Source organism: Sorex fumeus, unplaced genomic scaffold (genome assembly GCF_029834395.1).
Source record: "Sorex fumeus unplaced genomic scaffold, SorFum_2.1 ptg000063l, whole genome shotgun sequence".
NCBI classification, from domain to species: domain Eukaryota; kingdom Metazoa; phylum Chordata; class Mammalia; order Eulipotyphla; family Soricidae; genus Sorex; species Sorex fumeus.
Genome location: NW_026606120.1, coordinates 62,022,255 through 62,589,781, shown reverse-complemented (window position 1 = coordinate 62,589,781; position 567,527 = coordinate 62,022,255). Strand labels below are relative to the sequence as shown.

Genomic DNA, 567,527 nt, shown 5'->3' with positions numbered 1-567,527 from the left:
GAGGGTTGGTCAAAGCCAGGGATGTGGTTCTGAGAGTGCAGCTGTGAAGTGGTGGGTGGAACTGCTGGCACCCCTTCAAAAGTGAGGGACTGGTCAGCATCAAAGGCAGTCAGCTCCTGCAATCCTGGATTTTGCCTTAAAAACACAAACCATTCTTGGGGTCAGGGAGTTAGCATGGGAGTCAAGGGCATATACTTTGCGTGCACAGGATCTTGGGTGCATTCCCGGCACTGCCAGGTGTATCTCTGCAGGTCTCTGTGCATAGTCGGTGGCCCTGATGGTCCCTGGCAGCAGACCCAAGCAGTACTGTCTTTTGTCCCAAGCATTGAACTATCTTGCACATTGCCTGAGTATTGCCAGGAGTGGCCCCTGGGCCCCTGAACACTGGGAGCCATGCCTCCCCACCCCCCAAGTATACTCATCTTGTAATTAGTTCTAAGAGGAGGAGCTCTAGAGCCTAGCATTTTTGCGGGGCCACACTCCTGTCTCTGCACTCTCTGCATGCAGGTCATTCCTGGCATGCTTGGGGAACCATAAGGAGAGCCGGGAATTGAATCTGGATCATTGCGTGCAAGGCAAGCACCCTATCCACTGTTCTATGGCTCTGGCCCCTTGAACTTAGTTTATAAGATGAAGTGTTCGGGTTGGGGAGGTCACGAAAAATTTGGCAATAGTAAAAGGTTTCAATATACAAGAGCCTTTTTTTTTTTTTCTCAGAATCAACCATACAAATGAATGCAGGGTCTATCTGGCAGTGCTCACCCATGTTGCAATTTTCTGGCAAAAAAAGAGTTTATAGTGGAAAAAACAAGTCTAGGGCTGGAGAGATGCTACTGGGGTTCAGGCACCTGCCTTGCATGCAGCTGACGCGGTTTGTTCTCCAGCAATGCATATGTTTCCCTGAGCATCACCAGAAGTGATCCTTGAACACAGAACCAGGAATCGCTTCTGAACTCCGCTGGTGTGAGCCAAACTTTATCCCGCTTAAAAGTCTCTGTGTTTCAGAGTGGGTGATATGGTGCCCCCCCCCCTTGAGGGCACTGGAATACCCTAAGGGGGCAGTAGTAGCCTGGAGTATAATGGGGGGAGGTGTTTTCTGCTGTTTGGCTTATAGGATAGGAATTTCCAAAGGGACACTGTACTTTTGTTTCTGAGAAGGAGGTGATAGGCCACATATGTTTGGAAATATGTTTGGGAACTTCTGGGCTAGATTTTTGGCTCTTGGAGTAGCTAATTATGAGTCATGAATAGCTAAAGTTAACTTTTATTTATCATTGTGTTGGGGGCGGGGAGTGAGGGTGGGAGTGTCCATTCCTGTTCAGGAGTGCTTCAGAGGACCATGTGAATCTATGTCAAACACTGGTTGACTAGTTGGTTTTTCTTTTTCTTTTCTTTTTCTTTTTTTTTTTTGCTTTTTGGGCACACCCAGCGATGCCCAGGAGTTACTCCTGGCTCTGCACTCAGGAATCACTTCAGGGGGTGCTCGGGGTGACCATATGGGATGCTGGGAATCGAATCTGGGTCGGCTGCATGAAAGACAAATGCCCTACCTGCTCCAGCCCCTGAATTTTTACTTTTTAAAGCATCAAGTTTAAAAATGAGTACCTTGGTGACATTAAAAGGTAAAAAAAAGGTAAAGGCCCTCCCGTTGATCGTCGATTTGCTCGAGCGGGCCCAGTAACGTCTCCATTGGAGACTTTGTTGTTACTGTGTCTGGCATATCGAATACTCTCGGTAGCTTGCCGGGCTCTCCGAGAGGGGTGGAGGAATCGAACTCGGGTCGGCCATGTTGACCGCTTGTAAGGCGAACACCCTACCCGCTGTGCTATCGCTCCAGCCCCTTGGTAACATTAGGCATAGTTTAAGCACCCAGTGCTTTCCTGTTGCCTAATTTTAGGTTATGGTACTAAACAGTGTAGGTTTAAAACATTTTCAACATCAGAATTTCTGTTAGGGGGGCTGAAGAGATAGTACAGCCAGTAGTTGAATCCCTGCTACCCCATATGGTCCCTCCCTTGAGTCCGCCAAGGGAGGGACCCCTGAGGTGCAGAGCCAAGAGTAAACCCTGAGCACAACTGAATGTGGACCAAGAACCAAAAAGGTAAAAACTTTTAAAAAGAATTGAATTACTGTGAATCACTAAGTGATAAAGTTACTCATGATTGACTTTCAGGCGTCCAGTGTATGAACACCAATCCCTTCATCAGCATCCATGTCCCTCCACCAGTGCCCCCAGCGCCCCTTCTGCCGTCCAGCATGCCTCTATGGCAAGCTTTTTTTTTTTTTTTTTGCTTTTTGGGTCACACCCGGCAATGTACAGGGGTTACCTCTGGCTCTGCACTCAGGAATTACTCCTGGTGGTGCTCAGGGGACCATATGGGATGCTGGGAATCGAAGCTGGGTTGGCTGTGTGCAAGGCAAACGCCCTACCCGCTGTGCTATCGCTCCAGCCCCTGGCGAGCACTTTTATGCACTGTGGTTTAATTTTGTTTGGGGGCATACTGGGTGATGCTTAGGGGTCACTCCAGGCCCTCCACTCAGAAATTACTCCTGGAGGTGCTTGGGGGAGGGGTGGAACGGGACCCTATGGGATGCCAGGGAGTGAGCCCCGCAGAGTACCAGGCAAGCGTCCTACCCACTCCCTGGTTTGCAGTATTGTTACTGAAAGAGTATCATGCCTATCATTTTAATTCCTTTCAGCACCTGGTTCTTTTTTTTTTTTTTTAATTTTTATTAGTGAAACACCATGAAGTGCAGTTGTAGACTTACAAATTTTTGTGCTTGGGTTTCAGTCATTCGGCACCTGGTTCTTGTCCAAAGTGATCACTTCTCTGTCATTGTCATAGAGGTCCTTTCCGTGATCTATCCCCTCATCTCTGCCGTGGCAAGCCTCCTACTAAGAACCAGTTTGTCCAGCACCTTGGGGTGAGAGTGGTGTGGCCATGTGGACACCACTCTTAGGGGCTGGGGAGGTGGGTCAGCCCTAGAGTGCACTCTCTGGTTTCATTCCCAGAGTTCGTGATCTCCTGATCACCAGGAGGAGTTCCCTGGGTGTGACCCCAAAACAACAACACCCCAAAACTAGTGTTTGAGTGATTTGGTCTTAGCTAAGTTTCAGACACTTAATCGCTATATTTTGTAAAGCACAAATGATTGGGCTGGAGCGATAGCACAGTGGGTAGGGCATTTGCCTTGCATGCTGCTGACCCAGGAGACCCGGGTTCGATTCTTCTGCCCCTCTTGGAGAGTCCGGCAAGCTACCGAGAGTATCTTGGCTCGCACGGCAAGGCCTCGCAAGCTATCCGTGACTTATTCAATATGCCACAGTAACAACACAGTAACAACAAGTCTCACAATGGAGACATTACTGGGCCCGCTTGGATGAACAACGGGAGGGCAGTGCTACAGTACTACAAATGATTAGTCTTCCTTAGTTCACAAATCCAGTAGTTTTGGTGACAAATTACTCATGTGTCTGTTCTCTCAGTGGCTTGGCAACGGAAGCAAATTCTGATCTGTGCTCTGGAGGAAGCAGTTCGGGAGGAAGTGTAGGGAAGGTTCTGGGAATGGGTGCATGGAGCAGAAGGGCCACATGCTAAACCTTTGGGAAGCCCATTTGAGAGCCTGCTTATTGGCGCGAAGGTCCGGCGGTTCTCTGCTTGCTGTCCTTGGTCTTCAGTCTTCAGTCTGGTCCTTTACCCACCTGTGGCCCCCTTTATGCCTTACAGAGAAGGGTGCTTCTCATCTGCCTCGGGGCCATTGCCAAGGAGGTGTTGGGGAAAACTTCTGCAGTGTGGGGGTGTTACATCCAAGGGCGCTTCCGGGCCTGGGTGTGCTTTGCTTGAGCCCTGCTCTGTTGAACTTAGATCTATGTGGGATCTTTCTCTTGGCACCAGAAAGCAGATGTATTTAGCACCTGCTACATGTGTGCCATCTGAGGAGGGTTTTTCTTTAAAATACTCTTTTAGAGAGCAAGAAGGAAACTGCCTCCCTTAGAGGGAGGCCGGGGTGGGCTGTTGGGGAACAGTGGGAGGGAAAAGGGACATTGGTGGTGGGAGATGTACTGGTGAAGGAATGGGTGCTGGATCATTGTATGACTGAAACCCAATTATAAATAGCTTTGTCATGGTCTGTCTCACGGATATTCAATCTTTTAAAAAAAAAGTGAAAGTAATGTGGAGTTCATGCCCAGTTCAGTCAGCTTAATCAATAGCCAAATAAATAGCAGTACTGCTACATTAAAAAAAAAAAACCCTTTTGTTTTGGAGGCCATACCTGGCCTTGGTGGGGGAGGGAGGAACTGGGGGGGTGGGGGGAGCGGTATCGAGCTCACCTGCAGAGCTCTGGCCCCTTGAGCCATCCCTCCGGGCCCTTTTTATTCTCTTCTAAAGCTGTGCTAGGTCCTTGTCTTTAGTTGTACTTGATGAAGCCTGGGGGTTGGGGGGAGAGTGTGAGGGGGGCTGCTTTGGCTTTGTGCCAAGATCAGGGCCACGCCTTCAGCACCTCCAGTGCAGTGCTCAGGGGTGGGTTCCTAGCACTCCACCCGCATTTGGAAAACTAAACTGGGCTTTCAAAAGATTAAAATAATGTATCCCACAAACTGAGTCAGACTTTTTGAGTCATTTCGGCTTCATCACAGGCCTCGAAGGAGGTTTCTCCTATCTGTTTCACAGGAAACTGAAGTTTAGGATCTTGCTCTTCAAACGCCCTTTTTTCCCCCTTTCTTTCCCAAAGCTATGTTTTATCCTCAGTTATGCAACCATTCAGCGCCCTTGAGCTGCACAAATACGGTCTCTGCATAAGAAAGCCTCTAGCTCAGGTAGCTGTGCCCCAGGGCCTGCAAACCTGCTTGAAGACTGTGTTTCGTTCCTCAGTTGCCTCTTCGGAGAGGGGAGGCTCAAGTCACTCATTTACTTGCTAATAATAACGTGGCCTGTCAGCCCTCATGTGGGGGTCACGAGACCATCTCTTGGCCCTCAATAGGCTTCACCTGGGAGGAGCTTGGTCAGGTCTAGCTCTGCTGCCAGGCCCACCCCCACTCCCCTTGGCCTGGGGGAGCCGAGGGCTGTCTTCGCTGGATCTGCTTTGGGTCCCTCCTGCCTGTCCTCAAGCTTCTCCCAAGTATCCGGGCAAAGAGAAATGAGCCCGAGACAGGCCCTGTGCTTCAGCCCATTTCTCTTGAGTTCTGTCTCCAGTGAGAGCCACGCCAAGAATAGTCTCCTTGCTCTGTCCTTTGACTTTGGTAAGGCCTGCCCGGCCAGCGTCGGCTGTGACTCTAGCTTTGGCGAGGGGCATCCTGTCGTGTGGGGCCAAGTGCATGTGGCTTCAGTGTCCAGGGCAGGTCCTGGGGCTGCTGCTGCATCCTGAGGGGGGAGGGAGGAGGAGAAGCCACCCTCGAAGTGGTCACGGGGTGCGTGTGGGGCGAGGGCAGCTGACTGTGTAAATGGTCTCTGGGGCTGCTGTTGCTATTCTGGACCTCTGGCGGGGGCCCAGCTCCAGCTCCCGGGCCAGGTGGGCATGGAACCCTGGCAGCCCAGTGGGTTCAGGGCCACTGGCCTGGGGAACGGGGACCCCTTGTTGCCTTAGAAAACCTCCTGCCCCCGTTTTTACAGGAAGTCCCCGGCCTAAAGAAAGGCCGCTCTGAACAAACTCTTGATCCTGGTCTGCCGGCAGCCTGATCACCAGTTGCCCTGACCTGAGTCAGGATGAAAGACAAGGCCATGAGCCCTGGTAGAAATCTTGCTGGGCAGCCACCGGGGCGGGAAGAGGTAGAAAAAGTGAATTCCAACAAAATCCTGTTCCTCACTGCTGTGGGCCTTGCTCTCCCTTTCCTTCCCCCACTTTCCCTCTTCTTCCTCTCTGGTTTGCTCCTCCTTCCCTCCCACCAGGAGCTGCCAACTCCAGCCCATCTCTCTGTTTCTGATTAAGCAAGCTTCAAACCATATAAGGCCCGCTGTTGCCTACGGTTTATGTTGGCTGAAGAGTGAGGTTGCTTTCACAAAGTCTGAATCAAAGAAATGGCCAGGACTTATATGGGGCTGCCTGTGTGTGTGTCTGTGTCTGTGTGTCAGTGTGTCTGTGTCTGTGTGCTCTGTCCCCAGGGCTTCTTTGCTGTGTTCTGCCGTGTCACCCTAGTGCTAAGGACATCCTGGAGGCTCTTGCCAGCCTCTGCCCACTCTTGTGTGTGCTGGTCCTGCTATGTTTCTGAACTGGACTCCGGAACCAGCCTCTATCTTTTCGTTAAGAAGCTTCCAGTCTCTTGGTTTCCCTCTCAGGAGGGCTTGGGTCCCTGACCTTCCCCAGGGAGTGCTTTGCCGGCTGCCGGGAAGGCAGTTTTGCTCCCAGCCCTCTGACTTCTTGCTCCCCTTACTCTGTTTCTTAGCTTGTGCCACACTCAGCTGTGCCCAGGGCCTTATTCCTGCCGGGGCTCAGGGTACCACACAGGGTGCTGTGGTTAGAACCCCGGTTTGGCAGTGTGCAAGGAACGTGCCCTACCAGCTGAGCTCTCTCTCCAGCACCCCCCCCCCCGTCATTTGTTGTTGTCATTTGGGGGCTACGCCAGGTGGCGTTCAGGGCTCACTTCTGGTTCTGCATTCAGGGAAATGGCTTGGTGGGGCTCCAGGAACCATATGGAGCACTAGGGTCACACTTAGGTTGACCGTGTACAAGGCAGGCAGGCAGGCACCCTTACCTGCTGTCCTGTCGCTCTGACCCGTTTTGAAGACACTCTGGCCAGTCTTTTCCAGCCTAGATTTCTCATCTGCAAGCCAGACTCGAGATGACTACGGACAGTTACCTCTTCTCTCCCAATTAGCGCCTTTCTCACGTCACAGCACTGGGCTCTCCAGAGCTGCAACTTTAAGCAGAACTACATAGCATGAAACCTATTTCACTGCCGGCTAATTGATAGAAACAAGCTGAGTGCCTACAGCATGTGGAATAAATGTCTAAATTAGGGCCTTATGATAATTAAATGATCGTATCCAGTCTTCCTTCTTTCCTTCGTTCTTGAATCTGCTTATCCCGGTCCAGGCTTTCTGGTGGACTTTGCTGTCAGCTTAGAGCAAGGCCTGGACTGGTTCTCTTCACTGTCACTCAGACTGAGACAGACAGGATACCCTGGAAGCCAGGGAACCCCAAGAGAACCCATGAAGATGCAAACCCCAAGACTCCGTGGGGCCTGGCAGTGCAGTTCATTCATTACCTGTAAGTGCCTAGGGACCTGTTCACCTGGGTGCTGGCTGATCTTTGAAATGTGACACCTTGCACCTCCTCCTCTGCTTCCTGAGGGCTCTTTCTCTAGCCTCCCCTGCAGAACCTGCCTCCCAGAGGGGTGTGTGGAGAACATAGTAAGGAATACAAAACAGTTCATGGTAACTGACCCCTAGTGACCCATAGAACTGAGTTTGCAAAGGGGTAAGGAGGGGGGAGGGAGTTGTGAGAGGGCCCTAGATACTGGTGGGAGGTTGGGGCTTGGGGAGGGGACCACTAGTGGGTGTGGTAGAGCAGCATTGTATGCTTGAAGTCTTACTAGTCATAGGTATATAAATCACTGCCTAAAAATAAAAGCTTTGGGGAGTCCTGTGACCTATGCTGGCCTGCTCTCCAGCTCTTCCTGGTGGAAGGCCACCTGTCTGAGGCCTGGAGTGTCTCAACTGAACATACATGTTGCTTTTGGATGATTACTGTGTCATCAGGATGGTTGGGGTTGTCTGAAGCAAGTTGCCAATCCACTAGGAAAGGAAAACAATTGCAGTTAAGTATAGCTAAGCTGACACTGATGCATGCCCTGCTGGGTTGGCTAGAAACAGCCACAGGACAATAGGCACTGATTGGTACTGTGCATCTTAGGCATGTGTTGGTACTGATGATTGGTACTTGGTGCATCTTAGGGAGGCGTTGGCTTTTTATCAAAGCATTGTTTATGGGGAGATTTGACTTCTGACTGCTTAGGCTTGGAAAGAGCAACTGTCTGTCCCTGGGTCTTCCCCACCTGCTTGAGCTCATTCAGTTCTATCCTAGATTGGATACTAGCTTCATTGTTTCCTTTTTTGCCTTTTCGAAATGCCTAATCTGTAAGGCCACGGAATGGCTCTGTACATTTGGGAGCAGGGGCCTGCTTGGATCACACTCCCTGTGCTCAGGGATCATTCCTGGTGAGGCGTGGGCGGCTATATGGGGTGCCAAGGATTGAACCTGGGTCCACCACATTCAGGGCAAGTGCATTACCTGCTGTGCTATCTCTCCAACCCAAGGTACAGTAAAGGCACTGTGAGTACATTTGTATGTGTGGGACCTACTGTTCAACCCCGTGGTGTTCACACAGGCACACAAATGCACAATCTGATGCTTTTCTATTCTGGAGGATAAGGGCTACTTCCTTGCTATGTGGTCTCTTCCCTCATCCGAGTCTTTTTATTTTTTTTTTAACCCCCCTCCCCTCATCCGAGTTTTAAATCTGGACTAAATGTTGCTTTGGGCCACAAAGTTTCTAGTCTTTCACATTTCCCTCTCTTCCCTCACTACTACCCCCGCAGACCTCCCAGTTATGCCCATCATCTGTCTCCTCTGTCGCTGGACAGATCTGAGGCACAGCAGCTCCAGGTTCTGGGAATTCCTTTCTCCCCATTTCTGTTGCTCTGTACCAGTGCTCCCTCTCTTTTCAGCTTTCTCCTTTCTTGGTGGTGCTTGTCCTCCAGTCGCTTGGTAAGCACATGGCGGGGCACAGACTCAGCCCTTGGGAGGCGAGTGGCTGGAGAGCAGGGCTGGCAGGAAGCTGCAGAGCCAGCCAGGCCGTCCCTCCTGCCACCCCAGCAGACGTGCTGCTTTTCCTCTGTGGGGCATTTCCAAGAGGGGGTCTGGATTCTGGTGCCAAGTCGGGGTGAACGTGCTCCCCGCTCCCCCTTGGCTCCTCCTGGAATGCTGGCTTCAGGCTGGCGTCCTTTCATCTCTCACCCTGGGACATTGGAGTGTTCTAACTCAGGGAAACTGGCCGTTGGTCTCCAACGCCAGCCAGGACACTGACTCTTGGACTGAGTTTGTCAATTGGTGGCAGTAACGAGGCCCACTAGAGAAGAGGTCACTACTTTGGTTTTTTTTTTTCCTCCCAAAGAAACTAAAAGACTTGCAAGGCCCCTGAGACTGAGTGTCTCTCTGATTTCAGTGTCCCGCTGTAGGTGAATAGAAAGGAGCTTTTCGGCATTTCTGCAATCTGTGTTGCACAATCTGCCTTGTGGAAAGCCAGTGTCTAGCCCCTTCAGGGGCCATCTCAGGGGCTCGGGGCTTTTCCTCTCACCATGCCCTTTCCCTGACTCCTGTGGAGGCACTGATCCTCTGTGTCCTACTCCCAGCCTTTCTGGACCCCCTCACCTGGATTCCATCCCCTCTTGGACACCACTCCCTGCCCAGCCTGTGTTTCCTCCCCTCTCGAAACCTCCCTCACCTCTGTTCCCTCCCTTCCTGAACCCCTCCCCCCAGCTGTATTCTCTCCCTTCTTGGACCCCCCTCACCTCTGTTCTCTCCCCTCTGGACCCCGACTTACTGTGTTCCCTCCCCTCCTGAGCCCTCTTCACCTTTTTTCCCTCTCAGAACCCCCCTCATTTATGTCCTCTCCCCTCTCCGACCCCTGCTCACTTGTGTTCCTTCCCCTCCCCTCCCGGACCCCCGCTTACCCCTTGAGCAGTCTCATGCTCTCCCATGATCACCGATGGGAACTCTGTGTGCCAACCTATCAGATTTTCTTCAGAATTCTCTTAGGAAGCAAGATGGTTGCCAAGAGTAGGGATGAGGGATGGGATGGAGGCGACGTGGTCATTGGAGTTTTAAAAACCATATCTCCATTCCCAAGTGAAGCAGTGGGATGACCTTTCTAGAAGGTGCGGAGGACACCATCTTCCCTTCCTCACTTAAAAACTGCGCCTTTTCTAAGCAGAGGAGTGGGGCCGGGCAGTTTTCCCTGGTGTCAGTCCTGTCTTGGCCAAGCTTTCCAAATGTATGGTTTACCTTAATCGGATTGAAGAGGAGGAAGAGTACCTAATGGATGGGAGACCATGCCTAGAGCCTGCGCTTCTGGGTCTCCATCCCGACTGGCAATGGCTTCACTGAGCAGAATCCCCTTCCCCATGTGCATGTCCGTGGACCGAACCCGTCTGCCTCCCTGAGACAGGCCTGCAGACCGTGGCCTGGGGAGAGCTGGTCTACTGTGAGGGGCTGCCCACCTGGGCTCTGGCTGCTCTGGCCTCTTGGGGCCGTCATAATGGAGGGCGTGGGGAGTCCTGAGCGGCACTTGGCAGCCCCACTGTGAGCTGGCGTGGAATCTTCAGGGTACCACCATGAGTCACAGCTCACTCAGGCCCCCTCAGGATGAAGGTAAGAACCCTGTGAACACCGGGGCTGCACCGAGATCAACCCTGCCGCGCCATGGCTCCAGCCTTCTGAGTCCCGGACCTCAGCCATGCTGCTGAGGGGCAGGGTCCCAGCGTACCATCAGATCAGCCTCCACCCACGGTGGCGGGACCCAGCACTGCCCGGCCAGGTAGGCCTTGGGACCGTGGGTGGGCGCTGTTGGTTGCCGCTGCCTGGGGAAGGGCTCTCTAGCTTGTATCATTACCCTCCAGTAACACTTCAGACTTGGTTCCCTAGTGAAGTCACATTCCAAGTGCTCGGCTGTCTCCTGTGACGCTAGGGCTGCCGGCGTTGGCCTGTAGTTGCCGCTGGGGGATCGCCCAGGCCCTTGCCTCCTGTGACCTGCTCTGCGTTAGCCAGGCTGCAAGTACTGCCACTCTTGATGGTTCTCTCTGCGGTGACACTTAAGGTCAAACTCTCTCTCCCGCTCCTATCAGCTCTCCGGTGTCAGCTCCCAGGACTCGGGGACTTGCTCCCATCCCACGGCGGATTGGCCGGAGATTCATGTCATTAGCTCCCCATGGCAAACCTGGGGCAGTCTGGTCCCCATGGAGGAAAGTCTCTTCTCGCTCCTCTGTCTGCTTCTGGGTTCAGGCTTAGCAGACATTTTGATTCTCCCACCAGAACTGTGCGCATTTGGTAGACATAGGAGATTCCTTGTTTATTTTTCTTTCTTGGGAGGGCAGGAAGCTCCTCCTCGCTGTGCTTTGAGGTCATTTTCTACTCTGTGACTAGAGGGCATTCCCTCTAGTGCTCAAGGGACTGTGCTGTGCCAGGAATCAAACCTAGGCCCCCCACAAGCAAAGCTTACACTGTCCATTGAGCTCTCTAGCCCCCAGGAATTACAGCACCTTAAACATATCTGGGCTAGAGAGAGCTCAGTGGATTGAGTGCCTGCTTTCGTACAGGAGGCCTGGGTTCAACAACCCTCATCCCAACTAGTGCCCCCCTACCTCCCTGCCAGGTATGGCCCTCCAAAATAAAATAAGTATTTGAATGTATGTGCATAATCTTCCCACCCCCTTCCTTTTTGGGACACACTTGTCAGTGCTCAGGGCTAACTCCTGACCATGTTCTCAGCACTTCCGGGGTGCTTGGAGGACTGTAATCAGTGCTGAGGATTGAACCACATGCAAAGGCCAGCTTTAACCCATGCATTATCATTGTGTGTGTGTGTGTGTGTGTGTGTGTGTGTGTGTGTGTGTGTGTTTTAGGGCTATTCCTGATTGTTCTCAGGGCTTACTCCTGGCTGTACACTCAGACTCTACAGGGCTGAGGGGGCGGGGGGGGGGGCGGGGAGGAACCGTATGAGATGCTGGGGCTCCTACCTGGTCCAGCTGCATTCACAGCCAGTGCCCTTCCTTCTGTACTGTGTCTCAGCCCTTATGTCTGTCATCTTGATTCCCTCCTGATGAGGAATTAAGTAAATGCACCTAGACCTAGAGGCACTCTTGTTACCCTATGAAGGCCTCTGTGATCTCCTAGCAAACTAGGGACTTGCAGTGGGAGAGAGAGAGGGGCAAGGGGGCTCTCAGACTGGCCCCCCAGTGGTTATTCTCCGAATGCAGTGGCCCCAAGTGCTGAGCTTTTGCCGCTAGGTCAAGTAGCTCTTCACTGTCCCTGGAAGCAGAGAGACCCACTCAGTACCAACTTGACATGCGGACACTGCAGAGTCAAGTGTCGCCTGTTGGTGACTGATGGGTGGGGGACAGGCTTGGCAGTGGGCACGTCACTCTGGAGGAGAGGTCCGGACTTCTGCTCGAAGTCACGTCACTCTGGTGCTTGAGGAGAGGTCCGGACTTCTGCTCGAAGGGTGCGTGGAAGCCCACTGAGGACGCTGAGTGGCTGTGGCTTCGCTGACGGGGTGGGCCCTGGCACCGCCGCTCTTCCTTCTTGGTTGGCATTCCCACCAGCTAGTGACTCGGAGCTCTTTTTCCACCGTCTCCACTGCCAAGTTGGCCTCAGCGCTGGGACCAGCGCTCTGTGGACCGTTTCCAGACATTTGTTTGCTGCTTTGCAAAATTCTCCAGACTGCGGCATCTGGGCTGGGACTGTGAAGCCTCGACTTCTCCAGGGATAAGCTGGGCCTGAACGTCTGGGAGAAACAGGGAATCCTTTTGGAACCTGGAATGAGCAGGCGGAGCGTGCCTGCCTCAGTACTGTGACCACTTGGCAGCCAGCCAGCAGGCATCTCCTCACTGCGCAGATGAACCTGCTAAAAATAAGCCAGCAGCTATTTAATTCCAACAGATTCAAAATAGCAGTCTCTCTCCCGCCCCAACCTACCCCCCCAGCTCCCTGGCAAGGGCTCCCCCAGGTTCCTCTGCCGCCTGCCCATGACCTGGTCTCAGGAGTGGGAGGTCCTGGGGAGGGGGACATCTTCCCTCAGCGTGAGAGCTCTTTTTTTTTTTTTTCCCTTTTTCAGTCACACCCAGGGTTGCTCAGGGGTTACTCCTGGCTCTGCATACAGGAATCACTCCTGGTAGTGCTCGGGGGACCATATGGATGCCAGTGTTTGAACATGGGTCTCTCATGTGCACCTGCTGTACTATGGCTCCTTCCCCAAGGCATGAGAGCTCTTAGACCCACAGTGTTAAGTGCCACTTACCTGGTGCAAGGTTCAGTTTCAAAAAAGGCACATCTGGGGCTGAGCGAGCGTAGAGCAGGTTGGTGGGCATTTGCCTTGCATGCAGCTGGCCAATGTTCTGTTCTTGGCATCCCATATGCCCCCCCACCCCCACCCCTCAAAAGTGATCCCTGAGCTCAGAACCAGGAAAAAGCCTTGGGCACCGTCGCGTGTGGCCAGAGAACCAAAAACAAACAAAAAGACCAAACTACAACAGGACCCGGAGAACAGGCTCACAGGAGGTGTGGCTGGGCAGGAAGGCACCAGTGGGCCCTGTCTGGCTGGGTTGCCTGTGTGCAGGCAGGCGTGAAGGTGGCCCTGACTGAGCATTTGGGGAATGCTGGTGCATCCCACCCTGGGCCTCTCAGGCCAGGGCACACAGGGGGAATGGTTGCTCTACTGGAGGGGAGCACTCGTGAGTGAGGGGTCTGTGTTGACTGGTAGGAAGTGGGGCCTCAGGGTCCCTGGAGCTGCATGTGAGGGACCCTCATGAATCCCCGCCCGGCCGTGTGTGCCTGCCCCGTGGGACAGTGGTTGCCTGCTCCCTGGAGCGCCCGGCTCTGTGCTTGGAGACATGGGTCACGTATCTAATTGCAACAGCAAGGGAAAAATAGAACATGTTTTCCCTTTATCTGGGAATTTCCTCTCTTTAAGTGCCTGGAATATTTTACTTAAGCATTTGGAATTTCCCATCCCTGCTGAGAGATAGTTCTGGAGTTCACCCAGAGAAGCGGAGGTACCTGGTTTCTGGTTTCTCAGCAAAAATTCTTAATCGGAGGGCGAATGGTGGGTACTGGGGATCGATCGGGCGGGGCATTGAGGATGTCGTGAACTGGGTGACACAGCTGCAGGGTGCAGTATAAGACACCAGTGAGGGTCAGGGATGTGGCTCAAGGGGTGGAGCACAGGCCTTGCATGTGTGAGGCACTGAGTTTGATCCCTCAAGTCACATGCCTCTCCCACCCAGCCCTCCTGCTAACCTGTATCCCCTCCCCAACTTCTGTGGTCCTTGCACAACAACCTGGGGCCTCTGGCTTGGAAACAGAGCAGGGACAACTCCACTTGCTTAGCTGCCATGGCTGTCCAGGCTGGCTGTGGAAGGCTGGGTGCTCAGTGGTACATAGTGGTAGACTGGGATAACTTGCCTGGGCTCACGTGGTTCAGTTTTCAGTGTGTGCAAGGCCTTGAAAATGGCAGAAGCGCAGGGGTGGGGTGGGCCAGGGTCTGATTGCTGTTGCAGAGCTTCCGAGGGGTAGGACCAGAGGTAGATGGAATGGTGGGCCTCCTCCTTTTGTACTATGAGTCTGGTAGAGTCAACTTGTGGCAGACACCTGGGGCCTGGTAGTTCCAAAGGCTCCTGACTTTGCAGTTTCAGAGGGACAAAACCCACCCCTTGCTCCCCAGCACACATGTACACGCACAATTTGAGTGTGAAGCCTCAGGTTGGGTACAATAAAGGTTTGGAGGCAGCCCTCTGAGTTCTGCTGGGGGGGGGGGTCTGTTCTTTCCCCCAACCCCTTCCCACCCCCTTTCATCTTTTCCCTGAGAATTTTAGATAGGCATCACAATTAAAACCCCCCTGATTACTTGCTTAAGTGGGATTACTTGCTTAAGACAGACTCAGGCTGTCTGTTCACTGGCTAGGAGACCACCTGTGCTCAGACCCCCACTCACCGTGGGCTGTGGCAGGGGCCGGGTACGCTGCCCACTGCCGTGTCTCACGCTCATCCTCCCTCCTGCAGCCTCTTTCCTTCTCAGAATCACTTTCATGCCTGAGTCCTTGAGCACAGAGCAAAACCCCTGTCATCTGTCACCTGTTGGCTGTGTGTCCATTGTCACAGAATAGTCATTCTTCAACTCGGCTGCATATTGCAATCACCTGCATCGAAAATATCCTGGTGCTGGGCTCTTTCCCTTGGAGATTCTGGGCTAATGGGGTGCGGCGTTGATCTTGGGATTTAATTCTTCCCAAATGGTGCTTAATAATGCAGCTGAGTTGGAGTACCACTGTTAGAGAAATAAAGGTTCTCTCTTCCTGGAAGGAAGAGGCAAGACTATTTTCAGATAAATCCCAAGGAGCCTGCTTGAGAAACTATTAGGTCTAATAAATGAGTTCCACAAGGATAGAAGGTCCATGTGCGAAAATGTCCTCGCTTGCTGTTTATCTTTCTGACGGGTTTTTCCGTGGGAGCCCGTGTATTTAGACACCACACATGGGCGGTCTGCAACTTTTATTTTTTGTGTGCTTTTGGATATTTTTGGGCTATGATTAGCTTCTCCCACCTAAAGTGATGCCTAGTGACTTTTTTCCTTGAAGGTTGCTCAGGTGCGGTTTGGGTGACCATGGGACATTGGGGATGAATTCGGGCCTCCTGCATGCAAAGCTTGTGTGCAGCCCATTGAACTGTCCTCAGGCACCCAGTGCTCATTCTTGGCCTGTGTTGTTTATTGTTTGATTTTATTTTATTTTTTTATTTTATTTTATTTTATTTTATTTTATTTTTTTGCTTTTTGCTGGTGATGCACAGGGGTTACTCCTGGCTCATGCACTCAGGAATTACTCCTGGCGGTGCTCAGGGGACCATATGGGATGCTGGGAATCGAACCCGGGTCGGCCACATGCAAGGCAAACGCCCTACCCGCTGTACTATCACTCCAGCCCCTACCTATTGTTTGATTTTAGAGAAAAGATTTCAAGTGTGGAATTTCTGGCCCATGGGGTATATTCAGTCATGAAGTTCCCAGAGCAGTAGGAACTTCCTCTTTCCCTCTAGACCCAGAAACTAGTGGATTCTAAGTCTAATGTGGACCGGAACCTGAGTTCCAGTCCCTTGCATGTGCAGCCCTGAGGTGGCCATCTGTCTTCTGCGGTTACTTGTTTGACTCTGAAGCAGTAAGGCAGCATCATGAAACTTACCCCTCGGAAGGATTCAGACAGTCTTCTGAGCTCTGGCCCTGCTCAGCTCTTCCTGACTCCTGAACCATTGATCCCCAGATGTCACCAGGGTGGCTTATCTTTAAGGAGGAAGGGACTTTCTGGAGATCACATCCCCGCCACCTCAGCCCCCTAACTCTGGGGACGGGACACTTTCCAGAGTGCTCCTTCAGACACTATAAAGTGTTGTGTCACCCTTCTTGGACCTAGATTCTTCAACTGTGGATCATCGTCCAGTGGCAGAACTAATGAGATCAGCAGGAAAATTTTGTTTCAGAATGGATTTATGGTATATAATCGGTGTTTCTTGTTTGTTTTGGGCAACACCCAGTGGTGGTCTGTGTCTATGCCCAGCTCTGTGTGGGGGTGGGGGCGGAGGGTGCAGGGGCTCAGACTCAGGCATGGCAAGGGTGTGTTCAGCCCATTGAGTGTCAGGCTGGCCCCAGCAGGCCTGCAGTGCCTGGACTAACCCTGTACTGGTCTGCAGGTGTAAAGTGATGGAAAATCATGGCCCTGGGCTCAGTGGGGCTTGGCCGGGCTGGGTTCCTCTTGCAGGTTTCCAAGTGCCCTCCTGTTCTACACAGCACTCCAAGGTGCCAGTGGCAGTACCCGGCCTCAGCAGAAGGAGGGAACCTCTCAAGGAGCTGCCGTTTGGTTTTGTTAGAGATCATGAATATGTGCAAATTTGATTGCCAAGAGTTAAGACCTTTCCAGTGATCTCTGCACAACGCACAACCCTGTGTTAAGGTGTGATTCACCGTGCCAGTGATGCAACCTTGGATTTTGTTGTGGTCATTCTGTTTTCTTTGGTTCGGGGTCCACACCTGGCAGTGCTCATAGACTGTTAGGTGGTGCTGGGAATCGAACCCAGGTCTGCCATATGCAAGATAAGCATCTTCCCCTTTGTACTATCCCTCCTGCCCGCAGTTTTGGAATTGAGAAAGGTGTAACTTTGCGGGGAAAAAAAAAAATCTGCCATGGGCGACACTAAACATAAAACATGTCTGTGTGCACATGTGCACGTGTGTATGTTTGTGTGTTTATGTGTGTATGTGTGTGCACGTGTGTGTTGGGTGGAGTGGGGTTGGGAACTGGTGATTGCCACTGGAGCCTCATATGTGCAAAGTGAGTGCTCATATCCCTGACTCAAGGTGTGTCCCCATCTTTGGTTTCCTGTCTCGGTACCTGTTTACTTTGTTCCAGGCCCTTCTGTTTTCTCCTTGTCTGGATAGAACTAATCAGACCTCCTGGTTGTTTTTGTTTGATGCACTGTTTGTCCTGCTCTCAGATCTCCTGGAAGGCAGCTTGGTGTGTGTGTGTATACATGCCAATGTCCATTCTCTCTGACCTCCAGGGTAACGCCCAGACTCTAGATCAGGGGCCTCAGGACTCATGGCTTTCGCCCAACCCCCAAATAACTTGATTGTACATAAATGGGCATGACCCTTCTTGCTCCAGCATCGCACCCTCCTCCCTCCTCTGGCCTCAGGGGTGCCTTTCCACGCCCCATGGCCTCTGGGCGCCTGTCAGGGGTGTGGACATGTGAATTCCGTGGAGACCGGCACAGTGCTCCAACCTCCCTGGGAATGGACGAAGGTGGGCTTGGAGATGAGAAAAGCAGGATATAATTATCTGCCTGTTTAATGGAGGGGCTTGGGGGGAATTTGGCGCCCAGAAGTGAAAGGGACGTGGGTTCCAGAGTGGCAGGGCAGTATGTGTGGGCACAAGAGTGGGAGGGCTTCTGACTTTCCTGCAGGGGGTCCCCCCAGCTGTGTGGGTGTGGGTGGAGGGAGCGTACTGCGGTCCCTGGGTCCCCTCCCCTGGCTCACTGCTCCCTCTCTCCCCTCCTCTCCCAGGTGTAGTTGCGTCCAGCCTGCAGGATGGCCATCCAGCTCCGCGCTCTCTTCCCCTTGGCAGTGCCTGGCATGCTTGCACTCCTTGGCTGGTGGTGGTTCTTCTCTCGAAAGAAAGAGCACAATAGCGCCCCCGCCATACCAGAGGAGGCGGGCGCTGTGACGTTGGGCACCGCACCTGCCCCCAAGGAGGAGACTTTCCCAGGCGGGGACCCGGGCCCTCCGGTGGCATCCACCCCCCTCAGGGTTAGTCTGCCGCCCGAGAAGGAGCTGTCCCCGGTGGGCAAGCCAGCGGTGGAGCCCCCCGCCCTGCTGCGGGCACAGCCAGTCTGCCGCCGGTCCGAGTCCTCGGGCAGCCTTCCCAGCACCACTGACCCGCGACTTCGCCCTGGGATCCGGAAGGACGATGGCGCGCAGGTGGGGCTGGCCCCGACGGGGGACGAAGCCAAGCCAGTTCCTCAGGAGTGTCACCTTCCAGCCCCCAGGGCAGTCTCGTTCCCCCACGAAGCCGCAGAGATGTGCAAGCGGGAGTCCCTGCTGAGCAGGACTTCAGGGCAGGGCCGGCAAAGCCAGGCTGGGGCCCAGGCAGAGAAGCACGGCGCCGGGGAGAAGGCGCGCGAGAGGGCTGAGGGCACGGGTGACGCAGCCGCCGCGCCGGGAGACAGCGTGCTGGAAGAAGGGCTGTTGAGTTCGGAGTATGGCCCCGAGTTGCAGAGCAGCAGGGGTCGCGCCCCTTCAGGAGGTGGGGGAGAGCGAGGGCCGAGCGGCCCACCCTCAGGAAATGGAAGGAAGGTGTGCACCCACGCAGCTGAGCTGGGGAAGGAGGAAGAGGCGACGCGCGCGGAGCCGAGCCAGGCTGAGAGCCCTGCACTGCCCGGCAGAGGTGGCAGGACCCGGGACAGAGATGCGGTGGCCGGGAAGCTGGACCCTGAGAAGGCCTTGGATCAGAATGAGGCCATCGAGCAGGCTGCTTTGCAGTTAATCTCCAAAGTGATCTTGGGAGCAACGGAAGAAGTGCTGGCCACGACCGTGGGTAAGATCGCAGGCCGCCTGGGCCAGGCCCCTGCCAGCCAGTGTCCAGGGCAGGAGGAGAGAGGTGCACCCGGGGGCCAGCAGATAGCCGCACGCCCGGCACAGCCGGCCCTGCCTTCACCAGCCCCAGCGGGAGAGGACGCGCCACTTCCAAAGACCTATGTGAGCTGCCTGACCAGCCCTCTGTGCAGCCCCACCAAGGACAAGAAGCCAAAGACCTCCGCACACCACCTCTCCCTGACACCCTGCCTGCCCCCGGCCACCCCTCCGGGAGAGCTGCTTGGCGAGGCGAGCGTCCCAGTGGAAGATCCGGGCTGTGTCCCTTGCACTTACGACAGCAGCCAGGCTGGTCCCTCCATGGCCTCCAGGCAATCCTCAGATTCTGCCAGCACTTTGGGGCAGGAAGACTCTTGTCCAGAAACCAGCTCCAGCCCCCGGGAAAAGGCCAGCACACCACCGCTGCCCGAAAGTACTGTGCCCTTCAGCAATGGGGTGCTCAAGGGCTTGTCGGACCTGGGGACTGAGGACGGATGGCCCCCGGACGCCGAGGCGGATCACTCGGGAGGTAGGCGGCTCTCGGGGGGCTCCACGCTGAGCGGCCGGGGCTCACTCTCTTTTTCTGGGAGTCCAGCCAGCCGGCCTGCCTCGCTTTGGTGTGCAGGCGGTGAGGGTACTAGCCAGCGCTGCTTCCCCATGGGCTTGCAGAGAGCTGGGGTGCAGCCTGGAGTAAGCGAGTCACCGCCAAGCGAGCTGGCTCCACTCTAGGCCTCCCTGAATCCAGACCTGGGGAGCTGTACCTTAGACTGGCCGTTGTCGGTCACCTGCCCCAACCCTGAGGAAGGAACCTGGTGGTCGTCAGGGCCACTGGTTAGCCTAAGTGTGTCCCTCTGTCTCCTTGGCAAGCACTCCCTTAAACAGCTAGACGGAGAGATGGCCTTAGCGTGACACCCCTCAGTCCCCAGTCTGGCTGCGGCCCTTGTCCGGGACTTGCATCCTTTAATCGTTCCCACGTGCTCAGAGGCCCTCCCAGGGTAAGTGCTGTGGGGCTGCGCTCACTGACTCCTTGGCCAGGGCCTCAGCTGTTTTCTTCGCAGATGGTTCTCTGCAACCAGCACCCCCCCCCCCTCGCCCTACCCCAAACACCCTAAAACGGGGCACTATTGTAACCAGGTGTCGGCTGAGTTTTTCGAGTCTTGAGCCTCCCAACGATGGTTCAGATGGCTAACACACAGGTCAGCAGCCTTTCCTTCCACTTAGCTCAGGAGAAAGGCTGGGCCCTGCATGGGCCTGGAGCCTTATCCCCCGGGAAGGAGGGGAAATGTTCCCGGGAACCTCTTGTGTTTCCAGCCAGTGTCTAGCCTGTCTTTACGCGTGTTTTAGTCAGTGGAGACACCACGGTTGTGTGCTTCCAAAGGGGGTGGGGGTGGGGGTGTGGAGCTGAGGGGCGGCTCTCCTGGTTGCAGCTGGAAGGCCAGATGCTACCTGCTGCATCCTGAACACCTCAAGTGTGGGGGAGCGAGCACCCCAGTGACAGACACCCCCCACAGACAAGTCTCCCCCCAACACAAAAGCCCCTCAAGAGGAATGGCTCCCCACCCCACCGCAAGCAAATAAAGACTTTTCCTTTCAGCTTGCCAGCTCTAGGGTTATTGTAGCAGTTGCGCAGCAAGGCAGGGGCTTCTGAGTTCAGGCCCCCCCTTAAGAGAAGCTGCCTGAGGCCTGGTGGTAGGAGCAGAGGGTGGGTTTGGGCCCCCAGCACAGGCTCCTGCCTTCCCTCACGTGCCCCCAGGCCAAGGAGGTGGAGGGAAAGCAGGGACATGGTGCCCAGACCAGCCCGCAGACTTGACTTCGTGTTAGGAGGGCCCAGGAGTCCTTGGGCTAGAGACGCTGGCCAGTCCCGGCAGTTGGGGGCAGAGCTCCTGGGGCCTCTGGGAGGAGGAGATGGAGGGGTGGCTTGGGCCTCCAGGGGAAGTTCTCTCCAGCCTGGCTCCTCTGAGTTCCGACTGCAAGTGCGGGCTCAGCGAAGGAGTATGTCTAGGGTTTGGAGAAATCATGTGGAAAGTAACCTAATTAGTGGCATCTCAGGAGTGACTTATTTCTGGCAGTGGAGTTTTCCCTCTCTGAAAGCCGGAGCCTCCCCTCCAGACTCCTGCTTTCCGCGAGCTCGAGCGAGGCAGCTCAGGCTGGTGCCCTGCACTCCGTTGAGTCTCTTTAGATTCGAGTGGCAAAGTACAGCTTGAGTGGAGGTGCGCCCCGCCCTGCCCTCTTCCTGTGGTCCAGCAGGGCCTCCCTCTGCCCTGGACAGCTCTTCCAGCAGGCTGGAGGCGTCTCCGGGGGCTGCTCTGCTGATGGCTACCCTGGGACCCCTGCCTAGAACCCCCCATGCCCCCATGGGACTGGTGTGGCTAGGAGGGTGCAGGCCAGTTGTAAGTGGTCAGCCTCCCCTGGAGGATGGCAGCACCCCAGGACCTGTGGATCCAGGACCTTGTGGACCTCTTGGCCCACCCTTCCCCCCTCCCCGTGGACGCCCCTCCTGGGCCAGTGCCTGTGTCTCCCCACTCACCACTTGTCTCTGCCCCAGCAGCTGTGTGCTGGGCGCGGCTGTCAGTGAAGCAAGTGAGGCTGTAAGTGACAGGCTAAAATTAGGTGTATCTATACAGCAGCCCCCCGCCCCACCGCCCTTTCATGGGCTTGCTCTGAGCCTTCTAGACTGCAAGTTGACCGCCGCCTGCCAAGTCTGAGGAGGGGGCGTGGGGCAGGGCCTCTGGGGGGATGTGGGCTTGGGGGATTGGTGTTACTAAGTGTGCTGAGCTAGTGTCCGTGTGTCCGTGTGCTGCTTCTTCCCCTGCAGGCTCGGACGGGAACAGCATGGATTCCGTGGACGGCTGCTGTGGCCCCAGGAAGACGGATGATTTCCAGAGTGCCCAGACAGGCTCCAGCCCGCAGAAGGTCGACCTCATCATCTGGGAGATTGAGGTGCCAAAGGTAGGCTTGCAAGCTTATGGTCCTCTCGTGTCTAGATCATTGCTTTGCCAGGGATGGGGGTGGGGGGGTGCTTCAGAGGGGGGAGCTTTCAACCAGAAGAAGCCTCTGAGTGAGCCAGAGACTGGAAGGAAAGGAAACTGCTGGGCTTGGGTACTGAGAGCTGCGGGGAACGGGTCTCCTGCCTTCTAGAGTGACTTCTGGTCCTCTTCCAGCTCCCAGTCCTGCTTAGTCTCCTGCACGTCACTTGTGTGTGCTGGGCTTTGACCTGTTTGAAGATGCTAGCGGAGCCGATGGGCTGGGGATATGGTCGAGTGTGTGCCTCAGGCAGGTGAGGCCCCGGGAAGTTTTGTTGGCTTGTTTTTAATTTTGTACTTGGGGCCACACCCAGTGATGCTCAGGACTTACTCCTGGGTCTGTGTGCAGGAGTCACTCCTGGCAGTGCTCGGGGCGGGGGGGATGGCATGTAGTGCCGGGGATTGAATGCAGGTCTGCCGAGAGCAAAGCAAGCGCCCTACGCAGTCATGCTTCTGCAAATTTCTTGATGTATCTTTTTGGTTTGAGGGCTGCATCCACTGTGCTCAGGGCTTCCTACAGGCTCTGCACTCAGGGATCACTCTGGCAATGCTCGAGGGACCAGATGGGGTGCCAGGATAGAACCTGGGTCGGGTGTGTGAAGGCAAGCATGCCTCCCCACTGTACTGTCTCTGTGGAGGCCCGGGTTTGATCCCCACACCACTGAACAAGAACCAAGTGTGGGGGCCCCCAGAATCCCGTTGCCATGCTCTACCTGAGCCCTCCAAGGCACTGAATAATTGAGCGCAGATCAGTCTCCATTTCAGAGAACTTGAGGAATCAAAACCTGTGAAGGAAATGAAAACCAGCTCTAATCCTACCCCGGAGAATGACTAGGAAGACTTTTATTTCCTTCTCATCTTGCACCCTGTGGTTTTTAAACAAAACTGAGATTATATTGCTTTAATTAATGCTCTTAAATATTTAACAGTTTAATTTTTCCACTGTTATTCTTTGAAAGTGTAGTTTTTAATTGCATCTTTCGTTGTGCGCGTGCCAGTTCACTGCACTGGTCCTCAGTTCCAGGGTGCTTAAGTGGTTTCTAGCTTCTTGCTGTTACAACTGATGACTTACTAGTTTGATCTCGATGTGTCTCTCTCTGGGACTCTGAAAAAATTGGCCCACTGCATTCTCCCCCGGCCCTGAGCTCTCTGTGGATGTGGAGACTTGGCTGGATCTGAGCTCAGGATCAGGAGGGCTGCCTTGACCCCGGTGGTCGCCTCCTTTTCTTGCTTCCTCCTGCAGTGACCCTCCTGGTACTCCTGCCGCTTCGCGAGTGGTTGCAAAGGGGGCACCCAGCCAGCTTTGGGTGCAGTGGGCCCAGGTCCCTCAGAGCTGCTGGGGTGGGTCGTCAGCAGTTGTGTCAGGCCTGATCTTACATCACAGCTAAATTTGGCAGCTGCTCGCTGCTGTGAACTCTGGCGCGCTGGGCACGTCTGCCGGCCTCGTGCCCAGAGGCTGTCCTTCGGCAGCTGGGGCCTGCAAGCCGCTCTCAGACCTTGATCTTCACACATCCCTCGGTCTTCGGACCCCAGAAGTGTGGAGGAGGAGGGTGGAGTCGCAGGTCTGCCTGAAGTGAAACTCAGAGCCAGCATTTGGAGATGCTGCTGTGTTGGCAGCTTCCTGAATTTCGGCCACACAGAGAGGGCTGACACGGGGACTGCTAAGACTCAGAGCCCCTGAGGACCCGTTTCAGTTGCACGGTAGCTCTGTGACCTTGGCCAGTTACTCTCCTGACTTTGTTCATTAGCGTTGAAATTCTGTAATGTTACAGTTTCATGGGTGAGGTACCAAGGTGGAGAACAGTGTCTGGCAAATGAGTTCATGTTGTATGTCATACTGTTTTTTGGGGGGGCATACCTGGCTCAGACCATACATGCTCAGGGCTTCCTCCTGGGTCTGTGCTCAGGAATTACTCCTGGTGTGCTTGGGGGGCCATATGGGATGTCAGGAATCAAACGTGAGTTGACCACATTGCAAGGCAAGCACTTAACCATTGTACTATCTCTCCGGTCCGAGTTTTTTATTTTTTCAAACATTTTTATTTTTTTCTCATTGGGAACAACTTTCAGTATTCCAGCACCATCCCCGCCACCAGTGTGACTCGCCTTCCTTTCGCTATTGTCCCCGTTTTCCCAGCTACCCCTTCAAGCCTTCGCCCTCAGCAGTCACAAAAGAGTTTATATTGCTCATTATAACTGAGTAGCTAGTGTAATTATTAAATACTCCAGTGAAAGAAAATTTGCGAAAATTGTCACATCTCACCATGGGGATATTAAGCCCTTGTCCGAGGGTTTTACTAAGCTGTTGTTGCTAGTTGAACCTCCTGTGTAATTGTTTTTGTTTCTTGAGCTTAGTTGACTTTTGTGTTAATTTCCCTTCTGATTTGGTGTGCTCCTACTGTAGAGTTTGGAGGTATCACCGGCCTCAAATGCAGGCACATGCTCCAGAAACTCCAGAATATTTAACTGGGCTGTGAAATACTTGCATAGCAGCAGTTGTGGGGTGTGGGTATGGCTGCCGAGGCTTCCGGAAGTAAAGAGGGGTAGGAGGAGGCTGCCCGCCTCCACTGTGAGAAGACCCCAGAGTTCTCAGCCCAGCGACTGCTATCCCCGACATTCCCGGTGGTTTGGGTCTCTGCCGAGCTCCGTGGTGAGGCAGTGGAGTGGGGCCGTTGGCGTGGCGGCCGCTGTGGGGCGTGGGTGCGGCCGCTGGGGCTTCAGCTACAGTTGTGCGTAGACAGTCTGTCTGAGCTTCAGCTTACCTGGAGGTAAGTCCTGTTAACTCTCTCTCTCTCTGGAAGCACCTAGTTGGTCGACTAATTGGCAAGCAGGGGCGCTATGTGAGTTTTCTGAAGCAAACATCTGGTGCCAAGATCTACATCTCAACCCTGCCGTATACCCAGAACGTCCAGATCTGCCACATAGAAGGTCAGTGGCAGCTGCTGCCCCGGGGTTAGTTTTCTTCCCTAAACTCTGGAAATGAGCTGAAACATTTTCAAGTCCCACTTGCTACCCTTTTGGTACCTCAATCCACGGATTGAAAACCCTGTTTATTCAAGGCAGCATTGAGCTCGGAGGAGACAGTACAGGGGCTCAGGCACTTGCCTTGCATGTGGCCCACTCCGGATCCCCACGTATGGTCCCCCCGAGAGTTGCCAGGAATGACCCTGAGCTGAGAGCCAGGAGGAAGTTCTGAGCACCACCAGGCGAGGCCAAAGCAAAGCCAACAGCTTTGAGTGTCTTCAGCCCTCATCTCCTGTTCTGGCGTCTCCTGCGAGGAGCAGAGAAAGTGCTTCGCCAGGGGAGACGGGTTTAATGTCTTGAACCATGGGCTCCATCAAAGCACCCTCTGGCCCCAGGGGCCATACCTCTCACATCTGCTAGTGTCCTTCTGTGTCTCGAATACATTTCACAGGGAGGAGTTCTCTTTCCAAAGGTTATAAACACCTCAGTTCAACTGAGTGGAGTTGAAGTGTCTTCCTTCCGAAGGCAAAAGTTAGCATGTTAGCACATGATGTCAGGATGCGTCGTGTAGAATGAGGGATAGGTTTCGTTTGTGTGTGTCTGTTTTGTATTTTGGACCACACCGGGTTCCTCCTGGCAGGATCAGGGGACCCTATGGGATGTTGGGGATGGAACCTGGGTCGACCACGAGCCTTACCCACTGTACTATCTCTCTGACCCAATCAGCTTGTGTTTCTCTTCTGCAAAATGTCAGTGCCCGTTGTACCACCTCGTTTCAGGCTCTCAGCATCACGTGGACAAAGCACTGAACTTGATTGGGAAGAAGTTTAAGGAACTGAACCTCACCAACATCTATGCCCCGCCACTGCCTTCACTGCCGCTGCCTTCTCTGCCGATGACTTCCTGGGTGAGTATGCTCCCAGGGGTCCAGGGCTATTTTGCGTTCCCCTACCCCTGGAGCTGCCCATACTAGAGGCTGGCCTCTGCTGGCCAGGTCCTCGTGTCATCTGTGTTCTCTGGAGCGGCGCTGGGGGGCTGGCGAGCTGGGGGGACGCCCGCCGCCTCTCCTGGCAGGACCATTCTTTCCTGGTTGTGCCTCCTGGGCATCCTTCATCTTTTCCCCCTGTTGAGAGCAGGTCACAGTCCACCCAGGAGACAGCATGTGTGTACACTGGCTGAGCATTCAAGGTGGTGCTGCCTCCAGGGCCACAGTTGCCACCTCTGAGACCTGCGTGGGAGGCATCACTGGGCGGGGCTAGGGCTGCAACAGGCCAGGGCATTTCTTATGGTCCATCTAGATCTGGTGGCAGCTTAGTGAAGGATTTTCTTCTCTTGGCCCTGAGGCAGGAGATACCTACACTGTGTGTCAGTCTCTTAAGAGTCAGCCTTTGAGAGACTCCGTCCTGGGTTTATTTAGAGTGGTTAACCTCTGTTTTTATCTCTCTTTCCCACTGGACGAACTCCTTAGGATCCTTGTTCCTCTAGGGGTAGGGATGGATACCCATTGTGTGCATTGGGTGGGGAAGCAGGGGTGGTGGTGGTGATTGAACCCAGGCCTCATGCGTGTAAGGAAAACTTTATCTCTCCGGTCTGTATTCTTTATTATTTTTATTTGGGTGGGGGGGGAGTCACACCTGGCGATGCTCAGGGGTTACTCCTGGCTCTGCACTCAGGAATAACTCCTGGCCATAAGGGATGCTGGAAATCGAACCCTGGTTGGCCACGTGCAAGGCAAACACCCTACCCGCTGTACTATCACTCCATCCCCACGTATTCTTTATTTTTTTCATTAAAATGCTTCAAGTTATTTGACCCCACTCTGACCCCTGTCCTGCAACACCTTCAATAACCACTAGAGGTGGCCTCACCTCAGGGCTGGGGCAGAGAGTCCAGCCCGCTGTGAATGCAGTGTGGACGGAGTGCTTGGACTCACTTCTTTCCATTGCACTCTGCTGACTCTGGGACTAGAGAGGCGATTCCAGATGCCTCAGACAGGAAGCCCCGAGGGGGAAATCAGGGCTGGGTCTCACACTGAGGCATTTGGGTAGGGTGAGGGGACGAGAGATGCCCTGGTGTCCGGATTCCCCAGGTGTTGCCTACCTTAGCCAGCAGGGAAGGGTGTCTGGTTTCAGAATCCAGTCTCACCTCTTCCTGGCCCTGCCCGCTGAACCAGCCTACATCCACACCTCCAAAACGGGGTGAGGTGATTTGCGGGGATGCCTATGTGCTGTGGGTGGAGGGGATAGGCCTGACTTCAGGCCCCTGTTTTGGGGGAGACTGGGAGAGGCCATCATGCCACAGTGGTGGGTCTGGGTCAGCAGGGAAGGCCTGAGTTGCTGGTGGCGATGCTTGGGGCCTGCTTCCCTCTCATTGTGGGCTACCTTTACTTAAAGCACTTTCAATTAAAAAAAAATGAGAGAGAGAGAGAGAGAAGAGAGAGATGGGGGAGAGAGAGAGAGAAGAGAGAGAGATGGGGGAGAGAGAGAGAGAGAAGAGAGAGAGATGGGGGAGAGAGAGAAAAAAGATTTCAGATTTCATTCCCATTCTCCTCCTCTAGGTCTTAACAGAGCCACTGGAGATACGAGGTTGGGGAGTAAAATCTGGGGGATGGACCTGGCTCCAGCCTGCTTTGAGGCCTGGTGCTTCCCTCCCTCTTGGCCCCATGGACCCTCCCTGTCCTGGCTGCGGGTGAGGCACCGCCGGTCACTACTAGCACTGATACAGGATGAGGGTCCCAGTGGACCTGGCACTCTGAACGGCTCTGCTTGAGCCTCAGACGCTGACTCGGGCTCCCCCCTCCCTTGATGGGTTGCCATAGGGCCCATTGCCCCTTTCCCTTCTCTGCAGCTCATGCTTCCTGACGGCATCACGGTGGAGGTGATCGTGGTCAACCAGGTCAATGCCGGGCACCTGTTCGTGCAGCAGCACACGCACCCGACCTTCCACGCGCTGCGCAGCCTGGATCAGCAGATGTACCTCTGCTACTCCCAGCCCGGCATTCCCACTCTGCCCACCCCTGTGGAAAGTGAGTGTGCCCCCCCCCCGGGGGGGGGGGCGGTCAGGGAGAGACCAGCTTGGCCAGTGAGCTCCGGGCTCCTGCCCGGGAATAATGTCCGCGCCTTCTTGCCGTTGGCCTGAAGTTGTGTCAGGCTGTTTCCTGGCTGGCCCAGGCCGCTGTTGACCCAGGACTCATGGCATTGGGATATTTGGACACATCAATTCAGAGGTCACTCTACCTACCACTTATGTGTTGAATGAGGTTGTTGCCCACCCGTCCCACAGTTGTGTAAGTGTGACACTTGTCGTAAGTGTGACACTTGTCGAATAGCAGCCGCTGAGAAGGCCTCTGTGGTGGGTGAGGGTGTCTCCGTTTTACAGACTGAGAAAGCTGAGCCTCTGAAGTCAAGTGACCTGCCTGGTGGCCCCTTTGCAAATAGGGCCTGGGAACCCACTCAGTTGCTCTCTTGAGCTCCATCCTTTGTCACAGTGAACTTAATTAGGCTTCTTGGTGGGAACTGAATGTCAGGACATCTCCCCAGCCCCTTGCGGGAGTCCTAACGCGAACACCATCACTACCCACCCACACCCTGCCTTGCCCTGATGCAGAGCTACCCTCCAGCTGCCTCCGAAACTTTTGACATTGCCGGAGCCTTTTACGTGGATTTTCCCTTGGAGGAATAAGCTATTTCAGTTGTCATGAGGCAGTTGAGCCGGGGTCAGGGCACTGGGGCCTGTTCTATGTAGGCCCTTAACCCCACCCTGTCTGGTACAGCCCCTCAGAGTGCCACTGGACCCTCATGCCAAGGACCCCTGTGCTCTGCCTCTTGCCGCCCCTCCTCAGGTGCTGTTGGCAACCGCTGGGCACCTGGTCCCTGTAGGCTGCCCAGGGAGGGCGTCGGACCTCTCAGTACCCAGGAATGGCTCAAGTGGGAGGGCACGTCCCCAGCTGGTGCCTGGCCCTGGGTTCAGTCCACTCCATGGGAACACTTGGGGACCACTGACTCCCCTCTGCCTCGGAGAGGTTCAGTGGGGAGGTGGATGACGTTGAGTGGGTGGTACTGAGTGCACCCACGCTCTGCTCCCTGCAGTAACGGTCATCTGCGCGGCTCCCGGCGTGGACGGTGCCTGGTGGCGAGCCCAGGTGGTGGCCTCCTACGAGGAAACCAACGAGGTTGAGATCCGCTACGTGGACTACGGCGGCTATAAGAGAGTGAAGGTCGACGTGCTCCGGCAGATTCGGTGAGCTGAGACCCTCAGACACACGCACACAGGCGCACGTCCCGCTCGCCAGAGGGCTGCGGTCTCAGCTCAGCTGTCCCTGTTTGTCCCAGCCTGGGGTGTGGGTGGATGCTTTCTCTTGCTGCCTACTCTGTTTTAGAGGAGTCTGGTCTAAGCAAACTCTTTAGAAAGGCCTGTCTCAGGCGAACAGCCAGAAAGGCAGCCGGTCCCTGGGAAGAATCTTCCGGAGTGTCACCCGGCCAGAGTGGAGCCGACTCCTGGGGGAGCTGGAGGTCAGATGCCTCTAGGGCTGGGGCTGGCAAGGCTGGTGGCCAGCTGCCCACGCACAGGCACATCTGACTCCGTGGCCTGTTGCCCCTCCCTGCACCTCAAAAGCTTTGTGCCTCATCCCTGGTGTCAGGTCCGGGTGCTAAACGGACCTGGGGCCACCGGCCCTCAAGCCCAGGTTCAGCTTGTTCCTGTTTTGCCTTTCTAGGTCTGACTTTGTGACCCTGCCATTCCAGGGAGCAGAGGTTCTTCTGGACAGCGTGATGCCGCTGTCAGGTGACACACGGGGCATCAGGATGGGGTGGGGGTTGGGGCGGCTGTGGAGATAGGCCTGGTTCCTCGAGAGCCCCACTTCTCCTTCAGCTGGGCGTCAGCAGGTGCAGGTCGCTGACGGGCAGAGAGCTCAGTCTCTGAAGAAGCTCGCGGGTGGGGCCTGGGTTACTCGGCCTGGGACTGTTCTTTCAGGCCCACAGCACCAGCCTGTCCCCAGGGCTCCAGCTGGGGTCCTTCCACCCTCCCACGTAGTCGTGGAGACCAGGTCTGTGCAGCTGCAGTCGAAGAAGGCTTTGAGGCTCAGCTAGCTGTGCCTCTGTTCCTGGATCTGGTGGGGGGTGAGGCACGGGTCCCGCTGACACTGATGCTGTGAGCACATGCTCTGAGGGATGGGGTTTGGCACCCAATCCTGGGAAAGTTCCTGAGCCTTGATTTCGGCCCTCCTCTCGGGAGATGGGGTAGTTACTTGTCTTTCAGCATAGTTGAGGGAGTCACTTAAGTTCTGGGCTTCCTAGTGTGTGGTCAGTAATACCAGTCCACCCATTCCGTGTTCCTCTGTGCCCGGCCCTGGCTCCGGTGTGTTGGTTAGATTGCCTTTCTTTCAGTGTGTGGTTAGATTGCCTTTCTTTCAGTGAAACGCGCAGAAACACATCTGGTGGTTGTAGTCATGCCCTGGGACAGTGGGCTTCAGTTTCCTTGATGGCTCTGGTCTGGCCTCCCTCTCCATTTCCGTGACAGTCTGACCAGGACCGCCTGAAGTGCTGCTTCCTCCATAAGACCTTCGTAACACAGGCCTGGTCTTTAGTGACCACTGCTTGCCACGGGTGTGTGTTTTGTGCATCACTTTTATGACCTGACCGAGAGTGCTATCTCAGGGCCCTGTCCTGCCGAGAGAGAGCATGCCCACCGATGGTGCGGTCAGTTCCTTGGCCTCGTCTGCCTTCGTCCCTCCGTATTTGCCGCCTGTGTCTTCGTGACCTTGCTCTCCCTCACGTGCTGCGGATTCCGTGGGGAAGGCCAGACAGGAGGGAGGGTCTTTTGGTCCTCTCCTCCCCAGTGAGCAGCGTGGCCAAGGGACTCGGCTGAGTCTTCTCAGAGTCCTGGGCTGGCTTGTCACAGGGGACTCTCCCCAGTGAAGTTCGGGCACCCCCGGCAGCATTGGCAGTGGTCTTGGAACATCTGCAAACTAAGTGACAAGATTCCCAGCTTCAATGAGTCTAATGGCTGTGTCTCTTCTCTCTTAAGATGACGATCATTTTTCACCGGAAGCTGATGCGGCGATGAGTGAGATGACGGGAAATACAGCACTGCTGGCTCAGGTATGTGGTTGTGGGGTGGAGGCTTGGCAGGACCTTCCCGAGGTACCTCCAGCCTCATTAGTCCAAATCTGGGCTTTGTGGACGTTACTCTCTCAATTCCTTCCTGTGGCTGCGGTCTTCTGGTTGGCTAGCGAGTAGCCTTTGGGGACAGGTGCATGTGGTAGCTAATAAACATGCTTGGTGATTTTTCTTATTTTCCAGGTGACAAATTACAGTGCGACTGGTCTTCCTCTGATTCAGTTATGGAGTGTGGTTGGAGATGAAGTAAGTTTTTTCCCTTCCTTCCAAGCTCCTGGCCAGCGGTGCTATGATTTGTAGCTGGTTCCAACATTGTTTCCCCTTGAGCTAATGAAAAGATGTAGCTGTGGGCCAGTGTCTCCCAGGGAACGCTTAGAGATGTCTGGAGAGCAGTTTGATCACCACATTAGTGGGTGGTGATGCTACTGTAACCTACTGGGCTGGAGTCCAGGGGTACTGCCAAACATCCTACAGTTTGCAGGACAGCCCCAAGCAGAATGTCAGCATACTTCAGTGCTGACCTTCCTCGACTCTACCCTGTTAGGTTTCCTCTCTATTTCATGGCGTTGAGTCTCAGATTTCTTCAGGTTCTTTTTTAATTTTTTTTTGGGGGGGAGGGGGCACACCCAGCAATGCTCAGAGATTACTCCTGGTTCTGCACTCACTTCTGGTGGTCCTTGGGGGACCATATGGGATGCTGGGGATCAAACCCAGGTCAGCCATGTGCAAGGCAAACACCCTATCCCCTGTACTATCTCTCTGGCCGCTTCTTCAGGTCCTTAACAAGCTTTTCCTCCTGCCAGCTGGACAACTAAGTCTTGTTGGTTACTTCTGTGGCTTTAGCCACTGTTGCCTGGGGTGGCACTTGGGACCGTCAAGAGGGAGAACGCACATTGGACTGGGAAATGGTCCCTGCATGCCACAGGCAGAGTGCTCAAAGCCCGTTTCCTTTCCAGGTGGTGTTGATAAACCGGTTGCTGGTGGAGCGAGGACTTGCTCAGTGGGTGGACAGCTACTACGCGAGCCTTTGACCCCTGGTCCTTCACAGCCAATTCTTGTCTTTTTTGCACTGTTGAAATTGGGCTTGGTACTCAAGGCAAAGATTTACATCCTAATTACAAGCCTTGTCCTCCCCAGAGAGTTCTTTTCTTAAAAAAGAAAAATCAACAGCATATTGCAGTTATGTGGAGAAAATGTCTCTGAGATAAGGAAGGAACTGTGGGTTCTTTTGAAAACCTTGGGGTGGAATATTACAAGCCAGCGGGCTCTTGTGGGTATTATGAGCCAGTGGGCTTAACCTGGTTCTAAGCTGTTAACAGTGGAAGGAAAACTCCCCCAATCAGGTGTCGCATTCCCCCATTGTAACCCATTGCTCCCTCCCTTCCCACTTTCTTCCCCATCCAAAATCAGGACAGCTGTAGCAAACAGACCAAGGGATGCATCGCTTGCTTCGAAGTGTTTCTTTAACTTGAAAAATGTTTCTTCAAGGAGCAAGACATGATGTGACTAATTGGTATTGATTACTTGTATAACTTACATAAATGAATTTATGGTATTTAAACCAGTTTTTATAAACTTCATCGAGGCCTCTAAGAAGTCTGGCTTTTTAATCATACCTCTGGCCTTGGTCCATGGGGAAGGGAATCTGTTATCTTGCCAAGCCTGATAGGTTGTAATTTGTAACCATTTTCTATTTGTGCAAACTGTAAATATATTTTAAAAAATGTAATATTTTGTACAACATACACTGGAAAACAAAGGGAACTCAGACTTCATAGCACACGTCATCCTGAGCAGAAGCGCCTCCCGCAGCCCACAGCTGCCCAGCCCAGGCCCTCCTGCCCACCGCATAGGATGGCTGGATGGTAGAACTTGTGATCCAGAGTGGTTTTTTTGTTTTGTTTTGTTTTCTGTTTTTTTTTTTCCTGTACAAATTTGTTTAAAAAAAGAAAAAAAAAGCAACTCATTGAATTAGCTTGCAGTGGTGTGTCTGGTTCTTTATAGACTGGCTTCCGCATTGTGCTATTTAAAATAAGTTAAGTAACTTAAAACTTATATAAATCTCAACTTGCATACACTGTAGCTTTGAGTCCGTTCTTTTCCATGGTAAACAAAATTGGGGGGTGGGTGTTAGGGGGGCCAGAGGATCCCAACTAAGGAGATTTGTGGAAATTTCAAGCCGGAAATATCAATTTTTCTTACAGTAACAAAGCTCTCATGTTTGAACTTTGATCATAGGGTCAAACACCCATCCCTTCCACCACCAAAATCCCCAGATCCCCCCACCCCATTCCACAACCTCCCCCTTCCTGTATGGCAGACAATTTGCAAAATATTCTTTCTCTACTTTAGCTACCTTCGATATTTCAAGACCAATCCTACCACCTCTCATACCTGCTGAAAATCTCATAGCTTTTTTAAAAGAGTCAAGGTTTATAAATTTGTTTTTATCCTTCAAAAAAATTTTTAATGCTGTATTCATTATAAAACTATAATTTCAACATGTTCGATATACAAAATCCAGTTTTTTTATTTATCCAGTGAGTAGTTTACGTTGAACTCACAGTTACCACTCTCCAAGTGCCTGGTGGCCCCCAGTTGCTGAGGCCGTCCGGGTGGGGGGGGGCAGTCCCATGTGGCGGGGGATCCTCCGAGCCAGGAGCAGGGGTCAACCTGACCACACAGAGGGGACACTTTCAGCCTCATAGGCTCATGTACGCAGCAAGTTGTGATGCAGCGGAGACAGCCCACTGCGAGAGTGTTGGGGCCACCCAGAAATGCTGCATCGGGAATGGGGGCAGAGCACAGTGCGCAGGTCTGGCCTTCCGGACAGGGCAGTGGAACCCCAGGAATGAGTGATGCCTCACAGGGTGGCTGCCTATGTCCGGTGAAGTGGGGTTGATGGTAGCGCACCTGGGTTGCAGATTAAAGAGCCAACACTGGATCCAACCCCTTTCCAGATAATGTTGAGGAGATGCTGTTATCACATCACTGCCCCGACACAGCCCACAGTCGATTCTGGGCCCCTAACCCTATTTGTATTCCTGCACTGCCCTGGCATGGGTATTTTTTTTATTTTTTGGGTTGGGATCACACACAACAATGCTCAGAGGTTACTCCTGGCTCTGCACTCAGGAATTACTCCTGCTGGTGCTCAGTGTAATGTACGGGGATGCCAGGGATCGAACTTGGGTCAACTGCATGCAAGGCAGATATCCTATCTGCTATACTGTTGCTCCCGTCCTGGGGTTGGGGGGGTGTTTCACTGGTCCCTCACAGGAGACAGGAGTAGGGGTGAGGTTGCATACCTCTAGAAAGTAAGGTGATGGACAGTGATGAGGATGAAAAGACGGCCAAGGCCTTGCATGTGGCAGCCCCTGTCCCTGTCTACCCTGTATAGGGTCTTCTGGTGTATGCCCCTCCCCCCACCACGGCTCCTTTTCATAAAGGCACATGCCGAGAGCATGCCCTGAGTGCTGATTTCAGGGCCTGCCCCTGCTGTTCCCAGGCCCCTTACACTGGCCCATCATGGGCCTCTAGCCAGGGTGGCCCTAGGATCCCCACCGCCATGCTCCCCTTGAGTGCATCCCAGCTCTGCAGGCACCTGCTATACTTGCTCAGCTGGGGGTGGAGAAATGCACCGCACTTTCCTCCTATATGGGATCAGGCAGACTCACCCACCACAAAGCATCCAAAGGTGATCCTGGAAAGGCTCTTGGTTGTCCAGAGTGTGATCCAGCCCCGGCCAGCAGCTTGCTCCCCGTGCCCTTGGAGGTCCCAATGACAACAGTAAACACTTGTTTAGGGTATAGCAAGTCATGTAACACCCAGGTCCTGACCTGTTTCCTCTTCCTGGGTAAAGGGTGCCTTCCCGTTGGTTTTGGGGAGTGTTCACAAAGCCTGAGGTGCAGGCCTGGCCCTTATCTCACAGGCACCACTGAGGGAATTTAAAGGTGGGAATGAGAAGACTGGTGCAGAAAGGAGGCTTGGGGAGGTGGTCCTGATGAGGCAACAGGCAGCAGGTCAGGGGTCCAGAGCAAGAGTACAGCAGGTAGTGCATTTCCCTTGGCATATGGCAGACCCAGGTTTGGTCCCCAACATCCCATATGGTCCCCTGAGCAAAGCCAAGAGTAACCTTGAGCATCACCAGGACCCCTCAAAAACAAAAAAAAAAAAACCCAGCAGGTCAGGATTTATGGATTGAGGGCAGGGCAGGTGAGGAATGGGCCATGACTTTAGTCTTTACTGTCAGGGATGTGCATGTCAGGAAGGCACTTGGGAAGTTAGTTCCTGAATACATGCTTCTCGGGTGCCTGTGGGCCTCCCATTATTTTCTATAGCTGAAGAGTGAATTTTGAAGATTTTTTTCCCCCAATTGTGAGGCTGTATCTGGCAGTGCCCAGTGGCCATATGGGAGCACAGATCAAACAAGGGCCTTGTACCTGTCTTGCATGAGCTATATGCCTGGTCTAAAAAAAAAAAATTTTTTTTGTCAGTTTTGACTATTCTGAAATCTTTTAGAAATTATTTAATGTTACTTAACTCTCGACTTAAATTCCTACCCCCTGCCTCCTTTCCTCTCCGCCCCCCAGTGCCATCTGGCCCCCCATCTCACACCTCCTCCCCCCCACCCCCCTGCTCCCTTGCCCATGTTGACAGGAATTGAACCCAGGGGTTGCACTGGGAAGGTCTGGCCTTTACTGCAAATCTTGCTGCTTTTATGGAGGAGGACATAGAAGCCTAGCACCAGCATTCCAGATGTCTTTAATAGGGCAGGTGATTTTTGACAGAGTCTTTCAATTACCTCTGGGCCATGGAGGGAACCAGGGCAAATTTGAAGGAGAAGCAGATGCTGGAGGTTTGACAGTTTGCCTGGTGTAGGGAAAGAGAGCAGGAAACGCCAAGCAGGAGGCAGGTTGACAACTTCTCCTTGGGTTCCCGGGAGCCTGCTGGCTTTGGAGGAATGACTTCCAGGGAGGCAGGGGTTGGATTTACTGCTACAGTTTATTCTGACCTTGGCATACACAGGCAAAACGTCCATCTCAGACATCTCAGATCAAGCAAGGTTTGTAATTAAGAGTTGCAGAATGATGTCAGACTCTGTGAACATCAGGTGGTGCCCATGGGCCTTTTATTACTCTCTATAGCTGAAAAGTGGATTTTGAAGGTTTCCCCCAATTGTGACATGCAATCGGTAATATTGGGCCTCACAACAACCCAGGCAGGGACTGGTTGGTCCCAGAGATTGGAGATAATGAACAAAATAATTATTTCACTCCCAGATGGAGCAAAAGTAGAACTCGAAGCAAAGCTATTGTCCCAAGCTAGGTTCTCTCTCTCTTTTTTTCCTTTTTGGGTCACACCCGGCGATGCACAGGGGTTACTCCTGGCTCTGCACTCAGCAGTCACCTCTGGTGGTGCTCAGGGGACCATATGGAATGCTGGGAATCGAACCCGGGTCAGCAGCTTGCAAGGCAAACGCTCTACCCGCTGTGCTATCTCTCCAGACCCCAAGCTAGGTTCTCTTAACCACTGAAAAACATGAGGGTTGATTGTACCTCGACTCATATCCCCAAATAAATGCCACATTGGTTAAATGATCCACCAATAGAGGTTTTGAGCTTATTTATTGGGGTTTGGGCCACATCTTTTGTTCTTTTTTTTTTCTTTGGGTCACACCTGGCTCTGCGCTCAGGAATTACTCCTGGCGGTGCTCAGGGAACTATATGGGATGCTGGGAATCGAACCCGGGTCAGCCATGTGCAAGGCAAATGCCCTACCCGCTGTGCTATTGCTCCAGCCCCGAGGGCCACACCTTTTGATGCTCAGGGAATTTACTCCTGGCTCTGCACTCAGGAATTACTCTTGGAGGTGCTTGGGGGACCATATGGGATGCCACAGATTGAACCTGGGTGAACTGCATGCAAGGCAAGCACCCTACATGCTCTACTTTGCTCTAACCCAGTTTTGTAGAGACCAATTCTTTTATGAAAAATCAGGTTTTAAGCAATATAAATAACAAGAGAAACTTGTATCATCTTTTTTTTTTTTTGGCTACACTCAGTGGTGCTCAGGGATTATTCCTGGAGGGCTTCAGGGGACCATATATGGTGCTGGGGATAGAACCTAGGTCTGCCACATACAAGTCAAATGTCTTACCTACTGTATTATCTTCTCTGGCCTGAACCTTGTAGCTTTTGGTTTTGTTTGTTTCGGGGCCACACATACTTAGGTGTTACTCCTAGCTCTGCATTCAGGGATTATTTCTGAAAGTGCATGGGGGAACCATCTGGGGTGCTGGGGATCAAACCTGGGTTCACTTAGTGCCAGGCTAGCGCCCTATCTGCTATACTATCACTCCAGCCCCTGAAGCTTGTAACTTTTTGATCAAAGGGTGAACATTTATAATCTTATGATGATCACGATTTAAGGGGGAAACTAAGTCTTCACTGGAAAGTGTCATAAGGAATGTGGACAGAAAATAGACACTCTGGATGTTTCTAGACTAGTACTGTCCAGTAGAAATGAAATGCAAGCCACATATATAACTTAAATTTTTTGAGGAATCACAATAAAAAAGAAAAAGACTAATTTTTTTTTCTTTTTGGGTCACACCTGGCAATGCACAGGGGTTACTCCTGGCGGTGCTCAGGGGACCATATGGGATGCTGGGAATCGATGGGAATCGAACCCGGGTCGGCCACGTGCAAGGCAAACGCCCTACCCGCTGTGCTATCTCTCCAGCCCCAGAAGTCTAATTTTAGTTGTAACCCAGAATAGTTTCAAATGTAATGGGGCTTTGAAGACTTTAATGGTGTAATTTATAGTTTTCCATACTCAACCTTTGTTGAACTCTGGTGTGTGTGTGTGTGTGTGTGTGTGTGTGTGTGTGTGTGTGTGTGTTAGTATTTGCCCCTTTCATCCTTGACACTAACCATAACTCAGTTGCTTGGTAGCCACAGGTGGTTTGTGGCTACCATATTTGACCACCATATTGGACAGTATGGGACTAGATCATTCCTTGGATCACTGTCATAGCAATACTAACAGCTTTAAATGTATATTCTTCCTAGTGGCACTCAAAAAAAAAATCTGTATTCATTTTTCCCGGTTGAATTTGAGAAATTTTTGAGAGGGGATCTTTATAAATGCATTGACATTTTAGAAAATGCATGGCAGAAAATGCACAGTGATATTTGCTATAAAATAGTGTGCAATCTATAAAATCAACTCGAAATTGTTCAGATATAATTTCTTTCCTTCTCCCCCTACCCTCTTGTGTACAATCTGTCCACATCTAAGAAAAAGTACATTAAATTCTCATGTTTTTCTGCTCTTAACAACTTCTTTTGTAAGTATTAGGTATGTATTGCTTCTTTTAAAAAATGATAAAAAGGCAAATGGTATTTCCTACCAATGTAAAGTATCTAGGATAATAATTTTTTGTTTTTACTGAATTTTTTTTTCTCACTAAATTTTTCAGGTAGGTGGTATGTAAAGACATTGAATTATTTATTCTAGTGAAACCAGGTCGTTTTTATTGAATAAAATTTGCTTTGAAAGATTTGAGAGGAGAAAAAAGAGGGGAAATACTTGTTCAAGAGAGAACAGAGGCTTCTCCAGAGTGGAAATAAGCAAGCAAAGAAGAAACATTGAAGCAAGCAAGTGAGCAGGGCACACAGGGCAGACACAGGCTTAAAGAGCAAGCCTGAATTCTTTTTCAAAAGTGAAATTTGCTCTCTCTAGTTTTTCGGTCACATTGTGCATTGCTCAGGCACTACTTCTGGCTCAGTGGTTCAGTATTTGGGCATCACCATCAGTGTGCTTGGGGACCACATGTGCCAGGCATTGAACCCAGATGTGCAATTAGCTTCAGCCCTTTGAGTTTTCTCCCAGCCCTGGACTGTCTGTCTGTCTGTCTGTCTCTCTCTTTTTTTTTTTTTTGCTTTTTTGGGTCACACCCAGCGATGCACAGGGGTTACTCCTGGCTCATGCACTCAGGAATCACTCCTGGCGGTGCTCAGGGGACCATATGGGATGCTGGGAATCGAACCTGGGTTGGCCGTGTGCAAGGCAAACGCCTTACCCACTGTGCTATTGCTCCAGCCCCATGGACTGGCTGTCTCTTAATAGGTGAATTCAACTTGTGATCTCTTGCTGTATTGTTTGTCATTTTATTTTCCTGTTACATTTTTTCTTTTTTGATTTACAATGTTGTTAATAATAGGGGTCCATGCACTAGTATCTCAACCCCACACACTCCTCTAGAGTGTACACTTCCTTTGGTTATTAGGGTCCCCAAGTACGAACACCTGACTCTCCTCATCATCTCTCTGCTATGGTAAGCTCAGTAATGTCGACCAGTTCACAGAATGCAGTTGCTTTGGGCCATTTAAAATTTTCTTATAGATGAAGTCATAAAATTTACATACAAGTAGTACTACATGGAAAGTATGCTAAGCAAAATGAGTCAGAGAGGGACAGACATTGAAAGGTTGCATTCATCTGGGGGACATAAAGTAACAAAATTGGAGACTAACACTCAAGAATAGCCGAGTTAAGTACCAGGAGGTTTACTCCATAGCTTGGAGGCCAGGCACACATGCTAGGGAAAAAGGCAGCTCAGATAGAGAAGGGAGCACCAAATAAAGGGTGTTGGGAGGATCCTCCCAGGATGGGAGATGCATGCTAAAAGTAGACTATAGACCAAACATGATTGCCACTCAATGCCTCTTTTGCAAACCACAGCACCCCAAAGGAGAAAGAGAACAAAAGGGAGTGCCCTGCCACAGAGGCAGAGTGGGATGGGAGGATGGGCGGTGGGAGGGATACTGGGATCAGTGGTGGTGGAGAATGGGCACTGGTGGAGGGATGGGTAATCGATCATTGTATGACTGAAACCCAAGCACAAAAACTTGTAAGTCTACAACTGTACCTCATGGTATTTCACTAATAAAAATTTTTTAAAAATTAAAAAAATAAAATAAAATAAAATTTTCTTATATGCTTACTTATATCCACATATGAGAGAGATCATTCTGTATCTGTCTCTCACCTGGCTGACTTCACTCAGCATAATAACCTCAAGATCTAGCCATATAGGGGCAAATTGTACTGTTTTGTCTTATAGCCTAGTAGTATAACATTGTGTGTACATACCATAGTTTCTTTAACCAGTTCTTGGCCATTTGGTTTTTTTCCGGATTTTGGATATTGAGAACAGTACTGCAGTGAACATGAAAACACAGATGACTTGTCCTTGGGATAGATGATAGAATTGGGATTGATGGGGCCAGAGCGATAGCACAGCGGGTAGGGTGTTTGCCTTGCATGCGGCCGACCTAGGTTCAATCCCTGGCATCTCATATGGTCCCCTGAGCACTGACAGGAGTAATTCCTGAGTGCAGAGCCAGGAGTAACCCCTGAGCATTTCCAGGTGTGACCCCAAAGCAAAAAAAAAAAAACCAGTACTGGGATTGATGAATCATATGGAAGCTCAATTCTTAGTTTTTAAAATTTAAAGTATCCATATTGTTTTCCCAAAAGGTTGAACCAGGCGACATTCCACCAGCAGTGGTGAGGGTCCCTCTTTCCCACATCCCTGCCAATGCTGGCTGTTTTTGTTCTCTGTGATGTGTTCCAGTTTCACTAATGTGAGGTGGTATCTCACTTTCGAGGTTTTGGTGTTTGGACCATACCTGGCGATGTTCAAGGATTATTCCTGGCTCTGCACTCAGGAATTAGTTCTAATCGTGCTCAGGGGAACTTTTGGGATGCTGAGGTTCAAACCTTGTCAGCCACATGCAAGTCAAAATGCTCTACCCACTGTACTATCTCTTGAGCCTCCGTATCTCACTGTTTTGATTTGCATTTTCAAACATAAAGTGATGCAGAGCTTTTGGCCATCCATGTGTCTACTTTGAGACCATTTTTGTTCATCTCTTCTCCCCCTTTGTGGATGGGGTTGATTTTTTTGTTGTTGTTAAGATTTAGAAGTACTAATATATCTTTGATATTAGCCCTTTGTCAGAAGAGTGGTGAGCAAATATTTTCTCCCAGACTGGTGCCTTTTCATTCTGGTCCTTGTTTTCTTTTGTGGTGTAGAAGCATCTTAATTTGGTGTAATCCCATTTGTTTATCTTTTCTTCCTGCTTTTTTTCTTTCTTCATTATTTGCTTGATTAAAAGTTTTCCCTATAGTGAATTTAGCTTTCAGCATCTTGTTTCTGTACTGTTAGCCTAAATTATATTCCTCTCCATTTTATATGCAGAAGGACGCCTTTCTCCCCGCAGGTATTTAGACCAGTGTTCTTCAATCACAGTCAGTCTGCAGGTGTAGAAAGGTTAAATATCACGCTGGTCTCCTGCCTTGGTTATAAATGCTGATCCGTGGGCTGGCGTGCAGGACAGGTACCAATCTGTCGGTAAAAAAATGTTGAAAAGCACTTTTATACTTAACTCCTTCTATCCTCGGTTTTAAAAAATTGTATAGATTTTTTGGGGGGGAGCTATCCAAAAGAGTGGATCCCCTCACCCAGAGTGCTCAGGGTTTACTCTCTGTTCAGGAGTGACTCCTGACAATATTTGGGGGACCACATGCACTGTAGCACTGTAACACATTTCTTTTTCAATTGTCTTCCCATTGTTCATCGATATGCTCAATCGGGCACCAGTAATGTCTCCATTGTGAGACTTATTACTGTTTTTGGTATATCGAATACACCATGGACAGCTTGCCAGGCTCTGCCATGCAGACTGGATACTCTCTGTAGCTTGCTGGGCTCTCCAAGAGTTACGAAGGAATTGAAACTGGGTCAGCCGAGTGCAAGGCAAATGCCCTACCCACCGTGCTATGGCTCAGCCCAGGATACTCTCCGTAGCTTGCCGGGATCTCCGAGAGGGACGGAGCAATTGAACCTAGGTTGGCTGCGTGCAAGGCAAATGTCCTACCTGCTGTGCTATCGCTCCAGCCCACATGAGGTGCAGGAAATCGAATCGGAGTCTGCCAAATGCAAGGCAAGTAGTGTCCACTGTACTATCTCTCTGGCCCTAAATTTGCACAGCTTTATTTTTATTTTTTCCCTTTGGCATCATTGATTTACCGTGCTAGGGAATTTCAGCTTTCTGTGTCATTATCTCTAATGCCACCACCAAAGCGCTTGTGCCCTCTCACACCAAGAAGACTCCTGCTCCTTCCTCTCGCCATCAATCCCTGTTTCCTCCGGCCGCCACCATAGTTTACACTGAATCTGCAAGTGCTAAGTCATATTCTCCATAGGAGTAAAGCCATCTGGTGATTGTCGCATTTCTTTCACCATAATTGCCTCAAGTTTATCTTTTGCTCCCAAGTAATGTTTTTTTTTTTTTAATTTCATTGAGTATATAAACCACAGCTTCTTCATCTAGTCCTCGGCTCATTTAGGTCTGTGAACGTAGGTGTGAAAATATTCTTTTGAATTAGTATTTTTCATATCCTTCAGATAAATTCCAATGAATGGTTTTGCTCAGTCATTTTTATGTTTTTAAGAAATCTCCATACCATCTTCCTCACGTTTCCACCAGCAGTGTAGTCAGTTCATTTTTCTCCATATCCTTGCCTACATTTGTTTCCAGTCTTTTATTTTGGGGTGGGTGGGTGGAAATTAGGTTGGGATATACCCAGCTGTGCTCAGGACTCACTCCTGTTCCTGGCCTTGTGGTCACGGATCACTCCTGGCTGTGCTAGGGGGCCTGTGCTATGCCAGGAAGCAAGCTTGGCCCTCTCGCATGCAAAGCATGCACTCAGCCCATTGCGCTCTCGCTCTCTCTGACTCAGATGACCATTTTAATAATGCTGCTACTTCTCCAGTTTGAAAAAATGCCTTTTATTTCTTTTAAGTAATGCCATAGTTTTCACTGTATGGATCTATACCACCTTTGTTAGGAGAACTCTCAGATATTTTATCTCTTTATTCTGGATTGCAGTTATAAATACAATTATTTTCTTGATTTTCCTTCCTCCAATTTATTTGAATATATAAAATGCTAGAAACATGTATTGATTTTATATCCTGCCACTTAACTCATTAATTCTAATTTTGTTGTTTGGGGGCCACACCCAAGTGCTCAGGGCTTACTCTCTGGCTCTGTGCTCAGGGATCACTCTTGGTTCGCTCTGGGGACCATATATGGTGCTGGGAATTAACCCATCATCGGCTGCATGCAGAGCAAGTGCCTTACCTGCTGTGCTATCACTCCCGCCCTTCTAGTCAATATTTTAATGAAGATGTTGGGTTTTCTATATATCCCTCGTATGTTTCTATGTACCTGGATCATCCTTCTATAGCTTGGCTTTTTTCTAATTTGCACTCCATTCTAGATTGCCCTCAAGGGTAGTCAGGATTTTTTTTCCTGCCTGATTGCTCTGGCTAGGACTTCTAAAACTATGTTGCAGAGTGGGGAGAGTGGACATCCTTGTCTAGTTTCAGATCATAGGGGAAGAACTGGAAGTTATTCACCATTCAGTAGGATATCAGCTCTGGGTTTGTTATATATGGCCTATACTGTATATAAGTATGTTCCTTCTAGTCCCAGTTTATTAAGCATTTTTATCATAAATGTCAATTTTAACCATAAATGATGAATTTGGTTCCCCTTTTTTCATTAATTGCTACAGTCCTATGGTTCTCATCTTTTTGATTGTGTATGTAACATGAACTGATTTGCATATGTTGACCCTCATCAGCCATTGTGCCCACCGTCTTTGTATCCCTGCCATGAATCCCACTTGATTATGATGAATGAGTCTCTTGACATTTGGTTGAATTTAATTTGCCAAGATATAGTTGAGGATATTTGCATCCGTTTTTATCTGATATAGCAATCTCTAGGTTGGTAGTTTTTTTTGTTTATTTGTTTTTCTGGCTTGGAAATTAGAATAATTTTGGTCTCAGAGAATATGTTTGGGAGTATTCTCCTTCCTTTGATTTTCTTTTTTTTGGAAGAGTTCAAGTAGGATAGGAGTTAGTTTTTTGAAAGTTTTATAGAAGTCACTGGTGAAGCTATCTAGCCACAGCTTTTATTCTTAGAGAGATTTGGTTATTGATTCCTATGCATATGATTGGTCTTTTTACTTTATCATTATTTTTGTTGTTTTCTGGCCATACCCTGTGGTGCTCAGGGCTTATTCCTGCTTCTGTGCTGAGGGATCACTCCTGGTGGGGCTCAGGAGACCATATATGGTGTCGGAGATTGAACTTGGGTCAAATGAGTGCAAGAAAAACTTCTTATCTGCTGAATTCTCTGTGCTTTTTTTTTAATGTTTTTAACCACACCTGGTGGTGCTAAGGTGTTACCCTTTCTCTGCACTCAGAAATTACTCCTGGCGGTGCTTGGAGAATCATATGAGATGTTGGGGTTCAAACTCAAGTCAGCCTTGTGCAAGGCAAGTGCCCTCCCTGCTGTAATCTCTCCAACTTCTTGTTTTCAATTTTAAAAGCTGATACACATTACATACACTATCAAGTCCATCCCCTTTCCACATGCCCCTGACGACCACATTTCTCCAGGGAGATTGTTATTCTTGAGTTTTCTATTAAAGGTCTTTCCCTCTTGACCAGTGCTCACAAATTTTAGGGTAATTTAAATCATGGACCACAAACCAGGTTTGAGCTTTATAAATAAATTTTCATTGTAGGCCAGAGTAATAGCATAAAAGTTAAGGTGCTTTCCTTACATATGACCAACCTGGGTTCAGTCCCTGGCGCCTCAGACATTTCCGCAAGCACATTCAGGAGTGTTCTCTGAGTACAGAGCCAGGAGTAAGCCCTGAGCATTGCTGGATGCTGTCTCTAAATAGTAATTGTAATAAAAACAAAGTTTTATCGGCACATGGCCATGGTCCTTTGTTTAGTTATTGCCTATGACTGTGTTCTGCAAACATGGCCGACCCGAGTTCGATTCCTCCGCCCCTCTCGGAGAGCCTGGCAAGCTACCGAGAGTATTCGATATGCCAGACACAGTAACAACAAAGTCTCCAATGGAGACGTTACTGGGCCCACTCGAGCAAATCGACGATCAACGGGAGGGCCTTTACCTTTACCAGGTTACTTGAGAATTCCCTTGTCTATTTTATCCTGGTATAAAACTTGGCAGGGTGATCAGCGTAGCATCCTTAGGGTAGACACAGAAACCAAAGCAAACCAGAAAGACCTTTTGGTGGGTAGCAAAGTGTTTGACACACCCAGAGCGCCAGCAAACCCAGAAGCAGAATATCAGGCCCACCCTACCGAGTTCAGTCAAATCCAGACGATTCATCTCAATCAGTTCCCCAGCTCAGTAAAATCCCCAGCCGATTTGTTTGTGTTCTCAAGAACACAACATCCCCGGCTTGTCTCTCTGTCTCTGTGCTTGCTTTGTGTACTCTGGAGAAGCCCTTGTTCTCTCTTGAACACATATTTCCTTCGCTTCCTCTTCTCTCATGTCTTTCTAGGTAAGTTTTGTTCAATGAAACAATCTTGCTTCACTTAAAAAAAAAGTTTGGGGAGCCCTGACCCCAGGGTGTGAGCCCAGCCCACACAGAATACTGTCATTGCCTCAGTTCTACCGATGCTGGGACCAGTTCTCAGGGGTGCCACTGTCACTGATCTGGGCTGCAGCCTGAGTTTCGCATCATGGGGAAAAAAAAAAAAAAACCACCACACACAAGAGCCAGAGCAATAGCACAGTGGGTAGGACTTTTGCCTTGCATGCGCTGACCCAGGCTCAGTCACTGGAACCCCTGAGTACTGCCAGGAGTGATTCCTGAGCACCAGCCAGAGTGAGTCCTGGGCATCTCCGGGTGTGGCCCACAAACAACAATAACAACAACAATGTAGCTTTTGGAGTATAATACATGCTCACACACAGCCTTGGAGGTAGAGCATGTTGCATTTTCACATGCAGACACTGAAGTGACCACTGCTGGATAAAGACGGAGCTCAGAGTTGCCCTCTGGCCTTTTCTTAAGCATTCCTTTCGCCAAGGTAATCATCCTTCTGTCATTGTATGATGAGATTTGTCGGTTGTGGAACTTTATAGTTCTATTGAGAAAATCTGAGAGAGGAGTGAGAGGGAGAGAAAGGTTTGAGCAAAGCAAATAAATGACTCTTCCTGAGCAGGGCCGCAGGCAACTCCGGAACAAAGGGGTTTTAATTAATATTTTAAATTTGTTCTCCTTCCCCTTTTTTGTCACTGCAGTGACTGTCAGTTGCACACCAGGGTCACATCCTTTACTTGTCCTCAGGGACTCAGGCCTTCCGCGGGTGACTCCAGTGTGCTTCTGGAATCAAGAATTACTCCTGGTGGGCTTGGGAGTAATTCCTGAGTGCAGAGTCAGGAGTAAACCCTGAGCACCACGGGGGGTGACCAAAATAATCCTTTCTGGACAAAGCTCTAAACTCCTACTGCCCAGCCATGCTCCCCAAGTCTCTAAACTCAGCTCTCCTTTGGTCCTAGTAAGGCCAGTTGCTGTTCTGGGTTTTCTCTGTCCCTTGTTAATAAATCCCTGTTTATGTTGCTGTTCTTGCTACCAGCGAGCCTGGTTTAAATCTCTGCATAGTTCCAGTCCAACAACACGACCCCACTCAAATCCACTTCTGTGTTGAAATTGTCCCAGTTCTCCCACTGATTGGGTACCAGCCACAACCCTTTGCCCCTCTGTTGGAGGTCTCATCATTTGCAGAAGCTTTGTGTGTGTTGGGGAAAAGCTTCTGCAAATGATGAGACCAGCACTTGCCCCTGGTGGTGCTTGGGGGACCATGAAGTGCTGGGCATTAAACCTGGGCCTCCTGCAAACAGAACTTGCATTCAGCCTTCTGAGCTATCTCTCCTGCCCCTAGCCTAGACTTGGGAGACTGGTGTGTGTGTGTGTTGTGTGTGTGTGTAGGGAGGAGAGGGGTTGGGGGTACACCCCTCTCAATACTCAGGACTTAATTCTGGCTCTGTGTTCGGGGATCCCTCCTGGCAGTGCTTGGGGACCATATGGGATGCTGGGGATCGAACCTGGATTGGCCACATGCAAGGAAAGCGGCTTACCTGCTGTACTATCGCTCCAGCCCAGAATCCGCGTTGTCAGTAAACTAGCTAAACTCTTTGCCTCAAATGTTATTATAGATCTCTTGCTCCCAGAACTTAGGTCATTTGTTTTTCCTCTTTAACAGACGTGTGCCCTGCTCTAGCTTGGGCAAGGATGGGATGCTTATCTCTCTTGGGGAACTGACTGTCTAAATGTGCTCAGGATCGTGTCTGGAGTTGAAATAAAGTTTAATGGTTTAGCTGGGGTTGCTGTTATTGCTGCCTAGAGTATGTTATCTGGAGAACAGATACCAAGGTCATTTGGTCCCTTATGGTTTCTGACCTCCGGTCTCAATTTTGCCCTGTGGCAGAGGATTAAAAAGAGATCATTTAACTTCATTAAAGGCTTATCTAGAAAGAAAGAAAGAAAGAAAGAAAGAAAGAAAGAAAGAAAGAAAGAAAGAAAGAAGTTAGTTAAAAGAAAAGCAAGCAAGCAGCACTCTGGAAGGTGAATATATTCCTCTCAAGTCTTCGGATTCCTGCTGTGATTTCTCTCCAATCCTGCCATCATTCTCCCAGCTCAGATTCACTGCCACTGTGGTCATGGCCACTAGATGGAGCCATAGCACCAGTTTCCAGAAGTTTCCCCCCCCTTATTCCGGGAGCCTCTCAACACTTGTACAAGTCGGTTTCCATTCTCAGAACTTCCTAGAAACGCTAGCTGTCGCGCTCCATCCCTGAAGATGCAGGCTCGGAGTTGAGCCCAGCGTGTGGGCAGCCCTGGTGCCCGCTGACGTCTGACAGCCACTGTCCAGAGCAGGCTGCTAGGGAGTGTGGCAGGTCTGGGTAGAGAGTCACGGCCGGCTTGGGACAGACTCAGGCTGGGGATGTGATGGGCGGGGAGCAGGAGGGATTCCAAACTGCCCCCACGTGGACCAGGTCCTCCAAGGCAGTGAGCCAATTAGGAGCAAGAGTCTGGGTGGTGGTTTGTAGTTTTCAAGAAAGTCCTGTCCAGTGGTGTCCACGAGAGGCGGGGAATGGTGTTTACCATGGACTGACCTTAGAGCAAACACCTGAAGCTGGCTGAGTGCTTGCTCAGAGCCCTCGGACAGCCTGTGTCCCCTCCAGAGCGATACGTTTTTGCCTATTCTAAAATTTCACCACAGTCCCGTTGTTAATGGACTAGAACCTTGCAGCCTTCCCAAGACGATCGAGGAAAATGGATGCTGAGAAAATAAGAAGCAGCTTGAGACTAGGTAGAAAAACCACCAGTGAATTAAAATCTTATTTCCATCTTTTCAATCTTATCAGTATCCTGGGGGGGAGGCCAGTATCAGAATGAATTCATATCCCTTTTCTTTTCTTTTTTTTTTTTTTGACAGAAACAAAAATTCCTTTTGTAGGTGGCAACTTCGGAGGCGCAATGCATCATGCAAATAATTTATTATTTTTTTTCCAGCTAAGAAGTATACAGTTTTAGTTTGATTTATTTTTGATGTCAGAAACAAAATGGAAAGTTAGCACTTTAAAAATGAACGTGGCTGGCTGAATAAATAAATAATATGCTCTTGGCCAGAACCTGCCAGTGCCTCCTTAATTGCCCATTGATTCTTTAATTCTCTGCACTTTAACATCGAGGAAATTAAGAGGCCACAGAGCGCGGAGATGTCTTTTGTTAAACAAATGAAGGAGGCCAGCCTGTCGTAGGTGCGGTTCTTCCCTAGGATTTCCCAGGCCTGAGGAGGCGGCTGGAGGCTGAGTCGGGGAGGAGGGGAACCAGTCGCCCAGGTACCTACCGGCGCCTTGATTTTTTCCAGGCATGAATATTTATGGCATGTCCAAGGCCCCGAGAACATCTAGAACATGGAGCAACTTAGCACCGGGGACATGGGGTCTCCCTCCTGTCACTGATGGGGGGAGGGTATGTGTCTGGAGGTGACCCGCGTGCCAGCTCCCTGCAGAAGAGGACATTGCCTGGTCAAAATTTGACTGTGTCTAGTCAAAATTTCTTTCAGGGAAAGAGAAACGGCTGGCCTGGTTCTCTCATGCCTGTTTCCAGCTGGCTGGGGACTCCAGCCATTCTCTGCCCGATACTAACAGAGGAGCTAGCAGAGACCAGCCAGGTCTGGGGCTTCCTGGTGCCTCGACATCCCCACTCCCACCCTCAGGGGCTTTCGTTCCGGTCCTGGTGCTGCGAATTGTGCTCAGGTGTGGCACCCTTCCCTCTGTGCCTCCTTTCTCTGAAAGGCTCACCCTTCCTCTGCATATGCTGACATTTCCTCTCCAGGATACTGGGCAACCCTCAGCAGAGGGGCTGTGCTCCCAGCTCACCCCTGCTGCAGTGTCAGGACCCACTGTGGGGCATGAGTCTTGGGTTACTTTGGGGATGGGGCAGTAGGTGGGGGGTGGGGGTGGATTTGTGCCAGAGGTTATTCGTGCTCAGGAGTGCTCAGAAATGAGCACTGGTGGGGAGCAGGGAACCAACCACACGTGGTGGAAGGGACCAAGCCCAGGTCGGCCACGTGCAAGTCAAGTGCCTTCCCTGCCTTTCTGTTGCTCTGGCTCAAGTCTGACTTATGAAAAGGCCCCAAACATACAAGGTCAAGCAAACTGTTGAGAGTGTTCATCCTCGAAGAGGTGCTAGAGAACCTCAGTTAGCTGAAAGGGTCAAATGCACAGGGGAGGAGTTCTTTGCCAGTTCCTGCCATTAATGTTTTAGCCTCACACACCTCTGTTAGAATGGTGCTGTCTTTTTTTCTTTTCTTTCTTTCTTTTTTTTTGTTTTGTTTTTGGACCACATGTGGCCATGCTGGGCTGGAGCGATAGCATAGTGGGTAGGGCGTTTGCCTTGCACACAGCCAATGTGGCCGACCCAAGTTCAATTCCTCTGCCCCTCTCGGAGAGCCCGGCAAGCTACCAAGAGTATCTCGCCCATGCGGCAATGCCTGGCAAGCTACCCATGATGTATTCGATATGCCAAACACAGTAACAATTGTCACAATGGAGATGTTACTGGGCAAATCAATGAACAACGGGAGGACAGTGACAGTGACAGTGGCCATGCTAAGGAGTTACTCCCCCGGCTCTTCACTCAGGAGTCACTCCTGGCAGTGTTTGAAGGACAATATCAGATGCCAGGGATGGAACCTGAGTTGGCCATGTGAAAAGCAAGCACCTTACCCTCTGTGCTGTCCCTCCGACATGAAGTAAAGGTGGCGTCTCCACTCGGGAACATGAGGCATGTGGACACAGGCTTACTCATTGTCTGAAACCTCCCCACTTAAGTACCAACATACAGGCACGGACGCTGACCATAGGGCTGGTCTCTGAGCTTCAGGCTGTGTGAGCCCAGAGACGTTTCTCTGCTCCCTTCAAGGGGTGGGAGAGGAGGGTCACTGATAGTATCACCTCAAAATGTGGCATCTAAAATGAAGTGCCTGGCCCCGAGTATCCTTGGCGGAGCCTTTCTTACCTGTGCCCTTCAGCTGCTGCTGAGGTGTGCGGACGGGCTCGGCCGCTTGCTTCTGTGGAGAAGCCTCTCAAGCAGGAGGCCCTGTTTCTGGGTCTGGGGTGGGCCATCACTTCCTCTGCTTTGAGACTCTGTCGCAGATCTCCTTCTGCTTACCTCGGGCAGCTTCTTTGGCTGTAATTCAGGCTTGGGAATGATGCCCACCCTCAGCCCACGTGTGACCCAGGATTCCCCCACCAGCCTTCCATCTCACCGGGCTCCCACATGTCCTCCTCTATTGGGATCTGGGGCAGGACAGGGACATCCCCTCTCCCTCCCCTCACCCCCATGAGGTCCAGTGTCCTCAGCCTGCCGCCTCCCAGACCCTGCCCCTGCTGCTCCTCACTCAGTCCTAAATCCCCCATCCTGGAAACAATCCCATCAGGTTAGGATTTTCGCCCTTCCACTGACTGATCCACTGATCCGGCACACCTGCCCGGCTCCACAGTCAACATCCGGCTTCCCGTGCCTCCCCGCAATCCCCATCCCTTCCCCAGGTCCTGTCGCCAGGCTTTGTTCTTCCCCTGAGTGTTAAAGTTCATCTCTCCCTGCTGTTCATCCAGCCTCTGTACTGGCTGGCTTGCTCCTGGCTCGGGAGAGGCAGCCTGCGGGGGGTGGGGGTGATGGGTGTGAGGAGGCCCGCAGCAGTGTGGGGCGGGGAGGGAAGGAGGGCGCCTGGGGTGGGGGTAGGTGGGCTTCTCAGGGCCCCCAGAGAGGGACCGGGATGGCCTGGCTTTATCTTTTCTCAGGTGCTGCCTTTCGAGATAGCATCTCGGTATATATGTAGGAAGTGCCAAGAAGAGCTCTGAGTGGCCTCCGCTCTTACTGGCCTTTTGTTCTGCTGAGTATCTTGAGAGGGTGGATTTGGAGGCAGAGCAGGTGGAAGGAAGGAGAGAAGGGGCAGCGGGGAGGAGAGCGGGGAGGAGGAGGAGAGCTGGTGCAAAGACAAAGCCAGGCCTGGTGGCCCAAGGAATGCTTTGAGCTATTTGCCACACTGCCAGGTGCCAAGGAGTCAGGAAATCCCGAAATTTCAGGCAGCTTTGTGTTAACAGTGGTGGCAGGTGGTGGTGGTGGCAGGGCAGGGACAGGGAGATGTGTGTGTGTGTGTGTACGTGTGTGTTGTGTACATGTGTGCGAATGAGGGGAGGGTAGGAGATGACAGTGGGGAAGTGGCTGCTTCATTTGTGAACTAAGCCCCAGCAGGAATTCTAAGGTTCAGAGGAGCAGAGGAACCGGGTTGGAGGCCTGGAATCTAGAACTTTGAATTCTTGGGCATCCACAGACTTCTTAGAAGCCCTTTGGCCCACTGAGGTTCAACCAGCTGTTTTTGTTGTTCTTTGCTTTGGGGTCACAACCAGAGATGCTCGGGGGTGTGAGCAGCTACTATGACTACTACTACTACTACTTACTACTACTACTACTACTACTACTACTACTACTACTCTTGGTTCTTCACTTAGTAATCACTCTTGGCAGTGCTAAGGGAACCATATGGGATTGAACCCGGGTTGGCGTGTGCAAGGCAAATGCACTACCTGCCGTACTGTCTCTCCAGTCCCAGTTAAATCAGTTTTGCCCCTTATAGAGTCAAGAGATTCCAGCTGACCCCTGGGACCATCTGCAGAAGCACACACAGAAGAATATATTTCTAATATGTGTCCATGTAAAATTGATAATCCGTATAAGTTATGTACAGTCTGTGAAAATATGGCATGTAAATAACATCTCTGGACACACGATAATAGTCGTATATTTTGTTTTTCCTCCCTGCCTCTGGCGTTTGGGGTTGTTCTTTTTTTTTTTTTTTTGCTTTTTGGGTCACACCCGGCGATGCACAGGGATTACTCCTGGTTCTGCACTCAGGAGTTACTCCTGGCGGTGCTCAGGGGACCATGTGGGATGCTGGGAATTGAACTGTGGTCGGCCACGTGCAAGGCAAATGCCCTACCTGCTGTGCTATCTCTCCAGCCCCTGGGGTTGTTCTTTAATGGGGCTCCAGTGTGCTGCCCGGATTTAGGGCTCACCACTGAGCTTTGGTGTGGCCAGAAAAAGTGTGCAGAGACTGTGTGGTTGGGGCCCAGGTTTGACCCCCGGCCCTAAGGACCCAGTAAGAGCTGACAACTTGGTAAATTTTGTCATAGGAATCCACAATTGAGTCCGGAGGTTGCACAGTCAAGCTAGGGAGCCTCTTCGTTGCTCCCCAGAGTTTACTGGAGCACCTTTAGAGGCCCTCCTCCTGTGCGCCCCCTGCCTCAGCGTATGACACTGAGATCCTCCCATGGGTCCTACCTCAGCGGCTCTCACCATTGCCCACTGGAGCAGGGAGTCAGAGCTCTTCTTTGCTGACACCCAAGGGTGTAGCATCCGTTCTTCCGTGGGTCCCCATGTTCAGGACCTGCCTCTGGCTTGGGTGTTCACTCCTCCTTTTCTGAAATCTCACCTCCTCTCCTGCTGAGCTGCCTCTCATGCTCACTTTGCTTCTCCTCTCTGCATCGCCTTCTCTGTACCCCACAGTTTAATCAGCCTTGTTACTGATAGGTATCTCGCCGCACCTCCCCCCCCCCCCCCCAGCATTCTTGGTCTACTAGCAGGTACAGAAATATTTTTCCAGAGAACAAATGCACACCTTGTTTAATAAAAACATCCCTTCTCCCAAGATATAGTACAGTGGCAGGGTGCTTGCCTTGCACATGGCCAACCTGGGTTCGATCCCCAGCACTACATATGGTCCCCTGAGCCTGCCAGAAGTAATCCCTGAGCACAGAATCAGAAGTAAGTCCTGAGCACCACTGGGTATGGCCCCTGAACCAACAAACAAAAACATAGAATGAGTCCTCTCTGTTTTCCCAAAGAAATCATCCTGAAATTTGTTGTGCAAAGTAGATAAAATGGATACTAGTATAAAGCTGCAGGCTTACATTCTTAACATTTGCTTATGAGAAGGAAGACAGTGAGAAGGAAGACATCACACATTGGGGCCAGAGCAGTAGTACAGCAGGGAGGGCGTTTGCCTTGCATGTGGCCGACCCAGGTTGGATCCCCAGTATCCCACTTCTGGGTGACCTCCAGAAGTGATCAATCCTGAGTGCAGAGCCAGAAGTAACCCCTGAGTATCTCTGGGTGTGACCCAAAAAGACAAAAAAAAAAGTCTTCACACATTTGATGACATGAAATGTGTTGTGCCAGATCGGATTTTAGAATAGAAAAAAGCACTTTCAACAGAAAAACCGACGAAACCCAGGTATGATCTGGAGTTTAGTGAAAAGCGTTGTGCCCATATGCCTATGTGCCCATGTCAGTTTTTCCTTTTCTTTTCTTTTCTTTTCTTTCCTTTCCTTTCCTTTCCTATTCTTTTCTTTTCTTTTCTCTTTCTTCTTGGATCATATCCAGTAATGCTCAGGGGTTACTCTGGCTCTGCACTCAGGAATTACTCCTGGCGGTGCTCAGAAAACCATATGGGATGCTGGGGATTGAACCTGGGTCGGCCATGTGCAAGACAAATGCCCTACCCTCTGTGCTATCATTCTGACCTCCATGTCAATTTCTTTGTCTGGACCAATGCCCCATGGAAAAGGTCAGTGGCGATGGTCAGGAGAAACTGCCCCTGGATGGGGAACCCTTATGGCTGCTCACATAGCCCCTGAGAGTATAGGATTACCCATACAGAAAGTTCCTTACGTGTTACTGCACTCACACATGCAATTTAGCAAAGAAACAAAACATACAAATTTGAAATTATGGCTGGCAATTCCACAACAGACAAATTATTGCCATGTTTTGCTTTGGTTACACAATATTGAAAAAAAAAAAACCTTGACTGTCAGCTAAGCAGTTGAAAATGGCAACAGATTTTAACAGCTGCTTGCCTTGCGGTCTCAGGATATGCTCCAATTAAACTGAGAAGGCGGGAGAAGCCCATTTTGAGTTCTGTAGAATAGGAGTGAAATAGACGTTCCATATTAGTGCAGTGCCAGTCTGCAAACGAGTTAACATTTTGTTTGAAGCACATTGAAGTGCGTGTGCATGCTGTCTCCTACAGTTTTGGGAGTTTTAATCCTGATTTTGTTTTTGGGCCACACCCAGCGAGGCTGGGTTACTCCTGGCTCTGTGCTCAGGGATCACTTCTGGCAGGGCTCAAGGGAACCCGTATGGGGTTCCAGGAATCAAACCCAGGTCAGCCACGTGCCAGGCAAGTCACCTACCTGCTGTACTATTGCTCCAACCCCCTAGAGTTTAAACAATTTTTGAAAGGTGGCATTTGAGTGGAAAATGTGCAGGAAGTTGAGCATTTGTTTCTAGGACTGAACCAAGGACAGCTTGAAAACTACAAATTTAATCACAGATTCCCAGTTTGCAGTTGAAAATACTGCCCTTGAGAGAGAAAGGGACCAAGGACTCCCACCAAGTGCAGGAGAATCCCAGTGCACCAGCTTGTCAGATTTATACCTATGTGTGACTATAACTGGGTTACTGGTTTCCTGATAGAATGCCAGGGGGCTGGAGAGATAGTACAGAAGGTAGGGCACTTGCTTTGCATGTGGCTAACCCGGCTTTTATCCTCAGCATCCCATAGGGTCGAGTTTGCCAGAGCCAGGAGTAACCTCTGAACACTGCCGGGTGTGGTCAAAATAGAAAAAAAAAAAGGCACCCAGTGCTTCAGCTTACCCATTTTCTTGGTAGTCATTCACACATTTCCATTTTTTTTTCCCAAAACTCCAGTAATCATCTCCTTCCCTCCCTCCCTCCCTCCCTCCCTTCCTCCCTTCCTCCCTTCCTTTCCTTCCTTCCTTCCTTCCTTCCTTCCTTCCTTCCTTCCTACCATCCGTGGTCCCATACATGCAGAACACATTCCACTGATGTCATCCCCAGCTCCTCCAGTGACCCACCTTGAATAGAGTCCTCATTGACATGTCTAGAGTTCCTCTCAGGCTTAATCTGCAAGGTGCGATTGCTAGGTCCGAGGGTACACATGTCCTTATTCACTAGGAAGTGTCAAATCTCTCTCCACATGCATGTGAGGATTGTGTGCACAGTACCCTCTGCAGTGGAGCAGGGCTTCCCATTCCCCCACTGTCACTGGGGTTTCCCTCTAGAGGGAACCAGGGACCTGAGCAATAGTACATGGGGTAGTGAGCTTGCCTTGCTTGCAGCTTACCCTGGTTCAATCCTTGGCATCCCATACAGTCCCTGAGCACTGCCAGGAGTAATTTCTAAGCACAGAGCCAGGAGTAACCCCTGAACATATCCAGGTATAGCCCCAAATTAAAAAAAAATAGAATAGAGGGAACTGTTGTTCCCAGAGCTCTTGAAGTGTGTGTGTGCATGCTGTCTCCTACAGTTTTCCCAGAATTCCCAGTGTTCCCTTTGCCTTCGAAGCCTCAGTGACTCAGGACTGGCCTCTAGCCCTGTGCCCATTCTAACTCTTGCCCAGTGACATTGAGCGGGTGACTTCCTGCCTTACTCACCCATCTGAAGTCTGCACTTCCTCAGCTGTGACGTGAGATCAGTCTAGCGCAGAGGTTCTGACTCAGAATGACTTTATTCAAAATTGAATTTTCACAGGCCTCCCTCATAAAAACAGCTGTATTTGCAGCATTTGATGATTGAGAAACTATAAAATTTGATGATCAAGAAAAATATCAGGAGTGTTTGATAACAAAGTCATAATTCCTGAAACACTGTAACACGTGGTGCATTTTGAAATTGCCGTTCATGTATTCACGATCAAATTGACTCCTGTTGTTTCTGTACACATGGACACATGTTCCAGTTTCATCCACAGATCCCCATCTCTCCATCCATTGTTGGAAACTATAGAACTAGAGAAGTTAAGTCTGGGGAAAGTAGCATAGTGGCTTTAGAAAACCCTGGATTTGAAGCTTCCCTTTGCCATGTCACAGCCGTGTGCCTTTGGGCAAGTTGCTTCACTCCTTGGACCCTAACTTTAACTCTTGTATTCGTGTGCATCAAACCCTATCTTGCACTTTTTGTTCCTCAGTGCCTTATGCTTCAGACCTTGTACCTACAAACCATCTCAGTGTTAGCTCTTACTATTACTCCAACCTTCCTCACAGCCCTGCAGGGGAATTACCTTGAACTTGGCGGTCTAGGCCTGGATCATGCCCTGGGGCCATAGAGGGAACCAAACAGTTAAGGATCTGTGTCTTTGTAGAGTGCTCCAGGAAGCCTCCCATTTCCCCAGTTCACACTTAGCAATGCACAGAGATAAGGGAAGCTCTGAGAGCTCCAGGATTAGAGCCAGAGAGGAAGAGAGCCAGGCCGCTCCTGCTCTGCCCCTCAGCACCTTGCTCACGCCCCTGGGTCTGGCAGGAGTGTTAATTCCATTCCATGGGTTTCTGTTTTGGGGACCAGAGAAAGGACAAAACCTCTCAGTGGAAGCTGGAGGGAAAGCTTGGGAGTTGTCAGCTCCCACACTTCTTTCCATCTGGAGACTGTCAATCTGTGGGGAGAAGAGCAGAATCAGGAGAGGAGAAAAGCAGAGACCACCCATGTTGGTATTCCTGTCCCCAGGATCAGCCATTCCCGGTCCCCAGTGACATTCCTTATTTTTTTTTTCTTTTTGAGTCACACCTGACGATGCACAAGGGTTACTCCTGGCTCTGAACTCAGGAGTTACTCCTGGCGGTGCTCAGGGAACCATATGGGATGCTGGGAATCGAACCCGGGTTGAGCCACGTGCAAGGCAAATGCCCTACCTGCTGTGCTATCTCTCCAGCCCCAGACATTCCTTATTTTTGAGTTCCCAGAGATACCCAATAGAGACAACTCCTTTAAACAACTACTCTTCTCCTTCTCCTTCTCCTCCTCCTCCTCCCTTCCCCTCCTTCTCCCCTCCCTCTTCCTCTCCTTCTTTAAAAAAATTATAACACTGTCATTTACAAAGTTGATCATAACACAGTTATTTCAGGCATCCAATGTTCCAACACCAATCCCGCCACCAGTGTGACCTTCCCTCCACCACTGTCCCTAGTTTCCCACCCCCCATGCTTGCTCCCTTAGCAGGCACAAGCCAGTTTACTTCATGTTGTTTGTTTCAACACAAACACAAATGGAATTACCTACCAAAGATAGATAAACCAAAGTAGTTTTTGATAATTGTCCTGTCTCACAATGGTGCTATTTAAGCCACGGTCCAAGGATTGACTGAGCTGGTTGGTGCTGGTTGAGCTGTCTGTGTTATTGTTTTCAGTCATTGATCTTGGTGGGCTTCTTCTTCTTCTTCTTCTTCTTCTTCTTCTTCTTCTTCTTCTTCTTCTTCTTCTTCTTCTTCTTCTTCTTCTTCTTCTTCTTCTTCTTCCTCTTCCTCTTCCTCTTCCTCTTCCTCTTCCTCTTCTTCTTCTTCTTCTTCCTTTCTTTTTGGATCACATCTGGCGATGCACAGGGATTACTCCTGGCTCTGCACTCAGGAATTCAGGAATTGCTCCTGGCTTTGCTCAGGGGATCATGTGGGGAGCTGGGAATCAAATTCGGGTTGGCCTCATGCAAGACAAACACCCTACCTGTTGTGCTACCGCTCCAGCCCCTTGGTGGGCTTCTATGCCACTTTCCCATCAAATTTGTTGTGCTCATACTGGGCTGTTAGAATTATGAAATCTGGAGGTGCCTCAAGGTGGGACACCCAGAGCTGTGGGGCTGAAACAATTTGGTGGCTTGTGGTTTGATGAGGTTCAGTTGTGGCCATTTCTGTGCCAGAGGGTGTTGGCTGCTGGGCTGCTGCTGGGCCTTCAGGCAGAAAAGGGAATCTGTCCGCCCCCATTCTGAGAAGACCCCAGAGTTCTCGGGCCAGGGGGTCTACCTGGGAAGATGCAGTGGCTTCAGGTTCATGGAGAGATTAGCTGTGGAGCTGGGCCCTTGCTCAGTTTCCCCACCGAAGAGAGAGGGAGAGAGAGAGCTCTTTCCTCCTCAGGAGACTGGGTCACAGCCGGTGCCCGTGAGCAACTGCTCAGCTGCCGCCAGGTTCTCCCGGTGCCCGCCGCACCCTTGACTCGTCTCTTGGCATCAGAGCCAGCTGTCCTGTTCTTAGATAACTTTGCAATAGATTCTCCCCCTTCAGAGCATGTGGCTGCAACCTTGCTGTTAATAAATCAGAGGCGAGCTTTCTGCATGGAGGAGAACCTCAGTCATACATCATTTTTGTTTTCCTCTTGGGGAGAACAACTATGCTACAGCAATAACCTGCCACATAGAAGTCTCAAAGCCCTATTTATATAGCCATATGGATAAATATATATAAATAGGACTCTGGAATAATAGATTAAGGGATCTGCTCATCCAGAGAAGACTTATGGGGCTTTCAGGACCTAATGGCGGCCTGATTCAGTGAGAAAAATGGGTTTCCAGCAGGATGTGGTCAAGAATTAGATGAGCCCATAACCTGGTGGAAAGCCCACCGGGGAGACGGAGACGCGGGGTGGGGGGGATAGAGGAGGAGCCAGTGGCACCGGCGGACAAGGCTGCAGTGAGTGAGCAGGACGTGGCTGCAGAAAGCCCTGAACCCTGCGCTTCCTTTTCAGCTCCGCCCTTACTATACTGTGTAACCTTGGGCAGGTCACTTGCCTTCTCTGAGCCTCGGTTGCCCACTTATAAGCAAGGTACGTGAGCCGACTGGCCACCAAAGATCAATTCTCTGTCCTCCCAGCTGAAAGGTGGCTGCCCTCAGTATAGGGAAGGTCGGGAAGTGCTATGTCCAGTGAGGTCATCCCGGGGCCCTGCCCAGTCACTGATATTCCTCCCGGGTCTGCTGTCTTCTAGGGGTGGCCCCAGAGGCACCTGCAGTCACAAGACCAGACCCTGTGACCAGAGAAGGGCCAACAGTAGCTGTCACAGCAGTAGCCACCTCGCTGGCACCACCCTGCTTCTTCCGCTCTTCGTCACACTGGCGCTCTGTGCTCGTGACTGAGCACTTAACCCCCTGGCAGGCAGGGGTCCGCCCACTGCCCAGGTGCTTGCTCGCTCCCGACACCTAAGAGCCAGGAGGGAGGCAGGTGCAGTCACCTTCTCCTTGGAGAGATGAAGAGCAGGTGCACAGAGAGGCCTCGTTCCTGGGGGCTGATGGTGGTACCGTGCCCGCTGGGCAGTGACAGCTGCCTCCTACCTGTGTGCTTCCTCTGGGCCCCAGGAAGACGCAGCAGGCCGGGCAGGGTGAAGGCATGGGTGAGAGCAGGGAGTTCTCAGTCCTGTCAGTCTCCATGAAAGAGATACCGGGAAGGAGCATTCATTCTGCCCCTCTCATCTCAGCCTTCTTATTTATTTATTTATTTATTTATTTATTAAAGCAAAAGTCTGTTTTCAAGGGCGACACGGGACCCAAGATGATAACGCCTCAACTACGCTTCAGTGGGGCTGGATAATGTGTACAGATGCGACTGGCCTTTTCAGTACTTCAGATAATTGTTTTAGTTGTTGTTCCATCTGGGGCGAAGCCAGGTTTTTGTTTTGTTTTTTCTTTTTGGGTCACACCCAGTGATACTCAGGGGTTACTCCTGGCTCTGTACTCAGGAATTACTCCTGGCGGTGCTGGGGGACCATATGGGATGCTGGGAATTGAACCCAGGTCAGCCGCGTGCAAGGCAAATGCTTTACCCATTGTGCTATCGCTCCAGCCCCCTGAAGCCAGGTTTGGTGTCTCGACAAGGACACGTTTCTCTGGGGTGTGCAGGTGTGGCCAGTCTGAGCCAATGGAGGGTGGGGAGAATGTTTGCGCTTCCAGAAGATCCATCCCCGTGCTTCTAGAGAAGGGGTGTGTGAGGCAGCCCAGGATGACCCAGGAGGCCCAGAAACCCTCCCTTAGTTGTCTTAAGGCTCCTCACAAACTCCGTCCAGTGCTGGTATTGTGCCAGGTGGGTGCTGCAGCTGTACTCTTTCCTGCTCACACTTGATTGGGCACTGCTGTGGTTCCTGCATCACAGGCAGGGTCGCTGGCACAAGGTGGAGCTGGGACCTGAACTCTGACAGCACCTGCCACACTGTTAAAACCCAACACCAACCATCAGAGTGTGTGTGTGTGCATGTGTGTGTGTGTGTGTGCGCGTGCGCAGAGGTGAGGTGATGAAAATATGGGGTCTCTTATTCAACAGTTCCTAAGAATGTCTTTGTTTTGTTTTGGGTGGGCGTGGGAACCTCCCACACAGTGCTCAGGGAGCGCCGGGGCCTCTTCCTGAGATGCTCAGTGAGCCTGACCATAGGGGGCAAAACTCGGACTTGAGAATAGGGAGGTACCGGGGCTCCAAGCAGCAATGCTTAGCAGCTCCGGGATTCCAGGACCTTGAGTGTAAGGTTTATACCTTGAGCCTTGAGCTAGCTCTACAGCCTTGAGAGAATTTCAGGACAATGCAGGGATTATTCATCGGGGCCTTCTGAGCAGAGTCCCCTGTGGCCACAGCTGCAGACAGGCGTGGGCATGCATCTCCAACTGCCAGCTTCCCTGGTCTTTTCCAGGGCTGTACTCACAGAGGGACAGAACACGGTGGCCCCGGCCGTGAGCGTTGGACACTGACAGCTCTGAGGAGGACTGGCACAGCCCAGGCTTCCTGAGGCTGGCAGCACCTGGGCAGACGGCAGGTGATGCTGTGGCTCAGCGACAAGACTCAGCCCCCACCCGCGTCCCTTGCTCCCATGGTGCAGGCTCCTGGCACTGGGAGTGTGCATCCCACTCCTGCCCATCCCATTTATCTTGCCCGAGGAAGTCTCAAAGCCCTGGAGGCTTAGGGCAGGCCAGGAGGTTGCCCTTTCTGTGAGCTCTGGTTTACAGAACAATGAAGAAATGTCAAAACAGGTGGCCAAAATCATGCTCTATTTCAAATGTGTACATGTTTAAAATGCATGCTTTTCCCAAGATAATTATTGGATGTATTCACTCACAACTCACACAGACCATAAAATCTGAAAAAGGCAATATAATCATTTTTCCCCACTTTATTGAGATATGACATACATCCAGTAAAATATGTGCCCAGTGTATTAATCTGCAATGGGCACCTTGACAATGTCTGCGTGCATTTCCAGCCCTGGTCAGGCTGTGTGCAGCACTCAGGAGGTCCTTTACCTCCTTCAAAGTCCTATCCTCCGTCAGGAGGCCACCACCTTTTATAGCTCCTTTCCCTCCCGCTGTTTTTTGTCCTTGGATTTCCTATGAATGAAGTAATGCGTTTTATGTCTGGCTTCTTTCACCAAACACAATGTCTGAGGTCATCCATGTTTATGTCTGTTTTGTTTTGAATTTGGGGTCATACCCGGTGATGCTCAGGGCTTACTCCTGACTCTGTGATGAGGGATCAGGCTAACAGGGCTCAGGGGACCATATATGACACCGTGGGTTGAATCTGGCTTGGCTGTGCTGTCTCTCTGGCCCCATCACTCATGCTGCTGAATGCATCCTCGGTTTACTTTTTATAGTGTGATGTAGCATTCGTTGTATCAGTATGCACAGCTTACCTGTTCTCCTGCGGATGGGCATCAGTTATTCCCTGCTGGGACTGTTATAGTGTCATGAACATTTTTTTACAAGCTGAATGTTGATTCTCCACTCCACCCCTCACCCCCACCCCCACCGCCAATTCTGTGTGGAAACCTAATCCCCCATATGAAGGTATATGAAAGTGCTTGAGCCCTGGGGGGTGGGGTCCGTGCCTCTAGAGAGACCCTTTCCCCATCCACTGAGGACGCAGCAGGGGGACAGCTGTCTGTAGGCCTGGAAGCAGTTTCTCACCAGCCAGCAGCCATGGGCATCAGCATCTTGGACTTACCAGTCTTCAGAACAGGCAGAAACAATTTCCTGTTGGTTCTCTGGTATCTGCATATCAGCAGCCCTAAAAGATTAGCACAGTGCTCCTTTCTCTTTTTTGGGGGGAGAGAGGGATGGAATGGACTAAGGCTATACCTAGTGATGCTCGGGGGCTACTCCTGGCTTTGTGTCGAGAGTCATTTCCAGTGGTGCTCGGGGAACCATGCAGGGCCAAGGATTGAACCCGATCCTTGTCAATATAAAGCATGCTCTCAGCCCACGGGATCTCTCTCTGTCTTTGACCCAGAACAATATTATTATAGGTGTTTCCCCCTGCCAATATGTTCTCATTTCCCTTGGATAAGATATGTGCAGGTTTAGTTATAGCAGAAATTGCCAGTTTGTTTTGTTTATTTGTTTTGTTTGGGGGCCTTGTGGATGACTCCTGGCTCTGTGCTCAGGGATCACTCTTGGTGGGGTTTGGGGGACTGTATAAGGTGTTGAGGATTGAGCCTGATTTGACCACCTGCAAGGCTAGCATCCTACTTGCTGTACTCTCTCTCAGGCCTTAGAAACTGTCAGTTTTGTTTTGTTTTGTTTTTTGTTCCTTTTGGAGGTGGTTGTGGCAATGGTCACTCTCACAGGTTTATAGGAGCGATGGAACATACAGTGAAAGGTGGAGAATGAATGCTGTTTACCTCCAGTTCTTTTACTGTCACTTTCTGGATGCAGTGTTTTGGACAAGTCAAAGTTGAGGGCTGGGCAGATTTGGGGTTTCCCATGGGTGCTGCAGTTCTCTGGGGAAACAGAACCAGCAGAACATGTAGGTATGTATAAAGAAGAGGGTCTATCCGAGAGGTCTATCTGAGAAAGCGACTCCTGCAATTATGGAACTCAAGAAATATCACCATCTGCTATCAGAGAACTGGAGACCCAGGAAAGCGCGGAGTGTGATTCAATCTGAGCCAAAGGCCCGAGGGGCAGAGGAGCTAATGATGTGCATCTCGGTCCAAGTCCAGGGGTCCAAGAATCAGAAGCAGAAGGGAGAAAGTTTTCAGCGAGGCCTAAGTACAGGCCAACAACCAGGAGCTGCCATGGATGGCCTGTACTGGCCTGCACCAATGAGGGCCACGCAGTCCAGACCAGAGGCCAGTCTCTACCGGAAACACCTTCCAGATACCTCAGAAACTGTATTTTCGGGACTCACTGAGTGTTCCTTAGTCCTGTTGTTATCCCATGAAACAAGTCTTCCCACTGCCTTTCCTCACTGTGCTTTGCCCACCTGAATAATGAAGTAGGGTGGACAGTTGTTCGCCCAACTTGGCCATTCTTCCATTTATTTATTTGTAAAGAAATAAATTTATAATTTTTCAAATAATTTTTTTTTTTTTTGCTTTTTGGGTCACACCTGGCAATGCACAGGGGTTACTCCTGGCTCTGCGCTCAGGAGTTACTCCTGACGGTGCTCAGGGGACCATATGGGATGCTGGGAATCGAACCCGGGTCGGCCGCATGCAAGGCAAACGCCCTACCCGCTGTGCTATCTCTCCAGCCCCTTCAAATAATTTTTTATAATCCCATGGGCTGGAGTGATAGCTCAGCGGGTAGGGGTTTCATCTGTGCTGAAACCCGCCTTGCATGTGGCCGACCTGGGTTCGATTGCTCCATCCCTCTCGGAGAGCCTGGCAAGCTACCGAGAGTATCCCGCCCGCACGGCAGAGCCTGGCAAGCTACCCATGGTATATTTGATATACCAAAAACGTAACAAGAAGTCTCACAATGGAGACATTACTGGTGCCTGCTCGAGCAAATCGATGAACGATGGGAGGACAGTGCTACAGTGCTAATTTATTTATTTATTTATTTGTGGTGGGTAGGGGTGGGGGGCACACCAGGCGATGCTCAAGGGTTACTCCTGGCTTTTCACTCAGAAATCACTCCTGGAGGTGCTCAGAGGACCATATGGGATGCCAAGGATCGAACCTGGGTCTGCCGTGTGCAAGGCAAATGCCCCACCTGCTGTATTACTCCTGCTGTATTACTCCAGCCTCTTGGCCATCCTTTTAATAAGGCAATGAAAGACATAGTGAGGGGAGGGATAGAGAGAGAGAGAGAGTGAGAAAGGAGAATGGCGGGTGGGGGGAGAGGAGGGCAGAGAAGCAGAAAGGGGAAAAGAGAGGAAAGAAACAAGGGGAAAGAAGTGGCCCTCACCACGACAGGGTACCAGGAAAGCCTTGTGGAGACATGAGCTCTTCCAGCCACGGCTCCTGCCAGTGGAAGTTCTGGGGCTCAGCTCCCACTTATCAGCATCTGCTACTTTCTGCGACCCTCCCCACAACCTTGCTGCTTTGCTATTATTAATTATCGCCCTGTGCCTGACACCTCGTTAATATCCATTATCGCCAGCCTCACTACTGCTTCCTGTAGGAAGAGGAAAAGGCAGCGTAGAGAGTGGCGGTGGCCCGTGCAGAGGGGAAGGGGAGTTGCTGTCATTGAGGGTTGAGCACGGACACGCTCGTGAAGCCCCTTCCCGTGGCAGGCTGGACTCTTAGGAAAGACTCAGCACCGATGAATGTCTAGTAAATGGAATGACATCATTCATTATTAGAACTAACTTAAAGCAACAACCACCAGTACCTAAAAAGAGATGTGGGGGACCGGAGAGAAAGCCCAGTGGGCTGGAGCACAAGCTTTGCCTGCAGGAAGCCCAGGTTCGACCCCTGGAGAGTGCCCAGTTGTGACAATGCCTGGGCAATGACCACTGGATGTGGCCCCAAACCAACCAAACCAACCAAACCAAAGGTGTCTGGAAACAGGGGATGCTCATCCAACCCACTGGGTGGATGAGCAATGGAAACAGAATAGAGGGCTGGGGTGGACTCAGCAACTGAAAGGGGCAAGTGGGAGTCTAAGAGTTTGATTGCTGGTGTTGCCCACTCATGCGTGGGGGGAGGGGGGAGAGTGCGGGGGGTGAGCATGGCGCCAGGAGCAGGACCCTCAGCTGACTCGTATGTGCTCCACTGGAATGTGGGCAGCACAGGTGGAGTACGTGTCCCCCACCCCCACCCCCAGCCCACTGAGTGCCGCAACCAGGTGGGTTTGTGACTGACTCTTGGTCTTTATAGCAATGGCAGTGAGGATGAAGGAAGGAGGAAACAGGGCCAGCCAACCACGGAAAAATTTATGTCACTGGCACGAAGACCTTCTCGGCAGGGATTCTAAAGAAAGCAAGGCCGACCGGGAGAGGGGGGAATGTCAGACCAGGAAGGGGATTGCCCCCCTCTTACTCAGGCTAAAAGATGAGGTTCTCAAAGGCAGGATGTATTCAGTGAAAAACGTACTGAGTAAACCCTAAATTTTTCTAGAATTTTTTTAAAAGATTTTTTTTTTATTAGTGGAACACCATGAGGTACAGTTGTAGACTTACAAATTTTTGTGCTTGGGTTTCAATTATACAATAATTGAGTACCCATCCCTCCATCAGTGCCCATTCTCCACCACCAATGATCCCAGTAGCCCTCCCATCCCCATCCCCCCATCCCACCCTGCCTCTGTAGCAGGGCATTCCCTTTTGTTCTCTCTCTCCTTTTGGATGCTGTGGTTTGCAAAAGAGGCATTGAGTGGCAATCATGTTTGGTCTATAGTCTACTTTCAGCATGCATCTCCCATCCTGGGAGGATCTTCCCAACACCCTTTATTTGGTGCTTCCTTCTCTAGCTGAGCTGACTTTTCCCCTAGCATGTGCGGCTGGCCTCCAAGCCATGCAGTAAACCCCCTGGTACTCATCTCGGCTATTCTTGGGTGTTAGTCTCCTATTTTGTTACTTTATGTTCCCCAGATGAATGCAATCTTTCTATGTCTGTCCCTCTCTTTCTAACTCATTTCCCTTAGCATGATACTTTCCATGTAGTATCACTTGTATGTAAATTTCATGACTTGATCTTTTTAACAGCTACATAGTACTCCATTGTGTAGATGTACCAAAGTTTTTTTAACCAGTCATCTGTTCTTGGGCACTCAGGTTTTTTCCAGATTCTGGCTATTGTAAAGAGTGCTGCAATGAACAAACAAGTGCAGATGTCACTTCGACTATACTTTTTTGCCTCTTTGGGATATATTCCCAGGAGTGGTATTGCTGGGTCAAATGGGAGCTCAATTTCTAATTTTTTGAGAATCGTCCATACTGTTTTCCAAAAAGACTGAACCAGTTGTCATTCCCACCAGCAATGAAGGAGAGTCCCTTTCTCGCCACATCCGCACCAACACACTGGTTTCTTTTGTTCTTTTGGATGTGGGCCAGTCTCTGTGGTGTGAGATGATATTTCATTGTTGTTTTGATCTGCATCTCTCTGATGATTAATGATGTAGAGCATTTTCTCATGTGCCTTTTAGCCATTCGGATTTCTTCTTTGAGAAAGTTTATGTTCATTTCGTAGCCCCATTTTTTGATGGGGTTGGATGTTTTCTTCTTGTGGAGTTCAACCAGTACCTTGTATATCCTTGATATCAGCCCCTTGTTGGATGTGTATTGGGCGAATATCCTTTCCCATTCTGTAGACTGTCTTTGTATTTTGGTCATTGTTTCTTTTGAGGTGCAGAAGCTTCTTAGCTTAAGATAGTCCCATTTGTCTATCTCTGTTTTCACTTGCTTGGCCAGTGGCGTGACATCTTTGAAGACACCATTAGCTTCAATATCATGGAGGGTTTTGCCAACTTTGTCTTCAGTGTACCTTATGGATTCTGGTCTGATGTGGAGGTCTTTAATCCATTTTGATCTTATTTTTGTACATGGTGTTAGGCTTAAAAAGATTTTTTCATTGAATCACTGAGTTAGACCCTTACAAAGTTGTTCATAACTTGGTTTCAGTCATACAGTGTTCCAACACCCATCCCTCCACCAGTGTACATTTTCCAGCTCCAGTTTACTCTGTGCTAGGGATTACTCCTGGTGGGCTTGCAGGACTCTATGGGGAGCCAGGGATAGAACTTGGGTTGGCTGCATGCAAGGTCAGCTCCCTCCCTATGGTACAACCAATCACTCTGGCCTCTGAAGAGCTGTGTAGTGGGGAAACAGTGGGGCTTCCTGCAAGAGCTGAGATGCCGTGGCCAGGCCTGGGTCAGCCGGTCATCTGCGCTTGGCTGGCAGTGGCTTATCTCACAGAAGGAAGTCTTGTGTCCAGTGACCTTGGGAACTCCTATCCTTTCCGTTTTCTTGGTCACTTCATGCCTAGCTACATCCGGGCTGCAAGCCTCACTTTCACACGCCATAGAGAGGGTGGTGGGGGTGGGCGGGCAGTGGTGCGGAGGTTTCCTGGGGTTCCAAGGTGATGGTGGAAGGAAGGACGAAGAGGGGAGGGAGGGTTGAGGCTGTGGAGCTGTGGAGGATTCCGTGGCAGGTCACACTGAATGCACCTGTGCTTGGTGGCTTTCATGCCTCTTCATCTCCATTTCAGAGGTGCAAAGACCTGAGCCACAGGGCCAGAGCAATAGCATGGCGGGTGGGGCATTTGCCTTGCAAGCAGCCAACCTGGGTTGGATCCCTGCCATTCCATTTGTTCCCCCCAAGCACCGCCAGGAGTGATTCCTGAGTGTAGAGTCAGGAGTAAATCCCTGAGCATTTGAGCACTGCCAGGTGTGGCCCACTCCCTCCCCCCCACCCCCACCCCGCCCCAAACAAAAAACAAAAACAAATAAAAACCAAACCTGAGTCTTGGCTCAGAAAACACCTGCCTTGCACAGAGATGTCTCCAGATCCCACGCTAGGCTGAGTCTCATTCGGATCGGAGGGGGTAAGCCCACCACCTGCCCAAACAGAACCCTGACAGCTGAAAACCTCCATAATCCAATCACTGCCATCTCGACTGGACTTCACAGGCTCAGGAAGAGCCTCATCTAGGAATGAATCTGTTGAAAAACTCAGGTATGCAGGTTTTTTTTTTCTTTTTGGGTCACACCCTGCGATGCTCAGGGGTTACTTCTGGCTCATGCATTCAGGAATTACTCCTGGCGGTGCTTGGGGAATGATATGGGATGCTGGGAATCGAACCCGGGTCAGCTGCGTGCAAGGCAAATGCCCTACCCACTGTGCTATTGCTCCAGCCCCAGGTATCCGGGTTTTGTCACTGAAATCTCCAGGCTCTCACGGGGTCAGGGATGAGCAACCTCCCTCTCCCCACTCCTATCCTCTTGTTCTTCTGGGAGCCTGGTGATCATACCCATGAACTGCCTCTGGCATCATATAAGCTCATTAACCGGCCATGATCCAGAGACTCATAAATAAATCTCAAAGGAGATCAACAAGCTGCAGAGATGCCTCCGGAACCAAAGTCCCCATTCAGTTAAACACTTAACTTCAGCTGTATCACCGCATTTAGAATTCCTGGAGTGACATCTCAAACTCTACACCACTGATATACCGGGAGTAGCAACCATATTAGATGAGATGTAAAGTAGAAGGTAACCAATCTTGACTAAGAAAATATTAATACTAATTAAAATATTAATTAATAATATTAATTAAAGGTTTAACCCATAAAAACATGTTAGTAATCTCTTATACAAGGGCTTACTGACTTCAGAGTGAGATACAACAATCTTCACACGCTTTCTACTAAGGAAACCCTTTTTGACCATTTTTTAGCAAATTATTCATAACAAACAATACCAAATAAATTATGTAGGGCCTGTTATTGGGGCAGGCTTGGGCGGTGCTTGGGAAAATTGGAAATAATGGTGCTCAGAAGGTGATGGGATTGGGGCTGGAATATTGAATGTAATAAACCAATGTGAACAACTTTTTAAAAATTATATATATATATATTTGTGTTTTGGGTCATACTCAGTGATGCTCAGGGGTTACTCCCAGCTCTGCTCTCAGGAACCACTCTTGGCAGCTCAGGGGACCACATGGGATGGTGGGGATCAAACCCGGGTTGGACGCATGTAAGGCAAACGCCCTAATCACTGTATTGCTCTGGCCCCTAAAATAAAATAAAATTTAAAAAAAGCCTGCCTCACTCCGCTCCCTCACAGTTGGTATTGGGTAAAGTGTGTATGTTGGGGGAACTCCTTCTGACTGAGTACCTTCACCTAGATCAGACCCCTGGAATGCCTGGTAAAATGCAGGTTATTGGGCCCTACCTCCCAGGGCCGCGGGTTCAGGAGGCGAGAGGGAGGGAGCTGCAGAATCTTCACTTAGGGTAAGGCACTGAGAGACGTGGCTGCTGTGGACCCACGGATCCCCTTGGGGGACTCTCACCTCTCAGTGCGGAGGCTGACTCGGCTGTGACTCGCAGCCCGGGCTGTGCACCCGTATCACCTGGGGCCAGCTGGCGCCTGGCACTGAAAGGCTGGCCAAACTGGCGTAGGGGAACAAAAAGGAAAAATAGAAAACCCCTTGGGCGTTTCAGATGTGTTTCAGATGGGCAGCCAGGGAGGAGGACCACTGCTCTGAACGGTCACTAGCGGGCTGGGGAGGAATCACAGGTTTCAGGAGGGCAGTAATGGTGCCTTTTTACTCGTAGTTAGAAACATAATGACTTCAGCTTTCAGCGACAAATGCCCTCGTTTCTGAGCCAAACTGCTGGGGCCGGCTGGACATGAGCCGTGGCTCCTCTTTGGGCTGGGCACTGGCTCCGGGCAGCTTTTCTCCAAACCTGAGTGTGGACTGATTGGGGCCAATCGGTTGGTGGGAAATGACAAGATGGGAATCCGTCGAGAGGCTGATGACAGGTCTCCCTCGCAACTTCCCTTACAAATGATCATCCACAGTGATTTCACTTAATGTTTGCAGCTGCGTGGTTTAGGGCCCGAGTCTTTGCATAATCACGCCATGGGGAAGTATTTGAAATTGCTTAAATGGTTACATATAGGTAGGATTTGCTGAAGCATTTTCAGTCCCTCTAAGGAGTTAGATTGCCTTTAAAATGTGCTTTTAAAAATTGGAATTTGCTGCTCGTTCAGTGTTGAGAAAGAGGAGGGTGGGCAGGGTACCCGAAGCAAGCGAGAGTGCTTCTAAGAGAGCCAGCAGTAATTGTTTCTAAGGATGGCAGAATAACATAGGTTGATTAGTTGTTTAGGAAATGACTACGAGACTTGTGTCCACTGCCTTAAAGTACAAGGCAACTTCAAATAAACATACAGAAAGCAAGGAAAGTTGAATGTCTTGGTTCATAAGCTTTAGCACAACTTTTTTCTTTTTTCTTTTTTTCAAATGTTGAGACAGGGATGGAGCCCAGTAGTCATGTAAATACTAGGGCTGGAGTGATAGCACAGTGTGCAGGGTGCTTGCCTTGCACGTAGCTGATTCACGGTCCATGCACAGTACCACATACAGTCCCTCCAAGTACCACCATGAGTGATCCTTGAGCATACCAGATGTGGCCCAAAAACAGAAAAAGAAAAAATTAGGGTTAAAAACAGCAGTAACAATAAACACTTTGCTTCAGTTCCCAGGGTTCAGCAAAAGTTGTTGGTGATGTTGGTTATTCAGAGAAGGAAGTAGGGAAATCGGAATCCTGGTGGTGGAAGAGTCTTGGGCTTGACTCTGGAAAAGGCATCAAAGATTCATTCATGTCTGATGCTATGGAGTGAGGGGCCAGCCTATGCCCCACCGAGAGACCAAGGTCATTTGTGGAGACTCTCAAGTGGGGCTCTTCATCCCCTGTTCGTGATTCTCAGCCAATCTGGTAGGCAGACGGCTTAAAGCCAGAGCTCAAGACTGCAGTGCTGCTTGGGTCCTCTGATGCCAGGGATTACCCAGGGTCACTCACCCTGGCAGTGCTGGGGGGCCTTTGACAGTGCCTGGGCATCCACACTGATGCTGGAGGGTGGACCCAGGTTGGTCCAATCCAACATGCTAGGCCTATGCCCTAACCACTGCACTATCTCTCAACACAGATGCAGGAGTAAGCCCTGAGCACCACCAGATGTACCCCCCAAATAAAACAAGGCAAAAGCACCAGCTTAAATGAGTGTTGTAGGTGGTGGATGGGCTGTTTTGGTTCATGGGCCACACCCAGAAGGATGTGGGGGTTACCCCCAGCTCTGTGCTCAGGGATGGCTCCCACCATCATTTCACAGATGAGGAAACGGGACTTTGAAGTCAACTCAGAGCTCTTTGCTCTTCGCCTTCAGTCTAATTATGTCCCTGTCTTCGGGATGGTGAGAGGAAGGCAGGAAGCAGGCGTGGGTGGTATTGAATGGCCCTAAGAGATTTCAAGGCTGGAGCAGGCTTGTCTTACCCACCTGGGTTTAGGAAGAACTTCCCACTGGAGGGGAATTCTCAGCAGAGTCTCTTGAAGGAGAAATAGAGGTCAGCCACTGGGAACAGTGAAGCTGGAAGAGGGGAGCTTCTTGCCACGAACCCAGCACACGTGTGGTTCCAGTGCTGCAGAAGGCTGCCAGGCCGAACCCGGGTACAGAACCCGCAAGCTCGCAGGCAGAACTGGCAGCAGGGAGATTTCGATAGGGGTGAAGCTGGAGTCCACGCCCTGAGATATCTGTTCACCGTGGACCAGGAAAGAGATGAGGTCAGCGTCTGAGAATCTGAGATTGGGGCTCAGCCAAGTCCGGAGATAGGGGTGACAGTGTCAGGTGATAAAGTGTGGTTTGGGTTTTGCTTTTTCTCCTCTTTGCTCCGAAATGCGCCTTCCGAGCCCTGTCATCGTAACCTCTGAAAGGCGGCTTGATTCCTCCATGGAAATGCCTCGTTCGGCTTTTGACAGCTCCTGGTGCTTTCTCTGAGTGCATGGAGCTTCACATTTCAATAATCAGCGTGATTTCCCTTCGGTAACCTTGGCACTCACCGCACCTGACTGGGAATGCTTTCTTTTTCAGCCCTGATGCCTTAGAAATTTGTGAAGAAGGAGAAGGGAGAAGTATATTTCCCCCTACCCCCCAACCTCTGCAGTCACATGTTTGGGGAGAAACTCCCCACTCCCACCCTGAACCTCCCATTCATATTGTTACTCAATGAGGACCCTCTAGAATAAAAAAGTTCCTTCTGTTCTTCCTTAGCTCGGTTGTAGGTTGGTTGTCTCTGCAGGTTCTGTAAGGTTTTAGGGGAGCATTTGTTTTGTTTTGGTGCTACCAGCTGTGCTCAGGGCTTACTCCTGGCACTGAACTCAGGGATCGTTTCTGATAGTGCTCAGGGGGCTGCATGGGGTGATGGAAATTGAACCCCAGAGCACTACATGCAAGGCAAACACCCTACCTGCAGTACTATCACTCCAGTTCTGGTTCTGTAAATTTTTGCTGTTTCTTTTCTCTCTCTCTGTCTCTCTCTCTCTCTGTCTCTCTCTCTCTCTCTCCCCCCCCCTTTTTGGGGGTGGGACAGGTTGTTGTGCCACACCTACTGATGCTCAGGGCTTACTCCTGGCTTTGTGCTCTGGGATCGCGCCTAGAGGGGTGGGGGATTGTATGAGGAGCAAACTCAGGTCAACTGCGTGCAAGGGAAGTGCCCTCCCTAGCCACTGTACTATCTCTCTAATCCTGTGCTTCTTTATATGCTGTATTTTCTTGGAGCTGGGCTGGGAAACCAGGTCCCCTGCCCTCAGGAAGTGTGTGTCCTTGGGAACAGAACTGTGTGTGAGCATTGTCCGGAGGGGATTAACAGCCTGGGCCTGGCAGAGACAGTGAGTGAAGAGAGTGGTTCCTTTTATTGTTGGCAATATTGATTTGACTAGCAAATATCTTTGCCTGGCATTCATTTATTCTTGTAAACAAAAAGGAGAGAGAGAGAGAGAGAGAGAGAGAGAGAGAGAGAGAGAGAGAGAGAGAGAGGAAATTCAGATAAAAGCACACCACACAAAATCTGCTGTTTAAACCACTTTGAAGGATGTAATTCCATGATTTTTAGTGTTACTATTATACAGTTCTCACCCATAGAACATAGAACATTCATTAGTCCTTGGATGGAACCCCCTACTTAAACCCCACACTTTTTGATCTGCTAACCCTTGGCTAATACTCATGTGCTTGCTTGCTGGATCTTTCTTTTCTTTCTTTCTCTTTCTTTCTTTCTTTCTTTCTTTCTTTCTTTCTTTCTTTCTTTCCTTCCTTCCTTCCTTCCTTCCTTCCTTCCTTCTTTCTTTCTTTCTTTCTTTCTTTCTTTCTTTCTTTCTTTCTTCCCTCCTTCCTTCTTTCCTTCTTTCTGTATGCAGCAAAGTAGTTTCTATTGAAAGAAATTTAGTATGATGTAAGGGGGAAGAAAGACAGGGAGATACATGTTCAAGAGAAAACACAGGTTTCTTCAGGGTGGAAAGAAGCCACTTGTGTGCTTTCTGTTTCTATGAATTTACCTACTTAGGACATTGTGTGTGAATGAGGTGATGTAGTAGGAAGCCTTTTATGTTTGGTTTCTTCCACTTTGAAGTTTTCAGGGTTCATCCTTGTTGTAATGAGTATCAGTACTTCTTTCTTTTTGTGGCTGAATAGTACTCCATTCTATAGCCACTTCATCATTGGATTATCCATTTATCAGTTGATGGTCATAAGGGTACTTTTGCCTTTTCGCTGCAATTAAGTTGTGCTACTATGACTATGGATATAAGTGTACATAAGTTTGTTAAGATACTGGTTTTCAGCTTCAGAGTGGGGGGCTCTATATCAAGAAGTAGAATTTCTGGGACATATCCTAATTCTGTTTAGTTTTTTAAAGAATGTGCCAACTTGCTTTCGTGAGGGGGACAGCATATCCAGTGTTGCTCGGGGCTTACTCCTGACTGTGCTCAGGGATCACTTTTGGTGATGCTCAGAGGACCATATGGGGTGCCAGGGATTAAAATTGGGTCTGCCAGGTGGCAGGCAAGTGCCCTACTCACTGTACTATGTCTCTGTCCCCTGCCAATTTTTTTTATAGCGTCTATGTCATTTGACATTCCCCATCCTCACTGTCTCCTGGAATGTGTGTCTTCTAGTGGCAACAGCCATCCTAGTATGTGTGAGCTCAAGGCATAGTATTTCTCTGTAGTTTTGACTTTTCATTCCTCTAATGACTAATGATGTTGAACGTCTTTTCATGCTTCTTGGTCATTTGTGTATGTTCCTTGTGGAAAGATCTATTCAAGTCCTGTGTTAATTTTTTAATTTTGTTGTTGAGTTGCAAGAGATCTTTGTATCTGCAGTTAAGCTCAGACCTGTGCATGGCAGAACAGACCAGGATAAATCGAAAGGGGGGGTAGGTTGGCCTGGGGCCCACCCAAAGAGAGTCCCTGGCAGCCACTTTCTTCCACAATCCAAAATTGCTGCCATATCCCCAGCTTGATTCTACCATCTCAGGACAGACCTCACCTAGATATAATCTGCTAAAAATTCTGGTATGCAGGTTTTGTGATTGAAATCTCCAGGCTTTCTCGGGGTTGGGATGGGCTACCTTCCCCACCTCCCTGTACTTCCAGAAGCCTTGGCAGTCATATCCACACCCCAAAGCTTTCACCCAGTTGAAAAGCTACTCCAGCCTTATTGTTCCTATACAAATACTGAATTCCCTGAACAAACATCAGGATCTCTTAGCACCTGTATTGCAAACCATAATGCATAGAAGGAAAAGGAGAGAGAGCACAAGAAGGAAAGTGCTTCCTATAGACGGAGGCTGGGGGTAGGGGGTGAGGGTTGGGGGATGGGGGTGGGGAAACAGGGGACATTGGTGGTGGGAAATGTGCACTGGTGGAGGGATGGGTGCTGGGTCATTGTATGACTGAAACCCAATTATGAACAGCTTTATAATGGTCTATCTCATAGATATCCAATTAAAAAATTTTTTAAAAAGTAATGTGGAGTTCATACTCAATTCAATGGCTGAATAAATAGCAGTAGCACTGTCACTATCCACTGTCCTCCCGTTGTTCATCGATTTGCTCAAGCGGGCCCAGTAACATCTCCATTGTGAGACTTGTTGGAACTGTGTTTGGCATATTGAATACGTCACAGGTAGCTTGCCAGGTTTTGCTGTGCAGGCGAGATACTCTTGGTGGCTTGCCTGGCTCTCCAAGAGGGGTGGAGGAATCAAACCTGGGCTGACCAGGTCAGGCGTGTGCAAGGCAAACGCCCTACCCACTGTGCTATCGCTCCAGCCCAAATAGCAGTACTCCTACATTAAAAAAAAAATAAGTTCTTTGTGTATTCTGGATCCTAGACCTCTTTACAGTTATTTTATCCCATTCTATTGGGGGGCTCTTTCCATTTTGACGGGGCTTTCACCCCTGCTTAGGGAGGTCCTGGCCCCAGTCCTGACTGTGCTCAGAGTCTCTCAAGCATTTGCTGGACTGGGGAATTGGGTGCTAGGGATCAAATTGAGGTTGTGTACCTGAAAAGCATGCACCTTTACCCTGTGCTAGCTCCCCAGCCCTCTTTTTGTTTGTTTGTTTGTTTGGAGGCTACAGCTGCAATGCTGAGGACTTCCACATGGTTCTATGCTCTGGGGTCGTTCTTGGTGCTGCTCAGGGGACCAAATGTGGTGTTGAGACTTGAACTGGAGTTGATCCTGTGCAAGGCAAGTGAGCACCTTCCCCTTCCTGTGCCTTACCCAGCCCTCCCAGCCCTCCTCCTTTCCTTTTCTTTCTTAGCATTCTCTGGTACAAAAATAGTTTTGAATTTTGATGTTTAACTTATCTATATATTTTTTTGTGACTTCTGCTTGTTTTATATTTAAGAAACCATTGCCTGGGTGCTGGGGTTATGACACATGTTGGAGCACATATCTAACCCCTACATGGCTTTGCAGCCTCTGGGGTCCCCTCCCGAGCCCAGCCCAGCCCAGCACTGGGGGGTCGGTGGCCTCAGGAACCAAACAGAAGGAACTATTCTCCATCACAAAGCATAAACCTGTGTGTTTTCTTCTATGGATTCAAGAGTTTTAGTTCTTGCACTTAGTTCCTTTACTTATTTTGAATTAACTTTTGTATAAGATATGAGCTCTGGGGTTCAACTTTATTCTTTTTTGTGTGTGCATATTCAATTGTCCAAGCAACATTTGTTGCAAAGACTTTTTAAAAAAAAAAATCAGTGAATGATCTTGACATCCTTTCAACAGTCAATTAATCATATATACAGACATATGGATTTATTTCTGTTTTTTGACTTTTTTTGTTGTTGTTGTCACAGTGGGTGTGCCCACGGCTTCCTCCTGGCCCTGCACTCAGGAATCACTCCTGGCAGGGTTTGGGGAACCGGATGGGTCTTGGCGATTGATCCCAGGCCAGCTGTGTGCAGGTAAGCACCCTATTTTCTCTACTATCTCTCTAGCCCCATGTGTGAGTTTATTTCTGGATCTTTTCTCTGTTTTATTGACCTATAAATTTACATAAATATATAAAATGTAAATGTTTGAATTATTGTAGCTTTGTCACAAATTTTAAAATGAGAAAGTGTGAAACTGCTTACATTTTTCTTTTTTAAGATTGTTTAGACTACTTAGGGTTCCTTGCAATTTCATGTGAATGTTAGGAAAACTCCATTTCTGCAAGGAGCACCGTGAGAATTTTGGTAAGGATTGCATTCAACCTGTAGATTAATTTGGAGGGTTTGCCATCTCCACACATATTGTTTTTCTGTACGTTCTTTCTTGTTTATTTGTTTTCTTTAGTTACTTCTAACACTTGATTTGTTTTGTATTTTGTTTTGAGGGCAATGGCCACCATGGTGTGTGGGGGTCAGAGATTGGCTCAGGAAACTGGGGATCAAACTGGGGCTTCAAGGATTCAAAGCATATGTTCCAGCCCTTTGAGTCATCTTTTTGGCCCTCAACATTTAAAAAATAATTTTGTGGTTGTTGAATCAGCATGATTTACACATTTACAAAGTTTTTCATAATTGGGTTTTAGTTATACAACCTCAAAGTTCTTAGCGAATAATTTTTTTTACTTCATTGGCTAAATTTTTTGCTAAATTTTAAAATTCTTTGAATGCTATTGTGAATAAAAAATTTTTTCTAGCTCCCCTTTTATTATTTGCATTAATGTCTAGAAATACAACTTCTTTTTAGCCTATTGTTCCTACCACTTTGCTGAGCTAATTTAGCAGTTCTTGTTGGGTTGTGTGTGGGGAGAGGTGTTCATTCTTTAGGGTTATCTATTATGCGATCATGTCATCTGTGAATAGAGATCATTTTATATCGTTCATATCTCCTTTCAAGTCCAGATGCCTTTCGCCTCCTCTGGCCTACCTGCTCTGGTCAGAACTTGCAGTCTGAGTGGAAAGTGCTCCTGGTCAACTTCCCGGTCAGTCCAAGGGACATTGTGAGGGTTTTTCACAGAGGTCCTGATAAATGTCCAGGGACATTCCCTTCCAGTCCACATATGACAGATGTATATCACGAAAAGGTGTTGGGGTTTTTCCCTTGCCAGTGATTTTTTTCTTTTTTTTTCCTTTCCTTTTATTTTTTAAATTTGAGATGCTGTAGGGTTTAGATTTTGTGTGTTTTTAGTCCCCTTTGTCTATTATTCTGGCACTGGGCACATGACCAAGAACCAGTCACTATTTACTGAATTAATGATCCGAATGCCCCTGCCCCAGCAATAGCAGAGAGTACTCTCGCTTATTTTCGTTGTGTCTTTACATGTCGTTAGTCTGTTGTTTCTCGAGCATCTTTAGTGCACTGCCCCCTTCCTCATTCTCTCTCTCCCAGGCGTCTGACCTAGAAGAGCTGCTTGGGGTGGCTGCTGGGGGCTCAGGTAATTGGACCACTCAGGTCAAACCAGAATTGACAACTGCACATGAAACTCTTACGACCTTGACCTTTTTAACATTTGGACTAGCTAAGTGGGACAATAGATCTTTGCCTTCCAAAATTGCAGGTCTCAACCGTTCATGTCAAATCCTAAGTGCATTATGCATTAGAAAGCGACAAAGAGTTAATTCTCAGAAGCCATTCCTATTAATCTTGGTGCCTCGATAAAACTAAATTTGGGACCTCAATTACCTGATGGAGTCCTGTGTAGGCTTAGCTGGCAGTAATATTGATGAGGATGGCAATCATGTCTCCCACTTGGAGACCCGATTGCAATCCCATCCTAAGCAATCTGTCCTTCGAGTGTGTTATTTTTCTCTTTTCTTCTATTGTAGAGTTTTTAGCTCCTGAAACTTTAACCCTTTATGCTCCACCACACAGCCCTACTCTACTGAAGAAGGTAAATCAGACCACTGACATTTAAACTGCTCCCTTCAGAAAGTATTTTTACTGTCTTGCCTCACATCCCTGCTGGGTATGTAGATTTGGCTCTGCCCAAAACAGGTGAGGAAACTGAGATTAAGCTGACTCCCAGCTAGTAAGAACTGAGCTTCAGAAACCAGGCTGGGTCCCCCTCTCTCCTCCCACCCGCCCTGCACCCAGTGATAGCACAGTGGGTGGGGCGTTTATCTTGCACGTGGCCGACCTGGGTTCGATCCCCAGCATTCTATATGGTCCCCCAAGCACCACCAGGAGTAGTTCCTGAGTGCAGAGCCAGGAGTAATCCCTGAGCATCGCTGGGTGTGAACCAAAAAGCAAAAAAAGAAACCGGGCTGGCTCCTGCTGGGCTCTTTTTTTTTTTTTTTTCTGGGAATACAGACTTCAGGGCTGCAGATGTCTTCAAAAGGCTGCAGGCACAGAGGACCAGTACTCCTCTTTGGTTTGGTGATTTGTAGAGGTGACAAAGGACAGGGTCTAAGTGAAAGTCTGTGGGGAGGGACAGAGGAGGCTATTGAAGAGGGGAATGGGATGGGCATGCTTAGCAGACCAGACAACCCTACCACCCAGGCTGAAATCTCCTCTCAGGCTGAGTTGTATGTCACAGACCTGCGTTTATGTGGATCTTCTCTATGTGGCCCCCTTGAGACTTATCCCTCTGGTGAACTGCTTGAGACGTGTTTTTGACCCCCCAGTCTCCTGAGCCACAGCTGGTTGATGCTGTGGTCAGGGAGCCTCAGTTCCTCAGAGCTGGTATCTGGGCAGAATGAGTGGAGGAGGCAGATCCTCACGGAGAAGCAGTGCAGCCTGGTGGCAGAGGGCACGATGCTAAACAGGCACGAGGAGCCTTTCCCAGGCTGATCCCTAGGTCAGAACAGAGAACAACGAGGGGAAGAAAAATGGAATAGAATGAATTAATAATTCCAAATCAAAGTAAAGTAGTAGGAAGGAAACACCCAACTCCTCCTAAAGAGCTCTAAGAGGGAGAATTGAATTTGAATGTCAGGAAGACTTCTCTTAGGGCCCAAAGCATGTAAGGCTTTTTTTTTTTTGTTTGTTTGTTTGTTTTAGGGAGTAGGGGCAGTGCTCAGAGACTGTTCCTGCCTCAGTGCTCAGGGGTCACTCCTGGCTGGCTTTGGGTCACTCCTGGCTGGCTTTGGAGAACCACATGCTGCCCTGGGATTTGAGCTGAGGTTTGTTGCATGCAAGGCAAGAACCTTCTGTACTGTGTCTCCAGCCCTGCCTTTTTTTCTTTTTGTCTTGTTTGTTTTGTTTTTTCAGGATCACACCCAAGGGTGCTTCGGGCTTACTCCTGGCTCTGAGCTCAGGAATCACTCCTGGCGGGGTTCCATATGTGGTGTTGGGGATTGAGCTCAGGTCAGCCATGTGCAAGGCAAGTGCCTGACCAGCTGTACTATAGCTCCAGGCCCTGCCTTTTGTTTTAAATGACAAAGCCTTGAGAGTCTTCAAAGAGTGAGCTTGGAGGGTTTAAGGAAGGTGAGAAACACCTGGAATAGACATGGGCCGAAGCTGAAGCCTTCAGTTAAGTCCCACTGAGCCTGGCTGAAAGTAGACTCAATTAACTTCATGTCATTGAGTTTGCTGGTTTTCCCTTTGAGCTTTTGGAGAGTTTTGCTCTACAGCATTACTATGGCAACTGACCTATCCAAGGAGGATGGCGAGGTCTTCTAAGGAGTGATGGACAGAGGCTGGATATTTAGTCTGGAAATCAACGAGTTGACATGCAGGGGAGTCAGCTTAGCTTTGCCTCGGGTAGAACTTCCTTTTATCAACTAAAGTACCAGGGAAATGGAGACTATATATATATATATATATATATATATATATATATATTTTTTTTTTTTTTTTTTTTTTTTTTTACCAACTGTGGTCCTGGAAATAGCAAGGTAGGACTTAATAATATAACTCTCACATTTTTTTCTATTTTATTTTGAGTTTTTTTTTTCACATTTTCACAACTTATCTGTGAGATAAAGATTCGTGTGTGTGTGTGTGTTTGGGGGAGTGGAGTCCTCCAATATTTCTCAGGCATCCTAAGGCCACTCCTGGTGGGTGAGTGCTAGGGCCTGAGGAGGCAGTGCTGCTCAGAACTTCAGCACTGGGGACTGCAGGGCCACCCAGGGGATGCTCAGGGCCCTCCAGGACTGCACTTGGTGGTGTTCGGGGAGCCGTGTGGTGCCAGGGATCAGACCCAGGGTCACACACCCCAGTCTCTGAGCTACCTCACAGCCATCCCATAACTTTGTAGCATTATTACTAAAGACCAAGTACCAGACTCCATGGGCATCCACACGCTACTTGGGCCTGCAGTTGCCTCTAGGCTGAGGGAGGCACGCAAGGCTGGCGGCCTTCCCTGACTCCAAAAGGAGCCTCCTCCAGTCTCATAAATCACGCATTTTCTCAGAGCAGCCGGCTTCCTCTGCCGCCCCGTCTCGCTGATTCAGCGGCGGCTGGTCAGTCAAGCCCATCCATATCGGTCTCCCTGCCCTAGTGCTGGCACAGAGAGGGTGTGTCCAGTCGAGGTGCCCACCAGGATGGGACCCTTGCACAGTGGAGCTGCTCAGACCCAGCCCCCGCTCCTCACCCTCAGCGCACAGAGAGTCAGATGTCCCCCAGAGACCCTCAGCCAGAGAGGAAGCAGATGAACAGGGCCTTCTACAAAGCCGAAGCCCTATCTGTAATTCTATCTGGGGAATGTTGGGCCACACCTGGGATGCTCAGAGACCCTCTGCAGTTCTGCGTTCAGGAGGGAGACCCTTGGTAGTGCTTGGGGGAACCTCTGTATGGTGATGGAACTTGAACTGGGGTCAGCCACATGTATAGGTCTTGCCTCCTGTACTATGTCTCTGGACCTCCCTCTTCTGCCTTTTTATTTTATTTATTTATTTATTTGGGTCACACCTGGCAATGCTCAGGGGTTACTCCTGGCTTTGTATTCAGGAATTACTCCTCGCAGTACTCGGGGGACCATATGGGATGCTGGGAATTGAACCCAGGTTGGCCGTGTGCAAGGCAAATGCCCTACCCACTCTACTATTGCTCCAGCCTCTGCCTTTTTATTTTTTAAAGTAGCTTTATTGAAGCATCATTTATATATTATACAATTATCTTGTTTAAATTCAGATAAAAGCATTATTGTGGTCCTTTTAAAATATTTACATTGCCTCAAAAAAACAAAATAAAACACAAAACACCCATACCCTTTACCTCTTAGTCTTCATCCCTGGCCCCTTCCCTCGCTTTCTCCTTGCCCTAAACATCATTACTGTTTCCACACATTTCTCTTTTCTCGACACTTCATGTAAATGGAATCAGATAGAATATGGTCTTTGTGACTGCCTTCTTTCCCTTCCTATAATGATTTCAAAGTTTATCTAAGTGTGACATGTGTCAGTAGTTCATTATTTATTTATTTATTAGGAGCGATAGCACAGCGGTAGGGCGTTCGCCTTACAAGCGGCCAACATGGCCGACCCGAGTTCGATTCCTCCGCCCCTCTCGGAGAGCCCGGCAAGCTACCGAGAGTATTGAATATGCCAGACACAGTAACAACAAAGTCTCCAATGGAGACGTTACTGGGCCCGCTCGAGCAAATCGACGATCAACGGGAGGGCCTTTACCTTTACCTTTATTTTTTTCACGTCTTTTGGGTTCACAGAAAAATTGAGTGAAAAGTGTTAAGAGTTTTCAGCTACCTCCTGCTCCTGGCCCCCACCCACACCCAGTTTCCCTGACCACCAGCACCCAGAGCCAGCCGGGTGCATTGGTGACCTTGACCATCAGCAACCAGACCCAGCTGGGTGCATTGGTGACCTTCAGCAAAGCTGCAGTGACTCATCATTGTCCAGAGTTTACATTAGGCTTCATTCTTGATATAGTGTGTCCTGTGGACTTTGTCAAATGTGTAATAACATCCATTTGCTTTTATAGTATCCTCTCAAAGAGCCTGGCAAGCTACCGAGAGTATTTCGCCCGCGCGGCAAAGCCTGGCAAGCTCCCCATGATGTATTCGATATGCCAAAAACAGTAACAGCAAGTCTCACAATGGCGACGTTACTGGTGCTTGCTCGAGCAAATCGATGAACAATGGGAGGACAGCACTACAGTGCTAGAGAAGAGTTTAACTGCTCAAAAAAATCTTGTCTTCCCCTGTTTCATTCCTCCTTCCTCCACTGGCAGCCACTGACCTTCTGATCTCATCTCCACAGTTTTATTTTGTTATTTATTATTTTAAAAATATTATTGAATCACTGTAAGAAACACAGTTACAAAGTTGTTCATGATTGGGTTTCAGTTGTACAGTGTTCCAACACCTGTCCCTTCACCAATGTTCATTTCCCACCACCAAATGACCCCAGTTTCTCTCCCTCTCCCTCCCCCCAAAACCTGCCTCTATGATAGGCACTTTTCTTATTTATCTCTCTCTTTCTCTCTCTCTTTTGCTCTCTCTTTTTTTAGGGGGGCATTATGGTTTGCAATACAGGTGTTGAAATGTTATCATTTTGTCTCTCTACCAACTTTCAGCACTCAGTTCTTATCCAGAGGTTTCACTTACTTCTTGAGCCAGTAGCCTAAATTTTTGGCAGGTTAATTTCTCAGTGAATTGAGTCCCAAGATGATGGAGTTCAGCCAGGGCCATGGCGGTGACTTTGAAGTGTGGGAGCAAGAGGCTATTGGGAATCTGTTTAGGCAGGCATTGGGCTGACCCACCCTCCTCTGGGGTGTCCTGGATGTCTCAGTCATAAGTAGGTGTCTAAAAGCTTTTGGCAGTTAATTGATCTCTTTCAAGATTTTTTTATGAGTCTTTAGAGGAGGGCTGGTAGATGAGCTTACATGGTGGCTCCAGAGGTGGTTCCTGGATGGGACTTGTTGATATTCTGGAAGTACAGGGAGGTGGGGAGCAGGTAGCATCCTGACTTCAATAAAGCCTGGTGATTTCAGTCACAAAGACCCACATACCTAAGTTTCTGGCAGGTTAGTTTCTTGGTGAACTTGGTCCAAGATGATGGAGTCTGGCTGGAGGCATGGCTGCAACATTCGAGGGTCTGCATATAGCCTTTTCAGATAGGCTTCTTCCCCTTACTAATATGTCTTTTCACATTTTTACACCTCAATCCTTTTTTTTATAGTAGAGAAATATTCTATTGTCTGTGTGTGCCACAGTTTATCCATTCATTCACTTGCTAAAAGGCGTTTGGTTACTTCCGAGTTTGAGTAGAGCTGCAACCCTTCTCTCTCCTTCTTCTGGTTGAATAATATTCCCCTGTGTGTGGATATACCATGTTTTCTTTTTCCATTACTCAATTTGTGACTCTTTGAATCACTTCCATCCTTTGGCTATTGGGGATGGTGCTATTCTCAACATTTCTGTACCAATGTTTGTCTGACCACCTGTTGGTTCTTTGGGCTGTTGTAAATGGGAGAGAAATTGCTAGATCATATGGTGATCCTGTTTCATTGTGCTGAGAATTGACCAGACGGTTTTCCCAAATGACCCAGCATTTCAAATCTTCATCAGCCATGTTAGAGTCCTAACCTCTCCATATCCTTGACCACACTTGCTTTTGTCTGGTGTTTTCACTCCAGTCCTGAACCCGGTTCTTGTAGCTGTGACCACAGACCTCTCTGTGGTCTGGCTCGGTGTGTCCTTGAGACCCAGGAGTAGCACAGCTCTTCCCTACTGGCGTGTTCAGCGTCCTCAGAGAAACATCTCCACATCTTTCCAATCCTTCCCCCATTTTAATTGTTTTATTTGTTTTGATATGTGAGAGTCCTTAATTCCAGGCACAAAATCCTTATGAGAGACACAATTTGCAAATACCTTCCTTCTCTCACATAACCACTCGTATATAATGCTCACATCCACTTATTGCCCCCGGGAAGATGAACACGGAGCATCCAAATAGAGGTTCTACCCCCAGTTTTTGTTCAGGCACCACAATTTACACTATGTAATAGTGCGATTTAATAGTAGAGTTTCAGGAATTGAGTTTCAGCACCGCACTTACCCCACCAGAGCTCAGCACCCCTCCACCGCTGCTTCAAGGGTCCTTTCCAGCCACCCTAATGCCTTGGCAGACTCAGTTCTGTAGGATAACTCTCTGGTCTGCATATCACTGGCCAGAGGCAGGGAGTGAAACAAGGGATAGAGAAAATGGTAAAGGTTGTCAAAAAGTAGAAGTGTCCAGACATAAAATTTAAAAAATCATGGGGACATAAGATACCCAATGATTGCCATAGTTAATAAGACTATATTACAAATTTGAAAGTTGCTAAAAAATAAGTGGGTCTTGTTAGGGGGAGGGGGTTCCCAAGCGATGTTCAAGAGATCTGGGCTTACTGTTGGATGCTCGGCCAATGCGGCTGAATGATTTTAGTTCAGCAGAATCAGGCCCAGAGTGCTTGGGACCACCAGAGCTTCACCCACAAGTGCTCAGGGTCACAAAGAGCTAGAGATTGAATTGGGGGCTTTATTGATGCCAGACATGGGCTTCTGACCTCAAGCTACTTCCCCCCATGCCAAGAGATATCTGGAAAATTTACATCACGTGAAAATAAAATGCTGTGGGCCAGGGAGATAGCTTGTACGGGTCAAGTGTATATCTTGCATGCATAGAGCCCTGGGCCTGGCCCCAGGGAGCTCTTGGCCTTCTGAGCACTGCTAGAAGTGGTTCTGGTAACCCTTCAAGTCCAGCTGGAGAGACTAGAGACCCCAATGTCTGTAATTTTGTCACTATGTATGGTTTAGATATTAACTCAATATATTTTGAACCACTTCACACTGTATATATATGATTTTTGAATCATATTGTATACCTAACAACAAGTCTCACAATTTGTTGTGAGTCGTTACTGGTGCCTGCTTGAGCAAATTGATGAACAATGGGAGGACAGTGCTACAGTGCTACAGACACATATATGACATTCCATGTCAGGTATATAAGATAATTAAAATGGTAAATTTCATGTTCTATTTTTTTCTACAGAAGTTAATTAGATGAAAGATAATGGTGGTGGTGGTGGTGGGGAGAAAGCCCTGAAAAATCTTACCCACAGATTCTACCCAGGAAACCTACCTCCATTATGGCAGGCTAACTGGGGGTTAGCTTGAAGTGAATTTGAGCAATGGGCCACTAAGCTAAGGAATCACCACCACTCACCAAGAAATGAGAACAAGGAGGTGAAACAGGACCAGAACAGAGACACTCAGCCTCGGACCAAGGGTTCACAAAGTTCATGCCAGTAGCGAGGCTGGGGTGGGGGTGGGGTGCCTTGTGGATTAGGAAAGAGGTCCAGCTCTGCAGCTGGATCAGCCTGGGTGGGCCTCCTGACTCTGTCATGTCACTTTGGGCAGGTCACTTTCCTCTCCACATTTGCTTCCTCATGGTGGAATGCCTCATGGTGGAACAGGGTGATGATCTCTTCCAGCAGAGAGGCTGAGTGAATGTGCAGAGCGCAGGTCAACGTCATGGCTGAGTGACAGAGGAGCACTGGGTGTAAGAAGAAAGGAATCGGGAAAGCTTTCTTAGTTTTTTTGTTTGGGGACCACATCTGATGCTTAGGGCTTACCCCTGGCTCTGCATTCAGGAATCACCCTGACAGTGCTCAGGAACCATATGGGATGCCAGAACTCGGGTTGGTCGTGTGCAAGGCCAGTGCCCTACCCACTGTACTTTCTCTTCAGCTCCAGGGAGAAAGCCTCCTGTTGACTTGAATTTGCTATTGGTGATATCTTGGGCAAAACCCCTGATCTCTGTGAATGTCAGAGATTACCCAAAGGTAAAATAGGAGATCATCTGCCTCTCTCAACACTGTAAAAACACGACGGTGGTTGAAAACCAAAGCATTCTGTAAATGCAGCAACAGCTTTATGAAAAGTAAAATGGAGATTAAGAAACAAATACTTGGCATAATGATGAACTGTTAACCCAGGGTGCTGTTGTTAATTAAAAATGATCCTGCATAATATGCAGCCATTAAAATGGATAGTGATGGAGACAGTGTAGAAACTAGCAACTCCTTTTAGGAGAAGTAGGCTGCTTGCAAAACCATAGAGACGCAAGGATCTCTGTGGAATTATATTTGACATAGACAGAACCTGGATGGGGTCATAGAAAAAATGTGATAATGATGCACAGATATGGACAGGGTAAAGTGTGAGAGCTGTTCCCTGAAACCCATGTCTACACTGTTATTATTTTAGGTTTTTTTTTTTCTTTTGAGGGGTTGATTTAGCGATACCTGTTTGTCCTTAGGGATTACTCCTGGTTCTGTGCTCAGGGAGTAGATTCCTAGTGGTGCTTGGAGACCGTATGTGATGTTAGGGATTGAATCAGGGTTGACTGTGTGCAAGGCAAGTACTTAACCCCTGTACTATTTCTTCAGCCCTTTATCTTGTTTTTTTTTTTTTTTTTTTGGTTTTTGGGTCACACCCGGCGATGCTCAGGGGTTACTCCTGGCTCATGCACTCAGGAATTGCTCCTGGCAGTGCTCGGGGGACCATATGGGGTGCTGGGAATCGAACCTGTGTCGGTCATGTTGGCTGCGTGCAAGGCAAACGCCCTACCCGCTGTGCTATCGGTCCAGTCCCTTTATCTTGTTTTTAATAAGAAAGATATGATTAAAAAAAAGTAGAGATAGAGAGATGGAAGGGGGTCATTTGGGGACAACCTACATTTGAATTCTGCCTTTGTTGGACACTGTAAGTGCCATTGCTGCAGAACTCTGCCCCATCTGTCCTGCTCCCTGGCACCAGCTACCCTTGCCCACTCCAGAGTTTGCCACTGACAGATCCTCTAGGGCCTGGGTGAAGGATCTCTCAGTGACCTCAGGAGAATTTCTGCCTGTCATGTGCTGGGCAGGCACAGTCCCTGGCTCTCCAATCCCTCTGCTGGGGTTGCTGGGAGGATGAAATGGGCTAGAGTTTATAGAACAGAGCCCTCTGCACCCAGCAGGCAAGCAGGGATGTCTCTGCTCTCACTTAACCACTGCAGAGCCCCCGTGCCCCATGCCATTACAGCTGGTCACTGCAGAAGCCACTGGTTTCTCCTTCAGCCGCTCGCTCAGGTGGGGAGATCTCAAACTCCTACCCGCTTACGCGGCTTCTTAAGTAGAACACAGGCAGTGGGAGGTGCCTTTGTAAATAATACTTTAATCCCAAGCAATAGAATTTCTTGTTCTTCCAGTCTAGTTCCAGACCTACTACCTCTTACCTTTACAGTTCTTCCCCCGCCCCCCCAGTGTTAACTTCATATCCCTAAGTAAACATTGCTATTTCTTTCTTTCTTAGTGGTGGTAAGGGCGAGGAGATTGGGGCATATCCAAGTGGTACTCAGGAGCCCTCTGTGGCTCTTTGCTCAGGAGTGACTCCTGGTGGTGCTCGGGAAATCATATAGTGTAAACCAAGGTTGGCCAGGGTTGACTGGTGCAAGATTAGGGGCTCCCCCCGTACTACTTCTCCAGACCTAACACTAATGTTTCTTTAAGTGTTTGCACTATTTGAACTCACTGACTTGCTGCTTCACTGGAAAAGGGCTTAGCTCTCTTACACTCCGCCTCCATCACCCTTTGTCTCATTCTCCCAATAGAGTGCGAATCACTATTTTGGCTATAACTGTCACTTTAAGAAGTACATTTACACCCCTTCTTGTTCTCCCACTGTTATCTCCTGAATGCTCCCCGCCCAGTGTTTCAGGGGAAGAGGCAGCCCTGTCAGTGCCTCTTCTCCCGCCCTTCCGCCCTCTGCCTCCTGGTGTCGGACATATGTTCCACTTCCCAGAGTCTCAATCGATAGCATCCTCATTCTGTTTCCTAACTGTAATGAAGTCTTCATGCCTTGCTTAAAGACGGATACTAGAAAATATAAAAGAGACAGACAAGGATCGATTCTAAAATCAATATACAATATTTACATTTCTGAGACCTGATATACATACACACACGGTTCTGTTTTTCAGTCTAATATACATACACATGTGGTTCTGTTTTACATACTTGGTTATATTTACGGTTTTATTTTTTTTATTTTTTATTTTTTTTGCTTTTTGGGTCACACCCAAAAATGCACAGGGGTTACTCCTGGCTCTGCACTCAGGAATTACTCCTGGCAGTGCTCAGGGGACCGTATGGAATGCTAGGAATCGAACCTGGGTCTGCCACGTGCAAGGCAAAGGCCCTATACGCTGTACTATTGCTCCAACACCTACATTTACGTTCTTGTAATCCTCTTCTTTGATCTGAGATTTCAAAGAGATTTTCTCACTGTTGTTGCATTATTTGATTTCATATTCTCAATATCTCTCTGACTTTCCATCCCAAAAGGTATTTATTGTTTTTTTTCCTCTCCAAGATTTACCTTCTAAAGTCTCTCTACTCCTACTTCCATCTGGTAAGCGATTATTTCTTTCAGAACTTTCTTTTACTTTCCTGAACTCAAGCCACATTTTCTAAGATTTAGGTTGTCTTCTTTCTTTTGGTTTAGGGGCGATACCCAGTGGTGCTCAAAGGATGCTCTTAGCTCTATCTCCCAAGGGTCACTCCCAGCTATGCTTGGGGACCACGTAGTACCAGAGATCAAACCCAGGTCTCCCACATGCCAAGCTTCTGCTCAGCCATTAAGCTCTCTCTGAACCTTTGGATGTCATTCTTGGTTTTTCTTACTTACTTTGCCAGAATATACCTATGTGGAGATGTGTGCTGGGTCAAATTTCCAGATCTCTTGTGTTCGGCATTTTAGCTATTCTGCATAAGTGGGCTGGGCATTGACTCTGAGGTTATGAGTCAAATGTGTTGTAACCAGTTAAAGACACTGTTCTGTCACCCTTGGGGTGTATTTTTCTGCTGAAAGTGCTGACTGACTCACTCATTCTTTTTTCTCTCTGTAAAGACTCTGAACTTTCATCCGTGTGTTTAGGGTGCTGGCTTTGTGCTTTGGAAATGTTGGTTTAGGGTTGTTTCTGGTTGGGGGTCTTCTTTGATCCGGTACACTGAGTTTTGTATCCTTCACCTTTGAGAATTTTTTCTCTATTATTTCTTTGTTTATTTCCTCTCTGTTCTTTCCATTCTATTTGTTCCCAAACTCCCATTGATTGGATCCTGACTTGAGCTCTGTGCACTTAATCTATTGGTTTGTTTCCACCCCATCTCTCTCTCTCTCTCTCTCTCTCTCTCTCTCTCTCTCTCTCTCCTCTCTCCTCCTCCTCTCTCTCGCAATTAAAATCTTGAAAGTCTATTTAAAACCTAAGAAGAATTCATCTTTTTAACATAGAGTTGTCGGTGAAAATGTTTAAATATAATACGCGTATTCCATTGTTTCTGTGATAACAAAGTGACAGACATTTCAAACATGTTTCATTTAAGACTTTCAGGATTGCCATAAGACAAATCAAAAGTGCCTTAAATGAGTGCGACTGAAGATATAACTCTCAAGTAAGATGGAGGATTTTAGAAGGAGACAATGAAGATTACAGGGATGAGGCTCCCTGAGGTGGGTGCCAGATTAGGAAAAGAAAACTGTGACTAGCAAGTGCCTCCAGGTCCTCTTCAGATTCGCAGGCTCTTGGAGGCACTGGTCCCAGCCCCCGTCCCCATCTTCACCTGGGTCTAGAAAGAGGATGGTTCTGGAACCAGAAGGGTCCAGTCCCAAGTCACCTATGCGGATGGCCTCTTCCCTGGATGCTGGACTGAGGATGTCAGTGGTTTCCTGCCAGGGCAGAGGTCAAAGGCTCCAGACAGGGCCGGTATGTTGGCAGATTCTAAAGACACTGGGCCGCGTGGGTCAGGAGAAGCAGTGCTCCTATGGCACTGTCAGGCTGTCCCCCAATGTACCCTGGAAGCTCTAGGTCACACTGGCTTCTGCTAGGGATATTTGGGGGGGGTAGGTTGTGGGTAGGGGTGCTTGGGGAAACACCTGGCAATGCTCAGGAGTTAGTCCTGGCTCTGCACTGAGGAATTACTCCTGGCCGGTTCATGTAACCTGATCGGATGCCAGGAATGAAGCCTGGGTTGACTGCATGCAAGGCCAGTGCCCTATCCACTATGCTGTTGCACCGGCCCCTACTAGTGAATTTGAGGCTGAAGACAAGCAGACCACAGAGACGCAGAGGCTTTCTCATGTTCTCTGCTGACCTCGAAGCCTGTGCTTCTCCTCTGGCCACAGTGATGTAGCCCTGATTACTTCCTGTAGGAAGTACTTCTTCTCCCCACACCACAGGCAGTCAGGCTTCCTGTGAGAACACCCGTGTACACACTTATACACATATGTGCGTGCACACACACGTGCACACATGCACACACACACACTCACACACTCACTTGCTCACCCTTTCCTTCCCATGCAAACCTTCCCAGAGTCTGGAGGACACTGCCGGCAGAGGCGGGGCCAGAGCGCCAGGGTCGTGGGGGAGCCAGTCACCTGTCCTGCACCCCCTTCCCAGGAGAGGGTAGACATGTGAGCAGAAGAGAGAGCTGGCGAGTCCTTCACGGTTCAGCCGCCTCTGGATCTGAGGCTTGGCAGGAGAGGAGGCGCAACCTGGTGTCCTCATGCTCCTTGTTTATTTGCTAAAGAATCCTTTGGATAATTAGTCCCTCGTGCCAATGTTTACGTATTCAGCCAGTGTTTGTGGAGCTCCAATAATGATAATAATTAGCCTCATTGAGTGCCGACTATGTGTCAGGCACGGTGCTAAGGCCTTTGAACTCTGCCATGAGGCAGATGGCAGGAACAGAGATAAAGACGCTTGGAGGCCCCTTCAGATGGTTGAGACACGAGTCCTCCACATTACAGCCATGAGGGGAACCTTCTCGACATACCAGTTACTACTATCCCTGTTTTTTTTTTTTTTACTTTTAAGAGCCGCTCCTGGTTTTGCTTGAGGGGGCATGCCAGGCCTAAGACCCAAGCAGGGCCTTCCATATGAAATCCCTGATGTCAGGTGCTTTCTTTCCCCTTACATAGTATTCCTGAGAGGAAGTGTAGTATAATGGTCAAGGGTCAGGCTTTTTGGATCAGGGGGCCTGTGTTTGCAATCTGACTTATAGCAATTTGTAGCTGTGTGACTAACCTTGGACAAGTCTCAGTTATCCCAGCTGAGGTAGGTGTGGAATTAATCATTGCTATAGTTTATATAGTCATGAGGATTAAGTGAGAAGATGCCTTTGAAAAGCTAGCACATTGCCAGGAACACAGTGAGCACTTACTAATTGAAGGGTACAATGGGATCCCAGCCTTACAGAATGAATAAGAGCCAAAGAAGGGACAGGAAGTCGCCTGATTGGTCCGTATTAATCTGGTTGGAAGCCATACACTGCCCTCCTGCCCCCCAACAATTCCATATAATCCTCCTCAGTTTCAAGTTCTGCTACCGTAGCCTATAGCGGCAAATTAGGTGGACTCAGATTCTTCACCTTCCCAAGAAAAACTGTTCCAGTTCCATTTAGGAATCAGCCCTTCCAGTATGCTCCCACATCGCCTATGATAGCAAAAAAACTTGGGAGAAATATGAATGTGTATCACTGGGTCAATAGTGTAATCGATTATGATACATTAATACAGTAGAAGATTAGATAGCTGCTAAAAAAAGACAAATTATGTCCATGTGAACATATACATCAAAAATGTCATAATTGGCTTTCAACAAATGCACCAGTTTTGAGGATATCATTTTATATATTTTGGCAAACACATTCACCTACCATCACGACTCTGAACAAGACGAGAAACATTTTGTCACTCTGAAATTTTTCCTTTTGCCTTATCCCCATCAATGCCTTGCTCCCTACCCAGAGGCACTCACTGTTTCAAATTTGAACACCATAGATTCACTGATTTTTTTTCTTATACTTCTATTTTTGGAACCACTATCTGAAAAGAAAATATTCAGCTCTGTTTGTTGCAGCTTTAATCTCTAGTGTGGCTGTTTGTGTAGATTGGGCCTTTAAGGATGTAATCAAGGTTAAATGGGGTCATTCGGGCAAACCCCTGATGTGGTAGGATTAATGTTCTTATGAGGAGAGACCTCAGAGCTCATGCCTTCCCTTGCCCCCACTTTAATGAAAGGTTGGGTGAGCGCACACAGCACGGTGGTGAGTCGCAAGGCCAAGAGAATGGTCTGAGAAGAAAACCTACCTTGTCAGGTCCTTGATCTGGGTCTTCCCAGAAACAGGGGAAATAAATTTCTGTTGTTTAAGGCACAGTCTATGATATTTTGTTTCGGCAGCCTGAGTAGACTTTCTGGGTTGTGTTCCACTGTTTGAATACTCTGTCAATTGACATTTGGTCCGTCCCAGTGTTTTCCCATCACTTATAACATTGTGTGACCATTCCTATACACTTGTATAGGTGTGAATCCTTTGTCAGGTACATGTTTTGAAAGTATTTTCTTTTAGTTCGTGGTTTGTCACTTTGCTTTTGTAGATCCGGAAAAACAGACGTTTATAATTTTGATTAATACAATTTATTTTTTTCTTCAATGGTTAGTGCCTTTAAGTCTCAAGACATATTTGCTTACCCCAGGTCATGAAGAAATTTCGTTTTCTTCATCTTTTTTCTCTAGTTTTAGCTTTCACATTTAAGCCTCTAAGCCATTTGAGTTAATTTTTGTGTATGGTGGAAGGTTCATTATTTTCCATATGGATAACCAGTGATTCCAGCACCATCTGTTGAGAAGACTGTCTTTTCCCCCATTAAGTTACCTTTAAAACTTTGTCCAAATTCCATTGAAATTCTATGTGCACTAGTCTGTTTCTCAACTGTCTATTCTGTTCCCAATGATCCTTGGATTAATACAGGAGTAGGTCTTGAAAGCAAGTTACAGAAGTCATCTAATTCTGTTGTTTTACAAAATTGTTTAGACTCTTCCGAGTCATTTGCATTTCCATAGGAATTTTAGAGTAAGCATGCCAAATCCAAATAAGCCAATCCAAAAATAGTCTGCTAAGAGTTTAGTTTAGAATCTATAGATCAGTGCATTAAATCTATAGACTAACTTTATAGGAGAATTGACATCTGAACTAATATTGAATATTGCCATCAAAAAACAGGGTTTGGTATATTTTTCCATTATTTAGATCTTTTTAAAAAATTCCTCTTGGTTATCTTTTATATTTTGAAGAGCATGTGTCTTGGCCCACATTTTGTTAAAAATTTTCCTGGGTTGGGGCTGGGGAGATAGCACAGCAGGTAGGGCGTTTGCCTTGCACCTGGCCGACCCAGGTTCGATTCCCAGCGTCCCATATGGTCCCCTGACCACCGCCAGGAGTAACTTTTGAGTGCAGAGCCAGGAGTAACCCCTGTGCATCGCCAGGTGTGACCCAAAAAGCAAAAAAAAAAAAAATTTTGGGTCATAATTTTTGGTTATGTGCTGTTATTGTGTAAATGTTGAGCTTTGTGTCCGTTCCTCTGTTCCAAACCCTGTAAGTTCCCATCACCATGGAAGCCCCGAGCTCTGATCCATCTCCCCCAAGAGGTCTCGCTTGGCTACCCTGTGCACCCACTGCTCAACACCTGGGATCCCCTCACCTCCCTGAGGCTTGGAAGCCACCAGCCTTAGAAGGAAAATAGACTGTGAATATGCGCTTTTCTCCTGTGGCCCCTTCCCAGTAGTGGAGCAGCACAGCATTTGGCTAACATCAGCTGCTTCTGAGCTTTTGTTTGCTTTTATAGTTACTTTTAATGGAAAACGAACGCAGATGCCAGTTACTGAGTTATGGTTGGAAAATTCTCAGTGTATTTATATTCATTTATTTTTTTATTGAGGTAATAAGTCATGTAACATAAAATTGATCATGTGAAAGGGTCTCATCTGGGCCCAGGGTGATAACTCAGAGGGCTGGAGCACATGCTTTGTATGCAGGAGGCCACAATTCAATCCCCCCACACCTCATGGTCTCCTGAGAACTTTTGGGAGCAGACCACCCAAGCACAGAGCTGGGGAATATCCTTTGAACATCACCAGGTATGGTCCCGAACTTATATGCATACATATCTATTCATTATATATGTAATAAAAATTCAAGTGTAGAATCCAGTGGTCTCTAATCCATTCACAGAGACGCCATGTTTACAAAGGACACCCTGTACCAGGAACAACATCTCTCCTCTGGTAGTAAACCAGAGCAGGAGTCCTGTTGGCCCCTGTCATGGCTTTGGGGCTTGAACCAGGGCCTTTGTTTACAGAACGGTTCTCCAAGGGGAACCGTAGGCTTCATCTCTCTGCTCTTGGTCCTGGTTTCACTGGACCATCAGAGCACGCCTCCTAAACATGGGGCGTTCACTGGCCGAGCAAGTGAAAACAGAGATAGACAAATGGGACTATCTTAAACTAAGAAGCTTCTGCACCTCAAAAGAAACAGTGACCAAAATACAAAGACAGCCTACAGAATGGGAAAGGATATTCACCAAGTACATATCCGACAAGGGGTTGATATCAAGGATATACAAGGTACTGGTTAAACTCCACAAGAAGAAATCACCCAACCCCATCAAAAAATGGGGTGAGGAAATGAACAGAAACTTTCGCAAAGAAGAAATTCGAATGGCAAAAAGGCACATGAGAAAATGCTCTACATCACTAATCATCAGAGAGATGCAGATCAAAACTACAATGAGATATCATTTCACACCACAGAGACTGGCCCACATCCACAAGAACAAAAGCAACTGGTGCTGGCGCAGATGTGGCGAGAAAGGGACCCTCCTTCACTGCTGGTGGGAATGCCGGCTGGTCCAACCCTTTTGGAAAACAGTATGGACGACTCTCAAAAAATTAGAATTTGATCTGCCATTTGACCCAGCTATAGCACTCCTGGGAATATATCCCAGAGAGGCAAAAAGGTATAGTCGAAGTGACATCTGCAATTGTTTGTTCATTGCAGCACTCTTTACAATAGCCAGAATCTGGGAAAAACCAGAGTGCCCAAGAACAGATGACTGGTTAAAGAAACTTTGGTACATTTACACAATGGAGTACTATGTAGCTGTTAGAAAAGATGAAGTTATGAAATTTACATACAAGTGGTACTACATGGAAAGTATCATGTTAAGCGAAATGAGTCAGAAAGAGCGGGATAGACACAGAAAGATTGCATTCATCTGGGGAACATAAAGCAACAAAAAGGGAGATTAACACCCAGGAATGGCTGAGATTAGTACCAGGAATTTTGCTCCATGAATGGAAGGCCAGCCACAGGCTCTAGGTGAAAAGGAAGCTCAGATAGAGAAGAGAGTACCAAATGAAGGGTGTTGTGAGGGCCCTCCCAGGGTGGGAGAAGCATGCTAAAAGTAGTCGATAGACCAAACATGATTGCCACTCAAAGCCTCTCTTGCAAAACACAGTACCCAAAAGAAGAGAGAGAGAACAAGGGGGAATACCCTGCCACAGAGGCAGGATGGGAAGGGGAGGGGCGGGGGATGAGGGTTGGGGGGGGGTGCTGGGACCCGTGGGGATGGATGACGGGCACTGGTGGAGGGATGGGCACTTGATCATTGTATAACTGAAACCCAAGCACAAAATTTGTAAGCCTATAACTGTACCTCATGGTTTTTCACTAATAAAAAAATTTTAAAAATTAAAAAAAAATAAACATGGGGCGTTAAGGAGCTAAAGCGAATACTCTGGAGGAATTTTCCCCAAATGGAAAGCTAAGTGGACTGTAGACCCTTGCCCTCTTATCCAACATGCTGCCTGCAGGCGCTGAGCCGCGATCACTATCAGCCACCCAGGTCTCTTGGATCTTACTGAAGGATCATTTCCTTCTCCGAAATAAAGCAAATGGGGCTTTGCAAGCCTCTGAGTGGAGACGCAGAATGGCCATCCCCTCCCATCCCAGAGATTGTACAGCCATTCTTTGGAGGGAGGGGAAGGGAAACAATTAGAAAAATACTTTGACCTCCCCCAAAGAATCAATTCAGACTTCCCCAAGTCTCGAAAAGAAAAAAAAGAGCTGTGCTGAGGATCTGGCATGTAATTCCTGGCACCAGGACCCTGCAGGATGAGAGGCCTCCCATCTCCTTCAGGACCACATTGTGTGAAAGGCACCAGGACAGACCTTAGCACTGCCAGCCCTGAGCTCCAGGCCTGAGTTTCACAGGAACAGTGGGTGGGGTCCAAGTCAGGGAGCCCAGGTCCTCTAGGAGTATGATCACCCAGACTGTGCGATTCCTTGTGGATTCCAGTTGCTGCTGTTGCTGGTGTGAGTTGTAACAACTGTTGTGTGTGTATGCATTGGCCCTGCCACGACCGGCTTGGAGTGTGTTCTGTTTGGTATTGTTTTTACTGTCCGGACAGAACGGATGGGATTCTGGTGAGAATCGACAATGGTTCCTGGTACCGGTTAGAGGCTGTGGGAGCTCTTCATGAGGGGAAAGCAGCCATCCCGGTGCACCCGGGAGAGACTTTCAACTTGGCCTGTCCCTTGGCCCTGGTAGGCCACTAACCCTTGAGGCTCTCCCCAGAGTGACAAAACCATTTTTTAAAATTTTTTAAAAATTTTATAAAGTAGTTCACAATATTTGATCACATTTAATATTCAAACACCAGTCCCACCACCATTACATGTTCCCACCACCATAATTCTGGTGTTTCCATCCAAAACCCCAATCCCTCCCCCAAAGCAGAACCAAAATAATATAATATTTCCCTCTAAGGTTGATTTCCTCCTACTTTGACTCCCATCAAATGTGGTGCGGTACTCTTGGAGTATGGGTAGGGTGTGTCCTATGAAGTGTCACGTGGTCCAGGAATAGGTTCACTCGTGGGTGAGGCTAGGCCCAACCGTGTGGAGAGCGGTCGTAAACACGGCAGCAGTTGAGTTCTGGAGGTTTTCAGCTGCCGGGGCTGGGTCCCTTAGAGTGGGCAGGGGTTTCACCCGCCCCCCTCTGGGGCACCTTGAGTGAAACAGCTGCGACAGAACCTTTCACAGAAATACCACTGCCTCTTCTTAGCATAAGCAGCCAGGAGGTGAGCACTATCGTCCTACCAGCCCCCTGTGACTCCCCAGCAACCAGCCAAGGTTGCAGCTGATTTTCCCTGACATTTCTGGAGCTGCCTGTGATGTCCATCTGGTCTTGTACCAAGGGTTTCATAGCCAGGGGCGTGGGTAGCTGGAGCCTGAGGAACACTCTGGTTTCTTAATATCCCAAACAGACCTGGGGTCTCGCAGCGTCAACAACATGAATATGAATCGCCACCACCCTCCTCCTCTGAGTGTTTACTATGTGCCAGATGTTTCCTGATGCACACAGGACAGGTATCTTATTTGCTTTTCCCATGATTCCCACAAATGGGTGAATCCCTATTTTACAAAGAAGGAAGCGGGACTTGAGCAGCTGAATGGTTTGCTCAAACCCACCTAACCCTCACGGGGGATGTCCAGGCAGCAGGTTTGTGGGCAGTGGCTCTAGCGAGTCACATGCCCGCGTGATCCTGTCTCCCTGCAGTCTGGGTGGAACCTCTGACTCGCTTCAGATTCATGGAAAATGCTAAGGTGATGGGTGCCACTCTGTGACTGATGCCGAAGGATTCTCTCAACTCCGTGGGGGAAAAGAGCTTCTCCTGATAGTCCAACAGAAGTAAGTGCTCTGCTGCAAATTGCCTAGAGAGAGCACCGCTATGGCCGGGAACTATGGGGGGATCTCAGCTGAGTGCCCAAGAATTACCTCCCACCACCAACCCCTTAAGAAGCTGGGCCCTCCCTCCAACAGCCACCGGAAATGGATTCTAAACTTCATGGGATGGGGCTGCAGGATTTCTTACTTGAGCTTCTGGGCAAAGATGAGACTTGGGTTCCCCTTAGTGGCAGCTTCATGAGATCCTCAGGTGAGGCTCAGGGGCACTGGCTGCTGAGTCCCAGGTGCTGTGACATTGTCAGGGCGTGTTGTCTGGAGCCACCTCATTAGTGTAACTTGCTACATAGCACAGAGAACACATTCGCAGCCGTGCCCTTCACCCCGTCCCCTCTGCCTTTGCAGCGGGTTCCTGCACCCGCGTGAGGCACTTTCTTGCAGCAACCCATCCCTTTCCAAGGAGTTCCAGCCCAATTTCTCAGGAAAGGGCCAGAGCCAAAGACTGGGCGCCTCTTTGACTGGAAGCAGAGAAGTGAGGGGACCCCTGGCAAACCGATTCCTAATCTGAAAGGAGGATCAGCCAGGAGTCTGTGGCACCCTCCTGCCTTGTGACATTTCTTGGCAAGTGGAGACTTTGAGAGGATTAAGGCACAGCCCCAGTGCATTAAGGCATAGTCCTGGCAGAAATGAGCCCCAGTGGTCTCATCCGGAGGGGAGGGGAATGAGTGCTTTGAGATCTGGATCTGTGGAACTATGGTGTTTCATGGAGTTAGCCCGGGGCTTTCCGGGCACACTTCACCACTCCTTGCCGGGCTGGAATGGGTAGTCGGGTCCACAGGTCCCGCTTTGCTGGCCTGGCCCCGTGTCTGTTCCATCCCTGCAGTTTCTCTCCTCCACCAGGGAGGACTCCGGAGTCTGTGATGTGGGACGGAGCCAGCTGCCCCCACCTGCCCCTTTCTGCTCTCCCTCCCCCGCCCAGTTTTAAGATGAAAGATGGGGTCAAACAGGCAGACTACCCTTCCTCCCAGAACACCTGTGAGCCCATCCAGCCTGCGTGGGGCTATGCTGAAAAGGCCTGCTGAGTGGGTCCTTCCAGAAGGAGACGCCTCTCTGCATCCATCACCCAGGACCCTGGACGCCTTCAGGGGTCACCTCTGGGAGGCTGAAGGCTAAGTAGGGGCCTGCCGAGGGCATTTTGGGGGCTGTGGGGCCACCACTGTGGGTTAGGCTCCCCACAGAAGGAGAAAGATCACCCCTGGCTGAAGGCAGAGATGTAGGTCTGTGACTGGGGGGCTGGGGCTGGGAGTTGGCCTTATGGCCTTGGGGTGATGGTGAGGTTTCTCTATGCTGTGACAACAGTGATTGGCATCTCCGGAGGTGCTGAGACCTGCAGACCCCATGTCTGTGTGAAATTGGAAGGGACAATATCCTTGCCTGTCGGAAAATGTGTCTTGCAGAGATGACAGCTGAACCAAGATGTCGCCCTGTCAGCCCCGTCACCACCCCCAGATCCTGTCTGCATGTCTGAATGTCCTGGGAGGTGGGGACCCATTGAGGTACTGGGATCTGGCAGAAATGGAAAGGATTTCCTTCCAGGGGACTGGGGAAGGGTTGAAGAAGAGCATCATCCGGGGTGAGGACCGACCTCCTGCCAGGGGCCCTGGGGAGAGATTTGAGCCTCGAGAGACATGATGTCCAGGCATCATGGGCCAGTGGCAGAGGGCATGGATAGGAGCTCTGTGGGAGGACTGGAAAACCAGGGAAATCTGTGTCCATGAGACAGAAACGGGCAGTGACAGGTGGTCAAATGAACAAGCACACTTTCCTTCTCTCGCGGTTGAATTTTGGTTCATCATGGACCTGACCCAGTTCTGTGCTCGGGGTTGCTCCTGGGGGTGCTGTGAGGAAGGGGCAATGCAGACCCACCCATGCAAAGTTGGGGGACACTTCAGGCTGCGGGGCCATCTCTCTAGTCCAGGCAGAAAACTTCAAAAGACCCAGGAAGTGCCTGCCAGAGTGCCATAGGGGCAGGCCCTTGTCAGGGAGGGGTGAGACGGGAGGGAAACTGAGGTCATTGGTGGTGGGAAATGGACACTGGTGGAGAGGGATGGGTGTTGGATCATTGTATATTGAAACTTGCTCAGGAACAGCTTTGTAACTGTGTATCCCATGGTGACTCAATTAAAAACAAATAAAAACCACAAAAGACCCAGGAGAAGCACAGTGGGTGTGTGATGTGTGGACCTCCTGTGACCCCCACAGCATGGTCAGTTGAAGTGGGTGAGGCCCACATCTGGCTCTGACCACCCAGCGGCTGGCTGTCCACTAGCAGCCCTCAGCCTGCCCCCAGCTCTCTTTCTCCTCACGGGGGCACCCAGTTATGCAGGCACCCATTAATGCTGACATCCCTGATATGCTTTTTTTTTGGGGTCACACCCGGCAATGCTCAGGGAGGGGTTACTTCTGGCTCTGCACTCAGAAACCAATCCTGGCGGTGCTCAGGAGTGCTGGGATTCGAACCCGGGTCGGCCGCGTGCAAGGCAAACACCCTATCCGCTGTGCTATTGCTCCAGCCCCCGTGATTATGCTTTTATCATCTCTGTTTTATATTTACTTTTTAAAAAACAATTCTTATTTTGTTTTTGTTTGGGGGGCCACAGCTGGTCATACTCAGAGGTTACTCCTATCTCTGTGCTCAGGAATAGCTCCTTGCGGACCATAAGCGATGCAGGGGATTGAAACTGTGTAGCTTGCCAAACACCTTACCTGCTGTACTATCTCCCCAGTCTCCTTTTAAAACATTGTTTCATCGTTTTCTATTCCTTGATCTTGGAGTGAGTTGGATCCCATTCCCATTGATTCTGTTTCTCACCTGCTCAACCAAGGGGTTCAGCTGGACTTTTTCAAATGCAGCTTAGGAAGTTGCAGTGAAGGAGGGACCTGCCGTGTGTGTTGTGTGTGTGTGTGTGTGTGTGTGGTGTGTTTGCCACAGCTTGGACCCTCCCTTTCCTTATTCCTTAAAAGAACACATGCTTTCCTGCTATTATTGGCAAGTATCACATCAGAGAAGGCTGGCTGCTCAGAAGGGCAGTGGGTTTGAGTCTCCAGTGACCTAGAAGCACCTGTGTAGGCCCCAGACCACCTGTTTTAGAACTTAACAGGAAAGAAGAGCAGCTTCATGTGTCTGCTCCTGGTCTTTCCTGTGACATATACTGAGGGGAAAGATTATATGGTTCAAATATCTTCTATCCTCTTTGGGAAGATAACACACTTCCACTTAGCTAAGGACAGGCTTGGCTCCATGCTTACTCAGGTCTATGGACACTTAGCGGAAACTGTGGGCGCCACCTGTAAGCAGAATTTTGTGAGCATCATGCTCCCCCCACTGCCTTTTTCCCTCTCCCATGGGTACAGCAAGGGTGTTATGAGAGCCCTGGTCCCAATGTGAGGGAGACATAGAACAGAGCTACCAGCACCCCCAAAAACAGACTCCACTGGGTGAGTAAGATCTTAACTCTTGCAATCCCCTGAGGTGTGGAGTCTTTTGTTCACAGTCTGTTTGGGTGGATGCAGCCGTCAGACGGAGCCTTGCTGCTGGTGCTCATACCTAGAATCAATCCGACTTCCCAGGGCTGAAACCACCGCAGTGGGTTTGCGACTAACTCCATTTTTCCTGGAAGTGATGGGGACAGAGAGATTAGGTTCCTTTCCCAGAATGGCACAGCCAAGAAGGGGTCTAGAGGCAGATCTCCAAACTCTCTCCCTGAAAGATGTAGAAGGGCTGCTCTCACTGCAAGAAGCTGCCTCTCAAGACTGCTGGAGCTTCTCCAGGACTTACTGAGGGCTGGAGGACAGACTTCTGAGCAGAGCTTTTCCCATTCAGTCCTTCTGGTGTTGGTGGAGATCTGCAGGCCACACTCAGTGGTGCTTAGAGGGCTACTCCTGGATCAGTGCTTAGGGTGGGAGGGTTGTGTGTGTCACTCCTGACTGTGATGTGATGCTGGGGATTGAATCAAGGCCTCCTGGATTTAGAGCATGTGCTCAGCCCACTGAGCTCTCTTTCTGGTCCCCAATTTCATTTTTAGCTGGAGTGAGGGGGGGGTTCAGTGCCACTTATCACAAAAGGATTGTCTAGACTGCAATCTTCCATGGGCTTTTTTAAAAAGGAAGAAGTGTATGGGGGGGGGCAGGGGAGAGAGCAAGAGTACAGTGGGTAAGGCATTTGCTTTATATGCAGACCACACAGGTTCAATTCCCAGCATCCCATATGGTACCTGGAGCCCTGCCAGGAGTAATTCTTGAGTGCAGAGTCAGGAGTAACCCCAAGAGCATTGCCAGATGTGACCCCAAAATATAAAAAAATAAAATGGTCATCTCTTACAAAAAAAAAAAAAAGGAAGAGGGGCTGGGGAAAGAGCTCTGAGGATCAAAGTATATGCCTTCATGTGAGAGACCTTGAGATAAATCCCCAGCCACTGACATTCTTCCCTTCCCCCAACACACACACACACACACACACACACACACACACACGCACATTTGTACTGGCCTGTGAGCCTGAGTGCCTCCTGAGGACCCTGAAGAGCCCCGGCTCTGCCAGGGTATCCCAGCAGATACCTGTAGGGCCACATCCTCTGGCTCTTGCAGGGGACCTAGTAGGCTGAGAATCATGAGTGTAGCCCCTGAACCTTCAGAGCATCAGTTGGGAGCCCCCACTCGGTCTCCTCTAAACAATTACTATTCCCTTGAAGAGCTTGACACGCCCTGAATTAGAAGCCCCGATGATCTTACTCCTGGGTCTCGGGGAAGGTCCTCTCAATTTCACCATTGTACAATGATTCCAGGCTTCCTGCTAGATTCAAATTTCAGGGGTGTGTTGTTGGTAAGACAGACACCCCATTACCCAGGAGCATGGGACTCTGGGACTGTCTCTCCTTTATTTCTGAGCTTGGCAGAAGGGCTGCATCTGCAGAAAACAGGCATCCCCAGGCATTCCCCTGGAGGAAGCAGAACTTTGTCAAGGATCCCTTTCATGAGGGGTCTGCCCCCACAAAGCCCACCCCAGCACAGGCCTTGCACACTTTTGTACCCAGTACTCCTGTCTTTCTTTCCCAGGGAGATGAGAAATAAACAAAGAATAGAGAGAAAGGAATTCCTCAAACACGATTCTGAACTTGAACAACAACAAAAACCTTCAAACTACAACAAAAAGCGTATGATCCGCCAGGATTGATTCCTGAGCACAGATAAGGGAAGGAAGCAGGGAAATTATAGGAAGTTCCACAGACTCTATCCTTTGTTTTCATCTTGACAGTCTCCCTGCCCAGACTGTTATGTAGGTGAATTTCTGAATATTCAGGTAATTTGGGAGAAACTTTATACTTAAAACAATAAAAATAAAGAAGTTGGTTTGGATCAAAGCATGTCCAAATACTCTGCTTCTCCAAAGCTGATTGGTACCCCTTGGACACTGTGTCAGAAAGAGAGGTGGTGCTGTGTTCTCATAAAGGCACTTTCTTGCTCCCAGGCCCAGTGGAGCTATGTCAGTTAGGGACCACAGCACCTCTCTGTTCCGACCCCCAGAGCAGAGTCCTAAGAAAGGGGAGAGGGGGGAGAGATAGTGAGCTGTAATGATCAAATTTAGGATATATCAAGAAGATCCAGAAGTCCCTTGAGCACCACTGGGTATAGTCACAGAGAGAGAGAGAGAGACAGAGAGAGAGGGAGAGAGAGAGAGAGAGAGAGAGAGAGAGAGAGAATAAGAATGAGAATGATGAGAATGTACCAAGAGGGCTGGACATAGCTGAAGGACTTGAGCCTGTGCTTTGCTTGGGGGAGGCCCCAGTTCAATCACTGCCCTGCCCATTCCCCTAACATAGCTGGGAGCAACCCCCAGAGCATAGAGCAGGGATTAGCCCCTTAATGCTGCCATATGTGGCCCAACCCCAAAAGAATGTGTCAAGATGGCCATTAAAGCACCCAGCAGTGATGAATCTATTGGAGATGGGGAGGGCAGTGTGCATGACCAAGAAAGGAGCATTCCCAGTCTCATGATGGGAAAACTTGGAGCCATTGGCCAGATGGAACATCACATTTGGTTTGGTTTGGTTTGGTTTGGTTTGGGAATTAGATTTTTGAGGTGGCTTAAAGACTCAGAAGCTAAGAGTCTTTTTTTTTCTTTTTGGGCCCCACCCAGTGATACCAGGGGTTGCTCCTGGCTCTGCACTTAGACTGCTGGTGGTGCATAGGGACCATATGGAATGTTGGGGATTTAACCATGGTTGGCCATGTGCAAGTCAAACATACCATTTCTCTGGCCCCAGAGATGCTACAAGTCTTGACCCCAGAATGGATCACAGAGCCCTAGATGAGAGCAGCCATTTTCCCTGAATTGCATCTTCTCCTGAACTCAAGGACGAATGTCTTCAGGTTCAGTCTATGACCCCATCTAGGTCGCCATGAACAGTTTCACTGAAAAGATTTCATGGGTGCTGAGAAGTCAGTTCAGCTGGGGACATGGATTTCTCCACCTGTGCCCAGGAGAGTAGGAAACTCCAGTATGGACTGAGGATCTGACTCAAGTGGTAGCACTCAAGGCTCTGAGTTTGATCTCCTGATCTGCATGTCTTCCATCCTCCAGGCTTGACAGAACCATCACACCATGATAGTGGTATAAGAATCCCCTCATTGTTTCAGGTCAAAGCCATTCACCCAACACCAGTGAAGCCATCCTAGACCAGCCAGTCTGCAGCCATTATACCAGCAGACCAGAGTCATGGGCAAGCCAGGCCACGATGATGACCCTCATCTAGCCCAGCCCAAATGAGTCTTGTGAGGGATAATTCAAAGTCATGGTTACTATGAGCCATTAAGTTGGGAGGGTGGGGGTTTGGGGGGGGGGTAACAATAGCTGTCATGCCTTCCCATCAATTACAAAGTGGGCTTGAGCCAATATCCAGCCCATCCACAGGTCTAGAGAAGATGCCTTACATTCCGGAGCACTGCATATCATCTTCCTCACCTCAGGACAGCATGCAGTGAAGAGTTCAGCTGTCTTGTGTCACAGGTGATGTCTATAATGGAGTCTTCTTGTTTATTAAGTAGGGGCCACCCAAAGTGTCTTGGTGCAGCCAGGGAATCATGGGAACATCTCCTCTGTGCCAGAGTGGGGGGTGGGGATACTTCACTTTTGGGCTTTGCAAGCTGCGATATCTCCCTGTGATACTAAGAAAAGTAGTGGTACTGGGGTCGAGGCAAACTATCTAAGATCTCTAGTCTGGAAAGGAAGCGGTCGCCGTTCTATCACACTGTTGTATCTGCTCTTCCTGGAAGGGTTGAGATGGAAATTCATCCTCTTTGGCAGAAAGTAAGCGATTCTGCTACCTTCTACCTAATCTGTCCATTTGCTCTTTTGCCATGCCATTTGATTAGTTCTATTGATAATGTCCTGGTAGGAATGAGGTCTGGGTACCCATCAATCAACCAGACAACCAATCAATCTCTTTGATGCACAATACCAGTAACAAGACATAGCTCCAGGGACCCACGGTGACACTGATGTGCTTTTCCCTCTGCTCATCTTCCGTGGGAGATTGTGAGCAACTCAGTGGCAGAACTAACACCTTTCATCCCTGTATCACTAAGTTTGACAAAAGGTCTGGCTCATCTGGGGGTGCTTGGTAGATGATGTATTGAAGGGGTAAATTGTCTGCAGAATTTGTATCTTGGTGGGAGATTGGGCCACACGCAGCAGAGCTCTGGGGCTACTCCCAGACAGCTACTGCTTGGGGTCATGTCCAGCGATGCTTGGAGAACAAACGTGATGCTCCATCATACAAAGTATGTGCTTCTGCTCTTTGAGCGATCTCCCTCGCTCTACAAATTTTTGGTTTTAGTTTTGGGGCCACACCAGGCTGCATTCAGGGCTTACACTTGAGGCTACACTCAGAGATCACTACTGGGGTGGGATCGGGGGACTATATGCAGTGCAGGGGATGGAACCCACGTTGGTCACCTGCAGTCACCCTACCTGATGTACTATCTCTCTAGCTTCCTGACAAATGCACATCCTACTAAGAGGTTGACCACATAATAATTTGCTTTCTACCTGACTTCCTGAAAATCTTCTAAGTAGAAATATTAGAGTATCTTATTCTATTTTAAAAAAAACTCATACATTCATAAATATACTTGAAGGGGAAATCAACCCATCTTTCTTCCAGGTGCTTTTTGTGGCACATTGGGGGTTATTTTTAGGGGGGAGGGCAGGAAGATGCCTCTTATAATCACTCTCCTACAAACTGAGAAGACAAGGAGTAGAAATATCATTCTTGGGATTCTAAAAAAGGATTTTTTTTCATGAATTTGCTAAGTAGTGTGTTTGAACTACTTTTAAAAGCTGACTTAAAGAAACAAGATAAAATATATTTCTATCTCTGCTAACCATCTCGCAACATGTCAGCTCATCTGAGGCCTCCCCGAGGTCCGTGAGAGACAGCATGTAAGCTGTTCTTTACACGACCATCTGAAAACTCATCACAAAGCAAGGTATGAGAAACGCAATCACCTCCCAAACTTTCGAATCGCATTGATCTGCGGCACGAAGCCTTCGCCGCAGGAAGACGAAAAATGGTTTTGAGACTTGCAGGAGGATTTGTTTAAAGTGCTTTATGTGCACGTGTGAGGTTTTCTTTTCTTTTTCTTTTTTAAATTTGTGTGTGGAATTGCCCGGGAGTAGTAAATAGACTTTATTTGCTTTATTTTAAGGAAGATAAAATTATCAGAACTGTCTATGTATTTCAAAGCCAGAGAAAACAAAAACAGCTTTGAAGCCTCTCCTTCTGAAAATTTTCCCCTCCTGTCCTAATCTTCTAAGAGATGGTCTTGATAATGTTTATTCTTTTCTTCTTTCTAAAATAGCTGAAAGTAGTATTTTTCTCAGTTAAAATAGCAATCCAGTTTTTAATTAGGTCAGGGAAAGTACCCACTGAGCACCATGGATTATTTAAATGATCGCAAAAGGGCAAACAGGACTTTCTGAACAGTGTCTCCACCTTCTTCCTGTTCGCTCGCCCTCTCCTCGCCCCAACCCTGTGTGGCTCCCACTGGGAATTGATCTTCAAGGGGTGGCTTCTCGTCTGGATCCGTACACACCATCTGGACAAGTTTTCTGCTGCGTTTTCCCACTAACCAGAAAGCAAAACCATTTCCATCTGCTTGTGGATCATTTGTCGTTGCTGCTTCCATGGGTGGGGGGCCGGGGGCAACACACAGCCATCCGTATGTAGCCAGCAGGGGTGAGAGGCAGGGATGCTGTTGTTTTTCTTTCCCCCCGTTTCCCCATACTCAGAAACATTCATTTCTTGCAGAATTTCATCCCATGACTGTTCTCCCACATCTCTGAGCAGGGTTGGTGAACCTTCTTTCAAGGGCCAGAGAGGAAGTCTTATAGGCTTGGTGAGACATTTGAGCCCCAATGCAGCGAGTCTGCTCTGCTAAAAAGCAGTCAGAAGCAGCGTGAAGCCAACAGGGCATAATTGTGCTCAATAAAGCTTTATTTACAACCACAGGCGGTGAGCCTAGAACCTCTGGGTTGGGACATCTCTCAGTGCCTCCTCTGCAGGGGCCCAGGTATTTTGATGATGGAGCCCTACTTGCTCTCTGCAAGGAGGGAATTGCTCAGAACCCTTCCTGTGCCCAGGTCACACCTTTATCCGATGTGTGGTACAGCATGTAGACCCTCAACGTTACAGACTCAGCCAGATGCATGCTTTGATACCAGAGACCCAGGGCTCCCTCCCAGCACTGCCTCGTACCCTGAGCACTGCTGGAAGCTCTCTCTTCCCTCGCAGAGAGTCTGGAAGAGCAGCCAGGTGTGGCCCCCAAAACAAACAACAACAGCAGTAACAAATGAATAGATTTCCCAACAGCCTTGGTTGAGGCCCTTAGCAGTGCTCCGCCTTACTGTGATCTTACTCTTCCTGGTTCACCAGTTCCCCTCCTTGGCCTGCTCTCCATGCGCTCAACCAGGACGGGCTTTCTGAAACACAGTCTAATCACAGAGCGCAGTGGAGCAGTGACTGATGGACTCCAATCATGTCTAATTGCAGCAGTTGAAGCTCTTCAGGAGCTGGGAAGAGGCCACTCACCTCTTAGTGGAGCAGGCATGCTGCTGGGGCCCAGGATACTGCAGGATTCCACAGACGTGCTTCAATTTTTGCTCACTTCAAACAACATAGATGTATCCTCACAATTCCGGAATCCAGCTAGTTTCTTTTGAAGTGGAAGAACACTAGTGATAGGGCCAGGAGAGTTAGTCCAGGGGTGAAGGGGCTTGCCTTGTGATCCGGCTCAGTTCTGGCACCACTGAACTGAGTTCTGGCTCAGTTCAGTACCCCCAAGCACTGCCAGGAGTCACTCCTGAGCACAGAGCCAGAACATGAACCCCCAAATTTCCCTCGAACACACATAAAGTCACAATAATTATAACAAATATGATGAACCTGGGCTAAATCCTGTCTTTGTACCCATACGATCGTAAATGTAATACAAAAGTTATGTCTTTACTTTAAAGTTGTATCCTTACTGAAAGCAAAAATACTTGTCTAGTGACTGCCATGGAAGCTACAGAATGCCCAATTCAATGCCAATTTCAGGGAAGTGGGCGTAAGTATACCCATATTCTGTTGCATGGAGCGCACTTCCATATTGCGTGGGACATACTTTGAAAAATACTTGCTGTTCTGTGAGGTTCGGACGAACTGGGAGGCTTCTGTGAAACCTACCTTTTCTTTGGTTCCATCTGGCCCCTTGGAAGGTGACCCTGTGGCCCTGGCTGGCACTGACTTCAGATGCACCCGCCCCCTCATGCACCTTGAGCCACACAGCTCAGCTCAGGCTTCTCAGAAGCAGCTCTGATGATTCCTGGGCCAGCAATAGACTCAGCAGCACTCCCAAAGGCAAAGGCGAGGCCGCTGGGAGGCAAGCGAGAGAACCAGGCTTGTGACCAGGAGGGAGTCAGGGCCACCGGGAGGCACAAATCCCCAGGTCCCCAGGGAGGCTCAGTGATCACTCCAGGAGATGCTCAGGGGAGCATATGGGCTGCTAGGGATCGCAAACCTGGGTCAGCTGCTTGCAAGGCAGATACCGCTCCAGCTCCTGGTTTTACTCTTTATTCTCTTCATAATAAGCAAGGCTGAGGAGAATGATGAAATCCAGCGGGCTGGAGCATAAGCCGAGGAAGAGCTGCTCCCCCATGCCCCCCTGTCCCCGACAGAGGCACTCCAGGCGTTCGGAACAGGTCTGTTTCTCTCTTGAGGGCCCTTGAGGGGTCTAGGACCTTGGAGGGACCTCATATCCGAACTTGAGAGCTAATGGGACGCACTGTACATTTTGATTCAACTGAAAAGGCCAATACAATTGGAGCCTAGCAGAATATTCCTGGCACTATGAGTGGACAAAGGGAGACCTAGTGACAAAGGGATAGCAACGGGAAGGGAAGTGGACTCTCATGCTTAGGGCTGGTTCTTCATGCCATGGGCTAGGTGGAAGACCAGCCCTGGCAGGTAATGTTCACCCTCTCAGGAGTCCTGCAGGAAGAACAGATGGGCACGGGTGGACGGGCCATTCCACTGCTGCCACTCACCTCACTCCCCTATTCCTCCGGCTCCTCTTTCACTGGAGTCAAGTAAACAGAATGATTCAGAGTCACTGACAGCTGCCCTCAGTCTCCGGTTTAACTCAGATGTTTCCTCCTGTGCAAAAATAAATCCACAAATGAATAATTCCCCAGGTTAAGCCTGTAAGGCCAGTTACTTAGTTACTTTTTGTTTATTCTCCCAGCAATGCAGGAGAGGCGATGCTCCACCATCCCTGTGGACCTGTCGGGGGAGACAGGGAAGTAAATAAATGGTCCCAGGGCAGCATGCTAAGAGCTGCCACAGAGGGCATGGAGGTGTTATGGGAACAGCAGGAAGCGTGTGACTGATGGCTGAGGAGAATGCATGGGGGGAGCCAAGTCTCGCGTCCCAGATTGACAGCTGGGCCTGGAAACACTGTACCCAGAGAGATTCTATGTATAAAGATACATTGTACCTAAAGAGACTGGTATATACCAAGACGCATTTTATCCAGAGAGATTGGTATATACATAGATACATTATGCACAGGTATTCAAAGATACATTGTATATATAGGGACTGGTATACATAAAGATACATTGTACCCAGAGAGGTTGGGGTATACATTGATACATTGTACACAGGTATACAAAAATACATTGTATATAGAGACTGGTATGTACAAAGATACATTGTACCTAGAGAGTCTGGTTTATACTGAGATACATTGTACCCAGAGAGACTGGCGTGCATGAAAATTCCACAACATAGCTTGGCCGCACTTCCTTGGGCGCTTGGTGGTGGGAACACTGTATTTGGGGAAATAGACGCTGGAGCTGAAGAGGGTAGGTGCAAGCCTGACTCTTTTATTCAGCAAATACTTGCTGGGCATCTGTGAGGCACCAAGGCCTGACTATGTACTGGGGACATCGTGATACCCAGTAAGACCTCCCACCCTGTACCCCCTGCCCCTTGAAGACACCCCAACAGAAAGTGGATGCAGGAAGAGGAACCCCAGTGAGCATGTCCCCAAGAACCTCTGCAGGCTGCATGAGGGAATGTGGTGTCTCTGCCACAGGAGAGAAGGAACCATGGAAGAGTTCGGGTGGAGGAATGCCAGGCTCCGAGAAGAATCTGGAACTTTGGGGGGAGATGCAGAGGAGTGGAGAGACATTCAGGTGGGGAGAGCAGATCAAGCCGGAGGTCACTTTGATGGCCCAGAATGGGACAAAAAGGGTTTCCTTTTTGAGTGATTTGGCTAGACAGCCTCCCCCAATACTGGAGCAAATACCCCACGCATCCTTTCTTAAAAATTGTGGTAAAAATTTTCACTGAACCATTTATTTTATTGGGGGTGTTGTTGGGGCTGCACCCAAAGTTGCACAGGGCTTATTCATAGTTCTCTGCTCAGGGATCACTCCTGGTGGCATTCTGGGGGCAGGTGCAGTGCCAGGGATGGGACCTAACCAGGTCACATATACAGCAAACATCTTACCCCCATACTAATCTATCCAGCCCAGAATTTTTTGTTTGTTTATTTTATTTGTTTCTGGGTCTCATTCCCTTGACCCTAAAAAAGCCACCAATGTGGCACTTGCTAAAATCTCAGGGCTAGGACGAATTGAGCCGTTACTGGTGCCTGCTCAAGGAAATCGATGAACAACAGGATGACAGTGATACAGTGATTTGTTTCTGGGCCACACCCATTGATGTTGGAAGACTACTCCTTGATCTGCTCGGGGTTGTTTCAGGTGATGGCACAAGGTTCTGGGATGTGGTGTTAAGTACACACAAAGCAAATCCCTTTCTGTGCTGTCTCTTCAGCCCCATCAGCCACTTGAAGCATGAACTTCCTCAGCGTTTGGTACATTCACAGAGTTGTACAACTGACACCACCTAGGAGGGCCACCTCAAAAAGAAGTCCTAGTGGCCCTCTGTGATCTCCCTTCTCTTATTCCTTGGCAGCCCTTAATTTGCTTTCTTTCCCTGTGCATTGTTTTGGACATACATAAGTGAAATCAGACAACAGGTGGCCTTTGGGTCTGGTTATTTTTATTTTTCCGATTTTCAAGTCCCCCCCACCACCCACCATCACAAACACCAGAACCTAAATCCTTTCCATTGCTGAATAATATTTTCTTGCACACACATGCCATAATTTGCTTGTACGTTCATCTCTCACTGTTCATTTAGGTTGTTTCTACCTTTGAGTTCTTGTCACTAACAATGAGCATTTTGATGGGGCTGGGGTTGTTTTTGTTTTAACTCCTATTTTCAGTTCCTCTGGGGCTAGACCTGAGAGTAGAACTCCTGAGACCCCCCACTTTTGGAGTTAAAACTTGGTTACACTCAGGAAATTCATTTTTGTGAAAACTTACAAAGAGATTTTCTTCTTTTTCTTTTTTTGAAAATCGAATCACTGTGAGATACAGTTACAAAGTTGCTCATAATTGGGTTTCAGTCATACAATGTTCCAACACCCGCCCCTTCACCAGTGTATATTTCCTTCCACAATGTCCCCAGTTTCCCTCCCGCCCTCCAAGCCTGCATAGAGAGGTTTTTCCCTTTACCTGCCTAAAGATCATGAGTGCCCAGGGAGGTATATGTTTTTAGTCTGTGATTTTAGAGGAACCCATTTGCGGGAGCCTGTCCCCTTCTCCTTGGCAAGCGCTTGTGTCCAAGAGGGAGCCTGGCTTTCTCTGTGCTCATGGCAGCAGGTCGGTTTGGGTTCCTTGACCTGGAGACATATGGTCCAATATTTTGATTGAAACGGAGTCCATATTGTCTGTCCTGATTTCCTGTCTGGATCTGTCTGGATTGTCCGGGGCCGGCCTTCGGGGACTTGAGTGGGTAATTAGAGCTTCTGACCTCAGCACCTGCTTCAGGATGGAGAGTGATTATCATTCCGTGGCCATTTGGAGGACATACGCAACATCATTTTCTCTACAATGTGGTCTTCTAGAATGGCTAAATTAAGTTTAGAACTACTGAGCCCCCTGAGTTTTGTGTGCAAGTTTGGAGAGTGACCAAAGCTGCCTGAAATTTCCTTTCTCTGCTGACATGTCCAGAGGAAAGAGGACTGGCCTTCTCTGGACCAGACAGACAGAACAGGTGACTTCCCACTTTATAGGACTATTGATGAGGCACTCTTGGAGCCTAGCTTCCTTCGTTGTCAAAGAAAAGTAGGACCAATATTTGGACAAGGATATCTTTTGACTGAGGCTCCAAAATGCTGAGAAAAAAGTTGGTGACAAACACACTCTCATTCAAAATGTAAGGTACTGGAACATATAAACAGGAGTCCCCAGAAGGAATGGGGGCTACTCCCAGCTCTGTGCTTGGAGGTCAAGGGAGCTCAGGTCAAACTGGGGTTGGTCACATGCAAAGCTGCAAACCCTGTTCTAGCTCTGCCTACCCTTTTTTTTACATCAAAAATAGATAATCTTGATCTTAAAATGCCCTATATGGGGCTGGAGTGATGGCACAGCGGGTAGGGTGTTTGCCTTGCACACAGCCGACCCAGGTTCTATTCCCAGATCCCATATGGTCCCCTGAGCAATGCCAGGAGTAATTCCTGAGTGCATGAGCCAGGAGTAACCCCTGTGCATTGCAGGGTGTGATCCAAAAAGCCAAAAAAAAAAAAAAAGTCCTATACATCTAGAGTAACCCAGACAATGCGTTATTGTCAAAATAATATACATACATCAATGAAACCAAATAGAGAATTGAAAAAAAGACTCGGTGCTGGAGTGATGGCACAGTGGGCAGGGCCTTTGCCGTGCATGTGGCCGACCCAGGTTTAATTCCCAGCATCCCATATGGTCCCCTGAGCACCGCCAGGGGTAATTCCTGAGTGCATGAGCCAGGAATAACCCCTGTGCATTGCTGGCTGTGACCCAAAAAGCCAAAAAATAAAAAGAAAAAAAAAAAGAAAAAAAGACTCAAATTTATGGTCAGTTGATGTCTAGCAAAGGGATAGGCAAATGGATATGGGTACTTGTACAGTGAATGATGCAAAACCAAGAAACCAGCTCAAGAGAACCTTACCCTGTGCTTTGCACTGCATCCCAAAATTAATTCAAACAAACTTAACTGTAAAGTCCAATATTATAAAACTTCTTAGAGAAAATGTAAGATACAATCATCATAATCTCAGTTTAGGCAGAAACTCAGGAGTTAGGGGGCTGGAGAGCCAAAACAGAGGGTAACATGCTTGCCCTGCAGGTTTGACCCCTGGTACCACAGATGGTTTCCCTAGTGCCACTAGGAGTGACCCTGGGCACAGAGCCAGGAATAAATGCTGAGCACTGCTGGGCATGGTCCCCAAACAACAACATAGATTGGGAAGTTACAGACCATGAGTTGAACCCAAGCCCAGATACAGGAGGCCCAGATTTGATCCCTAGCACAGCATGGGAACCACCCTGAGAACCACCGAGAGTGACCCCTGAGCACTGAGCTTAGAGTAGTACTTGAGCGCTACCAGGTGTGGCCTCTAAATGAAAGACACACAAATAAAAATCTCAGTGGGTGGGCAACTGAAAGCACGATTGATAAAAGGACAAATTGACACATTAGATGTCATCCAAGTGGAAAGTTGCAGCTCTCCCAAAGGAGAAAGGGAGGGGAGCTGAGGAGAGGGCTCACAGGCTGAAATGCATGCAGAAACCTCGAGTTTGGGTTTTTTGTTGTTGTTTTTAGATCACAGCTGGCAGTGTTCAGGGCTTACTCCTGGCTCTGCACTCAAGAATCACTTCTGGCAGGCTCAGGGAACATCTGGGGTGCCAGGGATTATACTGTGTACAAGGCAAATGCCTCCCTCCCCCAAACATGCTGTCACCTGACCCCGGGTCCAGTAACTCTGGGGTTCATTCCTGGCACTGCATGTTCCCCCAAACACCACCAGGAGGGATCCTGAGCCCCTTTCAGGGATGGGTCCCTGAGAACTGCTGGGTGTGTCCCTCCCCCATGAAATAAGGCAAGGTAAGGTAAAGGCCCTCCCGTTGATCGTCGATTTGCTCGAGCAGACCCAGTAACGTCTCCATTGGAGACTTTGTTGTTACTGTGTCTGGCATATCGAATACTCTCGGTAGCTTGCCGGGCTCTCCGAGAGGGGCGGAGGAATCGAACTCGGGTCGGCCATGTTGGCCGCTTGTAAGGCGAACGCCCTACCCGCTGTGCTATTGCTCCAGCCCCATGAAATAAAGTCAGAAAAAACTGCGACTTGGAGAAGAAACAGTGTCTGAGCCAGAACACATAAGGGACGCTCAGAATCCATAATAATAATTTTAAAAGCCCCAAGTAAATCAGCTGGACATAGGCAAAGAGGAACTGGAGAGAGTATAGGAAGTTGGGCACTTGCCTTGCTTCTGACTTAGGCCACCGAGAACCTGGTTTGAATCTCTGGCACTGTTTATGATTCCCTGAGTACCACCAGGGGTCACTTCTGAGCACAGAGTCAAGAATAGCCTCATGTGACACCCCAATAGACAGAGATTTGAGTGGACACTTCATCAACATAAATAATAATCATCAACATAAATAAATAATACAAAAAGATTCAACATCATTAGTCATAAAGAAAACGAAAATCAGTGTCCAGGGAAATAGGGGTTAGGGGTACCTGCTTTGCACGTGCAAAGTTCGACCTGGGACTGTGTGTTCCCCTAAACACTACAGGGTATAGCCCTGGTGACCCCGAGAGCCACATTGTTAATGTGGTTGTTAATTAGAACCACATTGCTGGCCCGAGTATTGGACCGTCTGGTCCAGGTAACTGCATATTGCCAGGGAGTGACCCCCTGCCCACCACAGCCCTGCCTCAGAGCACCCGCCCCCCCAACAAAAATGCAAAATGAAACTATGTGAAACCACTATTCACTCCTTAGAATAACAAATTTTTAAAAAGTGACAATGTCAAGTGCCGACAAAGATGCAGAGCAGCCGGAACTTGCCTACAGTACCAGAGAGAATGCAAAATGTAAAACAGTTTGAAAATTTCTTATAATGGGCTCAGAGAGCCCACAATCTCACTTCTAAGTATTTACCCATGTGAAATGAAAACATACTATCACAAAGAAACCCCTATGTCAGGGCTAGGGATGTAACTCAGTCACAGAGTGTAGGCCTGTGTGAATAAGGCCCTGGGTTCGACCCCAGCCCTGGGATGGTGAGGGTGACGGGGGGAAGCTTATAGTAATTTCATTCATCATTGCCAAACCTCAAACGATCCCAAAGCCCTTCATTTAGTGATGGATAATTAACCTGTGGTATAGCCTTACAACAGAACAGAACCATACTCGGTGCAAAAAAGAGCAAATATCTAATTCTCAGGACCGTATCGCTGAATCTCAAAAGCATGTTAACTGAGTGAAGCCAAACTCAAAGGCTGCATGGCGAATGGATCCATTTCTATGACATTCTGGAAAAGGCCAAACATTAGCAACAGATAACAGAGCAGCGATTGCCGAGTACCGGGGGTGAGAGGACAAGAACTGATTACACAGGTTGAGAAAAGTATCTCAGTTGCGGTGGCGGCGATTATACTACTGCCTGCGTGTATCAAGACTCATCGAAGTCAACCCTGAAAATAGAATTTTTGCTATAAGCAATGTATATGTCAGTTTTCAACAACAGTTGAATAAAAAAAACGAGATGGCTGGGGGTCCGCCAAGGTACAGGCGCCAGAAGTGGCCATTTCTCTGGGGAGAGTTGTGGAGTGCTGTTGGTCTCCTTCTCCTCTGGGCAGGGAGTGTGGGCAGCCTCAGGAGAGGAGCGGTATGTGCCCCACCCGCTCCCGAGTCTGAGGCCTGTGACTGGGGTCCCCCTCCCCCCCACAGCCCGGGGCTGGAACCTTGGCTCAGGCCCTTGAAGAGAGAACAGCTGCAGCTGGCCTGTGGCAGCCAGGCTCTGAGCAATCACAGTCCTAGATCAGAGCTGAGAGTGGGCAGTTCCAGAGGACGCTGGGAGGATGGACTGTTTCCACAGCCCACCAACTTCCCGTCAAGAGCCAAGAGACCAGGAGACCTCGCCAACAAGAGGTGGGTCGAAGGATTGAGCTGTGGGGAGCCCCTAAGGGATTCCATGCTTCTGGGGTTCAGTCCCAGGCTCCTTTGTCAGATCAGACTCTTCCCGCCTTATTCCCTCCATCCTCCCTCCTCACAGTCCTAGGTGAGCCCCAGGGACCCTGTGAGGAGCCGGAGGTCTGGGAGGGCCCCTTGGAGGAGAAACCAACCACTGCTTTCTGGAAGCTTCCGGCTGAGGAATCTTTTTTTGTGTTTGTTTTTTGGGGTCACACCCAGTGATACTCAGTGGTTCCTCCTGGCTCTGCACTCAGGAATTATTCCTATGGGTGCCGGGGGGCCATATGGGTTGTCAGGGATAGAACCCCGGTCAGCCGCATGCAGGGCAAACGCCCTATTCACTGTACCATTGCTCTGGCCTTGAGGAATCATTTTTCTAGGACTCAGAAGGAGGAAGAGGAAAGATGATGAAAGGCATTCTGTTTCCTTGTAGATAAACATGAACTATTTGCTCAAGACCAAAAATTCTGCTTCATTACAGCTTCATATTTATCAAAGAGGAAAGAGGGACCAGGCCTACCTGGCTCGGGGTCCCTCTCACAGGCTGCTGACTCAGTGGGAGACAGAGCTTTAATGCTGGTGCTGCCTGCAGAGCCGCTAGGGAGAGGAAAACAGTCTAGTGGCCTAATGCACTGACCTCTTCATCCTGAGAAGCCAGCAGGGAGAGTTCTTCCTGAGTCCCGTTGAGGAGGGACTAGGGATGAGGCAACCCCAGGGCTGAGGAGTTAAACGGAGGATAGATTTGAACCCCTGGCCTGATAGAGAGCTCTGGGGACTGCCTTGGTCCCTCACAATCAGACTCTTCTTACAACTCAGTTACTCTTGGAGGTGACTCTGACACCCAGAGAGAAAAAGGCCTCAACATTCTTTTTTTGTTGGTTTGTTTTTTTTTACTTTTATTAGTGAAACACCATGAGGTACAGTTGTAGACTTACAAATTTTTGTGCTTGGATTTCAAGTATACAATGATCAAATACCCATCCCTCCACCAGTGCCCATTTTCCACCACCACGGGTCCCAGTATCTCTCCCACCCCCTATCTCCCCTATTCCACCCTGCCTCTGTGGCAGGGCATTCCTTTTTGCTCTCTCTCTCTCCTTTTGGGTGTTGTGGTTTGCAAAAGAGGCATTCAGTGGCAATCATGTTTGGTCTATAGTCTACTTCCAGCATGCTTCTCCCATCCTGGGAGGATCCTCCCAACACCCTTTATTTGGTGCTCCCTTCTCTATCTGAGCTCCCTTTTCCCCTAGAAGGCCTCAACATTCTGAGCTCATGCTACAGGGATACTGCAGCCATTGTGTGCTGACTTGATGAGTGATGTCAGACTTGATTCCCACCTCAAGAGCTCTGTGAACCTGTGGCGAGACTGTCCCGGAACCTAAATTACTCTTGTTGTCGGTTGTTACCCCCAAGATTGGGTCTCTTAGATGCTCTGGTTAAAAGTCACCCTCCGCCACCTCCGAGCTACCCGGTGAAGCGTGACTGGCATAGCTGTGTCGGCATTAAGGTAATCCATGACACACAGACTCTCTCTTTCTGTTAACTTCTCTCCCCTGGGATCTGCTTCAGACTTTGGATGCAAAGGAAAGAAAGCAAAAATGATCTCACCGACATGTGCTTCAGTGAGTCTAAATCTAATCTGAACACCCAGAATTATTTTAGCCCTCAGCACTCATCAAAGCTGAGTTATTTCTGCTTCCCTAGATTAGTTAAGACTCCTTTGTTCAGGGCCAGAGAGATTGTACAGGGGATAAGGCTCTTACCTTGCATACACTCAACCCTGGGTCGATCCCCAGCCCTACTTATACTCTCCGCCCCCTTCTGAATACCACCAGGAATTATTCCTGGGCAGAATCAGGTGTGGCCTTTGGAGACCACTGGGCATGGCTCTACAAAGTCTCCTTTTGAAAACAATTAGAGGACCAGAGAGATGGTACAGCAGGTAGGGTGCTCACTTTACATGTGGCCGACCCGGGTTCAATCCCCGGCACCCAATATGGTCCTCAGTCACTGTCAGAAGTAATTCCTAAGTGCAGAGCCAGGAGTAAGCCCTGAGCACCGTGGGAATGGTCCCCAAACAAAAAAATTTAAAAAATAAATAAAAATGAAGATGATTTTTGCCCACAACCTGCCCCCCAGCACCATCTTTACAACACACAGCCGCAGAGAAGAAAGGCCGCATGGCGGGGTTCTACAGCTCCCGGAGCAGACACCAGGTCCCCAAAAGAGCCGAGATCACCGGGAAGTCCCAGATGGGGTAGGTGCCGCATCCCGCCTCCTCCAGATGGAACCCCGGTGCCCAGAAGCCTCTAGAAGCATAGCTCGAGTATGCGGGAACTAGGACTTTTTCTCCGAACCACACGGCCGCTTATGCGGCCGCGGGACATCTCCGTTTATACTAAGTGATCAATGGAAAGTAAATCATCCAACGTTTCTCCCTGAAAATCGGGCTTAATTCTTATACAAACCACAACACCCAATAGGAGAGAGATAACAAAAGGGAATGCCCTGCCACAGAGACAGGGGGGTTGGGGAGGGTGGGGGGTGGGAGGGATACTGGGATCCGTGGTGGTGGGAAATGGTCGCTGGTGGAGGGATGGGTATTCAAAATAAATAAATAAATAATTTTAAAAAATGAAGATGATTTTAAAAATTAAAAATATAGAGCCCCTTGGGCTCCTACCGGTGCTGGACCCTGTGGTATGAGAATCACCCTCAGCCTGTGTCCAGCCTCTTGAGCTGTCTCTCTGGCTCAGGGTCTCATTCTTTGTGCTGAATACAGACAAAGCAAACAGAAGTGTGTCCAAGGATTATATGAGGTTGCCCCAATAAAGTACTAAGTGGAAACAGTAAACAGTCACGAATCATTTATTGCAGCTGCAGCGATAATGATGGTATTTATATATGTTTGAAATGCCGGGGATCAGATCCGGTGCCTCACATAGGTAAAGTACATGGTTTACCACTGGGACACATCTCATGCCCCAATTTTTACATTTAAATGTCCCCCAAACTTTGAAATCATCACTCATCTCTGATTATAAAGAATATAGACAGAGTTTGGGTTAATTTTATTGTAGGTTTATTGATTTATATGTTTAAGGTCGATTTCATTATTTTTGAAATACGTCCTGAATGAATAAAGCAAGTACATGCTATCTTATAGTAATGAGATGAGGCCCAAGTGACCAGCAGTCAAATCAAGGATGAAATTTATGTCCTTCTCCACCTGGAATCTTTCCTAGCCCAAAGTCCATCCCAGGGAAATCAGTGCAGCACAGCTGAGGCAGCATTAGATGTTTGCCTTAGAAAAGAAGGAAGTTCTTGAAGGAGTTACCTAAGCTTCCATCTTAAGAAACCAGAAAAGCAAGTTAAAACTAAAGTAATATGGAGGGAGAGAATAAGAAAGATAAGAACCTAAATTGCCAGGCTAGAGTGATGGCACAGCAGGTAGGGCAATTGCCTTGCACACGGCCACCCCAGGTTCAATCCACGGCACCCCAGATGGTCTCCCAAGCACCACCAGGAGTGATTCCTGAGTGCAGAGCCAGAAGAAACCCCTGAGGACTGCCAGTCCTCAGAAACCCTTGAGTACTGCCAAAAAGCCAAAAAATTAAAAAAAAAGAACCTAAATTGCTGATTTAAAAAACCATGAAGGGGGCTGGAGAGATTCAGGAGCTCTAATTCAAACCCCAGCACCATCTGGTGAGTGATTCCAGAGCACTGACCAGCAAGCAGCCCACTATCACCCCCCCACCCCCAGTCATGACGTTTCCCCAAAACAAACCAAAAAAATTTAAAAATGCAATTAAGACAATCAACAAAATAGAAAACTGTTTCTTTGAGAAGATCAATAAAGTTGGTAAATTTTTGGATGAAGGAAGAAAAAAAGATGAAACAATTGACGAGAATCAGGATTAAGAGTGTCAGGAGCAGAAGTTACCAGAGGCATCCTGTGGGCATTAAGTGGTAAAAAAGGAAAATAATTACAACTTTATGATAACGAATTTAAGTATTTATGGAACAAATAAATACTTTGAGGGTCCAGATAGTCCAGGAGCTTGCCAGGCACCTGGTTGACACCTATTCAATTCCTGGCACAGCATGTGGTTCCCAAGCACCACTAGGGGTCACTCCTGAGCACGGAGGCAGGACTAGCCCCTGAGAAGTGCACTTTATCCTCTGCCATCCCTCAAAAATTCCCTTAAAAATGGTCTAGAGGGGCTGGAGCGATAGCACAGTGGGTAGGGCGTTTGCCTTGGATGCAGCCAACATGGCCAACACAGGTTCGATTCCCAGCATCCCATATGGTCCCCTGAGCACCACCAGGAGCAATTCCTGAGTGCACGAACCAGGAGTAACCCCTGAGCATCGCCGGGTGTGACCCAAAAAGAAAAAAAAATGGTCTAGAGAGCCTCACCAGGGCTGGAGCGATAGTACAGCGGGTAGGACCTTTGCTTTGCACGCTGCCGACCAGGGTTCGATTCCCAGCATCCCGTATGGTCCCCTGAGCACTGTCAGGAGTAATTCTTGAGTGAAGAGCCAGGAGCAACCTCTGTGCATCGCCAGGTGTGACCCCCCCCCAAAAAAGAGAGAGAGAGAGAGAGAGAGAGAATGGATTCTAACCAATGCACGAGGAAGAAATCATACTGGTCATATAGTATCTACAGAAAGTAAAGCATGAGGGCCTCCTTCTAAGCTCCACTTTATGGAAACAGCATTACCACAGTGCAAAACCAGACAAGAAACATTGCAAGAAAATGATAAAAGCAATATTCCCCGTAAACAGAGGAACAGTCATCACTAACATATCCTTAGCAAATGGAATTTAGTAATATGTAAAATAATGATAGGTACATCACCACCAGTTGGGATGAGATTGTAAGATTACTTTAACCTTTAAAAACTTGATATAGGGGCTGGAGCAATAGCACAGTGGCTAGGGCGTTTTCTTTGCACGTGGACTATCCAGGTTCAATTCCCAGCATCCCATATGGTTCCCTGAGCACCTCCAGGAGTAATTCCTGAGTGCAGAGCCAGGAGTGACCCCTGTGCATTGCTAGGTGTGACCCAAAAAGCAAAAATAAATAAATAAAAAATAAAAAATTGATATAATTCATGTTAACACAGCAAATAAAAACTTATATGTTCATCTAACTTAAAAAAAATCACAAACTCCAATATCTATTCCTGGTAAAAGTGCTCAGAAAATTTACAAGAAAATTTGCTAGATTTCCATTCAATAATAAGTACCAGGGGCCAGAGTGATAGTACAGTAGGTGGGTATTTTCCTTGCATGCAGCCTACCCAAGTTCGATCCCCGACATCCCCTATGGTCCCCCAAGCACCACCAGGAGTAATTCCTGAGTGCAGAGCCAGGAGTAACCCCTGAGCGTCACTGTGTGTGACTCAAAAAGAAAAAAAAAAACACAAAGACAAGTACCAATAATTTTATTCAGATGTGGAATATAGAGAAACCAGGGAAGGGACAGACAAACTTGAGACAGCAGAACTGGAATTTCTAGCTGTGGGTGGGTGGGTGGGGACAGAGCAAAGGGTGGGAGTCAGAGTCCAGGTAACTGTGTGGAGGATTATTGGTACTTGAGCCAATTTGGTAATGAAGTGATATGTGTGATTTGATATGCCTTAAGAGGTGTAAACTTGCATTCCTTTGTGGATTTTTTGTTTTTGTTTTGGGGCCATACCCAGCAGTGCTCAAGACTTATTCCTGGCTCTGTGCTCAGGGCTCACTCCTGCTCAGGGAACCATATGCAGTGCTGGGGAACAGCATTACCTGTTCTATTTCTCCAGCTCCACAGTGATTTTCTTGTAGTCTTTGTCTTATTGTTCCAGGATTTAATGCTTTTCTGGGGTTGTTCCAATTCTCTGCTCCTGCTACTTCTTTGTGGGCCTTGAGGGGTTCAGGGGGATGCAATGGGTACACTTAGCAGGGCTGAGAGGCTATTCCTGACTCTGAACACAGGAATGACCCCTGGTGGTCCTCACAGGATTATATCTGGTACCAGGAGGTGAACCAGGGTCAGATACATGCAAGGCAAGAGCCTTACCTCCTGAACTATCTCTCTGGGCCTTGTTTGCTGCTTCCTACTCTTAACTCAGTGACTTACTTTTTTATTGAGTGTTGAGACTCTTCTTTCTTTGGTTTTCTTTTTTCAGAACTTCCTTTCACTCCATCCCCCTTTTTTCCCTCCGGGCTCCCTTCCACTTCAATTAAATCTGATCATTCTTTTTGACTTTCTATATGTGGGAATCTTTTGCGATCTGAGACCAATTTGACGGCCTCTATGGAGAACCCCTTTTGCTTTTGCCAGGTGCTGGAGGCGTTACAGCTTCCTGGGGTGCTCTGGTTACATTCTCCATGCTGAGTATTCCGACCACCCAGAGAGTGAGGACTTTTATTCTAAAAACCGTGCCTGGGACAGCCCTGTGGTCTGAATGTTTTTATGGTGATTTCTGGCCCAGGTGTACATAGATACACAGGCAAACTCACCTTAGCCTTTCTTGTGCAAAGTCCCAAGCTGATTTTCCTTGGAGGTTTCAAAAGTATAGAAGAGGTCATTTGATCTTACACAATGGCCTGGCCTTAGCCATTTGGCATTGTCCCACCTTTATGCTGGATGATTGCTTATTAAAATTCCCTCCCCCATTGGATTTGTTGTTGTTGTTGTTGTTTGTTTGTTTTATTTGCAGATCTGTGGATCAAACTTAAAGCTTCACACTTGCAAGGCTAGTGCTTTGCAGCTGAATCTATTGCTGGGCCTTAGGCTTCCTATTTTGAAGAGACTGGAGTTTTGTCTTTCTTTTCACAAGGACTGTCACTGTCACTGTTCTCCCGTTCATCGATTTGCTCGAGCGGGCCCAGTAACATTGTGAGACTTGTTACTGTTTGGCATATTGAATACATCACAGTAGCTTGCCAGGCTTTGCTGTGTGGGCGAGATACTCTCGGTAGCTTGCCGGGCTCTCCGAGAGGGGCAGAGGAATCGACATGAACAGCAAAATCCAAGTTTACCAGTTCAGCAAATGACCCTGGAGCACTCAGCTTCTCTGCACTCCTCCACACTAGTCCCTGGGGTTCGAGGATTTTTTTTTTCTCAGACCACACCCAGCAGAGCTCAGAGCTAACACCTTGGCTCTACTCTAAAGAGTAGAGTCGAATAGAGCCAACTCTACTCCTGGCAGTGCTTGGGGGACTGCGTGGGGTGCTGGGGATCAAAGCCACACCCGCTGTACTTTCTTCCCTCCCACCCCCAGAGCCCACGGATTCTTAGCTTCCCTGTGAATTTGTTGGCACTCCTAAGAAACTATTTTTAATTCAGAAATTTTGTGGCATTCAACATTGCTTCACTTGTCACAAGTCCAGAAATGAAAATTGGTTTTATTTTGTAATTTTAAAAGGAAACACTTATGTTTTATCAGTCAGTCGGCTTCTTGTAAATAGTGCTGCTACACGGGATCCACGGAGAATCCGCTGCAAGTTTTTATATAGCAATCACACTGGGTATTTGAAAAGTGCTTTTTACTTCCAAATTGCTTTCACATGTATGTGCGGTTCCCAAAGGGAGGGGACACTACCCTGGAGGAGGAGTTCTGAAAATGTAAAGGACTGGTTTTTGCTGTCATTAGGAATGGGGCCATTATTTGCATTTAATAGGAAGCTGGAGTGTCAGGTGCCTGCAAGTCACAGGCTCGCCCTTCCCCAGAGGTGACCATCCTGTCTTATGTCTCTTTTAAAGGAGAGACAGAGGAGAGATCCCAATATGCAAAAGTGTGTTTTTTCCTCTCACATTTCCTCATGTCTTTTTTTTTGTTTGTTTTTTTGTGCTTCTTGGGTCACACCCGGCAATGCACTCCTGGCTCTGTACTCAGGAATTACTCCTAGTAGTGCTCAGGGGACCATTTGGGATGCTGGGAATCGAACCTGGGTCAGCCGCGTGCATGGCAAACACCCTACCCGCTGTGCTATTGCTCCAGCCACTCCCCGCCTTCTTCTTTTTTTTTTTTGCTAGATTTCCTCATGTCTTGCTGTTACATATTTTCACACGATGAAACATTAACCAGCTATATTATAATTTTGATTTCTTTTTGTTGTGTTTGGCCACACCCAGCAATGTTCAGAGCTTACTCCTGTCTTTGTGCTTGGGAATTACCCCTGGTGGTGCTCTGGGGACCATATGTGTGCCAAGGATCAGACTGAGGTTGGCTGCATGCAAAGCAAGTGCCTTAGCACGTACTACTTCTTTGCCCTGCCCCCCATCTCACCCCCCCCACACACACAGAGTATTTTCCTTGTCTTATAGAGGGGGACAGTCTTTCTTTCTTTCTTTCTTTCTTTCTTTCCTTCTTTCCTTCTTTCTTTTTTAATTGAGTCACTGTGAGGTACACAGTTACAAAGTGATCAGGTTTCAGTCATACAACGATCCAATATCCACCTCTCTTCTTCCTTCCTTCCTTTTTTCTTTCTTTCTTTCTTTCCTTCTTTCTTTTTTAATTGAGTCACTGTGAGATACACAGTTACAAAGTGATCAGGTTTCAGTCATACAACGATCCAATATCCACCTCTCTCCTTCCTTCCTTCCTTCCTTCCTTCCTTCCTTCCTTCCTTCCTTCCTTCCTTCCTTCCTTCCTTCTTTCTTTCGTTTGATCCACACCCTTTAGTAGACTCCAGAGCTATTGCCGACTCTGTGCTCAGGAGTGACCCCTGGTGGTGATTAGGGGAACCTTACTTTGTGCCTGGAGCTTACTGGGGCTGGCGGCCTGCAAGGCATGTGCCATGTGCTTTACCTCCCGTTTTTCTCTCTGGTTTTCATATCGCACTTTCTTTGATGAGGCACACCGGGAGCTGGTCAGAAGCGGCCCCTGGTGGTGTATCGGGGGCCACGCGGTGCTGGGGGTTGAACAGGAAGCCACCTCCTTCCAAAGCAAGCGCTCAGCCTCGGAGCCATCTCCTGACGCCCCCACACTGTACTTCTAAAGATCGGCCAGCTCATTTGTGAGAATATCGTTTTTGTTTTCTCTGCTTTGATCATCTTTAATTTGTTTTGGCACATTATTCCGACTTCAATTAAGATGCCCTCCCTCTGTTTCTTGTCATCTGCAAGCAATCCGGTTTGTTTTCAGTTTCCTTGACACTGTTTCATTGGGTGAGCACCTGGACCTCTCTCCTTCCTGGCCTCTTCCTCCTCTGCCCTCCTCTGCCCCCCTTCCCTTCTCTCCCCTCACCTCCCATCCCCTCTCCTTTCCTTCTCTCCACTTCCTCTCCTCCCCTTGTCCTCTTCCCTCTCCACCCCTCCTCCTCCCTCCCCTCCTCTCCCCTCCCCTCCCCTCCTCTCCACTTCTCTCTCCAACCCTCCCTACCCCTCCCCTCCCTCTGCTCGTCTCCTCTCACATCCAGAGCTTGCTCCTGGCCCTACACAGGGACCACTTTTGGCAATGCTCAAAGGGACCATATGGGGTGTCAAGGATCAAACCCAGGTTTGGCTGAATTCAACGCAAACTGCCTTACGGGCTGTGCTATCTCTCTGCCCCCTCCCGTTTCCTTAAGTTCAGAATTCAAATGAACATGTTCCTGGGAACGAGATGCTTTCAGGTCCTGCCTTCTTGTGCGTTCTATGGGCACATACCAAGGAATGTTGACATTGAACTACAAGTGTGAAGACATCTACCTGTCCTTTACATTACACTCTGGGCAATTTGGGTCCTTTTCTGAGAAATTGTGTGTGTATGTGTGTGTGTGTGTGTGTGTGTGTGTGTGTGTGTGTGTGTGAGACCTCTGAACTTCACATTCGTGTAGCAAAAGAAACTATGATGAAGTGTGTTAACAAAGGTGCTAAGAAATTAGAGCTGGGGTCTAGCTCAAGGCATGGTGCCTTGCATGTAGGGTCCCGAGGTCTATCTCTATCTCCTCATGACCACCCTCCACGACCCTCCAGCACTGCTGTCAGGGAGGAATATCAGGGCAGAGTCCACAGTTCGCTCCCTTGGTTAGTTATGACGGCAGCAGAGAACACCATTGTGGATTTCCTTTCCCTTCCTGGCAAGGCTGGCAGGGGCAGGAGCAGGGACAGAGACTCAGAGGAAACTCCGGTCTTGCCTGAGTGCTGCGCCCTGGCATGGCAGGCCTGCTTCTCAGGCAGGCGCTTTTTGTTCCTTTTGGGAGGGCAGGAAACCTGCTGAGGAGCCTAGAAGGGGGGCAGGGACTCGACCAAGGTCACCCAGCTGTTGGATCAGACTCGAGAGCATCCTCGCCTACCTCTGCATCCTGGGGCTGTTGCTCCTGTCCACCAGCCTGTGTGTGTGTGTGTGTGTGTGTGTGTGTGTGTGTGTGGCAGGGAGCTGTGTACTGGTGCTGTGTGAGAGGAGCTCCCCCAGGAGAGTCAGTGACAGTGTCCAGTCCCGAAGCACCGCTGCCCTCAGAGTGGCCCCAAGGCAGGGGTGCCACTTCCCCCAAGCACCCCTGGGAGAATGAACACACTGAGGAGGAGGCATTGGGAGATGGTCTGCAGCTAGGTGGAGACTAGACAGCGTCAAAGGACCCAGAGCGGGGTGTCTGTGACCCCCCTGGCCAGAGGAGAGGCAGGCCGGCCCAGACACCTGTGTCAGCAGGGGCCCATCAGAGAAGGAGCGTGAGAATCAGGCAGCAAAGAGCATCGGGCCTGCAGGAGCAGTCTTGGCAGGACGTCCTCTGTGCAGTGTTTGTGGGGGGGCATCCTGGAAATCCACAGACGGACAAAAGTCGGGCATCTTCAGATGTTCAACGGACTGTCTATCTCACCTGGGCTCCACGGAAGTGGAGGAAGAGGAGGGGAGAGGGCTGGCGGGGAAGAGGGGGTGAACAGACAGGCTTGATACTCAGGAGAGGCTGTTGAGCCCAGAGCCTGAGTGTTGATTTGCTAGGGGTTTGAATAAACGCTTCTGTAAGATGCTGGAAACGATAGGGAATTTAGTCTGCGGACTTGACGGTTAGTGACGCTGGGAAGTTAATGCTCACTTTGAAGCCATAGAGTAGAAGCCATCTCTTTCTGTGATGTGTATGGAACAAACGTGCCATGTGTACCACTTACTTAAAACTGCTTCCATGGGGACAGGAGAGAGAGTCCAGGGGCTGAGACTCTTACCTGGCATGTAGCCAAACCTAGTTCAAATCCCCGGCACACCACACAGAGCTAGGACTAAGCCCTGAGCACAGTCAGGTGTGGGCCAAAACCGAAATAATAATAATAATAATAATAATAATAATAATAATAATTTTAAAAGACTAATGCAGTGGAAGGAGAGATCATTGCATAGGCTGAGTACCTGCTCTGCATGCAGGACCCTGAAGGACTGCTGGGAGTCACCCTCAAACACAGATTCAGGAGTAACCCCTGAGCACCACTAGGGGTGCCCCTCACCCACCCCCAATTTTAAATTCATACAAAGCTTATTCTCCAACCATAGCAGAAACTGTAAATCAAACAGAAAAGAACTATGAAATTTTTCTTAATACCTGGAAATTAAACACTAGGTGTGATTTTTTTCTTCGGGTGCACTCACTTATTTTTTTTCCAACTGCCTTTATTTATTTTCTGGGGTAGGATTTTTCGGTAACACAGGCTCATAGTTCCAGATTGAAAGGACACAAAGGCTGCATTGTGCCAAGTGCCCTTCCCACTTCTGTTCCTGGCCACCCAGGTTCCCTCTCTGCAGGCAGCCAGGGCTGCTAAGCTCCAAGAAGTTCTCCCGAGACTTCTCACTGCAGGTGCCCCAAGGGCAGGGCCAGGGCGAGCGGGGTGTGACATCAGGGGACTCGTTTGTATGGAGCTCTAGGGAGACCACACTGACCTGTGCCCTCAGAGCTGTGTTATTGTGATGTGCGTGTGTAGAGATGCACTCACAGGGAAGGGCAGATGTGTGCGCGCGCGCGTGTGTGTGTGTGTGTGTATGTGTCCCACTGCCTCCTTTTAGCATTGACAGAGCATTGAGCCACACGTAGTTGTGCTTGGGCCTTTCTCCTGGCTCTGCGTTCAGGTGTCTTACATGGTGGGGCTCAGGGAACCATCTAGGATCCTGGGATCGAGATCCAGTCACCTGTGTGTGGAGCAAGTGCCCCACCTGCTGTGCTAGTTTGGACCCCCCCATCACCCCCTCCTTTATTAGACCAAAGACACGGCCCCAGGAGACAGCCCCAGAGGAGGGGTTGGGGGTGGGGGGAAGTGTGCATGCACAGGGCCCAGTGTTCCAGCCCAAGCACCTCAAGAACCCCCAAGGAAGCACTGGGTCTAGCCCCGGAAGCCCAGTACAATACTGGGTGTGCTCTTGGTAGCCACCTGGCACTGCAGGGGTTGCTGTGGCAGGTCAGCCCTTGTACCAATGACCCCCGTACCACTCATTAGATCAAGCTAGGTGCCAGGTGTGGCTTCCAGGCTCCCCAAGCACAACTCAAATCAAAATCCCTAAAATCAAATAAGACCAAAGTATACTGCATGTGTGTAGGGATTCACTCACAGGGAAGGGCATATATATATATATGTACAAACTACATTGTATATATTGTACAAAGTATATATTGTACATACCTGCTCTGCACGAAGACTATTTTACTAAGTAATAATATATCTTGCTACTTTTTCCATATCAATTTATAAAACATCCTGTGTCTGTATGTTGTGTGTCCAAATGCATGTGTATGTGTATGTGTTTGTGTGTGCACATACGTGTGCATGTGTGTGCATGTGTGCACGTGTGTGCATGCGTGTATGAACACATGTGTCCATATGTGTGTGCATCGTGTGTTCTTGTGTGTGTCCGTGCTCACATACATGTGTGTGCATGCTGCCAGTGACTGCATCCAGGGGTAAAGGATCAAATCCAGGACCTCACACGTGCCAGGCGTGTGCTTTCCCACTGCGCTGTACCCCTGGTCCTCTCTTTCCTAGTGACAGGGATTGGCTGATGACTGTGCTGTTGGGGGCGGTCACTTGCTGTCTTGCGTGTGCGAACATCATGCTCAGCCCCTTGCGTGTCTTCACAACTCTATCGTGTTCATTGCCAGCCCATGTGATGGGCACAGAGAGGCTCCAGGTCTAATCCGGAGTCACAGCTGGCCCATCTCAGTCGCTGAGAAGCAAACTCTCCCCTGCCTCCGAGCACTGCCAGGGGTTTCCCCTTCCATCTCGGCTCCATTTGGAGCTCTTCCTGCAATCACAGGCGATAAGGAGCAGCCTCACGGGCTCTGGATGGCTCCAGTGCATTCCCCAGCGGCCCCTTCCCGCTGTTTCATTGTCTGCCCGGCCACCAGGCGCCAGCCTCGCCTGGCTTGACTGCTTGAGACCGCACAATCTGTGTTACTCTCTCTCAGGGGGTCGTTTTCTTCTTTCCTCAGAATCATCCCAGATATTCTTGGCTGGTTTGTCTTTTCACCATGATTTTCTTTTAATTCTTTTCACTGATTTATGAGCAGATAGATTTACAATATTATGGAATCTCAGAGGTTGACCTTCATGCTGCCGTGCGTATGTTAGGCTTCCCTCTTGCACTGCCTCAGACCAGCCTCTCCTCGTTTCTTCTGCACCCCTTCCCCCACAGTAGCTTTTTAATGTCACGAAATTCATGTTACATAACACCGTATAATCATTTGAAAGCTGTCCATTTCTGGAACCTTTTTTTTTTAAAATCATTCAAACTAAAACTTTGAAAAAAAGTCATTCCTTGAAACTTTCAAAAATAAGAAGCATTGGAAACAGTTCCCTACATCAACTTGATTTTAAGAAGCTTATAAAGACATAACATAAGAACATGATAAAAAAAAATCTCATAAACACAGATGCTATCATCTAGGGTAAGCTCCTGCCCTTTGAGCATGGATAGGAAATAACTTTTAATTCTAATATACTATGCACAAAATGGTGATTACTCCCATGGTCATATTTTATTTATATACTAGGTCTTGTTAATATGCTCACTTTAGCGTATTCTCCAAATAGCAAGTGGCCCATTGGTAGGCCTAGATGGCAGAGGAGTAAAGACCCTCTCAAAAAATGGAAAGTAGCTTCATACACTAGCCAACAACAAACTGAGGGCTTCATTTGTATAATTGCAAAGGAAGCACATTCTACCAATAACTTGAAAGAGCATGTAAGAAGAATCTTTCCTGTAAAAAAACATAACCAAAAAAAACGAAAAAGTCATTTCTTGAGCTGAGGAGATGTTTTAAAAGCTGGAGGTCATGCTTTGCATCCCAGAGTCCTGGATACAAACCCCAAAACTGTGTGGCCTAGAAGTCAAAAATAAATACAGGGGGGATGCTGGGACCCGTGGTGATGGATGACGGGCACTGGTGGAGGGATGGGCACTTGATCATTGTATAACTGGAACCCAAGCACAAAATTTGTAAGCCTATAACTGTACCTCATGGTGTTTCACTAATAAAAAAAGAAAAATAAATAAATAAATACAGAGACACAGATCACCAGGCGAGTCTGGTTTCCACACCACCTGGCCCCCTGAGTGTCTTTTGGAGTAACCTCTGCACACTGGTTTGTGTTCTCCCAAACAAAACTGAATGAATGAAGAAAGTGCCCAAACTTATGTTTGGGTCAGCAAATTACGACAGTTACTTTGCACGTAGCCATCTCTGATTCCATCCCAGACACTCGTCTGGTCCCTGGGTACTCCCAGGAGCAATCCCCCAGCACAGAGACAGGAGAAGGCCCTGAACGCCACCAGCTATGGGCCCCAAACCCAAAATTCAAATAAAATTTAATTTTTAAAAAATTATTTGCATAAATGAGATCTTGGGTTCTATTTCAGACATCCAAAACCCTCTGTTCTTCCTTTCTTCCCCCCGAGTGGTACCCCACACCCCCCAGTCCTGGGCTACCTTAGCTCTACTTTTTGTTTGTTTGTTTGTTTGGAGGTCACACCTATTGATGCTCAAATACTCAGGACTTATTCCTGGCTCTGCACTCAAGAATTATTCCCGGTGGTGCTCGGAGGACGATCGAGGATGCCAGGGATCAAGCTCAGGTTGGCCTCGTGCAAGGCAAACGCTTCACCCACTGTACTATGGCTCTGGTCCCTCCGTTCTACTTTCTGTCTCTCAATACATTTGATCACCCCAAAATTAGGCCCTTGAATATAGTCATTTCTTTCAGCATTCTTCCTTTAAATTTTTTTAATTGAATCACAGTGAGATACACAGTTACAAAGTTGCTCATGATTGGGCTTCAGTCATACAATGTTCCAACACCCATCCCTTCACCAGTGTGCATCTCCCACAACCAATGGCCCCAGTTTCCCTCCCTCCCCCTCCCCCCTCCCCACCTGCCTCTATGGCAGGTAGTACCCCCCACCCTCTCTCTCTCTCTCACTCCCTCACTCCCGCTCTCTCTTTCTCTCCCTCCTTTTGGAACACTCAACATTATTTCATCCCAACATAGTTGAGAAAAAATAACCCCTTCTCGCCAGGCACCCTCTGTGCTCTGCAGCCACCCCTCCTCCCAGGCTGCTGGCTGTTCTTGGGGGTCTGTTTCCCGTCCCTCCACCCAGAGATATTTGTGCTGGCTCCTTGGGGCTCACGGTGGGCGCTCCCTGCTTGAGTGAGTGTGGAGTATGGGCAATAGGCCTTGTGACAGGAGGGTACCTGTCCCCTTGTACAGCCTGGACTCCATGCTGCTGGGATCGGGTCTGGCACGGGAGACCCTGAACAGAATGAGCAGGAAAATGAGTGAGTGGGTGAGTATGAGTTCTTGTTGAATGCCAGAGTCATTGGATGCCAGAGTGAGAGGACACAGGTAGGACACTTGCCTTGCATGAGGCTATTCTGGAACAGTCCCCTGGCACCCCTAGGGCTGACTCCTGAGCACAGAACCAGTCATGACCCTGAGCCCCCATTCCCCACCCGAAGGTATTCAAATGGTTTGTTTGGGTCTCTTTTTAGAAGTTTGATGATGCTTTTTTTGGGGGGGGTCACACCTGGCAATGCACAGGGGTACTCCTGGCTCGGGTGCTCGAGGGACCATATGGGATGCTCGGGGGACCATATGGGATGCTGGGAATCGAACCTGGGTCGACGGCGTGCAAGGCAAATGCCCTACCCTCTGGGCTATTGCACTAGCCCCATTGCTGATGCTTTTGTGACAGCAAAAAATGTAACATGGACTGAACTCTTAGTTCTGACCATAGGAGCTTATTTTCTCCCTGTTGTTTCCCTGAGAATCACAGTTCCCGGGGACCTATGACAGGGTAAGTGAGGACTCAGCATGCCATGTTGTTCACCTTGGCCGAAAGAGGGGATGAACAAATGAACAGAAATTTCTGGGTCAGTTTGCCCACTCCAAGCCAAACATCCTATCGTTGTCTTCATCCTCCTCATCAGACACCATTCAGCTGTCCCAGTGCTTCGGACACCTTTCCCAGCTTCCCTCCCAGCGCTGCGTGCCCCATTGGTCCTGCCAGCCCATCTTCTTTCCGAAAGTGGGAAACCTGCTTTCTGCGTGAGAAAGCATCTCTACTTTGCTCTCAGTCCAGAATGCCAACCACGGGCTTCAGGGATTGGCCCTGAAGGATTTTGCTGGAACTTTGGACAATGCATTGTTCTTCTTGCACTCACCTACAGACGCCACCCCGCTCCCCGCTGCCTCCCAGAGCTCTTTCAGTGCTTAACTAAGCATTCGCAGCTTCTTCAACAAATGTTTACTAGGCCCATCCTTTGTGCTGGACACGTGCAGTGGAAAGATAGGCAAGCTTTCCACTTCTTATAGATTTTTTATCCTCCTGGGGGAAAGGGAGAAGGCAATTAGTGAGGAAACATAAGTTAACACAATGTTTCAGTGAGGGAGAAGTGCTAAGGGGGGGGGATGGGGTAGGAGAAAAAGATCTGGGAGTAGGAGGAAAATAGTTTAGATTTGGGTGTTTCTGCCTCTTCCACAGAACTTAGGACCCAGTTTATTTGGGGGAGGAGAAAGAAGACTCTCCCCAGAGCTCCAAGCCGAGAATAAATAAGGCAAGCAACAAAAAAAGGCAACTTCATGGGGCTGGAGAAATAGCACAGCGGGTAGGGTGTTTGCCTTGCATATAGCCAACCCGGGTTTGATTCTTAGCATCTCATATGTCCCCTGAGCACTGCCAGGAGTAATTTCTGACTGCAGAGCCAGGAGTAACCCCTGTGCATCGTTGTGTGTGACTCAAAAAGAAAAAAACAAACAAACAACCACACGCATGCGCGCACGTGCACACACACAGACACACACATAAAGGCAACTTCAGAGAAAGGTTTTTTTTTTTTTTTGAGGGAGGCGTATATGAACTTAGGTGTGAACATAATCAGAAGATACCCGAACAGTGAGTCGACAAAGAGAGTTCTGGGTGGTTTCCTGTGTAGAGCCTGAGGAGGGGAATTCATTTTGTTTGTGGGGATATGTGAGAGGCTGGGAAAACCGGCCAAGATCAGATCATTGGAATCTTTTGGCTCCACCATGGGAACTGAGCATCTCAGAAGCCATCAGACAGATCTGATTTGCCAAAAACTTCAGTCCATAGATGAGCCAATGTATGACAGGAACATGAATGGTGATACAAATGGGGAAACTCCAGGCAGATGCCTTGAACAATATCATAGCACAGGACAGACTGGGAAGTCTGTGAGCTGCTGGTGCAGACCAAGGAGACCCTGGGAAGTGCAGGCCCGGGTCAGGGGTGCCGATGCCTCTTATTTCACTTTGCTCCCCAGTTTGAGAAGAAGCACACTTCTGCCATCTGCAAATAGTCCAGATGCCTTACTAACCTGCTCATTCACCCTCCTGAACAAAGAGGGGGTGGGGAGAGAGAGAGAAAGAGAGAGAGAGAGAGAGAGAGAGAGGAGGCTGACCCTGAGCTGGTTTGTCAGCATTCTCCACAATCATTTCTCTGTATTATAGCCCTTGTCATCTAACATTATACATGAATAACTAATCAGCCAAACACAAATCCACTGATGAAAAAACGCATGTTGGATCTAGAATGTGAGCAGAGTAAAGAGTAATATTAATTTCACTGGTAAATAACAAAAATGAGAGCAAACATTAGGGAGTGTTAAGACAGGATGCACTTCCCAGCCGCTCTGGGAAAGGAAACATCCTAAGAAACTGGGAACAGGCAGGCTAGCATCTAAGAAATGGGGCGACCAGGTCTGTAGCACTCAAAGGACATTCTCATCTCACCTGGCATCCTACCTGCCTAAGACATTATGTTAGGTTACCCGACTGGCCTGGAAACCAGGTCTGCCTCAACCAACTGAGCAGCTCGTGTCAATGACCTTCCAAGTCCATAATGTGAACTTGTGAGTCAGAGCCCACCCACGGATTTGGAAGCAGGCAACAGCGATCTTGCGTGTCTCAAGTGTACATCGAGCTTGGGCACTGGCTTTGGTCGACAGGAGATGAGTGATAGAGGTGTGGCTCTGCAAACTTCTCCTGGAGACACCTGTCTCTGCTTCCAGCATTTCCCCCACATGCATGTTTTTTATTTTTTTTAAAAAAATTTATTTATTGCTTTTTGGGTCACACCTGGCGATGCTCAGGAGTTACTCCTGGCTCTGAGTTACATGGGGGCCCATATGGAATGCTGGGAATTGAACCTGGGTCGACCACATGCAAGGCAAACAAACTCCCTCCCCACTGTATACTATCACTCTGGTCCCTACCATGTGCGTTTCTTGACCTCATAAGATGAATTCCTCATCTCCACATCCAGAGAAGGGCCTGGAAATGCTCCCACTTTCCTCCTCCTCCTCCTCCTCCTCGTCCTCCTCCTCCTCCTCCTCCTCGTCCTCCTCCTCCTCCTGCTTATGCACTTTGTGGTGGCATGCGAGTCGGCTGAGCCTCTGCAGCTGTCTTTTGGGACTCTGGATGTCCCTGGTGCTAGCCGTGGCATCCAGCAGCCCTTTCCCTCCTGCGCCCGCACATACGTGCATCGCCAAGGTGCGGCCACTCTGCTCATGGGTCACTCTTTCCCTATCAGAAATGAATCGTGTCTCCCTTCAGATCAATTCAGGTATCCATCATCATCCGTCTCATCCTCTGTAAACCTGATGGGCCTCGTTCATCCAAGCAAACTCCTGGTGCCCCCACATCTGGCACCAAGTAGAAGCTCCGTCCCCACAGTCCAAGCAGACTCCCCTCTTTCCATTTCCCTTCGACAGCGAGATTGAGTAGAGAGCATTATCTCCATTTATGGTGATATGGTGCAGAGCCGGCCCCCACGGAACTTTGAGAGGTGAAGTAAACGTGGGAAACTCCATCCCAGCGCCTGCCACGGAATCTGGTATCGCCATCGTTCTGTGCAACAGTGCCAGTTGGAAAAGGACTGTCAAGCTGATCTCGAGGCTGTCTAAATACTGGCATCCGCGCCTTTTCATGCTCTTCTGAGCAGGCTTGAATTCGCCAGCGCCTCTCCGAAAATATAGCCTGCAGGACTGAGCATAAAACTGCATGTGGCCTGACCCGCCAGCACGCGCTGGGATTATTGCCTCCTGCCTGCCACGCTCGGCTGTTCTATTAATAGAGCCGAAGATTGCATTAGAGTTCTCAACAGCCTCCTTGCGCTGTGGGTTCACATCAAGCTGGTGATCAGCTCAACCCCCCCTTACCCCCCCTCCACCATCCCCGCTCCTCTTCCCCGGGGTCTTCCTCATGAGCGCCTTCTGTCAAGCCAGGCCTCCCCATCATCCACTTGGGCAATTGATTTTTCTGGAATGTTCATGATTATCAGTGGCCAGGACCCAAATACACAAAACCGGATCTTGGCTTCTTTCCTTGCGTGGCATCTGAGGAGAGGATGAAGGGGCCCGAGGGTGTCAGTTCAAGACCCAGAGGTATGGCAGCGCTGGGCGGGGGCGGTGGGTGGCAGACTGGGGGAGGTCTCCCCGACATCACCGGGTCTACCTACAGATGTGAGCATGCAGCAGCAAAATGAATTTTCTGGTTCCCGTCCAACAGCGATTGTGTGTTCTTCACTGCCCTCCAGGACCTCGGCCCTTCCTGCATCTTGCTCCAATTCTCAGTGCTCTTACGCAGAACCTCTTGCTCCTCCCACTTTGTCTTTTAGGCCTTCTCCGGGCAGCATTATTTTTAGCCTGAGTTCTTACTCAGCAATCCACTCCCCAGTCTGACCCTTATTGTCCTCACATCCAGTCTCTTCGTTATAACTTTTCTTCCCTCTCTCTGCCAAGTCAAGTTTGGTTAAAAGATTTGATATCACCCTATTTGTGCCCCCACCCCCCTTACTCTGCCCACCACCCCGCCCTTCAGAGATTAGTGCTTTCTCTTCCTTCCTTTTCTCTCTTTAGTGTATTTAGTTTTGTTTTGGGGCCATACTCAGCGATGCTCGGGGGGTTACTCCTGGCTCTACACTCATGAATTATTTCTGGCAGTGCTCGGGGGACCATATGGGATGCCAGAGAATCGAACCCGAGTTGGCTGTGTGCAGTGCAGCACAAGTGCCCTACCCACTGCACTATCATCCCGGCCCCTCCAATTTTTGCTTTAATCTATTCCCCACCCCCACCCCCACACACCACCCACCACTTGGAGTTGGCTGATTGCTCGGCAATGGTAGAAACGGTAGTGTGGCCTTGTGCTGTGGGCACTGGCTACAATGCCAGGGAATCCCTGGACTTGTTGAGGACTGGACTTCAGAATTTGAGAATGGGGCCCCGAACTCAAGAATCTGAGTCTGGGGGCCCTAGAGTGTGAGGCGCTTTCCTCTGCAGCTAGTTGGGGACAAGCGCAGGGCACAGGGAGACCATTTCTCCACTCACCAGCAGAGGGCGTGGCGGCTATGGACCTCCAAAGTCAGAATTTCTCCCAGGGAGATCAATCCCGAGTGGGGAAGTGGCTGGGTGTTAGGCGTGAGGCCCTGGGTTAGACACTCAGCACCCCCACAAAGGTTCAGTCGGCCCTCTGAAGGGCCACAGACGGGATGGACCGGTATTTCTTATCATGGCTGTGGTCCCCTTCGGTACAGGGGACCCAGAAAAGAAACCCCTTGTAAAGAAGCCCCAGTCAACATGGGCCTGAGCTCAGGGCTGGTTTGGGAGTCTGGTATGTGAGCTCGCTGGGGGAAGGCCACGGGACACCCCCAGCTCACAGGTCCAGCCTGCAGTGGGTGCCAGGAGGCCCAGAGAGTGTCGCTCACTGCCATTTCCTTAGGTAAAGCCAGCATTGGTGGGGCCGGGCCGATTCCCAAGTGGGTGCAGTGACATCAGGGAAGGCAGTGGTGGGACTGCATCCAGGTGGAGCCAAAAGACTAGCCGTGGGGGTAAGGGAGCAGGGGTGGGGGAGGGAGCAGCAGCTTTCTTTCATCAAGACCAGGCTGGGAACTGCTTTAAGAAGAAACGGAAGATGGTAACCCAAGAGGCCATAGGAGAAAATGGGTCCCAGGGGGAGAAGTGGGAGGGAAAGGGCTGTGAGAGCCACTCGTTCCCTGCCCCCAGCCCCTTGGTAGGGCTGGGCCCCCCGCCAGGGCTGGGAGGTGAAGGGCGCCGTCACTGGCAGGCAGCGAAGACGTTTAATAAAATATTTACCTCCATGGATAGAAATAATGATGACAGAATGACAAACAGGAGTTAAACAGCTTTGAGGTTCGTGGGGGAGCCGCCTGGGATAATCCAGAGGAGAAAGACAACTTCCTGTTCAAGCTCCCAGGGCTGATCTCTCACGCCTACTAGCCCCACACCTGGGACAGCCTCGGCTGGGGAGGGGGTTCACCAGGAGGGCATGGGGGGGGGTCCCTGTCAGAAGCTGACCCCCCGAGGGCCTGCGTCTGCATTTTCTCCCGCACCCACCCTGTTGTCCACCTTACACAATTCCTAAAGCTGCAGAGGCCAGGCCAGGCCCTTGCACCATCGCAGTGGTGGTGGCATGAGGCACTGAGCTCATGCAGAGCGGCTTCCTGCAGGGGGCCTCGTGCTAATACTGCGATACAGCGCACCATGCTGGCCATGGGCCTTGTGGTGTCCGCTGTGAAAATGATAGAGGGTGGGGCTTAAAGTGTCCATCATAAAAATGGTTAAGGAATTAAAAAAAAATGTTGATTTTTTCCCCCCGACACGAAACATCTTTTAATACCCCCTACCCCATCCCATCCCATCCCCCTACACAGACTTCACAATTTGGAAGGAAATAAAACAAAAATTCTTCAACTTTTGTTGGGGGCAGGAGGAGAGTTCGGGTCCATGCTTGGTGGGTGCTCAGGGGCTACTCCTCGCTCTGTGCTCAGGAGTCACTCCTGGCTTGGTCCAGGGTCTAAGTGGTGCTGGGGATGGAATCTGCCTACAAGGTGAATGTCCTCATGCTTGTGCCACCTCGCAGGCCCCAGGATTTCTTAATCATTTGAATAAAAGAGACCTTTCTACCGCTAAGTACAGCAAGCGATATTAGCAGTCAGTAAATCACACAGAAGGATGTTTGTATGTTAGACCAATGTTTGAAGAACAGAATTGTGTCTTTAGCCTCATGCCCTCAATCTTTATTTATTTTTTTCATGCCTTGCATTTACGTTTCCCCCCTTCCCCCCTTGTCTTTTGAAACATAGGAGTGGAGCTTGGGAATCACACTCGTCAGAATGCCCGGGGTGGGGTGGGGGGGACAGGTAGTGCCAGGGATCAAAACCTGGGCTCCCGCACATAAAGTGTCTGCCCAGCTCTTGGTGCCATCTCCCTGCTCCAGCTTTTACATTTCACAGATGTTTTATACCTCTGCTCATGACAGAAAGACACTAACTTGGCGATCCCATATTCGGCAGGTCTGGAAGAAATACCCACTTAGCATCAGTATGCATATGCCTGTTTTTCTGTTTCTTGGAAGAAAATAAACGAGCGCTGAATTTAAAAGCATGCTCCTAAGTCATAATTCTTGAGGAAAGAAGCTATTTATTTATTTAAGGGAAATAAAAGGGCCCATTACTTTTAGATGGGAAATTTATATATGGTGGGATTTTTCACAAGTAAAAATGCATTTTGCTAAATATGTTCTGGTAAAAATTATGGTTGACTGTTTTCTGCTTTGTTTTCTGCGGTGCCAGGGACCGAACCAGGCCATGAGTATGCCCAGCCTGCACTTGTCCACAAACTCAGATCCCTGGCCCGGGTTTGCTTTTTTGGGGTGCCAGAGTCTACCAGTGTCTGTTGTTAAGGAGCCCGGTTGGTGAGAATGGCTGAGAGAACAGACTTTTCTCAGAATCGCCTGGCGTGGCCGTGAAACGCAATCCCCAAAGTAAACAAAGAGTATTGTGTGAAAAAAGAGCAAGTGTAAATTAATCTCACTCTCCCGATGTGAAAACACGCTCATGGTGGTTAGTGGCCAAGCCCGGACATTTAAATCATCCCCATACTTCCCCGCCTTGACAGTGACCTTTTATAAGTGTGCAGTGGGGATAAGAAGATGAACAAAGCGATGCTCCAGAAAGAGCATTTTGGGTAATTGAACATGAAATGTGTTGCAATCTGATAACATTAATAACACGCAATCGTTATTTTATATCTAATATGCAGTTCATTTGGTCAGGCTCTTGCCGACGCACTCTATAAATGTCAGCGGCTGAGGCCCAGTGCAGGCCCGTCCAGCAGGCCGCTCTTACTTTCGTGCATTTGAAGTCGCGCTGTCCCGGTCGTCTCTTCTGGGCAACAAATAAGCCTCCCACACAGTTGCTCTAGTCAAGCTGTATTTATGATTTCACACAGTCAGGCTGGGGGATGATAACGCAGTTCAAGTTGGGAGGGCTCAAGTGGGAAGCGGCCCCTTAGGAGACGTCTCTGAGGAGCTGACGTCAGGGCATCAGTGCATGGGCGGCCACGCAAAGCCTAGGCATGTGTTGATGTGTTGTCAGATTTGCTTCTTCTTTTTTTTTTTTTTGGTGGGGCCTGGGAGTTGGCCCACACCTGGCAGTGCTCAGGGGCTACTCCTCACTCTGTGCTCAGAATGACTCCTGGTGGTGCTCAAGAGACCACGCAGGGTGGTGGGGATCAACCAGGTCCTGGAGGCCACAGCTGCATGCAAGGCCAGTGCCTAACTCCCCTCTGATCCCTCCAGTCCTGTTAGAGTCTCCTTTAAGGTAACAGACTCGCTCCTGGCAAGTGAGTTCGGACTGTTGACAAAAACTCTCAGTTTGTCTCTACTGGGTCTCTCCCTCGGGCTACAGGAGCAGCACCCTGATATGGCAGTCCCAGAGCGAGGGAGCAAGGTGGGGTGGAAGTGGGGAGGGAGTAAGGTGGATGCCATGATAACTTTTGTGATTTGGTCTCAGTATTCTTCCATCATTTCCCCAGTCTGCTTCCTCAAAGAGAGTCACTAAGCTCAGAAGCAGGGACCTCACTGCAAAGTCAGAGTTTAGACGTGGAAGACAGAATTTTTTATTTATTTTTGTTTTGGGGGACCATACTTGGCAGTGCTCAGAATTTACTTCTGGGACTGGAGCAATAGTACAGCAGGCAGGGCGTTTGTTTGCCTTGCATGTGGCCGACCCGGGTTCAATTCCCAGCATCCCATATGGTCCCCCGAGCACCGCCAGGAGTAATTCCTGAATGCAGAGCCAAAAGTAACTCCTGTGCCTTGCTGGCTATGACCCAAAAAGAAAAAAAAAAGAATTTACTTCTGACTCTGAGCTCAAGGATCACTCCTGGTCGGGTTTGTGGGACCACAGGGGGTGTCAGAGATAGAATCCAGGTTGGCATGTACAAGACAAGTGCCCGCCCCACTGTACTATCTCTCTGGGGCCCTAGAGACAGAATGGAAGCCATCATAATAATCCAGTTCAGAGAAGGAGGCAGATGATTGATGCTGGCTTATCAGCATCAGGACCACCAAGTTGCTAGTGCAACCTCACTGCCAGGGGCTGGACACACTCATCCTCTGTGGGAGAGTATGTCTTGCATGTGTGAGGCCCCAGGTTAGATCTCTGCCTGGCACCACACAGACAAAAGACCCCACAGCCCTGGCATTTATTTTGCCTTTGCTGTGCCGTTTGTGAAGGCACTGCCTTCAGATCTCAAATCTGACCCTCCACCATGGCCAAGACCTTCTAAAAGCTGCAGGAGTGTGTTTTTAATGAACAAAAGGGACGCTAGGCTGGAAGACTGGTGTGACCTTCCTCTGAATCAGTGCCATGACCTTGAGAATAAAGATGGGCTAGCTGGGTGTTTTTCCAAATGTGGCTGCCCACCACCGTCCCCTGGAGAGCGCAAGACTCCTGACCTGACCTTGAATCCATCAGATCACTGGCTCTAGGCACCCATGTCCTTCGAGAGCGTTCAGCAGGCACCCAGGGGCCTCCATGCAGATGGGAGGAACCACTGACAGAATGGTTTCTTGGCTCCCAGCTCCCCTTCCTTCTAACCGAACGTGCCCAGGTAAATCATTGGTTCTCAACCTTCATGACAATCATCAGGGAAATTAAAAAATATTTCTGATGCCTGGGGCCCCTCCCCAGACAAGGCAGACAGGCTGGTGTGAAGCACAGGGACCGATATGTTTTCATCAGTTTGTTGTAAAATAATCATGTTCAACCTTGGCTGCACATTTAGAACCATTTGGGGAGTCTTAAAAAAGATCATATCCCCCAAACAATCAAATCAGAATCTCATGGGTGGAACCCAGCACTAGTCATTTTTTCTTTTATTTGTTTTGGATCACAGCACCTAAGCCAGTGCTTAGGGCTACTGGCTCTGTGCTCAGGAATCACTCCTGGTGTGCTCGGGGACCATCAATGGTGCTGGGGATTGAACCCTGGCTGATTCCATGCAAGGAAAGTGTCTCAATGTCTATACTCTCTCTCTGATCCGGGCATCAGTTTTGATTTTAAGTTCTCAGGTGATTGAAACATATAGCCAGATTGACCGATGCAAGCTTTCCGATGCTTGCCCTTAACAGACTGTTCAGAAGATAAACAGGAATCTTAGACACCACAGGACTCTAATGGAAAAAAAAAATGCATGCGAAATAGATGATATTAGCATTTGAAAATTCTTCCACTTTAAATCATCTCTATATATTGACCAGTAAATAACCACGAGATGAATCCAAGAATAAAAAGTCCCCTAATGCCAGAAACAAGGATGCTGCTGGCCTGGGGAGCAAGTCACTGGGGATGGTCCTGAGGGTTGTTAACCTTAAGAGCCTGATATTTGGGGCCGGAGTAATAGTACAGTGGGGGAGGGAGTTTGCCTTGCGCGCGGCTGACCTGGGTTCCATCCTTAACATCCCATACGGAGTAAATCCTGACTGCAGAGCCAGGAGTAACTCCTTAGCATTGTTGGGTGTAAACCCAAAAGACAACAAAAAGTAAAGTAAAGGCCCTCCCGTTGATCGTCGATTTGCTCGGGCGGGCCCAGTAACGTCTCCATTGGAGACTTTGTTGTTACTGTGTCTGGCATATCGAATACTCTCGGTAGCTTGCCGGGCTCTCCGAGAGGGGCGGAGGAATCGAACTTGGGTCGGCCATGTTGGCTGCGTGCAAGGCAGACGCCCTACCCGCTGTGCTATCGCTCCAGCCCAAAAGACAACAAAACAAAACAAAACAAAACAAAACACTGATATTTGAGAAACTTTACTCTGGGCCTGTTAAAATGGGGATCTAAAACAGAGGTCTCTACCTAAGGCAGGAACCTCAAAAGGATGAATCTTTATAGAAACAATTCCCCAAGGAGAACATCTCAATGGTCGAAGAAGACAGGAAAATCTGACTTTCTTCATTGAGTTCAAAGAAGAGAAAGTGTCAAATATAGTATATGTATATATGTGCATATCTGTAATCTATCTATATATGATATACATATATGGAAATGGGCTGGAGTGATAGCACAGAGGGTAGGGCGTTTGCCTTGCATGCAGCTGACCCAGGTTCGATTCCTTCGTCCCTCTTGGAGAGTCCGTCAAGCAACTGAGAGTATGTGCTCGCACAGCAAAGCCTGACAACCTACCCGTGACGTATTTGATATGCCAAAAACAGTAACAACAAGTCTCACAATTTGTTGTGAGACATTACTGGTGCCCACTCGAGCAAATCGATGAACAACAGGAGGACAGTGCTACAGTGCTACATATGGAAATTGTCCACCAGAAGTGAGACAACCAACACAAGAGTCCCAACAACCTCAGTTAACAGAACTACAGGCAGACTACAGGCAAGTTTAAAATTATGAAAGCCATGAAAGAAAACTGAAGCCATGGGAAAATAACATTAACACTATTAAAAAGGGGTAGATTTGAAGAAAGAACTAACCCAGAATAAACGGACCTCCAGAAACAACACACTAAGGAAAGCATTCTGATGGCTCTAGCAGATTTGATGGCAAGAACTGAAGGGAAAAGCCCAGCGGGCCCAGTGTGTGGCCAGAGGAAGGGGCACTGGCCACCAAACATGGGTACCAGGACACCAGAGAAGGTGTGAAGGAGATAGAATGCCTGTTAGTGGGGCTGGAGGGATTCCAGATGTGATGAAAACCAAGTCAAAAGCGGAGTTTCGGGGGAGACATGCGGAGTTCAGGGTGTATGCAAATTCAGGACCCAAGTTCATGACATTTGGGCCACGCCACACGGAAGTAGCCCTGGAGGCCCCCCAGCACTGCAGGGGCCCAAGCATTGGCCCATCTGGCGTGGTTGGCTAAGTGTCGCCGAGAGTGGTTCTCTGCTCCTTGAGCACTGTCTGGGAGCTCCACCACCCCTGCAAAACTAAACTAAACGTGGGTTCTGAAATTTTGGATGTACGGTAAATCTTGAACCATAATAAATACAGCTCCTAAGCTCCACCAGGTATGGCCTAGTACACCACTCCCAAATATAATCACAGGAAAAATACAAGTAGAAGATATAACTTCTGGGCCAGGAAGATAGCTCAAAGGACCGAGCACCTGCTTTGCATGTGGGTGGTCTGTGTTCATTCCCCTGCATCACATGGTCCCCTGATCATCACGGAGAGTGACTGCTGAGCACAGAATCAGGAATAATCCAGAGCATCACCAGGTGTGTCCCGAAACCCCACACCCCCCAAAAGAAAGAGATTGAAAACAGAAGAGGTAAATTCCGAAATGTCAGAAATCTCTATGCTCTTTTTTTGCGTTGCTGGTGGGAGTATAACATGATCTTGAAAAAGTTTTACATTCACACATCTCATGGCACAGCAATAATTCTAGAGAGAATATCATCCTCACATCCATCAGAAGATAGGACTCTTCCTTACAGCACTGCTTCTAATAGCAAAAAGCTAGAGCAACTCAAAGGCCTGCAACAAGAGAACTGAACAATTGTAGAATGAATTGTGATTATATGCAAAAATCTGGTTGAATCTTAATAATTTCATGTTAAGTCAAAAAAAACCTATGAATTTTTCATAAAATTAAGAAATGAGCATGTGGTAGAAATTTTATGTTTTAAAGACTAAAGAATAATAAAGACAAGATTGAAATTGGTGGTTATTTCTGATGGAGGGACAGATAGGGGAGGGTGCCTAGGTAGTGACAAGTAATTGTTACTGTTTTTGTTTTCAAGTTAAATAATAGGTTTTAGTTGTTCATGATAGCAAAAGATAAAAGAACAATAAAAAGTAAAAAAAAATAAAAGAAGACCATTATATACCAACTGATGACAACATAGTAGGGATTATAATGGACACATTTCTTGTTTTCATTTAATGTGGGGCCATACCTGACTCTGCTCAGGGCTTATTACTCCAGGCTCTGTACTCAGGGATTACTCTTGGTGGGCTTGGGAGACCATAGTGGGTGCCAGGAATTGAACCACATGCAGGGCAAGTGCCCTACCCACTGTGTTATCTCTCTGGCTCTGCTGATTACATTCTTGTGCCTCTAAGTTTCTTTAGTTATATCATCAATCACATTAAATGAAAATGGACTAAATTTATTAGACAGTTAAATAAACAAGGATTAGTTATGAATTGTTTACAAAAGACTCAGTTGATACTTATCCATAGAAAAATTAAAATTAAGAGTATGAAAAAAATATGACAGGCAAATGCCACTAGAAATTGGAATTGTTTATTGCTGACAATCAGACTATATTTTATTTTATTAAAAACATATTTTGTGGGCTAGAGCGATAGCACAGTGGGTAGGGCATTTGCCGTGCACGCAGCCAACATGGCCGACACAGGTTCGATTCCCAGCATCCCATATGGTCCCCCGAGCACCGCCAGGAGCAATTCCTGAGTGCATGAGCCAGGAGTAACCCAGGCATCGCCGGGTGTGACCCAAAAAGCAAAATATATATATATATGTACATATTTTGTTTGTTTTTGTGCCACACCAGCCATGCTCTGAGGTTACTCCTAGCCAAGCACTCAGGACTTAATCTTGGAGGTGCTCAGGGGACCATATGGGATACCCAGGATGGAAAATGGGTCAGTTGTGTGCAAGGCAAGCGCCCTGCCTGCTGTACTCTCAATCTGGCCCCTGAAAACTAGATTCAAATTTTTTTTTGAAAATTAGAGTTAAAGATCTCATGCATCTATATGAAAGAAATAATTCACTAGCGAAATATATAGTAAGCTTGTAAGCACTAATTACATAGCCTCAAGATACATAAAGCAAAAAGAGAACCGAAACATAAAAAATAGAAAGAGGCACATAGTAGAAAAATTTGACAGTACTTTTTGAGTGCTTTGTAATATACTTCTAAAATATACAGCAATTTAAAAAGATTTGTGGGAGAAATTACCAAATTAAATACAGATATTGATATACCACTATAAAGGGTGATAGATCAAAATAACAGCAGACAAAGTATCAGTAAGATAGTAGAAAATCTGGCTAATATAGTCAACAAGTTTGATTTCCTAGGCACAGAGGACCAGATAACTAGTACAGTAGCTGATCCGGGTTCAGTCCCCAGCACTCCATGTGGTCCCCTGAGCACTGCCAGGCATGACCCCTGAGCACAGAGCCAGGAGTAAGCCCTAAGCACAGTTGGATATGGCTGGGGGGTGAGGGGGTTAAAGACTCAGATAGAATGTTACACTTAACAATTAAGGCATATATTCTTTTCACAGCCAAATAAATACTTACAAAAATTGAAACATTTACCAAAGCAAGTCTCAATGAGCAATAGGGAATCTTCTTCATGCAGACCACTTTCTCTGAGCCTAATTCAGTTAAATTAAACATAAATAGGGGATGCTTGCCTTGCATGCAGATGACCTGGGGTTTGATCCCTGGCACCACATATAGTCCCCTGAGCCCCACTAGGAGTGATCCCTGAGCACAGAGCCAGGAGTAAGCCCTGAGAACTGCCTACTGTGGCCTAATAACAACCATAACAAAAATGTGCAATAATATATTGAAGAAAAAAATGAAACAAAAAAAAAAAACAGTGTTTCCAAACTGAAAGCGTGTTTTGGAAAATAATAGTAGAAATAAACACTAGTTTAAAAATCAAGATATCTTGGGGCCAGGGAGATCAAAGGGCAGGAGATACAGATTTGCATATTGGAGTCCTGGGTTTGATCCCTGGTACTGCATTAGCCCCAGAGCACCTGGGTGCTCTCTCTGACTGTACCAAGAGTAATGTCCCCACCACTTGTGCCATCCAGTTTGATCCAAAAACAAAAAAGGCTACATTCTGATAATGCTGATTCAGAATACACACACACACACACACACACACACACACATAAAATCTGGAATGGAAAAATGGACATTCAAGAACAGTCAAGAATAAAATCTATTAAGATAAAAATATGAGTAACATTTTATACTATAAGATAGTATATTTTCTTGAAAAATGTATAAAAATGGACTCAAGAAGACTGAAGGTCTTATAGATATTTCTAGCCAAGAAAGAAGTGGAGGACTGTAGAGATAACACAGCAGGTAGGACACTGGCCTTCCACATATATGAGCCTTCCACATATATGACCCGGGTTTGATCCCAAGCACCACATATGGTCCCCTGAGCACCAGTAAAGGTAATCCCTGAGCACAGATCCAGGAGTAAGCCCTGAGCATTGATGGGAGTGGCCCTAAAACCAAAAAAAAAGAAAAAAAGTGGAATCGTGGGTTGGAGAGATAGTTCAACAGTCTGAGTATGTACTTTGTATGTATAAGGCCCCTATTCAATGCCTGGCATTGCATGGTCTCCTGAACACTGCTAGGAGTGACATCCAAGCACCAGAAGTAGTCCCTGACCAATGCGTCATATCACACCCAAACAAACAAACAAACAAACAAAAAAGAGCGAGAGAAATAAAAATAGTAGAATAAGTAATATTAAAAAAAAAAGGCAAGGTAGAAAATGATCACCCCAGACCTAGATATTTTATTGGCAACTTCTACCAGATATTCAAGGAACACATAATTCCTATTTTATACACGCTGTTCCGAAAAAGTGGAAAAGGAAGGAACATTGTGTGTGTGTTACTAGGCCAGTAGAACCAAAGGTTAAATAAGAGAAGAGAGGGGAAATGCAGCCAGTTGAATGTGTAACCCCTCCAATCCTGCAATGAGAGCAAATGTTTACTTTCATTCATTTATTCACTATCCTTTCATTTGTTCAATGATTATATATTGTCAGTAGCATGGAGCTCTAAAATCTGGAGGGCGAAGGCTTGGTGGAAGAAATCATCAATAAAGCAAATGATCAAGCCACTGGATAAGGTACACAAAGGACCTTCAGACAGGGACAGCGTGCATACCACAGGGGACCTGAACCGGTTCCAGAGGTCAGGGAGAGTTTTCCTGGCTCATATGTAAGTGGAGTGAGAATAGTCAGGGGGAGACTTCTTAGGGGACAGTTGCTGCTGGGGCTCAGGGAGGAGATGTGAGGCTTGGAGAGTTATTTAGTAAGTGAAACCCATACTCCTGGAAAAGTCAGTCTGTGGTCTCTGGGACTGGAGAGCCTCTCGCAGGCTCAGTGGAGATGTTGAAAAGAAAAGCAAGCAGAGCCTCAAATATGGGCGTAAATCATTCTAGAAAGGAACTCATGGGCCGGAGCCGGAGTATACAGCAGGTAAGGTGCTTGCCTTGCACGTGGCCGACGAAGATTTCATCCCCAACATCCCACATGGTCCCCTGACCTCCACCAGGAGTGATCCCTGAGCAGGGCCAGTTGTGGCCTCAAAACCCAAGCCAAAACAAAAACCACCACCAACAAAACATAGAAGAGTTCACCCAGAGAGGGTGGGGTCGCTGGGGTAGGAGAATCTAGAGGAAAGACTGAGGAGGAGGATGAAGGCAGAGACAGAAAAGGAATGCCTGAAGCGCCAGCTGGAAAACCAGGGAAAGTGGATATGAAGGATGATAAGGGATGAGTGAGTTATTGGAAGGGAGGGTGAAATTGTCATCAGCTGAGTCAGGAGTCTTCAAGAGGGTGAAGGACTGAACTGTGCTGTGGAATCCCAGGGCTACCTGAAGTGACCTGCTGCAGAAGAAACACACAGTAAGCTGTGACAAATAGCTGGCATGCAACTGTCTGCAGAGGAGGTGGTTTTTTTTTTTTTTTTTTTTTTTATGGAGGGGACAATGTAACTGTTCTGGATCTTGGTTAGTAGGATGGTGGTGACTGGCACCTGTTGAACTCAGAGTTATAGATTGAGGAGAGTAAATGTTACTGCTTACAAAAAAAATCAAAACAATGTAATAATAGAGATTTAGGGTCTAGCTGGAAGTCACTAATAAATTGGTTAATTGCAGGGCCAACCCCCTTTATTTTATTTTTGGGTGGGGGAGGGCGCCACACCAGGCAATGCTCAGGGGTTACTCCTGGCTCTGCACTCAGGAACTACTCCTGGTGGTGCTTGGGAGACCATATAGGAAGCCCGGGATCAAACCTACGTTGGCCATATACAAGGCAAGTACCCTTCCCACTGTACTATCTCTCTGCCCCCAGCCCTCCCCTCCCCCACACACTCCTGGCCTTTCGCTTTTTAAAACTCAGCTCAGCATTAGCTTGTGTAGATCTACCCAGGGAACAAGGACATCCCACTCTTGCCTGGTGAAGGACAAAATAAATATGCATGCCACAGAGCCAGTGGGCTCGGGAATCATTGCCTGAACCCTTCTTGAAAACTGACTGATGTGGGTGGGATACCACCTGGTGAGTTTGCCTTCCCAGGAACCTCATATATAAGTAAAGACCCTTTGACCTCTTGAGGTCTGTGGTTCTAGTGTAAAAATCCTAAACACAAGTCAATCAGCTCTTGTCCAAGTTTTGTTATTGGGAATAACTATAATAAACAATTGCCAGAACAGCAGCTGGCTCTTGGGCCCTAGAAGAAGGACGATAAGGGATGAATGAATTGTTGGAAGGGAGGGTGAAATTGTCATCAGCTTCTTGATGACCTTCCTCTCGGCATAGAAATAATAAAACTATTTAATGATCGGATTAGAAAGAGGTTTCCTGAAATAAAAGACCCCAAATTTGGGAATTTGAGATTGGGGGAGTGATGGGAAACACTTGGGCTTGTGCTTAAAGCTTTAAAGTGCCTTTTTGAAAGCAAAAGAAGTAACAGGTTTTATAAAAAGATGATCCATATTGGTTGGCAATGAAGAGGGGACTTTGGCATTTGTTCACTTGGGTTCCTCTGTGCACCCCAGTAGTGCTGTCAGGAGGAACTTTACCAATTTAGGAGATAGGGGAGTAAGAGTCCGGTCACCCAAGGCTTTGATGGGTTTTGGGATTTTCCAGCTATTCCACTTCCACTTTTCCAAGACCCACAGTGGATCTGGGGGCAGTCTTAGTGTTAACTGTATTCAATGTGTCCTAATCCTATAACAATTAATGGAAAAGTGTTAACTGAGCATCAATTCATGCTAAACATTAATCTGAGTATTCGATGAACCACAACTTTATGTTGACCCTCATGCCATATTAACTCAATTTATTGTAATAATTTAAAACAATAAGGATAATTGCATCCTCATTGTTCTAAATACCCTACAAATTGAATCCAGCCTGAATCTGGCCAGCCCCATAACTAGGGGGAGAAGTTTGCAGTGCCTTTGGGAAGTTAAAGACGTTGTCTTCCTGGAGTTTTCACTGCGGGAAGGGATGAAAGGGGAATTTATTAAGCACCGACTGTGTCCCAGGGCCCCTGTGCGTCACACTTTGCCCTGGGGGCCCCCCCGGGAGGATTTGCCTGAAGCTTTCTGCTCTCTTAGCTTCCTTCCCACTGGGTGGCGGTTCTTGGGCTGTTTCAATTTCATGCATTTTACTCTCTCGGCATAGAAATAATAAAAATATTTAACGATCGGATTAGAACGAGGTTTCCTGAAATAACCCTCCTTCCCAGTCATCCCAGAGACACTCCACAACTATTCCAACTCCATGCAAAACTGTGCTTTTTTCTCCCCCCGAGCCCCCAACCATTTGACCTTGACCCTTAGACATCTACTTTCTTTCTTTCTTTTCAAACGCAGGAAGGTTAACGCGCCAACCCTTTCTTGGGCACTTGCTCGGCATTGGAAATACGTGAAGTTCCAAAATAACCTTTCCTGGGCACGGCTTTTTCTTCTTCTTTTTTTTTTTTTGTACCTCTTGCCGGCGAAGGGCGGGGAGCGGCGGCGCGAGACGTGCGGGTGGTAGAGCGAGCGCCCGAGAGAACTTCCAGCGCGAGAGGAAAAATAAAACTTGTGGCTGGTGTCGGAAGCGACAGGGTCTCCACCAAGCCCAACGTCTCCCCCCGCCCCACCCCGGCCCCCAACCCGGGTGCCCGGACCATCCAGGGAGGAGGTCCGGAGGAGCGCGGGAGCTGCGCGCGGAGCGCCGGGGTCTGGGTTTGATCCCGGCGTCCTTGACCTAAATTTCCGCGCCGTGGCTGGGGGGGGGGGGGGAAGGGGGCGCAGAGCCGGGCGGGCGAGCGGTGCCACCCCCGGATCCCCGGGCGCCCGGGGCGCGCCAACTTGAATGAAGAGGCCGGGCTCCGGGGGGGCTGCGAGGTGGGGTGCGGTGCAGGGTAGGGGGGGCGCCGGCGGAGAGCGGCCCGCGCCTCCCGCCCTCGCTCCCCGCCCCGGTGCGCGTCCTCCCCGGCGGCCCGCGGCGGCCCACGTGACCCGGCCGAGTCGGGGCGCCGCTGCCCCGCGCCCCCGCGCCCGGCCCGCCCCGAGGCGGGGCGCCCTGGGGCGGCGGGGCCGGGGCCGGCCGCGGGGGGCCGGGCGTGCGTGCGCGCGCGGGCGGGGGCCGCGCCGGGTGCGTGACGTCAGCGGCAGGGGTTACACGACGTTCCAGAACCCCGCCCCGCGTGCGCGGGGGTGGGGGCGGGGAGGAGGCGGAGGCGGGGGAGGCGGGGGAGGAGGCGGAGGAGGAGGAGGAGGCGGCGGCGGCGGAGGAGGGGAGGAGGGGGAGCGGCGGGGATGGGCCGGGGGGGCGGGGACGGGGGGGTGTGCGAGGCGCGGGGCTGCGCGCCGCCGAGCCCACGTGTGACGGCGCTTGCCGCTGCCCCGGCTGCGCGGCTCGCGGAGCGGCTCCGGAGGCGCCCGGGCAGCAGCAGGGGGGTGGGGGGGGAGGAGGAGGCGGAGGGGGAGGCGGAGGGAGCGGGAGATCTCGGGGCTCGGAGCCGGCCGCCGCTCCGCGCCGCTCCGCCGCGCCGCTCCGCCGCTCCGCTCGCCGCCGCCGCCGCCGCCGCCGCCGCTGCCGCCGCCGCCGCCGCCGCTGCAAGGGGCTCGGAGACCTTTTTCTTTTTCCAAAAAGGGGGTGGGGGTGGGCGGCGGGTGGGGGGGGGCTCAGCTATGGAGGCGAATGGGAGCCAGGGCACGTCGGGCAGCGCCAACGACTCCCAGCACGACCCCGGGTAAGTTTCCAGCCGCCGCTGCCCACCCGGGCTCGCCCGTGTGCGGCGCGGCGGGGCCGGCGCTGCGCGGAGCCGGGCATCTCCCGCGCCCCCCGCGCCCGCCCCGCCCGCGCGCCCCCCGCCCCCGGGGCCGCCCGGGGCCCGCGTCGGCCCCCCGCGCCCCGCGCCCCGCACCCCGGCTCGCGCCCCGCTCGCCGCCCCCCACCCCCCCCGCTCTCCGGGTAGCTTTTGTAAGTTACACGTCAAAATGGCCGATCTGACATCGGTGCTCACTTCGGCTATGTTTTCTCCCTCTAGTAAAATGTTTATCGGCGGACTGAGCTGGCAGACCTCACCAGGTAAGGGAGGGAGGGGGGGCACGCCTGGGTCCCCCCCTTCTTGGCTTCTTTATTGCTCTTTGTTATCCCGGTAGAGGAGCCCCCCCCCCCGCCACCATTGACTCCCCACTTCTCCGGTACAAGGTTATTTATTTATTTTTTTTTAAATAGCGATTCCTTCTCCGAGCCCTCTAAGCGACCTCTGTTGCTGAATTTTCCCCGCGTGTGCACAAATTTCAAAAAAAAAAAAAATCGCGAAAACAAAGCCGAATAACAAGAGAAAACTACTTTTGGTTTTTGTCCTTGATCAAATTTTTGCATTGCTTTCTCTCCCCCCCCCCACGCCCTCCCTCGTCCAACACCTTCTCTCTCCCTCCCCCCACTCCCCCATCTCTCTCTTTCTCTCTCTCTCTCTCTCTCTACAGATAGCCTTAGAGACTATTTTAGCAAATTTGGAGAAATCAGAGAATGTATGGTCATGAGAGATCCCACTACGAAACGCTCCAGGTAAAAACCATCCCCTTCTGGATTTCGTCTTTTATTTTAGAACAAAGTTGGAGTGTTATTTTTGGAGGTGTTCTTCGGAAGTAGCTAAGCGGATTTAGAATGGGGCTCGGGCGTGCGGCTGCTTTCCAGCCTCGCTCCGGTGCCCCCCGCCCTCTCCCCACAGCACCCCGAAAGGTTGTTGTCGATTGGGGCTGAACTCCGGGCTGAGAGATGTCCACCTCTCCACCTTCAGTCATTTCCCGGGGCGCTGCTTTTTCCCTCTGCTTACAAATGACATGCAGCTTCATTCACTTTCCAGACTTTCCTCTCTCCCCCCTACACCTCTTTTTTTAAAAAAAAAAAACCAAAACGTTACGCGGTTCCCCATGCTCCTGATCCTCCTCCCCCCCCCCCAAAAAAAAAACTCTTAAGCCCCTTCTTAGAAAGCTGAACGAGTCTCTTCCAAGTAAGGTTCCCCCCCCCGCCCCCCGTGGAATAAAACAAAGCGTTAAAGAAAGGGACGAGGAGGAGGAGGAGGACGAGGAGGGGAGGAAGGCGAGGTGGGCAAGAGTGGGGCCGGCAGCCGCCTTTTCTCCAAGTTGCCGCGGCCCGCCCTGCCCGCGTCCCCCTTCCCCCGTTAACCTTGATGCTCGCAGGCGGGGCGCAGCGGGGCTGGCGTGGGGGGTGACTTGGGCGCTGCATCTTGCCGGGGGGTGGGGGGTGGGGGGTGGGGGGTCTTCGCTCCCGGTTGCGTTCCATGGTGTCACGCTTTTTTTTTTTTTTCCTCTTCTTATTTGTTTTCCTCTCCCCTCTTTGTCTCCTTTCAGAGGCTTCGGTTTCGTGACGTTCGCGGACCCCGCAAGTGTAGATAAAGTGTTAGGTCAGCCCCACCACGAGTTAGATTCCAAGACGGTAGGTGGCTCTTCCCTTGTTGGGGTGGTTGTTGTTGTTGTTGTTTGTTGTTTGTTGTTGTTCTTCGCCCCTTTTCAGGAACGAGCTGGGCACTGACAGTCCCATTTAAAGGGACAGCGTCGTCTTTAGCAGCTGTGCCGAGCACCCGGGACTTCCCCTCCCTCCTCCCCTCCCCTCACCCCCCCCACCCCCCCCCCAGAGCTGGCCGGGGCCGGCACCAAACTTTGCTGCGAGGACTGGGTTTTTTTTGGGGGGGGTTGGCTTTTTTTGGCGCCCCCCCCCACCCTCCTAGGAGCTTTTCCCCTTGCTGCCAGGCCTCTGCCTGCGGGGTGGGGGCGGGGTGGGCTCCAGGAGAGGAGCGGGCCTCCGCCTGGGTGGGTGGGTGTGGGGGGAACCTTGCAGAAAGTCCAGCAGCTGAGCCCGGGCAACTTTTCTTTGTCAGCCGAGCCGGGTCCGTGCTCCCAGCGGCGGCGGTGGGAACCGGCTTGGGGAAGGCGCAAACCTGCTCGGGGCTGGGCCGAGGTGCTGGATGGAAGTGGCGGTGGTTGGGGGGCCCAGGCCGGGGCCAGGGGGCGCTCGTCCCCCGGCCTGGCAACAGGTTCCTCCCGGGGTGCTGGGGGCTCCAAATGTGCTGGAGAAGGTGGTGTTGGTGGTGGCAACCTCCCAGCATCACCGGGGCATCCAGTGGCTGCCCCCAGATTGGTGTGAAATCTCAAGTCTGGGGTTTCAAAGTGATTTTCAGTTTTTAAATTTAATTTTTTTTTTTTTTTAAAAAAAGCATTTCTGCTTCTTTCTTTGGGCCTTTGAGTGTGGAAACTTTTCTAGCAGTCACGAGATTAAAATAAAATCCAGCGTGAGTGCGGGGTGGGGGATGCCTTAGGTAGAGGCATGTGAACGGATAAAGGCCCTTCAGTGGAGGTCAGGGAGGTTGTTCTGTTGGGTCTGGGTGGGTGGCCGCTGGCCCTGGCCTTTATGTTGACCCAAACCTGGTAGTGTTGTACCCTCCCTCCCCCCAGTTTTTATATTTGTCTCCCTGAGCAGGGTCCTGGGTGGGGGGGGCGCTTAATGCTTCTCAGGACTTTACTTTTTAGGGGTGGGAGGCTGCAACAGGCAAGGGGCCATTGGCTTGGCGTCCTGCTGTCCAAGGTCTGGGCAGAAAGAAGGTTCCCTGCCTCTGGGCCTCAGTTTTCCTTCTCTGTAAAGTAAAGCAGTGGAACAAGGGCCCTTTAACTTGAACACTGGGAGAGAAAAGAGGAAGCTGCTGCCTTTAGTGCTCTGCACTTGCCCTCACAGACAGATCCACCCCATTCTCTCCCTGCAGAGGTGCTGAGCGCTGAGGTGCTGAGCGGGTGCATGCCCTCTACTGCCCTCTGCCCCCCCACCCCTGCACACCCCATCCCCCCAGGAAAGGCCCCCAAGCCAACTAAGCTGCTTTAATCAGCCCTCTGGATTTGTCAGAGCTCGCTGCTGGCTTGTTTGCACTTTGCAGAGAATTTAATTTCAGGTTCAGTCATTTGTGGGGTGATAATGGATGTCTCCTTGAATTTTTTTTTTTTTTGCTAGACATTTTAAAAAGACGCTAAAATGAAACAGGAGAAATAGTGTGAGGCAGAGGAGGAACTTGAACTTGATTCTCCAGCCCCTCTCCATGCCTGGGAGCCATGGGCCTGGCTTTCTTTGGATTCTGGGCTACCCCACCCCCCACCCCCCCCACCATTTCCCTCCCTAAATGTTTGTTAGACAGGTTGTGCTCTCTTACTGTTTAGTATAACTCAGCTTTTGACTTTGTCTCAACGTTCAGTGCAGGAGGCAGATGCTGTTGGTTTATTGACTTGGAAACGCCGATCTTGTTTACCGTTACCTTAAAAGCTTTGTTTAGGTAACGGCCATTCCTATCCCAAATAGTATCCTAGTCTCTTTCCTAGAGGTTTGTAGCTACAGTAAGTAGAGCTGTACCTAACTAACTAATGTTTTCATTTTTGCTAGTTTTCGTTTTTCTTTTTTCTTAAATAAATAGTTGACAGGGATGTGCAAAAGGTTGGGATTTGCCAAACTTGCCTTGACCTTCCCCCCTTTGCCCCGTTTGGGGAGATCAATGTGTGTGCACTTCACACATCACACTCCACGCTTGTTCCTCAAACCTTAGCACACGATTCAGGGATTCAGATTGGCTTTGAGTTTTGTAATTTTTGAGCTATACTGATGTTATTATTATTATTATTTAGCTACTCTGCTTTCTTCCTGTCTACCTGCCCCCTCCAGATCCTGGCCACCCCCCCCCCCCCCCATAAGTCCCTTTGACTCTGCAAGCCGGCCAGGTGACTTACTGCAATTGTATGCTGGTCAGCTGAAAAAAATTACTTTGGGGGAGTGTTTCTGAAAAGACCGAGAGTCTTCCAGGACTGGTCAACAGAATGGAAAATCCACACCTGTTGTATTTCTCTTGTAGAGAGTTCTCTAGTCAGTGCTGAATACACCTGTAGCTGTGATAGTGTTAATCTTGATGAAAGGATAGTTCCCTAGATCAGAGGTTTTTGTCTAGTTTTCAAAACGTAATCTCTCATTTCTCAGGTGACGTTTAAAGGTGGAGCACATGGGCTGCAGGCTTTTATGAGGTCTTTATGCTCAATCTTTGTCTCACCAGCTGGGTCTTCCAGGATGTAACTCTGGGAACAAGTGAATTATCTGTATTGTGCCACCCCCCCCCCCCCCACCTCCTCTAACCACCCCCTGCCTTTTCCCAAAGCAATTTTTTTACTCTCTCAAAGGCAGAACTGAAAACAAGGTTCAGATTTACATTTTAAAAGGGGAACATTTTAATATGAAAGCTAAAGCCTATAAATAAAGCAGTCAGTATTTGGGCCACTCTCCTTGCTGAGTTTCACCCAAAGATGTGTGACATTTAGAAAGCCAGTGAAAACCTACAATGGCAGTACTTTTGTATTTCTTTGTCTCCATATTTTCTCCAACAATTGTACCCCACTCCCGAACCCCTGTGCACCCCATCCCCAGTTATCTTGTTAGATTCAAATGCTTCCATGGGAAAATCTTCCCTGACTGGAAATCCTCTATTCTGCTGGACCAGGTTTTGTTGGGGGGGGCAGGTGGGGGTTGAGGACATTTTCCCCATTGGATTGGAGTTGGGGTATGGGTGAGACCCTATTTGACACTAGACTTTTCCAGAAATGTTTTCTTCCAGCCCTCTCTTCTCGTAGAGTGAACATATGCGTACTTTTCTAACTCCGTGATTTTTTTTTGAAAACCCATGGCTTTAGCATAAATGTTTCCACTTCATTATTAGTTTTTTGAGGACTAAGTCAGGTTTCACCAGTTTTGAGACTTTTTTTTTTTGAGGTGTAAATTTAGAAGGCACCGTGATTTTGATTAATCTTAGCTAATGTTATTTTTGTGAAAAAAGAAGTCAATTCAAACTCAGCTTTGTGTTCGATGTCTTAAGGGGAAGTGTTTTTTTCTTTGTGTTGACTTAAAAACATTTTGGAATTCTTATCCCCACCTGTGTTTGGTTATCACTGGAGGAAGCACAGTTTAGTTACTGCCGGAAGATTTCTGACATTTAATTTTTAGGTTATGATTTTCAAAAAATGGTGATATTCCATCCATTTTTTTTTCCACCCTAGCCTTGCATCACAGATTTAGATGCAATATCATTCAGTATTGGGTGTCTGTGGTCCTTGCTAAGTAAAGAACACAGAAGATCTGGTTTATTTTTATTGAAAAATTTATCGTGTGTGTATTTTGGACCACACCTGATGGTGTTTGGGGGTTGCTCCCAGCTGTGCTCAGGGGACCAGGTGGTGCTAGGCGGGAAACAAGGCTTCCTGCAATGGAAGGCCTCTGGCTGGTTGAGCCATGTCCCTGGTCTGGGTTCTTCCTGGCTTGAGTTCTCGTTTCTTCATACGTTGAAATGGGTGGTAAGACATTTCAGAAAAGTTTGTTCTGTGTTTCATTTTGGGGAGGAATAAGGAATGTTCAGATTCAAGGTCAACAAACTTTTGAGTTGCCTGGAAAGTTACTAAAAGCTGGCTAAGAAGCCTGAGAAATGAGTGATTAATACTTAGGTTGATTAATCATAGTTCTCATCCCCTGCCTCCCCATCACCCCCTCATCCCCCCCATTTCCTCAAAGTATGAAAACTGATGCCCGCTTTTCCATTTTTGTTTTGCCCTTCCCCCCCAGATTGACCCCAAAGTTGCATTTCCTCGTCGAGCACAGCCCAAGGTAAGTAGGCACCAGTAATAGGATTTTAACACTCAGAAGTGGTTGCCAAGGATTTTCAGTTTCAAACAGAGCACTGGCAGTGAAGCGTTGAAACCTGGAGCGCGCCGTTCCCTCCGAGTGTCCTCAGCCAGTGACCGAGGCGGGTGCTCTGAGATGCTGTGTGTCCACACCTCCACGTCTGGAGGTGGGTTCTGAGCATCTAGTGGGGTGTGTGGGGGGTGGGGAGGTGGGGGTGGGGGATGGGCAGGGGCGAGGAACCCGATCCTCCGTGGGAGGACACGGAACCAGCTGTTGCAATATTTATCCAAATGGTTTTGTTTGTTTTTTCAAAGCGTTGCTGAGATGGCATCAGAAAAATTGGACCGCTCTTGGTCACTCTTTCAGAGGGTAGTCCCGGGCCCCTTTGAGGTCTGGTGGAGCGAGTCGGATTTCTGTAACCAGGGTTTTCTCTGTAGCCACCCTCTGCCTCCCAGCTCTAACTGACAGAGTGGGTGTCTTGGTTTCAGATTGGTTGACTAAACTTGTGGGCCCCTTTGAAACAGGTTGAGCTGCTGCTTTGGGCCAAGACTGGTGCCCGGGCAGATTCGTGCGGGAAATGCTGTTGACTGGGTAGGAGTGGTTGTTACTGGCGGAAGTGTCAAACTGTGCTTTTCTTTACCTTTCGGAGTGTGTGAAGTGTGTCGCTCACATGGTTTTCACCGGGTTTCCACAGGGACACAAGTCTCAGGTGTCAAGCGCTTAGGTTGGACTCGTGAGATTTGAGCTTTTGCATTCTGCTTCGTGTTTCTCGCTATGACATTGGAAGATGTACTTTTCCTGCATCATGTGACCTTGGCACGCTGCGGGAAAGGGGGAAGGTGGAGCTTCTGATGATTGGTCGGAAAGGGAAAGGGCTCCGGCTTTAGCACCCCCAGTTTATGGAGCACGGTGTCCCAGAAGTGGAATATCTCGGTTGTGGAAAGGGAGGAAGAGAGTTGCACGTTGGTGGAGAAAAAGTTGGCTGTTGTGGATGATTTTGAGAATTTCAGTTACAGAACTTGTCGCACAGTTCTTTCTCCTTCCTGAATATATTTTGTCTCCCCTTCTTCTCCTCTTGATTCTTGGCTCGTTTTGAAGAGTTACGTATCTCACAATAAGTACCTGTAGCAAAACATCTTCCATCTTTCTTCACTTTTCTTGTTTGCTTTTGGGCCACATTCAGCTGTACTTAGGCTCAGGGATTACTCCTGGTGGTGCTAGGGGACCATGTGTGGTGCTGGGGATCAAACCCAAGTTGGCTGCGTAGAAGGCAAGAGCCCTACCCACTGTGCCATCTCTCTGGCCCCAAAGCATCTTTTTTTTTTTTTTTTTTTTTTTTTTTTTTTTGCTTTTTGGGTCACACCCGGTGATGCACAGGGATTACTCCTGGCTCTGCACTCAGGAATCACTCCTGGCGGTGCTTGGGGGACTATGTGGGTTGCTGGAATCGAACCCGGGTCGGCTGCTTGCAAGGCAAGTGTCCTACCCACTGTATCGCTCCAGCACCAGCATCTTTTTTTTTTTTAACCTAATGCTTAGGCAAGTCATAGGAATTAATGAACCTGCATTAGACTTTTCTGAGCGCAGATTTTGGGACCATCCTATTTGTTTAGAGACTGCTTTCCAGACTGTTCCTTGGCATTTCAGAAGGCTTTCCAGAGTTAGCTGTCTTCCACGGGGTTTGAAGAATTGGCTGTTTCTTAAGTGTGAATCTTCAAATTTCCAGGTTAGTCATTTGATCACCCAGAACTAGGATCCAGTTACCCTACAGGGAAACTGGAAAAATCCCTAACTTGGTCAGACCATGGGTTTGACCTGTTTTCTCCTCCCCCTGGCTTCTTTCCAAGCCAGGAAGGCAACATTTTAGTTTACTGTACTCTGGAGTTTGGTTATTTATTTATTTTTGTTGGGGGAGGGCATGCAGGTGCTCAGGGGTAACTCCTCGCTCTGTTCAGGGATCCCTTCTGGTGAGGTTGGAGGATCATATGGGATGCCTGGGCTCCAAGGTGGGTCAGCGCGTTTAAGTCAAATGTGCCACTGGCTGTGCTGTCACTTCAGCCCCAGCTGGCATTTGGGTTTCAGAGATGTACTCAGTTGAATATGAGCTAGGACATTTCTTTCTTTCTTTTGTGTTTTTGTTTTGGGGCCACACCTGGCAATGCTCAGGGGTAACTCCTGACTCTGCATTCAGAAATCACTCCTGGCGGTGCTCAGGGGACCATATGGAGTGCAGGGGTATGAAACCACATGCAAGGCAGACGCCCTCTCTGCTGTTCTATCACTCTGACCCTGAGGTAGGATATTTCTTGGGCATGTGGCATTATGTATTTGTACCCCCCACCCCACCTGTCCCTTTTCCTAGAGTCTGGGATATTTTAGGTGAATTATCGGCCTTAGGTGAATGGTTAGCTGTGAGCTCATGTCTCAGCCATCGATCGGGAGAGCAAAACTATCCCTGGGTCACGGATTTAGTCATAGTACCTTAATTTTTATGTTCTGTGTCACAAGGGACTTTCCTGTTCATTATTTCCATTTGACTCCCCTGTCCTGGGATACGCAGCAAATCGCCTTTTTTGCAGCCTCGGTTTCCTCATCCGCAAAGTGGGAGCGATGACCGTAGCTCCCTTAGCTGGCTGATGTGAGTCAGAAGTGAGGCTGGCACAGGGCGAGGGCCTCGTTTCTCCTCATTCCCACCACCACCGTTATCACGGTGGGGGTGAGTCATTATTGCTCTCGTTGGTTTCAAGCTTGACCATCTGGGCTCCGCTCCCAGCTGCACTCAACTCACGTGCAGAGTTTTGGCAAATTGTGCTACTCCCCTGAAGCTCGGTTTCCCCCATCTCAGTTGTTGTTGTTGTTGTTGTTGGTTGTGTGTGTGTGTGTGTGTGTACGGCGTTAGTAAAGGTAAGGCGATTTAAAGAAAAGAAAGCCTGGCACATGGTAGTGTACCATATGTGTTGCTTACTGTTTTTCCTGCTATTTTTAATAGGCTCTCCCACCCATCTTGCGAGAGGCCCAGCAGTACGAATGGTGTTAACTGCGGGTGCTGTCAGGCCCTGCTGTAGCGCATGCTGTGTATTGACTCACACAGTCTTCACCTTTGCCTCCGTGGTGGATACCGGATTATCCCCACCCTGAAGACGGGGGGATGGTGGCACCACACATGGCAGGAGAAAGTGGTGCAAGGGACACACCCAGGCAACCTGGATCCAGAACTGGGCCCTCGCTCAGTGTTGGATCCCGTGGCGGGGGGCGGGGGGGGACCCCAGTCTTGGGGGAGTGGGGGCAGGTACCGGTGCTGTCCGTCAGTTACCAAGTTAGCAAGGGGCCGGCGGGGGCTCAGTTTGATCATGGGGCTGGGAGGCGCGGACGCCTGCCAGCATCTCCGCCTTCGTCGGCCTGGCTCCTGGGATGTCTCCCCTCCGTCGGACTCCTCAGGGAGCCCTTTCAGTTGGTTCTGGAGTTGCTCAAGTGGAGGGAGGCGGCCGGGCTGCGGTGGTTGTGGGGTCGGAGCTGGGTGGGGACAACATAGCCTTGTTAATGGTTATTTTCCCACAGAATTTGAGCCCGGCCACAGGGGTTTCCAACTGGAGTTCGTGCTGGAGGCCAAGCCTGGCCCGAGCAGGGAACTTTAAGTCAGGCCTTTGTGTACTGTTTGTCTCCCTTCAATTAAAGTTCTGTGTGTCCCGGGGAGGATGGGGGCGGGGTGCAAGGTGAACTGTGCCCCTCTTGGTGGCCAGGGCGCGGCGCCTGTAAGTGATACGTCAGCGCGAGGCTCGGTTTAAAATTCATGTCTCTGTGTTCTGGCCGTCCCTCCTCACTGACACCGGCCAAAGAAATATTCCATGGAGGTGTTAAAACAAGACGAGTGGAAAGAAAACGTAACCAAATACCAAAGAAAAGCCCCGGCCGTGAAGAACAGATTTCAGATTCGTCCTGTCCTGACTTTCTCTTGTGTGCTGCGCACATGAAAATCGGCTTTGAGGGGAATCTGGACGTGAGCCCCCCGAGGTCGGGTCTGCAGCCCTGCAGGCCTCCTCCCCCCGCCCCCCTGGGGACTTGGGGCTGTTCATTAGCGAGGTTCATTTGGATCAGAAGAAGATAAGTTTGTCCTGTACCTCCTTGCTCCCCGATGATTATTTCATCTCGTGAAATATGTAAGAGCCGCCCCCGCCCCCTCCCACCCCTCCAGCGGCTCTTGAAAAATTCAGAGGGTCGTGCTGCTCTATAAAAAGGCAGTTTCGAGGGCTGGTGCTGGAGGCCAGGGCCAGGGGATCAATCATGTCACCTCTTTGCTTGGGGCGGGGGGTTGGGCTGCCTGGAAGAGCTGGGCCCCAGTTTGTGGGTTCTCTTCTGGGGTGTGTGTGTGTGTGTGTGTGTGTGTGTGTGTGTGTGTGTGTGTAAGTAAGTGTTCAGCCTTGCACACTGTCCACCTCATTGGCCTGGTTTACGGTGAAGCCCCCTCCCCCCCACCCCTACCCCCACCTCTGTCTCCTGCCCAGCGTTCTCCTTTATTCTGCCTGTTTCTTGTGGCCGTCAGTCACTTACACGCAGGTGGCAGGGGGACACGAGCAGGGGCGTTGTCTCAGCTGCCTCCCAGCGTCGGTTTTCTCCTCCTCACGCCAGGGCAAGTTCTGGTGCCCGACAGGGAGTGGTTTTGAGGTTGATGCAGAATCTATGGCTGGTGCCGGCCACCCCAAAACACCCAGCAACTGTGGGCTATTATTGGACAGTTGTCAGTGCCAATGAAAACGGATTATAATCGTGAAACAACCTAAGAGAAAGATGTTTAAGATAAACTGTGGTTGGGGATGCAAGCCCTCTGAGGGCAGGCTAGTAAGTGGGGCAGGGTGGCAGGGTAAGGGCATGAAGTGGGGTGGGCCCCTTTGTACAGCAGAGGCCAGGGGCTGGCATGGCCGTTGGGCTGTCGCGTTGCTGCCCCAGGTCACCCACCTCTCTATCACGGCAAGGTCGAGCTTGCAGCCGGGTTCCCCTGCCCACTGACAAGGCCGCGGGGCCTGGAAGGTCCTCCTGCAAGGTCCTCCGGTGAGCAGGAGGCATCCAGATGGGTGTCTGCTGCGTGCGCATTTTCCACGCAGACCTTCTGTTCTGGGGAAGTGGTCATGGCGCAGCTGCTCAAGGGCCAGGAATGAGCATTGAGCCTCCGAACTCCACTCATTGCAGGGGGCTGGCTCACTTGAACACCCCCTGACAAGCTGCCACTGGGCAGCCAGGAGCTACCCCCCTCTGCAGCAGGGCCAGGCGGCGGAATGTGTACGGCTCGTGGCCACCACACCGTGGAGCCTGGGGGACTGTGGTGTTGCTGCCCATGCTGGCCTTTCTCTTGCCTGCAGCAGTGTCAGCTCCCGAGGGGCTGCCCACCCTCCAAACGTCCTTTCCCTGCATCGGGTCGGCCTTGCCTTCATGCTGATATCCTGGCCTCCAGCTGACCCAGATGTGGACCCTTGTGTCCACGATCAGATGTGGGACTCTCCTGGCTCCCTGGGATGGGAGAGGCACCCTCTGAGGAGACAGCTGGCTGTGGTGGAAGCCAGCAGACATTGTGTTCCGTTCTTAGTGTGTGTGAGTGTGCGCGCGCGTGTGTGTGTGTGTGTGTGTGTGTGTGACTTCAATGGGTTTGGGGGCTGCCCCCAGTGGAATTCCAGGGGCACACCTGTTCAGGGGTAATAATGCCAGCAGTGCTTGGAGGTTGGGGGTGGTGATGCTGGGGGTGAAGCTGCCCACCCCCACCCCCACCCCCCACCCTACCCCCACGCCCTCCGAGCTTGTGCCCTGCCCTTTGAACTCTCTTCCTGGCCTCTGTTTTGTACTTTTGAAAACCGAATGATTTTGGACCCAGAGCCCCATGCCCACGCAGGGGAGATGCAGTCCGCCTGCGGTCGGTCATCCGTCTTCGTCCTCTCATGGGCTTATCTCTTCCACGCTTAGGACACGATGGGTGGGCATACACTTCTTGGGGGGTGTCTCAGCAGCCCCTTCATGGTTCTGGAATGTTCATGGAGCAGCCCAAGACCTTGCCAGCCTGGGAGCAAGGCCCCTTCCCTGTCTCGCGCTGCTCTGAGACAGTGCGCCCGCCCTTGGTGGATGAGCCACTGCAGAACCAACCCGACCCTCTTCCAGGGCCCCGTCACCTTCCCCGCAGAGTGCTGCCTCCCTCCTCTTGGACGGATTGCCCCTGTTCCCAGAGCGCTTTGTCTTCCCTTCCGTTACAGCCCTTCCAGCAGTGATCCAGGAGCAGAGGCATTTCGACGCATTCATCAGGCATGGGGTCAGGCTCGGACTCATTTATTCTCCAGAGCTTATTGAGTGCCTGCGGGGGGGGGGGGGGAGAGGGGGGCAAATGCGTGTGAAGTTCTGGGAGCAGCTGGGGAGTAAGGCAGAGACCCCAGCCAGTGGCGCCCAGCCGCGGTGAGCCGTGGGCAGCACGGGCAGGTGTGAGATCTCGCCAGGCCCAACACTGCAGCAGGGCCATGCTGGAGCCCGTCTTTAACACAGTCCATGGGCCACCTTCAGAATTCAGTAATTATTGACCAAGTTTCTGCCGAGCACCGGGGACTGTAGTAAGCACTTTGCTCTGGGTTTTAGGGTTGTTCTAGTTCATGCCTTATCGCCTTCACTGGACAATAAATTCCAAGGGCATGGGCATATCTTTACTAATTGAAAAAATTAAAACCAACCCAACAACAGATACCCGTAGTTCTTAGGCCTGCTCTTGCACACATCATCACCCTCCATCTGGGAGAGGCATGGGTGGGTGCAGAATGACCCCAGAAACACCTGTGGTTTTTCCCTGGAGCCCAGGAGATGCGGGAGGGAAATACCCAGGCCCCATGGAGAGAAGAGCAAAGCCAGCTCCTGCAGGAGAACGGTTTTGTTCCAGATCCTGAAGAACAGGCAATAAGGAAGGTAGGACCGTCTTCTCCCTGTCTGGCTGGAAGAGGCCAGGACATGCCCTGTGGCACAGTCTGGGATGCGGTGGGGTGGTGGTGGCGTGGTGAGGCTTGGTGAGTGGGGGGGTGGGGTGGGGCTTAAGTGCCAGGTCTTGTAGATGGGTCAGACTTTCTTTGGCAGGTGCTGGGGTGCCTGGTATGTGTGTGTGTGCAGGACCCGAGAGAAGCTCCGGGAACCCTCTGAACTCCCTTAGCCCGGTGTGGGTGTGTGACAAAGGCCATTTCCCCGAGAGCTGCTGCTTCTCATCTGGGCCTTCTCATCTGTGTATCTACCTCAGAGTGTATGTTCTTGTGGGGAGGGGTCCACTGGGGCATCGCCGCATGGACAGAGCTGGAGTGGTCTTGTTTCTGCCTCCAGCCCTCTCTTGTGTCTTTACTAAATCCCCCAAGCCCCCAAGGTCTGTTCTTGAGCCTCAAGCTGTGACCATGGCTGCCCTGTGGGGAGATTGGGTTGTTTCTTGGGGTGGACGTCCCAGCTGGCCTGGCTGACCACAGCACCCATGACCTCTCTGGCTGGGCCTGCATAGGGGTGCAGGGATCTCCGTAGCCTCGGTTTCCCTTGTGTGGCCAGGGACTGGGAGCACACTGTGCAGTGGCCTGGGTGGGGGCGTCCACCTGGGGCAGGTCTCCCACTGGGCCCCCCAGGTTAGCAGGTATGCTGTAGAGAGCATCTGGCTCCCAGACGCCTGCAAGGTCACCCTTGGGGTGCGGGTGGGGGCTTCCCGAACTGTAGTTTTTGATGTTTGAGACGTTGCATTTTCAAGAAGAAAAATTAAAGATCATCAAAATGACCGGCCTTTGCTGCCAGCCAGCCTGTGATGTCACCTTGGTTCCAAACACTTAAATGCTTAATACCTCCGTCCCCAATTTTGAATCCTTGCAACTGTCTTGGTGGTGTCTCCTACTGTTGGAGAAACTGAGGCTGCTTTCCTGAGAACCTAGAGCTAGGAGGGGCCCGAGCTCAGTCTCTGGAAAGTCTGTCCCCGGTTTCTGCTGCTCCCCAGCCGGTCCCACGGTGACCTGTGGAGGTGAGAAGACTGAGGAGCCCTCCCTTGCTGCAGCGCACATCACACCCTCCAGATGGAGGGTGTTGGTCTCTGGTCAGGAAGCTTCCCGTTAGTTTCCGCTCCCTAATTCCTATTTTCCTGAGCGCCTCTTCACTTGCTGTGAAATTCTGGGCAGATCCCCTCTTGGTTTCATATCTCCGTGGCTTTATCCGTGGAAGGAGGATTTCAGCAGTGCCCACGTCACTGGGTAGTCGAAGGGATTAGCCGCGCTCATGCCTGGGAAAGACCTCGGAGGAGCCACCGGTCTCTGTGTCTGACCCCCAGGACAGTCTTGTCCAGTGACCCCTTAGCCCCCGGCTTTTGGGGAGACAGGAGCTGGCAAGAGAGGCAGTGGGAAGCCGGGGCCTGGCTCCGGAAGGGGAATGGCATGGAAGGGGAGATGGGAAGGGGGGAGGGCCCAGCCCTTTCTCTTTGGATGCGTGCTGAACGATAGGAGCTCATTTCCTCCTCTGAGTCCAAGGCCCGTGTCTCTTCTGCCTCTGAGAATGAGGTCCTGGGGAGCAGCGAGGGACAGCTTGGACCCTGCTGTGTGAGAGACCTCTCCAGTCTTCTCCCTCCCAGCCCTGCTCTTTATCTGCCTGGGGGTAGTTGCACCAATGACTGATCTGAAAGCATCACATTCATTTATTTGTCACTGGCTGTGACAGGCAAGTTAATGCTAATGGATTCTTTTTTTAGCCTGTTGTCTGGGATGAGTTTCTCCCAAATGTCCTGAAATCTAAGGCGTTAGGGGCATGTGTAACTTTTGTGGCAGGGGAGGATTTAAAAGATAAATAGGGTTTTGTGTGTGAGGGACCTTACATTTCGGTTAGGGGCGAGCGCAGGCAGGGAGGGGCCATTGGTCCAGCCCCAGCGTCTTCTTTTTAAGAAATCCATCCAGAACTCTAAATTGCTGTTTCTGTTTCAATTATGTGACAATTTCAAGGGTTTAGAAAAATCTAATAAAATGGTCTTGATGATGCATTCTGGGGAGAGAGTACTCCCGGAGAATAAATTCCTCCGGGGTCAAGAGACTCTCGTTCCTGCCACCCCAGGCCTGCTTTCGTCTGGGTTTTACATTTTTATTGTTTTGAAGGGCAGGAAACGGTGTTGAAATGTATTCAGGGCTTCATCCATATCCTCCGCCGAAATGAATTATTCTCTTTGGGCGATTGCAAATAGACGGCCAATTGCTTTCCCTGGCGTGCGCTCTCTCTCCCCTCTCTCCCCTCCCTCCCTCCACCCCCTCCCAAAAGCTGGCATGTTGTAAAGGACTTTCAGAGAGAGAGAGAGAGAGAGAGATTTTGAATAAAGCACCGAAACTGGAGGAGAGGAAGGAGTGAGCAGACAAGGCCTGTAGAAGTTTCTATTTTTCTTTTTTCCAGTCAAAGCTTTTGATAGTTTCCCAAAGAACCGAAGTTTACAATGGAAGCCGGCTCTGCGCTGATGGTGCAGAAAGACCTAGTGTAGCCCAACAAGATGCTGAGTGGCAGCCTCGGAGCAGGCCCCGGGAACTCACGCTCAGCTGAGTTGCATCTCTTCTCCGTGAGCGTGCATGGTGCCTGTGTGTTCATGCCTGTAGGCGCCCTCTTTCCTAAGTCTCCCCAGAAAGATGGACCACTCCTCCCTACACAGTTGCCTGCAGTATTCTCCCAGCTTCCAGAAGCTGAGTGTGGCACATTCCCTGTGTCCACCTCCTGAAAGGTAGTGCTCACTCCTGGAATTGCTTGGTGGACCTTGTGTGGTCCTGGGAGTAGAACCAGGGTCGGCAGCGTGCAAGACAAGTGCCAAACCCTCTTACTCTGTCTTTCTCTCTCTCTCTCCGGCCCCCAAAGGTGAAGCTCAGAAATGAGGGGTCATTGACTGTCCAAGTCCCTGCCAGAGGTGGGTGGCCCTGCCGGCTGACGTCACATAGCCGGGCACTGTCGGGACACCCTGGGCCAGAGTGTGGGAAGTCGGCCGGTCCCCTCGCTTCTGAAATGGGAAGAGAAAGCCCGTCAGCATGTACTGCTGCTTTTCTTTCTTCTTCTTTCTTTTTCTCAAAGGCCCTAGCCCGGTAACATTTCATATTGATGGTATAAATGGAACATTGCAACAACTGCTTCTTAAATATTTCAGTGCCTTGGAGGCGATTCTGTATTTCCACGTTGCTCTTGTGCAAGAATTTCCAGTCACTCAAGAGAAGCAGTGGTGTTTGGGGTAGATTACCTGGTGTGGAGGTGAGAGACCTGCGTGTCGCTGCTTCTGCAAGCAGCCGTGGACACGAGTCTGGGCTGTGCTCTGCCCTCCCCGGGGTGCCGGGATGGGGGGATGGAGGGGGTGTTTGAGAATCTGCTGTAAGACCTTAAGGGAGAAGCAGCGGAGGCCTGGGCTGGGTGGAAATAGAGCGGATTTATTGATGCGTGCTATTTTTTTTTTTAAATCCCTTTCAACTCAATTCCCTCTGGGATAGCTCTCAAATATGTCATTTTTGTAGCTGAAGGCAAACAAACAAAACAATGTTTAAACTCATATGCAAAACACTGGAAGCCCACCAGTAGGTTCACCCTCACTCCCATCTGGGGAGGAAGAATCGGATTAGCAGCACGCGTGAGCCCAGGAGAAAACTGGGCAGCCAATCTCCCCAAGACCATGCCGGGTCAGGGCTCCGCCTCTGCGTTCAAAGCGGATAATTGGTTTTAGTAGGAACTTCTGACTTGATTAGGGGGCCCTTAGGAAATTAAAGTGTGTTTGTATTTCACAAGTATAATTTTAATTATACAAATTTTGCATTTCTTTTTCCTCCCCACTGGGGAGCCAGGTTTGGAACTTGTTTTCTTGTGCTCAAAGGGATGGGAAAGCTGAGGGTGCAGAGATGCCATGCTAAAGCAATGGATTTAATGAGGGTCTCGCTCCCCCACCCACCTACCCACCCACCACCATACAACCAAATTCAGGTTCCCATCACCTCCTCTCCTTGTTAGAAAGCAGCTTTTCGTGGCCTCCACACAGGTGTCAAGCTGACTGGGGAATGGGGTGATTTTCTCGAAGGCACTTGCTGAAAGAATTCAGCGAACACGCTTTGGAGCCCCCATCCTGTCCGGGCAGCCCATTCCTGGCCATCAGCCATGTAAAGCATGGAACGATGGCCTTTATCATCGCATCGCCCTGCTTGCTCCTGCACCTCACAGCACTCATTCTCTGCACGGCCTCTCCTCAGCTCGGCCCTAGCAGATCCCAACAGAGGGTACCCAGAAAGCAGCCATCCTGAAAACATCTCACCTATGTTTTTTTTTAATTAATTATTTTTTAGGTATTTTATTTATTTTTTATTTATTATTTTTTTCTTTGTGGGTCACACCTGATGATGCACAAGGGTTACTCCTGGCTCTGCACTCAGGAATTACTCCTGGCGGTGTTTGGGGGACCATATGGGATGCCGGGGATTGAACCTGGGTCGGCTGCGTGCAAGGCAAACACCCTACCCACTGTGCTATCGCTCCAGCCCCCTAGTTTTTAATTTTTTTCATGAATCACCGTGAGGTACAGTTACAGACTTATAGACTTTTGTGCTTACTTTTCAGTCATACAATGATCGAGTACCCATTCCTCCAACATCCATCACCCATGTTCCCAGTATCCCTCCCGCTACCCTCATCTGTGGTTTTGAGAAGTGGAGAGAGGATGGTTGAACCTGTGGGTGTTCCCCTGGAAGGCCCGAGGGTGTGCACGGGAGATGAGATTTTTCAGGCCACCCAGACAGAACCTCCAAGTCAGAGGAAACGCTGTGTGGACTAGAACTCGAGTACCCTCACCCATCTCCTCACCGCCCTGGGCGGAGACTCCTTGAGCTGCCCAGAGAGCAGCCCTGGGCCGCTGAGCCCTGCTGTTGATGACGGGAGAGTTTGGCTCGAACAGTTGTTCTCCACAGAGAAATCATGACAGCAGCTGGTGAATGAGTTGTGAATGTCTTACGTGTTGGGGCCTGAAACAGGGAAAGGGAAGCTCCCCAAGGAGAATGGATGCCCACCCCAGTGCTTCCTGACTCCACTCCTGTCCAGGAAGGTGGGTGAGCTGAGTGTGGCAGAGCCTGGACTCTGCGTCCAGTTCTCTGCCTTTGGATCCCTGCTCGGCCGCTTCTCTGGAGCTAGTGAGCAGCTGACAAGTCAGCGCCTTTGCTCTGGGAATTGTACCCGAGGGGCTGAGGGCATCTGCTTGCTGGGTGCTTGCTGGGGGATCATGTTTGTGGCAGACAAAGGTGCTGGAAACTGTGTGTGTGCCGTGGGGTTAACTCACGGGTGGGAGTTGAGGTCTGGTTAGGAGGGTGACGTCCTACGGGGAGCTGGGCCGCGTGCTGACTTGTTGGCCTGACCCAGTTGGGGGCCTGTGAGGGTAGCAGCTGTTGCTGTTGTCTGAGTTGTTTTTCTCACGTAGTTCTGAAGACCCAGGAGGGCATATGCACACAGGTGGGGACAGGTGGGGATGCTTGCAGATAGGTATGACGTGGGTGAAACCCGGGTGTCACTTGGATGGGGACAAGTGGGCGTCCTCTAACCCAGCTTTTCTCAGCAGGGAGGGAAGGGTGGGGATTGTGCCCTCAGGGGAGCCACGGCCCTGGACTTCTGGCCTTCTGGCCCTGCGCAAGCGCGTGCGCGCGCGTCTGTGTGTGTGTGTGTGTGTGTGTGGCTAGCCCAGGAAGGGAACGAGGGCCACTGCGGGCAGGCGACTGAGTGAGGGACAGGGCTGAGCAGCAGCGATCTCTCCCTTCGGAGCCCTGCCTCTCCCCAAGGAGCCCCGCTTAGTGGGTGCGGTCTCTCTCTGGTATGACCGCGGGCAGTTACCGACTTCCTGAACTTCAGTGCTGCCCCTGAAAATTGGGGATCCCAGAGTTGTAGGCACGAAACCAGGCTCCTGCCATAGGGTTAAGCCTCATTTCCTTCCCCCATCACCAGGGCACTCGTAGGTACCCCGTCCCGAGGCTGAGAAAGGGGCTCTTCCCTTTTGCTGCCTTTTCCGTGGGAGCGGACCAAGGGCAGGAGATGGGCTTGCGAGAATGTGAGTGTATTGAGAACTTTGGTGTTCTGTGCCCACTGCCAGAACCAGCCCTGCCCCTTGCCTGTTGTCCCTCAAGCCTGGGAAATGAGAGGAAGCGGCTCTGGTGACCCTTAAGCTCCACACACAAAGGGCTGTGTCCGGGACTACATTTCACAAGACCCAGCCTTTTAAGGTCAAGGCGGTAATTTTGTTAGGAGCCTTTGATGACATCCACAAGTCTGGGAAAGGTGTATTTCTTCCTTTGAAAGTTGCTGTTGACCAAAAGCTGGATAGCTGAAGAGGTTGTGGGGAAGGGGGGGTGGCGGGTTCTGAGAAGAAAGTGGATGCCAGGGAGAGTGAATGATTCCTCGCCCTGGATGAGGACAGAAGGAAGGGTGGGAAGAGTTGGGGACAGAGCCTGTCACTTTCTCATAGGACCTTTTATAGAATTGTTGGCGAGAGCAGTAGCACTGTAGCGCTGTCCTCTTGTTGTTCATCGATTTGCTTGAGGAGGCACCAGTAATGTCTCCACTCTGAGACTTGTGACTGTTTTTGGCAGATCGGATACACCACAAGGAGCTTGCCAGGCTCTGCCGTGCAGGTGGGATACTCTCGGTAGCTTGCTGGGCTCTCTGAGAGGGATGGAGGAATTGAAACCGGGTTGACTGCGTGCAAGGCAAAGACCCTACCCGCTGTGCTCTGGAGAGGCAGTATGTAGAACTTTTGGTTTTATCCACACACTTGGAGGGCACCATCTGGAGAGTGCAAAGAAGTTGGTGGAGCTCCGGGAGGTGACCCCAAAGACCAGCCCCAGTTTAGTAGATTCCCACTTCAGATCTTGACCCGGGCAGGAGAAGACCTCACATATTATAAGGCATCTGACTTTGAGGGTTCCAGGCTCTGCTCGTCCCTCCACTTCTCGCCCATCGCTGGGATTTCCCTAGGGGTCGCCAGCACAGGGGAAGGAGATTCCATGGAAGTGGACCCAGGGCAGGGGATATGAGCATGTGAAAATGTGAGTTGTGTTCAGGATGGCAAGGGGTGGCCAGGAGGAGGGAGATAGTACCAGATTACATTGACTAATTATAGGGAAAAAGCCATATTTGCTGCTCCATTAAGTGATCGCTAGGCTATGAAGCAGTTTATTGTAATTAATGCAGAAACAGCAAATAAGCGTTGGGTTTGGAGTGGAGGGGCGCTAAAGCTCTGTGCTCACCATGCCCCTTCATTATCTTCCGTGTTGGAGTCGGGTGTGGGGGGGTGGGGGCTGTTCTAGTCTGAGAGGGGACAGTGGGTCGGCCGGTTTCTTTGGACACACAGTGGGAGGATCTCTCTTGCCTGATCTCCTTCCGGACCATCATTCAGGCTTTGTGTCTGCCGAAGGTGAAGGGGGCGGGACGGACCCATCATTACTATTCTCCCCACAGTCGTTTTAATTTCAGCACATGGGATTGGCAGGTTCCACAGCCAAGTCCACCAGGTCACGGGCCGTGTGGAGTGGTGATTGCTTTTCCTTGATGATTTCTTGTTCAAATCAGCGGTCCTCTTAATTTTCCAGATGAAGTGAAAAGAAAATTAGAGACTCCTCCACCCCCGCAACCCTCTCCCCCCCCCCCCCCACACACACACACTCCCCGAGTCTCTTCATCCAGGGCTTTCTGAGTATGGCTCTGATTTGGAGGGTTAATATTAATTAGGAGCCGGTTTAGACCTCGGTGACTTGATGAGGGAGATTCAACTGGTGTGACAAAACGTGGTCCTTGTATTATTTATTTATTTATTTTGTTTTGCGCGGACATCCTTTCTTGGGGGAAAGTTTCTTCTGGGTCGGCAAGCCAAAGGAACGAAGAGATGGAGACAAAGAGGTGTACGAGGCTGACCTCTCAAGAAAGCATCTCAGTGGCCGGGACCCGGTCGACATTCTCTTTAAAATAAGAGATTTGGGGCTGGAGAGATAGTGCAGTGGGTTGGGTGCTTGCCTCATATGAGTTCAATGTCTGGCACCACACATGGTCCCCTGGGCCCCACCAAGCAAGAGTGATCTCTGAGCTCCGAGCCCGCCCCAAACCATTAGGAGAAGAGGTTTTCTGTTGTATCCCGGTCTGTAGCTCAGTGTTCGAACACGGGCCTTGGCTGTGTGAGGCCCTGGCACTGCAAAAAGTAAGCCCAATTAAGTTAAGAGACTTGAAAGGAATGCGAGGGGCCTGAAGCTGATGCCAGGTACCTGCCCTTGCAAGCCTGAGGCTGTGAGTTTGATCCCTGGTGCCGCCCACACGTACACTTCTGGCAGCTCTGCTGTCTGTGGACCCCAACTCCTATCCATGGAGTGCTTGGGCCCCTCCACCAAGCATGTGTGACCCCTGTGTCTTGTGACAGCAGCAGCAGCAGCAGCAGCAAAGGGATGAGGCAAAAAAAGAACAAAAACGCTGACCAAGAATGTTCCAGGGAGCGAGGGCTCCGTGATGAATTTCTTCCTCTGGGTTCCCATTCCCTCCCCCAGCACTTCGAAGTCTTGTCCAGTTGTCTGCCACCGCTGTGACTCTTAGCCTCAGTTTAGTTTCCTGTTTGGCTAAGGAAGGCCATTTCTCCAGCGTTCTGTAGGATGCAGGACTCCCTTCTCATTTGCAAATGGGGTGATGTTCAGTGGTTTAGGGGTCCGTGCCTTATGAGAGCCAGGCCCAGAGAGCAACTTCCTTAGCCAGAGACACTGAGGGTCTCCCTGCTACCACACTCTACCAGGGCTGAGCTGGTCTTGGAGGGGAGGGAGGTAGGAAGGACAGGGACAGAGTGAGCCAGCCAGCTCCCCTGTCCAGCCTGGCAAAGGGACTCCCACAGAAGAGGTGCCCTGCACCCTCCAGATGGGGCAGCATTCTGAACATTAGACTGGTAGGTTTGGGTTCATTCTCTTTTTGATGGAACAGTTGGGCAGGGGAGAGGATGGTGGCTGAATGGGGTGGAGCTGGGGGCAGGGGGGCTGGAGGGATAGTCTCGGTGTGATGGGAGGGTCCCTCGTTTCTAGGTTTTATCCGGGTGCTGAGGAGCTGAATGGAATCTGGGTTCAGTTCCCTTGCAGTTGTGTGCCTTAGTTTCCCAATCTGGTCTGTCGATTAGAAGGGCAGAATTAGTGTGTGGGTGGGAGACCGAGATGCCAAGGGCCTGAGGGAACGGGCACAGGAGATGGGCGTGTCTCTGGCTTTATTGTGTCTGGTCTGCATCACCTCCAGAGGTCCTAGAGCTTTACTGGCCGTCGGTCTACGAGGCAGAGGTGCCCCCCCCACCCAACAACCCATTGCTCATGGATCTGCCTGGCAGGCTCTTCGCAGGGGTCGCCCGTGCGCGATTCCCAAGTGCTCAGCCCCGGGCCTGCTTAGCACGCTGCACGCCGGGCTGCTCTCACGGTTAGCAGCGCGCCGCGGGCTGAGTGAAGGCTCCCGAGGCGGGCGGCAGGGCGTGAAGCAGACAGGCCACATCAAGAAAACAGTCGAGCTCGGCAGAGTGTGACTCCACCACGCAGCTTTCCGCCCAGGAGGAGACAGTCTGTGCCAGGGCCCAGGTCTGCCTGGAGTGCCTAGCAGGGAACCGGTGGAGAGCCGGGGACGCGGGGGTGCCCGTCTGCCGGCCGGGCGTGGGTGCTCCAGCTGTCTTGACACCTGGCAGCCCGGGGGCTGGAGGGGGGGAGTCGGGGTCTCCTCTTGCTGATGCCTTAGTCACTTCTCACTGCAGGAGAGGGGGCAGGGGTGGGGTGGGGGCGGGGGGGAAGGGACATGGAGCCCCGGCTCCGCGTTTTGGCTGTGCACATCTGCTACACCGTGAAACTCAGATGCCTTGCTTGACCGAGACCAGCTTGATCAAAGGCTGTTTATGATTTCAGACTGTTCCTCAGTGTTTGGTAGACACAGTTCTGGCTTTTGATTGCTTTCTCTCCTGGGGGGTGGAGGTGGTTGTACAGCACCGCAGCACCTGTTTCTCAAGCCAGTATGTGCGAGTGTGCGTGTGTGTACATGCATGTGTGCACGTGCATGGGCATATGTGTCTGTGTGTAGTGACTGTGTGCATGCTCGCATGGGTGTGTGAACATGTGTGCATGTGTGTACATACATGCACATAGAATGTGAGTGCGTGCACACGCGTGTGCGCATGGGGAGGCCAATGCACGGGTGGACAGTGCATTTGTGATCCAGCGCACCAACCCAGGGGGATCTGCGGGATGTTTGCTGTCCAGCGCACTGACCCCCATGGCTACCTGCTGCGTAAGCTAGAGCAGCAGCTGTGGGTTTCACGAGCTGGGAGTGGGACGCCCTGAAGGGAATGTGACCCCTTCTTTGTGGCAGGCAGGGATCCCCCATTTTACACCCAGGAGTGGGGATGTGGGTTCCTGGGGAGACCTGGGCAGGGCCTCTGAGCCTGGCCGGGGCTTGAATTCTGCCCCATGGAAGCTCATTTTCTCCCCCTCAAAGGCCCCCCCGGGAAGCAGGTGTTTGGGTGCATGCATGTATAGGGACTTACCTGTAAATGGGGCACCAGACTTCAGTTTGCCTGCCTTGTTAGTTAGACTCCTGGTGGGAAGTTTAAAAAACCATGAGGAGAAAGTTCTGATGACAAGTAAAAGTTCTAGCCTCTAGGCCTTGCTCTCAGCAGCATGAATGAGTTGGGGGATGAACATGGTATCACCCAGGTGCCCCAGCATGAATTCTGCAGATATTGGGTTTTCCCGAGACGCCATCTGCTTGGGCTTCTCACCAGGTGGCTGGGCCCATAGAGGTGGTCTTGGTGGGGGTCGCACATGGGATGTGGACCTCCCTGGGCCTGTCTCCAGGGGTGTATCCTGGTATCGTGTGACAGGGCTCACTGCCCTCAGCCCAGGGGCATGGAGGAAGCCATCCTGGCCTGGGAAGGACCTGGCATGAGGAGCGTTAGGCTCCGGCCCAGCCCAGCCCAGCCCGTTCCCTGCCCGTCTGCACCTCCTTCCTTTCTTCATCTGGCAGGTTGAGGATCCTATTTGCCCGCTCAGCTCTTCCCGAGGTGGAGAATGCCTCCCGCAGTGCTGGTGGCTGTGAGCATGGCTCTCCCTCTCCTGGCTGTCAGAGCCCCGCCCCTTCCAGCCTAGTCCATCTAGCCCTCCCTTCAAGCCCTCCCTCCCAATCCCCCAGTTGAAACCCAAGCAGGGCACTTGCCCCCAGAGAGGCCTTTAAGGCGCCTTGCTTCCCAGCAGACGGCTCTTCCAGCGCTCGACTTTTCCCCAGAGCGTTTATGCTCAGCCGAGGCCTCCGAGCAAATCCAAGGGGAGCCCGCCCCCTTCTGCCTCTGAGGGACCTCTGGTGTAAATGGACCTCCTGGACTTTGGGGGGGGGACTGACCACTTGCCAAGGCCACCCAGAGAATAACTCTGAGAACAAAAGAGGCCCAAGGAGGTGGAGATGGGAGACCTTGACGGAGATAAAACGGCCTGAAAATAAAAGATAAAAAGATAAAAATAAATTAAAAAAAAAAAGATGAAACAGTCTTCATTGAGGATGCTCCTTGGAGTCAGGCTGACCCAGCTCGCCCAGGACTGTGGCATGGAAACTCAGTGCCCACCTTGGCTCTTGGCTTGATCTCTGAGGTGAAAGCAGAGGACGGGGATTGGGGCAGACTCTGTTGCCTGGTGCCTTGGGGCTCACAGGCTTCACAAGGTGACCTGGACTGGTTTCAGACGGAAAGTGGGAGGTGACATGTGGCCTTGTGTTCTGTGGGAACCCTGGGCTGAGTTCAGCTTGAGGGGCTGGTGCCATGTTTCTCCAGGGTTCTGGAAGTTTCTCTGATCTCCTGGCGGGTGCTTGGAGGCGCCCTCCCGAAGGCGGGTTAGCTGTGCACATTCGGGAGACGGCTGGCTGCAGCATTCCTGCCCCCTCCCCCGCCCCGAACCATAAATCTGATACTAAAATTAGTGTCCGCCTCGGAGCCGGGATTCCTGCTGAGGTGCGGAGAAGTGAGCGCACGTGTGGCCGGCCGGCCTGTCTCTCGGGGGCCCTAGGATGTTGCTTGATGTCAGACAGGAGGGGCTGAGGTGCAGAGTGGATTTCTTTATGACTGGAAAAAAAAAATTAAAACCATGTCTGCTCCTACTCCTCTGACGTGCCTGGGCGCGCGTAAATGTAAATGTGTGCACATGCATGTGTGTGTGTGTGTGGTGTGTGTGCGTGCGTGCGCGCCCACGTGTGGGGGTGTGCGTGTACGTGTCACGTGTGCTGAGGGGTAGGAGGTGGAAGTGGGTGGAGAGGCAAAATATTTGAGCGTGTCTCCTGGGTCTGTGTAAGTCACTGTCACAGTAGGAGGCTGTTCCTCGGGAACCTTCCGTAGGTTTGGTAATTGAGTCTTTTACCTCAGTGACAAGATATTACTCAACTTCTCCCAAGCCTCTACTTGATGCTCCATGGAGGGAGAGGAGGGAGAGGCTGCGGCTGCTGCTGTGATTAAAAAAAAAAATCTTTTTTATTTTTTCCTTCAGGAAATTCTGGGCGGGAGTCTGGCCGGACAGGGCGGCTGGGTGGGTGGCTGTCATGTTCCAGTACCTGAGGAGGCCTCCGGGCCCTCCGGGAGGGAGGGCAGCCGGGGCAGGGCTTGTGCCTTTGAAATGCCGCCTTCACCTCTAACCGCAGACGGCTGTGAGGGGCGGTGGGGGCTGCGTTTGATTTTAAATTGCCCGTGTCCAGCAGTCCTGTTACTGTTTAAACAATAAACCCTTCTGTCCTCCACCCCCGGCAGCCGTGTTCTCCCTGGGGCTGGGGGCCTGTCTCTGTTTTTTGCAGGCTGAGGGGGGTGGGGGGCGCTGGACTGTCTGCTCCCTGCTCCCCTCCTCTTCCTCCCTCTCTTCCTCCTCCCCCCTCCTTCTCTCCCTCCTCTTCCCCTTCCTCCTCCTCTTCCCCCTCCCCCGCCCCTCCTCCTCCTCCTCTTCCTCCTTCTGTTCCTCTTCATCCTCCTCTTCTTCCTTCATCCTCCTTCTCTTCCTCCTCCTCCTCCTCTTCCTCCTCCTCCCCCTTCCCTCCTTTCCTTCCTTCCTTCCTTCCTTCCTTCCTTCCTTCCTTCCTTCTCCTCCTGCTTTCTCCTTCCCCTCCTCCTCCTCTGCCTCCTCTTCCTCCTCCTGTTCTTCTTCCTCATCTTCCTCCTCTTCTTCCTCCTCCTCTTCTTCCTCTTCCCCCTCTTCTTCCTCCCTCTCTTCATCCTCCTCCTCCTCCTCCTCCTCCTCCTCCTCCTTCTCCTCCTCCTCCTCCTCCTCCTCCTCCTCCAAATCTCCAGCATCTCCAGAAATCCCTGTGGCACAGCGCACAGCTCCCACCGTAAGCGACAGAGTGGCCAGGATGTGGCTGAGCTGAGCACTGGGTCCCCCGAGTCTCCTGGGCCTCTCAGGCTGAGATGCCCCCTGTTGGGGAGGTGGGGGAGGCAGATCCAGAAGGCGCCTAGTGGCCCCAACCCCTTCAAAGCCCGTCTGTACTCCTCCCAGCTCCCAACCTTCAGCTTCCGCGGGGCTCTGTGTGTCTGTGATAATCAGAAACAGATCGCGGCTCCTGATCCATTATAGATGTGTTAGCGATGGATGCCAAGTCCCCAGCCACTTAAGGAGCATGTGAACAACATTTAGGTACAAAAGAAAGGGGTGAGGGAGAGAGAGAATGGGAAAAGACAGGGCCTCTTCCAGACCCACCTCTCGTCCGCTTGACACTCCTTGAGGCCTCGAAAAAGCATGGGATGGGGAAGTGGGTGCCGAGCTGGCAGAGTGGGTGGAGACGCTCCCCTCAAAGGTGTCTGGAGGCAGGGAGCACTGGCCTGGGGCTGAGGGGGAGGCGCTTCCTGCACCCCAGGATGCAGGCCGAGGGGTTGGCTGGTGCTGCGTGGGGCGCATGCTCATGATGCCCCTGGGGCAGAGTTTCTCTCCAGGATCCCCTTGAGTTAGGAAGCATCGCTCACTCTGGGTTTGTAAATGCTCCTGAAAGGGGTGTGATGCCAACAACAGTAGCCACCTCGGGAAGCGTGTGGGGCCAGCCCCCCGGGTGGGAGACCCACTGCTTGGGTGCTCTGCAGGCATAGGTCTCAGGTTTGTTTTTCATCCTTGTTCTGAAAGGGGGCCCCCACGAGAGAGAGCGTCCAGTGGGAAGGGTGCTTGTGTTGCACTGCGCCCGACCCAGGTACAATTCCTGGTACCCCACAGGGTCTCCTGAGCCTCAGGGAGTGGTCCCTGAGCCCAGAGCCAGGAATGAGCCCCGAACGTTCCTGGGTGTTGCACAAAAACTGACCCTACATTCAAGAAACGGGAGGGTTGCAGTGCTGAGCAGCTCTGAGTTTGGGGTCCCTTTTCTCTTCCTCTTCTTTAACCACAGAGGCCCTGTTGACCTTCCTTGACCCCGCTCACTCCCTACCCCGTGTGGCCAACCTGGGGACACCTGGTCACAGCAGCGGTGCCAAGGGCGTCCTTGTGACAATTGTCTTTAAGCCCCAAGGTTGCCCCCAGCCCTACCCTCAAATATTTGCTGTGAAGCTGCTGGCCCAGAACTCTCACTCCTGTGTCTCTCACTCTAAGCAAAAAATAAACCTGAGTGCTCTATGTATGTATTTTAGAGAGGGGTGTGTGTGTGTGTGTGTGTGTGTGTGTGTTGTCTGTGCGCCCACACAAGTTTGTTGCCTACATCTGTGCAACCACAGCTGGCTTTGAAATCTGGAGGGAAAAAATAAATCAAGTGACTGGGATAAAGATCGAAGTAGGAGATGAGGTGATGTTGTTGGCTGTGCTCATACATAAAAGCATCCCATTTCTGGGCTGGAGTGATAGCACAGAGGGCAGGGTGTTTGCCTTGCTTTTTTTTCTTTTTTCTTTTTGGGGTCACACCCAAAAAGAACCCTATGCTCAGGGGTTACTCCTGGCTCTGCACTCAGGAATCACTTCTGGTGGTGCTCAGGGGTTACTTCTGGCTCTCCACTCAGGAATCACTCCTGGTGGTACTCAGGGGACCATATGGGATGCTGGGAATCGAACCTGGGGCAGCCTCATGCAATGCAAATGCCCTACCCATTGTGCTATCGCTCCAGCCCCAGGGTGTTTGCCTTGTACACGGCCAACCCAGGTTTGATTCCCAGCATCCCATATGGTCCCCTAAGCACTGCCAGGAGTAATTCCTGAGTGCAGAGCCAGGAGTAACCCCTGAGCATCACCAGGTGTGACCCCAAAAAGGAAAAAAAATAAAGATAAAGCACCCTGTTTCGCTCAGACACTTCCCAGACAATGTTCAGGGGGTGCCGGTGATGCTCCACAGATCAGGCCTTCAGTTCCATGGAGGACGGGGCACTTTTGGGCCCCCCTGGTGCTGGAAACCCCCAGGGACATGCTGGAGCCTCAGCCTGTGATTCCTGAGCGCCTGAACTGGCGTCAGGGCATGTACATCCCAGGCACCCCAATCGGCTGACCCTGACTCCCTGTTTAAAGAAGCATTTAATGGAAATGTTGGACAGGATGGTGCCTGAGCAGAAGAGAGCTGTCAAGTTTGGGATTCCTGCCGCTCTGTTGGGTCTGGGAAGAGATGAGGCTCGTGGGGTAAGAGAGGGCTGAGCCGTGCTCGGTGGTGGAGGGGAGCAGTCAGACGGCACTGGCCTCTGTGTCCTCCTCCTGTTCAGAAGGACAGGGGTGAGTGGGTCAGTGTTTACGATGCCCTGGAGCCTAGTAGTGTGGATTGGCTTTGCCAGGAGCCACCTAGGGGGAAAGCAGGTCCTGTTTCTGCCTTCGGGGTGGCTCCATTTGGTCAGAGCTTTCTCCCCCTCCCCCTCCCCCCCCCCCCCCACCAGACGCTGGCTTGCACTCTTGGCGGGGACCTGCCATTCCCAGAGAATTCACCAGGGGCTCCACGGAGCCGCCCATGAGCCTTCCTGGGACCAGAGAGGGTGGTTTTCTGCGGTTCAGGGCTCAGCCCTTGGGTGCAGCTTCCTAGCACTCACCCGTGGGGTGCCGCGTAGAACCTGTGTTTAGGAAGTTACAGGAACATCTTCCTACAGAGGGTGGCCTGAGAAAGTCCCTGCAGACGGGATCATCTTCCAGCAAAGGTCATTGTGTTTTTTCGAAATACGTTCTCCACCAAGGGCCTTTATCCCAGCAAGGGTTACTCATGCTTTTCTTTCCACTTGTCGTTTGTTTGTTTTGGGGAGTCGTGCCCAGCGATGCTCAGGGCTTGCTCCTGGCTCTGTGTTCAGGGATCACAGACCACATGGTGGTACTCGGGATACCATATGGGGCGTTCGGGATGGAACCAGGGTTGATTGTGTACAGGGCGAATGCCCTACCCGCCGTCTGGTAGCTCCAGCCCCTGCTGATGCATTTCTCATCCGGTTCTGGTTCCTTAAATGGGTGTCTGGAGGGAGGAGGGTCTTTGAAATGGATGTTGGGGCCACAGCCAGAGCCTCCTGATGCTGCAGGGGCGCTGCGAGCAGCTCTGAGTTGTCCTCTTGGCCACCTTCTTCCTGATGATAAGAGCCAAGTATTGGCATTCAGACACTCCCTTTCTCTTCTCTCCCCTCTCCCTCCTCACCCACTCCTACCTCTTTCCAGCCCTTTAAGAGATTGATGGTTTTTTTCAGAGCGAGAGAGCATGGCCCACAGAGGTAGGGGATTGGAGTTGTACCTGTGTTTTGGCACCAAGGAAAGAGCTTTCACATAGATTTCCTTCTTGGAGGATTGAGCGTGGATTTCCAGCCTTTGAGGGGAAGACGTCAGAGGCCTTGGTTCTTGGGGAATGTTACCCCCCACCCCCCATCGTGTCCTCGTGTCCTTGTGTTTCCTTGGGAGGGTCGCTAATAAGTTCTGCTGGCCTAAATCAGTGTCTTTGAGAATCATTGATTCACTAATTGCTCATAATCGAGTCCTGGCTCTCCCCACCCGCGGAGAGCACTTTTGTTTTCCTCTGGTCTGCAAGGAATTGGAGGGGCCTCTGGGGTGAATGCAGTTCCCAGTGAAAGCGTGCAGTGTGCGTGAGCTTAGGGTGAGTGGGACCCCTGTAGCCAGGGGCCCCACAGCACTGAAGGCCTTTCCCAAGGCCACTGTGCACTGGAGAGTGGTGGCCAGGGGCTGTGTGTGGCTTCCTTTGTTCCTCTCCTAAGGCAAATGACCCCCCCCCCCCACACACACACACACCTGTCCTTTTCGCTTTTCCAGGGTGAGCGGACTGTGTCCGGGAAGGGGGCTTCTGGGGTGTGGCACTGGCACCAGATCGTGGGCACCCATACTGAGATGGGTTAGGCTTGGGTTTCTTGGGTGGGGGGACACAGGGTAGGGTGTGAGCCCAGATAGCAGAGCGGACCTGGGCACAAAGGGACAGAGGGAGGCCACCATGCAGAGGCCTCAGAGCGACGGGTCCCCTGACCCTGGTGGCGAGAGAGATCAGCGATGCTGAGCCCGGTGTCTGCAGGGTCTGCAGCCCTTTGCGATTGGCAGTCCGGAGAGTCTGTTTCTGTCCTGTCTTGGTGCCGACCCTTCATAGTCAGGCCCTTCCTCCCTCCTCCCTCCCTCCCTCCCCCTCTCCCCTTCCTCCCCTTCCTTCCTCCTCCCTCCCTCCCTCCCTCCCTTCCTCCCTCCCTTCCTCCCTCCCTTCCTCCCTCCCTTCCTTTCCCCAACAGCGAGATGCTGGTCTCCAGGACCCCTTACTGCTGCTGTGTCAGAAACCACATCACCATCACCCTCTGCCCCTGGGTGCTTGGGGCTCTCCGTTCCTCTACCCAGAGGTGCTCCAGGGACCGATGGGCGATTGAGTGGATGCACCCTGTCTGAGTGCTGGCCCCCCGGCCCTACTGCATTCTGCCCGCTCTCGTGGTGGGATTGAGTCCAGTGAGTGCTGCTCTTCTCGACTTCCAGCACCCTGCACTAGCTCAGGTTGGGCTCTATCTGCTACTCTGGGGTCAGCAGATCCTGCTGGCTCGAGGATGCCTTGGCTAGTGCATGTGTCTTCCCCACTCCAGGGAGTCACAAGTGGTCCCGGGGGTCCCTGTGCAGGCCCCTCCCTTGTGGGAGCAGGTTGCCGGTTTTGGGGGGGTTCGTGTTCTCCCCATGGCCACAGAGCAGGGATAGGGATGTGCTGGGCATCTTCCCCTGTGGAGTCCGGAAGAGACTTGCTGTTGAATTGTCCCGAACGGAGGAGCAGGCACCCTGGGGTCTCTGTGCCATCCCCGTCCACTGCTCTGTGCTGGGGTGTTTGGGAGGTTACAGTGTCCAGAGCCATTCCTGGGGTGCCCTCCTGGCCACGTGGCCTCATGGATGGCACCTGTGAATTGCGGGGTGGGAAGACTGGCCCGGTGACTATGAGGACATGGCCACTTTCCACAGCCCTTGTCGTAGGGCCTGGCACCCAGCAGATGCTTCGGGGTGGACACAGCCATGGTGGCCCAGTGGGGTGGGGTGGACCCACCATGGTCACCTCGTGGTGTGGACCCAAGCCATTGTGGCCCCGAGGAGGGACTGGTTGTGGTGGCCGCCTGGGTGTGGACCCGGCTGTGGTGGTGGGGACCGTCACGTCTCGGGGAATTGAGGTCCAGGCGGGTCTGCTGTTCCACCTCTCTTCCCTGCAGAGTGTTCCCCATTGCTCTGGCTTCGGTCCGGTTCTGAGACTTGAGGCTGCTGATTCTTGCTGGCCCGGCAGGCCGGGAGTGGGAGTGAGGGCCGAGCATGTGAATGTTCACACGGGCGTTTCCAGGCTCCTCCTCGGCCTTTCCCACCCCACCCAGCAGTTCTTTGTTGCTGGAGTGGGTGGGTGGGGAGGAGGAGGGTCCAGTGTCCTGTGGGTTGTGAGCTGGTGCCACCTTCTCCCTAGTGACAGTTGTGAGGGGCTCTGCAGGGGGGTGTGGGGAGGGGTGCGTGACCCCAAGCTCTGAGCTGCCTGGTGGGCACCTGCGACGGGAGACCCTGGTGTGAGTTGGGAGCAGGGCAGGAGGGCCCCTGTAAGAGCTGACCGGCAGGAAGGAGCCTTTACCCTCTAGGGACTTGAGTCAGTGACACCTCCCAGACCCCCGCCCTCTTGCCTCGGACCCCCAGGACTTTGGTTCCAAGTTGGAGCTTCCCTGACATTTCTGCACATGCCCTCTTGGCCCTGGGAGGGACAGACCCCTGCTGGCTCAGAGCAAGCTCCACCGTGCAGTGGGCTCATCGTCGAGAAAGGACGAGTCTCTCCTGCCAAACGAACACTAGCCTCCATTCCCTTTTTATCCCTGGGAGGGATCTGCTCGGGTGGGGGTGGGGGGCGTCAGCTGGCCAGCGAGGTTCCCCAGCGCCACTTGGAGGCAGCTTGTTGCCGCCAGGAAGTGACTGTTGGCTCCGCACACAATGTCTGTCGAGAGCCCTCAAGCCTGTTCCCCTGGGAGGAGGATGAGCGGGGTTGGGCAGTACTGGGGAACTGTGTGTTTGTGGGTGGGGGGTAGTTCCGCTTCTGCCCTGCACTTCGGGGGCCAGTGAGGAGAGGGGAAGGTGAGGTGGGATGCTCGGTATGGGACTTACCCAAGCAGGAGCCTGAGATCTTGAGTGTGGGGGGGACCAGATGCCTCAGTTCCTGGACCCTTTTGCATCCAGAACAGTCCCCAGTTGGCGCAGGGTTGGGGCGTGGAGAGCCAGTGGTCACGGGTGCTGATGCAGGACCGAGTGCTGAGACTCTGGGCGGGCAGGTGGCTCTCCTCCCCTGTGACCCAGGGCCAGTTGGGGCCTGGCATACTTGCTGTGGGTGGTCTGAGAGAGGCTGAGGGGGGACACTTGGACCCGCTGTGGAGTAAGGACGAAAGGCATGACGGGATGGCTCAGGGCCATGCTCAGATGACACAGGGAGTGGTCAACAGGTGTGTCCAGGATTGGTCGCTGAGGTTCTCACACTTTCCATGCAGGGAAGTCCAGGGGCGTGTAGAAACAAGAGCCTGGGAATTGGGGGCCCAGAACCTGAATTTAATGTCCCAGGAGGTGCTTTAATGGCAGCATCTGTCAGAGACTTGAGAGAGAAGGGGACTCCCACCCAGGACCTCACAGCTCTCCTTTCTGCTCCGGGGTGTCTGGGAACAGTTCTCCACCCCTTGGGTTGCCTGCTTTAGGCCCTGGCTGGGTGGGCGTGCTGGGCGTGGATGGCCGAGGGGCAGCGGGGCCAGATCCTGCCCGAGCATCCACAGCAGCCACCGCCGCCTTGGGCCAGCTCAGCGCCCCCATATCCGGCCATGCCGGCACCCGCCTCATGGCTCCCTTTCCCCGCAATCGCGGCAGGCCGAGCTGCAGGCCGTGCCGTTTCCGTGGGTAACTGGTCTGTGTGTGTGCGCGTGCGAAGGGAAACATCAAAATGTTTGGGGAGTGTTTTAGGAAAATAGCAAGGAGCAGATTGCCAAGATGCGCTTATATGTTTCTTTTCCTCTTCCCATTTTTTTTTTTTTTTTGGTGGGTCTGTGTGTGATCCGCATCCTTGAGCGCTCTGAGATGCAGCTTTGGGTTTTCTGGCCCCGCCTGCTCTTCCTCACCGCCAAGAGGAGACAATTCAGCACCAATAATACCGAGCAATAAATAACCCCGAGAAGATGAATAGCCTTGTGTGGCGGTAAATTAAAGTTGATTTATTGCACATAATATATACAGGTGCTCCTAATGTAATTAAGCAGCGAGGCTTTTAATGCTGCAGAATCTGAAAGAAGACCCAAGAAAATTGGGTCTTAATAAGGCTTATTGAAATCGCAGCTAAACATGCTGCTTAGGACGGCTGCAGGATGCCCGGCGATGAGGGCGTGGCTTCCCCCCTGCTCGGGGCCAGCATGGCTGACCTGGCGTCAGCACGGCCCTTTGTGGCCTCGTTTTCTGGGCACTGGGTTGGGTGGGGGGGCTGGGCAAGGCTGTCCACATGCTCGGTCTGACCACTGACCGGACCTTTTCCCACCCACCACATCGGCACCCCATCCTGACTCACCCGCCCAGGCGGGGGAGACCCATTTCCTGGGACCCCTCTCCCAACCCTAATGCGCGCCGTGTGTGAGCCCGTGCTGGGTGGAGAGGAGCGGGACAGGCACACAGAGGGGACTTGAGCACAGGGTGGGCATGTGGGAGCACTGGCAGGAGGGACGCACTACTGGGTGTGGTCTCCAAATGGAAAGAATTAAGAAAATCCACAAAATGAACAGAACAGCATCCCCGCTCTTCTCTCTCTTACACACACACACACACACACACACACACACACACACACACACGTTGGGGACAGTGAATGGATGAGGCCACAAAGAAGCACAAAAAGGAGTTGCTGACCAAGCTTAAGGAGGCCGCATGGAGGGGCCGGAGGGAGAGTAGAATGGGCAGGGCACTTGCCTGGCATGCAGCCAATCTGGATTTGTTCCCTGACATCCCATGTGGTCCTTCAGGCACTTCCAGGTGAGTGGAGAGGGAGGGAAGGAGAGAGGGGTGAGCAAGGAGGGGGAGAGTGAGGGAGGGAGGGAAGGAGGGTGGATCCTTGGGATGGCAGCTACAGGGGTGGGATCAGGGGTTGACTGGGAGAGGGGGCTGGGCAGATGGCTTTGGAGCAAAAACTGGGAAGATGTGGCCTGGAGGAGCTCTGCAGTCTGGTCAGCTTGTAAGCGGAAGCAGCACTCACGGCTTCCTTCACTTGATCACTTGATCACTTGATTTCCCGTTAATCATCGATTTGCTCGAGCGGGTGCCAGTAACGTCTCCTACAAGGGCGATTAGAGGCCGCCCCAAAAGCCTCTATCCCTCTTGGAGAGCCTAGCAAGCTACCGAGAGTATTCCGCCCGCACGGCGGAGCCTCGCAAGCTATCTGTAGTGTATTCGATATGCCAAAACCAGTAATTACAATGGGTCTCATTCCCCTGACCCTGAAGGTGTCACGGCTTCCTTAAGGAAGAAAAAGTACTATTTCCCCCACCAAGGTCACAGACAGCAGTGCTCAGAGCCTGCCCTCAACTCTGTGCTCAGGAGTGACCATACGCAGTGCCGGGGCTTCGACTGGGGTTGGCTGTGTGCAAGGCAAGTGCCTTTTCGGCTGTTTGTGTCTTTGTCTACCGTTTCTGGTAGCGTCTTGGATTGCAGGCTGGATCGCGAGGGAGCAGCTACCTGAGAGAACGGGACCTGGCAGAAGCTGGGGCAGACAGTGAGTGAAAAGTGGAGGGGAAAACCTTGGGCACGTGAGGCAGGGCTTGGAGAGATACCGAGCTAATGGGTGTGAGACCCCCGTGCTTGTTGTCAGAGACGGAAAGGAGGGCTCACCCCTGGGCCTCTTTCTGTTCTTGGGGTCTCCAGGGCCCAGACTTGGATGGTGTATCCTGCAGGGATGGTGTATCCTGCAGAGGGGGCTGTGGGTGGGGACAGGAGGGTTATTCTCCAGTGTCTCGACTGGTCTTGGGCCAGCATGAATGTCCCGACAGCCTTCCTGACATGGAAGTCCTGACATTTTGTCACTTTCTTTGGGAGGTGAGGGGTCTCTGCCTGGCTGAGGGACACCCCACTCTCTGACCATCCCCATGTTTGAACTCTGTCACTTCACTTTTCCAAAGGAGCATCTTTGGCCCCCGTTCTGTTTGACCGAAACAAATAGGAAGGGATTTTTTCACTCTGACATAGCGTTTCAGCTTCTTGGGTCGAAGCGCTTGATTCAGAAGGGTTTCACAGGAACGCTGTGCTTTCAGAGTGCGGGAGATGCCTGCGTGTGATGACTGATTCTCGCAACGAGTGAAGTTAAGGACAGAGAATTAGTCCCACTACTGAGAGCTTCAGAATAAGACCCTGGTACATCATGAACTCATCTTTGGAGCCAGATAGTGTGATGTTTCCTTCTTTTGCTTGAAGGCCTGTGGTGTAAAGCTCAGGGTGTAGGAGCAGTGGCTGCCTCTGGGGTGATCTCCAGCTGCTGAGAGCCCCTTAGAGTCTCCTGGAGGATCAAGGGAGGTGTTTGGGCAGAGTCTGGGGGTTCTGGGGTTGCCGGAGCCAGTCCCTTGGGTCTGTTGATGGAAGCCCTTTCCCAGGACATGCCCTGCTTCTCGCCCTGAGTGCGACCCCCCTGGGAGGTCGGTGCCCAGAGCACTCAGTGTAGGAGCAGGCAGCAGTGGCCTCGGTTGCTGGGAGCTCCAGGTGGGGCCACCCCAGGAAAGCCCAGCAACGTGGCTGCTGTCCCCGCCCCCTCCTCAAGCCGGGCAGCGTTGGCCCATACCTTGCCATTGCTTGATTATGTGCAGAATTAGAAAAGGCTCAAGTGTCTGATCATCACTTTCCCCTGGCGGGGAGGGAGGCCCATCCTCGGTGTGGATAATCAGCGCTTCCTTTGCAGTCTTCCAGCAGCCGCACTGGCCGGCCGGGGAACGCTTCGTGCTGCTCTCGAACATGCTCATGCATCTCTGGGGGTGGCACAGGCTGTGGGACGGGGGCGGACAGCCCCGCCGAGTGAATTTCCCACGGAGAGACAGAATCTGGCTCGGGTACCATTTTGGGGACCTGAGTTGGCTCCAGCTGGGATATTTGTGTTGCCTTTTTATTCCAGGGAGTGGGAAGAGCTTAAGTGCCTCCTTCATCCCCCGCCCCCTGCGCATAAATCCCACCCAGTTGTTTGCTCCCGTATGAGCACTCCAGTTGGAGTATCTGCCTTGGAGCTCTGAGTACTGTCAGGGGCAGGGCCATGCCCCTCCACGGGCGCTGCAGGGGGCTGGGTGCTCTGGGGGAGGCCTGGTGGGATGTGTTGTGGGGCCGGTTTGCGCTCTCAGTAACGTTTCTGGCCTGGCTACACAGAGACCAGGCCCAGCAGGGCTCCTTGCTATGGTGAGAAAGATGCAGAGGTGACGACGGGGGCGGGGGTGGGACAGCTGTACTGACTCAACCAGCCGTGTGTGTGTGTGTGTGTGTGTGTGTGTGTGTGTGGTGTGTGTGTGGGGTGTGTGTGTAGTGGGGGAGTGATTCCCTGTCCGCCCCTGTTCTTACACCCCTTTAAGACTGACACCTCCTCTTTGAGCCATTCAGCCACACCCACTTGACAACCGCAAGTCAGCGGATCCCTTTTTGGGGCTCTCCCAGGACCGGACAGCTCGGCCCACAAGGAGACATTTGTTAGCTGGGGCCTCATTCATTATGCATCAGTGAGTGCCCATTAGCATTTGGTCATGTGCTCTCTGGGGGTGGCTGAGTTGTGTTCACTCATTGAACAAACATTTGTTGATCCCCTGCTCTGGCCTGGGTGCTGGGCATGGCACTAGGGTGACCAGCTAATGCCCTCTCTCGCCCCAGTATGCCCTCTGTGTGTGTGAGTGGGGGGAGGGGTAAGGTGGGAGAGCGGTGAGGGTGGGCAGGGGAGGAAGGGACCAAGCCAGCAGGGGAAGCTGTGCGATCACAGATGACCTTGGCCACTAAAGGTGTCAGCGGGCAGTGGAGAAGGAGTCAGGGAGTTGGGGAGCCGGGGAGGCGTCCAGAGGAAGTGACGTTTGACTCGGGCCTGGAACTGGGGGATGTGGGGGGAGTTTTCATGCTGCTGACAAGCAAGATTGGGGGCTCCCATGATGGACGCTTGTATGTTTTTCTGTCGAGCCCCCTTCCACCCCCCATCCTCTACTCAGGCAGACGAGGCTGGTGGTCCCACTGCCCTGCATGGACGGGTGGCTCACAGCGAACAGGGGAGGGAGGGAAGGTGCTGGTCAGCTGGCCAGGTGCCCGGACCAAACAGTGGACTTCAAAGGCTGGGGCATATCAGAGAACCGTGTGCTCACACCCACCGAGCGGTTTACACAAATAATGGCCAATTTCTGGCTCTGCAACAAAAACTCCGTCTGCTTTGGGGGAGATTTGTTTTTCTTCTACAAGTGGGGTGACTCGAGAAGCGACTCTCAGAGAAGGGGGCCAAGTTGGTGTTCCGATGGTGGGGGGCTGTGGGGGGGGGTGCGCTTTGGTGCCTGTCTCGCTTTTCAAACTCTGTTTTCCTTTGTTCTTGCCAGTGTTTTATTAGTGATATGAATCACCAAGGGGCTTGAAGGGAGAGAGCAAAGGGTTTCTGTATAAACAGCTGTCTTGCTGATTCAATCTACAAAGTGGATTTTATAGCTAAAGTATTTGTTCTTGCTTTAAAATGCCAAAAGAGCACCGTCATTTCCTCTGCTAAAAGAAGGGTCTTTGAGAATATCAGGGCCAGCTCTCCTCCCATCACAAACCTTTGTTATGGGGGAGAGGAGGACAGAATTCCAAAGAATTTTCTTTGAATCAGTCCTTTCCGTTCTAAGCCTGCTCAGAGGGCTCTGAGGACTAACAGTCCCCCCTTCCCCCAAAATCCCCCCCACACACCCGCACCCCGCTGAGTTGGAGTTTTCCAGCCTGTAGCCTCGCCTCTCTTTGCTTGGCCACCTATTCTGGTGGAGGGAAAAAAAAAAAAGGAAATAATCCTCTGTGGTCATCACAGCTGACTACCTGCTTAATGTTGGGGTATAGATATTTCATTTCCTTCTTAATGCAAGATTTCATTGTCGCGTGATCCGAGGTAGCTGGTTGCCCTGAGATTATTAATAAATTGAGATGGTTAATGGGGTGTGACTCAGAACATATATTTAAAAACAAGTTAGAATAAGAAGTAGGTCTTCTCCAAAATTAATTTTTTTCCTTTTTGTTTCCTCTCTTGAGCCTTTTTGTTTGAAGCCAGCTTGCTTGGTAATGTTTCTATATGCCCAATTGCAATTAACATAATTTACTTTTAAATACCAATTCGTTGCTGTGGAGAGAGGCCAGGGCTGTGGCTGCTGGTGGAGGGTTAAGAGCTTTGGTCATTGTCTGGGTTTTTAATCTCACTGTCGATCAAATTCTGCTCCCTTTGGAGGCTGGACAGATCATGTCAAAGATTGCTTCCTTTGATGGTGAGAGAAGGGCCAAGTCTTTGCCCTTGGTGGCCTCGCATCTCAACAACAGAGGATAAGGAAACATACATTTGCTTGTTTAAAAGCATAAAGTGTTGATGGCAGTGTGCTATCCTGGATTGGATCCTGGAACAGAGCAAGGATATTCATGTGAAGATTGGTGAAATCTCTCCCCTCCCCCCAAAAAACAACCCCCCCCCCAAAACTCTGTTGTGTGACTAATAATATTGAACCAGTGTCAGTATCTTAATTTCATAACTGTGTTGTGGTACTGGATGATTTTAACATTTGCTGAAACTTGGGAGACAATATGAGGTGCTGGGGATTGAATCTGGGTTGGCTGCGTGCAAGGTAAGTTGCCCTACCAGTTGTACTATCACTGCAACCTTGCGTAGGGACTTTCTTACCAGGGAGAACCTCCCTAGGGCGCATGCTGTTTCTGTCTCTCTGTCTCTTTCTGTCTCTGTCTCTGTCTCTCTCTGTACTCTTTAGACTCCAGGGGCACGTCCTGGCAATGTGAAGCTCACTTTGCCGATTGAGTAAGTTCCTGAATTCATTTCCCTTTTAGTTCTGCATCTCACTCAGGGGTCAGGGTGGGAGTAGGTACCGTGAGCCCCTCCCAGGTAAATTCCTTTAGAGGGAAGGAGAGGTCCCAGGGTGGGAGTGGGAAGAGGAGAGGCTCTTGTTGAGTGGAAGATACTTTTTAATCCCCACATACAGAATCGCATGTAGATGCAGCCATGTGCCAAGCATGTGTCAAGGATGCTCACCTGAGCTGGGGCAAATGCTCGCCCCCCCCCCCCCCCCTTCGCTGCACCTACTTGGTTTCTGGGTGCTGCTCTACCAGCACCTTTCCTTCCACTGTGAGTTTCTGCCGGTTTTTTTAGTCCCTACCACCCAGGCGAGGCAGGTTTGCTGCTTTTCACCTTCCTATAAGAATCTTTTTATTTGTTTCCTTCCTTGCTGTCTGTGGCGCTCATTCCTGCTGCTACTGTAGCTGTTGTTCAATAGTCGCTACTACTGTAGCTGTTGTTCAGTCCTTGCTGCTACTGTAGCTGTTGTTCAATCCTTGATGCTACTGTAGCTGTTGTTCAGTCATTACTGTTACTGTAGCTGTCGTTCAGTCATTTCCCTTCTCCGGAGGACTGAGCCACCGCTGGGCTACTGGGCTCCTGTCCTCTGAGTGGACGTTTGCATTCTGGATTTCTTTTGTGAACATCCTTGTTGGTATTCCTGGTGGTAATGATGTGTGCGTTCATCAGAACGTACCTGTGGGTGTGGACTTGTTCAGTTGCTGGGCCTCAGCCCGTCCCGTGACCCAGCTCAGGTGCACACACAGGCTGCTCCAGGGATTGGTAGCTCCAAGCGTCTCCATAGAGCGTGTGACGTGCGTTTTCTTCATGTCTCTGTGGGTTGGGCACATCAGGCCTATTACTGAGGAAGAGAGACCTGGGCTCTGAAGGGCACAGAAACCATCCCCTGCTGGGGAGAGTGATTCCCCCAACCCCGATACTGGTTTCTTGGCTGGGGATGAAGTCAAAGCATCATTCTGCATTTAGGGTGGTGGGTTGGGGGAGCACCTAAGAGCTTGCTGCGTTTTTTTCTGGGTCCTGTGCACTGGTGGGTGGAGAAACCAGCCCATGGCCATTGCTGTTGACCCTTGATTCCTTTGAGGATGGTGGTGGCAGGGCCAGGAACACGATCTCCTTTTCATCGGTAAAGAAATGGGAATTTTGGCAGGGCCCCTGGGTGCCCGTGGCAGCAGGGAGCCGCTGGGGACAGTGGCAGGCAAACCCAGGACTAATGTGTGTGGGGGAGGGAGGAGAGAGAGGGAGGAAGAACACCCATTGCGAAGAGAAGACAGGAGGGGGCCTGGAAGTGGATGGCGGGGGATCCACTCTGGGGTGCATGGGGTGATTCTCAGATCTGTACTAGGGTCCTGCTGGCCCGGGAGGACCCTGCCTTGGGGAGGCTGCTGTGGGCGGGGGGATGGGAGGGTGTTCTGCTTCACTCCACGTCCACTTGAGCACTTTTGTCTGGAAACTGAACTTGGAGGAGAAGCTTTCTGAGGGGAGAAAACCTATCAGCAAAAGATGGGGTTGCACAGCTTGGCCCTAGCAGGCTGGGGGTTCAGGGGGCGGGGAGGGGGGTATCCGGACCACCACTGAGCTCTGCGGGTGGGAGACAGCCTTGCTCACCCAGCTCCGAGAGCGCAGCGTGCGCGTGGCTGCGGGGAGCTTTGGAGACCAGGGTGTTGTTTTAGGCATGCAACTGTGGAAACTCTGGGGTCTGGGAGGGAGCAGGGCGAATCCTGTTAATTCTGCTTGCGTAGTGGCAGTTCAGAACAATCCTGCCTTCTTCCCTGAGCAAGAATTTGTGTTCTGTGCGGCCGCGCAGGCTGTTCTTCCTCGACACCACCCTGAGAGCCAGCCAGCATTTCGGCCTGCTGAGTTTCTGATGTGTGGGGAGCCCGCGGAGGAAGGAGACCCCTTTCCCCATTCCCATCTCTTTTCTGTATATGGGCTGTGGTGCGCCCAAGCAGCGCCCAGGGGAATCAGGCAGCCGTTCCTGGTGATACCCAGCCGGCAGGACTGGACAGTTGAGGGAGTGGGTCCGAGGATGCAGAGGACCACCAGGGCCATGCTTGGTGCCAAGGGTCAGGCTCAGAGCTTGCAGCCCTGGCAGCTGAGCCCTCCCCAGTCCCCTAGTTCCTACCTTGGAGAACAGGAGCTTCCAGGCTCCCATGGGCGTGAGAGGCCAGTGAAAGTGCATGAGAGCAAATCCTAGCTTTCACTAGGGCTTGCGGGGACAATGTCTCCTAGGAGGGGCCCTTGAGGACTCGGAGCAAACAGAGAGGCTGAAGGCTGCCAGGAGAGAGCGTTCTCTCAGGGGACAAGCCGGGAAAGAGCGGACGGACGCCCTGGGAGAGGCCGTTGTCAGCAGTGCACTGCCAAGCTCTGCCTTGTTGCCAGTCGCACCTCTCCTCATACTGGTCTCATGCTGTCCCGGAGGGGCCCTGCCCTCCATCCCATGGTCCCAGCTGACCTGCAAGCCTGCTGGGTACTGGACACTAGGCCCCTTCCCACAGCGAGCTCCCGGGCAGGAGGGGAGGGGCAGGGAGCTGGGACCTCTGGGCAGCCCCCCAGTTAGTGTGTGGGTGGGGTGGCATGTGCAGAAGCCCCCGGAGACCCCCTGTGGACAGAGCAGGGGGGGAGGGCGTTTCCGGGGCGGCCACCTCATGGCTCCTGCCCTGGGCTGGGTCTCAGGTGAGGCCGTCTGTCCCCTGGGCAGCGGGCGAGTGAGGACTGTGCTGTGTTAGTCGGGGGCGGGGGTGACCCTAAGCAGCGGCCACTCTCCTGGACCTGCCTGGTGCTCTTCTTCTACGCACACAGCTCTCAGGAAGAGTTCATAAATTAGCCTTCAGGGAAAAGATTCCGCAGAGCGACTGCCAGCCCAGGCCTGGGACATGTGTGGTATGGCAGGCAGAGCCTTGGGCTGACCAGGTGCTGGGCAACTGCCCCGGGCCGGCGTCCCCTCATCCCAGTCTACCCCATCAGGGGTGGGAGAGGCAGGGGTTATTCACAAGGAACCAGGGAGCCTCCTCCAGTGGACGCCTTTGGCTGCAGGCTTGGGGGCTCAGGCACGGTGGGGGTTCCTGGGGACGCTGATGTATGTCCTGCGCCTGACTGACCGTTGCTTCCAGCCCTTGATAAATAGCTGGAGCATGCAGTCCCCCTGGCCCCCAGGCCCCCAGAAGAGACCTGCTGGATGCAGCCATTGAAGCAGCTGCCGGGTGGAGGCCGCGTCCCTCTGTGCTGGTCAGCACATGTTTCTTAAACGTCTGTGCTAGGAGCAGAAGCCACGGGGGTGCAGGCCTGCCAGGGAGCCAGCTCCACCCCTGCCTTCCTGGGGGGAGACACCTCCACAGCCTCCAGGGAGTCTGGGTCAGGCCCCACCGAGGCCTCTGCCTGCTGCAGAAGCTTCTGGGCTGTCTCCTGAGTTTCACTCTGCTTGTCCCTTCCTACCCACGGGCCCTCTGGGGCTCGGAGATCACCCGGCCTATCGAGAGCAGCTTTCCTGCCTGCTAATGAGACATTGACTCCCACTGAGATACTTGTTAAAAAGTTAGGCTCATCCACAGCCGCACCAGGTGACCTCACGGTCCATGGAGTGGGACACGGGTTTAGGGCGCTTCTGTCTTCTCAGCGGCCGGGGCCAGGGGTCTGCTCTAGGGCCTGGCACTGTCCTAGAGGAGGGCTAGGAGCGTCTGTGGAGCCCTTGTGACCCCGGGAGTTGGGGTTCGCTGGGGTGAAGGCACGTCCCTGCCCTTCTTGTATTCATGACTGAGCCAGTGTCCAGCCTCTGGCCTCTAAGGCTGTTTGGTGCACCAGACTTGTGACTCAGGCATTACAGGGTGGAAGACTACCTCTATAGCTGCTGGGATGCCAGCGGGTAGGCAAGTGAGGGGCTTTTGGTTTGCAGATGGATCCCCCTGGCCAACACTCATGAGAGATCTGAGGTCCATTTATAGGAGGACTTGGTTCTGGATCAATTCCCCTCGTCTCTGAGGAACATGGAACTTCTGAATCCTGCTAGTTATAATATTTCCCACCCTTATGTTTCTTCTTCTCCAGGTTTTTTTTTTCAATTTTTTAAAATACCCCATATGCCCTGTGATGGTTAATTTCATGTGTCAGTTTGCCTGCAGTTTGGTCAAAGCCTGGTCTAGGTATGACCGTGAAGGAATCAGGTGCCTGCTCACATCAGATCATAAAGCTATTTGCTGGCTAGAATGTGGGGCGGGGTGAGGGGCATGTCGGATCGGTTGAGGGGTCTCAGTGGCAAAGACTGTGATTTCCAGCATAAGAAACAATTCTGTCTCGGAACTGCAACGTGGAGCCTTCCGTGAGTTTCTGTGTCCCTGACCTGCCCCTGCAAAATTCCGGACTAACCTGTTCCCTTAACTGCGAGCCAGTTCCTTGAAGTAAGTTTCCCTTCTTCCGTTTGTTCCTCAGACCTGTGGCCTGTCCAGGCCCACGGGCTCTGCTCTCTGGAGGACCCGGCTTGGTCCACTCCCACTTGTACCTGTCTGTGACTGCGCCCTTACTGAACCCTGGGCTGCCTGAGGGGAGGCAGGTTGCACTGTGGTGCTCCCAGCATTTGTTCCCGAGCCCGGCAGAGCACGGCCATGCCTGTGAGGATGAGAGAAGGTGTCTGTCACCACGTGGGGGCTGGAGGCTCTGCCTCTCTGGTCAGTCGGACACGAGTTACAGCTTTTTTTTTTTTTTTTTTTTTTTTTTGCTCTTTGGGTCACACCCAGTGATGCACAAGGGTTACTCCTGGCTCTGCACTCAGGAGTTATTTCTGACATTTCTCGGGGGACCATATGGGATGCTGGGAATCGAACCTGGGTCAGCTGCATGCAAGGCAAATGCCCTACCCGCTGTGCTATCGCTCCAGCCCCATGAGTTGCAGTCTTGGCTCCACAACTTATTACCCACCATTGGGTCTTCAAGTTCCTCACTTAACAGAGCGGGAGTAACCGCCCCCCCCTCCCATCCCCAAAGTGATGGTCTTTCTGGTTGGTTTCTGGGAGTACCCCGTGGTGCCAGGAGTCGAATCTGGGCCTCCCGCATGCCACGCTTGCCCTCAGCCCATGAAACTTTCTCCTGACCCCCTTCCCCCATGAGAGGGTGAGAGTCAGTGAGGCCTGTGGTGTGGCCGTGGTCAGGGTAAGCAGGCAGCTCCCACTCTCCCCTGCACCTGTTGCCTTCCCAGGCTGCCTCAGAACCCCCAGGAGAGACCGGATGATTCCTTGTGCATGGCGGAGGGTGACGTGTGGGGTTTCCCTTCAGAGTTCCTCTCTCTTGTCTAGCCCGTCTCTTGTTTAAATTCTGGGAAGCCGTCTCAGCTCGCCCTTGTTGGCGATGGGGACGCGGAAGCCTGGAGTGGAGTTCCGGGACTTTCCCAGAATCCAGCGTCTGGTCCCAGACCTGCTTCTTGGAGGCCCGTGGTGGTGCCCGTTCCCACTCGCCGTGCCCTCAGGCATGCTGCATGTGGCTCCAGGAGCTCCGCGTGGTCTCTCAAGGGTGCCCACGTCAACCACGCCCTGTCCTGACCACCAGCTTTTCTGGCTGTGGGTGGGCGTGTGCTCGAATGCGGTGGCGTAGGCTTGTGGGGGGTTCTCCTTCCATTGAACTCTTTGCATTTTGCTTCTGCAGGGTGAGGCAATGAGGATTCTCAAGGAAACAGTATTAAAAAAAAAATTACACATTGGGCATCCCCGTGGCCTTGAGGGCTGAAAGCCAAGTGTGGTACCGCATCCCCTGGGGACCACTTAGCTCTGAGCCTTCCCCCCCGCGGGGGTGAAAGAGGAGTGGACAGCTTCGTGATTTGCAGGGCGTGCTGGTGGAGCTCTGGGCAGGAGGGAGCATCCAGCCACTGCCCTGGTCTGATGCTTAGAGGTGGTTGCCTCATCCACGGAGTTCCCAGGACCTTCCCCCGCACCACTGTGTTCCCCTGCTCCCCACTTCTAAGTCCTCTCTGGACCTTTCTACCTTGGAGTTTTTCTCCGAGGGCGCCTCTTCCCAACTTCTGTGGGGCATGAGGCTATGGACACACTCTTGTTTTTGTGGGTCTAGCTCACCATTAGATTTGTTGTTGCTGTTATTTTTGGGACATTGCCAGCAGTCTCAGGGCTTACTCCTGGCTCTGTGCTCAGGGATCACTTTGGTGGGGCTCGGGAGACCATCTGAGTTGCCAGGGATGGAACCCAGGTTGGCCGCACACAGGACAAGTGTCCTACGCACTGTATTGTCGCATCGGGGCCCTAGTTCATGGTCAAAGGCTCCGGCAGGAGGGCTTTCCTTTGCAGGGGGGGTTCCATGAAGGAAACGGAGGCCCGGAGCTGAGCTGGTGGCTGGTGCAGGGTCACCAGCGGTCCCCGGGCTGAAGTCGGTCTGTATTTCCCTCACGTGGGGTGAGCTTGTCTGCAGCTATTAGGCCGTGTGATCTCACAGGCTGGGACTGAGTTCTTAGGAATGTCAACCCAGGTTTTCTGCAGACAGGAGAAAAGCCTTTGAAAAGAAATGTTAATGCTCTTTATTAAGTTAAAATGCACGGCACAGACACTCTTTGAACAGAAGCAAGTCTAGAGATCATCTGTTCCGGCCTTAATCGTTGTCGGGAGCCTGCGCCTCACGTCCGGGGCTCAGGAGCATGTAGGCGCTGCAGCTCTCGGCCCCGCTCTCAGAGCAGGCCCATCCAGGGGCCAGAATAACCCTTCCCTGCTCACAGCCAGCCTTTGCCTCAACACCTGCGGCCTTTCAGGGTGAGCGTCCCCAGTAAGTGGCTTCACCCGCATCTTGGCCACTGCTCAGGAACCCACCGTGTGCGGGAGGCCTGGCCGCCCTGGCCCACAACGCGGGGAATATATGTCTGTGGGGTGGCAGTGCTTTTAGCCCAGAGGAAACCGTTACCCCCACCCCCAAGGCCCGCATCTCTGTCCTTGAGGGGGATTTCGACTTGAACAGTGTATGTCCATTCCAGAGGGTCACTACCCAGGGACGGAGCCTTGGGAAAGGGGTGGGGGGCGGGGCGGGGCCGTGCTGCCTGTCCGGTCAGCTTCAGGAGTCTTGGTGGGAGAAGGTCCTTGAGGCCGCAGTGAAGGGCCACTGGGGACCCATCCTCGAAGCGGCTGGCCTGCATCTTGTGGACAGGCCGGTCTCGCCTTCTGCATCGACCTCTCCTGGTGGTGGGGTGCAGGGAGGGTTTGGCCTGGCAGTGTGCTGCTGGTCCAGCGCAGCCTCGAGGTCAGGGGTGGGGGACAGGGGGAGCCGCCCCTTGGCAGAGCTGCTTCCCTTCTGCCGCCCACAGAGCGTGGGACCCATTGCATCCTGGGTCCCCTGCTGGCCTGCAGAGCTGCTCCCAAGCACTGTGGGGTCTGGCATGGGGCTGCAGAGAGCAGGAGCTCGTCCCCTGGGTCTGAGATGTGGCAGTGATGATGGGGTGTCTCACCCTGCACTGAAGGGGTGGCCTCTTTATGCAGCCTCAGTTTCCCCCCCCAGAGTGGAGGTGGACCAGGTGGGGCTTTCACTGCTCAGCAGAGCCTGCACATTGGGCAGACCCAAGTTCCAGTCGTCTCTCCTCTTTCTCTGGAAACCCAGGCAGGTTCCTATTCTTCCTTAGCCTCCATTGAAAATGGAAAGCAGGAATGGTACAACTTTTTGTTTGTTTGGGGGCCCCACCAGGCAGTGCTCAGGGCTTGTTCCTGAGTCTGTGCTCAGAGATCACTCCTGGAGGTGCTCAGGGGGCCATATGGGTTGCTGGGGATTGAACCCGGGTCAGCTGTGTGCAAGACAAAAGCCCTCCCCGCTGTATTATCACTCTGGCCCAGGAATAATGAATAGGCTGGGGTGGGGTGTGGGGGGAGGGTGGTGATACCTGCTCATGGCACTGTTGGAAGGATTCGAGGCATTTTGAACTGGCAAGTTCTCGGGGCATCCAGAAACCAGCGGGGGCCCTTATCACTACTGTGGATAGCCCTAAGGCTGGTGCCAGAGAGCTTCAGGCACAGGGAAACTGCAGGGGGGCCCTGGGTACCCCCAGAAGCTACCCTGGCATGGAGGAAGTGTGCTGCCCATGGGTCGGGCTTAGACAATAAGGGTTTGCTGCATCTTCAGCAGTGTGGACGAGAGATCTCTCTCTCCCTCTCTCTGTCCTTCTCTCTCCTCTTTCTTTCCCTCCCTCTCTCTTCCTCTCTCTCCCTCTCTCCTCTCTCTCTTCTCTCCTTTCTCCTCTCCTTTCTCTTTCCCTTTTTTTCTCTCCTTTCTCCTCTCTCCTTTCTCTCCCTCTTTTTTCTCTCCCTCTTTCCTTCTCTTTCTCCGTCTCTCTCTTCCCCCTCTTGTTCCCTTTCTCTCTCTCTCTCTCTCTCTTTCTCTCTCTCTCTCTCTCTCTCACTCTCGCCCCCTCCCTTTCTCCTCTTTCTCCCCGCTAAACTTTGAAATTCCATTGGTATGAAAAATAAGAGGGAACCGAGGGAAGCCACTGGCGTCCAGTTCCAGGAGGCCTTGGAGGGGCCCGGGGGACCCGTCAGCTGCCCAGGACTGATGGGACCGCGCCCTTGGTTTACAGCCACCCTGCTCACCTCACAGGACTGACCGCTGGCTTGGGTGGGAGTGGAGCTCAGGGGTCCCTGGGCTGAAAGCCTCCGGAGGGCCTGGCTCTGCCCTTGAGGAACGTGGTGTCCCTCGGGGAGAGCTTTAGGCCTTGGGGCCTCCAGGCAACTTCTCAAGAAGAGGAACAGCAACGCCTTAAACCTGAGCCTGGACGCAGCCTTGGAGTGCGGCTGCCTCCTCTCCAGCTCCTCTCCCAGGTTTTCCCTTTCAAACTGTCAAGTGCAGGAAGCCTGGGGAGGGAGAGTGTGTGTGTGTGTGTGTGGGGGGGGCATGTTCGCGAGTTTCGGGGTGCATGCCACCCTCCTGATTTCCGCCCACAGGCCGGAGGGCTCCCCAGGGAGGCGCCTTCGGAGCGAGAGAAATCGCTGGGCTAGGGTTTCAAGGCTGGCCAGCCTCATAACCTTCAAAAGAGCAAAGCCTGCAGTCTTCAGAGTATATAAATCGACCCCGGAGAGAAAGTGACCCTTTCATATTTAAGGCTCCGCGTGAAGAGGAAAATAAAAAAAAAAGTGGGATGCAGTTGCCTGGTGGCCCATGCAGAGGTCACACTCACTTGGCCTGTCCACTCTGCCTTGTCGGGAAGGGTATGGTCGCTTTGTGGAAATCGGCTGACTTGTGTGGAGTTCGGTTCTCTCTGCAGTGGAGGAGACTCTTTGCCTGACCTCGGGCCCCTGAGCTGCTGGGGTGGGCTTTCTTCACCCTCTCTCTGGTACCCTGGCTGAAAACACATCCACTCCCTGGGCAAGGAGAGGCAGCAGCCCGGCCTGTAACTACTTGAACTGCCTTTTCACAAAAGAATTACTTTCTCTTTCTGGTTCTGAATGGAGGACCTTTTGTGTATTTACCACAAATGTGATAAATGCTAGTCTGTAAAAAAGCAGCTGGCCCCAATGGCTGGGGCAGCATTGGTAGCACCTGGCAGTTTGCATTTCAGTGTGGAGACACACACACACACACACACACACACACACACACACACATTCACAGCAGTTTGCATTTCACTATGGACACACACAGGAACAAACTTAGCTACACACACACACAAACACACACATACACGTGTGCGCAGGCAAGCCCAGCTCTAAACAGCAGTGATTCTTTTTTTGGTTTGCTTTTGGCCACTAAGCAGCAGTGCTCAGGCCTGCTCCTGGCTCTATGTTCAGAAAACAAGGGCAGGGGAGAGGGTGGAGGGGCCTGGCACAAACCCGCAGGGCAGCATGTGGGGAAGTGGCTGCTGGCGGGGTGGGGGGTGGGGGTGTCTGGTTTTCCTCTCCAACCCAGTTGGCATCTCTCCGTGCTTCTCTCTTTCTGTATCCTCCCTGCCAGAGGCACTGCAGCTGCACCCCGAAGCAGGCCCCCCCCAGTCCGCGCATAGCTGGGAGCCAGCTGAGCAGGTAATTGCAGCACAGGGCTGTACCCTGGAGGCACGGACAGTGGCCGAGGGTTGGGCCCGTGAGTGCTGGCCTGGTCAGGGCAGCCTCGCCAAGGAACCCTGCCTGGTCGGGGTCTTCCAGACGGCAGCTGGGGTGGCAGGGCTCGCCGGGCTGTTCTCGCTCAGCCCGCTCAGCCGTCTGAGGGCTGGAAGTCTGACTTCAGTGGAGTGAGGCCTGCCCTTGGGCGGTAGGGCCGGTCTTTCCACCTGAGTCTTCAGATTCTCTTCTCTCTGTGCACGAAGGCGCATCTGTGTTCCCCGTCCACATTTCCCCCTCTCGGCAGGTCGTCTTTTTGGATCAGTCAGGACCTGCTCCGGGGGCCCCATTTTCACTCATTTCCTCTATTCAAGACTCTATCTCTAAAGTTCTATCTCCAAAGGGTTCTATTCTGTTTTGCACTTTAGGGAGGGATTAGAACTTCAGTCTGTGCTTTTTTTTTTCTTTTCTTTTCTTTTTCCTTTGGGGCTGGGGTGTTGTGCTGCGACTCAGCTTGTATAAAAGATGGTAGGTGTGGAGGCCTCGTGGCAAGGGCTCACTCACATTTGGGATATGAGTTGGCCATGTGGCACGACACGGAAAATAGAGGGTTTGGCCCAGTGCCACGCCAAAGAGTTTGAACCTTCGCTCGAGCACTTTCATGCTTGAGGAGTTGTCTCAGAACCAGCCACCTCTGCTGCCCCCCAGCCTGCCTGCGTCAGCATCGCGAGATCCCCGCTGCCCCCAGAGGTCACTCAGGTGTAAGTGGTTCCACACGGCGAGCTGTGGGCAGAAGGCGGGGAGCGTTGTTTCCTGCCCCTTCTTTCTCAAGATGTTCATGGGCTTGGGGGCTCAGACGGACTGACCAACAGGGTCTTCTGTCCAGGGCTGGGTCCCGAGAGCTCAGGCCAGGGCCCCCGACCCAGCTCACTGGGCCTGGTGCAGTGGACTTGAGTGTGGCTCGGTCACTTCAGAGATCCCGAGGACACGTTGGAGGCACTCAGTGACACTCCCGTGGCCCCCAACATTTCTCGGTGTTGGGGGTCAGCCGAGGACAAGCTCGTGCTGGGGCAGGTGCTCCCCAGCAGGTGTGCTGGGACTCCATCTCTTTATTTCCTGTCGCTCCAGAGGCAAGGCCAGGCCTGCTCCTCGGCAAGGCTGCGGGGGCTGTTGCGCGCACAGATAAGCTCTCTAAAGCCCACTGGTGATAAAGGTGATGGCGAGAAAACAAACAGCAGTGCCAGAAAGCAAACAAACCCAAACACCCCAACAGCGTCTATCCCAGTGTAGCAGCGAGCCTTGGATTAGGCGGGTCACGTGGCCGGCAACTTTCTTTCAATCCTTGGGAGACTTCTCCCATGGAAATCTTTTTCGGCAGCTTTGCAATTTTGATTTTCAGTTAATTAGATTTGTGCTGTTTGGGAGACTTGGTTAATGCATTTCACCCCACAGAGCTAATTTGCCTCTGTCTAAATTAGGTCTTTGCTATGGCGGAGGGTGTACTCGGGATATATATGAACGCAGACGCTCGCAGGGGCACTGAGTGGCCCGAAGACGGTAAACAGGAGGGGACAAGGCGGTTGCCATTCGTCGTCGTCATCATCATCATCATCATCATCATCATCATCATCATCATCATCATGGCTCCCACTGGGCGGAGCCGGGTGTTCCGGGGGAGAAGGGGTGCCACGTGACTGTGCGGTGGCCTTACATGCCTCTCTGCACCCAGCCCAGAGCCCTGTGGTGCTGCCGGCTTCGTGTTCTATACCAGGAAGGGGATTGTATCTGCGGAGAGCAGAGTAGTGGAGAGGATGCGGGACCATCGCTGTCTGCCGTTCCCCCACCCCTCCGAGTATGGAGAAGGGCCAGATTTCATCCAGGCCTCCTCCGTCGCGTGAGCCCGGGGTACCACGGCCTCCGCTGCTTTTCTCCACATGCTCGTCTCGTTACCCTTTCTGCCCTTTCCGCCTCTCCTCTCGCGGTGCTGGTGGCATGGAGGCAACTGGGTGGGCACTGGGGGTGGGGGTGGGGGATTCCCCATGTCCAGTGTTAGGGAAATTTGACACGGGCTCTGTCCTCTGTTCCGCATCTCCTGTGTCACACGTGGCCGACCGTGAGTCAGGCACCCGCACCAGGAGTCAGCCCTCAGCAGTTCCCCTCCTGCCGTTGCTCTCCAGGCCTTGAGGCCGCGTGAGAGATTGGACCTGAGTAGGGTGCGTTGGACAGGGTTGGTCCATGGTTCACCGGGGGCACAGGTGTTCAGAGCGCCTGGCAGTGGGTTCGACCTGCGGGTGTGCCCTGTGGGTCTGCAGGCCGGTTCTCTGCTCACGCACGCACCCCCTCTGGCCCTCTCCACTGGATTGGCAGCCCCTGGCCTCCTGCCATCCATGAGTGTGGCACGTTCTCGGTTAGCCACGCCTGCCAGGGCTGGGAGCGGGATGGGCACTTGCTGTCCACGGCCGTGTTTAGCCTGTGTCGCCCACTGAGGGCACTGGGGGGTGTGTGAGCTCTGGCCTCAGGAGGCGGGAGACTGAGCCACGCACAAAGACGGCTTTGTCTTCTCACAGTGAGAGGGTGCTGTGGGCGAGGAAGGTGTGTGGGCCCTGGAACACACGTGCTATTGCGGCGAGTAGGGACCCTCATGAGGATATTTTTCTCTTTTGTTTCTGGGTCACACCTGGTGGTGTTCAGTGCTTACTCCTGGCTCTGTGCTCAGACATCATGCCTGGCAGTGCACAGGGGAACATAGGTGGTGCTGGGGTTTGAACCTGGGTTGGCAGCATGCCAGATAAGCACCTTCCCCCCTGTACTGTCTCCCCGACACCTTGGAAGGATTCTACGGCTCAGTGCCCTTGAGTTCATTCCTTCCCATCGAGTCAAGACCTTCCTGTGGTCCCGGTGCTTGGTGGCATGGTCTGGACTAAACTGGCAGTGTGGAGTTCCATGGGAAGACCTCAGTTTTACCGATCATGTGGGCTGACTGTGCACAGGTGCTCTGGGAAAACAGGAAGCATCTTTTGGGCTGGTGGCATTGTGCCGGGAGGACGGTGCGTGAGTCCTCCTGTCTTGTGCCCATGAGTGGGGGAGACGTCACCCATACGTCATGGTGGATGCATTGCCCATGGACAGGGCACCCGGGGCATCCTGTCACGAACCACCCCTCCACCCCAACCCCCAGCGCTGTCATTCTTCCCATCGGGTTCCAGTCCCACATTACCTTGGGCGGGTACTTCCTGGGAGGTGTGTGTGTGTTGGGGGGGGTGTTACTTCGAGCCCCCCTGGCGGGCTGCCCCTACCTCCGGACATCTACAGCCAGATGCCTTTTCCCCTGAAGTGGCCAGCAGGCCGCCACCCGCTGTCTGCACGCTCTCGGCTGAACTGTGTTCCGATCGAAAGAAACACAATTACTCCCCGCGACTCGAGGGCAATCGTGAACACTTGCAGCCAGCCTTCTTGTTCAATACTCGCTTGGAGTGTCTCTCTCAAGGACTGCAAAGCCGTCTTGGGTGCGGGAGAAGGATCTAGAGGGCGCCCGGTCTGCGCCTGGCTTCCCCCGGGAGGGGACCGGGAGGGCCCAAGGCACCACGGGGCGACTCCAGGTGCCGGTTTGCGGAGAGGGGGTGGAGGGGTGTTGGGTATTCCGGGGCAGTGTGGGTCATCCTCTGGGAGGAGACCCAGCGGGGAGCCGCCATCAGAGGCTTCTCCCACAGCGCCGGGAGGTGATATTTTTAAGACAGTCAGGGAGGGTCAGAGGTTCGTGCTCTGAGAGCCTCATCAGAGAGCTGAATGCTGCCTGGAGGGGAGGAATTCTGAGTCCTGAATTCCAAGTCCCCAGCTTTCCTCTCTCTGGCTGCTTGTCTGAGTCTGAGGGGCGCCTCTGACCTCCGTTCAGGTGCAGATGGGAAGAGGATGCAGCAGCGTAGCTGGCTTTGTTCCCAAGTCTGGGGTCCTGCAGGGGGTGGGGTTGCAGAAAGGGCTGTAGCTGCTGTGTAAGGCCTGGAGCCACCCTCCAGAGAGGGACAAGCCTCTCCGCCTCACCCCCACCCACCACCTCCCCAGTTCCTGGGAGACCCGCATGACTCCCTCCTCCCTTTGCACTGAGCCCTGGATCCAGGGGAGAAGGTGGACACATCTCCCTTCTCTCACTTTGCCTGGAAGCAGGGAGCCGTGGGGTACCCCAGACACTGAGCCGGAAGGAGCCCTTGAGCACTACCAGCTATGGCTCAGGAAGGAAACGGAACCAGAAGGAAGCAGAGCCTGGGAACCCTGGGCTTGGAGGCCGGGGTCTGCTCCCTCAGAGACATGCGCACCCCGGGTGCAAGTGCCCGGGAGCCCCTCAGTTCAGCTGCCAAGACCATGGGGTTCTTGGTGAGCCTCACGCCATGGCCCCCAGGCCTGTCTCTCAGCTATGTCTGGCATGGAACAGAGAGCAACAGTGATTATGAACGCTCAGAGCTGCTGTGTGCCTGGCCTGGCAAGGTGACTCAGAACATCAGATCAGAATCAGAGGAGGAGGAGGAAGAGGGGAGGAGGAGGAGGGACAAAGGACCCAGGTGTCACCAACCACCCCGGCCCTGCCTGTGTCTCCCTGCTTTCTGTACTCCAGAATTTCAGCTCTGCACAGAGACAGAGGACTGGTAACTCCAGAATCTATCTGGTACCTTCTCCCAGTCCAGGCACTGATTCTCCTGGAGTGGTGGGGGCTCAGTTCTCTCTGGGCTGCCTGCTCCTCTGAGGAGCCTCAGGAAGCAATGGGGGGCTTGGGGGGCACTGGCTCTAACCATGGTTGGAGCACGAATGGCCGGGTGGTGGCTGCTCTCAGCTGTTGGTCTTAGGAAACTGCTCAAGGAATCCTCCTGAGCTGGGAAAAAATTTGGACTTGGATTCAGATTTTTCCTCTCCTTTTTTTTGGGATCACACCCGGGGATGCACAGGGGTTCCTCCTGGCTCTGCACTCAGGAATTACTCCTTGTGGTGCTTGCAGGACCATGTGGGATGCTGGGGATTGAACCGGGGTCGGCCAAGTGCAAGGCAAACGCCCTACCTGCTGTGCTATCGCTCCAGTCCCTGGATTCAGATTTTATGCTCCTGGAGGGCAGGGTCTGTTACCAGCTGTTCTCATACTACAGAGTCCTGGGAAATTTTGCGGAGTGGAGACAGGAAGTGGATCCAGTGGTGGTGCTATAGCCACGCAAGAGGGAGCCACGAAGGCGGGGGCCACGAAGGGAAGGGCCATGAAGGAGGGGGGTCTGTTTGGGTGCCCTTTGCTCTCTTTGGTTAGGATTTGGTCCATAGAGTCCCATCAGGAAAACTTGAATGGAAAAGTTTATTCCTTTTTCAGGAAAGGGCAAGGAAAATATTTGTTTCCATTCTCAAAGTGGAAATTTAAGACAGTGACAATGGAAACTATTTCTGGCCACTCGCAGTCTAGGAAGAGGAGGTGCTGTGCATATTTGGACACGGCACCATAAATTCAAGGGGTGAAATCGGAAGTGAAGTAGGTGAAATAGGAGCGGAAGGAAGCAGCCCAAGGAAGCGTCAGGGAATCCACGCTTAGATCTGGACGGCAGACCACAGAGCCGGCCTGTGGAGCGGAGGGAGGGTTTATGCGGAGCCCTGGGAGGGAGGAGCTGCTATGAGGGGCCGGGTGGGGCCCCTTCCTCTCCAGGATTCTTGTTCCCACGCGCCCAGGATGGCCCACTGCTCTCCTTCATATCCACCCTGGGGTCGCAAGCCCAGCGACCTGGTAGTGGCGGGGGTAGATCTCCAGATGTTTGGGGCCAGAGAGTGGGGAGGGGACTTGCATGTGCCAACCCCAGTTTGATCCCTGAGCAGCACCAAGAGTGAGCACAGAGTCAGGGGTGATCCCTAAGCATGTCCTTACCCCCTCCCCTGCCCTTCCTCACTACACACACACACACACACACACACACACACACACACTTACTGCCCAAAGCAGGGCTACAGGCAGAGATGGGAGGGATGCCCCCCGCACATCCTGCCTGGTAGTCCTGTTGGCTAGAAAGCCGTCGGGGAGGAGGGCTCTGAGCTAGAAGAAGTAAAATACACTGGTGGTGATGGATTCTTAGTGATCTCTAGTCCATTCATCTCATCTCTTTACTTTTGTTGATGTTTGCAGAAGTTGAAAATAAAAAAGAAAGTCATAAAATAAAAGCCGCCATGGGCTGGGTGACCTTGTCCTGAGCGTGGGTCTGTTTCCTCCTCAGTTCTGCTGAGGCTGACTCTGCACAGACCCAGCAGCCCTGTCCTGGGCGTGGTGGGGAGGGGAATCCCCTGGGACCTCTGTACTTCTCCACTGAGAAGCCCCCGGGGTTTTCTCTTCTCCGGAGAAGGTGACTGGGGGCATGTGGAGACCAGTTGGATGCCCCCCCCAACCCCCCCGTGAGGCCCCAGTTCCCAGGGAGGTCTGTGCTGCTGCTCCAGAAATCCTGGGGGACGTGCTCACTCTTTCTCTTTGCCTCTGTTCCGCAACAATGCCACACTTGGGTCACTGGAGCGGAGCGGGGAGGGGTGTGGGTGGTGGGGGAGAGCGGTGTGCTTGGCTTTTGCCCCGACCCAGGCTCTGCAGCCACAGAAGGGGGCCTGTGCCCCCTCGGCAGGAGGACAGGGCTAAGCGGGGAGTGGGAGGGTCAAGGCTTCTGCCTGGGGGCAGCATGGGGGACAGGGTAGGCCTTCTAGGGGGACCATGGGTGGCCGTGGGAAGCATCGATGCTCACTAGTGCGAGGTGAATCTGAGTGCATGCGTGGACTCGTCTTTCTCCGTCGCCCTCTCTGTGACTGCCTCGCAGGGTAGAGTTTCTATAGGTGATGGATGGCTCGATTCTGTGGCTGTTTTGCTCAGGGTATTTTGTGGCTCTCGAGGCATCGAAGGAGGGGCGGGTTGCTAGGTCCTGCCGGTGGGGAGGGTGTGTGGGTGGGTCTTGCTGGGCTCTTGGGTTCCGGAGGAGTGTAGAGGGAGTGTGCCACTGTCTCCCCAGGCTCCCGAGACTAAGTGCTGTGTTCTGAACACCTCCTGCCCGAGTTTGGGCAAGACGCAGTGTGGCAGGGGCTCCTCAGAGCCAGCCGGGACCACCAGCTGGGGTGGTTGGCCCTGGGGCTTTGAGTGTGGCGGACAGGTGCCCATCCCCACTCAGATCTTCTTGGACTTGCTTTTCATAGCTGCAGGGGCTGTGCCGGCTCTGTGCTTCAGACCTGACAGGAGATTTTGCCCACCCCCACCCACCCCTGTCCTGGGAACTGGGAAGCAGAAGCTGGGTGGCTTGGGGTGGGTGCGCAGATCCCAATGCTGCTGCGAGTCCCTTTGTTCCTGGAAGTGCAGACAGGGAAAGGGGTCCTCCTGAGACCCGGACTGCACTGTGTGCACTGTCTCTCAGCCACCCTATGTCCCCATCCCTGTCCCAGCTGCTCCAGGATGGTTGGAGGCAGGGGGAGGGGGCAAAGAGGGAGAGGGATTCCTCTACACAGCCAGCCATCTGTTTACAATGCATGCATGCCCGTGTCTCTGAAATCAGGAACCTTTGAGTCCAAAGTGGTCTTGGCCAAGGGCTTTAACTGTCGGGTCACGGCCTGGAATCATCCTCTACCAGAGTGAGGGTCTTGGACTCTGTCACTGCCACAAGACGCATTTCCTTAGCCGGGCACAGCTGGCACTGTCGCAGGAAATACCCAGCGAGGGTCTGTCGGGTAAATGGGTCATGGGTCATAGTGCCTGGCGTTTATGAACTTATACTAAGCACGGAGATAGAGGGGTTGCGGTGCCAGCCTTGAGTGCACCGCACCCTGGTCTGAGTGATCCCTGGCACTGCATGGTCCCCTGGGTCCCCCAACACCTGTGGGGTGGCCTCTGAGCATCAACTCATAAGAATTGAGTAGCTGCACATCCTTGGCTGAGGGTTGCCGGATGAGTCTCCCCGCCTCCCCCGCCGCCAAGACACACACTAAAAGGGCTTTGCTTATTTAGTTATCTTTTGGCTTTGCTTATTTTTAATCTCCACAATAGCCCTCTAAGAAGGTGCTCGTTTATCCCTGCCTCATAGATGGGACCACTGAAGCCGCAGCTGCCAGCTAGTTTGCCCGAGATTGCATGGCCAGGAAGCAGAGGGGAGGGATTTGAACTCCTGCTGCCTGATTTTTGTCCTATCCATGCCAGGCAGTGCTCAGAGGCTGCTCACAGCTCTGTGCTCAGAAGCAAGCCCCGTGGTGCTGAGATTGCACGGTATCAGGAACTGAACCTGGGCTGGGAGCATTCAAAGGAGCACCTTTTTTGGGGGGGGGGGCGGGGGTTCATACTCAGCGATGCTCAGGAGTTCCTCCTGGCTCTGCACTCAGGAATTACTCCTGGCGGTGCTCAGGGGACCATATGGGATGCTGGGAATCGAACCTGGGTTGGCCGTGTGCAAGGCAAATGCCTTACCCGCTGTGCTATTGCTCCAGCCCCTCAAGGGAGCACCTTATCCCTTGTTCCCATCTCTGCGGCCTGGTTTCTCACCCCAGGGCTAATGCACAGAAAGCCCAGCAGGGGATGCAGGAATAGAGGGGAACCGGAGTGGGAGCTTTCTAGCTGCCAGAGAGCTGCCATAGCAGCTCTCATCCCGGAGCACGGGGTATAGGATAAGAACATGTGTAGACGTGGCCGTCCATGGGAAAGATCTCAATGGTCATTGAGGGTTTGACTGAGTGCCAGATGGAACCCAGCTCGAACACTTAACAGACCATCCAGTGTAATGACGGTCTTTGTGATCCCCTTGGCCGGCACTCTGATGGGACACCCCATCCTCCTCTGAAGGGATCCACAACTGGCACCCCACCCTTGGGGCACTGGGAGTAAATGTCAGTCACAGCCCACGCCTGACCGTGTGGACGGCCGGACATCAGAACGTGAGCAGTGCACACCATCTGTCTCCTCTCTGTGGCCTTTGTGGTACTGCCCCCCCCCCTCCCCACCCCAGCCTCCCTCTGCGCTCTGAGTTTCTGGGGCATATTTGTATTTCTCTTGATTAAGTGGTGGGGGGCCCTTTGCCAGCCCCTCGCCATAGCTGAAATACCTCCACCCACCCCCTGAGGCCACTGGTCGTGGGGCCTGGGGCGAGCACCTTGTTTGTGGGGAAGCTGGGGTGCAGGTTTGCGTTTCTGATGGAGGCAGATTTGCCCCGTGACCTCTCTGTGCCTGGCAGTCCCCTGCCGGCAGCGACTCTGTCCTGGATCTTGCAGGGGGATTTGCCTTTTCCAGAAGGGTCTGCCCTGGCTGCTGAACCCTGCCCACGCCCTGTGCACACCTGCTGGGCTGGGAGGTGCATGTAAATGAAAAACATCCCTTTAAAATGTTGCTAGTTTAAATTTTGTTGCTGGGGCTGGAGCGATAGCACAGTGGGTAGGGCATTTGCCTTGTGTGCGGCCGAGCCGGGTTCCATCTCCGACATCCCATCTGGTCCACCGAGCACCTCCAGGAGTACCTCCTGAGTGCAGCGCTGGGAGTATCCCTTGAGCATTGCCAGCTGTGACTCCAAAAGCCTAAATAAATAAAGAGTGTTGTTATTTTGGGGGCCTCCTAAGCAGTGCTGAGGGGATCTGGGATCCAGTTTCGGTGATCCCCAGCACGCCCGGCTGCATGTGGATGGTTCATTGCTCCCCCTGGCAGCGTGGCGTCAAGGGTCTCCAGGTCTGCACCCGGCAGTACCCCAGGGGCTGTGCAGTGCCAGCAATTGGACAGGGGCTTGTGAGCATGACGCAGACCATGTGCCCTGAACCGCTAGGTGCTCTCCCAGGCCCCTTAGTTAAGAATAATTTTTAAAAATATATTTTTAAAATTTATTACGAAATACAGTTACGAAGCTGCTCATGATTGAGTTTCAGTCGTACAGTATTCTAGCACCAGTCCCTTCACTAGTGTACATCATTCCCCACCGCTGCCCCCAGTTTCTCTCCCCACTTACCTCCCAAGCCTGCCTCTATGGCAGACACTTTTCTTGCTCTCTCTTGCTCTCCCTCTTTCCTTTTGGGCATCATAGCTTGCAATAGAGGTACTGAGAAGTTATCAGGTTCGATTCTTCACCTGCTTTGAGCATGCAGTAGTTAAAACTAACTTAACTGTTTCCTTCTGTTAGCAGAGTTCATGTTTCAAAAGGAGTCTATCCTGGACTCAAAAGTGATATAACTGTTCCTTGATGAAATCTCCCCTAAAACCAATAAATATCAGCTCCCTTCCCTCCCCCCCCTCCCCCTCCTTCGTCCTTCCCTCCTCATCCTCCTCCCCTTTCCCTTTTTTGTTCATCATCCCGCTTTCCCCTCGATTTCTCATCCTTGACTTTCCAGTGCAAATACAGACATAACTTTGTTTTTTTTTTTAAAAGGGAAATATAAGACAACTTTTATAGCAATTTTGGGTTTACAGTAAAAAAATGAGAGGAAGGTTTAGAAATTTCTGGAACCCCCACTTCTACCCCTCTTACCCCCATCCCTCTTCACCTTTACCCCTTCCTTTCCCCACCAAGTGAGGCCTGTGCCACAGCAGTGAGCCTACACAGACCCATAAAAACCTTGGGTTTGCCTTGGGGTTCTTGGTGCTCCAACTCCTATGGACTCAGGCCCATGTGACATGGCATGTGTCCACCGGGAGGAAGTCATGGGCAGGATTTTCATGGCTCCCTCCACGTGTTCCTACACCTGGCTCTCACCTGACATATACTCTGCACCATAAAAACCTTGAGTTTGCCTTGGGGTTCTTGGTGCTCCAACTCCTATGGACTCAGGCCCATGTGACATGGCATGTGTCCACCGGGAGGAAGTCATGGGCAGGATTTTCATGGCTCCCTCCACGTGTTCCTACACCTGGCTCTCACCTGACATATACTCTGCACCCCTCCAACCTTGGCTGCTCTTGCCTGTGGCTACAGGCATTTGCTTCTCTTTAAAAAAAAAAGGCTGGTTTCCAGCTCTGGAATGCCATTGCACCCAGCACACACACCTCATGCCCGTGCCCGGTGTTGGCTGCAGCAGAAAGCACCATTGTATGGATATAACCTCATTTCCCTGAGCCACCCTGGCTGGGCTGCTGGCTGGCTGGCTGGCTGGCTCGGTAAACATTGTGGCCCTGAGCATCCCTCAATAGCCTTTTCACATGTTCTTCACTTTTTAAAGCCCCACTTGTTTGATTGTTGCCTGAGGAGACATTCCACAAAGTGGAATTGCTGTGCGTGTGTGCGTGCGTGTGTGCGTGCGTGTATGCATATGTGTACACGTGCAATACATTTTGGTAAGTACGCAGTTGAACTTAGTTATCTTGCCAACTGCTCATTCAGGTGGCTTAGGGTCCTTTTGATGGAAATAAGAATTCAGTTACTCATTTGTGAATTACTAAGACATAGATTTCTTGGAGGGGGAGACGCTGTGTTGTGGATAGTACCATTCCCCCAACCCCCTCCAGCTGCCCCCTGCGAGTAAGGTGATACTTGGAAGCCAGGTCACCCCACCTGGCAAAGAGAATGCATTCCATCCACTTACTTAAATTTCTCCCTGTTAAACAGCTCTATATTTTATAGAAATAGGATTACCAGAAGTTATCAGCACCTCCAGCCACATTTGGAAAAAGCTCCATTTCCTTTGACTTGCTTTAAAAGGACAAGAAATGCATTTTTACTTTTTTTTTTCTTTTAAGGTAAATGATAATATTTTGCATCCCGGAGAGCTTTGTTCTGTCTTTGAAACTTTGAGTGTTCCACAGTAAATGCCTGAGTCCCTCTCCCATGCCCTCATGTGGGGGATGCCTGCTAAACTTCCACGAAGAGGGACAGGATGGCAAATCCAGGCTCTGAAGTGTGGGCTCTTGGGCTGTCTGGGTGGCCAGAAACCACACACAGCAGGGCTGTTGGGGAAACGGTGTGGGTGTGTCAGGGGTCCTGAGGGTGGGGAAGAGTTTTCTCAAAGAGTCCTTTGCAGGAGCTAGTGAAAGGGGGCTTGTCCCACTCTCTGCCTCCTCCTTCTGGCCTGCCCCGCCTCCCAGTCATCAGCTGACGCACAGGCTTCCAGAACTCGAGCAGCCGGCTCTTGGAAGCGTAATCAAATCAGAACCCTGGTTCTCTGAGTTACGTAATTTCGCAGAACGGGCACCGAGCGAGGCTCCTGGGAACAGCGGCCCATCCTCCTGCTAATTTTTTAGGTCCATTTATAAAATTAGAAGCCGTGTTAAAGCCGATGAATATGAAAATGGTACTTGCCTAATAACTTCTTCTTTTTCCCCCCTTGGGTCCTATAGCCTTGTTTAACCTTTTGTGTCTCAGAGGTTGGTGGCCTTTGCCTATGGCGCCTTCATGGAAAAAGTTCTAAAAATAGCTTCTGTTTGTTGTTGAATAATGACGAGGGAGGACGGCTGGTCGCCTTTCCAGCCTCTTTCTGACAGCAAACTGGACGGAAGGCCTCCAGCTCAGAGGACGCCTGGAGGCCCATGCCTCGGCTGGCTGTGGTGTTTTTCCTGTTGCTCTGTCTCGTGAGGCCTCTCTTCAGGGTGCTGGTGTCTCCTGGTCGACCTCCTCCCCCTACAGTGATTCGATTCCCAAAGCCTCAGGGATTCCTGACGAGGGAACAGGTGAAGGGTAGCTTCTGCCTCAGCCCGGGTCTGACTTTACCTCAGGCATTCTTCACTCCCAGGCCCTGGGTCTCTCTCCTCACTGAGGGTCGAAGGAGGTGGAAGGTGGGGAAAACACTTGGGTTTCTTTTCGTTTCCAGAGAGCGTCATGTGGTAGGAGGAGGCTGGCCAGGGCACGGGACCCGAGCGTTCAAGTTTCTAGCTCCTGTGACCTTGGAGAAGACTTTGACTTTATTATTTTTATTTTTTTTTCGCTTGGTCAGTGGAGAGATTAGATTTGATTCCTCTCCTGACTCAAAGAGGTTTTGTTGCTTTGTGTCTCAGAGAGTTATTGACAATAATCACTGAAGTTTCTGGAAGAACTGAGCCCTGGGACACTGCCCAGTTTCCCCAGACACCTTCCCCCCCTCAGGTTCTGGATGAAGAAGCCTCCACCGAATGCAGGCAGGTCCTTCCTGCAGGCAGCTGAGGGAGAGCTGAGATGCCCAGAAAGGGGTGATGAGAGTTGAGTCGCTTTGTCCTCTGCCACGGACAAGTCACACTGCGTGAGTGTCCCCCATCTGCTGCCTCCGAGGGGTGCATGGACACTCTGAGAGTTCTGAGTCACTCTGTGTGGTGGAGACGGGACCCTGAACCCTGGTGGTTCCTGCGGGCCAACTCAACTGCCTGAGGTTGGTGCCCAAGGATGGGCTTCGTCTCGGTCCACCTGCCTCAGTGCCTGGGCTTCCAAGGGGCTCACTGAGAACAGTGATAGGGTGTCTTCCTCCTCCTCCTCCCTCAGGAGGTGCCTGCTCACAGGGAAATAAAATGGGGCTCCTAATTCTTCATTTCATAACTTCACCTTCTTAGAACTGCTGCCCCGCCTAAAGGCTACACACTCGGTACGTGGACCAGGTTAGCCCAGCTTGTTACAGATCAGCCTTTGCCACGTTGTTGTCAGATGCTCCTCTTCCCCCACCGCGACTTAGCCCCTTCTCCCACCAACACCAGTTTCAAACTCATCCTCAGGACACATCTTTGAGGGACCCAGTCTACCACCTCCTGGCACTGTTTAATGCCCAAGTGAGACAATTCTGTGGAAGGTTAGCAATAAGAAAACTTTGGTTCTTTTCCTGGAAAACTGATTAACACTTTTCCTCTCTAGAAGAAAATTCTGTAACTGGTCACTGTGTCTGTTGACTTGGGCCAGCAGAAAACTGTGAGCCAGGTGTGAAGAAGCACTGAGCCCATAATAGCTTCCTAATTCCCCTTCCCGTGGTGGCAGTTCCCTTGCAGCTACTAACACCCATCCTTGGTCCCTTGTCTGTTGTTAGCTCAGAGCCTTTGGGCAGAAGGTGTGTTAAAAATTCTTTAGGGGGTCTGGAACAATAGTACAGCAGGTAGGGGGCTTGCCTGGCATGCAGTCGACCTGGGTTCAATCCTTGGCACCCTAGATGGTCTCCTGAGCCTGCCTGAGCATAGAACCAGGAGAAAGCCCTGAGCACCACCATCAGGTGTGGCCCCAAATCAAAAAAATAAATTAAAAAAAATACTAGAGTGGTGGGGATGTGTCTCAGTGGTAGAGCTTATGCCGTGCATGCCTAAAGCCCCAGGTTTGTTCTTTGACACCACAAAACAAAAACAAGTAGAAAACTTAAAAATAGATACCCAAAGGGAATTTACGAGAATTCTATGCTGTTAGAACATGCGAAACCTTTCTGAGAGCGTGAGAGAGAATGAGCGGCTCTGATTAGTAGTGGGCGAGGGGAGGGTAAGGAACGAGGTCCTTGTGGACGATGGGCATTCAGGCCTCTCGCTGCTGCCTCTGTGCTGAGCTGGCTGTAATAGAACTGGAAGGGGAGTGGGTTTAGAGAGTCGCAGGTCGGGGCTGGAGCAATAGCACAGCGGATAGGGCGTTTGCCTTGCATGCAGCCGATCTAGGTTCGATTCCCAGCATCCCATAGGGTCCCCTGAGCACTGCCAGGACTGATTCCTGAGTGCAGAGCCAGAAGTAACCCCTGTGCATCACCGGGTGTGACCCAAAAAGCGAAAAAAAAAAAAGAAAAGAAAGTCGCAGGTCTCCTGGAGCAGAGGGATTCTTGATTCCCGTTCCTTCCCTGCTCTCGGGCAAGGCGAGATGCTGCAGAAACCTGGGAGCCGAGTGTGGAAACAGAGCAGCCCTTAAGGGCCCCCCTGTCATCTGGTTGGCGGTGATTAAAAATGACCAACCTCACGCTTGCTTCAAGGACTGGGGAGAGGGACTCAGCTCTATAGGTTGGCTGTGGGGGGGGACGGGGGGCCAGCTGGGGGGCACCCTCGAAAGCAGCACTCCCCCAGCCCTCATTACAATGCTTCCTCCAATGGATCATGCTGGAGCAGGACTAAGATGAGAAACCAGCTCCGATGCGGAGACGGCGAGCTATGCATTTAGCAGCAAGTTAAAGCAGAACTTGAGCATATGAATTTTTTTTTAAACAGTGCTCTGTAGTTATCCACCTTTGTTCTCAGTGGTTCCTTTAACATAAGCATACTCTTTGCCTAGTCGCCTACCTGCCAGAGTTGCCTAGATTTATCTTCATAACTACGTATTCAGGAACCCATCAGGGCCACATTTGGATTCTATTTGGATTCTGTCTCTGGATTCCGAATTCTGCAGTTTGGGTCGTTCCCCACCCCCCCAATCCCAGACCCCTCCCCACTGCTGATATGGCTACAGGTGCCACTGTAGGCTTTTCTTGGAAATGGGCAGGCTGGGTTCATTCCTGCAGTGATAGAACATGGTAGAATTCTGGAGTCTGTTGGATGCCCGCCTTGCTGTCCTCAGGAGGCCATGAGAAGCAAGAGCTGACCCAGCAGCTCTGAAACCAGACCAACTCACATGGTCCATCCCGGAAGAACCCGGGAAAGGACGGGGTAGGTGTTACCATTTTGGGGGTCCTCCCAAGGGTTTCTCAGGAAGCTGGTGGCCCCACCAATGATCCTTAACCAACCTTGCTGGTGATTTAGAGCAAGGACTTGAGCAGGCGGAGCCCTAGGATGGCCCAGGCCACAACCATACCTGGAGATGCTGGGGAGACTGTGGGGTGCCAGGAATTGAACTCAGGTTGGTCCACGCCAGGCAGGCCTGTGCCCTAAGTGCTGAACCAGCTCTGGCCCTGAACACCTGGCATCCCATCACCATTATCCCTGCCCTCCTCTCCCCACCCTCCCCCTATTGTTCGGTTCAGAGATGGAAACTCATGTAGGAGAGGCAGGGAAGGCATCTTTAAAACCTATCAGTCAGATGTGTTCAGGGCACCATTCCATGACCCCAGAGGGTCCAGTCTGACCCACCCCTGGTTTTCAGAAATAAAGTTTTACTGGCACCATGCCACGCATGCAATTTTATCTGCTGTGCCTGAGTCCATGCTGCAGAGGTTGGCGGTGGTGGCCCAGGAGCGATTTCTGGCACTGGGGACGCGGTCAGTAATGGCCCCCGAGTCCTGACAGTGAAGCCCACTTGCATGGGGTGAAGATACATGACTCAGGGCCAGCAGGACGCCAGAGAAAAGCCCCGTGAGGGTGCAGCCACCCCGGTGGGCCCAGGAGCATGCATGGAGAGCGCACAACCCTTTGGGGAAGGGCTGGTGAGTGCTCTCTGGGGACAGTGCTCCGTGGAGGACATGGTGGCAGCAGACTTGGAGGAGGCAGACAATGGAAGGTATGAGGACACACTAGTGAAGCTGATGGGGTCAGGGGTGGCTAGAAGTGGGTACATTGGACCCCCGGGGAGGTCAGGTCAGATAAACGCAGGGACCTGGCGTTTGCAGGGGACAGAGCAGGGGATTCAGTGCCAAGGACTCCCGGCCTTCAGGGCCCAGCAGCTGAGTAGCCTGGACAAAGCACAGATCTCATGGGGGAGGCTGCTGGACCTGTCTTTTTTGTTTTGTTTTGGGGCCCCACCCAGCAGAGCTCAGGGGTCATACTCGGTGGTGCTCAAGGAACCATATGGGATGCTGGGGATCGAACCAGGGTTGGCTGCAGGCAAGGCAAATGCCCTCCTACTGTTCTGTGGTTCTGGCCCCCCACTGGACTTGTCTAAGCCCCAGGGCAAGGGGCATGTTGGTGATAAGAAGGGCTTATGCCCAGATTTGCCTCGAAAGTCGAGCCTGGGAGGATTGCTGAAGGGTGGCACGACGGACTATCAGGCAGTGCTGTGGGGGCGAAGACTGGGATTGGAACCTCTCCGCTCCACAGGTCTCTGTCGCTCGCCTCTACCCCCCCACAAGGAGAAGGAGGGAACCTGCTCTGTCCTCCAGATGGCCCTGGTCCGGGCTTGGAGCCGGTGGTAGTTGGTTCCTCTGTGTTCTGAGTAGGAGACTTTTGAGTCTAGCCTTCATGTCAGGAGGGGCTGTGGGCAGAGTGAGCAGCAGCTCTTCCACTCTAGACCTATTTCTTGTTCACATTTTAATGTTGGCAGAATCCGAGTGTATCTTGGGCTGGCGAGGGAGTAGTACCACGGGAGGGGGCTTGCCTTGTCTGACCCTGGCACCTCATACGATTGCCACTGAGTGCCTCCAGAAGTGATTCCTGAGCATAGCCAAAAGTAATATCTGAACACCACCAAGTGTGGCCCTAAACCCAAACAAAAAAGATACTTTTTTTTTTTAAGATTTGATTGATTGGCTTTTTGGGTCACACCTGGTGATGCTCAGGGGTTACCCCTGGCTTTGCACTCAGGAATTACTCCTGGTGGTGCTGGGGGGACCAAATGGGATGCCGGGGATCAAACCCAGGTTGGTTGTGTGCAAGGCAAACACCCAACCATCTGTACTCTCTCTGGCCCCCAAAAGGGTCCTTTTGTGGGCTGGTGAGATAATAGAGAAAGTAAGGCACTTCTTTTGCAGGAAGCCAACCCCAGTTCTAGCTCCTGCATATGGTCCCCAGAGCACTGCCAGGAGTGAACCCCAAGCATCACTGGGTCTGACCCAGAAAACAAAACAGAAATTTGCATGCATCTTACCATTAATATATGAAAGTATAAAATATATTTTTAGATATGCATTTTATCTGTCTTTGTAGTACGCTATAATATAATATGACAATTCTCTCTTGAAAAAGCTCCTTCTAATCTGTGTTGCATCCTGTGGTGGTTTTCACCTACGGGAATTGAGGAAACATTGAAGGAACCATCTGTGGAGCTCTTAGGTGCCAGGAACCCAAATCCAAATTAGTTTTCTTAGGGCCATGTAGCCAGGCTGGAGTGATAGCACAGCAGTAGAGCGTTTGCCTTGCGCACGACCGTCAGGCCGAGCCGGGTTCGATTCCTCTGCGATTCCTCTGCCCCTCTCAGAGAGCCCAGTATCTCGCCTGCACAGCAGAGCCTGGAAAGCTCCCCGTGAAGTATTCAATATGCCAAACACAGTAACAACGAGTCTCACAATGGAGACGTTACTGGGCCCGCTCGAAAAATCGATGAACAATGGAAAGAGTGCAGTGCAGTGCAGGGCCATGTAGCAGGTTCCCCCAAGTGGAGCAGTTTCAGGGATCCAGGGCTGAGGGTGGCACAGGGGCACCAAGGGCTGGCCATGCAGTGGAGTTGACCAGCAGCTCCAGCCCAAGGTCACCCAGAGGTCACACCAGCTGGGTTTGGGGCTGAATGCAGGCAGGGAGGGGCTGCCCCTGACTCTCCCTGAGGAGGCCTTGGTGCCTCTCCACCTGCACCCATGCTGGACCTCGCACCGTTTTCCTCCCCCTGGAACTGAAGCATCCTGTTCCTCCTCGCAGCATTTACCGCCTTCTCTGAACCGGGTTTTTCAAATCTAAGATTTCCAGATGAGGAGACGGGCGCAGGGAGCTTCATTGCCTCGAGACTGGGACACCGACCTCACTCTCTGTCCCGAGATCCCGCAGTGAAGCGTGTGATTTCCCCAGGCTGCCACCCAGGATGGGCACTGGAAAGCCCCTTGGGGTCCCTGGGTTTCACTTCTGCTCCTGGCCAGCCTGGACGCTGCCCCTGCTCCTCGCTGCTTTCTCTTGTCATTGTCGTCGCCGCCTTCTCCGTCGCCTTCCCATGCGTTCTCTCGCCTTCGTGCTCCGAGCCTCTGGGATCAACTTCTGTCCGCTGGGAAGGGTCTCGGCTGCACGTCTCCTCTCGCTGTAGGCTCCGGTGGGGCCAGGAACCCCCGTGGCCGTTCTGTGGTGGTTACCCCATGGCAACGGGCGGCTGCTGTTGGCATCACCGCAGAGGCCTCCACTGGGCGTTGGTTCGGGCCCAGGGCGCCTGCTTCACGCTGTGAATTGGTCTCTTGCCTCTCCACAGCCCTGACTGCTTCCTTTCCCAAAGTATTGGCAATTAGCGTTTTTTCCAAGTTGGAAACTAAATGCCTGCTTCTTGCAGAAGGTTCAAACCGTGGAAACATGTCAAAGGAAAAATTGTATAAGCCCCACGAAGAGATAATACTTCAGTGTTTGGCTGTTCCCATCCTTTTATTTTATTTTTATTTTTTTGTGGTGTTAGGGATTAAATTTAGGACTTCAGACTGAGAGGCTTGTGGTCAACCATGGAGGCATCCCGGCCTCTTGGTTCCTGGCTGTGCATGTAGATGGGCTTTCTTTGCTCTCAGAAGTCATGTTCCTGGGGCTGGAGCGATAGCACAGGGGCTAGGGCATTTGCCTTGCACACGGCCGACCTGGGTTTGATTCTCAGCATCCCATATTGTCCCCTGAGCACTGCCAGGAGTGATTCATGAGTGCAGAGCCAGATTAACCCCTGTGCATCTCTGGGTTTGACCCCCCCCACACCCCCCCACCAAAATCGTGTTCCTGTAACCTCTCAAGGCTGAAATGGCACAAGAAGAAGTTGTTATCATTAATTTAACTGAAAGTGTGTGTGTGTGTATTTCCAGACCCTCAATAACCTTCCAGCTAATACCAAGTAGTACTAAACTAGAGTGGAAGCAGGAATGGCAGGTGACAGAGGACCAGCCTGTACCAAGGACTCAGGGCAGGGCCCCATCACCGTTCAGCATACATACAGGACGGTCGCCCGGAGCCTGCACCAGTGCGGCTGGCTCTTCTGCTCAGCGCCCGGAAAGTGGAAGCCCTCTCAGGATTTCCTTAGGTGACGCAAGCAAGTACGAAACGAGCCTTTCCCAAAGACTGGGTGGTGGGGGCCAGAGCTGGCATGCGTGATTGTGTGCTGGAGGTCCAGGTTCGATGCCTGACACCACTTAGCTTCCCGTCCCACCAGGAGTGACCCCCTGAGCACAGAGTCAGGAGGAGTTCCTCCCTGGCCCGCGGGGGAAACAGAACTAACAACCAAAAAAGTGGCATGACATGGACTTCTGAAACACAGGGATTCCTTTATTTTAAAAAGAATTGGAGATGAAAGGCCGAGTCGGAGTTTGGACGTGGCGCATGGGGTGTGCGCTTCCCTTTCTGTACACAGTGCCCCATGGTGGTTTCCACGGGTCGTTCATGGTTGTAGAGGCAGGAGCCGTCATTGCTGCCTGGTGTCCCGTTATCTTGATGTAAAGCACAGCTATTTTACATGTATCTTCCTGGCAAGGACACCATGTCTAAGGGGCTGATTTCATGCCATCCAGGAAAGCACAAGGGAGGGAGAGGCGGAAGGATCTGGCTTAAAGTTACAGGCCTGGATCTGAGCCCCGATTCTGCCACTTTGACAAATCGTTCAAGTTCTGAGCTTCAGTTGCTTTATTTCTGCAGGTAGCCGTCTGCTCCTTCTAGCCGTGGGGAGCCCCGGGTCATGCCTATCGAAACCCTCTGTGAATGCGCCACTGGGTTATCTGTGCTCTCGACTCTATTAATCTTTGCTGTCCCCGCCACTGACCCTGGGGGAGCCCCCTTGCCTTGAGCATTGCCCCGCACAGCCTCTGTCCGGGAGCTGGCGTTTACACGAGGCTCTGGCCAAGAGAGGTACCCGCGGGAAGCAGAGTGCAAGAGAGGTGATGGGGACCAGGGAAAGGGGGTGGTGTGAGGGAGGGCAGTCTCAGGAACGTATGGCAGAAAAGGGGCTGGAGGAGGGGCTCAAATGAGACACTGACACTGGCCTGGAGGCTTGTTTCCTGGGGCATGTGTGTGGGGGGGTTGTCAGCTGTGCTTCCCGTTTAGTGGCTGTATGGGAGAAATGCCTCCCCTGTGACTGATCGCTGACCAGACTGGAGGCGGAGGAGGGCCAGGGTGGGGGCCCTGGGCTTTCCCCTTCTGAGAGTGAGGCAGGAAACACGATGGGCTCAGAAGCAGTTGGGGGGTCCTCCCAGGGGCTGTTTATCCTGACCTATCTCACCCTGAGAGCCCCCCGTTTCCACATCTGGTTGTTTTCCTGCAGGTCCCCCTTTAGTGGGTGCTCCATGAGCACCTGCAGGGGAGAAGGGCAGAGGCCGGGGAGGAGCTCAGAAGGGTGCGGGTGTTCTTCCTGGCCTGCTCCGGGACCAGTGCCCCCAGCTCTTCTGAGGCCCCTTGGGAGACAGGGGAGAATTAAGCACCCACACAGGAGGCAGGAGCGAGGGCCACAGCATACCAGGAGATGTGTGGGGAGATGGAGGATGTGTCACGTGCCGCCTTGGAGCTTGCCGGTGCTCCTCGGGGTGCAGGCAGGTGCGTCATTCAGAGGGGTGCCTCCCCTCCCCAGAGGGCACGTGTGCAGCTGTGGTGTGGCTCCCTGTTCCAGGGACACCTCCATTGCCCACATGTGTGTGTCAGGAAACTGCTTTTCCTCTGTGGGTCCCTGGCCCGGCTTCCATGCAGGGCTGCAGTTTTGGTGAGTTCTACCCCAAGGACCATCCTGTGGGAAGAGGGGTTCCATGGCTGCTTCCTGCCGGACACCCCCCACCCACCCCCACTGAGTTCCTGCAGCCCCTCCAGCAGGTTGCAGGATGGGGAGACAGTGCCCCTTAGTCTACCTGCTTTCCCTCTCCCATAAGAAGAGACCCTTCATTTCTTGGGTAGTGTCCTTGGCTGGGGGGTGAACCCTCACTCTCTCCTATCGGTTTCCCCATTGCTCAAAGGTGCCAGGCGGAAGTCTCGAGACCACTAAAAAAAAAAAAGAAGGAAAATGGGGGTATGTGTGTGGGGGGAAGATGGAAGATGGGTGGGGGCGAGGGTGGGGGGGCACTGGGATCAGACTTTCTTTCTCCTTGTGTCTCTCAGAAGAAAATAACGCATGTTAAGATAAATGATGCAAATATCTGTGTTTTATGGATCAAAGAGACAAATGGCATAAATGTAGATTATAGGGTATTTCTCCGAGCTGTCCATCATGTCCACTCTGGGAAAGGCAGGCAGAGCCCATGTGTTGAGGTGGGGGATTTTTTTTGTGAATGTGTGTGGGGTGCGGGTTCACTCAGGGGTGACGTTCATGGGGCCGCCATGTTTAGATCTTTTTCTCGTGGACTGATTCAGGATCATCTTCAAAGCACTTCAACTTCCACGCACCCTGGGAAGCGTCAGAGCCTTTTCCGTTTTCTTGGCCCTGACCCACACCGCCCAGCCTTTGGCTTCTGGCGCCTCGTGCAGCAACTTCTCTGCTGCATTGCATGCGTGCACCTCAGGCACTGCTCCTTCCTTGTTGTCTGGGGTGCTGGGCGCCCCGCACCCTGCCTAGGGTGTTGTGGCGAGCGCGTGTGTCTGCTCAAAGCCTGTTTTTCCCTCCTAGATAAGAGCCTTTGCTTCTCGACAGCTGGGCTCAGGATAGCTGGTGGCTTACTGTGCTTTATCAGCCAAGAGAACGTCCCTCAAATCCTCCATTTCTTGAAGGATCACCTCTCACTGTGGTTCTCACACTGGACAGTCCCAGCCCTGCTGGTTCATGCATGGCCCTTCCTGGCACGCTCGCTTGGAGTAAAGGCAGCAAGGTGGTGGGCCTTTGCCAGGAGGGCCTCCCTTAACTCTGAAAGGCCCCACTGAGCTGCCATCACAACCTCATGTATAGGTTCTATCCTGGTTCTGTTGTTAGCTCGCCATGGCCGGCTGCCCCAGACCCATGCAGCACCCCCCGCCTGACTCCAGCTTACCCCACAAAGCACACTGGTCCCCAAAACCACCAGTCGGGGCTTGGAACCTTCCTTTTTTCTGTCTACCGGGAAGGGGTCGGGTGTCCACGAGATAGGGCTGTTTGGGGGAGAAAAGGAGTTGGAATGACTGCCTGGGTCCTGTGGCCTGAATCCTGGGCAGGCACATCTGCTGGCGATCTTGGACAGAGGGACAAGGTGCCAGGGGCCCCCCACTCCTCCTGGGACACATCTTCCTGGGGCGGAACCTCGCTGCTGGGAAGTTGCCTGATAGATGCTGGAACTGTGTTGCGTGGAAGTGGGCTACTGAAGGCATCCGTCGGGATGCGCTTGGCATCTGGCACTGGGGACGAATAACCCCTTTCTGTCCTAGACTCTGTGTGTGTGTGTGTGTGTGTGTGTGTGTGTGTGTGTGTGTGTGTGTGTGTACCCGAGTGCGACTCTCTTCTTTGTTCTCCTACAGTGTGGGTGTGCAGAGGGGAAGGTCAGGGGGAATGGGAGAGGCAGGGATGTGACTCTTGGCTCCAGTACTCCCAGGAGCTTACAGGAAATGCAGACACTCTGAGCCCACCCACCCACTTCCCTAAGCTGTATGTAGTCTTGTGGGTCAGGATCCCAGCACCCGGCTGCGACCCCTGGCCCCTCCCCCACCCCCCAGCTCCCCTCCCTGCCCATCTCCACAATGCACCACTTTGGGAGTGAGGGCAGCAAGTAGGAGTGATGGCGGGGGAGGGGAGTTGCTTTGGTGGCCCAGTTGCTTTTCTTGCTTATATTGTAGCCCTTAATGTGTTTTTTCCCTTTCTTTTCACTTTTCCTTTGATAATGGTAGAATCACCGCTTGTGGGCACCACTGCAAGACAACACAAAAACCCCTTTGAAAAGAGCTTTATCTGAGCACAAAGTACTTGAGATTGAAGACCCCCGGGACCCACCTCGGTCTCACATCTCTCTCTTTTTCCTCTCCTCTTTCTTTTCTTCCTCCTCTCCCCTCTCTCTTTGCCTCTCTGGCCCTGTCCTCTTTCTCTTTTCTTCTTTCAAACTTGCTGTGGAACTGGAGTGAGCTACATATCGCCCTATTTTCCGACTGATTTGCATGTTAGAGGGAGCCGAGTAATTGGTGTTTAACCAGAACAAAAGAGGATCTGTTTTCTAAAAGAGAAAGAATTTTTGAAGTAGACCCTCTTGCCTCCTCTGCTTTTGTCTCTCCCCTCATTAGGAATTGAATAGGATGGCCCCCTTAATGCCCATGTGGGGGCTGCCCGCTTTGGTGGGGATGCTTTGTGAGCTAATTGGCTCAAAAATTGTTTTTGATGTGGATCTGAGGGATGTTGGCAAACACCTCCCTGAGCCCCTGCCCTCCGGTTCCCCCCCCCCCCCCCCCCCCACTCAGGAGCTGGCCCGGCTGGGTCAGGGGGAGGTTGCGGGAAGCATCACACCTTCTGAGATAATGGGATGAGACTGGACCACCCCTGGGTGGGGTCTTCTTCCCAGCCTCTCGGTGGTCAGAAGCCTGTGAGCATTGTGCAGGAGGGTCAGTGGAAAGAAACTGCCTTGACCCAGGTCTGATGCCCAGGGAAAGCTGACAGTATTGGAGCAAGGGTCCCCCCCCCCCGGGGGGTGGTCAGAGGAAGCAGATCTAACTCTGGATTAAGAAGGAGGCAGCCTAGAGGTGGGACCTGCGGCACCCCTCACCTCGCACCCCTTCACCATAAGTTCAGAATCTCTCGGCTAGCTCTCTGGGTTTTCTTTTTGCAGTGTGGTGGGGAGGTGTGCCCGCACAGTTGGCAGTGCTCAGGGGTTCCCCTGTAACTCAGGGATTACTTCTGGAAGTGCTTGGGGGAGCCTATGGGATGCCAGGGATCGAACCCAGGTCATCTAGGTAAGCGTCCTGCTCTCTTGACTGTACCCCCTTCTTGGCCAGCTCTGGGGGCTCTTTGCCTGTTAGAGTATTGCTGCACAGTTTCGTGAGAATGAAGTAGACTTTGGAAGACTTGCAGTAACGGGATCAGTAACCACAAAAGTGTCTTTAAAAATGAAAACAAGTAAAAGAGCATTTGGTAAACGGTGGCAGAGAAGGGGAGAGTTGAAATCGCCTGGTGTGAGTGAGCAGCTGCTGCTTCCCACTTCCTGGTTCAGCCTGACTCCTGTCCTTGCCCCCTGCACGTGTTCGTGACTCTGGGGACAGGGTTTGGGCAACTGTTGACTGAATAACGCCAGGTGAGGAGGTTGGTGACCTTGATTCCTTTTCCGGTGGTCGCCCAAATTTGCAAAAGTTCAAGTTGTCTTGCAAAATCTGATACCAGACAAGAGATGCTGGGTGTCGTGTGTGTGTGTGTGTGTGTGTGTGTGTGTGTGTGTGTGTGTGTGTGTGTCCCCAGAAAAATGGGATGAACAGAAACGCTGCTGCCTCCGAGTGTTCCCTCCTGGTGCGCCTTTCTGCAGGATTCTGTGAGCCAGGGATGGGTGAAGACCCCAGCCCCACTCCAGACGGAGGGAGGGGTCCTGAGGAGCAGGAACTCAGCCTCAGGTGCCATCCTCTGGCCCAGCTCCCCCCACTACCTCCCCTGCTTTCTCCACCCCTCTCTCTGTTCGGAAGCAATTTAAAACGTAAACGTACAGGAAAGACTTTTGGACCTGGTATTAAGAACATCCCTGTCTCCATTTAACCTGCCCTTTGCACGCCTTCTGCGACCCTTCTCGCCGCATGGCTTTGTTAGTTCTTCTCTTTCTTGATAGAGACCGAATTCTTTCCCCCGTGAGTCATTTGGGGATAATTGTCTGCATCGTGACCCTTTACTCTTAACTACACCAGCGCTCCTAAGAATGGGGCCGCTGCCTTACATAACCGTAGTGAGCTGCTTCGCTGCTTCAGGGAGTCTGACGTGTCGGCCACGCTTTCACACTGCCTGCAGCTGTCCTCCGCTTTCCTTGGTCGCCCCAGTTCCTCTCACAGAATTCCTTTCCCCTCCAGCACAGCCTCAATGCAAGGTCAGGTATGACATCGACTTTAAAAAAAATTTTTTTTTTTAATATCTCTTGTGTTGTCTGTAATCAGGAATATTTTAGAACATCTCTTGGCCATTTGAAAGAATCTGATCCTGGGGCTGGAGCGATAGCACAGCGGGTAGGGTGTTTGCCTTGCACATGGCCGACCTGGGTTCGAATCCCAGCATCCCATATGGTCCCCCGAGCATCGCCAGGAGTAATTCCTGAGTGCATGAGCCAGGAGTAACCCCTGAGCAACGCCAAGTATTACCCAAAAAGAAAAATAAATAAATAAATAAAAAGAATCTGTTCCTTTCTTTTCTAAGAGAACATTCTTGTCTAATATTTCATGATTAGATTCGGGCTCTGCATTCCTGGTCAAGACACCCCATCATTGTTCTTCTTTCCTTCCCGGGGTATCTGAGAAGCCTGGGGTGTTTGTCTGCCCTGCTTTGCTGAGATTCATCTAGGTCTCGTGTTTGTTTTCCTGCGTACTTTAATTGCTGTGTTTTCTCCTGGAACCAAGACGCAGTCTGAGGGGAGTCAATGACAGACCATGCTCCTTAGCAAGATTTCTGCTGGAGGGAGTTTTCGCCACTGATTTTTGCCTGATCTCGGCCTTACTCAATGGTTACACAACTGCCACACTTGCTCCGTATTTGGCACTTGACACTCCCCGGCCACTCAGGGCTCATCCTACATGTCCATTCATCCGTTCGCCTCTCTATTGTAGGTAGGGACTCTTGGGAGTTCCTGTGTGTTTTTTTTTTCTTCTTCCTCCAATGGCTTATAATTCATTACCTAATTATCTCGGTGCTCGAATTGTCCCCAGTTTGGACAGTGGCAGGCTTTTCATTTTGGTTCTTTGAAACATGCTCACCAATGTTTTTTATTTTTTTTAAAAGAAACTTTTTTTTTTCTGGCATGACAAGATGTTCCAGGCCTGTATGCTACCTAAGCCCTGGAATTAGTCATTTCTCCAAGGAGATGGTTTCTCCCCCCAGGAAATAGATTTCGAGACAGATCTGAGTGAGCACTAGATGCTTTCATTGCTGTTAGGGTGCTTGCCTTGCCTTGTTACTGGATCCCCTCTTGTTAAGGTTATTTCAGGGGAGAGAGAGCTAGGTCTTATGAGATTATAACCACACACACACACACACACACACACACACACACACACACACACCAGGTGTTTCTAAGCTGGGTTCATACCATCTCCCCTTTCTCATTCACACACACGGTTCTTTTTTTTTTTCCCCCACTTTTTGGGTCATACCTGGCATTGCACAGGGGTTACTCCTGGCTCATGCATTCAGGAATTACTCCTGGTGGTGCTCGCAGGACCATATAGGATGCTGGAAATTGAACCCGGGTCGGCTGCGTGCAAGGCAAATGTCTTACCCACTGTGCTATCACCCCAGCCCAATACACATGGTTCTTTCTGGCCTCTCTTGCACCATATTTTTGTGGTCCTTCTTCCACAATGAGAATCGTGGTTCTCAACATCAGCGCAACTAGTTTGCAGAGACTTGTGGTAATGTTTAAAATAGAACCAGAATTGCTTGCTGATTCTGCTCCTGCAAATAAATAGAGTACAGCCTATTAGAAAAGTAGTCCAGGATTTGTTTACAGTTCTTTTTCATCTCACTCCATTGAAAAGCAAGGTGCGTTCCTTAAGTGCTGCCTGTATTATAACCCCCCCCCCCCGCCCCCAAACCCTCTCATACCGTTCATCTCAGACTTTTCTCCTCTTCCCCTCCTACCTTTGTTGAAGTTTACTCTGTGGGATGTTGCCACATATTAAAAATGTGCTTAGAGAAGTGCTTTTCTCATATTGTGTCCTTTCTACTCTCATCCCCTGAACCCTGAGACTTTGCCAGCTGCTGTTTTCAGGGTTTGTCTTTCTCACTTTTTTGTTTTAGTAAAAGTAGATACAGCCAAAAATTGAAAAGAAAAGAAATAAAAGAGAAAAGGATCTATATAAAGCAAAGAATTTATACAAAGCAAAGTATTACGTTAATAATAAAAGCAAATAACTGCATTTTGTCATGAGACTGTGGTAAAACTCAGTGGTGATAATATTGGAGGGATACATGCAAACATTTTCCATTTTCTGTTTCTTCCTTTGGGCCTGCCTCTTGATCCTCCTTTTTCATCTACCACCCTATATTTTGGGAGTTTGGGGGGACAGATGCAAGGGCTGCCTAGGGGGTAAAGAATGTGATGTGATAGTGTGTTCTGGATGGAAGTCTGGAACAGAAAATGGCCAGTAAGGAAAGACAGAAGAAGAAAATGGAATAAAGTCTGGACTATAAAAAAAAAATAAGGTGCCGTAAAGATTACATGTGACGCTACCTTGGGGGCGAGAAAGTTCGGGAAATAAGAGAAAACTTTCAGTGAAGATTCTGGGGCACGCCTTAGCCATGTCGGTGCACAGCAGTTATACTTCTTTGTCCTGGAGTTGCATGAGGGAGGTCCCCGCATGAGGGAGGTCCCCCGTGTTCACTGCCACACAGTTCTTCCTGAAGCAGTCAGCGCACCTGCCTAAGTGGCCTGCCCCAGAGTTGACTGTGACTGTGCCGGCCCTTCCTTTGTGTCCTGACATTCCCCTACGTTCTGGACAGGAGGTGGGGCTCTGTGGAGTCTATCCCCTGTACCATCTGACCCCGTTCGCGTTGTGAGGTTGGTATTTGAGAGGAGCTTTGCAGAAATGACCACTTCCCTTATTTTTCAGTAGGACACACATACTGGACATGCCTTATTCTCCTTTCCCACCACGGGGGGTTGCACAGCTTTGGAGGCCTGTTCCCGGTGTACAGATTCCCCCAGGTACAGGAGTCCTGGCAGTGCAGGGGTTTCTCCGGTCCTGCTCGCCCCACCCCGTATTCGCTCTGCCTGTTGTGACAGTGAGAGCAGCGGCTTGCATGGAAGAGATGCTGTCTGTGGATTGTGGTGGGGAATGCCGTGGGCATTCCAGGGCTTCTGGCCAGAGTCTGTCTGTCTGTCTGTCTGTCTGTCTGTCTGTCAACGGAGGAGGTTTGTGTTTGGCCCACCCCAGCCAACCTGCTTCGGTTCCTCCCCACATTGTTTTCTGTGATCCCTCTGTCTTTTCAGGACTTTGGGCTCCCTCTTTCATCCATGGTCACGCTGACGGTGGTCTCTGCCTTTCGGTGGCAGGCCGGTCTTTGGGGCTTCGCTGCACGCTCAGGCCTATCTCTGGACTTGCATGTGTGCCTTGCAGTCGATGGGTGTGAGAGGGGGATGGCATGGGAAGGACCTAGGATCTTCTTTGTCTTCCTGAGAGCCAGGACTGTGCTTTGTGGGTGGCACACATGAGGTGTGTGGAGGCTTGCACACACCCGTGTGGCCAGGTATGAGGGGTCAAAGTGTGGTGACAGACACTTGAGCGGCCTGATTGGACCAGAGGGATGACTCAGCCTTGGGACTACCAGTCCTCTATAGTCACTTCTGCACCCAGACAAGGTGGCCAAGTTGATGGCCTTCTCCTCCTGGGACCCATTCGGGTTTTCTGGCTTTAGTTCGGAGAGCTGGGAGTGTTGAAAGTCATGTGACTCTTGCCTATCTTTCTAAGTCTCGGAGACCCAGACAACAGCTGTAAAATTGGGGGCTAGAAGGGACATAGTGAAGGCTATTTGAAGGGTCTGAATTATAAAGGTGGTGGCTGGCCCTGCACCATTAGGGCTCTCCCCTGCTCTCTCTTTTCTTTGTCTTGGTTTGAGGGGTGTAGGATATCACCTCTGGAATCTTCTCCCTCCCACTGTGGGGTTTCCTCTTCGCCCCCATCCTCCCTCTCTGCTCAGAGGTACTGCCTCTTGACTCAGCTGAAATTACGCCCACATGAGCACATGCCTGTGTGGCCCCGTGTATTTGTCTGTGTGTGTACTTGCTGTACCCTGCTTCTATGCCCTTGTGTGCTTGTGTGTGTATGCCTGTATATCCCTGTGTGTTTGTGTATGCGTGTGCATGCGTGCGTGTGTGCTTGTGTATCCCTGTGTGTGTGTGCGCTTGTGTGCTTGTGGTGCCTTTGAATCTTTGTGTGTGTGTGTGTGTGTGTGTGTGTGTGTGTGTGTGCATGCACTAATCTAAGCTCATTGGAGGCAGGGGGTTTCCCGAGCAGATCTAGAGAGTGGAAGCTCTGACAGGGCCTGGGAAATACAGGCTCTCCATTTGGCACTGCTGGGGAGAAACATTTAAGTCTTCTTCTTAATTAACATTTATGAGTGATTCTGACAGTGATTAAAGAATTATGGGAAAGTGCTCGACGTTTGAATCATGATGTGTACTTGGGGAAGAAGAAAGAAGAGAAAAAGGGAAACATTTGTGGGATATGCTTTAGAAATGTGAATTGCGCCGTGTATCCAGTTGCTCCTTGGAGGGATCCGTGTCCCCATCTTCATTTTAGTACAGCTGTAGTTGCAGCGCTGGCCACTGTGTGCCCGTCAGGCAGAAGTTTGTGAACTTTAGAAGTCATCTTACTTGAACTGTTTCAAAGTCAATTTCAGGCATATATCTACCTAAAAACGCAGAGGGGAGAAGCTGAGACCCAAGAAATTATTTTTCTATTCTTTCAAAAATTAAATTTGGGCACTGGGAAATAAACCCAGGCCTTATAACTCTACCACTAACTACATCTCCAAAATAATCTTTTAAAATTTAAGAGTAGTTATATAATCCAGTCCTACCTGAAAATCTCTTGAATGCACCTATTGCTGCCATTTTTAGAATATCTTTTTCTAAAGCGAGCGTTCCGGCTCCCTGGGGAACACTGGCATTATCCGGGAGGGCTGGAGTAACCTTGAGGGCACTTTGTGCTGGGTCCCTTGAAGCAGGTACATTCCAGAGGCTGCTGAGGTTTGATTTGGTTTTCTGAAGAGTGGGTAATCGGCCCCACAAGCTCAGAAACCTATGTTCTAGAAGAATGAAAGCACGTTCGGCGGCTCTAGAAATGCCATCTGAGTGGATACTTGCTGAACTGAAGCCATGTGAATTATAAATGAACCACATGGAACCACTTTACATTAAGTAACTTCCGTGCTCAATGATAGTTATTTTGGTTGTAATCTTCTCAGAAGCTGTTCTGAATGACTGGTATGTTTTTACCTGAGCTTATGAAGGCTCCAAAGGCTGTTGTTAACAGTGATAAGGGTGGTGCGTGTGTGTGTGTGTGTGTGTGTGTGTGTGTGTGTGCATGTGTTCATAGAAGGGTAACACCGTGAATCATACTTAATGCTTTGTATTCTTTTTTTTCTTTGGCCGTGAATTCCAGATAGAGTGTATGCTCTGAAAAAAAAAGCACAACCATTTCAAGGATTGCGTTTACTTATCCTAAAGGACTGATAGTTTTCAGTTTGTCTAGGGAAAGGATGTGTCTGGAGACACAAAGAGCACTGGATACAGTTCCAGCATGCCCTGCATTTGCAGCTCGCCTGGCCTCAGCACCGTCCAATTGCCTTCCCCTTCCTGTTGCTCCTGGGCACACCATTACCTGCCCCCTACTCTCAGGCCTCCTCCTGTGTCCCCTCCTTGTCCCACGGCCCTGTGCTCTGCAGGTTCCCTGTTCCTGCAGACTCTGACACACCTGCAGCTTGGCCGACCGGACTCGCTTACTCTGAAGGCAGATTGGTTGCTTGTCTTCAAGCTGCACCCGAGTCTTTCATCCTCCCCCGTTTGCCTGGAATGCTGCGCTTATCTCGGGCAGCACCCCCAACACTCCTTGGACTTTTCTTAATTCACCTGATGCCCCATCCTTGTTAGGGACCCTATAGCAAACAGATGTTGCCCAGCTCTGGAAAGACTGAATGAACGGGTGGTTTCTGGATGTGTAGAGTTAAAGGCTCACCGAGGAGTGATGTAACCTCTGGGGATTGTTAGCACTGCCAGGCAGTTTTTGCCCCTTGGTCCACAGGATCAAGAGGAGGGAGCAGTGACTGAAGTGAGGTCATGGGGAAGGGGGTCCCCGTTAGGAATGGGCCCTAGAAAGTTAGGCAGTACCCCAATTCCTCTTTTTTCCCACCTCCTTCCGACTGTCTTCTCAAGGACCAACCCAAGGGAGCCCAGAGATCCATCCAGGGGTTTTGCCCAAGGCACTAAGCAGAGGAAAAGAGCAAATAATGGTCTGGAGGGTCAGGTGGGGAACCAGCAGCACCCCGACCCCCTTGCATTCTCCTGAGGGTGCCTGGCCTCAGGACGTGAGCCACACAGCCATGTGGGTTCCATACTCCAAGGGCCTCAGAGCATGGAGGGCTGGGATGGGGCCTGCTTCGAGTCTCGCCTCCCCTGTACCTCTCCACCGAGGAAACGCAGAGTGCTTGCAGAGCTGCCAGAGGCAACCCCCCAACCCGCCCCACATGCTCCCGTCCGCACGCAGGCGCTCCTGAACCCCCTCCTTGTCACTATGCTGCGGAGCTTATAGACTCATTTGACTTGGGCCCGCCTTGGGCTGGTACCTAGCATCCTATTGCGAGGGATGGAGTGAATGACCGAGTGAGGCAGCAAATGAGTGAGAGGAGAAGGTGTGGCAGAAGCACAGGGCGGAAAGGCGTGATGCCCAATGGCTTTTCCCCCTGGCCGCTTACCTGCAGGCAGCAGGAAGTAGTCGAGCACAGAGTCCAGGAAGGGAAGGACTTCTTGATTTTTTTTTTTCTTTTGGCTCATGTTGTGTCCTTCTGCACCGTACCTGCCCGCCCACTCTGGACACTCAGCAAATAGGTGTCAGATAGACACGTGTGGGTGTGAAGTCACGCACTGGCAGGGCTGAATCTCTCTCGGTCCTTGGAGGATCACCAGCTCATGAATCTTCAACTATCGCCTCTCTCTGGGGATGGGACCCGGGGCTACTTGGGTGATTTTACAGAATAATCTGTTGACTGCCTTTCCGGTTTGATTTCTGGAATACAGAAGACCGAAGAGAAGACTAGAACTCTTCTCCTCTGGTTCTGGAGAGGGAGTTGGACAGAAAGTAGGACCTAAAAAACTTTTGGTGGGACAGAACAGAGAAGCAGATGAGAAGAGGTTTCTGGTGATGGTGGACAGACCCCATGGTGCGGGGGTGGGGGGGTGGCGCACATGCTCCAGTGGCCTGACACCCACCCTGATCAGCTCTATTTCTCTGTACCCTTCCAGGCTCATCTGTGATTTTTAGGAGAAGGCACGGAGGGATGCTGGATGAGAGACCCAGGACAGGGTTGGCGGATAGAACGTCAGCCCCTCCCAGAGTTAGCTCCTCAAAGTACTACGCTTGGACTAGAATTGAGATCCTGAAAGCCGTTTTTCCTGTCCCAGCATCTTGCCAGTTTAATTTGGATGGAGTCCCTCCGGCCAGCCCGGCCTCCGCCTCCTCGCCTCCTCCAGGGCACATAGTGATTTTACAGGGTGCTGGTGAGGATCAGGGTGGGGAAAGCAGGAGATTAGTTAGTAATGATGGGGTGGGTGAGGGTGACTGCTAGTTGGAGAGCAATGCTTAAAAATTAATTGGTTCTCTGCTCGGCAGCTTTATTGTACTAAAACCAGAAAGGAGAGTCAGGATGGAGCATATCCCACTGGGACGCCTCTCATTGCTGGAAAGTTGAGTTACGTAATGGTGATTTGGATATCAGCAGCCTCCAGTACCCCCGGCTCCCCCATTCCTCAGAGAGCAACACCTGTGCATCCCTTTCCTGTTCCAGGGAATGGGCCCCCTGCATCCCCTCTGCATGCTGGCGACTTGAGCAGTTGGGGCTTCTGTGCATCCCAGAGCAAGTTGGGACTTTTGCTCCTCATGTTTCAAGGTATCCTTGGAAATAACAAGGGGTTGTTGGCCTCACGTGATGGTGCCTCCAGCCTCATTCCGGTGGACTGTGTGGGCTTTGGAAATGCTGGGTTTTCTCTTCTCTAGCTTAAGGGCTTGGTGTCCTGGAGGGTCAGAGGGAGCGTGAGTGGATGGTGGGCTTCGTGCTCCGGTGCAGTTTGGTCGGGAAGCCCCTCAGAGACGCAGGGCTGAGGCATGCCCAGATTCTGGGGTGGGCCTGGGGGGGAGATGGACTCGGGGTGGGGGACGTGGTCATTTCTCATGGAGGAGTGTTCTCTGAACCAGAGCTCCTGCTTCCCAGCCAGGGTCTTCAACAGGAAGAACATCCTGTAGATTGAGACTTACTCTGAAGAAACGTTTCCTGGGGCAAGGACATTAAGAGCAATTTAGTCTTGGCCTTGCCATTTTTCTCATTAATAGCCCTGGATGGTAGGTACTGGCGTGGGATTGAACAGTCACAGTGTCTTTCCTCCCTTAACAAATCCAAGGCTGGCAAAGTTGTTTTGTTTTTGTTCTTGTTTTTCCCAACAGTGGGATTAAAACCAGGTCTCAAGACGTGTGAGGCATGCTTTGCCGCCAAACCATATCCCAGGCCTGGTCATTTTGATTTTCCCCCTCCTTTTAATAAAGGGATCGGATAGTAAATACATGATTTTGTGGATTAAGAGGTCATATGGAGAATATTAACTCAGTTCCCTACAACAAGGAGAAAGGCAGTTTATGCAGTTTTTATATTGATAAAATTTGAAATATCATAAGAATAGCAGCACATTTATTTTAGCGTATATACAGGTTTACTAATGAGAAGCTGGTGGTAATATTATTGGGGAGGAGGTAACGTTAGCAGAACTGCAGTTCAGAGTTTTTATTTTCTGTTGTCAATTAATTTCAAACGGTGCCTATAAAAACCACTCTTAGCTTGCAAGGTAGATAAAAAGAGACAGAAGATCTTACTTGGCCTGCAGGGTATAGTTTGCCAACTTCTAATTATCGTATAACGCTGGGCTTTTAATTTGCGGATGGAAAGCCCGAGGGTGTGGGCAGGCCTTGAGGTCCACGCTGGCCTGTTGGAGCGACAGGGGCTGTTGTTTGGACGCCATGATGCCAGGCTTCTATTTACTCAGAACATAAATAGTGGGAGAGAGATCCTGGGTGCCGGTGAGGATGGAGAAAGAAGGGGGATGATTCAGAGCCCTGCCCTTGGAGAACTTGCATTCTAACTGGCAATCCAAATTGGAGAGATGATAAACAGATAAATAAGTGTAAAATATGCCTCTAGGTCATGGCAATTGAAGAAATGGGTAAGGGATGTGTGTGTGTGTGTGTGTGTGTGTGTGTGTGTGTAAAATGCTTATGTTTCTTGAACATAATAACCATGTGTGAATGTTTCTTAAACACCTCTCTAGGAGGTAATATTTGGACAGAGATCTGAATTAAAAGAGAGAATGAACCTCAGAATTGGTGTGCAGCTGTCTGGAGGCAGGAGCCAGCTTGTGAATGGAATCCAGAGGACGTGGAGGAGAGCGGGTGGAGTGGGCTTGCTCGGGAGGGGAGACTGAGCTCCAGGCGGGAGACGGGCCAGGCAAGAGGGCCCTTGAAAGCCATGAAAGAAAAGGAGATTGTGATGGGACCTCGTTGGAAGGATCCGAGCCAGAAGTGAGCTCATAGGAACTCAACTGCTGAAGAGGTTACTCGAGCTTCTGTGCTGAGTAGGTTCTAGAAGGCAAGGCTAGATGTGGTTTTATGGGACCGCAAACTTGAGCACGAGAGTGTTTGGAAAGGTGGAGCCTGTGGTGGGCGGTATTGAACGTCGTCTTACCTACATGTCCCAGGTCGAAATGGTCCCCTGGGGACGTGGGAGAAGAGGGGACCATGTTGTCTCACGGGACTGTGGTGTCTACTTTTCCTGGCTTTGTCCCAGCTGGTTCCAAGTGGCTAAATGAAATCATCTTACTCCCTCTGTTCCTTATCTCTTCCCACTCCGTCCCTCTGTGGCTTGGCCCCATTCACTCTCCTTTGTAGATAAGTGTTTCCCAGGAGCCGGAGAGGAGGCCATTGGCTCTGGGACTCACATACCAGCTTGGCAGTGCCCGTGGAAATCTTACTGCTGCTTTCAGCACCTGCATGCCCCCATCGGGGAAGTTCGCGGGTGGACTTCGCTGCCGTCACCGACCCAGCCCTCCTGGGGCCCTCGGATCGCTCTCTGCCCGACAGCCCCCTTAGAACTGAACTGCGGGTGCTGGAGGTTGACTCCCCAGAGGCAGGAAAGCCAAGCAGAGAGAATTCACCAAGGTCAGTCCAAAATGATGTGTCCTCTTTGGTCTCCTTTGAGGTCCTCTCCCCTCACTCCTGGAGGCCCAATGGGGAGCCTGCCAGAACTCAAGCCTTGTCTTACCCTCTGAGTCAGGCCTCGAGGGGAAGAGCGGTCCCAAGCTGACTCCTGCTTGTTGTTAGAGAGAGACCACATGCTTTCCTGTTCCAAGGTCTGACCAGAGCCCCTCCCTTGAATGTACTGCTGCTTGAGCAGCTGAGAGATTGGGGCGGGGGGTGGCCAAGGTCTGGCTGGATTCCAGACTCCGGTCTATCTCCTACTAACTAGCCCTTGACCTTGGGTTGGTCTTTTAACCTTGCTGGGACTTAATGTTCGTATGGTCCTTCTTACATTCTGTCACGAAGCTGTAGTGTCCACTAAGATGTAAGATGTCAAGTGCCAGTTGGATGATACCTATTCATTGATCCTTTTTGTTTGTTTGTTTGTTTTTCAATTCTTTGCTCAGGAAAGAGAAGGAGAAGGGAAAGGGGTGGGAGAGGAGGGAGGATATTTGATTTTAATTCTGGTTAGCCCAATAGACCTCTTTCCTCTCCGCCCAGCTCTGTTTCCAGCTTCAGTGGGCAACACCTTTTCATTTTTATCTCCTTGACGCTTCTCTGCTCTGACTGGACCTTCAAACAGATTTCATGACAGGTGGAGATGGTGGCATGGGAAGGACCCCACCCCCCCATTCATGAAGGAAAGTTTTGTTTTTGTCTGTCAGTGGCAAGTGCTCACAGTCATTTGACATTGCCGTTATTTAGATTTGCAGGGAAGAAAGAACAGCACGTTCAGGATTGATAAAATTTCAGAAGCCTCAGGAAAAAAAAAAAAAGAAAAAGAAAAACCACAGAAAACTTTATGCATTGCCATGTATTGCCTTGGTTCCTGGTTCCTTAATTAGGCCGGTGGTTGAGCAGAGTGCATTGTCTCAATACACAGATGGGTTCTATGTAAAAAAATTTTTTTTCAAATGTTAATTTCCAGTGACTGATGTTGGAAGCCTAAATCATTTCCCATTGTTTGTGTTTGATAAGAACTGTATTTGAACTACTCCTTTATAAGTTGGAGTCTTTTGTAATGGGATTTAACTTAGTGGTTTTACAGGTGTATGAAAATGTTAAGCTGCGTATTGTGCTTGAGAGTTTGAAAATTCTGAGTTGCAGGTAATTTAAGAAAAGGGAAAAAAAATTAAACAGGTGATTAGCAGCTGCTGTCAGTTTCCCCCACTTGGGGGTTTTGTGTGTTTGCTTATTCCTTTGCAAATTGGTGTGCTGATTTTGGAGGGGGGGAGGGCGGGGCATCCCCAGACCAGTTCCCCTCCCCCCTCCAGTGGACCTGCCAGCCCCGCCTTCTCTAACCTAGTTAATTCTTTCCCTGGTGCTTTCCCTCTCAGCCCTGCAGGCTTTCCCCAGTAAACCAGCGACTGACTTGTTTCTCTTGAAGAATGACCACAGGGACACCCCCTTGTCCTCCCCTTCTTGGAGCACCCGAAAGTCATGGGCCTCTGTTGGCCCCTGAAGAGGCCTGGACTTGCAGGCAGCTCTGGATGGCCCAAAGCTGCAGGAACTCCCCACCAACAACCCCCCCCCCCCCCCGCCCGATTCCCCCGCAGTACCCCCCCACCGCCCCGCCCCACCACAGGCCACCTGGGGGAAGGCATTGGGTGGCATAGAAGGGGCTGGTTCTGGTTCTGGGCATTCACACCGGGCACAGCCGCCCATGACCTACACACACTGCTCACCTGGGTACCATGACACCAGTAGGGCAATGGTGGCTGAGGCCGTTTCCAGTTGAGCCACATGACCCCTGATTTCAGCTGTCGGGGGCTTTTGGGTTAACCTTTGTCTCCAGCTAGAGAGCTGTGCTTTCATTCACACAGATTTCATCAGCAGATAGGGAGAGATGGGGAGGAAAACGCCTGTTGTCTCGATTAATAAATGAATTCTTGTTTGTTTGTTTTGCATGAGCCAAAGGCACTTACTTTGCTGCTTCTCTTGACTAAAAGTCTGTCCCTCTTCTTGGCTTTGGCCAACTCATAACTCAGACAAGCTTTGGACCCTGCCTTCCCCTTTCTGGGGTTGTCTGCTCACCCTTACCTCTTTCCTGGATACCCCATGCCCCCCAGGAAGAAGCAGATGGGGCTGTCCTGATAGAGCTTCAGAGGGGGCCCCAGGCTCCCAGTTAGCCATCTTGGCGCCCCTTTGCCCCAGAAGCCAAGCATCAGGGAAGAGTTGAGGGCAAAAGGAAGGAGAGAAAGCCCTTTGTGGGTTTTCTTTCTTTTTCTTTTTTTGTTTAAATCTGGATAGCGTTTTGTACCTGTAAAACCAGAATGACTCCTTGGGGCACTTTTCTCTGGGCTGATTCCGGTAATGGGCTGAAGTTGACTGTTCTGAAGTCTGCTCCTAGACGTTTAAGGTTAAGTGTTTGCCAGTGTTTAATGACTCAAGTCTGTAGCTGGAGCCTCATCAAATCTAGTCACAATATGCCTTTACTCATTGCTGGCCTCTGTGTGTGTGTGTGTGTGTGTGTGTGTGTGTGTGTGTGTGTGTGTGTGTAAGAATGCAGGGGCCAGGATCGTCTGTAGAAGTTTGAAATGGTCTCCACCAGCGGTTGCAGGCATTTCTGCTCCAGAGAGGCCTTTGATGCCGTGCTCCTTACCTTTCTCCCACAGATCTGGGGGTCGGCTCTGCCTTCAGCTTTGTAGGGCATGCGCTCTGCCCAGTTCCCCTGCCCACTTATCTCTGGTGGCATTCCTGGTTTGCCTCCTTGGACCCAGCTGTGCCCCTGACCAGCCCACCCACATGGCGTTAGGCAAGTCACTGAACCTCCCAGAGCCTCAGTTTCCGCGTCTGCAAAAGGGAGCTTTTTATGGCAGCGGGGGCTGCCACTCTGAGAATTGCTGGGTATTGCGTGGCACGTCCTCTGCGGTGCCCGATGACTCACACACTCAGACTGGGAACCAGACGAGTGGGGGCCAGGGGAATGACATGGGTGCAGGGAGCCTTTGACACGAGTTCAGAGGAAAGGGATAGTTGGGGAGGAGCGGGGGTGGGGGGGAGGCTGAGGCAGAGCAGGGGCACCTTAGATTGATTCAGGCATAGGCTCAAAGCAACCCCACGGCCCCAAGGAAGGGAGAAGGTGATTCCCTGCTTTTGTCACTGAAACTGGCCCATAGGGGTGTAAAATCTTATTTTTACAAATTTTAGGACAAACCTAAGCTACCTGAGGAAGGACAAAAGAGTATTATCCTACAGGGGCGTGGGTGCCAGTGCTGTTGTGCATAAGCTGTTGGTATTTTTGATGTCTGCTGACCAGTGTGTAGAAGGGGCAGGGGGAAGTCACCCTGGCGTACTCTGATCCTCACATGTCACTGGCAGACTGGTTTCACCGTTCCCTGGGGCAGGTAGAACAGGAAGCCCCAGTGCTGCTTCGTGAACCGCAGGGCTGCTTTGTCCAGAGGTTCTGCCTGCCCGTCCAGCAGCCGCCTGCCAAGTGTTGTCCTGGGGAGGAAAACTTATGTCCATTTGGAAGTGGGTCATTTTCTTTTGTTTTTGTTTTTTGGGTTTTTTTTTCTTTTTGGGTCACACCCAGTGATGCACAGGGGTTACTCCTGGCTCTGCACTCAGGAATTACCCCTGACGGTGCTCAGGGGACCATATGGGATACTGGGAATCGAACCCAGGTCAGCCGTGTGCAAGGCAAACGCCCTACCCACTGTGCTATCACTCCAGCCCCGGGTCATTTTTTAATTAATGCAAAAATGTCTTATGGGCTGGACTAGTGCTCATCCCAGAGGAAGACAGCTCGTGCTGGCCTTTGGGGCCAGCCTGGCTCTCAGCGGGGCGGGTGAGAAGGTGGACAGGGTGGGCGGGATCAGCCAGGAACTGGCCGGGGCCACGGAGACGCCCTGGGTTGAAGTGCTCATTGCCAGAGTGGATGGGTCCAGAAGGGTTAAAGACAGGATGCAGGATGATTCTGCAAGAACAAGAAGTACCAGCCTTGAGGAAAATGAATTTTCGGGCAAAGAAAAGGACCGATTTTCATAGCGCTTCTGACAATGCATGCGAGTTATTAGGCCTGAAGGGGTGTTGTACAGGCCGAGCCCCACACATGCCCAGAGGAACCGTAGGTGGGTTCAGTGCTGATACGCTGCTGGGGTCCTTTGAGAGATGTTGCTCTCAGTGCTTTGAGATTGGTTTAATAGCGGGTGCCTCTGTTCACCCACAAAAGGGGCCCCGAGTGCCACCATCCATCACAGCTGGGCAGGAGAATGGGAGCCACTCTCAGACCAGACAAGCCGGAGGAGGTCCTGCTACCCCCCGCGGCCAGCCAGTGTCTTGTTCCTTATGCATCCTCCTCTGTGCCCAGAACCCCTGAAACCCCACAGCTTGGGCCGGGCAGTGGGGGGAATCTCTGCTGGGTGCCTCCCAGTCAAGAGCGGCTCAGGTGCCCGTGTTGGCAGATCTTTGTTCCAGCTCTCTGTGGGGGCGCTGATGTGTTGCCAGTCCCACCGTAGGGAGGTAGAGGGGGAACCAGAGAACCCTGCCCCTGGAGCCAGCGGGACGGGGTCCCCAGGCAGCCGCTGGCTTGTGTGGTGCTTTGTCTGTACCTTGGCTCTCCCTGTGCCAGGGAACTGGCATGGAAAGCTCCCTCCACCCACCATGGTCCCTGGCACCACATCCCCCGCTTCCTGCTGTGATGCTGGGTGCCCCTGGGGCCCAGGCACTGAACTCTCAACGCTCAGCACCGAGCTGAGTATGGCCGAGAGGGATGGTTTCCAAGTTCCCCGAGTATACTGCGGGACTGGGCACGGGGGCCTCCTCTTTCCATTGTAGTACCTCAGCAGGATGTCTCTGAGTTCAGTACCACACAGGTGCAGGTGGCATGGTTTTCCAGAAAGTTCTCTGCTCTGCTATGTGGGGAGGAAGTGAAGGCAAGTGAAGAGGCACTGGGCAGAGGCCCAGGTTCTGTTGGGGGGGAGGGGCGACACCTTCTGGCTCAGCTACGGGTCTTCATGGACCTGCGGAGGGGACCCCTCATCCCCCTGATGCTGCCAGCCTGGGATAGTCTTGGGGCCACCACCAGCTTCAGCTCATCAGTGGTGATTCTTGACGTCGAGGCAATTCTGTGAGAAGGAATCCCCTCAGAGAAGGACCCTAGGAGCTGGGGAGATAGCACAGTGGGTAGGGCACTTGCATGTGGCCAATTCAAGTTCAATCCCCGGCACCCCACATGATTCCCCAAACACTGCCAAGGAGTGATTCCTGAGCGCAGAACCAGGAGTTACCCCTGAGCATCGCAGGGTGTGACCCCAAAACTCCAAAAACAAGAGGCCCCTCAGCATGATGCTCGAAAGGTAGTGATTCTTCTTCCAATTTCCCAGCCCCCTCAAATATTCCGAACATCATTTTGCATCCATGGAAGGAGAAATTTTCAGAATATCGGAGAAGTGAATATAACATTTTGCTCCACATTAAAAGTTAATTTAAGACAGAACCAGAGGCCAAGACAAGTGTCTTCTCTTTTCTTCATTTGTTGATATAATTGACCCTCCATGCTTCCGCGGGACTTAATATTCATTCCACAGAGGCTAATTACAGGGTGTGAGGGCGCTGCACGGTTGAGGTGAAGATCCGGATTTCTGTGTGCACTGTTTAATTCGGGTGGTTGATAACTTGTCCATAAAATTTGCTATGGATTGTAACAAGTGGAATATCCACTCTGTCTGGGGAGGGCGGTGAGGACAGTCCTCATGCTGTTTCCCTCCAGAATGGCGCCTGTGTTTTGAACGATGGTGAGCTTTCTGAACCCAGACTCAGAATGCTGGCCTCACCCAAGACCCCTTACCTTGCTCCAGCACCAGCCTTCTATCTGTGCAGCATCAGCCTCAAGGAGCGGGAACAATGACATCCCTTCTCTTTTGCTCCCTCTCCCTCTCTTTCTCTCCTCCTTCTCCCTCTCTCTCCCTCTCTTCCTCTCCCTCTCCTCCCTCTCTCTCCCTTCATCCCTCCCTCCCTTCCTCCATACCCTCCCCCCCAGCCCCAGGCAGTGATGGGGAGGAGGGACTATTCCTGGTTTGGTGCTCATGGGTCGCTCCTGGCAGTGCTTGGGGGACCATATGGTGCTGGGGATGGAAGCCAGGGCTCCTACATGCAAAGCATGTGCTCCAGCCTGTTGAACTGCCTCCCCGGCCCCTGAAATCCCATTATTCAAATACATTCTACAAATCATCTCTGCTGAAAATAAAACGTATAAAGTCCAAGCTCTTGGGGTGGGAGCAGTAGTACCACTGCTAAGGTGTTTGCCTTGTACACGGCCAACCCAGGTTCCATCTCCAGCACCCCATATGGTCCCCTGAGACCTGCCAGGAGTGATCCAGAGCACAAAGCCAGGAGTAAGCCCTTAGCACTGCTGGGTGTGCAAATGCGACCACCCACCTACACCCCCACAAACTCTCAGAAAAATAAAGTCCAGGCCCTCTCTAAGAAGCTCTAATTTATCTCTGGTGTTGGGACATTTGGTTACCAGGAAGCTGGCTTGCCTTCCTGACCTGTGACATTGACTTTTCATCCAGAGCTGAGCAGATTCAGTTAACCTTTGCTTGAGCCCCAGACCCATACCAGTGGTTCGGGGAACCTCCTAGAACCTAGCAGTGGCAGGACCTTTGTAACCAAAATGAGTCTGGGTTTCAGTTGTCAGAGAACAAGCGTAGAAACAGCCATAGTTTGTAGGAGCAAAGTTGTGCTCCTCAGGGTTTTAAGTCAAATGTAAGGGTCCTTGTGCAGCCTTAGCAGGGGTCCGGCGTTCCAGAGCCCAGCAGTAGCCAGACGTTTGTTCCCTCACCTGTCCGGAGACGGAAGCCTGCAGGGTGATCTTCCAAGGGCAGGCGAAAAGGCCCTGTCTCTAGTCCCCTGCCCTCGGTGGGACTTAGTACCTGAGTGAGCGCTGCCGTTGGCCTGCGAGTTTATGGCCTGCATAAGTGGCTGTTGTAACAATCCATTGCTGTTGCAACTCCATTTTCCGAGAAGTTTATTTTATAGTTCTGAAGTTTCAGACCATAAATCTTTTGAACTTGAGTGAGGTTTTGAGTTAGAGGAGTTGTACGGTTCTAGGAAAAGGAGAAGCGCCAAGTTTTCTGTCCGTACCTGTGGATTACGCCTTTCCCACGTTCTTTTCCTCCTTTCCATGCCAGCCGTGCTGTTTCCCTGTTTGAAATGTTTTTCCTTCTCTGTAATACTGCTTATGGGACATTTATTTTTAAAAGAAAACTCTGGAGGGGCCAGAGAGATAGGACAGAAGGCAGGCTGTGCATGGATGATTGGGGTTTGATCCCTGGCACCTGATAGAGTTCCCCAAGCACCGCCAGGAATGATTCCCTGAGCATAACCAGGGGAAAACTGTATAGTGCCCCCCCAAAAAAAATCTGGAGAGGGCAATGTTGAACTTCAATGTATCATTTTTGTTTGGTTGTTTGTCTTTTCTTTTGCTGCACCTAGCAGTGCTCAAGGGTTACTGCCTGACTCTGCCCTCAGGGCTTATTCCTAGCTGTGTGTGGGGTCCATATGGGGTTCCATGGATTGAACCCAGGTTGATTGCATGTAAAACAAGTACCTTATCATCTATATTATTGCTCTGGTCCCTCGTATGCATGAATTTTGATTGTAAAGTTTCCATTAAAAATGGGGCCTGTTAGGATCCTTATGCACTGCTGATGGAATTTTGGAAATGACACAACTGCATGAGAAAATAACCCAGCAGTTTCTCAAAATCTGAAACCTAGAACTACCGTACAAGTCTGTCATTTCACCTCTAGGAGTATAAACGAACAAAAATAAGGACGGGAACAGATACTTAAATGTTAATGTTTGCAGCAGAGTTATTCATGATAATGGAAAGAATCCAAGTATCTCCTGATGGGTGGCACGATGAACAAAACGTATATCTTTTTCTTGTGACGAGTCCGTGACCTTGAAAGGGCGTTCGACCTGGGCTACCCTGGGGATGAATCTCATGGGGCATTCATTATACAGTGACCCAAGGAGAACGGTTCCCAGCATCCCCCCTCATCAGGGTTCCTGGAGTAGTCAGATGCAGAGATTGGAAAGCCACGATGCCTTCTGTGTCTTTTAGACACTCCCCTGCTCCCCACCCCCCCCCCCCATGCTACCTACAGTGAATGAAGACAGTTGGAGGGAGCCTGGAGGTGGGATGGGGGTGGATAGTTGCCGTCCAGTGTCTTCTGAGAATGGGGCATTGCCTGGGCTCATGTATCGTGATGAACTGGCCAGGGCGGAGCTCAGCTTCCAGCATCCCCCTGAGCTCACTCGGGGCCCATCCCTCTGCCAACCTGACTTTTCCGTCTCAGTGGGGTGTGTTGGGGGCAGAAGCCCCTCCTACCCGAGGCCGGTGCTCTTGGTTGCTCTCTGTGATAATTATCGTGTTCTATTTTAGGCCGCTTCTCTGCATTTGGTAGCCGTCTGGGATTCTGTTTTGTTAACTCACCCGGTGAGACACAATAAAAGAGCAGAAAGACCTCGTGGAGGCTGTGAGGGGCTCGAGGCACCGTTGCCTGGGTTTGGCGCCACAGTCCCCCACCCCATCCCTTGAGCCCTGTGCAGCGGGAGCCTGGATTCCCTTTGGGAGAAGACTGAGAAAAGGCGAGGCTTGAAAAGAAAAGAAAATACATATTTTTTTTCTCCCCTCTGCTCTGGAAACGCGCTTGGCTCTGTCCCAGCAGGTGGCCGAGGAACTCAATCTGTAGAAGGCATCAGCGCTTTCAGCGCAATCAAAGTTAAGTGCAGAAATTTAATTAAACGGCATCAAGGATGGCAGAAACTTTGTAAAGCTGCAGTGCATTGTCAAATTCAACAATTATTTCAAGGAACACAATCCACAGATGGCGTCTAATTGATAAATTAAGGCTCTGCTTCTCTAATGGGCTTGCATTTAAGCCCGTTTTCCACCCATACAATAACCATCACCTCTCTAACTGGGCGAGGGGGAAAAAAAAAACCCATGTCGTGCCCCCCCATCACTGCCCCAAAGCGGTGAGATGGGATCTGGAATGTTCCCTGGGAGGGGCTGTGGCTCCTTTCTCCGTCTGCCGCTCTCTCAGACCTGGTCCCTTTCAGCTCTGTTGACGTGGCTCTGTTGCTCAGAGCTGCCTGGTTCTTCGTCTTTCTTTTCTTCCTTTCATCCCTTTTAGCATTGTTGGCTGTCATATGGCAGGATTTTTCCCCAAACAGAGGCTTTAGTTTCTTCTTTATGACAACCAGAGAACCTGTCTCCAAGCTATTGTAGTACTTGCTGTCTGTTAACAGTTGACACCAATTCATTTTTATTTCATGAAAAAAATATTTTGTGTCTCTGAAGGTCCAGCCATGTTTAGAGAGACATATCTAGTGTTGAAACTTTCTTTTTTAAAAAAAGATGGGACTGGAAAGGCAGCATCATGGGTAAGGCACCTGCCTTGCATGCAGCAACCCCAGATTGATTCCCGCCACCCTATATGGCTCCCCGATTGTCTCCAGGAGTGATTTCTAAGCACAGTCAGGAGGAAACCCTGATCACAGATGGGTGTTTTCCAAAACCAAAAAGGTATGGGGGCCTTGGGCATATAATTCAACTTCAACTGAGTTGAGATACAGTTGTTTTCTCAGTCTGAAGGTGGGGTCTTTCAGGGCTTCTGGGCAACCTTCATTAAATGGCTATTTCATCCATCCATCCATCCATCCATCCATCCATCCATCCATCCATCCGTCCATCCATATATCCATTCATCCACTCCACTTGTCTGTCCTGTTCATTCATTATTCCATCTACCCTTTCACCTGTTTGTCCATCTGTCCATTCATCCATCTGTCCATCCATTCAGCTGTTGGTTTGCCTGTCTTTCCACCCATCCATTCATCTGTCTGTCCATCTGTTGGTTTGTCTGTCTACACATCCATTTATCCATTTGTTTGTCTGTCCTTCCATCCACCCATCTATCTGTCCATCTGTCTACCCATCCATCCATCCTCTCAGCAATTAGAGTTTAACCAACTCCTGTTGCTTTCCTGCCTGTTCAGGGGAGAGTGACTGGTAGGAGGACACCTGCATGCAGCCAGGCCACAGGCACCGAGAGAATCTAACCTTGACACCCCCATGCAGCTCGGGCTGGGCACGGGGAGCAAGGCTGGAGGGGAATGCGAGAGCACTGTGCTTGGGAGCCGCAGCACTGCAGCATGATCAGAGTTCAGGACAGGAGGAGTGAGAAAGGTCTTTCTGGAAGGCAGGAGAATTCACCTGCCCAAGTATACTCAGCCAGTTCTAGAAGAGCAGAAAGAAGGCCAGTGAGAAAGCCTGTGGAGGGGTGGGGATGGGGGGCAGTGGAACCTCCTCCCAGTCCCCTTCCACCCCCCCCCACCCCCCGGGGAGCACTTGGACTCTTGCTGGGCTGGTTCAGAATGCAGACAGCCTGCCTGGCTACACATATGACTGTGACTGTGGATGTCGCTCGCGTTCTCTCTAGTGCCTGGGACTCGCTTGTCTCAACTAGAGTCTGCTGAATGGATGATGAATGGATCCTCCCAACGTCGGGGATCTTGTTTCACCGCCAGTGTGAGGAAGTGGGAGCTGAGGACTCCCCATTCGTCACCGTGGACCCCCACCCTCTGTTGGCGTTTCTGTGTTGGCCTCTGTCACTTCCCCCCCAACCTCAACCCTTCTCCGCATCTTCCTGCTTCCTCGAAAGGCGGAAGATCTATTGCCGCTGCCTGTCAGGAATCATTTTGACCTCCTCCCTCCTTCCCTAAGTGTCTTCATTCATGGAAGGGTAGAGTAAATGAGGAGGGGGAGGACAGTCCTAACTTTCATTTCCTCCCGTGTAGTCATGTGTGGGAGGGAAGAGCCAGGTTTAAGACACAGCTTCCACAGATGCTACAAGGCTGCCCTCAGTGACGTGCGTGGGCCACTGGCCGCTGGCTTGAGCGTCCACGTGTCTTCCAGTGGGACAGCAGCGGGGGAAGATGGAGGAGGAGCAGATCCTGCTTACTTGTTTATGTTCAGTGGGGAATGCCGGCACTGGAACCCTTTCTGATTGCCTTTGGGTGGGAGCGGGGAGAGGGGGCGAGCTTGGGGGTGGCTTTTGAAATTCTCCGGTGACTCCCAGAGGAGGGAAAGTTCTGTGCCGGGGACACAGATGATGTCGTTGAGTGGCTGTTGACTGCTTATTTGCGAGTCTGCTGTTGGTTTTCTTGAGTTCAGTGGCACAACAGTGTTTTATCCCCTCCTCCCTGGATCTAAATATATCCAACCAGTCAATCAGACTTGGCAGCCGGCGGGGCTGTGGCTGTCAGATGGAGTTTGCTTTGGATCCTCAGAGCTATTGGCTTGTTTTCCGAGCTCCAGCGTGTATTCAAATAGCGACATCAACATTAGACTTGCAAACACGCACCCAGGTAGGGCCTTGTGGCCCCCTCTCCCCCCACAAGGGGAGCAGGGAGCTAGCAGTTAGGGATGAAGTGGCCTTTGCTTCTCCTGCACCCCTCAGTTGTAGTTGGAGAGAGACAAAGGCGAGTGGCCAAGGGGCTGGCTTCACACTCTATTCCCTGAGCATGAGACGTGGGAGGGTTTTCCTGAATCGTGACTTTTTTTTTTTTAAGTTGTGCAGGAGGGGAAAACCGGGAAGAGAATCTGTGTGTGTAGTAGCCGGAGGCAGGATGCTGCTGGAACCAGCCATGTGGGGTGACGTGGGCTCCACTGGGGACAGTAGTATGGGGGGGCGGTCATTCAGAAAGGACCTGTCCCTGGGATGCTGTGGCTGTCACCTTCAGCTTCTCCTGGACCTGGGAACCACTGGGTCCGTCCCCAGGGACTTGTTTAGAGGGATTGAAGGGGAGCAGAGCACAGAATTAAAAACCTCTGCCTGAAGGTTTTCTGGAGAGCTCCAAGGAGCCACTTTTTATAAATAAATGTCACTTAGAACTCATCCCCTGATTTGCTCCCCAGCTGAGAAGCTTCACTGTGAAAAAGTGTTAGGGTCCCCTTAGCTGAGGCCTGGCAGAGGTGCCCCTCTCCCTGTTCTAGTGTTGTGGGGTCCTGGAGGCCAGGTGGGAGATGTGGTAAGTGCAGCAAGCTCTTCAAAGAGGGGGAGCCCCAGATTCAGTTTGTTTAGTAGGGTTCCGGGGCCTGAGGCAGGTTCAGGGAGGGAGAGTTTGAATGCAGTTCTACCACTTGGACAGTCTTTGCCTCAGGAGGCTCTCAGAGAACCGGAAGCACAGGTACGCCCTTGAACCAGCTGTGACAGGGTTCCCCGACTCTCCAGTGGGCCGGAAGAGGATTGTCCAGTCCAGGGCGGCTCAGTCTTTCTTGGAGGCTGTGATGAGGATCCTGACTGTCGGTCTGCTTCGTGCCCCTCCAGCCACGAGTGTGACGTTTCCCAGAGGCAGTGTAAGCCCATGCTGACGTCTTTGTTGTCAACGCCTAATGGGATTTGTGCCTTCTGGCTGTAGAATGTCTGTTCTAATTCCAAGTACAGTAAGGAATGATAGCGGCAACACATAGAAACCTCAGCTCTGGTCACCCTGAAGTATGAGAACCCCAGAGTTAGAAGGAGGCAGTTGGGAGTCAGGTACCGAGGTGGGTGCAGGTGTGGGTGGGTGGGCCAGGCTGCTGAGAGGGGCTGTGTTTGTGCTGAGGCTCCGAAGGATGCATGGGAGCCCGAGAGACCAGGACAGGGCAGCAGTGTTGGGGGGCACTGGGACAGGAGGCGCCAGCCTTTCCTCACCAGTCTGGAGGGCAAGCACAACTCCATACTGGACTCATTCCAGGTTTTTTTTTTTTCCTTTTTAACCACTGATTTCCGGATGGGGTTGTAGCTCAGAATCATTTAGTGATTTACTTGATGAAAATATCATTGCTACCGGTACTATTGGTAGTTCTGGTCCAGCTCCCTCTTCCTCCCACTCCCCATACCCAGGGGTGCTCAGGGTTTACTCCTGGCTCTGCACTCAGGGATCACTCCTGATGGGGCTTGGGAACGTATGGAGCTGGGGATTGAACCCAGGTCCCCTGTGTAAGGCTAGCATCCTACCCGTGGAGCAGTAATAGCTCAGGGCCCCTGGTCTTGCTTTTCGATCACTTGATGGGTCTCACTATTTGCTTCTGGTGACAGGGGGCCCCTCGTATCCTTAATTTTGCCAAGAGGGACACCAGAGCTATGCCAACCTCCAGCCTGGGTCTTCTGGTTCTGGTTTGGAATTGCAGTGGACATTCCTTGACACAGGCCGTCCCCTCCTCTCGGCACCCACCAACCAGCCACGGAGAAACCAAGGAGAAGGAGACTGTCACTCCAGCCACTGGGCCCGGGGCATCCCAAGCCTTGTCCACGGTGAGGGCTTTGATGGCACTTCCCCGGCAAATAAGCACAGTGGAGCAGGCCTCGTTTAGCTGAGAGGCTCCTGGCGGCTGAGGCATCCGTCCTGGTTCTTAGGGGGAGAGATGCGGAAGTGTTCAGATGAGAAGTTTCGACAGCTCTGATGGCGCACGGGAGGGACGCCTGGGCCTGCGTGCTCCCTCGGTGCCAGGTACTGAGGGACAGTTTATGAAATGTGAGCCGGGGAGGCCCAGGCTGTTATGCAGAGTCCAGTGGGCATTCCCCCCCTCCCCACCCCGCCTCCACATTCTTAATGTCACCCCTGGGCCCCCAGGAGGGGAGGCGTGGAGAGGAGAGGAAAAAAAAAACCTTCAGAGGAGCCTCTCTTGCGTAATAATGAAAGACAGAATGAAAGGGCCCAGGAAGAAAGTGTCGTTAGCCAGACTGGCAAATCGATAGACTAATTAAAAATCAAACACCTTAAAACACTGTTGCCGGGTCAATTGTAAACCAGCATTGAAACGTTCAAACTTGTCCAGCCCAGGGGTTTGAATTATTAACCAAGGGAGCTGCTTTCCAGCCATCCGGTCAGGCCCCAAAAGCTGCCCCGAGCGACCCCGGGCAGGTCTACTCTGATTCCCAAGGTCGCCTGGTGGTTGCTGTGGCTCTTGTTGTTTTATTTGGGGGGAGACTGGGGGTGCGAGGGGGTGGTGGTAGGCACACCTGTTGTTGCTCAGGGCTTACTCCTGGCTCGGTGCTCAGGAATTACTCCTGGTGAAGCTCAGGGGGATCATCTGGGGCGCCAGGGATTAAACCCGGGTTGGCCGCATGCAAGGCAAACACCCTCCCCACTGTATATTGCTTTGGCCTGGCGGTTTTCATTTCATTTCACTTTGTTTATTTTTGCTTTTTTTGGGTCACACCCAGCAACGCACAGGGGTTACTCTTGGCTTTGTACTCAGGAATTACTCCTAGAGGTGTTCGGAGGACCATATGGGATGCTGGAAATCAAACCCGGGTCGGCTGCGTGCAAGGCAAACGCCCTACCTGCTGTGCTATTGCTCCAGCCTGGTGGTTTTCATTTTTAATGGAAAATATTGCACCGATTCTCTGACTGTGGGGAAGGGCACTTGGACTCATAAGGGCCGACAGTAGGTCTGCACAGGTGGAGAAAAGGTCGTTTGTGCAAGAAAGGGAGCTGTTCGTGGTGAAGGGACCCTTCCTACAGGCCTCCAGGCTCCCAGGGTTTGACCCTGACCTGTCCCCAGCAGGAGTGTCCCTTTCTGCTCCAAGAGACCAACTCCCGAAGCCTGCGCTGTTGAAATCCGCCCTTAGGCAGCCTGACCTGCTTCCCAGACAGTCTGGAGACTGGGAGGGTCCGAGATGGCTGCTGACCCCTCCCCCAGAGAGCTCTATGAGGCTTTGTTTTCAGTAGTCAGAGACCCTGCTGATTATCGGGAAACCTCACCAGTAGCCAGCTGTATTGATTGCCCTTCTCTGAGCTGCACTACTAACTTTGCCAGGGTCGTGGGGTGTGGGTGGGTGGGGGGGACTTGGTGGTGGTCATGGTGATGCTGGTGCCCCAGTCCCCAAACATGATGGCCCTGTGGGCCGGGAGGCATGGAGTGGGTGCTTGCTATGCAACTCTGGCCCTGGAGTGTGCAGACCCTGTTGTGCCATCGCTGGCCTTTCAGTGGGAAGATTTCTCCGGAACTTAGGGAGTTTTTTTTATTCTTTTCCCCAAAGTTTTTTCCAAGACAGAGAATTTCCTTGACTCAGAGAATCCTGCAGTTGCTGTTTTCTATATACACGACACCTGCAAGGGGGCGCAGTGGCTTCCTTGAATGTTGCTGTTTTCTTGTTAATTTGCTAAATGGTCTTTAGAAAGGGAGATAAATGTAAATTTCAGCCCCATGAAATTGTCTCATTTCAAATGTGTGTGACGCAAATTAATTAATCTAGAAACTGGTTTTGAGCAGTGTCCTAGCCCTGAGCAGTGGCACGTGAGGGACATTGGTCCCCTCCGACAGTTGACAGTCGATGAGGAGGGCGCTCTGTAAGTGGGGAAAATGCTTTCACTCCAGCCTGGAGCGGAGAGGGGAGACTCAGTGAGTCTGTTTAGAGCACTGACTGTTGCTTCTGCTCTCCACGTTATAAAAATTTGGGAGGGGGAAATTGGAACGCGATAGGGACTCACTGTTTTCTTCTATCTTTCTTCAGAAGGGTATGCAGACGGGGGCAGGGGGGGCTGGGGAGATGGCAGGGGCTCAGGCTCTGCAGGCAGGAAGTGTCGGGTCAGCCTGCCCCCAGCATCCCCCAGGAGCAATCTCTGAGCTCCTAACGCAGATCAGCACAAAAAAACAGAAAATGAGAACAGAGAAATGAAAAGGCAACCCCCCCCCCCCCACACACACACATACATACGTTATTTGTGAACCTGATTCTAAGACTGTATTGTGATGTCTACCCCGGGTATAACTTGCTAATTTTTATGGCTTGATTTTTCCTGTTTTTATGATACTGTGATTTATAAGTAAGCTTGAATTTTACCTAAGCCTATTATTGGTTAATGAGCTTGCTAATAATGATTTACTGTAATTATAAGTAACACCATTTGGCGAAACATGCTTGTATATATTCCTTATCAAACTCTCTGATTGCCTTCTTATAACCAGTACTTAGAGGGTTAAAGGAGATAGTGTGTGTGTTTGTGTTTGTGTGTGTTTTTGTGTGTGTGTGTGTTGCATTTATTTCTTCTAAAGGATATGTAATATATGTTTAGGCTTTTCCTAAAATAAAATATTTTTCTAAAAATAAAATATATTTATGGGGCTGAAAGCGATAGTGGATAGTTGTTTGCCTTGCATGCAGCCAACCCTGGGTTTGATTCCCAGCATCCCATTGGGGCCTCCGAGCACCACCAGGAATAATTCTTGAGTGCAGAGCCAGAAGTAACCCCTGAACATCGCTGGATATAACTCCCTCCTCAAAAAACATATATATATATATATATATATATATATATTTATTTAGGCTTTTCCCTTCTGCAGAAGCCCATGTTGTCTGTTGAGCATGCATCTCTTGCTCTTTTTCTCCTCTCACATTTCTCTAAGTAGTTGTCTTAAATAAAACCAAAACTATTTTACTTGGAAAGAATTCTCTCTCTCTCTCTCTCTCTCTCTCTCTTTCTCTCTCTCTCTCTCATCCCATAAGAAGAGCAAGGCACCCCTCTTCTTTCTGTACCTTCATCAGGTTAAGTTGAAAATGTTTTTAATTTTTCTAAAACTGGCACATGTTCTTGGTAAACATTTTGATTTCGTTTCACTTCAGTCCAACATGGACTAAATTGATTTTTCAAACTTCTTTTTTGTTTTGGTGCAGTTCTGGCACAGTTTCTCTTTCAAGTTGATTTGTTTACCTACCCACTCGTCTTCCACCTGTGGCCTGCCCATCTGTCTATCTGACCTTGGTCAGTGCTCTCTGGTCTGGGCCCGGGAGTAGCTTCCTCCTGGGTCAGACTTCCCCGGGTTGCATTCCAAGGTGCCGTTGGCACGGTTTTGCGAAGGTTCCCTCCACTATCTTTTGTACCCACCAGCTTGATGCAGGTGTTGCTGGTGAAATGTCAGGTCAGAAGCCCTCTGAGTTTCCTGGCCTGGAGTCCTTTTGTCCCAGGGCCTGATGAATGAGAACTGACCCAACCTCACCCACCTCACCCACTCCACCCATCCCAGTGGTGGTTTTATTAATATTCCTGACATGTAGGGACTTAGAGTCTTGGGCCTTTAGACCTGTGAGGGACCCTGGATGCCATCTGGTCTTGCCATTCATCTTATGGATAAGAAAACTGAGGCTGCGTGAAGCCTTGTCCCAGTGCCATCAGTCTGTCAGAGACAAAGCGTAAAATTCAGGGTTCTGGTCTACTCCTCCTTTCTTTTACCAAGTGGCTGAGGACTTGCTTCAGACAGCAAGGACAAAGGCCCTTTGCTGGTTCTGGTTTTAGCTGCAGAGCGCTGACTCCACTCCTAACTTGTGTAAGCAGAAGGGAAAGTGTCTGGCACCGGAGGGCATGGACCTTCAGAATCATCAGGCAGGTAGGGACCGCCTGGGCTGTCGTGTCTGACACAGCGCTGGGCCCAAAGCAGGTCCCGGGTTCCAGGGAGCTGCTGGTCATGGGTCATCCAGCTTCCTTCTAGCACACGGGTGTCGGGACGAGAGACTTGGGGGCCCACCATGGCTTCCTGACCTGGGGCAGAAGCCCCTGCCCTGCACTGGCCTTGCTGTGTTCGTCTCCAGCGATAGATGCACCTAAAGGACTCAGCTGAGACCCAGGACCCTGCTGTACAGCGACGCCTAAGCCTCCCTGACCATGCTGCCTGCACTCCATCCACTTGTCCCCATTTCACAACTAGTGCAAGGGAGTCAGACAGTAAACCCTGGCTAGCCTGCCTGCCTTCCTTCCTCCATCTCCCTCCCTCCCTCCCTCCTCCCTCCCTCTGTCCCTCCCTCCCTCTGTCCCTCCCTCCCTCCCTCCCTCCCTCCCTCCCTCCCTCTCATCCTCCCTCCTCCTTCCTTCCTTCCTTCCTTCCTTCCTTCCTTCCTTCCTTCCTTCCTTCCTTCCTTCTTTCCTCCCCCTCTCTCTCCCTCCCTCCCTTCCGCCCACTTCTCTGATTCTCTGGAGAATCAGAGTCAGCGCATGCCAGACATCCACTGTACTATCTGCCCCAGCCCCACTACTCCTCAGTTTTTCAACCCCGGTTTAACATTAAGACTGGTGCCGAGGATGTTGCAAAGGATCCAGCTTTACCTCAATGATATAGTGATTTAATAAGCAGATTAAATGATAATCAATGAATAGGTCAGATGATAAGAGATATATTCAGGTTCCATGTTATGGTCAGGAAGTAGGCAAGTTAAAGAGCACACAGACACAGACACACGCAGAGATACAGACACACATGCATATGCGTGTGCACATACATACACAGAAGAGGCTGATATTACCTATCAAGACAGGAAGCGAGGGGCAAACGCGGATTGCCGTGAGATTCCCTCCCTGCCTCATATTGTTTGAGACTGTGCCATTGGAAGCCCAGGCTACATTTTTGCAACCATAGGCCCAAGTGATGAGTGGTGATTTAAGACTTGACCTGCAGCTGGCATTAAATTCAGGCCCAGATCCAGCCCGAGGGTCACAGTTTTCTATTTAGTACTTATTCTTGCATCCTGACGTTTGTCACTAAAACTGTAACTTTTACATTTTTCCCCACTTGCCCTTTCCTTGAGGTTATTCCTCTATATTATTGACGAGCTCTGCATTCCCCCTCAACCCAAAATTTAGAAAGATGTTTGTCTCCAGTCTATCAGAAAAGCCACTGAACATTTATTCTTCGCGCAGTTGACATTTGGGAAGTGCTTTAGGCAAGATGTCAAATGGAACACAAATTCTGCATGTGGTTGGAACGATCAGCATAGTTTCCACATCCTTAATATCTCTTCTGGGACTTCAAGTCACTCCTGAAAATCCCCCACACAGATCGAATATCATTTTTGTTATTCTTGGTCATTTCAACTTCCTGGTGTGATAGCTGAGCGCCTAATGTTTGCCCAGCCCGGAGTTTAGATTTGTCTGCTTAATGGGGTGAGGCTTATTCGAGAACATTCAGCGTGATTACATTGAAAACGAGACTCTGGGAAGAAGGAGGAAGAGAGAAAGAGAGGGTCAAAGATTCAGAGAAAGGTGATCTGAAGTTTAGTGATGGGCAGAGTTAAATCTCCGGGCAAAGGCTATTATCAGCCTTCCAGGTCACTCTGGCTGGCTGCGTGCTGGACATCTTACTTAGAGGGGCTGGGAGGAAGGCGCGGGATAAGGGAAGCCTGAGAAGATAAAGATCGTGTTTTGTTTCCTGAGGAGTCTACCTGCTTTTGAGCAGGTAGAAGCAGTGATGAAGATGTGGACTTCTGAGTGGGCTGAGACCTTTTGGGCTCACAGGGTGACCTCCGAGACTGTCCTTCTGCTTGGTAGAGCTGATCCATGAACTGTCTTGCAAAGGAGGAGTGGACCAGACCCGGGGTGCAGATTGCGGGGAGGGTTTTACTTCTACCTGTTCCGAATGCCTTTGATGGTAGCTGAGTGCTCCCGTGGCATCAGAAAAGCTCTCAGGACCCTCGTCCCTTGAGTGGGCATTTCAATGGGGGAGCCGTGGAAACATCTGCCTTTCGTGACTGTCACACACGGGCCTCTCATGGTGTGGAATGTCACCAGGACATCCGTGTTCCATCTTTTCCTCATACTCCCCGCTCCAGGGCATGCTACCCCCCTAACCCCCCCCCCCCCCCGCTTTGTCTAACGAAGGAGGGACATCTTGGCCGTTAAGGCACCTCGTGCTGTTCACAGCCCCACGAGCTGGTAGGGAATGTCACCGTGATGGCTGCACAGGTTTTGAATCGGGGCTTGTCTTTCCCCGGCACTTGTCTCTTCTCTGTGTGTGAACAAATGACTTCACATCTGGAAACCTCTGCATCCTCCCCTCTAAAGTAGGGATCGTGAAGAACCTCAGTTCTCCATGATTCAGGGGAGGGTTCAGTGATGTCATGTACATCGGCTCCCCCACGGCACGTGGCATCTGTCATCACTGCCACTGCTGGCCCCCGTCCCGTGATCCCCATTCCCAGCTTGTCTCCTCCGACACCTGCCTCAGCAGCAGCAGCCCGGCTCCGAATTCCTGACACAGGATTCATAGCCGCCCACGGAGGAGACGTCAGCTCCTCCTCCCCTCTTTCCTGTCCTTGCTCTGCTCCTCCTCCCCCAGCCATCTTTCATCCCGTCCTCCCTCCTTCTCCGATCCTGAGCCTGGACTTTGTCACCAGGCCTGGCCCATGCAGGACCTGTGGAGAAGGTCAGGCGTGCCCTCTGTTGAAGAGGTCACCGTGGCCTGGGGCCAGCGATTGGGGTGGCAGCTCTCGAACCACATTCTGCATCTCTGTGCCTCAGTTTCTTTCCTGTCTGGGATGAGGTATTTCCCCCTCACCCTCCCGCCCCTGGCCCTAGAAGGTTGCCATGAGAACGGGGCATGGCACGTATGCTGCCCGCAGAGCTGACCCCTCCCCCAGCAAGAGCCCCTACAAGCTCAGGCTATGCTCGGGTGCCGCTCTCCCCTCCTGCGCCCAAGGTATCCCTGAAAAGTAAAGAGGGAGCCTGCTTGGAGAGTGTCTGGGGGCCTTGGGAATGGGGAAGCTGGTGTGGGGTCCAGGCGGGGTGCTTTCAGAAAGGAGGCGTGGCTGTGTGCACTTTCTGCCTTCCTCTGGGTGGCCTTTCACCGAGAAGGGAGGGCCGCTGTTCACCCAGCCTGGGCACACCATACCACATTGGCTGGTTCTTGGAGCAGATCACTAGACTGTGCTGGGCCGAGTCTGCCTTTGAGCTTGTGACCAGCTCCCATTTGATGCTGCATGGCTCCCGTCCCTCCCTGAGAGAAGGATTCCTTTTTCAGGCGATGGGCGCTCCGGTGGGATCAGAGTCCCGGCTGCCCTCTCACCCACGGGCCCTGTGACCAGATGCCTGCCACAGGGAACCACGTGGTTTGTGCAAGTGCTTGTGGGCCTCCTGCCCAGTGCCTGACTGGCTACACCAGTGCCCTCGCAACCCCATCTGAGACATGGGCTTCCAGTCCCGTCCCCACTCCTAGATGGAAAAGGGAGGGTCCCAGACCTGGGGGCTAGCTCAGGGTTGGTCTGGTGGCTGCCAGGTTGGGTCCAAATCCAGGCCTGGGCCCAGTTCCTGGCTCTCTCCTCAGGGCCAGAGTCCACGCAGCAGGACGTCAGTCCTGTTTTACGGTTGGTTCCTTTCCACAGCCGAGTTCTAGAGTGTGTGCTGGCCCCTTCAGCGCATTTCACCCCCCCAATCAGCAACCCCTTCAGCGTGTTTTCCATCTGCCAACAGGCAGGTCCTGGCTGCTGAGGAGGGAGGTACTGAAAGACGCTTCCGGAAGGAGCCTCTGAGCGACCTTGGCTGCTCCAAGACCTTGTTGTGGGGCAGAAGAGACTACTCTGAGGTGGATTCACTGGTGGTCTTCCTCGCAGTCTGTGATCTTTAGTGCTCCTGGAAGCTTTGGGTGGCAGCAGAGAACTTCCTGAGGCCCACAGCTGTTTTCCCAGCCCCCTTCGTGAGGGCCTGTGGGTGAGCTGACCCTTAGCTAGAGCTCAGGCTATGCCTGGGTACTGCCATCCCCTCCTACACCCTAGGTATCCCTGAAAAGTAAAAGGGGAGCCTGCTTGGAGAGTGTCTGGGGGCCTTGGGGACGGGGAGCTGGTATGGGGTCCCGTGTCATGCAGGTTAAGCATTAACGAGTCATAAACATGATCTTAACCTTTCTGAAAAGAGGCAACCTCTCGATTGTTTGCCACAAGAAGGAGTTTCTGCATTTTGCCCTTGGACTTGTTAGCTGCTTAGACCTGCCTGTGGTTGAAAGGCCAGTCTCGTCCTCCTACTGCCCACTGCTTTGCTCCTTTAGGGGCAGGCAGAGGCCCGGGGCATTCTGGGGGTGGTGCTGTCCTGGAAGCGCTTTTGAAGGAGGTTGGGCGGATCTGAGAGGAAGGAAGGAGCCTGCTGGGTGAGCCTCACCATCGTTAATTCTGGCTGACGCAACGAGGGCACCCGCTTCTCCGTGGCACTGGCTGGCTGTGCCTCTGCCCTGAGCTTTCAGCCTTAAAGACTCCCAAGCTGGGATCTGCTCAGCTGGGCCCTGACCGCAGGAGCAGAGCTGCTATCCACCCTGGTCCAGCGGAGTCCAGGGGGCCGGCAGTGCTCAGGGCTCTGTGCTCTGAGGCAGCCTGGCCCTGGGAGAGGCATGATGGATACACAAGTGCCTCGATGATACATTTCCGGGGATTCTTCAAAGGACGGAATTCAGGAGGAAATGCTGTCCTCTCTTTTCCCTCTCTCCACCACTGAGAACAAAACTGGTGCGACTTCAAGTGTAGGTCCGTGTAGGGCCTGGACAATAATCCCGCACTTAGGGTCCGCACCTTGCACGTGGCCAACCCAGGGTCAGTCTCTGGCATCGCGTCTGGTTCCCCGAGCCAGGAGTGACTCCTGAGTGCAGAGCCAGGAGTGACCCTTGAGCATCATCGGGTGTGGCCCCCAAACAAAACGTAGGACAGTGGGGGAGCAGGTGGCAGAGGGAGCCGGCCACTCATGGAGAAGGATGACCTCATTCCAAGCCCAGCACCTTTCTGGCCAGCAGCAGTGGACGCTGAGCACACCGCAGGCCCACTGCACCCCCAAAAAGTGGCTTGGCTCGTGGCTTCTTCAGGGTCTCCAAGGGCTGGGGCTCAGCCGCGTCACTCCGTCTGTCTCTCCTTCCTCACACCTTCTCCAAGCCCACTGCCGCTGCCCCTTCCTTCTCCGTTCCCCCCAAGTGGACACCCCACAATAGAAATGTGTCGGAACACCCTGACGCCCTCCTCCCCATGCTTGTTTTCTGTGCAGCATCGCTCCTGTTTGACCCGTACCGAGCTTGCAGGGCACTGTGTCTGGAGAGTCATCGGAAGGGTGGGGTGGGGGAAGCCACCTCTTTCTGCTGCAGAATCTGCCTTCTCAGAACCCTGCCGTGTCCAAGCCCAGTTTCCTCTCCCTTCTGACCCCGGGAGCCCTGTCCCTCTCGGTGGCTCTGCCAAGGTGGGGGGTCTCTCTTTTTTTTTTCAGCCTAACTCTTCTGTTGCGTGGTGAAGCGTTCAATAAGAGCTGTGAGTTATGTGTGTGGCTCTGGTTGTTTTTCCGTTGCATTTTTCTTTTCTTCCCCCTCCTCCATTCTCTTTTTTCTTTTTCTATTCCTCCTCATTTTTTGTCTTTTTCTTTCTTTCCTTTTTTTTAGTGCTTTGTCATCTATCAGGGAGAGAAAAGCCAGGCCTGATCATTTCTTGGCACATCCTGTGTTCACTTAAGAATGTCAGCTGTCGGCCTGTCAGGAAGTTCATTCCGGATTGACTTCTCCCCCTCTCCCAGTCTCCCCGGCCCCGCTCCCGTCTCGGACGGGGGGAGGCTCCTCTTCGAGCTGCAGACCTGTGATAAGGGGAAGTGCTGGGAGCGCGGGGAACAGAGTGGGACCCCCGCCGTGGCCCTTGGCCCCCTTCACTCCTCAGCAGCTGCACGCCTGTGCGCTGACAGCTCTGAATCATTCCGTGGGAAGCGGCAGGCAGGGCTCTTTCAGGAGCTTTCCAGAAGTTTCTTTGTGCTGGACTATAGCACCTGCCCCTCTCCCCCCCAAATCCAATCCTCTTTAGTTTTTTTTTTTTTTTTGGCCTGACCACTTTAGAAATCCTGTTCTTTTCTCCCTTTCCTCTTTTCTGAAAAGTGTGTGCCTGTAGGATAAAGGCTGCTGAATAGAGGGCTTGGCGGGGTGGGCGCTGGCCGTCGAGAAGAGGCTAATTGGAGATGGACGCACTTTGTCGTGGGGCCCGGCCGGGCTCGGGGGAGGCTGACCCTCGTCAACACCAGGTTGCTATTCCCACCCGTGCCTGCAGCCCTGCTGATGTGCTGAGCTGCCTGCCTCCCTGTGGGTCCCCGGTGGTGTCGGCACTGTGCCCAGGGCTGCAGCCCACGCCAGCGGGGCTGGAGGCAGACCCGGTCTGTAACCTGCAGCAGGGGCCCAGGAGGAGCTGGACGGAGCTGGCCCGCTGCACTTGAATGGCCACCCCCTCGCTTGGCCCCAGGGCCGGCCTTTACAAGCAGGGAACCCCAAACCTGCCTTTGGGTCAAGAGCGGCACCCGGGGGTGTCCGAGGGGGGGACTTGGACGGCCTCCATCTCGCTGGCGTCCTCGTGATGGCCAGGGAGCGCTGTGGTGCCTCCAGGTGCCCGCCGTGCTGCTCTGACCTTGTTCTGGGTGGTGCTTGTCCTGGCCTAAGTTTCCCCTGTCCTGAGCGCTGAGTTCGCATGGCTCTGATGTCCCAAAGCAGGGCTGCTGGGGAGGGGGGTCTGCAGCTGGGGGCGCACCAGCACCACTGCTGCCACCAGGGTAGTCGCTCCTCTCCATGCTGCCCTCACTCCTCAGTGCCTCTCCCCTGGTGATATGGTGGCTCCCACCCTGCTCTCCCCTCTAGGGTGCTCCCTCACCTACACACCCCTACACTGGGAACAAGCCTCTGAGCGCCCTTGCACCTGTGCTTTTGCCGAGATAACCCGCCGAAACAGAGCATCATCTGGTGTCTCTCCAGTCCTTTCTGGAGGCCTTCCCTGCTCACTGGCGTTCTTCCAGGCCATTACCTGCACCCGAACTCCACCCCTCCATCCCCCAATTCACCCCCACCCCCCCCACAAAAAGCCAAGGTTCCTTTAAAAAGTTTTTTTTTAATTGAATCACTGTAAATTACAGAGTTACAAAGTTACTCGTGATTGAGTCTTAGGCATACACTCTTCCAGCACCCATCCCTCTACCAGTGTCCTCAGTTTCCCTCCCAGCCCCCCTGGGCTACCTCTGTGGCAGGTGTTCTTCCCTTTTTCTCTTTTGCCTCTTCTCCACGCTCTCAGACACGGTGGTTGACAGCACTGTTACTGACAGGGGACGTGCATGTCACTTTACCTCCTTTTAGCACCTAGTCCTGGTCCAGATGAGCACTTCCTGCTCTGACCTTGGCCGCCTCTCCTCCACAGCCCCCTTGCCGCAAGCTTCCTACAAAGGGCCCCTTCTCCAAGGTCATGGTGCTGTGTGTCCCTGGTCTTCCCTGTTGCATGCCCCAGGGGTAGCCTTGGAGATAAGGCCCCTGTGCAGCCACGTCCCACAGAGCATTCTGCCCAGAGCATCTGTCCTGCTTCCCCAGTGCTGGTGGTCCCTGAATAATCGACATGGAGCCCTCACCACTGAGGCTCTGGATAGTTCATCCCTCTCAGTGCTGGTGGCCGCCTGGACCAGGGGCTCCATATCGGCCTGTTGCTCTGAGGCATGTGGTGGGGGGTGTTTGCAGAGGCTCTGGTGTGGAGCTGTGCTCTTGAGAGACAGAGCTCGTCCCCGCTGCTGAGGGAGACCGGCCCCCACGTAGGGGCTGAGCCACATAAGCTGTGCGTCTTCTGCTTATTTTCCATGTGAGCTGGTTTCTGAGTTAGATTCTGTAGCTTCTCTACTGGAACAGCACTCCAGTGCTGTGAGGCGTGGGAAGAGGGATTGGACATGGTCTCTTCCTGCAGGAGCCTTAACCCTGACAGGCAGGTGGTGGCGGGAAGCAGAACAAAGCAGCCCAGGACACGGTTCAGGAGAGGCATAGACCCTGTGTGGATGGAGAAAGGGGTTTCGGTGGCCGAGAGAGATGGTGGTGGTGGCAGGATATGTGTGTGTGTGGGGGGGGGGGGGGCGCGGATGCTTTTGAATGTTCATGCAATTTTTTATTTAATTTTCTTTTTGGAGGAGGGGCATCACACCCAATGATGCTCCAGGCTCTGCACTCAGGAATTAACTCCTGGCGGTGCTTAGGTGGACCACATGGGATTCCGGGTTGATCATGTGCAAGGCAAATGCCCTACCCACTGTGATGTCACTCCGACCCCGGTTCACATATTTATGTAGCTAATGTCACTTAATGTCCCTTGGACCCCACGGGAAAACCTCTTTAAACAGAGCGGACAGAATTTCCAACCTCCCCAAGTTTCCTTTCCCAGCGGGGATAAGAGGTGCCTATGGACAGAGAGAGGCCTTTGACCCACAGGCAGAGGGTCGGGTCAGTGGCAGTGGGCCACAGTCTGTCTGTGTACCCTGGGGTCAGAGGTGCAGCCAGAAAGCCGGATTTGGAACCCAAAGACACAAAGACCGGAGCCTTGGGAACTGCAGCCCCTTGTCCATGTCCTGGCAGCTGTGCCCTTTCCTGGTCAGGTGGCTCCCAGGACTGTGCCGTCATTCTCTTCTCACGAGTTTTCCCTCCACAAAGCTGCTAGACCTTGCGAAGGGGCCCGATCAGCTAAGCCACACCCCATCTGGCAAGATGGTGAGTCGGAGGGTGAGGAGAGGTCCCGAGAGGATCCCCCTGGACTGTCGCCTGAGTTCACCCTGCCACAGGCTCTGATCGCGTGTCTGGGTCTCTTCCTGCCACCTGGGTGCCCCTTACAGTCTAGGGGAGCTCCACCCTCGGGTTTTGGACACTTTTGGTCTGGCTCATCTTGGGGAGGCTGAGCGAGTTTGGGCAGCCAGGACCTGCGCGCTGCATAAATGCAGCGGGAGACTGGGCCTGGGGTGGGGGGAGCACTTGAGGCCAGGGAGAGGAAGAGCATGTTCCCTTCCCTGCATGGCAGACACGCAGGCCTGGGTGCCTGGAAGGGCAGTGAAGCGTGCCCAGCTGCGTGTGGAGGCCAACTGCCGAACCAATGTGTCCAGAGTCTCTGTCAGACCAAGCACCCAGATTTCGCAAAGGGAGGAAGGAGGACTTTGGACAAGGGCAAGAAAGGGCTCCCTGAGCAGATTGCTTATCAGCCCGTGCTCAGGTGGCTCTTTGAACTGCTGATATTTGCAGAGAGGAAAAACGATTTGTGTCTTGGGAGAAAGGGGCCTTTGCAGGTCTTAACCATTCTAAGGCAAAGTTGAATTGAGCCCAGCAAACAGAAGGGGTGTGCCCCAGGCCAGGCATGTTCACAGACCTGTCCTCAGAGCCAGGCACTGTCCCTCAATCGGTGACAGACCGGACTGCCACGTCACTGCAGGGCTTTGAACCCTCTAAGGGGTCTGGGGGAGTCACTCGTGTGGTGGCTGGGAGTTGGCCGGCCCTGCAGCTTCCCATGGGTCGTTGGCATGGGCTGACATCCAGGTCCCGGGAGACGAGCCCAGGTTCCTCTTTACCTTTACTCAGCACATCCCCGTGGGTGGACACCACTGACCTTTTTTCTCCCTGGAAATACCCTCATGTCAGTCTCACACCTTGTAATGGACTATCAGTTGCCACGTCTGGTGATTTGATAACACCTTTTTGTTATATTTTGGGGGGGGGGGCACACCCAGCAGTGCTCAGGGGCTTACTCCTGGCTTAGGGATCATTCCTGGCGGTGCTCAGGGGACCATAGATGGTGCCAGAGATTGAACCCAGGTCAGCCTTGTGCAAAATAAACGCCCTCCTATTTCCCTCACCACCCTGGGCCCTGGTGTCACCTTTTCAGTATATGCAGGAGTCCACTGGATCAGGGCCCAGACAGGCACAGCAGGGATTCCAGGTTTTGGTGGCAGCACATTTAGAACCTTGGCTGGCAGGAAATCTGGATGGTGCCATGAGGATGGGGAAGAGTGATGATGGTGCTCTGAAGGCGCCTTTCTTCCTGCGTGTGGTGCTGTTTAGGGGATTGGCAGGCAGGGTGCTCCATGCCTGATGGCCCCTCTTTATGTCACCTCTTTACAGTCATTGTGGCCAGACTTCCTCTCCCAGGGCTCCTGAGTGTTCCAGCCGATAAGCTGGAAGTGGGAGCATCTCAGAAGAACCACCCTTTGAAGTCCCATTCTATCCCATCCTTGGGGCTCTCCGAAGCCTTCAGAGGTTTGTTCGGACTCAGAGCAGAAGGGCACAGTACATGCAGGCAAGTCAGCCAGCATTCTGCTCCTTTTTTTTTTTTTTTTTTTTGCTTTTTGGGTTACACCCGGCAATGCACAGGGGTTAAGGGGTTACTCCTGACTCTGCATGCAGGAATTAACTCCTGGTAGTGCTCAGGGGATCATATGGGATGCTGGGAATCAAACCCAGGTTGGCCGCATGCAAGGCAAACGCCCTACTTGCTATGCTGTCACTCCAGCCCCCATTCTGCTGCTTCTTGCCTGGTCCTTTGGCTACTGTTAGCAGGTATCAGGGATTTCTCTCTCTCTCTCTCTCTCTCTCTCTCTCTCTCTCTCTCTCTCTCTTTTGCTTTTGGGGGTCACACCCAGCATTGCTCAGGGGTTACTCCTGGCTCTGCACTCAGGAATTACTCCTGATGGTTCTCGGGGGACCATATGGGATGCCAGGGATTGAACCCGGGTCGGTGAGTGCAAGGCAAACGCCCTACTCGCTGTGCTATTGCTCTGGTCTCGGGATCTCTCCTATAACCATCCTTGTCCCTGGTTTTATCCCAACCTCTCATCTCATCCGCGGATGCTTGTGGCCCCAGATTCATCGATGATTAGGAGCTGACAAGACTGGGTGTTTCTCCTGAGCTGCAGGTCATGCACGAGGACGTGACCTAACGTGCCCGAAGTCAGGGATCATTGCTCCCTGGCACCCCTGCTGCTGCATGCTTGTCTCGGCTGGACTCAGCCATGCAGAGAATCCAAAGCTCCCTCCTCACTGCGGCTCGCCCTTCGTGCAGCTCCGATGGTGCTGTCTGTCTCCCTCTCTCTGCACTCTGTCTCCCACCTCCTCCTGTGTGTTTCAGTGAAAGGTCCAGACAGAACTGGTCACCAGGTTCCTCGGCCGGAATTTTTTTTTTTGCGCTTTTTGGGTCACACCTGGTGATGCACAGGGGTTACTCCTGGCTCTGCACTCAGGAGTCACTCCTGGCGGTGACCATATGGGATGCTGGGAATCGAACCCGGGTTGACCGCGTGCAAGGCAAACACCCTACCCACTGTGCTATCTCTTCAGCCCCCTCGGCTGGAATTGTGTGTGAATGGGGGATGTCCAGTGACTGATGATGGCCGCCAAGACTCCTTGGGGTCCACGCTCCCCCTTAACTCCATCCCTGTGTTCCATCAAACCCTTTCTTCTACTAGTCTCTTTGACAAGATCCTACATGTTTAGAAATCCAAAGCAGCAGCGACCCTTCATGCCCATATGATTCGCTCTGCCCTCTCACGTTCCTTGAAAACTCTTGCTCAGCCTTCAAAACCTCACTGAGCATGTCTCCTTCGAAGCCTCCTCTGACTTTCTTCTCAAACAAACTGCCTGTTGTGTGTTCTCCAGGCCTGGGTGTACCCATGAGATACTATTATTTAGATGCAGTTTTTTAAAAATAAGAGCTGCTCCCAACAGAACCTGGAAGCCCCGTGGCTTCTCCTGGTGCTGCTGGGCTCAGAGGTTCAGCCCGGCAGCTCAGTGCTCGGGTTCAGTGATACTGTGTTGGTCGGGCCCTGCTCGGGGGGAATCTTGTGGTACCCAGGTTCGAACTCAGGGCCCCATGCATGCAAGGCCGGTGTTCTGCCACCTGAGCTACTGCCTGCCCTGTGAGACCTTTACAGGCAGAGAATGAAATCTCTTGGGTGAGGGCAGCTGGTAGTGAGTGCCTGATGGTGACTGGAGTGGGTCAGAGGCAGGCAGCTCATGCACTGCGTGTTCTTACTGCATCTGTCTCTCCCAGGGTGCTCAGCCCCTCTTCTTGCCTGGCTCACTTAACCTTTTAAGGGTTCTTCTTCTTCTTCTTTTTTTTTTTTTATCAAGAGTTGCCTGTTGTTGTTCTTTTTATGTATGGAGATACCCTTACTAGATTGTTGACTGTGTGTGTGGGCTCAAGGTCCGACTAGCCTTGAAAACCTATTCAGTTTTGTGCTTTTCTATGGTCTCTGTGATTCTGCAACAGAGCTTCTCTCTCTCTCTCTCTCTCTCTCTCTCTCTCTCTCTCTCTCTCTCGCTCTCTCTCTCTGTCTCTCTGTCTCTTTCTGTCTCTTTTTCTTTTTTCTTAACCTCTCTTTCCTTCTTTCATTTGGGGTCACATTTGCTAGTACTCAGGTCTTACTCCTGGCTCTGTGCTCAGGGTCCCATATGTCGTGCTAGGGATCAAACTCAGGCTGACCAGGAGTAGAGCAATCACCGTAACCCCTGTGCTTGTCCCCTAGCCCTGGGTACTAAAGAGTCTTGCCCTGAAACCTTTCTTCTCCTCTCCCCGTTGCTGGTGCCTGTGCCCAGTGTAGTGACCAGGAGTGTTGGTGGTGATGGAGTGGAGGGGGGCATTACATCGAGACATGGGGTTGTCCTGTCTGTCCCTTCTCTGCTAGAGTGTTGAGGGACCTGTCACCCTCTCACCGCCCACCTGTCGGTAGGGCTGGCAGGGAAGGGAAGGCGGCAGGGAGAAGGGAGAGGCACGTGGTGCAGGAAGCAGCAGCTCTGCATCGCGCTGAGGGGGTGCTCGAAAGCGTGGCCCCTCTCTCAGTTTCACACTGTGGAGGGGGACACCCCAGTGTGGAGCTGCTCTGTCCCTGCCATGCTGACGGAATTGAGACCCCTGACTTCCTCTTCACTTCACGCTGTCCCCTTGGCAAGCAGGACCAGACCCCGGGGGCAACACCTGGTCCCCCAGGTGTGTGTGTGGGGGGAGGGGCCGCCAGCCTCCAGGGCCCTCTTGGATGTGGGAAGTCTCTGCAGTGGGCATGGCCGCCCGTCAGCTGTGGAGAGACTCGCTCGTAGTCATCCGTGTCTCGCTGAAAACTTCCCTTCACGTCCCAGCCCTCACCCTTGGAGGACGGCACTGGTGGTGGATGGTGGGGACCAGACCGGCACATCCTGGGGGTGGGAGGGGGGAGCCAGGCGCTGCTTCTTTCCTGACAGTTAGGATTTATGGCCTAACATGCTGGGTGCGATTTCTCAGACCAGTGAGCACCTCCTTTCTCACGCACCCTCACCTCCATGTTTTGAGGAGAGTGGGATAGGGGTGCGGGCACGAACCCGGCCACCTGCTGGCCCCATGCGTCTTTCCTCCTGGGCCCTGCCCGCTTGTCGCACATGCCACTCTTCCCTGACAGTGTCCACATTGGGAGGTGACTGTGCCCGCCACAGGGGCCCTGCTTTGGTCTTTAACAGCTTGACTATCTTTAGGCCCCGTGGGGGTCTCTGTGGCCTCAGTGGTCTGGTCTGACCCATAGGCCCAGCCAGGCCCCTCCCTGCACCCCATTAGCACCTTGTACTCATTCACTGGGGTTGCGGGGGTTGGAACCCAGGGCCTCACAGAGGCCAGGCGAGGGCTCTGCCACTGAGCCCCACCTCGTCTGTCTGTCCGTCCATCAGTGGGTGAGTGAGTGTGATCTCCAGAGCTGCTCCTGGCTCCTTCTCACCCACTTGTTCACACTTCAGCAAACAGCTTCTGAGGCCCGGCATGCCAGGCACTTCCCCACCCTCTCTGTCTGTGGAGGCCCCTCGCAGCCTCCCTCCCCTGCAGAAGCACACTCCGTAAATGCAGAGACTGCTAGTGCTGTGTCTCCCCTCAGGCCCCCAGGTGCCACATGGAGTTAGCCCCCTACCCTCTCACCCACTCCACCTGCACAGGCAGCTAGAGGCAGCTGGGGGGAGGGGGGTCATGGTCTCCTGCCCGGTGCTCCTGGGCCTGTCGGGCCCCTTGGTGTGGTCCCCTGGTGCAGGTGACCCAGGGACTAGGAAATGGCTTAGCTGGAAGTATCCCCTCATCTCTTTGCGTTGAAGCTGGGCTGCACCTTAGAATCTTCTAGAGACTGCTTGGGCCTCCTCCGTGGAGACTCTGGAATCCCAGCCCATGTCAGGGGCTGCCGGGAGGTGCGAAGGACTCCACAGGCTGCTCTGAGGTGCTCTGAGGGGCCGCCTGGGGTGTTGGGGGGGGCGGCCGCGCTGTAGGGAGTGCGGTGAGCACAGCCTGGCTCTGCGGCTGGCTGACGTGGAGCCGCTCATCAGGAACTGATTGCCATGTGCATCTAAAACATGTTAATGAAGGTAATCAGGGCTGAGGGTTAGGGCTGCCATTTGTTCTTTTCATGAAATCAACTGGAGGGTTGGGGGAGGGCTCGCTTTAGCTGAGCTCTGGGGCTAGACGCCCAGCGAAGTTCTCACGGGCTCAGTCCTAAGCAGCTTTGTCTTAGGGTGTGTGTGTGTATGTGTGCGTGTGCTTGTGTGTGTGTGCGTGTGTGTGTGATTGTGGGGAAGGGACCATGGTGGTACCAGGAACACACCCCTCTCCCCCCACACCCCCAGAACATAAGTGCATTCTTTAAAGCTTGCGATAGCACAGCGGTAGGGCGTTTGCCTTGCATGCAGCCAACATGGCCGACCCGAGTTCGATTCTTCCACCCCTCTCAGAGAGCCCGGCAAGCTACCGAGAGTATCTCGCCCGCATGGCAGAGCCTGGCAAGCTCCCCGCGACATATTTGATATGCCAAAAATGACATATTCGATATGCCAAAAACAGTAACAACAAGTCTCACAATTTGTTGTGAGACGTTACTGGTGCCCGCTTGAGCAAATTGATGAACAGCGGGAAGACAGTGCTACAGTGCTACAGTCTCCTTTGAAGCTTGGGCTGTTCTGCCCAGCCTGTCACCCTGAGGTTCCCTAAATGTCACGGGGTGCACCCAGAGACCCCTAGGATGGAAGGGAAAGGAGTGGGCGTGCACTCGGGGCTCCAAGGAATGTTGAAGCATTTCCACGCTGAGTGGAAACCATCTCTCTGGCAGCAGCTGCTAAGAAACCGGAACCCTTCAGGAAAAGGCAGTCAGGGAGGAAGGATGGGGTGCTGAGAGCCGCCCACCATGGCCATGTCCCCTGTCCCGTGACCCACACACAGGCCAGCCCTGACAGCAGCTTGGGCAGCTGTCCACCTGAACAAAGGCAAGGGAGGCAGAGGCAGAGGGAGGAGCTGGGCATGCAGAGACCCAGGCCCAGAGGGGTGTGAGGGGCTGCCTGGGCTGACGCTTTCCGAGTCAGTCCCACCCTCCCCTGTTGTTCAGGCCCAGGCCTGTGTGCAGGTCTCCAGGGAGAGGGAGGAGGGGAGATTAGGGCCTTCCCTCTCCCAACCTGCCAGGGTGTGTCCCTTCATCTTGGTCGAAGCTGGGGTGCTTGTAGTGCCAAAGCAGTAGAGCGGGAGGAGACACTTAGCACTTGTTGCGTTCGAAACGTTTCTCTCCTGTGCTTCAGCGGCGGGACCCCAATGCAGCCCTACACTGGAGCTGCCCACCGTGTCTTTAGAATGGGCGGAGGAGTGAGACCCAGTGGAAGGACCCTTCCTTCCCGTGGCTTTGTGAGGTGTGGTAGGTCTCTGTTCGGCTCTCTGGCCTCTTTCATATGCAGAAGTGCACTGCTCCCTCCTATAAACAGCAGTTCAGGGTACTTACTCAATTTTGCTTAATACCACCACTGTAAGAGATTATGGGTTTTAATTGCATCTACGTGTCGATAATCATTTGAGCACTGGAGAAAGTCTTCAGAACCTTCTGCATTGTGTGTGTGTCTGTTCCCTCCACGGAAGGCCGTGTGTGTGTATGTGTGTGTGTGTGTGTGTGTGTGTGTGTGTGGTGGTGGTGGTGTAGGGTGGAGTCCCAGCACGGGTACGGGTGGAGTGATTGGAGTGCTGGAGGTGCTACCTGGGTCGCAGGTGCCAGCCTGCCACCCGCCCAGCATCCGTTGACGCTCGGGTCATGATCCTTAATTTCCTGTGCTTCTCCGACGCACCCCTCCATCTCGGCACCTCTTTCTCTTTGCTTCCCCATCCTCCTGGCTGAGAGCTGCCGTGAGGATATTACTCTCTGATACCAATCTGTGGACAAGTCACTCTGCTGGAGGCAGCGGCTCCCCAGGGATTGGAGGAAGTAGTATTTTTCAAATGAGCCAAGAGGGTTCTCCCCTCTTGTGCCCCCATCCCCCTGGGGCAGAGGGCTCTGAGCTGGGTGGGAACAGGACCTGAGGAATCCACCTCATCTTTCCTTACAAGATCCTGTTCTCTTTTAGATGAGTTACTGTTGTTTTAATCAGAGGTAATGTTGTAAACTGACACCGCCGGATAATTGTGTGTAAATTATATTCTAACCCCATATAGAGGAAGGCTATTTTTTTTTTTTTGCCTTCCAATTTTAAAGCTGTTTGGAAGGAATGCCAAATTGTAGCCCGAACACTCACGCTCTCACGCTAATAGGTATGTAGACGGGGAGACAGAGCACTCCGAAACATTTGGGGTTGTATTTATAATTAGTTTCCTCTGAAGTTAAATTGATTTTTGCAGTGGGCCGCGTAAAACGTTGCCACGTCGCTGTTTGCTGGGTGCAGTGGGCGAGTGAGGTGCGTGGGATCGGCGGGCGGGCAATCCCTATGCGGCAGGAGTGACAGGCTTTCTTAGCCCTTGTTTTAGTTCTGTTTCTGTTTTATTTCTGTTTAGTTCTATTTCTGTGCCGGGCATCAAACTCTAGGCCTCATACATGCAAGGCAAGTGCCCATCAGCCAGTCAGCCACACTGCTAGCCCTGACTCTTGGCTCATTGTAAGACCTTTTTACATTCAGACTCTTGACTTGCACATCTTTCTGGTTGATGACTAAAAAGCAAAGCAAGCACCAGAGAGATACACCGGGGTCAGGTCCTGGCTGTGCATCCCACTGGCCTTGGTTCTGTGTCCCCAGTACCACATTTGGTCACTTGAGCACTGCCAGGCGTCACTCCTGAACAGAGCCAGGAACAGCTCCTGAGCGTGGCTGGGGGTGGCCCAATACCCTTTTGCCCCCCAAAGGCAAAAAAGCAGCTTTATTCACATACTGTACAAGTTACCACTTCGAAGGGCATAAATCCTGTGATGAAAGTAAGTATATTCATAAATACCAGCCTAGCTGGAACGGGTCCGTGGGCTTAGACAGGAACCTCGTGCTGTGTAGCCAGCGTGTCCCTCAGTGCTCACTGCGCTGGTGGTGGCCTTCACACACATACACACAACACACGCACATACACGCTCAGGGCAGAAGCTTCCTGCAGGGATGCTCACACATCCTTTCCATTATGCTCACGGGGTGTTGTACCCCCTTTGTGTACCTATACACACCTAGCTTCAGTGTGGTCAGATATTGCCTGAGGGTGCTGGGGAGTTGCAGTGTGTAGGTGCCAGGAGAGTGCCTGGTGACATAGGGCACTGGGGATTTGAACTCAGCACCCGATACTTGCGAGGCATGAATTCCGAGCCCTTGCTCTATTTTTCTGGGCCCTTGTGCTTCGAAACAATGACTCTTTTCTAATGTCTCCCTCCTTGGATTTCAACACACACACACACACACACACACACACACACACACACTCACACACACACTTTGATTTATTCTGTTTTAAAAATATGAACCAGTGGCCCTACTCTAGGTGACCATTTCAGGTAGAAAGACTTTTGCTTTTTTAGGGAATTTTTGAAACCGGACAAAAAAGACAGCCACTCTCTGGTTATAGGCAGGAAGATGGCATGTTCTTTGTAGCTTGAGTTAGCAGCTGACCTTGGCCAGTTCCTGCGTGTAAACAACAATTTCAGAGCTGGAATAGCTGCTGGGGTTTCCTTTGTGGAACTGGAGGTGTTTGGTTAAAGGCTGGGCCTCGGCGCGAAGCCGTCTAACAGTGACTCGTGAGAGCCCTAATCCTGCACAGAGGTGTCCGTGCACACACATCTCACACTGCACACAGCTCACACGATACACAGCATACACTACACACAGCTCACACTGCACACAGCACACACTACACACAGCACATACTGCACACAGCTCACATGGCACAGGGCTCACTATATGGCTCACACTGCACACAGCTCACACTATACACACATACAACTCACACTACACACATAAGCTCACACTGTACACATACACACTCTGAGTACACTGCTCTCACAGCAATACTACACACACACACTGCTCACACTATATACATCTCACTACACACACAGAACTAACACTGCACACGGCTCACACACAGATTCAGCTAATACTGTGCATAGCTAACACTGCAGACACACACAAACACTGCACATGCATACAACTAACACTGCACACTCACACAGCTATACTACACACAGACATAGCTAATACTTCACACAACTAAAACATGGCACACGTTATAAACACATTTAACTCCACACTCAGCTCACATTACACACATTTACACAGCTAACACACACGGCACATGCCTTCTCACCCTAAACCATAAACAGGGGCGAGTTGTCTATTGGAGTGGGGAGAGGTCTCTCAGGGACACCCAGGGCCTGAGGGTAGGAAGTGACCCCTACCAGGGCATTTTCTGCATCCTTTCTGCAGTCACTCCAAGCAAGGACATTTGAGCTCTGCACCCAGGGAGTTTGAACTGAGCCCTCTTTGGAACAGAGGGGTGGCACTGTCCATTCCACTGCCCTGTAGTAGCAGGGCAGGAGTGGGTTCCACCCATATGGGCACATCTGATGTGGCTGCCTGCTTCCCTTCCCCCACAGACAAGGTTCTGTGGTGAGGTGAGGCTGTGGCTTAAGGAACAGTTACCCAGGGACTAACCCAGGAAGGAAGTGCAGGTGCCACTCTGTACCACGGGCGGAGGGGTTTCCCCTAACGGCTCTCGAGCCAGGGTGCTCCGTGTACCCAGAGAGGACTCAAGTATGGGGGATCCCAATAACGTTGGCAAGTAGTTCCTCCAGGATTGGGAGTAGAGTTGCCTGGTGCATGTGTGCATGCATACCACACACACACACACACACACACACACCCTGCCATGAGCCCCCAGTGGGAGAGGTCCCCCTACAGAGCACACTCTGGCTCCGCTCCCTGTCCCCGAAGCCAGGACCTTATGAGCAGCTAACCAAGTGTTGCACATTTTCCCACGGGCCTTTCACGTCTGGAAGGTTTTGATTAAGCCATTTATTTTCCTTTTAACATTTGTTGGAGAACAGGCGCCATCCCTGTACCCAAACTATTCTAGGGGAGGATGTTTGAGTAACTCAACCATTCTGGCTCACTGTCTAGGGGCCTGGAATTTCTCTCTCTCTCTTTTTTCCTGTATTTTTTTTTTAAAGGTGTTTGAAAGCCTTTTTTTGGGAGCTGAGTAGATTTATAGCCCGTGTCTGCCCTGGTGTTTAGGGCTCTTTCTTGGCAGGTTTATGGCCAAACACAGCATGGAGGGTGTGACAGGGGACCTTTTCATTTAGCCGGTTACTGGGGAATGAACATTCTGTTGACTTCTGTTATTTGGAATGAAGACATGTGGGTCGTTTAATTCTCCGGGTCTGAGGGAACGTGTAGAATATAAATAGGGCTGGCTCTGGGCTCACCTGGCTCTCGCCCACGAAGCAGCGAGACCGCGGGGCTGGTTTTATAGACGGCTTCTCGGGAGTTCCTGCCAGTGGAAGTCAGCAGCCGTGCATGCCTGCAGATCACATCCGGGTTTCATTAGAGATTTTAATTACTTGGTTGGAGTTAAAAAAAAAAAAAGAGAGAGAGAAGAGATCTGAAATGTAGCTACTGGGAGTCTTCGCCCATCGGAAAACAGGCAGAAATGCCCAACAGTGGTTTTGAGATTAGAGTGGAGGAAAATGGAGGTAGTGATTGTTGATTTGCACAGAACTGTATGTTGAGTATCTTTCTGCTGCACCGTTTGTTCTCAGGAAGAATTTAGTAATTGGGTTTGGGCTAGGTTATGGTGGTTATTAACTTGGCGTCCACCTCCCTTTGCACGTTATTCAGCTCAGTCCTACAAGGAGCCTGGTGTGGAAGGCTAATCACAATGCCTCCGTTTTACAGTGGGTTCCGCATCATATTAGGGGGTAGGCCACGGCCGTTGGCATTTCATGTACCTGTTGAGTTGCATACGTGAGGGAGGAGAGGGAAGGCCAAGGCGGCTAGGGGAGAGATGAAAACATTTCCTAATCTGGGGGAACAAAGCAAACAAAACAAAACAACAAAGAGGAACTTCTGTTTAACTTAAATAATAATGACAACAACAGAAACACACCCTTTCATCCCCAGTCTTCGGGAAAATCTCTTGTTTTGCCTTTGGGTCCTTGTTCTGAGCTTTCTCTCCCTTTGTTTTGGAGCTGGTGGAGTTCCCAAACGTGGCTGCCTTTTTTATGTTTTCCTTTTCTGCCTCCTGTCGCCACTTGGTGTGTGCCTTCTAGTTGCTTCTGTTGGGGGTCACCACGAGGGTTCAGGAGCCCATCTTCTGAGGAGGGGATTATTGATAGGAAGGGGGGTTATTAGGGACTGTGGCACGAGAGGTGGATGGGACAGTGTTGAGGAGAGGGGCAGCTTCTGGGCGGGGCAGAATGTAAAATCTTTGGGCATTTTCTTGATGGTCTATACCTGGCCATGCTGTGGGGATAGGCCATGACTCTGCATCTGGGGATGCTTCACCTGGAGCCCAGGCCTGAGTGTTCAGGCCCAGTGATGCAGTGATGCACATGGGACCTGTCGGCTCTGGGGTGGTATGAGGCCCTGAGGGTCGGTCTCTGGTATATATTAGGCCGGTGCTCTGTTACCTGGGCGCTGGAGAGATGTGTACGGCCGCAGATCAGGCATTGGATCTTGGCGGACGCTTCCAACTTGCCGTGGGAATCATAGGAATACAGAGGCACGCCATGGAAATGGGGCTGTGGGGATCTTGTGGGGGTCACTGGGCTTGACGGAGTTCAGGGTTCCTTCAAGGTGAATCACAAGGCAGGAATCCTGGAGATGGTGCTCGGAGTGAGGGGCCTGCGGTTTGCACGTCAGGTATCCGTTGGCACCCAGGACCTCTGGGGACTGAAGAGGGGGATCCCCGTGAGTTTTTTGGGGGCAGGTCTTTGTGCGCACAGGCCTGTTTTATTTTCATCTCCTAGGCGACAGTGAGTAGCTCTGAAGTGTCGCTTCGCTCTCGGTGCTGAAATGTCCGGCACAGGCCAGCAGTTCTGGCCATGGAGGTTCTTCTGGAATCCCCTTTGCGGTTCCTGGAGTTTCTAGGTTCCCGCCTGAAACCCGAAGTCTCCGGGGCTCTCGCATGCTGCAGTGTCCAGCGGGCCCTGGTCTCTGTAGCGTGGGGACACATCCGAGGGGGCCTTGCTAGAGAAATGTGCCCGTTTCAACGTCCAAGCGTTGTTTGTCCTAACCACACTCACCTGCGTGCCCCTCTTGTCGTCTCTCCTAGATGGTCACAAGAACAAAGAAAATATTCGTAGGCGGGTTATCGGCGAACACGGTGGTAGAAGACGTTAAGCAATACTTCGAGCAGTTCGGCAAGGTAAGTGGGGCCTGGGGTGGGAGTGCGCCTTCTCGGTCCCACCGCGTGGCTTCTTGTGGCTCTGGCCTCAGCTGGAACCGTGGCCTTGAGCTTCGCCGTCAAGATCGAAGTGGGGCTGGGCAGGAGCCTGGAGGGAAGGGTCAGGCTCATGGTGGGCACAGCGCCCGTGTGCCCGCAGAAGCAGACAGAGTGGCCTTTGAGTGCAGCTTGCTGGTCTTTGCCAACCACGTGGGGCCGAGGCAGGGGCGGGCCGGAGCTGTAAGTCCCTGTGGTGTCACATGGAGCCTGTGAGTTGGCGCAAGGCTTCCGTCCGAGTTTTCTGGAAAGTGCAGCGGGATCGAGGTGGCCGGTCTCCTGGGCGGGGGAGGTAGGAAGGTGGGGTACCTTGGCAGCTGAACCCTCCCCTGGCGAATGCCCAGGGAAGCTTGGGGAGCCATCTGGCCATCCCCGCCTGTTTGAGCAGTCCGAGCATCCCCTGGACTCTGCCACACAGCTCACAATGCCCCGAGCCAGTCACAAAATCAAGTGCAGGGGGTGCACAGCCGGGCCAGACGGACGGACAGAGGACAGCGCCGGTAGCCATGAGTGGCTCCTTCTCCTAATCAGCAGGGATGCTGGGGGCAGGCAGCTCTTCCTGCGGGTGGACAGGGCAGCTCATGACTTCCCCTGGGAGGGTCTGTGTGGCATTCTTCCCCGCGTGCCAGGAGACTGGCAGGCGGCCGAGTGGCCTCTGCAGGGAGCTGTGGGCGCTTTCCCGGGAGCCCCTTTGAGGGGTGGTCTCCATGGGTCTGCAGGTTCCCAAGCGTCTGGTGTGGCTAAGGAGGCACTCCACTCTTAGCTCCGGCCTGATGGTGACATGCATGTCCGGGGCCTGCAAGGTCGCAAGCCACCCTCGCGCCACTCTGAGGGGGTCTGTGCTGTGATGCGTTTATCTGAGGCAGCAGGCAGCTGCGACCCCACCCCAGGCGCGTCTGCTCTTGTGCACCCACCCTGAGATGAGTCGTGCCGGTGTTTTGGCCTCCGCCTGGAGAGGTCTCGTTTGAGTCCATCTCTGCATGAAGGAGAGACCGAGAGCCTCCTTGGGCCCAGCCCTGCCCATCCCGTCCCTGTGTGTTCTGAAAGACGCCTTTCCCAGGGCACTGCCTGGCCTTGCAGTGGGGGAGTTGGTTCATTCTGGCCATCCCCACAGGACAGCATGGCGTTGGAGGGGGTAGGGGGTAGACAGCAGTCATGTGCTTCACGGAGCATCTCTGGACCAGGAGTGCTCCAGAGCACTGAGAGGTGAGTGTTACTCTCCCAGCCCCACCCTGTCTGGGGAAAGAATGAGATGAGATCGGCCCGCCCCAGGTCCCGGAAGGCTCTGGAAGGCTCTACAGTCGGGGCTGTCGCTGCTGCCGTTCTGCCTTTCAAACCAGGCCAGGGGGAGTGTTTGCAAACATGAGGTGGGATTTTTCTTTCGAGCCGTAACCTGCCTCACAATCTCCTGGGCCTATTTGCGGCTGTCAGGGAAGTTGGCGCTGCCCGCACGGGCGGTGAGTGTGTGCCGAACAGGCTCCTGCTTGCCGCCTCTCTGCACATTCTCCGCTCGGGGCCCGCTTTGTCTCTCCCTCGCTCGCTCTCCCTCTCCCCGAGTCTCTCTGTCTCCTCATCTTCCTGTCACTTTTTCATTAACACTTCCAGTGGGAACCCGGCGCAGCAGCAGCGGGAGGCTTTACAAGCTCTGCCCACGCCCAGGGCAGGGCGGCCGCCATCGCCACTGAGGATGCTTGTCCTCTGGTCTGGGAGGCGGCCTCAGACCGGCTCCCTGGCACCGGCGCCTCCAGCTCTGCAGCCGCGTGGATGCCGGCAGGATGCCGGGACCTGTCAGCGCGCTTTATCTGAGGCACCAAGGAGGTTGGGGATGGGGGGCATAGCCCGGACCCTGGCTGTGCCTGATTCGGGGCCTCTCTTCAGGAGCGCTTGTTCCCCTGGGGCCCGCTGGTGGGGGTTGCACTCTTGTCTCGGCGCGCCGGGCCCATCCACCACCTTCTCAGGATTCGGGTATAATTCCTCTGAATCCGGAAGGATCAGAGGTGGGTGGGGAGACTGCTGCTGGGCCTTCAGGTCAGTGAATAAATCCAGCGGCCAGGAAAGGTCTCAACAAAGTCAACTGACAAACCGACTCAGCTCTCTGGTGGTTTACATCCAGTGGAAGCAAAGACATGCACGCACACATGCATGCATGCATGGCGGGCGCATCCTCATTCACGTGCATGCTTTCTGGACTGGGCGGGGCAGCCTGGGGCTGTGTTCACCCAGTGAGCTGAGGCGGGAAGGGGTCCGGGTGTTGTTCAGTGGGAGCTGATGAAGGGGTGGGTGGCAGTTGGGCCAGGCCACGGGTGTGGATGGCTTCAAGATGGATTCTGGAGGCTGGTGGGGCTTGAATCTTGAACTTACGGTCTCAACCCCCCCCCCCTGAGAAGGTGAGCTTGGCCACAGGCTTCCTCTCTGGGCTTGGTGGTAGCAGGCACTGTCTCCGGGGCCACTGTCTCCGGGGCCCTGTTCCAACTGCTGATGGCACTGTAGGCTGGACCTGGGGTAGGACTTAGGCACAGGGATGCTCAGTGATCTGCCCAGGGATAGTGGGGAAACTTATATCTGCCTGGCGGGTATAGGTGACAGAGGTGGAGGAAAGGTCCTGGAGGTTAAGACTCAGCAAAGGTCGCCAAGATTAGGCCGTGTGATTTCTGCCCACATTCACACCTCACTTCCTCTTCCTTAGAATCTATAACTTCCCACCCTCTGACGGCCTTCGTGCTGGGCCTGCTGCTCTCTTTCGAGGTTCCCCCCATCATCTCTCTCCTCTCCCTGTTGCCTGGGTGCGGGGGCAGCTGCTCCAGCTGTCCTTCAGCCAGGGAGGGTCCGCCAGGGGTGACACGGCCTCACTGCAGGTGGAGCGGCTGCGGGTTGACTTGCCGGATGGGTGGCCTGGAAACCTTCTTGTGCTCTTCTCCCATTAACCCTCCCCGCCACCCCCTAGGCTCGGATGTCCTTGTTTTCGGTTAAGATGAGGTCGCCTAGCATGACCATTGGCTCAGAAGGGGCTAAGGGGCTCTGCTCATTCATAGCAGGTTTATCTGCGCTCACTTCCAGGTGAATCCAGTCCGGGAGAAAGGAGGTAGGAGGTACTAGGAGGTAGGAGGTACTTCACCGTGATGCCTCAGAGGTTCAGTTCCCTTCAGTGTTTCACCTGAGGGAAGAGGTTGGAGAACTTGGAAAGGGTCAGAGTAAGTCTGTTGGACTATAGATGATGCAGCGTGTGTTACAGCTACTCGCTTCTGCTGGTACAGGGGGAAAGCATGCCACAGTCAAGCCATCTGTAGCCAGCGCTGGCTCTGTCTTAATAAAACTTTATTTATAAAAACAAGTGGGCGGGTCACATTTAGCCGGAAAGGTCATGCCTTGCCTGTCCCTGGACTTAGATTATTCCTCAGGTTGGTTTCAAGCTGGAAGATGCAGTGATTTAGAAAGGTTATGTAAATATGCATAGGTAGGTAGGGTGGTTGGGCGGAGAGATAAGCTCTCTATGGGCTGTAACAAAAGCAGGATATTATCACTAGTCATGGGCATAATATAATAGACAAAAGAGTTGTAACCAGGGGAGAGTTAACTTCTGGTCTTTGGGATGTAGGGACGTGGAGGAGGGGATTTTCTGGACAAAGCTGCTTTTTTATAAACTAGACTCTTCATCCTCTGAGTAAGACCCAGAAGAGGTAGTATTTCCCACGCCTTATCCAGCGAGCGAGCTGTAAATTGACGGAGACTCGGCCTGGTAGCAGTGAGGGTTTCACCACGGTGGATCTTGTACCTCCGGGGATATGTGTCATGGTCTGAGCTCTGTAATTCATTTGAAATCCTCGAGGAGGTACAGCAGGAGAGGCAGAGTGTCGTGATGCAAACGACAAGACAGAGATGGAGGAAGGTCCTTGCATTGTTTGGGATCGCATGGCCCAGGCAGTCACCCCTGGGTGTGAAACCCAACCCCGCTCTTCCTCATCGCTGCCCACAGAAGCCTCGTCTCCCACTGGACCCTTGCCCAGAGGGAGCAGGCCTCCGGCTTCTGTCAAGAGAACAAATTTGCCCTCGTTTGTTTCCCTGCAAGGATATTGTCTGTGCTCGTGATGTCATACATGCAGGAATGATGTATCTAGACCATCGCCATTGCCCCAAATGGCACGGAAGTCCTGACCTCCCTCCCCCTCCACCCATCCACACACATGGAGCCATAAATGAATGGGCCTGTTTGCCACTGTCCTCCCCTGGCTGCCACCAGTCTGCCCGGTAATTACAGAGCACCGGGATCAAAGACGCTCCACGCACACCGGCTTCCTCCTTCGCCCCCTTCCGCTCCTCCTCTCTGGACTGGCTTTTTAAAATTCTCACTTATAGGATTTCGGAGATCAAAAAGAGGCCTTTAAACTTAATGAATTCTCGGCTCCGTCCCCCGGATGGAGGCAGTTCCGCACCTTTCAGCTGTTCACCTCACGGAGAGCCGCTCAGTGCCGGGCTGGTGAGGTGATTCTCACTTCGTACAACTCCCGTGAAAGCAAAGCAGCCCGCATCTGGAGGCTTCCAATTAGGCTTCACATGGTGAACTGTGTAATTAGTTTGGAAGACTTACGCTTAGTCATTGGTTTAGCCTAATCGGCTTTGGCTTTCCCCAACAACAAAGTGAGCTTATTTTGCTAAGCTGAAGAGACTCTGCACCCTTTGTTCCAGCCTTTTATTGTCTCATTCCTTTCATTCTGTTTTACTGCCAAAGTTCTGTTTCATTAGGCCCACAAGTCATTTCCAATTCAGCGGGCTGCTACAATCCGGCCTTTATCACTCTGCTGCCCGGTTCCCATGTCCCTTCTGGGCCAGTGCCCGAGTTTGTGGTTTGACATGAGGGCTTTAACCCCTTCCTGGGCCTGCCCCACCTCGGGGATGGTGGTGGGAAAGGAAGCTGATTGGAGAGTTATCCCTCTCGGGGTCTTATCAAAGAGGGGAGATGCGGGAGAATGAAGCAAAAAGAGGTTTTTGAGTCCTTTTGTTGGCCTGGGGTCCAGTGGGGAAGGCCAATAAAAAGTAACTAGCCACAAGAATGGTGCACGAGAGGTTTTCTTGGGGGAAGAAATTGTTCACAAGAATGAATTGGGTCGTGTCCCCCCCTCCACACTCACCCAGTATAATGAACAAGACCGTCTGGTTTATTGTGCGTGCTGTGGGGGGTTGTATGTGGTGGTGGTGGTGGTGATGGTGGTGTGTGTGTGTGTGTGTGTGTGGAGGTTGCGGCAGGACACCTGTAGCTCTTCTCTCCCTGGTTCTCTCTGCTCCTGCCCACATACCCCTGTGTGACTATTTGTGTGTGGAAGATTTGCTGCGGGGGCACATGCCTTTGGAACGGGCAAGGCCCTGCATGCCAAGGGGCCTGTGGTCTTCAAGTAGAGTTTTGTGGGCCCTGAAGGTGTACTGTAGGGAAGTGAGTGTGCAAGGTGCCCCTGAGCAGGCTCTGCCTGTCCTTTATAGGCATTCAGCCCCGCTGTGTCCTGGGCTCTTGTCTACTGGGGTGCCATGCAGGAACCCGCCCCCCCACCCTGGGGGAGCCCTGGTGGGTCCTGGGAACCTCTTGACTAGACCCCATTGGGGCCGCCCAGGAATGGCCACTCTGGGTGTGGTCCCCTCCCCTGCTGGCCGGTCCTGCAGAGCCCGAGGCAGCTTCTGCGTTGAAAGTTTCTCCCGGAACAAGGCCCGCACTATGCTCATGTTTTATGAATTCCCTGCTCTGGTCTGTGTTGCTCTCCCCTTAGGAAGTGTGTCATCTAGGGCGTGGGGGGCCTTGTTTGCCCCCTGACCTCCTGGCCGAGCTGCTTTTCAGGGCCAGAAGTTGTAGCCAACGAGCCAGAGAACCACCTAGTTCGTCTGCCCCAGCCTTGGGGGGGGGGGGGGGGGCTGGCAGCGGGCTGAGGAGCAGCCCAACAGGCCACGTGAGCCCTGAAAACCTCCTGCCAAGCCTCTCTGGGTCTCCTGGTGCACAGTCCCCGTCACACTCCCCCTGACTGGGGGGCTCTGGAGAACCCAGTTCCACCAACCCATCTCACTTCCCCTCCTCCCAAAGGCTATTGAAATAGATAGTGGTTTCTAGGAAAACTTCCCATTTCCCTTTTAGTGTATAAAATATAGCCAGCTGTTGTTAGGCAAATGTATCAGACATTATTATTGCTCTGTTAACAATGTTTTAAAATACACAAATAGAAAAATAGGATGCCTTCTGGGTAGCAAGCTGGGAAAATTTTGTGATTATGCTAATCAAATGGCATGTGCGTTTGCTTAGTTAGGTAGGGGAGCGAGGCCCCAACTTCCTGGCCTCCGCTGCTGAGCCCCTTCCAGAGGAGGGTTCACTTTAATTTTCCCAGGGGACCGGGAGCAGCGGAAGGCTAGGGGAGCCCTGGGGCAGGAAGGAGTTAATGAGCAAGGGGAAAGGAGGGGGGCATTAGAGCACTTCTTACCCACTCACCTTCCCGGTGCTCCTGGCAGCCTCTGAAGCCGCACTTCTCAATGGTGATGTTAGCATGAGAAAGGGCGTCTTTCTACCCTGGACCCACTTCAGTGGGAACTGAAAGTGCCTGAGAAATCGCGGCTCCCTTGTGCCAGGGGGGTGCACGGAGTGGTGCTTATGGAAGAAAGAGAAAGCACAGTTCATTTGGACTTGGCACGGAAATGGGATTCCATTGTTCTGTGCCGTGAACATTGATATGGAGATTCCCCCCCCCCCCCCGCCCCCCATAGGGTACCCCCTTTGCATGTAGGCTTTTTCTTCTTCTTTTTAAACTCCTCCTTTTGTCTTCTGAGAATTAGACTCTGTAGAATGACCAGATTTGTCAAGTTACCACCCTCTAAATTTTTATAGCTCTGTATACGCAGGCTTGGTATTTGTGAATTAGCTGAAAGTGGGCTGCCAATTGGTACTTTATTTACATTCGAAGCCCCAAGAGTGAGAGTCTCGGAGAAGGAAAAAAAATGTTAATATGCAGGAAGAGGCAGAAGGGTTGAGTCTCTGGCTGTTGCTAACCTCGCTGCTGCCTTTAAAACCAATCATGAGGCACACGGTTGATATTTAATAGCTTTTAGCTGATTATTTTTCTTCTCCTCCTCTTTCTTTTCTATCCAAGTTGACCTGGGTGTACTTGAGAGGAAATGAAGTCATCCAAATGCTGAATTAGAATAATCACAGGCCTCCGAGAAAGAAATGGAAGCAGAGATTAAATGGTGGAGGGAAAGCTGGCATTAATAAGCACCAGGAAAACTTTGCATAAAATAAATAGGAGATCGGATAGATTGGATTTGTATACGCTGTTTCCATTTTTCTCGGCTTCATGTTGTCTTCCTTGAGTTGAGTTGCTGGCACAGTAGAATTGGATTGGCCTCAGGTCCACCACAAGCCACCTGCAGCCCGCTCAAGCTTTACGGCAACATCATGTGACCAGCCGTGCTCAGAAAGGATCCGAGCAGAGGAGGGCCCAGGTGCTGAGGGGGGATGTGCGGGTGTGTGTGTGGGGGGGGGGGCACAGAAGGGAGTGAGTGCACCTGTGATTGTGAGTGACTGTTTCCTGCTTTGGGGGAGCATAGGACTGGGCAGAAGTAGAAGCAGAGCCGGTTTTCTTGGGATTAAAAGGGGTTCCCAGGAGATTGTGATTTGCAGAAACATGGTGGGTCACTTACCCTGAATCAAAGGGAGGAGGGAAAGGAAAGTTGACACACTGGTCTGAAAACTGTGAAAGGGACAAACCCTCATTAGTGACCTCCCACCTAGATGAAAGGGGTCTTCTCGGGGGTGTAAGCAGTGGTCTGGAGCCCTGGGACCTTGAACAAACACACACACACATGTGCACACGTGTACACATATGCACACACATGCAAACACACACCTACACACACAGATCAAGAAAATGATCTCAAGTAAAGACGTGGCAGACACATAGATTGACCTGCACTGCCCCCCTCTTCCAGCACGTGGAAAGTTGGACTTTTTGGGGCTCTAATTTTGACTCTTCCTTTGGGATCCTTTATTTCTACTTCTTTCAAAAAAAAAATTCTGCTTAGTGTCCTGAAAATAGAACTTCTTGTTAAAGACCAAAACAAGAGTTTAATTAGGTTTTTAAAGCCAGCGAGGGGTTTGTTTGCAGGAAGTCTGTTTTAGGTGACACTTGTGGACTGGGATTTGTTGTCCGTGAGGGCTTTGGGGGTGAGGTGGGGGAGGGTTTGTTAGACCTGCTCACTGTCTGGAGAGTGATGCGTACTCCCGCGGTGCTCCTCCCTGAAGGAGAGAGAGCTCGGCTGTGGGGGGGATACAGAGGCCCTTCCTGAGCTCTGACCCTGCTTTCTTAGAGAAGCCTGAACCACACATCGTGAGCGTGCTGGGGCGGTTTCCCAGGGAGCCGGCTGATTCTCTGAGATGACAGGGCATTTCTGATTTTCTGCCTTTGTGTTTGTTTCTGGGTCACTCCCTGCAGTGCTTGTGGCCAGAGCTAGGTGTCACTGCCCGGGATCCTCAGGGGACCGACCGACTCTGGGTCTCCTGTGTGTGGAGAGAAGCATGTACTCGGCACCTGGACCTCTCTCCCCAGCCCCGATCTTTGTCTTTGAAGGACATTACCCATTGCCCTGATCGCTAGATGTGTGTTCAGTGGCAAAAAGAAGGACATGCTTCCGGCTCTCCGTCCCACTCAGTGTCTGCGTTCAGATTCAGAGATGACTCTTGACTCGCCCAAACCTTTCAGACTTTTGTCTAATAGTTGTGCCAACAGCTCAGTGGTAGGAGAGTTGTCTCTGTAGATACACATTTAATTCTCTGCCCTGCTCCCCTTTGAAGACAAGTCTGTGCCCAGCAGTGCCCAGGGCTTCCAGGTGGTGGTGAGAAGTGAGGGCATGTCCTGGGGGTGCCACTCAGGAGTTCACATGTGCCAGGTACTTGCTATTCCACAGGGCCTTGCTCCCTCCCCAGTCATGTCACTGGTGACTGTGAGTAGGGTCTGTACCCTTGGTGGTAGAACTAACATGCTGCCCTGTGGCATCGGGGACCCAGGTGGTGGCTCTTCCAGGCTTGGTACTACTCTTGCTGTGGGGGAGGACTCCAGGTCCTGAGCTCCCAGCCAGGCACTGGCAAGGCAGGCACTTTGCTTTGAGCTCTCCCTGCCTGGGGGAGCAGCTGGTTCAGGACACCCAGGCAGGTGGCAGTGGGCCCACAGCAGTGCCAGCCCCGACTTGCTCCCATGGGAAGTCCAGAGCTGTTCCTTCTGTGTGGGGGGGTGGCAGATTTGGGGTCCTGGGGTCCCGCCATGACCAAGCGGTTTGCAGTGCCAAGGAAGGTGGCACCTCTCCTGAGAAGCTGACTGTGACTTCGGGGTTGTTTATCTAAAACATGTTATATCAGAACAAACATTATGGCACAGAATGCAACATTTGCATAATTGTTTTGGAAAAGCTGCGCGACTTGGAGGCATTTCAGGATCACTGCAGCCAGCATGCGCCGCCCGCCTCTGGACATTCTGGGTTGTCCCGAGAGTCCCTGGCCCATTAGGAAGATTTGGGCAGAGGCACAGAAGACCACTACCGCTCCTCCAGGGAAGCTGCAGGTAATAGCTGTGTTCAGCGTTGCCACTCAGAGCCGCGCCCCTCTGCCCCATGCCACACAGCAGCGGCCCCGAGACAACTTGGGCATCAGGTAGGGGCTGCGTCTCAACCACGCCATGTCCGGGGTCAGTCCTGGCCCACAGTTTGGCAATCCTCGGTTTGAGTATGATGCTTGGTAATCTTTTTTTTTTTTTTCCTTTTATAAATCCCTCAACACCCTTCCCAGCCAGGTGCTGTGCCCGCTAGAGGTTCATGGGGCTCCAGGGCCTTACAGTTGTGGCTCTTACACCCTCGAGTGTGGCTCAGCAGGTAATCACTTGTGGTACCAGGGCCACTGCCGGCGGGGCTGCCAGCATGAGGCTCTGTTTCCAGCAGCACCGGGGACCTTCGGCTTTGCTCAGACCTCAAACTCTCAGGCCTGGCCTTCTGTCTCGGTGCTCCTACGGTCAGAGGTCCAGTCCATGCACAGATTCATTTCCTGGCTCTTCAAAACCTCATCTGGGACTTTAGTGTTATTCTGCCTCAAGTTCTTTCATCTGTGGATGAGAACAGCGATGGTGCTCACCCCGCAGCATCCTTACCAGGATCTCATGAGCCAGTGTGCGTCGTTCTTAGCATGCTGCCAGACCCCAGTGAGCCTCATAAGTGGCAGGCACATTTGCTGCTGCAGTGCTTGTCCTTGAAGACCCGGGTTTGGCCACTGGGGGTGTCCTGCTGCGGCCCTGTTCAGCTGAAGCCTCTCGATAGGTTTCAAGCTCTCTCCTCCCTTCTGGGTGGACTTGCCTCACCCACCCCAGGAGAACACAGACTGAAACACAATTTTTGAGACTTGTAGCACAAAGTAGAAAGTTCTGTTTTGTGTTATATTTGTGTGAGTGTGTGTGTGTGAAAGAGAGAGAGAGAGAGAGAGAGAGAGAGAGAGAGAGAGAGAGAGGAGAGGAGAGGCAGACCTGGCGTACTTGAGGCCTGTTCCCTCTGTGCTCAGGGCTCACTCCTGGTAGTGCTTGGTGGACCGTGCAGTGTGAAGGCTGGAATCTGAGCCTGCCCCATGCACAGTGTGTGCTCAGCCCCTTGAGCCATTTGCTTGGCCCTTGTGTCTGTTTGGATGGGATGACCGCAGTTTCGACTGGTGACCCTGAGGCTTCTTGAGGCCTCTCATTGTAGAGCTGACTTCCAGTTGCTCTGACTTGGATGGAAACCCTTAAAGGGAAGTAGGCAGAAGGGAGTTGACCCTGCTGGACCCGACTGGCTGGCCCTTTCAGCGTGTTTGAATAATTAAGCATTGGTGAGGTGGGGGATGGTTCTGGAAACTGCCCTAGGATCGCTTAGCTGATGTTTATTTAAAAATCTTTTAGGCCCAAGTGAGAGTCCAGTGGGTGCTTGCCTTGCATATAGTCAACATGGGTTCAATCCCTGGTACCCCCATGATCCCCTGAGCACTACCAGGAGTAAGCCCCAGGCACTGTGTGACTCAAAAGCCAAAATATATTAAGTAATAAAATTAAAAATCTTTCAGTATTTTTTTTTGTTTCTGAGTTATTTTATTTGTTTATTTGCTTTTTGGGTCACACCTGGCAATGCACAGGGGTTACTCCTGGCTCATGCACTCAGGAGTTACTCCTGGCGGTGCTCAGGGGACCATATGGGATGCTGGGAATTGAAACTGGGTTGGCCATGTGCAAGGCAAATGCCCTACCTGCTGTGCTATCACTCCAGCCCCTCTGAGTTTATTAACCTCATGCAAGGACCTTTTATGTTCTTGTTTAGGCTGTTCTTTTCCTTTGCATAGAATTTGAATAAGCTTGTTTTTTCCCCTGGGTTTTGAATTTATAGCAGATATTAAGGAGTTGGAAAATGTTAATAACTCAGTGTAGAGTAGAATAGAGAAACCAGAATGGCAAAAGGCCTTCGATCCTAAAACAGCCCTTGCTGTAGCGGGAAGCAACTCTTTTTTCTCCTTAGGCCCAGAAAGCACCCCGCCTCATGCATCCCTCGTTGTTCAGTCATTCCAACACTAGCTCTTGATTATCTTTGGATGCTGGGTGCTGAGCATCTGAGAACACAGGAGATAAGGGTCCTGCTGACTTCCAGCTGGAGATGCAGGCTGGGATGGGAGGGGACTAGCCCGAGGAAGACTCAGTGACCATCCGGAATCACAAATTGGGCCCTAAAGCAGGCGGCCCTAGAACCCAGAGAATCCACTTCAGGGATGTTAGAGAAGGAATCAAGAAAAAAAATCAAACTCTGGGGCTAGAGAGATAATACAGCACGGAGGAGGCTTGCCTGGCACGTGGCTGACTGGGGTTCAATCCCTGGCACCTCATATAGTCCGCTTGACCCCTGAGTTTAGAGCCAGGGTAACCCCTGAGCACTACTGGGTGGCCAAAAAAGCAACCAGCCAACCAACCAACCAGAAACGATTCTATTATTGGGGAAGGGGAGCTTCCGAGCAGTGCTCAGGAGCCCTGGGGCCACTCCTGCTGGTATACTGTGGTGCTGACTGGGCCATTGGGTCACCCCAACAGCACTCATGGCCACCATTGCCACCCCAGCACTTCAGGGGTACAATGGGGAACTGGCGGTGTTGGGGATTGAACCCAGACCCCTTGGGCTGTATGATCCCTGTGAGATTCCCTCAGCTTCTTTGGACTGCCCATTCCCGAAGGGTGGGGCAGGAGCTGCTCCCTTGCTGGTGGCACAGCACCGGGACCGTCCTGGCGCTCGGGCGTCACTGGCACTTAGTGAATAGCTTGGGAAGAATGGCCCCTCTGTACCCGAGGGCAGGGCTGGGCTGGTCACTGGAGAAGTTTCAAAATGCGAAAGGAGGATTTTTCTTTTGCCCTGAAAGTACAGGGCATTTGAGAATGCGTTTAGTTATCTGGAGTATCTCCTCCTGTGGAACCCATTATTCCCCAGGCACCCCAGACTGAGGCACTGCCAGGGTTAGGGAGATGGGGGAGCCGAGCTCTGAGCCTCCCCCCTCCACTCCCTCAGCAGGTGGCGGGGAGAGGGCAGACACCCTTTCTGTCCTAGAGTTGGACAGGAGGAGGGCAGAGGTGAGGCCGGGCCGCTTCTGCTCGCTGTCCTGCAGCTTCTGCTCTCTGTCCTGCCTCGGGTCCGGCAAGGGCAGCAGATCCACCAAGAGGGGTGTCTGGGGAGGGGTCTGTGGCTGGCAGAAGCCAGTATGCCGGAGCTCCCAGGAGTCTCGCTCTTTCCTGCGTGCACCCCCAGGGCCGGCGCTGGGCTGGCTGAGGAGCTGCAGGAAGCCAAGCCGAGGCTCTGACGCCGGGAAAAGGGGCTGTGGGCAGAGAGAAGGCATCCGCGGGCCTGTGTTTTCCCTCGCGGAGGAGCTGAGGGGTGCCCCCGCCCCGGTTCTTCGCCCCCAGAGTACATTGTGTGAGAGGAAATGGAATGATTTCTGGACTTGGGGATCAGATTGGACAGTGAGTATCGAGGTCCCTTTCTGCTGTTGTCCTGTGGACCTGGGCCAGTGATCTCAGCCCCTTTCCTGTCTTGAGTGGAAATAGGGCGTCTTTCGAAAGGGGGTGGTAAGAATTTCAAGAGACAGGCTTGCCCCCGATCCATGTCTGCCATCCGGGTACTCAGTGTTTAGCCTACCTGTCTCTTTCTCTTACTTCCTCTTTCTTCCCCTTGGCTTCTCAACGCCCCCTGCCCCCTATAGTTTGAAATTCCTAACTGCTAACTTCCACCACCTTCCCCCGTCCTGTAGCACCCCGCCACCACACACACACACACACACACACACACACACACACACACACACACACACTGCCCAACTTTATCTACCTGGTTTATTTCCTATGTGCCAAAAGGATGGCTCTCCTAGTTTAAGGGGCTGGTTTCTTAGCCCCTCCCAGCCTGCGCATCCCCCACCCCCGCCCGTCCCCCCAAATCCCTCTGTGGCCATCAGCTCTCTAACAAAACTCCCAGCACTGAAGTCCTGCAAGGAAGATCCTGCTAGATTTAACCCAGCTGGAGCTCCTGAGGGGAGTAGGGGGGAGAGGAGTGCGAGAGGATTTGGCTTTTTTCCCCCCTCTTATGCTAATGAAGTGAATATGGCAAGGAGTCACAATATTTTCTTTCCAGGCAAAGAAATGTTGTAGTAGGAGAAACAGCATTCAAGGGAAGCAAATGTGATCTTCCTGGATTCTCTCAAGGGAGGACTGGAACAAACTGCCAGCTTCTGTTGAGAAGATAATGCTCTCACAATGATAAATGCCAAGTTTCTATTGAAAACCACCCTCTTCACGGTGGCGTCCCCAAGCACGCGGAGGCCCTCCGTGCAGAAAAGCATATATATATATGGATTTGTTTGCAATGAGATCACTTGAAGCAAAAAAAAGAAAGACAGTGCGTTGAAAGATCGTCCCTTGAAGACTGCCTTAGAGAGCTAACTGGAGCACCCCAGCAAAGCCTCCTCAGAAAACCCAAAAGTGGGGTAACACCCCACCTCCAGCCCCTGCCCCCGCCCCCACCCCCACCCCACCCCGCAATGCAACCAGCGGTTCTCACACTGTGACTGAGATTAAGGGAGCATATGGCACAAGACTGCTGCCCTAAGTCATTTCCCCTCCCATAGGAAGGGGCTTCTGTAATTCTCTTGCAGGTTTAAAAGGCTTGTTTGGGTAGAAACGTGTGCTGACACGGACTGGGAATTTCTGTCCATCTTTCTGGGACATTCCTGCCCAGCCGACTCATGTTTGGATATTTTAATGGACTCCTTGAGGAGCGTTTCCAGTTGGAGTTGCCTTTTTGGATGCTGTGTGAGGCTGATGCCTCTTGCCCCTCCTAGGTGCTTGTTCTGCCCCTGAGGTCCATGTTCAGGGAGGTTTTCAGGTGAAGTGGGAGTTTCCTGATGCTTGGGTGGTGCATTCTGGAGCTCCAGTGCTGGGGACCCAGGGGCCAGGTATGTGTGTAGTGATGCCCAACTATCTTTCCATTTCATAGCCCTGTTCTTGAAGGTCGGCTGGGTATTAGGAACCATATCTGAGTCTCCGAGATCCATGAGGCATGACACTCAGTCTAGTCTCAGCGACACCTGTGAAGAGGATGAGGTCGTAGTGAGAGGCCCACAGGAGTGCACCCATCATCTGCACTAGGTGCTGAGTCCCTGGCCTGTGCCTCCCAGGTTCCTCATCTGCCAGTTTGAATACACCCCAACAGTGGTCTGTGAAAGCCAGGTGTGTCTTCATTGGCCCAAGCACCAAACCAAGTGTTCATCCGGAAGAGGTGCTTGGCAGACATCTCCCCTGGGTTCCATCAGAGTTGGCATGGAGGCCAGGTGGAAGCCCATCTCTGGCCTGTGTTGGACTGGCCACACAGTTAACCCCCCCCCCCGCCCCCCCAGGGTTTCACTAGCCTGGACTGTGCCCACAGCGAAAGCATCCACAGGGAATGTCAGCTTTGTAGACCCCGAGAGAGTGAGTGTGACGCCAGTTGCTGGAGAGTGAGGCGGGGTCCATGGGGGGTACCGTCACCTCGCTCAGACCTGCCCTGCTGAATCTGAGCCTCACAACTGTCAAGATGGTTCTATCCTCGAGTTTGGGACTCTCCTCTTGCCCCAGCTCCACCAAAAGCTGCAAGCCAAGTGTGTTGGTGTGGGATTGTGGGTACTATCTTCTTGGTGCTGGAGACCCTTGGAGAACCGTGGTCCAGCTAGTGGCTGGGTTGGCTGCCAGCTGACACACTCGAGGCCCCTAAGCCTGATTGGTGGCTGAAATTTGTAGTTTTCTGCAAAACTCAGAGCCTGTAACTCGTGGGAGTTCAAGTTAGTAACAAGTGTTCGTTCCAGATCAAATGCACCAATTCTGAACAACCTAAAAAGAAAAACAGGAGGGTAGTGGGCAGCAGAAATAGCTTGTGTTCGCATGTGTTGTCCCCTCCCAGTCTCTCGGGATCATAGAGTCACACTTTCTGACTCAGATTCTCATTTCTGGCACCACGTTCATGTAGGGGGTGGGGCTGGCAGGAGGACTCTGAGGGACAAGGGAGCACATAGTTGAGGCTGAGAGACTCTGTCCCGATTCCTCAGTGCTATGCTGTGGGCCCCCAACAGCCACACCATCTGTGTAAATGGGCGAGCATGGCGGTGGTCCTGTACAGACCCATCTTGAGCCCTGAATTACCGTCTTCTGCTCTGCACACTCCTAGTTCCCAACTTGCTTTGGGACAGGAGCAGTTAGTTCTGTGGAACTGGATTTCTTTGGAGTTAGTCACAGGCCGAGTTGAATGCACACCACGTTGGTTTGCTGTTCTTCCAATGTAGATCCACATCAGCAAGGGATGCTATGTGGTCTGGGGACTGGGTAGGAAGCACCTAGATATCCTTGGAGTAAAAAACCCTTCCAGAGTGTCACTGCAGGGGCCCCGAGTGATAGTACCAGGGACCAGGCACTTGCCTTGTACATGGCCAACCCTGGTTCCATCTGCAGTGCCTCCTTTGGTCCCTCAGTCCCAGCCAGAAGTGATCCCTGAGCTCAAAGCCAGGAGTAAGGCAGGTCTGAGCATCACTGGACGTGACCCCAGCCCTTCCCCTCCATTCCCTCCTGCAAAACAAAACAGAACAACCAGTCACTGCAATGAAGAAGCAGACTAGAGAGAGTAGACAAGTAAGGAACCTTCTGGTGTGCAGAGGAGGAGTGGTTCTGGGTTCTCCCTGGGTGGGGGGCAGGTCAGGAGCTCTGTATGGTAATATGGTAGTGCCCACTGCTTGAGGATTCCATCCCAGAATGGGCACGCCTTGTTGAATCTTGTTCCTGGAAGTGTAAGACCCATGTGGGGACTTGGCAACAGGACCCCACATTGAACCCTTTCCTCTCCCTGCTCAGGCCCAGGACTGAGATTTTGGTTAGAATAGTTTTCCTTAAAGAAGTGCGGGGGAAGGTTCCATGCGGATTAATTTGCACTCCTTAGGTTTGTAAAAACCAAATAACATTGACGTGTCGATGAAAATGTGAAAATTAACACTTAGAAATTTTTATGTAAAATCGGCATTGAAATTTCAGCTAAACATCCACACGCTAAAAAGAGCTATATATTTATACCTGAAAAACTCAATTTAATGCAAGCTGCTTATTTCTTCATTGTGGTCACGTGGGCTGAGGTTCTTAGTATGAAATGTAATTTACACAAATTAGTCCAAGGCAGGTAGAGTGTGAAATTAAATTGATGCCTTGATTTCTGTATTCTCTAGTAAGTGTTTTTCTGAAAATTTGTCATTTCTGTCCTAGGAACTTTGAAGTTGTTTTTTTCTTTTTTTAGCAGAGCAAAGAAGTTCTTACTGGTTAAGGACATGAAACAACCCTAATTACAGGCTAAAGAGACATGTTTCGTTTCATTTTGTGGCTAAATATTAGAGGATGCCCACATTGGATTCCTAGAAGATTTAGAGAGTTTAGAATTTAGCAGGTCTAAACGCTTTCTTGGCTCTCTGGACTAAGTAATTTCTTTTTGTTGTTGTTGGTTTTTTGTTTGTTTGTTTTTGAGCATCACCTAGTGATGCTCAGGGCTCAGTGATGGCAGTGCTCTGGGGACTATGTGAAGTGCAGGGGATCAAATCTAGAATGGCTGTATGAAAGGCAATGCCTTACCTGCTGTATTATCTCTCCAGCCCGCAGTATTTAATTTCTTTGACTTATAACAGGCTCAGTCCCCAGCATTACCCAGGGTCCCCACAGACTCCTGACTACAGAGCCAGGAATTGCCTCTGAGCATCGCTGGGTGTGGCCCCAAGCACTGCTCTCGAGACCCCCAAAGAGTATGCCATTGTGACTTTGGTCACTTCTCTGAGGATACCTGGGTGGATCCTGGCCATGTGGATGGCTTTTGCCCTCTCCTGCCCTGCAGCCTGTCTCTGCGGACCTTTATCAGAACCCCGTGGTCTTGTCTCAGCCACTGTAGGAAGAACAAGTCCAGTGTGTGGTGTCCTGGTTCGACTTACGTACTCCAAGAAGGAGCATCACCAAGAGTTGAGAGCGCAGCCCCCAGACCAGGAGAAACCTTTCTAACCCTCCTAGCTGTGACCTGGCTTCAGCTCACACAGTCCGGCAGCTCCTTCCTCCTGCCAAGCCCAGCCTGGCTCAGCCCTCTGCTGTCAGCCTGAGGACCCCTCAGACACCTCCCAGATTTTGAAGATCTCTGGTCACTTTTTTGTTGTTGTTTGATTGGTTGGTTTCTTGGGCCACACCCAGTAGTGCTCCAGGCTTCCTCGTGGTTCTGCACTCAGGGATCACTCCTGGAGGGGCTTGTGGGATCAAAGAGTGTCGGAAGTCAACCCCAGCTCGCACCCTACTCGCTGTGCTGTCTCTCTGTCCCCTGTGGCTGTGTTTTACCAGGTCTTTGTTGGGCCACCCCCTCCCCGGGGGCACCTGTTAGGCCTCTCTGACTTTGGAGAGAATTGTGCTGGTCACATCACTCGTGGGTGCTGTCCGGGTCACTCTGAGAAATGAGTTATGGACTCTCATATTTTTATTTGTCCATGGTGGCATGGCGGTATTTATCTCTCATGTCCTCCCTCTCCTCCCTTCCAGGGCCTTTGTCTGCATCTGAGTCAGCATGACATGGTTTGAAAATTGCCTGTTTGCCTTTTAATGATGATTAATGTCCGTAGCCATGTTTCAAATTTAGGATCTCTCGAAGAGTCTGGGAGGCCGTTACCAAGAGCAACCCGCTGAGGGAGTGGACTGCAGAAAGCTGGGTCCTGCCTGAGCAAGACGCCTCCCCCCCGGCTCCCATCACCTCACCCCCACCCACCATAGCACCTTGTGGACCCTCCCTGGGCCTCTGGTACCAAGAAGCGAGGTGGCCCGACCCGGAGAGGACCCTCTGGACAAGTGACCATTGGGTCTTTTTGGGTTGGTGCTTCCGCATGGGGTGTCCTGATCTCTCCATCTCCCCTTAAGCCACGGAGGCCGAGGAGCTTAATTTCCTCACCAGCAGGTGCCTGTCATCTATCTGAAGACAGTTGCCAACATCTGGCACTGTTGCCTCCGCCAACGCAGTAACAAGGCGGCCCGCAGCTCAGTCGCCGAGCGAGCGTCTACGCTTTAATGATAACAAGCTGTTGGCCTCCCCTCAGAGACGAATCCGTCTCACAGATGTTTGTCTAGTTTTGGCAATCGGCTCGTGCTATAGCTTTGGTGATTATGCTCAACTGGAGACTATTACAATAAAAGAAGTTTGAACTTGTTCCATTTTTACTTCCCACCGCCCCCCCTCCCTGTTCGGAGGTATAATTTATATCAATGGCTATAATATTGGTTCCATTACTGAGGCCTCTTTACTTTTTATGATGTCGGTGGAGCTCTAGCCTGGCTTCCTCTACAGGTTAATGTGCTTCCGCCACATCAACGCTTTTAATGTCTTCCCTTAATGGCCCCCTCAGTGGCAGTCCTGCTCCCCCTCCGTGGATGCCCGCTGACACCCAGAGGTCACGGGCGCCTTATGGTTCCAGCTGCAGGCAGTTACAGTGGACTTGTCAGTACAGGGAGTACAGTTGGGATGTGTGGGGTACCAGGTGCATGCACAGGACAGTGATGGGCAAGGGGAAAGCCTCTCCGACCATAGCGCTAAGAGACAAAGCCTGACGTTCGGACCCGCTAGGCTTATGTCAGCCTGCCTTGTCTCCCCCTCGCCCATTCTTCCTCTGTTCCTCCTCCTCCTCCCCCCTCCTCCTCCCCCTCCTCCTTCTCTTCCTCCTTCTCTTCCTCCTCCTCCTCCTTCTCTTCCTCCTTCTCTTCCTCCTTCTCTTCCTCCTCCTCCTCCTTCTCCTCCTTCTCTTCCTCCTTCTCTTCCTCCTCCTCCTCCTCCTCCTCCTCCTCCCTCTCTTCCTCCTCCTCCTCTTCCTCCTCCTCCTCCTCCTCCTCCTCCTCCTCCTCCTCCTCCTCCTCCTCCTCCACCTTTTCTGTTTAGTAAGGCATTGGCTTCTGCTTTCAGCAGGATGGGGCAACCAAATCCTGATATCGCAGTAAAACTCACAAGTCAGTCAAAGGGCGTTTGGAGGGCGGTTGGGCAATTCATGTTGCAAAATTCAGTATTTGGGGCTTACATGTGACAGCCGAGGTTTAATATTTAATGTTGTTTGATAGTAGACATTTGTACTACAGTTGCTCTCGATGTGAGAATCGGAAGGAAATCAACCCGTTCAGCCCCCATTTAGTGATAGCAAATACCCAGCATTTTAATAATAGCTCTCATTAATTGGGTCTTGGCTGTGCCCTAGGCACAATGCTGATTGGTTCTCTGAATCTCTAAGTATAGAATTCTTAACAGATCCCTGCGTGGTCCTCATTCTGCGGTCCATGGCCTCTGACAAGGAAAATGAGGCTCAGGTGCATGCTAGGGAGTACAGAGCTGCCCAGGGACAGAAGGGGACCTTAGACCAGCGTCTGCGCGTCCCTGCGCTGTGCTCCTAAATGCCCAGTTGTCACTGTCAGCATTCATCCTGCCTGTGGCCAACGTTGATGTCATGGAAAAATCTGCTGTCCGGGAGGCCGTGCATTCTGTAAACGAGCGCAGGGGAGAGCTCCAGCCTCCCTTGACATTTAAGCCTCCCCTTTTAATTTGGATATTACTTTGTCAAAGATTAGGAAACGCAGTTTTGGCAAGGTGTTATTTTTGGCAGTGGACTTACGCAGGCGTGAGTCAGCCCGGTGGTGGCGGTGCCATTGGTGGCAGGACACCACATGCTGCTCTCCTTGGCCAGAAATAGATGCCGGGGTCTGGGCCGGTGACACCCAGAGGCCCCTTGTGTAGGAGCTTTCCATGAGGGAGCGAGGAGGGGGAGGACTTGGTTCTTGGGACAGGAACCACTCAATACAGCAGTTCTGTATGCACTGAGTTTCAGTCCAGAAGTGGTAGAAAAAGCGCTCTGAAAAGTTGGAATTGTCTTTTGGAATGAATAAAGAAATTAAAACCTTGAAAAAAATAACAGTCCTCAGAATGGCTGGGCACGAGCAGCCTGAGATCCTGCAGGTGCCCAGAGACCCCAACATGCACCCCTTCCCACCTGAGCCAGCCTTAAGCGCTTTCTTGAGGCCTGGGCCATACAACAAAGTGGAGACAGAAATTCAGAGACCTCCCTGCTAGTTCTGTTTGTGATGGCACAGCGCTGGCTCTCTCTAGGCCTTGGCGCCCTGTCTATAAAGTAGGGCTGAATTGCATTTTTAACGAGGTCCCACCTGAAGAATTGTTTCATGTTTGTGTGTTTGGGGGTTACCTCCAGGGATGCTCAGGGCTTAGTCCTGGCTCTATATTCAGGGATCATGCCTGTTGGATTCAGGGGACTGTAGGGAGTCCCAGGGATCGAACCCGGGCAGACCATGTGCAAAGCAAATGCTACTGTCTCTGTTACTTTTATTCTGACCCCAAGGGTTGTTGTATTCTTTTGGCTGTGGGACCTATCATGGACTTTCTAGACCTTCCTGTAAGAAGAACATTAGCCAGCTTCCTTCAGTGTTCCCCAGAGTTGAATCCATTCAGGCAAAGGATTATGGTATAGTCTGTCAATTTGGAATATTTTCATTCTTGACTGTCCTCAGCATGGGTAGCCCAGCCAGGAGGTCACTTGAACCCCTTTCCTTTGAGCGACTCACCCTCTCCCACCAGCTCCGCCACACCAAACTCATCTGTCCGTTCAGAACCTCAGAGCCAATCCACCGCAGTGCAGCCAAGACCTGTGCTTTGGCTCCTTCCAGTTTTTCTCTTGCGGTAGTTACAATATTATTAAAAATCCATTAAATTTTAATGTACCCTATAAAATATGTGCTCTTGTGAAAGCAAGCACAGATAATTATTTCTGATGAATAAACCAAGAGGACAAGTATGTATGAAGTTCATGCTGTAGCATTCAATTTTTATTATATACATCTCCTGCAGGGGCAATCATTGTGATGTTCCAGCTGCTTGTGTCGAGGGCCAGTCCTGCTCACAGATCCTTTGGGGGCACTGTGAACCCTGAACTACCCACGTTGTTCTCAGGGCCCGTCTTTACAGAGACACGGAGAGCCGTTTGTCATAGTCCTCTTCTGTGAAATCTCTTCAAACCCAAATCCTGGAGTAGTGGGGAAAAATTGCCGTAGCCCCCACTCTTGGGAGGTCAGTGTCGTGCAGTATGAAGAGCAAAGCCAGGCGACCGTCTTATGTTCTTCCACTCCAGGACGCTGGACCCCGAATCGGTCTCTTAGTTTCCCCGAGCTCTGTGTGTGTTGGGGCTTGCTAAGAGAGCTCAGTGCCTGTCACAGGGTGGGGCTTGGACTTGTAGATCCCTCCACCCCAGTTTGGGCCCTGCCATCTTCAGAGGAGCCTTTGGAAACCTTTTTATTACTCTGGAAATTGGGAGATGGAGCTGCTCCCTGGCTTCCTGAAGTCCATGTGCTTGGGGACCTTCATCGCCTGGTGTGGAGCGTCCACAGTCCACTGGGCCCGGGTTTCCTCTGCTGTGTTCCACGGTGGAGGCTGCCACGTTGATTTCTAAGGCTGCACCTGCTATATGGATGGAGGTGCTCAGGCTTTGCTGCTGGCTCTGCCTCCTCAATCAGGCAGCTTCTGCTCTGCCTTCGAGTCCTACAGCCCCGTGTTGGTGTTTGAGTGTGAGGAGGCAAGACTGGACCCCGGTGGTCCCTCTGGGATGCCTTCGAGGGCGTGCCTGGGAACTGATGCCCCACAGTTCCAATTTACTTAGGTCCAATTTCTGCTCAATAGCTGGGTCCCCTTTCCTTCCCAGGGCAGGGTAAATGTCATTCTAGCAGAACCTGACCCTGAGAAAGATGGCAAGGTTTAGAAAGCACTTGTGGGGGGTTGAAGAATCGTGGCTGTCTCCTGCAGGCGTCTCTTCCCGGGGCCACAGGGTTGAAGGATCCTCCAGCTCAATCCCATGCGGCCTTTCTGTAGAGTCCAAGGCCGTGATGAGGTCGCAAAGAGGTATCCCGCAATACTCCAGAACTAGAATTGGGAATGAGCTGCAGGGGTCAGTGCAGTACCTTGCAGTGGCATTGGAAAAGCTCTTAAATACAGGAAAAAAAGTTCATTTTTAACCATGTCATGATTTTATTGAAAACTAAAGGCGTACAACAAGAAAAATACGGAAGTAAACAAAGACCCAGAAACTCTCCCTTATAACTTCATCTCCCTGAGATTAACTGTAAGAGATTCTGAGTGCAGCTTTGCAGAAGTCTGTCAGCTCACAGGAGTTCGATGGCCATGGTTGTGGGAGGGGGGCGCAGGAGGGCCCAGATAGCTTCTCTGGACCATGCCAGCGTCCAGAGTCTTCCTCGCTTGTCCGTATCCTGGATCTGCTCTAGTCCAATGGCACATTGTCTCTCTGGGCGAGTGCCCTGGGCTGTGATGGACGCCCGTGCTCAGTTAAGAACATTTAGGTGGTTTTCAGTGTCATTATCATTATTTAGTCGGGTAACCAGTGCTGTCAGCGCTGCCCTTGTGAATGCATTTCCCTCCTGCTCATCCTGTACTTTTGATCCAGCAATTCCACTCCCAGGAATTTACAATAAGGAGATAATCATACCCTTTACAATCTGCTGCTTATTGCCAGACTGCCCCATGGGGAGGTTGGGTTCATTTACATTTCTACCAGGGAATGGTGGTCTGTGTGTGATCCCCAGCTTTTGGTGTTGCAGATTTTGTACCTCGATTGTTTTTCCCCGAAAATTTACATTTCTCTGAAATTTGTCATTTGAACCACTAAAACATGCATATTGAAGAGGGAGGTGTCTGTTTGTACCCTGACTTTTAAATGCTTTACGCTGCCCGCCTGTTCCCTGATGATTCGTGAAGCCTTGGATTGTTTGTGCGAGTGTGTGATGCATAAGGGGCTTTCAGATGGACCCCCAGTTGAATTGATATTTTCAGGTTGTCATCTTGAAACAAAAATGGCGGCAGATAAGGTGTTTTCAAGTGGGTGTGCAGAGGTGTGATTTTTTTTTTTAGTGGGGTTTTGATCATTTTTCCTAGCTTCATACCGGTTTTGTCCTAGAAAGGATATAATTGAAGACAGTGACTTTTTTTTTCCTTCATATAATACATTTGCCAATTACATCCAGCCTTGTGAAAGCCGTGCCATTGTTATTTAAATTCTGCATTGCTCTTTTAAGATAAAGGTTCAGCTTGTTACCTGTTTATCTTCTCCTTCCAGCTCCGCAGGGATGGCGGGCTGCTGCTGCCTTTGTGTGCATCCAGGTGGCCCCTGGTACCTGGCTCGCACTCACGCGATGCCCAGGGCACGTTTTGTGACTTTTCTCCAATGACAAAGTTTTAGCACTGAAAGTCTCTGAGTGGCGGACGTGTTTTTGATCTCTTGCCCATTCTCGTTTCTTTCTTTCATTTGCGACGTCGTTGCCGAGTGCTTTTTGTCCTACAGGCAGCACAGATATGGGGGCAGGCAGCCTTCAGCCCGGGGCAAACCCCACTGTTCTCATTTCTCTACCTTTCCCATCTGCACTGGCTGCAAACCTCCTCGAGAACAGCTCTGGACCCCCCAGAACCCTTGCTTCAGGAGAGGGCTTCACTCTTCTGCCAAGGAGGGAGAGGAGAGTCTAGTTAAGTATGACCTGGCTGCCAGGTGTGTGCAGAGGAGGTGGAGAGGAAGCTCTTTTTCCATCAGACGATGGGCCTGGAGCTCATGAACCCCCAAACCAGCACTGCCCCAGCACCTCCAGAGTGAGGGGCCTCTGTGCTTTTTTCATTTCTGACTTCAGAGAAGCTTCGATGGCAGCTTACATATCAGGGGCCCGAGTAAAGCTGAGAGTATGCTTGGGGATCCTGCAGGAGGAAAAATTAGCCTGTTAGAAGAGAAAATGTGGCAGGGGCCCCAGCTGCTGCCCTCTTGCTGGTCAGCAGAAAGTCCCACCTTCCTCCTTGTGGGGGGGCGGGGTTCTGAGGTGTATGGAGGCCTGGGGAGGAAGGTACCACCCTTCTAATGGGGATACATGGATGTTAGGGGTCCTTCCTGAGCAATCTGTTGGATTAAATTGTCGAGGCTGCCTCTCCAGCCAGCCCCAGGAACTCTCTTCTGCACTGTGCTCCCCACAGGCTGAAGTTCAGCTTCTTTTCAAGCCTCCCAGGGTATCTGCTTCCATCTCTCCCGAGCTTCTAGTGATTGAAGGAAGAGCTTGCCTCCTTGATGAGTCCTCATTTGGCCTTTTGTATACTGCAGGGAAACAACTCTGTACTTAATGCATTGAAAATTTTATGTGGGGCCAGAGCGATAGTACAGTGGGTAAGGCTTGCACGCTGCCTTGCACGCAACCGGCCTGGGTTTGATACCCGGCATTCCACATGGTCCCCAGAGCCTGCCAGGAGTAATTCTTAAGAGCAGAGCCAGGAGTAAACCCTGAGCACCACTGGGTGTGACCCAGAAATGAAGAGATCAAATGATCTGTCTATATAGCTAAGGTATACACATTTAGATCAGAGGGTTGGTACAGATAGAAGGGGCATGAAAGGGGCGTGGAAGAAAGCGGAGTCTTGGGGCTGGAATGATAGCACAGCAGGTAGGGCGTTTGCCTTGCATGCGGCCGACCCGGGTTTGGTTCCCAGCATCCTATACGGTCCCCTGAGCACTGTTAGGAGTAATTCCTGAGTGCATGAGCCAGGAGTAACCCCTGTGCATCGCTGGGTATGACCCTCCACTCAAAGACTTCTAATCTCACGTTTCCCCCCCACTGTATTAGGTGGGGCTCGCTGGTCCCGTCTCCTTATGTCCCATCTCCACCTGGTTTCCAGGTCATCCCCCTTCCCTGGCCCCATTGCTTCAGTTTGCCCCTGCCTAAGGAGAGCCCACATACCCCTCAGCCCCCGTGTTTTGGCAGGTCTGCCCAGTGGGGTCTGAGGGGCCAGCCCAGGAGGTGAGCTTTAGGGGTGGCATGCTTGGGGCTTCTGGGTCTGAGCTTCATGCTGTTGGCATCTGTGGGCCATCAAGCTCCACCCAGGAACACCCGCATTCCAGGGGTGATTCTGATTAGCCTACACCTGCATTTCAGTGTGAATTCACCAGGCCCCTCACTGGCTGGGGGAGAGGCAAGTGTCTTGCCCCTACTTCGGGGTCTTGTGTCCTCTGGTATCTGAGAACTTAGCATTGGTAGCTCCCCTCATAGATTCAGCTTCCAGACTAGGGGCATCGAGGGGCGCTGTGGACCCTAAAAAACAAGCCCACAAACCTGTTAACCTATTGGGGATGTCTGTTAATCACCAAACCTTGAACCGTCATCACACACACACACACACACACACACACACACACACACACACACACACAGCTAAGCAAAAGGAAAAATGGCTGGGCCGCCCATGGAGAGCAGCCGCTCCTGGCATCTGGGGGTGTGACCGTCAGCTGGTACCTGCACAACTGTGGACACCACACCACGACAAGCGTGGGCCCAGCGGGCAGCTGCCCGGCTGCCTGTTCTCAGCCCATCTTCCAATGTCAGGACCTCGTGGCAGCGCATTTGTCTCTCTAAGGTGTAGAGAGGGGGAGGAGATGCCAGCTGACGGGGCTTCTCAAAGGAGAGCACGTGTGGTGGTTCAGGTCATGTGTGTGTCACAGTGCAGAATAGGGAGGGAGGGAGGGCGTCCTGAGGTCCTGCACTGCCACTGAGCACGAATAACAGCGTCTGCACGTTCGTCGCTCATTGGACATTCTGGGACCACCATCGTCTGATTATCCCGGAGTTGCCAGACTGTGCTTTGAACAGCAGACACCGTCCCGAGGCAGGAACAGCGCCCGGCTCACACCAGTGATCCTGATTAATTGGCGTGGCTCTTAAATAAGTTTCCCTGCCACATCCGGGCTCTCCTGCCTGGTGTTTGAAATCTGGGACATCTGCTCGTTCATTTAACCCCTCAAAGTCTTCACGTGGCCCACTGGTTCTGTTCCCGAGGGTTCTTACTCCTCATGCCAGCTCTTCCTGCTTATCTGTTTGGGCTTATCTGTTTGCTCCTTCGGACCACAGGTCTGGAACCTCCCACACATCCTTTACCATGGGGGTTGGGGGCACCATGCCCAGGTTTGAGTGCCCATGTGTGCTTTCTCTGTCCATCAAAGAAGGTCCAGCATGGTGGAGTGTGAATGGGGTCCCCGGTCAGAGTGGACCTCACTGCCTCTCTCTGCACAGGCTCGCTCAGGCTTGCTGGGGAAGCCAGGAGCTCGGCCTCCAGTGGGGTCTCCTGCAGGTGCCCCTGCTCAGCCTGTCCACAGTCCCCTCCATGGAGCTCAGACTATGTGGACAGGTGCCCACGGCGGGCAGGTGGCAGGGGTGGGAGCAGCACCCTGGTGTAAGAGCACAGCTTCTGCCTGACCCGCTGAGGTGGAGATGTGTTTCCACTCAGCCCTGCCTCTCTCCTCTCAATAGTTCAGCCTTTAATTGTAACTATTAATCACCCCCAAATTGTGTCGCATTAAATATTAAGCCTTTTTTAAAATTGGGCCCTTTTAATTGAATCATTGAATTACCAGGTTCTTAATGTGGCTCTGGTGGATGGATGTCAGCATGTCCAGCGTTGATGGGATCTGAGTTTCCTCATCTATGACACGGCAGGGCTAGGGGGTTACGTGGCTGGCAGCTTCCCCCGTGCCAGGTCTTGCAGGCTGGGGGCAGTGTCCGAGTGGGGTTTGGGTGGAGGCAGCCCTGGGTGGGCATGGAGCACTATCACCCCCAGGCTGGGGGAGCCAGTGTCCATTCTTGAGAGGCACTGGCACACCCCCCCACAACCTCTCTCTGGCCCCTTCCCTAGACACCCTATTTCTCAGCCCCTCTGGTCCTCTCTGATTTCCACCTGCAGCTGCAGCCTGGACCTCTCCCCACCTGCCCCCTGCAATCCCATCTCCTGCCCCCACGCCTGCAGGAGCCTTCCAGCCCTCTCCGCTGCCCTCACCTGCCGCCTCTGAGAGTCGTGGGGGTCACTGCCGGCCCTTCCTGTGTCTTTGGCTTTGCCCCCTGCATCTCCCTGCCTGCTCTCCCCACTCTGGCTGCCTTGTGACTCCTGTTTTTGATGCAGTTGACCCCTGTTACCCTCTCCTACCTCCCCCATCTCGCGGTGCACCCTTCTCTATCCTCTCCGCTCTCTGCAGGGATCTTTCCTCCAGGGCAGACTGCTCTATCCCCTCTGGGAAGGACTGCAGGCCTTTTCCGGGGTGCAAGGAAAGGCAGGTGAAGATGCACTGGGAGGCTCCCTAAGGTGGTCCTCTAAGATGGTGGGTGCGCCGGGCCGGGAGGGTGGGGGAACACCCCTGCCTCCCCATTCTCCACACTGCAAGCTCAGGTGGGCAAGAGAAGCGTTTCCCTGACCCTTCGTGCCACTTTTTCTGGGTGATCGCCTGCGATGTGTTTCTCTCCAGCTACGAGCACTTGATGAGGGAGTCAAGGATGTGAGGGACACGGGGGCCTGGAGCGAGCCCGGCTGCTGCGTCCCCGGCCCGGACAGCTAAGGGGGGGGGGTTCTGTTGATTGCCCGTCTCTGGTGGAGAACAGAGTCCCCAGTGGGAGAAGTCACTACACGTCTCGCGAACACGACTTTGTGCCTGGACAGAAACCTTCTGCCACCATCGAGTTTCTCTCCCACCCTCACACATTTCTTCCACCAATATTGCTCATGCTGATGGTGTTTTTGTCCAGCACCTCCAGCCCAGTTGGGAACGAGGTGAGGTAGCAGTAACTGAGTGGCAGATTTTTGGCTTTTGCTCCTGGGTGGTAAGGAAGGTGACCGGGGAGCCAGTGCCGTTCCCTGCCAGTAATGAACGTGGATTCGGGTCAGAACTGGCTGGTCAGAATTCCAGTTCGGGAGGGGCTTGGCAGTCATGGCGTGGCAGCTGAATGAACTGGGAACTGGAATCGGTGGGAATGTGTACAAGAAAGGGAAGGAGGTTTTCACAGGGTCGGGGAGATGCTGAGGGCTGGCACACATGCCTGGGTTTGATCCTCGGCAACATATGGCCTTCCGGGCAATACTCGGCCTTCCGGGCACTGCCGCGTGTAACCCTGGTGATCCGCAGCAGCACTAACCCTGGAGCCCCAGAAAATAAAAGAGGAAGGGGAAGGAGAGCAATTCTTTTCTTTTTTTTCCCTTTGGCTATCATTCTTGGCTCTGTGCTCAGGGACACTGCTTGTGGAACTTAAGGTAAAAGGTAAAGGCCCTCCCGTTGATCATCGATTTGCTCAAGCGGGCCCAGTAACGTCTCCATTGGAGACTTTGTTGTTACTGTGTTTGGCATATCGAATACGTCACGGGGAGCTTGCCAGGCTCTGCCGTGCGGGCGAGATACTCTCAGTAGCTTGCCGGGCTCTCCGAGAGGGGCGGAGGAATCGAACTCGGGTCGGCCATGTTGGCTGCGTGCAAGGCAAATGCCCTACCGCTGTGCTATCGCTCCAGCTTGTGGAACTTACAGGACCTTATGGGGTGCCAGGAATCGAACCCCAGTCTGCCACATGCAGGGTAAGCGCCCTACCCGCTATACCATTGCTCTGGCCCCAGAAAAAGAACTAAATGGATTTCCAGGTAGATTTCAGCATTTGTTACTTGGGAGCCTGGAAACTTTTGTCTTTGGTTCTGTCTTTTTTTCAGTGTGTACAGGGTAGGAGCGTGTTTTTCCAGTTGTACTATCTAGTCAGAGCCGCGGTGAGGTCTGAGGCAGGGAAGGACAGAGAGCCCTGTAAGTACGTGTTGCTTATTCCCTGCATGTCCTGTCGCTGAGACAGTCCCAGAGCTGCCCAGCCTACGACAGGGTCGCATCCTGTTCTAGTAGCCTGTGGTAAAGTGTTTCTTTTTTCTGCTTATTTATTCAATAAATATTTATTGAGTGCCTGACACTGGAGGGAAGAAGGCAGTCATGGGCCTAATCTGGTGCAGGCATTAGACAGACACACACACACAGATACACACACAGTGCTAGTTGTCATTGCTTTGAGGCGGTGTGCACTCACACACGCCCACAGTTGTTACAGATGCTGTGGGGCACACACACACACACACACCTCCCCCCCAGTTGTTACAGGTGGGATGTTTCATACAGGCAAGCATGTGTATACACACACAAAGGCACGCACTCCAGTTGTCACAGGTGCTGTGGGGTGGTGCAGGATGCCGAGAGCAAGAGGGTCTGGATTTAAACCCAGGGTCCTAGAAGGGCATCTTAGCCAGGTTGACCCGCTTCTTGCCTCTTCAGGGGCATAACAGCTGCACACCATGTGCTCTTCCTGCTGAAGCCTGTCCCTGCCCCCTCACATCGCTTCTGGGCAGAGGTGGGCTGAGCAGGGAGGCACATGGGGGGCACAGATGGAGGGAGGGGGGCCCTCCAAAGTGTTTGTTCTGTTCTCTCCAGGCCACCTGTCCCCTGGGTTCCGCCCTGTCTGCCTGGGGGTACAGTAACAGGCATCGTTTCTCAGAAGGGGCAGCCGCAGATAAGACCACAGTGACAGAGGGGCTATAAATTAGTACCTGTGTCCTCATGTCACCCCTTCTTCTCCATCACCTCCTTCCTGAGCCTGTGGGCTTGGATCTGGCTCCGGGGTCTGTGGGCTAGAGCAGAAGGCTGCTTCTCCAGGCCCGGGCCTAATCACCAAGATGCAGAATGCTGATAGTGGGAATCAATTTAATTTCTGTTGCTCGGTGACAAGGGGAGAGCAGGAAGGTCAGGGCTATTTTGAAAGCCACAGTTCAGTTAAGAAAACAAAACAGTCCCCCAAGGGATTTTAAAAAAAAGTATTGTGGGGGAGGGGAGGATGGAAGTAGACTGGAGTTTGGGGGGAGGGGGGGACGGAATCACGGTGTTAAGTCACCACCCAGGAGAGCTGGTATGGATGCTGGGCTGAGATTCCGGAGAGACCGTCCGCCTGTCCCCAGCTGAGCACCAGGCCAGAGCTGTGGGCCGACTCAGAAGTTTTCCACCAGTAATCCTGTTGACCCAGGCTCAAGGACAGTCCCTTGTGTCAGTGACACAGATGCTTACCTTGCATGTGGCTGACCTGGGATCCAGTGATCTTTGAGCACAGAGCCAGGGGTAAGCCCTAAGCACCCCCTGGTGTGGCCCCCAACAACAAAACAGACAGAACAGCGCCTGTCATTTAAACACCCCTCACACGGCTCCTCAGCTGCCACACTGGCCTCTGTTCTGGTCAGTCATTGCCCTGGAGGCTCTTAGGGGTTATGGATTGCGGTGAGGGTCGGGGCGGAGGGGGGAGTGAGGAGCTGCCCCATCTGGTCCCTGCTCCCCCAAGAAGAAGGTGGTTATTTCAACCTCAGGTTGCCCGTGGACGCTCCTGAGCGGCACCTCAGACAAGGCAGCTTGAAATGTGCTCAGCTCGTTCTGAGCTGCAGGCCGAGAGGGTGTGATGGGCACCCCGTGCGCTAATGGGGGTCGGAGAGGCCAGCCTGCCGGCCAGCTGGGACCCAGCGCCCAGCCCCGGCCCTGGGCATCTGGAAGCCATGCCCTCATTGCTTTTTAAAAACAGCTTCATGTTTGTCATCGCAGCGACTCGAGACCCCTCCAAGACCTCCTATCTCTGGGCTTTGCCTCCATCAGATTCTCTTGCTCACACGGTCTCTCCCCAGCTTGGGAATCGTGCGTGCGTGTCCTGTGTGCGTGTGCACACGTGCTCTGCAGGCGGGCGTGGTGCGGCTGGGGCCAGGTTCTCTGGTCAGGCAGCCAGCTAAAAGAGGTTAAGAGGAGGCCGGCTCACATCTCCGCTGCAGGCCGGAGAACTTTGCCGAGGAGCAGGTCACCCTAAAGACGAGCTGAGTCTATTTATAATCTGGCCGGCTGCCGCGGGCCGGGATGAATGGCCGTCTGTGAGGGCGCTCACTGGGGAGACTGAAGCTCCTTTCTGAGCCTCGGTGCCGCGGGGGTGGACACCGTTTCCCAGCGGCCCCGGGTGGGGTGTGGGGGGGCGCGGCCTCGAACTTTCAGGGAAGAGACCTGGAAAGCCACAGCTGATGTTTGGGGATTGGTGATAGCTCTGCGGGAGGGGGCCCCCGGACAATCAAATCCCTCTTTGCTTTTGGGGAGACAGCCCAGAAAGGTGTCCAGGACTCAGAACAGCCTCTGGGGGGACGCAGTGGGGGGGGTGCTTGGCATCACTGCCCCTTCTGTTCTGGGCAGGTGTGTATGGACACCTTCCTAGGGGTCCTGGAAATTGCCCCAGGACTCTGCTGGGTTGTGGCTCTCCCAATAGGTGGGCAAGGTCTGCCTTTGGTCCCCTCCCTCCCCGAGGGAATGGCTTTTAGGTAGAGACCACCTGCACTGGCCCCTTCCAGATCACTCATGTGCACGGGTGGCTGACCAGGGGGAGGCCGGGGGCCCCTGCTGCCCAGTGGGTCTGCACTGATAGTTGCCAGGGCCCGGCCAGCTCTGCGGCCAACACTGGGTCCCTGGTTCCTTCCCCAGGCCCCTGTGCACGGTAACCGTGCCCAGCCCCTTACCTGGGGCCGTGCCTCCCCATACCAAGCCACAACCCCTCACTGAGATGTACCCAGACCTCTGCGGTCTGGACAGATGGAGCTCGGGACTTCTGCCTTGTGGGTCTCTGCCCCTGCTGGCGCCGTTTTCTCTTCAGAGAAGGGGCGTCGGTGAGACAGAGCACTGTGTGGTGCCCGTTCCTTGCCCGAAATCTCTCCCTTTTGACATTGTTCCTCCAAAGGCCCAGGATTTCAGCCCTGTTGGGGTGACACAGGTTAATTGGGAGTGTGACAGAGGAGGTTATGGGCACAGCGTGGGGTGACGAGCGATGGTACTAAACGGGACTATTTGAGGGGTAAGGAAATGGGTGCCCCCCAGGGTCTCCTCTGCTGCCATTTCAGGGGGAGTCTCCCAGTGGGAGGGGAGCTTCCCTGGCCCTCACCTGTGCAGTGCCCATCTACACCGTTTTCCCTGGATTCCAGGTTAGGTTATCTTCATGATCCTGGACGTCAGCACGGTCGGCGTCTGGTAAATATTCTGGAGACATTTACCTTCTTTTTCTGTCAGCACAAGGAGCTCTGCTCCCCTCAAGGGGCATTGCTTCAGGATTCGGGGATCAGAGAGGCCTTGTTGGTGGTGGAGGGAGGAGGGTCCCTTTTCCTTAACCAGTAAGGGACAGCTGCTCTTGTGCTAGATCCAGTCCAGTCAGCTTCCTCCCAGGGGACTGGCCCTTTGACCCCCACCCGCCTGTCCTCGGAGGGCTCACGTGGGCCTGAATGCCCTGGGCTGGAGGCCAGAGGACAGTGGTGCCGGCCAGGGCCCTGCCCTCGCCCCTCCTCCCTGCCAGGTGCTCCTGACTCCTTCTTGAGGCCAGAGACAGCTGCAGCAGACAGAAGGGGCTGGAAATCTGACTCCCAGACTCTCCCAGCACACAGGACCCCAGAAAGCTCAGAGAAATTGTACTGTGCGGAGTCTCTGGGGGTGAGGAGCGGCAAAGATGGGGAGGCGCCTGCTCAGAGGGTTGGGGGCCACCTCCCCCTGATGTGCCTTTCCCGCCCTGGGGACAGGACCAGGGCCCTTGGGAAAGGCTCCTCCGGAGGCCTCTCTGTCCCCTAGGCTGGTGATGGGGGGACCTGGTCCCGACCAAAGACCCAGCCAGATGCACTCCTGAAGGATTGACCATGTGCTCACTGGGAGCCTCGGTGAGAGGGCCTAGAACCTTCTCCTTGGTGCTGCTCCTGCTCCCAAGGCCCCGCCCTTCTCCCCCTCCCCACCCCCCCGTGCTGAATCCAGTGCTGGTGTGTGCCGGTGGGTGCAGCGTGTTCTGTGCAGCAGCTGTTGGTGCTGACTAATGAAACTTCCTGGCAGCTGCTGTGGGCACCAGGCGCACCCCCCCCCCCCCCCGCAGAGCCCGCCTCCCCGCACTCACCGGACCCCCGCAGTAGGAGGCCTGCAGAAGGGCCACTCCCATGGTGACCCCCAAGTCCCCAGCAGGACTGCTGGGAAGGCCCAGGCGTCCATGGTGCCGAGGCCAGGGAGGGTGTTTCTGGGCAGGAGGTGGGAGGGGGTGAACCACACTTGAGCCTTGTGCCCTCGGACCCCGCCGCTCACCAGCCCAGAGCCCAGGCAGGCTGCGTGCTCGGCTCTGCCCTTCTCCTGAGCACTGAGCATGTCTCATCCTCCCCAGTCCAGGGGCCCGGAGGATGCTTGGGGACCATCACAGCTGAGCCAGGTTGGAGCTGGAAGGGGTTGGAGAGCCACAGGGCTGCTGGTGGTGCCTGTCTGGCCCCCGAACTCTCTACTCTACACCCAGAGCCCTTCCCAAGATCCTGGGGGCTCTGCAGAATTCTGACCCCGGCCAGCTTCCCCTTTGCTCGGTCATCCCAGCTGCTTTTCCCAAGAGCCGGTGGGAAAGGGGTTTCTGGTTGTCCAGAGGCCTCAAGGCCGGGCTTGGCTCCCACCCTGGGGTAGCCGGACATGGGTCATGGCCCAAACTGCAGCGGGGAGGAGACTGTGTGGGTCCAGCCCATGGCGCTTGTCAGGACCCCCTTGCACGCCTGCCTAGGACTTGCCGGCCTTTCTGGAGGTTCAGAGAACTTGGCCCGTGTCTGTGCTCTGAGTGGCCCTTTCCCAGCACATGCTGGGCTGAGAAAAGTAGGGTGTGGGCCTCCTCCATCGTGTGGGCGAGATGTGGGACTCTGCCAGAGAAATGCCAGGATGGATGTTCCCCCAGGGTGTGAGCCAGTGCCCCACAAGAGAGCCTCCTGGGCAAACCTGCCTGAGTTGAGAGGGCCCTGCCCGCCGCCTGGTCACACACACACACACACACCGCACACACACACTCTCACACATATGCACATGCACGCACACACATGTGCGTGCGTGCACACATGGCCAGAAATACCTAAAAACTGCCTGGTAAATACGTGCACACGCACACTCACACATGCATTCACACACATACACGGCCAGAAACATTCAAAAACTGGTAAACGCGCACGCGCGCATACACACACACACACACACACACACACACACACACACACACACTCACACACCCCAAGGCCAAGAATGTGTTTGTGAAATTTCAAAGAGAAGCTAATTCCCAGGAAGGCCTCTGCACATCCCCAAACCTGTGTTTGTGCCTAGAGATGAATTATGCGACGGGAGATGTTTGCTCCTGAAAAAGACCTTTTGTACGACCCCCGCGAGCCTTTCGTTTGACTCGGTTGTCAGGCGGAGCCGGCTGGGGCTGCGTTTGATGGGAAAGTTGACTTCCTGCCACAGCAACAACCAAGTCCCCGTGGCCCAGTGGTGTGGGTGGGAGGTTTCCGGGACTTTTGTCTGTCTGCAACTCAGTGCAGATTTCTGAGCCTTTGTTTGTTGTTATTGTGTTCTTTGCTTTCTGGTTTTTGTTTTGTTTTGGGTTTTTTTTTTTTTTTGGTGGTGGTGAAGGGGAGGGATGGGTTAGTGACAGGGCAAAGGGGGCATTTAATTATTTATTCTCTTAAGGGGGTTTAATTGTATAAAGATTATAATGCATTCAAGCATCTGTAATTAGGGGAGCTGGTTCTGTTAGACAGTGTTTTAGTGAAGAAAATTATAGTGTTCATAAGCTGTTTCAGGAGGAGGCAGCATATATTAACATGCAACTAGTTTTTGTTAATTCATGCTCAGTGTTTGCCAGGGCTCCCCACAGAAGTGTCTCCCCGAATTCCAAAACACTCCTGGTCCCCGTGTGCCTCCTGGCATGGCCCGGCCCTTTCCAGTGCTCAGAACCTTTCACGAAGGACTTGGGGGACCAAACTTGGTTCTGCAAGAGGGTGCATTTCCCACATTCAGGAGACTGAGGTTTTGGAGTGCCCAGGGGTGCTGGGCACCGTCTTGGGCATTGGGGATGCAGAGGTGAGTGAGACAGCAAGCACGCTCTTTGATTTTGTGACGTTTGTAAAGGGTGGGTGTGGGGTGGTGGGCCACAGGGGCTTCCAACTGTAAAGGAGAAAACTTGTCCATGAATATCCATGGCTTAGTGCTGGGCTGAGCACGCTGATATAGGCAGTCTGGTCCACGAGGCCTTTCTCAGGCCTCAGCACTGTCTGGAGGGGGGCTTCCCAGCAGAGGGCAGTGACCAAGTGGTGCCCAGGGCAAGAACGAACTCAGTGAATTCAAGGAGCAGAAAAAAAGGATGTTGGAGCTGGTGGACAGTGAGCTGGGGAAGGGGTGATGGAAGAAAGGGTTAGGGTTGCCGGTGGGGCGGAGGGGTCAGGAGTTTCACTGAATCTGGGAAGGGAGAAGTCAGGGGCCTTCTCGCCAGAAGCTTGGGCTGCTCTGTTCCTGCACAGGCAGGCTGCTTTGGAATCCTCTGGTGCGTGATCTCAGAGGCAAAGGTGCAAGCCCACGGATCAGGGCCTTACTGCCCCCACTCCCTGAAGGGCCGGCACCAAAAGGAATGCTGGTGGGAGGAGAAGCTGTCCCTTCATTCGGCTCAGGTAAAACTCTTCTTGCTCTTGTTGCCATGTCAGGCTTGCAGTTGTGGTGGTGTTGGTGGGACACACACTTGCTTGTGGGGCCCTGAGGCTTCTACTTGTCCACACTACCCTAGTACTTGGAGGGTTGCACCAGGCAGTGCTGGGGATTGCCGTTGGTCATGTATGTGGGTCAACTCTGAGATGGAATTGGAAGACTCATGTGTGCAAGCCCGGTGCTCCATCATAGGAAGATTCCAGTCTATATGAGAGATACACCTGGGCTTGTTCATTCAAGGCTCAAGGCATGGACTCTGAAGGATCACTGGGAGTTTGAGAGACAGATGGAGATGGAGGGGCTGGAGAGATACCCTAGTAGGTAAGGCACATGGCCATGGCCAATCTGGGGTAGATCCCTGCTGGTACCACCTGTGGTTCCTGAGGCCTACCAGGATGATCCCTGAGCATGGCCACCAAAACAATGTGTGTGTGTGTGTGTGTGTGTGTGTGTGTGTAAGAAAATGGAAAGAGAACCCACTTGGGTAGCAGTATGTTCAAAAATAATCTGGGGTAACAGGAAAGGGACCTTTCGGGGGAGGATGGGCTTTGGGCTCTCTTGCGTGACTGAACTCACACGTGTTTCCCCACCGGGCTGATTGATAAGGGCCCAATACTCCGCAGTGCCCGTTTGCTGCCGGGACCTGACCCTCCCGAGCCACTCTAAAGTCAGCCCCTTTCAGCTTCCACATAGTCACTTCCTGACTATGGAGGCTCTGGTCCCTGCTCTGGGGGTCCTGCAGCCCCAGGAGTGAGTCCACTTGCAGTCCAGCCTGAGGGCACAGGCAGTGTGTGCAGGGGCATAAGCAGGCCCAGGTCTGAGTGTCCTGCTCTGCTCGTGCTGGGCTGGTGGTGCTCCATCCACCACCTCCTTGCTGTCCAGCCCAGTGCCCATCTTCTCTGCCCAGCTCATTGCACATTCTGGTGTAGTTTCCAGAGCATCCCCCTGGACTGTGCCACTCTCTTCCCTAATTCCCTTCTTGTCCAGAGCTTCAAACACCAGGCAACGCTGGCACACCCCTGGTGTTTGGACGTTGAGAGCACTGGGTCTAGATTTCCTCTGAGGGAGAGTGGAGGTGGAATGCCCAGTTAGCACCAGGGCAGGCCTCTGTGCTCTGGCTCCTGGCAGGGAGGATGAGGGGAAGAAGGGGAAGAATTGCAGCCCTGACTGTTGTCATGAAGGAATGTTTTCACTCTTCCCCCCCCCCAGGCGCGTGCGCGTACACACACACACACACACACACACACCCCACACGCGTCGCGCCCCCTTTCCCCCCAACCCAGAGTGTCTGACATGGTTTTCTTTCCCATTAACACTTCTGCGATAAACAGCTTAGATGCAACGAGGAAAAAAATTAATGAAACTATTGTAACAATCATGCACATGCAGGTAATTTATTAAGGACAATTAAAAAGCTTTAAAAACCATCCATGAGGCAAAATGAACAGGAAGCTAGTGTGTGGCGGGTTTTGGCAGGGAGCCTGCTGGTGGGTGTGAGCTCCCAGGCTCGCAGCAGCGGGGCACATGCGTCTCCGCCCGACGCGACTGTGAATGACCCACACGCCGTGCGGATTTCCCGTCTCAGAGAGCGGGTGGAAGTGCAAGGAATGTCCCGGATCCGTGGGTTCCGGACAGCCACTGTGACCTGTTTGGCTCCTGCTTCTCTGCAACACAGGTGTCCTGGCCCTTCCCACCAGGGGCATATTATTAGCGCAACTTGACTGTTTCTAGAACCATCTGTGGAGGTGGCTCTGGGTGCCTTAAATCCAGGGAAGGAGCAGAAGTAGCAGCCTCGAGGTGGGAGAATGGCCCTGCCCCAGCACCCATGGCCACACTTACTAGCCTGGGTCTCGGGCTGGCCTCTGCTTTTGCATCCAGAACCCCTACTAATGGCTAGGCACCAGTGGGGGGCTGGGGGGAGGCCGCTCAGGATCCCCCATTGAGCTTTCGGCTCCAGCATGTCTGGCATCTGTTGGAAAGAGCCTGGAGTCAACGATAAATATATGTCTTGGTCCTCATCCAGGCCCCAGCATCGGTTTGCTGAGGGAAGGCCCAGCCAGGGTTGAAGCCTGGATTTCTGGCCTGGAGGCTGGGGCCCCTTTCAGGATGTGCTGATCTGTCCACAGCTACCCTTAATGGATCCTTCGCCTCAGCACAATTCTTGACTTTCCGGGGTCTGCACAGCGGCCCAAGTGTCTGTGATGTGTGTTACACTTAGTCCATGCAGGCTTTGGAGGAGGAACCACTCAAACCCGGGGCCTCACAGGTGACAGCCATATGGAGTTTTTGTTCCTGGCCCAGTGGGAGGAGCTTTTCAGGGGAGGAGCTTCTTCAGGGGCGGAGCTTCCAAGAGGAGGTGCTTCTTAGGGGGAGGAGCTTCCTAGGGGAAAGACCTCCAGGAGGGACTTCTTAGGGGGAGGAGCTTCTCCAGAAGGGAGGAGCTTCTTAGGGGGAGGAGCTTCCAATGGGAGGTGCTTCTTAGGGGGAGGAGCTTCCTGGGGGAAGACCTCCAGGAGGGACTTCTTAGGGGGAGGAGCTTCTCCAGAGGGAGGGACTCCCTAGGAGAGGAGCTTTTCCAGAAGGGAGGAACTTCCTAGGGGAAAGCCCTTCTCCAGGAGGGACTTCTTAGGGGGAGGAGCTTCCAAGGGGAGGTGCTTCCTAGGGGGAGGAGCTTCCTAGGGGGAAGACCTTCTCCAGCAGGGGGACTTCTTAGGGGGAGGAGCTTCTCCAGAGGGAGGAGCTTCTCCAGAAGGGAGGAGCTTTCTAGGGGGAAGACCTTCTCCAGGAGGGAATTCTTAGGGGGAGGAGCTTCTCCAGAAGGGAGGAGCTTCCAAGGAGGAGGAGCTTCTCCAGAGGAAGGGACTCCCTAAGAGAGGCTCTTCTCCAAAAGGTGGGACTTCATATGTGGAGGAGCTTCTAAAGGGAGGCGCTCCATAGGGGGAGGAGCTTCCAAGAAATGGCCCTTCCTAAGGGGAAGAGCTTCTAAGGGGAGGTGCTTCCTAGGGGAAGGGACTGGGGGGGGGAGGCTGACCTCCCCCTCCCCACCCCCACCACCTCTGATTTTCTTGTCTCCTTATCCGTACCGACCCTGAACCCTACTTTATAACTCCGAAGCAGACTTTCCCCTGCTTGCAGTTGCCATGACCCCAGGATTGTGCAGGCCTGGCCGTGGTGCTTTTGGCTTTTGGGACGGTGCCAGGAACAGAACTCACAGCCAGAGGCCTGCAGGGCAGGTGCTCTGCATGAGCCACAGCCCTGGGACCAGTGGGGTTTACTTTACGGCTGACTGACGCCTGCAGGACTGACCCGCCTGGGTTCCTGGGTTCGCAGTTCAAAGACATTACGCTCCCCTCTGGGGAGCCCTCTCCCTGTCTCGCTTTCCCATTTCCCTCTGTTTTGCTCCCGGCTTGATCACAGACACATACGTTGCGTGTCCGTTATAGACACATGCAGCTATTTGCAAGAAGTAATTTTAGTTCACTTAGTGACTGGAAAGGAAAATGAAGGTTTCAGCCCAGACACCTCAGACACGACAGGATTTTTTTTTGTCTTCTCATACTGCAAATGAACGGTGAAAAATTACTCACTTTTGCTGTTAAAAACTATAGAGCCTGTAAAAAGTAGTAAATTATGGCGACATTATCAAAGTTTATAGGCACTAGAATTTGACCTTCAGCAAATTCAACACTGGAGGGGAACAGGGTTTTCTTTTCCTGCTTCCAAATGAAAATGAGAGGGAGGAAAAAGATTTATTTGCTTCTGTGGCGAGAACAGAAATGGGGGATGGCATAGCCCGGTTTTAAGGAGAGAAGAAGGCTTTGTTAAATCACAGGCAGTAATACAGGAAGACAGTCCCGATGGACAAAAGGAAAACAGTGGAAAAGGCAGGACTGCCTCTGAGGTGCTCCCTGGCCCCTGGGCCCTGTCCCCTCGTGCACCCCCCACTGGCCCAGTCACTGTTTTCAGTGCTGTCATGCTCCTTCTGTGTACTCCGGAAAACATCGTTCCGTCCCTGCAGGCTTGCTGCCATCCTTGATGTGCTCACCTTTGACTTAACTGTCCCTGAGATTTAGTGGGGTGAAGCGGGTAGCTGGTTGGTCTGGATGGCTGGACAGAAAGTGAAGGTGTTGCTATCACCTTCCTTCTCTTTGTACCTGCCTCAGTAATCCAGATTAAGGTCAGGGAGATGGACATTTGGGAGCTGTCAGTAAATTTCCAGAGGAGCTGAGAGTGGAGGTTCACAGAGTACCAGCTTCTCAGACTGGATATTCCCTATATCTTTATGTTGCTCTTCCTGACCAGAAAGCTCGCACCCTGAGACGGGACACTCACGTCCCTTGTGCGGTGTTGAGCATATTCATGTGAACATGTGTGTGGGGGTGGGGCGGGGGCTGGCACACATTTAAGGTAAGGAGTTTATGGAGCAGTGTCTGGTCCTCAAGCCTGGCAGGTGACCATCCTGGAACATACAAGTCTAGTCCCTAAATCCCAGACATGAGTGGTGACACCTGGTGGTTTTGAACAGGGTCCCGGCGGGGCCTTTTGGTGACCTGAACACAGGCCCTTTGTCTGGTGACAAGGGGAATCTAGAGACACAGCTTGACAGTGTGGGGTGGCATCTTTTGCCAAACATAAAGGGGGTCCTGGACCTCTCCTGAGAATGGGTCCCTAAGGTCCTTCACTCCTGAATGGATGCCTGTCGCCTGAGGCCAGCAGAGAGAACTACTGTGGTACCCCCTGCTCAGTGTGTGTGTGTGTGTGTGTGTGTGTGTGTGTGTGTGTGTGTGTGTTGGGCGGTGGAGGTTGGAAGGTGACTGGGTGACACAGGCATTGCCTGGAGCTGGGCCACAATCCAGCCAAGTCAGCTCTCCCCAGGCCCCTGGGTCAGCCACAGGCTTTCCAGTGCCCCCCACTGTTGCCAGGAGGGGTGCTCACCACTGGGCCTTTGGGGGCAGGGTGTCATCTGCCCTAGCCCTCCATCCACCGCTTCTCTGGTCCCTTCGAATCCTGTGGTCTCCCCGGTCCTCTTTCCTCCCCACTAGGACGGCAGGATCCCACTCCTCCAGAGAGCCCCAGGGAGTTCACTGTCAGCTGGAGGGGACTCAGGCCGGGCAGAACCGAGCCTGCTCGGCTGTGGGCCTGTGCTCAGCTGGATGCTGGTAGCTGTGGCCTGCCAGGGGCTCTCGGACCCTGCTCACATTCAGTCTTTGTAGGCGAGATTGGGTATTCTGGGAGCACAGTGGAGGACCCCAGTTCAGAAACGCTGGTTTAGACTCAGGAGATGATAGGCTGGTGACTTCTGGGAGTCGCCGAGGCTGGTCTCGGGCAGTTCTGATCCACGGTGCAGGACTGGTGACACGTGTCTCTCTCGAACTAGCACCCATGCCTCACCGCCAGCATGCCCACACTGTGCCTCCTCTCTGTCAGTCAGCGTCTCCGGTTCACAGATGGGGACCCAGAGAGGTTTATCGCTGTCCCCAGATGAACATCTGGGACTTGGACTCGCAGCCTGACCTCAGGGGCTCCTGTCTGTGTGGCCGGAACACCCAGGCACGGGCTTCTTGTCCGAGCTCAACATCATGGGAAACTGTTTCCCAAGGTTCAGGGTCCTGGGTTGTGCTGTCCGGGGAGGGTTCCCCTGTGACCCTGGCCCATGACGGGGAGCCCTATTGCACAGCCCTATTGCACTCGGAGGTCTTGGGTTACCTGACTTCCTTTGCTCCATCCAACCTGTGCAGGAGAGGGGTTCAGAGCATTATTCCAACCCCAGGAAGGCAGCGGGAGCAAGTGTTGGTGATCACCCGTGGCGAGCACGTCCCTGAGCCATCTCTCTTCTGTCTTCACTCAACCCTCACCCCAGAGAGGTCTGAGCCCCACACTGGGAATGCACGGCCTCTCTGAAAGCACAGAGAGGTTAAGTGACTCGTTTGAGGTCACACAGCTGGGAGCTGGCAGAGGCCTGCATCCAAACTCTCTGGCCCCAGGGCTCATGCTTTTATCTTCAGAATCAAAAGCCCCCAATGGGGTGAGTTCCTGTGTTTGCCAGCAGACAGGCTGCGTGCGCCTGTCTCGATTACCCAGCTCAGGGCTGGGAACCCTTGCTGGCAGGTCACTAAACAGGGCCGAGTCCTGTGGGGATCCCAGTCACATTTCCTGAGTGTCTTGCTGAACGCATGGAGCCTCCGGGCAGAGTCGTGGTTCCTGCCGGGAATGCTGGAAGCCCGTGTGGGGTGGAGGCTGCAGGCACAGCCACGATGGCCAGCTCGCCTGCCCCTGGTGATGGCTAATGGCCTATTTTTCCGAGACCTGTTTGCCTGGTTCTCTGGTTTTGCTTCGTGAGTGGTTCTGTGTAGTCCTGGAACCCTGGTGTTTCTTGAACATCTTTCTGGGCTCAAGCCAGCACAGTTCAGTGACCATACCCCAGCTCTGGAAGAAGAGGCACCAGTGTAGATCTGCCCCCATGTGGCCTCTGCCCCTGCAGTGGCATCCCAAGGCCTGACAGGCACCCTGCAGCCTTCGTGAATTGTATGCCGTTGGCACCGAAGTGAGTGTGGAGAGGCTGGGTCCCCGCCCACCCTGCTGATCTGAATCAATCCCAAAGCTCCCAGTACACGCTGGGTTCCATGAGAGCCATTGGATGTCTGTGAGACATTCCTGGCTCCCTCTTCAGGGAGTTCTGGACTCTTTGGGAGAGTGAACTTTGATTTTAAAGTAGAGCCAGCTGGGGCCGGCCATGTGGCTCAGTGGTAGAGACTTGCAGGTGTGAGGCCCCGGGTTCAATTCCCGGCACTGTCAAAAAACCAAAACCAAACAGAACCAGCTGTCCAGTGCTGCTCAGACACAAAACTCTCTCTTTGGTCATGCACAAAAGATGGTTTGTGGTCACCCCTGAATAATGCAGCGAAGCCCCTGTCCCCAGCTGTGGTCCTGTCTCAACCGCTTTGACAACAATGACTTGGGGGTGGGGGCGGGGAGCAACGTCTTGAAGCTATTGCCTGTAAATTAGCATGTTTTTCTCTCTCTCACTTTCTGAAAACCAACTTCCTGTGCAGCCGCTTGTGTTTAAAAGTCCTCGGAAAGGATGGCGGCCCCCAGCCCTTGGCCCCCGCCTGCCTAGTCCCTGGGACCATTATGAATTCAAGATCACAGCCACTGAAGGGAGCTCGTCTTTAAATAAGCCCGGTTCCCTCTCCCCAGGCCCCTGTGAATGTTTAAGTTTTCATGGAGAGCCAGTCTAAAACAAACAGACAGACGTTCTGGAGAGATGCGGCGAGCCGAGGACCTGAGCTGGCAGGAGGAGGGCAGCTCGGGGCAGGCGAGCCCGGCTTCCCAGGGTGCTCTGTGCAACACCAGGTAGTCTGCTGGGAAGCTGGGAAGCTGCAGAATTTATGGTGTCTGCTGCCTGCTGATTGGCTGTGTGTCTCAGGGGAGTGAGACTCCGCCCTGTGCCCCTGGACACACACACACACACACACAAATATGTGGACACACAATCATATGGGCACGGACACACATGCACATGGACACATCCGTGCAGACACCCATGGCATGAGAACATGGATATTCGTTTGCATATGGACATGCACATGTGGACATGTACACATGGCCACACAATCATCTAGACATGGATACAGATGCATGTGGGCACATACATGCAGACATGTGTACATAGCCACACATAGACACGAAAACACGAACACACATGCCCTTGTCTGCCTTTTTGTGGAGCTCTGGGTAGAATTAGTTTTGATTTTTAACGTATAGCCAGCCATGAACATGCACATGTATGTGAACACATACAGGCCCACATGTGTGTGGGCACATGTGAACACATACCTGATCCTGCCAGTGCCCACACTGGCTGATGTCTGGCAGACTCAGGGTTCTTTGGACAAAATTCTCAGGATTAATGAAGGAGGGCTAGGACTGGAGCGATAGCACAGCAGGTAGGGTATTTGCCTTGCACATGGCCAACCCAGGTTCGATCCCCTGTATCCTATATGGTCCGCTGAGTACTGCCAGGAATGATAATTTCCAAGTGCAGAGTCAAGAAGAACCCCTGAGCATTGTTGGGTGTGACACAAAAAGAAAAAAAGAAAAAAATGAGGGAGGGCTGTGGGGGAGGTACCAGGAACTCTTCGTCCTGGGCCTTCTTGTTGTCAGGGAAGAGGGACCGTCCAGCCTTGCTGTCGTGGCCAGTGGACGCCTACCCAGAGCTAGCGCGTTGAAGCAATGGGGTTTCTAGGCAGCAGGACTAACCATCCAGCAGCACCTGTGGGAGCCTGTCCCGGGGCCCCAGGGAGGAGGGAGAGCAGGCCTACCCCCAGCGGAGGACAGGCCACAGGTCTGGGCCTTTCCTTCTCTCCCTGCTTTTTGTACACAAGGTCTCTGAGAGGGCAAGAGAGGCCCTACATCGACAACCCCTTTTGGAGGTGAGATGCACCTACTGCCTTGGTCAAGGACTACGGTCAGCATCGCAGGGGGAGCTAAGCCTCAAGCCGCTGCCCCTGGGTCAGCAGATCTTCGCTGTGAAGTGTTGACATGATTTCCAAGGTTGCATCATCTGAGCATTTTATTTTAGGCACAGGATTGCCTCCGAGGTCATTCTCAACCATTGAAGTCGCCTCTAGAGGTTTACCTGAACCGCCCCGTGGTTCCTTGAGATGGGGCTGAGGCTGTCTGTGCGCCCCTCCCAGCTGCCCTCACTGCCCGGGGCAGCCCTGCAGGTTTATTGGCATCTCCTCTGGAAAAGCGCTGACCTTTGGGAGGCAGGAGTCGCATGGGTCTTATTCTGAGGCCTTGAGTTCTCAGGCGCAGTCACATGGCCTACCCCTGCTGAGTTCCCTCTTCCCCAAGCAAGAGTGCACGTGGGAGGGGGGCTGCTGTACATTGGTACATGCTCTGTGGCCCCTGCATTCATGTCCAAGTAAACAGAGCAGCTGCAGCCCCGAGAAGCATCCTAGACTGCAGGAATTCTCAGAGCCTTTAAAAGGCTGCCTTAGTTTCCTGGGATTGTTTGGCCATTGGACCTGTTTTAAGGAGAATCTGCTCAGCTCTGTTTGCTGTTGTGTCCCGGAGTATTGCTGGAGAAACCATGCGGTGCTTTGCCCTTCAGAACTTCACAGTCCGCCTCTGACATCTTCCCGTCTTCTTAAACCATCTTTCTCCTCTGCAGCCATTGGCCTGAAAGAATATTTTTTTCCCCTGGTGAAAACAGTTATGGAACAGAGAGATGGTACAGGGGAGAAGGCACTTGCCATGCGTGTAGCCAGCCCCAGTTTGATCCCTGAAACTGCCTATGGTTCTCCAAGCCCCTCCAGGAGTGATCCCTGAGCATAGAGCCAGGAACAAGCCCTGAGCACCACTGGTTGGGACCCCAAAACAAAAAGCCACAAAACAATGAATGAATATTGGAAGTCAGATTAATTCTGACTTGATAGATTTGAGCCATATATATTTATCAAATGACATACATATATCTGTCAGATATATTGCTTATATTTAAATAAGACAGCTTGATCTATTATATAGTTATATATGTATACACGGGCTAGAGTGATAGCACAGCAGTAGGGCGTTTGCCTTGCACACAGCCAACATGGCCGACCCGAGTTCGATTCCTCCGCCCCTCTCGGAGAGCCCGACAAGCTACCGAGAGTATCTTGCCCACACGGCAGAGCCTGGCAAGCCCCCCGTGACGTATTCGATATGCCAAACACAGTAACAACAAAGTCTCCAATGGAGACGTTACTGGGCCCGCTCGAGCAAATAGACGAACAACGGGAGGACAGTGACAGTGACAGTGAATATACAGAATAGTGACATACAATACCATAATGTATTCTACACAGTATCCCACTTGTCTATACACGAATAAGATAGTTAGACTGGCTATACAATATAACGCATATATACAGTGCACAGCGGGTAGGGCATTTGCCTTGAACGCAGCCAACCTGGCTGACCTGAGTTCGATTCCTCCCACCTTTGATTCCTCTGCCCCTCTGGGAGTGGACAGTGACAGTGATATACAATGCATACTATAAAACTCAACTGCAATATGTAACTGGTATATCACTGTAGCACTGTAGCACTGTCCTCCTGTTGTTCATTGATTTGCTCGAGTGGGCACCAGTAATGTCTCCATTGTGAGACTTGTTGTTACTGTTTTTGGCATATCCAATGTGCCACGGGGAGCTTGCCACGCTCTGCCGTGTGGGCGGGATACTCTCTGTAGCTTGTCGGGCTCTCTGAGAGGGACAGAGGAATCGAACCCGGGATGGCCAAGTGCAAGACAAATGCCCTAGCTGCTGTGCTATCGTTCCAGCCCTACTGGTATATAGCACTGTCATTGTCCTCCCATTGTTCATTGATTTGCGCGAGCGGGCACCAGTAACATCTCACAACAAATTGTGAGACTTGTTGTTACTGTTTTTGGCATATCGAATACGTCACGGGTAGCTTGCCAGGCTTTGCCGTGCAGGCAAGATACTCTTGGTAGCTTGCCGGGCTCTCCGAGAGGGGTGGAGGAATCGAACTCGGGTCGGCAATGTTGGCTGAGTGCAAGGCAAACGCCCTACCCCCTGTGCTATTGCTCCAGCCCACTGGTATATAACATGAGTTATAATTTATAATATGATTCAGTGGCCAGCAGGCTTCAGGTCAACCTCTTTTATTATGTTTTAATTGAAACAAATAGCCACGGGTCAGCATGTGGTGCTTCTGGTTGGTCTTTGGAAGCTGACAAGCTTCTTTGTCAGTATCTTCTCTGGACATGCCGACAGGTGCTGTTCTCTGGCTCTGGTCTTTGCCACATTCCTTGCCTCTGAGTGAGCACTGGGAAGTTTGACTGCTCAGCCCCTGGTCAGATCCGCTACCGCATAGCTCTAGAAAATAATCGGGCCCTTTAATTGCTCCTGAGGCTGTGTCTTGATCCAGGCTTGTTGTGTGGGGAGAGCGTCCAGGTGGGCCGTGGGGGGATAACCTGAGAATTCCCCTGCCTCATCCCCTGCTGTTGCCGGGCACCTGGCAAGCGTGTTGGGTTGTTTGCTTGGGGTAACTATGGCAGCTCCTTTAATTGCCACCAGAGAGTCCCAGCCGAGCCCCAGCTCTGTCTTGCTGCCTCACGCCTGGTTCCGCTCAGGTGCTGGGGGAGGCAGGGCAGAGGCAGGCCGCCAGCATTCAAGGTTTCCCTTTCGTGTCATGAGCACAGAGTAAAACCTGAGTGTAGGGTATTGATGTGGCACCAAAGTAAAGCCTTTTGGAGGCCGGGAAGACAGTTTCAAGGGACGAGCACATGCTTTGAATGCAGGAGCCCCGGTTCAGACCGCTGGTTATGCCCCCAAAAAAGAAAGTGGGGGGGGGGGGAAAGATGGGCAAGGGAGTTAAAGCATTTTTAGTGTTTTGGGATTTGAACCCTTCTCACAGTCATCCTTGTGACATTCTAAAGGCTGCTTTCAGGCCACTGTCAGTGTTCTTTTGAGGGTCTTCCTGCCTGCTTCAGATGGGCTGGGACGGGAGCGAGATGAGAGGAGGGCAGGCGGGACTTGGGTCAGACACAGGCGACCTGGTGAGTAAGTGAGAAACTCCGCTGGGACCTGGCTCCTCTGACCTTAGAAAAGGGAAGGACGGAGGATGGACCCCTGCAGCAAAGCAGCCCCCCAAGAACCCTGTGGTTCCCAGGGAGGGGAGGGAGCGTTGTGTGTGTGTGTGTGTGTGTGTGTGTGTGCATGTGTGTGTGCGCGCGTCAGTCACATTTGAAAAGGAGGGCTCCTCTGGGTGAGGTGGGGTGGGGAGGGGTCACAGGAGGGGGACATGAGCCTGAGCAGGAGCTCAGGAGACATACCACCTGTCCCCAAGGAGAGGGCGGGGCCAGGTTCCAGGCTTGGGAAGTGGGCAGTTGCTTCTGCTGCAGAGGGGACCCGTGCCGCAGTCCAGGGGTCAGGCCAAGGCCTGGGCTGCCGGAGGACACCGACACTGGGTCTGGGAGGTGGAAAGAAGGGCAGGAGGGCTTCGGGCAATCGAGCAGCGTGTGGAGACTCCAGGTAGGGTGTGTATGTGTGTGTGTGTGGGGGGGAGACTTAAGTGCTCTCATGTGACTGTCCAGTGATGGGCAGAGGTGAGGTAGAAACCCCGTCTGTCCTTGTAGGACTGAGTCTGTCCCTGCAGGACCTGTGCTGCTCAGAGCTCGGGGCAAAGTTAGGTTTCGGGGGCCATGCTGGGTCAGCCAGGCCCCGAGCACTCCACAGGCTTTCCCCGGGTCACGTGGATGTGTCCACCCCCAGGCTCCTCCAGCCCGCAGCAGCACCTGGGCGGCCAGCAGCTGTGCCACAGTCCTTCGTCAGCCCGCGCCCTGCAAGCTCCCAGGCTCAGTGTCTTAAATTTTAATAAGTACAGAAAAACAGAGTGCTGATGGATTAAAAATTAATCCTCCCAAGATGGAGCTTCTTGGGCCGAGGGCGATAGCTCTGGGACGGTTGCCGCTCCCAGAGGCCTGGCCTGGCGGGAGGGCCAGAGGGGAAGGGAGCCAACGGGGTGGGGGGGGGGGAGGGCAAGAGCAGTGCTGCCCACATCTCCACCCGTTTATCCATCTCTTCCGCCTCTGCACCCTCCACGCGGGAACTGAGCAACCGGGTCCCCGGCTGTGGGTGGGTTTCAACCACAGACAGCGATCAGTTCCGGAGGTCAGAAGTCAGAGCCCAGTGGGTGTCACAGCTGGGGTTTTCAGGGACGAGGGTGGGGGAGTGGGGCGGGGGGGGGTGAGGTGGTTCCTCACCTCTCCCCAGCTCCTGGCATCTTACTGGCCACCTTGGTGGTGCTCCTTGGCTTCTGGGACACCCGCATTTCTGCCTGGGTTCTCACAGGACATTCTTCCCCCTAAGTCCACTCCCCCCCTTATTATGAGGACAGTCATGGTATGGCACTAGGGACCCCCCCTCGCCCCCACCCTGGTGTGACTTCATTTTTCTGCTTTTTGTTTGTTTGTTTGAGGGGCCACACCCAGCAATGCTCCTGGCTCTGCATTAAGGGGATCACTGTTGGTGGGGCTCTGGGGGACCGTAGGGGGTGCCAGGGATTGAACCCTGGTTGGCAGTGTGCAAGGCAAATGCCCAACCTGCTGCCCTATTGCTCTGGCCCGAGTGACATGACTTCATCTTCTCTGTTGCCTGTCCACACCCAGTTTTCATGTGAGATGGCCGCCTGAGGTACTGGGGGTTAGGACGTCCACATGCCGGCTCTAAAGGGGGACAGAAGTCCCCCTCCCAGCTGCTCCCTTCCTTCCCTTCCTCCTCAGGTTCTCTGCTCAGGAGTGACCCCTGGTGGTGCGTGGGGGACCACACGTGGTGCCTGGGATTCCAGCTGGGGTCAGCTGCACACCGTGACAGCCCCTGAACTCCTATATGGTTGGTTATCTTTCCACCTCCACCCCGCCCCCCAGCTGCTTCTTTGTGGGGTCTCCACCTGGTGGTGCTTGGGGCTTTGTGCTCAGGGGTCATTTCTGGCCGTGCTTGGAGGTGTCTGTGTGGTACTGGGGTTTGATCTGGGGCAGGAGCCTGGGTTTGCTCCCCATGATACTCAGTTGACAGTGCTCAGGCAGCTCAGGACCACGAGGGCCATAAACGGTGGTAACGGGGAGCGGAGGAGGGGTGTCGGGAATCACCCCCGTTGCTTTGCGTAGGCCAGGCTTGCACCCCAGCTCTTGGAACTGGCTCTCCTGCACCCCTTGGATCTTGCCAGCTCCCCTTCAGCTTCCTCCCTCTCCACCTCCCTTTTGCCTCCTCCCTCTGTCCTTTATGATCCTCCTTTACTTAGGGGGCTGCATTCACCAGGCAGAGTCTCCCCACCAGGACCCCTTCCCTGCTCTGCAGTCGCCGGCCACCAGTGGAGGCCTTGCAGTTGCCCACCCACCTCACCTCAGGCTCCCCTGCCACCCTCAGACCAAGCTTTTCTTTTTATTTTTGGCTTTTGGGTCATACCCGGCATTGCACAGGGGTTACTCCTGGCTCTGCACTCAGGAATTATTCTTGGCGGTGCTCAGGGGACCAATTGGGATGCTGGGAATTGAACCCGGGTCGGCCGTGTGCAAGGAGAATACCCTACCTGCTGTGCTATTGCTCCAGCCCCAGACCAAGCTTTTCTGCCAGAAGGTCCATGTCCCTGTCCAGTCTAGAGTTCAGTTCCAGGCTGGGGGGGGTGGGGCTGTGGGTGGGGGTGGGGTGGGACTGTGGGTGGGGGTGGGGCGGGGGAGGGGGCCAGTGTCTGCGAGCGCCTGTATATTGTGGATTTTCCTCCTATCAATCCGATAAGACTCCGGTACAGGGCAGGGACACCCCCTGAACGTGCCCGATCATTTCAAGCGTTTCCTCCTCCAAGGCAATCAATTAAGGCAAAGAGCAGAACGAGGCGTGTTGAAATTCAACAAGAGGGGCATGTTGGCCCCCAAAGCATTATGGGCCATTAAGTCTGTAATGGAGCCGAGGCCTCTGGGTAGCGGAGTTCTTCCTGTCTTGTTAATCGCGGGGATGCCGCACTCTCATCCTGCCACCTCCGTGTCAGAGCCACGTGTTCCCGCATCCTTCCTCCTCCGCGTGGAGATCCGAGTTCCTCCCAGCCTGGCCCTCGTGCACCCCGCCTCTGCCAAGGCCTTGGATTCAGGGTCTGTTCCCTGCATGTGGCCCCAGCTTCGAGCTCTGTCCTGGCCTCCGGCTCCTGCCCAGGCCCACTCCGCTGCCCCTATTCTGCCCTCCTGCTGGAACCTTTCCTGGCCTCTTGGCTGGGACCCGACTCCCTTCCTCCTCAGCCCCCCCACCACCACCAGTGTTCTGTATGTGGCCAGGACACAAAATAGTTTTGTGTCACCAAATAGTTTTGAAATGAGTTGAAAAAAATTTCATCTTGGGGGGAGTTTCCAACGTGAGTAAAACCTAGAGAATCCTCAGAGAAAGCCAGTCACCCGTTCCTGTCCACGATCACTCCCTCCCCAGGCTCCAGTCCCCCCATCCTGCCCTCCTCTCTGATGGAGACCTCCACTACCCACCACTCACTGCCACCACCCACCTCCAGAGCTTCTCAAGGTTGCCCCCCTCCACCATGGCCCCTGAAGCTTCTTTCTCCTCTCTCGCCTGCCCTCGCAGCCCCCGCTGACCTCTGTCCACCCCCTGGCTGGCATGGGGTTCTCTGTCCGGAAGGATGGGGTGGGGGCTGGTGCACCCTGATTCCCTTGCTGGAGCCTGAGGTTCTGCTCGGCCACTCCATTCCGTCCTGTGGTACCCTGAGACGGTCTGGTGTGCTGCCCGCTGAGCACAGCCTCCAACCCTGCAGGGGCCTAGGGCACGTAACTCCCCTCCCCGTGGTGTGAGCCTTTCTGCCGCCAACCCTCATCTTACTCCACCCCTGGTTCCACACATACCCCATCCTGGGCCTGGGGGGTGCACCCCAAGGACAGGAAACTAAGATGGTTGTTGGCGTCAGTTTCTTTTATTTATTTATTTTTGGCTTTTTGGCTCACACCCGGCGATGCACAGGGGTTACTTACTCCTGGCTCTGCACTCAGGAGTTACTCCTGGCGGTGCTCAGGGTACCATATGGGATGCTGGGAACTGGACTTGGGTCGGCCGCCTGCGAGGCAAACGCCCTACCCGCTGTGCTATCACCCCTGCCCCCTGGAGTCGATTTCTACTGAACACAGTTGCATGCCTCGTTCTGAGAGCTCGAGGTGCAGCCCAGAGGAGACCTTGGGTTTAGAGAGGAGCCCCAGCCCCTAGCCCATTACTCCTCCTGGGCTCCTTCTGTCCCGGGGCAATCTTTCTGTCTGGGTTCCATCAGAAAGCAGCTTTGTTTCTGCCTAGGAATTGAGTGTCCCTTGATTTAAACTAGGGGTGCAGGGATGGAGGGGAGGGGAGGCCTGCACATCCACTCAGCTGCAGACCCAGCCTGGGGGAAACTGGGGGTGTCCTTCACCCTGAGGCGGTATCCTTGGCACGGACTGTCCAGCCCTTTTGCATAGGAGCAGGTGCGGGCAGTGTCCATGGAGGTGGCCGTTTCTGTGCAGGCTCCTGTGAGCCCTGGCCAAGCTTCCTGTCCGGAATTGTAGCCTTTCCCCAACCCTGAACTGCTTTGTGGAGGCCCAGCCACCCTGCTGGACTTGGCAGTGTAATTCTTTTAATGAAAAAAAAAAACAAAAACAGGGGGGGTCCTTCCAGCTATCAGAGGTCACTCTCTGTAGTACTTGGGAGTTCAGCATGCAGGTCTGGCATTGGGGTGCAGGGATCCCAGGCCAGGGCCACTTCAGAGGGGGCTGCATGATCTCCAGCCCTCTCATCCTCACCCGCCTTTTCTCTGAAACCCTGTTAGCGCCCGGCTTCATGGCATCCTCTGAGAGAAGTGTGCCCAGCACTCGCCCCTCACAAAGTTTCTGCCGTTCAGGAGGCAGCAAAACTTCTGCAGTGATGGACTCAGGAGGTGGATTGAAAAGTTGGCGCCTAAGGCTTAGCCCTGGAGTCAGCCTCCGAGGGGCACTGGTGTGGGAAAGGGGCAAGACAGCTCCCGAGAAGGGGAGTCTCCCCTAATTAGGGGCAAGGACCTGCCTCCACTTTTCCCTTTCCACTTTGGACCCAACATTTATTGTCAGCAAAGAGGGGGTGCTTGTGACTGGGTTTTCTCCTCCACCAGCCTTTAAAGGCCAGGGCCTGAGAACTCCTGAAAAATTAATGGGGCCTCTGTGGGGTCCTTCCACTTGCTGGTAACCTCGCTTCTCCCGGGCCCTCTGCGGCTCCCTGGGCTTTATAGCAGCCCAGCAGCTGGTCTTTTGTATGCAAATCTGACCTAAGGAAGGACCATGGCGGCGCCCCATTGTTGCCAGAGCCCTGCGATTTCAAACAGAGGAGCCAGAGGAGCGGCTTTTAAAATATTCCAGACAGATAGCAAAATGTCAGCGGAGGAGGCGGTCTCCCACTTCCTGCAGCCCCCGCTCCTCTCCTGCGCCCTCCCCTGCCAACCACCCCACCGTAAAATGTAATCAAAAAGCTAGTAAATAATTTAAAGAATTGCCTCAAAGGATTTCCAGACTAGAAAGAGACTCCCTTCTCTGGTTAAGTTGGGAGAACTGTTTTCACTTTTTTTCTTTTCCCCTCCCAAGATATTTAAAATATTCAGGAGTGTCCCACAGGGCCTTGAACTCCTAAGTATCCGCGTTTTTCTCCTTACATTCTCTTCTCTGCTTTCCTTTATTGATTTTTTTTTTTTTTAAGGTAGCTGTTGGCAGCATTTAGGTCCCACTTTGAAGTGAAAGTCCTCCTTGAGCAAAGGGTCTGAGGTCGGCCTTCCCTAGGTCTGTGCCTTCCTCCGGCTGTGTCCCTGCCCCGCCGGATAGCTAGGGCTTGGGGGGCCTCCTGGTGGCAGTCTATAAGAGGGCCCCCTTGTTCTGTGAGCAGGAGTGAGCTATGCCTGGCGCATGGAGTCACTGCGTCTCTTCCACAGACGACCTCATCCAGCCAGCCAGGGGCCTTCTGGGCCCACCTTGGGTGGGGGAGGGAAGCTTAGTCTTCTAACCGGCAGCATTGACTGGAATGAGGGCACAGATGGGTAAAACCCTCACAGTCTGAGTCTTTAACCCCTGAGGACTGGCCGCCTCCCTCCTACAGTACTCTTAAACCTCTGTGGATTTCTGGGTCAGCTAGGAGTCCCAGGGTCTGACTGAACAGGTGGAGATCCAATGTACGTGGCACGTGGTAGACTCCTGATAGTCAGTATTGGATGGATGGATGGATGGATGGATGGATGGATGAAGACAGGGTGGGTGGATAGGTAGATAGAAGGCAGGGGGAAAGGAAAGCAGCGGGAGAGTTGGCTCAAACAGGATGAGCACTTGAGTTGCATCCAGGAGGCCCTGGTATGATCCTCCATCCCACATGGTCCCCCGGGTATCCCTCAAGCAAGAAAGGCCAGGGGGACACAGGGAGGATGTTTGGGTAGATGGATGGATGAGGGACAGATGGAGGGAGAAGGGGGTGAGAGCTGGGTGGGAAGGAGGATGGATGGGCAGGATAGAGGGACATCAGGGTGGTGTACCTCCCATATAATGTTGATGGGGGGAAAGAAAGGTCCAGCCTGGGACGAAGGCAGCTGACTCAAGGGCTGTTTCCTTAGATGCCGTTTGCGTTACAGCCCCCGTGTGCGGGACCTTTGGGAGGTCATCCAGAGAGGCCTGCAGGTTTCCTGTTGGTATTTGACCTCTCAGACAGGTTTTCCTCTGCGGCTTGGATGTGACCGGACACCGGGGGCTGGGGCGTCCTTAGTGTCCCAGCCTCTTGGAGACTGAGCAGGGCCACTGATATTGGGCCACCGACTCTGTCTTTCCCTTTAGGAGGTCTGCTCTTCCCCTGCTCCCCACTCTGGAGTTCCCCTTCCTGCGGGACCTGCCACCCCCGATGCTCTGGGGCCCGGGGACGGGGTACCCGGCTGTCTCCCTGCCACAGAGCCAGATCAGTTTCCCCGCATCCAGCCGACAGCCCTCACCTCCTGGTGTAAGTGAAGGGGGAACTGATTACCAGTGTCCCATGCCACTGACTGTGTGACCATCCATGGGGTCCGGGGCCTCTCAACTTCCTGTGTCCTCACCTGTAGCACTGGGAGAACCACGCCCCTGTCTCAGGGCTCCAAGGAGTCAGTGGGGTGCCGTGGAGCCCAGGTCCTCTCCCAAGGGTTGTCACTGCAGAGGGCGGGGCCCACCAGCTCCCAAGGGAGAACAAGCACCCCCCCCACACACACACTGGGAAGAGGCGGTGCCAGCACCTGGCCCCAGGTCCTGTGTGGACACACAGTGTGCCCAGGTACCTGGGGGTGTCTGCAGGTGTGGGACCCGCCAAGGAGCCCAGTGACGCTCTCATCCAGGCATGTCTGCCCACAGCCGTGGCCCGGGAGCCCTGGGGAGAGCGTGGAGGTGGTGGCCGTTGTGTCTCTCGTTCCCTCTCTGTGATTTTGATGCCTTTGCTGGTCTCTGCTCTCCGTTCAGCAAAAGCCAGACTGGCCCAACAGCCATCTGCAGGACCCTCTGGGGCCGCACCCCAGACCTGACCTAGGGCCCCACCAGCCCAGTGACCTCCAAAATCCAGCCCTTTCACCACCCAAGAACCTTCCAGAAGTTCTGATCTTCCTGTCTTAACCCCTCTCTCCTGTTCTTCTTGAATTTAGAGCCCCGAAGAGGGGAGGTATGAAGTCTATGATCTGTAAGCATAAAGGGTTTTTAAACTAAACAAGAAAACCAATTATTTTTCTAACTGCTTTACTCCTTCAAATCTTTCACTGTAATGGAGATTTAGAATCCATCACACTTGGGCTATTATTTCTGTGTAAACAGTGTCATGCCCTATTGCACCAAGCAAACAGTCAATTTTTTCCATTACACGTGGCCACAGAGCACGAGGGTTAGCCTGTAAACGGTCTGGCCGAGGAGGTTTTAGCTGATGGGGAGCGCGTGACCTCGGTCAGAGGTTTAAGAGGGGTTCAGGCTTGCTGGCAGGGGTTCAGTTCTCACCCAGTCACCTCTTGGCTCCCCTCACCAACACCCTAGATTGATCTTTGGACCCTGCTTGTGAGCTTCTGGCATGCCACGCTGGGCGGATGAAGGATGCCGAGGATGCCAGGGTGCAGGAGAGAGAGCCTGCTCCTTGCTGTGGGTTCTGCCCCGGAGCCTTGCTGAAGCGTACCCCAGGTTTTGCTCCAGCCTTGAATAAAATCCTAAAGAGCCCCCACAGCTCTCTGGACCACCTTGTTTCTTCCTTCGACACCAACTCTGACCTATGCCTTGCATCATTGTGCTCTTTCTAGAACGTTCTTCTCGTTCTCTCTTTTCCGATCTCATGCCCCCTGCCCGCAGGGCCCCACTCCCATGCTACCCGTACCCCATGCTGGGTGTGTGCTGCCCTGGGCCACCTCTCTTCTCCCCTTGGGGGAATGTGGGAGCTCCCAGTCCCTGGCAGGTGGCGCCTTCACAGTGAGTCTTTGATGTTGTATAATGAGTCCTGGACCTGGAGCGTCAGGGGAGGGAGCCCAAAGGTATCTCCACTATGGGGGGAGGGGGGGTGACAGAATGAGAATCATGGGCACTGGACCCAGATGGCCTGGGTTCGGATCCTAGTCTCGCCTATGGGCTCTGGGGCTGCTCTGGGCTCCACTGAGAGGCTGTTAGGAGTGTTGACTCTGCCCACCCAGCACCCCTGAGGCACACCCAGCAAGCCATGCTCGTTCAGAGTCTGGCTGGGAGCTGGGGGCTCCCCTCTTCCTGGGCACTGCCCCAGCCGACCTTCTGAGGGCCTTGCTTGGAGCAGAGGTCAGTGATAGTGTGGAGAGGTTGAGGTGGGGGGGGTCCCTCCCAAGGGGCACACGGCCTTGTGAGGTGGCTGCTCTGGGTCACCCCTGCTCTCCCCTTTTTTTTCTTTTTGGGTCACACCCAGCGATGCACAGGGGTTACTCCTGGCTCTGCACTCAGAAATTACTCCTGCCGCTGCTTGGGGACCATATGGGTTGCTGGGGATCAAACCCGGGTTGGCCGCGTGCAAGGCAGATGCCCTACCCGCTGTGCTATCGCTCCAGCCCCTCCCCTGCTCTCTTCTTGATGCCCTGAGCCGGCCTCTGCGAAGCTGGTGTGGCAGCCTCACTGGCCGTGAGCTTGGTCCTCTGGACTCTGATGGCCCACAGACATCGCCACGGAGCATCTACCAGGCCTTCACAGGCACCCTGCATCCCCCTCTCCTGGGCTGGTCTTTGTTCATCCCCAGGCCAGCGAGTTGGGGGCTGATGAGGGGCACAGCCACAGGAGGCCCTGACCCGGACTTGTCTGCTCTCCACCTCTGACGCCACATACCCTGCAGAGCCCGTGGGATTCATGAGAAGCTCCTTCCCACCTGGGCAAGGGGGGCTGGGAGCTGATTGGGTGGCATGAGGGCCATCGTCTCCCCCAGATCATCAAACATGTTCATGGGTGTCCCAACAAGAGGGGGCGGAGAGGTTGAAGCGGAGGTCTCTGTGGGGTGGGTGGCGGGGAGGGCCAGGAGTGGGGTTGCTGGTGTCCCCAAAAGCGGGTCTTTAGACCCCGTTGATGCGTGATGTCAGTCATCCCAGGGTAGGAGGAGAGGGGGACAGGAGGCCCTGGGCCCTGAGTGATGGGGATTAGACCTGGGGGCGGGGAAGCAGGCAATCCCAGCACAAGGTCAAATCCTGGAGCCATGCCCTGAGAGCCATCAGACCCAGAGCTTGTCCCTGTGTCCTTCTGTGCCTCCTGTTGCCCCTCTGCCAGAGCATAGTAACAGGGACAGTGATGAAGCCCTTGTAGGAGGGTCCTCATCCTCGGGGGTAGGAAATGCAGCCCGGAGGTCACGGCAGTTCCCAGGGGTCCTGAAAGAGGCCTGGTTCCACCCCTCCCTGTTCCAGGCCCCGCTAGGGCCTCTTCCCTCCCCCTGTGTGCCGGGCTGTTGCTCTTCTCTCTGCACGTCCTAGGACTCCCTGGGGCTGCACTGCTAGCAGGGCCCACCCATCCCCGGCGGCAGTGGCCTCGGTGCAGAGTGCGTATGCCTGTGTGAGTGCCGGGGCAGAGGTCCCTCCACCCAGATGTCTACATAACCCGCTCCCCAAAGAGCGATTCATTTCAGGGAACAAATGCTTCTGGTTAGCTTCTGTGTGGATCCGATCCAGCCCCCGGGCCGTTGCCATGAGTGGAATTCATTGCCGGCAAAAGGAAATGAAAACAAACGTTGCCTGACATGGGGCATTTCCGTTGCAGGGGGCGGGGGAGGCTCTGGGAATTCTCCTCCTCTATTAAAATATCCACCAAATTGGACAGAAGAGCTTGGCAGCCCCGGCCCACGCTCCTTAATTGTTTCTGTCGGGAGGGTGTGGGCAGAAGTTGTGCTGTCTCTTCCAGAACCTTCCTCTTTCTTGCCCGGCTGGGGGTCTTGGGGTCTAGCCCCTGAACCTCCTGGCAGGCAGGTGTGGAGAGTGGGGTGGGCTGGCTCCGGGCTCCTGGCCGGCCGCAGCTGTTTCTGGAAGGTTGGGAGCTCGCCTTCCTGCGCCGGGCGGCAGCCTTCTACTTGGCCCCAGCAGACAGAATGCGAATGTGGTTTTGATCACAACCAGCTGATGGGAGCTGACCCAGATTTATGATGATTTGACTGTTTTGTTTTGTTTCCTTTCTAACTCTTCCTTCTGGGGAAGATGTTTGTCTTATGAATGAATTTGCTCTGGGGGAGAGAGTTCAGAGTGGGGGCAGATGACGAGAGGCACAGACTCTCACGCAAAGTTGATGGGGGGTGTTCATCCGAAGCATCGAGCAGTGCATTTCCCCATCCCGCCCCACCGCACCCCCTTCAGAAAGGCCAGCAGAGGTGTTTCCCAGGATCATGGGCAGGGGCGGGCCACACTAGCGGTCCACGTATTGGCGCTGGTCGTACTTGGCTTCTCAGCCCCTCGCTCGCTTGTCCTCCTTCAGAGTGCCAAGTGGGTGTGACACCCCCATTCTGTGGGTCGGAAAGCCCCGTCTCAGGGAGGCCCAGTCCCCCCAAATCATTTGACTCTGGCTGGTGGGGGTTCAAGCCTGTTGGGCCAGTGGGCTCTACCCCATGCACTGTAGGGTGCCCTTGAATCTCCCCATCCCCCAGTGAGGGCCATCAGAGATGTCTCTTCCCAGACGTCGTGATGTCACGTCAGGATCCCCAGGGAGCAGAACTGCCACTGGTCGAGAGGCAGCCCCGAACACCGTACTTTTTCTCCTGCGCTGCTGGGTGGGACTGGGCGTCTGTCCTTGGCAGTTATGAGATGACCAGTGCTCCCACTTCGTCCCTCTCCATCTAGCACCCTCACAGTGACTGCTATGTGCAGGGCCCTCAGAGCCCCCATTGGTCGTGAGCAGAAGCTTCTGACTACCTGCAGGAGCTGAAGGGTCTAGCCCACATACTAGGTGTGTGGGGGGAGGGGGGGGCTTGGAGGAGGGGTGAGGGGACACCTGTCCTCAGAGGGCCCACTTTCAGCAGGCCAGATGATAAGGAGCCAGGGGTGGGCTTTGGGGTGCCACCCCGTGTGCCTCTGTGGCTCCACTCGTTGTTCCTCGGGGCTCAGGAGGACAGAGGCTGCCCCTTGGCCAGTGCCCTGCCGGCTTTCTCCGAGAACCTACAGACTCTGCTTCTGGAAGTGGAAGCCAGCGGCCTTTTCTTGTCATCCCTCACAGTTTTTGAAATTTAAAAACAAACATACCACAAAAAGCTCCTGAGCCTTTGCCCTTGTCATTATAATTAATTGGTGCCACCAGATCTATGTGCTCCTGCCACCCACACACAGCCCCATCTTTGAGGCTATATAGCAGATCCCCTGGGGAGAGCAAGATTTTTGGAGGGAGCGTTTATGAGAGCCCCAGAGAGGAGCAAATGAGAAAGAGAGTGTATCTTTGTGTGTGTGTGCGCGCCTGCATGTGTGACTGCACATACGAGGTTGTGTGTACACACACACACACACACACACACACACACACACACACGATGGCAGGTGGTTCGCTTTTCTTTAAAAAGTTCAAGAATGCATTTAAACTCCTCCTCCTTGCCAATCTCCCCTCCGCTTTCTCCTTTCTCTCTTCACCCCCTTCCCCATCACCCCCAACCCGTGGTTGGGTCTTAAGACTCAACAACAATGAAGAACAAAGCCACAGACCATCCACCCCACCCCCTTCCCTGACACATCAGCTGTGAACTGAAGATCTGAATAGCCTTTAAAATTGTTTTATTGTTGTCAGCCTGCAGAATGGTGTGTAATCTTTGTGTTCTGGAGAATCTTTAATTGGCACAAAAGGGCAGTTTAGCGGCGTCTTGTAGGAGGTTTGTCACGCAAACCTCTGTGTTTGCCACTCTCTACCCCAGGCTCCAGGCTGATTTGCATCGGCAGCTCCCTCTGGTTAATAGCCTCCCTGGCAGCTGGGGCCCCAGAGCAGAAGCCCTGGGAAAAGGGAAAATCGAAATCCGGCTCCTGCCTCTTCCTCCTCCATGATGCCCCCCACACCCCAGCACTTAGAACCTCCAGGCCGTTCTCTAAGCCAGTTCAGAGTGTGGTGGAGGGGAGGGGCACAGTGTGGGTCCCCATCACAGTAAGTGGGGGAACCTGAAGCTATTTTGTAGCAGTCAAGGGCAAAGCATGTGGAATTCAGATCCCAAACAAGAAGCTGTGCCTTTGGCTCCTTGTGTGAGCGCGATTCTAGGTGCTGAATAACCAGCAACTCACCACACCCCGCCCGCCCCCCCCCCCCCCCCCACACACACACACAGCCCTGAGGTTCTGGCTGGCCTCCATTTTCTTTTTGTGTGTGTGTGGGGGGCGGGGGGGGGGACAGGGCCCCTCCATCCCAGAGGGATTCAGAGTTGCTTCAGCAAAGGAACTGCCTCTGTGTGATCCTGCTGTGAATGATCTCCGCAACTGTGGAAGGGGACAGTGCCCCCTCGTTACAGGGGGAGAAAAGCAAGGTTCGGACAGGTGGGGTCAGTTTTCCAGGACCTTATGGGGAGCCTCTCTGAGCCGGATCAGAAGCAAACACTTTTCCCACACACTTCCCACTTTGCTACGCCAGCCTGTTTCTTTTTACCCTATTGAAAATGGGGGTGAGTGGGTGGGGGGGTGGGGGACAAAAACAAAAAGCCAACCCAGCTTTCTCCTCGTCCCCGCTCCCCCCCACTCCCTGCCCCCAGCGTCTGTCCTGTCCTCTCTTGACTGGTGCAGTAGGTCTTTGGGCTGGAGACATTCTGAGTGGGAATGCAGCAGGCCCCTGAGTGGGCCCCCGAGTTCCGAGGAGCTGGGTAGGGCCTGGAGACGTCGCCCCTCCCCCAGCCCTCTGCTGATGCAGCGTGGCCCGGCCTGCATGGGGGAGCCTGTGTGAGCCATGTGTGTGCGAGTGGGGCGCTGTTTGTTTGAACTCCAGAGAGGTCAGCGTAGCATGTGGGCCCCATGGTGAGGGCCTCTTGGGCTTCTCCTGACACAGCTGCCCGCGAAGGCATTCAGAGCCTGAGCATGGCTGCGGTGAGGGTGTGACAGTGCTGCCCGGAGGGGGCCCCCGTACTGCTGCAGAGTCGCAGTTCAAGGTCCCCCTGCCACCACACACGCACACGCGCTTGTACACGTATACGTATGCGTTCACACACATGCATGCACATGCATACACATATACACATGCATGTACACAGACACATGCATGCACAAACCCCGCCCCCCCAGAGGCTTCCCAAGTGACTTTCCCTTGTGTATGATGTAAACCCTGCCCATGGGAATAGAGCCAGGGTGGCCCCCAGGGGAGTGTGTGCTGGGGGTGGAGGGAGGGATGGGGTCCCCCCTCCAGTCTCCAGGGCTTTGGGAGAACCCTGTCTCTCCTCGGATGCTGGGAGCTTGGCATCTTGGTCCTCCAGTGTCAGTCCTGGCCAGCGAGGATTTGTAGGTCTGTGGGCAACCCTAGGAGGAGGCCTTTGAAAACTTCAAGTAAGAGACTGCCCTTCCCTGCTCGGGGGCCCCCTGCCTTGCAGGGGAGAGGGCTGTGGCGAGGGCAGGGGCAAAAGCCTCACGTCCCCCAGCCGCCCCTGAGAGGGGCTCTCCTGACCTCTGCAGCTGTTTGAGGGGCGCACCAGGGCTCGGTGAGGGCCAGAAGCCAGCCGCAAGTCCTTCCACACCAGCTTCCTCTTTTTTCTGGGGCTCTTTGCCTTTACTGAAGAGGAGGAACCATTCATCAGAGGCAGCAAGTCCGAATCAAGGGTGCTTGAGGACCCCAGCCCTAGAATCCCCAAGCTATATTCCCTGTCTTGAATGCAGCCCCCCTTCCCCCTAGTGCAGACGTACAGAACCACTCATGCAGAAGTACAGCCGCCCCCCATCCCTTCTCTGAAGGCTGGGTCTGTTCGCTCTATGCTGTTTTGTTTTCGGTTACAGGACTTGAAACCATTAGGCTGCACTGCCAAATACTTATGTTGTTCCCAAGGTAAAGCCTCTGCCCTGGAGCTTGTGTCCCAGGGCTGCTCTCATCCTGGAACTGAGCACAGTAGAATGTCCTCCTGATGTCTCTCCCACCATGTAGGGCTGTCTCTAAGGTCTCTGGGTTCAGAACTCTCTTCCCAGTAAGCCAGAGATGTAAGGACGGCCGGCCCCGAGCCGTGGGCCGGGCCACGCTCGCTTGGAGTTGGCCGGGATCCAGGGATCCAGCCCCAGGTTCTGTTCAGAGGCAGTCCCGTCTTCCTGTGACCTTGGGCAGGAGGCCAGGCCACTGGCCGCTCGATGCCCTCTTCCCGCCCCTGGAACATAGATGTTCCACTTTGGAAGCCAGCGAGCAGGGCCTCCAGGTGTGTCCCTGCACAGAATGGGCCCTGGGCCCCCTGCTGCTGCCTTTCTCCGTTCCTGTGCTCCTGACTGCCTGTCCCAGGAGTTCCTCAGTGTACCCCAGGGCTAAGCAGGAGTGAGAGAAGAAGGGGCCTGGGGTGCCTAGGTGAGGTGGATGGATCTGGGAGCTGCTCTGGGGATTGAGAGAAGGGGTTGGGAGTTTGTCAGGGTGGGGGCTCAGTGCCTGCCTGCTCTCTCCTCTTGTAACCCCCAGTTCTGATTGCATTGTCTGTTCTAGAATGTGCTTTTGTCTTCTCATCCCTGCTCCGGGCAAACATCACCAGTGCTCCTATCACACGTGTAAGATCCAGGCTCAAACTGTTTGTCTTCAGTAATGGATGGTCCAGCATTTCCTTCCCCCAGGCCGAGCAGTCAGGCCCCAAGCTTTGCTTCTTCCGTGAAGGCTTGCACACTTCTGCATTAACCAGAGCCGGGGAACTGTGGTTTTTTTTTTGGGGGGGTCACACCCAGCGATGCACAGGGGTTACTCCTGGCTCACACACTCAGGAATTACTCCTGGCGGTGCTCAGGAGACCATATGGGATGCTTGGAATTGAACCCAGGTCGGCCACGTGCAAGGCAAATGCCCTACCTGCTGTGCTATTGCTCCAGCCCCAGAACTGTGGGTTTTGTGTGTAGATATTCCCCGGCATGCATGGCTGGGCCCTCGTGAGCCTTTTGCACCCTTGATTGCTATTTTTTGGTGAGAGGGATGAGAGTCTGGTTTACACCAGGGGATGTTGAGGCATCTGCAGACCAGGTCCAGCCCACTTCCAGACCATCTGAGATCTGCTTCCTGCTCACAGAACCAGCTCACTCTGGCCCAACTGCCTGACGAAGACCCCTTTAACCTGTCAGCCTGGGCCTGGCAAGATACAGGGAGTCGCTGGAAGCATCAGCCCATGTCAGTGCTGTAAAAACCAAAACCCAAAATACCCCTCCCGCCCCTCTCCGCCCCCCCACTCCCCAAAGATGACTTCTTAGTCTTCCTGCCACTCAGGAGCGGCACCCATTTGGTGGTCAGCCCAGCTCAGGCTTCAGCCAGAGCAGGGGGAGTTTTGACGCCACTCCAGGAGAGATTTCTCATCACCTTCATCAGTGCCTGCAGTACCCGAAGCCCTTGAGTAATGTATTCAGAATTTTGAGACTGAATCATGCGGGCAGGACTTAACAGGCCCTACCTCTGCCTGTGCTTGGCTGGGTTTCAGGCCTCAGCTGGAGAGACGATGTGCTATAAATAGATGAGGGGAAGAGATTTAGCGCGCGGGTGCATGAACTCGTGTGTGTGTGTGTGTGTGTGTGTGTGTGTGTGTGTGTGTGCGTGCGCACATACACACACACACACACACACACGCGCGCGCGCCATGTTCTCAGAACTGCCACCTCTACCTCTGAGGTCGTGCTGTCCTGGTCTTAGGGCCACCGGGACATTGGCCAAGTCACTTGCATGAGTTGATTATCTCGCCAGCCCACCCACCAGGCACAAAGACAAGCTTCCTTCCCTGAGGCTTGACATCCACCAAGGGGTGGGGAGCACCTCAGCCCCCAGCCCCCCCCTGCTCCCCCCCCCCCCCCCCCCCCCCGTTGCATCTTCTGAAGACATTGACCAGAACTGCTTCTTCACGGCCCGGAGCGGGGAGAAAGTGGTGGGTGTTTAGGGGAAGGTGGGGGAACGCTGGTGGGGAGTCATTTGGCCTGGGAGGGATGGCAGGGAACTGAGGATCCTGGAGAATGAGAACGCCCACCCCCCCACTCCCCAGTCCCTCATGGTTTCCTTGGGGCCCACGATCCTGGAGTGGAAAGAAAGAAGCCAGGTCCTATACCCGGGTCTGAAAGCTCCCAGCTGGGCTGGGCATCCTTCTCTGTGGCAGAGCACGCATTTTCAGAAGAATCGCTCCCTCCAGCCGAAAAGCACAGCACCGCGATCCCCTGCCTCCTCTCCCACCCAAATAAATAAGTCAGCAAATAAGGCTGCTCTCCTCGTATTGTCTTCTCCATAAATTTCCTGTAAATTGAGGCTGAGTGACAAGATGCGTTCCTGCCACTGAAATGGTGTCGCTGATGATACTGAGAGAGCTTTTAAAATACCACGATTGTCATTGAGACTACACTTCGCTGCTCTCCCCCCACCCCCACCCCCTGTATTCTCCATTGCTAGTAACTCCATCTCTTTGGGGGAATTTTTAAAGTGACAATCGGTAGACTGTAGCTGGTGATATTTCTTCCACATAGTACTCCCGAATGCCACTCAACTCGGCCTTGATTGGCTCCAAATATCCCAAGGAAGAAAAATGTTTCCTTGGAAAATGTAAAGCTTATCGGAGGTCATTCACGGCCTCCCTCCGAGCCCTGGGCAGAAGGGGGCCAGGGGAAGGACGTCGTGGTCAGCCTCGGCGTCCAGGGAGCATGACTGCCCTCCGAGCCCGACTCTCCCTGGGCTTCAGCACTGGGATGGCGACGCTTATTAGCTTCTCGGGCGTCATTCAGCCTGATTGCAGCCTTTATACAAAGGCGTTAAGGCACGGGGAGGGAAGATAATAGAACTATAAATTGCGAGACAGGTTTTTATGAAATCAGTAAATTATTCATTTAACAGTTCTCTCCGTGTTGATTTCCTGTTGCTATGGCGCCTCTCAAGATGGAGGCCAGGCAAGTCACCGGGGCCCGAGCAGGGGCCTCGCGCCAGCGGAAGGCAGATCATGCATTACGCGCAACCTTCGGCCACATGATAAATTGCCTCTTTATCGGGCAAATTCCAAGGAGATGTACTGGAGAGGACTGAAAGGGCGATCTCACAGTGGCTAGCGTTCCTGGGCCGCGGCCCAGCCGTCCCAGGGTCTGAGTCAGAATCTGTTTAGGGACGCGTGAGAAATGCATTGTCTCCGAGCCACTTGCTGCGCTCCCCGGCCTCTCGGCAGCCCCGATGCCCGGGCTGCAGTCACTGCCTGACTTCTGGTGTGATTCTGCCAGGCAGAGAGGATGGCCTCACTCCCTCCTCCTCACTCTCAGGCCTGGCTGCAATCTCGGAGGCCTCCCCCTTTTGCACAGGCAGTTCAGGTGCTTGTTGCTGCTTAAATTCTCTAGACTGGGCAAACAGGATGCAAAGGCTACCTCCTGTTTGATGGTCCTGAAAGGACCTTGGAGGCGAGGGGACATTCGGAAACTCCGTGCAAGTTTTGACTGGGATGTTGGTAGCCATCTGACCTTGGGCATGCCCTGTCGTCTCTGGGGCCTCTTCACTCTGCTGGAAGTTTGAGGACTTAGGGCTGGGCAGTTTGGATTGGGGGGGGGAAGAGGGGGAGAGGCTATACCCTTCTGAGCTCAGGGGTCACTCCTATAGGGGCTCTGGGGACCAGATGGGGCGACAGGGATTGATCGTGCAGACCAAATCCTTATGCCTTGTGCTGTCTCCCAGACCCTGGGCCACATCATTTGGATGTTCTCTTTCTTCTCAAACAACTGGGATGGGGGAGGCTCTATGCCTATAACTTAGCTGGGTTCCCTGCTGGTGGATGACAGCTTGGACGGGCAGAAGGACTTTTGAAGCCACCCCCACCAGCCCCCAAAATGTGCCTGCATTTGGGACCAAGCACCCCAGTTGCACTGGACTATGTGGGCATTTTGTATGAGAAAGATGATGAGGAATTTCGCGGTTCATTCTGACAGCTTGATGGATGGGGTGGTTTTGCACAGCATCCTTGCAGGATCCGGCCAAGACGGAAATGTGTTCTAAGTGAGCGCGGCTCTGTGTGTATGTTTCAGTAGGGTTTGTTGGATTTTTTTTCCACCTTTTCCTCAATCAGATTTTAAAACTTTGCTCTAAAAGGGCAATCATTCAATCCTAACCTAATATCCTTTTTATATTCGATTCTCTTGCGTATAACCTCTCTATTCTGGGTAAGCTTCAGTGACCGAATCTAATGACGATAGTAAGTATTCGTGCTATGCACTGGATGCTGCCAGCCTTTAGAGCATGAGTTAGGATCTAGTCGGGGGACAGATTCACCCCCCCCCCCACCAGTGACTTGTGGCCGAGACTTCAAATAAAGAACTGCTTGAGGGGTATGGCATTGACTAGTGGATGGAAGGGGGAAAAGCCCCTGCAGTGGTATTGATGCTCAGGCACTGGGGGTCACCATCGATCAGCACCCACCCATCCTCCAAATCACAGGTCTGAGTTGGTAGGTTTGGATTTGAGCCCCCACCCAATCACATTTGTAGCATTTCGAGTATTGGAAATTGGGGCCAGGCCGAGAACCACCACGATGTGTGCCCCAGAAAAGCAGCTGCCAGCACTGTGACCGGGGGCAGATGAGGTTGGAATTACCGAGACCTGAGTATGGGTTGGTTAGGCTCCAGGCCTCTAAGGAGGCATCTCTGCCCCTGATGCCAGTGTCTCTAAAGGGGTCTGGGGGTGTGTGTGTGAGGGGGTTATGTCTTTCCCTGTGGCTGTTTCTACAAATGTTGGGAGAAACTTTGAACTGGATCCAGCTGCTCATAATGGGAAGACACTTCTCCCTGCAAGGTGTTGGGTGATGCTCACAGGCCCCCGGGGCAGACAGGGTCACCCCACCCCACCCCCGCACCCCACCCCCCCTCGCTCCCAATCACCCCAGTAACCTGCAGGGGGAATGCAGGCAAGTTCTTTTCCTTTCTCCAGCCTTGGAGGCTGTCTCCAGCGCCCCCTGTTGGCAGAGCCTGGCATGGCCGTGGCAGAGTGGAACTATGAGCTGTGTGCTTGGTCCCAGCTCTGGCCAGGAAGCCCGGTATGAATGAATAAGGTGGGGAAATCAAGGCCTGGGGGGAGACGAATAAAGTTCCCAAGTGTCCCAGTGAGTGGTTGTTGGCAGAGCTGGTGCTCAAGTCAGGTTCCAGAGCTGGCAGGTAACTCCCCTTCCACAGTCTATTAACAAGGGGGGACTCGTTCGGCCGCCACCTTCATCTCTGACTGCCCTATGGCCACATTTGCTCTTCCTGTCCTTGGGCATTCATCCCCTGGGCCCCACTCCTCTGTGTGGGCGCCTGAGCCCCATGTGGGCCGCTCCCCGGGATGGCTTTGGCTTTCGGGGCCCACAGGCCAGAATGCCAGGTCAGAATGCCGGGCGTGTCCACAGCCGTGTTCTGTAGGAAGTGCGGCTGTTTCTTCTCCTTTTCCCCTCCTCGCCCTCCTCCCACATTAATAAAAAATGCGACCACTTTCCCCGGGCAGCACAGTTCTCTCCGACTTCAAAGGCTCCCTCTCCCGATCTTCGCAGGCTCTAAGCCTTTTCCACTTAGACCGGCTCCCTGCCCGCTGCCTGCTCCCCCCTGCCCTCCCCTCCACCCAGGGACTCCAGGAAGCCAGGGCTGGAGAAATAAATGTCCAACAGCTTGACTGGCGGCTGGAGCGTAGGCCTGGGGTGGGCAGGGCCCCTCGCCCCATCCCAGCACAGCACCCCGCTCTCCACTGCTAGATTGAAAACACCCCGGTGGGTCATGTCACCTCTCGCTGTGACATTGCTGGTGCCCCCTAGGCCTCAGGAGCCACACCCAGGGCCTGTCAGAGAGCCCAACTCTTTCCCCTGCGTGGTTCTAGGTGGCCCGGGGCCCTGGGGAGGTGGTGCTTCTGCTGCCGAGACTCTGGCCTCCTGCACCTGCAATAGGCCCCCACCCGCCCCTCAGAGCTTGCTGCGGGACCCTGCCCAATGCCATGTGCTCCCTGCAGCCCTCCTGCAGGCTGGAAGCACATCTTCCTGTCAGCTCTGAAGGTATCTCAGTCTGTGCTCCTGGAGGGCCAGCCTGCACCCCGGCTGTCTTCTGCCTTTGCTCCAGGGTGGCTCCTGTAGGACTTCCCCCCAAGGGTGTGCTCCCAATCCAACCTGGCCCTCCCAAAGCCCCTGACCGTGAGGGGACAGGCAGGGGCAGTTCTAGTCCCAGGAAGCCTGGAGGCCACATGGGAGCAGGGCTGAGGGCCATGCCCTGGGTCCTGTTGGTGGAGCCAGGACACCACGACCCTCTCTGCCGTAGTGAGTTGCTTGAGTCTTCCCTTTTCCAAAGATGGTTGGGCTGAGGAGCGAGGCTTTCTTGGGCCTGCGTTGTCTATGTCCTTTAACTTCTCCCGTGTGTCTGCATATCTCCATCTCAAATCGAGACCAAGGGCCTTGCCTCTGGGCGGCATTTCTGGAAGGGGAGAAGCACCAACAGCGTTACAGCCCCATTGTTTAGGGAACAGGGGGCTGCTGGGGGAGGGCCTTGCCTGTGGCCCCATGGGGGAGCCAGCTGAGGAGCAGGGCCTGCCCCCTGCAGTGAGAAGCTCAGGACTTTCCTAACCTACCAAATCCCCCTCTTTTGGGGGAGTCTGATACCACAGTGCAGCTTCATGGGATTAGTATTCCCTGGGACCTGGCTTGAGACAAGTTGCCGTCATGACTTTGCTTGACAGAGGGAGGAGGCAAGAGCCCAGACAGAGGATCTGTCGGTGACTTACTCCCCTCCCCTCCCCCTCCCCCTCCCTCTCCTCCTCCCTTAGTGGAAGGGAGCATCTCTGTAGGTGGAAGAGACCAGAGGGGATGTGGTAAAAACCTGGCATGCACGCTCTCCGTGCATGTAGACCTAGAGCCTGTGGCCATTTAGTGCATCAGTGCGCCCTGCATCCAGAGCTCTGCCCAAACGCTGGAGTCTGTTTTTCTGACCAGACTCACTCCCCTGTCACCTGCGGAGGATGCAGCACCAGGTGGTAACTTCCACTGTGTCTAAAATGAGTTCTCTTCTTCATGCAAATGACAGTGTGACTTGCCTGCCCAGATGGCTGGGGACAGGGCTCTGAGCACCCCCCCAGGGCGAGGGAATAGCTTTGGGGCACCCTCTGCTCCCCCAGCAAGGCAGATGATACTTTCTTTCATTCAGCGTGTTCGAAAGCAGCTCTCCGCACACCAGCGGCGACTCTGTGAGAGGCTCTCACGGCCTTGTGGAATTAGAGCGGAGAGATTGCTTTCTTTTCACTTCAGTTAATCCAAATGAGCTGAGTCTCCATTCTATAGGGAACGGCATCAGAGAACAGAAACCCAACCCGGCTAGACAAGCCTTTCCCACCGGCCAACCCGGACTCTGGAAAGAGCTGGCCGCGCCAGAATCAGGAAAGAAATGGTGTTTGTCTAACCTCTCTCTGGTGGAGAACTCGATAGTGATTTCCTGCCATTCTATGCAAACCGCCCATGTGGTTTATAGCACCTGATTCTGCCAAACTCTTCCACCGGAGATGGAGTTGGAGAGCTTATTGGTGCTGATCAGGCTTCTTGTTTATCTCCCGGGACGCTGTCTTCAAGGCGACAGATCCCAAGTGCACAGCTTCATTCAGAGTTGGGAAGATGTCCTCCCTTCCGAGTGGGGATGAGCATCCGCTAGAAGTTCTCCTCTGCCTCCACCCCCTAGGCTCCTCTCTGTCTGGCACTCCTTCAGTGGATTGCGGGGCTTGGAGTGCTCGGCCTGCCCGTGTCCCGGAGCTGCTTTCAGTCACATCCTGGCCTGCAGGAAATTCAGAGGCATGTCCTGGGTGCCTGCAGAGAGCAGCGCAGAGCTGGGGTTTGTGGAAAGGGGATGAAGCCGTGGAAAGAGTCAGGAAGGGGCCAGCTTTGGGCAGTCTGGGTTTTTGCTCGCTGAGGGGTAGAGGCAGGCTGCTGGAGGATGTGGCGGGGGTGGGGGGCAAGGGCGGGGATGCAAGTGTGAGGACAGAAGGTACTGTGTGTTGAACCACAGTGGAGGGATCACAGCTTTTACTGTGACCCCAGTGTGACCTCTGCTGACCCCTGGTAGCTCTTGTGCTGCCAGACCAGAGTGCTAGTCTGGCCTTGGGACTCCTGCAGACCAGCCCCCTGACACTCAACATGCCCTATCCACTGCCCAGACCCTCCAAGCTCATTCTTCTATTTATTGATTGATTGATTTTTGGGTCACACCCGGCGATACTCCAGACTTACTCCTGGCTTTGCACTCCGGAATTACTCCTGGTGGTGCTTGGGGAACCATGTGGGATACCAGGGATCAAACCCAGGTTGGCCACGTGTGCAAGGCAAATGCCCTACCCACTGTATTATTGCTCTGGCCCCATCCAAGCTCTTTCTTGTCTTTGCTTTCCTGTGCCTGACTTAAGTCACCCACAACTGTGTGTCCTGTCAGTCTCCCTTTCTCCACGCTGGCTTTCCCTCTGCTGGTAACGCTCTCTCAGCTGCTGGACCCGATGGACCCCTGTGTCCATCTGACCCCCCCAGTCCTTCCACCTGCTCCAGCTCGCTCCTGCCTCTGTCCTTCCCCCACCCAGTGCATTTGGCGTGGCGTGTCTCGCTCCCTGCCCATGCGCCCACAGCCCCGGGTCTCAGTGTGATTGGATGCCCAGCCGCAGTGGCACATGACTGGTCCTGCCCTGCAATGGGTGCAGGAGGGATGGGAAGGGGTAGGGGAGCAGAAGAACCGGAGCAGCTGGGGCTGCTCCTTCGTTGGTCACCACGGAAAACAACCAGGAGAAACTACCTCCTGTGCACATCAGCCCTGCCCGTGCCAGGGGGAATGCTGTCCCCATCTTTCCGGAACAGCCGCCTCCTTCCGTCACGGTTGAGTAATGAAAGACTCAGCGTGGGTTGAAATTTCCTCTCCTTGGCCAGGTTCTCTCTGTGCCTCCCCCCACCCCCACCATGTTTAACTCCCTCAGCCGCCTCCTTGGGGCACCCGAAGCTTCTGGTTGTGGACTGGAACCTGCTGCTTCTCCCCTGTAGCTTTTTTTTTTCCTGCTTTTTGAGTCACACCTGGCAATGCACAGGGGTTACTCCTGGCTCTGCACTCAGGAATTATTCCTGCCGGTGCTCAGGGGACCATATGGGATGCTGGGACTCGAACCCGGGTCAACCACATGCAAGGCAAATGCCCTACCCGCTGTGCTATCACTCTGGCCCCTCTTCCCTGTAGCTTTGGGGTGCAGTGGTGGGTGCCTGACACCGCTCAGAGCCGGGGAGGCAACTCAGATGCTGAAGGGTGCGGAGCAAACATGGCAAGAGAGACGTGCTGGCCGAGAGCACCATAGCACCTATGCCATGACCAGCCAGCCGCTCTGCCTAGCATGGGTCTGGAGCCAGGCAGTGGCCTGGAACACTCACTTTGTTTTCTCTTAAAGGTGAGGTGCCCCTCTGTGGCATCATCAGAGCCATGGACGGTCATCAAGAGCCCAGGGTTCTGTCCTAGTGATGCTGCCCAGTGTCTGAGTGACCTTGGATGGGCCAGGTGCTTCAGGGGTGGACAGAGATGCTGCCGTGTGTCTAAGGGGTGGCTGGACAGGGTTTTGAAGGGGCTTTGCTCCTTCCTGGTCCTCCAGTCGGCTGAGGTATGATCAGCGGGGCCTGCTGGAACTTCTCTCTGGAGGACAGGTCACTGGGAGAGGGCTGAATGCAGTGAGGGGGGTCCAGGAAGGGAGGCTCTCTTGGGGGGGGTGTTACAGAGGGGTAGCAGTGTGGAAGAAAAGCGTGTCTGGATAAGGAATATGGCCCTAAACTTGAGCCACGGGTCTCTGGGGTTCTGGACACATCAGTGGGATTCCAGCTAGGTCGGGGAGCTCAGATGCCCCTAGTCTCGGCTGCCTACTGGTGCTTGTTAGCGGCTGTTCTGGAGCCTGACCTCACTCATCCAGTGCCCCCTCCTCCCTCAGCGCCCCCTCTCTGGTGCTTGGACCTCCACCCTGGGTCTTCCCTGGCAGGTGCTGCCCCTCTCACTTATTTAGCAAAGCAGGGTCCTTGTGACGACCTCTCATGGGGTCCTTCCTCTGAGGAGCCGCGCCCCACACCTGCAGTTCTTTTTGTGCTTTTGGGGGTGGAGTGGGGAGGAGATTGTCCCCATCTACCTCTGCCCTGGCAGCTCCTTCCCGCAGGTGGCGAAACTTTTGCAGGAGGCAGAAAGAAAAAGCAACAAACCCCAGTGTCTGCTCTGAGCAGCCTGCCAGCAGTCACGCTCTGTCCTGTGAACTCAGGGCCAAGAGCTGGGGGTAAGCAGGAGGACAGAGAGGAGGCGGGTGGGGCGTCCGGCCCATGGAAGCTGAGGAATGAATCACATCTGCTTTTCATTCGGCCTGGCTTATCTCGAAGGAGACTCCAAGACACAAGAGCTGCCCCAGAAAAGCCCTCCCGGCCTCCTGGCAGGAGGGGACACACCTAACTAATGGGAGAGGCCAGTGGGGGAACAGTTGTGGGCCTGGTAGCCCCGGCCAATTCTTCTTCCTCCCGGGCAGCTCCTGTGTCCTGGGCATCTCCCTTGCACAGTGAGGCTCCTTGGGCCAGCCAGGATGCTTGTGGTCTGTGTAGGAATGGCAGTCAGATGTGCTTGATTCCTCAAGTTCTGGCTCTTGCTTCGAACAGGCCACCGTATTCTCTCCACCAGGCCCCCCCGGGCCCCTCCTGAGCCCCTGGTAGCCTGATGTCTTTGGGTCCACGATGGAACCCAATAAATTGCCCCCAGTGTCTCAGGGTGGCCACCAGTGCAGACACTCAGACGCTCACACATCCTCAGGTCTAGGTCTTCTCAGATCGTGTTCTGCAGAGACTGTCTCACTAGAGCCTGGAGAACTTGGGGGGGGGGGGGGCGGTCTGGAATGTGCCTCGCACTGCAGGGCAACCTCAGCCTTTGGAATCTGGCCTCGACTCCTCCCACCCCACCCCCCACCCCCGAGTAGGGCTGCAGGTGCCACCAGGCTAGGCCAGGGGTGCATAGGGGCTGTTGTTGGGTTGCACCCACATGTGTCCTGGTTCCAAAGCAAATGGATTAATTAGCCCTGCCCAAGGGAAATGCCATGGCTTGGAGGCATCAGAGCCTCAGAGGTGACTGTCCATGATCTTGGTGTGTCCTGTGCCACCCAGTACCGGCAACGGTGACTTGAAAAGCTCCAGCTGCTTGGAGCCAAGGTGCCTGTTGGCCGCATCCATCCAGCACGTGCTGGAGTGCAGGGAGTGAGGGGGAGGTGCCATGCTGCCCCCTGGGGCCTTATGGGCCTTTGAGCCCACGACTCATGGCGGCTCTTGGCCCCAGGATCAAGGACTGGCCCACAGAACCTTGCCATGTCCCTGAGATGCCTCCGGACGTGGGCGTCCTGATTCTGCTTCCCTCCTGGAGCAGGTGGCCCTTCCCTTTCTCTGTCCGCAGGAGGCATCTCAGCAAGCCCAGACTCCCTCGTGCTGCAGCTGCGGGGATAGGGGGTGAAGGGACCCCGTCTCCTGGGGACAGCCCATTCTTTGCACATCACTGCTGAGATTGTGTCCCTCAGCAGAATGCTGGTCTCGGCTTGGGACGCAGGGTCAGGCTGGCTGAGGGGCGGGGCAGTGGCCAGGATTCTGCTGGCCAGTCAGAGGCTGGAGGAAGTGAATGGAGGAGGGTGTGTCCTGCTGGCAAGCCCCACAGTCGGGGGTGGACTGACCCTGGGGAGGACCCTCAGGAGGACAGTTGGACAGGAGTTCATCAGAGGGGTTTGAGGAAAGGGTGGGGTTGAGGTGACATTTCATGCAGTGCAAGGAGGTCGGAACCACAGGGCAGCCCCAGAATATGGTGGGGGGCGGTGATGGCGATGGTGCTACAGGGCCAATGTGGCACACCACAGCTTTACCCTGGCCTGGCATTGAGGGCTTGGCTCTGCCTCAGTTTCCTCCCTGCGTAGCGAGTGCAGAAGGAAGGCTGGTGAGAATGAGATGGATGCTGCTCCGAAAGCCATCATTTTGTTCTTCTCGACACACTTTTCTCTCTCCAAGGACTGTATCAGTGTTGTAATTTGCTCCTGATACCACCTAAACCTGTGGTGATTAAAAAGCTTTTCCTTCTCTTTAAAAGCCAGTTCGCCCCCAGGAGCTCGCGTCTGAACACAGATGAGAGAGAGTGTTTCTGACTTCTAATGATCTGGGTTGTCTCGGTCCTTCACTAGTGTTTCTGGGCAGCGTCCCCAGTACAGCGGGGCTGGGGCCTGGCCTGTCATCCCCCTGCTGAGCAGGGAAAGGAACTGGGGGGAATCTTTGGGAGCATTGGGGGTGATGGATGTGGAAAATCAGGGCCCCCTAAGTCACCGAGGCCCCATGACTGTCTCTCACTGTGGCTTTCCTGGGCTCAGAGAGCCCCCAGAATCCTTCAGGGAGAAGGAATCAGGGAGCTGAGATCATGTTGCATTTCACCTTCTCGGTACTGAGGGTTCTGCTGGGGTCTAGGTCTTTGGAGCTGATGCGAGGGGCTAGGAACCCTGCCCATTGGGAGTGCTGGAGAGCCTTCAGTCCAGCTGGTAGAGCCACAGCCCTTGGCCACACCTGGTGCGTCCCAAATCTCACTGACACTCTTGGATCCTGGGCCTCCTCGGGTGTCTCTGTCCTTTTTGTCTCCCGTGGGGGCAGGAGGAGCTGATAATCAGAGTGGGTGAGCCTCAACAAACAGCGTGAGAAGCAAGGCTTGCTGAAGCCCTGTTGGTGATGGGGGAAAGAGGCTTTTGTTTCAAAGGGGGACCACCCTCCCCCTCCCTCTCCCCAGCTGTGCCAGCAGGATTTCTCATGCTCCTGAAGGCCCACCATGGTATCTGCCCCCTGGAGACTTGGGATGGAGCCGTTCTCCAAACCCCAAGCTCTGCCTCTAGGCTACCTCTCTGAGGCGGGGGATGCGGGGTTGGGGAAGTGGGGTTTCAGAGTGGTAGTGTCATTTGCTTGTGTGGAAGAAAGGTGAAAAGGGTGATTTGCTGCTCCATTGAGTTCTGATTGGTCTCATGCTAAATAACGTGGTTGCGTCATTGATCCACAGCAGAAAAGAAAGACATGAAGGAGTCATGGACCTCACTTGTCTCTGGTTCTAAGAGCGCAGAAAAAGAGGCCCAGGGACATGGCACAGAGAGCTTAGCACACGCTCAAAGCACATGGGAGTTCGAGGTTCAGCCCCCAGGCCTCAGGGTCCCCCAGCTCTGCCAGGTGTGGCCCCTAAACAAATCCAAAAAAGTGCGCAGACACCACAGACACACACACACACACACACACACACACACACTAGGCCCTTAAGCAGAAAGTGCTTTTGGGAAAATTTCTCCCCCCATCCCGCTTTTGCCAGAACTGACCCCGCTGAGGTGGCCACCACCATCTTCACCCACGGGCACAAGATCCACCTTCCTTTCCCCTCTCCGTCCATCCCACCACATGAAGGCATTTGAGCTCCCAAACGAGGCAGCACGTAGTCCTATGTCTGCTGCAGAGAGAGGCACTAGATCTGGGGCGTTGCAGTCTGCCACTTGTGCTTGGTGACGTTGCCATCTGCAGCCCAACTCCTGGGCAGAAAGAAGTGCTCCCGGTTCCCCCTCGGGGACTTCCTCCCCTCCCCCACGTGTGGGCAGGAAGGCAGCCGGCTGGCTGTGAAGGACCTGCCCCAGCATCTCTCTTTGCTGGCAGGCAGAGCCGAGAAGAAAGCAGCCCCAGAGAAGAAGCCACCCCCCCCCCCCCCCCCACACACACACACACAGAAGCAGCCTGGGGCAGACTCTCGCTTAGTGAACTGCATGCTCTTGGCCCCTCGCCCTCTGCCTCTGGTCCTACTCTGAACAGCAGATGCCTCCGCTCCTCTGCTTTTCAACTGGCTTCGAGTAGACAGGGCAGAGAGGCTTGTAGAATCGCCCCTTTTCCAGACATGGCAACCCAGGTGCAGAGAGGTTGAGTGGCCTTTAAGGAAGCATTCTGGTCAAAGTCTGTTTCTTGGATGAGCTCCACCCTCTCATCGGCTATGAGAGGCCCCTGAAGTGAAGCACATGGAGTTTGCAGAGAGGCTAAGAGGTCTGCGGTTTGCCCCAGATCCTGCAGCTGTCTGGACTCCGGCGCACTGAGAGACATCTCTGTGATGCCGTGGAGATGTGTTTGGGCCTCTTCTAGTACCAGAAAAAGTGTCAAGAGACTAAGAACTTGAAGTGCGTTTAAGGGCTAGAGAAGTATACTTAGAAGGTTCTAGAAGAAGGGGACATGTGTGTGCGCACATAAGCACGTGTACGTGCGCGCGCACACACACACACACACACACACGCACACACACACACACCAAATGGGAGAAAGCTTAATAGACAATTCCCCCAAGAAGATAGCTGTGGGTACGTGAAAAAATGTTCACTGTCACTTATTATCAGGGAAATGCAAACCAAAACAACAGTGAGTGATCCCCCTGCACCAGTGAGACGGCATCTATCAAAAAGTATGAAACATCTAGTACGGGCAGAGAGGTAGTGAAAAAGGCACCCGCACTCCTGGCTGCTGGGAATGCTGACTGGTCCCACCTCTATGGAAACAGTTTGGGGATTTCTCAAAAACAAAACAAAAGACTGAAAATAAAGCAACCATGTGATCATGTAATTCCACTCCCTGGCATTGATCCCACAAACCTAGATCACTAATTTGAAAAGATACGAGCACAGCTCTATTTCACTGAAGTGTTTTTCACAATCGCCGAGATCTGGGAACAGCGCAGGTGCCCAAGAGCAGATGAGTGGATAAAGAAGTCGTGGTCTGTGTGTGCAGTGGAATTCTACATGGTTACAAGAAAAGATGAGATCTTGCATTTGACTGCAGCTTGATGGAATTCTGGAGGGTGTCATGCTAAGTGAAGTGAGTCAGAAGGAGAAGGACAAAACTGAATGATCTCACTCTTTCGTGGAGCATAAAGAAGCAAAGTCAGGGGGCCTGGCATAGCCTGGCTGTCAGGTGTTTGTCTTGTGAGACCTTGGGTTGGATTACCAGCACCACAAAACAGCGGGAAAAGAAAAGAAATGAGGGGCTGGAGTGATAGCACAGCGGGGAGGGTGTTTGCCTTGCACATGGCTGACCCCAGTTCAATTCCCAGTATCCCTGAGCACCTCCAGGAGTAATTCCTGAGTGCAGAGCCAGGAGTAACCCCTGTGCATTGCCAGGTGTGACCAAAAAGACAAAAATCATAAAAAAAAAAGAAAAGAAAAAGAAATGAAAGGAAGGGTCAGTGTGGCAGCATGAAGGGCTGGCCCCGTGCTCTGCTTGCAGGAACCCTCTGTCCGATGCTCATCGAGTTCCCTCATGCACTGCTTCTGGTGGCCACTGGAAGCAGAGGAAGAAAACAAAGTGGGGGACAGACTGTGGCTGTGGAAACGGCCCCGAGAGTCTTCTGCCCCAGAAGTGAGTCTACCAGGCAGGGTGGACGAGAAGGTGGATCCTAGGGACTGTGGAGGACATTGGCACATAGGCGGGGGGTGTGGTGCACTGATACGGCCTAAAATAGAAATCTGTTCACGGCTGTAAACTATGGGGCCTCGGTTCAGCAGGTAGAATATGGCCCGCGGCAGAACCAGGGCCTGCCTTGGGACTGAGCAGTGAGAGCTGCGTCCTGCGCACTCTGGGGAGCCCTGTTTTCTTCTCACGTCACATACGGTGAGGGTCTCCCTCGTGTAGGGGCCACTCTGGAGGCTTTGTGCCTTCCTCTCTGTCCTCTCAGCAGCACCAAGGAGCAGGTATCTTCCTCCGTCCCAGCAGGATGAGACCAAATGAGTTGAGGAAACTTGTCTCGGCCCCTTGGGGGGGGCTGTGGTATTACTACTTGGTCACTCAGTGGGAAAGAGCCATGGAGTAACGAGGGCGTGAAAGCTGGCTGGGCTGCAAAGCCCCTGTGCTAGGGCAGTGGTGGGTACATTAGGGTTGGTGGGCTGGGTACTGTGCTAGGTGCATTAGGGTTGGTGAGCTGAGTACTCTGCTGGGTGCATTAGGGCTGGTGGGCTGGGTACTGTGCTGGGTGCATTAGGGTTTGTGGGCTGGGTACTGTGTTGGGTGCATTAGGGTTGGTGGGCTGGGTACTGTGCTGGGTGCATTAGAGTTGGTGGGCTGGGTATTATGCTGGTGCATTAGGGTTGGTGGACTGAGTACAGTGCTGGATGCAGTATCGGGTGCTGTGCTGGGTGTGTAAGTGTTGGTGTACTGGGTATGTGAGTGCTGATGGGCTGCATGCAGTGATGGGTATGTGAGTGTTGGTGTGCTGGGTGCTGTGCTGAGTACTTTAGTGTTGGTGCACTGGTATGTGAGTTCCAGTGGGCTGTGTGCAGTACTGGGTGTGTGAGTGTTAATGCATTGGGTGCTGTGCTAGGTGCGTGAGTGTTGGTGTGCTGGGTGCTGTGCTGGGTATGTGAGTGCTGATGGAGCTGCGTGCAGGACTGGGTACGTGAGTGTTAATATGTTGGGTGCAGCACCCAGTTGAACCTTTAGGCTGTGAGCCGCCCCAGATCTGCATGGGGTCACCTGCTGCCTCTTCAGAAGGAAGGGGAGGCCCAGGAAGTGGGAGGTCTTTGTCCAGGGTCCCCCACAGGCTTGGGCTCGACTCCAGAAAAGGGCCCAGAGGTTCCAGGACCCTCCCCCAAACCCTCCCTCACTGCCCTGCCTCCCCCTGATGTGGTCCTCGCGGCCAGTGTCTGGCCTCTCCCCCGTCACCCCAGCTCCTTGCACTGACCGTCCTCAGCCCAGCCCACGGCATTGATTCCTGGAGCCCCTCACTTGCCCCAGGGTCTTCCCTACCCCCAGCAGCCCCCCGTCCCTCCTTTCCCCATGCCTCCCTTCACCCCAGCACCCTGACGCCCCGGGTGGGGAATTAGTGCACTTTGATTTGATGAGATCTGCCACTGTCATTTTTGATATCTTCTGTTTTTGTATGCGGGAACGCAGAGCACAATTAGAATACAGTTATATATCCTCATAGTTATTAAAGCTTGGATTAACATGACATAAAGTTTTGTCTGGGGAGTCTTTTGCTATGGCTCAGGGAGCGTTTTTTGTGACAGTAATAGGCTACAGTTAATATACTTGAATGATACTAGAATCTGTGTTATAAGGCAGAACAAAAGGGGTTTATCTGAAGCTGAATTACAAAGGTGGAATTATCACCGCGAACGATCCACAGAGATCTGGGCTTAATTATTGTCGCTTGTGTCATTTCAGCATAATATGGGTAGTTACTGGAGCAGAGTAGGGGTGCGGGAGGACCAGCCTGTCAATCACCCGCCTCTTGCTCAGGTGCCCGCCCCTTCTCCAAAGCAGGGCTCTGGCCTGGGGGGCCGCAGACAGGACGCTGGGAGGTTTGTCTACCAGGTTTGCGAGTATATTGCTCAAGGAGTCTGTTGACTCCAGTGCCTGAGGTGCAAGCCCAGTCCCTTGTCCCTCACCTCTCTGACCCCCTCAGCTCTCCCTGAGGCCAATGAATGGGCACCTGCACAGTTCCCATCTGGGCACAGTGCCACCTTGCAGAGCCTTGTTAGTGAGACAGGCAGAGGAGGCCAGCTCCCAGGTGTGGTCAGCCATGGGAAGGCACAGCCTTGCTGTGGCCAGCCCTGGGTGAGAATGTCAGGGACCCCACCCAGGCTGCCCTTCATAGGGTACCCCCTGGCTCTCCCCCTACCTCAGGAGCCTGACCTGCTAATGTGTATGTGCCCATGGGAGAGGGGTGAGTCATGGGGGAGGAGGGAGAGATGGAGACAGGGTGGACCAAAGGCCTTAGAAATGCCATTTGTAAGGACCTTTATTGGGGGCTTCCTTCTGTATTTAATTCCCCACTGTCTGGTGTGCTGGGGTGGCTCAGTCTGGCTCTTGCCTTCCCCTCTGTGTGAACTGCATGTGCCTCTGAGGCTGGCCCGACTCCCCGTGCCTCTGCCCCAGCCTTTCTGCGGCACACCACTTTTGGAAGGAGCAGGGATCAGTGTGTGGTCGTAAGGGACCTACCTGGACTTGGCTCGGCCGTTTGGAGTGTGTTTCCTCTGGGCACAGACAAGCCCCTTGCTCACGGTTACTGGGCCAGATACCCCAGAGGCAGGATTCGAGAACGAGAACCAAGGCCATGCTCTACAACGAAGCCTGGGATGTTGAAAACCTCAGCAGAGCTTTTAGTGCCTTGGTGAGGCGGTGAGCCGTTGGGTTGCTGGGCTCCCCACCTTAATCCCCTGCACCCCAGATGGTCCCCAGAGCTTCAACAGGAGCAATCCCTGAGCACAGAGTGGAGATTAAGTGCTGAGCACTGCCAGGTGTGGCCCAAATCCCTCCCCAAAGCAAGACATTTAAATTTCCCTGACCAGGGATGACTTGGGTCTCTTCTCCACAATGAAGATTTCTGGGCTCTACCTCAGACCACTGACTCATGCTCTCCAGAGGAACCGCAGGGCGTGAGTGGTGCACAGGGTCAAGGCAAGCCTTGTGCCCGGATGAGAGAATTGCTGCTTAAGTCACTTCTGTTGCCTGAGATGGTTTTCAGGGCCCTGGGTGTCCCTGAAGTACTCTGTGACCAGCACTGGTCTGTGTAACTCCGGACTGGGGCTGCAGGAAGTGGAGGGACAACCCAGAGGAGCCTGGGCACTTCCTTCATCCGAGGAAGGACGGAGGCTCCAAGCCAGGGTCCCCGCGCTTAGGGGTGGAGTCCCTGTTTCCCGCAGAGCTAGCTCCGCCAATGCCCAGCCCCAGCGCCCCATACAAAATGAATGCCAGTCACCCTTTGCCTTTCCACCGCTAAGATGATTTAAGAGAAGGGTTGGTTTTAATTAGAATAAACACAGTATTTTTCTTGCTGCAACGAGACCTTCAAAGGGGGAAAAAATATCTCAATACCCCAATTATGCCAAAGCATTCCCAGTCCTATCCAGGAGTAATTAAAAAATACAGCTGACGCTTGTTCTCTCGCTTGTTTTTAAATGAATAGCTAAGTATCTGTCAAGATGACGAGTGTCGAGGCTGCCGATGGCCCGGCGATCTCAATTTGTTCCCAGGAAGGGCAGCAGTGAGAACAGGACAGCCGTGGTCTGGGGTCAGGCACTGCCATCCCACCCCGCTTGCTTTCTTTAGGAAGGACCCCCACCACCTCTCTGCCCCACACACTGGACTGTGGGGGGGGGTCCAGTGCCTCCGAGCGGTCCCCAGGGTCCCCTCGGCCTCTCCCTGCCTGGTGACTCAGCTCCACTCCCCACTGAAGTGGGGACTTTGGGTTGTTGGGAATCTTTGTCTAGATAAAAGCTCAGCTCAGTGGGGAGAAATCCTCCTGTCACGAATCGCCATTTAATTAGTTCATAGAGCCTTCCTTTCTGAACACTGCCACCAGGTGAATTGAGATGTCATTTTGCATATCGACCATTCATTTGGTGACAGTGGGGCTTTGGCTTTCCTTCTCCGAAGCCAAAGGCAGATCCGTAAGGGGTCTCCTCCTACCCTCCCTCCATCCCCCCTCGTCCAAGACACATATTTTTCCAAAGACAAAATCAAGGGCAGACTCAAAGAGGAAATCATCATAAAACTTATTATGGCATTAGTAGTTCTTAATATTTGCTCATCAGTTTACAGCATGTTTTCATATGCGCGGTGTTCCAGTTATCTACTGATGCATAACAAATCATCCCGGGGCTTACTGGCTTCAAACAACAGCCGTTGTGCTGTCACTGGTGGTTTCTGTGGACCCGGCATGGGGGAAAGGAGTTGGCTGTGTGGTTCTGAGTAGCCACGGGGAGCCCTTACGTCCGGGTGCTCTCAGATGGTTGGGGCACAGTGGGGAGCTGACCCAGTGTGTCCTGTTCCCCAGGTCTAAAGATCTTGCCTAGTGGCCTCTCTATAAACGCCGGTTTCAGCTTCCACACATGATGGTGACCTCAGGCCCATTTCCCATACCTGATACGGGGGGCTTCAGTGCACGTGTCTCCGCAAAGCAGCCCTCCATGGCTTTTTCCCTCAGGATCTCGTCTGGAATTTCAGAACTCATGACTGTCCATGCACTCTTCACCCCCCTGCCCAATAAAAGGGAGGTGACCCCACTTCTTGAGGGGACAGATCCGGGCACCACTGGACATAGCACGTGGGCTGCAGCCTCTGTGTGGTTGATGGTGGACCGGAGGCCACCTACCACAGGTGACCAGCCACTGACAGACTTTGGAGGTGTAGGGGGCAGGGTTGGCTTCGTTTGCAAAGTGGGAAGGCAAAGACAGAGAGGTAAAGGGCTTTTTCTGAAGCCACGTGGTCAGCTGTCCCTGGGACCCAGATCTTTAGCCTGGTTCTTCCCTAGCTCCAGGTCACCTGCAGGACTAGAGGCAAAGGGAAGAAGCAGTTCCCCTGAGAGCATCTAGGGGACATTGGGGCCCAGGCCAAGAGGAGGAGAGGGTCAGGCACCCTGGGGTTAGTGCAGGCGCTGGGGAGTTACTGCAGTTAGCGGAGGTCAGGGGCCCTTGGCTTGTCCCGGGTACACTGAGCAGCCGTCGTTCTGAGTCCTGTGTGCTTGGTCCAGTGCTCCGTTCAGCTCAGCTGTGCTTGTCAAGGAGAAACAAACACAAACCCACCTGCCTATTATCAAGTGCCGGCAGTGGCCACAGCACAGGCTTAGGCCTTCTCTGTGCTTGCATGTGTTTTAAATGCAGCAGCTCACGTAAGCTCTTCTCATCCCCTTGAGTTTTCTTTATTGTTTTGGTTTGGGGGAGGGTGACACCTGGCCATGCTCATGGGGTTCCTCCTGGCTCTGAGCTCAGGATTCATTCCTGGTGGGGTACAGGGGACCCTATGGGATGCCGGGGATTGAACCTGGGTCAGCTGCCTGCAAGGTAAGCGCTCTCCCTGCTGTACTATCGCTCCAGCCTCTTCCCATTCCAGATGTGAGTAACCAGGATGCAGAGAGTCGAGAAGCTTATTGCATCACTTGTGGGTCCGTGGACATCAGCTGCGTTGTCAGGCCTCTGAGAGAGACTTTTTCTACTCCGCGGGTGTCCCAGTTGGTCAGGACTGGGTGTCGGTCTCCCGGACTTCTTGGACCTGGGACACACCAAAGTGTTGGTTGTGCTGAGTGGAGTGTTATCAGACAGATGCACACATGCTTTCCCATATTTACTGCCACACACACTCACACACTCAGCCTGTAGCTCTGGCTTAATGCTGGCTGTCGATGGAGGGAGAAAGCCCCTTGGACACGGGCCTACTCACTGTTGATTGGCCTCCCTCCCTCCCTCCCTCCCTCCCTCCCTCCCTCCCTCCCTCCCTCCCTCCCTCCGTGGCCTGAGGCCAGCCTTGCTCATCTCTCCTGCACTGGCCCCTGCTCCCCTCAGCCTGTACTTAGCCTACTGTGAGCCTGAATTTTCAAAATTATTCCCACCCCTCGTGTCTAAGGCCAACTTCCTGGGGAGGGACCAGCTTGTCCAGTCCCCGTTCATTCCCCTGTGTGTAAGCTGAGTGTGCCCTTTTTTTGCACCGAGATGAAGCTACATCCGCACTGCTGCACTGCTGTCCTCAGGCCCTTCTGGAAAGCCGCCCCCAGAGTCATACTTCTGAGATGGCCTGTATTTCTCACAGCGATTGCCCGGAAACTCTCGGAGGTGCCCCTGGTGGGGTGATGTGGACAGAGCAGCAAGGAGAGTGTTGTGCAGTGAGTGCTGAGCGAATGACCCATGCAGACCAGCACTTCCTAAGGGCTCTCATTCCTCCCCACGCTTCAGCAAGCCCAGTATTCCCGCCCCCATTTTGCAGACATTGATACTCAGAGGGGACCCCCCCCTTCCAGGTCCACGGCTGATTTTCAACTCAGGCTGTACTCCTCACAAACAGGGTAAGTTGAGTTAAATAGGTCTACCCTCTAGACCATGTTTCTCAACCAGCCCCATATGCAGCCCCCCCATCCGACGCCCCCGCAGACCCTCAGGATCGTCTAATGTGTGCGCACATATGTGGGCATACAGATGGCCACATATGAGATGAAAATTTCCTCGAGGGCAGAGGAGGTCAGGAGACCGCAGGAAGAGCTGAAAGGGGGAGGGGTTCAGAATGGGGGAGGGGGTCAGAAACACCACCCCAGAGCTGCACCCTCCTTTATCAACTGAGACGGTCATCACAGCATCTCTCCTGCGGGGTCCATGAGAGGGGGAAGCCAGATCCATTCTGTGAGTCGCACTGCCTGGTGTGGCACACACAGGAACTGTGGTAGGGGTTAACAGCTGCTGATGTTGCTGTATTAAAAACCTGAGGAGGGACTGGAGCCATAGCACAGCGGGTAGGACATTTGCCTTGCATGCGGCTGACCTGGGTTCAATTCCCAGCATCCCATATGGTCCCTCAAGCACCGCCAGGAGTAATTCCCGAGTGCAGATCCAGGAGTAACCCCTGTGCATTGCCAGGTGTGACCAGAAAAAAAAAGAAGCAAAAATCCTGAGAAGGGGGGCATTAGGAATGAAGGGGCTGGTTCCTTTATGTCTTCAGTACAAGTTTCCAATTCTTCTCAGCCATCTGGACAAGTCTGGGTCTCCTTTTTGCTGACTGGGGGGTCGGGGGAGGGTCACTGCTGAGACTCTTTGCCACTCTGAGACTCCGTGTGGTGTGTGCGTGCATGCCGTGTGTGTGCACGTGCCGTGTGTGTGTGTGTGTGTGTGTGCGCGCACCGTGTGTGTCTGTGTATGGGGGAGTTTGTCCCTTACCCCTCTCTCTCCCCAGCTTGACCTGCCAGCCCCACCTCGGCCCCCCACACTCCGCCCCCCGCAGGTGACCCCAGAAGCAGCTGTGCAACTGACCACGGGGGTCCGGGAGCCGGCTTGCTCCAAACCCCCAGCTCCTGTTTGTGACTAATTGCTTTGTTTGTTCTGTATGAGACACTTAATTTTTTTTTTCAGTGATTTACTCCTCTTTGTAATTAGGTGTAGTGATTAGAATCTTGTTCCTATTACAATGGAGTTTTCCTTTTAATTCATGCACACTCGCCAGGCCTGTCTCCGTCTGTTCCATTGATTGTCCCCAATTGGCTTTTCCCAAGCTGTCATATAAATCACCGCTGGGGCGGCTTAGAGACTGATGTGCGTCACCGTGGGCTCCCGCACCGTGAACCGCTCCTGGGGCCGTGTGCGCCGCGCGATTCAGGAGGCTCAGAGCTGGACTTGACTTCCCTAAGTGCACTTTACTTCCCCATTCATTCCCGCGCCTCATTTAAAAAACTGTGTCACACACGCCACCTATACATTTTGCTGCGGAAAATAAACACTAGAAGTGTTAACGAATGGTGACTCGTATTTTCTTTTCTCACTGGCGCTTCCTGCTACACGTGGTGCCTGTAGCACGTGTAGCAGAAAGAACGTATGTTTTGCAAGCCCTCCTTTATACAAGTTGGGGCACAGCCCACTTGTAAACAAGCCTGAAGTTGGACCACGCCAGGCGGCCACGTCTTTCTACAGTCCCAAAGCTGCTGTGGCTCTGCCCGTGGTCCAGGAGACCTGAGCCCATGCTCTGGGCACACAGGGTCTAAGACAGGAGACCTGAGCCCATGCTCTGGGCACACAGGGTCTAAGATGTCGTTTGTCTCCTCGAGTACTTTCGGTTCAGGAGAACTTGTATCTGTGGGTGGCCCACAAACCCACAAACTTGGGTTTCTCTTTAATGATGCTGCAAAAATGGCTGACGCCTGGTTGTTGCCATCCCTCCAGCAGAGACCCCTGGCCTCTTGTCCCTCCTACAGTGCCCCCTGGCCAGAGCTCTGGGGCCTCTCTCTGTCCAGAAGTCACAGCCTCGGGAATCTTTCCTGGGTTTCTTCCTAGTCTGCCTTCTGTTCTTTTCGACTGTGGAGATGGCTGCTGGGAACGCAGGAAGGAGCAGTCAGCCAGGCGCCCGGGCCCGGGTGAGCCTCTCGGAGACAGAAGGACAAGAAGCTGGAGGCAGAGTCAACCAGGGGCCCTCGGCATTTCAGGCTGGAGGTGGTTCTTCCGCCGAGAGATCAGGCCTAGCCGGGGTCAGTGAAGGTGGGCAGAGTGGACCTTACGGGAAGGGTGACAAGGTCTGAAATCAAGAGGGGTGCAGATAGAGGCATAAGAAGGCGGCTCTTGGGGCTGGAGCAAAGCACAGAGGGTAGGGCGTTTGCCTTGCACGCAGCCGACCCGGGTTCGATTCCCAGCATCCCATATGGTCCCCTGAGCACCACCAGGGGTAATTTCTGAGTGCAGAACCAGGAGTAAACCCTGTGCATCACTGGGTGTGACCCAAAAAGAAAAAAAAATAAAAAAAAGAAGGTGGCTCTTCAGAGAAAAGCAACTGAATGAGGCAGGAAGGGTTCCCAAGGGTGGAACGCTTTCAGCAGCGAGCAGAGGTCCCACTCCCAGAAACGGAGTTTTGGGGGAAACATGCTTCCAGGGGAAGGCTGCCTGGTGTTGCAGTTCCAGAACAGCCAGTGGCAGGAAACCAGCAGTGGGCAGAGACGGGGGCCTAGGGACAGGTGTGGGAGCAGCCCCCAAAAGGCGATGCTGGGTGCCACATGCTTGCATGGACGCGGAGTCTGTGACTGGCCGGAGGGGGTCTGGCGCGGAGTAGGGGAGGTGACCAGCCAGAGGTTGTGGGCTGGGGCCTGAGAGCCAGGGGCCTGGAGAAGTCATGGGGTGGGGTGGGGGGAAGACAGTGTGATACCTGGGAACGCCAAAGTAGGAGTGTGCATGACAAATCATGGGACTTGGGCTATATTCTGATTTTACCTCTGTGTGTGTGTGTGTGTGTGTGTGTGTGTGTGTGTGTGTCTGGATTCATACTCTGCAGTATATTTCTTTCTCCAAAAGTGCTCAGCACACAGTTTCTTAAAATAGGAATTGGTGCAGGTTGGTAGCCCCTGCCCTATTTTTGCAGAAAGAGGTGAAAGCTGAAACACAGAGTGGGCGGGGGGAGAGGGAAGAGAGGAGAGGAGAGGAGCGAGGCAAGAGAATGGACTCCAAGCACTGAAAGCTGTGCTCACTCACCCTTAGTGAGGCCAGGCTGGTGTCTCAGTTTGGGGTGGAGGGTGTGCGGTGTTGATGCCGAGTAGGAGTGTCGGTCAGGATGGGGTGAGGAGCGCTGACAGGAATCAAAGCGCCGTCTCTGAAACTCCCGCAGTGCTTGGTCGGCTTCTTTCCCTGGAACCCAAGAGCAGCTTGAATGAGTTTCCCTTTGCAGGTGGAGGCGCGGCTTGATCCTGTGGTGGAGACTTTTCTAAATAAAGCAGCCGCCTTTTCGCCTTCTCTCCTCGGGCCTCTTTCCTCCGAACTCTCTGTAAAATAGATCTTCCTGCCCGAGGACACGTCCTCGTGTCACGCTCGCCCTAGCGCTGACACGGAGACAGAGGAGAGCTTGGAGTGGGGGAAAGGGGGGCGCCTGGGAGTCACTTTTGAGACTCCCTCCCCGGGCGTCAGGGCCGCAGCACTGATAGAGTGGCCCTCCGCGTCCGCACCACCAGCTCAGGTTCTTTCCTTTTGAAAGACCGTGGGAAGGTTCTGGGAGGCTTTTCCTGGGAACACCAAGCTCCAGGCTCCGTGTCTCCCAGGCATGAGGAGAAGCCACGGGCTGAGCTGGGCTCGTATCCCAGAGAGAGGCATTTGGCTTGTTTCCACGGTGGCTTCTGTGGTTTGGGGGTGTCTCAGGAGTGTGGGAACATCATTTCTTGGGGACTAGGAGGGCGGTGGCCTCTCTGTTTTACTCAGGGGCCACGTTTTGTGGCCTCCGGGGCCCCTTTCCCTCTTTTTCTGAGGAGCAGACCCCCTTGCGTAAGGAAATCTTTCCTGGTCTTGTGTCTGGGGGGCAGGGAGAGGAGGAATGGTGAGGGTTCCGCACTCCCGAGCTGCGGGTGCTTTTCAGGGTCTTCCCGGCTTTGCAGAGGTCTTTGAACAGCTGGATGTGTTCAGCCTGTGTGATCCAACTTGAGCAAAACCGGAGCTTGTTTTTCATGCCTGTTGAGGGAAGACCCCTTCTGCATCACTCGCCGGGTATGTGCGCGCAGGCTTTGCACAGGCTTTGGAGGGTCTGGCGTGCGGGGGGCACCTGTCGGGCTTTCCAGGCAAGTGTGGGCCCAGCCCAGACTCCTCCCCCCACCCCAGACTCCCCTTGCTCACACGCACATCCTGAGGAGGCTAGGGCTGCCGGACAGGGAGAATGTGCGTGTTTTCCTGCGGCGGAATCCATCATTTATTTGGAATTAAGCAACGGAAACGCCTTTCTTCTAGCGCTTCCTTTCATTTCATCTTGGAGATTCTTTCATGATGAAACAGACTTTCCGGGCCGTGCTGTCTGTCGCCCGGTCTGTCTGTATTCCTCCATGCGTCTCTCTCGGTCAGTGGCTGTTTTGCCCACATCTCTGGCTCCCTGCCTCTCTCCTCTCCTGCCCCAGCCCTCCCACAAGGACCAGGGGCCTTCAGACCAGGGCTGCCCACCTGCCGCCGCCCCGCCCCAGATGTGGCGTAGCCTCTTCAAAGGGAGTGTGCGTGGACTTAACTCCAAAGATCTCTCCTTTGCTCAGAGCGTTTTCAAAGCTTTGACTGTGAACCCCGCCTTGGCCTCGGTGGCATTTTCTTCTGAATTATTCTCCCTGGCGATAAATCTCTGGCCTTTGAAAGTGGATGTGATTTTTGGAAGACAGTGCCAGCCCCAGCTCCAGATGACTAGTGTCCAAGGTTGATGACGCTGGTTTTGGGCCCAAGGGCAACCAGGCCGTAAAATAAGAAGGCTAGTTGTCTTGCTTGACTTAGAAACTGACGAGAAGGGAATCCCCCAACCCTTCTCCAAAAAAACAAAACAAATGAAGACAGATGGTTTGCAGACTCCTCTGAAGGGTGCAGTGACCCCTGGGCATCACTGCTGTGTCCCACAGCACGGCGTATCTTGGGCGAGCAAGACACTGTGTCTGAGTGTTGTCTCTAAGTTAGTGGAACTGCATTGGGGTCATAGTAGTTGTCTTTGGGGGACTCGGATGCAGTTGGCCGGGGCTGTGTGTGAGAGCTTCAGGGCCAAGGAAGGACCAGTGTCCTGAGGTCTCTTATCTCCCATACTTTCTCCCCGGGGTGGGGACTCCAGCCCCCCACCCTCAGGTCCCAGAGCCCCTGCCCCAGGGGATGGGAACTGCTGTTCTGGCATTTCCTGGGAGGCTGCCTTTGCTGTCCCACGGGGATTGAGAGGTCTCCACTGCTACCCACCTTTTCCTCCCCACACCCCTCATAAAGGGAGGGCTCCCGTGGGCACCTTCCGGCTCATTTGGGAGAGGGTCGAGTGCAACTTCCGGACTCACCTCTGTCTGCCCATCCTTGAGACACCCTAGAGGTCAGTGCCTCTGCCGAGTGATCTGGCGGCGCTTTCCTTGCGGAGGGGAGAGACTCCATGTCCCAGGACCCCTCCTGCCCCCTCCACAGAAGCTTGTGTTTTGTCCTGGGAAGGGATGTTTGAGCTCTAAGTGATGCCAGGTGAGTGTGGGACAGGCACAGCTACACCAGCAGCCCAAAGGGCTTGGTGACCGAGGGGGCAGACGCTGGAGGCGCGGCCCTACCCCAGTCAGCAGCTGACCAGGAAAGGACCCCTCACTGGGAGAGCTGCAAGCTGGGGGCGATGTTGGGGGGAAGGGCGGCTCTGTTTGGTGGGCAGGTATAGGTGGAGCTTGGCCGTCGCTGCTTTTCAGTGGCCCCCTGAGAGCTGGGTGCAGAGTCCTCAGGGGTCCCCGGGGCGGCCGCGTCTCTGTCTGCCTGCTCTGGAGGTGGGCTGAGCGCCCGGCTCAGGGTGTGGAGGATTAATGAGCCGACGGCGGAGAGCTGCCCGGGAGATGAATTGGAAGTGCTCAGTATTACGATTTCATGTGGAAGTCTGAAAATAACCCCGCCGAAGTGTTCCGATAAATAACTAAATCGGGCTACCGAGGGGGAAATTTCAGCTGTCTAGAGAGCGTTTCTCTTAAATATTTTTCTCTCAAGCGGAAAGGAGGCACAGGGGAGAGTTCTGCAGGCACCTTCGTCCCAGGCACAGCCTGCCCCCAGAGCCCCCCACCCCCAGCGGTCCTGCAGACGTGGGCTCCAGACCCCTGAATTCCAGCTTAACAAAACTCAGTGGCCCCCATCCTTGCCCCCACAGGGACCCCTTTCTCTGGGACCTGCTCCTGCATGTGGACCGCCCCGCCCTCCTGCCGGACTGGGCTGGGTTCCACCTTCTTTTGGGAAGCAATGACGGAGGACTTGGGGGCAGGTGGTAGATTCTGTGGTACCCTCTTGTCCTCGCATCCTGTGGGTACCATCTAGTCCTCATACCCTGTGGGTACCATCCTTGACTCTGACTCTCGCTCTGTCTCAGACTCTTTCTCTAGGAGGAGCGAGGATGGTAGGGGTGCACTGGGCCTGCCCTGTGTTTTTCCCCCAACCCCCCTTTTACTGTGGGCTGTCACCCCCCACCCCAGTTCTTTTGGCTGCTTCTTCTCTCAGTCTGTGCCTCTGGGAGGCTGATGGAGGGGCCGGCATAGATGGCCCTGGGTGGGCAGGGTGCAGGTCCTAAGGGCGGAGGGGGTGCAGGTGGGAGGTTGGCCCCATCCTGCCTCCTATCCTGCTCCCCCAGGTGCTTCTTTGTCGGGCGAGGGGAGGAGGGCAGTGCTGGGGGCTACTTGCAGCTCTGTGCTTGGGGGATCGCTAGGTGCCGGGAATGGAACCAGAGTCAGCTCCATGTCAGGCAGGTGCCTTAACCCCTTCCCCAGCTCTCCAGTGCCTGGCCCTGGCCCCTGGGCATGCGCAGGCTTGTCAGTAATGCTCCCCTCACACCTGCTTGGCATTCAAAGCTGGGCCAGCTTTGAAAGCTGTTGGGGCTGGCCGGGACAGGTCCAAGCATCCGGAAATGCCTTTTCAGAAACAGGATGACAGCAGCTTCATGTTTCTCTCTGGCTTTAGCGCTTGGGCACTTACACTGAGACCGCCCCCCCCCCCCCCCCCCCCCCAGGCCCCAGCTCCCATCCTGCTTCTGCTTCTCCATCTGGCTCTCTGGGAGACAGGGTGGGGCTGTACCCGCCACGGCCTCCAGCAGTGGAGTTGCTTTGGGACCCAGAATTCCCTTCTGGCTCTGGTTCAGTGACCAGACACCCTGAGGAGGGTGGTTGTGGGTGGGGGGCTGCTTGGCCTCTGTCCCTTTTGAGGATGTGACCACCACTGGTGGGCCAAGGTGAGTCGCAGCCACTGTGTTTCCTGCACTAGCAGCAGAAGTGGGTTAACCAGCTGGGGCCTCCCGGTCTTGGAAGCAGCAGACTTATCTGGAAGGCAGGGAAGAAGGTTTCATGGGCCTGATGTCGGGAAACTTGCCCACCTGATGTGTGGTACTGGTTTGTGGTACTGCTACCTGGTACTAATGCTTGGTCCTCATTCCTGCTAGTAATCCCTGGGGCACAGAATAAGGGTTGACAAGTCAATGTAATAAAAGGCCAAAGAGACCCTCTCGCTCAAGCAGGGCTCCTCCCCTGCCCATTGCACACTGGCTCATTAAGCTGAATTAATGCTGGGTCCAGCTCCATTGTTCCTGTACAGAGCCCCCCACTCCCCCAGACGGTCTTGGTCTCTGGAGCCTGGCTCTGGAGAGCAGGGGTCCATCCGGCTTTTGCCTTTGATGCCTGGTTGGGCAGACACTTGGTACAGGGTGATGATGGGCTCGTTGTTTCATCTTTTCCTGTTGTTCCTGAGGGTTGTGAGGAGGACAGAGTGAGCGTTGAGTATGCTTTTAGTTCTGTTTTCCGATGCTCTCTCAGTTTCATAGCATCAGGGGCCAAACCCAGAGCTTCACCCCTGCAAGGCGTCTGCCCCACCACTGACCTGCGTTCCTGGTCTCTGAATGATAGTTATACTTTGTTTTCGGTGAAAATTTTTTATTTTAAGGGAGAAAAGAGAATATGCTCAGGAGAGAGCCCCCACGAAGTACAGGAGGGGAATCCCCACACACCAGGTCGGTAAGCGGGCAACTCCAGAGCGATCATGCCGGGGAGGTTACTAGACACATGCGCCTGAGTGCAGTGCCCCTGGAGACACTCAGAGGCTGGGTGTGGTCCCCGGCCCTGCCAGCCCCTAGAGGACCACTTTGTGGTCCTGGTGGGGCTGAGTGGCACCAGAAGTGACCCCTGGGCCCTCTGAGCTCGGGAGACACCCCAAGCCATGTGAATGGACTCTGAGGGGAGCACCCCACCTCTAAGTTAGTGGCCACCCCCTTGCTGAGTGGAAGGATCTTGTCTAGCTGGGGGCGGGGGGCACCTCTGGTCTACGGGGGGTAGATTAGGCCACGCCTTGTCATCTCCAGGAATAGACCGTGAGGGGTGGCCCAGGATGGGAGCCGGCAGTGGGCTCCAGACTTGTCCAGAGGGCCACCTCGGGGAGGACTGACTGGCCTCCGCTTGTGAGGGAGCTGGCAGTTTTGGTGGCACGAGCCCGCCCCTCTTAGGGTCTCCAGGTGGCCACACCTCATGGCACAGCCTGGGCCACCTGGGAGGGAGCCGGGGTGGGGTGCTGGTTAGAGATCAGGGGCAGCGACCAGCTGGAACGGATCAGCCCATGCCAGCCCCCATTCCCCTCCCACTGCCTCCAGAGGTGCCACTGGGGTCCACGCTGCCACCCTCTCACACTGGTGGGCGAGCTTTGGTCAGCGCCTAGCAGGGGACCTGCACACAAGCCTCAGCTTCCCTCTCAGAGCCACACCCGTGGAGAGAGGATGTAGCAGGAGTCAGAGAGGCCGTGTCCCCTGCCCCAGGTCACACAGCATCTGAGGCCAGGAAGCCCAGCCCCAGTGCCCTCCCTGCCCGAGTCCACCCTCCCATCCGGGCCCTGCCATGGACACACGGGCACCCTCTGTGAAGCCCTGGGTCCATCCCTGAGTCTGCAGCAGGCATGGCGAAGGGCCTCTCTCCTGGCTCCCACTGCTTTTCGGGTTGGGGGGAGGTGGTTATAGTGGGGCAGGGGCGCCGTCTGCTTTGGGCTTTGAGAGGAGCCGATCCATAGCTCTCAGGGCCTCACCAGTGATGGTCACGGCCACCCCTTGATCACACAGCACCTGGGGCCAACCCAGGCATCTTGACCTCAGAAATTCTTGCCATTCTCTGAGGATATCCCCCGCCCTGTTAAAACTGACCATTTAATCAAAAACAAAGAGAAATGGAAAGGAATTCGCCTCCAGATCTCCCAGCGTCCCTGTCAGGAAGAGTGGAGCTTCCTTTTATTTATTTTTATTTCCCATTGTAAGAGAACCCCAAGGCTCCTTGGGGGCTGGGTTTCTGGTTTCTCCCAGCCGATGGGGGTGGCCTTTGTCTCTGTTAGTGACTGAGGGGAAAGGAAGGTCCCCTCCAGTGGGCGTCTGGCCTCTGTCTCACAGGGGTATTTAAAGTAACAGCACCTGACAGTTTCCCAGCCGCTAAGAGCTTTTTCTGCTTCAGAAAGCAAAATATTGTTTGTGTTGTGCAACATGTATAAATGATTTGAAGAATTAGGGTGCAGCAAATGGTCCCGTTTTCAGCAAGGCACCGAAGACTTCATCAGAAGTTAGCTGGCGGAGGGGATGACAGGGCGGGCCGGGGGCCTCAGCCCAGGTGTGCCGGGCAGCCTGTCAGCTTTGTTTAATTTCCTCTTTCCCCGGTCCCAATCTGAATTGCCAAAATATGTTAGATTGCGGTGCATTATTTTATTTGCTTGCTTTGTAATTCCTCCTTACCTCAAACAGATGAAAAACATGGCACTAAAGCAAATTGACAGCTCTTGAAATGAGAAAGATCTTTATCCTTCAGAGTGTTGATGTAGAAATAAATGGGAAAAAAAACATGCTTGTCGGGTCTTGAAGCAGCTTGAATTGGTTCTTTTTGTTGTTGTTGTTTCAGTTTTTTAAGAGAATACGAGGGTTTTGCCCTCTCCCTTTTTCCCTTGTTTGGGAGTTGTGCAGCTTGGAGTTTCAGCTCGACAGGTGTTGGTGGGGCTCTGAGTCCTGAGTGAGACATCAAACTTGGGGGGTCAGCAAAAGGAATGGGGGGTCCTCAGGTTGACCCCGTGGACATCATGGTGACCTCACCCCAACCAGCCCAAGGGACCACTCCAGTGTCCAGTGTGCTTGCTTCAGCTCCTGTACCCCAACTCACTCAGCCCATGATCACCCCAGGCTCCCTCAAATCCCACCTTCCAATTATGATTTTAGTACGTGCCTCAGAAGGACTAATAAGTAGAATTTGTTTGGTCTGAAATACCTCACACTTGCGGAACACTGTTTCAAAAATTAAAAGAGAGGGTTTTTTTGATGGCTTTGGAAAAGACAAATTGTTAACAATTAGATTTGGAACTCTGTTCTATTTGGATGTCTTTTTTTTTCTACGGGGGTGAGGGTGGGTGGAACATAGGGATCATATTGGGGATCCAGTGGGGGCCCCCTCCATGCAAACGTAGTGCTCAGGCCTTCAGGCTATCTCTGCGGTGTTAGCTGGATTTTCTTGATCCTGGAAGACCCTTCTGAAGTCCAATCAGAGAGACTTGCCGGGCCTTCCCTTTCCTGTTATTCTCGAAGAAACTGTGGGTGTACCCAGCTGTATGTGAAATACCCTCTGGACCAGGGAAAGGGATGAAGCCAGGAGTGTGGGTGCCGGTGACACAGGGCTGTGTACCAGCGCCTCACATCAGCATGAGTCAGGGACGGCTCCTCCTCCCCCCAGCCTGGCTCGGGTGGGTTCACCGTATCCACATCAGAAGAAATGAAGGCGTCATTATTTGCATCATAAACTGATCTGCTATGGGTTTCAGGAAATAATGAGCCCCCTTGTGGTTTTTAAATTCACTATAAATTTTTATTTCTAACCGGTGCAGAACTCCCAGGAAATGGTACAAAGAGCTTTTGTGTCCCCTTCACCCCGCTTCCCGGGGTGCTGGCACCTGTGGTTGCAGCCAGAAAATGGAAGAGGATGTACCATCAGTGCGTGCATGTATGTGTGTGTGTGTGTGTGTGTGTGTGTGTGTGTGTGGTTGTGCATGTTTGTGAACATGTGCACAAGTGCATGTGTGTATGTACATGTGATTGTGTGTGTGCATATGAAGGGGTACACTTGTACACACGTGTGCACAGGTCTTTGGATTTGGTGGCACCTGTAGATAAGAGCGGTGTTGCCACACTCAGCACCCAGAGCAGTTCCATCACCACCAGGAAGCGCCCTGGGATAACAGTCACACCCCTCTCCTTGCCTCACCCCGGCAACCACTAATCTGCTCTTCATCACTGTAATTTTGTCATTTTGAGAGTATTTCAGAAATAGAATCATGCAGTATGGAGCTGGTCTTTGAGACGGACTGTTTCCGTTGTCAGCACAGTTCTCTCTCTGGGGCCAGCCAACCCGGGTGCCGGGCATTCGCTGCTTTTTGTTGCAAGGAACGTCCTACCGTAGGACATCCTGTGATTGGTTCCTCTGGTTTCTTAAAACGGGGTATGCTCGCATGTGACTTCCTGAAGGTACACAAAACTAGGTAGGCTACAGAGGTGGGGGGCGGGGGTTCCCCATCCATACGCATCTCACTAAATTGGAATCTGTGTTGATCGATAGTTCATCCGCTACTCCATTATCCAGTCCTCACCACTGGGGATTTGGTGAGCTGCGCCTGCTGTGTCCGGGCAAGAGCAAAGGACAGTCATGTCCCACGGGTCCCAGGCTCGCCCAGATGCTGTGTTCATAAGCTCTGCCTCCCCAGGCTGGGGCGAGACAGACAGGACCCCCCCCCCCATGGGGGAGTCCAGCCTCCCTGGGGAGCCTTGTCCTAGCTGGTGCATGTACAGAAGGGGGAGTCAGGTTCGAGCGTGGGACCCCCTCCGGCACCCCACTGGGCTCCTTTTACTCCTCACACCGGCTTTGCCCAGAGCCATGAAACCACTGAGAGCCAGTTTGCACCTCTGGCAATTAAGGGGTCTGGACTCCCCCATCACTTTGGTCCTTATGGGTGCAAAGACGTTAGGATCCTCCCTGAACAAAAAGAAAGTGTCATTACCGAGTGCCCACACAGTCGGCAGAGCTTGAACTTCCTTCTCAAACATCTTTTGGGGATTTGAAAGTAACAGTGTGGAATTTCTGTTCAAGCTGCCCGAGATTCCGGCCACTCTGTAAGTGGCTGAACAGAGTGGCGATTGCTGATGAGGTTTTGAATTGAGTCTTTGACCCAGGGCTCAGGGGATTGGCTCTCAGGGATCCATCCCAAGGGGAGCTTCTTGAGATGCCATAGAGGCGCTCTAAAGCAGCTCTGGGAGTGGAGGGGACCCGTGCACTGACTCCCACACTGTGTCCTGCCCCAAGCCCCAGCAGGCTTTGCCTCCAGGACAAAGCCATCTGGCCAAGGAGAACTCTGGCCGCTGAACGTAGCTGAGCAGCGTGACCTGGAGGGGATAGAGATGCTGCAAACATCTGAAGCCCCAGAAAGGGGTCTGGGATACCTTGGAGAAGGGGTTCCTTCCTGCATTGAGGAGTGGGAAGATGAACATTGGGTCACTTCTCACTCCCGAAGCCACGATGAATCGCCTCTCTCAACTGCAGACTGGAGGTTCACTACTGAGACCCCGCTGAGATCCTTTGTCACAGACAGCTGGGTGCCCCCCAACCCCCAAGCCCAATCCCAGACCTCCAGCTGGTCCTCTCCCCCTGTTGGGAGGGTGCAGTCACAGAGCGCGGCTGCTCTGGAGCCGTGAGACCAGCCTCCCTGCAGTCATTCCAAACCCCAGTTCTCTGCCTCTCTCCTCTGCTAACTGTTCTCCATGCTGAGCGGATGGAAGAGCCTTCATCTATGCTTGGTTAATGAACGCAGGTGTCACCTTGGCCACCTCTCACCCTCCGTCCTCACCAGCAGTTCTGTTGGCAGGAGGAAGCAGGGGGGAGGGTGTCAGCTGCCCAGCTCAGGGTCCTGCACCCCCTCCCCGCTCCCCACCCAGGACTACTGCCTCGCCCATGTGCGGGCCGGGCCACTCACCCTCCTTTTCAGGCAGCAGGACTGTGCCAGTGGCCCAAGGGATTGGGCCGTGGACGTTTCAAGTCTACACCACTCCTTCCCCCCGCCCCCTCCCTAGGCGCAGGGCTGCAGCAATGCTTGTCACCGTCCACAATTGCATTGGCCACGGGAGATGGGGATGATTTTTTCCATTTGGTCCTGATGTTTATTTCATGCCCATCAATATCAGCCCATATTAGGACAGATGAGGTGGTTATTTACAGGCTGTGCATTTTCACACTTGGTAATTATAAGCCCTTCCCCGTTCGGTCAGAGTGGTGGAGATCTATTTTGGCAATTAGCAGTTTAGTATTTGTTTAATGGGAATGCAGGAGAGTGTTACGGCACATCAGTGCTCCACTAATGATTTGCCTGTCTCCTCCGGAGCTGGCAGGTTTGGGCCTTTTTCACGGTAAGTGAGGCCTGATGGGGAGAGGATGGGGTGGGGGGGCGGGGGACACAGGAGCATTAGGCAGCCAACCCGTCTCTCCAGGTCACGCCCCCGTCCCTGCGCACACATGCACACACACACATGCACGCACACGCACCCTGTTTACAGCACTGGGTCTCCAGAGCACAGCCTCCCCCTCTCTAAGGCGCTGCACAAGAGAGGCCGTGAGGCCAGATGCCATTTCCGTGTGACAGCTGTCGGGTCTGCCGGAACCAACTGCTTCTCCTTCAGCAGCCCCTGCCCAGCCACACACGGGGGCGGGGGGGGGGGGGGGGGGACGGGCGCTCCCACCACCTCCCACCACTCCCTCCTCCCACATCCTCCAGGTTGGCTTTGCCACCCATACCCCCCCCCCCCCCCGCCAATCATGTTCGCTTTCCCTTCCCGGGTTGGAGAGGGGTCTCCTGGGATGGCTCCCTCACAGGACATGCTGGTTCTTTCTGTGGTTGCTTGGGGTGGCCCATGAGCACTGGGGCAGTGTACGGCCTGGGTGTGGGTCTGCCTAGCCATGTGGTATGTGTGCATGTGTGTGGTGGTACATGCACGTGTGTGTGCCTGCATGTGTACTTGTGGTGATATGTGTGCACATGTGTGGTGATTTGCACGTGTGCTTTGTGTGGGCTATGTGGGCCCTATATGCATATGTGGTGCCACATGTGTGGTGTATGTGCACGTGTGTGGAGGTTTGCAGGGGATGTATGCACGGTGTCTTTTTGTGTGCACATGTGTGATATGTGCATGTGATATTTGTGTGATGTGTGTAGGTGTATAGAGGTTTGCGTGTGTGATATGTATGCGCTGTGCCTTTGTGTGTGGCGTGTGTGTGTGATGTCTGCACTTGTGTGCCCATGTGATGTGGTGCATGTGTTGTCTGTGTGTGCACATGTGATGTGTGTGCATGTGCATGTGGGCATGGCTACGTGTTTCCCTAGCTGAGAGTCTGATCCTTACTTGAGGACACGCAGAATCTCTGCCTTAGGGACAGTTGGCCTTTCTGGCTGTGCAGGGTGCTTGTGAGTGTCTGCTTGACCAGCCTTTCTTAGCTTTGTTTTGGTTTTTGCTTTTTGAGCCTCACTCCGATGTGCTCAGGGCTTACTCCTGGCTCTGCCCTCAAGGGGATCACTCCTGGCAGGGCTCAGGGGACCGTAGGGGATTTGGTGTGCAAGGCAAACAAACACCTTATCCACTGTACTCTCTCCCCAGCCCCCTTGATTTTTGGATAGGACGTTGTTGCCATCCAAACTTAAGTGCCTTCTGTGAAGAGTTTTGGATCACTCAGCTGTATATAGATGAGAGGTTCAAGCAGTCATTTCCACTTTATATATAGTTATTGTAATAAATAGTAAAAGAGTTTAGGAGCAGCTAAGGACATTGTTTCTCGTGTTCCCCAGTGGACGGGTATGTATGTGTGTTGGCATAAAGAGACAATGAGTGTTTCCACCAACTCTCACCAGCAGTGCCTGCTTCTTAGGGTGAGGGAGGGGTGAGTTCCGAGAGAGGAACGCTGAGCCCCTCATCACTGAAGCTCTTCTGAGGAGCTTGCCCTCTGTGTGTGTGTGTGTGTTTGTGTTAGGCAGGAGGGTTGCAGGGGATGCTGCAGCAGGTGGGGACAGCAGCTCCCCAGCAGGGGGCAGCCAGGGTGGGCCAAGGTGATAGGTCCTGCTAACCAGAGGCCAGGTCTAGGGGTCTAATTCCTGCCACTTCCAGTTGGGAAACTGAGGCTCATCTCCTTAAAAGGATGAACCATGAAAGAATGGGTGGTGGGAGGGACAAACTGTGGTTTCATGGGATTTGGTCAAACAGTTCGACATACAGTCTGGGCCCTCTGAGTGACCTCTGGGGACCTGGGGCGTGGGGGGTCGGGGGAGAGCCCTGTCAAGGTAGCTCATGCCAGTGTATCTGGCGGAGACGAAACAGCCAGCAGCCCTTGTGCTTGCTGGACCCAGACCCCCAAGTTCCCCTCCTTCGGGCACCCCCATGACACAGGCCATGGTGAAGGCCCAGCTGAGAGTGGCCCCACTGACAACGGTCTCTGCGTCAGTTGCTCTCTGCCATCATGGTCCTCCCCATGCCTTGGCTGTGGCCCCACAGCAGACAGGCAGTCTGGGAAATTCCCTTGAGCAGCTGAGGGTGGAAAGCATTGGTTGGTCTGGGTTGCGGGGAGAACTCTTGGTGTTTGCCGGCCGGCCCCCTGCCTCCTCATTCTTCCTGTGGAGCTGTGAGGCGGCAGCCTTGCCGCCTTGAAGAGTCCCTTCAGCAGGCAGCTGTCACTGCCGGCCATGGGCAGGAGCAGGGCCGAGCTGCGGGCTACAGGCTCAGCTGCGGCCAGTTCCATGCGTCTCCCCTCCGGGGCACACGCACGCCCTGGTGTCACAGAAAGAGTGTCTGGGTCATCCACACGTAGTCTGCACGCGGGGGAAGAGGGGACCAAGATGCAGGGGTGTTTGTTCTGGGAAATTAAAGAGTGGGGTTTTGCCCGCCCCTCTCCCCTCCTCCTCCTCCTCACCCTCCTTCTATCTATCTGATCAGATCATTTAAGGCTCCTTTGAACTGCCTCTTCTTGCATCTGTTCTTGCTATTGGAGGCGAGTGTGTGTGGGGGGGGGGCGGAGTGGGGAGAGGGGCATTTGTCTCAGGGTGGGGGCCATCTCTGCTGGACACAGCTCAGTCTGAGTACATGGGGTGCTCCCAGCTGTGGCCCCAGTGGGCTCCGCAGCACATTTCAGCATGCTAGACTTTATTTCCAGATGGGCCTTCTGTTCACAGAGGGGAGTATTCTGTCTTAGTGGGGAGGGATTAGCCTGGATCTTGACCCTGCCTTGCTTGGACCCACACCGCCTCCAGCACCAGGTCACCCCTGCCTCCTGCCTCCCTTCAGCTCTTCTCCTGGGGACAGGTTTCTTGCACCCTCAAATGGGCTTGGCTTCACTTTCCATGTTCTTGGGGCATCAAAGCTGCCCAAGGGCACTGCTCTGGGCCAACTAACTTGCTTGACACACAAGCGTGTTCAGTCTCCCCTCCGAGGGAGGAGGGTTCGGCCACTTGCCCTGAGCAGGACCGGTCACAGGCTCACCCCTGGATGTGGTCCCCACCATCTGGCTCCATCTAAAGTCACCCAGCGAGAGTCTCTGGCTCCCAATCAATCTTTTGACTCATTAGAAAGAGGGTTCACGCACTTCATTAAATGAATTAGGATTAGAGAGGCATCACCCACTGACTTGAGTACTAATTATTGCCGATTTTCATGGTGCTCATTCAGGGAGGCCCCAGTTGCCAATTCCTCCTGGCACCTCTGCGATCTCTGTCTCCATCCTTGCCCACCAGGGAGAGACAGAGCTGGCACTCCACCCCCACCCCGACACACACATCCTCCTACCTTCCTGCGGCCGGGAAGGTGACCCGCTGCCCTGCTGCCCACTCTGCCCTCTCCTGCCCCTCCTCTCCTGGCCTCGGCTCATGCTCTCATATTTCCCGAGATGGCTTGCATGTCTTCTGATAGATTGAAAGCACTTTGGATTTTTAAAACCGGGGCTGCATGGGCATTGCTGCTTCATACCACAGTGGTGTATAGAAAGCACACGGGGTTCTCTCTGGGCTCACGTCTGCTGGGAGTTCCGATTTGGGTCCTCACAAGTTTGGGGGTTGAGCTGTTGCTCCATCTAGGCTGGCCTCAGCCTGGCCACCTGCAGAGACTTCACTCTCCCCCAGCCCCGTCCCACTGTCCCCTCCTCTGTCCTCCTGTGGGTTGACTGGGGCTTTTCCTCTTCATGCTGATAGCAGAGATACAAGTGAGAACTTAACAGAGGGGCCTGACACGCGCTATCGCTCCAACTTCCTTCCTCCGTTCTGATAATGCCAGCCTAGACACACGGGCAGAGGCACTTAGGTTCTGCCTCTTTGGAGAGAGGAACTGCAGAGTGCCAAGGGCTAGGGTCCTTGATGTAGCCGAACCCCCCCTCACATCTTGAAGTGTGCCTCTTTCTTACTCTTAGACTGGTGCTTTGCCTACCAGCGAGTGTCCGCTAAACATGTGTCACACCAAGGTGAATAAAGTTAACATCAGCCGCATTTCCTAATCAAGATGGAATGGGCTAATGGTGCCAACTCTGCCTGGTTCCTGGTAGCTTGCACTGGAGCTCTTGGTGAGAAAGCTAAGAACCAGCCCAGAGGAATCCCGATTCTCTCTGCACTGGGGATGGGCACCAGACACCCAGAAATTCGGTCTTTCGTATTCTATTGTTATGATCAGGATCTCCCAGGGTCGGCATCTGAGAGAAGGGGACCCAGGAGGGGGAAACTGGGGGTGTGCTGAGCACTTCTTGAGAGAAAAAATGCCCAGAAGGGCTGGCTTGTCAGGCACAGGGAAAGGTGGGGCAGGTGGGCCGGCCACCCATTTGCATTGTCCCAGAGCCTGCCGGGTCAGTGGGGGAGGCCTGGGCAGTGAGCCTGCAGGGGACCGTGACGAGGGAGAGGTGGTGGAAACACGGCCCCGAGCCCTGAGTGCCACGGAACTCCCCGTGTCGGCACTCAGGTGCGGGCTGTGCAGAGAACTCGCCTCCCAGGTGTGGGCGCTCAGTGTGAGCTTGGCCAGGGCCACCTGTTGAGGACTGCAGGTGGGGAAACAGCAATGCGGCTCGGGGCCTCTTGCCTCAGTTTCCCAACCGGGACACCGTGCCCGGGAGGCCTGGCTCAAGCCTGCTCTCCCCAAACACCACACAGGTCCGGACAGTGGCCTTCGCACTCTCTGGCTCCAAAGCATCCTCTTGTCCTCACCCTCTCCGGGGGTGCCCCTGTGACCCTGCGCACCCCCAGCCCTGGCACAGAGAGATCTGTTGGGCTCAGTGAGGGCACTCAGCATGCAGAATAAACACCAGTGCTGCGCGGGCTTACTAGGGCAGGCGGGGAGCTCCAGAAACACTCTCCTGCCTAACTCGCGGCGCTGGGTTCTTCCAGCAGCCAGAGTAAGGCCTGGAGAAAAGACACCGGGTCTGCGCTGCGCGGTGCCTGCTCTGGGCCTCTGCGTGAGTGCCAGACAGACAGACAGGCAGAGCTACAGTTTGCTGGCTCTGGGGTTGAATACCCTGTAGCCTACGCCGTGCCTCGGGCCGGAGACGCCCCACTGGCGGCCGCCTTGGTTTAATGCACATAGAACCGTGAGAAACAGTCCCATATGTGAGGTCTGGGATTTTTTTTTATTATTATTCTATTCAGTCTTTGTATATTCAGATTCTTCCAGTTCCAGCTCTTGTTGTTCTGCCAGATTTCCACCGCATTGAAGGCTTCTCTGAATTAATAAGTGTTTTGCAATCACTGAAAAGTTTCTCGCCCCCACCCAGCACCGGGACTTATCCATATTGATTTTTCCTTTCTTTCTCTTCTTTCCTCTCATCGCTGCTTCTTAGATGTTTTGTTTGGGTAAAGTGTTAATAGAATCTTTCTTTCTCCCCATCCACTTTATCCATTCAGGAGGTCTGTGCGAGCCCCATTGTGTGGCCAGCCGGACCAGACCCCAGAGGGGAGGGCGCTGCTCTTCAGGGCTCTCCCCCTCGCCCCCCCTCCCCCCGGCCCTGCTCACACTACAGACAGCATCGGAGAACATCCAGACCTCAGCAGGAAAAGAGGGGGCCCAGTCCCACGCTGTTCAGAGGGGTTTGGGGTTGAAAATATATCCCTTTGAGAATGCCCTGCCACAGAGGCAGGGTGGGATGGGGGATGGGGGGTGGGAGGGATACTGGGATCCGCGGTGGTGGAAAATGAGCACTGGTGGAGGGATAGGTCCTCGATCATTGTATAATTGAAACCCAAGCACAAAAATTTGTGAGTCTACAACTGTACCTCATGGTGTTTCACTAATAAAAATTAAAATATATATATATCCCTTTGATGCAAAATATTTATTTCCTAAGGGGATCTGAGCTTCCGTACCCAAACACAGTACCCGGCATGGAAGGGAGGCTGTTTTGCTTATCGTTGGGCATTTGTAGCTCAGAATAAGGCCTTGGCAGGCAGCTCGGAAAATGTGGAGACGGGTGTGAAGCAGCTGCCACGCTTACCTGCGCGACACCCCACAGCCACGTCCCCACCTGCCCCCACCCCTGATCTAGAACACCTGCTGGGCACTGTCTGAGAGCATGGTACCAGTGCTCACGTGTGAGTGCTCTGTGTACAAACAAACCAGTTGGTCTTGTGGCGGTTTTGCTCAAATGGTGTCAAGGGGATGTGGGGGGACATCCTCAGTATGTGTCTCTCTGCCCAGGAGGGTTTCCCAACTGTCCCAGACTAGTTCCCCTCCTCCCATCAGCCTGGTGCCTAGGAGGGCAGCCACCTCCTGGAGGGGCAGCCCCCCCCCCCCCCACACACACACAAGGCCATTGTGTTCTCCTCAGTGACCAGCTCCAGAGAGGGGGACAAGAAGGGGGAAAAACCTGGGCTCCTGTTTGTTCCGGCTCAGTTGCCTAGCAACAGAGGGGGCCCAGGCTCCAGGGGGGACTTTTAAGCCAGGCCAGCGCCATCCCTGCCCCCCCCTTCCATTCTTGCCCTGACTTTTCTCTCCCCACCCCCACTTCCCATTATCTTTCAAAAATAGATTTGATTTGTCTGGAGGCCGCATTTCCAGTCTTGTTTGATTGTGTCTCCCAGTATGGTCCCAGGGGAGAGGCTGGTCTGGGAGGGGTATGGCGTGGAAAGCCCACAGCTTACTTAGCTCAGCGTCCCCGAGGTGAGCTTGCAGGAAAACCCTTTCCCCGGACAGCACCCATCACCACTGCCAGTCCTGAGCCTTTGGGGTGTTTTCACTGACCCCCCCCCTTCGGGTCCAGAATGAAAACTGAGGGACTAGGCAGTTCTACCTGCACCAAGCAAGGGTGCATTTTGTGGAACAAATAAAGGATTAGATGGCAAATGAAAGGGCACGGAATTCAAAACCAGTCAAGTGGGCATTTCCTGACCAGCTCTAGGGGCTTTGAGCAGACCCTCAGGTTTGGAGAAATGCAGCCAGGTTGCAGGGAGCGTGGGTATGGGGTGGGGTGTGGCTCCAACAAAAGGAGACAGGCTGCCTGGGTGTCTGGGCTCTCCCCTGGGGCTTCTGGGCTGAGGAGCATAGGTGGTGGGTGATGCAGGCCACAGAGGCACCTGCTCCCCGTCCCCGGGCTGGGGTCCAGATGGAGGTGTTGGCAGGGCTGGTTTCTGCTGGGACTCCTCCTGGGCTTGCAGGCAGCCGTCTTCTCCCTGGTCTTCCCTCTGTTTCTCTGTTCCCACAGGCCTCCAGCTTCCTTCTCCTTGTGAAAACTTGACTCTACTAGGTCTGACTCCTCCAGTGGCATCCTTGGAAGGTGGCTGGGGGCTGTCTCAGGCTGCACTTTGCATTTTCAAAGACTGGGGGGCTAGCTCCTGAAAGTGCGTATTTGGGGTTCAAACTCATTAAGTATGATGGTGCCTCTGTTAATAACGGAAATTTAAATATAAGTAGCCATTAGAGGGATGACTGGGTAAGCCAGAGCTTCTCATTTCCTGAAATACTATGCAGCTGTGAAGATAGTATTCATTATACCACATACCCATTAGGAAGACCGTGATTTTAAAAAGCGCCATTGTGCTCTTGCGCGCACTCTCTCTCACTTTCTCTCTCCTCTCTCTGTATATATATTTATGTGTGTGTGTGTGTGTGTATACACACACACATATATCTATCCAGGATGTCAAGAATTTGGAACATTTGTGCATTGTCAGTAGGGATGCAAATAGAACAGGCTGCTATTTTAAAACATTATTTCAAGTCCTCATAAAATTAAAAATAGAATTACCATGTAATTTAACAATCCCTTGTATTTCACCAAAGGCATTGAGAGTCGGGACTTGGAGTCACTTCTGTACCCACATGCCTAGTAGCAGTATCAGCTCACCCAGTGTCCATTAGTGGGTGAATGTAAAGCAAAAGGTGCTGTATCTGTGCAACAGAATATTATTCAGCCCTAAAGAGAAGGGAAAACAAGGCATTTGTTACATGAAAACAGACCTCGAGGATATTACACTAATTGAAATAAGCCAGTCAACAAAAGTCTATTCCTTTGTATTTCTGCTTATATGAAATCATCAGACATCAGCAAATCTCAGAAAAATGGAAATGATGATTGCCAGGGGCAGAGGAGAGGAGGCTAACAGGGAATTACTATTGTTTAATGAGTGGTATTTTAGGTTTGGGGGAGGGGCAATCATGTCCAGCAGTGTCAGGGGGCTGCTTCTGTGCTCAGAAGTTGCTCCCGGGATGCTCCGGGGAGCACTCAGTGCCGGGACGAGACTAAGGTCAGCTGTACAGCTGCCTTCCTCCCTAGACTTTCTCTCCAGTGCTAGTTTCAGTTTGGGGTTGTTGGTTGTTTGGGTTGGGTTGGGTTTGTGAGTCACATCCAGCTGCTCAGGGCTTACTCCTGGCTCTGAGCTCAGGGGTCACTTCTGGTGGGCTCTGAGCACTTTATGGATGGTGGGGCTCAAACCCCAGTCTACCGTGTGCAAGGCAAGTGCTCTGTCCCCTGTACTATTGCTCGGCCCCTAGCATTTCAGTTTTACAAGATATTTACAGGGATGGAGGGCAGGTAGGGTTAAAAAAAACAAAAGCGTTCATGATGTCAATTGCTTGCATGATTATGAAGTCACATACATGAAGAAAAGAACAAGGGATGCTTTTGTGTGTGTGATGGGATTTAAATTACATTAAAGCAGGCATAATTTTTAAAATTTATTATTATTGCTTTTGGGGTCACACCAGCAATTCTCAGGGCTTACTCCTGACTCTGTACTCAGGAATTTCTCTTGGTCAAGCTCGGGGGACCATATGGGATGCCAGGGATAGAACCTGGGTTGGCTGCTTGCAAGGCAAATGCCCTACCCGCTGTACTATCACTCTGGCCCAAGCATGGATTTTTAAAACAACAACAACAAGCCGTAAAATACACCACATTAATTGGTTTTACTAGATGGAGACAGGCAAATCTTCTTTGCTTCCCAGTGGTCTGTAATTTCCAGGGGCTTTTAATGAGCAACTATAACTTATAGAAGCCATGATGACACTGTTTCCCGTGTTTGGTCCCGATTCCTAAAGCAGCTGCTGTTCTCTCTGTTTTGCAGGTGGAGGACGCAATGCTGATGTTTGACAAGACGACCAATAGGCACAGAGGTAAGGCTCACGCCGCGCGTGTGAAGGCCATGCTGGCCTCCCCTCCTTCACTTCCGCCCCCCAGGTAGACTGACTATGCCAGGGTCAGGTGGGCAGAGAGGACCCTCAGTATGAGAGTGGAGTGACAGGCACACGGAGTCGAGCTGCCTGGCTGTTAGTGGGGGTTTCAGCTGGGGGATTCTCGTGGAATGAAGCCGCCACACCCAGATGTCCTTCCCGGGGAATCCCGCCTCCCTCCGTCCTTGCTAACCCTCAGCATGGAGGGAATCCGAGTGGAAATCATTCATCGCAGTTACTTTGTCGAGTTCTCTTGCGGGTGCTGGTTTAGCAGCGACTGTCGATAGGAAGAGTGGGAAGGGGTGGGGATGGCGGGGGAACCACCATGTGTGGTGGGATTTATCCTGCTGGTACAAGAGTCTCGGGCTTGGAAATGCCTGCAGTTGCTCTGGACGGCTCACAGGGCACCTGCCCTTCTTCCTTCTGTGGTTTATTTTTTTTTAATTTTTATTTTATTTTATTTCTTGTTGCGTCACACCCAGCGGTACACAGGGATTACTCCTGGCTCAGCTCTCAGGAATGACTTCTGGACATGTTCAGAGGACCATATGGGATGCTGGGAATTGAACCCGGGTCAGCCGCGTGCAAGGCAAATGCCCTACCTGCTGTACTATTGCTCCAACAGCCCTTCCCCCCCACACACACACCTCCCATCCTCCTGTGGTTTAGAAGGTGTCTGTCAGCTGGGGTCTATGAGCCCTCAAAAGGAAGCCCAAAACGTTTTGTGCTTATTTCATTTTATGTGTGTGTGTGTGTGTGTGTGTGTGTGTGTGTGTGTTGTGGGTTTGGGTGGGGGTGGGGGACACACCTGGTGGTGCTCAGGACTTCCTCTGCTCTGCACTCAGAGTTCACTCCTGGCAGGGCTCGGGGGATTCTCTGTGGTATCGGGGATTGAATCCGGGACCCAAGTGCCTCACCCATTGTGCTATCACTCCAGCTCCACCCAAAGTGTTTTGTATGTGTCCTTTTCTCAGGAGCAAATAATTGGCTTTGAACAGATTCTCGGAGATTCTCTGATGTCCACCTCCCCGCTGACCCCAGGAGCAGAAAGAGAAGAATGTATTGAAATTGTTGCTTTAGATAGAAAGCCCGATGAATCTCGAAAATCTTCCCCAAAGGGCGCAGCCAGAGGTTATGACAGCGTTCCATTCTCCTGGCTTCCGGAAGCCCCTGGCTTCTGGGGTTCCTCTTCATGGGGCGCTAATGAGTGGGGCTTCCGAAAGGGGGTGGCAGGAAGGAAGCAGCGTTTTCGAGAGAAGGAGCGGGAGGCAGCCTGTTCCCTCGCCACCGGGATTGCATTGCGATGTTTCTCGTGTTGTTTACATTCTTGCTGTCACCTGTGATTAGAAGCAGTTACGCGCTGACTGTCTTTTGTGGGGAGCCCGGCTGACTGGGGAAAGGGAGGACTGTAGAGGGAGCTGTGGTTCACCGAAGTGGGAGGAGGAGGAGGAGGAGGAGGAGGAGGAGGAGGAAGAGGAGGAAGAGAAGGAAGAGGAGGATGAGGAACAGAAGCAGGACCTGTGTGCCGGACACTTGTACTTCTGGAGCATGGAAACGTGGCAGGAGTCCAGGCTGGGAGGGAGCCGAGAGGGAGAGCGGACAGTGAGGGGCTGAGAGGGAAAGGCAGAGGGAGGAGGAGCGAGCTGCTCTGTGCCGGAGCTACTCACAGTGTCCTGGGCCGAGTGGTAGAGGACAGTGACGTGGCCATCCACCCTCTCACCCTCTATACCACACCCACCCACCGCTTCCCCAAGCACCACCGCCCCGGGCATGGAGTCGCCACACCTTACAGCTGCCCCAGGAGATCAGGGGTGACCCCAGGAGAGTCGTTGAGCTTCTTTGAGCCTCTGTTTATCTGGCTGTAAGATGGGCACGAGACCAGTACCTTCCCGCAGGGTGGTCTAGGGATTGGGCATGTCACAAAAAGACCAAACTGCAGGAACCAGGCAGGCAGTGCTGCCCCCAGGGCTGCAGGCTTGGAACCCTCTGCAGGGTGCTGCTGCGTTAGAAGCATCCTTTGGGGGCTGAATGTGCGGCCCCGGGCCCTGGAACCAGAAGGAGTGTATCTTTTCAGGGTGGGTATGGCCCTCGTGTTCATTTATGGTCGGTGCTCAAGCTTTTCCCGGCTCAACGAGACATCGGGTCACTGGGAGGACACGGGAGGCAGACGCAGGAGGTCAGGGGTTACTCCAGGAGAGTTGCTGAGCTTCTTTGAGCCTCTTCTTTGGGGCTCTTCTTTGAGCCTCTCCTGGTACAGCCCCCGGGAGGCGCCACGGAGCTTCTCCCCCTCTCTCCTCCAGATGCCTTCTGCCCCGAGCAAGCCTGCGACGGGTGGGTGGCTGCAGGCTGTGTCCCTAATCCCTGAAGCCAGAGTACAATGGCACTGCGGCCCCTTCTCTGAGAGCTCAGACCGGCTGGAAGGGACAGCAGAGCATTCAGCCCAGACATGGGCTCTCAGCACGGGTTGCCTGCCAGGCGGCCGACAGTGGGGGCAGCCTGTTGGGGTCAAGGGAGCTAGCGCAGACCAGCTCCGCAGCCAGGCCTGGGCCCCTGCCCTCCCACCCCCATCCCAATCCGGTTCAGAAGCCCGTTCCCTTGGGTGCTGGGTGTACGTGGGTGCTGTGGCGCTCACACTCGCTGCCAACCCTCCAAACTGCCGCCCCGCGTTTCTCTTTGAGCGTGGTGCCAGAGTGGGGGTGATGCGGGAGTGGTTCTGAACGTGGCAGGGAGGGAAGGGTTTCCAAACAGACGAGCCCGCCACAGCCACGGCACAGACCCCAGGGAAGGAGCGAGCAGCCCGGCTCTGGTTCGTGCATGAGCACAGGACCCAGAACCCCGTGTCCATCTCCCCCGCCTTCCTGCCCCCTCCTCAGCTTCCCACTGGCCTCGATCTTATCCCCCAGGAAGCGCTTTTGCAGCAGAAGGCAAGGACCCGACCCCTCTCCTTCCAACTGGCCCTGCCTCCACTTCCCTTCCCGGGGAGACCCAGCCTGCCCTCTTGTTCCTACAGTACCCGCTTTCCCCACGCACTTCTCACACCTCTGACCCAGACCTGGGGTTAACCTGGGCAGCAGGCTCGTCCTGGGACCGTTTCAGCTGCGAGTCTGGGAGCCTTGGGGTATACCCTGCCCCGCCCTCAGATCCAGAGTTCTTTGAGGACGGTGGTCAGGGGAGCACCGACCGCAACCCCTCTTCCCATGTTCCCTGTGTCCTCCCTACACTGCACCAGGAGACAAAATCTCAGGAGTGCCCCTCCCTGCTCCCCCACCACCTCTGGGGGGATCCCAGGTCTGGAGCACCCGACTTACACAGATGCAGACCCCACCCCTCAGATACCCCATGTCCCCAAAAGGCACAGACGCTGGCAGGAGCGCTGGGGGTGTTCAATGGAGAGCACATCCGACGTGCATTCCTCCTCTCCGGCCATCCGTTAGCCATAGCGGCTTCTCAAGACGGTGATTCGCTGGCAGCAGGCACCTTGGGGTGCTGCATGAGGGTGGACCCACATGGCCCTTGATAGTGGGAACGGGAGAGGCCGATTTGCTGTCCTGGTCAGAGTGAGCGGCTCATGGACCTTGGTTCTTGGAGCACAGAGTCCCCTGAGGCTGGCCCAGAGGAAGCCCTGGAGAGGGTCGGAGTCTGGGGACCCCCCACCCCCACCCCGGGGACCTCCAGGGCCACATACCAGATCCTGCTAACAAGACTGTGTCAATAGCACACCAGGGAGTGCCCCCGCTTTCTGAACACCCCAAGTACCTCCCATAAGTGCTTCAGGCTCCAGCTGCAGCTGCCTTTTCTGCAGAAAGCTGAGGGCTTGCATCTTGGTCCAGCTGACCCAGAGCCAGGCTGGAGCTTTGAACCTGAGGGTCAGTGACTCTTAAGGCCGGGGGGGTAAGGGAGGCTTATCCACACATATACACCTCCTGTCCTGGACACTGGGACTCGGGAAACTCCTGGCTGTCCCTGAGCCCCACTTCTCACCTCAGTCCCAGGCCTTGTGTGGGATGTCTTGTTTTGGGCGGGCGGGGGTGGGGGGGACGGGCAGCCTTCCAGTCACTGCTCCCCAAACCTTGCGTGTGGTGGGGAGTGCAGGGTGGTCTGAGAAATTTGATGGCCTGGTCATCAAAGGGCTTAATTATGGAAGAAAAGTTGCTCTTGCTCCTATCTTTGCAACACCCCCATGACATACAGTCTTGAATTCAGTATTAGGTATTGACCCTGGGGTGGGGGTGAGCCTAGGTTGGGGGGCCCGTGGGAGGGCAGGGAGTCAGTAGACGTGCTCTGGCTGGTGGGAAGCAGGGAGGGGTAGAGGGACCCCAGCCTCCCCTCCTCACTCCCCGGCACAGCCCTGCGAGGAGCTGACCTGATGTGCACATGAGCTCAGACTGAGACCCACCTCACACTCCCTCCCGGTGGGAGAGGGGACTCCCCCTCCCAACCCAGTGTGTCACACTGGGGCCGCCTCTGCTGTCCTTCCCCTCGACCCAGGGCTCTGGTTCATGACCCGGCTCTGCGGGGCCCCTCTGCAGCTGGCCATCTGGGGAGAGCTGGGTGGCCGGGGCCCCGTGGGGGCCGAGTGGGGTGTCTTTGAAGCTGATGGGACGGCCTGGGGAGGTGCTGGTTTCTGGAGGCCAGGAGGCAGCCGTCCACTCCCTGGGGCCTCCATTACTCAGCAGGACTGTTTGCTCCGGAACATTGGCCAAGGCCAAGGAGCAGGAACCACTGAGAGGAAAATAAAGACCCTCCCAGGCGAAAACTCTCCTGTTAACCCTCTCATTAAACGCAAGTTAATGACTGGGATGGGGGGAGGGGGCATGCACACAGATTTGAGACTGCAGGGCTCTCCCTGCCCTGAGAGTGCCCTGGGGTCCATCCCCAGCAGTGTCACACACCCAAACACACACACACACACGCACACACACACACACACACACACACATGCACACAGTGTCCTTTCCCTGTGTGTTCAGGGTTCAGCACAGGGTTCTGCCTTCTGCTTCCGGGTACTTTCTCCAGGCTCACCTCCCAACTAGCAGACCTGAACCCAGCATCTGGCCTCGCCCCTGTACCCCAGACTCAGGGCACATCCCCTCCCCCAGCAGTTGGCTGAAGTTGAAGGTCTCTGTAATTTACATAATCAGTTTATTTATGAAAATGGTGCCAGTAAGATGTTGCCGAAGCCTCGATAGAAGATAATGCTTCTCTAAGGAGAAAAAGCAGCCCTTAATGTCCTGACTACCTGCCAGACGCTCACTTTTGAAATCAGCCTCTGAAGCCCGGGCAGACTCTTTCATGTCGCCCCAGATGAGGGAGACACGCGCTGTAATTATTCGCTGATTGGTGCCTGGTTCCCCCAAAGTGGGGCGGGGTGGAACGGGTGTTTTTTTTTTTTTTTAAATGAGTTTCACAAAAGCAGAAAAGAAGTAAAACGATGGGAAGGCTCACTTTCCAGCTCAGGGTGGGCTGGCAAAGCCGATACTTGTGTGGGTTTTCCCCTAATGAGAGTCTGAAGTTCTGGAGGGGTCAGCCGGGAGGCCGTGCCTCGCTGCCCGTGAATGGGGCTTGTGGGAGGGACAGTGTGCATTGGACAGAGGTTGCTTCTCTCTGGCTGGAGCAGAGCAGGATGTGGTTTGCAGTCCCAGATGGCGCCCATGGTACTTGTGACCCCGTGATCCAGGGCGGGTGCCCTGCAGACAGAGCGCCTGCCCTGGTCAGCGTCCAGCCTGCATCAGACCAGCTTCCCCACCCCTCACGCCTGTGTCGGCAATGCCCGCACTGGTGGCCGACAAAGTGCAGTCCCCGTCTTGGGTTCTGCGGGTGCAAGTGGGGGTGAGGGTGCATTACTAAACCTGTCAGTCAGTAGCTGATCATGATGGGCATGGGCGCTAGTTCCCTACTGGAATGGACCATGGCCATCAGGGACCACGTTTGAAGGAAGATGGTGACGAAGCAGACCTCTAAGGAGGAGGAAGTTCAGAAGGCAGAGAGGTGACCCGCCAGGGCCACCTCCCGACCCCAGGAGGGGAAGAAAGAAGTGGAAGAGGTCGGCTGGCCATGAGACACCATGAGGCCCTGGGGGATTCTGGGAAGTGTCTCCGTAGCTGGACTCGCTTCCTTGGCCCATTTCCTGCCACCAAACTCAAGCCGCAGTTTGGTGCCTGCAGCCACCACAACTAATAGGGCTATGTAAAGGGCCCGGGCAGGACCACCGGGAAAGGAAGCCTTCCTGTCTCTCACTACTGGGATTTGCCTGGAGGTCATGCAAACCTTGCTTGTTGTCCGTGCCCCTTCGTCCCCCAGGCCTGCCCACCCACGGGCTTCTCTCAGGATGTCTTCGCCGCCTGGGAGCGGGCAGTGGGAGCCCTTCCCTAAAGCAGCTTCCAGAGACCAGCCTGTGGGGCTGTCTGCACATCTCATTCTCTCATTAAATAAACACCATTAGAAATGGATGCAGACAGACCTGCCCTCGCAAGAAGAGCCGATGGAAAGGGCAGGGCTGAAGGGGGGTGCGAGTGTGGAAACACGGCACGGAGACCGTGGACGATTCCCTTGGATACCTCCGCGCCGGCAGCATCGATCCGAGCCCTTAATCTCATTTCCGACGGGGGAAGTGAGACGTGGGCTTTCCGTTTCCCCCGAGCCATAACCGAATTCTGGAAGAGCCTGTCCATCCCGGCTCTGTCCCTAGGGATCGGAGTCCTCCCGGCGGCTGCACGGTTCCTGCCCCATCCTGCTGCTTTCTTTCCTTTGTGAGCTGGGAGTAAGCCGTAGAGATCCTGGGAGCTGGGGGGCCTGGCGCTTGCCGAGGGGGCCCTGTGACACCAAGGGCAGTTGGGCTCCTGGGATGCTCTGTGCCTTCTTCAGCTCCAATAGGCACCTCCGGCTTCTTTCCTGCGGAATAAAAAGCGCTGGCATGGAAATGTGTGGTGAGCTCATTGCCCTTCCTGCCTGCCCTCCTGGCTGCAGCCCGTGGAAGCAGAAAGGGAGTGGGCCAAGGCAGCCACTTCGGGCACACACAATACCCCGCCCTACCGTGACCCTGAAATGGTTTTTGTCCGCAGGACAATGAGGCTTTTGTTGGTACTTTCCCCGAGAGAGGCCAGGCTCTGGCTCCCCTGGCGTGCTGAGATCTCTGCTGTGAGGGCCTGGAGAGAAGGGAGACTCAGACAAAGCATCCCCTTTCCTGAGAAGCCTGGGGGTGGCTGCCTCCTTCGGGGACCCAGGGCTGGGGACAGCCCCAGCCCCCCTGCAGCTGGATGCACACGCCCGTCTCCAGGTGGGGTGTCCCAGTGGCGCCAGCTGAGACTCCTAGAGGCAGACAGGCCTAAACAAAACACTGACATTTGCTTCTGGAGAAGAGAATGAGGTGGCAAGGCTCACTCATCTTTTGAGATTTTATTTTATTTTATTTATTCATTTGCTTTTTGGGTCACACCCAGCGATGCTCAGGGGTTACTCTTGGCTTTGCACTCAGGAATTACTCCTGGCGGTGCTTGGGATGCAGGGGATTGAACCCGGGTCCGCTGTGTGCAAGGCAAATGCCCTATCTACTATAGTATTGCTCTGGCCCCAGAGAGATTTGGGGGGGGGGGATACTGTATATATTACCCAATCAGATATTTAAGTTTTTGAAAGGCATCCCAACCACTTTGAGTTATAGATGTAATGATGTATTCACAGGAGATTTTTTTAAAAGACAATTCAGCCCACCCTCACCCCAGCACAGGAGTTGCTTGACTTCTACCCTGCGCCTGGCATTGGCAGAGATGTCTCTAAATGGGTTCTCCTTGTGGACTTGGTACTTGGTTGGCAGAGGTGGGGCCCTCCCTTGTCCGAGTTTCCCATCCTGCCAGAAGAGGGGACCAGGGCTCTCCCAAACACCAAGATGTGAGTCTATGCAGCCAGGAACCTCTTGCCTTAAGTCGCCTCTGTCTTTTTCTCTCCATAAACAAAGTCGGATAGATGGATGGGGGTTCTTCTTAGTTTCTGCTCCTCCCTGGCAACGTGCTATGAATAGAACGGAGATGGCCCCATCTGAAAGGAAGCCTGATGTTGTTCTCACGTTCATCCCAGTCCGGAGAGGGGAGAGGTCAGAACCGCAAGACGGGCCATGACATTTTAATTGTCAGTGTCATTTTAACTGAAAAAAGTTGGGCCCAGAGCAGGAGTACAGCAGGTAAGGCACTTGCCTTGCATGTAGCTGATCCAAGTTCGATCCCCGCCATCCCATACTGTCCCCCATCTGACTGGGATTGATCCCTGAGCACAGAGAAAGGAGTAAGCCTTGAGCCCCACTGGGTATGTCCACCCCAAACAAAAAAAAAATAAAATAAAGCAAAACCCCCGAAAAGGACCATTTTGGTAGCTCAAGTTGTGACTGATAAATACGTGGAGGCCTTCTCCAGAGCCCTTCACTGAACGCCACATTTGCTCACTGCTTAAGAGTCAAAACAAAGATGTGGCTGATGAAGCTTCCCTGAGATCTGGGTGGCGTCTGGGTGAGGGCTCAGGGCTCTCGACACAGGGCAGGGGCCAAGCGCCCGCCCCATCTTTGGAGGCCGCCAGACCAACCCCCTGTTCCCAGTGCCCTCATCTGTGAGGTGGGACTGAGTCATTAGGTCTCAGGCCTGTGAGGCTTAAGGGGCACCCTTTTCCCTGCAGCCTCATGAGGCATCGGACCCCCATAAGGAGACTGTCTTGCTTCCTCCGTCCTCATCAGCATTGTAACAGTTACCTGTTACAATGTTCCTGCCTCGTTTGCGGGATGAAGGATAGAGCTTGGAGGAAGCATTACTGTCCTGCTGGGCCTAGGTCAAATGAGGTCAGACCAGCTTGGGCAAATCCCGTTTGACGGTGGCCTCCTGGAGCTTCCCAGGCTGACCTGGCCTTCCGCCCCCTTTCTAGAGGCAGACTCCCTCAGCGACCCCAGGAAATGTCCTTCCTGTGAGAGCATCCATAGAAAGCGCCCCCTCCTCTTTTACACACACCCCCACCCCCGCCCCAATTATGCCAGTGCTCCTAGGGGCAGGATCACCCGGCTTGGGAAATACTCAGAGGAGAGAATAGACCATGGGGGCTATGTGGGGAGCAGTGGGAGGGCATGGTGGCACTGCCAGCTGAGCGTCCCTGGTACCTCTGGGGGCATGGAGGAGGGTGACGCCAGATTTTTCTCCCGGAACCCATGAGAGCCGTGTCCCAGCCAGCAGTGAGAGGGGAGCTCTGTCGGTGTACGTTCCCCTATTTGTGGCACTAGGCGGGCCCACCTGCCTCCTGGCCATGGGGCTACTGGCCAGGGGTAGATATGGCCGCTCTGCCCATGCCCCTCCTCATTGATACCCCTAGGACAAGAAGACCAAAGGCCTTTTGCCAACTAGAGACACAGCTCCCAAGTCCCCACCTGGATACCTGCCCAAGCCTAACCCTGGCATCAACCCCAGGCTTAGTAAAGGTAGCTTGGTGGGAGCCCCCTGTGGACTCTGGGGTCACCTCCAACTTGAGAGCCTTCAGAATTCAGCTGGTTCTTCCTAAGCCGAGGAGCAGCCAGTGCACTGAGGGGTGATCAGGATTTGGCTCCCTAAGACTGTGTGTCCAGCCGGCCTGTCCAACTCAGCCGCTTGGGAAGTAAGAATGAGTGTGTGCACATTTGCACGCACAGGACAAAGCAAGAAAGAGGGAAACTCGGGGCCGGAAAGAGTACAAGGGTTAAGACTCACTTTGCACGTGGCCTACCTGTTTCTATCCCCAGTACCTCATATGGTCCCCGAGCACAGCCAGGGGTGATCCCTGAGCACAGTCAGGATAAGCCCTGAGAGCACTGCTGGGTGTCGTCCAAAGACGAGAGGGGGGAGGGGAGAGGGAGGGAGGACGGAGACAGAGAGACAAAGAGAAGAGGGAGAGAGACAAAGAGACAGAGAGGAGAGAGGAGAGGGAGAGAGAGAGACAGGAGAACAGGAGAGAGGGAGAGAGAGGGAGGGTAAATTGGATGTGGCAGTACAGACCTCCCTGCCTTACCTGCCTGCCTGACTTCTGCCCTGGGGTACATTAAGAAGGAAGATGCAGCGAGACAGCACAGAGCCTTCAAGCTGGCTGAGTGGACACCTGGCTTTCTTAGGTGGCCCCAGAAATCCTTCCAGGCAGGGACACACGTCCTCACATGTTTCTGCGCAGAGTGAGCGTGACTGGGAGCAGAGTGAGCACAGCCACAGGTGCCGCAGAGGAAGTGGGGTCAGGGGCAGTGGGGGAGGGGGGCGGCATAGCACTTGGGGTGTCCCGTGGGTTAGGGTGGGCGGCTCCTCATGTGGGCAGTGCCAGGAGGGAGCCAGCCAGGCCCTCCTGGGTTCCCAGCAGCCTGGGCGCAGCCGCTTGGGTCTGTCTCCAGCTGAGAAGGTGATGGAGAGAGCCTCTTTCTCCCGGGACGTTTCCACACTGGTGTCTGCGCCCCAGCCCCCCAGGCAGAGCCCACACCGCGGCGAAGGATTCAGTGCCCGAGATCTGATTTATGATCTCAGAGGCCAGGCGGCCCGGGGATGATTCATGGCATGGCTTTCCACCACCATGGGAGGTGACATCATCCATCCTGCACCCAGAATAGACACGGAAGCGGCAGGCGCCCGTCTCGAGTGCCTCTCCCCTGTCCCCGGTGCCCCTCCCGCCTCCCACCCAGCGACTCCCCTCGGGGGCCCCCTTGGGCGACTCTGCTTAGCAGAGGACAGTGAATAGTGGCTAGAGTGCTGGGGTGGCTGAGCTGCCCAGGATGCCCGGGAAGGGAGTGGCCCCAAGGCTGCATGCGTCTTTCCCTTGGGTCTCCTCTAAAAATTCCTCTCGGAAGCCTGTGGCCTCGCTAGAGCCAGGTCAGCCCCAGACCAGCCTCAGACAAGCAGGAGTCGTCACATCAGGGGCCTGGGCTCCCTCCGCTGTTTCCCCACCCTGTATAGGTAACTATCACCTGTGGGGTCTCATGGACGACATTTCCATGCGGGGGGACAACTTCCCCACATCCAAGGAGCAAAGTAAAGCAGGTAGCTCCCCACTGAGAAAATGAACATGCCCCTCCCGCCGCCCACCTCCCAGGCAAACGCACAGCTGGGAAGGAACCTCTGGGTCCAGTGGTCTCGAAGCACCCCTCCAACTTGAAAGCCCACCCACCCTGTACCATCGCCCAGGCCTCTGCTCCTCACCTGCATCTGGGCAGCGGGGGGAGCGGGAGAGTGAGCCTTTGTCGAGGCTCATACTAGGGGCTGGGAGACCCCTGCGGGGAGCAGGTGGCGTTAATGACGACTGTTGCATCGTGCCAGTTATGCCGAGTTCTTGACTGACTTCCAGTTGCCGCAAGGAGGAGGCCTAGCACAGTGGTGGCCAGCCACGGGCCTTCAGCCCTCATCACAGCCGTGCATCCATGCTGTGTGGGACAGTGGGCATTCTAGTCCACAAGTGTAAGAGGGCCAAAGAACACGGGCCTCAAATGTTGGCCGATCTGTTTTGCCCACTCTCTGCGGCTACCCTGTGGCCTTGAATCTCTTGCACCAGCCCGCACAGGCTGTTTGCTGGCCCACTCCCCCTCACCTTTCAGGACCCTGCTGCCTGGTTCTTTCCTTAGGGAATCCTTCCCCGGCGCCCCCAGACTAGGTCAGCTCCATCCGAGGTCTGTCCGGAACTCCTTGTCATTTTCCTCCGAGCACATCACATGTTGGACGCTCTGTTATTATTCGAGTCCTAGCTGTCCCCGTTGCTCCCTCTGGCCCCAGGTCACCTCTCTCATGGCCTGCCAAGGTGTATGAATTGCGTGGGAAAGGAAGGCCTGGCTTCTGTGATGGAGAACAGAGGCTCCTGCAACCCCGCCCTTCTCAGCCTCTTTGCCGAGCATCCCCTTCCCCCCCCACACCCCGTCCCACCCCGCCCCACCAGTCCTGCCTCTCCTGTAGCAGAGTGGAGGTGCAGAGGCAGTGCTGGAGCGGGGGGCGTGGCAGCACCAGGTGTCCTCTGCAGAGCACTCTAGGAGGGCGCAGGAGATGGTTCAGGAACACTTCTGTTCTTCCAGCTCCAAAGAAACAGTTACCCGGCAGACTCACGGGCCTTCTGTGATGAGCAGAGATGGTGTTGGGGTCATAGCCACCTTTGACAGATGATGAGGGGGAGAGATGGAAAGTATGGATTTGATTTTTAAAAGCCGGTCCTTCTACTGCCCCGCCCACCTCGAATCCCAGAGAGGTCGGCAGGCTGCGGACAGTGCTCCTCAGACAGTGCTCCTCAGACCCTCCTGCACTTGGCTCTGAGCAGATGTATGCTCCGGAAACTCCCTTCGCCATCTCCTCCCTTCCAAGTGCACAGGCTTCGCATCTTAAGTTTTCTTTTAATTAAATTGATTCATTTGCCCTGGCAAGATTTCCTGATTCAGCTAGTATATTTATGTATAAACTACTCTGGAAACACCTGGCAATTTTTCTGAGTGACAATAAGAGAACACAGTCTGAAAATTATGGTTTAATTTGCTCCCCCCCCCATGCTGACTTACCTATTTTTTTAAGAATGGTTCCCATTTACAAAAGAAGTTTTGTATTTTGCCCATAGTACTAATCCTGTTTCACAACAGAAAATATGTGTCAACAATACCTAATAATTTCCCTTTATGTATTTTTAGAACGTTAGCTTGTAACGGACAATTGAATCATTCCTTGGCAGATGGGAGATCATCTAATTGCATGTTTTTATTTATTGTGAGTTTTCATGTAGTGAGCATACATTAAAAAGTTAGAATAAAGAGCATCCTGATGATGCTTCTGGGGTTGCATCATGGCTGTTGGGAGGAGGGTACATCAGAATTGCATGTGGCATGTGGTTGATGTTTTGTTTTTGTTTTTGTTTTTTTTTTTAAAAAAAACATGCGGGGGGGAGGCTGGAGATATAGTACAGCAGGTGAGGCTCTTGCCATGCATGCGGCTGACCTGGGTTCGATCCCCAGCACTTAGCACCTTGATAAGAGCATTTAAAAATCATCCCCACCAGAAGCAATCCCTGAATAGAGAGCCAGGAGTAAGCTCTAAGCACCGCCGGGTATGATCCCAAACAAAACCAAACCAGAAAAGCCATGCTGGAATCAAAGGATCAAAATTGCAAAGTGGGCCCTGTGTCTATTTTACTTTCAGGTCTGTGGTCCTTTATTAGAAGACTAATTAAAATTCCTTGGTCAAATAGACTTGCACCCAGGCTTGTCAATTAGCAGTGTTGACTTTCCCCAGATCTTGCAGATGCTTCCGCTGAGTGATTTGTCTCCTAAGGGGCAGCTCCTGGGTCCATTTCCTCTTTCCCTTTATCTCCTTTCTTTTTTTCTTTTTTTAAAATAGGATTTCTCGGCATCATGTGGGGTAAGGGCCACACATGGTCCCACTTCCCCGGGCAGGTGGAGGCGAGCAGCTGGCAATGTTATTAGTCATTTCATGGAGAAATTGACTTGATAAATAATAAAGCAGTGATATTAGCAGCACACGCTTGCAGGTCGGATGACTTCGGTGAAAGCCTGCAGTTAAGTGTGTGTAATGGTTTGACAATACATACGCCTTCTAAAAACATCCCGTTGTAAAAATGGAAATTGGACTGTTCATGCAATTCCCGGCAAACCGGCCAAGGCCATTACCAGAGGGAGCTGGGAACCTCTGAGGGATGGTCTTTCTATTGAACGTGGCCTCTGCCCACCCACTCTGGCAGACAAAAGCTCCCAACTTACTTCGGTTCCCAAGGCCGCGCCTTTCCCGACTGGTTAACTGTTTTGATCTGTGCAACACTCCGCCTCACACGGCACTCCCTAAGGATGATTTACTGTGTTGTTCTTATCTTGCTCCTTAAATCCTTGATAAGAGCATTTAAAAAATGAAATTGCTACTGACACTAGTATAGAATCTTGGCTGGTGACTGGGGGAAAACAGGAGTTGAGGATGGGGGGCAGTGGGAGGAGAAGGAGGGATTCTCAGAGGGTCCATATAGGCTGCCTTGGTTTTTATTAGTTTTTGCGTGAGTATTCTCTGTATTTTATGGGCAGGGATGAAGCCTGGCCGGGGCCGCTCCTTATTGCTCAGTGGACTGTGGGTGGGATGTGGATCAGAGGGGGCGGACGGGAGGTTTGGTTTGTGGGGTCAGGGATCACCACAGTGAAGGTGGGGCTGCGTCTCTTTTCCTGTGGGTGGTAACTGGACCAGCTCGCAGATGACAGCTGGCTGGCATTGCCCGTTCCTCAGTTCCTGTCTGAAGCATGTTTCCTGCCTGACCTTCGGGCGCCCCCACCCCCATCTCCCGCCCTGCCCTGTTGATGACTCTCAGAGCTGTCCGTTCTCTTGTCACTGGGCTCTGGCCTCTGCTTTGCACAGGTCAAAGGGCAGGCCCAGGGTGGACACTTCCCGCTTACTCGCCTGCTTCTTGTATCTCGGCTTATCCACAGAAGGCATCTGTGTGGGGTGCGAGTAGGGTGGGTTAGGGCGCGGGGAGGAGGGGGCATCAGTAAATAGAGCTGTCTGAACTAGCAGGCCGTTTGAATTCTAATCCGGGGATTTAATGAACTCTTGTCTTGAATTCCTGTGACGTGGAGAAAGACAGCCATTCTCTCGCCATAATGGAGCGTGTTAACCCATCTTTTTACTGACTGCTGCTTTTATCATGATGATGACGACCGGGAACTTATTATGTTGGAAGAGCCAGTTTCCCATGAGCCTGGCAGAGAAGGGGGCGTGGCCTGGGGCTGACGGGCCAGAGGATTGTCAGTGCCCCCCCCCACACACACACACCCACACCCCCCACTCCCGGTGCCGCAGGTTTGGGCCTGTTTGCATTGGAGCCCCATGGGATGCCATGTGTGAAGCGTGGGGCCTGTTGTCCCTCGGGTTGGGCTGGGGGAGGGACTCAGCCCTGGAGGACCCTGGCAGCCGAGGCGCACCTGCCGGGGTCACAGCTGGGGGAGGCCCCCTGCGTGGAGCCAGCCCGATTTATCACGCACCCCTGGGAATATAACCCGCCACCAAAATGACTTGCTGTGGGGAACCGTCTTGTCTCTTTTGAGTCGAATGGAGACAACCAGACAAGGTTGGGTGGTAACGAATAAAGAAACATTACTTTCAGAACACAATCTTCTGTTACCAGTCACTTTTCAACAGACATTCAATCAAAATGCTAATAACGGCAGGCGGCCGGGGAGCGCAGTTATTGTAATACTAATTGATTGGTTGGAGGGTGGGTTTTGATAAGTGCAGCTGAAGATTTCAGAAATATGATTCTCTTTAATTACAGCGACACTAATAAAAAGGAACAAATGATTTAATGATGATTTCCCGGGTAATGGTTTAAAGATTTTGAGTTTAAAATGAGGCAAGATGGGAATGCTCCAGAGAGCGCAGCCCTGGTAGGTGGCCTTGCCTCTGTCCAGCCCCGGCTGTCAATCCCGAAGGCCCCCAGGGGCTGGGGACACCTGCCTGGCAATGTGCCCAAGGCCCCTCCCACTTGCCAGGATGGACAGGCTGCGGGTGAGTCCAGCTTAAAGCCAGTGATAAGATTTGTTGTTGTTGTTGTTCTTTTTTTTTTTCATTTTGTTTGTTTTGCTTTTTGGCTCACACCCAGCTATGCTCAGGGGTTACTCCTGGCAGTGCCCAGGGACCATATGGGATCAAACCTGGTTTGGCTGCATGCAAGGCAAACACCCTCCCTGCTTTCCTATCGCTCCCGCCCCTAACTCAGCGATGTGTGGAGCTGGGTCCTGCCTGGCACTGGTCCCGTCACCTGTTTCCTGTGGGGCTTCTGCGGACTCACCCTGGCAGAGCAGTACCCACCCTGTCCAGAGAGGCAGATCCTGGCCCAGTGCCCCGGTGATGAGAGATGTTGTGAAGACATTAATGTGGGGGTGCGGGGTGAGTGGCTGAGGCTCTGTTCAAGGAGTTAGCCTGGGAACCAGGAGGTGCTGAGGGTTGGAAAAGACATCACAAAGGCCCTGACGGGGCACAGGGTGAGGACCATAGCTGAGCGGGAAAGTGGTGGGACCTGGCTCGTGCCAGGATGTGCGCTGAGTGTGGCATTTGGGGCAGGACCTAGTGGAAAAGAAAGCAAGAAAGCAGAAGGCGGGAGATTTCTACTCCAGGAAGATCCCTGGGGCCTCGGGGGTGGGGGGGGGGAGGCAGGGAAGCCACAGGGCATCAGAGCCAAAGTTCTCTGGCCAGGGCTGGGCGGCGGAGGGACCTGGGGAGTGACCGAGGGGCTGGGCTGATAGAGGCGCACGGTGTTCAGAGAGGGGCAACAGCTCAGGACTCACTGCATCCTGGGGCCGGTGCTGCTGTGCAGCCAGAGACGACACCTTTGGTGGGAGGGATGTGCTTGAAGAGGAGAATTTGTGGCTCGCTTTGAAAGTTCCCCGTGGGGTTCCTCTTGGAGATGTCAAGTGGCCATGTGGAAAGCATCTCTGGGGAGTTCATGTGCCTGCCTGAGGGAGGGACCGTGGCAGTGGGAGCCCTGAAGAGGGTACTGTGTGAGAGCAGGGTGTCCTGCACCACACGGGTGCTCCTGACTCAGTTTCCCCACAGCCCCTACGGTCCCTGGCAGACCCACTGAACTAACCCAGCAGCTGTATGGTACATGATGGGCATGGGCCATAAGCCAGGCACTGTCTGGGCACTATGACCATGCCGGGAACAGGATAAAATGCAACCCCCCCCACCCCGCCACCTTTTTCAGTATCTTACCTGAAACTTGGAAGACAACTTGTCAGATGATAAAACCGGAAGGCGGCTTCGTTGTTCCCTACTGAAGCCCATTTTTCTTGGATTTTGTCTGGTTATTTGGTTTTATTAATTTTTTTGGCCACACCCAGCGGTGCTCAGGGTTTACTCTGCCTCTGGGCTCCAGGCTCCATCCTGGTGAGGCTCAGTGGACCATAAGGGATGCTGGAGATCGAACTTGGGTTGGTCACACCCCAAGCAAGAACCCTACCAGCTGTCCTATCACTCTGGCCCCAACAGGTCCGTTTTTTCTAGCGTTGAAACTCACCCTGTATTTCTCTTTGGGGGATTCATCCAGAATTTCAGGGAAAATCTGTATGCAAGCATCAAAGCCTCATTGCCTCTGCTCCCACAGGGACCAGAGCTGCTCTCTGCTGCTCCTGCTGTGATTGTCCAGATGCCTGCCGGGGGTGTGGGATCACTGCACAGGGCCCGGCCGTGCAGGCGGGCCCTGCCCACTTCATCCTGGCTGCACCCGGCTTTGTCCTGCCGTCTGGGTCTCCTAGATGCCCAAGGCTCCCCTCGTCTGCAGAACCCCCCGCCTCTTGTTCCCCCAACCCTGCAGCTCTTAGGTGGGTGCAGCGCTGACAGATGAATCGGGTTTCTGAAAAAGCAGAAATCATATTGGCATTATTGGGCTGGGAGTGGGGCTTAATTGGGGCGGAGAGGCAGGGCTCGCCGTCCTTTCAATTTGTCAAGCTTTCTTTCAAAAGATCTGCCAAAGAAGAAAGGGTAATTAATAGGCTTGGAGTCGTTTCCGATGTGTCAGGATTTCTGCCTTGCTTCCAAGTGATAATGTTCGCCGGCCCCAGCCTCTAGGGAGCCTTCCGTCTTATTAACTTGTCTGGGAGAAACAGGGAGTGGGGACAGCTCAGGCCAGTGGGTGACAGGAAATAAAGATTTGTGGTGTGGCGAGCTGTAAACAGAAGGACCGGATCCGTTGGTGTGGGGGGCAGGGAGGGAGAAAGCCCCTCTCCAGCCCCCCCTACTCAGCTCCAGGACCCAGCCTCCAGCTTCCGGCTGACCTACCCGGGGCTCCTCGTGGCTGGTCCAGGACCCCTGACCCCAGAGAGACAAGAAGCAACGCATGCACGGTGGAGGGATGATCTTTCTGTAGCTGCCCCCCCGCCCCGAGGTGCTGGGTGGTCATTCCCAGCACTGCTCCATCCCAGTGCTGCTGAGGACCCTCAGGGCCGCCTGCCACCTACTGCAGTGCTGGGGGGATACTGGGGTGGGGGTGGGGGGCACGCCAGGGGTTTGCTTGTGCCAGAAACAGAACAAGGGGCTGGAGCGATAGCACAGCGGGTAGGGTGTTTGCCATGTACACAGCCAACCCGGGTTTGATCCCCAGCATCCCATATGATCCCCTGAGCACCACCAGGAGTGACTCCTGAGTACATGATCCAGGAGTAACCCCTGTGCATTGCTGGATGTGACCCAAAAAGAAAAAAAGAAAAAAACAAACAGAAGGAGAGTCTTATGCCTCAGCATGTCCTGTCCCCAGCTGCATACTCTATACGAGTTTTGGGGGGGTTGCCTCTTGAACCCCTAAAAGGATAAGAGAATGACCTCCCACGGGAACCAGCGTGTATGGCGGCCACCCTGTGCAGTCCGCAGAGAGCTGAGTCTGGACCTTTCCCAGAGGCTGAGCTCGGGCATGACCTTCAAGCCAGGCCGCGACCCCTCCTCGGGCCCAGGGTCCATCTCAGACTGAGCATTGGTGGGCTAGCACTGCCACACTTTGGGGCCCTGTGCTGGCCTCTCGGGCACAGGGGGGCTTGGCCACAGGAAGCAGAGCCCTGGGACTCACTCCTACGTTGAGGGGAAGATGCAGGACTCCTGCCCACCTTCCCTTTTCTGTCTCTCTTCACCACCTCCACTGTCCTGTTCCGCCCTCTCCGTCGGCTTCGCCTCACTTCTGCCGTGAAACCCGCCACCCGCCACGGGTCCAACAAAGTTACTTCCATCCCTCCCAGAGTTTGAATGCATCTGCACCTCCCCCGCCCCCAGCCCTTTTGTTCTCTTCCGCTTAGTGAGTGCACTTCTCCTGATGCTTCTGACCACTGCCACTCCCTGCACAGTTCTTGGGAGAGGGACAGGCGGGGGGGTGTAGACCGGACAAGGCTTCAACCACCACATGCTCAGCTGGCCACCCTGGGCTCCATCCCTGGCACCCCATGCAGCACCCCCCAAACACCATCAGGAGGGATTCCTGAGCACAACTGGGTGTGGCCCCAAAACAAAAACTGAAAAACCAATCATTTCATTGGTCATGTTTCATCATGACTGACATATTTTGTCACCGTCACTGTCACTGTCATCCCGTTGTTCATCGATTTGCTCCAGCAGGCACCAGTAACGTCTCCATTCGTCCTAGCCCGAGATTTTAGCAAGTGCCACAATGGAGGCTCTTTCAGGGTCAGGGGAATGAGACCCATCATTGTGACTGGGCTTTGGCATATTGAATACGCCACAGCGGGCTTGCCAGATTCTGCTGTGTGGGCAGGATACTCTCAGTAGCCTGCCAGGTTCTCCAAGAGCGAGAACTAGACAGTAAGAAGTTGTGCAGCTGCAAATGCGGCCACGCGCTTCCCGGAGCTTGGTTTTATAGTCTCTGGGTCTTGGCCGTTGATGGGATTACACAGCGTCCAGGGGCAGTTGGTGGGTGTAACTGTCTAGCTACTGGAAGATGGGGGACCTGGGTGGAGGAGGCCCATTCCCTATCCAAGCAGCCTTGGAGATCTCAGTCCTGGGTCCCGCACACCTGGGTTCCTCTGCCAGTTCCTTCATGCGTGAGGCTTGTCCGAGCATATAGAGAGTGGTCTTAAGCATGGCTGTGGCTGGTTCTGGAGGTCTTCAGCTGCCAGGGCTCTGCTCAGCATATTTCATCAGTCACTGCAAATGGCACCTTAGGGGAAAAATAAATAACACAGCCAGGAGGGCATATGCCTGGCATGCTGCCAACCAGGGCTCAATCCCCAGCATCCTATATAGTCCCCCAGGCCCTGATAGGAGTGATCTCAGAGTACAGAGCCACGAGTAGTTCCTGAGCACCGCTGGATGTGGCCTAAAAGTGAAATTTCTTTTCTTTTTTAAAAAAAATCTTAGAGATGTATGATTGACTTTTTAATTGAGTAGATAAATGGTGGTAGCTATTTTGGGACGCTGAGGAAACGGCAGTTATTTGCTGCCTACCCATTCCACTGACCTGATGAGTGAGAGGGCCTCAGGGAGGCCCGGTCACTGGGACAAGGTCACACAGTCAGTGTGGCAAGAAGACTGAGGCTCGAACCCAGGAATACCACCAGGCCACTGGATAGGCTCCTGCACCTCTGCTCCTGAGCAAGTCTTTCTTTTTGGGGGGGTTCACCCCTTTGCAATCGACAAAGGTATTTTTTGCCAGTGCTGAAGTTGAAATACCTCTCCTCTGAGCAGAACGCATCGGAAAGAGGTTTGGAGACGCCCCTTGGTGGGTGAGGTGGGACCTCGGACCAGCCTGGAGCTGGTGCGGGGGCAGCAGTTTGAGCAGGGCGGGAGCTGACGCCTGCTGCTCTCCTCACCCTGCCCCTGTCTGGAAACATGGTCTTTTTGGAGCCAATTAGGAGAAATCTCCACGGGGATCAGGAATAAATGCCACCGACGAATGTCACTCGTAAGTGGATCCGCGCAGGCTGAGGGGGCTCACAGCACTTGTTTCCTACCTTTTTTTTTCTTTCTTTCAGTTTTTGGGTCACGCCCGGTGGAATTCAGGGGTTGCTTCTGGCTCTGTGCTCAGGGATTCTTCCTTGTCAGGGCATCAGGGATCAAGCGCAGGTCGGCCACATTTCAGGCAGGCTTCCCTGCTGTCTTCTCACTCAGGCCCCATGGCAGTTTTTATATACTTTAATTTTTTTAATTTTATTTTAATGAATCACCTTGAGATACAGTTACAGACTTACAAACTTTCATAATCGCGTTTCAGTCAAACAGTGTTCGAGTATACCGGTCCCTCCACCAGTGCCCATTCTCCACCACCACTGTTCCCAGTATCCCTCCTGCCACCCCCACCCCTTCCCACCCCCTGCCTTCATGGCAGGCACATTCCCTCTTTCTCTCTCTCTCTCCTTTTGGGTGTTAGGTTTGCAGTACAGGTAGTAAGGACCATCATGCTTGGTCCATAGTCTACTTTCAGCACGCATCTACCATCCCAAGCGATTCCTCCAGCCATCACTCCCATGGTGGTCTTTAAGTGAGCTGGATCTGGTGACGTCGGCTGGCACTGAGAGCAGGGGCTGCCAGGGGCCACTCGGCCCCATCTGCACAAAAACACCTGGGGCCCCCTTTAGGAGCCTGGCAGGCATCGACTCCCTGATACGGACGCAGCTGGGCCTTGCACACTCTGTCTTCTCACTGCTTGCAAAAGTGCTTAAACAGTAAAAGTTGAGTGAGTCTAAGAAACCTGGGTAAATAATGCCGGCTTCAGCTCTGTGCAAGCTGTTCCTCACACACTGTGCGGCTCATTGTTTAAAATAGCAAGGTTTGGAGTTTTTTGGGTCATAGGAAAAGAACACCATGTCTTCCTCTCCCTCCTCTCTCTCTCTCTCTCTCTCTCTCTCTCTCTCTCTCTCTCTCTCTCTCAAAACCTGTTTTCACCTTTTCTCCTCTAAAAAGAACCCGGGGACAGAAGAACTGCAAGTTTGGCAGAAACCCAAGTTCTCTGTCCTGCGTTTATTTTTCTCCCTCGGGCCCCGTGCTGCGGTTGCTGACTTGGCCGCAGTACTCAGGGTGAGGGGAGGGGGTGGTCCCACACTCGGGGCTTTTGTTTCCATGATGCTCAGGGAAACTTGCCTCTGACTCTGCACTCAGAGGGATCAGGGATCACTCCCAGTGGGGCTCAGGGGACCCTAGGGGGTGCTGAGGTCAGCCCCAGGCCAGCTGCTGCTCTTTTTCTCTGGCCCGTGGTATTCCAGCAGAGCTGGACAGAGCTGGCCAGTGACCACCGTGGTGTGCACCAGCATGCTCACATAACCTGGCTGTCATCAGGGACCCCCACACAGCAGTGCCGCCCCAACCCCACTCAGCCCACACGGGCAACCCTGGAGATGGCTCACAGCCTTGCACTCACCAGCCCGGCACCCTGAGCCCTGTCCCGGGCCGCCTGCTTCTCCCACCACTAATTCCCATCTCACAGAGCCGGAACTTCTCAATCTAGGGTGGAAATGTTTCTTCTCGGAAATTCTGAGCAGGATTAGGAAGACATTAGGATTAGTAAGAACATCTGGACACATATGCAAATTCTTCCATCTCCTGGGGGGCTGGAGCCGTGGTTCAGGGGGTACGGCACTTGCCTTGCATGGGGCCCACACAGGTTCAGTCCCCGGAACCCCATATCCTCCCCTGATCCCGCCAGGAGTGATCCCTGAGCGCAGAGCCAGGTGTAAGCTCTGAGTACTGCCAGGTGTGGCCCCAAAAAAAAATCTGCATCTTCCTCTGATTAAGTCCAGTCTGTGGTGTGTGTGCGATGGCTGAGCCAAACTGGGTTTATCCACCTGGCCTAGCCACGCAAGGTGTTTCAAGAGCTGTTTTTCTGTTCCATCAGGGTAAGAGCTGAGGAAATGAAGGAGTAAAGATGGAGTGACATGGATGCTTCTAATGAGAGAGAGAAGGGTGTCACTCACTGAGAAGCTTGCTGGTGGTTCTAGGGAAGGGCTTGTTAGTTTATTCGAGGGGTTGAGGGTGGCTTGGGGGCAGCGCTCACACTGGCTGCCGTCCGTGGGCCACGGGCTGGAGGGACTGTCCAGTGTGCAGGACCCAGGAGAAGCCCACTTCCTGGGGGAGGGTCGCTGATAGAAAGCTCCTTTCAGAGACTGGGCCTGAGTTTGGTTGGGTTTCACTGGGTTTTACTGGGTTTTTTACTGGACTGGTTGCACGCTGACTTCTGGCTCAGCTCGTTTGCCCACTGAAAACAGCTCTCCTGGACACTCCCGGGGCTGGAGAATCCCACTAACCACAGCCTCGGGCCCTGCTGTGTACCCTCTGGGGGGAGGGCAGGAGGACTGACCACTGGGACTAGAAATCGTGTTTAGCCAAGGGTTGAGTGGAGAGGGGTGATGCGACCGGAAGCAGAAGCCCTGGACCCCTGAGTACACATGTACAAATACACAAACAAATACACACAAACACACGTACACATGCACAAACATACACATATGCACAGAAACACACGAGCACACAGATACACACACACACACACACATACACAGAGACACACATACACACACGTCAGGGTTGCACAGAAAGGCTTCTGCCTCCCCAACAACCACTTGGCCCCTTCCTTGGGAGACCCCAAAGGAGAGAACCAAAAGGGATCACAGACGAGAACACTGGAGCAGTGCGTCTGCTGCTGGGGCACGGGTGACGTGGAAGGTGGGTGCAAAGAGCGGCTGGAGAGGAGCGGTACCTGCTGACCCCCTCCCCAGCCCCCACTAGATAGGCCGTATGCCCCCTCCAGGCCAGTGGCTACTTCCTTGTTACCCATTTACCCCGGGTGTGAAAGGCACGGGCAGATGACTGGGGGAATTGCAGTTGCCCGGGAACTAAGGGTCACCCCCTTTTCTGTCAAAGAATGTCATCTCCCTAGGGGCAGGGCGATAGCACAATGGGGAGGGCGTTTTCCTTGCATGTGTCTGACCCAGGTTCAATCCCAGGAATCCCATATGGTTCCCTGAGCACCGCCAGGAGTAATTCTTGAGTGCAGAGCCAGGAGTAACCCCTGAGCATTGCCGATGTGACCCCCCCCCCCAAATAAAAACTAAAAGAAAAAAACACCATCTCCAGGGGCATGCGAGTGGTTGGTTCTGTTGTTTTTGCTTTAAGAAAGGGGAGTAGTGAGGACCTGGAGCATAGCACAGCGGGTAGGGAGTTTGCCTTGCAAGCAACTGACCTGGGTTCGATTTCCAGCATCCCATATGGTCCCCCGAGCACCACCAGGAGTAGTTCCTGAGTGCATGAGCCAGGAGTAAAGCCTGTGCATCGCCGTGTGTGACCCCCCAAACAAGCAAAAAAAGGCAAAAAATAAGGGGGGGGAAGGTCATAGGTCTTTCAGACGCTCCGCCTCAGCCCCACGCAACAGAGAGGATGTCCTGCAGGCAGCCTGTCTCTGGAGGAGAGGGTCCCCTCTAGGTCTGTCCCCCATGCACTGCCCCCCCCCCCCCCGGCACGTGGACCCACGGCCCAGGAAGGAGTCGCTGTCTGAGCGGCTCCAATTCGGGGCCATATGTATTGGTCTATGGAGCTTGATCCTGTGCAGTGCCCCCACTGGGTCTCCCGAAGCTCTCGTGTCTCTGCCTTGAGCCCAGCCAGCACTGGGCACCTGCTGCCTCCCGCCTCGGGTCCTCTGCCTTGGGTGCTCCTACCCATTGCTTGCTGAAATCATGCGGATGCAGGGGGGCCAGGGTGGGGGGTGGAGAGTGGGGGTGAGGGTTCCATTCCAGTCCCCCTGGTCTCGGGAGTTGGCTTGGTGATTTTGTTACTTATCCCGGTTGGCTCGGGAGCTGGGACAGACGCTCCCCTTTCCCAGCTCCGATTCAGTCTTGACATGCTACAGCTCAACCGCTTTTCAAGAACAGGGGCAGGAGCAAGTATCTGTAAGTCGTTGCTCATGCAGCTCCTGGGCCCCGAGGGTCTGTCAGGCTTGTTAGAGAACTGTCTGCCTGGAGTGCTGGAGTCGTCTGGGGCTGAGTCTGTTTTCGCTTGAGTAAGCTCATTGGCCAACAAAAGAAGAGGGATCCGAATGACTTAAGCATTGTCCTTAAGAATTGGGAGGGTTCTGAAGAGATGGTCCTGGGCACACTTTGCCTACAGCAGGCCCAGCTTCGATCCCAGCCCCTCTGTGGTCCCTCCAGCATCCCCAGGAGTGACTCCTAAGCTCTCCTCTCTTGCCCCTTCATCTCCCCCCAAAAGAGAAAAGAGTTTTGAGTATCTCTGAGAGTCACCGCAGATGGTTAGTAGGTGGGCTTGGGGGTGGCCACTTGGTCCTCTTCAGCCAGAACGCCACCCCCAAGGTCACTCCCTTCAATGCCCTGCCCCTGCCCTGACTGAGCTGGACCCTGAGCACTGACCTGCAGGCCGTGGACAGCCACGGCTCAGCCAGCTCAAACGGCCCCTTTTTAAAGCCTGTGGGGAGGCCCGGATGAATGTCCGTGCTTCGGAATCCAGCCACGCGTCTTCCTGGAGCCCTGGCCGGGGCCTGGTTTTCTAGGTTGGGGATGAAAGAGACATTTATCGGGTAGTAGGGGGATGGAGACATTGAACTGCTTCTGAATGATGTGAAGAAGCCCTTTCTTCTTCCTCCTTCCCCATTTCCACTCTGGCACAGACTTAAAAAAAAAAAAAAAACCCTTCTGAGAGAGGCTGAGCCGGGCCAGAGGGGGCCGCTTTCTGTGCTCGGCTTTTTGAAATACGCTGGGAATCTATCTTGGCTGGGGATCATCTGTGGGTTCTCATCACGGAGGGGCCGGGAGGAGGGTGTCTGGCCCGTGGGCCCTTTGTGGCCGAGCCTCCTTCTGGCCGAGAGATAAGGACGCTTGAAAGTCTGTGTTTATCAGGAGAGAGCAGCGTGGCCGGCACCGAGGGCCCCTCTCTGATGGATGGGCAGCAAACTTTTCCTGTGAAGCCCACAAGTTTGTCTTTTTCAAGAGGAGAAGACATTTAAAGTGAAGCTGCAGGAAGATAAAGTTCTTTCCATCTAGCGTTTCACAGAGGCTTAAGGATCCTAGCAGGGACCTGAAAATGGCGGAGACGACCCCCCCCTCCCCTTTTTGGGCTCCCTAACTAGAGAGGTTTGCAAAGCTTAAGGGGATTAATGCTCTTTAAAACCTCTGCACTGCTTCCTGCTTCTCCTGGGATCCGGGTGCTAATAGAGATGTACCAGCTTGGAAAGGCTGGTAAACACTGCTTGGTTGCCACGGCAACCGGGGGGCCAAGAACGATGTGGAGTACTGCTAACAAGAGTCCTTATGATCAAGAGTTTAAGGAGGGGGAAAAAAATAGGTTCTTAAAAATGCAGAGAGTCTTGGTGAGGTAATTAGACTTGGTGCTCTCAGAGTAAATTCATACTTTTATGGAGCATTACTCAAGTGCCTTGTTGCTGGCAAAGTCACCCTCTGTTCCATCGAGGACCGGGCTGGCCTCAGTGCCAGGAGCCGCCCTCAGGGGCGGCTGGAGAGGGGACTTGAGATGGGGTCCTGAGACAGTGCCCCCACCCTCAACCCCCTCCGCCAGGGGCCAGCATGTGTGTGCTCCCTGCCCGGGAAGGGCCCAAGGTGCCATTTCCTGCCATCCGCATATTGCAAAGTACAAGCATGAGGGAGTGAACGTTGTACCCCTGCCGTACAGCCGGGATCCTGCTGCCACTAGCTCACCCAGCAGGAAGCTGCCCGGGTCTGGCCCTCGTCCCACAGCTTCTTCTCACTAACCCCGTGTGGTCTTGCGCTGACCGTGCCTGTTTTGTTCAGATGATGAAGCAGGCTTAAGGAGTTTGTCGTCAGGGTCACTGCCAGCCCTGAACCTAGATGGACTCACAGCCCCTGGCCCGTGTCACTGTCCCCCGACCCTCCCCCGACCCTCCGCCTCTCCTGTGCCATTTTCATCCTTGAATCGGGAGCCACTGGCCTCTGCGGCTGCCCAGGCGGCTGGGGTCTCTCTGCAGCTTCTTCCCCGGGTGCTACTTACACATGGGGTCGCGCCCCTCATGGAAACCGGTACTTCATGGAGACTGGTGGCTCTTGTGTGTACACACAGAGAGAGAGGGGCATTTGGTTTCATGTTGCATTGCCAGGGATTGAACTCAGGGCCTCACACCCTAGCACAGGGCCGCTTGCCTGGGGACACTGGAGACAGGTATATACGTATTTGCCTCTTGTGCATATTTGAAGGCTGTGAGGGGTCAGGCTGGCCGGGGAGGTCCTAGTCACCCACACATCCGGCCATCTCTGCTGGTCCTCCTCAAGGCCACCCTGGCTGTGCTTCCTGCACACACCCACAGCCACACATGCACATACACACGCACACACATATGCACACGTACACACACATGCACACGCATGTACACACGCACGCACATATATACAAGCACACGCATACACACATATGCACATACACCTGCATGTGCACACGCACACATGCACACAAGCATGCACACACACATGCACGCACATGCATGCACACATGTACTTACACATACAATCACACACACGTGCACACACACATGTGCACACTCATGCATACACACTCCAGAAGCAGCTCCTGTGCATGAATTCCTGGTGAGGGCAGCCACTATCAGGGATCCGCCTGCAGGGGGCGACCTTCTCCTCCACCCCAACCACTTCTCTGCATGGGACTCACCAGCCAGGCTCAGGGGGCTTCCCAGCCATGGGCATTAGGGCTGTCTCCAGTGCACCCTTTGAGCACTTTCTCAGTGCGTCCCTCCCCTGGAGTCCCTCCACCTCCAAGGTCTCCCTCAGTGCTGACATGCCCACCCCCACCTCACCCCTACCCCTGTTCTTTGACAAACACCTGACATCACAGTCCAGTCCCGGTCCAGTCCCTGAGTGTCAGGTAGAATTGGAGAGCAGGTTCTGTGCTCTGTGACCGCAGTACCAGCCACACAGCAGGGGCTTGCTGATGAGAGAAAAGTGGCGTTCATCCTCCGTGGATGCCTGGGAGCTGGGGCCTGGAAGACCCTCCATGAGCCCCACCTGGAACCCTCCTACCCCTTTCAGTTAGGACTTTGTTGGTTTGCTTCTGGGATACACCCTGGCGGGGGGGGGGGGGGGCAGGCTGGGCTGGAGTCTCTTGGTGCTCTGTCCTGCGAAGCCCACCCCCAGCCCTCAGAGCCACCTCCCTGCCCCTGCTGGACTGTCGGACCCCACGTCCCCAGGGTGCTGGCCATCAGGCCTTAGACAGTTACACCGTGAGATATAATGGTAGCACATTATCGAGTTTTTTGTTGCTTGTAAATTTCTTTCATGCTGATAAACTCGGAGCTGGATTGAAATGGAATGCGGGGGACATTGTCCAGTTTCCATCAAGAAGGTGACGGAAAACATTTTATTCCCCCCGCGCCCCCCCTCCTTCCCCACAGTATCAGTTTTCTTATTGAGTTGGGGAAGCAATAGCAATTGATTAAGTTGCAGCAGAGCTAGCCCTAAAAGGAAATGATTGATAATCCGTTTAGGCTGGAGTTGCTTGCTTTTCCCCTCTTGATTTCCTTGGCCACTTTTTCAATTACTAACTGTATTTAGCTTGGTTTGCTCACCGTAACTCATTTCCCCTTCCTCCAGGATCTGTAGGGAAGTTGTAATGTAATGTTGGAGTAGTGACATCCAATTATTTCCCTGAGACATTGGTTAGAAACGCAAGAGTACATCTTCCTTGAGGGGGCTCGTGGAAGGCCGTGGGGCTCGGAGCCCAGTGCAGCTGTCCCTGAGTGTCCCTGGCTGGAAAGGAGGGCGGAATCCCGGAGCAGCACCCCTCCTGTTCCCTGACTGCGGGCGGGGCCAAGGGGAGCAGGAGAGAGGGTGTGCTGCCTGGCTGATTTTCAGGGAGGCTGAAGGGAGTTGGGGCGGGGGGCCAAGAGGGTAGGAGATAGAGACAGTGCATGTTTGTACGTTCACTATAAAAACCCAGTGTCGGCCCAGAATGATAGCACAGCGGGTAAGGTGTTTGCCTTGCATGCGGCCGACCTGGGTTCGATCCCCAGCATCCCATATGGTCCCCCAAGCACCATCAGGAGTAATTCCTAAGTGCAAAGCTAGGAGTAAGCCCTGTGTACCTGGTGTGACCCAAAAAAATAATTTAAAAAAATATAGTGTTGCCAGCCCTGCTGACAGACTGAGCCCAGGAGTGTCCCAGAGCAGGCCTAGGAGTGACCTGGAGCCCAGCCTGTCTTCCCAGGACACCCAGCTGGGGCCTCTGATGCTGAGGCCCAGTGAAGGGTTTGGGGCGGCCTGGCCGGTCCCCACTGGCTCCCTTCTCAGTGTTTCTGTCCCCGCAGCCCCCTGGAGGTCCGGCTTACCATGGGAGAGGCCTGCCCAGGGGGGCTGTGGGCTGCCCCCACCGCACACAACCTGGCCTGGGGAGCAGGGACGCCCAGAGCGTGGTGGTTCTGAGGTACTGTGGACGAGGCAGCAGTGGCCCTGGTTCTGGTGGGAACTCCTGGGCAGAACAGCAGAGCTTTTCCCCTGGTAGGGACCGGGCATCCGAGACTATGGATTGCGGTTCTTCCCGAACATGGGCCAGGCTGGCGCCGGGAGTGGGAGCTGGCTTAGCCCCTCGCCCGGTGTGTGTTCAGGGTTTACTTGGCACAGAAGGATTAGAGGAGCCATGGAGGGGAGCCCCGTGTGTCCAGGGGGTGCTCCTGCTGCTGCAGGGGACGCGAGAGTACTGGGAAAAGGACACTCTTAGATGACGGGGAGAACCTGCTCATGGTTACAGGGTACGTGGCACCCCCATGCGTGGCCCTGGCCCCCAGTAGGAGGTTTCTGTCCCCCCAGGCCTGCCCTCCCCAGTGGGACAAAGATCAAATGGTCTGGCCTGGTGCCCACCCCAGCCAGCAAGGGCCCGGCTGCCTCCCCAAAGGCATAGCCTGTATCCGGGGAGCAGCGTGTGCTCTGTGACACTTCCTCCCATGCACATATCTCTTATTCTGTTGTAGTGTGCGGGGCACGAAGGTCCTGTCCTCTCCACCTGTGCAGGGCTGGGAGCAGGACGCCTGGGTCAGTCAGAAGACTGTCTAGAGAGACCAGGGGAAGTTTCGGGCGCTGAGAACATCTGACTGGCTAAAGAAACTTTGGTACATCTATATAATGGAATACTACGCAGCTGTTAGAAAAGATGAAATCGTGAAATTTGCATATAAGTGGATCAACACGGAGAGAATCATGTTAAGTGAAAGGAGTCTGAAAGAGAGGGACAGACATAGAAGGACTGCTCTCATTTACGGAGTATAAAGTAACAGAATGGGAGACTAACACCCAAGGATAGTAAAGATAAGGACCAGGAGGATCGCTCTACGACTTGGAAGCCAGCCTCACATGCTAGGGGGAAAGGCAGCTCAAATAGAGGAGGGACCACCAAGTAAAGGATGCGTGGAGGGTCTGCTCAGGATAGGATTCGTATACTGAAAATAGACTATAGACTGAACATGATGGCCAGTTAATACCTGCATTGCAAACAGAGGCACGGGGGTCAGGGGTGATGGAGAGGAGGGATACTGGGAACATTGGTGATGGAGAATGGGCACTGGTGGAGGGATGGCTGTTCAATCATTGTATGACTAAAACATAAGCACGAAAGTTTATAAGTCTGTAACTTTACCTCACGGTGATTCATGTGAAAAAAAATGTATATTATAACACAACTAATTATCCAAATAATCAACTCTTAAAAAAAAAGAAGAAGAAGAAAGGTTCGGGCACATGCCTTGTGTGTGGTCAGCCTTGATTTGATTCCTGCCACCGGTGGTCACTGGGTGCGACCCTGGGAGCCCCCAACACCACCAGGTGGCCCAGATGATCCCCGGCACCTACAGGGGTCATACAGCACCACATTCTCTGGCCTCACTCTGAACCCTGGACCTAGTCGGCCAAGAATTGCTTGGACAGGCTCTGGGGTTTCTGAGCATTACCCAGATGCTTACAGAGTTCCGGGGTGGCCCAGAAAGTTCCCTGGCATCACTGTCAAGTGACCCAGCAGTTGTACCCAGCGCTGATCGTGGGCGTGGCTTGTGGCCTGCCCCTGGTGCAGAATTTCTGTTCATGTTGATGTTTGTGGGCCTCAGGTGGTGTGACCCTCTCATGGGCCGCGATCTCCTGCCTGGCAGACACTGTGGTGGTCTGAGCTGACGGAGGGGCTCAAGCACGAGCCTGTGCCCATCCCCCCCCCCCCCCCCCCCCCCCCCGCACACACCGCCTGGGTTCCTGTGGTTGTGCCTCGGGCCCCTGGAGGTCCGGTCAGCAGGAGGCTGCTGCAGCAGTGTGCCTGTGTGTCGTTCAGCAGACAGTCCTGTGGCCGCAACCCTGCTCCTCGTGTCTGCCCACGCGTTCACAGCTTCTGGCATTGGGAACAGACCTGGGGGTTGGGTGGAGGGGCGGGGAGTACGGGCATACCTCTGGGTCGCATCCTCCACGCCCTGCTGTGGCCACCCCTGCCAGGGCTGCCTGTCCTCAGGCAATGTCCCTTTGGTGGATGAGGATGCTGCCCCAGGCTGAATAGCATCACCCTCAACCCTGAGGCGCCCAACCTTTGGCTCTGCCTCCCCGCCCTGCCCCTCGGGGTTCCTCTAGCAACCCCCCCCACCTCAGGCCTAGATGATGCAGGAACTCTGGGCAGAAAGTAACCAGGCGGGCTTCCCCACTTTCCTATGGGCACAGCGTTCTGGACTCCACAGAGCTTCAGCCACTGGGACCCGCGTCACTCCCAAGACAGGCACTGTCCGATTCCCTCTGGCTCCGTTAGGGCAGGGTCAGTGCCTGGGGCAGCTCTGTCTATGCATCCCAGGTCTGGAGAACGGTGGCTACTACAGTCCCGAGCCTGCTCTCACAGGGAGAGGAGACCTCCGTGGGGAGCACATAGAAGGGAGAAGCCCATTTCTTCTTTCAGCCACTTGCGCACTGTAGGGGCCCTCAGGGAGATTCCTGCCCTTTCCCAAAGATGCCCTCACAGATAAGAGAAACGGGGGGAGGGCGGGGGGGGGGGGGAGGATGGAGGGCGGGCTGCAGGAAGATGCAACTTCAGCGGAGAAGATGCACCGTCCTCGTCGTGCAGCCTTTAGGGGTGTCCCCTCATCTGGAGAAGTGATTCACTCCCTTCCCCCCCTTCCCTGACCCTTTCGAGAAAACCTCCGTGCAGCCCAAGCACCCGCTCTCGGGAGCTGGCTGGGCCCACCGAGGCCTCGCCTGCTTGAGGCTTCACGGAAGTTAATTCTTGGCACAGCCCCAGATATCCTGATTAAATGGCCTGTGAAGTGCTGAGATATCTTGATAATGTACGTTTTACATTTGATTATATAATCAATTAGGTTTCTCCTAATAAAATTTAAAATGAGCTTTAAAAAAAAAAAAAGGAGAAGGGTCACAAGAAGACTGTGCCATAGATGAGAAGGAGGTTGGAGTCAGCGCCTGGGCCATGGGCCGGGCAGCCGCTGTGTGGATCGTCCTCAGAGCGCACAGTCTGGCCTGGCCGTCCTGCAGGCAAACAGTTAGATGTTCCGGGTGGTAGAGGGGTAAGGGGTTGGCCCATCCCCTGTCACTGGGACCAGCAGCTAGCCGGTACTTGCTCACGCCCGCAAGGCCGCCCCTGTGGGTTCGAGCCCCAGCGTGTGGATGAGATGATGAAGTATTCCTGGACAGGATTGCGGCCACCGCTCGTGCAGCTGCAGAGGAAACAGGGCTGGCCGGTAGTTGCCTTTGTCTGCCTGCCGCCACCACATGGCCACGCCCTATGGGGGATGGAGGGTCTCATCCCAGGGGCGTGCTCAGACCCAGGCTGGCAGGAGCGCCCACGGCAGAGCCAGGACACCGCCTAGAGCCTGCGGCTTGGACTGTGGCCACAACACATACTCTGCAGGGACAGGCCCGAGGGCCCGCCTGCCACCAGCGTTCCACCCTGGACACGACACTGCCACGTGGCCGTGTGGGTTTAAAACGTCGCTATCAGCCCATTGGAAATAGAGGCCCCGAGTATCGCGGGGAGTAATCTAATTAGTATGAAGTCAATTCAGTCGCTCCTTTTGTATCTCGTGATTAAATAAGTGGGGAAAATGGCTTGAAAATTAGGTGCTAGAACGACCCAATTACATTTCTGTAGCTTTTTGTATTCAATTTCATAAACAATTTTGCTCTTCGCTGGTTAATCAGTGAATGCCTTTTTCCAGTTTGAAAAGCACTTTTGAAATTATAATGCAATTAAATTGTGTGTGGATGTTCTGGCATAGCGAGTGTGAAAGCCGGGGGCTTGGCAGGCTGCCGTGTTGTACCTTGACTGTAATGAGTCCCCAGGCTGGCAGCTTGCGAGTGTCATTCATAATATTGTCCATGCTGGGTTACTGTAAAGTGCAGCTGCCTTCACTGCCAGTTAACCAGCGACCAGCCCTTGTACGGCCGAGCTGTGCCGGCGCTCCCCTGGCTGTTGGTGGAGGCAGTGGGACGTGGGAGGCCTGCTTGCCCCAGGAGTCCAGCACAGCAGAGATGACCTATGTCCCCCGTGCCCCGCACAGGGTAGATGGGACTCGTTCCCGGACCCCCTTCTGCATCTCCACCTCCTCTGAATGCCAGGAGACCGTGGGCGGGGCAGGGAGGACCCTGTCTCGTGCCCCTTGCCACATGCCCGGCTGTCTTTTGGTTGACCCTTCCCAGGAGCCGTGGCCAGGAAGCGTGAGCGAGCTGTGGGTTCATAGACCCCCCCAGGATCCCTTTGCGGGATGGAGGCTGTTGGTCCTGAGACTGGAGCTTAAGTTGATCTCACTTCAGAATCCATATTCTTTGTTCTATTTTGTTGTTGTTGTTGTTGTTGCTGTTGTTGTTGTTCTGGGGGCCACACCTAGCAGTGCTCAGGAATCGCTCCTCATGGGCTAGGGGAACTGTATGCATTGCCAGGGATCCAACCTAGGTTGGCCACGTGCACAGCAAGCACCTTACCCACTGTTCTATCTCTCAGGTCCCTAAGGCCCATGTTCTTGTGACATGTCTATCCCTGGAAGACAAACTGAAGCGAAGTCCTGGAAGGGGTGCAGGGTGGAGTCTGAGGGGTGAGGAGGCCTCCCTTTCTAAAAGAAGGAGTGTGCATTCACAGAGATGCTGAAGCAGTAAAGAATGTCTACACACATGCGCGCGCGTGCGCGCGCGCGCACACACACACACACACACACACACACACACACACACACAGAGTGCATTGTTTCATCACACTCCTCCGACTCCCTGGAGAACTGACTATGAGTTGAGGTGCTTGTAAGGTGGGTGTAGGACTCAAGTCTGGAGCAGTCTGGAAGGTTTGCTCCCAAACCACTTTCCCAGCAGGGAGTCAGCTCCTGAGGGGCCTCCTCCAGGAAGCAGTTAAGTTGTTCTGGTTCTAGAACTCTCAGAGCACCTTGGACCAGCTCTGCCCCAACAGTTAACACCCGACTCCAGCCAATAATCATCCACCTTCCCTGCGGATTCTGTGTCCTGATAGAGGTGGGGGAGCTTGACCAGGTTGATGGGGCAGTGAGTGATATTCAGCTCCTGGGGGTGGGGGTGGGGGTGGGGGTCCTTTTTCTGTTGCACATTCCTTCATGTCGCACTTGGCCTGGCTGCCCCACCCAAGGGGAACACCTGTGGCCTGGTGGTGGTCACACTTCTGCAGCGCCAACAGCAGCTTTGCACCCAGCGGGCCTCCTGGAAGCCAGGGCGGGCGAGGGTGTTTATTGGTGAGAGACGAGGCTGGCAGGTAGACGTGTAAGGGAGGAAGAAGGGAGGCGGGGGGCGCAGGGGGTCGTGCTCCCCAGCTATTTTGGACTTGGGAAGACGGTTATCTATTGTTGCGTCTTAAAAGAAATTTAAAAAGAACTTTTGGACATGGGCCCGGGGTTTCTCAGGAGGGCTGGTGCACCTTCTGTTCCGCGGTCCGGCCCCGCAGAAGCTCGGGTGGGGAGGTGAGTGGGTGGGGTACCGGGTCAGAGGAAGAAGGGGAGAGAGGGCCCTGGGAGCAAGCTGAGTGAGCTGCACACTGCTCTCTCCTGTGCTTCTGCTTCCTTGCCAGGTGTTCCCGGGGAGGGAAGTAGAGGGGAGGGTCCCCCCATGGGGAGAAGGTAGCCTGGAACTGAGACGGGAGCCCACCCGCGTGCCAGCTGTTGGCTCTTTCGCAGAGCATCTGGAGAGAGCTGGGGAATGAGGCCTCCTGGCCCCAGACTGGCATCTGGGGATCCATGGGCACGCCGGGGACGTCTCTTGGAGCAGGAGCTGGTGGTCGTGAGGAGCCATGAGTGTCCCAGGGAGGACCCTCATCCCAGACTGAGCTCAGCACTGAGCCCACCCACAGTTGGAGGCACCGCCCCCCCCCCCCCCCAGGGTCGCTCGCTCCCTCTGCAGAGAGCTGGGCCTTCACGCTGCTCCGGGGAAGCTGCAGCCAGAGAAATGAGGGTCCAGGAAGAGGAAGGATCCACTCACTCCTGGGCAAAGGACTCAGAAAGCCCGAGAAGACTGTGACAACTCTCTAGAACCAGCAAGCGTCTGGTGGGGGCATCCGGACTCCCCCAGCAGCCCAGGGCCTTCCGATGTGGCTTCCTGGAGAAGGAAGTCCAGGATGCAGGACAGCAACCCAAGAGGGCAGTGCCAGGTGGCCATCCCCCCATCCTGAGCGTCTCTGGGAGCCCTGCTGTGTGCAGGCCAGGTGATGGCCAGGTACGCGCTGGGCCTGCGGCAGGCATGAGGGGGAGGGCGTGTGGCTTACTCAGGCCTGAGCTTCTAGAGGACACACTCTGGAGCACTCGGCAAGACAGCATTCACAGGCTTCCGGTTCTCACACGTCCACTGAGTGATGCTGGCGGGTGCTTATTGGTGGGGTGAGGGCTCTCGGACAGTGCTCAGGAGAGGCCACTGGGCCTGTTGGGCAGCACGTGGAAGCACAAGTGATGTCCCATGTCCAGAGAGAGCTGCAGGGTGAGCACACGTGCTGCGTAGCTGGTGCTGGAGCTGGCGGCGGCCCTTAGAGGAGTCCACTGCCAGCCACACAACTGAGCACCAGGACAGGGCACTGTGGGGCCGGGAGCACGCAGCTGCGTCTCAGAGCCCCCAAGTGAGGGGCTGGTTAGGGGAGGAGGGCCTGGCCCCTGGAGGTACCCGGTGGGTCCAGTTTGGCCCTCCTGCTCTCCCAGGGTCCTGGCTTTGTGGGCAGAGAGGGTGCCAGCTAGGTGGAGACCCTGTGTGGCCGGCTTCCTCCTCCATTCCAGCACCTCTGCTGATGAGCAATGGGGACATGAGGTGTTTAGAGGTGGAGGTTACGGTGCTAGTCAGGGAAACAGCCAAATTGACATGACCAAGGGGGCCCGTCCCCATCCCCCACTGTGTGTTCAGGTCACCCAAGGAGTGGGGAGAGGTGGCGGCGGAGGGGAAGGAGCTGTCGCTCTGGGGGGGGGGGGGCAAGGGGGGACACTTGGGTACACAACTCAGCACCGGGCCCTGGGTCCCCCCTGTGGACCCGACTCTGACCCACCTGGTGCGTCTCACCTGCTGTTCCCTCCATCCTTCTGGAAGAACACAGTGAGACCAGGGACGCCTCCCCTTGTCCTTGGGGTGCGAGTCATGGTGATGACCAGGTCAGGGGGTCCCCCAGTCTTTTCCTGGGTTTCCTCCTGGGGGTTATAGTCCCACTGAGATTCATGGGTGGACGAGTGGTGTGCAAGAAGCTGTGGGATTTGCAAGGACAGTCACTGTGAGCCTGTGACCATGGCATTACTAGTGCCACCATGAGAAAATGTGGACGCTGGTCAGTGCCTTCCCTCTGCTTTCAGCTGGGCAGGAGGGCGGCTCATTGATACCTTCACTGCTAACCATGTCCCATAGCACCCCAGATCTGAGGGGGGCCCCACGCTCGCCCCCAGCCTGTCCACACCCGCCTCCGTGCTCCAGATTCCGGAGTGAGTGGTACAGAACTGGGGCAGCCGATGGCCCTTTGTACCTTCAGGGGTGGGGGCCCCCAAAACTGAGAAGCGACCCCCACAAGCAGCCTGGTGGATGAGAGCCGGGGGCGTGGTGGGTGACCTTGGCAGGCTGTGTTGCGAAACGACCCCCAGTCCTGGCCAACCGGGGAGTGCCAGGGAGAAATGTCACAGGTTCAGGATCAGGACTCAGAGGCTGGAGCAGCAAAGCTATTTAGGTCCCAGCGAGTCTCTCTGTGAGAATTATTTTGAGCTTCACCCTGTTCCAGAAACGTTGGGATTGCGTGGCAAAACGATTGTGGGCGCCGGTAACCTGGAAAAGAGGGAGCCTCTTGGATCAGTGGAATTTATGGAGGTCCAGAGCTCTGGGCTGGCACCCCCATGTTTGAGGGGCCCAGGCACGGAGCTGCTGCCCCTAAGGAATGATCTTTCGAAGGGCCAGTCTGCTCAGGTCCTTCCTGAGGAAATCAGTTCCGAGGGCCGGAGCAGTGGCAGAGCAAGTGCAGAGGGTGGCTTGCCTTGAACGCAGCTGCTGCCTCTGTCTCGTCCCTCTCACTCCCCTCAGAGAGAAAGAAACCAGCCTGGATTCGGGACACTCTGGGCTGGCCTATCCTGGCCCTTTCGTCTTCTTGAGACAGGCTGACTGGCCTCGCTCTCTCCGGGCTCCTGTAGGTGCTAAGCCAACACCAACGCGTCAGAGGCTGGCGCCTCGTGGGGAATGCGGGACCTTCCGTGTAAAGAGCTGCTGTTCCTGCCCCAGAGACCACGGCCCTCTGCATGCCAGCCGGAGCCAGCACCTGCTCCCTGCCCAGACCCGTGCAGGAGGCGCTCGGTCTGCCGTGAGCAGCATTCACTGTCCAGAGCAGAGCTCCCAAGGTGGGCACCCCAGGTGTCTAGAGACACGCTGGTGGTGGAGAGAGGATCTGTGCTCACTGCACTGCCCCGTGAGGGTGGGCATGCCCAAGGTGCCCTGCTGGCAGGGGGAGGCAGGATCCCCCTAAAGCCCCCCCCTGCGCATGTGCACGTGCGCGCACACACACGCACACACACACATACTCATCGCTAGTGTGTGTCCACCCTTAGTGCTCAACACACACATGAACGTGTACACACACACATACAGGCTGCTCAGGGCCACTGTGTGTCCACCCTCATTGCTCAACACACACAAACACACAGGCCGCTCAGGGCCACTGTGTGTCCACCCTCATTGCTCAACATATACACATGCGCGCACACACACACACAGGCACACGCATTCAGGTCTCTGGGTCCACCCTCCCTGCTGAACACACAAACACACACACACATACACACACACACACATACATGCTCAGGGCCACTAAGTGTCCACCCACATTGCTCAACACACACACGCACACACACAGGCATGCACGCTCAGGGCCATTGTGTGTCCACCCTCACTGCTCAACACACACACGCACGCACACACACAGGCATGCATGCTCAGGGTCATTGTGTGTCCACCCTCACTGCTCAACACACACACATGCGCATGCTTGCGCATACACATACACACATACACACACACACACGGTCATGGCCGCTCATGTCCACCCTCACCGCTGAGCTCTGGGGGACAGCAGCTTCCCTGGCAGCTCCCAGTGCTCCAGTCCCACGCCTGCCTTGTGAAGCAGCCGGAGGAGGGGGAACAGCGCCTGTGAGTGCGATGGAGGTCAGCAGGGTCCTGCTAGTCGGCCCTCAGTCAGCAGCTGGCCAAGTGCCGAGTTTGTTTGCGGTTTCCTTTGTAGGGCAGGGTGCTGCCATGGTGGGTTCCAGATGCAGCAGGCAAGTTGCTCCCTGCATCCATCCTCCTCCCCCCGGCTGCCACAGTCCTCTCAGGGTCTCATGTAGGTCCCTCGGCCTCATGCGGGGGTTGTCTAGGGAACCTCCACTTTGCACTTCTCCTCGGTGCTGATTCCTTCCTTGGGGGTCAGCTGGGGGCGAAACACCCCGAGAGCACTGTGGAGCAGAATTCAGCTGCTATCTGCTGGCGGGCCGACGGGATGCCAAGGCAGACCCTGAAGGGTAGCCCCTGATGGCAGTGCCAGGGCTCAACCTAAGGGGGTCAGTGCAGGGGGTAGAGCCCCCCTGCTCTCTGGGCGAGGATGTTTCCGTCAGAGTTGGAACGTGACTGTCCGGCCCCCGCCCGGCCCCGCCCAGCAGAGCCCTGGGTCCTCTGGGGACAGTGCCAGGTGGTTCTCCAGCTTCTGCCAGGATTTTCACCCCGGCCAGCTCCTCTCCCAATCCCAGGCTCCCTTTTCTGGTCCAGAACACAAATGTGACCATTCTCCTTTCTGGCTGGCCCAGGGAGAGTGTGGCTCTGCCCATGGCCATGGGTCCACATTCATGTCTCCTGTCTGCTGCCTTGAGTCCTGTGGGAGGTGTTCAGGCAGGTGGCTCACCCATTCTCCAGACAGAAATGCTGCATGTTCTTTGGTTTTTTTTTTTTAACAGTCCCAGCAGGAATGGATTCTGCCCTGGCTGACTCGGAGCACTGCTGTCCCCTCCGAAGCCTGTGGTGGCTCGCTCTGGGTGACACTGCCGGGGAGACCCGGTGTGGGGTTGTGTCTGGCTTGTTTCTATGGCACCATCCACTACCATGTTTGAACGTCCTGTCCTTCCTGTCACTGAGGGCGGCGTGGCCAGACCTGCCTTGGCTCGGAGCACTGGTTCCGGGGAGCCACCTCCCTTGCTCGAGCTCCATGCTCTGCTCTCTGCATGCTGGAGGAACGGGAACTGCCCCTCAGCCTCCACTGATGGGGTCTGCCAGGATGAAGGCAGCAGTGTTCCGCTGAGCCCAGGGATTTACTCACTGGCCTCCTCCTTCTCCCATGGTCATCTGTCCTGATACCATCCACTAAGTGGGTTCTAGCCCCGGCGAGAGGCTTGGGGGGAGAATTGGGCAAGGAGGCTGTGGCAGATTGAAGGACTGAAGCTCTGTTTCTTTACCTGAAACTTGGTGTGGGGATGGCCCCAAAGGCTCAGGGTCAGTTCCTGGGGACACATGGTCACCACATACCGCCTGGGGTAGCCCCTGAACACCCTGAGTATGGCCCCAGAACCAGTAATAATAATAATAGAATAAATGTCATATTTGGGGGGAGTTGGGGAGGGTGCAGACAGCAGTGCTCAGGGTTTGCTTTTGGCTCAGTGCTCAAGGATCTCTCCTGGCCAGGCTTGAGGGACCGGGAGATCAAACATAGATTGGCCGTGTGTTCGGCAAGGGGGCCCTACCTGACTGCACTGTCGCTCCACCCCTGTCTGATTCAACAATTGTTAAAAAAGATAAATAACTAAATAAAACTTGGTCTGTTCCCAATGGCCCCTGGCCGAAGCTGCAAAGAACTTGGGGTGGGGGAAATCCCATTGGTATGGCAAGAAACCATACCAAGAGACTCACCCGGGCCTCTCACCGGGGCCAGAACCCACTTACTGGATGGTATCAGGAGAGAGAGAGAGGTCAGTGCTAGGCTGCGGTAGGAGACTGTGCCCTTTGTCCTTTATTCTGGTGAACGTTAGGTGCAGGGCTCTGATCAGGGAGATGTGGGTGTGGGCAGTGGCAGGTGGCATAGTGCTGTGTGTCCCTCCCCCCCCCCACACACACACATATCTGCACACTGTCCTTCACTCATTGCTCTGGGGTGATGGGGCAGAGGTTGGCACCTATACCCGCTGCCTCCTCGAGGCTGGACACAGCCTCTTCCAAACAGATGCAGGTTTCAGTTGATTGAAGGACTAAGCCTTTGCATGAGTGCCCCTTGCCATGGAGCAGCCAGCATGGCCTCAGCGCATGTGTGGCTTCAGCTCAACAGCCTCGCACTTACCCTGGGCACTTCCCAAGCCACTGAGCCTCCTACAGGCCCTTTCTCACACTGTGAGAACAGCCAGGGCTGTCTGGGTTGTTTCTGTGCTGTGGGCAGCAGTGGGGTCCCGTCTCCCAGCCTTGGGCCAGTGGAGTAAGTGCCTTTAACCACAGAACCATCTCCCAGGCCCTTGTTTGTTATGGAGATTCAAGTGTCTGTTCCCTTTATCATGTGGCATCAAAGTTTGTAAGTCGTTCCTATTTGATTTTCCATAGTTTGTATTTATTTCTGGCAGGGGGGCGGGGGACACACCAGGCAGCGCTCAGGGATCACTCCTGGGGGGCCTCAGGGGATCATAGGAGGTGCCTGGGGTTGAACCTGGGTCGGCTACATGCAAAGCAAGTGCCTTCTCTCACCAGCTGCACCCAAGGTTTATAGTTCAAAGTAGGGAAAAAGAAGCAAGGATTGGGGCAGGGAGAGATTGTGATTATGGTTGCAGGGGTGAAGGACTGCTTTTTTCTGCCAAGGACCATTGGATATTTGCAGCATCCTTCTTAGACCATAGAGGAGAGACAGATGAGCCGCAGGCAGCCAATGAGAAGCCTCTGGCTGTCCGGTCATGGGCCAGGGCCCGACTACAGGATGCTGTGGGCCTTTGATGGTGGTCCAGGGGCCCTGAGCTTGTTTGGAGGCGACAAGAGGACAGAGTTGCTGAGCCATCTGTGAGCATCTCGGGGCTGTGTTTCTCAGGAGGCCCTGCCCGGAGGGGTTGGACACTAGCCTACATCTGAGCAGGGCTGAGGGGACCAGAGAGAGGGCAGGGGTGGGGGTTGCAGAGCCAGAGCAGAAGCTGAGTCCGAGCTGGCCGGTGTGTGGTGGCACATGTTCATGGACGGAGCCACAAACAGGCCCCGTGGCAGGAGAGAAGTGCTCTCTGGGATGGAGAAGGGCTTGACTACGCCTTAGGATGCCCCACCCTGTGCCCCCTTCCTAGAGTGGCGCGGGGGTGGGGTGTTTCCCTGTCCCTAGAAATGCTGACCAAGAACAAAGCTGAGGGGTGGGTGACCAGGGAGCCACGGGGTCACCGGGCAGCCATAGATGCATCTGCAGCAGCCCAGCCAGGACCTCGCTGCCCTTCCCAGATCTCAGCAGCATGGTCACGAAATCCAGGGGTTTGCTTTCTGTTATTCTTAGAAGCCACAGCCTGGGGTGCTGAGGCGCTGAGTGCTCCCTCATTGAAAAACACACCAGCCCTTTGGTATCCCCCCCACCCCCCCTTTTTTAAGCATTCATTGTTCTCATACAGACTGGTTTGATGACTAGTTTGTTCTTTCCTGTCTCTGTCACTGTCCTCCCGTTGATCATCGATTTGCTCGAGCGGGCCCAGTAACGTCTCCATTGGAGACTTTGTTGTTACTGTGTCTGGCATATCGAATACTCTCGGTAGCTTGCCGGGCTCTCCGAGAGGGGCGGAGGAATCGAACTCGGGTTGGCCATGTTGGCTGCATGCAAGGCAAATGCCCTACCCGCATGCTTGGTAAATGCTAGGCACAGGAAAGAAGAAACACAAACCCCCAGTCCTGAGAGGGAACAGGTGCCACCACTGCCTAAAAGTGATCAAGAAATAAAATGAGGGCCGGAGTTATTGTCCAGTGGGGAGGGTCATTGCCTTGCACATGACTGATCCAGGTTTGCTCCCCGGCATCCCACCTGGTCCCCTGAGCACCACCAGGAGTGATCCCTGGGTGCAGAACTAGGAGTCATCTCTGACTCCATATGTGGCCCCCAAACAAACACATCCCCCCAAAGTGAGAGACTTTCCAGGCATCTGGATGGGAAGGCGAAGGGCTCGAGGGGCTTTGTTTGTGGGAAGGGGTCCGTGCAGGAGCACCAAGGGGGTCCACCCCGCTGCCTCTCTGGAAGGACAACTGCATGTCCCGACTCCTGCCACCTCTTGGGGCGCTACCGGCCCAGGGCTCCTGGTCAGGGTGTCCCCTGAGACATGGCTTCTCCCGTAGTGCTCCTCAGCAGAGCTCGGGAAGAACAGCCCCAAGGTCAGTGAGGCCTGCCCTGCTCGCTCCCTGCGCCCTCGTGGACAGTGCCCGCAGAGCTGCCGTCAGCCTGCAGCCGGGCTCACGGCCCCGCGCCCCTCCACTCCTGCCCTGCGCTCCGAGTGTCGGCAGGGGGAAGATGGATATCTGGATATTGAAGCTTTAAAGGTCTATAAATCCGCGTGGCTCCTCGGCCGCTGACAGCCTGAGCTCTTCCCCGCCGCACCTGACACCGGCTAATGGGTTTGCCGCTGTCGGAGGGCTTCTCCCAAGCAAGCGAAAGCGCTTCGTTAGGGGACGCGTGAAATGGCGCTGCTTGTTCCGGCGCCTTCTGGAAGCCGGAGGATCATTCTCAGATGATCTGGGGACAACGAGCTGGCACCCCTGCCGCCCGGGCCTTTCTGCAGGAGAGGCGCAGGGCAGTGTGTGGGCACGGGGAAGCGGCTCAGCTGTGCTCGTTTCGCCAGGAAGTGTGGGGCTAATTGGGAGCAGACGGGATGCCCAGGGGAAGCGGAGAGGGGACGAGCGCGAGAGGGGGAGGGTCTCCGCAAAGCCGAGGAGTGACAAATATTTGCTTGTAGAAAAACAAGAGTCAAAACAAGAGCGACTCCTAATGAGAGCTCTGGGGGCATTTCGTGCCGTGCGGATCTCAGGGGCAGCGGCGTGGGTCGGGAAGATTAGTTGCCTTGCTACTTGGCACCAGACCAATCCCTCTGCAGTATCAAGTTCCATAAGTGAGGAACAATAACAAATCATTATAAGCCCTCCGGGAGCGGCGGGTGGGCGGTGGGGAGGGGGGTCTCCCTGCTCGGCAAACACGCCCAGGTACACGTTCCTCGTGGTGCAGGGCGGACGGCCAGGGAGGGACGGGGCCTGGGAAACCCGGCGTGCTCTTCTCCCGTGCTTAGGCAAAAGTCTGAACGCCGGGGTGGGTGCTGAGAGGCCTCATCGTGAGCTGGGGATGGAATTATGCATCATGAATAAAAACCGCTGTCAACATGCATCGGTTTCAGAACATTAGAGCATATGGTATGTGATTATCTGTATTGTCAAGTGCAATAAAGTGAATTTGGATATAATAAAGAATGTAATATTTTAGAAATTTGGTAATAAACTAAGGAAGGGATGACAGCTGAGGTTCTTTAAGCCACCGCCCCCCCCCCTTGCCTACACACAAAGAAATGGAAGTTACTGGTCTCTGCAGCCACCCTGGGGTTCCCAACTTGACACAACATGGGACTCGCTCCACCCACTGGAGGTGGGTGGATGCTGTGCCTCCTTGGGATGTGGAAGGTCCAGCTCAGTGGAGGCTGCGTTGGGCCAGGGTCTAACTAAGTCATCTGAAGGACCCCTCCCCTTTTAGGGTACGGGGGCACCTCCCTGCCAGTCTCTAGTTTCTCAGTCCCCCTTTGGTCGGGGGGAAGGTGTTTCTCAGTACTCGGCAACTGAGAGAGAGAGAGAGAGAGAGAGAGAGCGCGCGCGCGTACGTGTGTGTGGTTTGGGGTGGGGGGACGGGAGAGGCAGATTTCTGGAGTCTTCATCTCGCAAGACCACATGACCCCACGTGCACAGTGAGACGTGGAGACCACCCCCGCTGAGGGCACAGTGAGTGCCCTACCCAGCTCGGGCTCTCCACAGCCCTGAGATGGTACCAGCTCCTCCTGCTGGGGAGAAACAGGCTCAGACAGTCCACTGCCCACTAGGGGCCAGTTCACGGTTGCAGGCCATGTTGGAGTCCAGCAGCACCCATACTCTTTCTCCCCAGTACCTTCTCTACAGAGTAGGGGGCTCCTTTGGGTCACAGCCCACAGTTCAGCTCCAGGTCCAAAGCTTTCATTCTCTGAGTGCCCACGGTCTGCGTGGGGTGTTCCAGGAAAAAGGCACCACCGGGTGACCGGGTGGGTTCTCTCCTTCCCCAGGGGGCCACCTGGGTTGATCAGCATTCCCCTCACCTGCTCTTCTTTGGCTTTATTTTTTTTTCCTGGGGTGGGAGTGTCCTGGCTCCATCATACCCCAGGGAGTTCATAGCTCACGGCAGGACCTGTTTCCCTACTTCTGACCTGGTGCGGGGTGGGGTGCTTCCCCTGACCTCTGCCTTCTGGCCCTGGGACTTGAAGCAAACCGCAGGTGTGGTCTTGCCTGCATGAGCCCTTGCTCTACCCTGGTCTCCTGTGGCCCAGCAAGTTGGTTGGGAGCTGTGTAACCACAAGATAAATAGGTGAAGGTGGTGGTGGGCGATGGTGGCATGGTCTCTCTCACCCACCACATGTGTTCAGTGGCCATGAGCCACTTTCCTACCCTGGCCTATAGCCGCCTCCAACGGATGCGTGAAGGAAGGAACAGGGCCCCCAGGCTGGTTGGTGATCAGTTACCATTTATTCCATTCTCCCCACGTGCCTGTTCCAGCCTCACCAAGCGCCTCATCCCAGTCTCACACTGCCCCTCATTCCCATCTCCTTCTGTCCCCCATGCTAGTCTCTGCGAGCTCCTCCGTCTCACCTCACCGACTGCCCTCATCAGGTAGCACAATCAACGTATGAAAGTTCTTCCTTCTGATAAGACAAAGATCTCCTGCAGCTAGGAGACCAGCTCAAAGGCGGAAATAACACCTAGGGGGTGTGTTTTTCCTTTCCTTAGTCCAATAACCATTTAAACATTCATCTTAATTCTACCTCTGAATATTAGTCATTTTGTATGGACACAGTAAGTAAGAGATACATTAAGCTTATAGGGTTGCTCTCCTGGGGTCATCTCACTATAGACCCCAGACTACAGTGCTCAGGCCACATTAGTTGTTCCTACCCTAGCAGGGTCCTAATCCGATTGTTACTCTTTGGATCGTGACAGAATTTGTCCATGACCGTGCTCTTAACTTATATTTAAGTATTATGGTGGTTGGCCTGCCCTTTTCGATGCCAGGGTAGCTCACAGCTTGCCCTGGGTCCGTCCAGTCCCTCATCGGCAACCTGCTTTTGGTGTGCTAGGAACTAAGGGCAACTGAGGCTTAAGTCGAGAAAACAGATGCCAAGGAGAGAATATTATTCAGAGTCAGTTAACTCACAAGTTACAAAAGCAGAGCATTAGCTGCCTTCCTGTGTCTATACAAAAAAGGACATTGCTCTAAAGTAATAAACTATGCAGAAGGACAGAAGGGAAGAAGAAAAGCAACATTTCACTTACAAATACAAATCCAGAGATTCCTGAGGAATTTTACTTTACAAGTCACAGGTACTGCTTAGGGGAAAATGGTGATTAACTGGTTGGGGAAGAGAGCCAGAGAAGGGGATAAAGATAAGAGGGATGGGAGTGCCTTGGGAGCACTGTGATGGGTGTAACCCAATAAACCTAAGCTCCCCATGGCCAGGGAGAAAGGACAAGCCAATGTTATCCTACAGGGAGCGAGGCCGCCACCAGGCACAGACCAGAGCAGAGACATAGGAGAAAAGAAGATGACTGGTCAGTCCATTTCTTGCCTGGACACTCTCTGGTTCCCAGGGCACAGGCTCCGCAGGGAAGAACAGGACCACTTTCTGCCTGGGATAAGTGTAGGTGCCGAGGAATCCAGATTCCCCCTGGCCCATCCTCCCGGAGGCAGCAGTGCCAGTTAAGCCTTTGCTGGAGGCCCACTCGTGCCATGTAATGTTGGGGACACAGGCTTCTAGAAGAATCTCAGACATGCTGGGAGCCAGGCCGGAACAGCAGGTACAGCCCGAACCCTAATGCTGGGTCTGTGGGTCAACATTGCCCCCCACCCCTTCACAGATAGAGGTTGGAATCAGGATGCAAGGCTGACCCCACAGCCCAGATATCGGACACATTCCTCACTTCCTACTCAGAGTTCCCAGGGGCCCCCGCAGCCTCACTGGGCTCCTTCTCCTGCCCACGTTGCTCTCACCCTTCCACTCCCCTCCTCAAACCCTCCCACCAGGCGCTTCAGGGTACAGTCACCTAGAGCGACATCCCAACTCAGAGCTGTAGCCACAGACTGGAGTCCCGCCCTGCCTCTTGCATTTCAGCCAGAATCTGCTCTTAGAACCTGCAGGGTTTGCCACGGGACCCTTGGAGCCCGGGTGTTCCTAGGGCTGCCTGCGGACCGCCACCCACCAATCGCCCAAGAGCTGCCGAGGCTGAACTGAAGGCTCCTAATGATCTGTGAATGCATTAATCCCACTCTCTGTTAATTAACAATATGATAAAACCGGCATTTCCTAAGTCGTCACTTAACACGTGCTTTAGCAATTATGTACTTAGTGGTTTGGATTCCGAATGCTAATAGAATGAAACTTTAATGAAGATGTGATGCTATGAAGGATGGATTGAGAAGAGTTCGGGAATGGGGGCTGCTAGGGTGTTGGGGAGCGGGGCCATCTGTGTGAAGGGTGACCCCCACACACACTCCCTCGCGCTGAGCTGGAGGGCCTGCACACAACTGGCTCTTGGCTTCCTGGAATTTTGAATCCAAGGCTTCTCCTTGGGGTTGGGGGGGCGGTGCACCCTTGGGGACCAGAGGTGTCTCCACCCACCCTGACTTCAGGCCCCGACCCCTGCTCTCCCCATTCCTTCCTTGGCCAGAGCCGGAGGCTCCAGCATTTGTTACTGTGTAGGAAAAAAATTTGCATGCTCTCCTTATCTATCTTAATTTTCTTTATTTTCTTTTTTTTTATTTTGGGGTCACACCCGGCGATATACAGGGGTTACTCCTGGCTCTGCACTCAGGATTTACTCCTGGCGGTGCTGAGGGGACCATATGGAATGCTGGGAATCGAACCCAGGTCGGCCGCATGCAAGGCAAACGCCCTACCCGCTGTGCTATCTCTCCAGCCCCAGTTTTCTATTTTTATTTCTATGTGTACACTATGTATTTTTTATAGAGTGAGATATAAATGCGTTTTAAATAAGCCTCATTTAGAATTTTGTTTATTAAAATAATTTTAGAGCAATATGATCGGATGTGCTCTGGTAGGGGTATTTGGGGTCACTCCCAGCAGTGGTTGGGGAACCCCTGTGATGCTGGGGATTGAACCCAGGCCTCCTACGCCTCCTACGTGCCAAGCCTGTGATCTCTTAGCCATTGAGCTCTCTTTCTGGATGCTAAACACACTTGTGCTCTCTCTCTCTCTCTCTCTCTCTCTCTCTCTCTCTCTCTCTCTCTCTCTCTTTCTCTGTGTGTGTCTCTTGCTCTCACTCTCTCCTCTCGCTCTCACTCTCTCCCCTCTCTCTCTTTCCCTCTCTCCTTGATTTAACACTTTGTGATCCAAATCTAAAAGGTTGGGCTCTACATTTAATTTATTTTGAAACTTGGTTTAAACGCCTGTCATAACTGAAAAATATACCTCACAAGATATACAGATCCCAGCGGAAGAAGCACATTCGCCGTGCTGACTAAATCATGATACTAATTTTTCAATCCCATCCTCCAATTATGCAAAGGATTTTGTTGAAATTCAGCTTGTAAATTTCCATCTTCCCCGATGTCAATCAGTTTTTCATGCAAATTAATCAAGTGTTGAATTTTTATATATTTAACAAATGGGCTCAGAAAACTCCACTGAAATGCGCTCTCTCTCTCTCTCTCTCTCTCTCTCGTTCTGACGGTTCTGTGGTCATGTTTTAAAGGCAGGCAGATACTAGAGCTTTGTATTTGGCCCAGTCATAGAGGTTGTTAACGGCAAAACCACAGAACAGAGATGTTTTCCAAAGCATTTATTCTCCCAGTGCTTTCTCTGCCGTGCTGGTAGCTGTTGAAAGGGGTTTTCTCTCCCCTGGCTCCTGCCTGTCCCGGCTGATCAGAACTGTCAGCAGGCGCGTCTGCAGAGAGTGTGCTGAGTGGAGAGGGGGCAGCTGGCCAGTCTCTGACAGCGGCGGCTCTGCTGATGCCTGGGGTTTTCTCCAGTGGGCTTCGTCTTCACTGCTCATTTTCTGGAGTTCCATTACTGTGAGCCAGTGGATACTCACTGGTCACCCCTACACCAGCAAAGCTGTTAGCAGGTGGTAAATGAGGCGTTTCTGAACACACGCAAACACATACACACACATACACACACACACACACACACACACACACACATGCTTGCCCACACATGTAGCATTTGCTCCTTCCTCTCACATCTGTCATCTCACATGGGTCTCAGACCAAGAAACGGGGCTTGGCCTATCCCAGCATACATGTGACATGTACACAGGGCCGATAGCATGTTTGGATGAAAAATACAAATTGGGTATTTGACCTGCCTTCCCCCGAGCCCCCCCACAATGTCTCCTGATCCCAACTGCACTTTGTTTCCTGGAGGGGCTTTCGAGGGGGGTAGGGCTAAGGGGCTACTTCTGGCTGAGTTTGGTGGAAGAGCTGTACCGGGGGTCGGACAGGGAGGAGTGTGTGCCAAGCAGGCACCTCACCCTTCTCCAGTGGGCTTCATCTTCACTGTACGCGCCCCCTGTATGTGTCTGAGTCACTCAGAAGTTCCAGATCCCAATGCTGGCTGCTTGCTCCAGACCCCAGGTGGGTCGAGGGGAGGTGTGGTCTGGGCATTGGTATTTCCACATGTTTTTTCCTAAGCTATTCTGATGTCCAATCTGCTCTTCCAGACCAGTGCTCTTTACATTTTAATTTGCATAAATGTCCTAGAGGAAGGTGTTAAAATGCAGATTCTAGTTGAGTGGGGAGGCGGTTGGGAGGAGGGAGTGGCACCTGGCATTTTTCCCAGCAAATCTGGGTCTGGTGCTGCAGTTCCTGGGGTGGTGGTGGGGGGAGCACACTCTGAGGAAGGAAGGAGCCTCTGGACTGTGCCCCTTCACCCCTCCTTCGGTCTCTTCACCTGTGCCCTTGTCTGAGCTGAGGAGTCCCCGGGCCCCTCCCCTCATCCAGCTGGGCCTCTGGGGTGTGCTTCTCTCCCGAAGATCTGCCCTCCAGATGTTGAGAACAGCCCCCTACAGGCCAGAGCCCAGAGTGCCTCCTCCTCTGCATCGTGCCTGGGGTGGGGTGGGGGGCGCCTCAGATGTGGCAGCACCCCCAGCCCATAGCCCCAAGAAGCTGTTCTCTACTGCGCCAGTGTAGATTGTATGGCTAGGGGGGGACGGGGTCAGGGGGGCCTTCGAGAGGGTTTTGGATCCACAGAGTCTGTCGGCACCAACCCAAATGCCCACCTTCATGGGGCGGGAATGAGCTTCCCACCCGTGTTCTATCCGCTCCCCGACCCCGGCTCGGAAAGACGGGCTGTTTGGGAGCCAGGAAGGCCACGGCCGAGTTGCCGCACGCCCGTGCCCTTGCTCCAGCTGCACGCACGACCTCGGCCGCCTCCGCCCCGCTGGGCGCGCGCCGCAGCCCTGGCACCTTCGCGGGGTCCTGATCCGAGCCAGTTGTCTAGCGATTTAATTTGGTGAATTTACCACTGCGTCCCAGAGTTTATATTGGCACTTAACAGCAGTAATATGTGTCTCTCTCGCCAAGAACTGACTATTTTCCCGACCAAGATGGAACACCACGCACACACACACACACAAAAAATAGGTTTGTAAACTAATCTGCTGCCCTGACAAGTGTCATTCACAGAATCAGTGCTCTGGAGCGCTGCGGAATGAAATGAGGTGGGCGCAGGGTGGGGGCTGGCCGGAGCACAGGTGCTCTTTCCCCTGCGGTTATCAAGAGGCCGGGATGAGGTGCCCTGGCCCTGAAGCCGCAGGCCCTTTCAAATCATGCTATCAGTATTCATGGCAGATTTCTCGCTTAGAAAAATGGTTTGGGGATGGTTGGAGGGCTTGGACTCCCTCCGCCGCCCGCCCTCCTGCCAGGATCTCGCTCTCTCTCCCTTCCCACCCAGAAACTTCCCCACCTCCCGCCCTCCTCCCTTCCTCTTCCTCCCCCAGCACTCACAACCTCACTGGCACCTCTCCAGCCCCCATGGGCACCTCTGCCCGGGGTGCCTGCTGTGAGTCCCGCCGTGGGCTAAATCACTCTTGCTTGAGGATTTGGTTAGTAGACATACACCCCACCCCTCACCACCTCTCCAGGACCCCCTGGAGCGGAAGCAAGGGTAGCGTGGTTTACACTTTAGTATGAACAAATTTTCTGTCCTTTCCTCAGCCTGGGAGGGAGATGTTGCATCTCTACACGGCACCCCCGTACCCACTTCCTGGGCTGGGGGCTGTCCAGTGGCGGGGGCGGGGGGAGGCCAGCTTTGATCAGAGACACTTGTACAGCTCTGTTTTTTTTTAATTCAGAATGTTAATTTTATTGTTTTTATTATTTTGGGGTTTTTTTCTTGCTTTTTGGGTCACACCCAGCGATGCACAGGGGTTACTCCTGGCTCTGCACTCAAGAATTACTTCTGGCGGTGCTTGGGCGACCATATGGGATGCTGGGAAGTGAACCCAGGTTGGCCATATGCAAGGCAAATGCCCTACCTGGTGTGCTATTGCTCCAGCTCCTGTTGTTGTTGTTATTATTATTATTATTATCACTGTGAGATACAGTTACAAAGCGTTCCTGTTTGAGTTTCAGTTATACAATGATCGAACACCCATCCCTCCACCAATGCACACCTTCCACCACCAAGGTCCCCAGTATCCCCCCATCCCACCCCTCCACCTGCCTCTATGGCAGACAGTCTCCCCCATGCTCTCTTTTGTATTGCTTGTTATGAATAATACAGCCCTTGTTGTTTACTCGCTCTGACAAGAGGAGCGTCGGGAGATTCCCTTTGCCCTGCAAAGTACTGGATTCTTTGGACCAAATGGTCTCCTGTCTCGGCTAACCCTGAGTGGGGAAACCCTGAGTCTGACTGAGCCAAGTCAGACTTGGGGGGGCATCAGAGCCCTCCCCCCACTCCACCCTCTGAGAGCTGGTTAAAATGCAGATTCTGAGGGTCAGAGAGATCCTACAAGAGTTAGGCACTTGACTGCCTTGTGTGTTAGTCCACCCGTGAGTGGACCCTTGGCATCACACATGATCCTTTAAGCAGAGCCAGGAGTCACCCCCGAGCACCTCTCAGGTGTGGCTCAGCCAGGTGCAGAGTCACACCTGTGGGACCGGGCAGGGCACAGGGCTCTGCATCTCTCCACGAGCCCTTCCTCCATGCTGCCAATGAAACTCTCCTTCGGGGACCACGCAGGGGGGTATCCATGGCCAGTCCTGCGGCCCCAGGAGCCTGCTGGGGGAGGAAGGACTCATAACAACAGCAGCGGGTGCTGACCATTGGAGGGTGAGTGCTCCCGTCTCAAGGTCAGGGGTTGGCGTGCGCCTCGTCGTTGTCGTCAGGCTGAAAAGGGAAAGAAAAGCACCTTTTCCAAGATGAGAAATTGGCTGCCCGCCGGCAGATGCGGCTTCCTGTTAATTTTGGGGATTGGGTTTCCTGCTGTTCCTCTGCACTCCCTGGGCAACCTGAGAGGGGGCTGTGGCTGGCATCAGATTCCCTGCACACCTGAGCTGGTGCCCCCTCCTCCCCGGTCCCCAGGACCCCCTCCCTGCTCCCTCGTGGCTGGGTGGCGAGGCGCAGGTGCTAGCTCCCCCTCCCACTGACGTGGAGTGTGGGGCTGGGGACGCCCCAGCCTCGCCTGTGCGCCCGGCAACTTGTAATTCCCCGCAGCCCTGGCCGGCTCCGCACGGCCGCGGAGAAATATGACCAGGCAAGTTGAGAAAATAAATTAAACTAAGTGTCAACTTTTCTTGTTTCTCTCCTCATTATTAAGAGCTGGAATGGGGCTCGTTTATCAAGCAGGGGGAGAAATTAATTGACACGGCTTTAATATCATGATGTCTGGCGTGTCTGGTCACATTCCTTCATTTTGGGGAAAGGCATTTTATTATCATTTACGGCAGCCAGCTGCCAGGCTCCTGGTGTAAACGAGGCGGCAGGTGCATGAGCGATGCCTCGGGGAGGGACCTTGGGGGCCACATGGGGGGGGGGGCGCATGGCAGGGAGGAGGGGCTGGCTCAGGGAGGGCCCCCCTGGCCAGGGAGCTGGACACGGGACGGAAAGGGGGCGCAGGCCCGTGCAGGTTGGTTCTGGTGCCTCTGCCGCCACCTTCCTCCTGCCTGCCTGTCTGGGTCACGGGCTGTGGCCATCGTGGGGCGGCCGCGTCCAGGTCTGGTTCTTTGTTCTGGATTGGGCCATGGCCGCCCTGTGCGTCCTTCCCTGCAGCCACTGGTCTGGGAGCCAGTTGACTGTGCCAGGCGTCCGGCTCATCTTGAGTTGGTATGTGTGCCTGGGGTCTGGGACAGGGGGTCTGGGCCCGCCCCCCGGCTGGCGCTGGCTCCGGAGACTCTCTGGTCATCCTGTCTGTGGGGGTCCCCCTGGGCATTGTGGCCCAGAGAGCCTCATTCTCCCTCAGCCACCCTCACTCTCAGTGCTCAGACTCAGGAACCCACCCTGGTCTGTCTGTGGGTCCTTTGGGTGAGGGCCTGCTGCCCAGCAGGTGGGGTTCTTGGTGGGACCCACAGGACAAGGTGGGGTCCCAGTGTGGACGTCTGTGTCCAGGGCTGAGAGTCGGTGTTCGTCCCTGCCCTGGGGAGGCGTGAGAAATAGCTGGGGGCATGGATGGCTGCTCCTGAATGGACTGTCCACGTCTCCTTGGCTCTCCCCGGGGTGGGTGGGCCTTCTCCATCACACAGAGAGCCCAGGGCCACTCCCAGCCACACTCTGACAGCTGGCGGGGTCCTGTGGTTATGTGCGGCTCGGATGATGCTGGGGCCCCAGCCATGCTGGGGGTCAGTGTCAAGGCCTCAGGCTGACAGAGTGGCACCCCTAAGGCTCCAGCCTCCGGAAGTGTCTTTGTGGGGGGAGCTGGGCTACAGCCAGCAGTGCTTGGGGGCTGCTTCCCCCCATGCTCTGGGGACTGGGAGGTGCTGGGGATGGAACCGGGGTCAGCCACGTGTAAAATGAGCATCCACATCTGTACTCTCTCTCCCACCCCAGCCTTCTGTTTGGTTTTTTTCCTATTTAAAAGTTTATTGTCATTGGAAAAACAGAACAAGAAATCCTATACCTTAAGGCACTTTACATTCACCTCTTAGAATATTTAATGGTACCAGTTAAGGATGTTATTTTACTTGAGAGAGGGAAAAAAACCCACCAGCTTCTTGAAACAGCTGCAGATTTCTTTCACTGAGGTCTCATGTTAAAGTGATTTGAACTCTTTGAGAAAACTTGGTATAGTACTATAAAACTAAAGTACCAAGATTAAGTTAGGAACCCTTTTTTTTTTTTTCTTTGGTTTTGGTATTGGAGCCATATTCCTGGCTCTGTGCTCAGGGATCTCTCCTGGCACACCTCAAAGGACCATAGGGGTGCTAGGAATTGAACTAAGGTCACCGAGCCTTCTGGTTTGGGTTTGTTTGTTTGTTTGTTTGTTTTTAAGATGTTGTGGAGCATGGGCTCTGCACTAGGAGGCCCAGGTTTGGTCCCCCTAGCAGAGCGGGGAGCAGCTGGGTGTGGGTCCAAAGCGGAAGGAAAGAGTAAGAGCTGTTTGGCCTGTGGGTGGCTCCTGGGACCCTGGCGGTAGAAGGACTCGGTATAGTGGTGAGGGAGGGGGGCAGTGGTGTCCTACTCTCCCCAAAGCACATACTGTTTGGGGGTGCATGCAGACATCTGCTGCATTTCTAGCCTGCTGCCTGGAGTGCTCACTCCCTCGGGCCCCGCCTGGGCCCTGGGTATTACGGGGAGCATTGTCACAGGAAGGACCAGCTGTTTTCCCGAGAACAGAACAGTTCCATCTTGGGGGGACACTACTCTGGGGCACCCCATTTGCCTCTGAGTACCCTCGTGAGACCCTGCTCCCCACAGCCAGGCCCAGGTGACCCTGAATGTTCTGAGTTAGGGGTGGGGGGCCTGCCAGGGTGGTTCCCCTCCAACAGACACACCACCAAGTCGAGACCCTGGGGGGATGCCCCCCACCCACCCCCGGCCCAGTCTCCCACCTTGTGTGTGTGTGTCTTGGGACCATCCGTCCGTCTGTGAGCACTTCGCTTGAGTCTCGGAAGCCCTGGTGATAGTCTCCGGAGACGCAGGGAGAGGAGCCTGCCTGGGCTCCTGGGTGCAGCCTGTCTTGCTCCACGGCCACCCGTGACCCTGCAGTCCTCCCGCCAGCCCACCCAGAGCTGTGCCTTGGGGCCCAGGAGAATGAGGTGGGGGAGTGATGCGAAACCGAAGTGATGTCACCGCCCTCTGAATGCGGATCCGAACCGCTGGCTGGTGGGTACTGTCCAGCATGGGGCTGGCAATGGGAGGGTTGGAGGCACCCTGGGTGGGCTCGCCTGCCGTGTCTGGGGGGGCTCTGGGCTCTTCCTGGCCTTCCGCCACCCCGCCCCGCCCCTGGAGCCAGGCCTGCTCACTCTGGCCTGCAGGGTGATGCCTTAGGCACCACCAATTGCTTGTCTGTGTCCGTTGACCTATATGACAAGGGAAGAAAATTATTTTTAAGGCGATGAGGAGCCTCTTCCCTGGTTCCCCGGCTGACCTAGAAAGCTTTTTCTTTGCAAGTTAACTGTTGGCTGCTCCTCCGAGGCTGCCTGCGAGCGAGCTGCTTTCATTTGGAGGTGTCTTGTTTTCAGATGTCTGTTCTCTCGTGAGTGGGGCGTGCATGTGTGCGTGTGCGTGTGCGTGCGCGTGTGTATGTGTTTTGTACCTTTGTATTATGCAGTTGAATATTCAGTTTCGTGCATTTGAATAGAAGAGGAGGGAAAGGTTTGACTGTTGCACAGTTGCTTATCTCTTAAATAGCGCTTACCTGTTACTTTCCAATAATAGCCCCATTCAGGAGAAGCACTTTCACTTTTCAAGGCTCCTGTCAGCTGCTACCCCATTTGTGTCTGTTTTATGATCCCTTTGGGGGGGGGTTCACCTTCCTACCACCTTGTTTGTCCTGCTTTCACTGACCCCGGGAGCCCCCCAAGTAGCGTGGGTGCAGTTAATGGGGGAGGGGGGGCGTTGGGGGTTGCCTTCCATGCACAACCAGGAGAGGGTCCTTTTGCAGAATGGCAGGTGATGCCTCTGGCAAACTTGTCTCCTGTGCCCCGTGATTTGACAGACAGCCCAGGCACAGGCAAGCGATTGGTGGTCGTCAGGAGGACCACTGCAGGCCTGAGTTAACAAGCCTAGTTACAGGGGAGTGGGCAGGCCAGGAGAGCCCAGGGCCCCAACAACACCGCAGCATGCTGGCCCAGGATGCTTCCATCACTGCCTCCGTCTCCCGCTGCCAGTCAGGTGGGGTAGGAGAAGGGCGAGGCACTTGGCTTGCTGCAGCTGATCCAGTTTAATTCCAGGCACTGCATATGGTCGGTCCCCCGAGCCCCGCCAGGAGGGAACCTGGAGGGCAGAGCCTGGGTAGTGGGAAGACCCAAGTGCCACCAATATGGCCCAGAGTTTAAAAAGTTCAAGTGGTCCATTTGGGAAGAAGCACACCCAGTGGTGCTCAGGGACCATTTCTCACTTTATTATGCTCAGGGCTCACTCCTAACAGAGCTCGGGGAACCGTATATAGGGGGCAGAGGTAGAGCCTGCCTCAACCACATGCAAGGCAAGCAGCTTACCCCCAAGTGTCACCCTGGCCCAAGTTGGTACATTTTATGGCTTGGATATTTGACTCAATTGGGAAAATAAAAATTATTATTATTATTATTTTGCTCTTGGACCATGCCCAGCTCTGCATGTATGCTCAGGGTTCACTCCTGACTCTACACTCAGGGATCACTCCTGACTCTCTGCTCAGGGATCACTCCTGGTGGTGCTCAGGGGACCCTATGTAGTGCCAGGAACTGAACCCAGGTGGCCAGGTGCAAGGCAAATGCCCCAGTGCTATCCTGTCACTCGGCCCCTTATAAAAAGATGTCCATACCCTGAAAGGACTTGTGGTCCCTCATTTGGCTGGTGATTCTGCCTTTCCTGCCTCAGGTGTACTTGGGGGCAGGAAGGGGGGAGGGGGGTCCTCACCACCGAGTCATAGGCTCCTTGTGAACTCGCGTGCACTTGAGAGCTAAAAATGATGATACCTTAAGGAATAACATTTATTGGTAATTAAGTGTTTTATGGCTTCTTTGCTTTCTCTGAATGGAATAAATAAATATTTTAGACATAATCAAGTTTGTTTTCTCAATTTGGGCCCAACAGACAGGGAGGCAGGAATGATATAGATCTTTAAAATGCCACAAATGAGTCTTGACATCGCGGAATTATTAGGCGTTGGAGGTGCGGGCAGGCCCTGAGATCCCAGGCTCTCTTGTTTCTCGTCAGGAAAATCATCTTCGTGATCCGTGGAGCTGGAGCTCTGCGGGAACGAGGCTGGGGCCGGCAAGGGGATCAGCTACACTGAGCCTGTGCTTCTCTGCCCACCCCACTCCTCGGAGCCAGTACAGTGGTCGAGTCCTGGGTCCGAGGTGTTGGATCTGGTGGGCAGACAGTGAGGAGGGCGCCAGCCCCAGGCGGGGGATGGGGTGGGAGTGCAATGGGAAAGCAGCTTCTCTGGGCCCAGCCCCTCCCCGCAGTGATGCTCCTCCCAACCTCCCCACCCCTCACTCTGCTCTGGCCCTGGTGGTCAGCGACTCCACAGCCTTTGCCCATGGCTAAGGTGGCTTTGCTCATCCCCCCACCCTTGCCCACCTCTTTCCAGAGCACAGGCCAGGTGGACAGAGGAGATGGGGTGGGACCTGCCCCCCGCAGGGCTCGGGGCTGGAAACCCCACTCCTCACGGCTGCCGTAACCGAAACTGGAGAGTGACCAGCAGCAGAAATCATTTCTCTTGGGGCTGGAGAGATAGCACAGTGGGTAGGGTGTTTGCCTTGCACGCGGCAGACTCGGGTTCAATTCCCAGCATCCCGTATGGTTCCCTGAGCACCACCAGGAGTAACTCGTGAGTGCAGAGCCAGGAGTAACCCCTGTGCATCGCCAGGTGTGACCCAAAAAGAAGGAAAAAAAAAATAGAAATCGTTTCTCTTGCTGCCGTGGACACAGCCGTGTCCAGTGCTGGGGTTGGTAGGAGGGCGGAGCTGGGCCTTGCGTCCAGGGCATAACCTGGCTTCTGCTCCCACCCTGGTTCTGGCCCCTTGGCTCGTGGCTACATCCCCCCAGTCCCTCCTCTGGCCACTGTAACACCACCAGCCTGGCCGGCACCTCCCACCCCTGGTCTCTCCACTCTTTTGGCAAAGCTCCTGCCACTGGGTGCAGAGCCCCTAAAGCCTGCGGGATCTCTTCCTGACCTCTCCTGGCGGGCCATCACCTGTCCAACTAGGGTCATGTCCCAAGGTCACGGTGATAGCTCTTGCCACCTCATCCGTTCCTCTCATCCTGGCTAGCAGAAAGGCTCCTCCCTAAGAGCCCCCACTTTTCCCCATCCCACCCCCTCTCAGGCTGCTTCCAAAATCGGCATGTTGCCTAGGTTGAGGCTCAGACTGGGGGCCAGGGGGGCCCTCACAGACCCCTCAGGCCAGGAGTGGAGGTCGCTCTAAGAGAGGGTAGCCCTGCTTGACTGCAGAGGGGACCTGTCTCATGCCTTTTCGAGCAGAAACGGGCCCTTCTGTGCTGTGCAGAGTCTGAGTGCGCCCCTGAGGACCTAGAGGGAAGGTGGGGGGTGGCTGAGCTGCCTGGGGGGGACTCCTACAGAGCCCCACACTCTGGCTGGAGCCCCTGGTCCTCTGGAAGGGCACTGTGTGCTCATCCCACTCAGAGCTGGACTCCGGAAGGGTGGTCTGCAAGACGGGCGTTCATCAAAGAGGCAGCGGCCTCTGCGTGTCCTGCCTCATGACAGAATTAACAACAGGGAGGAGGGGACGCTCCCCACAAACAGACACGGGTCTGTAATCTGGCCTCCTGCCTCTTCTGTCCTCAGCTGCCTCTTCCGCCATGGGTGGGTGGGTGAGTGGGGGAAGCCGTCCTGGAGGAGGGTCTGTGCGGGAAGGCGGCAAGGTGGGTGCACAGCTGGGGCTGCCGGCTGGCACCCCTGGCTGGGGGTGTGCCAGGAGGAGAGAGATGGGCAGGAGCGGGGCGGGAGGAACTCGGATGCTGAGCAGTGGTCGGCTGCCAAAACCCGTCAGTATGGCTTGTCTAGCAAAGCCGGTCTCCAGCCGAGCAAACACAGTGGCTGGCTGACGGGCTGACAGCAGGCATCAAACAGTCTTAAACTGCCCCAAATCCGCAGCGCTTTTGAAGCAGCAGCAGAAAAAGGATGCCTGCACGGAACAGAGGCCTGGGACTTTTAATAGTTTCTTCCGTGCCTCAGGATGTCCTGATGAGGTATTAGAGGAAGTAATTCAGGAAGAAAAGGACAAATAACCGGCTCCGTCTGGAGGCCGACCCGAGGGCTGGCCAGCTCAGCTTGGGGGTGGGGTGGGGGAGGCGAGTACCGGAGCCCCCCACAGCGAGTGGCCCAGCCCTGCTAAAGAACAGATGTGTCCACTGCTCCCTTGCTTCTGGGCATATGTGAGCCAACACCGCGCCGGGTGACTTGGAGGTGCTGTGGGGTGGGGAGGGGGTGAAACCATGACCTTCTTTTTTTTTCTTTTTGCGGGTGTGCAGTACAAATGAGAAGTGATTTCCTCCACCTGCAGAGTGTGTGCTGGGGGGCTGGGAGGTGGGGAAGTACTGTCCCTGTCCCTGAGACCTCCGGGTTCCCAAGGCATACTCCCCTCTTCTCATTCCTATGTTTTTTTTTTTTTACCCCTTTTCTTTAGGCTTTGGCTTTGTCACATTTGAGAATGAAGATGTGGTAGAGAAAGTCTGCGAGATCCACTTCCACGAGATCAATAATAAAATGGTAAGTGGGGAGGATCCCGGGAACGTGGTGCCTGCCTGCCCCCCCACAGCCCCTGGTGTCCGGCGTCCTGCAGGACCATGGACACAGCGGCAAGTCCCGGGCCCCAGGCCCCAGCAGACAGACTCTGTCTGTAAACAGCCAAACAATCGTCTCCCATGTCAGCCGTGCGGGCAAGTCCACGGCCCAAAGGCTTGTGCAAAGATGTTTTTATTTACTTACTGATGCCATTTCAAAATGTTGGGGAAAAAAAACCACCATCTTGGCAGGACAGAAGCGGGCAGGGGCCCGGACTCGGCCTGTGGGCTGTTTGTTTGCCAACCTCTTGGCTTCGGAGATGAGTTTGCTGGTTTTGGCTCTTGCCTCTGTGAGGGAGAGATGCTAGATTGCAAGTTTATCGCCCAAATCGCTTCTTTCTTTGGACCCCGCTGGATGATTAGCATTCTCCCCCCTTGCCATCGGCTAAATCATTTTATGCTCGCCATCAGCTGCTTCTGTCCATCCCCTGGGTGTGTATAAAGCTCCTCTTTCTGGCCTCAAAAGGAAGGGAGGTCCGGTCCCCCAGCATTTATGGGGTGGGGAGTGGGGGGGGGGGTGTCAGACGCCTGGAGAAATGGCCACCAGAGGGCACCATACTGCCTGCCGCAAGTGTGAGGTCTCCAGGGCCCGCAGACCCAAGTGTGGGGGGCGTGAATTCCCTTTCTTGTTCCAGAAAAATCGGAGTCAGTGAGTTTCTGAGACCTCAGCAGGTCGTTGAGAGTCAAAAGCATTCTGGTTGGAGCCTCTGGCCCCGAGAGAAGCGGGAGGCATGATTTGTCTTTGGCGTCGTGGTGGCAACTTGGATATTTTCTTCCTTTTTAGTCAGAACCTTCCTTGCTCCCGAAGCATGGGCTCGGCTATGCATTGTATATTGGTCTGATATGTGTTCACCGACTTTAAATTCAATAATAGAGCTTTTAGTGTGGATAAGATCAAAGCAATCTGCTTAGCATGTGGTGCTACAGGCCTGATTCAATATTTGACTTGCTAATTTTTTCCCAGGGCACTAAAATAATATTGTTCATATTGTTCCTAGTCATCCTGCGCGTCTGAAATGAGAATGCGGCTTCTTTGCGTGTGCCGTCAGTTGACGGCGTCAGCTCAGGCATTAAAATGGTGCCAGGGAGATAAGCGTGGGGAGTGACACAAGGCCCCTCTGGCCAGTGCTGGCACTGCCCCCGACTCTGTGCATCCCTGCGTATTCTGTGTAAAACATGAGAGACAGGACTTCGCGGGAAGCTGCCTCCAGCACCCGCCTCAGTGGTCACTTTTGCCAGCCTCCATCCTGGCAGTGTCTGGTGGACAGCAGGCCTGCATGCGTCCCTTCACTGTGTCCAGCTTGGAGATGGGGCTGCGGTGCCTACCAGGCTAAGAGCTCACTCTCCTCTCAGTTCCTGCAGGGAAACTGAGGCTCAGGTCTGCTGCCCCCTTTGCAGGAAAAGAAATCTCTGTATCCCTGGAAATTTGTCTTCTCTGTGTCCCCCCTTCTTCCACCTGAGGCTGCTGCTGGCCCTGGAGAGGTGGGGGTCACCGCTTTGGAATGACCAGCCGCAGAGCATGTCCACTCCAAAGGGACCGTGTGGGGGAGGGTGTCTGAGCTGGGCCATGAACCTACAGTCAAGTAGCGTTTTCTTGTTGTTATTGGCTCACACCTGCCTGGCAGCGCTTCGGAGCTCGTCCTGGCTCGGTGCTCGGGGGACCATGTGGTGCCAGGGGTCAGACACACTCCGGCCCTCGGGGCTGTCCGTCTCCATTCCCGTTCCCCACTTTTCTTCCACCCAGGCGGAGACAGACCGTGTACCTGGAGAGAGGGTGTCCGGTGGCTTTCCTCCGGGCTGCTCCTTGTTCATTAGACGGACAGAGTGTGGGCCTTCTCCTGGGTGGGAGAGGGAGGCATGTGTGACCCTCGGCACGAGGCGGCCATGTGAGACCTCTCTGCCACCCTGCCAGCCCCAGCACAGCTAACAGTGCTTCCGGCCATGTCTATGCCCTGACTGAAGCCGCCCCAGCAGGGGCAGCTGCAGAAGGAGACAGAAATGCAGGCAGAGGCTGGAGCTGGCCTGCAGCTCACTGGGGACAATGGGTGTGGCCTGAAGGCGCTAATGGGGATGGGGTGTGGGGGGTCCTGTCACTGACGCCAGGGCTCAGACTGGTGAAGGGAGGGGGCTCTACCCTCACTCCCTCTGACAGGCAGACCCAGGGCTCGAACTGTGGAGTCCTCGAGGTCGAACCTCGGGCTTTTCCCTTTATGCCTCACTGCCCAGCGGGGACCTCAGCCCAGGAAAGTCGGGGTTCATGTGACTGCTGATTGTAAGGAAGAGTCTCCATTAGTGTTGTGTGAGGATTGTTCTGGGGTTCCTTGGCAGGACCCCACTTCTTATTTAAAGTGAGTGGATTTAGGACAGTTGCCCGGTCGTGAACTGGGAAGTAGAGTGTAGTCTTACCCTCTGGGGAGAGGAGAAGAGGAGGGGAGGGGAGAGGAAAGGAACAGGGGAGAGGGGAGGGGAGGGAACGAGCTGAGGAGGCACCCAGGCCCAGGTTCAGTTCTGAGCCTTTCACCAACCAGAGGTATAGCCTGGGCAAGGGCTGCAGTGACAGCCTGCAGAGTTTCCACGCCTGCATCGTTAGGGACACTCCTGGCAGGGTGGGTCTGAGAATGGTTAGCACAAGAGTCAGTTGACCCAAGAGGCCTTCCTGGCAGAGGGTACCATGAACAAAGAGCTCCTCATTGCTGCGCTGTGTCCTTGGGCCTTTCCCTTGTCCCCTGGGCTCTGGTCCCTGTGTTAGCCTGGCAGAGAGAGGCAGCAGTAGCCTCGAGGTAGGGTGCAGGGTGGGACTTGGGGCTGGGGACGGGTCGCAGCCATCAGAGCCGGGAGTTCTTGGATCATTGCTGCCCTTACTGTCCTCACTGTAGGTTGCTCTTACTGAGCCTCTGTCTCATCACAAGGTAAGACGGCCCAGGACAGGTGAGTGCAGGGCCAGGGGTGCTCCCACGGAACAGCATCTTGGCCCCAGGGGAGCTGGTAGACTCCTCAGAGAAAGTTCCAGAAAGTCCACTTCTAAGGGCAAAATCTGAGCATGCCCAGGGGGTGGACCCCCAGAGGGAGAGAGAAGAAGACAGTTGTGGGTGGGGCTCAGGGCTGCAGTGCTGACCAGGCCACCACCAGAGCCCCTGCCATCCCCGGATAGAATGGGGTGCTATGTCTGCAGGGTGCCCCAGTGACCCCCGACCCCTGTGGGGTGCCCAGTAGCACCCCCTGGCCCTTCCCTCAGGCGGTTCTTTCCTCCCAGGGCCCCAGAGCTGTGGGGGAGCCCTGGGAGGGGGCGGGGGCGCGGTGGGTGGAATTAACCGGGCCTGTGCTCACCCCCCTGTGTGTAGAGTCCTTCTCACTCGTAAGCTAATTTTAGCCATCCATTCTGCTTCTGTTACCATTTATAAAATGAGAATGTCAAATGCAATATTAAACAGGCAGGGTGAAGGCAAAAAAGGAAATGCCGGAGAGGCACAGAATAGATGGATCTGGTGTTTACGTGGGTGCGGGGGGGGGAGGGGACCACCCCCACACCCGCTCTGGGCACGGGAGACGGGCAGAGGAGGCGGGCGGCCGGGGGTCGATCCTGGCGGCTCTGTGACCCACAGCAAGGTGTGTGTGTGTGTGTGTGTGTGTGTGTGTGTGTCCTCTCCCCCTCCCCCCCCCCACCTGGCTCCTGAGTGCTGGTGGCTCTTGTCCTCCTCTCACCTCCAGCCAGGCCCCTCCCACCCACCACCCACCCCCCATCCCTGTTGGCAGACAGCCCACCCTGGTGGCTGGGAGGTGCCCTTTCCTGGGGTCCATCTCCGCCCCTCCCAGCCCCTGCCCTGGTGTCCTCTGTCTTTTCAGTGGCAGAGTGAGGGGGGGGGGGGTGTCTGTGCGGGTCCGCCGCGCCCAGGCAGGAGTGGGCTGAGCTGCGTTCTCCGTTTCACTTTGACGTGCCCTTGCAGCTTCCCGGGAAGGGGAAGGAGAACAGCTGCGTGCCAGCCTCAGCTCTTTCCCCAAATAGAGCGGCGGGAGGCTCCCCGGTGCACCTCTGCTGACGGAGCAGAACGCTGGGCTCTACCTGCAGCAGGTGGGGGCGGCCACGTGCCGGGGCGGGGTGCCAGCTGGGGGATGGCAGAGGGCACAGATGTGCAGAGGAGGTGGCCAGCCTGTGAGGAGAGGAGGGTGGCGGGTCCCCTGTCCTGAGGGGCTTGCGCCGCTCTCCCCCAGCGTGATGGGAGGAAACTGAGGCCCTGAGAGGCGGGCCCAGCCTGGAGCCAGCATGTGGCACTGGAAAGGGTGGGATCTGGGCGTCCAGGCCGCCTGCTCTCCCACGCCTTCCCAGGGACCCCCCCCCACCACCACATGCTCTCAGCGCCCAGCCCTCCCCCTGCACGGCGCCCGCCTGATATTCACGGAACACTGAGCAGAGGAGACAGCGGTGATGGCGTCCTGGCGGTGGCAGGAGCCTCATCTGCACCCGGGCCCGGGAGGGTGGGGCAGGGGACACTGTGCCTGCATGGAAAACAGCCCAAGTGGCCTGGCGTCAGTGCCACTGCATCTCCCCGCCGGGGGAAACAGCTCCTTCAGTCCAGAGAGGGTGCTGAGAAGGGGCCATCACTGAGGGAGCATCGGGCAGTCCCCGTGTAGCTGTGTGCATAGGGTTCACTGTGTGAGTGTGTGTGTGTGTGTGGTTGTGTGCACATGGTTTGCTGTGTGAGTGTATGTGTGGTTGTGTGAATATGATTCACCGTGTGAGTGTGTGTGCACAGTCCTCTATGTGAACATGTATGTGTGGTTGTGTGAATATGATTCACCGTGTGAGTGTGTGTGCACAGTCCTCTATGTGAACATGTATGTGTGGTTGTGTTTATATGATTCACTGTGTGAGTGTATGTGCACAGTTCTCTGTGTCAGCATGTGTGTGGTTGTGTGTGTATGGTTCACTGTGTGAGTGCGTGTATGTGTGCACACAATTCTCTATGTGAGTGTGTGTGTGGTTGTGTTTATATGATTCATTGTGTGGTGTGCATGTGTGTGTACGCACACAGTTTACTGTGTGAGCATGTGCATGTGGTTGTGTTGATATGATTCATGGTGTGAGTGTGTGGGGTTGTGTTTATATGATTCATGGTATGAGTGTGTATGGTTGTGTTTATATGATTCACTGTGTGTGTGTGGTTGGTTATATGATTTAGGTGTGAGTATGTGTGTGTGCACAGTTCTCTATGTGAGTGTGTATGGTTGTGTTTATATGACTCACAGTGTGAGTGTGTGTGTACACAGTAGTTTGCCGAGTGAGGCTGTGTGTGTGATTGTATGCACACAGTTCACAGTGTGCTTCTGTGCAGATGAGGAGGGTATGAGCTGGCTGGGCAGAAGGCGGGGCTCAGCAGTGTGTCCCTCCTCCCAGCCCCTAGCCTACAGGACTCCGGGCTCCCCCCTGCACCCGCACGGCCTGGAGGCAGGTGTCTTCCTGGCCTGAGGGGTGTGCCTCTCAAGCAGCCCTTTCCCAGCTGCATTTGTGAGGGGCCAGAGGTGATACCCCGCCCTTGGGGCTCTCCCACCAGGCCCTGCCAGGCTCTGCCCATGGACACCATGCTGGGAGGAGCCAGAAACGGTGGGTTTAAGCCACTTGCTCTCTGGTCCCTGCATGCCCAGCAGTGCACGTGCCCGGGCCCTGAGGTGCTGTGTGGGTGGCTGTGCCAGGTGTGGGGTGGGGGGGCACTCTCCTCTCCCCTCCCCTGCCTGGGGGCAGGTTTCCTAGCATGGCTGCCAGGACTTGTGGGTGTGATCACCCCTTACCGAGCACCCTGTGAGGATGGCCCCGGCCTAGCCCTCAGCAGCCCTGCCCCCGTGTGGTCCTCACACCATGGTGGATCAGAAGGGCCACTCAGTGGAAGGACGCAAGACCTGGGACGTGTGGCGGAGGCCGGAGCTGGACCCTGCTGTGGGGAGCACCCAGGGTCCCTGCCCGCTCTGGGCTCAGTGCTCCCCTCTCTCTCATCAGCTCCTGGTGCCTGAGGCTGGCTCCAAGGGCCCTGCCTGGCAACAGCTATGATGTGTCAGGAGCCGGGGATGGTCCCGGCGGGGCCCCCCGCCACTCCCACCCACTCCCATTCTGCAAGGATTCCTGGCCAGACAGCACCTCGCGTTGCTTCAGGTGCGTCCCCCTCTGCATCTGGCCAGGGGGCCCCCGAGGGCTCCTGGAAGCATCCAGAAAGCCTGTGGGGGGCCAGATGGACAGTGGGAGCAGCGGGCAGGAGGAAGGCTGCTTCCTGGCCGCTGGGAACCTCGGGAGATTTGGGGGTGCAGGCACCCCTCCGCCATGTCAACACGCTCTGGGCGACTGCGAGGCTGCAAGGAGGAGCCCTGGGCGAGGCCCCCTGCGTGTCCTCTCAGGAGGACGCAGACCAACAGCAGCAGGAGGCGGTCAGGGTGGCCCGGCCTGGAGTCCGGAATCCCAGAGCCTGGTATGTGTAAGGGACAAGGGTGAGCGGAGGAGATGCAGACCTGGGTCAGGCCTCTTTCCAGGGGCTCCACTGCAGGCCGGGACCCCTCCGTGGAATCTCAAGGACACCCTCCTCTCTGTAGCCCAGGCCTGTGGCCCCTCTGAGCCCTGTACTGCCCGGCAGCGGGTCTGGCTTGGCCTCTGGGAACAGAAAAGGGCTGATCCTTGAAAGCAGCACCCCTCCCCTTCACTCCCCCAGTAGCCCCCCGCCATGCCACCAAGGCTGCATTGATTCCAGAGGATCCCACACGGGTCAGAGAGGAAGCTGGGAAAGGGTCTCGGGAAGCCACACTGCTTTCCTCATCCTGAGTGTGAAACCAGGACCGCAAGCAGGAGACCCGGGGAGACAGCCTCTGAGCAGCCCCTGCTCTTGCCCTAGAAGTCCAGAACCTTCTGTGCCAGGAAGCAAGTCTGGCCCAGGACCTGACTCCGGCCCCGGGCATGGCATCGGCCGCGCCTGCCGTTGGGTCCAGCTGGCCTGGTCTTCAGCCATCAAGCTGGCCTGTGGTCCCCACCGTGAGGGACGTCATTGCGTCCACAGCCACCCAGAGACAGGGCAGCTGGATTCAAGTCCCTTCTCGATGTCTCAGGCCCTGTGACCAAGGGCTGCAACATGGCCGTGTAGGAGACCTTGTGTCCATGGCAGAAGGAACATCCCCACTAGGACAGGTGCTCTCCATGACACATCACTCCACGGGGGGGAGGGGAAGGGGGGGGCGCTCAGAGACCAGCAGGCAGGAGGAAACACACCAAATAGATGAAGGGGGAAACAGGACCCGTGGATCACAAGTGGCAGGTGAATTGGGTAGGGTGGAGATCATATGGGCGTCCTTTGTGCCATTTTCACACCTTTTTTGAAATCTTAAAACTCCAGCAGGGGACCTCGGCAGCGCATGGTGGGAAAAACCCAGTACCCCAGCTCACGCAGGTCTGAACAGGCTGTGGCATCCCCCTTCTTGCGGCAGGGGCTGCCCGGGCGGAGGCCACCCACTTCTCGTGACACCAGAAAGCGAATCCCATCTTCCCTCGGGGGGGGGGGGGGGTGGGCATCACGCGCGCGGCCCGGGAGTGGGGGGCTCAGAGGGAGGCAGAGATCTGAGAGATCTCGCATACACATGGGCATTCCCGGGAGGCACAGGGAAGGGTCCTGCACTGCTGGTAGGAGAGACTCGAGGACCGGACCCCAGAGGTGTCCAGTGGGCCTCACACTCCAGCCTCCTCCCCACGACCCGGGGCTGCCCCATCAGAGCACTGCGGGGGGCAGGGAGGTCAGGGAGCATTTCTGCCGTGAATCAGATTCTCTGGAGCTGTGCTCAAACAGCTGATCCCAGGAGGGTCCTCGGCATCTTGCATCTGTTGGCCAGGGTGGTTCCCTCACTGGTCAGGGACTGTCCATGGGCACGCTGGGGTGGGGGACCTTCGTGCTTCCAGAACCCTCCATCCCCAGAACCCAGCTAGCCAGCCAACCCCCAGGGGAGGAAGTCTGCTCTGTGGCATCCCACGGGCGGCCCCTGTGGCCAGCCCCTCTCCACGTTCCCTCCCTCACCGAGTCTCTCTCTGCCGGCCCAGTGAGCGCAGCGGGAAACCGCACCGAGACTCCCAGGGTGAGCTCTGAGAAGCCCCCCCCCCCACCGCTGCCTCGGAGTCTGGGGGCTGGCGGTGCATGGCCCACGCCCTCTCGGGGTGCAGCCCAGCCTGCTGCTGTGAGGAGACAGGACCATGGAGGAGCACAGAGCCAGTGTCCGGGACAGGTCTTAGAGCGGGGGGATGGCTGGAGGCTGTCTCGGGGCCCCGCCAAGCCCCTCCAGCACGGAGCACTGAGAGTGACGGATGGCTGTGTGGAGCCGCCGAGTCGGGGAGCTGTTTGCCGCACAGCGGTGGCTAACTGGGACGTCACGTGTGTGACCAGATGCCCGCGTGCGTGCTCAGAGCTGCAGAGAGCCCCCCCCCAATCCCTCCCCCTCACCGTGTGCCTCCTTGGAGTTCTGGTTGTCACTCGGGCTGTTCGCTGGCTTGCCCAGGGCCTGGTGAGAGTAGAGAGGGGGGTGGGGCTTAGGGAGGTGACAGGAGACAGGTGATGCCTCCCCTCCTTGATGTAACGGGAAGAGAACAAGCTGGTCGTAGCCTGTTCTTGTAAAGGCGGGAGGCGCCTGTCCTTGATCTAAGCACACTGTGTCTCCGTGGCCCGAGGAGCAACTGGTTCAACTCTTGCTCTGTGGGGAGCAGGCGAAGGGACGAGGGAAGTCAGGGTCTGGGTGGGGCAGGCGAGGCTTGTGCCAATCCAATGGGGGAGGCTGTGCTCAGCCCCTCCCCCACCACACCGACTCCGGGCACAGGCAGGGCAGGGCTCTGCCTCTGTCTCTGCGGTGTGCCTGCTCCCCGCAGTCCTGGCACAGAGACCGGCTGTGTGTGTGAGTGGGCCGTGCTGTTCTGAGAGCTGATAGGAGAAAGGAACCTCCAGGCCAGGCTGGGCTCTCCCCGGTGCCACCTTGGCCTTGTCCCATCCCTCACTCAAGTGCCCGGACAGGGGAGGGTTTCCCACCGAGCACCAAGGCGACAGCCCCTGGCCTCGGGGGCCCACTCGGGGCCAGCACCGTGGGTGGGCAACAGGACTCACACAGCCCCCGACAGCGGCTGCCATGACAGAGCCACGCGGAAGGGGGCGGCTCGGCCTTCTGGGGACAGGAAGAAGAGGTGGGTTTGTTTAAAAACGCTCCCATTACAGTCAGTTAACCTTTATGGTTCCCTAAATGAAAATTGTATAAACCTGAAATTTCGTTGATCAGGTTGCCTAGGAACCGGCAGCAGGTTTTCATAAGACAATGCACGAGATTGTCACCGATAGGGCCATTAGTAGGGAAGCGAGCTGCTTAGCTGTCCTGGGGCTGGGCTGGGCCCGCCGGCTGCCTCCTGTGGGCCAGAGAGGCTTCTCCAGCTGCTGTCCTCAGAGTCGGCGAACAGGGTCTAGGGGAGTCAGGTACGTGTCACCCCAGGACACTGCAGAGCTTGCGAGCTTGAGGACCCAGTTCTCTTTCTTTTTTTTTTTCCTTTTTTGGGTCACACCCGGCGACACTCAGGGGTTACTCCTGGCTCTGCACTCAGGAATTACTCCTGGCGGTGCTCGGGGGACCATATGGGATGCTGGGAATCGAACTTGGGTCAGCTGCGTGCAAGACAAACGCCTTACCCACTATGCTATCACTCCAGCCCCAGTTCTCTCCCTTTTTAACCTGTGTCTCCGTCTCCTCCTCTTGGTGGCCCCACCTATGCTCCAGGCAGCAACAAACCTGGCAGGGCAGACGGGCAAGCAGGCAGCTTGCCGTTGTGGTCAGTCTGAATTTGGGGAGCTTCCTTTCTGTGTGAGAGGCGCACTTGTTCCATTTCCACGGTCACCGTCATCTGCTCTGTTCCTTTTCTGCAGTCAGGGGAGCCCGACCATCCTGGATCCCTGGGGACTGCGGGCTGCCTGAAACCGGTGGTGTGTCTGTCCAGGGTCCGTTTCCGTCGAAGTTCTCTGTCCACACAGGTGAACCAGACGCCGTCCGAGCCCCTCCCTGTGCTTGGACACGTGATTGGCTCTGCATTCGTGTCTTGTTGGTCAGTAGAGATGATTGCCACGCGGCCCATGGCAGGCCTCGCTCACGGAGAAGCCATGATGACCTTGTGCGGAGCAGCAGGGGGGAACCACGGTTTGGGATTTACAGTATCGGCTCTCCTTTTCTGCTGTTGCTGTGGGAAGGGGCAAGGGCGGTGGTACCAGGCATCGATGCCCAGTGATGAGTGACGCAGGCCAGAGCCAGGGATCCAGCTCGGGGCTTCGCTCTCTCCTCTGAAAGGCGAGCATGTCCCTAGATCCTTTAGTGGTTTTCAAACTCACTATCGCTATCCTCCCATTGTTCATCAATTTTCTCCAGCGGTCCCAGTAATGTCTCCATTGTAAGACTTTGTTGTTATTGTGTTTGGCATATCGAATACATCACGGTAGCTTGCCAGGCTCTGCTGTGCGGGCTGTGTGGGCGAGATACTCTCGGTAGCTTGCCGGGCTCTCCGAGAGGGGCGGAGGAATCGAACTTGAGTTGGCCATGTTGGCTGCGTGCAAGGCAAACGCCCTGCTGCTATGCTGTCGCTCTAGCCCGGAACTCAGATTTCATATTTTTGGTGAATAGGCTTGTCCAGGCCTTGTCACCGGGTAAATGCCTACAGGTGGGATCGGTAAATGAAGGCCTTGTTTGTGCCTTTATGGCTTTTGCTAGCCTGTGAAAGTGGCTGCCCGAGAGCATGGCGTTTTCTCCCTACCTCCATCACCCGTCTTCCCACCAACTCTCTTGTCACAGCCAGCCCGATAGACCAAAGATGGGACTCATGTGGGGGTGTTTCTTTGTGAGTCATTCAAGAGCCACCTCCTCTTGTTCTTCGTCCATTCCTCTTTGGGGTGCCCATAGCTCTCCGCCTGTGCAAACTCTTCTCATCCCACACACCAGTCATGAAGTCTGAACCATGTTGTCCTTAAGTTGTTTGTTTGGTGTTTTTTTTTTAATGCCTATTTATCACACTGCAAAGAGCAAGAGTAACTCCTGTTCGCTGGTGCCTTTGAAGAAAGAAAAGTTAAATTTTTAGGTGATTAAAGCCTCCCCCGAGCCCTGAGCACGAGCATCTTCCTCATCGGAGTCTTTGGGATGAGACCGTCTCCACAATCAGCCCCGCAGCCCCCTCTTCCAGCTGCTCGTCCCTTTGGAAACAACACTGCACGCTCCTCCTCCTTCCTGTGGCCCTCTGAGGGCAGTGGGCATTGTGTGAAGCCCTCCGCAGCTGCCGACCCGCGTGGACATGCGTCCTCTGCACCCTCTGGGCCCAAACTCTGGTACAATCTCACTGAGCCGTGCCTCTCCCCTCAACCTCAGCTCTAGCGGTGATGGCCAGATTCCTGCCTAAACAGCTGGGGAAGTTTCTCTCCCTGCTAAAAGCAAGGCAGCGCAGAGCACTGCAGAAGGAAGGCGGGTCAAAACAGCATAGGTGCCTCAGTGGGCATTTCCCCCTAGGGCTTGGGGGAAAACTATAACTTAATGATAAAGTTAAGACTGTAAAATAAGGAACTGGAGTAATAGTACAGCGGGCAAGGCACTTGCCTCGCACACAGCCAACCCAGGTTCCATCCTTGGCAGCCCATATGGTCCCCCAATCACTGCCAGGAGTGACCCTTGAACATTGCAAGTGTGTCCCTGCCCCCAACACCTTCCCCCCCAAATAAACACCTGTAAAATAAGCAACTTTTGAAAAATGATAAAGAAGTGGCAGGATGGTGGGGAAGGCAGCAAGCAAACAGAAAAGAAAACTATAGCTGCCCCTTGAAGACATAGCTGCCAAGCACGGAGACCTTTGCTTTCCTGCTCAGTGCATTAGTGGTGCCTTTGCCAACCCAGGGCTTTTGAACCTCCAGCTTCTAGCCTGCACCTGCCAGCTTGCAGCAAGTTTCACAAACCTTCTGATGCTCAGTTTCCTCTCCTGAGTCTTGGAGCTAAGGCCTGCTGGTCCATCTGTGACTACGAATGAGGTCGCGTCAGATGGCCAGCAGACTTCACAGACCCAGAGGAGCCGGAGTGGCATTCGGGAGCATGTGACAAGGCCAGCCCGTCATGAGGGATTACTCACGTGCTATTGTGTTTGTTCACAGATACAGCCAGCAGCTCTCGGCGGCCTCCATCACTCTCATGCCTTCTGTCCCCAAGCTTCCATCTGAGCTCGAACGCCACGCGGCCCGCCTTCGCCTGACTCCCGCCCCCCCTCCCCCCACCCCAGCCCAATTTCATCCTTGTAGGTTTTTTTCCAAAGCAGGATTTACACAAGCGGTGTGTTTTCTTAAATATTTATTTTGCAGGCCATTTACTCGGCAAGGCTATTTTTACAGTGAGTAAGGCGCGAGGCTAAAAATAACTCCGCTCGTAACCAGATCGGTTCTGCATTTGACATTTACGTGGAATTCATTTGCATCTCATTTGTTCACCTTTCTGTTTAACAGGTAGAATGTAAGAAAGCTCAGCCGAAGGAAGTCATGTTCCCACCTGGGACAAGAGGCCGGGCCCGGGGACTGCCTTACACCATGGACGCATTCATGCTTGGCATGGGGATGCTGGGTGAGTCTGGGTGGGACTCTGGGGGACCAGCAGAATCACCGTGGTCTGGGGGCGAAGAGGCCTGTACCCTCGGTGGGTTGCCTACAGGTGGGCACACCGAGGTGAGCCTCAGTTTCTCATCTTCAGTTGAGGATGAATTACTCTTCCTTGCAAAACACCTGTGACCATTGAGCAGAGACATGGATGGGCAGATGATGGATGATGGATGAATAGAAAATGAGATGGATGGATGAATAGATAATGAGATGAATGAATGGTTATTGGGTGGGTGAGTGAATGAGAGGTGGATGGTGGGTGAACGGATATGGATGGATGGATGGATGGATGGATGGATGGATGGATGGATGGACGGATGGACGGACAGTGGATGGATAGATAATAGACGGAGGATGAAATCATTTCAACTCTTGCTTAGAGCAGGTATTTCATATTTTTTCCTTCTACTTTCTTTTTCAAAAGGCGAAAAATCCCTCTCTCTGCCTCAGTTTCTGTTGATAGGAGTTAGAAACCTAGGACTGGCTCAGTCCAACTTCTATGAACTGACACACTGTTTTCTAGAACTAGTGAGGAAGGCTTGTGGTGAGGGTGGGTGATAATTCTGTCTATTTAAATGATTAGCATTTTTCTCTTGGGATATCAAAATTTGCATTTAAATGGATGTTTTAAATAGCCTGTTTTACTCTTTATTTGCAAAAAAAAAATGATAAAAGACAAAGTGTGTTTGTTCTGACGAAAAATGATCTCTCCTGGCTTTTAGAGAAATTGAGTTGCATATCATGCCCCTTCCTTAAAGGTATCTCTGTCCGTCCTGCGTAGATAATTGAAAATCTTGCCGCTTAAATGGCATGAAAGATGGAGAAAGCAGTGGAGAAGCGTAATGGCGTGGGTCGCAACAATAATTAGAAATTTCAAGGCGAGAGAACGGTATTTTAGTGCAAGTTATTGTGTGTCGGGAAAATACTAATTAAATGGGATAAATGGTAGTTAATGGTAAAATTCCATTCAGGCACATGATCTGTCTAGTTTTAATGGGTTTTCATTTGGTTTGACTAAGAGTTGCTCGCCTATATTGTTTGATAAGCTCTTTATGTCTTTGCAGATTTGCTGCTGCTTAAATCTTCTTGGCTTAGTTTTAAATTGATAAAACTTTTCTTGGTCTCATGATTCTCTAAAAGAATGTATCTATTTGTCTGGGGAAATTTATTTTGAGGAAATAAAGGGAAAGTTATTTTGAGGAACTTTTTAAAAATGGAGCGCTCTGTGAAAATACTAGAAATGGCCAAGTCGTTACTTTTCCAATTAAATTTTAGTCTCACGGGAGTTTCAAAGAAAAACCCTATTGTAATTCTTTAAAAATGGAGTAAATGTTTCTGAAACTACGCTGGAAGAAGAAATACATGGGCATAAATAGGAAAATGTTTTTCCATAGAGTAACAAGAAAAGAATTTGACTAATCATCAGAACATAGCACAAAGCTACAATAATTCAAATAACCTGGTAAATAGGAATGCATCTATCGGTAGATAAAGTTGAAACACATGAACTAAATGCACGTCTATCCCAAGTGTAGTTATTAGAAAAATCTTTCTACAAATCAATAAGAAATATTTCCTGTTCAACTGTATAGAAGACACTTGTTTAGTGGCCAGATACATAGTACAGGGGTAAGACATCTGCCTTGTACCTGGTTCCATCCCCCACACTACTAACTGTTCTCTGAGCCCCACCAGGGGTGCTCCAAGAGAGAACACCCCAGAACAAGTGGCAGAAACTAGTGTGGGGAGCCCGGGGAGCACCTCCCAGGGGAAACCACATTTCAGCTGAGAGGGGAGAGGTGGGTCCACCACAGGCGAGCCAGACAGGAGCAGCTGGGAATCGAGGGTCCTGGGTGGGAGTAGGCAAGGCAAGTCACGAGTGAGGAGAAGGAGTGCCAGCTTTGGGACTGGATCTGGGGGTACTCTATGCTTCTTGGCCACCTTCAAACTGCTTCCTGCTCCCCAGGGCAAGGGTCTGTGAGGCAGGTCAGAGACTCGATCCTTCTCTCAGCTCTTTCCCCAGCCCACCTATTTCCAGGTCTGTCTTCCTCCTGCCTCAAAGAAGTCCTTGTGCCCCCCACCGCGTGCTCCCCAGTCCTAGTGGTTGTTTCTTATCCCCGAGTGCTGATTTCTCCATCCCTGCCATTGTTGCATTGACTTTTTTTTTCTTTTTGGGTCACACCTGGCAATGCATAGGGGTTACTCCTGGCTCTGCGCTCAGGGGACCATATGGGATGCTGGGTATCGAACCCGGGTTGGCCTCGTGCAAGGCAAATGCCCTACCCACTGTGTTACTGCTCCAGCCTCTGTTGCATTGACTTTTGCTCCCTCAGAGGGGCTTGGCAAAGCCGAGAAACCTCTGGATGGAGTTGATGGGTGACCCCTGCCCCCTTCCACCAAGCTGGATCTGTAATCCAGGGAAATACTGGAATCTGAAGATGGGTCTCCTAGCCCATGGGCATGTGACTTGCGTCAGGGCACAGCTGTCCTGGCCTCCCATTCCCCATCAGTAGATGAGAAGGATACCCTCACTTCTTATTTTCCATTCATAGGGGAGGATGATAACCTCACTTCTTCCCATTCTCCATCCTTATGTGAGGATGGTGACCTCACTTCCTCCTATTCCCCATCCATAGGTGAGGATGGTGACCCTCCTTCCTCTCATTCCCTATCCTTAGGTGACCTCACCTCTTGAGGTCATTGAAGATGAACAGAACCATATGGGACTAAGCAAGTGTTTTGTCCAGTCTAAGCTGTGTTGGCTGGTGAAAAGCATCTCGGTGCATCTCGCATTCATAACGGAAAAAAATACATGCTGTTAATAATGGAGCTGGTGCCTTTTTATCACATTGACTGTGGAATGGGTCCCACTTCCAGAGACATTAAAATGGGGCAGGGACGGGGGAGAATGTGTGTGTCTTCCTATCAGCAACTTTAGTTATATGTGCTCAATCTGGAAGCTGCTCTTCATTTGGCACTGGGAACCCTGCACTAGTTTCTGACACTCTTACCCTTTGGGGTCCCCCCCACCTCTCTGTGGCTGAGAGCATAGCTAGAAGCATAGGTATGTGGCTTGCTCCTGCAGCTGCAATCTCTCCCTCAGTCAAGAAGTCGGGTTATCCTCGAGTCACCACCTTTATTTAGGCGAGATCCTGTACTGAATTGGCCCTCCTGAATTCCCAGCCACAGTGCTGAGGCTCCTTGTCAGCTCTGGAGAGGCTCCTAATGAACCCCCAGCCAGGAACCAGCACAGCCGAAGTCAGACGCCACGCCCAGGAGCAAACACATCTCACAGTCTGGTTGAGCTGCTTCCTCCCAGCCTGGCAGAGTCTTGCAAAGACTTCTGGGATGTGCCTCTACCAGAAATGTCCAGGGCTGCCTTCTGTGTTTGCCCACTGGCATAGCCTGGCGCTCTCTGAGCCTGTGACCGAAGCCCTTCCTGTTTCACTAGAAAGGGGTGGCATCGGCGGGTACAGTGGCCTGGCCTGCTCCCTTCAGGTCCCAGGGCCACCAGTCCATCCAGGGAGCAGTGATCAGCTTCCCTACCCTTGCCACCATGTCCAGTTTAGCCACTGAACTTGAGTCATGCAGGAAAATGTCCTTGAAAAAATTCATGAATGAATACATTGAGATGAGGTTTTAGTGACTTGAACTTCCACCATTGGAAGAACAGAAACATATAAGTGATGGTCATGGTTTTTATGAAGAGACCCTAAGTAGCTAAAACTTTTGCCTTTTTTCCTTCCATGCGTGTTTGTGGGTTGTTTTTTCCTTTGGGGGTCACATCTGGCAATGCTCGGGGCTTACTCCTTGCTCTAGACTCAGCAGTTACTCCTGGTGGTGCTCAGGGGACCCTGTGGGGTGCCAGGGAACAAACCTGGGTCAGCTGCGTGCAAGGCAAATGCCCTCCCCTCTGGACCGCTGCACCAGCCCCATCCTTCTGGAGTGTTTGTGGCACACTCTCGGGGTCTTGCTCTACTGTCCTCAGTGAGGATGTGAGGGAGGAGATGGTCTCAGGTCTCAGCGTGCCACAACAGACACCCGTTCTGGACGTAACTTGGAAAGCGGGGGTGGATTTTTCTATTTAGTTTTTCGGCCACAACCAGCAGTGTTGGGGTCACTCCCGACAGTGCTGGGAATCAAGCTCAAACCTCCCAAGCGCTCAGCCCTTTGAGCTGTCTTTCCAGCTTGCGGAGCTCATTTTTAAACGTTCTCCAAAAGGATTCCTCCATACTTCAGAAGGTCTGGTCAGAGGAAGGCTGATGAGTGCCAGGAGCCCTGGGCATTCCTCACCTCTCCCGAGGGGCAGACACACTGGCATGACCCTCCTTTCAGTCTTTACAGCCTCAGACACCATCATGGAACAGTGGGCAGTGGAGGAATTGCCAAGAAAGAATGTAGGAGCTTGGGGCCAAAGAGAGCACACAGAGGGGTAAGGCTTACTTTGCACATGGCCAACCCCAGTTCAATCCCTGGTACCACATATGGTCCCTGGAGCACTGCCCCGGGACCACCACTGGGTATGATCCATACCTCCGTTTCCCTTCCAAACAACAACAGCAAAAAAATTAGGGGGCTGGAGTGATAGCACAACGGGTAGGGCGTTTGCCTTGCACATGGCTGACCTGGGTTCAATATCCAGCATCCCATATGGACCACCAAGCACTGTCAGGAGTAATTCCTGAGTGCATGAGCCAGGAGTAACCCCTGAGCATTGCCAGATGTGATCCATAAAGAAAAAAAAAAAATTAGGAGCAAAGGGGAGGGGTCAACCCACAGACCCCTGCCTTCGAGCGGACACGACCGAACTCACAGAGACCTTTGGGAGAGGTCCCAGTATGGGCTCAGACTCTGTTCGTCTCTGCCCGCAGCAGCAGAGAGGGGCCCCTCCACTACCGGCTCAATGCACGAGCATCCTGTTGGTTTTTCCTAATGAAAGTGGCCTTAATAAAAGCAAACACATGATTACAGCTGATCTATCTGATTCCGCTTGGCCTTCTCTGCTCTCGGCCACATAATCCCTCAGCCTTTAACTCTTATGACCTCACTGAGCACCCGCTATTTAGCATGCTTGATACCAGTGGTAGAGAAATAAATATCTCAGTGTTCAGGCCTTTAAAAAAAAAAAAGTAAGAAAGGCAGTAGCCCGGCAGGCCAGAGGCAGGAAGCCCTGAGAGCCAGACCCTCTTGTTGTGGTCTGTGCCCAGGCACCCTGGGACCCCCTGATCATGTTTTCCCTCCATTTGGCCCTCAGGTGTGATGGCAGAAAGGCTCTGCTGGCATTGGCCCGCGGACCCTGGTGGGAGACCCCAAGGCGCTGGCTGGCCTGTAGAGCCACTTGTCTAGGTTCATTTGTGTCTTCAGCTAGGAGGTTGTCTGTCCCCCCCAAATATTTATTGTTTTCATTGCCCAGGGGTTCTCCTGGACTTCAGCTTCTTCCTGGTGGTCAGAGGAATTCCAAAATTCAGCTCTCTGATTTTCTTCTGGGAGCACACAGAGAGTCGGTAGACCTTCCCAGGGCAGCCTAATGGTCCGCTCTCTGCACCTCCCTCCATGGTGCCCACAGGCATGAGCATTTTAAGGGAGCACCCCACCCCATCCCAAGAAACTAAAATTTGTTGTTATTTCTCATTTAAATAGAAGTAAATTGAAACTGGGACAGCAGAGGCCTGAAGGAGCCCCTGTCACTTCTTGTCTGTGACTGGGGGCCGAGCCCCCTGATTGAGAGCCTTGGCCTCACAGCCTGGGCATGTGTTCATGCTGTGTTTGCGTGTGTGCTTGCTGTCTCGTGCAGCCGATCCATCCCACCCAGCAGTGTGCTGGATAAACAGCCCTGCTGCACCTCTTTAAAGCAGAAGCGAGCACTTCTCAGTGACTCTGAAAGGAGAGTCAAGTTCCTTACCAGAAAGCAGACACCTCCTGGGTCTGGAGCAGAGATGAGAACCACGATTTTCAGCACCCCGCCCGCCCAGGTTACTAGCCCGGGAGGGAGGCCGGCTGGAGGATTGCAATTCTGTTGTCGATCTCGGTATTTCTCTCCCCAGCCACCGTGGAAAGCTTCTCAACGAGAAAGGTAGCCATCCAGCCAGAAGCCTTCATTTTTTTTTTCTTTTCCTTTGGTGACAAGAGATAATGACTATGGGATTGATCAGCCGTCCCGAGTACTGGAGCAGATAAATTGTGCAGTGGCCGGGCAGGCGGGGCCCAGCTGCTAATGCGCACGGTAGCTGGGGCATCTCTCGGTAATGTGGCTTGATGGTGTGGCCGCACGGGGCTGCTGTAATGTGCTATTGATATGCAGCCAGCCAATTTCCCCCGCGTGGCCAGGGCCGAGAGCCGCTGGAGCAGAGCTCGGCTGCAGAGCAGTAAATGAAGAGGAAAATTGAAGTAATGTTGTATTATAAATTTATGATTTCATCTGCCTGACCCAGAGGATGTTCCATGGGGGGCTGGGGGTGTGTGGGAGATCATCTCCCACCCCCACCCCCCCCCCCCGCACTCTGGCGCGGATGCTAGACCTTCATATTTGTTGTGCTGGAGGTATTATTGACACTTCCAGGAGGACTGGGGTGAGGCCCAGAATTGGGGTGCCCTCGGCTGTACTTTTCTTCCTGCTGGTGGGAAGCTTTGGGGGTCTGCCTGGAAGCCCGTGGCTCTCAGAAACTTGTCAGGCGGCCGGAGTCAGCAGGGCACTGGGCCCCTACCCGTCCACCCCCCACCACCCCCAGCCCAAGGGCCTCCAGAGGCGACACATGGCTTCCGCTCCTGCCGGCAGATTAATGCTGAAATATTTAAGGCCCCCAGTGCAGAAGTGAGAAGCGAAGGAGTCATTTTTCATCCCTAAAGCCCCTCGGCAGCAGTGATGTGGCTGTTTGCATATAATCCGTTTATCAATATTGTTGAAATAATGGTAGATGAAATCTAATGCTGAGGGGTCTGATGTGATAGCAGGTGATTAATCTGGAGGCGAGTGGAGCTGGCCAGCCGTGAAATAAACACCGGGAACGAGCCAGGCGCTCGCTGGGGGGGTGAGGGTCCACGTCTCCGTCTCTACCCCTTCGGGTCACACTTGGGACCGGCTCCTTGGGTGTGGGGCCATACTCCCTACCCCCATGAGGTCTGGGAAGCAGGGCAGGAACACCCTGCAGGGAGCTGGGGCCGGGCCCTTGGTGGTCAAGGAGTGGCCACAGTGAGTTGGTGGCAGTTGTGGAGCTGCGAAGCTCATCTCAGGAGAGCACAGAGGCCTCTCGGTGCCACGAGGGTGCTGCGAGACCCCAGAGGAAGGGAAAAGCACGTCCTGGACCACGGGTGGGGCTGTCCACATCCCCTTCAGCCTCACCTGCAGGCCGGGAATTGGGAAGCCACGAGGTGTCCTGGGAGCTGTAGCCTGTGGTCACCCCGAGACTGTCACCTTGCAGGTAGGAGGTGGGGTGGGAACCTCCGCTGCTAGGGAGACAGAGCCTGGGTGGCCAGAATGCCAGCCGCCCTCATGGCACAGCCAGGGCCCGCTCTCACCGCCACCTGGCACTGGGCTCTGCTGCCATGAGGATATTCATGCTGAATCCGTCCCTCCCCTCCCCTGCACCTCGAACCCAGATGTGGGTCCCAGAGTTCAGCTTCTGTGGGGCCAGGACCCTGCTACCCACCTCTGCCAGAGTAGGACACTCTGCTGTTTCCCAGGTGGCAGCCCATGTCCCCAGCTCAGCACAGGCACTACAGACACGGGGCAGCCCCCAGCAGGCACAGACGTGGATCTCGGAACAGAGCAAGTCTAGCTGCTGGGAGCGGTACCAGCTGGCCTGGCCAATTTGTTGGTTGTATGGTGTGTGTGTGTGTGTGTGTGTGTGTGTGTGTGTGAGACTGCCTGTGTGTTGGGGTATTCTTTTGCCAGTGAATCTTGGAGAGCCGCTCCCAGCTGTCAGGGACTAAGCCCGGCGCCCCCTCACGCGCAGCACTTCGCTGTATCCCCATCCCAGATGGTGTTTCAAGAGCATGAATCATCGAGGTTTCCATGGCAGGCTTCAGGGAGCTGTGGGAGCCTGCCGGGGTGGAATCCGGCAGCGAACAGAACCATAGCTGCCATCGTGACCGGGGCCCTAGAAGTGGCTGGGCTGTGCCCTAGTGGACACCTCCAGGGCTGATGGAGCATCTCCCGCGCAACCGGCTCCTGGTGCCATCCCCTCATCACACTGTGTTGGGGGGATAATCTCTGTGCCGAGCCAGCCAGGCTTCCCACCACCACCACCCCCCGCCCACACCTGTTACCTGCGGAACCCTTCAGAAAATCAGAGCGTGTGCAAAGGACCGTTAGTACCCAGAGTGAGGGCTTCTGGGCCACTTTACCCGCCCAGGCCCCTCCCTGTCCTCCTGGGTCTGGAGGAAGCACCAAGACCCCCTTCACGTCCCTGCTCCTGGGAATACCTGGCCCACCTCTCCTGGGCCTTGACTCCACCTCACAGTTCCCAGGCCAAACTGGGATGCCTCCGCCCCCCAGCTTTGGCCTGGGGCGGCCCTGCCAGGGGAGGCCCTAAGGACCTTAATCTCCTCCTGTCGATAGCTCTAAGGAAAAGTACATCACAGGGAAGCTCTCCAAATGTCAGGGACAGGCGCCCTGGGCTGGGCGCGGAAACCTGGCATTTACTCTGTGGGTTCAAGAAAGTGCAGAGGGTTGCAGGGCGTGGGGCTGGGGGGTCTCTCCTGCCCAGATACGGGCTAATTACCGTGGCCCCAGCCCCCAGAGACAGGTGAGCCAGTCTGAGTAAAGACCCTCACGGGTCATTTTACAGAGGAAGCGAAGTCCAGCCCCCACATCCCTGCCCCTGCCCCACTCCCCTCCTCACACCTCTGTCCTGCCCCTACCCCTGCAGCACTCCCCTGCCCTGCACCCCTGCCCCACACCCCTGTCCATACCCCTGCCCCACACCCCTGCTCCTCCCCAACCCTGTGGCACCCACACTGATGGCTCGTGGCCTTTCTCTGTGTTCCAGGCTACCCCAACTTCGTGGCGACCTATGGCCGCGGCTACCCGGGATTCGCTCCCAGCTATGGCTACCAGTTCCCAGGTGAGTGTGCCTGTCTCCTGGGGTCTTGGGGGAGAGGGGGTGGGGCCGCCCCAGAGGAGAAGCAGCTCAGACTCCCCTCCAGGTGCTCAGTTCTGGCCACCCCCGGGTCCAGGAGCAGCCTGGTGTCTGGGTGACAAAGTGTGCAGCTCTGGGGGTGAGGGCCCAGCTGCGTCTACTCATCCCAGAGGCCTCAGCGCTCCTTCCCGGGCCTGAACTGGCTCCTGCACCCCCCCCCCCCCTGCCCTATCCCTCTCCACCTCCCGTTCCCGCTCCTGAGCCCTCTCTGTGCCCTGATTGCTCTGGGGTGGGGCACTCTCTCCTCAGGGTGGGCTGCGGGAAGACTCTGATTCAGGGACTTGGCTGCTGCCCCGAGGGGTTCCGCCAGCAGGAGTCTATGGAGGTGACAGGGGCTCTCTGAGCAGTGGACAGAGGGCTATTAAGAAGCGAGTTTTGTCCTGAGGGGGTCAGGATGGGGGTGGGGGACTCTAGAGGGAGAGTTCACTCCCCGGTGGCCTCGACACGAGCCTGCAATGGGACCGGGTGGTGACCCTGCGCACGGGCCCGCTTGGCGCTGGGTCTTTGAGGTGGGAAGGGGGTGTCAGGCCAGAAGGCGTTGGAAGCCTCTAACGCTCAGGGACAGAGGAGCGACAGAAACCCACAGCGATGGTCCAGGCTTTCCGCGCCATGGGGAGCAGAACCTCGGGCCCCACGACCCCTGGGTGTCAGATCCAGACACCACTTACTGCGTCTCCTGGGTGCCCCTATTCATGTTCCTGCTTACAGAGGGGGGACGTTGAGACCAGAGAAGGAGCTGAGCAGCGAGCGGCAGGGCCATCCTCCATCCATCTGTCCTTCCATCTGTCCGTCAGACCAGTGTCATTGCAGGCAGAAAATGCAGGGCTAAGTAAGGTGGAACTCTGTCATCCGCGGCCACCCCTGGGTGCGTGGAGTACAGAACGCGGCCATCTCTCTCTCTCTCTCAGATTCTGTTCTTGGCCGCAGAGGAAGGGGTGTGTGGCCTTCACCAGCCCCTAGCATGCCCGAGCTGCCCCCAGGAGCCCTGGTTTGTTCCTTCCTGGGGACGGAAGTGGCCGGGCTCACATCTGGGACGCACTGAGGACTCAGCCATGCCACATTGATAGGCGCGTCTTCTCAGCGGGGGCCTGGAGCCTGACTGGAAACCTTGGGCCAAGGCCCCTTCTCAGTCAGGGGGTTCTGGTGGGGTGGTCCTCAGAGGCCCCTCGTCTGCCCCAGGTGGCAGATGTGTGAAACCAAGGGAACAGAGACAGCAGCCCTGCGTGCCCCGAGTCTTCCACCCATGCCAGGCGTGGGCAAGGGGGAAATGGGGACAGAAAGGTCTTGGCGTGGCTGCTAGGTGCAGCCAAGGGTCTCCACCACCAGCATCGTGGCGGTATAGCCGGGCCGGGCATGGGGTCTCCAGACCAGCACGTGGCTCCGACCGACCTCTGTGTCTGCACTCCCGGGCACCCTGCACCCCTGCGCCCCAGCCAGTGCCACTCATCTTGTTAAGATGCTTGATGCAGTCACAGGTTTGTTTCCTCTTACTTCCCTGCAGGCGTTTCTAGGCATGCTTTATTACCATGATTTTTTTTTTTTTTTGGTCCCGGCGTGGCTTTTTCCATCTCCGGGGCTGCTGCGTGTTGCTCTGCTTTGGTGAGCTCTGCCCTGCCAGCTCACGGGTCCCTGAGCCCTTGTGGCTTCATCTCTGTCAGCAGTTCCTCTGCTCTCCTCCCTAATAATAGGAGATCATATCATTATTTAATGATATATAATATGATTTTATAGTTCTCCCCTCCCCCATATATAACTAAGTAGAAAAATCACTTGTTTGCCACAGACATGCGTGTGCTGCCTCCCTGAGCCTGCTGGCGCCCTGTGCCCACTGCCGGGGAGACGGCTGCACTAACTCGCAGGCACCTAGGACAGCGCGTACGGCTTCTGGCAGCTGGGGAACCTCCTGTGCCCTGCTCTTGCCAGAGGTTGTCTGTCCTTGAACGGTGTGGTGCAGCATCTGTGTGCGGCAGCTGCCTGGCCCACCCCATGCCCCTCCTGTCGTCCCTGCCCCTGGCTACAGCCCGGGCATCCCTTGACACCCTCAGAGCCCAGCACCAGGAGAGGGGCTTCCTGCAGGCGCGCACCCCCGGCTGTATCATTATGGGGTTTGCACCTGGCTGGCTTTCCTGCACTGCCCCCTGAACCCCACCCCAACAGAGGTCAGAGACCGTACCCGTGCTACAGTTTGGGTTTGCTAGACAAGGCACTGCCAAGCCCTCGTTCACCTCCCACGTTTAACCTTGAGCAGTCTGCCTCAGCCTCCTCGGCCCGGGGCTGATAACTAACTGCCTCATTATCAAGAATTAAGTCAGAATGGAGCACAGTGAGAGGGTGTGTATGTGTGTGTGTGTGTGTGTGTGTGTGTGTGTGTGTCCGCGCGCGCATGTAGACATTCTGTGTAAATGCTCTACAGCTGGGAGCTCAGGAAATCGTGGATGCCGGTCTAATTGATCGCTCCCCAGAGACACCTCTTTCTGGTCACCCTAGGGTGGCTGCTTACTGTTGATACCAGAACTGGGTCTTACAAAGCTAAACAGAGTTACCTAGGTCTAAAGCGGGGAATGAAGTACATCTCAGGGAAGGAAACAGCACACTTAGGTCCTGGAACATAAGAACGTTTTAAGAACGTAAAATAAGGGACTGGAGAAATAGTACAATAGGTAGGGCACTTGCCTTGCACGCCACCGACCCGGGTTTGGTCCTTGGCATCCCATAGGGTCCTCCGAGCATCACCAGGATTGATCCCAGAGTGCAGAACCAGGAATCACCCCTGAGTACCAGCTGGGTGTGGCCCCAAAACAAACAAACAAAATGAACATGAAATAGGAAACCGCAAAATGGCCTGAACTTGGGAATTATTTCCCTCTGCCTGGGTGACTCCGGAGCATTCTGGCTCTGAGTTCCTTCTGTTTGTGCTCATTGTTTTCTCGTCTTGTACCTGAGACCCCACCAGGCTGAGGGCAGCGGCTCTAGCTCCAGACGTTCTTGCCCCTCCTGCCTGTCGGCTTTTCTCTGAAGCTTCCCGGCACTCCGCTTCGATCCTCAGGGCAGTTTCAGCAGCAAGTGAATCCCAGGGAACCAGCACCCACCTGAAAACAGGGATTCCAGTTCTCTGAGCACAAAGTAGGGCAGAGACCAGGAAGGACCCCTGCAGTCCACCACGACCCCCGAGGATGCCTGGCCAGCACTCGGATGAGAAATCAGAAGCGGTCAGGGATGGAGGCAGGATCATCTTCGTGGCGAGGCGATACAGGCCCAGGGGGACAGGACCGAGTCGCAGGTGTCCTTGTGGTCTGTACCACAGCCTGGGGTCTGGGCAGAGGGAGCCCGGGTCCCAGAGAGACTTCCCGTGGGAGTCCCGATTCTCTGCAGGCCTGCCCTGGCACCCCCTGTGGCCTTTGCAAATGGCCCCATCTGGAAAGCTTTTGGGAAGGGGCACCATCAGAATTGGGTTTTTAAGCCCACGTAGAAATCTGCCTAGCAGAGGCGGAGAGAAGGGGACGGAAGATGGAAAGATGGGAAGGCACTATAGTCTTCCCCCGGCCTTGCATTTCCTTATCTGTTCTGTGTCCCCGTGCTGGGCTGGCACAGCTGGGAATTGGGTTCTGGGAAGCTGATGCCACTTCTTCCCACACCCGTGGATGGCGGCAGACACTGAGGGGCACTGGCCTGCCGGGGTCAGGGCCTTCCTGGGTGCCACGAGCCAGCGCTCTGGCTTCTAGTGTCCAGTGCATTGTGGGAGCTTTGGCCCGGGGCACACACAGAGAGGGGAGGTGACAGCTTGCTGGCCCCGCCCCCTGGTTCCACAGGAGGGTCCACAGCCCCCTCAGTGCCGCGGCCTGTTTAGGTCACCTTCCAACTCTGTCACACCTGCCATGGACACACCAGGACCCAGGCAGGTCAGCAGGAGAGGGCCCCGTGACCTCAGATCACCCCCCATCCCGTGCACAACCACACTCAGCATGGAGTGAGGAAGGAGCCGCAGGCGTCAGGCCCATGCTGCTGTGGGAATGCAGTGAACAGACTCGGCCGAGCCCGGGGCAGTGGGGCAGGGCAGACTGGCTGATCCTCGGAAGGACTGCACGATGTTCCGGTCCCTTCCAGGAGACGCTGGAGGGAGGTGGCAGTGCGGAATATGGCTATGGGAGCCCTCCTCCCTCCCCGCCTCTGGGATCACATCAAAGGGCTGTGGCCACCTGAGCCCCCACCCCTGACTCAGTCTGCTCTGCACCCCCATCACTCACGGGGAAATTATGGATGTCATCTGTTAAAACCCTTTGGGTGTGAAATGTCATGTAAATTAATAGGATTTTAGAATAGAAAGACACCTAAGGGAGTTCTCAGCTCCGAGACTGTGATTACCTTGGGCGATACTAATAAAAATAGAAATAAAAGTTACGACTGCATATGCCGAGCGCTTACCAGCGCTGCCATTGCTTCTAATTCCCCAGTCTAAACAGAAGGCCCCAGGTGTGTCTGGTACACGTGTGTACGTGTGTCTATGTGTGCTTGTGTGTGCATGTGTATGTGTGGCTTCTGGTGTGTGCATATGCACATATATGAGGGTATATGCATGTGTGGCTCTTTGGTGTGCATGTGTGCATATGTGTGTACGCTCATGTGTGTATGCATGCACCTACACATCTACATGTGTGTATATGTATGTGCTTGTATATGTACCTCTGTGCATGTGTTGTGTACATGTGTGTCTACGTGCATGTACATATGTGTATTATGGTTCTGTCATAAGTGGGCTGGAGCGATAGCACAGCGGGTAGGGCGTTCGCCTTACAAGCGGCCAACATGGCCGACCCGAGTTCGATTTCTCCGCCCCTCTCGGAGAGCCCGGCAAGCTACCGAGAGTATTGGATATGCCAGACACAGTAACAACAAAGTCTCCAATGGAGACGTTACTGGGCCCGCTCGACCAAATCGACGATCAACGGGAGGGCCTTTACCTTACCTTTACCATAAGTGTGTCTGTTGAACATGCGTGTCTGTGGCTTCACATATATATTGTGTGCATGTGTAAGTATGCATGTGTGCGTGTGTGTGTGTCTGTGCTTGTGTGTGCGCAGAGTTGCTGCGTGAGGCCCAGGAGGTGGTCTGCACCAGGTGACCACACACCAGTGTGTGTAGGAGAGGGGACTGGGGCCACCTGATGGTTTCCTCTTGCCCCCTGACAGTCGGTCAGTCTATCGCAGAGACCAGGAGGGAGGCTGGGCTCCATGCAGGACTCCGAGCCATCTCCTGGACATGGACCATGGCAGATGCTGGGCTCTCATCCTTGCCGAGGCTGCTTCTTCGTCATCCAGCCCAGTGCTCCAGCCGTGCTCGGGCCCAGTGGTGCTCAGGCTCCACCAGCCCCGCCCACACCTCAGGAGCCGGCATTGTCTGGGGAGGGCTCTGTGTCCCAACAGCTAGAGACCTGGGATCTCAGCACAAAGTCCCGGGGGTGCCCAGACTGGTGGCTTCTGCCGAGGGCACCATGCTGTGCCTGAGCCACTTGCAATGCCCCCTACAGGAGGGAGCCGGCATGGGCTTGGCAGCTTCTGGGTGAGAGGCCTACGGAGTTATGGCCTGGCCCGTGAAATGGCCCAGCAAGAGCGCCTGCAGGGGACGGGGGCGCAGAAATCGGCCATTTCTCGGGCAGTTTGGTGCTGGTAATGTGGGAACAAGGACCCTGTAAAAGATGTGAGTGTCGAACTCCAGAGGGCTGGGGGATTCTGCAGTTGGAGTCCAGCATTGGATTCTGCAGTTCTAACCCCAGCATCGCAAACATGCATGAACGCTAGGGGACAGTGGTTTGTCTTGATGCCCATTAGTGGTCAGTGGGAGAGCGTCTCAAGAGCAGAGACCCCGTTGTTATTGGTCTGAGAGGAAAAGAAAAAAAACTCACCGTCAACATGCTTTCCTGACTGTCCTTTGAAACCGCAGCCTGGGTTCACCCCCTCATCCCCCAGGCCTAGAGGGTCAGACAGATGCTTGTTGTTGCATGGGCAGGTGGGTGCCTCGACCCCTCCTATGACCCCAGACACTGGCATTGGGCAGCGAGGGTGGCTCTGGAATGAACTCTCAGCCATCTCACTCTTGCCGGCCTGTGGAGAGAGTGATCAGGCGTCTGCCACATCCTGGACCTCCAGTCCCACCATGGGGCCCCGTCAGCTCAGAGTTGTTGCTTTGATTCAGTGCTCGAGTGGCTGCTCAGTAAACGTTTGCTGGGGAGGGGGTGTTCAGGGGGCACAAAACAGGTTCAGCGTGACATGATGGGAGGGCTCTGCCTTCAGGCTCTGCAGAAACCACACTCGGAGGGATCCAGGAAAGTGGAAGGCTGAACCCTGTGTCCCGGGCGGAAATATCTGCTCGTCACCCCCCAGAGCAGGCAGGGTCGGGACACGTCCCAGGCTCTGGCGCCAGCTGGGCAGCTGTAAACCTTCTGCTATCCAGGCTGCTTCCCCCTAACCCCGTCCTGCCTCTGGACCCTAAGAGTGTGTCCCTGCCGTTCCCAGGAGCACTGCTGCTGTCTCTGGTGACAACGACAGAATCTGGGCGTATGCAGCTGCTTATGCTTTCTCATACAGTTGCTCTGGGCCAAGCCCTTGTCCACACCAGCACCACTGTCCAGTAGGCTGAGGACACAAAGGGACAGCTGCCAGCCCACTGGCCCCTCCAGCTGGACCCGTTACTAAGTCACAGGACACCCCAAGGCTTCCTCTGAGTCGGGGCATCTCCAGTGCCTCTGGAGGCCTGTTAGAGTCCTCCAGAAGGCCTTTATATATGCAATGTGTGTGTATATGTATATATACACATATATGTATATATATGTATGTACATATGTATGTATGTATTTTTTAAGTTTTATTGGGTCACTGTGAGATACAGTTACAAACTTGCATGGTTACGTTTCAGTCACACAGTGCTCGAGCACCCATCCTTCCACCAGTGCACATTTTCCACCACCATTGTTCCCAGTGTCCCACCCGCCACTCCCGCCCCACCCTACTCCCTGCCTCTGTGGCAGGTACAATCTTTCCAGAAGGCCTTTGGGAGATGTACTGAGCCCTACCTGGCCGTGGCGGTGCTGGAGCAGCACCCCGCGCTCATGAGAATCCCCTACCTGCTGAGTCTGGCTCCTCTCGCAGGCTAGAGAGGCTGAGGCGGGACTGTGCAGAGTGCAGTGAGTGTTTGAAATGTGCTCAGCCTTGGCACCCCGGCACCCCTTCATCTGGGCCCCTGCCCAAGCTTCTGGCCCCGCACCTCGGGATCTCTGCTCCCAGACTCCTCCCCTGGATCTTGAGTTTGCTGCCCTGGGGCGGGGAGGACCAGGTCTTCCACCAGGGTTCTCCCCACTGCCTCAGACACCCCCACCCTGGCTCCTTCTTGGCCCTGGGTCAGCCTGAGCTTGCCCAGGAAATTCTTCCTTGAGGCAGCTTCTGAGTCAGTGCCTGAGCTGGCTGTGTGTGACTCACCCTGCCCCAGAATCTGTCACCCAAGCTAGAGAAGTAACATGCGCGTGTGAAAATAACCACGTTTTAGTGGCGATGGCCTGAACAGTCAGAACGGGCATGGCGTCAGGGGCTTCTCAGTGGAACATGGGATCTCCAGGATGTTCTGTGCTGCTTCTTCCGGGTCAAGCACAGCTCCAGAAGGCCAGGAGGTGATGGTCACCATGGTCACCTTGAGACATGCCCCTGACCTCCTGTTGGTGGCAAGCCCAGTGGCCCCATGTTCCTGGGCTGGAAGGATGAGGAATTGTCAGGCTCCTCAGCTGGAGGTGAAGACCCCCCAGAGAGCTGCTGTCCCCTTTCAGGGAGCTGAGGAGAGCTGGAAATGGGCTGGGGGGGGCGGGTTCAAGTTGGGTTGTGAGTCACAGCAACACCTAGCAGCAGGCCTAGTGGACTCCCCACCCCAGAAGTTCAGAGGCGGGGAGGCCAGGCTCGCAGAACCAGGCTGGGGCTGACCAACTCTGACAGTGCCTGGGAAGCATGGCCCAGCCTCAGGCAGGGAACCCACCCAGCTGCCTCTAAGGCTCTCCTGGCGCACAGGGAGCTCCTGCATTCCTGTCGAGGCAATGCACAGCACCACACACCTGCATGCACTGTATTTCCCTCTGCTCGGCCCCCCTCACCCCTTCAAAATTGGTGGTGGAGGCCATGGGGCAGCACCAGCCCACTGGGCTGGGGTGGTATCAAGCAGAACATCTATTCAGAGTCTGAGCATTGGGAAGTTAGCTGAACTAAAATGGCTCCATCTCCAGGACCCGTAAGAAACCCAGGCCCCCTGGATGCTTTATCACCCGGGAGGAAGTGGGCCCCACACCCGAGGGGGCTGAGCAGCACAGACACCAGGAAGGCCTGTGAGTGACCGCGAGGGCTGCGGGTGCCATCGGCCCATTCACCCATGTGTGTGGCCACTCTTCATCTGTACCAGTGGCTTCATCCCCTTTCCCTGTGGGCACAGAAGAGCGAGGCCCTCTGAAGAGTTCGGACAGGGTCTTGCATCACGCCAACCCCAGTTTGAGTCTCCAGCACAGCATCATATGTGCTCCCCCACCTCCCTGGCCCCAGAGCACTGCCAGGGCTCACTCCTGAACTCCTGAGCTAAGAGCAGGGAATAAACCCTGAGCACTGGGGCTGGAGCAAATGGCTGACCTAGGATTGGACCTGAATGGACTCAATTCCATGCTGGCCACTGTGCCGGGGCCGTCTGAGGACTATGGCTACGTTGTATGTGCTGGCCAACAGGGCTGTGCTGAGGAGGGCTGCCCTCTGTATGTGAAGGGGGCACACCCAGCGGTGCTTTGGGGGAACCTGGTGGGGCCAGTTCTGGATAGGCCTCCATGTGTGGTACCGGGGTTGGACAGAGGCCTCCATGCCTCTGACCCCAGCCACCTTTCTAGTGCAGAAGGCCTTACCTTGTGCTGAGCCAGGGGGCACTGGGGAGCAAGGTGCACCCAGGGCTCTGCTGCAGCAGTGTGTGGACGGGACACTGAGTCCTGCCAGGCCTGGCCGGGCCCCAAAGAACATGCTGGGGTAAGTGGTGAGGCAGACGAGAACAGTCAGGGGTTGGGGGGGCACGGGAGACCCAAGCAGGCTCACATAGGACACACACCCAGGCTGGAGATGGCCAGGGAGGCACGCCAGCGGGGCACTTGGGTGCTGCTGTCTCGGGCAGGCTGTCCGAGGGCCGCACGCCTGCTGCTTCCTTACGTGGCTCAGTTCGGGCCCTTCCGGCACCCGTGTGCAGTGCCCGGCTGGGCGGCCAGAGAAGGATTCGCATGCCTGCTGAATTTGGCTTCTTCTTTCTTCCGGGCTTTCCATCCTGAATTGGCCCCACTTTAGAAAATGGGCCATCCGCTAAAATGTGCATTTGCTGACTGGGCTCCCCTCTCTCCCCTTCCTTCTCACACCTTCTATTTCGAGTAAAAGATCGACTTCACCCTTCCTCCCCTGTCCGCCAGCCTGCGTCCTCCCCACGCGCGCGCCTGAAAGCAGTGGGGAGAGGATTTGGAAGGGGAGGACCCCCTCCTTGGGCTGGTACCCTGGGTACCAGCACATGAGCCGGGACAGACACACATCTCCGGCAGTCAGGGACCACCGGGGCATACATTTATTTCACCTGCATCTTTCTTTTTTCCCCCCTCCGACAGCCCTATTGCCATATTTAAATGCAAGTATGTCTCTTTTCATTGGCGTTCTCAGTAGCGTAGCCTGACCTGTCTGCAGTCGCTCTGCCTTTCCTTCCCCCGTAGTTCCGAGTCGCTGGCCCTAGCCTTAGAACTTACTGGGTCTCTAGTGCTGGCTCTGGGTGTGCGCCCCTCTCTCCTCCCACTGCATGCGTCCCCTCTACCATTCTCTAGTGATTCCTCACTTGGGGCCTGAAGCTGTGCAGCCCAGCCTGGTGGGGGCTGGCGCTGGCTCCCAACTGGCTGGCATTTGGAAGGGGGTCTGGAAGCCGGGAGGACAGGGCCGGCAGAGGGAACTGGCCTGTGTTGGGGAGTGTCTGGGTGACACTTACTGGTGGCAGAATGACACCTGGGGAGGGGGCCCCCTCTTCCTTCCGCAGGTCCTTCTGCACGTGGGGATGCTCGTCCTGGTTCCTGCCCCAGCTGCCGCCTGGAGCAGCACAAGAAAGCGGGCGGACAGGCTTGAGGCAGGCACCCCGCCTCCCCAAGGGAGCACCACCCCAAGGGGGCTCCCACTCCAGGCCCCTGCAGCCCCCTGCTGGGTCCCCCCAGGACATTTCTCCCTGAGGCCCGGCCCTGTCCCTGAGAACCAGAAGCCCGGAGCAGCCCTGCAGAGGAGACCTGGCACCCTGAGCCGAGAGGGCGACTCTGCTCTGTCGTGCCCAGCGGGACACTAGCAAGGGGGCAGCCCCTGGGGACCAGAGGAGGGCGGAGCTGGGCACGGCAGCCAAGAGAAGTGGCTCCCGGCCTTCTCGCCTTTTCCCAGGGGTTGCTGTTGGGAACCCGTGTCCAGGGGGACGGGAGAGGGGAGACTCCAGCTCAGCGACCAGTGTGGTGCCTTCCGGGAGCCTGCGAGCCCCTCATACGTGTCCCCCTAAAAGCTGGCCTTCAGAGGTGCCTCCCAGCTCTGTCACCTGCGCCGAGGGCGGGAGCAGGGCCAGGCTCACGGCACCCTTCGGGGGAGCTCCCCTCACTGCGGCTGCTCTCTCCCCCGCCAGGCTTCCCGGCAGCAGCCTACGGACCAGTGGCAGCAGCAGCTGTGGCGGCGGCCCGAGGATCAGGTAGGGAGGCTGGGGTGTCGCTCCCGGCATGCCCCGGTGTGCGGGGGGGACAGCGAAGGCCCTGCTGGCTCTGTGTGCCACGCTGTCCACGCGCTCACCAGGCCCGAGGGGGAGCCGGGAGGGTGCAGGACCACAAAGCCAGGGCTCGTCTGCTCCTCCGCTGGGCAGCCAGTGTGGGCCTGTGGGACTCAGAGGACCCTCCCCTCACATACAGGGCCCTGGGGCCTTCTCCCCCGGACCCCCGACCCAGCCCAGGGACTGCTGGTGGTGAGAGAAACTCAGAGCCCAGCCTCCTCCTGCCGGCCTGGACCCACGCGTCCACTGCCCCCGACACACACCACCCCATCCCTGCAGCCCCTTCCCTAGAGATCCCCATCCCTGCAACCTCTCATATGCCCTGCAGAACCCCATCCCTATAGACCCCATCCCCATGGACCCCCATCCTGCAGCCCCCATCCCTCCAGCCCCCATTCCTCCTGCCGTACCCCCACAGTTGCCTGTCAAGATCCCCTGTCCTGCTCTCACACTGCTGCTGTCTGGAGCCTTGGGAGCTCCAGGCTCTTTTCAGCAGTTGCTGCTGCCTGGCTCTGGCCGACAGAGAAAATGGGTTTGTCACTGGAGACTGCTCTGGTCCTGAGCTCCCAAACCCAACCTCTGAAAAGATGGGGCTGCCTCCCAGGGCAGCCAGGGACACTCCCCGTGGCCCTCCAGGGCATGTTCAGGCCCAAGTTCCCTCGTGCGTCCCTGTCCTCCCCCACCAATCCCCCCCTCCACACACACACACACACACAGTCTTCTGTCTCTGGTGCTGGCCGCTGCTGCCTTTCTTGAGAAGCAGGACTCCTGCCAGCCTGTCACCCCCACCCTCCCCACCCCAAGCACCCACTGCCCTCCTAAAACCTTAGGTTTGGTTTGCAGAGGAGTGCTGGAGGGGGCATTGAGTGGAAGGCGGGGGGCGGGGTGAGGGGGGGGGAGCAGGTGCTGATGAGGGTACCAGGAAGTAGGGCATTAAAGCCCAGGGGGCCGATGGCAAGCACCCAGCCCTCTTCCAGGAGACGGGGCTCAGCGGGCCTGGCAGGGAAATCCGTTCCATGCAAACTGGCACTGCCTCAGGCTACAAAGGATTCATGCCCTTCAGCCGCCCCTTGGGGTGTGGTTTGGAAAGTCAGGGAGTTCTCAGGTTTCCCAGGGACACTGGCCAGAGAGCCAGGCAGGCTGGCAGAAGGCCTGGAAGCTGGGCCCACCTGCCCTCTGGCCAGTGCCTCTCAGGGACGGCCCCCAACCGACCCCCCCTCCCGCCCACCAACTGTCCAGCCACCTTCTCAGCAGCCTCCTGGCTCCTGAGTTCCCTCCCGTTTGGGAACTTGCGCTTTTCGAAATCAGGACAAAGGAGCCTCAGTTCTCCCCGTGCCTGGGGTGGGGGAGTGAGGGGGGTGGAGACAAAAAAAAAGGAAAAATCTTGAGATTTTGGAGTGCTGGTTGTTGTTTTTCTCCTTCAATTTCTTTCTGATGATAATGACTTGGGTTATGAAACTAAACTTTAACCGGAAATTAACCCTGCCTCTCTCCGCACCCCCGTTCTCCTCGACTCCATGGCAAGTTTAAAGGGCAGCATGGGGTTCTTCGCAAATCTGAGAGTGGTGTCCCCAAGGTCTGGTGCCCCCCTCCCACCAAACCCCCATGTGCCCACCCTGCCCCGCCCCTGCAGAGCCAGGCAGGCACCGCCCTCCCCTCTCCCCGTCCGTCCTCAGCCCTCAGGTCAGCACCATCTCCAGCCACACCTTTGTTTTCCGGCTCCGTGGTGTCTTCTGTGGCCATGTCCATCGGAGCAGCCGCTCCCTCCGGCCGCCTGTGCCGGCCATGCTCATCCTGCACTGCTAGTGAATCGGATTCAGGAGCCCCCTGGCCACCCCCACCCCACACCAGCCCGGGGCAGTGGCAGGAGTAAATCCTCAACTCGAGGTTCCCCGCCCCCAAGAGGCGGCAGGCTCTCCCCACGGATACCCCAGGATCAGAGCTCGGGGCTGGGAGGGCCCCCTCTTTCCTTCCTTCCTTCCTTCCTTTAGTGTGTTTTGGTCCCTAAGCATGTCCCATCCTCCCTCCTCCTTGGGTGGCAGCTCCCTACCGGCATGGACCCCACAGTGGCCCAGGGCTTGGGGATGCCACACATGCCGGCTTCTCTTTATGTGGGCACCCAACGAGCTCCCCAAGGCCTCGCACCCTGATCGCCTCTCATCTGCCCCTGCCCGGCCCCACTGTCCCCATGGCCACCCAGAATGGGCCACACAGCTCCCGGAGGGTACCCCAAGCTTAGTCCCCCTCACCTGCCCAGGCCAGGCTGCACGTGCCCACCTTGCACGTGGCCCTGCCCCTGGGCTCTTGGGTTTGCTTTCAGGGTGAGGCAGCCACAGGAGAAGGGCTTTTGGTTTCATTTTATTCTTTTTTTAAGTCTGATTTTTGTCCAGCTCCAGAATTTGGTTTTGCTTAGCCCCCTCCCCTCCTCCTTCATTTTAATCCTTTGGGGACTTCCATTCTGAGTTCCAGGGGTAGTTTCCATAGAGGATGCCCCAGATGAGGGCCAGGGGGGGTGGGGACACAGTTGTGGTTTTGCTCAGGGTGGCAACTTGCATCTGTCAGAGCTCTGGTGTCAGGGTAGGGGGTCCCGGGGCCCCGAGCTCTGCCTGCATCTCAGCCGTCTCCTCCGGGCCAGCCAGCCCGTCATTGCTAACTCGCCTGGGCCATGAGGTGACAGTGCTCGGGGTGGGGGGTCCCCACAGGGGAGGTCCCGCCGACTCCTCAATAGCTTCACTATCAGTGGTCACTTTTCTTTTGCCTTCACCTGGTACTCCGAAACGTCATCTTTCCTTGTGCTCAGTCGAGAGTTCGTTTGTTTATTTTGATCGTATTCATTCAGTTCCAGTGGCCCCATCATGCTCCCTGAGTTCCCCACCCCCCACCCCAAGAAAAGTTTTTAAAAAATAAATGAATAAACCGAACCCAGTTGGGCACAGGGCTCCCTTCACAGGTGAGGGAAGTGGTTTGGATTTGGGGGCTGTTTCATTTCCGGGTGACACTCTGGGTGGGTCCGTGTGTCCATTTGAGAGCTGGTGAGCCCCTCGCCCAACCCCCGGCCCGCCCCTCTCCGGCCCTGGCCAGGACCCCTTACTGCACTTTATACTTGCCAGCTTTATTGCAGTCTAGTCCCGTGAGCTCCTGATGGTGTGGTGAGTGCGAGAGTCACGTTCTGTTGTCTTTTCTCTTGCTTGGTTGGGGCCGCGGTGAGAGTGTCTCTGAGGCACACTTCCCCGCCTCTCTTTACACTAGGATCTGCACACCTCCTCCCAAACACTCTTCTGAGCGTGCTCAGCGGGAAGGTTTGTCCACACCTATTAATCCTCTCTCAGTGTCCAGCTTCCTGTTAGTACCAGCTGGTTTGCATGTTTTTGCTTGTTCAGATGAAACAGTTCCAGAAAAAAAACTCATATCCAATTCTTAAGAAATGTCTCTTTTTTTTTTTCGTTTTCAGTTGTTTTTTTTTTTTGTTTTATTCTTCTTATTATTAGTTACGACTCCAAAACACCTCTTGTCCAGTTAAACATTTCACACCCCACCCCCTGCCTGTTCTTAGAGTGTATGTATCTGTGGGACTGAACTAAATGCATGCACTGTAGTAGCCGTCCTGGTAGCTGTAGCCGTAGTTGTGGAACGTGCATTGTTGAGTTGATATTACAGGGTCTCTGGCGGCGGGGCCCAGCCCGGCTGTCCACAGCTAGCGTGGGGGACCAGAAAGTGAAGGGCTCCATACTTCCACGTCACCGGGGACCTTGGATCCATGTTCTCACCATCTGCCACCACCACCTCCCCTCACGCTCTCCACTCCTCCGTCCAGAACGGGGTCACCCCCTCCAGCCCCAGCCCCTCCCACCCCCACGGAGATCTCGGCCCACAGTACCCGACTCTGGTGCCAGGGCAGGGCGCTGGGTGTGTCGGGCACCCTGAAGCCCATCTCTGTTCTTGTCTTCCTCGGGGACGCCCGCACCGAGCCCATTGTGTCTTCCTCCCATGGGTCTCTCTGTGAGATCCCACCAGCCCGCTTGACCCCCCGGCCCCCAGGGGCCTTGGCAGCTCCTGTCTTCCCCGCACCCCCAAGGCTGCAGGGCCATCCCTGTCTACGCATCTCTTCCCTGGACGTGGGGCATGCGTTAGGGGAAGGACTGAGGTCCGGTTCAGATCCTGAGCTTTCAGGTCTGCAGACAGGAAGTGTGCTGGCTCCCGGCCAGGCCGCCCCATGTGTGCTCGAGTGAGTGGAGGCCAAGGAGAAGCCTGTGGAGCCAGCCCTCGTGCTCAGCCCCTGACAGCCGCAGCCTGCACTGGCCTTCTGTGAAGTCCCCAAGCAGATACAAGGGACAAATGGGGTGAGGGGCACTTTCTGGCATGGGGGTCAGTGGCGCAGCTTCATGGCAGAGGGGGCCACTGACATCCAAGAAGCTTTCTCCTGAGTCCCAGGAGAATTTCTGAGTCGGCAGCCTCTGCCCACCCACGGCCCTGCGGGTGCACCACCAGTCACCATCCCACCCCCAGCCATCAGGGCATGCCTGGCATTTCTTGGGGCTCTTGGAAGTGCCCATGACTCTACGGGCTGGGGGGTGTGAGGTGGGCAGGGACTGCTACCATGCCCTGCTTTGAGCCAGGCTGGTTGGTGGCTTTGTGTCAACATAGCAGGGGCCCAGGGGGACCCTGTGGGGTGAACATTATCCATCCCAGGAGATGGACACTCAGGAAATCATAGGTCCATCAAGTCCCCCCAAGGGTGCAGTGCACGGGTGGAAGTTGGTGGCACTGTCAGGGACTGCCTGTGAGCCCTGCCTGCCAGACCCCCACAAGCCCCCCACAGAGCCAAGCCAGAGACCCAGACAGGGGCCTTCTGGAGTGGCACAGGGAGCCAGGCTGGGGAGCAGAGCTGCAGAGAGAGGGGAAGCCCCCCTGCCCCCAGCCTTGCTGCCCCGAGCCTGGACACTTGAAGGGTCAGGTTCCAATGGGTGAAATGTGTGAAAGGAAAGTTCAAGTCAGGGAAAGAAGACAGTTCATGGAAGAAAATAGCCCAGGGGGCAGCTTCCTGGGAGACTGCACCCCAATACTTCCCGCGTCCCTAGTGCCATTGTGCACCTTCGCCTTCTCTGTGTTGATGCTGAGGGACTCAGATCTAGTGGTTCTATCCCTTCCCCCGCCCTCCCCTGCCCCCTGTACCCCTGCCCCACCCCTGGGGTGTGACCAGATGGTGGGGGAGGCAGGAACTGTTGGCTCCGAGGCTGTGTCAGTATTGGGGTCCCCGGGATCTACCTCGTTGTACACAGGGGAAGGGCAGGAGCACTTCCTGCCTTCAGGGCTCTGACTTCCTTTCCCAGGGGACCCTCTGCCTGGACACATCCCTCTGGCACCACCACACGGAAAGTGGGTCGGTCAGCACCAGCCTCCATTCCCCAGTAGGTTTTCCTGCACCTTAAGCAGCAGGTCTGAGAACCAGGAAATTGGGGCACCGTGCACCCCAGCCATCTCTGCTCACCCCAGTCTCCCCCAGACTAGCAGCATACATCCTCAGAGCGGGGGGGGGGGGGTTGCCGTGCCGTGACCCCAAGATCACATGGGGGGTGTCGGGGGAACTGTTCCTGCTGGGAAAGCTACAGCAATGCCCCCTCCCACAGAGCTTCCCTGGACACCTCATCCTCCACTCCCGTGTCCCCCACATGGGGACCCTGGTTCTCAGCTTGTCATTAAAATGTTCGTTTCTGGGAGAGCCGGGACTTTGGCCGTGGAGAGCCCAGCATTGGATTTCAGTAACTGCAGCGAATTTGTAATCGCGTGCGGAGCTGCCCGCCGCTGACCTCAGCGCCATTCATTGTCCCAGGGCTTTCGGACCAGCCCCGTTGAGGATAAAATACATCAGCTCGAATCAATAATTTTGTAATAGAACTACCGTGCACTTGATAAATCAACTCCAGTGCAATTAGTGACGAGCCCCAAAGCCTGGACGAAGTATAAGTTAATCCTAAAGTGAATGCTATGGGGGGAGGACAGGGGTGGTGTTAATGGTCTTTTAAATCAGTGGAACAATTTTAAATGGTTGACACATCCATGGCTGCCACCTCTCACTCGCTCGTCTTGGCTGGGAGCCGGGGCCCCACTCTTGGGAGGGGGGCTTGTGTAGAGGGCCCCTTGGTGATGTGTTGAGCCCCAGAAAGAGGACCCCCATCATTGCACCCTGGGCCATGAGGGAGCCCTAGAAACTGGTGAAGCTACATGGGGATGAGACAGTCCAGAGGAGCCCATGTGTCATGGGTCTGGAAGTGGCTGCCGTGCTGAGGGGGGCTCAGCTGTTGGCATGGCGGCCCCAGGAGAAGGGCAGGAAGGCAGCCTGGGGAGTGCTGACGCTCTCCCGCTATGTGTGTTTGCTTTCCTGAGAAAGCTGAGCCACAGAAGGGTCCAGTGTCTTAGCCCCAGGCACCTGGCTGGATACTTGGGGGCAGGCTTTGGGCAAGGGCGAGGCACCTGGGACAGAGCCAGGGAGGAAACCGCAGAGCCGCCAAGCCCCAGAGCAGCCCAGTGGGTTTGAAACGCTGCAAGCATTTGCTCGGGCTAAAGACTAACATGCCGGGGAGCTTCATACACAGCTAGAGAGTGGGCAGAGCCTGGGCAGCAGGGGAACCTTGGATTCTCGGGGCAGCCCAGAGTCTCAGAGAGGCCTGAAGCCCGAAAGCAATATTGGATTCGAGTGTTAGACAAGCCTTGGCTGCAGAGTCCAGCGGGCGCACTAGAGCAGGGGGACAGAAGGCAGGACGGCGGTGACAGATAATTCACCTAGCATGGAAGACACCCTGTCAATATTCAGGTGCCCAGTGAGAGGCCGTAGGCCGTTTTCTCATAGCCAGTGGGAACCCAATCGCTCTGGGTTCCAAAGCTTGCTGGGCTTGGGGTGGGATGCAGACATCCAGAACGGGGTCTTTGCCTTCAACAGACCCCAGGTCTGTGGAGGGGGAGGACGCGGCCTTTACAGTCTAGGTTCCTGCAAGGTGAGAGAGAGTAGCCAACTGACCAGCTGCCAGATCGGCCTCAGTGGTCACACAAAGTGAGCAGGGAGGGGCAGGGACGGGTTGGTGATTTGAGAGGAAACACATTAGACAAATGTTTGGTGATGGGATGGGTAGCTCGGTGGTTGGGGGAGTCAGTGGGACCTGTCACCTGGGCAGTGATGGTAGAAGCTTGAAAAGGTTTAACAGGACAGATTCCTGGGAGACCAGGGAAGCCATTACTATGTAGTTTAGAAAAAGGTTTGTTTTCTGTCTGATTGGGGGGCTCAGTCCAGAGAAAGATTAAACTGGAGGTCACCCCACAGAGGACAGCCTGACCCCCTGGTCCCTGCCCATCGCCTGAGTTTGGGACCTGGAGCAAGTGGAGGGAAGCAGACCCCCAGAAGGCCACTCCTGGCAGGCAGACCGTCCCGGACTGCCATCTTCATGCTATTTGCTTCGGCAGCCTCTTGTTATCTCTGCCTGGATGGGGCTGTTGGTTCTCCCTCCTGTGCTCTTGTCCGTTCTGCCAGCCCCTGGCTCCCTCCCTTAAAGTCTGACTCAGCCTATCAGGAGCCACCGCTGATGGACCCTGCGGGGACTGCCCCTTTACTTGGCACTGGCTCCCCAGTTCCAGTCCTCTTCCTGATTGGTGAGTTCTCCTGAATGGCAGGCGGGGCTCTGAGTCCTTGGGCGACCTTTTGCATGTTTCTCTGGGAGGCATCTGCCTTCTTCAACAATATACACCATCAATCTTTGGGCAAAAGTCAGACTCATTTCTAGGGCAGGTGAGTAATTACTGTGCAATTAGAGAAAGCAGAAAGTAAAGGGAACCTTTGTTTCTAGGTGTTTGACAATCAAGACGCCCCCCCTTTCTGCCTACAGAGCAGGGGGGGCTCTGGCAACAGCTGTGATTGGCTGTTGGAATTGGATTTGACAGGATGAGCAGCCACAGTGAGCTCTCTCCTCTGGCATAGATAGGGGGGGGTCCCAGGCCACACCTCGACACTCGCACCCACCTGACGGGGAAGGCTGTCATTGCAAGTATTTGACTCGATGCTCAAGACACTTGGCAGCCACTTGAGTCTCAACAGCAGTAATGCTCCTGAAACCTCGTCCACGTGATGAGTGACCCCAGTGCTGTTGCTAAGCCAGCCTGACTTATCTCTCATTTAATCCTCACCGCCCTGGGAAGGGGAGAGGGGGGTATGAGCACCCCCTTACCCGTTTTAAAGATTCCTCAGATGTGGCATAGGTGTCTTGTCGGAGGTGGCAGAGAGGGTGTGTGCCTAGGCTTGCCCGATCAGGTTTGCCTTCTCGGCCACCAGTGATGCATGCATCGTCATACCAGGCCCTGCGATGCCTGCGCAAAGTGTCTCATCTTTAAAGATCCATCTTTAAAACCAGCGAATGCATCAAAAGCAAACGCCCTCCTAGCTGCCATTGGCCCAATTCTCAGTAGCCTTGTGGGAGCAGAGAGCCCTCCCCGGGCCTCCCATGGGGTGTCTGCACCTGCTCCTGCCATTGCCAGGCTGAATGACGTGGCTGCCTGGCTTCGGCTGACATTTCTCATCTGGCTTCTGGTCTCTGAGTCCTTTCAGAACAAAGTCAGACAAAGGAGCCCAGTGGAGGTGTGGTCTGGAATGGGGGGGAGGGGTGCTGCCTGAAGGTAATTATTTGAAAGGGGTCTTTAGCTCAAAGAAGACTTGAGGAAGTCAGCCATTGCCTGCAAGAAAACTAGGTGAGGGAGCAAGGGAGGGCCTCTCTGGGCTAGACAGACGTTCTCTGGTCTCGGTAGGGAAGCGTCAACGTTGCTTCCAGTGAGCTTGCCAGGCTAAGACTCTGTAAGGTCGCTAAGGAAGCCCAGCCCTAAGGCTGAGAGGGGATTGGCCACCCCGTTGCTGGGGCTTTGCTTTGGGCCAATGGCTGTGGAGGGGTGGGGGCAGAGGCGGGAGTAGTGGTCTTGTCAGCCTATCACCCTGCAGAGAGGTCCCCGCCCCCCCCCCCCACCATGGCAACGGCGAGCAGGGGCTCATTTGTTTTGTAGATGAGTAATTACTACGCAATTAGAGAATGCTAAAAATAAAGGGTCCCTTTGTTCCGGGTTACTTATTAATATTAATAAAAGAATCTGTCCAGGTCTGTGGTAAAGTCAGTGCAAGCCTGTGTGCGGAGGTAGAGCCCAGGGTGGCGGCCAGCAGTCATTCACTTTCTGGAAGAGCTTTGACTGTCCCTGCCTAGGGCTGGCTTTCCCCACCTGGGGGGCTAGAGCACAAGGGGGTCCCATACTCTGATGACAGGGAATCGGGCACTGGCCTGGGTGAAAGGGCCTTCCACGTTGATCCCCCGTAGGGAGAAAAGAGCTGGAACACAGCACAGAACCAGAAACCCTCATCGACTTCCTGACTCACCCGTGGCTGCCTCGGCCGTCTTGCCTGGGACTAGAATAGAGGGTTCAGCTCAGCACATAGGAGACTCCTTTTATGTTTATTTGGGTTTGGGGGGGCCCACCGTGGCTGGTGCTGGGGAGCTGTTTTCCACTCAGTGCTTAAGGAGGGGTCACTCCTGGTGGTGTTTGGGGACCAAATGCAGTGCCAAGAATCAAACCCAGGCGTCATGCAAGCAACGCATGTGCTCCAACAGTCAGTTGAGCTATCTGTCCAGCCTCTGTATGGTCATCTTTGACCTTCCTCTGAGTACTGCTAGGCACCTAGAACTTTACAGGTGGCTTGAGGTGTTCAGAGGGGTTTGACCTCCCCCAGCCTTGGGGGCAGAAACAGACTAGAAGCTTCTCCCAGCCCCTTCCACTCCTAGGATTAATCTAATAGGCATGAGAAGCAGATGATTTGGGATGACCATTTGTCCTTGTTGTTGTTTCCTCTTAGAAAGGCAGCTTAAGGTCTAGGTGGGAGGGGAGGGAATCCGGAAGCATGGTTGGTTTCTGTCAGCCTGCTGTCTCCTGTGGGTAAGCCTGCAGGGTTGGTGGGACCTTCTGCTCTGCAGCTCTCTGTTGCTGTCATTTCCAGAGTGCTCCATCAGTTGTCACTGGGGACACTGGGGATAGGGGATGGGGTAGGGGGGGACGGCAGTGCCTCTCACCGGAGAGGAGTGACCAGAGAGGCAGCTCGTGGCCTCTGAGTGCTGTGGCAGCCACAGAGACACAAGAGAAAATCGGTGTGGTGCCGGAGCAGTAGTAGTACAGTGGGTAGGCGTTTGCCTTGCATGCGACGAACTCAGGTTCGATCCCCGGCACCCCATAGGGTCCCCTGAATTCTAGCCAAGAGTGAGCCCCGAGCACCAAAGCAAAAGAACAGAAAAAGAAAAGAAAAGAAGTGTGAGGTTTTTAAAGTGAGAGGCACAGCTGCATACATTGGCACTAGCTGGTGTTCATCATAGCTGCGTCCCCGGGTTGTGTGGCTGGGCGGGTGTTCATTATAAAAGACCAGCCTGTTTGTTGGTAGGGGCATGAAGCAGGGACAGTCCACTGACTCCCAAATTCTGTGGCAGGTTCAGGGGTCTCCGTTTAACTCCAGGGGATCCAGCCATGTGCTGTTGACCCACTAAATCAGAATCTCCCACCCTCGAGGGTTGAGGTTCCCAAGATTGTTTGAAAACATACTTATGTGCTCAGGTGGCACCAGCTTTTCCCCGAGGTCAAGCAGCCCGTTGGTGTGACTCCCGGGCACCCTCCCCAGACATGGAGCAGTCGGGCTCGCCCGGCCCCACCTTGTCTGGCCCTCAGGAGAGACTCAGAGCTCCCTTGGCACCCGGGGGCACCCATCAAGTTCCCCCAGGTCCAGCTGCAGGGTTCTCCCCTGCAGAGGCGAGGTCTACCTGACCTGGATGAAGAGCCCTTTCTCCCAAAGGCAGCAGCCCCAAGGAGCCATAAACAGGCCAGCCAAGTTCTCCTTGACTGTCTGACGAATGGGGCCTTCCGGTAGGGCCGGAGTTTGTTTGTTATTAAAGACCTAATTAGAAACACGAGAGGGAGTGGAATGGCACCGTGCTTGGCTAATTAGTGACATGTATGCGCCCGCTTTGAACTTCAAGGACACAGAGCTATTAGCGCTTACATCAAAAACGGATTAAGCTCCGGGGCCTTTATAATCACTGAAGACAGGCTGCTCAAGTGGAAAGGCTTTCCTTGGGCCTTCAAGGAGACAGCCCTGGGCCTTCCTCCCTCCCCCACCCTGGGCTGGAGCCCCAGCACAGAGTTTACACTGGGGTGACAGGCAAGAAGTAGGGAATGCCATCCCCCACCCTCCCACAGCCCTCTGTGGCCTGGAGTGTGCCTTTGGGGCCTGGGATCAGCCTCTGGTGTACTTTTTGGGGGACCCCTAGCAGGCTCAGGTACTCTAGGCACTGCCCGGCAGTACCTATCTACCCCGAAGCCCAGGGGTCCAGCATACCTGCTTTGCTTCTCTATGGCCAAGCACCAGAAATGGGTACCTGTTCCCTGGGACAGAGACAGGCATACCCTGACTCACGAGCCCCAAGTCTAAGGAAGGCACACACACACACCCGCACACACACACACACACACACACACACACACACACACACACACACCCAGGCTCTCAGGAGCTGCCAGGCCAGGAAGGAGGAGCTGTTTTGTGGTCCTTGGATGTAAACCCTCTTGGCAGCCAAGAATGTTTCTGTGGAACAGTGATCCCCTGAGAGCCAGACCAAGTCCTGTGTGAACCTGCCCCACCATCCCGGCCCCCCAGCGCCTCTCCTCTCTCTGGGGTGATGAAGCCAGTCTTTGAGGCTAGAGCATGACCAAAAAGTGGTGTTGACCGCCTCCCCACACCCCCAGGGCCCTAAGAGCTGAGTAGTGCTGAGTAGTAAGTAGTAGATCCTTCTCTAGCCCATATCCGCACCCCCAGTGGCCCCTGGAACTAACCGGGTCCCAGCTGCTCCAGCTCCCGGCCTCTCCCCACAAGACTGGGTTTTGCCCTTAGGGGGTCAGAGGCTTCTCCATGGCCACCCCTACCCCCCACTCCCCAACACACACACACACACACACACATACACACACACACACACACACACACATACACACACACACAACAGTGAGAGCATTGGCTAGTTCCCATGCTTGACCTGGAGCTTGGGCACAGCTGTGCAGCCCTTGCCTCAGAGCTCAGGGTGGTATTTGCACTGCAGCGGGCTGACCCCTGACCCCTCATCTGAGGACCAGCAGGATGGGAATTGGTGAGCATGCAGAGCTGAGCCAGGGACCAGCCAGGCAACCCTGGAGGCAAGACTGCCAGCTTTTGAAAATTTGAGGCCGATACACTTTGCACCAGGCAGACTGAGGATTAAATCTGGGGTCCCTTGAGCCCCTAAAGTGTTTAGGGGCATCATTCCCACATATACCACCTGGCTTTTACTAAGCTTGGGGTGGGCTGCACACATCAGCAGAGGCCTTAGCCTTACCTTCCCTGAGCGAAGGATGGGGCCTTCCAGGGCGGGCCCAGTCCCAACTGCCTCTCACCTGTAGGCAGCACCTTTGGGGTGCTTTCTGCCCATGCCTCCATCCACTGCACCTCCCTGGGTCTGACTCCCCTGAGCCTGGAGAGCAACTTCATGATTCCAGGGGAGAGGCAACAGGCTATGGGCCCTTCCATTTACTTCCACAGCTGAGAACTTGCTCCCCCGGGCTGCCAGTTGGGGCCCAGGGACTCTTATCCTGACATTTTTTTCACTGGGACCCCCTCTCTCCTTCCTTCCCTAGAAACACACCACACAGTTCATCTCCAAAAACCCCAGGAACCAGACCCTGTTTCCAGAAAGTTCCTAGTTTGCCCTCTCAAGGCGAGGTCAGGACTGCCCTACTCAACCATTCCCACCCACCATGGGTGAGCGAGGAGCAGCCAGACACTCTGTGTCCTCTCCCTGGGTCGTCCCCTTCGGGACTTGAACCCGTCTCGCCCTGCTAGACTGGGGTCCTGGTGTGTGTCCAGAAGGGCACCTGGAACCAGAGCACAGCCCCAAGGCAGCCTTAGACCTCCGGGTCAGCGGCCATCAGGAGGGACCCACACATGGGGCATGTTCTCTGCCGCAGCTCCAGGGCTGGCCTTTGCCCATGCTGGACACCGGAGCGGGACGGCCACTCTTACTGTGCAGAACTTGGCCTCTCCCTGGAAATGTGGGGCTGGCGGCTTCCCGCAGATGACACGCCTGTCCCCACAGTGCCCCAGCTGTGGAGTTACCACTTACAGGAGAGAAAAGTGGGACACCACTGACCACTGTGCCAGCCTCACCGTGCACCCCTGCCCACTGGCCCCCACTGGACCTTTCACTGTGTCCGTGTCGGCACAGTGAGTGCTGCCTCAGTCTCTGCCATTTCTCCTCAGTTTCTTTCATTTCTCTGAAACAAACTGACCGCTCTGCTCCGTGTGCCCATCATCCCAGGCCTGTCCTCAGCGCCAAGCCCCGGGGGAGGTTCTGGCTTGTTCTGTCAGGGGCTGGGGCATGAGGGACAGAGGTCCACACACTCTCCCTTCTAGACCCCCAGAGACACGTGTCATAGATTGGCAGGAGCAGCACCTTCTCTCCAGAGTGGGACTTGGCAGGACCAGTGGCTCCATCCTGAGCAGCATTTGTAGGGATGGGGGCATCAGGGGAGAGGCTCTGTCCCCAGGTGTGCCAGAGAGTAAGCCCAGCCACTGCAGGTGAAGGCATGTAATGCTGGAATTGTCCTCGAAGACTGGCTGTCCCCTTCAGGAGAGCCTGAGACAAAGGGGACAACAAACCTGTCCTTGCTAGGTCCCGGGCTCCGGCTGCATGTCCAGAAGGGCACTTGTAGCTGGTTCCTTTCTATGGGCAGCCCTAACAGAGCCTCGGGCTGTAGGACAGGGGTAATCCCCCCACCCCAACATATACACACTCACACACACTCACACCCACACTCACACACACTCATACACATGCACACATTCACACACACATACACACTCACATACACACACACATACACACTCATACATACACATACATACACACCTAACCCTGCCGACGCCATGCTACACCTCAGATGCCTCAGCAAACAGTGACGCTGCAGCAGGTAAGGGACCTGGGCGTCCATCCCTCACCTACCCAGAGCCAGGCGGAGTCTCACTGCCCTCAGCCCACAACTCGCCCAGCCCCCGTGGCGCCTGTGCCCCTCAGAGACCCAGCACCAGCCCTGGGCTTGCAGGAGGCGCATCTCCAGGCTCGCATGAGCCTTAAGCAGCCTGCCTTGCTCAGCAGTGTGGCCCCGGAGCCCCTGGCTGGCCTGGCCCCCATGCACACAGACTCCAGCAGTCCTCCAGGGCTTCTTCCCGCGGCCACCCCAGGCCCTGCTCTCTGCTCCAGCCGCTTGCCCACACCTCACCCCTGCCAGGGTGCCTCTGCGCCCCGTCGCATTTCCCAGATGGCTCTGTGCCTGCTGTTAGCAAACTCGCATGTTCCTCTGACTCGCCGCCCCGGGGTCCTGGCTCTCCTCTCCTCTGCCACCACCCTGCTGTCAGGCCAGGGCCCACGCCCCACCTTCTGACTCCAAGTCCAGTGCTCTTCTTCTCCCTGCCCGTGCCCCTCCCCCCAGTCCTTCCAGAGAACCCAGTGCTGCTGAGGCAGTGGTGGGGATAGGACCTGCCCAGGAATCGGCCACACTGTAGAGGCGACCCCCACCCCAGAGCAGCTGATAGAAAAGGGACCCTTCCTCCACATGGAGCCTCCAGCTGTCCCATCTTGCAACTCACACTCCCATTTCTGCTACAAAATTGTCCGGGTGTTTGCAAGATGTCGACATCATGTGAGACACGAGCCACACCATGAGGGGTCTCACCCCGAACACCAGTCATCCAGCCCCAGGTCCTGAGGCCCCTTTCTCCCTCCACACACACCCCACAAGCACACCTCACTCAGGACCCCGCACAAACACTTCACATACACTCCAGCACGGACCCCCATGCACTCAGCACTCACACCCCACACACTCTGCGCACACTCAGACCCCACTCACGGACCCCCAAGACACACCCCACATGCTCACACCTTACTCATGTACCCCATGTACACACCCCACATAACGCCCCACATGTTCACACCCCACATACACATACCTTACAGACACTTCGCACTCACACTCTGTACATGTACCAACATAGACATGCACCTTGCATACTCACCCCACATACCTACCGACCCCGCACACACACTCCACATATACCCCACTCACGGGCACCACTGACCTCAGCACTCACACCCCATACACTCTCCACACACTTGGACCCGCTCACGGACCCTCAAGCCCAAACCTACTCAGCCCGCCCTGGTACCCGCACCCCACACTCACACCTAGTACAAGCACCTCTAGCACACCAGCTCATGCCCCAAGAGTGCCACCCCTTCCCTGTCTTGCCCAATCTGCTACGTGCGACCATATCTGGCCCCTCAAATGGTGCCAGGGCAGGGCTTTCTCTGCCAGGACAGCACTGAGCACAGACTGGAGTGCGTTATCAGGAGCCCCCAAAGGGTGACGAGCAGCCCCCTGCTCTCTGCCGCTCCTGATGCCGCAGTTTGGAGGGCAAGGGGGGGTGCCACTGACTCCCCATACTGTGTGGCCGGCGGTGTTAGGGGTGGACTCGTCCAGGAGAGGCTCTGGGGCCGCTGAGACAGAAGGAGCACAGGGGCCATGCTCGGGCCCTGCCCCTCACTCGGGGCTGGCCAGGGCTTGCTGGTGACTGACTTGGGGACCTGGGCGTTGTGCCCGCAGAGCGAGCCAGCAGGCAGCGTGGACTGCTGAGCCCAAGACACGCGTCCCTGTGCCCCGTGGCTCAGGAACCAACTCCAAACAGTTACCCTCCTGCCCACTGTCACCCTCTGGTGGGCACCGGAGACTGAGTTCTGCCACCCCCAGCAGGGGGGCATTTGCAGGATGACCCACAGCTGGGGCTCAAGCTTGGGAGACCAAGGGGGTATCATAGTAGAGGACTCGAGATTTTTTTTTTCATTTGATTTTTCTTTTGGTCACAGCCAAGGTGTTCAGGGCTTATTCCTGACTACACTCAGGGACCACACTTGGCAGGGCTGGACGGGGGAGGTGGCATATGGGATGCTGGGGATTGAACCCAGGTTTGCAAGGCAAGTGCCCTAGCTGCTGTACTATTGTTCCAGCCCCAGGACTTGGAAATTTTAAGGTGCACATCGCCTTCCCCACTGACACCCCAGAGGATGAAGCAGGGTGGGGCTGTCCAGACCCAAGAAGTGCAGTTCGGGGCTGTCCAATTCTCTCCAGGCTCTTGGGCACCCTGATACAGAGAGGGCAGGCGGAAGTGGTGGGGTCCTACCAGCTCTCTTGACTTCTGGCCCAGTCTGTGGAGTGGGGGACGGGGTTCTGACCTGTGCCTTCCTTGGCTGTTGGTGTGGGCGCGTGCACTCTGTTCTGTTTCATGGGTTGGTCTCCCAGGCTGGAAGGCGCCGCCCCTCAACCCTTCTCAACTCCCTGCTCCGTGGTCCCACCCACTGTCTTTCTGGATCCTCCTCTGGCTAGAGGACAAAAGCTAAAAAAAGTATTCTCTGCCCTCCCACCCCCCCACTCTTACTGCCCTAAACTACAGTAGGCTGGTGATTTGGTGTCCTGCGGAAGGGGGTCCCCTGTCGGAGTGAGCCTGGAGTCTGCTCTTTGAGCTCTTTCCATTTTCCCTGACCCAGAGGAAAACCACGCATGTGAGGCCGAGATAATGCCCTCTTTTGAATATCTCAGCTGGATTTTTCCCTCCGCAGTGAGAAGGGCCAAGTGTTATCTGCAAGTTTAATCTTTTATATTCAAAGCTCCCATCCCCCTTGGTTCCCCAAATCAGCCACTCTCGCCCCAGCCTCTGTAATGTTTCTTCTCCCTGACCTCTTCTCTCCAGCACCCGTTGGGCTGACCTCTTGACTCCAGCCTTAAGGGGCTTCCAGCCTAAGAGGGAGCCTCCGTGGCCACTTTCTTCTCCTGCTGGACCAAGTTGATGGGGTCCCCTTTGTCCTTTGGGGAAGGGATCATCTCTTCCCACCCTTGTGATGGAAAGAAGGGAGTGGAGGAAAATCCATTTGAGTCTGTTCTCTCTAGCTCCAACAGAAGTGAGGGGGCAGGGTTGCAAGCACCAAGGGGGTTCAGCTGTTCTTTCTCCATCGTGGGAGGCCGCTGGCAGGGGCAGAGGGAGGGAAGATGCCGTGAGGGGCCCCCATCATCCACAGCTGCTGCTGAGACGAGAGGGGTTCACTGAGGGCCAAGAGCGCTGGGCTTGGTCTCGAAGCTTCCCAAATCAGTGCAAGCCAAACTTGGCCATTGAGAAATAAAACTGATTGTTGTGGAAAAGAAAAAAGTTGAAGCTTACTAGGAAGAAAGAAAAATGAGAGCGCGTGGCTTGGTAGACAGACCATGCCCTCCGTGGAGGGGGTTGGCGCAGGGTTGGGGGGCCAGGTGACTCCTCCCCCACTGCCTCTTCCCACCAGGACCCTCTCTCAGGGTTTGGGGAATGGGGGGTCCTATTCTCTGTGGCACAGGCCCCGTTCCTAGTTCTTTCTCTCAGTCTGAAATCTGGAAGTCACTAAGACAGGGACTTGCCCGTCTGTGTTGCTTTAACTAGAGTCGGTTTGGTCCGTTTGCTCTGCATTCAGACTTGTCTTTTTTTTTTTTAACAAAAGGAAAAAAATGTTTAAATCCCCCCTTTCCTTTCTACTTCAGGAGGTGAGTGCGTGGGTGTCCTGTAGAGTTGTTGGTCCTAGCCCCAAGAGTTCCCCATTCCCCCATCCCCTCCCTTCATCCCCTGCTCTTCACCCCAAAAGGGCTCCTCTGCCACCATCATTCTGGTTCTGTTAAGATGCCCGAATTTTCCATGACATATCCCATCCTCGACCACGTTCAGTATTGATGACTTTCATGCAGGGAACTAAATGGGGAGGGGGCGGTCCAGGGAGGGACTAGCCAGTGGGGAGGGGGGAAGTGGTTTGGGGGTGCTGAAGAATGGAGATTTTTTTTCTGATTTTTTTTAAAAAGACAAATTTGTCATTTAATGGATCCAAAACAAAAGAAAGAAAAAAAAAGTGAACCAAAACAAATGAAAAAGAAAGAAAAAGAAAAAAACCCCTCCCCAAAGATTTTTTTTTTCCTGGACACAGATTGCTTTGTCTCCTGTCACGGTCACGTTTTAATATCAATATTAACACAATGTGTAGTCTAAAACTAGTTCCTTTGTAGTTTGCATGGGATGTGAATGCTGTCTCACCGTGCCCAGACCTAGACAAGACTGCATGAGCATCGGTTCAGATGTGAACAAAAACCTCTCTCTCTCTCTCACTCTCTCTCTCCCATATATATCTCTATTTCTATTGTGATAATTTGGTGGGCAGTGAAGCACCTCCGGTTGGTTGCCGTAGTGTGTTTGAATGACTGTTTTTTTATTCTCTCTATTTTCGGAGCTCCGAGCTTCTTAGTAGTAGCCTGGGCTGAGTCTTCCTGAGTCCCCGCTGGTGTTTCCGCATGGCCTTGGTTGAGTGTTAGAAGTCGGGCCTCAGCTGTTTTTCTCGAGTGTTTGGCTTGTAATGACCGGTGCATGCCTGGCTTCCGGCCTCATACCCAGCTCTATTCTCTGCACACCAGTCCTGAATAGCTACAGTGCTCAACCGAATTTTGGCGCGCCCGCTTCCCCGGCAGGCTCCAACCCGGCGCGGCCCGGAGGCTTCCCGGGGGCCAACAGCCCAGGACCTGTCGCTGATCTCTACGGCCCTGCCAGCCAGGACTCCGGAGTGGGGAATTACATAAGCGCGGCCAGCCCACAGCCAGGCTCGGGCTTCGGCCATGGCATAGCTGTAAGTACTGCCTGCCCCCGCCCCCTCCCCAACCTCACCAGCCCTGACCATTTCCTGTGACCCTGGCAGGGGGGCGGGGGAAGAGCAGGGAGAGTTTGGTGGTGAGTCTCCCTCAACCCCTGGGGGCCGATTCCCTGAGCCTCCCCACCCCACCCCGACCACCCCAAGGGCCAGGTGCAATGTGGGCTAAGCTGTTAGCGGGAGCCCAGAAGCAAGGCAGACCAGGTGCGGCGGGCAGGGAGGGTGACCTTGCACCCCTAGTCGAGCCCATCACTTCCCTGCTGCTGAGCAAAACTGCTTCTGTGTCCTGGAAAGACAGGGCGAGGGCAGATGGCCAGAGAATTTGTGGCCGGCCAGCACACAGGAGTCCACAGTCTCAGCCCCGTCTCCTAAGCCCTTCCTTCTGGAGATTGGGGGGCGGGGGGCGGGGAGGGGAAAGCTGCAGGCCAAGTAGGTTGAGCTCCTGGTTGAGGGTGCCCGGGCTACGATGTGGGGTGCCCACCCTCTCCCCCAATGCCCCCCCCCCGCTAATGTTTCTTCCACTTTCCAGGGTCCAAGTAAATCCCCACTTGCGCCTCCTTTAGCTCCGGGCCCCCCCGGAGGCCCGATGCATTTGATATTTGTAATGCTCTGTGGTTCTATAATCTGACTAATCCAGGCAATGGAAATTTGCTTAACAGATTTGCATGCTGTTTTCAGATTGTATTGTTCTTCCCCTTCCCGGTGTGTGTGAGCATGAATGTGCCTGAGTCCACCTGCTCGCTCTCCCTCGCAGGCGGGAAGCTCAAAGTCAGCCCTCCGCAGCCCCCTAGGGGCCGCTTGGGTTGGAACTCAGAGGGGAGTGTCGTCTGCTGTCCCAGGTCAGCTTCCCGGTCAGGCTCTTGGGGAGAAAGCTTCCTTTTTTTTTTTTTTTTTTGCTTTTTTGGGTCACACCTGGCAATGAACAGGGGTTACTCCTGGTTCTGCACTCAGGAATTACTCCTGGCAGTGCTCGGGGGACCTTATGGGATGCCGGGAATCGAACCCAGGTTGGCCGCGTACAAGGCAAGCGCCCTACCCACTGTACTTGAAAGCTTCAGAGGCCTGTGCGGGCTGCACTGGAGGATACCTCCCTCCAGGCATGCACGCCTACTCGCACAGACATACACCTGACACACATGCACACACGTACACACGCACAGAGCACCTGTGCTCACACACGGCCTGTGCCATCTGGGTCCATGTCCAATGCCACTCCCAAGCCAAAAAAAACACTTTTGTGGGTAGGGGATAAGTCCAGTCAATCCCCTCAGATCAGCAACAGAACCAAATCCTGGCGTATTATTATTATTATTATTATTATTATTATTATTATTATTATTATTATTCCATGTAGAACTGCAGCAGCCTGGGAAGCTGTCCCCCGCCACTTCAAACACGGTTCATTTCCATTTTCAGCACCAGAAACCCAGACCCTGTTTGTCCTGGAAACTCTGGGTCTTCTGACCCACGCAGTACATGAGCTTCTGGAATGAGCTGAAGCTTCCAGGCCCCCCCTACACCAGGGCTGACTCTGTCCCCTGTGGGGCCCGCCAGGATGGGGAGACTCTGTCATTCTTTCCCCGGGGGATGGGTGGAGGGGCCAGGGCCTCAGTGCTCCACGTTGGGAGCCTCATTCACCCACCTACCCCCAATCCAGCTTTTGATTTCCCCCCTGGGTCAGCAGACAAGTTTGGGCGGGCGGGGGCAGGGGGAGGGCTCAGGGTTGTAGCTGGGGGGTCTCCTCTGGGTCCCCCCTGGCACGGTGTCTCAGGGTGACATATTCATGCTGGCAACCACAGTCTGGCCCTAAAGACAATCTCCTTTCCCAGAATATGACAATCTGTTCCCATGTATAGCGTGCTGATGACCTTAACAATTGTGCAATTTTAGGGACCTTTGATTGCAGCGGCCTTTACAAATGGATACCATTGAGCAGGTGCTCTCGCTGCCATCTCACTCCGAGGTATTACCTTCTCTCCACGCGTCTCTGCCCTGCCGGGCGCGTCCCTGCGTGTGCACCGGCCATGCATGGACGCAGGGGCCCAGCCCTCCCTACGCCCCGTCTCTCTCTCTCTCTCTCTCTCTCTCTCTCTCTCTCTCTCTCTCTCTCTCTCTCTCTCTCTCCCCCTCTCTCCCTCCCTCCCTCTCTCTCTCTCTCTCTCTCTGGGCCCCTTCATACAGGGGTAGGGGTGAGGAAGCTGCCCCTTCTCTTCATCTCTTCTCCATTGCCCCTGCTTCAGTTACGACACCCCCCCAACCCCCCAATATGTACTTTCTCCTTTCTCTGTTGTGTTTCTTCTTCTTTTTTTTCCCCAAATTCTCCCCTGCTCTGTGATTTGGTTCTTCAAATTCCTTTTCATCTTCCCCACCCCTCTTCCTCTCTATGTCTTGAAACGCAATCAAGAGTGTGGGAAACTGGAAGGCGATCTGGAGCAGTGCCTGGCCCAGGGGGGTTGGAGGGCAAATCTGGTGGACCCCCAAGTTCTGCAGGGAGCTGGTCTTGGGCGGGGCACAGGCCCTTCGGCACCCCACAGCTCCGGGGACTCAGCCCATGGAGTTCCGTGTCATGTTGTGAAACAGCCCAACTCCACTCCATCTTTTCATGAGAAAGAAAACATTTTCGCCAGTAACGACAGAGTAATTACCCAGATTACCGCACGAAAAAGCAGATTAAATTAACGCCATCACCTGCATCACGTGCATTTGGATCCCTGCCAGTTTCCTAACCTTTTTAAACCGAGCTCAAGTTAATTAAACTTTGTCTTTAAATCACTGTGACGGGGGCTGTGGAAGAGGCGCGTGGGAGAGGGGAGGTGGGGCTTCCTGCCACACTGTCTCTGGGACTCTTTCGGACCCTCGCAGGGCACGGAAAGGGAAGGGGTCCTCTGGGGAAGCCGGGTGTCTTCGGGGCTCACACACCAGCTGTAGGGGGGACCGGGCAGAAGAAGGTGCATCCCAGCTGGGCCCTGAGCACCTCAGCCACAAGCTAGAGGCTCAGGGTGCCAGCTAGAGGGGACTGCGTTGGCAGTGTTGGGGCTCCGCTGCAGAGGGCTGGGTTCCCCCCGCCTGAGGCAGGACCCTGGGGTGTGGGCCCGGATGGAGTTCAGTGGAGCTCCATAAATCTCTCGCAGATTTCTCTTAATGTCGCTGCTAAAGAATCACTCCACTAACGCAAGTGCCTCTCTTAACCCAATAAACCCTTTAACCCCTGCCCGCCCCCTCCCCATGCGTGTGAAACCCACCCCCCTCGCCTCCACTGCCCTCCAGCCCTGACGCAGCACTGCCGGGGGCTGGGGGACCAGAGGCCACTATTTCCCACCTGAAGGAGTGCTCATTCATAACTCACCATGACTGAGGCCAGGGTGCGCCCTGGGTGGTGCTCCTGGGGAGAAGAGGGGCGCTGGAGGTAGCTACAGCCCCAGCCGCAGTCAGCCTGCCCCTCCTAGGGCTCTATTTACACACACACACACACACACACACACACAAACGGAAACCAACAGGAGTAGAGGGAACACCAGCAGCAAACCATCCCCCATATAGATTCGGAGTCCCTGGCTACCCCCAAACACACACTTTGTCCCCCAAAAAGGGGATTCCCCCCACCCAACCCCAAGACATTCAGTGCTGTCCACGCCAGAGGTCCCCGGATTCACAGCTGATCCTGGGCAAACCAGTTGGCTGGTATGAAACTGCTGGGCTGGGCCCCACCTGTGAAGCTGGTTCTTTGTTGGATGGGTTTGCCTCAGCATCCCGACCTTGAGTCCTTTCTATGTGAGGTGATCTCTCAGCAGAACTTTGACTCTTCATTGGATAGTTATCCATGGGACACTGATAAAGGCAGGCATAGTTTTTTCATTTTTTTTCTTTTTGGGTCTCACCCAGCGATGCATAGGGGTTCCTCTTGGCTCTGCACTCAGGAATTACTCCTGGCGGTGCTTGAGGGACCATATGGGATGCTGGAAACTGAACCCGGGTCGGCTGCGTGCAAGGCAAACCGCCCTATCAAAAAAAAAAAAACAATTCCCCCCAGTCCTCCCTGCACCAGTTCACCTGAAATCCTAGCACAGCCTTGTGGACCCCTGAGTTGGTCTGAGTCGGTCCAGCCCTTCTGTCCAAATGTGGCAGCCACACAGCAGGCCTGCAGGGGGCGCAGTAGAGCTGCTCGCCAGGGCCCAGTGTGGCTTCGAAGTGCCATTTCCCCAGCCCAGACCCCGGTGGGCTGTCAGCCAGGCTACCCCTCAGCAGGCTTAGGCCCCCTGAGGCAGTGGGGTCACAGTTGGAAAGCGCTGGTGGAAACCTCTGAATCCGTGCTCTGCTCGCTGACTCTTCTCTCTCCTCCCACCCCCTTCTTCATGTTCTCCTGCGGCTGTCCCGACCTCGTGCATCCTGCAGAGCATCCCTGGATGTCCAGGCAAGACTGGGCGAAGTTTCTGAGTGGCCCTTTGTTTAGGTGATGTCATCAGACCTGGACCCCCACCAGCTCACTCCCCATCCCAACCAGAGATGGCTCACTTCGGATCAGGTGGCCGGTATCTCATCACCTCACAGTTCTGCTGTAATATACGACAACAGCTTCTCAATGTGTATATAACCCATGATTTTGGTTTGGTTTGGTTTGGTTTTTCTTGACGGTTTCCCACTCCTCCCCCCCCCCCACCTTCCACCCCCACCTTTCTCCTTTTAAATCTCTTTGAATCACATTTGGTAGTGATTTTGATGTAGTCCAGTAGTCATATAGCTTTACTATCTAGTTAAAAGCTAACCATAGTAGAATTGTTATCTTAAGATATCATTTTTTTCTTTCTAGAAAAAAAAAAACCAAACACTTTTCCCCCCAACCCCACCCTCACGCTTGTTTCAGTTCTGTTCTCACTTTTAAAGGATGCTGAGATGGTAAAATGACTCTCAAATGTTTGGGTACCAGTTCTGAGACTGTCTGAACCTCCAGGTGGGACTTGCGTGCACAGAGGAGCGGCCGTGGGGCGCAGAGCGGGAGCGGGGTGTCCACGCTCCCCGCTGCGTTGTGTGCCAGTGAGATGGTATCCGCTGATCCACAAACTCGCTAGCCGTTCTTTTTCTGTGACGTCTCTCTGTTCCCCGAGTCTCTCTCTTTTCGGCAATAAGGGAAGGATGACGTTGGCAGTGTTCTCCTTCCTCTTGAGTGCTTTTTTTTTTTTCTGTTGAAAGAGGTGATATTATAAGGGTTTTTTTTTTCTTTTCAATTGTGAATTCTGCGAAAGAAATTTGTAAATACAATTCCATTAACTACATAGAAGCTATTAAGAAAGAGAGAATCAAAAAAAAGCATATTTTTGTGAGGGAGTTGGTTTCAGGCAGCGCGAGGCTCTGGGGGTAAGGAGAGTGGAGGCGGGTGGACGCTGAGCTGGGAGGTGGGCCTCGAGCTGCCGGCCGCCCCGGGCAGTTAGAACACCGTTTAGCTCCTTTTGTCTATGTGTTAGACCCAAGAAATGTATTCGTGTCATACCAGCATATTAACTTCGTCTGTGCACAGCTTCCGGTGTTACCGTCTAGTTAGATTTTTATTTAAAATATGAAAAACTGCTTTTCCCAAGATGTTTTTTAAAGACAAAGCTACAATTTTAATATTTAACATATTTAAAGTTTCAAAGCACACCTGTTTGGCTTGGGTGGGGAGGGGTGGGGACATTTCTTTCTCAGTCTTAATTTTTAACTATTTGATCATTTTCTATTGTCCAATCATTTCAGCACCTCCTAAGGTCCCTAGGACCCTCAGCCTCTCTACTCCCCTCCCCCCGCCCTCCCCCTCCAAACGGGTCCCTAGTTGTGGGCACCCTCGGGTTAGGAGTGGGCAAGCCTGCATTCATGAAATCTTTCTCCATTGACTTTCTTCCATCTACAAATTAGGAAAGCACCCTTTTTGGTTTATATGTTTTGTTTTTGTTTTTTTTTTCAATACCTCAGTGCTGCAAGTATCACCAGAGAGGCTAGGGAAGAATTCTTTCTTTTTTTTAATTTATTGTAGATGTAAACAGAATTTTAAAGATTAAAAAGTATAAACATCGCTGCACTGTGACGGGTGGGGAAAACTGACAGTTTCCTGTTTGCACATGTTGAGCATTTTGGCTGTTATAATATATGGTCCTCAGTCGGGGAAAGAGACTTATGATGAAGGATATTTTTTAATTTAACTTTTTTTTAATATTGGTAATAGGTCGGCAACAGCAACTATAGAAGTACAACTCAATAGATGGCATTAAAACATATTGTAGTGTGGATATATATTTTTTTCTTTTTTAAAATGTGATATTGACGTTTTATTAATATTTTTAAAATTGTTACGTTTATAAATTTGGTACTTAAGGCACAGCCAGTATGAGACACTGAATGCGACATTTATTATAAAGAGCTGCTGCACTCCTATTTTTATAAATTTTACTAACAAAGTAGACTAATGTAGACATTCACAGACAAGGTAGGGAAAAAGCATCTTCCAACAAAAGGCTCCAAAATGCTAACTCAGAATGGGAGGGGGGAAAAAAAGTCTTTTTCAATTCTAATGAAATAGCAACAACTTTTTGGTTTTGTTTTTTAAATCATGTTATTTGTTTTTCCAGTAAGAAGTTAAGTTGTTTGGTGAGTTGTTTTTTTTTTCCCCCTTTTTTTTTTCTTGTTTTATTTCCAAACAACCAGGTTAAAGTGAAATGCTGGGCGCTTTTAAAATATTAAAACTTGTTCAAGTTATAAAATAACAAAACAATAGGTTTTCTTTAAAAACAAAAAGAAAAAAAAATGAGACAACGAGTCCCCAGCAACCCGTGTCTAAACTCGGGTGCCTGCGGATGCTCGGTCCACGTTGGAGATGTTCTCTGCCACCTTCCTTTCTCCGCATCCCCCATCGCCTCATACAAGACCCTTGGTTGACCGTGGTCTGTTAATAATGTATAAAATGGCTATCTTGTAAGCGTGCTGTCCTGGTACTAGTCTAGTGACTTTGTTTCTCCTCTTTCTTCTAGTACATATTGATAGGTATAACGTAATTAAGGTTTAAAAAAATTAGACATAGTTATTCAGATTTAGGACCAGTAAGGATAGAACTTTCTCTTATTTATGGGGGAAAAAAAAAAGCTAATCATTTTGGGGCAGTTTTTTCCTTTCCTTTTTTTTTTTTGATTTCAAGTTTTAATTTTATTTTTTTGCTGATCTGATGTGGTTTCAACTAACCCAAGGTCTCACGATGTTCCATTGCCGGCTGACTTGGCCGTGTTTTGTAGATTCCCACCCCGCTGTGGACGGGGTGTGCCATACTACCTTAAATGCTAATGCTAGATATGCAAAACTGGATTTTTTTAATTTATTTTTTAAAAGAGGGAGGCATGGTATATTAAAATGATTTTACTAAGAGAAAAAAAATATTTTTTTAAGAATGCTCAGAAGAAATTGATAATCTGTGTGAATATGTTTTAGATGTTTATAATACCTTTTGACGAGACCCCAGTAGCCCATAGCACAAATCTTGTGGAAATCTGATCTGTTTTCATGTGGCTACCTAGGTTCACGTTAGTTCCCCCACTCATCTAGAAGTCCATTCTGAACGATTTTTGTGAATTATTTTAGCTCCGATGTTCAGCCTGTCTTTGTTTCAGTTGAGCTCAGTGGCGAACACAGGAGCCATCACCGCCTTCCCCCCCGGGGACCCTCTCTTGGCGGATGGCTTTTCCCCGGATTCTTACAGTAGCTGCCGGGTGACTTTCTGGCTTCCAGAACCATCTGCCTGGGAACCCCCGTCCCAATCCCCCCAGCTCCGCTCCTTCCAAGCCCAGGAGAGTGAGCGGCTTTAGCTCCTGGACCTCGCCGTTCCTGGTTCTGCCTGGCCGAGGAGCCGGCAGGATGGCCCTGCTCACGGTGTCCTCCCTGAGGAGCTAGCCGACCCGCTTTGTGGCCGTCCTCACAGCCATTGGGAAAAACGAAACCGCCTCACGCTCTCTCCTACTCGCCCATTGGCTTGATTCGAATGAAATCCAAACAGGCCTTTGCGTTTCTCTCCTTCATAAACCTTCATCCTAATTTGAACTCGTAGCTTGGACTTTAAGGTAGCATGGCTCTATTGCTGTCAATCTACTGCTCCACTGCACAGCAATTCACAGCCAGTGAATGTTACACACATCTTGCTAGACTAGTAGAAAATCATTGGGTAATTGTTGGTTCTAATGACCTGAAAGGTGTTCAGTTTTTTGTTGTTTTTTTTTTTTTTTGTGCGTGTGTGCGTGTGTTTTTTTTTTTTTGACTTTTTTGGTTTTTTTTTTTCCAGGGGGGTGGAGTTGAGTCTTTTTTGTTGTTGGGCTTTTTTTTTTTTTTCCTTTTTTCATTTGGGAATTTTGGAAAAAAGAAACCTTTTTCTTTGGTTCGAAGTAGAAAGACAGAATCTATTTTGATCTTTAGTGCAAACGAGGGCTAGGGACTTAGCCACCACCCCACACGGCTTCATTCTGCCATTCACTCACTGCAGCCTAATCAAGAATAAAGCAATATAGTTTACTACGTTTTTTTTATTGAAGGTCAGCCATGCTTTCTGTATTATATTGCATATGAAATTGTTTACAAAAGAAACACTAACTCATACTTCTCTTTATCGGTTGGGAGCGGCTCACAGGGACAGAGGGAAGCTGGGGGGAGGGCAGTGGGGAGAAATTTTTTTTTTTTCTCTCAAACGTGCTTTACCACCAGGCTACCTTCTAAGGTAGGTGAGATCAGGGGGCCCGGAGGGAGAGACGCAGAGTAGCACGTGAACGAGAGGCACTAGCAGGCCTCCCCGCCCTCCCCTGCACCCCTGTAGCAGAAAAGCAGCAGATCAGCCCAGCCCAGTCTGGGTACAGACACCATACCAGACGATGCTGTCAGTTAAGCAATACTTTATTACTGTAATGTGTTTGCTTTCTTTTTCTTTCTGTCTATTTTTTTTAACCAAAAAAAGAAAAAAAAAGAAAAAGAAGTTCAGTAAACTCAAACATACACACAAACTAGAGTGAAAAATCCCACCCCTCCGGGAAGCGACCTTAATCCACACACTTGGCTCAAAGGATCAGAGTTGTGTTTCTGGGAAGTAGGGGGCGGAGGGGCAGGGCGGGGCCTCCTTGCAAGACCCCTGGTCCTGCGCTCTGTACATACTGTGCCATCCTGGGTGGGGTCTGTGCGTGTCCTCTTGAGTAGCGTGGGCGGGCCCGCGGGCCACGCTCGGTGTATTGTAAACTCAGAATTCCATATGTAATAGGGTGCAAGTCTCAGCGTTTCATGTGGACATAAATGTATCTCAATAAAACTTTCCCTAGCACTGTGGCTGACCTCACCCTTTTATACTTTAGTATGAAACTGATGACAACTTTGGTAGTGAGTATTTTTTTTATATATATACATATATATGTATCTATATATATATATATCTCAAGCATCTTTCAGGTCTTTGTGTGTGGCTTTCTTAAAGCCCTGTTGTAAAAAATTACTATGTGGATGGCAGTCTCTCACATCACAGATGTGGAAAGTATAATTTTATATTTGTATTTTCAAATAAATAAGTTTGTGAAAGGTTTCCATCCTCTACTGTGGTCCAGAAATCAATGTGTTTGTCTGACAAAAAAAAAATAAAATAAAATAAACTGTTTTGAACAGAGTGGTCTTGGGTTCTTTCACTTGCAGAGGGGGGCTGGAGTCGGGGGCGAGCTTTTGGCTTGGAGGGGGGACGGATATCGTGAATCACCTGCCTTCCTCCCCTTGGTGTGAGTGTTGGTGGCAGGGGCCCGGGGGTTGGGGAGGGGTGGGCAGCCCGTCCCTGTCCCCAGAGAGTGTGTGGGACTATTTGTGGAAAGCAGTGAGACAGCATGGCTGTAGAAGGACAAGCAGGAAGACCCCCCTGGGGACCCTGAGTATGCATGGGAGAATAGACGATTAGTGCCAGGGGGCTGTGGGAGTTAGGGCCCCTTTGAGCTTTCCCACTTGCTGGCCTCCGATTCCATGACCTGGAATGACCCTGGAACAGGTATCCAGAGCCTTTTGCCCTCAAGTTTATTTATTTGTCGGGTGGGGGTCCAGGGGACAGGAGTGGGGTGATGTACCACACCCAGCAGTGTTCAGGCTCCCTCCTGACAGTTCTTGAGAAATCATATGTGGTGCCAAGGATAGAACCAGGGTTGGGCACATGCAAGGCAAACTGCCATAAACCCTTTACTACCTCTCTGGCCCTGTGGCCTAAGTGTGGCCCCATGAAAAGAATTTTGTAAAGTGGCAAAAGTAAAGGTATAAGAATAGCTCATCTCTATGTGCTACTGTCTCTCTGTCAGCTGGTGTTTGCTTTAGTTTTTGTTTTTTGACCACACCTGGCAGTGCTCAGGGCTTACTCTGGAATCACTCCTGGTGGTGCTCGCTTGGGCGACTGTATGGGATGCCAGGGATGAAACCCAGGTTGGCGGCATGCAAGGCAAATGCTCTCACCACTGTACTGCCACTCTGGCCCTCTCAGTTGAGATAGGAAAGGGAATTGAGACACAAGTTTATGAGTGCAACTTCCAAAACCCTGCAGTCACTGCCAGGGTATGGTGGAAGTATCCAGAGAGAGTCCAATAGCCCTTCGCTCTGCCCTTACTTTGTTCAGACCTGCCAAGTGATGGAGGTGTGAGGCCAGGGGAAGGACTCGGACTGTGAGGGTGAATAGAATTAGTGGCGTGGAATGAGAGTGCCCTGGCCCCCCTACTAGGTGGAGATCATGGGAAGAGGCAACGCCCTTGGGGCCTAGTGGCGCCAGAGTTTGTTGAACTGCCCACGCCAGGAGGAACACATTTCAGCTGTTCATGCGCTCCCCAGGCGGCAGCTGCACAGACTCCCACCCACAGACCTCGAGTAGAAAGCCGCCCGCTCTCAACAAGGGTAGGCGGGTGATCTGGAATGGGGGCCCAAGACGAGGAATAGAAATGCACAAACAGGAGCCCCATTCCGAAGGCATTCCCCCCAGACTGGAAGATGCGGTCAGGTTCATTCATTCACAGAACAATAGTAAGTGTGAATAAGAAAAAAGATTGGAAGATAAATGAGCTAAAAGCTGGAATGATTTACATGCCAGCGTTTAGACTAGTGGGCTGGGGGCCGGGGAGGTAAGCAAAGGGTCCTGGATTTCTCTGTAGTTTGTAACTCTTCAAAAGAAGTGGGGACTCATAGAGTCAGCTGAAATAAATGAATTCAGAATTAACTATCTAAAAGGAATGATGAGAAGAGGGAGGCCATCAGTATGGAAGTATTGGGGGGGATGGGGGGGCGCAGTGTATCTTTTGCCTCATAAAAGAAAGAATAGGGACTTTTTCTCATTTAAAGAGAGTTATGGACCCAGAGTGATAATACACAGGTAGGATGCTTACCTTGCAAGTAGCCGACTTGGGTTCTATCCCTGCACCCTATATGGTCCCCCGATCCCTACCAGGAGTGATCCCTGAGCACTGCCAGACTGGCACCTCAGACTCACAATTCTCCCTGCTACCTCATCAGCCTTGGGCTCAGGTCACACCTCTGGACGGTCCTCCCTGTACCTCTGCATCTGGCCAGCCTCGGAAAGAGAGAGGACCCCACAGAGTCAGAGGGGCCCCCATAGCCGCATCCCAGCCTTGGGGCAGGGCGGCCCCATTCTCCTTCCCCAGTGCTCCCAGTCTTCTAGGACACTTCCAGGGGGCCGTGAGCACATATACCCAGCTCCCAGCAACAGGTTGGGTCACAGAGGAAGACCCCCACCAGCCCTGGCTCCAGCCCTCCCATCCCCGGGAGGTAACGCTGCTGACCCCCGACGCCCTGTTGGAGTCCTGAGTGTCCGTACTCACCCCCACGTCGGGCTTCAGGCAGCCGTGCACAGGGCAAAGTTGTTAGTGTCTCCGGTCAGAGCAGCTCAGGGCAGCCTGAGGGACCCTCTGGTGATGGGCTCCAGGACGGGAAGGCCAAGGGCCCAAGGACGAGCAACAGGTGGGTGATGGGTGTGGGTGGGGGGGTCCAAAGCACCCCAGGACTGCGTGTGGTACCGTGGCTACAGGAACTGAGTATGGCTGCAGCAGGGGGCAGTCAGGAAGGGGGGATGCCCCCCTGCAGCCCACCCACATCCCCCAGTCACTTTTCCTTTCTGGCCAGTGCCTTCTGCTTCTCACACCAACAGAGTGGCCACCCCAGGGGGAATGTGTCCCCATGAGGTCGCCTCAGAGCCAGACAGGGAAGCCGGAGAATTTATAGGGGAGACATGGAAAAACTCCTTGGAGGGCCTTAAACGAGACACTCGGACCCACCCACTATCAGGAACAGTGAGGGGTCCACACGTGCGGCTGCCTGCATCCTTCCAAGTGACACCTGTGAGACCTGAGAGAGACAATTCGTTCACCAGAACCCCATATGGCCCCCCGAACCCCACCAGGAGTGACCCCTGAACTCGGAGCCAGGAGTAAACCTTGAGCATGGTCTGGCTCAGCCAGCGCACACAACCCCACCATCCCCCTGAAACAGCTAAAGCACAAACAAAGTAGTAGCTCTGCCAACGCCACCCTGTGGATGGGGACCCAAGGCCCAAAGAAGCTCCAAAACTTGCCCAAGATCACGGAGTGGAGAGTGGGGTTTCCTTTGGAACACCAGCCCAGGAGATGCCCCCCCCAACACTGCCCCTCCTGTCCCTCTGTCTTACCCAGCCCTGCCTCCTGACCTGCCAAAGGCGTGTCTTCCTTACTGGACCCCAAACTCTGTCCCCCCTCCCCGCCCCCTGTCCCCCTTCCCCACCCTCTGCACCTGGGGTGGGGCACCCAGGTGGTTGGCTGAGTGAAGGAATGACATCCTCTCCCTTCTCTGGGTGCTCCCACACTCCCGGGGGCGGGGTGGGGCATTCCCTTGAGAAGGTTCAGAGGTGACTCAGGCACCCGGGTCATTCTTCGTCACTGCACAGCCAGGCAGGAAACATGGGGAAGAGCCCCCTTTCTCTGCCTCCTTTCACCTGTTAACAGCCCCCGCTGCGGCCTGCCTGCCACCTGCCCGCCTTTCTCTCCCTCGGACCTTCCTCTGCCTGCCTGTCTCCCCAGCTGTGTGCAGCCCCCTCACAGCCCATCACGTAGGAGCCGGCTGCCTCCTCCCTACATTCTCCCTTAGATTTGGGGTCCTCACTCGACCTTTCTTGAGTTCTCTCTTTGATTTCATGTTACGCACTTAGTAGCGTTTGTGTCAGAGCTCGCTGGGGGCTCAGAGGGAAAGCTGTCTCTCACAGCATCCTCAGGGACCAGCTTCCTCTGCTCCCAGAACAGCTTGCTTTTGCTTTCTGTGTCTGGGAATAATCTCTGTGTGTGTGTGTGTGTGTGTGTATGTGTGTGTGGATGTATGCAAGTATGTGAATACGAGTATGTCTCTGTGGGTGTATGTGTATGCGTGCATTTGTGTTTGGATATGGGCATGCGTGTGAGGATGAGCATATGTGTGTACGTGTGTTCAAGTATGTGCGTGAGAGCATGTGTGTTGGTATATGTGCATGTGTGCATTTGTGTCTAGATATATGCATGCATGTGTATATAAACATGGGCATGTGTATAATGCATGTGTGTCTGTGCAGGGATGCATCCACGTCTGTGAGGGTATGTGTTTATATGTGAGTATGAGCATATACGTCTGTGTATGTATGCATATGTGCATATACACGTGTGGGCACATGTCTGTGAGCACATGTAGATGTATCCATGTGTCCGTGTGTGCATGTATGCACATGTATAGGCACACATGCATGTGTCCACGTGTGTGTTTTATAGATGAGCCTGTTCAGCCCTCCTAGGGCAGGCATGGCCCCTGAGATCTCCCTGCTGACATGCGTTGGCGGGCACTTCTCACCTCCTCACACTGTCCTCTTTTCAGAATATTGTATTGGGGAGAAAGGACTAAATTTCTGGGTATTTCTTGGTCTACCTCCTGCAGCCCAAAGAGTACTTCCGTGTATTGCACTTTCTGCTACTTCAGCCAGGCCTTTCCAACCCCCTACCCCCCAAATTCTTGCCACTTCCTTTTGGCCTGTCAGTTTTTCTTAGATGGTTTGGGACAGAGTCAGGACCGGACCGCTGGTCATTTCCGCCACCACTGTCCTGTGCTGGTCACCCCTCCAGCTGATCTCTGGCTAAGTGCCATGACCCTGGGACTCAAGGCTCCAAGGAAGGAGTGGGGGAGCAGCCCGCAGCATCCCCAGAAGATTCAATTGTTGGCATCTGGGCACAGGGAGCTGGCCTCTAGGGTTGGAAAACAGGTTTTGCATGTGGGAGTCCCAGGCTTGATCCCTGGCACTGCAGGTCCCCGAGGCACAGCTGCAGTGAGCCACTTACCCTCTTCCCCCCACCCCCCCAAAAAAAAGAACTCAGACACAAAAGCATCACCTGGAGTAAAGGCTCCTATCAGATACTCTCTGCCAACCCTTCCTAGGTGCATGGGGATGGGGGGCAGGAAGTACCCCTGGGGGACAGAGAGGGACCTGACTCTGTGGCCACCACTGTCCTGTGCTGGTCACCCCTCCAGCTGATCTCTGGCTAAGTGCCATGACATTGGGACTTAAGGCTCCAGGGAAGGAGTGGGGGAGCAGCCCGCAGCATCCAGGCTCAGCAATCATCGCTGATTAAAAACTAGTTACAAAGCAATGAAGACGGAATCCTGCATTAAGCAAATGACCCTGGCCCCGGCCAAGCCCAGATAGATGGCAGTGATTATGAGGCCATCACTTACAATGTGGCAACCGGTACGGTTGTAGAAATTTCCAGGAGATTTACAGGGCAGTGACAGCAGTTGGCGGCCTGGGGCTCTGGCCTGCTTCCTGCCTGACGACGTGCAGGTGTATTGACTGGCTCCTGTGGACTCTGGCCAGCCAGGGTGTCAGGCTGGAGCAGCGTTCTATGGCTCTCACCCCCAGACTCGCTGCTGTCAAGTTGCAATTTTCAGAGGCTCTGAGTGAGCTCAGCTCCACTTCAAGCCAAAACTATCCTGAGCCATAATTTCATCTTTCTTTAATGATTCAAAAGGTTCTTTGAAGTCTTGCCCTAATCAGAGTCATGGTGAGGAATATCCGAGCTTGATATTGAAGCAGTGGCAGAGCACCCACAGAACAAAGTAGGAGACGGAAGTGACGGCACTCCACGGGGCAGGGCTGGGGCAGGGGGTGGGGAGCTGGCTTCCGGGAGAGTGGGATGCCGGCACTGTGCCCTGAGATGTGTGTGCCCTGGGATGCGTGTGTGGGGCAGGGGCCGGCACCCACACCTGAAACAGGATAAGGAGACTAAACTCTGCTTCATGCTGCCATGCATAGCAGCTGCTCCTGGTGAAAATTGACAGCCCAGCTCCAGGGAGCCAAGCTGAAGAGACTAGTTTTGGGGGGTTTCATAGTGACAGAGAAGCACTGGGACCTGGAACTCTGCAGGGGGCTGTCAACCCACAGAGTGACAGTCCAGGCCAGTACCAGAGAGGAAAACATTCCGGAACAATGTGGGGGAAGGGGTAGTATGGTTGAGGGGGTGGGTGGTTAGTGCGTTTTTTTTCCTTTTTGGGTCACACCTAGTGATGCTTAGGGGTTACCTGGCTCTGCACTCAGGAATTACTCCTGGCAGTGCTCAGGGAACCATATGGGATGCCAGGGATTCAACTCAGGTTGGTCGTGTGCAAGACAAACGCCCTACCTGCTGTGCTATCGTTCTGGCCCCGGGTTGGTTAGTGTTTGTGAGGAAAGTTGATTACCAGGGGTGATGAGTGATTTTTCTGAGGAGGGAGCAGGAGGCCAAGTATGTCTGGACACCTCTGTTTGGCAACTGCTCTCACAGCCTGGCTAGGCCAACTGTTCCCTGATTCTTGCTCAGAGTAGCTTCCGGAAGCCTTAAATCAAGGTTGCTCGTATTCTTGTAGCAGCTCGAGAAATGGAACACAGGCAGATGCTAGAACTACTGAAACCTGGTTTTCCTCGTTCCTGCTTTTGAGTTCGAGTTAATTTGAGGATGGGGGGTGGCACTGGTATTGGGTCACATCCGGTGGTGCTCAGGGCTAACTCCTGGCTCTATGCTTGGCGAACACTCCCGATGGGGTTCTGGGAACTCAACCCAGGTCTGCACAAGCCAGGCAAATAAATGCCTTACCGTCTGTACTTTCTCTCTGGCCCAAGAGTTAATTTTGAGCCGTGCATTCAGAAACCTTTCCTGTTGCCAGATTTCCCGTGCCCTTTCTGCGGCCCCCACACGCACCACCTCCTGTTACATGAGCCCAGCGGGGGTCGCCACCCACAGCAGCCCAGCCTGAAATCTTTTAGCACTGTCCTCTTCCCAAGTGCCTGAAGGGATCCAGCTGCCCGCTCAGGACCTCCCCTTTGCCTGGCTCATAAGAACCTACTTCCACTGTGAGTGCCCGTCCCATGTCCCCAGCACACACTGCAGTGATTGGTCCCTGCCCATGTCCCTGCTCTTCCCCTACCTGCAATAGTCTCTTCTACCCGCAGACTTGTTCTGCCGTGCTCACTCAGTTTTGTCTAGGGAGCTTTCTAGAAGCAGGGAGGGACTGGGGTTCTGCTGGGCATCCCAGCCCCTGGCTTCCTCATTGACAAGCATCCTTGCCTGGCATGGTGGAGGATGCTGCCTTGCATTCATGCCCCCAGGGTGGTGTCTTAGTCCCAAATCTCCCAGTGCACAGCTTGGCAACTTTCCACAAAAGGGAGGGAAAAAAAAAAAACCTGCATGGTACTTGGTGCTCAGCAAATGCCAGTTGAATTTTATAAATTTGGTGGAAGATTTGGTGTTTTCCCAAACAATCCCCCTCCCATTCCCTGGCTGACTTATACTGGAATTTCCCTATTGGTGAAGGGTGCAGTTTTCTTGCTTTTTTTTTTCTTCAAAATATGGGATAGCAACCTTATTGGGATCCAATTCAGACAGCACACCATTCGTCCATACAAAGCCAGCGTGTCAGTGGGTCTTAGCATCTCCCCAGAGTTGGGCCACGATTGCACAATCCATTTTATTTTATTTTGACGCTGCAATTCCAAGCATCTTTTGACTGCTTTGCTTAGAGCCATACCTCACTGGTTCTGTTTTCTTCCGCCTCCATCATCTTGTACGGCGCGTTCCTATCTTCCTTTATTTTCAGTTGCCTTCTGTTTCCCCTCCCCCTTTCCTTCACTGAGGTGGCAGTGATGACCAGGACTGTTCTTCCTGGCCATGGGCTCACACATCTTCTAGCAGGTTCTTGCTGGGGGTCGCACCCCTGTGTTGGGTGCACACACGTCAATGGCCAGAAGTCACTCAGCCCCAAGAAGGCGGAGAGCGGTGAGGGACTCGTGAGCTGGGTGTGTGTGGCAGCACCAGAGGTTGGACAAGCCACCCCCCGAAGCTCTCCCCCAGGTCCCACAAACAAGTTCATCACCCCTAAAAGGAGCCCTGTGCCCATTCATAGCTGCTCCCTGCTACCTCCTGATAATCCCTCACCCGAGTTCTGCTCTTTTTTGTTTGTTTTGGGGCCGCACCTGGCAGTGCTCAGGGCTTCCTCCTAGCTCTGCACTCAGGGATCACTCCTGGAGGGGCTTAGGGGACTCTAGGGGGTGTTGGGGAGCAAATCCGGGTCAGGCACATGCAAGGTGAGTGCCACCCTGCTATCCTCTCTCTGGGCCCTGCTCTCTCTGGGCAGTTCACCAGTTCACGTCAGTAACTTTGATGTTTTTGTTTTGTTTTGTTTTGTTTTTGCTTTTTGGGTCACACCCAGTGATGCTCAGGGTTTCCTCCTGGCTCTGCACTCAAGAATTATCCCTGGCGGTACTTGAGGGACCATATGGGATGCAGGGGATCGAACCCTGGTCGACCATGTGCAAGGCAAACAAACGCCCTACCCGCTGTACTACCGCTCCAGCCCCAACTTTGACGATTTTGTGGCGGTCTCTCACTTCATGTGTTCAATATTCATCCATGGGGCTGGAGAGATGATACAGCAGGTAAAGTGCCTGATTGGCATGCGGCCGACCCCAGTTTGATCCACAACACTGTATATGGGCCTCCAAACCCTGCCAGGAGTGAATATAAGTGCAAACTCAGGAGTAAGCCCTGAGCAGAGCCAGGTGTGGTCCTCAAAATCAAAACAATAAAAAAGATCCATTCAACATTGCAGCCTGCATCAATACCTCATTGATTTTTAATGCCAAGTAATACTCCATTGTATAAATGCACCACATTTTATTTATCCACTCAACTGTGGGTGGACATCTGTGCTGTTCCCCCTTTGGGGCTATTATGAACAGCTTGTCTTATTTTTTCCGGATAAAAATATTTTTTAAATTTTAAAATAATTTCACACCAACAAAAACATTTTGCTAGAGTAGTAAAAAAGAACTTCATTTTTTTCTTCACGGAAGGATTTCAGAATGTGAATGGCCGAGATGCCACGTGGGGCCACTCTCTCCGCACACATCCACACACCACTTAGATGCCTGCTCCTCGCCACGCTGCCCTCCACAGTCACAGAGAGCACACAGAGCAGGAGGCGAGGGGGTGGGCACCTGCCTTGTGGCACCACATACACACACACACACACACACACACACACACACACACACACACACAGAGTCTCTGGGTTTCATCCATGCTCTCGGGTTCCTGACCTAGCAAGAAGCTGCCCTCTGGATGGCACATCCCAGAGAAAGGTCATGACCCCCCTCTGGAACCGTCTTCGCTGCTTTAAGCCTCTGAAGACAGGTGTGGTTTTGTAGAGTGCTCCCATGTGACCTTTCTGGGGGTCCTTCATGGTTCATTTCAGGGGATGCCTCTTAGGCAGAGAGTCACCTCAGAGGGTGCTGGGTCCCCTTCCCTGGGTTCATTCAGGCAGTATCATTCTCTGGGTACAGAGCCGAGTGATCACCCCCACCCCACCCTGGGTCTCAGCTCACTTGCCTCATCCCTATTCCGGGGTTTCATCCTTGCTCACACCCGCCCCCCCCACTTCCCACCCTCATTCACTACTCCCTCATCTCCAATAAGGGGGTGTGAGCCTTAGTCCCACCCTCATATGCCCATTCGCTCATTCCCACCCACTACCTCCCTATTCCTCTCCTCTCTCTGCTCCACCTCTCACCCCATCCTCCATCTGTTCACCCAGTCTCCTCACTCACTCCATGCCCCTATCCCCCCATCCTCCTGTCATCTCCTCTCCTTTTGTCCTCTGACTAGTAATATTAGCACTGGGTCTGCCAGGTTAGTCCATGGGAAACTTACTTTCCCTTGCAGTTCAGGAGCATTTGGAGATAGGCAGTACTTTGAGTTTGTATACTCACTGTTTAGGATTGACAGTGTTTCTTGGCTGAATTAATTTTTGCTGTAACGGTAGCCAGTATCACTAGTTTTCATTTTTTGTTTTTGTTTTGTTGGTTTGGGGGCCATACACAGCGATGCTCAGAGGCTACTCCTGGCTCTGTGCTCAGGAATCACCCCTCAAAGGCTTGAGGGACCATATGGGATGTTGAGGATTGAACACGGGTTGGCCACCTGCAAGGCAAACACCCTACCCACTTTACTACCACTCCAGCCCTGATTTTGTAATTGTATCTTGAAAGTTAACTAAAGGAAACGTTTATTTTTATATTTTTTTCTTTTGGGGTCACACGTGGCAATGCACAGGAGTTACTCCTGGCTCTGCACTCAGGAGTTACTCCTGGTGATGCTCAAGGGACCATATGGGATGCGGGAATCGAACCCGGCCCAGCCGCGTGCAAGGCAAATGCCCTGTCCACTGTGCTATCGCTCCAGCCCCAGGAAAAGTTTATTTTTTAAATTTTTTATCTACAAGGATTCAGCAGTTTTATTTCAATAATTATCATTGATATTGATCATTATATGTATATTATTTTTATTTATTATAAAATAATAATGATAAAATTGTAGAATTATCATAACCCTTTTAGTGTTCTCAGATGAGTTCCAGGGGAGCTCCTCAAATTGCCCATTTCTGTCCTTTGGATGTACCCTCGCCCGTGCTTGAGGCTTTTCTTCTTTCTGCATGGCCTTAGGGACGGGCTCAGAGTTGCACACACACTTTGCATGAGTGTCCCCTGAAAAATCAGCTTCCAGGGAGAGGGGACGTGGAGCATTTGGCTGGAAAGCAGGTTCCTGGCTGAAATGTGGAGGTTCTGTTACTAAGGCAAAGAAGAGAGCAAAGTAGTGAGGGGACCTGTCTCGGTCACATCTCCAAAGAATAAGTCCAAAGCATCCTCTGCTCCAAGCCATTCTTCGTGCATATTTTCCGCCCTGATTCTGCTTTGTTTGAAAGAAAATCATGTGGCTGGCTGGGAGTTCTGCAGACAAGCTGGGAAAGAAAAAATTAGACTCAGCCCATCGAGGGCAGGATCTGAGTTTTCACAGAGTCAAACTTACCTTCTGTGAATTCTTTGTTCCACACACTGGAATTAAGATACGTGTTTACCTTTTTTTGCTAAAGTTGTTCTCTGTAGCACTGTTTGTTGTTGTTTTCATTTACACCCATAGTTTCTGTTGAATAATATCAGGAAATTACAGCTTTGTTTTGTTTAGTTTTTCAAAACTGCCAATCGGGAAGGTCAGACACGGGAGAGAGGGCATGGTGTAGATTGCCACATGACCAAACTCTTCTGCACAGCGTCAAGCCTGTGTCGGGATCGGTTGAACAATGCAGAGCGGGCTCGCTGCCAGTGCTCCTTCCTAATCTCTCCTTCTGGTCATCGTGACTCAGTTGCTGTTGGCATGATGGGCATTGGCATGCACACAGGGCAGGTAGCTCCACACACGTGCTCCCCAGAGGCCACACTTCCTTGGAGTGGTTCTTGCACATCTTTTTACTTCTGGTGCTCCGTGGAGTCACCTGCCTTTCTGCGGTGCGTACCCAGACTTGACTGTGGCACAGTCAGAAGCCACTGGCCATGCTAGAGATCGCAGAAGCAGATGGCAGAGCGCAGGCCCAGGTATCAGAGTAGTTCTGATTGCTCCGGTGCTTGAATGGGGGTGCCATGGATTTGAACTGGTGACCACACGTTTGCAAAGCAGGGCCCTCTCGGTCCTGTTCTTGCTTTTAAGGGGGAAATGGACAAATCACCCGTGCTGTTGAGGGTCCTCAGTGCTGGGGACAGTGGCAGTGATGAAGGAGACAGCAGGTTAAGTCGGGGAAGACCAGTAGCTGTTTGCCAGGTCACATGGAGGATAGGTGTCTTGGGACCAGTGGCTTACATGCTCTGAGCTTTGTTCTTCATCTAGATTGGTGGTTTTTGTTTTGTTTTGTTTTGTTTTGTTTGTTTGGTCTTTTTGGGTCATACCCGCCAATGCTTACAGGTTACTCCTGGCTCTGCACTCAGGAATTACTCCTGGCGATGCTCAGGGGACCATATGGGATTCCGGGGATCGAACCTGGGTCAGCTGTGTGCAAGGCAAACACCCTCCCCACTGCACTATCGCTCCGGCCCCTGTTTTTCATCTAGAAAGCATAGGCGGCGCCCATCTCCCCTGAGGGCTTGTGATGGATCGCAGGGAGAGGTTCATCAGGCCTTCTGGTGAGATGACTCTCGGGTAGCCCGCCCTGCCCAGGGAGCTGGGATTTCCAGCGGGCCCAGGCTCCCTCCTGGAAGATGAGCCAAGAACTGGGAGCACATCCCTGCACGATGCTTCTCACCCACTTGGTTCAGGCAGACCCGCACTCTTGCTGCCAACCGAATTCTTGAGTGAAAGTTCAGGGGGCAGAGCTGGCAGTGCCACGTGCCCAGTTTCCTGCAAGGCTCTGGCCATTTCCCTCCTCTGAAGATGAGTTCTAGTCCCAGGGCACACCGAGCGTTTGAGGAGCCCTGGGTCAGGAAGAGAGGGTGCCTTGAAGGCCACTGTCCCCTCTCGAACGGAGCCCACCTGGCAGCTGTCCCATCTCCAGGACCTTGGCCGGTCGCAGCTGCAGGGCAAGTGGACGATGTTGCTATAATACAATGTGTTTACTTGAATGCGAAGGTCAGGGAGTTAAGTAGTTGGTATTCCGGTGGTATAGAGTCATTTGCACTGTGTCACTAATAATTAAAGGGGGTTTTGACTAATCTAGTTGCTCTTCCTAAATATACTCTGCTCAAGAAACTCATCAAAGCAGCAAAGTAATCTTTGAGGTTATTAATCTCCTCTGCTTCACAGCTGGGGCAAATTTATTTGCTTGAATTAGCATGTAATAAACTTATAATAAAGCTGCCAGAGCCCTAGCTAGGCAGCAAGGGGCCCCGTGCAGTGGGTGTTCCACTGAGGAGCAGACGCACGGAGCCCCAGGTTGACACTTCCGTCCGGGGCAGGCTGGGGAGGCTGGCCCAAGAAGGGGCCCACCAGACAGAGGAAGCCCCCAAGACGGAGCTGAAGGGAGCCTGCAGACTCAGGCGTCACCCTCTTACCTGTGAGGAGAAAGGGGCTGGAGGGGGACAGGGAGAGTGTGTGGGGCCATCAGGGAGCAGGGAGCAAACCCAGTGAGGGTGCAGGGACAACTGAGGGTCCTGACCCCCATCTCTGTATGTGGAAATCCTCATGCTCTGGGGCTGCCACCCATTCTCTCGTACCCAGAATATTCCCCACTTCCCTTTGGCTGCTCCTCCCCCACCCTCTGCCCTGCACAGCCCCTGGAACCAGACTGAGTTTCCAGCTCTAAGGAAGGGCTCCGCACCCCACATGGTCTGGGGACCCATTTGACAGCTCAGGACAAACTCCTGCCACAACCAGAAGAGTCAACAGCAGGCTGGTCCCCTCTGCCCACGCTGGGCCTGAGGAGCTGGACCACCCCTGAGCCCATCCTCCCCTCGCCCTCCTGCTGGCCCACTCCTGGGGTCCAGAGTTGGACAATCTCCTGAATACCACAGGAGGTTGAGGGGGCAGCTATGGGACCATTCCCCTTCTTGGTGCCAACCCCACATGGACGGAAGCCCTGGGTGTACTGTGCCCACTTAACCCCAGCCCAAGCATGAAGGCAGGAAAAGAGGATGACGGTGAGGACCTATGTCCTATGTGAGGACCGTGGGCCTATGCCAGCTTCCCAGTCTCACCCCATCCCTTCCTCCCCATCTCCCCACCCCACCCCTCACCCATCCCCTCGACCCCCACCCCCAGTCTCCACCTCCTACTTCATCTCCCACCCTGTCACCATCTCCCCAGCCCACCCCTCACCTCATCCCCACCCCTAGTCTCCATCCTCATCCCTCACCCCCCTTTCATACCTTTTGCAATAGTTTTTGTTTGGGGGCAAAACCAGCAGTGCTCATGGTTTACTCCTGGCAGGTTTGGGGGAACCCTACGGGATGCTGGAAAACAAACCCAGGTCAGTCATGTGCAAGGTCCATGCCCTCCCGCACAGCCCCCTCGCTCAGACGTCCGCTCCTTCTTTACTTTCCTTTAACCCCCAGCTTCCTCCAGTGCCCTCAGCCCCTCGCCTCTTGGGGAGAGTAGAAGGAAGGATGAGCTTTCTGGCATTCCCTCAGACTGGATCAACCTTTCGTTCCTCTGGGACCTTGACATGCGTGACAGCCTCCTGCAGAGTGCTGTCCTCATACCGTCCCCAAAGTGGCCGCTAATTTTTCTCCACCATGGTACTTACGGGGACTTGAAATTTACATGCCTTGGTCAAGTCCCTTTGTTGGAATAAGCGACTTGCCCGGGTCACCCTATAACCTGGCGCAGAGCTGGTACACCCCCCAACTCAAAGGCTTTCCAGGGTTCCTTCTACTGTTCCTTCACCGCCCACTTAGAGAGAGTGGGGTCAGGGTCCCTCCTCACTGACCTGCACACAGGTCATGGTCCTGGGATCCTGGTTGTGCATTTGATTTACCAGAAACTCCCCAGTCCCACCCTTCCAGTCCTCCAGCTCCCCATAAATGGCCCTGGGGGTAGGGCCTGGGGTGATAGCACAGAGGTTGGGCATTTGCCTTGCACACGGCTGACCCAGGTTCGATTCCCAGCATCCCATATGGTTCCCTGAGCACCACCAGGAATAATTCCTGAGTGCAAAGCCAGGAGTAATCCCTGTGCATTGCCGGGTATGATCCAAAAAGCAAAAAATTAAATAAATAAAACATAAAGAAATGGCCCTTGAGGACACGCCTTTGCTTAGAGCCCTCAGGAGTGGCCCAGCCAACAGAAGCAGAGCGTAGAGTGGGGCAGCGGCAGGGCTGGTGCTGAAGGAGCAAGGGGAGAGGGCTCCAGGAGGCAGCAGAGAGCCCATCTCTGAGACCGGTGTGGGGCAGCACAGTCTCTGGGTGGTCTGTGATGTACATATCGAAAGCTGGAGGGCATTGTAAAGAGAGAGAGAAATACTGTGCAATGTCATTTCGGTGGGAGATCTGAAACAAAACAAAACAGAAATCAATTCCTCAGCCCGGTGGCATTCCAGCCTCTCCTGGGTGGAGCTGGCCAGGGCGAGCCTGGCTGTGCAGGTAGAATGAGGAGGGTGGGGGGGCTTCTGGCCTCTCCTCCCTGAGGGGCACCGGCACAGAGGGCAGGCGAGACTAGAGATGCTTCCCTCCAGCGAGTTTTCATCGCCCAAGATTTCTTTAGGGACCTTCTGTGAAATGTTCACTTTCCTTTGAAGAATCTCCTTTGAAATTCCCGGGGCACTCTATTCCTCTCGAGGATGAGCAGGAAAAGGCCAGAGTCACCTTTGCAAGACTTATTTCCACAAAGAGTCCATGTGAAGCGGCCGGAGCGGGAAAGTGAGTCTCCACCGTGCTGAAACCTGTGCCATGTCCTTGGTCATGCCCTTCACATGGATGGTGGAAGGGCCCCAAGTTCGAGAAAGCAAACTCTCCAACGCTTTATATTGCCCCAGTATCTCTGTTACTGAGAAGAGGCCAAGGACCGTAAAGGGTAAAACAACACCCTAAGAGAGAATCGGTTCCTTCCTGGAATTCCACACAATGAAAGTCATGAGAAGCAGCGGAAACAGGAATGCCTGGAGATGCCGGCCTCTGGGTCGCTCAGTAAAGACTCAGAAGTCCAGCCTGGAAACCCAGAGGGAAGCAAGGGAGCTGGTCTGTGCTTCCTTGCAATGTCAGAATCTCCCAAGGGTAATCCCCAAGTCCAGACTGGCCAATGTCCCCATGCCCAGCAGAACATGAGGGGTGAGCTAACCTTGCCCAGAACTCACATGGTCTCTGCCTTTGAGCAGGTCTGAGCTTTCATGCTCACCTTTCTGTTAGAAAGATAGGCGCCAAATAGCTCAGAAAAATTTGATATCTGCTATGCTGCTTACTGCTAAAACAAGCTGTTTTAGCTGTGCCCAGAAAATGGTCAGAGAGGACACTGTTATAAAATCAGGGAATGCTTTGGAGGTGCATAGTTCCCAAATTTTTACAAAGAATATATATGCATGTACATATATATATATATACACACACACACACACACACACACACACACACACACATCTACATATATGGGCTGGAGCAATAGCACAGCGGTAGGGCATTTGCCTTGCACGCAGCCAACATGGCCGACTCGAGTTCGATTCCTCCGCCCCTCTCGGAGAGCCCGGCAAGCTACTGAGAGTATCTCGCCCGCAGGGCAGAGCCTGGCAAGCTACTGTGAAGTACTCGATATGCCAAACACAGTAACAACAAGTCTCATAATGGAGACATTACTGGGCCCGCTCGAGCAAATCGATGAACAATGGGAGGACCGTGATTCCGTGATCTACATATATATATATATATATGTATATGTATATCACATATGGTGCCCTGAGCCCACCAGGAGTGATCTTTGAGTGTGGTTGGGTGTGACCCACAAAAAGCCAAACCAAACCAAAACCTATATATGTATGTGAGTGTATATATACACTCACACACACACACACACACACACACACACACACACACACACACATCAGGGCACTGTATGTGGTGCCAGGGATCAAACTCAGGTCTGTTGCATGCACAATAGTACCCTACCCACTGTATTATCTCCCCAGTCCCATATTTATGTTTTTATATTAAGAGCTGGAGGGAGGAGGAAGAGGGGAGGGAGGGAAGGAAAAAAATTGGCCTCGGGTGAGGCCATGGTGACTTGGTCTCCGGGCAGCTGTGCTCTCCAAATATGACTGCAAAGTCTTGTTTGTAGGCCTTAAACGCCTCTCCAGTCCTCACAAATTCCTCTGAGGGAAAGTCACAGTCCCTCAGAGCCTGCAAGGGAAGGACAGGGCCAGTGTGACAGCTCTGTACTGGGGGACCGGTGTGGGGTCGAGTTGGGGCTGATGTGGCCAGAGGTGGACCCGCATCTGAGTCTCTTGGTCCAGGCATGCCTGTCTGTGGGCACGGAGCTGCGGGTGTCACCCATGAAAGTGGCAGAGCCTCTAGCTAAACCCCAAGGCCCCTCCTTGACCCCGTCCCCCTGCCCACGCCATGCTTTTCCCAGCACTATGGAAGAAGCCGAAAGAAAGAAGCACCTCACGTCTGCCATCGAACAAGCCGGAGGGATTGTTCAGGGCCAGGATCACGGCGCAGGGATTCCAAAACATCTTGACAGGTTGAAATAATGAGCTGAAAACACGTAAAAGGGATAAATGTAAATTCCTGCCTTTTGGTTTAAGGGAGGCGGGGGGGGGGGGGAGGGAGAGTTTCATAAACATGAGAAGAGAGAAACAGGTCTTAGATGCAGGATAGTCAAACTTACTCTTCCTTATTCCTGCCATGCCTGCTCCCCTGCCTACCCCCGCCTGGGGACGTCCCTGGGACAGGCTGTCCGCCCCCACAGAGGGCAAGTCCTTCCTCCGGATGTCCCCAACATGCTTCTCTACCTTCACTCTGGGGCTTCTCATGGACACTGGAATTCTCTGCTCACAAGCCTCTCCCTCCATGTGTCTGGCCCCAGGAATAGGCAGAGGGCCCACAAATGAGTGAATACGGATTCGGGAAAGAGGGGCACTGTGCCCAAAGAGAGGAGGGAACGCTCCATCTCCGGGGGGATCCCAGTGCGTGAAAGACACCAGGAATCTTGTTTGCAGGCTCTAAATGCCCGTCCAGAATTATTTGTTGAGTGTGAACAATAATACAGTCTCCGTGCCTGACCACGGCGGTAAGGGCTCCTTTGTCTGATTAAGAGCTGTCCGCCGTGATGGATGGGCTCCCGCCAGACAGCTGAAACCTCTCTCCTCCTGACAGGACGAGCGATAGCCGGGCGGAAACTGACCCCCCGCTGACACGCTCAGCTCAGAATATCTCAGTTTCCCTGCGGCCCTGATGGAGTAGCTGTCACGGGTAGAAGTGAGGGCTCCCCCCACGCCCCCAGGGGGTCACGAGTTTCTCCAAGGACGGCTAGGGAAGGAGCTATGACATCGGGGGTCAGTCAAAATCCAAGCCACATGGACCTTCCGAAACTGACCTCGGATGCAGGGTGGTCTGGGCAGGGTGGCCCAGGTGCAGCCTCTCCCGGCTGGGCTGGGCCGAGCAAGGTGCAGTCAAGCCCACTCCGCGGCTGAGCACCCGGGGCACCGTTCATGTAGGAGCCCAGAAATTGGTTTCGGGATAAGTCCTTTCCCAGCCAGACTAGATGCACGCCGCGGAGGGTGACCCAGCCAGGCCTCACCAAGATCTCCGGGCAGATTGGGGCGAGCGGGTGCAAAAAATGATCTTCTGTTTGGGGGGTAGAGAAAGCAAGGGTTGAGAAGGGCCATGTTTGGCCTTAGGTCATGTGGCAAGGTCTTCCAGGAGGGCAGCAACCCGCCCTTGCTCATTGTGGTCCCTAAGTAGGGAGCTAATATGTAATGTACCCTCTGTTGTCCCCTCTCCACAGGACATTCCCAACAGCAGGGTGGGGAGCTGCAGGTAAGAGAATTGGGGGGTGGCGTCAGCCAGCGGGGGCAGGTGGGGGGGAGAGAGGGGCTCTGAGCTAAGAGCAGGGGTGCAGGGATGTTGTGGAGGAGCCCTGAGACTCAAACTCCTCCCGTGTCTCACAAAGGGACCTAAACCAAGGGATAGTGGCTGCCCTCTGGGACCCGGTGATGACATAAGGAGACCCCAAGGCCTGGCGGTAACAGGCAACCAACAGATGAGTACTGATGAGGCCCAGAGCCCTCGGGCCAGGGACCCCTGCCCCCACCCCCATCCTTGATGCCCAGCATCGCCACAGGAAATGGGGGTGTTGCATCCTTGCTGGGAGGTCTCAGCCAGCAGAAACAGGTCAACGGTCAAGAGGCACAGGCAGACCAGAAAACGGCTCAAAGGGCTAGCGTGCTGGTCTTGCATGCGGGAACCCTGGTTTCAATCCCCAGCACTATGTGCTCTCCTGAGCACAGAGTCACATGGTGCCCTGAGCACAGAGCCAGGAGTAGCCCCCAGCACCTAACAAAAGAGGCCAGAGGTCATGGTGGAATAGGGACTACTGGCCTCAGACAGAGTTCTGGGCTGTAGAGAAAACCGAGAGCCAGAAGCTCCCCCAGCCCCTGAGCAGGGCAGAGTGGGGGGCTGTCTGGCTCTTTCTCCTGCTGGGCGTGGGGATCCATGGGGGGTTGTGGGTGGACTGGAGCTCCTTCCCCTCTAAGGATGCCACTTTGTCCCTCAGGAAGCTGGGGAACATCTGGCTTGTTCATGCCGTCTCTCTAGTTAGATCCCTAATAAGTCCTGCTGAGCCCAAGGAAAAACCCTAGAGAGGGCTGTGGCCCGGGGCAAGTTCACATGAGAAATCCAGGGACTGAGAGCAGTGGTCAAACTGGTGCCCCTCACTCACCCATGGGCCTCTGGGGTTTGTTTTTAGGGTTATTTGGGGGCGGGGGTGCCACACCCAGATGTGCTCAGAGTTTACTCCTGGGTCTGCGCTCGAAGATCCCACCAGACAGGGCACTGGGGAGCTTATGGTATGCCGGGGATCAGACCCAGGACAGCTACACACAGGCAAGAACCCTCCCTGCTGTGCTACCTCTCTGGCCCTTTCAGAGACTTCTGGGTGGAGCAAGGATCCACCTCTCTGCAGGCAGACAGGAACTCGGAAGCCTGTCTCGCAGATCCAGGCCTCAGTGGCCTCCTGCAGGGGCTCCTGCTGGCCCCATCTGTCCCTGTGCCCTTTCCCCAGACAGACAGTTCCTCAGAACTCAGCACATAGCACCATCAGTTTCTAGGGAACCGGGAAGATGGGCTGCAGTGGTGGGATGGTGGGGGTGGGGGTGGGGGGGGACAGTCCTGTAAGGTAGACCGAGGTCAGCACAGGGGCCTGCTCCAGCAGATGGCAAGAGGGGCCCCAAGACCCATCCCTCCCCATCGGCATGACCCCAAGGCCATCCTCCCCCGGCACGATGGCCGGACAGGAGGCTGTAATCACGGCCTGTCACTCACACACTTCCCGGGAGAGGGCCAGCCCGCTCTGCCACGGAAATGAAACTCCCGCTTCAGATGGCTCATTCTGCCTGTCAGGAAATTTCAAAGTCCCAACAATAATAATATCTGGAACTGGGGTGGCGCAGAGCAAACCAGGGGCTCAGTGGGAGCCCGAGCCGGGAGGAACAGCCACCCCCTGTCCGTGGCTGCAGAAGCCCCAGCTCAGGGAGACCCCAGGCCAGGCTCCAGCTTACGGGGTGGGGGGCACAGGGAGAGTCGGGGCAGCCGTGAGCATAACTGTCTGTGGACTCCCGGTGCCCATCTGAAGCTTTCCTAGGAGGGAAGATCCCCGGCCATAAATCACAGTAATGTTTGTTATCAGCCCTTGTGCCAGGAGCTAGAACTCTCTAGCTCCCACTTAATCCTTGCCATGACCACCAGTCAGTGCCTGTAAGGGTTACCCTCGCGTCTCCGAGGGGAAAAACCAAGACCAGAGAGCTTGTCTGAGGACCCACTGCAGGAATCAGGACTTGAACCCGAGTCCCCTGAAGGCAGAGTCTCTGCTCTCCCCCCTGCCCTCTGCACTGCCCCTGGGGAGCATTGGACAAGCTGCCCGCTTTCCCTTTCCCTCTGCCAGGAAATGCAGGGGATGCTCCTGGAGGCATGTCACCAGGGGCACCCCCTTCCTCACAGACAGCTGTCCTAAAGCCCTGGCAGGGTGTGTAGTGAGTCAGGGACCCGGGGCAAGAATGTCCTTGCGTCTGTCCTACAGACTGGGCTGTGGCGGGCAGTCTGCAAGGAGGGGCTCCGAGTGGGCTCCCAGCAGCTGTGCCGTGGGCCTGCCGGTCTCAGGTCCCCCAGTGTCCCTCTACCCCCAAGTCTCAATGTCCAGGGTGTGAGGGGCTCAGGCAAAAACAACAGCTGCCCGGGGCAGAGATGGCCCAGAGACCCCTAGGGATGTGAGGTGTCATTCAGACCCTTTCCCCGTAAGTGTGGTCCCAAGTCCCCCATCCCCCAGAGTCCCCTCCAGCAACACCCAGAAATCAGCTGCTCTGGATGTCCCATGGGGTCACTCCGGGGCAAGGGGAGATTGAGAGCAGAGCGAGGGCTTGGGGTCAGTGCATCCTCGCCAACCTTGGCCATGGTCCGTCCCTGAGAAGACCTGACCCAAGCCACAGTGATGCTGCTAGTCACGGCTCCCGGGGCAGGTCCGGTCACTGCTGGGAGCCTCAGTGTGGACGAGGAGAGGACAGCTCAGGTCAAGGTGGAGACCCCCAGGCCACCAGAGGCACGTGAGACGTGGCTGTGAAGCGTGCGGGTAGAGAAACACTGTACCCAGACTCAACTTCTGTCCTAGCCCAACCGAACCCCCCACAGCTGCATCCCGGATGGGACAGGAAGGCTAGCCCAGCTGGGGGTGGTGATGATTTCGGACTCAGCTAAAGCCCAGCTGGGCAGAGGCCGGTTAAGGTCCTCTTAGAGCAGGCGTTATTAGGAACAGAACACTCAGAAGAATTTTATGTTTTATGTTCATTTAGGGCCGCACCTGGTGGCACTCGGCGGCTACTCCTGGGTCTGTGCTCAGGCTTTCTGCTGGCGGTGCTCAGGGTACCATGCTCAGGGTACCATGCTGGCGGTGGAACCCAGGCCAACCACGTGCAAGGCAAGCGTCCTCTCTCTGTCCTATCTCTGTCCTTTCTCTGTCCTATCTCTGTCTCTGGCCACAGAGGAATTTTTTTTAATATATTTTTTATTTATTTGTTGAATCACTGTGAGAACAGTAACAAAGCCTTTCAGTTCAAGTCTCGGTCAGTCATACAATGATCAAACACTCGTCCCTTCACCAGTGCACATTTTCCACCACCAAGAACCCCAGTATATCCCCCCTCCCACCCACCTCCCACCTGTGTGGCAGATTTCCACTTTCTCTCTCTCTCTCTCTCTCTCTCTCTCTCTCTCTCTCTCTATTGATCACATTCAATATTACGACAAAAGACACAGAGGAATTTTTAAGTGGCTGCTTTTCTCTATCCTGGTGGGAAAGAAGAGTTTCCTCCTCCACTTTTTTCTCTACTAACAACATCGCTCCTGAAGGTAAAATTCATGAGTGTGGGTGGGGGTGGAGTCTTTGGACAGGGGCCCTGGGAGGGTTTCTCACTCTGGCCTCACAACCACAGTGGGTTTTCCTTCTCCCAGCTCTGTTTCTGCTCACAGTTCCTGCCCAGGGGGACTCGGTGTCTCTCCAATGTGGGCACCGGAGTTTGTTCTGTGACCCGTGTGCAGTGATGGAGTGAAGGGGAATCGCTGGTTTTCGGTTCACACACACACATACACACGATATGAGACCAGAGAGGAAGCAGCAGGTCCTTCTCTGTGTGTGTATGTGTGTGTGTGTGTGTGAGTGTGTGTGTGTGTGTGTGTGTGTGTGACTGTCCAGGTTTGTGTTTATCCCCAGGTTCTTCCCTCACCGACAGGAGGAATGAGGACCACAAACCCCACTCTTGCCCCCAAGAGCACCAGGGAGAAGTTTAGCTGAATGGTTTGGGGGGGAAGGCTTGTCCCGCTCTATCGCCCACATGTTGCCCCTCAAAGTGGCTCTAGGGTGAAGGGTTAAGCAAGCTGCCTCCCACACCGCAGCAACCCCCTCTCTGCGGGGGGGCCCCATTACCAGGAAACAGGCTGAAATGGTTTTAAGAATTCAGCTCTTCTCCTGTCTGATTGAAGTGCAGAATGCCCTAGGCAGGCTGCCCTCCCCCTTGGACCTGGTTTGTCCTGGGAATTGATACAAAACAAATTTTTTTTCTAGGCTGACTCACAGCTTGATGGTGTCTGTCTGAAGCAGGAAGGAGCTGACTTGTGTCCCATCCCTCCTCCGCCAGGGTGGACCCGAGGGGGTGTTGGCTCCCAGAGGTACAGGGGCTGCTGGGAGGGCCTGGGGAGGGTCTTGGCCATAGGAAAGTCGGGTCCAGTGAGTGACACCAGCTGGGGGTGGCAGAGAAGGGGCAGCTCTGTCCACTTGTGAATAGAGCCCTCGCACCCCAAGGTAGTGGGAATAAATCCTTAGACGAGGTAAACCTAGGGGTTCCCCTGTGTCCCCCCATCAACACTGCCCCCACCCCCGGTAATGGAGCATGGCCCTCAACTCTGCCCTGTGGAACTCTGGATCCTCAAAGAGTTTATCCCGGAGCCTGGGGGGTGAGGGTGGTTTCCATGTGCTCCCTAAGAAGGAGGAGCGTACCTCAGAGCACATAATGACACAGCAGAACGGAGCACCAGGCACCTCTTGAAGCCAGAAGAATGGCAAGTCTCAGCTGCTGCTCTTGGGTGCCAGACAATGAAAACAAACAAACAAAGGAGCTAGGAGTGTGGTACAGGGGTTAAGGGGCTTGCCTTGCATGCAGCTAACCCTGGTTCAACCTCCTGTATGCCCATATGGTTCCTGAGCACCACCAGGACTGGTCCCTGAGTGCCAGAAGTAAGCCTGGCTATCCCAGTTCTCCCTGGGACTCTGTTCCCAGGACCGCTTCCAGGACTTAGTCCAATGAGGTTGAGACTCCCAACTTCATTTAACAGAGGAGAAACTCAAGATTAGACTGTTAGTGGCTGACCCAGGAGCAGGCCTCAAATCTTGTCTCTAATCCAGAATTTCCTCCCTGCATGCATGTATTGGGACTTAGGATCCACAGAGAATCCTTTACTGGTCCCTCAGTGCAACACCAGGCTCCCCTGGAGAGGCATTAAGTACACCAGGTTCTAAAGAGAAAATGAGAGAATTTTAGAACTGGAAAGTAGCTAGATCATTATTTTCTTCTTGTTCCATTATAGAGAAAGAGAACGCAGAGAGGCCAAGACTCTTGCCTAAAGACACACAGCCAGTTGCTCTTCTCACTATAGCACCGGTTTGCATTTCCATCGTGGAGCTCTTGTTTGGAGATTTTGGAGTCCTATCCTGTCCTCCCATTGTTCGTCAATTTGCTCGAGTGAGCCCAGTAACATCTCCATTGTCAGACTTCTTGTGACTGTGTTTGGCATATTGAATACATTACAGGTAGCTTGCCAGGCTCTCCGAGAGGGGCAGAGGAATTGAACCTGCTCGGCCAGGCTGTCTGCGCGCAAGGCAAATGCCTTACCACTGTGCTATCACTCTAGATTTTGGAGTAATTTGGACAAATCACTGAAACATTTGGGCTTCCATGTTATGTCTCGAAGGACAGGATCTGAGATCCCTTTAAAAAAAATTTGTCTTAGGAAATTTACTGTACCTATTTTTGATGTTTTCATATACACTCTCAGATTTAACTCATAATATTTGCTTGGATGATGCAAAACATCGAGTGGTAATTAATGGTAACTGGAAACCTATATTTGTACTGGCCCGTAGATGGGTGTCAGGCTCATGGGAAGGTTTTTAACCTGGTCTCCCAAGCGATGCTCAAGGAGCCTCTCACCAGTTCCGGCATGACTGGGAAAGAACTTCCCAGAGATACACTCAGTGATGTTCTGGGGAATCAAACCAGGTACCTGCACCTTAACTCTTCAACTGCCTCTCCGGTCCCTCGTGGGCAGGCAGGCTAGAGGATTTGGGGTCATACACTTTTGAGGGGGACATGATCTTTTCGAGCACAGGAGAGAAGTGTTCTTTCCTGGACAGCAGGGAAGCGGCTTTCCCCTGCTGAGTTCACCCTGACTTTTGTGGCCCCGTTTTACTCATCCACACGACAGCCACAGTAAGGTTCTCTGTCCTGCTGAGGACCGGGGCAGCTTGAAAAGGTCAGTCAAAGGGAAGAGAGTCTGCATGCGGAAGGAGTTTTGAAAAGTAAGAGATGTTTGTGACGGAAGGTGAGAGGGAGCTGGCGGGGGCGGGGTGCGGTTTCTGGGGTTCAGGTGGGGGGTGATGGGAGAAGAGGCGGCCTCGGCCTGGGAGGCTGGTGAGCGTTTCCATGCCCTCATTACCAGAGGTGCTCCTGTCAGATTTAAACCAGCCCCAGCTTCACGGCTCTGTTCACTGCGATATTTTTAGGAATGGCAGCCCCAAGGAACGTGTTTTGGAAAAAGCAGACTTTCCTGAATTTGCTGCTGGGTATTATTTTTATGCCAATGCTCTATTATCCGCCTTCAAAATATACATCATATTTATATTGCCTCTGTTAAGCATATATTTTTATTTTATTGCTTACCATGTGGGTGACATTTGGTTATTGAATGTCTGGAGAATTGGACCCGGTGGTTTTTTTTTTTATTCTTCCTTTCGTAAGTGCTTGCTCTGATGTATTAATCTTTACAAAAGGGATGAGACAGGGACACATAAGCATTCGCACTCACACACACACACTAATCACATTGCCATTTTATCTCACTTTGCGGGTGTGTGGCTACATTTATAAGAGCCGACAGGTCTGAAATAGGTGGTCTGAACAGCTCCAGGTGGGGAGCGGGGAAGCCAGCAGCCTCCGGGGACTCAGCACAGGGAGGGAGGCAGGGAAAGGCTTTTGTCTCCTGTTTGTGAAGGGCACACCAGGCAAGAAGAAAGGGTGGGACCATTGTAAGCCCAAACCGAAAGGGGCCGGGGGATAAATTTTACATGTCTATAAAAATATAGACATGCATTTTATAGATATTTTATATCTTTGTATCTGTATATCTATCCCGCCCCTCACATAATTCCTGATCCTGGGCTCAGTAAATGGTTATTGAAGAAAAGAACAAAGAAATGGTCACAGAAGCCATTTATTGAGGTTGTAGTCTATGAGAAACTCTTTGCATGCATCTTCTCTTAGCCCCCCACCCGCCCCGAATCCCCAGCATCCTGGCAAAATAATTTCATTATCTCCCTTTAAAAAATAAAGGGTAACTGCAATTCTCAGAAAGTAAACACAGAATTGTCACATAACCTAGAGCTTAAATTGTCATATAACACGTCTTTTTTGTAGGAGTCTGCCCAAAGGAATTGAAAACGGGTACTCACACTGATAAAACTGGACTTGAGTGGTCCTGAAGCACTATTCACAATAACCAGGAAGAGGAAATAGCTTCTGTTGATGAATGAATGCAAGGAGGGGTAGATGAACGGATGCATACAATCGATTATTATTCTGTCTTTGGTCAGTAGTCAGAGACATGTGTTTGACATATGCTTCGGCCTGGGTCTGAGTCCAGCACCCTATTGACCCCTGAGCACTGCCAGATATAGCCGTGGGCACCACTGGAGTTGCCTTAATGGCCCCCAAGCATCATCAGGCCCAAACAGCCCCTCTTTGCTGGGCCTGAGCATTGAACTGTTTGGTCAGGTTGACCAAGATTTGCTGGGAGTGACCCTAGGGCTCTGAGCACTGCTTGGTTGCCGCCTCCCCCAGCCGACTAAAAAGGAATGAAGTGTTGGTACATGCTACAATGTGGATCAACCTCAAAAACATTATAAATCAAAGAAGCCAGATACAAAAGGTCACATATTCCATTTATATGAAACAGTTCACAATAGGAAAATCCATGGAGACAGAAAGCAGATTAGTGGTTGCCAGGGGCAGGAGTGGGGGTGGATGGGGAGTCGCTCCTTAATGGATGTGGGGTTTTATTCGGGGTGATTAAAATGTTCTGGAACTGCATAGAGCTGATGGCTGTGCCACTTTGTAAATGTACTAAATGCCAGTGAATTGTTCACTTGCAGACAGTTGCTTTCAAGGTCCTGTGATGCTCGCTTTAATTAAAGTAAAAGAAAACCGAGCAGAGAGGATTTGGTAGATGGGTTCCTTCAGCAGTCCTGGTCACACTCCCCTTGTAACCCTTCAGGTCTTTGCACATCTGACTCTGGGCTCTGGCCAGGTGATTCTTTGGCCAAGGGGACAGCAGCAAATTGAAAGGAGGTGCCAAGAAAGCCCAGTCATCTCCACACACTCTCTCAGACTTCAGTATTGCCATGAGAGCAGTCCTGGGCTGGCTTTGGAGGTGACCCACATGCAGCAGAGCTGTACTACCCTGCCAAGACCACCCTCAACCAGCCAGTGCCCGGTTGACCTGCCAACCAAGAGCAGAGGCATGAGAGGCCTCAGTCAAGATCAGTTAAGCCTGTCTCACCTCTGCAGGGCCTCCCAGGCTACTCGGAGACTCCCGAGTGTGGTGCAAAGTCATTATCCTCTGTGTGTGTGTGTGTGTGTGTGTGTGTGTGTGTGTGTGTGTGAGAGAGAGAGAGAGAGAGAGAGAGACAGAGAGAGACAGACAGACAGACAGATAGACAGAGACAGAGAGACAAAGACAGAGGCAGAGAGACAGAGAGATAAGAGACAGAGAGATAAGAGACAGACAGAGATTCTGGTGCGGCGGATGAAACCCAGGGTTTCACACAGGAGGTCTGTGCTCTCCCCTCTTCCTCTGAGAAGCCAGTCGAGTTGCAGTGTGGTCCAGTAGGAGCATCCCCACACCCAGACACTGCAGGGCTTTGCTGGAGGTCTCATGTCCAGAATGGTGATGTCCAATATCCTGATGTCTCTTATCCAGGATGCCAAGTCCAAGAGCTTCCGGAGTGTTGTTGTATTTAGAGGGGTAAGAGTGTCTGCGTCCAGCCTGGGAGGAAAAGGCCTGGGGCTGACTAGTGCCGTCTGCCCCAGCGAGTGGGAGGCCGTAAGGGAAGTCTGCATGCTTGGAGTGAAGGCCTTCGTGGTAGGCGGTCTCTTCCCAGCTGACATTTGTCCTCTGTCAGAAAACTGGGGGATCCCAAGTCCCCGTTGCCCAGGAAGCAGAACTCAGCTTGTTCAACTATTTTGTGTGTGCATGTGTATATTTTTCCATGGCTTGGGTTTGAATAATCTGTCCCCTGATACTCCTGTATTTCAGAAATTGCTACCTAAGGCAAATTCTCCACTTTTAAACTCATTTCCTGAGTCGGTCTTTTTAAACCCCACATTAAATATTGATCTGCCCTGGAGAGATTTAATTTATTTAGTAGAGACAGGTTCGACGCCCCCAGAACTGTCAAACCCAGAAATGGGGCCATGCCCTTCCTAAAGCAATAACCATCCGGGACGGTGACAGACGAGCCAAGGGCACTGGGACCTGCTTCCTGCCACTCTCCCGCTCGGGCCAGGCCTGCTTTCCCGGACTCCCGCCCTCCACACGGCCAGAGTGTCTTTGAGAACCTTTCCTATGAGGACATGTGCCTGAAAGCCAAGAGACCAGTCTGGGCTGACAGGATCCAGCCCACAACCAGCCTCCCCCCCCCAACAGCCCCCCTCACCCACAGGGGTTGGGGAGTAGCGGGGAGAGGCATAAGGGTGAAAGGCAGAAAATTCGTTTTTTCTCCACCTGCTCTACTCCTGGGGTGCTCGGTCCTGAGCTCTGACCAACAGACTTTAGCGCCTCTGTGTCAAATCCTGTCTCGGACCCAAGGAGAGACAAGACAAATCCCCTTGGATGTGAGTCTTTGGAGCTTCTCCCCAGAAGTCTGAACTTGCCAACTTTTCTGAATGACCCTCCATGGGCCAGGCCCTCCCAGACTCCCTCATCTATGCTACTGGTGAGGAAAGAGACTGGACAGGTCCCAGCCTGAGACAAAGTTCCTGCCTTTGGCACAGCCCTGCAGGGCAGGAGGACACACAGGCTTCTGATTCCCCCTGGAATTGGCCTCCCCCCATTTTCCATTCCCAGCAGTCCTCGTTCCATCCCTTGCACCTGACCCCACATCCTGTCCCTCTGAGATCGAGGCTTCCCAGTGCATATGCCACGGTCTGCTTTGGAGTTTCGGGTAACATGGGTTTGGGGTCGCACACAAGAGTTCCTGTGATAGGATCTGTCCTTGCCTCAGGAAACCAAACCATCATGAACATCTCTGTTCTCCTGACCCCCGCCCGGCCCAGCTGCCCTGCACTTCCTGCTAACTCTCCTGACAACCCTGCCAGATAGGCAGAGTTGTTCTCCCCATGGGAGACAAGGTGAGACTGAAGTTGCAGACTGAAGTGGCTGTTGCCACTGGCCATGGGAGGCTAATTAAAACAAAATAAAATGGAAGATTTCATTCCTAAGTCCCACTGGCCGCGTTTCAAGTGCTCAGGAGTCACCTGTCTAGTACCAGGACAGCAATTGCGCAGAATCCACCGCCACAGTCATCCTCATGGAAAGCACTCCTGGTTCGGGCTATGCAAGGTGGTAAGGCTTCAGGGTTGGTCTCAAAATCAGGCTGCTGTGTCCGCAGGCACCCAAAGGCCGATGGACTGACTCCTGCCGTGATTGAAGGGAATTCGGAGGGTGGGAGAGACGAGAGGGTGGAAGTGGTCACAGCAGAGGAGGCTTCTGGAAGGGCAACCCAGACACGGGATCTGGAGCCACCCAGAGTCCCAGGACAGTTTCCCCTACAGGAAGGGAGGCTCACCTGTAGGAAAGGGGCTCACCTGAGCATTCTCTAATAGTCCTCCGAGGAGGGGGATCAAGCACAGAGCATGTGTCTTACACAGGCTGCTGAGCCCCAGAGATAATGAGACATGGGGGGAGGGAGGGGAGTGGGGACACTCTCCAGATCAACAAGGTCAGTATTCTGTCTGACTCAGTCTTGTTTGACTTGTCATTTACCGTGTGACTATTGTGTATTAATCTCTGAAGTAAGGACATCTTTGCCTCTAACCGGTATGTATAAAATATATGTGGTTTGTATAGATCCGAAACAAATTATGGAGCCCACATGACTGCAAAATGTCCCAACACTAAAATCCATTTCAAATGATCCCAGCCTTAATTTGCATCTTTCAATAATAATAGGGATTTAAAGTATCAGTCATAGCATTTCTTTATCCACTGTGTATTGAGACTTACACTTTATTTCTTAAACAGATTTACTGGGGGATTGGGGAGATAGCCCAATGAACGTGCCTTGCATAAGCGAGTCCCCAAGTTCTGTTATTATCATCGTATGACCCCAGCACCTCCAGATGAGGGCCCAGTACCTCCAGGCCTAAGCACTTAAGCAGCATGGCCCACTTTGCCAAGTCGAATATAGCTGGGAGTAACCCCCAGGACCCTGAACACCTGAGCTGGGAGTTCTCTCCAAATACACAGCTTTGAGATATAATTTATATACCATAAAATTAACTGCACAACAACTTTAGATCACTTTATCACTTGAAAAAGAAACTTCCTATCCAATTGCATAATCATTCCTAACTTCATACTCATGGTTCCTACCTCCAGTCATCTTCTTTCTTTCTCTTAGCTGTGCATCACATTAGACAGGGCATGCTGCGTGACAACTGGCATCTCTCCCTGAGTATAGAGTGTCACCCGCATTCATATTTTTGTTGCTACATTTCTTTGTGGGCTTGGAGCACAGCAGTAGGGCATTTGCCTTGCATGTGGCCGGCCCGACCGAGCCGGGTTCAATTCTTCTACCCTTCTTGGAGAGCCCAGCAAGCTACCGAGTATCTAGCCCACATGGCAAGCCTGGCAAACTACCCGTGGTGTATTTAATATGCCAAACACAGTAACAACAAGTCTCAAAATGGAGACATAACTGGGCCCGCTCGAGCAAATCGATGAACAACAGCACAGTGCTACAGTGCTACATTCCTTTGTATGAATATGCCACTTTGGGGTGTCCATGCATTGTTTCCACTTTGGGGCTATTATGAGTAAAGTCTCGAGCATTCATGAATGAGTTTTGTGGGTATACGTTTCCCTTCTCGGTCTATACCAAGGAAGAGATGGTAGCTCAGTGCTCAATGTGTTGACCTGCTTTTCTGGGGAAGTCGCTCAAACCCACCCTTGGTGGAAAATGCCCAGGATTGTTGCTCTGGGCTCTCTGGAACTGCTGGCTGTGTTGGATCAAATCTGGAGGTAAAGTGCCCTTTAGGAATGACCCTTCACAGGCCCACACCCTTGCTTCCCACCCAGCCACGCCAAGCTCTGAGATCTCTCTTCCGTGTGCAGGGGCCACCCCACGCCTGCCTCAAGTGAGCTGTCCTGCACTGCAGACTTCCTGCAGACCGGGGAATCTGGTTGGTTCCCATGGCTGCCATAGGCTTTCCTCAGATCTCCGTAGCCCTTGGGGTGGGGGCGTGCTCACACACACACCCCCGCTTGGCAGCTTGTAGGAAGCCTCTGAGAACTGCGGCTATTGGCAGGGAGAACCCCATCTGTTATTTTGTCTTCTGTTTGAAAACTACCAAGTGAGCAGTTGGGGTACTCAGTACTCTCCCTGGATGGGAGTGGAGTTGGAGAGAGGTACCCGTCTTACAAAGCTTCCTAGCAGGTCCTGTCTTGAGGTGTCTTCTGATCTGTAAGACGAGGTGTGGCCAGATCAGGAATCCCAACTGTGCAAGGAGCTCAAAAGTTGCTCAGAAAAGGCCTCCTTCTTATGTCACCTTGTTAACTTGAGGGGATGGAGCCCAGGGCCCAGGGTCAGCCTGTCCAGTGGGGGAGGGCAGGCCAGCACTTGGGTAAAAGGGATCACAGAGATGCATGTGGTGGCAGAGACACCCCCCCCCCCCGCCACTGTCCTTGCTTCCTGCCCTGAGCCCGTGTCCCCCAGGTCCTCCTGCCATGCATGTGTCCAGTACAGTGATGGAGTGTACCAATTGATGAGGGACTCGGGGTTCCCAGGGGACACAGAAAGCATCCCATTTCAAGGACTTCTAAGGATGGGGGTCCTATGCACAGCTGTGATCTGAGAGGGACTATTGGGGGTTGGGGGAAACTTCCCAGCATCTTTGAGTCATCAGAAGTCTCTGGGCTACTAGGTGTGAAGAAGGATGATAGAGGGTTAAATGCAGGAAGTGGATTCGCACCCACAGAGGGATGTGTCACTTCATCCAACTGTCTCACCAGTTGCCAGATTTATGTTCCCACCCAGTCATGCCACAACAGTGGGGTGGGGAGGAGAGGGGTGGCCTCCCCACCTGACCACGTGCTCTTCCTGGGCCTACAGCAGTAGCCATCAGCGAGGGGGTGACTGTAGTCCTCGCTGACCGCAGGGTTTGGTTCCGTCTCCTGTAACCCAGAGGAAAGGAGTCTTGGAAGGACCAGCCCCCGCTTCTCTCTTCCTCAGGAGTTCCTTCCTGCCTAAGAGTCTGGTGGGGCTTGGAGGTTGGGGGTCTTAGGGCCTGGGGGCTGGAACCCTGGCAGGGTTGAGTACCCAACCACATCAGAGAGACCTCAGCTGTGTGGTCAGAAGAGAGACTTTGCTGGATGAAGTGAGCACCTGGTTGGCAGCTGAAAGCTCTCACTAGAGGAGGAAGCAGAGAAAACCACACGAGGGCCTGGGCTTGTCCTCTGCGGACAGGGCTGCACCTGGGCCCTCCAAGGGGGGAAACACCGCAGCTTCCTGCCTCTTCTACCAGGGAGTCGTTGTTGTCATCATCTCATCATTGTTGTCCTCCTCCTCCTCCTCCTCCTCTTCTTCCTCCCCCCCCCCCCCAGCAAGTGCCTGGGGCCAATCCCACAGAATCTTCCAGCACAGGGGTCTTGCTGTGAACTCCAAGGTGTGCCTCAGGTTTTTTTTTTGGGGGGGGGGGTTGTTTTGCTTTGCTTTGTTTGGCTTTTTGGGTCACACCCAGCGATGCACAGGGGTTACTCCTGGCTCTGCACTCAGGAATTATTCCTGGCGGTGCTCAGGGGACCATATGGGATGCTGGGAATCGAACCCAGGTTGGCTGCGTGCAAGGCAAACGCCCTACCCACTGTGCTATCACTCCAGCCCGTGCCTCAGTTTTTAGGTCTGTCATGGGGAAGGGTTGCCGAGCCTGTCAGGGTATATTGAGGAGTGGTGGGGCAGCAAGCACAGCATGGCAGACCCTAGTGACAGGTGACACAGATATAGCCTCATGTCCAGACTCAAATGAGCAGGTGAGGTCCCGGGCCCCTCACAGCAGCTATGCATTCTCATGCCTTCCAGGTTCTCTCCCAGGAGTCAGCCAAGGGACTAAACTTTCTTTGAAATGTGCATGATTTGGGAGCCAGAGATAGTGCCGGGGAAAGGTATTTCACTGCACTATACAAAAGAGCAACCCAGGTATGGTTCAAAATCCTTCCAAAATGAGCAAGATTTAGACTGCTGAGTGACCCCTTTCTGCGCAGACACGGAAGCAGCAGCCCGTATGGTTTGGGTCCCTGCAGGTCCCTCACTGGCAGTCACCTGCCACCAACACCACTGGAACAACACCCTTGCTGCTGCTGTGGGCCCACTCTTTTTCACAAGGAAGAGACCCTACTCTAAGCAGCACTCCCGGGGTGCCTGCCCCCCACTTGCTCACTCCTCACCCCAGGAAAGGGGAGTGAGCTGGCCTGGCAGACTGGGGAGAAAGCACAGTACTCGCTGCCCGCCTGGCTCTCCCGCTCACAGCAGCAGCCGCGCCCCACTGCCCCCCACACCAGGGGACCTGAACCCTGCGTCAGATTTGGGGCAGCATGACTGACAGACCGACCCTCAACACCCTCCCAAGTAGATTTATTCGCTGGGAAGCGGATCCCACGTGCCTTTCCCCTCGTACCTAATGGAAGCCTGGAGGAAGGAATGCTGAACCTCAAACCCAAACACAGTCAGATCTTCCCATGCAGAAGGTCACTAGCAGGTCTCTCCTCAAACCGTCCTCAGGTGAACCTGGGATGTGGCACCAGTGTAGAAAGCAATCCTGGGACGTGTGGGGCTTGAGTTTCATCCCGGGCATTGCATGCACCCCTGCCCTGAGCACTCAGAGTGTTCCATATAAGAAAAGTCCCAGGAGAGAGAGAGAGAGAGAGAGAGAGAGAGAGAGAGAGAGAGAGAGCAGTGGGCTGAGCTGATGCTTTGCCTGCATGAGACCCTGGGCTCCTCTAGCTTCAGCTTCATGTTCCCTGAGCATAGCCAGGAGCCAGCCCTGAGCACAGAGCAGGGAGTACCCTAACACCCCTCCCCCCAAATAGAAACAAATGTCCTCAGTTCCTTTGGTCATGCTTCATCCCCAGGGCCTGCAGACTTCTCTGCCTAGGGGCCCTCTAAACATGGTCCTGGACTAGCCACGGTGTGGAGGATGCCTTCCCGGAGCTGACCCTTCCTGCTCCGTCAGACACTGCTGAAGGCACAGCCACTGAGGCAGTAGTGACTATTCTGTGAGAATTGGCACTAGACCCAGCACCTTCCACCAGCGAAGCCAATTTGTTGTTTGTTTGGGGCCACACCTGGCAGTGCTCCCTGGGGTCCCAAGGGTGGAAAATGAATGCAAAGTCTGTGCTCAGTTTTGTTAGCATGCTCTCTCTCTCTCTCTCTCTCTCTCTCTCTGTCTCTGCATAGGGGAAGGTGATTTTTAAACCTCTTCTGATAAACCACATCTTGTCAGTTTCTCCTAGATACATGCAGATGTGTCTACAAGGGCCAGGGGCATGGGACGCCGTTCATAAAACTTCCCTCTCAGCCACCACTCACTTCCAATTTCAGTACTCCCCTATTCTAGTTACACAAGAGGAACTACTTAGCAACTTACTGACAAGGCTTCTAAAAGTATTCCACTAGGAGTGGAACCTCTGAAGTCAGACCTCCAAAATTCAAATTTCAACTCTACCGTTGATTAGCTGTGTGACTTTGAGCAGATTAGCTAGTCTCTCTGAGCTTTGGCTTCCTCTGTATCTCAGCGAAAGCAATAATACCTTCAAAGGACCAAGGCTGGTGTCCAGTGTAGCACACTTATATATTTTATAGTTACAAGCTAGTCATAGTAATAACAGCCTTGCTAGTATTACTGGCTCTGTCGCCACTTCAGCAAAGCCTTCTGAAGAGAAGAGAAGCCGCCCAATTAAGGAGGATTGTAGCCCTTCAGGGTCGAAGGCTGAGGGATGGAGATTTCAAGTCACACTAAGTCAGGGAGTTCTGCAAAGGTCAGCTCGGAAGAGGCAGATACGAGAGTCTTGTGCGGGGTGGGTGTGAAGGGCTGACGCATTTGGGTTGAACTGGAACAGCGGAGGGGGCCCAGGCTGTGGGTCAGGCCCCTTGGCCTCCAAGACCCTCCCGTCTGCAGAGAGAGAGAGGAGGAGCAGGCATAGAGAGGGCTGTGGGGTGGGTGGAGTGAAAAGGTTCATGGGCAATAAAAATGATCACAGGGACATTGGGGCTCCACAGAGTCACCAACGGGACAGTCTTGCTATTCTGCAGCCATGGGACAGGAAACAGCTGGATGTGAGGCCCTGGGGGTGGCAGAACAGCAGGTGAGCAGAGGGCACTGGGCTGCCCCACTGCCCAGCACTGAATGGTCGGAGAAAGGGCCTGCCCTGGGAGGGGAGGGGAGAGCACCAAGGTGCCCGTAAGGGTTGCTTGCCCCTAAGAGGCTGGGCACCGTGACAGTCTCAGTGCCTGAGGGCAGATGGGAGATTCAGGTCCATGATGTTAGAACCCACCTTCTTAAACAAAACGCTTTGAAGGGGTCAGGGAGCCAGAGAGAGAGCACAGCGGGTAGAAGGGCGATCATCTTGCACAAGGACAACCTGGGTTTGATTCCTAGCATCTCATATGGTCCCCCCGCCCCCCCCCCCCCCCACACACACACAAAGGCTACCAGGAGTGGTTCCTGAGCGCAGAGCCAGGAGTAAGCCCTGAGTATTGCCAGGTGTGGCCCAAAAACAAACAAACAAAAAAAGGGAGGGGGTGGTGAGGGTTGTTGTTCAGTGGCAGACACCCAGCTCAGGTGTGTGGAGCCCTGAGTGACCTACACACACACACACAAACACACAAACACACACACCTCCTCTGTGTCTCTCTAGGCTGTCACCCCTGAGGTGCCGGGCATTCACAGGGCTCCCCCCAGCAGACCTCTAAGAACCTGGGGGTCTTCATTGGCTGGGACACTGACTAAACGCAGAAGGGTGCAACCACGGCAGGGGAGAAGTGAGACGAGACCTTGAGGGGCGTGAGCAGATGCCAACAAGGGTCTGCCGCAGACCAGACCAGACCAGATCCCACGACGCCTGGCACACGGACGGGCTGGCGCGTGCTGGGTAAACCGAGGCAGCAAACCTCGAGATTCTGAAGTCATGCAAGGAAAAGTGAAGTCCCTTCAACAGCACAATCCATTTAAGGCGAAAACAGAAACAGGTCCCACATTGGAACACCGTCACCATCCCACGCAGGGACACGGTTCCAAGGATAGGCGGGAGGCAGAGGGGTCTGACCCACCCCAGCCCCTCTTTAGGAACTTAGACTGGGGGTCTGGCCGCCTCTCGGTAAGCTGTTATTTACGCGGAAGAAAGAGGGAACGGGACGCGGACGGAGAGGGACTTGGACAGGACTTGTCCTGGCGCGAAAATCAGCTCCACCGGCGGCTGGCTGGGCGGGGGGTGGACCGTTGCAGAGGCGGCCTCAGTGGGCCTGGCCGCTCCGGGGCGAGCCCCTGGCCAGCAGCGCGCACTCCAGCCGCTGGCAGTGCTCCCGCAGCTGCTTCTCGCGTGGCAGCAGGAAGGTGAGCACCTTGTTGCGCACCACGCCGCGGTCCTCCTCCTCCCGCAGCCGCTGCTTGACGCGCGCCGCCTGCTCGCGCTGCTGCGCCAGGGCCCCGCTCATCTGGCAGAAGGCCTCCTCCAGGGCGCGGATGGCCGCCAGCGCCTCCTTCTTGAAGTCCTCCAGCTCCCGCTGCACGCCCGCCACCTTCTGCGGCAGCACCTCCAGGTCGGCGGGCAGCGGTGGGCAGCCCGGCCACGACGCGGGGATGGAGAAGTCCCCCGACTGCAGGCCGCTCTCCACCATCTTCTTCCCCTGGAGGGTGTTCACCTTCATGAGGATGGAGCTGGCCGGGTAGCAGGGCTCCATCGGCCCTGCCCAGCTTCCGCAACCCGGGAACAGTGACCAGCAGGTCACTTTGCTTTTATTTCCTCCACCCCTTTTTAAAAAATTATTTCTTGGACTAGAGATAGTCCTTTGGGGTGGACAAAGCCCGCCCACTGTGACATCAGCACCCCTTCGTCCAACCGGGAGGAAGGGCACAAAAGGCTTATTTGCATACCCTAGCCCCCTTGGGTTGGCTTAGCTCCTCTCCTGCCCAAGTTGGTCCTCTCCTGAGAAGGGGAGTTGTGTTCCCTCATCACTGCTCGGAACCAGAGTCAGACTTTTTTTGTTGGCTTAGTTGGGGACCACACTCAGAGACGCTCAGAGTTACTCCTGGCTCTGCACTCAGGAATCGCTCCTGGCAGTGCTTGGGGAACCAGATGGGATGCCAGGGAGCAACCCAGTTGGCCACGTGCAGGGTGCAGGGCAAGTGCCCTGCCTGCTGTACTATCACTCCAGACCTCAAACTCTTTTGTTTATTTGTTTGGGGGAGGGGGGCACACACAGCAGTGCTCAGGGCTTACTTCTGGTTCTGGACTCAGGGGTGCCAGGGATGAAACCCTGGTCCCTGTGGGCAAGGCAAACAACTCCCCCTCTCTCTGGCTTCTCAACCTCTCTTTTCATCCTAGGGGCTAACAAGACCCAGAACCAGGAAAGACAGGGGTCCCGAGGAAGGTAGGTCTGGCCAGTTGACCGGCAGCTAAGATTAGGGTAGTCCCCATGTAGTCAAGTGGTCGAAAGGATCTCAGAATAGTTTGTGGGCTTTGGTGCCTTCCTCATGAGTGAAATAATATTGTGAGAGAGGATGTTTAATCCTACTTCTAGTTCTAAGAGACTGAGAGGATACTTTCTGATTCCAACTCTATGTTCTCATAATGATGCCAAAATTCTAGATCATCTGAGAAGTTTGGAAAATAATGAACTTAGAAGGGCCAGGGAGATGGGTCAAAGATCTAGAGTGCAGGTGTATGTGTGGGAACCTGGGGGCAGATCCCAGGCACCACTGGGAGTGGACAGTGAGCACAGCCAGCTCTGTTCTTCCCTAAGCGAGCTTCAGTTTCGATGTGGGGCCCGCAGCAGGGGCGGATGCAGCAGATGCCCGGTCATCCAGTAAGTACTTACTGAGCACCAGGACCAGGGGACAAGCATGAGCAAAGCATGCGGTCCCTCCTCCCTGCAGATGACAGTGGCTCTGGCACTTTTTACTCATCATTTACCGCAAAGGAAACAGGTCTAGTCACCAACATGTTTTTTAGTCAGACACAAACCTGCAGATCTCAGTCTCCTGCCCACCGTTTTCTCTCAGCCTTTGGTCTAGGCATTTCCCTACCAGCAGCCTTATTCAGTCCATCCAAAGCTGGACTGGGGGTTATTTCACTCAAACTGGTTCCTGTTCCAGAATTACCAACAGGTTAATACAGCCTTCTCGGAGGGCTGGCACGTGGCTCAGTGAAAGAGCATTTGTCCTATGTGAGGAGGCCTGGGCTCATCCCTGGCACCAGGAAAAGGAAGGGAAGGATGGAGGGAGGGAGGAAGGAAGAAAGAGGGGGAGGGAGGGAGGAAGGAAGGAAGAAAAGAAGGAGAGAGAAAGGAAGGAAGGAAGGAAGGAAGGAAGGAGAGAGGAAGGAAGGAAGGAAGGAAGGAAGGAAGGAAGGAAGGAAGGAAGGAAGGAAGGAAGGGAAGGAGGATGGGAAGGAGGGAGGGAGGGAGGGAGGGAGGGAGGGAGGAAAGAAGGAAGAAAGGAAGGAGAGAGAGAAAGGATGGAAGGAAGGAAGGAAGGAAGGAAGGAAGGAAAGAAGGATAGAAAGGAGGAAGGGAGGGAGGGAGGAAGGAAGGAAGGAAGGAAGGAGAGAGAAAGGAAGGAAGGAAGGGAGGAAGGAAGGATAGGAAGGAGGGAGGGAGGGAGGGAGGAAGGAAAGAAGGAAGGAAGGAAGGAAGGAAGGAAGGAAAGGAGGGAGGGAGGGAGGAAGGAAGGAGAGATAAAGGAAGGAGAGAGAAAGGAAGGAAGAAGGAAGGAAGGAAGGATAGAAGGAAGGAAGGAGGGAGAGAAAGGAAGGAAGGAGGTAAGAAGGAAGAAGGAAGGAAGGAAGGATAGAAGGAAGGAAGGATAGAAGGAAGGAAGGAGAGAGAGAAAGGAAGGAAGGAGGTAAGAAGGAAGAAAGAGAAATAAGGAAAGAGGAAAAGGAAAGGAAGAAAAAGAAAGGAAAGAAAGAAAGAAAGAAAGAAGGAAGGAAGGAAGGAAGAAAGAAAGAAAGAAAAAAAGAAAGAAAAGAAAGAGATTTCTTCAGAAGAAATGTAAATGCTCTGAACTTCGCTAGTGTTCCACGCATCCACCCCAACCTTGGGACTGAGGAAAGATAGCCTAATAGTGTAGGTAAAGGTAAAGGCCTTTACCTTTAAAAAACAGTGAAGTAAAAATGCTTCCACTTTTTCAGGGCCATGTGGTGGCAGGGATTAAGCTCAGGACTTCCCATATGCTACACAAGGGTCATCTCCCCGTCCTGCCCTCTGCCATACTGGACATTGCGAAAGCAGGGCAGGCAGAGGCCCTTTCCTGCTCACGCTTCCCACACACCCCGGGACGCACCCCCAGGGCAGTCAGTCAGGGAGCTGGTGATGTAGACAGTACAGGGGCTAAGGTACTTGTCTTACATGCGGCTGAGCCTGGTTCAGTCCCTGGCACTGCATGATCCCCAAGCACAGAGCCCCCAAGCTCTGCTGGGTATGGAACTGAAAAGAAAGCTACCCCCTCTCCCCCGCCAAAAAAAACCCTACATCCTCTGAGATGCAGACGCCCTTGCTAGCCTGCTTTGCAGTAGACATGAGGGCTTTTTGTAGGAAGACTGTGATCAGACTAAGTAGAATTCTGAATCTCAAGACAAGAACAGCAACTGCAATGACGGGATGGTGAAGAGCACTGTCATAGGAGTCAGAGAGGTGAAGCCGGAATTCCCGTGTGAGCCGAGTGCAGTCATCCGTGCTGAGCTGGGAGCCTGTCGGAGGCCTCTGACCTTAGTCCTTCCTTCCAGCCTCCCCTAGAGCACTCAAGTCCTCTCCCTCTCCGCGTAGCTAGGGGGCATCTTCCCTCAGGTGACCACCTCCCCAGAGCAAAAAGAGCCCAGGGTCCTAGGGTCTGCACATCCCAGCCCTCAGACCACCAGGGGAGACGCTGCCCTTCCCTGGTGCCGGGAGGCAGGCCTGGCTTTCCCTCTGATGCGATGCCACCTACTGGCCTGAGCGGGAGCTGCACCCACTGTACTCCTGGGACCCAGAGGGTTGCATCCACGGCAATCAGAGGGTCTGAGGGGAATGACATGGTGTGTGTGTGTGTGTGTGTGTGTGTGTGTGTGTGTGTGTGTGTGTGTGTGTGTGTGTGTGTGTGTGTGTACGCTCATGCTGGTTGGTTGGATGTAAAGCAGGATCTCAGTGTTTCTTCACTCAGGAAAAGGAAGAGTTCTTTTGTCTTCTGCTCTCCCCTCCTCCTCCCTCCCTCCTTCCCTCACTCCCTCCCTCCCTCCCTCTCTCTCTGCCTCCTCTTTCCCTCTCTCTCTCCCTCTCCATCATTTTCTCCCCTTCTCTCTCTCCCCCTCTCTCCCTCCCACAGACTGGTGGAAGTGATAACCAGAACTACGAGAGAAGCAGTGAAGTGAAGACAGAGTCCCTTCCCTTTGGCGGAGCTGTTTGTTGGGGGTGGGGAGTCTCACAGGAGGCTCAGGAGGCCCAGGGCCCCTCCCTAGTCCAGCGGCTCAATTAGGGGGTCTGAGGACTCAGTACTGCTTGGTCCCTGTGGTGACAGGAGTCACTCAGGATACCTGGCCATTGTGGGGGGGAGGGGGGAGCAGGGCTGGGGGTCTCCAAGGCCTTTACAAATAAATGCTCAGAGAACCATGTGGTACTTGGCATTATGCAGGCCAGCACCCTGCCCCTGCACCAGCTCTCTGGGGTGCCTTATAAGAAGGCTTTAATTTCCTTCTCCTCAGAACTGCCAGGACTGTGTCCCCTCCTGAGCCTCAGCAGCTGTGAGAGTAAACACGTGTCCTGTCAGGAGAAGACCCAGACTGGGCAGGTCTGGAACCTAGGGATCACCCCAGCAAGAGCAACTCAGAAAGTTCTAGAAGTTTCATAATCCAAGAGTGTGTTTTTCTCACAGATGTCCTTCCACACATCAGAGGAAAACACAAACACCCCTTGATCTCCATCCAGGGGGTCAGAGAGAAGAATTCTAACCCGATCTACTGGGCCTGTCTGGGTCCCGTCATGTCTGTCATTGGTTCTGTTTTAGAAGTTTCATGGCCATGGTACTGGAGTAATATAGTACAGTAGGTAGGGTGCGTGCCTTGCCCACAGCCAACCCAGGTTCGATCCCCGGCACCCCGTATTGTCCCCCGAGGACTGCTAGGAGGGATCTGTGAGTGCAGAGCCAGGAGGAACCCCTGAGCACAGGGGGAGTGGCCCCAAAACAGAGGTCCATGACCCATGTCACAAATAAGGGGGGTGAGAGGCAGTGATGCCACAGAAATACAGATGTATGGAGGCAAAATTCTGTCTGATTGGAAAGGAACCTGGGAACAGGTGTTCCAGCACTCGTGCCTCTCACATAAAGAGCCTGGTCCTTCAAAGAAGAGGCCTGGCAGTGCCTCTGCCCCTGCCCTGCCCTGCCCATGGGACCCAGTACAGTCACAGGGCACACACCTACAGCATGTCTGTGTCAGGCTTCCAGACTCAGTACCACACACACACACACACACACACACACACACACACACACACACATACACAGGTGGGATGGGCTACTTCCCAGAGCACTGCACATGTAACACACGTCCCCTCCTGGGTCTGAGCTGCCCTCAGATTCAAGTTTCCACATACAGGAACAAAACTGAGTGGGTGTTTTCTTTTTTTCCAAAGCAAGAAAGGGAAAGATGGTCAGCCAGCTGTGAGTTTCATCCTCAAAAAATATGCTACTTGGGACTGGAGCAATAGCACAGCAGGTAGGGTGTTAGCCTTGCACACGGCCAACCAGGGTTCGATTCCCAGCATCCCATATGATCCCCCGAGCACTGCCTGGAGTAATTTCTGTGTGCAGAGCCAGGAGTAACCCCTGTGCATTGCTGGTTGTGACCTTAAAAGCAAAAAAAAAAATGCTACTAGACAAGAAAACCCAAGCAAAGACTGTGTGAAGCCCCAGAGGAGCCGAGGTCCTTCACTCACAGCTTCTGGCGGGGGAGGCAGCTCCCAGGAGCCCCTTCCAACTGGTCCCGCGCGTCAAGAAGCTCCAAGAGGCCGGAGCCTGTCTCTGCTGTGCACCTGCCCGGGTTTGGTAGCCCCAGCATGGCTGGAGAAGCTCCCCACAAAATAAACATCAAAAGACAAATAAAGCTGGCCTGCCTCCATGCTCTGCTCTGGAGTTGTCCACACCTCCTGCGTGGATGTACAGTTTGCTCTCCTCTCTCCTGTTTCCTAAATTAAGGCATTTTTTAACTTCACTGTTTTTAAAATAGGGCCAGAGCAATAGTACAGCAAGGAAGGCACTTGCCTTGCATGTGGCAGACCCAGGTTCAGTCCCCGGCACCCTATAGAGTCCCCCGAGCTCGCCAGGAGTGATCCCTGAGCACAGAGTCAGGGTAAGCATTAAGCATGGCCAAGTGTGGCTCAAAATCAAATGAGTCTCTCGTTCCTCATCCCCAAGGGTGGGGTGGGATGGGCTACAGGGAACACTAGCAAAACTCAAAGGCAATCTCTCATTGTCAAGAGCCCCTCCCCACGGGTGTACTCGGTGGGTCTGGGGTCATTCCTGGCCATGTTCAGCTATGACAGTGGCCACCAAGGCCATGTTAGCAGTGCCCAGGGACCTTCAGGGCTACCGCTGGTGACTGGGGGCCACATGGTGCTGGGGATTAAACACACCTTGCCACATGACACACATGGGCCATCTCCCCCCACCCCCCACCCTCGCTGCTAAAGCAAAACCAAGGGGCCCTTTCCTGCTCACGCCTCCTAGACCCCTCCCCCGGGCTGTCCCTCTATGGCAGCTGCCAGGCCAGGTCAGGGCGAGATGCTGCCACCCAGATGCACACCCGGCACCAGCACCTCTCAAAACCCAGCCCTGGGAGGAGTCGTTCCAGCCTTCCACCAGCCAGCCTCAGCCAGCTCCCCATTCCTTCCTCCTGATGCCCAGTTCCATCATTCGCTGGGGCCCAGACCTCTCCACTGAGCCAATTGAAGGGGACAAACAAGGAAGAGGCGAGCCTTCCTTGGGGTGGGGGGATAGTGAGGGGCAGTCAGACACAGCAGCTCTGGGCTGTGGAGGAAGGGGTGTGGTGGTGAGAGCAGGGAGCACAGTGCTCAGGCAGCACTGGAGGACAGACCTGGGGGAAAGCATGTGGAAAGGCTCTGAGGCAAAAGCAGGCCAGAAACCCCAAAAGGTCTAGGAGGGTGGAGGGGACCGGCAGTGAGCAGACAGCCTCTGGCCCCTGGGAGCAGGGGCAGGGCCGAGGGACGATGTCACCCGGGCTGGGGCCATTAAGGGTGACTGTCCCTGAGCACGATTTCCACCCCTGATGCCAGCATTCCCGTCTGGGGAATGGGGACAAGGTAAAGACGGGTGTGGGACTGAGAACCCAACCTGGTGCTGTTCAACATGATTGATTAACCCAGATTCCGAGCCCCAAGGCACGGGGCTAAAAATACCTGCTTCCCCCGGCGACGCAGCAGCTGCCACCCGGCCGCTGCTACCCATCGCCATTTGTCATCAGTTGACACTCAGAGGGAGTGTCCACCGGCCAGAACATCTGCAAGAGACAGACTCGCCCACAGACCCTGGGCAGCTGGTCACCGGGAACTGGCCAGGGTGCCTTCCTACCTGAGCCCCAGTATCATCCCTGAGCCCTGCCTGACCCACCCCTGCTGGGCCTGTCCCCTGCCCACCACCTGCCAGGGCCTCCTCTTTCCTCCTGGACCTCCACTGCACCCATCTTGGAGGGGGGGCGGGGAAGGAGAGCATTTTGGGGTGCAGGAGCGTAGGCTGCCAAGCTTCACAGCCCTGCAACCCTGCACCGGGATCAGAGCCATCAGGCGGAGGCCCTGCCAGCCGGCAGCACGTTAATTAAAATCTGCAAAGTTTCCTGGTGGGAGCAGAGCTGAGGCCACAGAGCAGGCCTTGCCCAGGAGGAAGGAGTGCTGGGCCTGCCTGGCCGGTGGCACTGGCCCTGCTCCCGCCCCAGAGGCTCCGACTGGGCCAGGCAGGTCCAGTGACGTCTGTCCAGCAGCCACTGCCTCTGCACCGGGGCCAGAACCACCTGGAATATCAGGACACTGATATTAAAAAAAAAAAAAAACTCTTTGGTCAAGCCCTTCCCATTTCCCCTGATTTCCCTCCTCCCGCAGAGACTGGGGCCGACACATCCTTCCAGATCTAGAACGAGGTTGGCAGGCGCTGCGGTGCTGAACGAATGGTCAACAAACTTTGTTGCAGGAAAATATCAGGGGGAAAATGAGAGTGTGTTTCCGATTCCAACGTTCTTCTGTAAACCAGGAAAAAGACTGTTTTCAACATCCTATTTTCCCCCACCACGTAAGGGATTCCTGATCTATCCTGAGCCTGCACCAGTGCTGGGGTGGTCCTTCTGTGCCGTTAAGGACACCGGGGTGTGGGGGGCACTGAGGGTCTGGGGGAAGCCACCCAGAGGCCAAGGACCTAGAAGGGCTCTGTGGGAGTTCTTGTTGTGGGGGAGTAGGAGGCAGGGGTGCAGTTTGGAAGCGAGTCTTGGGCCTGGGGTAGGGAGGAGGGGGAATGGAGCCGTGAGGGAGGAGGAGGGGTGTGCATGGCTGATCCTCTGACCCCACCAGGAGAGAGGGGAGACAGGCCTCTGCAGCAGCCCCACGCTATGGAACGCTGGAGTCAGGTAACTTCCCTCTGGGGAGACTCCTCCTGTATGTTGGGGTGTCAAGCTGAATTATGTGAGCTTTGCAGCCAAATCCCCTCCTTCCTGGGTTACTTAAGTGTCTGCCTGGCGAGGCCGGGGATTACTGATGACAGACACTAGGGCCTGCCTAGCTGCTCCAGAAAGAGAAGCTTTGATCACCTGGAAAACTCCAGACACCAGGACTCCTAATGATGAGTAATGAGCTCCAACCACCGGAAAGTTACCCAGTGCCCGCCATGGGGACGCACGTCACTTCCTTGGAAACCTTGAGGGCCAGAGGTTCAGGGCTCTATCAGTCACCTGGGGGCCTGAGGAGAACCCAACCCCACATCCACCATCCCCTGCTCCTACCCAGTGTCCCTGCCCACTGCTTAGGTATGAGGTGTCTGGGCCCAGGATGCCCATTGTCCCAATGGCTAGCATCCATCTTTCCTTCTCATTGGTCACTCTCCCATTCTGTACTCAGAACACATCCATTGGGGCCCCGTGAAACCAGGCCTGAGGGTCCCTACATGGGGCAGGAGCCGCTCAAGATGGGATTTCTGGCCCAAAGGCATGGTATCTGCTCTGGGCTCAGACTCTTGAGCTCAGCGTCACCAGGGCCCTGTGTTGTGGTGTGTCAAGATCACCTGGAGCCGGGAACTCTGCTGGATTGCCCCTTCTCCTGATGGGGACAAGGAGTGGGGCAAGAGACCCACAACAGTCCCAGGCCTGAGTCACACCCATGTCCCTTCATCTGGGAGTCCGTCCTGTGCAGAGGATGCCAGGAACAAGTCAGCCCCCAGCCCCCACCCCACCTCCACCCTTTTTGGCTTCTCAGTCGCGGTGATTCTCAGTCTGGGGCTTACACTGTCATCCCGTTAGGACAGTGTTACGAGTAACTGGCACTAGGACAGAAGATTCTCGAGATTCTAATACAGAAGGTCTTGGGAGACTGAAATGAAAGTGATCAACCATCTTAATTTGTCCCAGATTAAAGGAGCCCCCCCATGTGAGATTTGGTGGGGAAGCCCCTACCCACGCAGTGCTCAGAGGCCCAGGATGATTTTCAGTGATCCTCGGCCTGGTTTTGCTTGGGCTAAGCAGAGCTGTGGGTCACCAGGGCCACCTAAGAATGCCCAGGGATCAAACAGTGGCGGGAATCAGATGTGGGGCTCCCCTGTGCCTGGCATACACTCTGCCCTTTGAGATCTCTCCCTGGGCCTGACACTTTCTGCTTTAATCCTGGACAGCCCTCGAGCTAGCCAGCATGAGTCCACATGCCCAAGTGTAACCCCAGCAGCTCTACAACTGGGGATCCCCAGCACCCCACAACCAAATGCATGGGAGCACCCCAGTTAAAACTTCAGCACAATCCAGGCCTCCAGCAGACACAGTGACTCCTTGAGCATGTGAGAGCCAGGGGCAGCCCAGGAAAGTCGTCAAGGACAGTGAAGGGAAGGGGAAGGTGTCACAGACATCATGAATGCGGTCGTGCTACAGAACGGGAGTTAGTGGCCAAAGGGTTCTAAGGGGTGTGCTAACCAAGGAAGAGGAATATGCCTGTGTGGCTGGGTGTGAGGGGTAAGAGAGGGGTGCTAAAGCCACACACACATCCCAGGATGTGCTGGCTCTGACCACCTGCATGTTTCACTGGCATCTGACTGTGCAGCTGGGGGGTGAGAGTTAATACTTTTAGGGGACTTAATGAAGAGAAAGGCTGGAGCAATAGCTCAGCGGGTAGGGCATTTGCCTTGCATGAGGCCGAACCAGGTTCGATTCCTCCATTCCTCTCAGAGAGCCCGACAAGCTACCGAGAGTATCCCGCCCGCACGGCAAAGCCTGGCAAGCTCTCCGTGGCATATTCAATATGCCAAAAACAGTAACAAGTCTCAAAATGGGATATTACTGGTGCCCACTCAAGCAAATCCATGAACAATGGGAGGACAGTGCTACAGTGAAAAGAAGAGAAAAGTGAAACAGGATCAGGGTTCTGTCCTCTGAGTGTGCTCCAGTAACTGGCTGGGATGGGTTTTCCAAAGAGCTCTCTGCAACAGAAGATGTTGACCTCAAGGTTATCAGGATCGGGGTCTTGAGGCGCCTTTATTTGTCCACACATACATGAGATAAATCTTTTTGTTTCTTACAGTGCTTCTCCACTCTGCCTCTCCTACAATGGGATATTGCATTTGATGTAAGATTCACACACACACACACACACACACACACTCAAGCACACTTGCCTCGGATGTGGTTATGAGACTATGATGGCTGGAACAATGGCAGCCATGCTGCAGACATGGGGCAGAAAGCCTAAGGGTGAAAATCCAACTGTGCTAAAGATAAGAACTTAGAAAGATAGTCTTTATTCACCAAGTCACTACACAAAACCTCAATTATCTTCCTTCAATCCAATTGCTATGTAATTAAATGTCTTTCTTGCTCAAAGAACTATCATCTAGTTTTCTGCTCATTGCTGTCAAAGTCATCATGGATGTTAGAAAAGGCCTAGAAACTGGTATTTTTATCAAGATGCCAAAGCCTCTTTCTGCAGCTTTAGGTCAATGTAGTTTACCCAGAAATTCTTCAGGGTAATGCTCAGGCCAGCAGCAGCTGGCATTACCAGGGACTTGACTTGGGCCTGAAACGATAAGAGAGTGGAGAGGGACCTTGCCTTGCACACAACCAACCCAGGTTCCATCCCCAGCTCTACATATGGTTCTCTGAGATGCACTAGGAGTAATCCCTGAGCACAGAGCTAGGAGTTAGCCCCAAGCATCTCCAGGTGTGACCCAAAAACTAAGAAAAGAAAGAAATGCACATTCTCAGGCCCAACCCAGACACTGTGTGAGCCTATATTTAAATAGCCTAATAGAGTCAGTCTGATAACTTCTTTTTTTTTTCTTTTTGGGTCATACCCAGCGATGCACAGAGGTTACTCCTGGCTCATGCACACAGTAACTACTCCTGCCAGTGCTCGGGGTACCATATGGGATGCTGGGAATCGAACCCCGGTCGGCCGCGTACAAGGCAAACACCCTACCCGCTGTTCTATCACTCCAGCCCCAAAAGATTGTTAAGGTGAATATTTTTTAAATCAATTTAGTTTTTTGTTTTTGTTTTTGTTTTGCTTTTTGGGTCACACCCGGCAATGCACAGGGGTTACTCCTGGCTGATACAAGCAGGAATTACTCCTGGCCATGCACGGGGGACCATATGGGATGCTGGAAATCGAACCCAGGTCGGCCACATGCAAGGAAAACGCCCTACCTGCTTTGCTATCACTCGAGTCCCAGTCAGATGACTTCTAACACTTAAGAAACACTGAGCCAACCATCCCTGAGACTCTGTGGCTAATATCAAAACTCTAGAATGGGGTGAGGATTTCAAACTCTACCCAGGTCATGCCCGCCTCGGTTTCTCCCTGGGAGAGGAAAGCAGTCTGTACTCTCCCATTTGTGATGTTCTCCTTCCTCCCTGATTCTGGCCCCTTGGAATCTGCATTAGACTCTCTAGAAGCTTCTACCTGACTCGCTGGGCTTCTTAGGAATCAGCTCTGTGGAAGGCAGATGAGGTCAGGCCTGGTCAGCTGGTGTAGTGGGGCATCAGCAGGCGACAGTTAAAGGAGGGAGAACGGGTGTCAGTGCCTCTAAGCCGGGGGTTTGGGGAGCATCCGCACACTCCATGACCTCCCTCCCTTACATAGACACCACAGGGTGGCCTGTCAGCTCCAGCTTCTCCTCCTTCCCCGGGGGATCCCATTTCCGCGTCTCCTCTGTTCCCGAGTCCTATTCCTTGGCATTGGCCACTTAGTTACTCAGAAGCCCAGCAGACAGGCCCAGACATGAGGCTTCTCACTGTGAGGCAGATCCATTCCCCAGGGCTAAAACAAAAGAAATGATGAGACTCCCCTATTACGCCTCCTCTTTAGAATGCTTTCTTCAGCAATCATTTTCAGCAAATGCTCCTGAATTTTATGACTTTGCTTCACAATGGAACACACTGTTGAATGATTGGTCAGTAACATAAAAATTCAGAATGGGGGTGGATGGAGAGTGATAGTACAATGGGGAGGGTGCTGCTTTGCATGCAGAGATCTGGGTTTGGTCCCTGGCATCCCCTTGGGCCCCCCCAGCCCTCTAGGAGTGATCCCTGAGTCAGAGCCAAGAGGAATCTCTGAGTACTACAGGTTGTGACTCCCCTACTCCCATCCCCTGGCAAAAAAATCAAAAAAGCAATAAAACATTTCTTGCACTCTTAAGAAAAAATAAAACTTTTTAGGAGAACTGTAAGAACAACTCCTAATGTTCATCGAGGGTTGCTCTGTGCCAGTCAGGCCTCCCTTAGGCTGTTCCCAGGAGACCCAAACATCACAACAGCCTTGTCATGCTCATCTTTTGGGAACAAGTGAAGGTAGTCGTGCTTGAGCCAGAACTTACTCTGTGCCTCTCATGAAGGCCAAATTGCCATGAGGTATTTGATGCCACTTTGCTCTGTGTGCCAGCTACTGGCAGCCACTGAATGGCTAAGACATCCCCGCAGTGACTGAAGTCAAGCCTGGGTGCAGCGTGGTGGCGTCAGGTATGGAGGGGCCCCGGCCTGGCCCTGTTTCTCTCTCACCAGAGGCCCAGGGCTCTCGGCTCCTATTCCCTGCATGTTGGACTGGATGCTTCTCTCAAGGGCCCCTCAGGACCCAAAGTGTGTGGGCCCAGGGCTAGGGTCGTAATTTGCAGGGTGCTGCCCACACCTTCTCAAGACATGCTTCCTCTGCTCACAGCCACTGCCCTACGTGCCCTGGCTGAGCCTGTGACTGGCAGTATGCTTCAGAGCAGGCTGGTCTTCAGATTATTGTCACCACCGAGGCCTAGTGAGACCAAATAAGGCCTAGTGAGACAGTGACTAAGGACATGATTCTTGGGAGAAAGCAGCAAGGACCGATGATCTTCAGGTGACACTGCAGGCTCAGGCGGGAGGGATGGCCGAGGGGATAAGGCACTTGCCCAGCCTGGCTCACCCCTGTTCCAGCCCTACTGGGAGCCACCTCTGAGCACAGAACCAAGAGTAGTCTCTGAGCACTGATGGGTGTGGGCCAAATGTCCCTCCGCCCCTCAAAAAACGAAGAAAAAGAGAAAGAACAAAACACCTGGCTCCTAAGAGAAGAGGAATGTAAGCCAGGAAGACTGGGGAGCAGGCGTGCAGCTGCCACGAGTGGCCAGACTGTAGCCAGGGCCAAGTTAGTGGGATCAGGCACTTTCCCATGCCCACACCTCCAGGTCAGCTAGCAGCCGCATGGGGTCCGGCTCACTCACACAGGACCCCTTTTCTCCGGCCTAGGTTGTAGCCTTTCCACGGTCCCCCACTGAGTCACAGAAACCCTTTCATGCTCCAAGATGGGGTTCATGCTAAACCCACTAGATGTATGCGGTGGGGTAGGACAAAGCGCCCCAAGCAGGGCCTGACTTGTAAAGGTCCTCAGACCCTCCGTTGGGGTTGGGGGAACTCACTCCTGAGTGAGGGTGATAGGTCAGCTGAAGTGGAACCAGGCTTCGGAGGGCCCTGCTCTGGGACCCCATGCCTGGAGCCATGAAGAAGCTGGCCTGGGGCAGGGGACACCACCTGCCACCTTCTGCGAAACCAGGGCTCCTACTGAAGCTCGGCCTGGCAGCGAGGGCACATGCCTGTCCCCAGCCCCACACCTCGCCAGAGTCACAAAGCCTGCAGGGATCAATCAGCGCTCGCAAGGCGGCCTGTCTGAGCAGCCCCTTCTCTTCCTCTGTTCTCTCTGGAGGAGGTCAGAGTTCACATCAAATGTCATTAATCATCTTCCGGGGGGCTGGGGGTGCACTGGACAGTCCTATTAATCAGAGGCCTATCACCGCGCAGCCTGGCTGGGCCGCCATTGTCCTGCGCCTCACCTATCATGGAGAGATTAGATTATCGGTGACAGCTGGGACACCCTTTGAGTCACAGGGAAGCCAGAGAATGGGGTGGCTTTTATTTTTTTATTTATCCTCCTGATTTGAGGATGAGCTGTTTCTTGTCTTGTCACAGCGCATCCTTTTCTTCAGAGAATCAGCTTGAAGAATCCAATTTGTCAAGCTGGACAATCATTGGCAAATCCATAAAAGGAAAAGAAGCGGAACCTGGGCGACTTTATCAAAAGAAGTAAAATAAAGCAGAGGGTTTTAACTGGAGCCTGGAAGGATTAGAAAATAAGTTGCGTTGGACAACAATTAATCTCTGAAAAGCAGGAGCTTTTGTAAGAGGGAAAAAAATGGAAAGGAGCGGGCAGAGTTGTGTGCAGAGAGGTTCAGAGCCCTGACTAGCCTTCGTCCACCCCCAGGCCTCCAGCCCTTTCCCTGGGGAAGGGGCAAGTCAAGAACTGGTGCTGACCACATTTGATGGGGTTTAAAGTAGGAGGCAACCAGTCTAAGGGGAAAATATTTGTTACAGATATATATATACATATATATACACACACACACACACACACACACACACACACATATATATATATGATCTCTTATAGAGGAGCTTAATGGCCCCGGGTGAAATACAACAATCTTCACACTCTTTCCTCTAAGGAAACGTTTTTGGAGCATTTTCAGCAGTTTTTCATAACAAACAATACAAAATAAATTATTTCAGTTCTGTGTTGGGGCAGGGGTTGGGGTTTCGGATGGAAACATTCAAAATATGGAGGTGGGAAGGTGTGGTGGTGTTTGAATATTAAATGTAATCAAATATTGTGAACTACTTTATAATTTTTTTTAATTTTAAAAAAGAACTGGTGCTCATTCTTCCTGCACTAACATACACCTCAGAAACCTGGGCCCTATGTAAACAGGATGAGAACGCTATTCGGGTATCCCAAAGAGGAACAGAAAGAGCTATGCTTGGAATATCACATTTTACTCAAGTGAGAGAAGGAATCCGGAGTTCTGACCTCCGTCAATGATCAAGAATCAGGGTTGCTGTCTCATTTGCCGAGGTGTCAAAAATCAGATGGGCCAGACACGTGATGCAATTTAGAGATGACCGCTGGACTAGAGCTGTAACCAACTGGATTCCACAGGAGGTCAAAAGGATGCGTGGCCACCCACCTACGAGATCAGACTTCTTCGTCAAAACCCTGAACAAATGATTTGAGTCTCTTCGTGTTCCTGGAGTGAGCAGACGCCATTAAGTTACACTAGCATGCGACAGGAATGAACTGGCACCCGCTCAAGCAAATCGAAGATCAACGGGATAACAAGTGATACAAGTGACTTATAGATACATGATACATAACTCATGTTTGAAGGCTATTTTAATATATACTTCTTTAAAAAAAATTTTAAGTACAGAATTAAGTGCAGAAATGACAGTCAGTTCTACAAATGGTTTTCTAACATCTTAACTAAGCATCATGTGCATGAAGATAATTAAACTTCAACCCAAACCTTGAATGGATGCTTTGTACTTTAAACTTTAAATAATACAACAATAACTACATGGATTACAGACCCAATCTACAACCCAGAACCATTAAGATTTTCTTGAAAAAATTAGTGAAAATTTCATTGGGGTATGGACTAAAAATGATAGCTTCTTAGTACCTGTATTGCAAACCATAATACTGAGAAGGAGAGAGAGAGAGAGAGAGAGAGAGAGTGTAAAAGGGAATATGCCTCCCTCAGAAGCAGCTTGTCAGGGGATGAGGTGATGAGAGGGACACTGGAAACATTGGTGATGGAGAATGGGCACAGGTGGAAGAATGGGTACTCAAACATTGTATGACCAAAACATAAATAGGCAAGCTTGTAAGTCTGTAACTGTATCTCAGTGATTCTTTAAAATAATAATAAAAAATTAGTGTGAAAATAAATAAATAAATAAATAATGTTATATCTAAAAAAAAAAAAGAACTGGTGCTAATATAGGATGTTGCAACAGCTTTCTCCTGACTCTACCTATAATAGCCACTGTCAGTGCCGACAGGGGTCCATGCCCCCTTCCCTCAGTTCTGGGGCAGGCTGAGACACTGGCAGCCTCTGAGACCACCCTAAGATCACTGTGGGACTTTGGAAGCACAGAGACCAGGAAGCACAAGAAACACCTGACCAAGTTCCATGATACCTAGGCTTTGGGATGCAAAACCCAGGCAACCTTAAAGCCAATTGCCTTGAGGAGGCCAGAAGAAATGTGAACCCTGAAAGCAAGCAGGTGCGTATCACCCCAGAGAGGTTCAGCCAGGCCCCACCTGCCAGGGGCGTCCCATGGGGAGTGGCGCCCCGATTCCCATGAGACTCTGTAACAGTTGGTTTTTACATGCACTTACCCTGTTGGGTGTTTCCGGTTTAGGGGCTACCCCAGTGGTGTTCCACTCAGTGATGCAAGGGATTGAACCCAGGCTTCCAGTTTGCACAGTTGCTCACAAGCCCTTTTGCACTATCTCCCCAGTCCCAACATTACCTATTTTAAGGATTGACCATGCAATCCAAAGTAATTTTTAATCACTATATCTATTAAACAAAACCTGCAGGTGGGCCCAGGGAAAGAGTCCAGGGACATGCGTGCTCTGGTTCAATCCTAGGCACCACTTGCCACCTCACCCCATCTCCACTGGGTGTAACTCTAGTGGGTCTCAGCACTGCTGGGGTCACCCTGGTGGTCCCCAGCACCTCTGCGCCCAGGCAGTACTGAATCCTCCAGCTCCAATACTGAGCCACCAGACAGTTAGCTAAGACTTTTCAGAGCGCCCCCTCACCCCGGTCCAGTCCCTTAATCACACACACACACACACACACACACACACACACACACACACACACACTTACACTTACACTTACACATTCATAGTCTAGAGTTGGGTCCAGTTAGAATCTCCAGCCTAGGTTGATGACACTGATGTAATGTTCTTGCCTGGGAGCAAACAGGACTATGAGGTCCCAGAGGATGGGAGCTTCCAAGGTTCCTGGGTGGGTGAAAGGCAGAGCCAGCATGAGCCCCCTTCAGATTCCCAGCCCAGTGCTCTCTGTAGCAGACCTGGATGTATAAGTTTCCATCTAGCATTTATATCCAGGAAATTTCATTCAATTCTGAATTGAAAGTGATTCAAAGGCAAGTAGATCGGTCCTTCGGGTACTATGCTCACTTAGTGTTTCTTGCTGAGACTCTAGTTCCTGCGTGATCCTCCAAGCTTGGCTATTAGATCTGTGGCTGGAGATCAGGGAAGGCAGTAGCCAGGCTCTCCCATTAGGTCTGGGCTGGGAGCTGTGTGGGAGCCTTTTGTTCACCGGGTCACTATAAAAATTAGAGCTTTGGAATAAGCTGCCTGGTTCAAATAACTTCCATTACTTATTAGCTGTGTGACCTCAGGCAAATGACTTGGTGTCTCCTCTCCCCAGTTTCCTTATTAACCGTGGGAGAATACTGTGAAGATTAAAAGTGGTGTGAAACCAAACCTGTCAGGTGTGGTGGTGATTGTGACTGTGGTAACTGTAATGGTTTAGTGGTGGCTATTACCAGGTTTTTAGACATCCTCAAGGATGGCCAAACACATGGCAGAACTAATCGAGAGAGACCTTAGGAGCAATCTAGTTCAGCTATGTCTAATCATAAGGAAAACATCCAAACCTAAAACCCAACTGTCAATAACTTTATACTACTGTAGCACTGTCCTCCCATTGTTCATCGATTTGCTCGAGTGGGCACCAGTAACATCTTCATTGTGAGACTTGTTATTACTGTTTTTGGCATATCAAATAAGCCATGGGGAGCTTGCAAGGCTCTGCCATGTGGGCAGGATACTCTCGGTAGCTTACTGGGCTCTCTGAAAGGGACAGAGGAATCGAACCCAGCTCAGCAACCTACAAGGCAAATACCCTAACCACTGTGCTATCGCTACAATAACTTTATAAATCATGTTTTTTAACTTAATTTTTTTAATTAAAAAGTTTTAAATAAGAAAGTATCCAGAGTTGAAAAAGGTTTATTTTCCACAGTGGCCACATGAAGAAGCCTGCACAATCCCACAGACTTTCCTGGCTTTGACCGTGTCCACAGGCCTGGATCTACGGTTTTGCTTTTCTTCTGTCACCTTGCTGGAGACAAGAAGTTTCTGCTCTAAGTGGAATTATTTTTTTGTAGAAAACAGATATAAAATAAACTACACCAACCCTCAGACTCCCAAACATGTCAGAGCTGACCATATAAGTGTCTGCTCTGGAGCTCATTAAAGACAGATCTGTGAGACATCCCGGGGCTGGATCTGTCCACTACAAGTTTGCAACCAGCTTCATTTTCAGAACAGAATTGTTCCCCAAGGCAGTGTGCGATCATTAATGAAAAGTTGAGCCTTGATGTAATTTCAGTGTTTGGTGAGACACTGTAACATGCGGTTCAGTCAATTGACTACTTGTGAAGAATAAACACTTGAGTGTCTTAACTGTTGACCAGCCTTGACGGGTATCATGTCTACCCTGATTAGGTGACTACTTTAAGGCTCCTAGTGTGGAAAGTCCAGAGTTGGAAGTAGGTAGATTGGGGTGATGCATCCTGACCCTTCGGTGGGTTCCAAAACCAAGAGCTGGAATCTTAAACGCTGAGTTCCCAGTTGTTCATGCATGAAACGAATCTAATAAAACCTCCATCACAGGATTTTCTGAGAATTAAACCCAACAGGCCTGTGCTCAGGAGCTGAGAGCTCCCTTCCACCTCGTTGCATTCCCTCGAGAAACATCCTCTTCTGACAGGGAGACTGGAGGGTGTCATCAGCAGGCAGACAGATGCAAAGGGACTCGATCCACACCTTTGTGAAGTGCTCAGTCAAGTCAAATTCAGGCTTGCATCAAATGAGAGGCGCAAATTGGGAATCCATTTCTACTCGGTGTGTCTGTTAAAGGCCAGTGCTCAACTTGCTTAAATCAATCCTTCTCTTCCAAAGAACCCACCCTCCATGGAACTTTCTGACTGAGTTTTGGGCCAGGTGGGCTGATTTGGATGTATCAAACCTTTCTGTCACCTTCCATCATGCAGCAGAATCTGCAGGAGGGAAGAAGTGTGAGGATCCTGCCTAAGCAATGGTGAAGGGAGACAGTTGGGGCTGGGAGGGGACACCAAGGGACTTCCGGTTCATCCCTCCCACCCTGGGAAAGAGAGCTGAGGAGTGACCTCAAGTGCCAAAGAACACAAAGAATAATGATAGGCCCCGCCAGGAGGAGGCAGAGAGGGGAGCCTGGGGTCTATAGTGACATCCAGCATTGATTGAACACGTGCTATGAGCTGCGTCTGGTGCCTCTTCTCAATAGCCCAGCTACCGCTGAGGGTCCCGAGAAGCCCAGGCTGGGGACCAAAGCCACGGGGTGTCCGGGAGGCAGAGCACAAATGTGAACCCTGATGTCCTTTTGTTCCTGGCAGGTGCACGGCCTCAGTCCAGTGTCTGCAGCAGCCAGGGCTGCTCCTCCACCTCTGTCCCTGCCTTGGCCCAGGCTAAGGCTCTGTAAGCAAAGGCTCTGTCCCCATTCCACCTCCACCTGGGCCTTCTCAGCACATGGTGGCCAGAGGTCACCTGGGCCAATAAGACACCTGCATGAAGCTGCCAGGTGTAAGTCTGGGGGCCCTCGGCAGCCTGGAGGGAGGGTGGTAGCCTCTGTCATCACAGCCCCCACAGTCCACTCCTGGCCTCTCCACCACTGCAGGAGAGCCCACCGCCCGGCCTCCTTCAGGCCGTGTCCTTGACCTCTGTGTAGTGTCCAGCGTGCTGTTTAATGGAGGGAGTGGAGGGGGCCCAAGAGGGAAGAATAGAGGGCCAGCCGACAGGCCTCTGCGGCCGGCTGGGAGACAGGCAGCTCTGAGTTTGTCGGTCGAACTCAATGAGGACTCTGCGAGCTTCCAGACTCCTGAAATTGCGCCGCTCTCCCCCGTGTGCTTAATACAAGCTGACAGCCCACATTGTTCTGTCAAGACAAGGTACCGCAGCCCAGTGATAGGGTGAGGGGAGTCCAGGGACAAAGCCTGGGAGTTGAGGAGGGGCGGAGGCGGTGGGGAGCAAGGGGGGGGGGTTTGCAGGGGTGAGAAATAAAGAGAGAGGGCCGGTGGGGGGTGACTCTTAATCGGGGGGCCTGGCAGGAGACCCTGGGAACAGCAGCCCACTGACAGTGGAGCGCAGGAGCTCCAGATGGCTTTTTGTCTCGATGCAATAAAAAATGTAATCTGACAGGCCCTGGGATGGGACTCGGGAAACAAAAGTCGGGGTGGGGGCAGGGGGGAGCAGGAGCAGGGAGTGGGCCGGGTGAGGGGTACCCAAGCCTGAGAAAGACAAAAGAAGCTGCCGTCTGGCTCAGACCGGGTGGGTTTTTGCAAAGGACATTTAATTCCAGAGGTGAGTGCCCGGGACAAAGTCGGTTGCTTTGTGGTCTCGGCCAGGGGAGAGGAATTGGAAACGCAGTGGGTGTGTGGGCCAGAGAAAGGGAGAACTTTGCCCATTACCCACCACCGTGCACACTCGGTGCTCGCCTCCCCCACCCAGTCATTAGGGGATGATAGAGGGAGACGAGGCTTCCTGGTGCCAGTTAATTGCTCGCAGACAGAAAAGCGACGAGGTCCCCCCCGTCCTGCGCAGACGTCCTGTTGAAGACCAGCTGCTGCATTCATGTGGCTTCTCAGAGGGGGACACACCCCCACCTGCTTCCCCGGGAACATCCAGACGCCCAGGGAAACGGTGGCACCTCTGTGGCCTCCGATGGAGCTGTCGCTTTTTATTAAGTAATTTCTGCCTTTCAAATCATCGCGTGTTTTCGTTCCAAAGCTCTGGGTGGCTGTGTGGGCCCCACACGCAGCAGGCTCCCGATAAATATTCAACAGCGGATGCTGGGGATGTCTTCAGATTTCATCGTAGGGGACAACCGGTCGCCCTCGGGGGACTGTGGTCCCCTGTCTCAGACATGGTTGCCAGGACTGGATTGTGGGAAAGTTGAGGTGCAGTGCTCTGGGCGTCCAAAGGCCTGACCCTGGAGCGGGAGGTTACGTCTCGAAGAGTCAACAGTGAGTGACCACACTGGAAGACACAGGGTTGGATGGGCATTTGGGAAACAGGCCGTCTCGGGTGGAGGAGCAGGAAGAAAGGCTTTCCCAAAGCAATCCGACCCCAACATCAGAATGTGAGTCCCCCCCATCCCCTTTGACCCCACACTCCCAGGCATGCCTGCTCCAGCAGTTAGACCCATGTGGTAAGGCGGCAGGTAGAAGGCTGTTCCCAGTTGACAGGCTTTGTGAAAAAAAGGCCTCAAGTGCCAACAATGGGGAAGTCGGTGGTGCAGATACGGAACGGACTACTCCACCGGGACGGAGAATCAGCACCTCCCTTAAAGGCGTATTGTCAACAGAGAAGAAATTTAGATCAAAAAGCAGCACAGGGGCCTGAGAGAGTCCGGAGGCAGGGCGCTTGCCTTGCACAGCCCGTCCAGGTTCCATGCCCGCCACCACAGGTGGTTTCCTGAGCCCAGCCAGGAGTGAGCCCTGAGCACAGAGCCAGAATACGCCCTGGTCAGAGTCAGGTTTACCTTCCCTTGCCCCCCCCCAAAAAAAAAAAAATAAAATAGTACAAGGACCAGAAAGTAATCTCTGAGCTCTGTGTTTGCTTCCCAGAACTGCATAATTCCCAAGTACCACCAGGAGAGACCCCCCCCAAGCAACAAGTTGGTAATAACCCTGATGTAACTCCAAATTTTAAAAAGAAAAAAGAAAAAACTTTGAGCCAGAGAGACAGTTCAATGGGCTGAACACATGCTTTGCGTGTAGAAGGTCTGGGTTCAATCCCCGGCACCACACATGGTCCCTGAGCATCTCTGGGAGTGAGCACTGAATACTGAGCTAGGATTAGCCCCTGATCACCACCAAAACCCAACCCAAACAAACAAGAATCTCGACCTCTAAGTGTGGTCATTTGAGTGGATATGCAGAGGAACGAAGGCAGGGGTTGCCTTTGGGAAGCAGAGGCCAGAGGCCTGGTGCAGGGGGATTTGGGAAGGAGTCTTCACATTTTTTGCTTTTCGTTTTTTATAATGAGACTCTCTCTGCACACTCACATCGCTTGAAAGTTAAACCGTGCATTGAACGGGCTTCCATGTTTGCAAGAGTGCTTTAGAGTCTCAAGCCCCAGCCAGAAAGGCTAAGAAGTATGTGCAAAGTCATCAGCCCTCCCGTTGTTCATCGATTTGCTCGAGCAGGCCCAGTAACATCTCCATTGTGAGACTTGTTGTTACTGTGTTTGGCATATCGAATACGTCACGGGTAGCTTGCAAAGTCATAGGGCCAGGGATTAGTTTAGCAGGGCCATGTGCAACTGATTAGAACCAGCGACAGGTGGGTGGACAGACACTGGAGCCAAGGGAGAGCCAGGCAGGGAGGCGTCTTGCAGGGAAAAGGGCTCTGGGGCTGCTTGAGGCATGGGCATGAGAGTGGGTGGCCCAAGCCCTGGTCTGGTTGACATACTTCTGCAGGGGACCCTGACCGCTTATAGTACCCCAGTTATGGAGGGGGGGTGCACAGGGCCCTAATGTAGAGAGTGGGTTACACTATCTTTTCCCCCATTCTCATGTCCCCCTTTCTGCCAGCAGGTATTACAGCTAATGGTCTGAGTAACCGCCACGGCTGGCCATACTTGGAGAGGATTAATTAATGGGGCTAACATGCACAGAGAGCCCTAAACGAGGGCGTTAGCCAAGGGCCAACGTTATTAGAGTGATGATGGCTATTAGTAATAGGCTATTGTTATTATGTTTGCTCTCTCAACCCTTAAATCACACTCCATCTCGGGATTGCTCGCATTTTATGTAATTATAGCTCATATAGGTAACCAGCGGATGGCTCTGTGAGTCGGAGAGGGCCTTCTGCATACATTAATTTGCTTGATTAGTTCTCTGTTTCGTATGCTTTGTTCCCCCAGCACCCCCCCTTTCCTGCCCAGCCTTGACAGAAAATTAATGAGTTTTAACACCTCGCAAAAGTGGGCCGTGCCCCGGGAATACCTGGCGTGTACTCTGGGTTTTAAATCCACACTTTCCGAGGCTTCCTAAAGGTTATGCAAAGGTTAACAAACAATTAGTATGTTGAATCAGAGCGCTGAGTCTGTTTACCCAGTCTTTGTAATCTGAAGGCCATTAGCCTCCAGTCTCAGCGTTTTAGATTGATTTCTCTTTCCTACCCCACCCCACCCCACCCCCGGGATAATTTGGGTTTGAGAGAAAGAAAGAGGGAGAGAAAGGAAAAGGTCTGAACTGAGACCACGAGAACACTGAACTCTCTGGTGAGTTGGGGTGTTGTTACCAAAGACTCAAAGCTCTGGGGTCCCAACAGGCATGATCACGTGACTTGAGTATCTTGAAAGCACCTGGGAGCATTTCGCCTTCTCTAAGGGGTGCCAGACTGAGTCCATCGTTGAGTGCCCTCCTTGTGGGTAGGGAGAGGGACACAGGACAGGGTGAGGTGACCCCTACTTGGTCTATCAGGAGAGCCCACAGTCGCCATGTCTCTCCCGGGAGAAAACTGTGCTGGATGTTTGGGTCCAGAATGGTCTTCTTCTTCAAAGGCAAGAGGAAACCACAACAACCAAATTTAAAATGTGCCTGTCGGGGCCAGAGAGATAGTGCACTGAGTAGCAAGCTTGCCTGGCCCACAGCTGACCCAGTTTCAATCCTGGCACCCGATATGGTCCCTGAAGCCCACCAGGAGTGATTCCTGAGCACAAAGCCAGGAGTAAGCCCTGAGTACTGCTGGGTGTGGTCCAGAAATGAACAAAAGAAATGAACATGCCTATGAAAGAGACAGTGTGGTGGACGGTAGGAGGAAACATAGAAACACTGGTGGAGGGAAGTTGGCACTGGTGGCGGGACCAGAACTGGAACACAGTGTGCCTGAAACTCAGCTGTGATTAACATCATAAGTCACAGAGTATTCATAAAAAAAAAATGTAACTTAAAAAAAAAGTGGCTAGAGGAAGAGGCCAGGGAATAATCGAGTGCAATCAGGAGGCTGGCCCCCCAGGAGTTCCTAATTCCAAAGAATTCCCGTGTTCTTCCCATGTTGCTGCTGGGTGGGGCGATTGCCTTGTGGTAACCACAGCGAACCCGACAGCTGGGGTAAAACAAGGCTTAGGCCTAGAGTCAAGAATCCCTGAGAAGAGGGACCTACCTCCTTCCCTCCCTCTGATCTCCTTTGTGGGAGCTGCCTGCCTCCATAGACGCCAGTTTTGACCGAGATTTCCTTGGAGTTGGTTTGGAATTTGCTCTGGGACCCTGGACAATGTCAGAGACAACCTTAAACAACATAGCATCGTTCTCCTTCATTAAATAGCTCTCAGGGCGGAGAGACAACTCCCTGACTTGGTAAACGAGACGCCACACTCTTAACCAGAGGGGCTAGGGAGCAGCTCGAGGGTGAGGTGAATGCACGTATTTGGGCATGCAGGAGCCCATGGTTTAATTCCTGGCACAGCATGAACCTCAACACACACACACACACACACACACACACACACACACACACACACACACGCAATGTGCTGGGAGCAACCACTGAGCACCATGGATGAACCAGAAAAAAAACACCATCACTGACCAATCAGACTGGCTGCCTCTCAGAAACAACTAGAAGAGCTGTGTCCACACATGCATATGTCCACACACACCATATGTCCACGAACCCCCTGTCTCCAGAAGATCAGCCCCTGCATCCGGGTATGCAATATTGCTGTCAGAGTTCTCTGTTCATGAACTTTCTTGAATATATGTTGCTCTGGCACTTTAAAAAAAAAAAGCATTGTGGGCTGGAGAAGTAGCACAGCGGATAGGGCATTTGCCTTGCAAGCGGCCGACCCGGGTTCGATTCCCAGCATCCCATATGGTCCCTGAGCACCACCAGGGGTGATTCCTGAGTGCAGAGCCAGGAGTAACCCCTGTGCATAGCCAGTTGTGACCCCAAAAGCAAAAACCAACCAACCAAACAAACAAACAAAAACTAAGCATAATTTAAATCCCCCCTTAGAATGTCAGTATGTGTGTGGGGGTGCTTACTTTATTTCTCAAAGTCCTTGGTCATGAATGCTAACAGCAGTGAGGAAGGCCAGGCACTGAGCCGGGAGCTCTACATCAATGACCCCATCTTGACCCTGGCAAGCACAGGCAATTATCTCACCCACTTCCCAGTTGATGGAAAGGAGGGCTCAGATACTACAGAACATGGGGCTGCAGAGATAGTCCAGGGATTAAGGCAATTGCCTTGTATGTGGCCAACCCTGGTTCAATCCCCAGCACCACATGTGGTTCCCTAAACTCTACCAGGAGTGAGCCCTGAGCTCAGAACTAGGAGTTAGCCCTGAGCATAGTCAGGTGTTGCCCCTCCCCACATACAGAAAAACACCTTGGGAGTCAGAGCAATAGTATAGCCAGGTAGGGTGTTTGCCTTGCATGCAGCCAACCCAAGTTTGATCCCTGGCATCCCATATGGTTCCTCAAACACCACCAGGAGTAAGTCCTGAGTGTAGAGCCAGGAGTAACCCCTGAACATTGTCAGGTGTGCCCCCCTCCAAAGAGAAAAAATGCCTTACAGAATTTGACCATAGTTGCAACTGAAAGGGATAAAACAGCTCTTTCATGCCCATGTGTTTTTGACTACCTGGTTTATGACCTCCCATAACAGAAAATCATATTTTTTATAGACAATGATTATATACTGTCTCTTCTCCCAGAGCAAATCAAGTGAACCACTTAAGTGTTTGACCCTTTCTCCCTTTACCTGAAAAAACAGGAAGTCTACATTAGCCTCTGGTCTGTAGGGTCCAGAGTGTGGTCGGGGAAGCTGGTATTTTCAGAAGACTAAAGTATACTTCTGGCAGGGTGTTCCTTGCAAACCTTCCTTGCAAATTCCTGGGAAAGGCACAACCAACCCGTCTCCATCATGCAGGGGTGAACTCAAAGAGAAGCAGTCTGTAGCCAGGTGGGTCCTCCATGGCATCCCCCAGAGAGGACACGCCTTCTGCCTGCCTGTCCAGGTGTCGGGGCCATCTGATGGGAGAAGGTAGCATTGCTTTTTAAGAAAACACTTGGTGCTGATGCTACCAAGGGAAGCAAGAGGTGAGCTAAGGCACAGCCCTGGATCAGCTGAATGTTTCATGTGTTGATGTTATCCTTAGAAATAGAGAGAGGCATGGGGGTCATTGTGCCCAGACCCCAGCGCCATGAAGGGCACGTAGGGTAGATTATGGTGGTGATGCCCTTGGGCAAAAAGACAGCCTGAGGGTACGTACAGTCTCCCACAGGAGCTGCTGGGATTCTACACCAGTAGGAAGTGAAATGTCTGGAGTCTGGAGGACCTATCCCCCCCCACTGGCCCATGAGCAGATGTCGCCCTCACTGTGGCCTCTGTTCCACAGACCCTAGCTCTCTTATGATAATGCGCAGAGGCAGCCTGATGGTTCTGACTTTGCATGTGGGAGCCTCTGATTGGATTCCAGCACCACCTGGTCCCTTGAGCATCAGCTGGTGTCAAAAAAAATAAAAAAAGAACAGAAAGAAAAAAAAAGACTTCATTCCCAATGCAGAATCTTCACCATCTCTTCAATCAAATATCAAGAATTAGGGGCTGGAGAGATAGTACAGTGGTAAGGCATTTGTCTTGCATGTGACTGACCCAGGTTCAATTCCTAGCACCCCAGGTGATCCCCTGAGCCCTGCCAGGAGTGATTCCTGACAACAGAGCCAGGAATAAGCCCCGAGCACAGCTGACTCTAGCCCAAACAAAACAAAAACAACAAAAGACAAAACCATGTATTAGGAAAAGGAAACACAAGACCTGTTTGTGCTGCCAACTTGTGCTGAGAGGTGAAAGCCCATCTCTCCTCAGTCACTCCCCAGCCAGGAGGAAGATGTCCAGACCCCGGCTGGTGGGGGGCTCTCCTCCTAGGGCAGGCAACTGTGCCCTCAACACACTCTCCCTTTCCATGTGGCTGGGACCAAAGCAGCCTCCACCCTGAAGACAAAACCACCATCTGAGGGCTGGGTCTGTCCAAGTGTGTAAGACTCACCCCACTGAGGAGAAAACGCCCATCTCATGGAAGCTAAGTTAGCTGGACTTGAGGTCAACCGCCCCCCCCCACTCTCTCCACCAACTCGCACACATGCACACACATATGTACATGTGCCTTTCAACTAAGACTCCCCATCTCCCCCCCACCCTCAGGGGCAAGAGCAAGAGAAATGCTCTGGAGGCAGCTCTCTGGCCCAT

At 53.2% G+C, this 567,527-nt stretch overlaps 3 protein-coding genes across 8 annotated transcripts in view; 2 read left to right on the top strand and 1 right to left on the bottom strand.

The window, feature by feature from the left end:
• Positions 1–32,152, top strand: part of AKAP1 (A-kinase anchoring protein 1) — a 36,462-nt gene extending 4,310 nt beyond the window's left edge. For both annotated transcript variants that reach the window (XM_056127585.1, XM_056127584.1), the window contains exons 2-11: positions 17,822–19,415; positions 21,702–21,835; positions 24,711–24,837; positions 25,653–25,780; positions 27,721–27,898; positions 28,962–29,112; positions 29,588–29,655; positions 30,898–30,971; positions 31,173–31,235; positions 31,946–32,152. In XM_056127585.1, the coding sequence (XP_055983560.1) occupies positions 17,846–19,415; positions 21,702–21,835; positions 24,711–24,837; positions 25,653–25,780; positions 27,721–27,898; positions 28,962–29,112; positions 29,588–29,655; positions 30,898–30,971; positions 31,173–31,235; positions 31,946–32,020 (2,568 nt within the window). In that variant the 5' untranslated portion in view covers positions 17,822–17,845 and the 3' untranslated portion in view covers positions 32,021–32,152. The remainder of the gene's footprint in view (positions 1–17,821; positions 19,416–21,701; positions 21,836–24,710; positions 24,838–25,652; positions 25,781–27,720; positions 27,899–28,961; positions 29,113–29,587; positions 29,656–30,897; positions 30,972–31,172; positions 31,236–31,945) is intronic.
• A 120,248-nt stretch (positions 32,153–152,400) lies between these two features.
• MSI2 (musashi RNA binding protein 2) lies at positions 152,401–499,868 on the top strand. Of its 5 annotated transcripts, XR_008794219.1 has the most exons (15): positions 152,416–152,487; positions 152,785–152,825; positions 153,230–153,311; positions 154,118–154,202; positions 158,400–158,441; positions 276,764–276,856; positions 383,626–383,674; positions 442,684–442,766; positions 455,347–455,461; positions 464,484–464,558; positions 475,317–475,379; positions 478,704–478,753; positions 494,130–494,284; positions 496,196–496,268; positions 498,698–498,764. XR_008794219.1 is itself a non-coding variant. In XM_056126743.1 (14 exons), exons 1-13 carry the CDS (start codon positions 152,426–152,428, stop codon positions 496,235–496,237), a joined length of 1,041 nt encoding a protein of 346 aa, XP_055982718.1. In that variant the 5' UTR covers positions 152,401–152,425; the 3' UTR covers positions 496,238–496,268; positions 498,698–499,868. The 5 variants fall into 5 exon arrangements, 4 of the variants coding, with proteins under 4 accessions (XP_055982718.1, XP_055982720.1, XP_055982721.1 ...); XM_056126743.1 differs by lacking the exon at positions 478,704–478,753 and having other exon boundaries at positions 152,401–152,487; positions 494,076–494,284; positions 498,698–499,868; XM_056126745.1 differs by lacking the exon at positions 478,704–478,753 and having other exon boundaries at positions 498,698–499,868.
• A 40,029-nt stretch (positions 499,869–539,897) lies between these two features.
• On the bottom strand, positions 539,898–540,345 carry CCDC182 (coiled-coil domain containing 182). The gene has a single exon (XM_056128134.1). It carries the CDS (start codon positions 540,343–540,345, stop codon positions 539,899–539,901), a length of 447 nt encoding a protein of 148 aa, XP_055984109.1. The 3' UTR covers position 539,898.
• Positions 540,346–567,527: the final 27,182 nt, after the last annotated feature.

Bases quoted from the DNA above. Each gene is read 5' to 3' on its own strand.
- MSI2 (XM_056126743.1), top strand. From the start codon at position 152,426: ATGGAGGCGAATGGGAGCCAGGGCACGTCGGGCAGCGCCAACGACTCC. The intron at 455,462-464,483 runs GTGAGTCTGGGT...TCTGTGTTCCAG, and splicing joins GCTTGGCATGGGGATGCTGG to GCTACCCCAACTTCGTGGCG. The intron at 494,285-496,195 runs GTAAGTACTGCC...GTGCAATTTTAG, and splicing joins GCTTCGGCCATGGCATAGCT to GGACCTTTGATTGCAGCGGC.
- CCDC182 (XM_056128134.1), bottom strand. From the start codon at position 540,345: ATGGAGCCCTGCTACCCGGCCAGCTCCATCCTCATGAAGGTGAACACC.